At 43.4% G+C, this 446,519-nt stretch overlaps 3 protein-coding genes across 6 annotated transcripts in view; 1 reads left to right on the forward strand and 2 right to left on the reverse strand.

Moving 5' to 3' along the window:
* LOC145360113 (short-chain dehydrogenase/reductase 3-like) overlaps positions 1-19,423 on the forward strand; it is a 26,216-nt gene extending 6,793 nt beyond the window's left edge. Inside the window, exons 2-6 of the mRNA XM_080215080.1 lie at positions 11,289-11,432; positions 12,192-12,311; positions 14,456-14,694; positions 16,708-16,833; positions 18,736-19,423. Coding sequence (XP_080071206.1) covers positions 11,289-11,432; positions 12,192-12,311; positions 14,456-14,694; positions 16,708-16,833; positions 18,736-18,820 — 714 coding nt within the window. The 3' untranslated portion in view covers positions 18,821-19,423. The remainder of the gene's footprint in view (positions 1-11,288; positions 11,433-12,191; positions 12,312-14,455; positions 14,695-16,707; positions 16,834-18,735) is intronic.
* A 20,416-nt stretch (positions 19,424-39,839) lies between these two features.
* vps13d (vacuolar protein sorting 13 homolog D) lies at positions 39,840-301,249 on the reverse strand. 4 transcript variants are annotated; one of them, XM_080215376.1, is made up of 70 exons: positions 301,013-301,249; positions 290,325-290,402; positions 289,729-289,919; positions 285,189-285,269; positions 282,921-283,037; positions 279,550-279,654; positions 277,582-277,752; positions 274,289-274,389; positions 271,385-271,553; positions 270,556-270,654; positions 269,052-269,271; positions 264,784-264,966; positions 262,528-262,658; positions 259,644-259,719; positions 258,981-259,160; positions 256,271-256,401; positions 253,123-253,255; positions 249,554-251,794; positions 248,964-249,121; positions 247,383-248,417; positions 246,261-246,351; positions 239,468-239,594; positions 238,195-238,375; positions 223,681-223,905; positions 216,256-216,496; positions 214,575-214,785; positions 213,600-213,771; positions 210,428-210,543; positions 206,833-207,045; positions 205,290-205,552; positions 202,677-202,810; positions 200,153-200,308; positions 195,638-195,854; positions 190,982-191,056; positions 189,348-189,551; positions 185,367-185,456; positions 181,841-181,981; positions 180,371-180,493; positions 175,786-175,860; positions 172,725-172,742; positions 168,902-169,007; positions 167,084-167,236; positions 166,768-166,903; positions 165,379-165,426; positions 163,871-164,021; positions 160,244-160,454; positions 157,863-158,110; positions 156,317-156,508; positions 156,061-156,187; positions 153,731-153,873; positions 153,418-153,548; positions 151,195-151,370; positions 148,842-148,965; positions 147,413-147,648; positions 142,276-142,393; positions 140,393-140,556; positions 139,077-139,185; positions 136,540-136,716; positions 134,808-134,927; positions 132,648-132,797; positions 131,730-131,885; positions 129,291-129,387; positions 122,596-122,744; positions 121,063-121,197; positions 119,302-119,469; positions 86,531-86,663; positions 84,181-84,376; positions 50,273-50,404; positions 43,968-44,208; positions 39,840-41,892 (listed from the first exon to the last, which is right to left on the reverse strand). In XM_080215376.1, exons 1-70 carry the CDS (start codon positions 301,107-301,109, stop codon positions 41,761-41,763), a joined length of 13,329 nt encoding a protein of 4,442 aa, XP_080071502.1. In that variant the 5' UTR covers positions 301,110-301,249; the 3' UTR covers positions 39,840-41,760. The 4 variants fall into 4 exon arrangements, with proteins under 4 accessions (XP_080071502.1, XP_080071503.1, XP_080071505.1 ...); XM_080215377.1 differs by having other exon boundaries at positions 39,841-41,892; positions 223,723-223,905; XM_080215379.1 differs by lacking the exons at positions 172,725-172,742; positions 175,786-175,860 and having other exon boundaries at positions 39,841-41,892; positions 223,723-223,905.
* Positions 301,250-354,272: 53,023 nt separating this feature from the next.
* On the reverse strand, positions 354,273-358,077 carry klhdc7a (kelch domain containing 7A). The gene has a single exon (XM_080215068.1). The coding sequence runs from the start codon at positions 357,973-357,975 to the stop codon at positions 355,183-355,185; it is 2,793 nt and encodes a 930-aa protein (XP_080071194.1). The 5' UTR covers positions 357,976-358,077; the 3' UTR covers positions 354,273-355,182.
* Positions 358,078-446,519: the final 88,442 nt, after the last annotated feature.

Here is a 446,519-nt window from a genome sequence, read left to right on the forward strand (position 1 = left end):
GTAATCGGCTCATTAGGACGCCACACTTTGCTAATCAGCCTGGGTGCTCTCTAGTGCTCAGAGTGTTGAACTACACGTCTGCTCATGCTGTACTGGAGGGTTCCCTGCTCCAGCCATTTATCACATTCAAATTTCAACATCTGCCATGCTGAATCCGCAACCGAGCGTTACCCTGCTTAACTAGGATCCAACTATAGAATCCCTACAGGGCAGAAGGAGGCCATTCAGCCCATCGCATCTGCACCAACCGCAATCTCCTATTTGCATAACCCCACGTACTTACCCCGCTAACCCCCACTGACACTAAGGGTCAGTTTAGCATGGCCAATCAACCTAACCCGAACATCTTTGGACTGTGGGAGGAAACCGGAACACCCGGAGGACATCCAGGCAGACACAGGGAGAATGTGCAAACTCCACACAGACAGTGACCTGAGGCCAGAATTGAACCCGGGTCCCTGGCGTTGTGAGGCAGCGGTGATAATCACTGTGCCATCGTGTCGCCTCTTTTGGACACTAAGGGTGGGATTTTCCAGCCACGCCCGCTCCAAATCTGGAAAACCCTGCCCAAGGACAAGGGACCTTTCCATGGTCTGCCCCTCACCCGCTATGAGGGTGACAGGAACAGGAAAATCTGCCCCCCAAGGGAGCAATCTACCTAACCTGCATCGTTAGACTGTGGGAGGAAACCGGACCACCCGGAGGAAACGCATGCAGACACGGGAAGAACGTGCAAACTCTACACAGACATCCAAGGCTGGAATCACACCTGGGTTCCTGGCATTGTGAGGCAGCTGTGCCACAGTGCCACCCTGTCCAGTGACAATGCCACCACACTACTGCATCCAACCCCCATGCCATCCTCCCCTTAACCACCAGTTGTTTGGGAGTTGAAGAGTGGGGCATCACCTGGCAGTTACAACCCTTCAACCCAGTAACCAAAAGACCAGCAGAGCAACGTTACACAGCGGTCCCCATCTCCCTCTGGGGTGGGGGAGAGGGGGTGGGTGTGAAAGATCCCATTGAAGACGGGAGAAAGCCGGTTCTTCCCAGCATCCTGGCCAATATTCATCCCTCAATCAAACATCACAGAAGCAGACTCTCTGGCCCTTATCACCTTGGTGAGAGCTTGCTGTGCACAAATTGACTGTCACATTTCCTACACTATAACAGTGACACTTTAAGAATATTTTATTGGCTATGGAGTATTTGGAGACATCTGATGATTGGAAAAAGTGGTTTGTAAATGCAAGTCTCTCATCTATGATATCACCCAGAAAATATTGACTTGGCTTCACTGTTGAAACCAAGAGTTGGAATGAGTTGAAAGGTTTGCCTCATGCACAGTGTCCCGAATCCGGAATTGAACCTGGGACCTTGGCAGAAGAGAGAGTACAGAAGAGATCATTTGGTTTGCACCAACTCTCTGACAGAGTATCTTCCCCACCCTGTCCCCACATATTTCCCATGGTAAATCCAACTAACCCCTTGGGACACCATGGGCAATTTAGCATGATCAGTCCACCCTAACCTACACATCTTTGGAGTGGTGGGAGGAAACCAGAGCACCCGGCAGAAACCTACGCAGACACAGGGAGCATGTTAGACAGACAGTCACCCAAAGCCAGAATTGAACCTGGGTCCCTGGAGCTGTGCGGCAGCAGTGCTAAAGAGCCCTTAAATTAGGAAATCTGTTTTGTCTGTTAGATAAAACACCGGATATAAGTTCAGCCTTACTTTTAGTCAAGCAGTGAAATATTCTTCTTAACCACATAGCTGGTGTGCTTCTCAATGTTGGTTTCACAGCGGTTGTAATCGTGAAGCTGGAACTCTCAACTTTACCAACCAGGCTCCTAAGTACCAATTTGACACCCGCTTGCCTGCACACTGTACCAATATGTCCCCAGGCAGAGAGGAACCAGCCTCTCCCCGGCTGGACAATTGAGCTTTTTTGGGGTAAATTGGACAGAATGTTTATCCTCTCTGATGCCTTCCCATGTGGAATAGCTCCGCAACGCCCACTCCTCAGTCCGTAAAGATTGGACATTTGGGAATGAATGTACTCAGCACCTGCAGACCTTGAACTGCAGCACAGAGAGGGGCGGCACGGTGGCACAATGGTTAGCACTGCTGCCTTATAGCACGAGGGACCTGGGTTTGATTCCTGGCTCGGATCACTGTCTGTGCAAAGTCTGCGTGCTCTCCCCGTGTCTGCATGGGTTTCCTCCGGGTGCTCCGGTTTCCTGCTACGGTGTGTTGGCCGTATTAAATTCTCCCTCAGTGTAACCAAACAGGTGCCAGAGTGTGATGACTAGGGTATTTCCACAATAACTTCATTGCAGTGTGAATGTAAGCCTATTTGTGACACTTAATAAACTTAATCTTAAGATCAGTGGGCCATACTGGCTGTTTGTATTCTGATTTCTGTTGGTTCTGTTAAAGCTTGGATCAGAGGGGTGGGGAGCGGAGAGAGAGTTAGGAGAGTTAAAGACAGAAATCAGTGTGGCCAGTCGCATGAAAAATTAGCTCATTCAGAGAAGCACTCCTTCACCCAAATAGACTTGGAAAAGTTCCCTCTTAGCATCTTAAGGGGCGGCATGGTAGCACAGTGGTTAGCACTGTGGCCTCACAGCGCTAGGGCCCTGGGTTCAATTCCAGCCTCGGGTCACTGTCTGTGCGGTATCCCCGTGTCTCCATGGGTTTCCTCCGGATGCTCCGGTTTCCTCCCACAGTCCAAAGATGTGCTGGTTAGGTGCATTGGCTGTGCTAAATTGCCCCTGAGTGTCAGGTGGGGATAGCAGGGTAAATATTTAGGGTTACGAGAATATGGCCTGGTACAGATTCAGTGGGCCAAATGGCCTCCTCCTGTACTGTAAGGATTCTGTGGATCTCCCCTGCACTCGTTAACTTTCAGTCTTATCTTCTGTCTCGCTTTCTCTAACTTGCTTTCTTACTCTTTATTGCCCCTTTCTCCACCTTATATTTGCTCCGTCTTTATTGTTCCCCCTGTGTGTGTTGCGTGCGTGTCTTTTTTTCAGCTCGTTCTGTCTCCCTCGATTTCAGTCCCCTGTTTAAGAAGCGTCCCCAGTTTCTCTGGGACGGCCTGGGGAGCACCTTGCAGTTTTGTCCCAGCCTCGAGTTCAGCAGCAGGTCAACCGAGTGATGATGATGTCATTAATCTTGTTTACCACTTAGAAAGGAAACGCACGTCCAGCGGGCTGAGGGGGAGGAGCGGACACAGGGAAACAAGTGAATGAGGGGGCTGTAGGGGTAAGCAGGCTGCCACCGGTGGCCAGTCCCACTTCATTCAGAGCTCTCCTGCAGACAGTCATTAGTCCCTTCCTTGCAGACACGAGAGACGCAAGGCATTCTGTAAATAGACTTGACCTGAAGCAGGACAACTAGTCTTGCTGTTTGTTGGGAGTGTTGGACCTTCACAATGCTAGGTTATTGAGCCAGAACACTCAGTGAAGGTGGAATGGGAGTTTTAAGGTGTCACTGTACGTCGCACAAACATTCCTTCTAATTTTGTTATTTTTAACAGAAGGGCTTTGTGGCTCTCGATTTAAATTAGTTTTAGAATTCCGGTCAATTTGCTCTCAGTGGAATACCTCGAGTCCGGCACGGTGGCACAGTGGTTAGCACTGCTGTCTCACAGCCCCAGGAACCCGGGCTCGATTCCAGACTTGGGTCACTGTCTGTATGGAGTTTGCACATTCTTCCACCCCCATGTCTGCATGGATTTCCTCCGGCTGCTCCGGTTTCCTCCCACACGCCAAAGGTGTGAGGTTTTTGGTTGATTGGCCATGCTAAATTGCGTCAAGCGGATTAGCTAGGGTAAATACGTGGGGTTATGGGGAGAGGGCCTGGGTTGGATTGTGGTCAGTGCTGGCTCGATGGGCCAAATGGCCTCCTTCTGCACTTTAGGGATTCTATGATCCTAAACTGCCCCTTAGTGTCCAAAAATGTGTAAGTTAGGCAGATCGGCCGTGGTAAATGCGCTGGGTGACGTGGATAGGATTGAGGGGAGCGTCTAAGTAGGATGCTGTTTCAGGGAGTTGATGCAGACTCGATGGGCCGAATGGTCTCTTTCTGCAGTGTAGGGTCCTGCACTATGTCTGGTCCCTGGAATTAGAAATTTGGAGACTATTTGACTGTGCTGGGCATCGCCACTGAACCAGGTCCTTTCACAGGCTGACTGTTTGCCCTGGGGCTTGTGGGATGGGATTGAGGGATAGCGATCAGGAGTTGGGAAGATTCCCTTTATCAGTCTCCAAATCCCGAAATCCAGCTGTAAACGTCTCACAGCTGGGGTGCTCACTGTGATATCTGCTGATTCCCAGCGAGCATCTCGATCGAGATCCCTCATCCTGGATGGATCAATCCACGTTGGACATTTGAAATTCCCCAAAACAGAGGGTGCGAGACAAAGTAATCTGGTCCTCGCTTCCATTTCTATTGCTTTCACAACGATAATTGTGTTGCTTCAGTTTGAAAAATATATCCTTCATACATAATTATCTGCCCAACATTAATCTTTTGTGACCATGACCCCAAGTTCATGCGTAAGTCCAGGTTAACTGTTCTTTGGTATTTGAGCCAAATATTCACTCTAAATCCCTTTGTATACTCTCAAGACGTCTACACACTCACAACAGTCCAAAAGCAACAAAATGCTGCTTTTCCCAGTTACTGACGGTGTTATTTGTTGTCGTGGTTTTTTGGGGGATAGCAGGGGAGGAGTGGGGCAATGCGGGCTGGTTGTGGGGAGGGAGACGTACAGAAAGGGTGTAGTGCGAACACAGCTCTGTGTTGGAGATGACCTCTGATTGACCCTGGCTCATTGCTAACAGGCTTGGGTCATGGTGACTCCTATCTGAACCCTCCGTCCCCTCCCCTCGCTCAGATAACCGGCACTTCCAACTCCTGCACTTGATTACAGCACTGAGGCTTCACCGCAAAAGCTTTATTGTGGCGGAGGCGGGGGGGGGCGTTTCTTCTCTCTCTCTCTTTTATCTCCTTCATCGTACTCGCTTCTCTCTCGTTTCCCTCTTGCTGTTGGTATTCCCTCGCTTACAGTGGAAACTGCAAGGAGCTTGGGAGGCACGGTGGCACAATGGTTAGCACTGCTGCCTCACAGTGCCGGGGACCCGGGTTCGATTCCTAGCTTGGGTCACTGTTTTCGCAGAGTCTGCACGTTCTCCCAGTGTCTGTGTGGGTTTCCTCCAGGTGCTCCAGTTTCCTCCCATAGTCCAAAAGACGTGCTGGTTAGGTGCACTGGCCATGCTAAATTCTCTCTCCGCAGCATCTGATGTATTGGGATCCTGTCAAGAAATAGATAGCTCAATAATCTACCACCACTGATGTAGAATTGCTGTACCCACAGAGCTCTGACAAAGGGTCACCCTGACTCGAAACATTGGCTCTATTCTCTCTCCACCGATGCTGTCAGACCTGCTGAGGTTTTCCAGCATTTTCTGGTTTTGTTTCAGATTCCAGAATCCTCAGTAATTTGCTTCTATCAAAGCTTCCTTCCCAACTCGCCAGCACAGTGGTTAGCACCGCTGCCTCACAGCGCCAGGACTGTGGGTTCAATTCTGGCCTCAGGTCACAGTCTGTGTGGCGTTTGTACATTCTCCCCATGTCTGCATGGGTTTCCTCCTACAGTCCAAAGATGTGAGAGTTAGGGTTGATTGGCCATGCTAAATTGACCCTTAGTGTCCCAAGATATATAGGTTAGGGGGATTAGCAGGGTAAATACATGGGGTTACAGGGATAGGGCCTGGGTAAGATGCTCTGTTAGAGAGTCGGTGCAGAGACATATAGGCCAAACAGCCTCCTTCTGCACTGCAGGGATTCTATTTTAGCTTGGGTGATAGCGGGGTCACTGTAATTAATTGCTCCCAGTATCTGACTGTAGCAGGGGGAAATCTATTCGCGTGGTACCAGAGATACGGGGCTACAGTTACATGGAGAATAACCCCTACTTCTCTCTCTCTCTTTGTTCCTTTTGGAGCAGAGGACCTTCAGGGGAAGTTTAATGAACAGGCTGAAAATGATGAGGGGTTTTTGACTGGGTCAAGAGGGAGAAACCATTTGCAAAGGGCAGAACGGTCAGGAACCAAAGGACGAGATTGAAGATGATTAGCAAAAAAAAACAGGGGTGAAAATGCGGGGGGGGATTTTTTTACTCATCTCGTCTGGAATGTACTAGAAAAAAGTGGAAGCAGATATCTTTGTAATAGGGGATTGGAAAAATATTTGAAAAGGGGAGAATTCTGGGTCATGGGGAGGGGATGGTAACTAATTGGGTTGCTCTTATAGAGTAATGGAGGTTTACAGCATGGAAACAGGCCTTTTGGCCCAACTTGTCCATGTCACCCTTTTTTTGGAAACTCCTAAGCCAATCCCAGTTGCCCGCAGTTGGCCCGTATCCCTCTATATCCATCGTAACCATGTAACTATCTAAATGCTCCAGAGAAAAAAGTCCCAGCCCACCCAGCTTGCCTTTGAGCTAGCACAGATACGATGGGCTGAAGGGCTGCCTTCTGTATGCCGTGTGGCTCCTGATCGCTGCTGGACTGTCCAGTGCCCAGGAAGATGCTCCCTGGGATTTGAACAGTTTGTCACTGCCCAGCGGGCTGGCTGGCGTGGGAATAGCCACACGGTCTGAGGGGCGGGCAGTGCCCGGGGAAACCGAACCTCCGCAACGGTCGGTGGCAGGGGGAGTAGGGGTTTGCCATCGGAGCGGAGGGCTGGCTCCTTACCCCGGTGCGTGGCGGAATTCTCTTTGCTCTGAAAGTGGTCCCCTGTTTGGCGAGTTGCCAGCATCCCCTGAACCTGACACACTTTCAATTCAGAACTCAGTGACCATAAAATTACCGAGGGCAGCACGCTCACTCAAGTGGAAAATCCTGCGGGGACGGTCTGGTCTGCCTGTCTGCTGCCTGACTGCTTCTCCGAGCCTCCTGCTCTCCACCGCCCCCACCGCCGCCGCCACCGCTCCCCCCAACCCCCCAACCCCCCCCCCCCCCCACAAGCTTTATTTTTCCCTTTTACCTCTGGATGACCCCGACAGACGACTGCCAAAAAGGCAGGTGAAAAAGTCGGATCGGGGAAGAAAACTGTCAACAGATTGCGCCCCAGCTGCCGCTCTGTCCCCATGGTAACTCGCGACGGCTCTTCAACTGCGCGGGGAGGTAGAGACGATTTTCTGTCGGGGGTTGTGGGGTGGGGTGGGGTGGGGTGGGGTGGGGTGTGGGGGGTTAGGTTGGCCCCAATGACGGGAATGAAATCCCAGGTCTCTCTCAGAGGCAGCGCCCCTTCTGCAATATCGTCCCTCGCGTTCAGTACTGGAGTTAATTGTACAATGGGGTGGCACAGTGGGTTAGCACTGCTGTCCCACAGCGCCGGGGACCCGGGTTCGATTCCAGCCTCGGCTCACTGTCTGGGTGGGGGGATCGGGTAAACTGGGGTTGTTCTCCCTGGAAAGAACGAGGGGAGACCTAATAGAGGTGTACAAAATTGTGAAGGGTATGGATAGGGTGAACTGTGGGAAGCTTTTTCCCAGGTCGGAGGTGACGATCATAGTGGGGGGTGGGGGGTCACAGGCTGAAGGTGAGAGGGGCGAGGTATAACTCCGATATCAGAGAGACGTTTTTTACACAGAGGGTGGTGGGGGCCTGGAATGCGCTGCCAAGCAGGGTGGTGGAGGCGGACACGCTGGGATCGTTTGAGACTTACCCGGATAGTCACATGAGCCGACTGGGAATGGAGGGATACAAACAAATGGGGTTGGACCAATGAGCGGCGCAGGCTTGGAGGGCCGAAGGGCCTGTTTCCTGTGCGTTACTGATCTTTGTTCTTTTGAGTCTGCACATTCTCCCCGTGTCTGAGTGGGTTTCCTCCGGGTGCTCCAGTTTCCTCCCACAGTCCAAAGATGTGCAGGCTAGGTGGATTGGCCATGCTAAATTGCACCTTAGTGTCAGGGAGACTAGCAGGGTAAATAGAACGGTAGAATCCTACAGTACAGAAGGAGGTCATTCGGCCCATCGAGTCTGCAATCCCACTCAGGCCCTATCCCTGTAACCCCTTGTATTTACCCTGCTAATCCCCCTGACACTAAGGGGCTATTTAGCATGGCCAATCAACCTAACCTGCATATGTTTGGACTGTGGGAGCACCCAGAGGAAATCTCAATGGGCTGAATGGCCTTCTTCGGCACTGTAGGGATTCTGTGAATTTTGTTTGGTTTTCAAAAGGCTTTTTCATCAGACAATCTGTACCTTCCTAACAGCACTGTGGGTGTACCTACTACACCTTAGGGACTGCAACGGTTCAAGAAGGCAGTTCACTACCACCTTCTCCAGGACAGTTTGGAATGGGCAATAAATGCTGGTCTAGTCAGCAGCACTCATGTCCTGTAAATCAGTAACTTTTTTTAAAAAATTAGCGTAACAAAACATGCCTCGTACTAGCAGGGATTTGTTTAGATGCGTTATAAGGGGAAGCTGAATAAGTACATTGGCTGAGCTGAATGAGACACGGTGGCACAATGGTTAGCACTGTGGCCTCACAGCGCCAGGGACTCGGGTTCGATTCCCAGCTTGGGCCACCGTCTGTGCGGAGTCTGCACATTCTCCCCGTGTCTGCGTGGGTTTCCCCCGGGTGCTCCGGTTTCGTCCCACAGTCTGAAAGACGTACTGGTTAGATGCATTGGCTGTGCTAAATTCACCCTCGGTGTAACCCGAACAGGTGTCTGAGTTGTGGCGACTGGGGGATTTTCACAGTAACTTCACTGCAGTGTTAATGTAAGCTTTACTTGTGACACTAACAAATAAACTTTAAAATGGAAAGGCGGGGGGGGGGCTACAAAGGGCTCCCTTAGGTTGTGCACGGGTAAGAGGATCTGGGTTGTTTGTGCCGAGACAGGGGTTGGGCAGTGAAGGGGTTAACGTGAATTCTACAATTCATCGAGGAGGATGTTGTGCGACTTTTCACTTAGCTGTGTGCTAACCGCACTGCATCACCTCGGCAAGGTTTGTGCGAGGGTGGCTCAGCCATTGCATAACCTGACCTACTGCCCCTTGTATGAACCTCCTGAATCTACAACTCGCAAGGTGTTGAGCAGCCCTACCCCCCGCTCCCCCCCCCCCCATTCCCGCCCACCCCACCACCTCCCGCATGTTCCGCTGCTGTTACAAATGACAGCTCCTTTCAGACTGTTAGCATTGCTTCCTTCCTTAATCCTGAGCAAAACCTGCTGAATATCCAACAGTCTTTATCACCTTTGATGATTTAAAGGGGCTTTATCCTGTTTGGATGTACCACGCAGCTCAGTCGATCAGTCTCGCAGGGCTGAGGTGACTCAGTTGTTAAGTTATTGTCGCTGCGGCTGTGACTGTAAAGCCACAATGTGACTGGCAAAGACCCCCATCCCCATCGATAACCCCACACAAAGGGGCCAACCACGTTAACCTGGGTGGCATTTAGATGTGGGGGGGGGGAGCCGCCCACCCGATTTAATATCAGCGGCCCCCGAAGGGACGTACACAGCAGGCAGAATAGTTACAGTGCACGAGGCCATTCAGCCCATCATTGTTCCACCAGCTCTCTGAATGAGCAATTCACCTCCCCCTGCCCCCCCTAACGCTTCACGTTCTTCCTTTTCAGATAACCAGACGTGCCAAGGTGTGTCGGGTAGGGGGATTAGTGGCGTTAATATGGGGGGGGGGGTAGGGTCTGGGTAAGATGCTGTATTGGATGGAGTCAGTGCAGACTCGATGGGCCGAATGGCTGCGTCTGCACTGAAGGGATTCCAGGAAATGCTATGAAATATCCGCCTAATTCTCTTTGAATGCTTCAATTGAATCTTTTTCCATTATGCTGTCAGGCAGAACATTCCAGAAACTAACCACACGCTGCGTGCAAAACGTTCTCCTGTATCATTCTGTTTTTTGCTTCTTTTGCCAGTTATGTTAAATCTGTGTCAGGGAGACAGACAGCCACCCATCGTTACTCTCTGCTCCCACCATTACTGTCTGCTTCCCATCATTACTCTCAACCTCCCATCGATACTTCTGCCTCCCATTGTTACTCTCTGCCTCCCATCATTACTCTCAGCCTCCCATCATTACTCTCAGCCTCCCATCATTACTCTCAGCCTCCCATCATTACTCTCTGCCTCCTGTCGTTACTCTCTGCCTCCCATCGTTACTCTCTGCCTCCCATCATTACTCTCAGCCTCCCATCATTACTCTCTGCCTCCCATCATTACTCTTAGCCTCCCATCATTACTCTCTGCCTCCTGTCATTACTCTCTGCCTCCCATCGTTACTCTCTGCCTCCCATTGTTACTCTTTGCCTCCCATCGTTACCCTGCCTCCCATTATCACTCTGCCTCCTAGCGTTACTCTCTGCCTCTCATCGTTACTCTCTACCTCCCATTGTTACTCTCTGCCTCTCATTGTTACTCTCTACCTCCCATTGTTACTCTCTGCCTCCCATTGTTACTCTCTGCCTCCCATCATTATGCTCTGACTCTCATTGTTACTCTTTGCCTCCCATCGTTACTCTGCCTCCCATCGTTACTTTCTGTCTCCCATCATTACTCTGTGTCTCCCATCGTTACTCTGTGTCTCCCATCGTTACTCTCAGCCTCCCATCGTTACTCTGTGTCTCCCATCGTTACTCTCAGCCTCCCATCATTACTCTCAGCCTCCCATTGTTACTCTCAGGCTCCCATCACTACTCTCTGGGCTGACAGTCAATCACAATGTGAAGCCCACAAAGCCCAGTGAAATTCTCCACCCAACGAGAAGCAGCAGATCTTGAATTGTTTGAGGAGGTCCTGATCTATTTTAGAAACTGTCAACCATCACATTTGCTACTAATGGGATCTTCCTGTGCGCAGTTAGCTACCTTGTTTGTCAACGTAATGAATATTCAAAGGAGAGAGTTTTGGATGTGCGGGCTGATTGGCTCTGATCCTGTGATGCAAAAGGGGGAATGAACCTCTGAAGACAATCTGGAACTCGCCAGCCACTGGCTGGAATTTACCGTCTGCCGTCTTCCCCCCCCACCTCCACTCGCTCCTCCCCCACTCACTCCACTCCCACTCACTCCCCTCCCCACCACTCACTCCTTCCCCCCATCACTCACTTCCCTCCCCCCACTCACTCCCCTCCCTCCACCCAGGAATCACCTCGGGATGTCCCGAGGGCTCTTGGTGAATGTATTAGGGAGGGAAATGGTGGGAATGCTAACTGGCCTTGGTTATCCTCTTGCAGATCATTATCTGGGGTCGGACGGAGAAGTGCCTGAAGGAAGCGTGTGAGGAGATTCGGAGCCTGGGCGTGGAGTGCCACTACTTTGTCTGCGATGTAGGAAACAAAGAGGAGGTTTACCAACAAGCCAAGGCTGTACGGGAGAAGGTGGGTTACTAACAGCGACACTACTGCAGTCTGTAGTCTGCTTGGCTGAAAGTAAACCTGGGCCTTGCACAGTTCTGATGGAAATGTTATGGCAAAGCCTAGTCTGTTCTAAAGAATGCTTAAAGATTCTGTGACATGGAGACGCTGGTGTTGGACTGGGGTGGGCACAGTAAGAAGTCTCATAACACCAGGTTAAAATCCAATAGATTTATTTGGAATCACGAGCTTTCGGAATGCTGCTCCATTCACCCGATGAAGGTGATTCCAAATAAACCTGTTGGACTTCAACCTGGTGTTGTGAGACTTCTTACTGTAAAAATTCTGTGGCAGTTTAAGACCTCAATCTGCCTTTAAACGCTGACAAAGCAGTTAGCTTTGGAAATAGTTTCACCATGGGGCATGAGGAATTTCTACAAGATCAATTTAGGCAATATTTTGCTGAAATGTATCTTCATTACCTGAGGAGAGCAGACAGGGTGTCCCTCTGGTTTGATTCTGATCATTGGATGTTAGTGCCGGGAATACTTGATCACTCATCCCGGTGCCTGTGGGATCTTGCTGTGTCCAAAATGGCCACCGTGTTCCTCTCTGACAGAAGTTGGTATTGAGATGTGGTGAGGTAGGTGGGGGGAGGGAATGAGAGGCTGATCTCTGAGATTTGTTAACCTTTGTCTTGAGGGCAAGCTGAAACTCTTGGTTTTAGGCAGGAAGGGGGAGGGGAATGGGATGTTTGTGACCAATCGCTTTGTTTGCCTGCAGGTGGGTGACGTCACCATCTTGGTCAACAACGCTGCGGTGGTTCACGGCAGGACTTTAATAGACAGTGACGATGATGCTCTCCTGAAGTCTCAGCACATCAACATGCTCGGCCAGTTCTGGGTCAGTACGAGTCAGGCCTTTCTGCATCTCCACAATTACCTTTAATTATGTTCATTTATTAGTATCACAAGTAGGCTTACATTAACACTGCAATGAAGTTACTGTGAAAATCCCCTAGTCGCCACGCTCCGGTGCCTGTTCGGGTACACTGGGGGAGAATTTAGCACGGCCAATGCACCCATTCAGCACATCGTTCGGACTGTGGGAGGAAACCGGAGCACCCGGAGGAAACACAGACGTGAGGAGAACGTGCAAATTCCACACAGACAGTGACCCAAGCTGGGAATCCTACCCGTGATCCTGGTGCTGTGAGGCAGCAGTGATAACCACTGTGCCACCGTGCCGCCTGTAATTCCAGGGACCGTAAATTTAAGGCCCCATCTTGGACTCCCTGCTCCTTCCCCGTTATACCGCTGTTTTAGCGGAAAGCTTCTGGTTAACAAAGCTGTACAATGGGGGGCTTCAGTGCAGGATTTCCCAAACCTTTCAGGCTGGGGAACACCTAGTGACCTCCCACGGGTATCAGGGACCACCAAACATTTTCATAATGCTGACACCCCCCTTTTTGTCGCAAAAGAGGTGTGAACACAATCCAATGGAAACATTCTTTTCTAGCTATGTCCATACACCTATTAGGAATTGGGATGAGGTGCACCGTCACACATGCACTGTTACATGGACCTCTCCCATTAGCCCCTGTCCGAGATAAATGCCCACATTCCCTTAACATTAACCGCTGAAGCAGTACCCACTTTAGGAATTGGTTAAGTTGGTAAATAAATAGTGTTCCCTTTTTTAAAAAATACTTCAGTCTTTTGCAATTTTTATTGGGAAGAGCAATGCTGGAAAACAAATTTCACCCCCTCCCTTACATATCTCTCCCCCCCTCACACACCTCTCTCCATACCAGCTGTTATTCCAGACAAATTTCACCATCTGTTGTGGTGGGATTTGAACCCAGATCCCCAGAACATTACCCTGGGTTTCTGGATCACTAGTCCAGCAACAATACCACTGTACCAATTGATATCCAATTACTGATCTGCTGTCAGAGTAATTCTCCAATCCCTGAATATTATGAGGACAACATTACCTCCAAATAAACAGCAACAAGGACAGTGAACCAGAAATACTGACCAACCAGCGTGGCCCACATCCCACGAGTGAATAATCAAATCAGGGTGCGCTAATAACCCCCCAACAACAAGTTTATCTTTGCTGCCTATTTGTTGAGATGACCAGAAATGCTCACAATACTCCAGGTGTGGCCACCAAAACCAGACAAGACTGGAAGAACCTTTTACCAAAAGCTCTTGCGTTGAATGCTGACGTGCCATTGGCTCAGTAATTCGGCATTGTGCTGAGATGCTCACCTTTTGCTCACCTCACTGTGCACGGTAATTACCACTGAACATCATTCAGTCCAGTACAGTCTCGCCCATCATTCACACCACACTCCCGCTGCAGCGAGGTTGGAGAATTTGGCAGCCAGTCAAATCTCCATTTGCTGCGGCGGGATTGGAAAATCCCACCGGCGTGAACGGCAGTAAGATTCTGGCCTTAGACTTTCCAGTCTGTTAAAAGGGGTCAGTTACACTTTCTACTCTTACACTCGACGTGCATCAGTCCTTTGGCCACCGGCTTCTGCTGTTTAATCCCCTCACTGTCGGCCGTGGGTTTTTCTGCCCAGCAACAGCAAAGAGGAATAAATCAGATGGGCCAATCAGAGAAAAGCCTGTTGGATTTGTCTCTTGAAATTGGTTGGTTGCTCCTTTTGAACGGGCGTCTGCCGGTCACATGGCGGCCGCTGGAACTGCGGACTTCCCCTGGTTGGTTACACTTCTGACTTGGTTTGTGCCCAGTACAAGGGGGTGGGGAGCAGGGTTGATGATGCCCCATTGTTCAAGTTTAGATTATGGCCTTGGCAGCGTTACTCGGGGGAGGAATGTTGGCCAAGGCACTGGCGAAAACACCCTCCTTTTCTTCCGATACTGATACCCGACACAGAATGGGCAACCCAATTCCAGACTGTCACGGACACAGGTAAATCCGACGCTCCAGGTTTATCCAGAAAATAGGGTCAAATGGTTCAGTCTGAAAATTAATTTTTGTGTAACTGTGGTTTATCTATCCCTCCCATTCAGACCACAAAGGCTTTCCTGCCTCGGATGCTGGAACTACAACACGGGCATATTGTGTGTATGAACTCAGTGCTGGCACTGACTGCCATCCCGGGTGCCATCGATTACTGCACTTCCAAATCATCATCCTTCGCCTTCATGGAGAGTCTGACACTGGGCCTCCTCGACTGCCCTGGGGTCAACGCCACCACCGTGCTCCCTTTCCACACCAGCACCGAGATGTTTCATGGCATGAAGACGAGGTGGGTGCTGAGGATTACAGTTCCCCATAGTTGATTAGCTTAGAAATTGTCTCTGTTTTCTTTTATTCATTCTTGGGACATGGGCATCGCTGGCTGGGCCAGCATTTATTGCCCATCCCCGGTTGCCCTTGGAGGGCAGTTGAGAGTCACCCACATTGCTGTGGCTCTGGAATCACATGTAGGCCAGACCGGGTAAGGACGGCAGATTTCCTTCCCTGAAGGACATTTATGAACCAGATGGGTTTTTCCGACAATTGACAATGGTTTCACGGTTGTCAGTAGATTCTTAATTCCAGAAATTTTTTTAATTGAATTCAAATTCCACAATTTGCCGAAGCGGGATTCGAAACCATTCCCCCAAAACATTAGCTGAATTTCTGGATTCATTGTCTATACCACTCGGCCTTCTGTATGTTGAGTTAGGTGAAATACATCGTTTATTTATTTATTTATTAGTGTCACAAGTAGATTTACATTAACACTGCTCTGAAGTTACTGTGAAAATCCCCCAGTCACCACACTCTGGCACCTGTTCGGATACACAGAGGGTGAATTTAGCACGGCCAATGCACCCTAACCAGTACATCTTTCAGACTTGTGAGTCCATGACTCCTGACAAGCAGAAGAGTTGGGTACAGCTCCTAAAGATACTGTAAAATCATAGTTGAAGGAGGAGATGGGAAATGGAGACAGAACAATGTCAACTGTGGAAGAAAGCTAAGGATTGTTCAGTAATCTAACAAGCTGTTCTCTGTACTCTGAACAGCTAATGTCAGTGGATCAGCTGAGGAGAAAAAGACGTGATTAAAATCATCCGTTGGAATGATTTGATGTTTGGTTTTGGAATTCCCTTGTGTTCCACTGAGTTTGAACCCGATGGTGTGAGTGTGCCACAGTCACATGGCCCCCGCCAACGCTTGCCAGTGCAGTAAGCAGTACGGATTTCAACTGCAATGTTAATCCAGTCAGTGGGCAGAAGGTAACCACTAGACCTGACAGTGCCCTCCACAGACATCAGGGTTCACCCTCCCTAACAATGCTGCCAGGCTGAAATCGAGGGATTAAAATCCAGGAGTGTGGATCCGGGGAGAGGTGAGGAGGTCCAGGAGCGTGGATCCAGGGAGAGGTGAGGAGGTACACCAGGCAGTGTACAATACCCGCTCAAAGCTGAAAATGGTTCGGTGTATTTCTTTTGTTTTGGAGACAAATATAAATAAACTGGTGTTCCCCTGTCAACGTGCTCCTCAGAGCTGTACCTCCAGAGTGGAGGTGGCGACGCCCGTGTCAGTCCAGATGCCAGTGTCTTCCTTGAATATTTATCTGACCCTCACCCCCAATCCTTAGGACTTGGGACAAGGTCAGGTCAAAGTGACTGATGAAACCTTCACAGCGCTTTTGTCATCTTCTTTATGGGATGTGGGTGTCACTGGCTGGGCCAACATCTATTGCTCATCCCTATTTGCCCTTGAGGGGCAAGTTAAGAGTCAACCACATTGCTGTGGATCTGGAGTCAAACAAGTAGGCCAGACCGGGTAAGGATGGCCGATTTCTTTCCATTAGTGAACCAGGTGGGGTTTTACAACAATGGTTTCATGGTCATCATCTAAAACGTTTAATTCCAGATTTTTTATTGAATTCAAATTTCACTCTCTGTCATGGTACGATTTGATTTGATTTATTACGATCACATGTATCAGTATACAGTGGAAAGTATTGTTTCTTGCGCACTATACAGACAAAGCATAGAGGGAAGGAAAAGAGAGAGTGCAGAATTTAGTGTTACATAACTAAGGTGTAGAGAAAGATCAACTTAGTGCAAGGTAAGATTACCATGGCTGTCTGGATTTCTAGTCCAGTGACAGTACCGCGAGGCCACTGCCTCCTTCTCCAAGATGTCCACAGACATTCTGGCCTTCGCACTTCGAGCACGGACTTAAAACGGATTTGAACCTGGGTGCGATGTTGGATGGAGATCTGATCCTGTTGTGTATGGATTTGTTTTCCCTGCTGCAGGTTTCCCAAGCTGTTTCCTCCTCTCAAACCGGACACAGTTGCCCGCCGGACCGTGGAGGCAGTGCGGACAAACCAGGCCCTCCTCCTGCTACCCTGGACCATGCACTTACTTGTCATCTTGAAAAGGTGGGTCAGTTCAAAGCCTCAAGGCTTCAACCTCCGTCACTCTCTCTGCTTGAAGGGGCCTGAAATGGCTTCTCCAAGAAAGGCACAGCCAATAAAGTGCTTTAAGAACTTTAAACCCAGTGAAGGGGAGGGGGATAAAGTTTAAAGTTTGTTTATTAGTGTCACAAGTAGGCTTACATTAACACTGCAATGAAGTTACTGTGAAAATCCCCTAGTAGTCACACTCCATTGCCTGTTTGGGTACACTGAGGGAGAATTTAGCATGGCCAATGCACCTAACTGGCGCGTCTTTCAGACTGTGGGAGGAAACCCATGGAGACACAGGGAGAACATGCAGACTCCGCACAGACAGTGAGCCAAGCTGGGAATCCAACCCAGGACCCTGAGACAGCAGTGCTAACCACTGTGCCACCGTGATAAAGTATTGATTCTAACTGACAAAGAGAACATTTTCTGATATGAGTGATCAACGCCAGAACTTCTGCAACTTGCAATTGCTTAAAGAAAAATAGGTGGGAAGGCAGGGGCTGCCGGCTTGCTCACACGGCCTTTCTTTATTTAGATCGAGTGAGTGTGGAGAAAGTAAAAGCTGTCCAGAGTTCTGATGGACTAAGGAGCTGCAGCTCCCCTTCACATCGTTCGTTACCACCCACAGTGCAGCTCCTCCTGGCCGCTCCACGCTGACAGCTTGTGAAGGTCACAAGTGAAATGGGTTTGTGATGACATTATCTGTCAAAGCACGGTGGGGCTGTCTTCATACTGAGGCAGGCCAAACTCCTGAGAACTTACTGCTGACAGGAAACTGACAGCTTCAATTGCAGGGAGCAGTCCATTCATTCTTGACTGTTTTAAAATTGGTGGATTGGTAAATACACCAAGTTGGAAACAAAGCCACGCTGGAAGACCCCAGGGTCCTGTGCCGCTGTTTGCCGAGTTAGATGGGTGATCTTGATGGTGGAGGTCAGTGGAAATCAGCAAGGGACATTACCGACCCGTTAACTGTTCTTCCAGTGGGTGTAAAATTGGACCCTAGTCCTGTTGTAGCGACCCTCACTGGCCAACATTGGTCAAGTTCCCTTGTGCACAAAGACCAATTTAAACCATTGATACTTGCCTCGGAGGTGACAGATTACAGATTAAACCCCACTCCCGGATTCGAGTACATGGTCCAGATTGTCACTGGGGAAGCACAGTGTTGAGTGATGCAGCCCTTCCATTGTAATGGTAGAATAAGGCTCCATCTGCAAAGTGTGCACATTATATACATTCTGTTGGCACTAATGGGGACGTCAGAACCAAGTGTCCTGCCCAACATTCCTCCCTCAAATCAACCGTGGCAGAAAACGCACTGACTGGCCATTCGCTCCTCTGTGGATTTTGAGATCTTGCTCTGTGCAAAGTAGCTGCATCTTGATTTAATTCTGGATGTGAATTACACAGGAACAGACTCGAGCGAGGTGATATGTCATGTTTAGTTACAGTCGGTAAAATGCAGCCACGGTTTTTCGGGAAATATTAGAATGAAAAGAACAGCCCTCTTCATGGCCAGCATGGTTGTTCACACTGCTGCCTTACAGCGCCAGGGACCCAGGTTCGATTCCCAGCTTGGGCTACTGGCTTTGTGGACTTTGCACGTTCTCCGCGTTTGCGTGTGTTTCCTCTGAGTGCTCTGGTTTCCTCCCACGGTCCAAAGATGTGCAGGTTAGGTGGATTAGCCATGCTAAATTGACCCTGGTGCCAGGGGGATTAGTAGGGTCAACATGTGGGTTGATGGGAATAGGACTTTGGTGGGATTGGGTGTCGGTACAGACTCAATGGGCCGAATGGCCTCCTTCTGCACTGTAAGGATTCTGGGATTATGATTTATGATCTTTTCTATCTCCCCACCCCTGTCCCCTACAGCATCCTCCCACAGACAGCTTTGGAAGAGATTTACAGGTTTACCGGAAGCTACTCATGTATGGACAGTTTCAAAGGGCGAACATAAAGAGGGTACCCCGGGGAATTCCTCTCCAACCTCGCCAGCAAGCTGGAACATGGACTTTGAACAGAACGTGTGCGGCAGGCAACTCTGCGGGCGTTTTCCCATCAAGTCTTGCGGAATGTTGTAAACGTCACCCCCTCACTGGGGCAAGGCAGCCTTGAAGTTCCCCCCCCTTCGAGGCAAACACAACTATGTTTAAAAAATAACTCAAACTGGACACGTTAACGGATGGACCGAAAAGTAAAATTGAGCTGACTTGTTTCTCGAGAGTTAAAAGGCCCCCACCCCTAAGTGTAAAATTGGTGGAGTGTCAGGAATCATTCTCCGGGAATATCACATGGTTCCTACACCTTCTAGATGTGCCGATGGTTGGCGTTCCACGGGGATATGTCGGATACTTTACTCTCACCGTGGCGATGACTGTGTCCACCCATCCTCTTGGCTTTGTTTAAAGGCAGGAATTTCGGAGAAATTCATCCCTTCTCTTTTTTGAAATCATACTGTAAATTTTAATATTTAAAACCATAATTTGCCATCCGGCCTGAAAAACCGTTAACTAACTTTCCTCCTCAGATTTAGTGAATGAATAAAACAGAAAAGAACAAACTGACTCGGGGATGTTAATGACAAGGCTCCACATGAATTGTAAAAGAATTCGCTGGAGACCATTTAGCCTCCAGGGCCTGTTCAGGAATTCAATCTGTGACCTAACTCTAAATGCCTCCTGTCTCTGAATAACTTCTGGCTAGTCATTGATGTGGCGATGCCGGTGTTGGACGGGGGGTAAACACAGTAAGAAGTCTCACAACACCAGGTTAAAGTCCAACAGGCGGCCTTTAACCTGTTGTTGTGAGACTTCTTACTAACTTCTGGCTAACCAAAGTCTGTCAGTCTCAGTTAAAAACTTCTCGCTGGCTGGGCCAGCATTTATTGCCCATCCCCAGTTGCCCTTGAGCGGGCAGTTAAGAGTCAGACTAGACCTGGTATGAATGGCAGATTTCCTTCCCTAAAACTGAACCAGATGGGTTTTTACAACAGTTCACATTGGTTTCATTATAGAATCCCTACGGTGCCAAAGAGGCTATTAGGCCCATAGAGCCTGCACCAACTCCCTGACAGATGGCAGGAATTTTACCACCTCACCCACCAGACTCGGGGCAGGCGAGGTTCACAGAATGGCATTCTCTGGCCTCGGGTGGGATCTTACAAGCCTCGGGCAGGCAAGGCAGTAGAATTCCAGCAAATGCCTTACCCAGGTCCGCTCCTCTGCCCTGTAAACCCACACATTTCCCATGGCTAATCCCATCTAAACTACACAGCTTTGGACGTAAAGGGACAATTTTAGCATGGCAAATCCACCTAACCCACACATCTTTGAACTGTGGGAGGAAACCAGAGCACTTGGAGGAAACCCACGCAGACATGGGGAGAATGTGCAAAGTCCACACAGACAGTGACCCAAGCCGGGAATCGAACCGGGATCATGGGCGCTATGAGGCAGCAGTGCTAATCACTGTGCCACCCATTCATGGTCGTGATTACACTTTTGACTCCAGATTTTTTACTGAATTCGATTTCACCATCTGCCATGGTGGGATTTGAACCCAGGTCCCCAAAGCATTACCCTGGTTCTCTGGATTACTAGTCCGGTGACAACACCACTGCACCATTTGATTCATTGTTTTGTTTTTCTGGGCTTTGATGAGACCCAAGAAGGTAGAATCATAGAATAGAACCATAGAATCCCACAGTGTAGAAGGAGGCCATTTGGCCCATCGAGTCTGCATCCACAACAGTCCCATCCAGACCCTATCCCCATAACCCCCCACATTTACCCCACTAATCCCTCTAACCTACGCATCCCAGGGAAAATTCAGCATGGCCAATCAACCTAACCCGCACAACCTCACTCACTACCATCAGGAATGAGTTCCACTGCTCACTGAATCTGCAGAATACAAATCATCTCTGCACCGTGTGGTTTAGTTCAACAGAGGGACTATAAGATTCTCTGTTATTTGGGATAGTAGTAAGTGTTTTATTCTTGGCTGTGAATATTGCTGGCCAATATTTGTTACCCTTTCACGAACGCCCTCGATAAGTGCATGGCTCACTGGGCCGGGGGGTAAAGGGTCAAACACTTTGCTGTTGTACTTGGTCACAACATTCCAGCCCCAGGAAGTGGTTCTGAGTGGGAAAGGATTCATTTGTTCATATGATCTGCTAATGCAAGAGCACGTGCAAAGTGATTGCAGTAATTAGATTAGTTATTAGCACAGCCAGCATTCAACCAGGCCTACAACGGGTCTAGGTTTTCGAATAAAAGCAAAGTACTGCGTAATCTGGAAATCCGTTAGCCCTGGTGTGGAAATTGAGCGACGATTACAATTAGGCTCCAGTGTGACTCCTCCCTCCTGCCAAATAAAGTGACGAATACTCAGTGCCAAAGGTCATGCGAAGGATGGTCACTCAGTTGGGCCACTGGCATCACGGACCCATCTCTGTCTAGAGCAGCGATTGCAGCTTGTTTGTTATCGTCACCTGAACTGGACACAATAACAGAACTCCACATCTACCCAACAACACTGATCACCCGATTTTAATCGCGGATAATCGCCAAACAAAACTGCTTATCAGTTGCAAAGTCCAAGGCTTAGTGATTAAACAGCAGCTCATTGAGGACTTACCCAAGGAGAATAATTAAAGTCTGGAATTGATAACACACATTTACAAATCCTAATACCAAACTGCATTGTAAATAGTGACTTTTGCATGTAGCTGCATATCACAAACATAATGGGCTGAATGGCCTCTTTGTGTGTTGTAACTATATTTATTTATCAAAAGAAGAGTACTTTCAGATAGAAAGAAATAATTTTTCTCTAAAGGCGAAAGACAGCATCAGCACTGCTACAACAGGCTTGATGTAATGTCCGAATGGGAGTCCCATCCCCCAGCCCTCTCTTGTCAGAACAAAGTTTATGTTGAAGGTGAGGGCTGTTCTAAAGACAAAGTGTTGATAATACTCAGCAAATCATAGACTGCTACAGTGGAGAAGGAGGCCATTCGGCCCATCAAGTCTGCATCAGCCACAATCCCATCCAGGCCCTATCGCCATAACCCTATGCATTTACCCTAGCTGGTCCCCCTGACGTTAAAGAGCAATTTAGCATGGCCAATCCACCTAATCCACACATCTTTGGACTGTGGGAGGAAACCAGAGCACCTGGAGGAAACCCACGCAGACACAGGGAGAATGTGCAGACTCCACACAGACAGTGACCCAAGCTGGGAGTCGAACCAAGTCCCTGGTGGCGTATGTGGAGATAGAAACAAAGTTAATGTCTAAACCTGAAGGGGCAGGAAGGAAAATGGTGCTATTGTTACTAGAGTAGTAATCCAGTGACCCCAGGGTAATGATCTGGGGATCTGAGTTCAAATCCCTCATAGCAAATTGTGAAATTTGAATTTAATAAAAAAATCTGGAATTAATATCTAGTGATGACCATGAATCAATTGTTGTAAAAGCCAATGTGGCTCTAATTCCTTCCAGGGACGGAAATCTGCCACGCTTGCCTGGTGGACTTGTGGCCCACAGCACTATGCTTGACTCTTATATACCCTCTGAAATGGCCCAGCAAGCCACTCAGTTCAAGGGTGATTAGGGATGGACAATAAATGCTGGCCCAGCCAGTGACACCCACATCCCTGAACAAATTTGTAAAAGTACTATTCTTAACAAACAAAACAAAGAACAAAAACAGCCTGGGAAACAGGCCCTTCGGCCCAACGAGCCCGCGCCGCCACCTTAACACCACCAGTCCCCCCCTCCACCTATGACCCCTATCCAATGTTTTATGGCCATCCACATTGAGGGAAACTAATTTAGGGACAATTTATTACTGCCAATCAGCCTAACAGCACATCTTTGGGGTGTGGGAGGAAACCAGAGCACCCGGAGAAAACCCACGCAAGCACGGGGAGAATGTGCAAACTCCCACAGACACTGGCCCAAATCCATGTGTCTGCACAGCGAACAGTGATAGTCACTGAGCTGTCGTCTTGCCCAGTATCTGGTTCAGTTTAGGCACACACTAACGACATGAAGCACTAGGCCAATCTCGAACAACCAAGTATGACCCGTCGCGTGTATGCCCCTCGTTGGACACAAGGCGAACTGAGGAGACAGACCCGGTGAGCACTTTGATTTTATTTCAAGAATTTCGGCATCTGCAGTACTTTGTTTTTATTTGACAGCAGTGAGGGTTGTTAGTACCAGCGCATAGAATCTTTGCCATTTGAACCACCCTGTTAGGCACTAGGCATTAGGCACTTCCAGAGTTGCTCCCAGCTAACTGCAGACCACGTGCTGCATGACTTTGCCCAAGGAGCACCCCAATCGCTACCAATTTTGTAACGGGGGGCCCAAGTTCAGAGGTAACGGAAATGATCTTTCCCAACCCATTTCACACAGCACTCTTGCAACAACTTTCATTCTTGCAACATCCTGTAGAAGGAGGAAGAAGGAATGGTGGCCAACGTTGAAATATTTTTCCCTCTTTGTTCTATACCTTTGGCAAATGAACCACATCCAAATCAAATATGAAGTGAAACTGCTTTGAATGAAGCTCGGGATGGGAAACGTTAGCTAATGATAGGAGACCTTTACATTGGGATGAATTCAATGGGAGACCAAGTGGAAATCCATAATTCCAAACGTTTTTGATAGTTTCATAGAATTCCTATGCTAGTCGGCCCATCGAGTCTGCACCGACAACACTCCCACCCGGCCCCTATCCCCATAACTCCACATATTTACCCTGCAAATTCCCCTGGCACTAAGGGACAATGGAGCATGGCCAATCCACCTATTCTGCATATCTTCGGGGTGTGGGAGGAAATCCACGCAGGGAGAACATGAAAACTCCACACAGACAGTCACCCAAGCCGGGAACTGAACCCGGGCCCCTGGAGCTGTGAAGCAGCAGTGCCGCCCCAAAGTTAGCTGGGGAACAAATATTTCTTCCACTCGCAGAAGCAACAATGATGGATCATTGATTTAAGATTGCCTGAGAAAACAGGGAGGTTTTTTTGAAGAATTCTTTTTAACAAGGAGAGTTTGATACAACATGAAATGGTTTTCTATGGGCTGACTGAGGGAGAAGCTACAACAGTGGATAAATACTTTAAGCAGGAGAATAGAATGATTAATTCTGGACTTGTTTTTAAGCAAAGTGCCAGCACAGACAAGACAGGCCGAACAGCCTCCTTTGGTGCAGTGAATGTGCAGGGTTCCTGTGCCTTAACCCCAACACATCACGATAGTCCTTGCCTTCGACTGTGTGAGAATTTGATTCTCATTCACACACACACAAGGAATTGAAAGGCGAATGTTGATTTTAACAAGAGCCATTACAGTCTCAATAAGCTGGGATCTCAGTGGGGTCGAGCTGGCTACAAGTCCAGTGATGGGACTTGGAAGTGACACCATGCGCTGTGTGGCAGCCTTGACAAACCTGATAGCTGAGCCACACAGGCCTCTAAGCCTCTGTTGGCGATTTTGAATCAGTCAACCCTGATGGGACCTGGAGAGGTATATCTTGTTACCCGAGTCTGGCATCCTTTCAGTTTGACACCAGAATGCCAACCTCAGTAACAGATCTGCCCCAACCAGCTCCTGGCAAAGCAATCAGGCAAAACACTGGGAGCAGTGATTCTGATCAGGCAGCCTGAAGCTAATGTGCTGGAAGCCATGTGACTTTAATCAGTTAAACTCCAGCCACACTCTTTCCACAGTGAGGCAGTTTCTTTGCAGCCCTCAGAGTTCAGCTAAGTGCCAGGGACCCGGGTTCAATTCTCAGCTTGTGTCACTGTACGGTGTCTGCACATTCTCCCTGTGTCTGCATGGGTTTCCTCTGGGTGCTCTGGTTTCCTCCCACACTCCAAAGATGTGCGGGTTAGGTGGCTTGGCCATGATAAATTGCCCCTTAGTGTAAGGAGTTAGCAGGGTGAATGCATGGGGATAGGATGGGATTGTTGTCAGTGCAGGCTCGATGGGCTGAATGGCCTCTTCTGCACAGTAGGATTCTATGATTCTATTGGATTGAGAAAACAGAAAATACACTTGTGGATTGGACACACACATGCACCCACACCCACCCACACACGCATACACACACACGAACACCCACACCCACACACACACAAACACCCCCACACACACACATATACAGGGTGAGGAGACAGCTTCATATATGAGATTCTTTCTCAACAATGAGATTCTTAAATAAAAAAAAGATTGCATCTACAGAAAATTAGGAAATGAAACCATTAGATATCATATATCTGGCCGTATGAATCAAGCAGCCAAGATTAAACATTACATCAAACAGAAACGGGAATCCACTGAAAGGAGAGACTGTGGATACAGGAAGTGGAATTTGATCAACTGAAAACCGACCGATGCTGCCTGACGTATCTCCAACATTTTTGGTTTGATCAGAACATCATCCCCTACCTCCCAGAACCAACTGGAGAGTTCATATCAGGGTAATTACCACAGGAGACATGGGAATATTCAACATGGTTCTGATGGAAAGTCAGCAGCCTGGGCAGAATTTCCTTGTGGTGATGGGCTTGGAGTTGATGGGGACTGGGAAAAACAGAGACAGCTCTGTAGAGAAGCAGGATGTCTTCCCGATGCATTCCCGCCGTTGGGGAGGTTCTCAAGGGGATGGGCTGGGCTGGGCCACGGATCAGTTGCTGACACCACGGCAGTGGGAAATCTATTTAAGTTTATTTATTAGTGTCACAAATAGGCTTACATTAACATTGCAATGAAGTTAGTGTGAAATTCCCCTAGTCACCACACTCCGGAGCCTGTTCAGGTACACTGAGGGAGAATTTAGCCTGGCCAAAGCACCTAACCAGCATGTCTTTCGGACTGAGAGAGGAAACCCAGAGGAAACACACGCAGACACAGGGAGAACGTGCAAACTCCGCACAGTCACCCAAGCCGGAATCGAACCTGGGTCCCTGGCACTGTGAGGCAGCAGTGCTAACCACTGTTCCAAAGCCCCAAGGAGGGCTGGTATTTGAGCCTCGCCGGGCAATTTGCCGTCAGCAGACTGGCACATCCGATAGCCTAATGACAATGGCTAATGGCAGAGAAAATAAACAAAGACTAGCTGTCTATCTGTCTTCACGGAGGAAGATACAGAAAATCATCCCTGATGTACTGGGGAGCCAAGCCAGTGACTGCAAGATTGAGGACCTTAAATAAATTGATATTATTTAAAAAATAGTGCTGGAGAAATTAACAGGACTGAAAGCTGATAAATCCTTTGGATCTGATGGTCTACAGCCCAGAATGTTGAAAAGGTGGCTGCAGAGATAGCAAATGCTTTGGTAATCTTCTTTCAAAGTTTTATAGATTCTGGAATGGTTCTGAAGATTGGAAGATAGCAAATGTCACCCACTGCTCAAGATAGGAAGGACAGAGAAAAAGAGAACAGCAGAACTGTTAACTTCATATTAGGAGTTGGAAAATGCAAGAACCCATTCTAAAGGTTGCGATAAATGGGCACTTAGGATTGGGCAGAGCCAATGTAGATTAATGAAGGGAAAATCATGCTTGACAAACTGGTTTGAGTTTTTTGAGGATGTCACCAGCAGAATAGATAAAGGAAATTTCTCTGTGAAGATGGAACTGAAGTTGCTAATTAATTTCTCTGCCATTTCCTTAGACTATAAGACCATAAGACATAGGAGCAGAATTAGGCCATTTGGCCCATTAAGTCTGCCCTGCCATTCAATCATGGCTGATAATTTTCTCATCTCCATTCTCCTGCCTTTTCCCCCGATTCCCTTATTAATCAAGAGCCTATCTGTCTTAAAGACACACAATGACCTTCTGTGGCAAAGATTACCCCAGATTCACCACACCTTGGCTGAAGAAATCTTTGTTCTCTATTATAAATTTTCCCATTTCAGACTGTAAGGGACCTACGTTTGTCATCACTAATATTTTCCTTTTTATATAATCGTAGAAACATTTACTCTTATGTTACTTCCCAGTTTACTCACATGCTCTATTTTTTCCCTCTGAATCAATCTCTTGGTCCCCCTTTGCTGAATTTTGAACTATTCCCAATCCTCAAGCCTGCTACTTTGTCCAGCAACTTTATATGACACCTTTTTGGATCTGATAACTATCTTTAATTTCTTGTATTAGTCGTGGATGGGCTGTTTTTATTGCTGTGTTTGTGCACCAGAGAGGAATGTTCGGCTTGCTGCTATTGCTACACATTTGAGCTGCCTCTTGTGGGTTTAATCAGTGTTGGCAATTCTCAGCGTGGTTTTTAATGGATTTTCCTGGCCATTGGTCGAATCTGGCAAAATACAGAGATGGAGCTGCCAATAGCGTGAGGTCTGGACACTGGGTTAAGGTGAGATGAGCAGTAGCCAATCCAGTTAAAACTGGACAAGTCGTGGGTGCTTACCACAGAATGGCAGATCTCATCAGGAGAGTTTGACTGGCTCACCCAGGCGTGCTTCGATAATATTATACACATTGCATCTTTCTTTGTCAGGACAGTTTAAACTTTGCCAAACTTCCCAAACAGGTAACAGGAATGTTGGGGGAGAATTGTAACCAGTGCATTTTGGAAAATCCTGCTGTCACCACCCTTACTGTGGCAATATACAGTAGCTCCAAGTCTTCTGTTTAATAGTACCCTCTAATCATACAACCCTACAGTGAAAGAGGCCCTTCGGCCCATCGAGTCTGCACCGAACACAATCCTGCCCAGGCCCTACCCTGATATCCCTACATATTATACCCACTAATCCCACTGACCTATGCATCCCTCGACACTAAGGGACAATTCCTTAGCATGGCCAATCAACCTAACCTGCACATCTTTGGACTGTGGGAGGAAACCAGAGTACCTGGAGGAAACCCACGCAGACACGAGGAGAATGTGCAAACTCGACACAGGCAGTGACCCGAGCCGGGAATCGAACCCTGGAGCTATGAAGCAGCAGTGCTAACCACTGTGCTACCATGCCACTCACGATCTTATACACCTCTGTAAGATCACCTCTCAGTATCCTACACTCCAAAGAAAAAATTGGCCGTGCTTTCAGCTGCCTAAGCCTAAAGCTCTAGAATTCCCTCTCTATCCTGCTGTCTCCTCTTCTTATGGTGGAGGCTACCTCGCTAAATATATTTAAGACACGGATAGATAGGTTTTTGGTAGACAAGGGAATTAAGGGTTATGAGGAGAAAGCGGGAAAGTGGAACTGAGCCACTTCAGATCAGCCATGATCTTATTGAATGGTGGGGCAGACTCAAAGGGCTAGATGGCCTACTCCTGCTCCTACTACTTATGTTTTATGTTTATGTTTAAGATGCTCTATAAAACTTCTTTGACCACCTGTCCATGATATCCTGTCACTGCTCAAACGAGGAACCTTCAGACACACAAGAGTGTTACATAATTGAGCAGCACAGTAGCACACTGGTTAGCACTGCTGCCTCTGGTTTCGATTCCTGGCTTGGGTCACTGTTTGTGTGGAGTTTGCACGTTCTCCTCGTGTCTGTGTGGGTTTTCTCCGGGTGCTCTGGTTTCCTCTCTCAGTCTGAAAGACGTGCTGGTTAAGTGCATTGACCTGAAAGGCGCCAGAGTGTGGCAGCTAGGGGAAGTTCACAGTAACTTCATTGCAGTGTTAATGTAAGCTTTACTTGTGACTAATAAGTAAAGTTTAAATGCAAATTAATGTTGGCATACAGTTTCTAATTCCAGAATCATATTTTTAATGAATTGAGAGTACAGGAACAGGTATGCATGCAATCCTTGTGCCATTGCGACTAGAACAAAGATCCTTGTCAAATAGGAACTGTGTCCAATCTTTAATTACAGAACAGAGGGGGAAAAAGATTATTTGACAGAGATTAGTTTTGTGTCGAGGTGTCCAATTTCGGAGCTCTGTTCAAATGGCCCTATTGGCAAGCTTAAAGTGTCACCTGATGAACTGGAACTCTCTCTTGCCCTGGTAGTGAACCCTTCTCCGTATTCGGTACAAGGCCGGGACAGGGAAAGGGGGGGGGCGGGGGGGGGGGCAGGGTGTGGGGACAGTGGGGAGGGGAAGCAGTGGTCGGGGTCTGACAGTAGCCTGCTGAGGCAGTGAAAGGGGAAGAGTCTCTGTGGCCGGGGTCACAGCGAGGTTAGCCAAATATCGGATTAATTAGGAGAAGGCGGCACCTGGCCTCACGGTGAACTCTTTACCAGGCTAACCTGTACATAACCCGGTCAAGCACAGGTAGAGAGAGCGAGCAAGTCACCTCTCAGCCCCAGCACTGCCTACCGAACAGGAGCTGAGTTTTAGACATTTTCGGGTTGGGGAACGGGGTGGTCCCGGGAGGTCAGTCCCCGAAGATAACTAAGAAAATGATTTATTTTACATCGACTCCCTACTGGAAAGCAGCCTACTTGTTTGATTTGCTTCCAATTTCATTTGTTCTGTCAGTTTTCCCCGAACTTTGCATTATCTCATGCTGAAGCAATGACATAACAATGTCTGAGCTCAGATAACTTGATAAATAAATCCTTTTCCTTCTTGGGCTGTTCAATGTGTTTTGATATAAACTCAATCCCCAGGCTCTGCCACATGTGGGATGGGTGATGTTGGAGCGTTGGGTTAGATAGGTTGCTTCGAGGTTTGCACGCTCCCTCTGATGCCTCTACCCCACCTCTGCACATTCCTAAGGGAAGGTTCTTGACCTATCCGGTGCCTTTCTACACATGCCTTCGCCGTTTTGATCGATCACCAGCCAGGGTCTCCCCCCACTCGGCAGGGATGTTTGATCTTTTCGGGGATGCTTGGAGGACATCCCCAAAGATTTTCCGCTGTCCAGCTGGAAGTCTGGAAAAGCAGCCGAGTTCCAAGTGGAGCAGTTGCTTTGGGAGTCCGGTATCGGGAATGTAAATCGCACGTCCCTCTCAGCAGAGCTGGAACAAAGGAATTGGAGCAGAAGTTGGCAAATTCAGCCCTTCGAGCCTGCTCCACCATTCAATCAGATTGTGGCTGATCTCTCCCTGGCCTCAAATCCCATCTATTCCCCATATCCCCTTTTTAACAGCTGGTTTTGAATATAAATGGATGATGAATTCCAGCAACTACGATTATCATGAATTATTACCTCAAAAGCTGTTTCTTTCTTTACCACCTCCCCTCCATGCCAATGAGTTGTAGCTTTGGCAATTGCAATCACAAATAGCTGCCAGGGTTGTAGGTGCCATTTATTTCAAACAGGAAGCTAGCTGAGCCAAGCCCACACTTAAAAGGTTTATATCCGTGGCTCTTTACTCTGACCAGAGGAATGATCCATTGTCTGAAAATGGATAAGGATTGTGATTGGCATTTTTAACCATATCGGTTATCTTGAGTTCAACGCACTGCAACGTGATGAAACTGCAATGTGAATGAAGCCCAGTCCATCTCGCAAACCAGCCTCCCATCCATTGACTGTCTACACTTCTCCCTGCCTTGGAAAAGCAGCCATCATAATCAAGGACCTCATGCACCCTGGAAATTCTCTCTTCCACCTTCTTCCGTTGGGAAAAAGATACAAAAGTCTGAGGTCATGTACCAACCGACTCAAGAACAGCTTCTTCCCTGCTGCCATCAGACTTTTGAATGGACTTACCTTGCATTAAGTTGAGCTTTCTCTACACCCTAGCTAGTAACACCACATTTTGCACTCTCGCTTCACCTTCTCTATGAACGGTATGCTTTGTTTGTACAGCGCACAAGAAACAATACTTTTCACTGTATATCAATACGTGACAATAATAAATCAAATCAAAATTTCCCCTGATCTTCATCCAGTGTACGAGTGAGTGACGATATTAAAGATATTGTGCATTCCTTGCAACAATGAAGACTTTGCATTAATTGTTTGCAAAACAACAGGTCAAATACCTGAAAATGCATTGGAATAGTTTAGCAAAGGAGCATTGAGACAAATCTGAACTCTGATCTTGGTTACCTTGCTGTAGAACCTTTCATACTCAAAGGAGCTATACATTAACTGCTGCCACTTAATAACATTTCCAAAATAGATTAGATTTCTCAGGGTGTAGACAGAACAAATTAAATTCTAGCGTTAGGTATGTCTGGAATGACCATTAATTCTGAATTTTAAAGTTACTTGTCCCTATATTTAACATTTCCTTTTGGGAGTTTGTCTAGAATATACAAGGGACATGTGTAGTCTTCTGTAATAACCCAAATAGCAAACCGAGGGCTACACAATTCTCTGAGTATTAGTTAGCCAATCTAAAGATGTACTTGTTACAGTAGATTGCTTTGTATTAGCCGTGGCTTCTGAGTCTGGGGCATCAACCAACTTCTGCCTTCCTCGGTGAACCATGTGGCCACAAAGCTGACACAGTTGCCTTGGTTCACAGTTGCCTTACGATGGGCAGAACATCACAACCAAAGTCGACGGGTTTCAAGGGTCAGGCAACCCTAGGGCCACAGTTGCAAATACCTCGCAAAACCCAACACAGAAGCACTTACAAAGTGATGCTGAGTTGTCCATACCAAAGAATAAAGTCCCAGGTTCATTCCCCAGTCTAGAGCAGCACAGTGGAACATAGAGACGTATAAAAATTCTAACAGAACTACTCACGGTACATGCAGGGAGGATGTTCCCAAGGGTGGGGGAGTCCAGAATCGGGGATCACAGTCTGAGGATTCAGGGTAGATCATTGAGGATGGAGATGAGGAGACATTTTTTCACCCGAGTGGTGAGCCTGTGGAATTCATTACTGCAGGAAGTAATTGATGCCAAAATACTGAATGTATTCAAGGGGTGGCTGGATATAGCACTTCAGGTGAATGGGATCAAAGGTTATGGGGAGAAAGCAGGATTAGGCTTTAGAGTTGGACAATTAACCATGATTGTGATGAATGGTGGAGCAAGCTCTCGAAGGGCCAAATGGCCTCCTCCTATCTTCTATGTTTAGCACGGTGCCAGGGACTGGGTGCGTTTCTGGCCTTGGGTAACTGTATGGAGTTTGCACGTTGTCCGTGTCTGTATAGGTTTCCTCCCACAGTCCAGAGACGTGCGGGCTAGGTTGATTGGCCATGCTAAATTGCCACTTAGTGATGAGGGATTAACAGGGTAAAGATGTGAGGTTATGCGATTGGGGCCTGAGTGGGACTGTTGTTGGTGCAGGCTCAATGGGCTGACTGGCATCCTTCTGCACTGTTGGGATTCTATGATACAATGAACTAGCTGAGGCGCTGGATGTTACTTGATGGTCAGAGGAAAAAAATAATAAATGGGGAGAAATGCTTCCACAGTTGTTCCTTGTTCATCTCCACCGTCGATGAAGCCATTCCACCCATCGAGTTTTCCACGGACTCTCCAAGACATTAATCTTGCGTTTATGCTTGAATAGGACTGAACTAACTGGAAAATGTGTGCCTTTAGGAAACTTTTAGTTGCAATCACAAGATCTCAAAGAAGTCTTTCTGCCACAGTACACAAGTAATGTCACAGGCCTGCCTGTTCACTTTTTAGGTTAGGACCCACTAAGACCTAATGTCACATCAACCTAGTAATCCAGCAGTCCGGAGTGGAAGAAGTTGTCAAGTGGAATATCTGTGTTTAAAGAATGAAGGGTAGACCAGACAAAATGATGAGTGAGTTACTGCCCTTACTTTATTATAGGTTGCATTTTATGTAAATTACACATTCCCCATATTTCCTACTTTTTTGATATTGAAATTAAAATTAAGATACATTGAATTATAGAATGATTACAACTCAAAGGAAGGCCATTCAGCCCTTAAGTTTTTTAGTTTATTTATTAGTGTCACAAGTACATTAACACTTCAATGCAGTTACTGTGAAAATTCCCTAGTCACCACACTCCGACACCCATTCGTGTACACGGAGGGAGAATTTAGCACAGTCAATTCACCCAACCAGCACGTCTTTCAGATTGTGGGAGGAAACCGGAGCAGTTGGAGGAAATCCACGCAGATTCGGGGAGAATGTGCAGACTTCGCACAGACAGTGACCCAAGCTGGGAATTGAACCCGGGTCACTGGCGCTGCGAGGCAGCAGTGCTAACCGCCGTGCCACCCGAAGACAGGTATTTCCCATGTGACAGACAGGTTCAGAGTGTGAAAAACAGGTACATTTTGCACCCAGACCCACACATTGATAACAACAGAAACTTGCTGCAAGACCACCTACTCTTCCAGCTTGAAAAAAGGAGAGACATTAAATACTTTCAAAACATTAATGGCGGTTGTAGCGAACTACAACAGCTGATGAGGGCAACTTGCACCATATCAGTTTCCAAACAATACTGAGTGCAGCTTCTGGCGCAGTTGGGCTCTATTATAGTTAAGGTGGAGTGTTGAAGTTCATAGAATCCTACAGTGCAGAAGGAGGCCATTTGACTCATTGAGTCTGCACCGACCACAATCCCACCCAGGCCCTATCCCCATAACACCATGCATTTACCCTAAATGGTCCACCTGACACTATGGGACAATTTAGCTTGGGCCAATCCACCTAACCCACCCACCTTTTGACTGTTTGAAGAAACCGGAGCACCCAGAGGAAACCCACACAGACATGGGGAGAATGTGCGGACTCCATACAGACAGTGACCTGAGGCTGGATTTGAACCCAGGTCCCTGGTGCTGTGAGGCAGCAGTGCTAACCACTGTGCCTCTCAACTTGGGAGTGACATAATATACAACAACTTGCATTTAGATAGCATGTCTAACAGAGGATGAAGATCCCACACTGCATGGACATGTGAGGAAACTAATGTTGGATGAAAGGAGGAGTGACTGGGAGAGGTGACCAAAAGCTCGGTCAACAAAGTCTCAAAGTAACTGCAGCTGGAGGGGCAAAGAGTGGACATTCTGAGCATTGGACCTGGATGGCTGAAGGGAAAGGGGTAGAGATGTGCCACAGGCTGGGGGCAGGAGAACAAAGAGTATGGTGGGTGGGGGCATGAACAGTTGGAAGAATAGAGATAGGGACTGCGGCGTCATAAAGAACTAAAATAATAATTTGTGTCTAATCAATGTGCTATGGCATGCATACGAGCTACACATTCAGAATGTGACCGAATTAGCTGCACTGAACTCAGAGGTAGTCTGTCACTTAAGATGAAAAATGCTTTGTGGAGCAGTTGGATGCAGAAATGCTATTTCAGGGAATGGAGGGGTCACTGAGTCTCTCCGCTGCTAGATAGGAATAAGTTGTTAAGTGTCAGACTGAAGCAGGCGGGTGATCCATCATGGCTGCTGCTGTAACAAATGCAGCCTGACCTTGTTCTGATCCTGTTATTTCAGTCTAACACGGGCTCAGGGGTAAATGGGCCATGAACTGTCACCCCTACCCCCTGGTGAGGGGTCAGCCTGCCTGACCTCATGAAACTGCCAATCAAAATGAGTAATAGAGAGAACATGAACCTAGACAGGCACATGCTCTAAACTGGACAAGATTTTCGGCACATCTTTGGGTGACTGGTGACTGTTGCAGACTTAAAACTTAACCCAATAAAAGGACACTTCATTTAGCTAGGTTTTGTGTCATTTCATTAAAACATACATAGAAAATAAAGATAATTTTTGTTAGATGAGAAAATAATTTAATTTCACTATACGGGGATATATTTTTAGAACCCATGTTTGGGCTCACTAAATCAGTGTGCCTCAATCTAGCTTGCCTTCTTTCCAGTGACTGGGAAGATGCTTTCCTTTGAGACTAATGCGCACCAAACATCAAGGATAGGTTTCATGGAGGAAGAAATCTTTCCCCTTGGTGACGTTTGCACCACGAGCTTTGGCCTTCAGTCAGGTTCCTCGATGTGAGAGTGAGTGAGCAAACTTGCAGATTTCTCCAAGAATGCAGAGCTTATGGGCAAAGTTTATTTGTTAGTGTCACAAGTAGGCTTACATTAACACTGCAGTGAAGTTACTGTGAAAATCGCCTAGACACCATACTCCGGCGCCTGTTCGGGTACACTGAGGGAGAATTTAGCATGGCCAATGCACGCAACCAGCACGTCTTTCAGACTGTGGGAAGAAACCAGAATACCCGAAGGGAACGCACGCAGATATGGGGAAGACGTGCAGACTCCGGACAGTGACCCAAGCCAGGAATTGAACCCGGGTCCCTGGCGCTGTGAGGCAGCAGTGCTAACCACTGTAGTGAGAAGTCATCTCATTGAAAGGTAAGATTCTGAGGGGGTATGTGCAGGGAAGCTCTTATCCCTGGCTGGAGAATCTCAAACTAGGGGCAGTCAACCATTTCAGAGTGAGGTGAAGAGAAATATCTTCACTCAGAGGGTTATAGAGTCATAGAAGTTTACAGCATGGAATCAGGCCCTTTGGCCCAACTTGTCCATGCTGCCCTTTTTTTTTAAAAAGCCCCTAAGCTAATCCCAATTGCCTGCATTTGGCCCATATCCCTCTGTACCTATTGTACTCACGTAACTATCTAAATGCTTTTTAAAAGATTAAATTGTGCCCCCCTTGACTACTATCTCTGGCAGCTTGTTCCAGACACTCACCACCCTCTGCGTGAAAAAATTGCCCCTCTGGGCACTTTTGTATCTCTCCCCTCTCACCTTAAGCCTATGCTCTCTAGTTTTAGAGGCCCCTGCCTTTGGAAAAAGATATTGACTACCTTGTCTCTGCCCCTCATTATTTTATAGATCTCTATAAGGTCACCTCCTCAGCCTCCTACGCTCCAGAGAAAAAAGTCCCAGTCTATTCAGCCTCTCCTTCTAACTCAATCCATTAAGTCTTGGTAGCATCCTAATAAATCTTTTCTGCACTCTTTCTAATTTAATAATATCCTTTCTATAATAGGGTGACCAGAACTGTACACAGTATTCTAAGTGTGGTCTTAACAATGTCTTGTACACCTTCAACAAGACACCCCAACTCCTGAATTCAATATTCTGACTGAGGAAACCAAGCATTCCGAATGCCTCCTTCACCACTCTGTCCATCTGTGACTCCATGTTCAAGGAGCTATGAACATGTGCCCCTAGATCTCTTCGTTCTTTAACTTTTCCCAGTGTCCTACCATTAACTCAGTAATTCCTACCCTGGTTCAATCTACCAAAATCCATCACCTGGATTTGTCTAAATTAAACTCCATCTGACATTTGTCAGTCCACTGGCCCAATTGATCAAGATCCCAATGCTTTGGAGATAACTTTCTTCACTGTCCACTATGCCACCAATCTTGGTGTCATCTGCAAACTTATTAACCATACCCCCTATATTCTCATCCAAATCATTAATATAAATGACAAATAATAGTGGGCCCAGCACTGATCCCTGAGGCACACACAGGCTCCCAGTTTGAAAAACAACTCTATAACCACTCTCTGGCTTTTGTCAAGAAGCCAATTCTGTGTCCATTTAGATATCTCACTCTGGATCCTGAGAGATTTAACTTTATGCAAAAACTACCATGCGGGTTATGAATTTTTGGAATGTTTTACATCGCTGTGTCACCCAGAGGGTCAGAGGTGGGGTTAATACCTATGTACACAAGACACCAGTGTGATATATCACAGAACATTACCCCACTTATTTAGGCTACCACAAGACACAATTGGACACTTACCTTACTGTGCACTCTCTGCTGAAGGTGGAGTCCGTGGCTGGAGCTTATGCAGGTGTGGACCATTCTGTATCTTGCCTAATTAGCCGTTCTTCAGTGAGTTCAGATACTGAATGCTGGCAGGATTTGGGAGGCATCACAAACAACCCCGACCAGTTCTCACATGTGTGGTCTCTGGAAACTGGCTGATTTTCCCACTTCTGGACCCAACATTACTGAAGCCAATGGTACTGATCACTGCCAGAGCGCAGATCACTGGGTGGTATGTTGCCAATTGAAGCACAATAATACATAGAAGCTGTAATCTCGGTCTATGCCAGTGTTCGTACTTCACACCGGTCTCCTCCCCCACCCTTCCCCATTCAGTCCCATCAACCTTTCTTTCTATTTATTCTTTCCTTGTGTTTTTCTAGCTTTCCACTTAAACACCACTGTGTTATTTATCTCAATTATTCCTTGTGGTCACGAGGTCCACATTCAAATCACCCACTGGGTTAAGAGATTTTTTCTTGATTTTATTCATTCGTGGGACATGGGCATCACTGACTGTCCAGCATTTATTGCCCACCCCTAGTTGCCCTTGTTCTGAGGGCAGTTGAGAGTCAACCACATTGCTGTGGCTCTGGAGTCACATCAGCCAGGCCAGTTAAGAACAGACGATTTCTTTCCATAAAAGAACATTAGTGAACCAGATGAGTTTTCCAATAATCGATAAAAGTTTCACCAGTAGATTCTTAATTTTAGATATTTTTTATTGAGATCAAATTCCACTATCTGCCATGGCGGAATTTGAACCCAGGTCCACAGAACATTAGCTGAATTTCTGGATGAGTAATCTGGCAATAATACCACTAGGCCATTGCCTCCCCCTGAATTCCCAAATGGATTTATTTTTGGCCATTCCATTTTCATGGTGCCCTAGTCTCACCTGCAAGTGGAAACATCTCATGTCTATCTTATCAAATACATCCATAATCTTAGAGACCTCTGATCAGGTCACAACTCTTTGCTAGAAAGAAAGAGTCCCAAATCTGTTTAATCCTTTCTGACAAGTATTGGTTGTTGTATCAACAATTCACCATATTCTAAAGGGTGATCTAAACAAGTTTCTACACAAATTCAACACAATACCTCTGCTTTTCTATTTTGTCCCTCTAGAGATCAGTGTTTTGGTTTTTTTGTTAATCTGTCACAGCTTTTAATAGTTTGGGTGTCCGTGCCCCAAGATCCATCGACTAATTTACTATATTTGCCCACTTATTTTCTAAGGAGTACGTGGCCTCTTTATTCTTCCTACCTACATTTACCCTTCTTGAAGTTTATTTATGAAGTGAACATCCATTCTGCAAGTTTATTGATGTCTTCATGTACTTTGACACTACCCAATACTCAGTCATTGGATATATTCAAGGCAGAGGTCAACAGATGCTTAAGGGAAGTAAAGGATTTGGGAATAATGAGGGAAGGTGGAATCGAGATAGGAGATTGGCCTATTGAATGGTGGAGAAGGCTTGAAAGGCCAACATTCTACTCTGGCCTCTAGTTATTGTGTTGCTACATTACAGTCCTCTTCCACTCTAATGACACCTCTACAAATTTTGAAATTGTCCTCCCAATTCCAGAGTCTAAATCTTTTAGGTAAATACTGAACAATAGTGGTCCCAGTGCTGATTCTCATGGAACATCACTTTCCATCTTTTGCCAGGCTGTTACCATATTCAACCCCTACACTGTTTTTAGCTAGCTTGCTATCCCTTCTGCTGCTTGATCCCTGACTCTTCATGTTTGGACTTTAACCATGAGCCTATAATTATATATTTTTGTTATATTATCAAAGACCTTTTTGAAATCTGATGCATTATGTCCATTCATTCATAGAATCCCTACAGTGCAGATGGAGGCCTTTCTGTCCATCAAAGCTGCACTGACGACAATCCCACCCTCTTCCCGTAATCCCACCTATTTACCCAGTGAATCTCCCTGACACTAAGGGGCAATTAAGCATGGCCAATCAACCTAACCTGCACATCTTTGGAGTATGGGAGGAAACCGGAGCACCTGGAAGAAACCCATGCAGACACGAGGAGAATGTACAAACTCCACATAGACAATCACCTGAGGCTGGAATCAAACCCAGGTCCCTGGGCACTGGCTAACCACTGGGCCTCTCTTATTCCATTGTGTTTCTCCAAAGTATTCAGTAAGGTAGTTCAAACACTTTCTTTCGGAATCTGTGAGGATTGCTCATTATCTTTTCAGCTCCTAGATGTTTCTCTATGGCATCTTTTATTAAGGATTCCATTATTTTCCAACTACTGACATTAAGCTAATTGGTCTATCGTTTTCTGGACTTGTTGCAACTTCCCTTTTACAGACAAGAGTCAGGTTTAGTTGTCTGTAAGTCCTCTGAAACTGATCCCCTCCTGTGTATTAGTTTATTATCAGTTCACTTTCTATCTTAAACGTTTTTGTGTTTTGATGTTGCACGCGATATTTCCTTGGTGTGCTAGGCTCAATTGCAACTAAAATCAGTTGCCTGTTTAAACCATGGAACAAATCCAGCACCAGACACTTCCTCTTTCCCTTCCCAACAAATTGAGAGAGCAGGAAGGAGAAAATAGTGGAAATAGGTGCAAATAGTTGAAATGGCATTTGTTGGTGGCAGTAGCAATGGGGAGAGGATGGAGGGATGGTGTTGGTGCTTTCTCCGTTTCCAGGTGACTGTTAGTCTTCCGTAGTCAGCAGGCATCCAGGTACAACCACGTTGTCTTCAAATTATCCCTAACGGCTCCATGTTAGACAAAGAGGTTCAGGACAAAAACTTCTTGACAGAGGAGATGGCAGACTATCCGAATATTTGTACTTGGAAGTCAAGGGTCCTTGTGTATGCGAACAGAATATTTTCCCAGCAGATCACTATGTACACTTCCGAGTCCTGTACTGTGTGGCAGCAGATAGAGGCAAGGTAAAGCTCCTCTGTCCGACCAAGCTCTGCATTTTGGCAGAAATGCACCTCTTCCTGTAGAACGTAACAGTCAATCGCTTGCATTCTTAGAGTGAGATGAATGGTTGACTGCTAATGTGGCCTTTTTGTGTTGTGTCACTCGAAACTAGATTATGACTCCTCCCAAGTTCATGTCAAGTTGTCCAGCTCACAGTGTTAAGTCCTCTACCTGGGCTAGGTTCAGAGATTGATTTTCATCTTAAATTTAATTTTAATGTGATCTCTGTGATTTAAGTCCCAGATGTTAACAAGTACTCCCGGGTCAGTCATAGAGAGCTACAAAATGCCACATATTGTCTAATGTATTGAAATAAAACACATTTATTTTTGTAATAATTCATTTTATTTTATGATAAAAATTCACAAAAAATCAACGATGTTGGTGGAGGTTGGGAAGGCGGCGGAATCAGCTTTTTTGTCATATGTCTCCCACAGGAAACTATAAACCTGTTTCGCCTTAAACTCATGCCCTCCATCTGCCAAATCTGCAAAAACTTGTAAAATAATTTCAAAGGTGATGCCTTAGAAGGAAAGCAGGCATCTAGCAACTACCCACACAGTTCTGCCAGAGTCTACCACAACTTGCTGCACAAGGGACTCCAGCCAGTCTGCTACAGGCAGGCTGGAGTCCCTTGTGCAGCAAGTTGATCAAAGTCTCTCGTGAAGCAGGCTGATTGGTGACTCCCAAACATTGCCAGATTACAGAGGTCCACTGTGCAACACAGTCTACATCTGAACAGGCCAGTGCACCTCTCTCTCCAGTGTGGCCCTGTTTTGTTCACTCTGAAAACACTTGGGATGCTTGCATGTGTGCAGAGTCTTGTCTAATTTTTGCGCGTTCTTCAAATTTATCAAGCAGCCATTAAACTCAACTGCCCAGTTCAAAAACACAGTGTGGTCCACTCTAATACTCAGTCCTCCTCACCAAACCAACTGAATACCATGATGCATAATTCCTGATTCCTTGTGCAATAACGAAAAAATATTAGTGATAGAAATTTGTCCAATACAATTGTGTGTACAGTGCAGAGATAAGGCCCCATTGTATTATAATTGGGCTTTTACAGATAAAGTCTTTCCTTTCTAGAGAGTTCTAACTACCTAACTGTAGTACTACAAATATCACATTGAGTACACGCAGCAACACATGTACACTTTAAGTACACGTACAATAGGTTTCAGTGCAGTTGTGGTTACACAGCTAGTACCCTGTCATGTACTTGCTCTGATTCCCATTAGAATCTTACCACATTCAACAGCTAGTTCTCAACAGGAAACTGCACTGCATTCTGCAAGCAGAGACGCCAATCCACTCCTTACTGCTATATTGTGCTCCTTTGACATAAGGCAGACAGTGAGGAGGAGGGTGCACACAAGTGGCATTAGCTTTACTCCAAATGAAAATACAGAAGAAAGATAGATAGAACTCTTCTTCACATTACATTGCTTCTGGCTCAAATTTATGGCCGTACAAGATAATATCTGCCCTGTTTGACCTAGCCACTTGTCACTCAAAAGGCAGCAATCACCTCACCTTGACTCAGTCTCCCACACGTCATCATAAAAGTGACTTCTTAATACTGCACCATAGAAACAGAACACTTTCTATAGCCATTCTGTAAATATAACATTCCCCCCTCAGCCCACTGTCCTCCTGCATGTGCTAACAATCCTTGCATACAAATTTGCACATACAGTGAATATGACTAAGTCTGATGAGAACCATGGGTTTGAGAAGAGTAGCTAGGAGGCTTGGTGACTCTTTTTTGCATATGCAGATTCCCTGACCACTCGAGGGCTTGTGTTGCCCTGAGTAATCAAGTATGTTTATGCATAGTACTAGTGCAATAAAGAAATCTCTTACATTATGCTGCAGCTGGTACTGAGTGCAGCTTCTGTACACGACAGCTCCTGTGAGATTCTTCAAAGTATTTACATTAAAAGTAATATTACAGGTATGTACAGATTAGTAAAATATAAAGAACTCTCAACTCTTGTCACATTTTTGCTCTGTAAATACAATATATAAAATGTAAAATACAATTTGAACAGTGCCTGCTCCTCAACAGATCCCTGTAATAAGTTGTCCCCAAAACCAAACCATCAGTCCCTCACCTGCTTGTTTCAACGGAGGATTTAAGATGAGGTTCAAAGGAAATGAGTTGACGAGACTTCGGCTCATACACTATCATACACTGGGACCAGTGTTCACTGTTACAGTACTTTGTTGTATGTGACTGTTTACTTGAAAGGCTTCTAGGAGTCCAGCTCCAGGTTTTCTTGGTTCTGGTTGGCTTGTAGCTTGAGTTGCTGCTCATAGTAGAGGCTTTTGGCGTAGTTAATTTCTTGCGAGATCTTAAGTGCGAGCGTCTCTGACTTCACATGGACCTGGAGCCACAAAACACGTGTTTGAGCAAACACCAATCAGGCGAGGAGACACACAGAATACTACTAATTTATGGAAGCTGATCTTTCTCTACACCCTAGCTATGACTGTAACACTACATCCTGCAGTCTCGCGTTTCCTTCTCTATGAATGGCATGTTTTGTCAGTATAGCGCACAAGAAATGATACTTTAATTGCACATTAATACATGTGACAATAATAAATCAAATCAAAATGTTAAAGATTATATTTTTAAAAAATTCATTTGTGGGACCTGGGTGTCGCTGGCTAGGCCAGCATTTATTGCCCATCCCTAGTTACCCTTGAGAAGGTGGTGGTGAGCTACCTTCTTGAATCACTGGTACAACAAAGTGGCTTGTTAGCCCATTTCACAGGGCAGTTGAGAGTTAACCACATTGCTGTGGCTCTGGAGTCACATGTAGGCCAGATCAGGTAAGGACGACAGACTTCTTTTCCCAAAGGACATTAGCGAACCAGATGGGTTTTTCCAACAAGCAATGGTTTCATGGTCATCAGTAAACTATTAATTCCAAATACTTTTTTTTTTACTGAATTCAAATTCTACCATCTGCTGTGGTGGGGGTTGAACCCAGAAGATTTGCTGAGATTAACTAATTAATAGTCTAGCGATAATACCACTAGGCCATCGCCTCCCCTTTATTATTCAAAGATATGAACATTGAGTCAACTGAATGAAGAGAATTCTAATTTATGGTTGATCATTATTTTAGGAACCAGAAACATACTTTGGTGAGCCAATGGCAGGAATGTGGGTTAAATAGACCCATCAAATCATAGAATCCCTACAGTGCAGAAAGAGATCATTTGGCCTACTGAGCCAGCACCGGTAACAACCCTATCCCAGTAACCCCACATATTTAACCTGCTAAGGGGCAACCTAGCATGGCCCATCCACCTAACCTGCACATCTTTGGACTGTGGGAGGAAACCAGAGCACCCAGAGGAAACCCATGCAGACATGGGGGGATTGTGCAAACTTCACACAAGACAGACACCTAAGGCTGGGAATTGAATCCGAGTCGCTGGCGCTGTGAGGCAGCAGTGCTAACCACTGTGCCACCGATGGAGCCTGAACTTAAAACTAAAATCCCAAAGTTACTAAAGCCAGTAGATCTTCTGATTTAGAACCTGGTCATCAATGAAACCATTTCACTATGAATGGCCCTTTCCAAACTTTTATTTCCCCCAAATTTTAACAGTCGGACAGCAACCAAGAAATATATGTGGAAAGGAAATTAATTTGCTTAGATTTTGGTGGGTTAGGTTGCCAGGGGTTGAGAGCTGCAGTTTAGCCAACCCTGGTACTTAAAACACTCCTCAGTCTCCACATTTCCTTCTTTCTTCTCCTCAAGGTGTTGAGGTTCATAACCATAGAATCCCTACAGTGCAGGCAGCAGCCATTCGGCCCATCAAGCCTTCATCAACAACAATGCCACCCAGGCCCTATCCCCTTAACCCCATGTATTTACTCTGCTAAACCTCCTTATCCTAAGGGGCAATCTGGCATCGCCGATCAACCCACGTAGACATGGGGAGAACATGCAAACTCCACATAGACAGTCACCCAAGGTGGGTTTCACTGGTATGACAGCAATTTGATATATTGCTTAATAAGGGGATCAGGAGTTATAGGGAAAAGGCAGGAGAATGGGGATGAGAAAAACAGCAGCATGACTGAATGGTGGAGCAGACTCATTGGGCTGAGTGGCCTAATTCTGCTCCTATGTCTTATGTTACACGAGTGGTCAGGCGTTATGTGTAGAGAGGCTGTCAAAAGGCTTTCAATCTCAGGGGGAAAATCAGAGGTGGGCCCTCTTCTCACCAGATATTTGCACTTCCTAGCACTGGCCATTGCACAGTGATTAGTATGAAGCTTGCCTGATATTTTCTGTGTCCCTAGTTCAGGTCATTAGGAACCAATTGGAGCACCCAGATTGCTGTCCCAACTTAGATTAGACAGTTCAGTACAGACAGTGGAACTGAACCTGTCACCTGCTTTGCCTCACATCTCAGGTGCACAGAGAACAAGACTCACCATTGGCTTGTGATGCGATGGCCCAGGTATGGCCACACCGCTGCTCGAACTTTCGGCTTTCTTTGTCAGCTGTAAGTATGCCCTCCCATGGTCCTTTGTGATGAGGCAGTGGTACAGGTCATCATATTTGACCTCCAGGAAAATGGCATCTCTGTCAATATATTCGCCATGTTTCAGAAAGTAGACTGCCTTCGAGGAGATGAGAACACAGTAACTGTCTATCTGTTCCACAGCAATGAAGCTGGAAAAGGAAAAGTAACACCATTTAGATGGATCCATTTTGAACAACGTAACATTTAAAACATAATTATTTGGATAACTTTAATCAATGGAAAGACAGGGGAGAAGTGTTATTAATAATTAATTCCTCACCAATAAATTAGTGCAAAAGCTGGTGTGGATACAGAGCATCGCTAACTTTGGACAGTGTTTTGTTTCTGTAAAACGGAGGGGAATTTCATTCCTCAATCATAAATATATACTCTGTTGAAAGTGCAGATAGCAAGTGCTGGGCAAATCTATGATCAGGCATTCCCATCAGCTGGCACAGTATGCCTGTCAGATAGAGATTGAGAAGCGAGAGATAGAGATAGAGTGAGAGCGTGTGTTATAAAGGTTTACAGCATGGAAACAGGCCCTTTGGCCCAACTTGTCCATGCCGTCCAGTTTTGGCCTTGTTGTTTATTCTTATTATTCATTTGTGGGACATGGGTGTCGCAGGTTGGCCAGCATTTATTGCCCATCCCTAGTTGCCCTTGGAGGGCAGTTGTGAGTCAACCACATTGCTGTGGGTCTGGAGTCACATGTAAACCAGACTGGGTAAGGATGGCAGGTTTCCTTCTCTAAAGGATATGAGTGAATCTATCCACTAAGTATAGGGGATAGACAAAAATCAACATTTTTCAACCTCTGCTCTTGCACTGCTTTCTTCCTGCGAGTGTGTAATCACCTATGTGCCAACAAGAACCGTCAGGAATTTTACACTGTTTGGTTCCATGCTAAATTTTAAATTCAGGTCTAGTCTAAGAACACTACATGAACTTTCAAAGCAAATTTTGAGAAGCACTTCATTTATCAGTGGAGATTAAACTATTCTGTCTTCCGCTAGATAAATGCAATTTTCCTGCCCCCATTTAAATACATTATTTTTCTTCCTTGACTGTGAAGTGCTTCGAGATGTCTGGCATTCATGAAAAGTGCTAAAAAATGCAAGTCTTTTTTCCAATGCACATGGACCGCACCAGAGTGAGGCAGCAGCTGCCTTGCTGCCTTTCCCTGCCACTTTACAATGAGCTTGCTGTAAGTGACAAGAGCCTCCAGGTTAGAGAGTTAATCACCCAATGTTCATCTATCCGATTCTACATTCCATTGACTTCCCAGTGAAATACACAAATTGGGCAGCAAATTTGATATTTGTTTTACACCATCACCCTAAAGTTAAAATAACCCCAAAAGCCTTTTGTATTTTAAATGTTGCTTTTGTCATAGTTGGTAGTGATTCAGCATGTCCGCTATGACGCTCACTAATTCTTATAGATGCACCACAGAATGCATTCTTTTTGGTTGTATCACAGCTTGGTATGGCTCCTGCTCTGACCAAGACCGCAAAAAACTACGAAGGGTCATGAACGTAGCCCAATCCATCACGCAAACCAGCCTTCCATCCAGTGATTCTGTCTACACTTTCCACTGCCTCAGAAAAGCAGCCAGCATAATCAAGGACCCCACACGCACTGGACATACACTCTTTCACCTTCTTCCATCAGGAAAAAGATACAAAAGTCTGAAAATGCATACCAACAGACTCAAGAACAGCTTCTTCCCTGCTGCCATTGGACTTTTGAATGGACCTACCTTGTATTAAGCTGATCTTTCTCTACAACCTTGCTACGACTGTGACACTACATTCTGCACTCTCTCCTTTCCTTCTCCCCATCTACTCTACGAACGAAATGCTTTGTCTGTATAGCTCGCAAGAAACAATACTTTTTACTATATCCCAATACACGTGACAATAATAGGTCACATCAAATCAGATCATTGTCAACTCTTGTCAGAAGATTGAGGGTGCAAGTACATTACTCAGATATGAGCACAGCAAGCTAGCACTGCAGTTCAACACTGCTGCTTTGTCAGAGGTACCCTCTGGAAGAAATGCAAAACCAAAGTTCACCTGTTTCTTTGGATGGATGTTAACAATTTTATGGCATTATTTGAAAAAGAACTAATTATCTTGGTGTCCTGGTCATCATTCATCTTCCAAACAGCAACACAAAAAGCAGATTAACAGGTTATTCATCTTACTGACGATTCTAAGTTGTTGCTAACGGAGCCTCGTTTGGGTGGTGGGATGTGGGCAGAAAGAGGAAGTGCCCACTTGAGAAAACAATTGCCTCAAAATGACTGTTGCAGTTGACACATCAGATCCACTGTGCTAACAGTGTGGCTGTAAATCACTGTGCATCGAACAAATAAAAAGTACATTGCTGCCACAAACCATAACATGGGCTGTACAAACCTGTCAAATTTTTTTTTGGATGAACTAGATTTTACGCTGAGAAGTGCTCCCTAAAGGGGCGGCATAGTGGCACAGTAGTAGCACTGCTGATTCACAGCAGGGACCTGGGTTTGGTTCCAGCCTTGGGTGACTTTCTATGTGGAGTTTGCACATTCTTCCGCGTCTGCATGGCTTTCCCCTGGGTGCTCCGGTTTCGTCCCACACTCCAAAATTGTGTAGATTAGATGGATTAGACATGCTATACGTGTGGGGTTATGGGGTTAGGGCAGGGGAGAGTGCCTGGTGAGATATTCTGTGAGAGAATCAGTGCAGACTTGATGGTCCAAAATGGCCTCTTCTGTTTGGATTCTACGAAGCTTCTGGGATCATTCCTCCTCCAAAGAACAACACAAAACAACCAAACACTAAATTATGTTATTTTCAGCCAGTAAGGGAATAAAGAGGGAAGTTACAATTCCCTTTGCACCGTGGGCCAAGGAAAATAACAGTGATGATCCCTGCCGTTGATAGACATCCAGTGCTGGAAAGTGTACGTGCATGTGTACATGGCAAATCATAGGTCTGGTCTCAGTGGCGATGCCTGACACCCCTCATTGTCAGAGCTTACACACAAAGAATGGCCACTTGTGTAACGTCCTGGAGTTCTGGCGAAAAATCGAAAGATCGGAAAGCCAATCTGCACAGCATGGAAACTGGCATATTTGGGAATTAAGCGTGTAATCTAATTTGAAAATCTATGAACAGGGGCACCATGGTAATTGGGGGTGGGGGGGGCTGGTTGATAGATTCCAGGGGAGTTGAACCCAGACCCCTAAGGTAGTTCGCGATAGTTTGAAATAAAAACCAAATCCGCATGATGCAATCCTCTAGGTACTGTAGGATTGCCACTGCAAAGCAGAAAGCAATTACCCTGGACTGCCCGGGAAATGAAACACTGGCTGAGATTCCGTGCATCTGGAATCGATTAGGGAGAACAGTGGCTTCACTTTCAAAACCATCTGAAGGCTGGAAGGAGCAACAAAGTTAAAAAAAATCAAGCTTTGAAGTTTTAACTTCTTTACCAACAAAGGATTCAAAGGCTTTGTCCCTAGTTATTACTGTATGTTCAAACAGGGTTAACAGGGAACAAATGTTTACTACGTGACACTGTGCCTGTCAACAAGCCAGGAAACAGGGGAGACATCAGAATTTTATGACAGGCAGCTGGGGACAAAACAAAGTCTATACACATGCACGCTGTGCAAAAAGACTAGCACACTGCGCATGCTAAGATGAAACAGACCCCATCATACAGTGAAGGCTGCGAATGGTGGAATACGTAGGGTACATGGTCACTGTGTATGGGGAGATCACTTGCGTTGCAAGATAAATTGCTAATCAAATATATCTTAATCTCTTTTAAACTGCTGGAGAGAGTTGAGCCTCTGTAAAAGAAGTGTAGCGCCGCAAGTCCATCAGTTTCATTATAGAGTGAGACAGTAGACACTGGACAGGAGTGGGAGCAGAATTCACAAGACTGTGTAAAAGGGAATGGATAAATGTTTGAATTTTTTTAAAGGGTGTGGAAAAAAAGCAGGAGAATGGAATTAAATGGCAAGCTCTTACAGAGTCAGCGCTGCAAAGACGGGTTAAATGGCATCATCTGGTGTTGGTGTTGTATGATCCTATACACAATTCTTGTGCGCCAACTGTAGCTACTCTCATTTACATTAAAATTCCAATTAATCAAACTTTGCCGTGCAACATATCAAATATTTTAGAGATTCACATTGCTCTTTCATAAAAACTGTATTTCCTGCCACAGTCCAGCATAAAAACAAGTGGCTTCACCATCCGTCTCCCCCAAGAACTGCAGCGGAGTTCAATTCAATTCAACCAGCTTTACATTGCAGGAGTAGATGGTTATTAATGTCTAAAACTGCTTGCAGGTAACAATCAGAAGAGGAACCAATCCTATGTGTGTGTGTGCTATACTGCTGATGTCAAAGAATTCCTGAGCTACACGCTGAGACTTGATTTGAGTCTCAACACATTGCCAAAGGTCGAACATACGGATGAGACTTGCTAGGTTCTGCTAACCATCTACAACTGCTGCGGTCAGCAGCAGGTGTTATGGAACTAAGTTAAAGTATATGTCATTACCAAAAATACAGTAGGTTGTACGTGATTAAGACATAAACCCAATCAGTGGGGAGGATAAACCCAATCAGTAGGGGTAATATTCCACTGCGGCATATTACAACCAGTCCGTGTAAGGAACTGACACTGTCACAGCCCTGCCTCTGAATATAAAAGTTGTAGGCGCTGTAAGAAGACGAAGCAAAGAAGTGACACCAGCATGTAATGTTGAAGATTAAATAAAGTTTAGTACGATTATATCACAACTCCGGCTCGGGAGCATTACACACTTCAAGCATTAAAATTCTGATGGATTTGCTTTTCTATTTGCCAAAAATGTTTTGATTTTGGTATTATTCATTTCAGCAAATTCATTTGTAATGTTCAGAGAATTCTTCATCCCCGACAGGTCATGATGGCACTTGTTTTACAAGTTACAACATAACACAGAGATTAGTTTTTTCTTCCCTTTCGAAGATAGTGGCTCTTGCAGTTGATACCTTGTGCAATATCACAGAATCTTTATAGTGCAGGAGGAGGCCATTCGACCCATTGAGTCTGTACAGGTTCTCTGAAAGGGCATCCACCTAGTCCCACTCCCCTTTCCTTTACCTGTAACCTTGACCATTATTTCTTTTCAGATACTAATTCCCTTTTGAATACGGTGATCAAACCTGCCTCCACTATCCTCTCAGGTTTGTTCCAGATTCAAACCACCTTCTGGGTGAAAAATATCTTCCTTGCATCACTTTTACTCTTTTGTCCATTATTTTGCATCTGTGCCCTCTAGTTCTTGATGTACACTTTTGAGGGAATCATTCCTCACTACTTATCCAGTCCATACCCCTCAGGATCTTAAATACCTCTACCAAGAGCCTGTTCAGCTTTCTGTTCTCCAAGGAAAACAGACCCAACCTCTTCAATCTATCCTCGTAGCTATTGTTGTTTATCCCTGGAATCATAAATGGTGTTTCTTCATGTGTGGCCCTAAATACGGAGTGATAGCAGGCTATTTTTATCCTGGATGGCCTCTCAGGCAAGTTCCATTCTATCCTCGCATGGGTTCATTTTCTAGCTGGAATTGCACGCCAGTGATCATGAACACAACCTATTCTTCCCCTCCGAGCTCACGGGTGGTGACACGTATCATAGCAGCCCTGTTCTAACTCAACAAAGGCCAGTAGCTGAACCTGGGATTTTCCAACGCAGATTAGAATCATAAAATCCTACAGCGCAGAAGGAGGCCATTCAGCCCACTGAGTCTGCCCCAACCACAATCCCACCCAGGCCCTATCCCCATAAGTTCTTAGCTAATCCCCCTGACACTAAGAGGCAATTTAACATGGCCAACCCACCTAACCCACAAGCCTAATTGGCTTGTCCGAGTCCCACACAGGCTGTTAGCTTCTAACAGTTAAGGCCATCGTTTTACCACTTTAACTGTTAGGTCGTAGGCAGGGTTATAAAGAAGATGGTGATGTGATGATTAAAATTCCTAAGAATGACTTGCTTCCTGATGGCTTGACAATCATTTTGTACAGACTTGCAATGTTTCGATGCAGTCCCAGATGAACAAACCTAACCTGCTGCCCAAACAGAACAGGAACCAGCATTATTTAAGCACTGGAAGAAATTTGCTCTTGAGCATGCCAAGATGTTAACAACTTACAATTCAGCCTGAATGTTGTCAGTCACTCTGAAAAGCTGCTCCTGCCCTTCAGCCTGTTTCTCAGAGTATCTTGGTAGGAGGCCATGGGGTCCAATGCAACAACGCGGCTTTCGAACTCTCTGGATAAGCATCCTGTTTGAATGTAACAGAAAATATCATTTAGAACACCTATCAGGACAGTATAGATGGCTTGCCATCCAGTTACTAAGTTAGTGATTGAACTACAAATTGAGGGTTAATAGTTCATGCTGAACAAGCCTGAACATGGCCTGCATTAATGCTGCTCTTTATTATGTTCTACAGTACATCTCATTTATGCATGAGTTTTATGTTGCACAGTACAAATGGTCAAACTAAATCATAAAATATGCCACAAAACACTAATGGTTAATCATTTCTGAAGAATTCATATTCAACTTGAAATGTTGACTCTGTTTCTCTCTTCACAGATGCTGCCAGACCTGTTGAGTACTTCCATCACTTTCTGTTTTAAGTTCAGTTCCCAGCATCATAGTATTTTGCTTTTACTATATTGCATTAATGGGGTAATGTTAAACAGAATTCTACTAATGACATCTCAAAAGCACAATTAAATATAGTGAGAAACCAACGGAGGCATCATCCATCAGAAGACACAAAATTAATGGTAGACAATGATGTCAAACCAGAATCCAAGTGTCCTCCACCACAAAGCCTGGGCTAATCCCCAACCCCCTCCTCTACTTTGGCAACCATTTGCAGTCTGACTGGCAAACACAAGCAACAAAGTTGCAAAAAAAAAGTGCCATTTTAAACAGAATTTGTTTTCAACTGCATTTTGGTGGAGGTAAAGGGAAAGAAATGCTGCATTGATGTGCAAGTCAGTTGCACCTCGGAGAATTGCTTGCAAGTCTAACGGAGTTGGCTTCCAAGCTCAACAGGAACTTGGGCATCACATCTGAATGTGAATTCTAACAAAACCTCTACCTTTTTATTCATTAGACTACCATCTACACTGATCTTCAATGGGTTCACAATCCCCCTTTGCAAGTGCCTTTACAAAATATTTATAAAAACTAAGCTTTGCTATCTCTTGCAAATTTTAAACAGGGGTGAAAGGATCAGGCAGGGACGAAGCTAGTCCATTTGCAATTTTTCAAAGCCATCTTGGCCTTTTGGCTAAAATGAAGCGTCAGATTGAACCTGGGAGTGGATGCAATGCCCCATCTTGCCAGCTTAGATCTTGTTTGCGCCTCATGTGGGGACCATGAATTGGATTTGATTTGAATTGGCCGTTTTGGTTGTAATTCAGGTACCAAAAGATACACGAAAAAAATTTCCTTCTTGCACCTTATTTTCTTTGGTGCTTTTTATAGCTCTCAGTCCAGTAAATGCCTACTCTTCCTTGCTACACAGCTTTTAATTGTTTCATCTACTTCCCTTTGCCACTTTCACCAGTGTTTGTTAAGCCAATCCCAGTCCTAATCTTCTGAGTAAAAACAAAATTCCCAACTTCTCCACCAAAACTTCTGCTTTTGGTGAACTGGAAGGAAAATCACTGCAGAAGCTAAATGAGAATGAAACAGAGGATAGGTGAAAAATAATAGAAACACAAACTGAGACAGAGGAAATCTGTAATAAAGTTAATCAAATGCAGTGTTACAGACTTTAACCCCCTCTCCTTTCCTTCTCTATGAACAGTATGTTTTGTCTGTACATGCACAAGAAACAATACTTTTCACTGTATACTAGTACGTGACAATAATAAATCAAATCAAAGAACAAGAAAAAATACAAACATATCTAAAAGAAAGGTTGAAGCAAATATTAAACGATGGAGAGGAAAAAATAGCAATCAACAGAATCAAAATTTCAGTAATCTATCCATACCAATAATCATAAATTTGAAATAAGACTTTGATGAATATCTAAGTGAGGAAGAAAAGTGAAATGATTTGGGAAAGATGACTTATGGATAATTACAGTTTACAATTTCTTTATACAGGTATGGAAATCTGCCCTCATTGTGAGGGTCACACTCCAACTGCCATTCATATTCTCCTTTACATGCAGTCTCTGGAGTAAGGAGTCATAATATGGCTTGCAGATAAAAGTTTTACACATTTGCCCTGCCTAGCTGGGTTAGGAATTGTGAATTGCCAGACCAACCATTTTAGATGCTTTATTTTAGCCACATAGCCCAGATAATTTGAGGCTCTGCCCCTGCCTGACCAGTTCAGAGATTACAGGATCAGGTATAGAGGTTAATTCTTGCAGACATTATATGAAAGAAAACAGGTGCTCATTGAGGAGAAACTCAAAAGCCTGTGTATTTTCCAAATCTGTGTTGCACCCTGACAACTTGGAAATTCTGAGAGTATTAGCTGGAAAGCTAGGAGGAAAAGTGCAGTCAAACACCTCTGTTACAACTTAAGAGTGAAGGGAGTTCATACTCTTAAGTCTGACAGCCACAGCTGTGGGCTGGAACAGAAGCAGCTGGACAGATATGTTGAAAGACTGATGTGAAAGAAGAACAAATGCCTTATTGATTTTCTGAAAGCATGAACACTGCAGAGTTTTGTACACTGAACACACAGGGCTCAGTGAATAGCTAGTGCTCCCCTGGGTGAGCAGTGAGACTGTTTCAACCCACAGCCAAGGTGGTGTGTGCAAGTCTCTAAGGCAGGTGCACGCTAAGTATCTTTAACTCGGCACATATGAAGGCAGCATGGAGAGTGGACTGAGTGCTCGAACCAAGGCATTAACCCACACAGCAAGTGCAACATCATGGTCAGCATAGTGCCTCAACTCTACATGTCATTGAGAGCATTTGACAAGTGACCGTTCCTGGCACCAGTTAATAAGAGCTCATTTGTTATGGGCAAAACTGTACACAGAACAGCTTCTCAGGTAATAATCGCACATAGAATCCACACAGTGCTGAGGAGGCCATTTGGCCCATCCAACAACCATCCCACCCAGACCTTATTCCTGCAATCCCACGTATTTACCCTGTTACTCTCCCTGACACTAAGGTCAATTCAGCATGGCCTATTCACCTAACCTGCACATCTTTGGACTGTGGGAAGAAAGCAGAGCACCACAGAGAGAATGTGCAAACTTCCACTGACAGTGACCCAGGGCTGGAATTGAATCCAGGTCTTTGGCGCTGTGAGGCAGCAGCGCTAATGGCTGTACCACTGTGCCAACTCATGTACCATTACTGATTTTAGAAAATAAACACAAGGGCACAAAAATACATTGAATCAAATCAGATTGATGGGCCCAGAGTCAATGAATGATCATTTTCTGAAGGATCTGCTTCATAAACCATTCAATCCGAAAACAGAAGTGTCCAAGTATCAGCCTTGGCTCAGGATATCACTCTTATCCAGGAATTCAAAGATGCCTATTCCAGAGACATTATGCAACCTAGGCTGACACTGCAGCTCAGTACTGAGGGAGTGCTGCATTTCCAAAAGCTCTGCCTTTCAGATGGGATATTTAAGTGAGATCCCATCTGCCCTCTCAGGTGGATATAAAACATCTCACTTGGTGTTTTTTTTTAAAGAAGAGTTCACCAGTATCCTGGCCAGTTTTTATCTCCCAACCAACATCGTATAAAACAGATTATTTGGTCAACTCATGGCATGCAAATAGCTGCTGCATTTGTCTATCTTACAAAAGTGATAACACTTGAGATTGGCTGAGATGTGCTCAAGGACATTGCGTAAGATGCTGAATAAGAGTTAGTTCTTACTTCGTCTTTCTTTTAATATGTCATCCTCGGAATACATTTGACTGCTGGGTCCTGGAAATTTGGTCACTATAGTTCAGACCCTCAGTAATAGCTGTGTTTTTGTTTATTTGCTAGTTTGGCCCATTTGCAATACCGTTGCCTCATTGATAAATACTTCCTAAATCAAAATATCAAATTCTGAGAGTGGTGCAAGGTTTTGCACCCAAACCTTGTGGTGTGCTCAGCATCCAAGCAAAATATCTTTGACACAGTGGTTAGCACTGCTGTCTCATAGTGCCAAAGGACCCTGGTTCGATTCTGGTCTTGGGTTGCTGTCTGTATGAACTTTGCACATTCTCCCCGTGTCTGCGTGGGTTTCCTCCGGATGCTCCAGTTTCAAAGAACAAAGAAAAGTACAGCACAGGCCCTTTGGTCCTCCAAGCCTGTACCGACCACGATTAAAAAAACCTTCTGTATCCCTCTATTCCCTCCCTTCATGTACCCATCCAGTTGCCTTTTAAATGTTGCTAATATGTCTGCTTCCTCCACTTCCGCTGGCAGTGCATTCCAGGCACCATCCACACTCTGCGAAAAACTTCCCAGCACATCCATATCAATAAATCAATGGGGACAATCATTTGTATACATCGGAATTACTGATACTAACGTTAGTTTGATGTAGGATTTATCTGTGATACTTGGTGGCTTTTTAGGATCCTTCAGATCCTCTTTCCACACCCCCTATAATATTTCTATAACCTTTGTCTTCTTCTATAACCAGGGCTACTAGGCCCTGAAATAAAGCTCTCTGGAAACCTGTTTCATATGTCCATTATCCAGCAAGAAAATCTGTTTTTTTGTGTCTGTATGGGTTTCGTCCGGATGCTCCGGTTTCGAAGAACAAAGAAAAGTACAGCACAGGGCCAGGCCCTTTGGCCCTCCAAGCCTGTAATGACCATGAAAAACCTTCTGCCCTTACTTATCCCTCTCTTCCCTATATGTCTGTTTCCTCCACCTCCTCTGGCAGTGCATTCCAGGCACCCACCACACAGTGTGAAAAACTTCCCTGCACATCTCCCTTAAACTGTCTCCCTCTCACCTTAAACCTGTGCTCCCTTGAAATTGACTCATCCACCTTGTCTGTGCCTCATAATTTTGTAGATCTCTATCACGGGTCTCTCCTCAGCCTCCATCTTTCCAGTGAAAACAATCCTAGTTTATTCAACCTTTCCTCATAGCCTACACACTTTTGAGACCAGGTAACATCCTGATGAACCTTCTTTGCACTCTCTCCAAAGCTTGCATGTCCTTCTGGTAGTGTGGTGACCAGAATTGCATGCAATACTGCAAATGTGGCCTAACCAAGGTTTTATATAGCTGCAACATGATTTCTCAACTTTGTACTAAATGTCCTGGCTGTGAAAGCAAACATGCCATATGGCTTCTTAATCACGTTGGCCACCCATGTTGGTACTTTTAGGGAACTGTGCACTTGCACGCCCAGCTCCTTCTGTATGTTAATGTTCCCAAGGGTTCTGCCATTTATGATATAATTCACATCTAAATTTGATCCTCCAAAATGCATCACATTTCCTCCCACGCTCCAGAGAGGTACGGGTTAGGCTGATTGATCATGCCAATTACCTCTTTGTATTGGGGGATTAGCAAGGTAAATATGTAGGGTTATAGGGATAGGGCCTGGGTGGGATTGTCATTGGGGCAGGCTCGATGGGCTGAATGGCCTCCTTCTGCACTGTAGGGATTCTATGATTCTAAGTGCTTTTATTTTAAAGACCTGCATTCCAATTCCTCAGCTTTTGTTCTCCGTGAAAACATTTGTAAGCATTTCTTCATAATATGATCTATGAATTGGTACGGAAGGGTTTGTGGGCCATCCATCAACCCCAAGGGTGAACGGATGAGGCATAAAACCGAGGAAAAAATTTTATTACTTAAACTGGAACAAATTATTTATGAGTTACTTGTAGCTTCAGGACCGGTGGTAGGAGGGATGAAGTTCAAAGTGAAGAAAAGTTGCTAGCTTTTCGACAGAGACAAGTTTTTTTTTGTTTACTTTATTCCAATCAAGTCAAATTAAAGTATTTATTGGCCGATTCGATGTTTCAACATCAACAACTCTGAACGAGACGTGAACAATTTCAACTAATGCTGAGCTGATCAATCACTGGCTTTGAAATTACATCATGTGAATATTATTCGCTGGAATGAAGCTGCTGTGCTTGTTATTTTAATAGAGGCGTTAACCTATTTAAATAACAGCCCTGTTAACTTGCAGACAACAGAATTTCATAGAAGAGCGTGGAGTATTTGCATGCATATTCAAATGAAAGGGTCAGACAAAGGTCAAAAGTATTGCGGATTGCAGAAGTGGTAGCAGCTTAGTACAGTGTGAGACAGAGCACTGGACAAGAATCAACGAGAGGTGGGATCTCTCAAAAATTCTGTTCTGCATCAATAATTATTTTCATGTAGAAATTATTTCATTTCTCACTGTGACAATGAGATATTAAGAAGCAAATTTCCTAATTGCTCTCAGTTAAAAACAGTGCCTCAGATGGGATGACTTTTAATTAATCTGCATTTACCAAACAGGACTCTGGGCCTTAGTGAAGTACAGCAGGTGTGAGGTGTGCAGAGGGGCAACCTGTGGCCCAGACAGTGTGTGTTACGACTGGAGTGAGGGGGTTAAGTGGGACACAAATTCTCTTTTGTAAACTCTTGGCTGAAGCCTGCTTACTCATTGGCTCCTGCCCACTGATCAGCTCTGCTACACGCCTAACGACATGGTTCAGCTGACGGTCAGCCTCAGACCTGGCCACAGGCCAGCCTGCAATCAGTGGGACAAATACTCCCTTTCATATTACTTGTGTGGCTCATATTCTCCATTTTCCACATGCCTGTTGGATTGAGAGCGCAGAAAGTAAAACACAGCATTCCTGGGTTGGCCAGCAACACGTGGGCCTCCTTTTGTTAGTTTGCTAAAACAGCCCCATTTTGTGGGCTGGAGGATTGTTAGTTCAGCCAAGGGACTGTTTGCTCCAAATGGAAATCAGGCGAGTTCAGGAGGAGGCCACAGAAGAAATACATAGTGCACCGGCCAATCCCACAGTCCCCTGTTAGCACAGGATAACATTCAGAATTCTCTTCCATTGTTTATCACTGTTCTACCCCATTTACGCTGGTCTGTATCTTAACTTGAAATCAACCATGAACCTGTGCGCAGTCAGTAAACAGGGCCCTGATAACCAAGAGAGCTGAAGAACGGCTTCAATGCTACAGATTTCAAGTGTTCCAACAACAATTATTAAGGGAAGGGGGGAAAATCAACACTTGAATGGGTGAAACTCATAATTAGATCCACTACTTAAAAACCATTATAATAATCCCTAATATTCTACTGTATCTGAAATAAATCAGTATTTCTTTCCCATAGGATCTGATCTATGAGCATATTTCGATAACCTCATCTAAGATGCATGTTTAGAAACTGGACGCTGGCTAGTTATTTGATTGTGGACAGTAGAGTTCTCTGTCAACAGGTGATAGTTAAGTGCTAGTCGTACCATCAAGGTGCTTACTGAATGAACTTCACAGCAACGTGGGCCTATAGTTCAGAATAATCTACCCCCCAAAAAAGGCTATTTAATTGAATTCAACTTCACCCACCAGAATATAGGAATAAGTCCAGATTGTGTCACCTCTACTCTGCATCATTTAAAATAAATTATTTTTAAAAAGCTGTTAAGCAGCCCTGTGGCTTTCTGCTAACAGTCTAGTAAGAAAAGCACAAAAATTACTGGAAAGAAAACACTTCTCACTGTGAAGGAGGTGAATTTTTTGAGGTTTGGTTCCATGTGCATCTTCAGGCCTGCAAGACTTCACCAAGGCAGACAATCAATCGGAGAAGCACCACAGTTGAGCCAATCTTCTGCTGCCACAGCTCCCAACTCACTCCCACACAAACATACACCTACTAGCATATCAGAACTTGCATCAAGTCAAGTTCCTGTATCACCTTGAGTTTGCTGACCCTTTTTGGTTCCCAGTCAAGTAACAGCTTGAATATAAAATTTTCATCTTAGATTTTAAACCCCTCCTTGCCCTACCTCTCTCTTATTCTAATCTCCATTAGCCTAACAATCCTCAGCAATACTTTAATTCTGGCCCTGGATTTTAATCACTGCACCTGTTGGTGGCTGTGCCTTTAATTGCCTAGGCCTAAAGCCCTGGAATTATATCCCTACACTTCTCTGAGTTTGTATCTTGCTTACCTCCTTTAAGGCACTTCATAAAACCTACCTCTTTGATCAAGCTTTTGGTCATCTGATTCTCATAAAACACTGGTTAGGATTGCTGCTTCACAGCACCAGGGACCTGGGCTTGATCCCTGGCTTGGGTTACCATCTGTATGGAGTTTGCACTTTCTCCCCGTGTCTGTGTGGGTTTCTTCCGGGTGCTCCGGTTTCCACCCACATTGAGAAAGACATGCTGGTTAGATGCATTGACTCGAACAGGCGCCGGACTGTGGCGACTAGGGGAATTTCACAGTAGTTTCATTGCAGTGTTAATGCAAGTCTTACTTGTGACTAATAAATAAACTACTTCTTCCTTACATGGCCTGGTGTCATATTTTGCTTTATAATGCCCTTCAAAGTGTCTTAGGACATTTTATAATGTTACAGGACTTGCGTAAATACAAGTCAGTATTGATGTTGGGCAGGGATCAGAAGCAGTACGTTGATCTTGTCTACTTAGGCTTGGGGCAAAGAGGTCAATTGTAGTTCCGCTGCTGGCACCCCAGGTCATTTTGGCTAACTCATCACAGATTAAAGATGTAACCAGAGACCTTGTGGCCTACATGATTCAGTAACACACAAACTCTGCAAAACGAAACATCAGGCAGACGACTTTATATTTCAATATTGCAAAACAAAAAGATTTAATAAACCAATGTTGATTTATGTTTGAAGTCCAATTTTAAATTTTTTCAAAGTTGTAAGTACAATACTCCAAACAATATTGGAATGAAAGGATAAGGCTCACAGAAATGTTTCTGATGCTTAAAGAACAATCCCACCAAATAATCAATCATTTTCATTTGTCAAGCGCTGGGGAATTCCCTTAGGTATTCCTGTACATTAAAGAGATGCAGTTGTCACAATGTTCCTGATGCTCCATAAAAGTGGAAATGGTGTGGGTGTGCAAACACAATGATTTGCGATATTTTGTCTAGGTTTAGCTACCACACTGCCCTATCATCAGTGCTTGTAGAGTTGGGTGTCCGTGGACAGTCATCCTTCAACTTTCCTAAAGAAATATTAAAGCAATGTGTAAGTCAGCCTTTTCAGCTGAACTGTCGAACCTGAAGTTCAATGTTTGGCACACTTGAGGGTTACTGCAAGGGTCAAAGCTTTGCAGGTTCTTTAAAGAACAACCGCTTCATGAGGTGGATTTAAGTCACTACTCTTAAGCGTACTCCATGATGTTTCCTATAGATTTCATCACTTCTAATCTTTAGTCAGAGCGACTGGAGAATGGTGAGCTGTTTAGATAATCTTTGGTTGCTAATAAGGGTTTTCAGGTACGAATTCCATACGAGTCAAAGTGTTATCTTAGTTTCTGCTATCTCTAAAGCAGTCAGAATACACTCCTCTTAGATTACACACAGTGAAATCTGTGCTCCACCTTAGACAGGAATGGTATATTCATACAACTCTTCAGTCACCTGATGAAGGAGCAACACTGTGAAAGCTTGTGCTACCTGTTGGACTTTAACCTGGTGTTGTAAGACTTCTTACTAATATTCTGTGATAACAGGAGCTCTGGGTACATTTTGTTTACAACTACAGCACCAATATGATACAGCTTCCACTCTGCACCAAACTACAGTTATTGGTAAACAGTCCAAATTTAGAGCGTAGGCCTAAGGGTAAAAAGACCAAATCTCAGTCTCCAAAAATGATAGTCATAACTTCCAAAATGAATACAGGATTCTAACATGTACAAATCAGGTGTCCAGTTATCTGGTTAGAAGTTGACGGTATAAAGGATGAGATAATTAGATACTTCTTGACACAATACTGCTGGGACAAGTGCTAATTCTGAGGAATTAAGGTGCAACTGCATACAAACAATAGGGAGTTTTGGTAATTCTATCTTTGGTGGAGGGGCAGCGCTGGAAGAAACTTACAGAACATTTCTTCAAACTAAATATGTATTAAATTATGTATTAAATCTGTGATCTATGTAAGACAAGTGTCAAATGGCTTTGTCTTGGTCCACGCTTTTTTGTGCTATGATATCTGTTATCCCAGAACAATCATTACAATCCCTATAAGTGCAAGGCCATTCAGCCCATCAAGCCTGCAACAACAACAATCCCACTCAGGCCCTATCCCCATAACCCGACACATTTGCCCTGCTAATCTCCCTAAAGGCCATTTAGCATGGCCAATCCACCTAACCTGCACATCTTTGGACTGTGGGAGGAAACTGGAGCACCCGGAGGAAACCCATGCAGACATGGGGAGAATGTGCAAACTCCACACAGTTGCCTGAGGCAGAACTGAATTTGGGTCCCGAGCTCTGTGAGGCAGCAGTGCTAACCACTATGCCATTGTGATGCCCACATTCTTGAGCAAAAAGGAGAGCTTTAGGTAGTTAGAACCTGTGATTTGGTGAAACAGCAACAAAGTGGTACAGGCTGTCAGCAGAATGGAATGGGTTAGTAGAAAATATGATTTCCCACAAAACCATGTTAGAACACAGCTTTACCCCAATGGCACCCAAACCAAAACTATACAAGTTAAAAGGAAATTTTAAAAGTAATGTGGTGGTGTGGCAGAAAAATTGGATTTGAGTAGATACCAGCTGTCAAAGAATCAGTACTGTCACTGACAGAGGGCAGAATGGCCCTTTCCATGCTGTAGTTTTTAAAAAATTCATTTACAGGATTTGGGCGTCACTGGCTAGGCCAGCATTTATTGCCCATCCCTGGTTATCCTTCAGAAGGTGGTGGTGAGCTATAATCCCTGAAGTGGAGGTTAAGTTTAAGTTTTTTAAGTTTATTTATTGTCACAAGTAGGCTCACATTAACACTGCAATGAAGTTAATGTGAAAATCCCCTAGTTGCCACACTCCAGCACCCGTTCAGGTACACGAAGGGAGAATTTAGCATGGCCAATGCACGTCTTTCAGAATGTGGGAGGAAACTAGAGCTCCTGGAGGAAACCCATGCAGACACAGTGAGAATGTGCAGACTTCGCTCAGTGACCCAAGGCAGATGTCGAACCTGGGTCCCTGGCACTGTCAGGCAGCAGTGCTAACCACTGTGTCACCATGGTGCCCGTGCCCACTGTGCTGTTTTGATTCTAGAACTTTTGTTTGAAGAACACTGTGGGAGTCCTGAATGAACAAAACTATGGCACATATTCTATTGGATGCAAGATGTACTGCTTCCATATTAATCAACTGCTTCTCCACGACAATGCACATCACAGATTTTTTTGCTCTTGGCTCCTTTACTTAACCACCAATGACTGCCATCACTTATCATGCATATATGCCCAAACCATGCAATTTATCTTAAGTGATTGAATCCATATCAATTTTAAACCGTTCAAATTTCTTTTGGTTTGTATTGCTTCGGAGTCTGAGGATGTTGAAATGACTAGCATAAATCTCTGGTTAGTCACTTCTGCAACTAACATTTTTCATCTGCTACCCAAGGCATTATATTTTACTACAATACAACAGGTGCAGTTGGATAAAAACAAGAAGTGCTGAAAATACTCAGTGGGCCTGATAACGTCTGAGGAAAGAGAAACAGAGTTTACGTTTAGAGTTAAATACGACTCTTCATCAGATCTCAGAACTTGCGTTCTGAAGAAGTCACATTCAACTTGAAATGTTAACACTTTCTCACATTCTCTCTCCATGGATTGTGCCAGACCAACTGAGTATTTCCAGCACATTATTTCGATTTCAGGTTTCCAGCATCTACAGTATTTTGCTTTTATTTCATGTAGTGTGTGTTTGGTCTACAAGGGGATACTGCTTTTTCCAAATCAACTATCAATTGGTGTAGACAATAGAGGTTAGGGTCATATTTCACTAGATTTGATTATTACACCACCCATCTTCTGAAGCTATTCTGCATAGATATACAAATTTATTCACTTGATTCAGTTAAGTAACTTATGTCTAGCGCTAGGGAGCTACAAGTGGGATATGGGAGTGGAATACCTTGATCTTGGGTTTGGATATAGCTTGGCACAACATTGAGGGACGAAGGGCCTGTACTGTGCTGTACTGTTCTACGTTCTAAGTCTCAACCAGTGCCTATTTTGAGTTGATTCATTATTGTCTCATTTATTAGTATACAGCGAAAAATATTATCTGTTGCGTGCCATACGGACAAAGCAGACCGTTCATAGAGAAGGAAAGAAGAGGGTGCAGAATGTAGTGTTAAAGTCAAAGCTAGAGTGTAGAGAAAGATCAAATTAATGCAAAGTAAGTCCATTCAAAAATCTACTGCAGTAGGGAAGAAACTGTTCTCGAGTCGGTTGGTACGTGACCACAGATTTTTGTATCTTTTTCCGATGGAAGAGAGAATGCCCGGGGTGCGTGGGGTCCTTAATTATGCTGGCTGCTTTGCCGAGGCAGTGGGAAGCGTAGACAGAGTCTGTAGACGGGAGGCTGGTTTGTGTGATGGATTGGGCTACATTCACGACCTTTTGCAGTTTCTATTGGATAGGACTATCTAACCCTATGCCTGCCTCAATTCAAAATGGGCTAGTAAGCAGCTTGATGCCGACAACATCAGTAAAACAATGCTCCAGTCAACAGTTTCAATATTTCACCACCAACAATCCATTGAAATCTGTCTCCGTAGAGATTCCACACAATTATGGGGATGCATTTGGGTCAATCCTTTCTTTTGTTTCCCCAACTTGAATATCATTTTATCCAAGTCAAATTCTACTACTCAGTCTCAGAAGGAGTAAGTAGATTATATTTCCTTCTAACTGTGTAGATTAGAATTCCAGCCCAGGTAAGACAGCCTAATTGTAGCTCACCTGCCTTTTCATTTTTTTAAACATCACATGGAATTTTAGCCACCTATGCCTTCAGCTTTCTGTCTCACAGTGGAGCTTTTAAGTATTTCTTGCAACTTCATATCAAAGTCTACTCAAATATTTATGGATGGATTTACAATGACATGGTTTAGCCTCTGTGCATGCAGAAAGAAAAATATATTGAATGCTGACTGAAGCAGAATGTGTGTGCCAACACACATAACCTTTCAAAACAAATGTTAATAAAGTCAACAAATGCAATAGTTCACTACATAAACTGTATAGAAACCAAAAAACTCTTATTTGAAGGCAGAAAAACTGAAGGAATAGTCCAAAATTGGGGCTAAATACATGATTTGGAGGGCAATCACTTATGCAATTTTGTGACCATGGAGTCCCTGAAATTGTCCCCCACTAAAATGACAAGTGACATGATGGTAGATGTACAACAGCAAATGAATGCAAAAGCTTCACTCTTTGCAAGTAACTCTTGGAACTGACTTTTATTTCTGTCTTTTCAACACCTCCTTGAGTGCACACTTGACTTATGGTTTTGCTCTCACTTATATGGAATCATTAAGTCTTGCACGAAACATGTGTTTTGTCCATGGTCCATGAAACAATCATTTGGAGAATTTGCCTTCAGCGCACTTGTAGCCTTCATTCTCAGACTCTGGGTCAACTCCATCCATTACTTTTTTTTATCCTGTTGGCACAGGTCAAACCAGAAACATTTCCTTGTTTCATCTGCACCTTGATCTATTTCTCTGTGAAGAGGTCAAGTGGTAAGAAATAGTGCGTTCACATTTTAAGATTCCTCCTTCGCCTCAGATTGGGCACTGAACCAGTCCATGAATTGTAAAGTGAATGCTTCAAGCAGAAGTATACACAAATTGAAAACACATCTTTAGATGACTAATTTCAATTTATGAACTCAAAGAGACAAATTTTCATTTGGACAAGAGACAACTGACACTGCCAAATTAAGATTTACCACGCCAACTCCTACTCAACACATTATTTTTCTCAAGAACTCAGAACTGTGGAACTCCCCGCCTTCTTTTTTACTCTCTTCCAATCCCCAGTTTGAAAAAACTCAATCTAGGCATCCTCTAGTTGTTGGTACTTGATTTACTGCCTCTCTTAGCTTACTTTTTTCAATTTTGGTGCCTCCTGCACAATGGGCCCTCACTCCTTCACCCAGGTTTCTATGAAGCACAGGTTTATAGAGGCACCAGAACACACGTCAATGCCACTTTCTGGTTACTAACTTATTATTAGCTCAGTTCCAGGGCTGGTTATGGATTATGCACAGTATAATCAAACTGGCAATGCAGAACTTGTTTCTGTGCAGACTAACATAGAAACTAGAAGCAGGAGTAGGCTATTCAGCCATTTGAGCCTGCTCCGCCCTTCATTTAGATCATGGCTGATCACCAAATTCAATATCCTGATTCCGTTCCTTCCCCCATATCCCTTGATCCCTTTGGCCCCAGTAGCTATACCTAATTTCTTCTTGAAATCAGACATTTTGGCCTCAACTGCATTCTGTGGTGGTGAATTCCACACATCCAACACCCTCTAGGTGAAGAAATTTCTCCTCACTTCAGTTCTAAAAGGTTTACCCCTTATCCTCAAATTGTAACTCCTAGCTCTGGACTCCCCCACCATTGGGAACTTCTTTCTGAATCTACCGTGTCTTACCCTGGTAGAATTTTATAGTTTCAATAAGATCCCTTCTCACTCCAGTGAATATAATCCTTACTGCCTTAGTCTGTCCTCTATGACAGACCTGCCATCCCAGGAATCGTTTATGACTATTGAATAGTAACTGCCTTATATGAATCCAAAATACTTTTCTCCACAGACACTGGTTGACCAAATGCGTACTTGCAGCTTTTTTTGCTTTTGTTTCAGATTTCCAGCATTCTACTTGCTATTTAAGGCTAGTCACTATTTGGCCTTTACACGGCTGAGAAACAAGCTGTATAACTGGTTTAAATAGGTCTTAAGTAGCATGAGCACAACTCAGCATAAAATATGAGAGCGCTGCCACCACCCTTCTATCAAGAGAGTGCACACTCAGAAAAGCATTGGCTAAAATACAGCAACAATTCACTAGAATGATAGCTCAAATTTATGAACGGAGTCAAGACGCTATTGTCCAGAAATGAGGACAGTAGGTGGTGAACTGATTAAAAGAATGAAGAGAATTGCCAGGGTATATAGCCAACACAAAGCAATATAGTACAGATGCAGGAAATCTGAAATAGAAACAGTAAATGCTGGAACAGCTTTACAGGTCATGCAGTCCTTGGAGGGAGAGATACAGAGCTAATGTTTCAGGTTGACGATCTTTCATCAGAACTGATCAAATGATAACCTATTTTTTGTTTTTATGGGTGTCGCTGGCAAGGACAGCATTTGTTGCCCATCCCATATTCTTGAACAGAGTAGCGTGCTAAGCCATTTCAGAGGGCAGTTAGAGTCAACCATGTTGGTCTGGAGTCACATGTGAACCAGACAGGTTTATACAACAATCGGTAATATCTGTCTTGGTCACCGTTACTGATGTAAGTCATCAGTAATGAGACCAACTTTGTATTCCAGATTTATTAACTTAATCCAAATTCCACCAACTGCTGTGGTGGGACTTGACCAGACAGCCCCAGAGCACAGATGTCAGTCTCTGGATTACCAGTTCAGTGACATTATCACTTTCACTGTCTCCCCCTATTTCTCTCTCCACAGATGTGGCTTGGCTTGATCATTTCCAGTCTTGTCTGTTCTTGCGTTAGAAAACTACTTTTCCATCTACTTCAGGAATCAAAACAAGGTGTAATCTTGGAATTTGAGTTGAGTTGATTGGAGCTGAGGCTGGATAGCTGTTTTCACGCAGGAGATTATGCGAGTGTGGAAGACAAAACTATGGCCATAAGATTAGAGATGTAAATGAGTATGTGATGAGTGGTTAACCTCTGACCCCTCAAAACTTCACATTTTAGACTCAATTCAGGAGTATGCTGAAATACTCATCATCTATTTGGATGGGTGCAGCTGAAACAATAACTCAAAGAAAAGCAGCTTACTTGACAAGTAATTTGGCAAATTTTTCATTTCCTTTATTTCTGGTTTGATATGGCTACTGTTGCAGAATCTCACTGAACTTATTGTGACAATGCCTCCTCCTTCTGTGACCTCTACCAGAAAGACATGAGCAGCAACATTTGGGCACTGCTCGCACTTGGACAAGTATAAGCATTTCTTTATTGTCAAGAGACATTATACTGAAATTCCCTGTCTAACAACCAGGGCTGCAGCAGTTCAAGAGCGTAATCACACTCCAGTTATCTAGGGATGGGCATTGAATATAATCTTGCTGACATCAGCCACATTCCAGGAACACAAACAAAAAAAATTCAGAGGGACAAGAGTTTAGTTCAAAATTACTTCGCATCTGTAAGCATGAAATGCAGAACCCAAACTACTTAATTTGTCCAATCAAGAGGGTGGATGTAGCAACTGAAACCTTCCCTTATCCCTGGCCACAATTCTTTGTCATAGAGTTCAACAGTGCAGGAGGAGGCCATATTACTGAAGGTGCTGAGTACAGATCCAAGGGTAGTCCACCCATGTGGGATGTTCTTTACATGTGAGCTGTTGGACCATGGAGGGGATCAGGGCTGAAGTTGTTCTTTTCCTTGCCTTGCATTGACAAGTGGGACTTGGTTAAAGGCTTGAATTGAGTTTTTCAATGCTTTACAGGGTTAAAGTGTACACAAGCCTGCTCTGTTTACATGCAATTTAAGGAACTTTGGACTTGACTGCAGGGTTAGCTTTTGGGTTAAAGTTTTATTGTAAATCTAATTCACTTGTTGAAATATTTATTGCCTCTGACCAAATTGTAATTCTTGTACTTATGGGCTTGTGCGACTAATAATAAACTAAAGTGAAAAAAAAATCCTTAAACCTCAGGGTTGGCACCTGTCCATCTTGCAATCTCACTGCAGTGAATTTTCACATCTGAGTTATCAGCATCCACAGGATGAAGACAAACATCTAACTGCTGTTTGAGATACATGTTTCTAAATTTGCTTCCTTAGCCTTCAACAAGTGAAGCCTTATATAATTTCCCATAAGTATATATATACACAAAGCATATATTTCTGGAACACTAATTATTTGCCCTGCTGCCTCTTTACGTACATGCAATAAATCAAATGTCACATATGATTCCATGAATGAAATGCATGTACGATCCAGTGTGAAGTCTGAAATACTCTGTTGACCCAATATTATTAGCACCACAAAGACAAAATACAAACAGAAATTCCACTCACAATAAGAGCTCAGTGTCACGATAAAAGCCTTTGCATCCAGACAATATACTGGAGCAATAATTGGCGACTTGTGGTTTTCTGCAAAAGGCTTTTTCCTCCCTCCTTTGTCAGTTGGTGCTGTTTATACAGATCTAACCCTCCCTGCCAAACCTGACACCTTCACACAGCCGCCTGCAAACAATAACACGCCCACAGATCCATGACAAGATTTTTTATAAAAAAAACAGGACATTGGCTGAACTCTGGCTGAACCTGAGAGGCTGATCTATTACAGCTCTCTTGCTGATAATGGCTGGGTTCAAGGCAGTGTCAGATCACCTGGCTGCATGCACGCTTGCTCGCCCGCTCAAGAGAGTTCAGCATGTTCAACTGTCTCTCCACGCCTGTTTACACAGCAGTTACTGTACAGCACTGTGCACAGTGCATGGCTCTTCACTGAAGTGGCTTCAAGCTCTCTATTGCCAACTGAAATAGCTCTCGTTACATAGCTGCAGTGGAAAAGGGCAGGAGTTCTAACCCACCCATGCAATAGAAACTGGGCTGAAGTGTGACAAAAGAATGAAAATATTTTAACCAGGTGAAATCCCAACTGCAACAGTTAATTAGTACAATTAAAAACTTAATACACTTTCTAAGATGATAAATGCCTTCTCAAGCAAACGGCTTTGACATTTTGTGTTTCAAGAACACAGGACTCTACCTGCCCTTGCCTGTTAAACAGATCACAAGCCACAAAGGAAAATTTAGTTCAAAGTACCTCCCTACATGGTATTGGAAGTTCCTTCGTTTTATTATTTGTGAACTAACATAAATTGATATTCTCCATTTATATTTTCTGTAAAGCTTTTCCGCATAGAAAGGATAGGCCTGTGCGCCTACCGCGGGACTGATGCTATGGTTTACTGCGGGGCTGATCTGAACAACGTGACCCTGGGAAGTCCTCGATTAGCTGAGAATGCAACAGGTGTTAACCAGTAGTCAGGGTCATATTCTCTGCACAGATCAAACTGTCCGGTTCCATTAAAGTTAACCAAGCCAAACTCGGGCAAAACACACTGCTAGGTACAATTCCTGTGAAAAATTTAGGGAAGGGAGTTTAATGCAGGTTTAATATAGACTGTTAAGTGGATAATTTTCAGGGAGAGGAGTTGCAGGGGAACAGCGTAAAAATTGTTCAAAGTTTTAAGTACTTCCTATTTCTACAATAAGTTAGAATTATAGAATCCTATGTACAGTCAGAGGCCATTCAGCCCATCAAGTCTGCACCAACCACAATTCCATCCAGGCCTTATCCCCATAACCCAACGCATTTACCCTAGCTAGTGTCCCTGGCACTGTGAAGCAGCAATGCTAAGTACTATGCCAAAGTGCCACCCAATTAGTAGTTAATTTATAGTTATGTTGGAAAAAGTAAGAGAAAATTCTGGGGTGCAAACTTCATGCCAACATATTAAAAGTTATAATAGGTCTACTGCTTTACTACAATTGCTCAAGGGACAATTTAGCACGGTGAATCCAACTAACCCGCACATCTTTGGAGTACGGGGGGAACTCTGCACAGACAGTAACCCAAGATGGGAATTGAACCCGGGTCCCCAGCGCTGTGAGGCAGCAGTGCTAACCACTGTGCCACCGTGCCAACCAATTTGCAGTTATGTTGGAAAGGATGAGAGAAAACTCTGGGGTGCAAACTTCATGCAGCATGTTAAAAGTGGTAAGAGTCCACTGCTCCACTACAATAACAGTGTCAACATTGTGCAAACTGAGAGCGTGCAAATCAGTGGTGTTGGGGTCTCTCTCATTTATAGTTCTTACATGCGTCACACCAGGTATGTCTGCTCCACTTCTGCCCAACACCCAACTGGAAAACGACATTTGGTGGAAACGTAAACAGTAACTGAAAGAGTAGCAACGCATTATTTTTTACTGGAACCAGCACTGCAATGTCAAAAGTCAGAGTACTTTATATCAATGCCAACTGAACAGATTACGTTGCCACTATAACTTTGGGCTCTTACACCTGGGTATCAAAGTTGCTTTTCCACTAGCCTTGTTGTAACTTAGATTATGGAAGAATGGTGTTGTAACCCAGCTCCAGCAAACAATGGAAGACACAAGGCATTTGAAAATTTGTGCCAGTGGCACAAAAAAGATCACTTTAGCAGAATTTACATTGGGAGATAGCTCGCAAATGTGAGTTGTCTGCAATCTGAAATTAAAGGCGGCCAATGGAAAAACAGCTAAAATCTCTCTACTGCTAAAAGACTCCGACAAACATTGAGGGAAGGAGGAAGACAGCCATTACGACACAAACATAAACGCACTGGCATTCTCCATAGTAAAAGTCTGTTCTTCTTTATATTTGATGAATCTAACTAGCAACCCACTTGAACAGCACAAAGAGTTGGCAAAAGAGTTATGATGCTACAATTGGCCCTATTGTAGGTGAAGGTGAACAAAAAAGCAACCATGATTCTTCTTGTATGCAATGCGCACACGTAGGGTAAAACCTTGTAAAGGTGGCACGGTAACAGAGATTAGCACTGCTGCTTCACAGCACCAGGGACCCAGGTTTGATTCCCTGCTTGGGTCACTCTGTGTGGAGTTTGTACGTTCTCCCTATATCTGCGTGGGTTTCCTCTGGGTGCTCCAGTTTCCTCCCACAGTCCGAAAGACATACTGGTTAAGTGCATTGACCTGAACAGGCGCCTACGGGAATTTCACAGTAACTTAATTGCAGTGTTAATGTAAGCCTTACTTGTGACTAATAATAAACTTTAAACTTTAATGAGTGTCAGCACAGTCGGAGAGTTGGTGAAACCATTCCATTAACACATCTTGTTTCACTTGAACACTTAACTGGGGGCAGAAAGCAATTAGAGACTGGCAGATCTACTGAGCAGCTGCATTACTGAAGAAGTGATGGCTACTGCCACTGGTACGACACTGAGTAGGGACATAAGATTGTTGCTGGATCCTAGGCCAGGGCTGAATAATGGTGGGAGATAGGCTACAGGGCAACGCAAGGCTACAGGGCAACGCAAGGCTACAGGGCAACGCAAGGCTACAGGGCAACGCAAGGCTACAGGGCAACGCAAGGCTACAGGGCAACGCAAGGCTACAGGGCAACGCAAAGCAGCAAAGGCAGGGGCTGGGTTTCACTGGCCACCACATTCCCTCTCTCCCAATGTCAGATTCCTCGATCAGGCACTGAGTGCCTTTGAGTGGCCCAACCACCGCCTCAACCAACTAAGAGTCTACTGGCGATTCCACAAGTTTGCATGTCATACACCCCACATGGCAAGCTCCCTGTCGGCTGCTGGGTCAATACCACTGGTGGCTGTGGGTTGAGGCCCTTATGTGGGCATTAATTACCAATTGAAGGGCCTCAGTTGATGGTCATCCATCAATGGGCTTTCCTGCAAAACACTTGATCAGGTTGGAGCTGAGAAAGTGGCGTGGTCCCCATCTCCCACCAAACTTGCTAGAGGCAAAGGCACAAGTTCTGTCAATGCAGGGCAAGAAGAACAACGTTAGCTTGGATTCCCTCCATGGTCAAACAGCTCTTATGTAAAGAGCATTCCACATGGGTGGGATATCCTTGGATCTGTACTCAACACCTTCAGTAACATGACAGAAGGAATTGTGGCCAGGGCAGGAAATCTGCCCCTTTGATCAGACGAATGGAATAGTCTGGGTTCTACATTTCTTCATGCTTGCCATCAATACCAATTCGCGATCAGCAAACAGGAAGTGCGTATTTCAGTGGATGCAACTGGTCAAACTGGTTTTTCTTTCCTCCCAGATTACAATCTCAAATGTTCTTAAGCGATCCATTTAAAGCTCATCCTGCAGTGGGCTTTTGGCACTGGAAAGAGGTTTCCAGCACAAAAATATTGATATTACGACCATATCAATATTTACAATTGAATGTAAAATAAAAGTGTTTTCTGGCAATATTACATTTTGATGTGGAGATGCTGGTGTTAGACTGGGGTAAACACAGTAAGAAGTCTTACAACACTGGGTTAAAGTCCAACAGGTTTATTTGGCTAGTGACGTTTGCTACCAAATAAACCTGTTGGACTTTAACTTGGTGTTGTGAGACATCTTACAATATTATATTTTCACATTAGCTAATAGCTACACGCACTGCAGAAATAGTTCAACATACAAATATGTCAAATGATTTGGCCACAGAAAACAATCTCAGAGCACAACTGCATAAATAATTCAGTTATAATCTGTGAAAGATGCATTCCCATCTTGATTCAGTTTTCACAAACTTGCCTCTTAAATGCCTGTGGATTGAAGCCTAATTCAACCCAGAATTTACAAGCACGTAAATGCAGTACTGAGGGACTGCTGCATTGTTGGAGGGCAATCTTTCAAATCAAAGCCTTCTATTTGACTACTGGAGTGGCTCAGGTGGCTATGAAATATTCCATGGTGCTTTTTGACGACATTCAGGGAATTTGGCTGTGTTGTGGCCAACATCTGCCATGAAGAGCAGACTAACTGGGGATTCACCTTGGTGTGGGATTTTTACCGCATCCAAAATAGCTACCACATTAGCCTGTGGCAAACTAACTGGCAAAAGTATAAACAGAATAATCTTTCACTTTGAATGGATAGTCTCATTCATCAACAGCTTGGGTTAGAAAATGTGATATATCACTGTAACACCTATTCTCCAAAGCACATTCCTGCCAAAACAAGCCTCCCTCATCTGGAATGAATAATTACTGATTAAATTATTAGCCTTCTGGACTCAACATAGAGTTCAATAATTTCAGGCCATGAACTCTGTCCTCCATTTTGATTCTGCTTCTTCCCATGTGCTGGCTTCAATCTTGTTTTTCATGTTTTTGCTTTTGAACAGTGCTGTTAATTATTCCCACATTTACACTCATTCTGGACTAATACTTTGTCTTCTTACTACAACCATTACCGCTCCCTTTGCCTTTCCTTCGATGTCTTTGTCTTTAAACCTTCTTGCCCTCTTTTCCTTTCTCTCAAGAGGGTTGTGAGTACATGGAACTCTCCTCCCCAGACAAGCAGGAATATTGAACATTTTTAGGACAGAGGTAGATAGATTCTCGAATAATAAAATCATAGAATCCTTACAGTGCAGAAGGAGGCCATTCGGCCCATCGACAACAATCCCACCTAGGCCCCAATCCTGTAATTCCACATAGGCCCAATCCCCATAACTCCATGTATTTACCCCACTAGTCCCTCTAAACTATATATCCTGGGACACTAAGGGACAATTTAGCATGGCAAATACACCAAACCTGCACATCTTTGGACCATGGGAGAAAACTGGAGTACCCAGAGGAAATCCATGCAAACACGGGGAGAATGTGCAAACTCCACACAGATAGTGACCCAATCCAGGAATCGAACCCAGGTCCTGGAGCTGTGAGGCAGCAGTGCTAACCACTGTGTCACCGTGCCACTAGGCAGATAGTAATAATTAGGTAGTCAAGGGATATTGGAGGCATCAGATAAGTCATAATCTTACCAAATGGTGGAGCAGGCTTGAGGGGCCAAATGACCTCCTCCTGTCCCTAATTCAGTATGTTTGTATATACCCCATCTCTGATCTTCCTTTTTGTTGTTCCTCTCATTCCTCTCTTTGATTGCACATTTCTACCCCCTAAAATAAAAACAAAATACTGCGAATGCTGGAAACCTTGAAATAAAACAGAAAATGCTAGAAAATATCAGCAAGTCTGACAGCATATGTGGAGAGCAAAACAGTTAAAAAAAAACATTATTCCTGCTCAAGAATAAACATAAGAACATAAGAAATAGGAGCAGGAGTAGGCCACCTAGCCCTTCGAGCCTGCCCCGCCATTCAATAAGATCATGGGATGTCAACGTACAGACTGGACAAGACAGACCCTTTATCCATCTCCTTGCTTGTTCCAAAAATCAATTCAAATTGAATCCAATTCATGGTCCCCACAAAACAGACATACTAGATCCAAGCTGACAAGAACAGGCATTATACCTGATCCCATGCTTGATCTTAGCCTAAAGGCCAAGAAACGAACAATTAAAGATTTGAGCCTGATTGACTCTTCTTTAGAGCTGAAAACAGTAGAAATGTGATGGGTTTTTATACTGTTGGTAGATAGGGAGTGGGATAGAAAGTCAGGAATAGGTGGAAGTTCAGGGGAGATTTCTCAGAGCTGTCATGGACACAAGACAAAGAGAATAGCTTTGATAGTTAAAGACAAAGGTAGGCATTTCTACCTCCAGCTCTGAAGGAGAGTCAAAGGGACTCGAAACATTAACTCTGTTTCTCTCACCACAGATACTACCAGGCTGGCTGAGTTTTTCCAACATTTTGTTTTAAACACAAATATTTTCTTTACTCATACAGTACCTACTGAAATGTTAGCAGTACCAGAATTCCCCAGACTACCTCCTCGGTATGTTCAGCTACCTAATCCCAGCCAGGGATATTTCAATTTAATCAGCATCCCTTGGCTAGTTTGAGGAAAATCAACCCAAGACTTGGCTCACGATCACTATCCAGGAATCTGAAATGGGAAAGATACATGGTATGGACATGAGATGATGACTGCAGCAGTTCCTGCTCTGATGCACCCTTAAGTCAACAGTCATTTTGTATTACACAGTGAGGATAGCAGTTTGGTTGAGGTTATCAGAGACTGACAGCATCTGTAGAACCAGTCATTAGCAATGCTTTCAGAAGAAGCGATGAGAAGGGAGGATGAAAAAAGCCAGGGTACGTTTAAAACAAAAGCACTGCCAATGGATATCATAAAAGAAACAATGAAGCCCACTAGTACACAATATATTAAGCTGCATTCAGTTAACACAATAGTATATTGTTTCCCCTCGATTATGGCGATACTCCAGGGATATAAAAACAGGCCTATTGGCAGAATTCTCATCTGACATGCCTTAGCTCAGGGTTTTGTTTTATTTTTAAAAGCACACTTTGTTCCTATGCCCACAAAGTGGTTGCTGTGTGCTCTGTTTCAGAAGGCAAAGACTGGGATTTGCTCCAGAAAAGCCTGAACTTGGGTACTACATGGTAAAGCACAAGTGAAGCGGTGGGCCGTTAAATGAGCTAATCTATAGTGGAGCTACTATGTGTGGTATGTAGAGCGTTCCTTTTGCCAGCAGACGTTAACTGTAACCGTTTGTATAGAATAGCTAACTGGGGGATGAAAAGCACTCTACTGAGAAACATACTGTGCAGTCCCTGGCCACTTGGAATTTTACACATCCAGAACATGCAAGCTATTTCCTACCATGAGTTTCTCCAATTCTAATGCTGAATTAGATATTTTTAACTGAAGCATGCCATTGTCAAGACTAAGACAAATAAAATTCAAATTCTGGAAAGACACCATGGGTCCATGGCAACTGGAAAAGAAAGAGAGTTTATTGCTTTGGGTGCAGAGACTCTTGCTGGGTATTAATTTTGGCCTTTTTTGCATGCAGGTGGACAAGCTATTGATTTCCTGTCTCTTATGCATCTCTCCCTCCGAACTCAGTATAAGCTGAAGATTGAACTGAGTTATCTGCTTACCAGATAAAGTCACTGAATCTCCAGGGAGTTCTGATACAAGATTACACCTATAAAGTTCATATTCTATCTGACATGCAATTTCTGTTCTTATTTTGTTCCTTTTTTAATTTTGATGTGGATGCATTATTTGATAAGGTTGACTACCTCATTAACGTACAGAGCTGTGGCTAAGTAGCGAAGGCATTTCACTTTTCATATCCTCCTAAAGGTCTGTCGCGATAGGGCATTATTCTACAGAAACTGGCTTGCCAACATGGCTATGATATCACTTCAAACTTTCACCTAGGGGACTACAGTTTCAAACTAATCTAAAATAACGGCCCAGAATTTCACGTGGAGTTAAGAAATTTCCAACTCGCCTCAGGAGGAACTGCTCTGAATGGTCAGATTTTCATTGTGGGTGTGGATACACACTAGAGTTCGGCTTGCCACTCCCAGAAACAGCTCAGTGGCAGTGACAGGGGCTGCTAATGCTGAGGCAGCCTGGTTTTCAGGCCTGTCTCAGTGCTCTGCAACCTGATTCCAGATCAAATAAAAGTAGTTTAACCCCTTAGCCCTCATCCATCACATGCCCACTCATTCCTCATGTTCCATCCAAGTTGATCTGTGCCACCCACCAACCCCCATGTCTCCTCATACTCTCCACACCAACCCATGTCCCCCCTACTTGACTCCTCATGGCTCCTTAGCCCCTATGACAATTTAGTACCAACTCATCTCAATACATGAATGCCCACTCATCCCCTTGGCTTCTTACAGCCCCCTTATCAACATAATGTCAACTCATGCCAACTAATGTCCCCCACCCATCAACTTTTATCCTTACAGCTTCCATGCCAACTCATCCAATATCCAACATGGGCAGACCTCAGGAACCATGCTGAGATGAAATAGAATACAAGTCTAAGTATCTATTACAGACTTCACTATATATAAAAACAAACACTCATTTATAAAATCCCATTTAATATATTTAAGTGAGCTCAAATACTTAATCCTTCATAAAACAAACATTTGTATTTGTAGCCTCACATCAAAAATAGCCAATTCCATAATAATCTCCTGGAGATGTCAATCAAAAAGCCAACTTATAACCCTTCTACTCTGATGATAGGTTGTGAAAGCAGTCATCAGTATCAACATTAAAATGGTTAAGTTAAGAAACAGCTAATGAAACTGTAAGCACATTTCTTTTCAACTCAAAAGACACAACAGGATTTTTTCTGCAAAATTAAAAGGGCGGGGGATTTAAATTCATTGACAGCTTGATAATTCCACAGACCTTATCCACCTTTTATAAGCCTTCACACCTATTCTTAAAAAACTAAGTCGTACGCTGTGGGAAATGTACCTAGCCGCACTGAAAACTAGGTCTGTTTGAATTCAGCACCGTGTTCAAATGGCCCTGCTGCGTTCAGGTTTCCTTAATATGCGAATCACATCCTATTCCCTTGCCCCTACCAATGAAAATAGAAGGTCAGCCAGGGGATCGGATCTTGGGATCCAGGCTCCTGGTGCCATTTTGAGTAAGACATGGAGTTGCCATGATGTGGCAGAAATACATGCCAATATGTACATTACAGTTATCACCAAATTCTCAGAGCCTGAACTTTGGCCGTCTTGGACAACTGTGAAAATCTATTTCTTGTAAAGGAGACAACGTCCCACCACAATTTGTCTGGTTTGTTGTTAGGTTAACCAAAAAGTAGGATCACTTCTTGGTTTCAATAATTACCACTCCCCCTCCCAGAAACAAAACAAGACACAACACACAAAACAGGTATACTTTCAGGGTCAAATTTTCCATGCAGAGAGTTCGGTACAGGAATCAATAAGATCACTCGTGTGAAAGCAGGCTGGAATACCACAACACTAGAGCTAGATCAACCTAAACAGCAGTGGAGAAGGACAGATGATAATGTTGAGGGTAATTCCTCAATGTTGATTACCTTTATTTAATAAAGGGACATTGTTTCATTACTGGCACTGTTTTGACATGGATACATCATATGTGTGCCCATGGGCAGGTCAGCCTAAGTTAAACTGCCAGATCAGTCACTCAATAATTGGGGTATGGAAATTCTATCATTCACGCATCAAAAATTCAGCATTTTTAAAAAATATTACCAGATAGCTGACTGATTTCTCTAATCTGTGGCACCTTTGAATGAAGCTTCAAGAGTTCCAAGCAGTCCAACTCAGCTGAAAATTTGGACCGAGGACTTAAAGTGCTTCTCTTAGCTTTAATTCCCAGCTCAGTTCCTTATACCAATAAAATAAAATCTAAAGTGACATACGTAAAATGCTAATTATTACGATTAGTCTACCCTTTTTAGGAAAACAGATACATAAGATATCACGTTATGACATCCATAGCCTTGGCAATTAGTCTACCAAAAGAGATTAACTGCCCAGGTAAGCAGAATTTTTGCACTCTGCATGGATTGCCATATTTCGCTATTATCTAAGCACAACTTGCAGGATTTCAAGTGGATGATGTAAAACTGCCTATGTGTGTTGTCCACAGGGAAAGAACTTCAGGTGAAATTTTGATAAAGTCAGGGGAAGAAAAAGGCAAATTAGCATAAATGAATTCTGTTCCAAATTTCTGTCCCTGAGATAAAGGCAGTTTTACATTGTCAATGCAGCAGGAATTTTGGGGGTCGTCTGGATTAACCTGTGATAGCACACATGCAGGGAGTTTAACCACAAAAAGAATAACTCCACTGATGGGAGAAAAACACAAGAGGGGAGAGATAATGGCTGCTTTTATATTACACAACTTTGCATTGCTGATGCAGGTTTCTGGAAGCCTGGGTTGTTTGCAACTGGCTGCAAGCCACTACATTTGCCATAAACGATTGTATAAACCATTACCAGTGAGTCAGCAAGTCATGGCAATGTCACATTCTGGTTGCCGTGATAGTAACCAAAACTACACCAAGATGATCAATACTGCAATAGTATTTCTAGCTGTGGAGATGCATGTAGCACAACATGGTTCAATTACTTTATCCTTATATTGGGATGAAAATAGCAGCAATGCTGTCCTTAATTAGGAGCACACAATCACATTGAAACAGGAATAGATAATTCAGTCTCTTTAGCTTCTTAGACCATGAGACGTAGGAGCAGAATTAGGCCCCTCAGCCCATCGAGTCTGCTCCACCATTCAATCATGGCTGATATTTTTCTCATCCCCATTATCCTGCCCATAACTCCTGACCCCTTATTAATCAAGAACCTATCTATCTCTGTCTTAATTACTTGCCCTCCACAGTCTTCTGCAGCAAAGAGTTCCACAGATTCACCATTCTCTGGCTGAAGAAATTCTTCCTCGCCTCTGTTTTAAAGGATCGTCCCTTTGGCCTGAGGTTACGCCCTCTGGTTTTAACTTTTCCTACTGGTGGATACATCCTCTCCACATCTACTCTATCAAGACCTTGCAGTATCCTTGAAGTTTCAATAAGAACCCCCCTCATCCTTCTAAACTCCAAGTATAGACCCAGAGTCCTCAGCCATTCCTCACACAAGCTCTTTATTCTAGGGATCATTCTTGTGAACCTCCTCTGGACTCTTTCCAAGGCCAGCACCACAATTCAAGAGTCTGGCTGATCTGTATTTTAATTCCATCTGCACACCTTTGCTCTACAACCCATAACTAAAAAACTTCCACTGCAGTTTGTTAAGTTAAATCCTTATTGGAACTGATAATGGTGAACAGAATTGATGATTAATGACCATCTGAATCTCAATGAAACTAGTGAAGACTATTGAAACTAGTTTGGGATTATTAGTTTTGCCATAAAAGGATCAAGGCTCACAGCACAGGATACCAAGGCTGAGAAACACAAAACTAGGCTGATCAAGCAATGGTGATTATTGGAAGGGTCAACCTTGGATTTCAAGAACGATATACAGAATCAAAAAGCAACCTTTATACTGATGTTGGAAATGTCTGTGCTCCCATGCCTTGATGCTCATGTCTCAGGCAGCTAACGGCAACCACAATGCAAATTGTCACGTCCACTGAGGTAGCTGGGAAGAAAGTTTAAAAATTCATCCACTGGTTAGGCTTACTGAGGTGATGCCACTGCCTGCAGCAGAATTCCAATACTGGAGAGCAAAATCAGCCCCATCTCAATGCTTATACATGCTAGTCTGACAAGAGGTAATAAGTTGTACAGTTTGAGGATCCAGGGAAATACCGAGCTACAATAGAAGACAGTACGGACATTTCAAGCTGGTGAGAGGAATATATAAATAGAATATTTGGAATTGACCAAGCATGCAAGGGAAAAGTTCAGGGAGAAACTGAACATAATAGTATTATTAATCAAGATAGAAAGACAAGTTTGAGTCCAGCGAAAGTTGTAAACCTAGATAAATCTATAAATCTAATTCTGTTTTGAAAATGCTCTGGCAAGTAAGATTGTTTTGTGTCACACAGCTATGAAACAATGATACAGATCCAGCCCAATGACCTTTACACTGAAGAACTGTTGCTCAGGCTGCATTCAATTATTCACACATAGCCAAGTGTTCCGATGACTCAAGAGGAATCAATTTAAGTTCAAATTGCAATACTGAGAGAAGTTAGAATGGACGCTTGGACTCAGCACACTTGCATTAATAAGGTCTGAAAAATCTGGTTCTGCTCGTAAAACACACACTAAAGTCATCAGTCATTCTGGTTACAATTGAAACTTCCTGTTTAAGCCCTTGTGTGCATTACGAGCTTTGAAGCATCCTGTTAAACAATGCACTAAAGGCCACTTCACATTCTACTGACTTTCTGGAACTCAGTCACACTTCACCAAATTCACTGTTTGCTATTAAAGGAGTGTTGGCAGACTTGCTTCAGCAGAAAGCTTTACTTAATAAGACTTTGGGACATTGAAAGCGAACCTGGGTCAGAAAATGAGCCCAAAGTCACAATAAAAGGTGAGCCTCGAGGTCTGGGAGAAGCAATGTTCAAAAGAATATCAGGCAACAAAAACAGCTTTTTAAAAAATAAATACATTGCTTTACACACAGCTATAAAATTTTTCTCTTTGTTGGGGAGGGGAGCTTTTAGAATTTACAGCTGTCATAAATCCAAACACACTACCAAATGGTGCCAATTAACAATGTTGTCCATTCAGCTTAAATCCCTTAGGTCTATTTTCAGGCGAGGAAGTATATGACCGTGAACAGTTCAAAGAGATCATAGCACAGCTAAACTTCTATGTTCTCATAGTTGCCACCGAGTAAAGCTGGCCCTGTAAGCAATGTGTAGGGCATGAAAAAAAGACCCACTGCAGCACAGTAAAAGCCTAACTAGAACAGAAACAGATCAAACAGCTTGGGGAATATGGCGAGGAGAATTTAAACTAGCAACAGTGCAAACCAGACACAAAATTAGTTTATTTGCAGATGGTTTTCAATAAATCCGTTCCACAACAATTCAACATGTAGCACACATTGAAACCTGGCTGATTTTCATCTTCGTACTTATTTTGATTTATTATTGTTACATGTATTAGTATACAGTGAAAAATAGTTTCTTGTGCGCTGTACGGACAAACCACCACCATAAAGATGGAAACGAGAGTGCAGAATGTGGTGTTACATTTCCTATCTAACTCTTTAATTTGAGCGCTTGGGATGGGTAGAGTCAATAATGTTAACAGAGATATTAATAGATGTATATATATTCATTTACTAAAGTTGCAGGTATCTCTACGGTTTTCAGCATGTCTGATTCTTATTCAACTGAAGGTTTTCACACAGTTGGTGGACCAGCTGTCATCTAGCACTGGCGTCATTACTATTCTTCTTTTGACTTTCCAACATGCAATCATGCACATCCCAGGCTTTTGTAGCTGCTAACACTCTGGGAGTCATCCCAGTGTAAATCATAGAATTCCTACAGTACAGAAAGAGGCCATTTGGCCCATTAAGTCTGTAGCGACTCAGCATCTTACACAGGCCTATCCCCTGCCCAAACTGCACGCATTTAACTTGCTATTCCTTCTAACTTGCACATCTTTGGACACTAATTTAGCATGGCCAATTCACCTAACCTGCACATCTTTGGGAGTGCAGGAGGAAACCGGAGCACCTGGAGGAAATCAATGTAGAAACGGGGAGAACGTGCAAACGCCACACAGTCACTCAAGCTTGGAATCGAACCTGGGTCCCTGTGCTGTGAGGCAGCAGTGCTCATCACTGCCACCATGCCGGGGCAAATTCAGTCATATGATGAACACGGACCCATAACATAAACACTGCAGCTGCAGATGAATGGACTGTCCATATTTACAGTGATTCTTATATTAATACGTGGGAAGTTTTATCTGCAGAGATAAAAGGGTGGTTTCTTTTACTGGCACTTGAGGAACATGTCCAGCACCGTGATTGCAGGGCAGGCTCGAAGGGCTAGACGGCCTACTCCTGCTCCTATTTCTTATGAGTGCTTCAGCATGCTTCTGTGCCCTGAGCGCTCAGGATTAGGTTTTGATTCCTACGAGATCAATGTGGTTCCACATGGCTTGTAATCAGGTTTTGGTTTCCAGTTACAGTTTTCGGTTTTGGTTTAATCAGTTGCTTTGTTTGGTTGGGGCTCCTCAAAGGCCAATCTTTGCCTTTGGCCACACACATCTAATGCTAGCCCTGATTACAAATGCGGCACGACCTAAATATGAAACACTTCTCTACTTATAATTTACATACACCCCAAAAAATAACTCCTTGCAAGGCTGCTTGTGACATCGGGGACACTAATTATCTGTCTACTCAAACTGTCTTCATGCTGAGTTGGCGGCATTGCTGTTTCGCAGTCAGGTCAGCTGCTGGAGTTATTAAGACAGATCTCATAGCAGTATTAAGAGAACAATAAAATTTACTGATGCTTTGGCAACAATTCCCAACTCAGCAACACCACCAGAAAAATACATTGATGCATTGGTCAGTCACCTTACTGGTTTCTGCAGGGTTGTTGGGTCATGTTTTCAGATGGTGTTGGCAAAGGGCAGCATTTTCAATGAGAAACAGGGGGCAAATGGGTTGGGAAAAATTTGGGGAATCACTGTACCGGGTCCCAAGATTAACAGCACAATATACTGATGGAGGATGGTGCTCAACCTGCCCTACACAAGTTCACTGTACATGAAAAGCAATTCATTGTGTGAAGTGAAATGCAGCAATGTGGTAGGGCTCTTCATAATAATTTATATTACTTGTCGCTGTGGTTAGGTAAGCAGACTTCAATAACATTCTGAACTGTGTTCAGATTTGAAGATATTTTTATACTTCTCAAACTGGTACCTACTATTACAGCGAATGATTGAATTGTCTATCTAAATAAAGTCATGCAAGATTGAGAAGCCTCATGCTGTTAAAAAACAAAATTCTCTTTTAAAATCAACCATGGCAAGCTTGTTTAGTTGAAGTATGTTGCTGCTTTACAAACTGTAAATGAGAGAAGTATGGGTTATGGCTTGATAAAAGAAACAAGAATGTAGTCTGCAATGCTCCATGAGCAGTATTATACCCAGTGATTTAGATGGTTTACATTGTACGCAGGTAGGATTGTACTAAGTTCAGGAAACTCAGATTGCAATGCGTTATACCATCTTGTACTTAACAGAAAATACCAGATGCAAATAATTGTCTACATACTTAAACATGGCAACAACAATGTGTTATTTTTCTTTGAAGAAAGCTTTAATTTATTTAGATTTGCTCAGTTTTAATTCTGCTAGCCACACATATTATTTACATCAAGGAGCAATTTTGTGTTTTACTTCACTGTAAGTTACAGGAAAGGTAGCATACCTTGCGTGTACAGTATTAGTAATCCCTGTATGGACAGTATTAATGTGTACCCTACACATAGTGTTACTGTCCTTTATACATCCTATTACTTCATTCTCTAAGTGCAGTCATAAATGCTTTTCTTATAATATCGCATTCTGTTCATATATTTGGCCATATGTACCGTATTAACATGCCCTGTACATGTAGTATGAATAACCTGTACACACACTATTAGCACCCTGTAAAGTTGCCATAGTTCTAGATGACCACAGACTGATCTCCCCTTTGAAGGGGGGCTGGAGAGCTGACCAGAGGTGATTTAACTCAACAAATATGTCACCTCAGGCGAGGGGCAAGGTTGACAAGGTGGGGCCTTCATTAGTAACCTCAGCCAGTGTGGGAAAAGAACCCATGCAGTTGTCATTGCTCTGCGTCACGAACCAGCTGGCCAGCCAACTGGGCTAACCTGGCCCCTGTATATATGCTATTAGTACACCCCGTACTTATAAAATTTTATTGTTCTGTACATTGCAGATCTTTCCTAAAAGTCACCCTGAACATGGAAGCCTAGTATTTGCCAACATACTTCAAAGGCAGTGTGAACACTTATGATGTTGTAACATCAAAGCACTAGCATAGAAACAAAGCATTATTTAAAAATTGCTTGTAATATATTCAGTTTTGAAATAGACAGTCCAAGGTAAATGCTGCCCAGAAATTTGTAAAGATAAACTGGATACCTAAAGACCACTGCTTAAAATAAAACCCATTAGCTTTCTTGTTACTTTTCTGCCTCCTGATGCGGAGCATTAAACATTAATGTTAATGGATTCACCAGAAGCAATGCAAACATCACAATTCAAGCTTTAATCCCATCTGCTGCCTGTCCTGGATTGCATGATGAACCTGAGCATCTCAAAGTCATTGAATCTTTACAGTGCAAAAAAAAGGGCCATTCGGCCCATTGAGCCTTCATTGACAACTATCCCACCCAGTCCCTATCCCCGCAACCTCTTATATTTATCCTGCTAATCACCCTGACACTAACCATGGCCAGTCTACCTAACCAGCACATCTTTGGAGTGTGGGAGGAAACTGGAGCACCCCAGGAGGAAACTCATGAAGACACAGGGAGAACTTGCAACCTCCACAAGGCAGTGACCGAGACTGGAACTGAACCCGGGTCCTTCGCGCTGTGAGGCAGCAGTGCTCACCACTGCACTACCCTAAAGTCTTCAACCTGTTTGCCTATTGATTTAGATGCCTTCTGATTGAAATATTGCAATAAAAAAGTAGTGAGTGTTTGTTAAAGGTGACTGGGGTATCCCCATTCTTGCTGTAATTGTATACTGTGTGAATTGGGTTTTCTCCTTTACCTGTGGTTGTTTATTGTCGTGGTTTCCCGCACAGCCTGTGCAGTCTCAGAGGCAAAGTCAAGAGCACCTGCCACTGGCTTGGTTACTGTGCCGACCAATCCCTTTCCAAGGCCTGAGAAAAAACCAGTGACACCACCGTCTGTTTTCACTCCTTCCACTGTTGAAGTGATGACACTGGTGAATCCACCAAGAATACCTGCGGAAGACGCACAAGGAAGTATTTTGAAAAAAAAAACGTCAATTTACCTGTGCCCGAGACTGGACGATTTTCAGAAAGCAGAATTGAAAAATGAGAACCAGGACAATCTAGTTTCCCTTCCCATCCCTGTACAAAGTTCACACTAAAATAAAGATCAAACCTTCGCAGCAGTGTTAGTGGAAATTCAAATTTTGCTACTGCAATAATTCATTTCTTGGTGAATCAATGGTGCACTGCCTTTAAAAATGGCTAGGTGCATTCACATAATGCCTTTAATGCAGTGAGGCATGCCAAAGCACTTCATAGGAACATTATCCAACAGAATTTGGCATGGAGCCACATAAGGAGACATGAGGGCAGATGACAAAAATTTAATCAGAGTTTAGATTTTAAGGAGCGCCTTAAATGTGGAGGGATACAGCTGGGGTGCTTTAGAGAGAAAGTACAAAAGCCAAGGACCCTGATAACTGAAGGCACAGTCATCAATGATGGAGCAATTAAAGTCAGGATAGTCAAGATGCCAGAATTGGGGCATTGAGATCTTGGAGGGTTGTGGAGGAATCACAGAGATAGGGAGAGGCAAGGACACTGAGGAATTTGAAACCAAGAATGTTAATATCAAGGCCCACTTAGCCAGGAGTCAATATAAGTCAGTGAGGTCAGAGGTAATGGGTGAATGGAGGTTGGTACAAGTTAGGATACTGGCGGCAGAGCTTTTTTTTATAACCTCATGTTGACAGAGGATAAAATATGGAAAGGAGGCCAGAAGTGTGTTGGAATTGTTAAGCCTAGAGGCAAACGCGTCATATATGAGGGTTTCAGAGCAGATGAGCTGAAGCAAAGGCAGAGTTGGCAACGTAACGGAGGTGGAAAGAGGTGGTCTTAGTGATGGTACAGCTAAGTGGTCAAAATTTCATCCTCAGGTCATGTACGAGAGCAAGACTGCAAACAAAGTCAGACAGTTGCCAAGGAGAGGGATGGAGTCAGTGGTAGAGAACAATGTTTTGTGTCGGGACCATATACAATGGATTTGGCTCCTCACAATATTTAGTGTGATGGTAATTTCTGCTCACCCACTATTGGATGTTGGACAAGCTTGTGGCATGTAAAAGGTAGTGGAGCAGTTGAAAGGTGTTGAAGTAGAGCTGGATGGCACAGCGTGGAAACTGACATTGTTTTCAGATGGTGTTGCCAAGGGGCAGCATTTTGATGAGAAATAGAGGACAAATGGGTTGGGAAAAATTTAAGGGATCACTATGCCAGATCTCAAGACTTCTCTATGACAATATACGGATGGAGATTTCCTTCCAGTGATTAAGTTGATTCAGTCTTTTTCCAAATCTGTACAGCCTTCAAGTGCCTTCATATTTCACATCAATGGAAGCCAATGAAGATATAGTTACATGGCACTCGGTACAGATTTTGAAGCAACTAGCTGGCACTGATGGGTTGGGAGAAAAGAGTCAGGGTACATAGTGTCTGTAATCGTGCAAAGCAGTCTTTAAAATGGTGAATAAAACAGAAACTAGAAAATACTTTCTCATGGAAGGGGACTTAAAAACTTAGGAAGCAGGAAGGGTAAAACAACAGTGAGGAACAGTTTTTCTTATCCGAGACTATGTATGCACGCTGCGTGAGGCAGCACAATAAACTTAAAGATCCACTTCATGCTTGGGAAATGATTTTGATTGGGTGGGCGAAGATTAAAACACAAAGGGTAGAATTTTCTTAATCAGACAGTGTTCTAAGGGGTTTTCTACCATGCAATGCCGAACATTCCGAATTGAGCGTGAACAAACAAGGAAAAAATGGGTTTTCTGCCGACAAAGAACTTCTGTCTCTGAGGACAGGACATCTGAAATGCATTACTCTGAAATTCAATCATTATGGAGCATGACAACTTTAATGTTATAAATTCAGCTGGACAGCAGGCTATGATCGATGAAAGGTTCCATTGTAAAAAAGAAATCCATCTCAAAAGCCATAGGGATGGTAAAATATATCCTAGAAATTACATGCCCACAGTTGGAAAGAGTACACAGAAGATATTTAGAATTATTTCTCCCAGCTATAGATTTTAACAGGTATTAAACCTGAATCTTTAGCCATTTACATTGGTGAACTGAAGTAGCCTCTTCCACACACACTCACCGTGAGCTAGTCCTTGAATTCCAGCCACAAGGTGTTCACCACTGGTCACTGCTTGATAGCGGATAGATTCCCGCTCAGCCTGGTGTCTGGTGTCCATTGTCTTTCCCAACCCATCTGATAAAGTCCCAGCAAACTGCAAGAAGTATGGAAAACAAGATGATACTTTAAAAAGGACAGGGTTAGGCAGAACAGCTCATTAACAATCAGTACTGAACCCAAAATCCAAATGCACGCCACATTTAGCAGATGACTCTCGCCATGACTATCCCGTTCAATGCCACGGGAGATCTGAGACAATTATTGCACTGAGATTTTCCCAGTAAATAAAGAACTTTCACAGACAATTCCAGCTATGAGGATCTGCAACACAAGGTAAATTTTCCACTTACCTGGTCCTGTTGGGAGTACATAATGGTAGAAATATAAACCTAGGATTTTCACTGGTTCTACAGTTCAGCTCACGATCATGTTCACCACTTTAGCAATTTGAGACAAAGCTAAACTTGTTCACTCACAGAAAAAAAAGAAATACAAAGTCTGATCCTCTATTGATATTGTGTTACTCAGCCTGTCAGACTATAGCACAACATGTATGAGGCACAAACTCTCATTCAGGAGCAGATTATCATTAGTCTTAACGTTTTTGCTCTGTTGATTCCATGGGCAAATTTTCTAACAGGCTTCAGGGCCCCAACACCAGGACAAAATGGGGGCCCCAAATATCTACTTGCCAAGACGTAGCCTCCTAGTAGGCCGACACCTAGTAGTCTATAAATGGGCCTCAACATGGTGCTGCTATCGTAGGCGAAAATTTAAATCAAGATTCCAGAGTGGTGAGCCAGAAAATAGGTTAATTAGATTGGAGGGGGGACCCCAAAGCTGACCACATTTACAGTCACAGGTGTGGCCTTTGTACTAGTAGCCCTGCCTTCAATTTCAATTAGCTCTCCAGCCTGCCACAGGATTTGATAACCTCCAGATGTGGCAAGATGCTGCTTGGCTGCCACCAAATGCCAGCAGTGCCGTAAAATCGTCCTTAATTGATTAAATGGCTGCTGACTCTTTTCAGCAGGTCGATGATTCCTTTCCCACTCTGGGAAATATATCTGATGGCAGGAATATGGTGGGGAGCAGGCCCAAACAGCATCCCTTCATTCTCCTGGCCTCCAGCCTCCAAGCCCACCAGCACGGGGCTGGGAAATTTCAGCCGCTTGATTCTGAATTGGGCAAAGTCTTCCTGGGATTTACTTCCTAGATTAAAAACCCAGTTCCAACAACAGTTAATTCCCAAGACTTTCTTCATTGTTTTATTTCAAAGCAAAAGAAGTGTAATTGAAGTTACCAGCATCTCACATGAACCACATTGCAATGTGATAAGGGATAGCGGAATAAGGTTCCATACATTTTCCTAAGTGATGAATTTCTGATTTGGGATATGGTCAGAAGAACATATTTACTACTAAGCACAGGAGACATGCTAAGGAAATTACACAGGACACAAACAATCTTCTTGGAGGGTGATTCTGTACTCCTCCATACCTCAATCCACAAATAGCCAAGTAAAAGCCGAATGTTATGATTGCTATGTTTAAGCATGCGCACAGCCACTTAGACTTTGATTGCTGCTATTTACAACAGAAATTCTCTCCCTTCAGCAGGTTTAAGGTAAATAGCTGATTTGCTCTTCTGTGGACCCACGAAGATTAAAACTGGTTTCACACTCCTCAACAGACTGCACAAGTGGTCCCACCCTAAGTAATCTCCTTCATCACAATCAGTTTAAAAATAAATATGGTAGCCTTTTCTAAAGAAATCCATGAGAATGGAATTCAATTGAGTAGATAAATAGATTTCTCAAAATGCAACCACACATGGGAACTCTCAGGCTCAAACCCTGATGTGTGCTGATTCCAGCTGCTTTTATTTTATATTTTATTAATTCCAGCAAGTTTTTCTTTGGATTGCAGTCAACTAGACAAGGCTTATGAGCCCAGAACCGGCGTCATTCACACAGATCTCGAGCATAAAGACAGCTTTTTTAAAAAAGACAATTTCTGCTGGTGCCACAGCTTTAAGGCTCTAATAGTGGGCCCACTTCAGCACCCCTAGGCTGAGCAGCAAGGAAAATCAGCAAACTTCAGATTGGTATTCAGTGATCGCTGTTGCAGAGGGCAGCATGGTGGCATAGCGGTTAGCACTGCTGCCTCACATCACCAGGGATTGGGTTCGACTCCCGGCTTGAGTCACTGTCTGTGTTCTTCCTGTGTCTGCGTGGGTTTCCTCCAGGTGTTCCGGTTTCCTCTCAAGTACGAAAGACTTGCTGGTTAGGTGTATTAGCCATGCAAAATTCTCCCCCAGTGTACCCAAAACAAAACACTGGACTGTGGCAACAAGGGGATTTTCACAGTAACTCCATTGCAGCGTTAATGTAAGCCTACTTGTGACACTAATAAATAAATTTAAAATATTTGCAGATGGCCGGCATGGGCAACCTTAAATTAGGCCTTGTGGTCTGCCACAGTTGAATGCCCACAGGCTCTCAGTAGAGTAACTGCCTATTTCGATACACCACTGAAGTAGGCCAAACCTAATGCAACTGTGCAGCCTCTGCAGGAGAGGAACGAAAAAAAAACAGAACATAGGCTCTGATCGTTCTAGATATGCAATGCTGACCTGACATAACTTGACATTAGCACAATTTCTATTAATTTACTCTTTATCAGAACTGTGCAGCCTGCCTAAAGTCTGATTGGAGTGTGAACTGTCAGCCAATAAAAACTGTGGCAATAGTTTTGTTGGTGCTGAGCCCAGCATGCAAGGCCGAGACCTTGTATAAATGACAATGTCCCCACTGCCCTCACTATCTCACCACCAAACCCCCCCCCACTACCCATCAGTTTGAGGGCCAATATATAAAGACACAGTCTTAATTTTGGTCTAAAAAAAATTATTAACAGGTGAAAAGTTCACCTCTTATAAGCAGACAGAGCCACTCTAAAGACGACAGCTAATAGTTCAACAATGAGAGGTTTTTCAGATTACTGTTCCAACAGCTGTTGTACATTGTTACTTTCAGAGTTCAATAGTTTACATGGCAATTATTACATGTTGAATTCTCCTACAAAATGATTAGGTTACATTCCAAATGTGAAGACTATATTGTGGTTATAGTGCACCCTCCAGCAAGTTTGATGTTGGGTAGAGAGGCAGAGAAAATATTCAAAAAGAGGGCAAGCAACTAACCAGGAGCTTCTTGTGCAGTCTCTTGTGAGAATCTACTGTATACTGAAATAAGAGGAGGTCACTTGATTAAAAACACGTTGTACAGAGCCACACAGACCAGGTCCCAAGTCTGTGTTGTTAGTTGATCTCCTTTGAGATAACAGCAGGAACCCCTCAATTGGTCTCAACACCTCGGGAGGCAAAACTTAGACCATCGTTCAAGTTCCTGTCGATAGATTGTACAGTTCTCAGTGGTTACAAAGGAATTTGATAGAAATGATCCATCTCCCTCTTTACTGTGTGAAGTTAATTTATTAGTCACAAGTAGGCTTACATTAACACTGCAATGAAGTTGCTGTGAAAATCCCCTCATAGCCATCTGTTTGGGTACACTGAAGGAGAATTTAGCATGGCCAATGCACCTAACCAGCACGTCTTTTGGACTGTGGGAGGAAACTGGAGCCCCCAGGGAAAACCCGTGCAGACATGAGGAGAATGTGCAGAGTCCACACAGGCAGAGACCCAAGTTGGGAATCAAACCTGGGTTCCTGGTGCTGTGAGGCAGCAGTGCTAGCCACTGTGCTACCATGCCGCCCTAATCTAATGTAATCTTATGGCAGGGGATAAATTGCGTTGCATGAATTTTACCATGAACGTGTCCTCATGTAAGAGTTTCGAGCAGAATTCTAAAATATGTTTCAAAAATTTTAAGTGTTTACAATTTTACTGGAAATACTGGCTGTATTTTAATGGATGAATCTATGCCATTACTAATTGTGGCAAGTTCAACATGTAATAATAAGTTGCATTAATAATGACCAAACAGTTCTCTTTTTCATAACCTTTGATGCTATCAGCTCACAGGTGCTTTTGCTCATTTTTAAAAAAGAAATTGCATTTGCAAGGTACCTTATTACACCCACCCCTCAAAGCAGTTCCCATAGGAAGCTGCTTTGTTAGGAAAGACAGGAGTTATTTTGTGCACAGCAAGATTGCACAGTGACCAGAAGGCTGATGGTGATGTTAGTCAAGGGAGAAATGTTGATCAAGAAATTCATGGAACCAGTCTGCTCTTCAAATAGTGTCACATGCCATCTGAAAGACCATTGACACAGTACAATTTTCTCTGTAATGCATGAAAATGCCAGGTAAGGTCATATATTAAAGCTCTGGGTTGGGATTTAACCCACATTTGTTCAACTCTGAGACAAGGGCACTACCAAATGATGCAAGTGCCACTTTTACAAAAACAGCAAGAAAGCACGCAGCAAAGTTCATCATTGTGGAACATTGCTCTGGAGACACAAAGGGAGTGTTCAGCAAAGTTCATTGTGTTACTTTTAAAACAAACAAACGAGCCATTTAACAAAGATCATTATTGTAATTTTAAAATAAAGACATTTGTTCAGTAAAGTTCATGATCACAGAATTTATTTTTAAAAAGACGAGGCGAGTGTCATGTTAAAAAAATCTAATAGGCATTACTATTTCACAAAACTGATGCAGACAAAAGTTAATTTAAGACAGCATCGCCGAGCAGCATGGAAATAAGCCTTTGGGCCCAACTGATCCATGCCAACTGGTCCCAATTGCCCATGTTTGGCCCCTATCCTTCTAATCCCTTCCCATCCATGTACTTATCCAAATGTTTTGTAAACATTGCCGTTGTGCCTGCTTCAACCATTTTCTGTGGCAGCCCATTCCACATATCCATCACTCTGTGTGTGAAGAGGTTGCCACTCAGATCCCTTTTAAATCTTTCTCTTCTCACCTTAAACCTCTAGAATTCCCCTTCCCTGGGAATAAGATAGTGTGCGTTCATTCTATCTCTGCCCCTCAATTTTATACACCTCAATAAGGTCACTCCTCAATCTCCTATGTTCCAAGGAATAAAGTCCTAGCCTGGCCAACCTCTCCCTATAACACAGGTCCATTCGTCCTAGCAACATCCTCATAAATCCTCGTTAACAATTAATTGACAAAAAGTACCAAAACCTTTAGCTGCAACTTTCCTTCAGCTATTACTTGTCCAGGCTATCAGTCCTGGAAAAATCAGGTTTGGAAAGCTTATTTCTCTAAGTCAGCTTTTACTACTGTAGGGTGTTAAGATTCATGCTTGTGATTCCTGATCAGGTCTTCCCAGCCTTTATATGAGATCTGTTTGCTTGGAGCTGCTGCCACTTAACACTGGTCTTAGCATAATATAAATTCAAATTAAATATAACTCAAGTCCAGCAGTAGAACTGTGGAACAATAAGAACTGGATGATTTCCTGGATTCTGACCTGAACAAGTGCTGTATAAAAGCATAATTTCATACAGGAAAAAAAATTGTTTATAGGTACTGGAGGAAGGGGAGAAGGGAGACCCTTCATCTGTTTTATTTCAAGGATAGAAAACATGTTCACACATCAATAAATCACTTTCCCCTTGAAGAAAATGATATTGGAATACATCCTTTTCCTTTGTCTTTATCAAATGACTCCTCATGGGGTGGCATGGTGGCATAGTGGTTAGCATCGCAACCTCACAGTGCCTGGGGCCCGTGTTCAATTCCAATCTCAGGTCTGGTTGGAGTTTGCATGTTCTCCCCCTGTCCGTGTGGGTTTCCTCTGGGTGCGCCAGTTTCCTCCCACAGCCCAAAGATGCATGGGTTGATCTTATAGAGACACATAAGATAATGAAAGAGCTAGGTAGGGTAGAGGTAGAGAGATTCTTTCCACTTAGAAAGGAAACGAGAACTAGGGGGCACAGCTTCAAAATAAGGGGGGGGGGTCAGTTTAGAACAGAGTTGAGGAGGAACTTCTTCTCTCAGAGAGTAGTGAATCTCTGGAATTCTCTGCCCATTGAAGTGGAGGAGGCTACCTCGTTGAATATGTTTAAGTCACAGGTAGATAGATTTCTGATTGATAAGGGAATTAAGGGGTATGGGGAGCAGGTGGGTAAGTGGAACTGATCCACTTCAGATCATCCATGATCTTATTGAATGGCAGGGCAGGCTTGAAGGGCTAGATGGCCTACTCCTATTTCTTATGTTAGGTGGGTTGGCCATGCTAAGTTGCCCCTTAGTGTCAGGGAGACTAACTAGGGTACGGGGTTATAGGAATAGGGCCTGGGGGGGATTGTGCTGGGTGCAGACTCAATGGGCCAAATGGCCTTCTTCTGCACTGCTGGGTTCTTTGATTCTATGAAGATCAACAACTCGCACCCCTTAGCTCCAGGTCTTTACACTGGACACAGGGAGAATGGGCAATGACAGACTTGCACTGAGTTCATAGAGAGGGCATGCTTTTAAACCTGGGAGAATGAATTACTGCAATTTTCTTAACGCCCCAAGTGAAGATCCATTTCTGTTTGAGTTTTGGAAATGCAATCTCACCAACTGTACTACCATAGCCATGCAACTCTGCCTTGAGGCAAGCTGACTGTATGCTGCCATTTCTGATCTGTTCAATAAAGCCTCTCACTGAGAACACACTGAGGCAGCACAGCTATATCTATATATGAAACATGGTGTCAGGGCATGAAGAAAAAATAGATTCTTGAACCCTGGAAATGGTGCAGAGAAGACACAGCTCAGAAGGGTACACAAAAATGTTTAAATCTTAGAAAAGGTATTAAAAGCATTCAGGAAAAGCGCTGAGGCACAGTACAAAGATAAGGGAAAAGCAAACATGTATCGAAGGCTGCTAGTAAATGCAGGGTGAGTGAACATGGCAAACTTTGGAAACTGCCCAATCCCAGTCAGAATGAACTGTTTCATGTCTACGGACAGTTCTATTTCTTCAGCGTATTCCCAGTGCGAGATTTTATTGAACTGATCAGAAATGGCAGAGTCACCAGACTTTGACAAGTCAGGCAGTATACTTAATGCAAACATCCTCCTTTTCATATCGAATGAAAGATACAAATTTATATGGCAGAATTAACAGCTTTTCCATTTACAATAACAAAACTATGACATCGCATCAGACTTAATTAACTAACCAGAATTTATAAACTAACCAGAAGCCACACTTCCAATACTGCTGGAGTGAGGAGGACTGCTACAAAATATCATCCTAAATGTAATTCACTTATGATTATAAAAGATGACAGCAATTTTGGAAGCCTTGAAGGAACTCTTTAAACCCTGGCTGAATGTTACACATCAACGCTATGTATTCAACACTAGAGCACAGGGTGCGTGAAAATCATTGAACAGTACGTGATCGAAATGACAGCTTGGGTAGCATGTGAATTTGGACAGATAAAAGATGATCTGATTAAAGATTGATTAATCTTAGATGTGCAAAACGCTTTAGTGAAAGCAAATCTATTGAAAGATGGCAAACTGATGCTGAAGCAAAAGATGAGTGTCAGATTGCAAAACTTGGTGAAACGTCAGGTAGCCAGAGCTTGTGTAAGGCAGGACAGACCAGAAGATACATTATGCTGACAGCCAGGCCAGGCTAATAGAGCTGAACTGTTTCAGATGAAGGGCAGGATGCCAGTTCTCTGGGGAACAGCATACAATGGAAGAGAAAAAAATTGTTCAACATAATGAGATTATATTTTAACTGTAAGAGCAGAATCATTTCGCACACAAGTGTGGTGAGAAAAAAGCAAAACAACCCTATACAGATGACCGCTGGAGAGATGGTAGACAAGCCTGTATAACATACACGAGGTTGATTCAACCAAGTCACAAGGTGACAAACGGTTTGTGATTCTTACCATGATGACTGCAGAAGGAGCGTATCAAGTGAATAAGAGCAGCCAAATAAGCACTGGTGCACTATGTAAGAATGTCAAAGGTCTATGAGAAATGGCTCAACATGGCAATCTAAAAATGAGGCCCTCATTAGTTTAGGATTGAGGCTACATGACAGCATGATACTCATATCAAGAGGACAAATTAGTTTGGCATCCCAGTGCAACAGCTGGAAGGAAGATCTGGAGTTCCAGATCATTGATGGCATGCAACGGCCACTCATCTCAGCTGAAGCAAATCTAAGGCTTACACTGATAAGCCTAAATGTGTCAAGAGAAAAAGGGAAACAAAAGATCCCAGACGAGGGAGACAATATGCAAGTGAATCGCAAGATGGTCACTGACCACATCAGTGCAAGGAAATGCACGAGGAGGTGGTAAATGAAGCAATCTGACATGAAAATGTACACATCAGAGCTAAACTGGAAGACCTGAAGTGTATATAAAGGATATTTTCAATAAACTCCAATAAACTGAGTTCTTCAGCGGATCAAGTTGTGCGAGATATGAATAAATAAATTTCAAAGTCGATACACAAGGTACCAGGAAGAAAGAATGATCCACATTCCACAGATGGCAACTCAAAATGAAAGCTGAAAAATCTTAACCATATATACAGGTGCAATTGCAGGCCTATCCAATCAACTAGTGAAGTTACCCCTTCACCGCAATCAGTTGGTCAGGGAGAAGGGATCTCACTACTTGTACTGAGTATAGAACTACCATCAATCCCAGAGGAACATGAATCCCCAACATCTGCAGTGGAACAAGAGGCACCAGAGTAACAAGGGCCACTGGAAAGACAATCTCCAGACAAGGAACATTTCACAGACAAATGGTTGATGTCAATGTCATTAAGAGACCTGCATGGTTTAAGGACTGCACCCAATGCATGTGTCAGAGGCTGACTAGTAGAACAGCTGTTAATGCATGAGTGGATAGTGGTTAACTTGCAGTCACACAGGATTGTGCACGCAACTATCTTTTTTGTCTGATATGAAAAAGGGAATGTTTGGGTTTTGGTAATGCAATCTGACTGCAGACTGCCATTTCTGATCAGTTTAATGAAGTCTTTCATTGAGAACTCACTTAAGTACAACTGTTCAAATGCAGGAAACAATTTCCACAAAGTAGTTCCCTTTTCTTCTGAAGACTGCAAAGAACAGCTTTCTCGACAGTGTAACTCAGCTTGCTCAGCAAATAGCAGAACATCTCAAAGGGTCAAGTGTGAAATCAGTTTGGTGCGGAAATCACTGATCTCAACTCTGGTGTTTGTACAACTGATGTTCCAGGTTAAGAAAAGGGAAAATTTGCGAGAGTTGCACTCCGACTGACCCATGCTGAAACATATGCTTGGGAGGTGAAAACAGGATCCGACTTGGAAGTGATCGTTGACATAGCTAAATAATTCAAGATAAATAAATATTAAATCTTTATAACTAATTCACATCATGCTATGTGTCTGTTAAACACAGAAGATGTACCGGCAAGTCATCCGAAGTTTGATCTTACAAAAATGTCCAACTTCAAACGTTTAAAACTCATGTTGACAAGTTTAAAAAAAACACAAAAATTCTCAGTGTTAGTCAAAATCAGAAACTGGCCCAGCCAGTTGTTACGCCCTGCTTCCACTCAGTGCCTAGGGCGAAGTGCATTCACAAGATCACAATACAATTATGGACGAGGAAGGCCTTTTGGTTCATCTTGCATCATCCATGCAGAGAATTCCAAAGTTGTCCCAATGTTGTATTTGTTTCTTAGAATAGAATCATAGAATCCATACAGTGCAGGAGGCGGCCATTCGGCCCATCGAGTCTGCACCAACCACAATCTCACGCTAGGCACTACTCACGCCATCCCACACATTTAACCTGCTAATCCCCTGACACTACAGGTCAATTTAGCATGGCCAGTCTACCTAATCTGCACATCTTTGGAGTGTGAGAGAAAACCAGAGCACCCCGGAGGAAACCCAGGGAGAATGTGCAAACTCCACACAGTCAGTGACCCAAGCCGGGAATCGAACCTGGTCCGAAGGCTGTGAGGCGGCAGTACTGTGCCACCGTGCTGCCCCTCTGCCGCCCCAGCACCTTGCACGAATTTTGATCCATTACTTAACCTGGACTTTTAACTTTGGTTACTCTTTGCATGCACTGATTAGTTTGAAAATGACTGTTCACAATGACTGTTCACTATTCTGAATGTGCGTCAGGTTCTAAATACTAGCTGTCTACATCCCTGGGGATTTATTTGTTTTGATTCATTTAGACACATGCAGGATGTCAGCACAGAAAAACAATTAGCAGTTTTCTAGTCAACAATAACTTGAAATAATCATCGTTTTTAGAGAGAGCAGGGGAGATGCATTTAAGCAAGTTTAAGATGCAGCCTCATATTTTTACCAGCTGATTACAGGATTGCATGGATATTGCACATCAATAGGATTTCTTTCTCCTATATTACCTGGTTCACATTTAAAATTATATCCAAAATAAACGAGATATAAAATGTATATTGATTACAGAATGACCATTCTTGCCTAGGGGAATTTCACAGTAACTTCATTAATGTAAGCCTACTTGTGACACTAACAAATAAACTTAAAACTTAAATACGAGGTACTAGAGATGATTCACCTAGATGCCTGAATAGGTTCCAAATTTTCTCAAAGATAATCCCCTTCAGAAAAATTACTCTGAGTTTTGTAATTTCACTTAAAGATCAAAATGGTGATAAATCTCTGCATCCCACAGAAACAGAGAAAACAACTGCTTTTACATTGATGTTGGTGGGGACGTTAGAGACACACTGGTAAGCTCAAAATCGGACTGGATTCACTAAACCGGGGTAAGCTTGTTCAAAGAAGTGGTTTACTGAGCCCATCAGGGAGTTACTGCACGTGTTCCAAATCTTGGGCAAAAACCCCACCAGAATTAACATAAAAAGACAGTTCTGGACAGATAGCCATTTTTTGCAGGCACATTTTTACAGTAGCATTCAGGGCAGATTGGTATCTTTCCACTGGCACCCACATTTCTGTTACCTCAGGCAGCAACTACTGGGCCTGAGAATTCCTATTGGATTTGAGAGAGGCTTAGTGGTATTATCACTAGACTATTAATCCAGAAACTCAGCTAATGTTCTGGGGATCCAGATTCGAATCTCGCCATGGCAGATTGTATAAGAACATAAGAAATAGGAGCAGGAGTAGGCCATCTAGCCCGCCCCACCATTCAATAAGATCATGGCTGATCTGAAGTGGATCAGTTCCACTTACCCGCCTGCTCCCCATAACCCTTAATTCCCTTATCAATCAGAAATCTATCTACCCGTGACTTAAACATATTCAACGAGGTAGCCTCCACCACTTCAATGGGCAGAGAATTCCAGAGATTCACTACCCTCTGAAAGAAGTTGTTCCTCCTCAACTCTGTTCTAAACTGACCCCCCCCCCCCCCCCCCTTATTTTGAAGCTGTGCCCTGTAGTTCTGGTTTCCTATCTAAGTGAAAAGAATCTCTCTACCTCTATCCTATCTAGCCCCTTCATTATCTTATATGTCTCTATAAGATCACCCCTCAGCCTTCTAAACTCCAAGGAGTACAGGCCCAATCTACTCAATCTCTCCTCATAAGCTAACCTGCTCATCTCTGGTATCAACCTGGTGAACCTTCTCTGTACTCCCTCCAAGGCCAACATTTCCTTTCGCAAATAAGGATCGTGGAATTTGAATTCAATAAAAAAAATTAAGAATCCACTGAAACCATTGTCAATTGTCAGAAAAACCCATCTGATTAATGCCCTTTAGGGGAGGAAATCTACTGTCCTTACTGGGTCTGGCCTGCATGTGACTCCAGAAAGCAAACAGTTAGGATAAACGGGTGTTTTTCTGGTTGGCGATCAGTAGTGGTGTGCCTCAGGGACCAGTGTTGGGGCCGCAATGGTTTCCAATTTATATACATGATTTGAAGTTGGGGACCAAGTGTAGTATGTCAAAATTTGCAGATGACACAAAGATGAGTGGTAGAGCAAAGTGTGCAGAGGACACAAAGTCTGCAAAGGGATATAGATATTTTAAGTGAGTTGGCAAGAATCTGACAGATGGAGTACAACGTCAGCAAAATGTGAGGTCATCCATTTTGGTGGGAAATATAGCAAAATGCACTATTATTTAAATGATAAAAAATTGCAGCATGCTGCTGTGCAGAAGGGCCTGGATGTCCTTGTGCATGAATCACAAGGTTGGTTTGCAGGTGCAGCAGGTAATTAAGGCGGCAAATGGAATTTTGTCCTTTATTGCTACAAGGATGGAGTTTAGAAACAGGGAGGTTATGCTGCAGCTGAATAAGGTGATGAGGCCAACAGCTGGAGTACTGTGTATAGTTTTGGTCTCCTTACTTGAGAAAGGATGGACTGGCACTGGAGGGGATGCAGAGGAGATTCACTAGGTTGATTCTGGAGCTGAAGGGGTTGGCTTATAAGGAGACACTGAGCAGATTAGGACTATACTCATTAGAATTCAGAAGAATGAGTGGAGATCTTGTAGAAACATACAATTATGAAGGGGATGTATAAAATAGAAGCAGAGAGGTTGTTTCCACTGGCAGGCGAAACTAGAACTAGGGGGCATGGCCTCAAAATAAGCAGCAGCAGATTTAGAACTGAGTTGAGGAGGAACTTCTTCACACAAAGGGTTGTGAATCTGTGGAATTCCCTGCCCAGTGAAGCAGGAGAGGCTACCTCATTGACTGTTTTTAAGGCAAAGATAGATAGATTTTTAAACATTAAAAAGGAATTAAGGATTATGGTGAGTGGGCAGATAAGTGGAGCTTAGCCCATGAAAAGATCAGCCATGACCTTAATGAATGGTGGAGCAGGCTTGAGGGGTTCAGATGGCCTAATCCTGCGCCTAGTTCTTATGAGCCACAGCAAAGTGGCTGACTCTCAAGTGCCCTCTGAAATGGCCTCACAAGCCAAAGATGATTTAGGGTTGGCTAGCATTGCCGATGTGCCAGGAATGGATACATTTTTTTATGAGCTCTGAAGAAGGATCATCCAGATTCGAAGGGTTGGTTCTATTCTCTCTCTTCACAGATGCTGTCAGACTTGCTGAGATTTTCCAGCATTTTCTTTTTTGTTTCCGATTCCAGCATCTGCGGTATTTTGCTTTAATAAAAAGAAATTGTTGGTTCCACTTCTGACGAGTGTCCAATGAAAAACACCACAGGGCCAAAATATCACAGGAGAAAGTAGCGCGAGCAATTCAGGGTAGGGCGGGGGGGGCTGTCTTGAAATTGTATCAGATGCCCTGAACTAGAAAACTGCATGCTTTTGTCATTTAGCTTTAGGGATTCCAAAGCAATGTTCTCTCATATTATATGCCCTAGAAATTCAATTATATTGTTTGCAGTAGTGTACCATTGGAAAGAAAGCTGTAAAAAGTAATATTCACTCATGAAGGAGCAAACATTTTCACTGAAAAAAAATTGTTGTCTTTTACTCCCATTAGCAGCATTTCAAATGTAGACTTTACAACTTGGTGATAGGCCATTGAGCCCAATCAGAGCCATGGAACAGTCACATCACAAGAGGCCTGTGGCGTCTGCCAGCTCTCGGCAAGAACAATTCACCCAGTGCCTCTCCCGTCCCTTCCTGTGCCTCTGCAAACATTTCCTCTTCAGATAATGATCCAATTTTCTTTTGAAAGTCACAACTAAATCTACCTCTAAGCAGTTCATTCCAGATCCTAATCACTCACTATGTAAATATGTTTTTCCTTACACTGCTGTTGGTTCTTTTGCCAATGATCTTAAATTGGTGTCCTGAAGAAATCTCCTAGAATTAGAGATCCAAGGAACTTGGGAGAATGAGGCATTGAAGGAAATTAGTATTAGTAAGAAGATTGCATTGGAGAAATTAATGGGACTGAAGGTTAAGTCCTGATATTCCACATCCCAGTGTGTTGAAAAAAGTGGCAATGGAGATAGTGGATGCATTGGAAATCATCTTCCAAACTTCAACAGATCCTTGAATGGTTTCTACAGATTGTAAGGTAGAAAATGTCACCCCATTATTTAAGAAAGAATGGAGTGAGGAAAAAGGGAACCACAGGCCTGTTGGCCTCACATTAGAATAGATTTTTGCATTTCCCTGCTACTAAAGTGTGAGATGAATGGGCACTTGGATAATAATGATCCTGTTGGACATAGTCAACATAGATTTATGAATGGAAATCATGTTTTATGAACCTTTTGAGAGCTTCTTTTGAGGATGTCACTAATAGAATTAATAAGAGGAGTCAGTGGACGTAGTGTGCTTTGATTTTTCAGAAACCCTTTATTAAAATCCAACACCCTAATGGCTTATTACTGAATTGGTTAGCAAAATTTCAGAATATGGGATAGCAGGCAATATACTGGAACAGATTAATGATTGGTTAACAGAAAGCAAAGAGAAGGGATAAACATTCATTCTCATGTTGACAGGCTCTGACCAGTAGGGTACCACAAGAATCAGCACTTGGGCCCTAGCAGTTCAGAACGTAGATCAATGATTTAGATATGGGGACAAAATATGATATTTCCAAGTATGTGGATGACACAAAACTGGTTGGGAATGTGCCTAGTGAGGAAAACGCAAAGTGGCTTTGAGATTTGGACAGACTTGGTGAGTAACCACGCTGTAGGAGTACATAGGACAAAATAATGAAGGCTTATGAGAAAGGTCCAGTAATCATCAGGTGTAATTTTAATCTACATATAGATTGGGTGAATCAGATTGGCATAGAACACTTTCAGGGCAGTTTCTTTCAGCAGCATGTGGGAGAACCCACCAGACTGCATGATATTCTAGATCTGGGAATGTATAACGAAACAGGATTAGTTAATTACTTCACAATAATAGTGCCCCTAGGTATAGGTGATCATAACATGATTGAATTTCACATACAGTTCAAGGGACAGAAGAATGGACCTAAGACTTAAATAAGGGAAATTATGAGGGCACAAAGACAGAGCTGGCTTAAGTGTAATGGGATGTCAGGTTATGGGACAGGTTTGTGGAGATGCAGTGGCATACAGCAAAGATACATTCCAGTGGAAAAGAAAGACTTTAGTAGAAGGATATGTCACCCATAGCTAACTAATAATTTAAAGATGGTATTAAATTGAATGAAAAAGCATACAATTCGATGAAGATTATTGGTAGGTTAGAAAACTGGACAGAATAAAATCTCAACGAATGGCTAAAAAAATTAGGAAGCAATTAGAGTAGGAGTGAAATCTAGCTAGAAACATAAAAACAGATATTAAGAGTTTCTATAGGTGTTTGAAAAGGAAAAGAGTAAGTAAAGTGAACTTTGGTCCTCTACAAAGCGAGTTTGGGGAATTAACACTGAACAAGAAAAAGACTGATTAACTGAACAGATAGCTTGCATCTGTCTTTACTGTGGAGGATATAAGTGTGGAAGGGAAGGAGGAACAGCAATTACAATCACCAGGGAAAGAATACTATATGAATTATTAAAACTAAAAGCTGACAAGTCAGGATCTGATGGGCTTCTTCCTAGGATCCTAAACAAAATGGCTGCTGAGATTCCAAAATTTCCTAGTTTCTGGAAAGGTCCTATTAAATTTGAAAAAAGCAAATGTCCTCTATTCAAGATGGGGGGGAGACAGAAAGCAGGAAGCTATAGGCAGATAGCTTAATATCTGCTGGAGTCTATTATAAAGGAGATTAAAGCCAGGCACTTAGAAATTTAGGTTTAGGTTCATTTATTAAGGTCACAAGTAGTAGGCTTACATCAACACTAAAGGAGCATACAGGAAGAAATAACGAAGGCTTATGAGAAAGGTCCCGTAATCATCATGGGTGATTTTAATCCAACTTTTCACTGAAGTTTCTGTGAAAATCTGCTGGTCGCCACACTCCAGCATCTGTTTAGGTACACTGAGGGAGAAATTAGCATGGCCAAAGGACCTAATTAGCATGTCTTTGGTCTTTGGGAGGAAACTGGAGCACACGGGGGGAAACCCACTCAGACATGAAGAGAAAGTGGAAACTCCACACAGTCACCCAAACTAGGAATTGAACCCAGGTCCCTGGCGCTGTGAGGCAGCAGTGTTAAACACTGTGCCACCATGCCACCCAAGAACGCCTTAATGCTATCAGGTAGAGTCAATGTGTTGGCCACTTAGGGCTCTCAACTGACCAAACATAGGCCACCCTGTGATTTCTCCTCTGATTACAGCTCCTGGGGGAAGAAGGGAAGAGAACTAAGTTTCATACAGTTCCAACCAGTTCACTATTCTAAAGGTTGCACAACCTGATCCAGCCCATTTCCAATTTAGCTGGTATGCCCCTTTCCTAGTTTGATAAGAGACAAAAATACTAACACAAATAGTGCTGTACTGATTATACCACAAATTGAAGATTTAATTTTAACCAATATAAACTCCCAGAAATCGTGTTTTGCAGGCTCAAATTTCTTATTCCACATTACTTTCAACCTCAGCAACCAACTGAATGGAAGTGACCAGCAGGTATCGGGCATCTCTCCATAAAGAAAAGGAAAAGTTTGTATGTTCCACCTGGTGGCCAGCTTAGAGTGGCATGCAGTTGGCTTGCCCAATCACACTGTTGACTAAAAATGGACCTTTTCTTTTGGGAGATCAGGGGAGCTGGGAGAAAGAAATGTTTAATATCTTCAAAAATACACAGAAGGGTAAAGGAACATTCATACAACCATTCAAAATAATCCTGAAATGTTAGTGCATTTTACAAAGTCTTTGCCTTAATATAATGTCCACACAGGAGAGCAAAAGAAATTTCCTTCATGTGCTGACTGTTGAAAACGATTTTACTGAAATCACTTACCCTACTATTCTATTCATAATTATAAGTCACAAGCTGACAAAATGATACTTAATCTGCATCATTTTTATATTGTGGAGCTGTTACAGGGCGTGATTCTTGGGTATGGTATTTCGGTCTCAGTCCTCTATAATCTGCACCATTTGCATTACGTTTGCATTTGAAGTAACTGGAACGACAACTTGATGTTTAGTTACTTTAAAGGTGAACTCTGTGACTTGGTTAACGCCTGCCATATCTTCCCCAGTAGCCAGAAGGCTTGTTCAGTCAGTAAAAAACTATTAACTTTTCTGATATAGTGCACTGCTGTCCTCCGAGTTGGATAAAACTGCCTGCTCTGAGTTGCTGTCAATAGCCACATCACAGCAGCAGGCACTCTAACCATCAGTCAGTATGAAGGACAGCAATTCAACAGATTCAGCTCATCATTGATCATCCTTCAAACACGTGCAACAATCAACATGAGGACTGGTAAAAGTATGCTAACTTTTATTCTTCATCTCTTGAATACCCACTGACAGACTTAGTCGGGTGTGCACTGTCTTAAAGGACAAATCCTTTCAATTTGTCTGATGTGTCCAATTATTGACTTTCATCCATAAGTGATTCCCATCCAGAACAGGTATACATTAGTCAAAAACTAATCACACTAAAGCAACAGGTTGTTATTCTGAACCAGATATGCACCCCCATGTCTCTCTCAAATCTTTTAAAAGACACACTTGGAAAACGCTTGGTAAGAGAACGTCAGATATGAATTAAAAGCAAAATACTGCGGGTGTTGGCATCTGAAACAAAAACAGGAAAATGCTGGAAAATCTCAGCAGGTCTGACAGTGTGTGGAGAGAATAGAGCAAATGTTTTGAGTCTAGATGACCCTTCGTCAGAGCTCTGATGAAGGGTCAACCAGACTCGAAACGTTGGCTCTATTCTCTCTCCACAGATGCTGTCAGACCTGCTGAGATTTTCCAGAATTTTCAAATACGAATTGTTAAATTGCGTGAAATTACTGAACAATTTTACCAAACTTCTTGTTGTGTAATCATATAAAAATAATGGTCATTTTATATTTACTTGCATTAGTGCTGTCTTGCTATGCTTAGACAAAATTGCCATGTTCTTTTTCCAAACCTGCCTGAAGCTTCCTCTCAGATTTCTGTTATAAGAACAGATGGCCTGCATGTTTCTCTGCTCTGATATTTTATTTCAGTGTTCGTAATTGGGGAACGGCTGTTTGAATTACTGTCTGCCTCACATCAAGGACGAGGGAGCTCCCAACACAATGGATGTTATGTGTTATTGATTATAGAGATTGGATATATCAAACCACTACAAAATCTAAAGGGAATGAAACCTTGCGCCAACCTAGACACCCGAACCACAATGGCAAACCCAGCCTGTCGACCTCGCAAAGTTCTTCATACTAGCTTCTTTTTTTGATTCATTTATGGGATATGGGCGTCGCTGGCTGGGCCAGCATTTATTGCCCATCTCTAACTGCCCTTCATTTCAGAGTCAACCATTGCTATGGCTCTGGAACTACATGTTGGCCAGATCAGATAAGGATGGCAGATTTCCTTCCTACAGGACATTAATGAGCTAGACGGGTTTTTACGCCAATTGACAATAATTTCATGGCCATCATTAAACTTTTTTTAAATTCCAGATTTTTAAAAATTGAATTTAAATTTCACCATCTGCCATGGTGGGATTTGAACTCAGGTCCCCAGATCTTAAACAAAGAAACAAAGAACAACCCAGCACGGGAAACAGGCCCTTTGGCCCAACAAGCCCGCGCCGCCGCATCACCCTACACCTATTCTACCCTGCGTATCTACAAATAGAACCCCTGACTTAGCCAGATTCAGGGGAGAATAGTGTCAATTTGGTAAAACCAATCAGCCTAAGAGCACATCTTTGGGGTGTGGGAGGAAACTGGAGCGCCTGGAGGAAACCCACGCAACCACAGGGAGAATGCACAAACTCCCACAGACACAGGCCCAAATCCATGTATCTGCACAGCTAGCAGTGCTAGTCACCGAGCTGTTGCGGCGCCCGTCTACCGGTCCAGGATCAAGCACACACACCGACATGAAGTACTAGGCCACTCCCGGAACCTCCAGGAGCAGCTCACGCACAACCCACCGTGTGCATGCCCCTCGTTTGACAACGAGGTGGACCTCCACCTGCGGAGTGAAAAGACAAAAACGTTAATCACAAGCCTGCCTTTCCGGTGTCTCCCGAGGTTCTAACCCTTATTTAATATCCCCTACCATAACCCTCCATCCTCGTTTCACTCATGTGCCTATCTAACTGAACCTTAAACGAGCCCAACGTTCCCGCCTCCACCACCCCACTCGGTAGCGCGTTCCATACCCCCACTACTCTCTGCGTAAAGAACCTTCCTCTCATATCCAAATTATACCTCTCCCCCCTCACCCTTAAATCATGTCCTCTTGTATTCGTAACCAATCTAGGGAGCAGTCTCTCACTATTGACCTTGTCTATTCCCTTCAGTATCTTATATACCTCTATCATGTCACCCCTCAATCTCCGTCTTTCCAAAGAGAACAGTCCCAGTTTCTCCAACCTTTCCTCGTAACCCAACCCCTCCATGCCAGGCAACATCTTGGTAAACCTCCTCTGCACCCTTTCCAGAGCCTCCACGTCCTTCCGGTAGTAAGGTGACCAGAACTGGACGCAGTACTCCAAATGTGGTCTAACCAACGTTCTATACAACTGAAGCATTAGACGGCAGCTTTTAAACTCTATACCTCTTCCTATAAAGGCTAGCGTTCCATAAGCCTTCCTGACAACATTCTCCACTTGTGTCACAACCTTCATGGATTTGTGAACCTGCACTCCCAGGTCCCTCTGTGTTTCTATACTCCTAATTTGTCTACTTTTAATCACATAGCTCCTCTCTACATTATTCCTTCCAAAATGCATCACCCCGCATTTGTCAGGATTAAATTCCATCTGCCACCTATCTGCCCAATGCACCAACCTATCTATATCCTGTTGTATCACCTGACAATCCACTTCAGTACCCGCCAACCCTGCCATCTTGCCCTGGGTCTCTGGATTACTAGTCCAATGACAATACCACTACACCACCACTTCTCCTTCTGAGGGGCTTGTACCAAAATTAGGACAGCAGTCCCATAGATCAGTCAAGTAACTGTCTTTATTCTCACCGAATCATACTTTACAGATAATGTTCAAGTCACCACCATCATCATTCCTGGGTACGTCCTATCCCATTGGCATGACAGGCCCATTAGAGATAACAGCATGGTGTGTATACAGGTCAGAGGAGCACCCCAAAAAGTCCTCAACATTGACTTGATGGGGCGTGGAGTCAAACATTGACAAGGAAATTGTCTAATGCTTTCGTCCCTCTCAGCTGATGGCGGGGAAGCTCAGGACAACAGTGCAAAAGACTAAAGCATTTGCAACCAGTCTGCAGTGCCAAATGCATCTCTGCCTCCTCCTAAGGTCCCAGCATCATAGTTTTCAACCAAATCAATTCACCTCACATGACATGAAAAAATGACTGAAGGCATTGAATGCTGCGAAGGCCTTGACAATATTCCAGCAATAGTACTGAGGGCTTGTGCTCCAAGAGTTGCTGCACAGCTGGTCCTGTACAGCTACAACCTTGCATTGTGGAAAATTGCTCAAGTAAATCCATTGACCAGAAACTGAACTGGACCAGCTATATAAATACTGTGGCTACAAAAGCAGATCTGAGGCTGGGAATTATGCTGCAAGCAACTCACCTCTTGACCGATCTACCATTTACAAATATAATGGAATGCTTGCCTGGATGAATGCAGCTCCAAAAACACTCAAAAGCTCAATACTATCCTGGGCAAAGCAGCCCACTTAACTAGCTTCCCACCCACCAACTTAAACATTCACTCCTTCTGCTGAAGCACAGAGGCAACAATGAATACTATCTACAAGATTCTAAGGGATCACTAACGCTCCTTCGACAGCACCTTCCGAATCTGCGACCTCTACCGTGTAAAAGAGGAGGGCAGCAGATGTTTGGTAATACAACCTTCAAGTTCACCCCCAAGCCACCCACGTACTGACTTGTGACTATATTGCCATTCTTTCACTTTTGCTGGGTCAAAATCCTTGAACTCCCTTCTTACACGCACTGGGGTTATACCTATGCCACATGGACTGCAGCTGTTCAAAGAGATGGCTCTCACGACCACCTTCTGAAGGGCAAGTAGGGATAAACATTAAATGCTGGCCTAGAGACTGATGCCCACATTCTGTGTAAGATAAGATGTGAGGTTTTATTGCTTATATGTTATGAGTTGCTTTCTGCAATCTTTGGGGAAATTTACACTGGGGAGGCACCGTGGCTAGCACTGCTGCCTCATGGTACCTAGCACTGCTGCCTGACAGCACCAGGGACCTGGGTTCGATTCCCAGCTTGGGTCATTGTCTGAGCGCAGTTTGCATGTTCTCCCCATCTCTGTGTGCGTTTCCTTCCACAGTCCAAAAGACGTGCTGGTTAGGTGCATTGGCCAGGCTAAATTCTCCCTCAGTGTCCCCAAACAGGCGCGGGAGTGTGGTGACTAGGGGATTTTTACAGTAACTTCATTGCAGTTTTAACATGAGCGTATTTGTGACCAACAAATAAAGTTTAACTTTTAACTTCAGTTTGAATCATCTTTTAGCTCAATACCTTTTTAAAAAATACCCAGGCGTGAATATGCTTTGCTTTAATATATAAATTTTAAATGCATCTCGCTTTCAAGGTCTTCTATAAAAATGGCCAAAAAGTTCCCAAGTTTGACACTCTGCAATGACATCAGCATTTGTTGCCAATTTTCCACAAATAGAATTGCAGCAAAAAATATTTACTTTTGGCCTTAGACTAAGTACAATCTGCTACCTCTTCATGCTGTGTTTAAATCTTTGGCTGAAATGTGACGTGTGATTATACGTTAGTAAGTTCTTCAATGTAATTGTCCACTCACATTCTGCCCCAGGGAAAACATAGTCATGCTGGTAAATTAATACCATTCAGCATGCAATGTGGGTGAGAGGCATTGAGACAGGGTTTATGTGGGATGTTGGCAACCAATATCGTGGCAACCACAAAGTTTATTTGCTGAGACTGGGAAAATCTGGCAAAAAGCATTGGTGACCTGTATCCAGGGCAATCAAAACAACCTCTGATGCCAGTTTTGCCAAGGATCTTCCAGATGCAAATGTCAACAGCTGCTGTTTTGCTGCCATTTTGTGTATGCTTCATACAGGACAGTAGCACAACACTCAACTTTACTGTGCCTTTGCACTACCTTAGTGGGTCCAGGGGCAGAACCAAACTCCTCCAGGTCAAGAGACAATCTTAAAAAGCAATTATCCCCGACAGGTAGCTACACGGACAATGGAAAACGTAAACAAATAGCTGGTTCCTACCATTCCTTTTGGCTGCACATAAGCTAAATGATCAACTTATCCATACAGCACATGACACTTTCTGACGGGTGACCTCCCCAAGCACCTCGGAAACACCGCAAACAGCAAAAAAAAAGCGCAATTGTGACCTTCAAATAACTGTCATGCACAAAAGACAGTTAATGTTTCAGAGTGAGACTGATGCTGTGGAAGCAGCCTTGGCGTTTAATTGGGCAGTTCACAGTGCCCAGTGGAGCAGTTCAGTAACGTGCAGAAGGCATCTGTGGACATTTGGCTGAGCAAGACTTTGGATCTTTTGTATCGCACTGAAAACAAATGGTCCAGTTGCTGTTTTTTTCCCCTGAGCATGACTGAACAAACGTGCGACTATCTTGCAGGGTCCTATGGACTCTTGTTATTCTTGCTGTCACATTCCCTGAGCTCCAGCCCTTAATCAGCTCCCCCTCTTGTCATTAGCTTGGGGCAGTAATGCATTCTGACAATAGCACATTGGCGATTTAACCTGGGAGTAAACCCCCTACGGAGCTGTCTGTGTGGATGTCTGATTAGCTGGGTAGCCCAGTGAGAACCCCCCCCCACATCCCCTCTGGGCTGTCGCCACAGATGCCTGATTAGGTTGGTAGCTCCCTTGAGCAACCCCTGTGGATTTGCCCCTGCAGATGCCGAATGGAAATTGGTTTGTGTTACTGGCCTGAGTGACTGATCCCTGTAGGGGTCCCCAAACCGGTTCACACACAGGACAGTCAGAAGTCCACACTGTGAACTTGGAATGACCCCAAATGCTGGCTTCCTTTGCAGGTTCATCCAGAGGGCAGCCACAGTTTGTTACATAGATGTGATACTCTGTCCCTGGATAACAACAAGCAGATCAAACACACCAGCTATTTCAGTCCCACAGCAGAACATCACCAGTTACAAAAAAAAGAGGGAACAGAACATCCCACTTAAGTCAAAGTGCCTTTTTAAACTAAATAAATGTTCAGTACAGTGGAATTAAACATGTAAAATAGAGTTCACAGCAACATTCTGTCATGTAGATTACAGTTCAACTGGTATTCCTACCGTTCAAGTAAAGAAAATTACGGTGATCAAATCTGATGTACAGAGGGGTAAATTTTGTGAGACTGTGCTCCCAGTGTAGAGGCCAGCACTCTATTCAAATAACAATCTAAAGTGGCAGTATAGGCCAATAAAATTTACCCTCCCAAATAACCCCAATTATTTTCTGCTGGAACTACCTACAGAGCTTTAAATGGCGGTAGAAACAAGCTCCTTAATATTCTTTTTGCTTCAGAAGAGAAAAACTCGCATGCCACTGGCCCACATCAATTCTTGGACCGGAGACCCGGTTTCACAAGGTATTCTGGGTTCATTTCCACAGAGTGGATTGCATGCTGTGTCTGCATTCACACATTTTTAGGGTTCCTGGAAATTCAGCTCATTTTGCAATAGCTACTTAAATTGGGTTAAGGGCTATGGCAGTGCCATTGGCTCCCAATACACAGGACTTGTGCAGGTATAAAATTGTCAGGTTTATAAAAGGTTTATATTAAGTTTCTGTGGTGGCCTGTTCATAGCAAATAAACCAAGGGAAGTTACCAACGGCTGCTGGAGTCAGTGGCAATACAGCAGAATAAATGCAACTTATCGAATGCAGCCAATGGCTGGAACCGGCATTCTTTTTCTTTGATGTTTCTTAAGAACAGAAAATTCTCTGATCAAGCAGCATCCAAAGGATAAGTACCTTAGGTCCTTTTGGAAAGGATGAACCATACCCCAAATGTTAACGCAGTTTCCTCTTTCAGATGTTTATTGATCTGTGGTGGGGAAATTATTTGAGAAGATTCTTAAGGGCAGGATGTACTCACATCTGGAAGAGTGCAGAAGAGACTTACCAGGATGTTGCCTGGTTTGGAGGATATGGACTATGAAGAAAGGTTGAACAAACTTGGATTGTTTTCACTGGAGCGTCAGAAGATGAGGGGGGGACCTGATGGAGGTTTGCAAGATTATGACAGGCTTGGATAGAGTGGATAGTCAAGAGTCTTTCTCCCAGGGTCGAAAGGTCAATTACTCAGGGGCATAGGTTGAGAGCGAGAGGGGCAAAGTTTAAAAGAGATGTAAGGGGCAAGTTTTTCCACACAGAGGGTGGCAAATGTCTGGAACGTGCTGCCGTAAGCAGTTTCTATAACAATGTTCGAGATACATTTGGATAGATACATGAATAGGCAGGGAATAGAGGGATATGAACCACGTAGAGGCAAGAAAATATTAGATGAGAGAGACATCTGTGTCAGTGCACATCTAGTGGGCTAAAGGGCCTGTTCCTGTGCTGTACTGTTCTTTGTTTCACATTTGTAGAATGTCTGTTTTGATCAAGTTTCAATCACTTGCATTGTTCAGCAATTTATCAGATCATTTGCAACAAGGTTTGCCTACCCTCCCACAATAACAAAATTTATATATTGACCAATATCAATTATACGTCAATATAATTGACATATTATGTCAATAAATCCTCTGAACGTCAACCACTTGTGTGTGCGCGCGCGTGCACAGAGAGCATCTTCAACATAATGAAACACCCAGGATGCTTCATGGGAGCATTATGAAACAGATATGATACCAAGCCACAGAAAAGATATTAAGTCAGATGACCAAAAGCTTGGTCAAAGAGGTAGACAAAACAATTTTCAAGGTTATAGATTCCTGTATAATTTTGCTATTCAGTTGAAATCTGATGATTGGGTCCTGTTAGCACAAGCTAGCAGAAAGCAAGACACCATCAATGTAATGATCCCACCAAAGATAATTTATATTCGAAAACAGCACAATGAAATACTCACAGTAAACATTCTCAGCATAGAAAACGTGCCCTCACATTTGTTCAGGATAGTTTAATCACAAGAACGTTAATACAAAGTGTAAGTGCACACACTCCAGCCAGTAGGACCACTTCCACTCCAGGAGACATTGTGGCTGCTAAAACCGGATTTGGCCTAATATCCAGATGTTGTAAATTCTAACCGTCATTGAAAACGTTTGGGGACAGTTGGATGTCTCCACTAAACTACAGAGTATAAATTTTACATGACAAGTGAGTGGAATCAGATTAAAAAAAAGTTTGACATTATTAAACATTTGTTGTGTCAATTCTGAATAATATCATTCCATCCTCATACACAAGTGCATTGAATTAATCGGTTACAAAATTTTGGACAAGTAATTTACAAATAAGGGATAAGTTTCCAGCTGACCTTTCTATGCACTATGGTACAAACATGGTGCTGTAAATTATTTTGGATGCAACCTAAAACCATTTAAAATGGAACATCTGCGGATCTCTGCATAAAACTGGACAGCTGCTTGCTCATCATTTAGATGGAGTCAGACAGTTTTGTTTAACAATTTTTAGTGTTCGGAAGTGCGAATGATTTGTTCAATCATATCACAATGTTGAAAACTTGTTGCAATACAGCTTAGGAATTATAGGCGAAGATGCAATGTTTGCATTCAGAATGAAGTTGAATCAGGAGAACATAAAAATATTGCTGCCTCTCCTTCCCATCAGAGCTTCTTAATCAGTTTTCATTTTACAGTCTGCGCCATTACAAGGAAGGTGAGATGCCCTGAAGTTGTCACAGTTTTTGCAGTTTGTGCCTAACAAGGGATGCAACTTAACTCCCTTGTGAATGAAAACTGAAGAAAAATGCATCGTTATACATTCCCCTGGTTTATTCCCATTTTTGTGAACCACACTAAGAAAAATATTTAAAGTGAAGTCTCGAGAAGAATGATTTCTCTCTGGTGACTATATTTAGGATCAAAGTACTGTTTAAACCTAAAAGATAGACTGTGTAGCAAAAGGACAAGTGCAGCGCCAGCTGATGTGAACTTTCTTTCAACCTCAACTGTGTGCCAAGATAAATATGTTGAACTGCTCTCGATGGGTTAGTCTTAAACGGGGAGAGTTTGCCTAGTGGAGCTGTATGACAAAATGGAAAAGCAATTATACTTTATATGAACTAGAATTGCCACATTAACCTGAAATATTCTGAACACCAACAAAAAGAAAAACACGGAAAACACTCATCAAGCTCTTTGATTCCAGGTCGTGCTCTGCAATTAATAAGATTAATAAAACAATTGCTTTATTGACTTTCAAAGTGGATACGAAGAAACATTGCAGAGCCACACGCACACAATTTAAATGCCACTCGAGACACAGATGAGAACTTTCCTAATTATATATCTCACTTTCATTTTTGCCATCTGATTTTTAAAAAATTTATATTCATGTTCACCACTTAACTGCTCCTCAGCACTGATTGAAGGCTCTAAGCATCGCTTGTACCATTATTCTCTCTCTCCTTGGACAGACCCTCCCTCTAGTCTCTTACTGCTCTTGATCTTTGCTTTAAGAATAGCTGAGGTGACATCAGCCATTTTATTCTGTCTGCCTCTGAACTTGCTGCACTCCATTCTCTTAGGTCTAACCCTGACTTTGTTATGAAATCGGCAAACAAGATGAAGTGGTTGTTGTTGTGTAACGAACTGACCTCTATTTTGCAAAGTTGACTGTCAAGTCTCCAACATTTCCTCCTATTTTCCCCTCGAGTCTAGACCAAGACTCCACCACCAAATATCAAGTCATCCTTTCCAGAACAGTCAGTTGCCTCATCGCTTCTGATGATCTTTCCTCCATAGCTTCCCACCTCATTGCTCCCCAACCCTATACAGCTCATTCCTATCTCCTTCCGAAGATACATAAACAGGATTGCCCAGGTAGATCTTTTGTTTCAGCCTGTTCTGCCCCACTGAAGAGATTTTCTTCCTACCTTGACTATATTTTATCCCCTCACAACGCCAGGGATCCGGGGTTTGAATCTTGGCTTGGGTCACTATCTGTGCAGTCTGCATGGGTATCCTCCCACAGTCCAAAAGATGTGCTGGTTAGGTGCTTTGGCCATGCTAAATTCTCCTTCAGTGCACTCAAACAGGCGCCTGAGTGGCGACTACAGGATTTTCACAGTAACTTCATTGCGGCGTTGATATAAGCCTACTTGTGACAATAATAAATAAACTTTAAACTTTATTTGATCTCTCCCCACCTACATTCATGACTTTTTTGATAACCTCTGTCACTTTAAAAGCTGGACTCACATCCACATCATGACTTTAAAAGCTTCCAACGTCTTGGTCCTAATCGTCACCTTTTTACCACAAACATGCAATCTCTCTACACTTCTAACCCCACAAGGATGGTCTAAGTGTCTCCGCTGCTGCCAGTTTCCATTAACCTCCACCTGCCTCAACTTGTTCTCTCGTTGAACGATTTCTCCTTTAACTCATCTCACTTCCTCCAAATAAAAGATGGGGCTATGGGTAGCCCCAGGTGTCTTGGCTATGCCTGACTTTTTTGTAGGCTGTGAAATATTTCTTGTTCTAGTCCTACTTGGACCTCCTCCCTTTGTTACATTGATGACTGTATTGGTGCATTGTCTGGCTTTCCCCAAATTAGAAAATGTAATCAATCAATTTTGCTTCTAATACATGTCCTGTCAGTTTCATGTGGTCTACCTTGGACTCTTTCTTTCCCTTTTCTGATGATTGCCCTTTAAGGATTACATGACTCAGGAAATCAATCAGGGATCAGGCTGGAGTTCACCCTGGTAAGCAGGGATTTTTGTCCCAGAACCTTCTCAGCAGCTGGCTGCAGCCACGAGGCTGCTGCCTCTGTACAGCCTTCATCTGCAAATAAACACGTTGTTGTTTTCCCTTAACTGCTGAACATGAATTACTACATCTTCCTTGACTTCTTTCTCTCAATTTACGGTGACAAGGCTGTTTATCTTCATTATAAGCTCGCTGACTCCCGCAGCTACATTGACTACACTTCCTCACACCCATTCCATTCTCTCAGTTCCCCATCTCCATTGCTTGTTTTGCTGATGCAACCATCCACAACAGCAATTTTGAGATATTTACTTATTCCTCAACTGAGGATTAACTCTACCATGATTGACTATGAATGTGTCCATAACATTCCCCACACTTTTCTTCTCAGACCTTCTCCTCTCTTTGAGGACCACAATAGAGTTCCTCTTGTTCTCATCTTTCATCACAATAGCCTCCACATTCAATGGATCATTATCTGTCACCTTTAGGAAGATGTCACTACCAAACATATCTTCCTCTACACTTCCCTTTCAGCATTCTGAAGGAACCTTCACTCCGTGGTTTCCAGGCCCACTTCTAAATTATCCCAACAGCTGTCTGCTTCCCATGGCAACTTTTCATGCAAATACAGGAGGTATAACACCTACCCTCTTAACTCTCCTCACTGTCCAAGACCCTGAACTTTGCTTCCAGATAAACAGTGATCTGCACGCACTTCTTTAAATTTAGTCTATTGTATTCACTGTTCACAATGTGGTTCTCCTCTACATTAGGAAAATGTAGATTGGGTGACCGCTTTGCAGATCACCTCTGTTCAGTCCACAAGTATCAAATGCCCAGTTTTCTGTGGCCTATCATTTTAATTTTCTATCTTGCAGGACATCTGTCCTCAGCCTGCTGCACTGAAGCTCATTGTAAGCTTGAGGATCATGCAAATTAGAAGTAGGTGCAGACCACTCGGCCCTTGAGCCTGCTCCACCATTCACTAAGATCATGGCTGATCTGGTGGTAACCTCCCACCTACCTCTGATAACCTTTCACCCCATTATGCATCAATAATCTATCCACCTCTGCCTTAAAAATATTCAAAGATGTTGCTTCCACTGCCTTTGAGGAACAGGATTCCAAAAACTCACTATCCTGAAGAGAGAAAATTTCTTGTCAACCTTTGTCGTAAATGGGTGACCCCTTATTTTTAAACAGTGACCCCAAGTTCTAGATTCTCCCACAAGAGGAAACATCCTCTCCACATTCACCCTGTCAAGACCCCTCAGGATCTTGTAGGAACAGCACCATATTTTTCAATTAGGCACCTTATTCGGACTCTGGGCTCAACACTGAGCTGAACAATTTCAGACCATAATCCCTATCCTGTCTTGTTTCCTTTTCTTTGCTTGTTCCCTTGTTCTTGCTCTGTCAGCAGAATACTGGCTCTAGACACATCTTATATCTTTTCTTGCTCTATCACCATTTGCTTTGGCCCTCAAAGACTACCTCTTCTGTCATTGCTCCACCCCTCCTTTGCTTAAAGTCTATTAAATTTCTATCTTTTGATGAAAGGTCACAGGTCTGAAATGTAAGTTGTTTGTCTCCACAGATGCTGCCTAAGCTGTAGCATTTCCAGTATTTTGTTTTTGCTTCACATTTCCAGAATCTACAGTATTCTGCTCTGTGAATTGTACCATTACTGTTTGCCTATTCAGCATTTAGATCCTAACACTTGTGTTCACTGTCCTCAAGAACGCAAAAGGTCTTAGCAAAACCTGGTCATGTTGGGGACTATTCTATTCAACCACTTCATATATCCTCACTGCGTTGATATCTAGCCTATCTAGGTTTCTTTCCCATTTCCTCCTTGCCCACTTCAAAATCATCTCGTTGAATCCATGAAACCTGCTTTCTGATCCCTTGACTCCATTCTGACCAAACACGTGAGCACTGCTTCCTGGCCTCATGCAAGCTACCACTGCGAACAGTGCTTTAAGTGCCGCCTCATTCTTAAAAAAAAAACCCACCCTTGATTCCTCCGTCATTGCAACTGTACAAACATCAGCTTCCTTTTCTTCTCCAAGGTCTGTGAACATGCTGTCTTCTCCTGAATTCATAACCACCTTTTGCCAAAATTCCATACTTGAATGCTTCTAATCAGATTTCTGCTCATCACAGCACCAAAATGGTTCTAACTAATCACATTCGACTTTCTCTGTTGACTCTGTTGCATTATTATTCCCTGTTCTCCTTTAGCTGGGTGGTATGGGGCCACAATGGTTAGCACTGATGCTTCACAGCGTCAAAGACCTGGATTTGATTCCTGGCTTGGGTCATTGTTTGTGCGCTGCCTGCACATTCTCCTCGTGTCTGCGAGGATTTCCTCTGGGTGCTGCTGTTGCCTCAAAGACACTCTGGCCGTGCTAAACTCTCCTTCACAGGTGCTAGAGTGTGGCGACTAGGGGATTTTCACAGTAACTTCATTGCAGTGTTAATGTAAGTACTTGTGACACTAACAAATAAACTTTAAAAACTTACTTTGTTGTTCATACCTGTGACCTATTATTTAGTTTGGTAACACTGTGATCGCTCATTTCCATTATTATTTACATGGCTGAAGTCAAAGCAATTGCAACAATCAATCCTCTCTCTAACCCTCATATCATTGCCAACAAGTTAGGTGTGGAATCGGCCATTCTTCTCAGACTTGATGTCTTGCCTCTGGATTTTCTCCCTTTACCCACGTGTCTCAGTACAGCAATACTGATATGCTGTATTAGTGATGCTTGTGAGAGAACTGTCAAAGAATGTTTAAATTATGAATATTTTTTGCTTACAGTCTCATGCCACTAAAGGCATTGCCTCAAACCATTTTCATTTACAACTATTACACTTCTCAGCCAAAACTTGATCAGTCTTGCCTAGGTATGAAATTGGAATAATTTAGAAATTGAGTGGGTCTCCTCCATGCCCAGTCCTTGGTATTTACTCTTCTTGCATGAATTTCTGCACCTAGAGTAAACTTTAGCTCCACAAATTGCTTACTCAGTGAATTGGTGAACAATATTGAGTCATTTTCTAGATACACAATGATTCACCAGTTATGGTATAAGATCATAACAAGACTACTTTAAACTGCGACTGAGAACTGTTCATAAAGCAAGAATGTTGGGCTTTGGTTTTAAAAGCTGGAAAAGTGCAATACTTCTGTTTAAATAATCACAATGGCCTCACTCCACCCCAACCCCAAATTAAGGTGTGACTTGTAGACTGGCATTTACAGTAATCATGAAATAGAGAAGTCAACTAGAGGAGGAAGTATTTTAGTTTCAAAGCTAAAAAATAATTCTTAATTATAGCTTACTGCTCTTCACACAGGGTCCCACCCTTTTGGCTTTCTAGATTCAGTCAACAGCCACTCACTTCCTGTCAGCAAAAGTACTTACTGCTGCAGTTCTGTTTGGAGATCAAACCCATCAGGCATCTTTAGGTGGCACAGTGGTTAGCAATGCTGTCTCAGTGCCAGGGACCCGAGTTCAATTCCCGGCTCAGGTCACTGTCTGTGTGGAGTTTGCACATTGTCCTGTGTCTGTGTGGGTTTCCTCCCACAGTCTGAACGATGTGCTGGTTAGATGCATTGACCCAAACAGGTGCCAGAGTGTGATGTCAAGGGGAATTTCACAGTAACTTCATTGCAGTGATAATGTAAGCCTTACTTGCGACTAATAAACAAACTTTTATTTGATGAATGTTGAATGTTTGAATGTTGACATATGCCTACGCTTATTTCATTCAGTCCTTTTAAGGGGCTTTCTTATTCTCCAGTTTCTGGTTTCAGGCAGAATTTACACCCATAACAGTAACCTTCCCTTTCTCAATACAGCAGTTGATACACCTGCTGCGCTTTTCCAGCACTATATTTACCCATAAACTTTTCTGTTGCAGCCACCTTCTCATTTATGTTGCACTGCTTTGCAGATTAATATTTGCAAACAAGTTCAGAAATGCAAATGAAAATTAATTGCCATAAAACTGGATTTTTTTTTTACAAACTGGGTCTACTCACCTGTGCACTTGACTTTTTTGAAATATATTCTCACTGAAAAGACATCATGTATTAGGAATCTCGCCTGACACAATTTACCGTGCTGGTCACTCAAGCTATTTGCCTATTGATGCGAGTGTGCAATTTTTAAAAATGACCATTTAGTTGATATAGTTTAGTACTGTGCTTTATGTGATGTTTTTAAAATATATTATTTCCTATTGCTCTGCTGACAGACTTGTAATCCCTAGCGTTGCCCAGTTCAAAGTGTTCCCATCATGCACAACGTACGACACGAAGGGCAAAATCTATGATTACATTACTGGAAATTTTGGATTTTCAAAAAAAGATGACCTTGCATTTATAAAGCACCTTTCACAATCTCAGGATATCTCAAAACTCTTTCTCAGCTAATATATTGTTTCTGATGCACTGCCCCAGTTGCAGTACAAATATTTTTACTATCCAGCTTTAGGATGCTTCAAAATCCTGAGGAAAATAAAACACCCTGTATGCCTGTGAAGTTTATATACACATCATTACATCTTATTAGTATCCCAACTAGAATCCCCTGCTCCAATGATATCAACAGCAGAGCATCATCATCTAACAGGTGAAATTAGGCTTTGCTTCAGAACACTGGTCATATGGAAAAGTTTCCATTTTAAAATCAGAAATTTCCAGCCTGTAGATGGACATAACTCCACACCTCAACAGCAGCGTCATGAACAAAACACCAATCAACTTGATTTATGTTTGCGTGGCGTACCTTAGCAGCCGAATTGGAGACACCATGCGTGACATTTCTTATCAGGCCTCCAACATTTCCATATTTGATCAGTCCTGAGACGCCCTCCGATACATCGTTCAGAAGTCCCATGGGATTACCCAAAAAATCCACTGAGCCCAGTATTCGAGTCGCCTGACTCATCAATTCCTGATAATAAAGACACATTTTACTACTTTTTAAATGGTGCTTTATCTATATTCACTCTTGGCTGTGGCCATCAGGTCATACACCTTCCTTGAGAAGTTATGTAACTGAGTGGCTGGTAAGCCTCCCACAAACGTCAGAGAAGAGTCAATCATTTTGGTGTGGGACTGGGTAAGTCCTGGAGGTCAGACTGGGTAAGCTGATTTTCTTGTACACGTTTTTAATGACAATTCAATTATCACTTTTTATTTTCAGATTTTTCATTGAACTGAATTCATATTGTCGAACTACCATGGTGGGATTTGAACTCCCAGTTCTCTAGGTTACCAGTCTAGTAAAATGCCACTACATTATGATATTCTGCCTCACAGCAGCAGGGACCCGGGTTCGATTCCCAGCCTGGGTCACTGTCTGTGTGGGGTTTGCACATTCTCCCTGTGTCTGCGTGGGTTTCCTCCAGGTGTTCTGGTTTCTTCCCAAGTTCTGGCAGACGTGCTGGATAGATGCACTAACCCAAACATGTACTGGAGTGTGACAACCAGGAGAATTTCACAGTAACCTCATTGCAGTGTTAATGTAAGGCTTACTTGTGACTAATAAATAAACCATTCAAATTAAAGAAGTGGTATTCAGAGCTTTGACTTGGAAAACAATTCTGATCAGAGGCCAAATGGAAAAAAGCAAGATAAATGATGCAGGTGCTTTTGGTGCTAGATTCTTCCTAGACATTTTCTCTTTAATAATAATTTTGAACTTTCCTTCACCACATATAACCTCATTCCCTGAAGGCACTGACTCATGCCAGGTATAGATCCATCATCATCAGCAGGTCTCCTGCACCCCACCCAGGAATACATTCTATGTGCATAAACACAGAAACTGATCATCAGCAGGCTACTGGGATATGGGGAGCGGCGGTGCATAATTTTGCTTGAAAAGTAGGAATTTGGTTAACATTAATCCTGAGCTTATAACAGTCAAATGTCGTGCCCTGACCATTATCCAGGCTGGGAGTAGTTAAACAATTAAACACGGATTGAATCGCCGACATGGCTCATTTCTAAGATGATTAGTCTGTATGATACAATATCATGCCAAGCGGTGCCTTTATCCTCTGAACAATGACAGAAGTCACCGGTCTGGACAACTGAGATCAAACAACACTTTTATCATGAACAAAGTTGCCAAATATTAATGATGGAGAAGTGGTTTCAATTACAGTAATGAATGCACGGGGGATAATGATGTGTTGTACACATTAACAGATAGGGCATTGCTTTAGGCTGCTCGTAGAACTCAATTTATTGCAAATTAGTATTGACAGTTGGGAGTCAGCAATGTCACCAACTAATGATGATGATTCACGTACATTGAGTGTGTCACTTACAAATGTTTAAAGTTGCACAATCTAAGCTCCTTTAACAGATGATTTGGTAAATACACCACCCGGTCTGGTACTGAGCCAGGCAGATCTGCAATGTCCCAGATTCACCCCATTACCCATGTTAAGTTAGCTGGTCTGACCAACGGTGCCACAATTGGTCATTTTCCCTTTCCTAGTTAGTGGGATGAGAATCAGTCGCTCAAAAATCTCACCTCCTTAAAGTGCTTGAGAATGTCATTGATGATAAATTCCTGTGTCTCATATGGGTGCACTCTGGTGTATGGGTCCAAGTGAATAACTGCATCCTCAAACCGGATCAACCGGATCCCCAGAATACCCTTCAAAGCCTACAACAAGAAAAAAAAGCGTCAAATTGAAACTTGCAGGTCAGCAATTAAAGGTTGTGATTCTGGGAGTTCACAGAGGACGCTCAGTCGGCATGTCATGTTACAGGCAGAGCAGAGCTTCAGGCTGCTCTAAGAAACTAACCTGTCATTCTCACTCTATTTAGTGACAACTGGAATTGACAGCCAGTTGGGAATGAGACTTGTCATAAGATTAGGATGACTCATACAGTTTGGTCTTGTCATTTGCAAAGGCCAAAGGTTTGAATGTCATGATAAGAACCTAAAGAAAATGACAGGAGCGAGAAAAGCCCACTCAGCTGTAAGAGTTAATTACTCACATCTTCCAACCTTCCTACCTAACTACCATTGAATAACCTGTTATTTTACTTTTGTCTTGCTTGAAGGATCATTCCAAACATATAACTGAATCTCTTCCTGATGTCGGTCTTGCTGAACTTAAACAAGTTTTGTGTGGCCTTTAGGTGCGTTGCAAAGTCCTGGATGAAAAATGCACCCATGCCTCTTTTGAGAGAGGGGGTCCATATTGTTGGGGCACAGGAAAATTGTATTTTCTCCCGCAGACTGTACGTGGGTTTTGAAAGCCTCAAAAAAAAACTCCTTGGAAAGTTTATGGCCAGGAGGGAAACCTGGTAAAAGGTCAGGAACACTCTAAAGGGGAGGAGGAAGGATGGAAAAAAAAAAGTGGGGAAGGATGAAAAATCAGGGAAGGGGGTCAGGAAGGTGGGGAAGGGTGAAAAGGTGTGGAAACGAAGCAACGAAATGACAGAAGGTGAAAAAGAGGGAAAGGAGCAATAACATAACATTTTGAAATCTGATACTTTATGTAGATCTGTCATACATACATTTCACTGAGAAATAATGAGCAATGGAGCCAGAAAAAGGCAACTGCGAAGAATCAACATAAAGCACCCAATATCAGAAATGCAAAAAATTGTACAATTAACCACACACAAAAAAAACACTGCGCAAAATTTTCCCGTCCTGCCCACCACGGGAAATGTGGCGGGCGGGATACAGACCATGCAAAGGTCCACTGACTTCGGGCAGGATTTTCCAGCATCGGGGCGACTTTGGCCGGAAAACCCTGTCTTTTGTCTCAAGATTAAGCTTTAAGAGAACTGTGTAAATTTGGCACTACTATCTGGGGTTGCTGCTCTGTTACGAAAGATACAAAAGGTAAGTCACTGGGTTTCACAAATCAAGTACAATACTGGCTGTATTTCAGCCAGTTCTTGTTTACCATGCATTTCCTAATTTATTCTTTAGCATTATTAATAAGCTTATTAAACACATTACTGTGGCTAGCTGGCCATCACCAAATCTCTTTAAAAAAAGTTGTGTGTTAAGATGTATACAGTGGAGCCTGAGGAAACTCACCTTGAGCTCAACAGGTAATTTGCTAGAAGTAAACACACTCAACTTGATTTGTGGCATGCTGAGTTTGAGATTTTCAAAATAGTAGCGTTTTGCTGTCCCACCTTGTTCACTGCTGTGTTCAGGTGCATTTTCGTCTGGTTTTTCTACATCTATGGGGGGGAAGGGAGGAGACAAAGTGACAGGCAACTTAAAGTAATAGACCCTTGTCAGCCCTTCATACCTGAGGAATGAACTGCTCCTTTCATAATGGAACACAATCAATAGGTAGTTTATGGGGTTGTTTGCCACACAGCCAGCCAGAGCTAAATACGCTCATCAACCACATGCCTTACTCAAATATAATCTTTGGTAACATGATGACAGGTATTTTAATTTGATATTAAACAATTAAATACTGATAGAAATTTCAATCAAAAGTAAACTTTACACACTTAGCAATTCAATAATGGCATCTTTAGAGGATCAAAGCGGGCTAATCTACTGTTAAAAGTTTTTTTTTAGCTCTATAGAATTCACCACTAAATACAGCAAGAGATTCTCACAACCTTTTTCAAGAGTTCACTCACTTGTGAAGCCATGTTACGTGCTTAAAAGTTAATGACAGTCAAAGAAGAGGAGAGGGAGGACTCATCTTTCAGCTGACACAGGGGAATCCTAACCCATCAAGTCCCACTGCAACTGCTCCATCAGACTACAGAGAGGAAAACTGCACAGATTTCAGTGTAATACAGAACTTCAAACTGCACATGTACTCATTTGAGCTTCTTGGTGGGTAACAGTTAGATGATTTCTCATTCTAGCAATAGATTAAATATCTGCTACCAGGCTTACAGTTATATAAATTGACCATGAAATTTGCAACTAATTAAATCATACTTTTTTCAATTTGTCACGAGAAACATTAAAAGCTTGGATTCCTTCAAGGTGAACATCACTGCAGTGAAGTATGATAGCGTTTAGGATCAATAGTGAGTGCCATTATGAATTGAAACTGAATGAAACTACCCTGCAAAATTTCAGAGAGTAGATTATAATGATTAGCATTTCCTAGAGGGATTTCAAGGCTGCAAATTAACCACAAGATTCAGAAAAAAGCTACAGAACTCTTTTGAACTCCTCAATTAGGTTTCAGCCTGCAATTCAGTTTCTGCATTTGTTATTCTGTACATGAATCATCCGAGCCCTTCAGTTAGTTTCCAGCCCATTCACTCACTCCTAAGTAACAATTTGATTCAACAAGAGTGTCCAAGGTTTTTCAAAGAGTCAGAGATTTACAGCATGGAAACAGGCCCTTTGGCCCAACTTGTCCATGGCCACCCTTTTTTAACCACCGAGCTAGTCCCAATTGCCCGCATTTGGCCCATATCCCTCTATAACCACCTTACTCATGTAGCTGTCTAAACGCTTTTTAAAAGACAAGATTGTACCCGCCTCTACTACTGCCTCTGACAGCTCGTTCCAGACACTCACCACCCTCTGTGTGAAAAAATTGCCCCTCTGGACCATTTTGTAACTCTCCCCTCTCACCTTAAACCTATGCCCTCTAGCCTTAGGCTATCTTTGGGAAAAAGATATTGACTATCTAGTGATCAGTGCCCCTCATTATTTTATAGGCCTTCGTAAGATTATCCCTCAGCCTTCTACGCCCCAGAGAAAAATGTCCCAATCTATCCAGCCTTTCCTTTTAACTCAAGCGATCAAGTCCTAGCAGCATCCTGGTAAATCTTTTCTGCACACTTTGTATTTCAAGAATATCCTTTCTATAATAGGGTGACCAGAACTGTACACAATATTCCAACTGTGGCCTTACTAATGTCTTGTACAACTTCAACAAGACGTCTTAACTCCTGTATTCAATGTTCTGACCAATGAAACCAAGCATGTCAAATGCCTTCTTCACCATTCTGTCCACCTGTGATTCAGCTTTCAAGGTGCTATGAACCTGTACCCCTAGATCTCTTTGTTTTATAACTCTCCCCAATACCCTATTAACCGAGTAAATCCTGCCCTGGTTCAGTCAACCAAAATGTGTCACCTTGTATTTATCTAAATTAAATGCTATCTGCCATTCATCAAACCACTGGCCCAATTGATCAAGATCCTGTTGCAATCCTAGATAACCTTCTTCACTGTTCACTATGTCACCAATCTTGGTGTCATCTGCAAACTTACTAACCACACCTACTAAATTTTCATCCAAATAACAGTGGATCCAGCACCGATCTCTGAGGCCCACCAATGGTCTACAACCACCCTCTGTCTTCTGTCATCAAGCTAATTTTATATCCATTTGACTACCTCACCCTGGAGGTTTTTAACTGTAATGGGCCATATGGATGCATATCAGAGCTCTGTGGGTCACGAAACGCTTGAATCCTGTTCCCTCAGTTTGCATGTATCTGAAGCTATTAATCTGAACAGATTGCAGTGTTCCAATTTAGAATTTATCCACCCATGGAGCAAAAGCGCCCAAAAATGGTTATTTCCAAACCCCAGACCAGAGAATACCAACTGGACAAACCAGCAAATAGACAGAAGCATAAATAGACTCAGACTCCTGGTTTGGAATGCCAGAATTCGGGTCAGAAATGGGCCTGCTCCAGACAACTCTGCTGCATCGTACAAACCTCTCCACTGGAGGTAGTGACTGATATATGGTAAGCATTTTGTGCATTTTCTACCACAGACCAGAGAATTATTACAGACTGGAACGTTCATTGTTTTCTAAAGAAAGTAATTCAATAAAGAAAAGCCCTTGAACAGCACCACTAATAGTTCAGCAAGTAAAGCCAGAGAGACTCAGAAGGCTCTAAGTTTGACTTTCACTGTGTATTGAGTTCGTGGACCAGAGCCTCCCACAGCTCATAAGGGAACAGAGGAAGGAAAATGAACCTCTGATCACTGCTCAGAGGTCTTGCTGGAAATCTACATGTGCTCAGTCAGTGGTACCTCTTGAAATCTCTTACCACCCAGCTTGCTGGCATCAATTCAAAAGCCCTTGGGTTTCAGGCCAGGCTGTAGACAAGTTATTATGTGACACACATATTTCAAAGTTAGGCAAATGTGAATTAAACCACCTCGTGGAACGACAGTGATTTAATTTGGTGTAATGAGCTTTTGTAAAAGAGATGTGCCCTGTAATCAGTGTTCTTAAATATCTGGTAAAACTGGATTGTACAAATAATTAAAATCACCAATCCCAAAGTCTGGAAAAGTAAATAAAGGGTTAGTTGTACAATTAGCAGCCGAAACTATTGAACTCTTCAGGGAGATTGCAATCCTCTGCACTGTCCATCTGCACTTTCAACCTGAGTTATTAAAGATTTTACGCGCAACACATTGCTTGCTGAATTTGAAACATTACTAAACAATGAATAAATATATTTACACAGGAATCGGCTAATACATTGACTTGCCTTAACCATATGACTCCCTCCACCTCTGGGATATGAGTTCAAATCTAGCCTGGCTGACTGATTGAAATTCCCTGTTTCTTGACAGCAGTTATTCCCAAGGCAAAATAAATGGGGGTTAGCTCAATACAACTGTGCGTGCATGTATATGCGTTGCGTATGCATGCATGGGACGATAGCTTAAAATTAACCCAAAATGAACATTAATTGACGATTACAAAAAGGGAAATGAATGGCTGATGTGGGAAAACAAAATATTCACACTAATGCTTCAGGGATAACTGCTGTTCTTTTGGATTCGGACACATCATAGAAAATCAAAACATACAAAATATACAGCAAGGAAGATTAACTTTCCCTTTTTTTTGGAGACAGCATCACAGGTACCACAATGAAACTTTTGACATGATTTAAAATAGGTTAAGTTAAACAAAACATAAGCCTATTTTTGTTTTCTCTTTTGGTATTTGAGCAGAAGAAAAATCTAGATTGACCCTGCAGGGCAGTACTGAAGGAGTGCTGCATAGTGTTGTCACCTTTAAGAAGTTAAATCAAGGCTCAGGCAGAACTGTGATCCCATGACATTATTTTAAAGTAGAACAGGGGTGTTACCTCAGGTGCCCTGGGCAATATTCATTGTTCAATCAACATCACAATATCAGATTATCTACTGCTGTTCGTGGGAGTTTACTCTGTGCAAATTGGCAGGCACATTTCATATGGAATACAATGTTGGCAAGTGTGAGGTTATCCACTTTGGTAGGAATAATGGTAGGAAGGACTACTACTTACAGGGTGAAAAGCTGCAGCATGCTACGGTGCAGAGGGACCTGGGGGTCCTTGTGCATGAGTCACAAAAACCCAGCCTACAGGTGCAGCAGCTGGTCAGGAAGGCAAATGGGATGCTGGCTTTCATGGCGAGGGGGATTGAATATAAAAGTAGGGAGGTCTTGCTGCAACTGTACAGGGCACTGTACAGGTGAGGCCGCAGCTGGAGTACTATGCACAGTTTCGGTCGCCGCACCTGCGCAAGGATATTTTGAACTTGGAGGGAGTGCAGAGGAGGTTCACTAGGCTGATACCGGAATTGAGGGGGTTGAGCTATGAGGAGAGGCTGAATAAACTGGGCTTGTACTCGTTAGAGTTTAGAAGGATGAGGGGAGATCTCATTGAGACGTATAAGATGATGAAAGGGATGGATAGGGTAGAGGTGGAGAGGTTCTTCCTGCTCAGAAAGGACAGCAGGACTAGAGGGCACAGCCTCAAGATAAGGGGGGGGGGGGGGGGGGGGGGGGGGGGCAGTTTAAAACAGAGTTGAGGAGGAACTTTTTCACTCAAAGAGTGGTGAATCTCTGGAATTCTCTGCCCGTTGAAGTGGTTGAGGCTTCCTCGCTAAATATATTTAAGACGCAGGTAGATAGGTTTTTGGTAGGCAAGGGGATTAAGGGTTATGGGGAGAAAGCGGGAAAGTGGAACTGAGCCACTTCAGATCAGCCATGATCTTGTTGAATGGCGGGGCAGGCTTGAAGGGCTAGGTGGCCTTCTCCTGCTCCTATTTCTTATGTTCTTAAAATAGTGGCCAAGCTTCAAGAGTACTTAATTGACCGTAATGTACTTTGGGGCATCTGATGGTTGCAAACCATTTTGTTTTAGCCGATAAGAGGCAAGCAATAGGAGTGAGCAACAATTCCAATGTTGCTTATGCTTATCAGTGGTATTCATTGTCGATATTGTACTTAAGTGAATACATTTAAAATTAGTAAGCTGCTTTTAAATTCATCTAAATTGTTGAACCTGTCACCTCATGACAGTTAAATACTGTCGCTGGTACTTTATCCTTCTGTAATGCAACTCAAAACTCTTTCTAGATGTGACCCAAACTTGGAAGGATAAAACCTACAATAGTACAGTTGTGCATTTTTAACAGTTCAAGCAGAAAATTTCAGACACACCATTCTTCTTCGCTGCAATCCTCAAGGCGATGTTGAACTGTCATTCCAATTTCTCCCCTTTCCACAAGGTATTATATGAATACAGGAGGCGCTACTCATCAAGTTTACGAAAGATAGTTTTACAGAAATCACAACTAGAAAAAAATAAACCTGCTTCCAAATACTAGAGGCACGATAACACAATGGTTAGTACTGCTACCTCACAGTGTCAGGGACCCGAGTTCGATTCTTGGCTTGGGTCACAGACTCTGTGTGGAGTCTGCACATTCTCTCCATGTCTACGTGGGTTTCCACTGGGTGCTCCAGTTTCCTCCCACAGTCCGAAAGAAGTGCTGGTTACGTGCATAGGCCATGCTAAATTCTCTGTTAGCGTACCTGAACAGGCGCCGGGGTGAGGTGACTAGGGGATTTTCATAGAAACTTCATTGCAGAAGCCTACTTGTGACACTAATAATAAATACTTTAAAATAATAAACTTGTCTTTGTGTAAAGACCACCATTACTGGATAACACTGCTATAGACTCCTTTTTCCTACAGCTATCACTGTTTGCTGTGCAGACACATGGATTTGGGCCAGTGTCTGTGGGCGTTTGCGGATTCTCCCTGTGCTTGCGTGGGTTTTCTCCGGGTGCTCCAGTTTCCTCCCACACCCCAAAGATGTGCTATTAGGCTGATTGGAGGTAATAAATTATCCCTAAATTAGTTTCCCACAATGTGGAATGCCATAAACAATAGATAAGGGTCATGGGTGGGTGGGGGGGGAGGAGACTGGTGATGTTAAAATGGCTGCGCGGGCTCGTTGGGCCGAAGGGCCTGTTTCCCGGGCTGTTTTTGTTCTTTGGTATACCATTTCATTATCTCTCCTGCATTATCCAAGAGATGGACCAGATAAAACGGAGAAATAAAAGTCTTGGTAAATAGCGCCTTTGAAGTCATGATCATTTTTAAGCGACAACAGGCATGTTTGTGCAGTTAGCAGAACCCAATGTTTGTGCAGTTAGCAGAACCCAATGTTTGTGCAGTTAGCAGAACCCAATGTTTGTGCAGTTAGCAGAACCCAATGTTTGTGCAGTTAGCAGAACCCAATGTTTGTGCAGTTAGCAGAACCCAATGTTTGTGCAGTTAGCAGAACCCAATGTTTGTGCAGTTAGCAGAACCCAATGTTTGTGCAGTTAGCAGAACCCAATGTTTGTGCAGTTAGCAGAACCCAATGTTTGTGCAGTTAGCAGAACCCAATGTTTGTGCAGTTAGCAGAATGCAGTAAGACAATCAGCAATAGTTATTGTACTGTAAACCCTGTAGATCAGCAACCAGGTTTATATTGCTTACCTTGGTCCAACTGCCCCAAGCCAAAGAAGCGCAGCAGCTTCAGCAAGAGTTTCTCTTCGATTTGAACTGTTAGTTTCCGCACCGTAATCATAAGATGCTGCAAATTCAAAAATATTGCCAGTCACACACAATGAGAGAACGAGATAACAATGTAACTTACTTCTCTGGCAACCAACCCTCCCAAACCAAGTCTAACAGGTTTCCATGATTACAACTTTAGTTTTAGCACTTCTGTTTTCAAATATTTTCTCCACCCATTTTTTTCACCCTCTCCAAAACAACTCCAGTACTACCACGGGAAGGTACACTGTTCCAAATCCTTAAATCTCTGTTATTGGTTACTGCGTTGTGACAGAACCATTGAATTTCCTGCCCTGCTTTCTCCTTGTTCCTACTCAGAGGCCTAACAGGCCATGTGGGACCAGCTACTTCTTAACAATGATAAGCGTGTGTCTATTGTAGAGGGGGAGGAATGATACAAGGAAATCAAAGGCAAAGCAAAATCAAGAAAATAATGCACTACAACACCGTCCACTGTCTTTAAGCTCCCAGAATTTGGTTATAATTTCCAGTGGTCTAACTAAAAGCCAGGCATTGTGCATGAAACCAGTGGTTCTAGGAATCACTGCAATCACTTGATATATTTAAGTTCGGAGTTTGTTTGCATTTATTCTGCAGATGCATAGACAGGCAGTCCAAACGACAATTAGGAACTTGTCAGATTTTACAAGGACATGGTGATGGGGGTCAGGGAGGATGTTTATCCTCAGGTTTTTGAAATACAGGCAGAACGATAGGCATGGGGTATGACAGAATGAGAAGTGGTAACAGCTTTCAAGTTCTGCAGCTCCAAGTTTGATTCCTGGTGAGTTGAACTGCTACATTTGATATCTAGCTTGTTGTGAGTGGGTTGATTTCAGCCAAGGCAGCAGCTGAAGTGTAATTGGCCTCATTACTGAAGCTTAAGGGGCAGGGGGAGGGGAGTCAGCCAAGGTTCATGCTTAATTCCAATTCAGTAACCCTGCTGAAAAATGTTGGCATGTATAGTGAAGGCAGGATTGGGCTCAGCTGTGATGCCCTTCGAAGTCAAATTGCTTGTTGATACTTTACGCCTTGGCTCACTTATTAAGACTGGCCACTTGGGTAAAGTATTGGAGTTGCCTGCACTTGAGGAACAGTCTGCAGCATGACATTTCCTTTGAGAAGGGGAAGAAATCTGGAGGGAAAGGAAACAACATTAAAATAATTGCTTCAGCCAAACTTAAAGCTCCTTTTACACAATGATGTTAGTGCCCAAATTAAAGTAGCATGGATGTCATTTGTAAAGCCAATGCCTGCCAGTGAAGGAACTAATTAGAATACAAACCTTGTTTGACACCAATGTTGTACTCAGAATACAAGCCTGGAATGGTACTTAATGCTTAGTGCCGACAACATCAGTAAAATGGGAGGCTTGATAATCAAGACAAATTTGTAGACCCAATGAAACACATGGCAGTGGGTTCCTTTCTTGGATTGACTCAGTGGTGGGAATGGGCCTTAATTTAAATGAGTTAGACAGCCTCATCAATGCCAAGCCTTTGTAGGGAATGGGGATATTGTTGTTTGTCTCTCGACTGCAGGATAAAGTAAACTTTCATCATTGGGAAACTAGAGTCCGAATGGTTAACCATACATGCAAGATGGAGGCACTTTCAAATTCCACGTGAATGGTCATTGGGGCTTTGGACAGATCTTATAGGTTGTGTTTGCCACCTGGTGGCCACAAGAGATGCGCAAAATCAGATCGATAAAAGTCACTTTTCTCCCCTCAAGGTGCTGGAAGCCCTCCATTATGTTTCACATGCAGGATGGCATGTTGGCAAGCTATTTAACTATGATGGTGCTTCACAGCCAAATTTGTTCCTGTTCTCAAATAATATTCACACCCATGAATTTCTTTGCAGCTAACACTGGCTGGTGAGCAAGTGCAGAAACTCTAGCTGAGTGTTCCTCTATTTAGGGATGGTAAGACCAAGTTAACTGCTACACTAGTTGCGGTACTAAGATCAGCTGAGTCTGGACGTCAGATCCAAGGCCATCTAGTTTTACGCTGTTATCTCTACAAATGAGGCAGTTGGGAGTAGAGATCTATTCTGCTTTATTGGAAGCTACTGAATGTCCAATTTACTATTGCAGGTAAATTGTGGATCTTGCGCAGGGAAACTCAGGACAAGTGAATACTAGCCTCCACAATAAATGCTGAACTCAGATCTTAATTAATTGAAAACCTATCTATAGTCAGGATTAAGGGTGCAAGATGAAGAGGGACAAGAGGATGCTTGTGTGCAGCATGGACAGGTTGGCATGTTTCTGTTCTGTTATTTTGCATTTCACCAATTAACATCAAACATATCAGTATTCAAGATACTTAAAACAGTGGCATTACTGAGCACACACCTTAAAGAGTTCAGTCAGTGCACTCTTGCTGGGAATCTTCATTGCATTGATCTGAACAGCGGGACCTGTTTCAATGCTATCGATTTCACCTTCAAGGCTGTTGGGGGTCAGTGAGAGTATCACAGGTTGCGTTGTCCCCAAGAGCTGGTTGTCAATCTTGTGAAATACAGAAATAAACAAAAATCTTAGCAGCGTTTAATATTTAGTAACACAACAAATGAGGCAGCCTCTCTCAGTGTAAGAGCAAACATGATTTTTTAACCTTTCACCTTATGGCCCCCTCCAGTTCCATTTTAATGGAGATGCTATCAGGACCATTTCCCAATCAAGCAAACTGCAAGCCCATGAATGGTAGAAATAAATCACCCCATCCTCTCCAATGCAACATCATATTCCACATTGGAGCACTTACTAAAACATCATTCTACAGATGATGGCCTCAGAAAGTCGAACCTAGACAACAAATGTTGGCAGACTGGTCACAGGGGCATTGAAACTGATTCCACAGAGCTATAACGATTAACAGCACAAATGGACCCCCTGCTGGCTCTTTGTTAGAATAATCCAATGCTAATCACACTGTCCCACACTCACTCTCTTAAGACTTCAACGCTCCTCTGCATCTCAATCATAGGAAATTTGCAGCTCTACATAGAGCAAGTCTGCCATTTACTGCCCCTCCATTTTGGTGGTTCTTTCTCATGCTCCAACCAGTCACCTGAGCTATTTACCACTTCCCTCCTAGGTGCAAACCTGAACTTTGAACTTCCATACTGCAATGAAGCAAGCTTGCAATTCTTTCAACCACTCTACCATCCCAGACCGTTTTAGAATTGTATTTGAAACATCCCGGACAAGACTTCAGAATGCCCAATCTTTGGAGGAGATGAAAGTGCATTGTAAAAAGAATGAAATTACCTGTACATCCTGAATGCTGACCTCCAGCATTTGACTGGTGGCAGTCTGTGTGTAATGGACATCTATCCCTGTTAACGTGGTAAACACCAGTTCCTCAGGGGCTTTGTTCACCAGCGACAAACCAACTCCCCCATCCAGTTTCACTGAAATCTACAAATTTATAGCACAGTGAAAGTTACAATCTCACATTGATACAATATTTAATTCCACAGTGCTGTGACTGAAGATAACTCCTTACACTGACAGTTAAAAATGTATTCTCCTCGGGGTATGGACTCTTGGACATGGTTTCGCACACTGTCAAAACCTCACCCATGTGTGACCCTTGTGGCCCTCAACATTGAATGGCAGGAGGCCAATAGATCACAGCCTTCCTTACCAGAATCTCCAGTAAGTTCCTTCAGTTATCCACACCTGTGTAGTTTGCAGACTATTCAACAGAAATTAGGGTGGAAAATGGCTGACTTAGAAGACTGGGAATGAAACTTGAATGTTCTGCTTTGCATGATTTGTGTGCAACACTACAGAGTGCATTTATTCACTGAGCCTGCATGGTGCACTTAAAGGCCTGTGGGGACGAATAGGATAGGAATTGGCTCTCACAGATATCTGGGATGTCAACCAGAGATGGTTTGATCTTCCTTCAAGAGAAAGAAAGCTGTTAGGAAATATTAGAGTTAGGTAATTGGGCGAGTCACAGCTGAACTTCTCTAAATCCAATTTGCTTTACACAAGTTGTGTTGAATTAAATCCATCCTGGGCATTTACAGGATGAAAGACCATTGTCAAAACATGCTCTGATTCAGGAGCCATTGCAAAGTGAACCTGAGTCAATATTCATAGAACAATAAAAAATTAAAGATGTTGGGCCCAAAATGTTTGTGCCTACTCTTTGTTAGCGCAATCCAAACTAATACTTATTGTCTCTTTGCGTACTCTATCTTTGCTTCAATCTTTTAATCTACTTATATCTTCCAAAAAACAACCCAATAGTTTCGACCTCTTCCTGTGGCAAATCTTCCTCATTCTAACAACTCATTATAACTCTTCTTTAAAGAGTCTTTTCCTGATCGCTTTTGTCAATCTCCTAGTCAGGAAAGGACAATTTTCTTGCGTCTTGATGTACACTATTTGTATAAAAAAGCAAAAGCTCTTTTTGCCTAACAACAACTATTAACTTGAATGTGTGGTTTTTGAAAATTTACTTTATGTTCTCATTTTTTGTACACCTCACCCATTAGAAGGGGGATATCCACAGGTACAGCTGTCATTAACTGCTGTATCCAGACTAAACACATCCACCTTTGTGGGCAGCACAGTGGATAGCAGTGTTGCCTTACAATGCCTGGAACCCAGGTTTGATTCCCAGTTTGGGTCACTGTCTGTGCAGATTCTGCACACATTCTCCTCTGTGTCTGTGTGCGTTTCCTACAGGTGCTCTGGTTTCCTCCCACAGTCCGAAAGACACGTTGGTTAGGTGCACTGGCCATGCTAAATTCTCTGTGGACCCAACAGGCACTGGAATGTGAAGTTTAGGGGATTTTCACAGTAACTTCATTGTGGTGTTAATGAAAGCAGGTGATTCATACCAGTTGGGGAGGTGGTGAACGGAGCTTAAACCTGCTAGAAAGGCCTGCACCAGAGTGGAGTGTTGCGCATATGCCGATCTCCCAATATACTGGAAGATCGGTTGACAATCCCCACCCCGCCACCCTCTGATCGCCAGCTCTGAACCCCCCACACCCACTGCCAGTGTGCCAAGCTGTCCAATAGGCACTGCCAAGCTGGCAACACGCCCCCCCCCCCCCCCCCCCCCCCCAAAACCTCCTGGGTCCTCAATGGCTTCCAGTCCCACTGGCGGGGCCATCATATCTGGTCCCCATTGCTGGGGGCTAGCTGTGATCCCTGCTGGTGGGTACCTTCACTGGCAAGGTTGGAAATCCAACTGAGCCCAGACAAAAGCATCCAGAGCTCGCTAAAAAGAGTTAAATGAGGTAGTGAATATTTAAATCAGCCTCATGCCCAGGCTGGAATTAGGTTTTCAGTCTCCCACTTAAATTTTCCACCCCGCTTTGCTATGCGACCAGCGTAGTGGAGTGGGAAAATCGTGCCCGTTGCTTTTATAGGCTACAAACAAACAGGAACGAAACACTCACTCACCTCTAACTCTTGTTCAGCTTCCAAGTTCTTCAACCTCCGAATTTCACTGATTTCTACTATTGGACACTCTTCATTTCCTGTGAGGGAGCGATTTGCTCTGCGATGCTGTTGGTCAGTAATCTGTAACAAGCCAATATTGTTCGGAAGTCAACTAAATAAGATCACAGATATGGATCCATAACAAAGTGACCCAATGGAATCTATGCAATTGCATCAAATTACAAACAGAAAAATTAAAACACATTTTCCACGGAAAATATCTGGGAAATTCACAAACCAATCTTATACAGAAAAAGAAAATGGTGGTGTAGTGGTGATCTAGAGATCCCGTTGTATGTGAAGATGCTGAGAAAGGGAAGCTGGAAGTTGGGATGCTGAAATAGTGGGAAGAATGGTGGAAAGTGCAGCGAAACTATGCATGGCAGTGGAATTGTTTAGACAGAATGACAAATAATCTGATAAATGCTGAGGCTTTTGGATAGGAAGCAAATGAAGGAAATGCAATTTGATTTCCATAAGAGTAGGGGATGAGAGTGGGTACAAGAAGTGGGGCATACTTGACCTAGAGTTCTTTCAACCAGTGTTGTAGGAAATTCTTTGTTGAGAAAAATGTACATTTTCAGATCTGACAAATTTGTCACCTGACAAGAAACGTTGGCTCCACAGATGCTGTCAGACTTGCTGTATTTTGTCAGCATTTTGTTTTTATGACACATTTTAGAAGCTCTGGTGAGGATGGTGAAGTCACTAGACGAAATAAAGATAAATGCATAAGGAGAAAGGGTCAGAGTCTTTACAGAAACCACTGTAAGCCAAAGTATCTCCAGGTAATTGCAAGATTCAGGAATAAATGACCGTGGGAAGCTCAGTGTCAGTTGGAAGAGGAAAAATCCAGGAAGGAGTGGAAAGAGCTAGAGTTGAAGCATATAAAAATGAGAGATGGGTGAAAATGGAAATTCTCAAGGCAAGAATGAAGCAGGAAGCAGCATTGACATGTGTGCGTGTACTGGAGGCAATGATCAAGAATAAGGCATAATTAGCAACAGAATAAAAACAGTCTTTCATACATCTCAAAAAAAAGACAAGCAGTTAGGAAATAACTGGGGTCTAAGTGGGACATCTTTTACTTGAGGAAGTGTAGAATAAGGAGTAGCTGTTTAAGTGGAGGGAAGAAGGGCGGTGATAAAAGGGACTGCTTCAACCACTGTTCAAGCAAGAGGTTCTTTTGGTAATGGGTCAATGTTTAGAGCAATTGTGTGTTCAGGATGAAAAGATAATTGGTGACAGAAAAATTGGAGTTGTCAAATGGTAGAAGGTGGCAGAAGAATCATTAGCATAGGTTGGTACAAAGTATACAAGGCACAGGGTTGGGGAAGAACAAACTTGAGAAGAAATTAGCCTAATGTGATAGGAGCAGGTTCAAACAATTGATATCCAGGAGAGTTCTGACAATACACTTTCCGAAGGAGGTAAAAATAAGTTACATCAGATTGGAGAAAAACAAGGTTGGAATGCAGTGTGAGGGGATGGCAGGGGAGCTCTTATCATCAACAGTTTGGGGAATTATATTTCAGTGCTTGGTAATACCGTCATGATCCAGAGGTGGATAGAGTATTCAACCAAGAAAATTACTTTCATTCTGTATAATAATGCCTTTCTCATCAACATATCTGATAATGTTTGCTTAATCTTACATTTCATTGCACTTGCAAACTGATAGGCAATAGGTTACCTGTAACACTCGTGTTGGACCATCAGGAATGACACGCAAAGCCAGAACTCCTGAACCAGGTCTCATCTTCTGGTTCATGAACAGCTGCTCACTTGGAACTTGTTCTAGGCCAAGGCAAGTATCTGGACCCAGTACGACCTCCGCTCCGTCGTATAAGCCTGAAATGCCTTTTGATGCCTAGATAAATTAGCACAGATACAGATCAATGACAATCAATAACCTCACAAGCGTATTAAAGTCAGAGCATATTTCCATTCTGTATCTGGTCAATGTGCTGAGCACATATGAATTGACTGTCGGTGTAGGTTAGCAACAAAATATCCACGTGCAGCACAAATTTGTGGCATGGGACAACAAATCTTGATATACTTGCTGCCCAAAGTATTCTAATCTACACAAAACCCCATTTAACCCTGTGATGATTGAATCATAGAATAGAATCCTACAGTGCAGAAGGAGACCATTCAGCCCACCGAGTCTGTACTGACCACAATCCCACCCAGTCCCTTTCCCCATAACCCCACGCATTTACCCTAGTGATTCCCCCTTGACACTACAGGACAATTTAGCATGGCCAATCCACCTAACCCACACATTTTTGGATTGTGGGAGGAAACCAGAGTATCTGGAGGAAACCCACGCAGATATACTGAGAATGTACAAACTCCACACAGTGATCCAAGCCGGAAATTGAATCCGGGCCCCTGGCTCGTGAGGTAGCAGTGCTTACCACTGTGCTGTCCCTGACTTCTGATATCCCAATGCTTTGAATTTGGAAACATTATCCCTGTGTTCAAATCCCTCCATGGCCTTATCTCTCCCTGTTTCTGAAACTTCTTCCTGCCCTACAACATTATTTCCCCATTCTGGCCATGTACTCATCCACTTGATCCTCACCCCACAAAGTAACCCAAGCACATCATCCTCCATCAAATGGCTGAATAGTCCAGTTCATAGATAGGTTCACGAAACTCAACAACATGACTGATGGATTACGTTTTCAGGCATGCTGATGGAAAATCTCTATTTGAGAAAAATATCAATTCCTGAATCAACTTGGGGAAAAAATTGACCAACTTTCCTGGGAACCAACACACTAATCAAGGTTGGGACGTGAACTTGGGCCATCTTGTGAGCAGACTTGTTCCACTTTAGTTGCGGAGTACTCAAAAAAGATATTTTATTTTAACAGGGGTATTAGCTTGCAACAAAGTTATCTTCACATTACTTCTTGTCTATGTAACATGTCATGACAAAATAACTAATTGCACTGGAATGCTTTGAGGTATTTCGAAGTGGTGCGATAAGATACTATACAAATAGAAGCCTGCCTTTATTCAAATAAAACTGGCAGAAGTTTCAAACCAGACAGAGCAGAAGGCAGCAAGTTTAATTGTTGACTTATTTGAGCAAGGGCAGGAATTGGAGGGTAACAGCCCCAACCCCACCCCATCCCAACCTTTTCAGGTGCCCATAATGATGTATTATTCTTGCTTTGATAGACCGGGCACCAAATCTGCTTCCAGGCCCCAGCCAGACTTGTTCTCAAAAAGGGTTCAAATTAGGAATTCCAGAAAGACAGCTAAGGCAACTCTTCCAACACCCTCCCTCTTTCCTCACTGACCAAAAGTGTTGCTCACTGAGTTTCACCAGCAGCTTGTCCAAGTTCAAGAATGTTGGTCACACTTGCACCAACACCACTGCTCAAAAAGTTAAAGTTAAAATTTATTTATTAGTCACAAGTAAACGTACATTCACACTGCAATGACGTTACCATGAAAGTCCCCTAGTTACCACACTCCGACACCTGCTTGGGTACACTGAGGGGGAATTTAGCAAGGCCAATGCACCTAACCAGCACACCTTTGGACTGTGGGAGGAAATTGGAGCACCTGTACGAAACCCACGCAGACATGGGGAGAACATGCAGAATCCTCGCAGTGACCCAAACCAGGAATCAAATCCGGGTCGCTGGTATGGTGGGGCAACAATGCTAATCACTGTGCTCACCAGCAGCCTTTCAGTAAAGCGCAATGATGACAGTGTGGATTGTTTGTTCTAACTAAGTCACTGCAACATTACATCCTACAGGAGCTTCCATTGGCGAGGTTCCAGGTTTGTAAATTTTGCTACAATTTATAAAATTGACTCACATGCATGGCAATGCTGGAAAGTATCCAGAGACGCACACCATTATACATTTTGTCCCATCACATTTTGGGTAAACACTAGGCTGAAATGATGATTACAGATCTGCCACTGGGAGTAGGAACGGGTGGGAGCTATTTAAGGGGGTAAATTAAGAGCAACATGCAAAAGGTGAAAAGGTTAGACTTGGGTTTTGCTGCAATGTATCAGCACCAGCATGCTAAACCAGTCCTGAAATTGTCCCTTGTGGCTTTATTCTCCCCCTCTCATTATACAGATTGTAAGGTGGGATGGAACTAAAGTGACTGTTGGATCAGTTGCATGGCCACTTATCGTTGGCTGCAATAGAAAACTGTGAAGGTTTATTATACCACAGTCGTTATTTTTACCTGTACGACCATTCTTGGCATGCCGCAGCTCAGACGTCCATCGCGGAAACACCATGTCTGTGTACCACTGCGACGCCGCTCTGGCTTTTTCAGCATGAGTGGCTCATATCTGCAACAGAGAGAAAGCGAGGAGAAATTATACAAGTATAGATAAAAACTAATAACTTCCAAACACACTGTACGAATAAATATAAAACTGAGTAGCTTTCTTGCTCCCCCACTGATAAGAATGCTGTCCAATATAAAATCAAATTAGAGCAGAAAGTTTAACACCCAGTTTCTATGAAGCCAGGGTGACATCTGGGATATAAAATTTGTTTTACAGCATTCCTGAATTAATGAGGTCAAGTTAGTACAGTTTTCTGCTCCCAATTGCAATTTGGTGATTCAGATGCAAGCGTGGATATCGAGAGATAGCAGATTGTAGTTGAGTTGTAGTCAGCGATACTTCCCCACCCAATACTAAATAGACAGCTTACATTCATTAAAGACTGGAGAATGGTTCTGATGAAAGGTCATCAATCTGAAATGTGGGTCACAATTCTCCCATCCTGCTAAGTGTTTGGTACAGAGGGCTGGGAGAATCTCACGGCGGATGATGCCTGGGATTCATGCATGCATTCCCACTATGACAGTATCTCCCAGCGCCGTATTTCCAGCAGTGAATGTGATTAGTGGGCCCGGGACTGATGAGGGGAAGGTGGGGAGGTGACTTATCTTCATATGCCACCTACAGGGAGGGGGTAAAAGTCTGCTCTTTGTTTCTCTCACCTGAGATGCTGTCTGACCTGCTGAACTTTTTCGTACTTTTTCAGATTGCCAACATCCTAAGTATTTTCCTTTTGAGTCAACATCATTTCACAGGTTGTGTTCAGTCACCCTTATTGTGGGCACTACCTATCTATTTCGCATCTTAAAAAAAGTGCATCCTCAATATTCTAATCCTCTAAGGTAATCGAGAAAAAGATTGGAATTTTCTGTCTTCCTCACACTATGCCTTTAGGGAACTATTAATTCCCCCAATGGGTCTTCGGCCATGAACACACTGATGTCACCATCAGTGGACGAAGATCAGATTGGGAATCAAATCTTGAAACTTTTAGTCACTGCTGGACACTAATATGAAGGAAGTGAATTCACCCCTTAGATAACACAATAAGACAGTTTGCAATTCCACACAGGCTTATAATTGCTCATAAAATCTGGATGGTTATGTTTCCTATCAACGTCAAAGTTTAAATTCCTATCACCTACATGCACTGACAGATGACTTAACTGGAATGCCTTCTTTCCCTGTTCACCTTGTCCTAGTTTACCTGTAGTCAGTGACGGCAGCCAAGCCAGCAACGTCTAGGACCAACCCGGAGTCTGACTGTCTATTGGAGGAGGGTTTGTTGGGGTTATGAGGAGGAGAAGAGCCCTCATGGCATATCATCCCATTTCCAGTCATTCGCCAAAGCTGTGATCTTTTACCTGGTTCCTGGATTTACACAGATTGATTATTATGGATTATAGGTTAAAATACTGAATACGCACATGCTAGAATAGTGACTTAACAGAAGCTAAGTATAATAAAATATTTCAGTAACTTCAACAGACTTAATTTAAGTGCAATAGTTTCTTCAGTTCCCTCCTAAAGACATCTGCACTTACTGGGCTCTAGCTGCATGGCACAGGCTATCTCTAGTGCCTTACACAACTGACCATTTTTCACATTCAAATTTTTACAGAGTTTGAGTTGTCTATCCAACCATGAAGGGCACTGCAGCCATGCTTAACCCTGACCTCAGCAACCACACATGTGCATTCCAGAAGAGTCGCTGGATAGGAATAGGAACTTTTACCCTCCACCCACGAAAGCCCACAAAGCCCTGAAGGAATTCTTACTCCAAACACTACAACCCTATGTACATACAAGTAGGCTTCAAAAATACTTCATTGGCTGTAAAGCTCTTTGTGATGTCTGGTGAACATGAACGGTTCTACCGTGAGTGCAAGACATTTCTTCCATGCACTGCAGCTATCAATTACACCCAAAGTAAAAAGGAGCACAGAGATATTGAGCCTTTAGTGCATTACTGCTGCGTACACTATCACAGGCCATGTAAGTTCAAACAACAGAGCATAGTTCTCAATCTGATCTATTTATAACAGTGCCATGAGTGATGTACTGGTTTTGTTCCACTCTTCCTGCTGCTGTCCTCAACTTCTCAAACGCAAACCATTACGCAAAACAGCCTCACATCCATTGACTCTGTCTACACTTCCTGCTGCCTCAGCAAAGCAGCCAGCATAATTAAGGACCTCACGCACCCCAGACATTCTCTCTTCCACTGGGAAAGACTTACAAAAGTCTGAGGTCATGTACCAACTGACTCAAGAACAGCTTCTTCCCTGCTGCTGTCAGACTTTTGAATGGACCTACCTTGCATTAAGTTGATCCTTCTCTACACCCTAGCTATGACTGTAACGCTATATGCTGCACTCTCATTTCCTTCTCTATGAATGTTATAATTTGCCTTTGCATAGCATGCAAGAAACAATACTTTTCACTATAATGAAAGTGCATGTGAAAATATTAAATCAAATCAAATCCTCACCAGAGTGCCATTTTGACAAACTCCCCAGGTTTTCAAATGCAAATACATTGACTGAATCCAGCTAAGACCCACTATTTCTCTCCCCTCCACCAAACACACTTGCATGTGAATGATAAAAATACAACTTGCTTCCAGTACCAGGTGATGGAGTTGTTAAAAATAACAAAAACACGTAACTTCTGAAGCTCATTACTGAGCCTTGCAGACTAAAACAGTCCTCAGTGCAATTCATGATCTTTGCAGGACTAACTGAGCTGTTGGGGGGTGGAGGAAGGAGAAATTGCCACTTTTTTTTGTATTAAATCAGTGATTCCACTTCAAAAGCACTTGATTGACCATGGAACACTCAAAGAGGTCCTTATATTGCGAAATATATACAAGAATGGAATTGGACTCAGAACTGTACACCAGTGTCAACGAGGAAAGGAAGGGAAAAAGTGTGCATATACATTTTTTAAAAGGGACACACAGTTCACAGCCATACTTAAAAGTTGCACTGTGGTTTCTGTTCAATTCCAGCCGCATTATAAATGTTCCTTGCAACAAAGTTGAAATAAAAAGCTGAAGACTACGACAGATGTACATCTTTTTGTGCTTACCTTTTTTTTCAGTATCACTCTTCTAGTTTTCGGTGCAACATCCAAAACTAATTCTGCAAACCTAATACTTTTCTTTCCGGAACCGCGAGCAACTGGCCTCCCTGAAGATTCTGAGAGCCTAATTAAAAGAAACCAGAGAGTTATCACAAGTTTCATTCAAAACAACATGAATTGCAATAGCACCTTTCACAATACAAGGATCTGAGTGTTCCACAGTCAATCAAGTGCTTGTGAAGTGGAATCACTGATTTAATACAAAATAGTGCAGCAGCCAATAGTGAACAGCAAAGTGCGCAGAAATAAAATAAACGATCAGGTAATCTGTTCTTGTGGTGTTGGGTTAAAGATAATAGAAACGATTCTGGTAGAACTTTCTAGTTCTTCTTTAATCATGTCATGGGGTTTTTCCTGCCCATTTATGACACATGCTAGGTGAATTTTCCAAGTGAGAACCAGATCAAATATCACAAGGTAAGTGGGGAAGCAAAGAGGAAAATAAGATTGGCAAGGAGAAAATCGAATTACAGTTAATATCATAGGAAATCCAAAGGTTTTCCCACCATGAACATAAATAGTAAGTGGGTTATAAGAGTTCGGGACAAAGAGGGTGACGAGCATGAAGTGCAGGCATGGCGAGAATACTTAATGAGTACTTTGCAGAGGGCAGCAACTTTGGCACAGTGGTTAACATGGTTGCCTCACAGCGCCAGGGATCCAGGTTTGATCCCTGATTTGTGTCATTGTCTGTGTGGAGTTTGCACATTCTCCCCGTGTCTGCGTGGGTTTCCTCCGGGTGCTCCGGTTTCCTCCCGCAGTCCAAAGACGTGCAGGTTAGATGAATTGGTCATGATAAATTCCCCCTCAGTATACCCAAACAGGCGCCAGACTGTGGCAATGCGGGGATTTTCACAGTAACTTCATTAGAATGTGATTGTAAGCCTACTTGTGACTAACAAATAAACTTTACCCTTTATTGCTATTTCCTAAAGAAGAGAATGCTGATGATTGGTAGAAATGGAGAGAAAATTGATTGGCAGGATGTAATGGGCAGGCTGCTTAAATTTAGCATGGATAAATTACCTCCTGGTCTGGACAGCTTGTATCACAGGTTGCTAAGGAAAGTTCGAGTGGAGGTACTAGAAGGACTTGCCATGAACTTTCAATCTTTCTTACGTATGGGAGAAGTGCAAGAGGATTAGAATATGCTAAATATGCAAAAAATATACAAAGGATACAAAGGCATTCTAGTTTTAGTTTTTTAGTTTATTTAATAGTGTCACAAATAGGCTTACATTAACAGTGCAATGAAGTTACTGTGAAAATCCCCTAGTCGCCACATTCTGTGCTTGTTTGGGTACACTGAGGGAAAATTTAGCATGGCCAATGCACCCAACCAACATGTGTTTTGGACTGTGGGAGGAATCCAGAACACAGAGGAAATCCACACAGACACAGGGAGAACTTGCAGACTCCGCACAGACAGTGACCCAAGCTGGGAATTGAACCCGGGTCCTTGTCACTGTGCTAAACACTATACTACCATGCTGCCCCATAACTACAGGCTTGTCAGTTTAACTGTTAGTGGTGGATTAGATTTTAAGAACAATAATCCTGGAAATAATTAAGAATCATGTGGAGGTGCTTGAATTAATTAAAAAGAGCCAGCATAGATTTGTGGAAGGCATGTCATGTTTGACTAATCTAATCAAATTTATTGATAAAATAACTGGGAAATTTCATTAGGGGAATCAAGAAGTTGCTGGTTAACAAAAGTGAGGCCTAATGACGAGGGCTGATGTCAGCTTAAATAAAAGAATTGAAGATGAAGGACGGAAAACAGCGAGCGATGGTTAGTGTTTGTCTTTCAGTCTGGAGCATAGCAGACAGTGGTGCTCCCCAAGGGTCAGTGCCAGGGCCACTGTTTTTCTGAAATGTATAAATGACTTGAATATGGGAATATTGAGTAAAATATCAAAATTTACTAATGAAGCCAAATTTGGGAGATGTGGCAAACAGTGAGGATGTAACCAATTGACTGCAATGAGATAGATAATGGCATGCAGGATGGGCAAACAAGTGACAGATGGAATTTAATACAGAGAATTTGAGGTGATGAATTTTGGCAGAAGGATACAGACTTTAGTGGCACAGTTGTAAAGAATGTACAGGGACAGAGGGTTCATGTGCGTAGATGTTTGCAGGTGCCAGCAGACATTGAGAGAGTAGTTAGCACTACATATGGGATCTGGGGCTTCATAATCAGAAGCACTGAGTACAAAAGCAGTAAGCCTATGCTGATCTTTATAAATTTCTGGTTGGGCCACTACGAGAGGATTGCATCCAATTCTGGCAACTAGGAGGAGGAAGAGGTGGGAGGGGGCGGGTCTTCCCGGCTTCACACCCACTGATCTCAATATTTAAATATTACAAGCGAGTCTGGCATGGAATCATTTGGGCTCACTTGCCTTAGCAGCCTGGCTGGTGAAGGTCCTCATCAGGGAAGATCACATAAGGTTCCCAGCAATGGGGACCTGTTGCGATGGCCTGGCTGGTTGGACCAGAGGCCATTGAGGCCCTCAGGGAGGTCGGGCACAAGCACATGGGGCCTTCTGGGTGAGGTGGGGCTTGAAGGGGGTTGGGCCCAGGCGAAGGGGGCAAGTGATTGGCTGTGGAGCCCCGCGTGGTAGGCATTGACAGACCTCTCTATTCTGTGCTATGGCACAGAACAGAGATCTGCGCATGCACAATTGCGTCCCCGCTGTAAACCACCAGCTTTTGACCAGCTTAGGCACTGCTGGCAAGGAAACAGATCTTGGTTCATTTCTTTCCTCAGAATGTGGTATGGTTGGAATTTTAACTCACCCAAAAATATTGGCGCAATTCTCTCAGGGGAGAATGAGCTTCCAGGGCTACTGGGATAGAGCTGACTAGATTTGACTAGATTTTGTTACAGAGATGGATGCAATGTGCTCAGTCACCTCCTCCTGTGCTTTAATAAAACTATGAATCTTTGAGAGGGCAGACAGAGCCTTGGTTTAACACTCGATGTGAGAGGGGGTGCCATCAGCAGTGCAATACTACTTTAGCACTACACTGACATGTCAGCCTAGTCTCCCGTCACAATTTCACTGCTGCCTGGAGCAGGTTGGCAAAATTGGGGGGCTGGCGGACCTGCAAATTTTGCTCCTTGGTTTCTGCTCTGCTCCTGTGTTGGTACTCCTGGCAGCCTCATCCACCTTGCCAGGGCCTTCCAGTCTGACCCTGGCAAAACTGTGGACTTAGTTTGGCAACTGCTCCCAATGACGCTGTTAGAACAAGGAGGCTGGCAGCTCTCAGAGGTAAGACTGCCTCCCTGATATGGATGAAAGGTCCGTACCAAGTCAACTGACAGCTCAATGGCTGCAAGGCGAGCCTGGCAAGTGGATAAAGGCTCGACCCTGACTTTTATACTATTTTATCTATAACGTAATACTAGTTAGAACACTTCTGAAATTACCTAAAGTATCAGAGCCATAATTACAAACACTTATGAAATATTATTTAATTATGCGACAGACTCGTGTCATCATTGGTGTCCAGAAGAGGAGATGCAGGGGCACTTTTATGATTTAAAAGTTTTTGAAGCTTATTCATTAGTCACAAGTAGGCTTATATTAACACTGCAATAAAGTTGCTGTGAAAATCCCCTGGTCGCCATATTCTAGCACCTGTCTGGATTAATTCAGGGAGAGTTTAGCATGGCCAATGCGCCTAACCTGCACATCTTTGGACTGTGGAAGGAAAAGCACGCAGAGGAAACCCATGCAGACACGGGGAGATTGTGCAAACTCCACACAAACAGTGACCCAAGCCAGGAGTTGAATCCAGGTCGCTGGCGCTTGAGACAGCAACGCTAACCACTGTGCCGCCCCCAACTGGCAACACAGACTCAAAGTCTGAAAATTCAGAATATAATTTCCTGACCATTTAAACGAATGCTTAGACAATATTGTGCACTGTACATTTACATTTTCAATATGTAATATCAGTGCACAAGGTTACTTGTCAGGAGTACAAAAATTGGAAAAATATCTTTTTTTCCATCTATACACGGAATTCCACTACAATTTGGTCATTTGAATCAGAACATTTTTCAGAGTATATGTGTAAGTTGCTTTTACTTTAAAAGGCTGATTGAGTGCGCTCTGGCCTCTGAGTTACTTCCCTTGTTTACTCCAGAACTGGGCAGCATTAACTTTACAAAATGACTAGTTCTCTTATTTACATGTTTCTCCCCTTCAGTTCTTCAAGAGGCTATGAATTGGTTAAGGAGCAGGTAGGAAACTGAGACCTGGTCAGTCTCTTCATCATTTTTGAACCTCCCATTTGAGGCTTGCTGCTTTCTTATGATGGAGATACCATGCTTGTCCCTGAAGATACTGTGTTACGCAGTCAAACATGTAAATCTGTATTGCAGTATACAAGACCACAAACATATTGGTCTATCAGATTAGTTGATCTTGACATGGGAGGAATTTGGGACACAATACAATCATAAAAATATTAACACTTCCAAAACAAAACGTATATTGATTTTTTTCCCCAGCAAAATAAGTCGTCTAACAACACCGTGTTCAAGTCCAACAGGTTTACTTAGAATTACAAGCTTTCAGAGCACGACTCCTTCATCAGGTGAGTGGACTTCAACCTGGTGTTGTGAGACTTCTTACTGTGCCCAACCCGGTCCAACGCCGGCATCTCCACATCATGGTTCCGCAGCAAAGACTCCAACCACTTGGACTACACACTTCCCCCGACTATACACTTCCCTCTAATAAACTAGGTTGACGATACATTAAGAAAGCAATTTTGAATACAGTTCTGGAAATAACTGGTGAGTTGTTATGCAGCATTGTTGGTTGCATTAAGCTTAAGGGTTGGATATTCCCTTGGTTCCCCTGGAACTATAATTTCAAAATTCACATAACTGCAAGCAATTATACTGAAGGAATACATTGTTCTTTGAAAGCACCATTGCAATGATTTAAGATTACCATATCATGGCACATGGAGTTGTAACCAATTCTTGAAAATCAAAACAGAACATTAAAAAGCTGACTGCAAGTTTACTTCCAAGCAATAGAAATCTGAAGCCTACCCAGAGAAAGTGTATGTGGCAGCAATGTAGATGAAATTCTCATAGTAAAGCTGTTTGGACTCTTTGAAATCATTCATATCACAGGTAATTTCTGAAGAGCCTGCCCCTTTCACTGTCAGTGTGATGAAAGGCTGAAGGACAGGCTCATCCCAGGCATAATTCAATGAGGTGCCTGGTTTGACCTCGGTCTTTAGTCTTGGCTCTGCCACGCCGTGTTGGTTGAAAATGATTGCAACCTGATGCAAAAGAGAAAGAGGGGAGATCAGGGATTTGCAGTGAAGGCTGTATATATATTTCACTACGCCGCTTAACTGATTTGCTCCAGCCCCTTGTACTTGCTAGATGGCAAAAATATCATAAAATCATAGGAACCCTACAGCACAGAAAGAGGCCATTCGGCCCATCGAGTCTGCACTGACCACAATCCCACCCAGGCCCTACCCCCAAATCCCTACATATTTTACCCACTAATCTCTCTAACCTACACATCTCAGGACACTAGACGCAATTTTTTAGCATGGCCAATCAACCTAACCCTTTGGACTGTGGGAGGAAACCTGAACACTGGGAGGAAACCCACGCAGACACAAGGAGAATGTGCAAACTCCACACAGACAGTGACTCAAGCTGGGAATTGAACCCAGGTCCCTGGAGCTGTGAAGCAGCAGTGCTAACCACTGTGCTACCATGTCGCCCAAATAATAAACAGTGAACAAACACCAGAGGTCGAAGCACAGAAATGGAAGAATCTTAAATTTCTGGTTGTCTGACCTTGGGATTCAATACACGGTAACAAAATCAACAAATCAACCTTGTGGCATGTCGGGTTCCAATGCATTGTGCTACCTAGTTTATATTGTTGCAGGTTCAGGAATTCTGGACTCCCATATTAATGTTTTCAGCCACACATAATGACACTGAAACAGTCAAAAATTGGCTTGAATGTCAAGGATAACTTTAGCACCACTATATTAACCCAGTGCTAATAACATAAACAGAAGAAATTTTAAATAAAATTTTATGAGTGTTACTTGTCTGAGTTCTTGGCTCACTGTTTTCTTTTATATTTAATTCAATTGCCTGTCTAATATAATCTGTCTCATCCTTGAGCTTTTTCCCATGCCCATCAGATGTAAGTGGAAGATTGGAAATTCCCTCCCCTTAACCAACAGAATGTAAAAGTCTAAAGATTGACTTGTTCTTAGACATAACCAGTCAACTGTGTATAAATCTCAACAGGTCAAACAGATGACACATCCGCAGAATGAGTCATCTTTTATTTGTGGTGACTACATATAGACAAGATAAATTCTTTGCAATTAATCTTGTGCTTTCTCCTTCACTATTCATGAGGAGTTGATTGCAAATCGTGAATTGAACTGTGGATGTGTGGATTTAAGTGTGGTAAAAACAGCCCATAGGGATTTACTTCTGAAAAGTTGTCGATGCGGAACGGTGGTGGCAGCTGTTCAGAGTTGCTGAATGCAATATGGTACGTCGCTCCTTTCAGAGTGATCTCCACTCGCAGGAGGTGACAATTGCCTTGAGTATCTCTGCAAAAAAAAAAATTGTCAAGTCAGAAAGCCCTTCAAGCCAGGTTGTTACATAGCACGAAACAATAAGAAATATGAAATACAACTTTAAACCAACATCACGTCTTTGTGACTAATTGCATTGTTAGATCCAACTCCTGTGAACTCAGCATTCTTGTTAAAAACACACACTGATTTTCAATAAGTTAGGCAGCTTCTGTGTGCACAGATACGGTGGAACCTGCTGAGTACTTCCAGCATTTTCTGGTTTTATTTAAGAGTCCCAGCATCCACCGTATTTTGCTTTGGTGCTCTGATTATCTTCCTGCTTTTCATAGGGAGTCTATCTGGGATTCTTCCATGGAGGGAGGTCCTGCAGTATTTTGCTCACATACATGTTCTTCACACAATGGACAGTGAGAGCACACAGGATATTCAGCTATGAGGTTAAATGTTAAACATGATTTTGTACTCACAGGGACAAGCTACACTCAGGAATTCTGTATAAGACTCAGGGAGGAATCACGGCCAAGTTTCGACAAACTAGTTTAGGAATCGAGGGCAAACGTAGCACGTTTGTTGTCATTGTGGTTAAAATCGAATAGCTCAGTATAAGTTAGATATCAAACTTGTGTGTGCCATCCACAACACATTTAGCCACAATGCCACAGGATAGGGTGTCCAGTGCTTGCCAACATGCATAAATCAAGTATCAATAAGCCTTCTGTTTTTTTGCACATTAGTCTTTTATTCAGGCTGGTAAACATGTCATAGTTTCATCACAATGACTGGAATATATATAATCTTAACAGGATAACAGTACTCGCTGAAGAAAAATATTAACAAATGCTGAAAGCTTTATAGGAAATGCAGTAAATGGTTAAAACAAATCCAAACTTGTACTGTTGGTTTTGTGACGAGTGCTAGAAAACACTCTTTATCAAAAAGGAGATTGTGAAAATCATCTCCAGAAACAGTTGCAGTTTTTTTTAAGTTTACTTATTAGTGTCACAAGTGCAATGCAATTAACACCGCAGTGAAGTTACTGTGAAAATCCCCGAGTCGCCACACTCCGATGCCTATTTGAGTACACTAAGGGACATTTAGCACGGTCAATGCACCTAACCAGCATGGACTGTGGGAAGAAACTGGAGCACCCGGAGAAAACCCATGCAGACATGGGGAGAACGAGCAGACTCCGCACAGACAGTGGCCTAAGCCAGGAAATGAACCTGTGTCCCTGGTGCTGTGAGGCAGCAGTGCTAGCCACTCAGCCACTGTGTCACCTTATACAACTGAGGGGAACATCCTTGTACAGTGGAGGTCTTCAATTCTGTGGCACCTAATTTAAAATGCTTGTCTGTTCCAACTATTTTGGATGCTACAATCTATTTCCAATGTCACTTTTCCAATCAGAAATCAACACTTTTACGTTCACCATCCATTTAAAAATCCAAAAGGAAATCCCGAACATCAGAAAGTAAATGGCTGACCTTGGCAATACCTAATCATGGAGGAAGCTCCTTCACAGAGGTGAATTGACTCATGCAGCAACATAGTACAATAAATTCTAGGACATCCAAATACGAAATGAAGTGAAAAGGGTAAAAAACATGGTGAAAGTAAGCAAGTGCCCAGTATTTCCATTATCCAATCAGGAGTTACTGAGCCTAAGTTCACAGATGGTAGATCTAAAGTTGTAACCCAAAAGTAAAATAAATAAACTAGCACAGCATGAGGGCCTAAACAGGTTCCTAAACTAGAATTTTACAGATTTTTGACCATGGCCTCTTCACCCCTTCCTTCTGATGTGGGAAAGCTACACTGGCTCTCAGTTAAGCCATGCCTCAATTTTAGAATTCTTATCCTTGGTTTCAAATCCATCCATGGCCTCACCCTCAATCAGCCACACCACACCAATTCTGGGTTTTAGAGCTCTTCTGATTTTAATGATAACACCATTGGACCTGTGCCTCCAGGAGCCTTCAGCTCTGGAATTCTCTCTCTAAATTTCTCCACCTCACTTCCCCTCTTGCCTCCTTTAACAAGTACCCAACAGGCAATTAAATTTCCCACGACAGAAGAGTGAAACACTCCTGCTATGATGCGTGACCAGAAGAATCCTAACATCACACACTGCCACTGACAGCAGAATTACCAGTTTTTGATTTCCAATTAAATCTACATTTTTTGAGCAGAGATCCTGGCCCGTTAACTGGTATTACATTTCATCTGGGTTACTAGTCTCACCTCATGTTGATGTGGAAGGAGTTGTTCTTGCTCACCTCGAAGCCACCCGACCAAGTGCAATTGGCAACATCCATCAGACGCACACATAATAACTGGTCATAATCGTTTCTTGGCCAATGAAATACAACACTGGCACCAGGTAGAGTTGAGATGTAACCATCTGGATTTTGCGTGCCCTGAGAAAGTAAGTTACAATTAATATTACAATATTGGCGAAGCAGTGAGCTGCATAGTGTCAGAGAACTGAACACTATCAAGGCCACACCTTGGGGCTGGTGTACAGTTTTGGTCAACAAGCCAAGGGAGGCATTTAAGCCCTCGAACTGTTTCAGAAAAGAGCAAGACTGAGGGCAAAGAAGAGGTGGGGCTAGAATAGGAGGAGGGGTGGAAAACAGCACAAAAAAGTGGCAGGGAGGGAGTAAAGGAGAAGTGGGGGAAGAAAGGTATGAACATAACATTTTGCAGTCTTGGCATGGTTGACCATATTATCTCCTCCACAATCATCAAGCTGCTGCAACAGTTTACTTCCACCTCCATTACATTGCGAGATTTCACCCCTGCATCACCTCATTTACCACTGAAATCTTCATCCATGCCTTTGTTGCCTCTAGACTTGAATATTTTAGTGCACTTTTGGCCAACTTCCCAGGTCCTCACCTTTATCAACTAGAGGTCATCTAAAACTCTTCTGTCCGTGTCCTATCTCGGAACAAGTCCCACTTACCCCTTGTTCGTGGGGTGAGATCAATATTGGCTCTCAGTTAGGTCATCTTAACTCAATCTTAAAATGATCATCCTAGTTTTCCAAACCATCAATGGCCTTACCCCACCCCACCCCTGTAATCTGCTCCAGCACTAGGTCCCTCCAAAGCCGTGCTTTTGAACATCCCTGATTTTAATCACAGGACCACTGGTGGCCATATCTTCAGGGGCCACAGCCCTAAGCTCTGGAATACTCTCTGCCTTTTGAGCTTATGTCATCTTGCTCTGCCATTGCAGTTTAGCTTGATCTGCATCTACCTCTACTATATGGTTCTTCCATCTTATGTACCCGTATATAAATATACACCTCCCAGTCACCCCTTCAATGTTTGTTTTTCTATCCAGCAGCAGATAAGGCTCTCTAATTTCATCTACTGCACACTTTCGGGGGCTCCTCAATGCTTACTTCATCTTTTGGTCACTTGTCCTATGTGGTTTGGTATCAAATTTTGTTTGATATCACCTCTGTGAAGCACCTTGGGAAATTTTACTAAGTTAAAGGTGCTACATAAATAATTGGCTGTGCTAAGAATATCCCAAAATGTTTCAAATCTAATTAAATACTTTTGAACTGCAGTTATTGTTGATTTATAGACACACAGAAGCCAATTTGTAACAACAAGAACCAACAAACAGCAAGACGAATGAGTAATTAAACTGTTAGTGTTGGCTGAGGGATAGAAAAACAAACATTGAAGGGGTGACTGGGAAATGTATATATTTATATACAGGTACATAAATAACATGGAAGAACCATATCATGAAGGTAGAAGCAGAATTAACTAAACTGCAAAGGCAGAGCTAGGTGTCATAAGTTTAAAAGGTAGATTTCAGACTGTCGGAAAGTGTTGGTTAACAGAGAATGTGAAACTGACTTCTAGAAAAAGTTGAGGTGAAAACCAAATAATTAGTTAAGCAGCAGCTGAATGACATGATAGCAGGACCGATAGCATCTTTCCTAATGAATGAACTAAAATGAGTCGAATGATCTTCCTCACACCTTCCTTGTGCTAACGCAGGCATATATACCAACGCAGTTTCAGAGAGAAAACTGGACAGAGCACTTAATGTGCAATATCTGTGCAATGCATTAGTATTTCAGAAGAAATCAAAAACAGTTCAATAATATCACAGATGGGTCAACTGATGGCTAAAACCACTAATGTGCAACGCTGGAGTAAGCTGTTCATATTACATTAACTGGTCCAACATCCACTGTCTTGGGTCTGCTCAGATTATTCGTATTGCAGTTTATTTTCTACCATACCAGTCTGCAAATACTTCATATAAGCTATTGTACAAATCAAATTCCTCTCCCTGTTATTTTAATAAATGGTTTACTTCAAAGGAGAAAGGGGCTCAGTAAGTGTGTTCAACGTACATCTGATATCGTCCCTTGAAGTTAGAGGTTCTCTCTATTTAGGGATACATTTGATTTTAAAACTAGATCACTATTCCTACCAGGCCTCTGGCGAACTCTCGTTGCGCGAAGGCCAGCTTGTGTGAAGATTTGTTGTCCAGTAGATATCGGGGTGCAAACGTCACTATGTTGGTATCTCTGTAGCGTCCTCTACCTTTCCTGATATCAATTCCTGAGACACAAAGATGAAAGTAAATCAACTTAAAAGCAATAATTGCTAAGCAAGTTCAATTGCAGTCTCTGCACCAAATCTGTTATAATTAAACATAGTGAAAGTATAATCAGAACGAGCTTAAATCCTCAATCCTTAAAGATTTCCCCATTAGGTCACTAAAACACGTTATTCACTCTCACCGATACTGTAAATGAGTCCTGGCCTGTTCCCGTGCTGAATCACTTTCACTGCTCGTACACCACTGCCTCCATCTGGGGAGAATCCCTGACACCAACCAGGAACGGCTTCTGGATGGATCCCTTTCCCAATCCGCATGGTACACCTGCAGGGATCAGAGAGAACAAGAGGCTAAATCCATCCACTCACACACACAGGTCACTTGTCCTAAGAAGACTTAACAACAGACAGTACCACAGAGTTGCTAAAGAGGCCACCTGGCCCATTAAGTCTGCTCCAATTCTGACAGAGCATCCCACTTACGTCCTCCCCTATCTCTGTAACCCCACGTATTTACCATGGTGAATCCACCTAACTTACATATCTTTGGATGCTGACGGGCAATTTAGTACAGCCAACCTACCTAACCTGCGCATCTTCAGACTGTGGGAGGAAGCCCACACAGACGCATGAAAATTCTACACAGGCACCCAAGGCCAGAATCGAATCTAGGTCCCTGGCATCATGAGGCAGCAATGTTAACCACTGTGCCACTATGTGAATTCACAGATGATGGTAACATGCACGGTAATGTCAGGAATTTAAGAGGAGGAAATAAAGATTACAACGGGATTTACACAAATTCAAGAAGTGCTTCAAGATCGTGGACTGGCTTTTGATGTAGATCATTACGTACTTAGGAATACAGGTACAAAAATTTAGATACAGAGTGGACCATAAGTAGGTTAACATTGATAGGAAAGGCGACAGATTTGGGAGTGGTCATTAGGGAACGGTTAAACATCCAAGCACAACCTCAGGAGCAAACTGGGGTCTGAGCTGCATTGTCTTGATGGTTCAGTGCAAACAAGGCCCATGATACTAGGGTTATGGTGCGACCTTTTCTGGAGAACCGTGCACCGTTTTGGCTCTCCCAACTCCTCCCACCTCAAGGAGGACATTGTGACTCTAGAGAAGGTATAGAAAGAAAGAGGGCAATCTCCAGTTGAAGTTCACTGTGTTATGAAGTTGGATTTTGTGTAATGGGTTTGGAATTGTCAAATAGGCATAAATTTAAAGGGGATCTGGTTCACATTTCAAAATTAAAGGGTATTGATAACATACAAATTGACAGATTTTGAGGTGAAGGGGCAGGTAGTACTAAGGCAGTACATTTACTTTGAGGAACACGAAGTGAGGCTGGATGTGCAGAAGCTTGTTTCCCTGAGTAATTAATCTTTGAGAACAGCATTGTCCAGTTGGTAATGAGGGCTGGCCCCTAAAGTTAAAGTTTACTTATTAATCACAAGTAAGGCTTACAGTAACACTGCAATGAATTTACAGTGAAATTCCCCTAGTCGACACATTCCAGTGCCTGTTCTGTTCAAAGTGCCTAACCAGCATGCCTTTCAAACTGTAGGAGGAAGCCTGAGTACCCCAAGAAAACCCATGTAGACACAGGGAGAATGTGCAGACTCCACACTAACAGTGACCCCAGCAGGGAATCGAACCTGGATCCCTGGCACTGAGAGGCAGCAGTGCTAACCCCTGTGCCACCCTCGTCCTTCAAGGAGATGTCAAGATATATTTATGAAAAGCGAAGTGATCAGGCAAAAGAAAAGCAAGCTTAGGGTGAAAAATATTGACTCCAAGGGCTTGTCTGATTGCCTTTGAAGGATCAGAAAATAGTTTGACAAGTGGCTTCCTAAGTTGGTTACAGATACCCCTATTTCTGCTTGCCTCAGGAGGTGGAGCAGGAGGAGGATGGGCACATGCAGTTAAATCCAACAAAACGTTGTTCTATTCATTGGGAAGGATAATTGGTCACTGGTTCTGGTCACCATTTGCTAACTCTTGCCAGACATGTACATGTCTGAGGGCAGAATGAAGGCAGCTAGGTAGCACTCACCTTCAGAACTGAATGTTTTGATTTGTGCTGGGACCCATGAAATTCGATCCAACATTATCTTCATCTTGACGAAATAAAGCAAGAGGCAAGTGTGTACGTAAGTGTAGGAAATTGAAAGTGAGTTGCAAAATTACAGTTACAAGATCAAGAGGGTTGGTTTTACAAAGGGATAAAAACAGGTATTTAGATCAAGGCCAATGGTCCATTTGTAGATCTACATCCAGGATTCACTCAGCCACACAGGTGTGATGAATAGAAACATCACAGCTAAGAACCAAACTGATTTTAAAATCTTGTGATTCCCAGCATCTCCAAGATAAAGTAGACCTTTGTAAACATTTAACAGCAGGACAGATCCCGCCTATATTTACAAGTTATCCACATTCACAATCATTACCCAAGTGCATCAGATGAGCCAGGGATGCGCCTGCATGCTTTACTCACATGTTAGGTTGCTCCTTGTCTGTAAAGCTGAACAGGAGGGGGCTGAGACTTCGTGCAAGCTCATGTTCCTCAAACTGTCCTGCTGCATCAGCCTTGGCATTGTCCTGTCGAAAAATTAGTGGCAGCCCTGAAGAAAGATGGGAATGAAACAAAACTCTTCAGACCACTGATTTTCATGCATCACTTGCAGTTTTGAAAATAGACAACAGTGCATCATGGAGCTATTGTTAATTTGGAATTTGAACTCTTTTCTAACCTGTCTTGTTGAGGAGCCAGTAAGGTGCAGAAATGAGTATCTTCAGGGAGCCCTCTGCTCTGCACACAATTCGAATGCTTAGGTTCAGCAGGCGTTTTTTGGTGTCATAAAGTCGCATACGGACATGATAGTTAGTGGTTCCTGCTGGTATTAGGAGTTCCTTACACACAGGAAAGTTTTCTAGTGTAATTCCTGACAAGTAGATTATAATAAAAACATTTTGTAAACAGAAACATTTAGATTATGCCTAGAAATCAATTGAAGTTATTTTGAAATATACTGCTCAAACAACATCACCATTCTCCTTCCTAGAGATAACTTGTGGTAACTGTTTCATATTTAATTTATTAACACATCTAGGATATGACATTTGTAGAAAGATTACCATATATAATGGATCACTGTGATTGATAGTATTCAGCATGCAATGAATTACTTCAAAACGCTCACTAGTTTCACGTAGATGAGCTGTAATCATGATGTATACAAGATCTCACAAATAATATTGAGGTGATGAGCCAATTTATCTGTTTATTTTAGTGGTGCTGTTTGAGTGAGGAATGATAGCCAGGACATTAGGAGAACGCTATACTCTGAGTTGTGCCAAGTGAGCTTTCACATGCATCCAAAATATTTGTTCAACTCTGTTGTGGAACTTAAACACAAAGCCTTCAAGCCAGAGACATGTTATCCTCTGAACCAAACTTGTTTTTAATGCCATTAGGCATCCAGATCAAAAATACCCATCCATTTAGTTGACAAGGCTTCCACCTGACAGCATACAGGAAGATGGGAATGAAACAAAACTCTTCAGACCACTGATTTTCATGCATCACTTGCAGTTTTGAACTGTTGTCACAGAGTCTATCAGAAGCATAACTCAAAAGTAGGCATAACACATTTATTGTAGATTTGTTGAGTTGTACTTACCTCAATGCATAAGAACAATCCATCTGCTTTTTCTAAGATTTATTTATCAGTGTCACAAATAGCTTTACTTTTAACACTGCAATGAAGTTAGTGTGAAAATCCCCTAGTCGCCACATTCTGGCACTTGTTCAGGTACATTGAGGGAGAATTTAGCAAGGCCAACGCACCTAACCAGTACGTCTTTCAGACCGTGGGAGGAAACACATGCAGGCACAAGCAGAAGGTGTAGATTCCGCACACGCAGTAACCCAAGCCGGAAATTAAACCCTGTCCCTGGTCCTGTGAGGCAGTAGTGCTAACCACTGTGCCACTATGCTGTCCTACACCCGCAACAGAAAGTTTGAATGGAAGATACTTTTTCATATGTAAGGTCTCTACCTATAAACAGAGTTTGTTTCTCTTCCAGATAATGAGAGATGTGCATTTCCTGCCTTTGTGTTTGATTTAATTTTCTCACAGCATGGCAAGAGCTGTGCAACTTACCATTACAGAAAATCAGAAAAGTGCTTCTGCACACTACAAAATGCAGCCTATTTTATCATCTAACAAACTGACAAATTCCCTCTTCACTTGTGGTTAGAGGTAAAAAGGATACAACAACAATGAGACATCTTACCGAGCTCAATGTTCTGAGATGTGTCAGCTGTGTGCAGCACAGCGTCTTTCCCCGGTTTCAATGGTCCATTGATGGAAGTGCCTTTCACATAGTAGGAAAGCTCACAGGGCAGTAGATTTGTCAGGACGAGGGTGGGTAGCAAGTAGATGGTGTGACCTGGCTGTCGGTAAACTTGCATAGCATTGCCAGACATCAAATTTAAGGGCAAGTAATCAGGGTAGTTCTCCTTCTTAACTGCTACACAGTACCTAGAAGTAATAACAAAAACTTTTTAACCTCTCAACTTCAGCTACATGGTTAATAAACAGTGCATTGGACCTTTAATGTTGAAAAATGTTCCAATGAGTTCCACACAGGTATAATCAGGCAACAATGGAAGCTGTGATAATACAGGTGATTTAGCAAGTGTCGGCCAAAGATATATTTTAGAGAGGGCGTTTGAGGAGTGGAGGGAGTTAAATGGGGATAGCTTTAGGAACACAACTGCAAAGCACGTGGCATCGATGGCTGAAGACAGTTACCAGTGGAGCAAAGAAGTGGAGAATGTATAGGACAGCCAGTGCCAGTGAAACATCTGGAATTAAGAATATAATGAGGACCACAAAATCAATGTCGATTGTTGGAAAAACCCACTTGGCTCACTAATGTCCTTTAGGGAAGGAAATCTGCCATCCTTACCTGTTCTGGCCTACATGTGACTCCAGGGCCACAGCAGTGTGGTTGACTTTTAACTGCCCTCTGAAATGGTCTAGCAAGCCATTCAGTTCAAAAGGTGACGAAGGATGGGCAATAAATGCTGACCAGCCAGCAATGTCCACGTCCCACAAACAAATATTAAAAAATAAGGAAACGAGTTAAACATAAGCATCAGAATTTTAAAGTAGAGGTGGGGTCTGCACTTGAAACTCTTAAGGTACAACTGAAACAAGTTTCAAAGGAATGTTCATTTCATACAGTTTATTTCCCTTATGTAGAGCCTAATTAGGGATAGCTTTATGGCTTAAACTGGGGACATTTATCAATGATATGGAAAAAAGTGAACTTATCTTTTTCCCCCCAAATGATAATATCAAGTACAGAAGGTTTCATGATTTAGTGTTTACTGATTATACTTCTGAAAACTGAGGAACGTTGCAACGTCTCTAACTTTCCGCAAACTTCAAAAGATTTGATTTCAAGTCCGAGCTTGAGTTGAAATCCCCAGAAGTTGTGCAAGTCTAATGTTGTGCTGAAGCAGTGCAGTGTTCTGGCCAGGCCATACCTGGGAGTACTGCAATCTGTTTCGGTAGACAGCTACTCAGGCCCTCGGGGCAGTGCAGACAAGTCCAGGAAAACTAATGCCTGGCATTACATGGAGAAACTTTCAGGAATAATGTGGCAAGCTGGTGCTCCAGTTTCTAAAACAGACGCTTCAAGGAATCTTATAGCAGCTTAATAAATAACAGGTAAAATATACCTGAAACAAGGTCTGCTACTTCAAAGGATGTCAACACGACGGCACTGGTTCATGGTTGTGAAAGGCAAAATTAGGGTTGACGTCAGGGAGTATTTCTTTACACAGAACGTGATAAACATCTGGAATGCATTGCCAGGAAGAGAAGTTGAAACCTGGACATGACTCATTTAAGAAACAGCTGGTTCCTATAATGTGAAATCTGTAAGGCTGGTTTTTTTGTAAGAACGACATCAAATAGGCTTGAAGGGCTGCCTTCATCCAAACCTATTTTGTATCTTTGATTTGAGGAATATTATACTTTTTCCAATAAATATGACAAAATTTACAACATAAGCATCAATGGTTCTTCTAAATAAACTAAAATTAAAAACCTACATAAAGAATAAGAAGTGCTTTTGTTGAGCTTTGGCAACCAAATGTGCTTAAATTTTTGTGCAGCGGATACAATGGAAAAATTTTAAGCAAGAATTAGCTGCACAGTAAAGTTCTCTCTACATAGCACAGATTAGATGCTTCTACTTTGCCCTAATAATGCGATTTGACCCCAAAATCAGTGTCTTCTTTTGCTGTATACAGCATTCCCCATTCTATTTCGGCGACTGTTCAATGGCAGTTTAGTGCAAGGGTACGACTAATGTTGAGATTTTTGGCCAGCTTCTGAATTGCAATTTTAATAAGGAAAAAAAGGTGCATGACCGGAAAGCCAGTGGATCAATTTGCATCCGTGGAGAGCAAAAAAGGGGTCAAGTGTTTCGAAGCTGGCCTTTCTTAAGAACTGGAATTTTCATATGCAGTAACTAAATGTTGCTTTATGTTCTGAAGACTGTACAGGAAATATTGTAGATGACTGTTGGTCATAAACTTACACCCAAAACATCTTGGGAATTTACAGAAGTAGGCGCAACTGCCAGAACAAATTGGGTACCTGTATGAACAGCTGTCATCACAGTCTGATGAATGACACTCGCGCTTGCTGCTGTTCACCTCCCCTACTTTTGCCACACTGGTCCAGTGGATGGGTGTTTTACAGAAGAACAGCCCAAGTCCCTTTGGTCTTGCTTGTAGACGCCAAGATGTTAGGTGCAAGGGAATTGCTAACGAATCGCCTGGTACCACTGCTGGCAACACCACAGGTTCTGAAATCATTGGAATTAGTTTGCATAAATTTGAGAACATACAAAAAAACAATGAACAATCTTTGTAAACTGTTGCCTGAGAAAATAATAGTACCAGTACTAGTCTTGACTCACTGTGATGGCACCCAAGGCATTGAAGCTGAAAGAGGCAGACATTGCATTTTTCCATTATTCTCTCAACTGATCACAGATGAGGAAGGCCATTCAGCCCATTTTAACTCATTTATCTGAGATCCTAACTGCAGACCCCTCTGCCCAAATATTGCAGCATCCAATTGGAAAATGGAAAATTGGGCAAAACAGAGGCCCAGTAGGTTAGCACAGCTGCCTCACAGCTCCAGGCACCCGCATTTGATTCCCAGCTTGGGTCACTGTCTATGCAGTCTGCATTATCTCCCAGCATCTGTGTGGGTATCCTCCGAGTGCTCCGGTTTCCTTCCACAGTCCGAAAGACGTGCTGGTTAGGTGCGTTGGTCACGCTAAATTCTCCCTCAGTGTACCCGAACAGGCGCTGGAGTGTGGCTCCTAGTGGATTTTCACAATAACTTCATTGCAGTGTTAATGTAAGCCTACTTGTGACACTAACAAATTAATGTAACTAAATAATCCTGGGGTCTTTTTTATCCAACTACTGTCTCAAACAAAAACAGAAAATGCTGGAAAATCTCAACAGGTGTAACAGCATCTGTGGAGAGAGAATAGGATCATTCAGACTCAAAATGTTGGTTCTATTCTCTCTCCAAATGCTGTCAGACCTGCTGCGATTTTCCAACATTTTCTGTTTTTGTTTCAGATTTCAGAATCTGCAGTATTTTGCTTTTAACTGTCTCAAAATTGACTCTGATTACTCTGTGCCAAGAGAAATATCCAGACTCCACTCCTAGTGGTTTGTATTTATTTCCCCAGCCGTACTCTCAGTTTAAATTATATTCTGCATTTATTTTTTCCATTCTTAAATCTACCCACACGGTTATCTCTCAGACATCACCCCTCCAGACAGGAAGGCTCTCCAGTCTTTGCTCATATTTCAGGCCTTTGACATAAGGAATCAACCTTGCCGCGTTACTCTGCAAATGCCTAAGGCCTGAAAGTGATGTTTGTGTCTTGAGGATCAGAACTGGACATGCTGCTCAAAGTATGATCTTCTCAAAGAACTAGACACTGATCTGATTACATTGCTCAAAGCTCTGTTGGTTTTGCTGACTGCTGTTCTGCTTTGGTCTACTAGCAGCTCGTGTAGATAGGTTATTCAACCATGGAACCGTCACAGCCTAAACACTGTCCACAGCTCTTTCTAGTGTGGACTAGCCACAGGCAGTTATTGATGAGAACCCTATTTGATTTTCCCTTCATCAGCCCAGGCCCATGGCCTTAATTATAACATGAAAATGAATCAAAAGGTGCATTAGCCAACTGAGCCATTGGAGAAACACAGTCATTACAGTATTAATAACACAGAACACATAAGAAAATTATCTCTGAGCTAACAGATTCCACTCTGTTTTTATCCAAAAAACAAAAATGAGAAAACTGAGTTATGGTTGCCTCAGGCTATGAAATAAATGTTATTAGTGCTAAGAAATACATGATAATAGGTTAAAAAGGATTTCTCATTTATAGAAGAATGTAGAGTTGTAAATAGTCATTTGGCAGTACAGAACTTGAGTCTTGCTAAAAAAGACATGCTATCAAAGCTTTTTGTCCTACACTCATCAGGACAGCTATGCAAGATAAACCAACAGTATAGGGAACAAGAATTTATACTGCGTGAGAAGAGAGTGCTGATCGGTTGGCAAGTGGACCCTGATCGGTAGAGGTGTTGCCCACAAGAATGCAACAAAACAGTTAACTGCCAAACCTTTGTTTCAAATTAAAACTAAGTTGACTCTGATTGTTCAAGACATTGCCATTTGGAATGAATGAGGGAATGGCTGTCCCCCAATCTTTGTTTACTTGAAAAAGGCACAATGTACGAACATGCTGCTTCTCTCCGCAAAGGACAGGGCCCTGTTTATGAATATGTGGCTTCTAGTAAGTGAGCCCAATTGACAATCTTAAATTTGTTTGTGTAATTTTTAGCACAATCAAGATTGTTTAACAAATGTTGTCCAATCAAGGAAACACATCTAATGTTCAACACTATGTTTGGAGTTTTGCAAGCACAGGCTAGTTGGGTACAATCAAAACTTTGCTTGTTGGACACAACTGAAGGACACACTGTTTAATACAATTTGCCAGTTATTAGGACATATAGACCACATACCTGGCATCACACTGGCACTGAAATTCATAAACCACATAATTCATTTGTGTGATAGGCAGAACATCTTTTTGGCTTGAGGGCAGTAGCCTGTCAGTGGAGAAAACGATCCCTGTTGGCACTGCATAGTAACAGCATGCAAAGGCTAGCTTCACCTGTTACTCAAATCTTTGAAACACCTCCCAGATTAACCTGAGGTAGGCTGGGCATTTTTCAGGGCCAAAAATGGCACCTTTGGCCCATTATAAGTTTGTGCAAAATACAGCAAGCAATCATTTGATCAGGGCAGCCATTATCCCGCAAGATGGTTTTGATGTGCCTTATTTCAGCATCAAGCTTGCACGATGACCAAATGGCTCCAATCCTATTTGGTAAAAGAAACACTCTTTTCCCAGCAATACTGAAGTCTCAAGTGTTCACACGCTGCCAAGGAGAGTAACTAAGAAATTACCAATTTAGATTCTGAAAATGACTATCAATTGTACCTAACACTATCTACTTTACAACTGAACTGACCAAATCCATCACTAACAAAAAGTGAGTGGATGGTCAGTTATGAGATTAGTATGTTTCACAGTGTTCTATAGTTTCTGATGACAGACCTTAGACAGGATGTTTAAGCCATCAGTTTAAACAAAAAAAAAGCTGGTTGTTTTTAAATTCTGCGTAGAAAATCTAAAACCCAAGTTTAAGTTTATTTATTAGTGTCACAAGGAGGCTTACATTAAAACTGCGTTGAAGTTACTGTGAAAATCCCCTAGTCGCCACGCTCTGGTGCCTGTTCAGGTACACTGAGGGAGAATTCAGCATGGCCAACGCACCTAACCAGCACATCTTTCGGACTGTGGGAGGAAACCGAACACGAGGAAACTCACGCTAACACAGGGAAAACGTGCAGACTCTGCACAGTGTCCCTAACTTGGAATCGAACACAGATCCCTGGCACTGTGTGACAGCAGTGCTAAACACTGTGCCGCCCTAATATTAGTGTGTTTTACTTTGTAGACAGCTTAAGCTTACACCATAAATGGATGGGCTGGGTTTGGAGAGCCTGATGATTTTTTTTCTGGTAGGATTTGCCCTTACTGATGTACTGTTGAACTATTGCTGGAATTCCAGAATAATTGTTAAGGAACGTACTGATGCACTGACTTACTGTCTGGAGCAGATGGGCTGTCCAGTCGCAGTTCCATGGGTACCTCCAATTTGTTTTTCACAATCAGCGCTGAGCGGACAGTTATCACTTTTCTTGCACTCCCCTCCAGAGTCACAGAAAAAACAACCCGGACAGGTGGCAATGCCGAGAACTACCGAGAAGGGAGAAACATTGTTAAGGGCTTCTTTTATGAATAGAATGTGACAATATGACGAACAATACAAGAAAGAAAATCAGATTCATAATATTTATTTTACAACACTAATGAAAAGATATATAGACAATTGCAATCCCTATTTAAGGTTGGGTTTTCAGAGAAGCTGAACACCCAATAGCCAAGAGAGCATAGAATATGCCTGAACATATATTGTTTACAGCAGTTTAGTTTAAATTTTATTTATTAGTGGCACAAATAGGTTTTCATTAACACTGCAATGAAGTTACTGTGAAAATCCCTTAGTCGCCACACTCCGGCACCTGTTCAGGTACACTGAGGGAGAATTTAGCATGGCCAATCCACCTAAACAGCACATCTTCCGGACTGCGGGATGAAAGTGGAGCACTTGGAGGAAACCCATGCAGACACAGGAAGAATGTGCAGACTCCACACAAGTGACCCAACCTGGAAATTGAACCCAGGTCCCTGGCACTGTGAAGCATCAGTGCTAACCACTGTGCCACCTGGGTTGTTTATTATGTAGGGCAAATTTCCAAACTACGTGTTTCCTTGCACAAACACTGAGCATTAATTCACTACACTGGCCTTAGTATGTCACAATGTTAATTTGGCATGATATGTTAAAAATTTGTATGTAATCTGAACCGATCATTTCTACTTTCTATGAATATGTCCGAAGTTAAATATCAAGATTCTTATATTTGATAATGTTAGACTCATGACCTGATCAGGTGCCTGCAAGGAAGAACGTGCATTTATACAGTTCCTAATCATATTAGGACAACACATCAAAGGAATTCCTTATTCTTAATGTGAACAAATACACCTGAGAAAACTTCCTGCTTTCCTTTGATTAGTGTCACAGGGACTTGTATGGTCACAAAACAAACAGAAGCTCAAATTTAATGCTCCACCCAAAACATGGCATCTGAGGCAACGCAGCACTCCTTCAGTAATGTGCTCAAATCTTAAGCTTGATTAAGTGTCAAATCCCGGGGCTTCGACACACAAACCTCTCAGTCAAACGACACTACCAACAAATTGAAGCAAGGCAAACCGGAGAGATAATTCAATCAGATCAATGAGCAGCAGAATTAAATGCAACATTGTCAAAAATATAAATCATGAACAAGATTACAAAAATCATAATCTATAATTGATAACTGAACATTGTTTTTGTATTAACAAAATCAATAACGTAATCACAGACAATGTTAATAAAAGGGCAATGGGGGAATTATTATAAATTTAAATAAATAATCTGAAATAATCAAATTCAAAATAAAGATAGATTAAAATCTGATAATGGGTGTACAGAAAGAATGCTTACGTAGACATGAGGATGTATTATGTTGGTCTTGCTGATGGGACTCCCAACCTGCATTAGTGAGAAAGTGGATTGGCATTATGCACACAACAGATCATCAACTTTACATCAATGGTTGGAATAAAAGCATGAGAAGTTTTATGTAAACTGTGGCATACACTTAACATCGACAACCAAAATCATATGGGTAATTTTAACCCAACCCTGCTTGGTGGCAGCAAACAGGCAGGATCAGAGCAGCCTATCTTCCCACTGAAGTGAATGGGCAGCCAATCTTATCCTGTCAGTTATTCATAAGGCAAATTAAGATGAAAAATTTCTCCGTGATTTAGTTCAGTACATAATTTTCAAGGGATTTCACTTTGCAAAGGGAAAAAAGACATTAATTAAGCATCACAGCTCAATGGAAATTTGCCCTTACCCAATTCGTAGGTACCCACTTTCCAGTTAGTCAAAGTATCTTCCTTGTTTTTTGATTTATCATTGTTACATGTATTAGCATACAGTGAAAAGTATTGTTTTGTGCGTGCTATACAGACAAAGAATACCGTGCATAGAAAAGGACAGTGTGCAGAATGTAGTGTTACAATTACAGTCTAGGGCATAGAGAAAGATCAACTTTGTGAGATAGATCCATTTAAAAGTCTGATGGCAGCAGGGAAAAAGCTGTTCTTGAGTTGGTTGGTACGTGACCTCAGACTTTTGTATCTTTTTCCCCAATGTAAGGAGGTGGAAGACAGAACGTCTGGGGTGCATGGGATCCTTGATTATGCTGGCTGCTTTGCTGAGGCAGCGGGAAGTGTAGACAGAGTCAATGTTTAAAGTTTATTTATTAGAGTCACAAGAAGATTTCATTAACACTGCGGTGAAGTTACTGTGAAATTTCTGATCGCCACACTCCGGTGCCTGTTCAGGTACACTGAGAAAGAATTTAACATGGACAATCCACCTAACCTGCACATCTTTGGACCATGGGAGGAAACCCATGCAGTCACGGGGAGAACATGCAGACTCCACACAGACAATGACCTAAGCCAGGAATCAAACCCAGGTTTCTTGTGCTATGAGGCAGCAGTGCTAACCAATGTGCCACCTCGATGGATGGGAGGTTTGCGTGATGGACTGTTAACCCTAGGAGCTTCCTAGTCAAGTGTGTCTCAGTACTAAAGCCTGCATATTTAACAACTCAGCATTGAAGATTGTAACATTTTTGCACAGGCAATAATTTACCAGGTGTCTCACACTTTTTAAATGGCAAATGATTGTACAAATTGTTTTCTGAAAATGCGGCAGCTTCAACACTGCAGAATATCAAATCATTGTTCAAAAATATAGGCTCTCAGAATTGTATTGGTTTTGACAAATGACATGCTACCAGTACATCATGCGTACCATGGAAGACTGGTTATTTCGATCAGGTGCTGCACACCGGAAGAAGGTGCCTACTTTGTCCACAGACACTGGGCTCACTTGTTCCCATCCATTCACCCGCACTAAAAGCTGATGAATCTTCAACTCATGAGTGTGTCTGTCAGTACAAAAGCAAGAATAAGTAACTGCTGCATCTTATGCAAATATAGATATGACCATACAAAAGATCTTACATCAAAATGTCACCATGACTGACACTGCATGCATATAGTCGCTGATTATTGATGAGATATACAAAGGCTGTAGAGCGAATACTGTGTTATCTTATTTCATTCACCTGTGTCTTAGCTTTTCTCTGGCTTCAAATTCAAAAGGCACTTCTTCTCCTGGGAGCACCTCCCGCCATTGGCTAACATTGTGCATATCATCAAGTTCTGCAACAGATCCTTCATGTATGAAACCAGGACTCTCACTGTGAGAAAGTGCCACTCTACAATGGGAAACAGCAGCAACACATGCATCACTGTCAGTGTATTACAGCAGTCTCATTCACACCCAACCCACATGCTCTGTCAGTTCAATCAAATGACAATGTGTTTCCAAGATTCTGAAAACTTCAAATTCTGCACTCTGAAAGAAACTTCATTTGGAGAAGGGAATCAGGGCACCAATTGAACCAAATGCTTGCTGAATACTTAAGCAAATGCGGCTTGATTTGGTATCTGCATTCTCCATATCAAACCTACCATATAGTGAGGCATCAGCCTTTTCTGCCAGTGCCCCTTCACATCTGAGGCTTGGATATGTATTTGCATATACTAAGCCTAGGTCTTAACAGGGAGAAGAATAAAGAGGAATTAATATTGATTTATTCAATGCAAATTATATTGATTTCTTTCAGAAAATATTTTGGGATTCAGTGTGTGACTAATTTGAGTTGTGACATGGGGTAAGTATAACATAATTGGGAGGAACATGATATTCTCCAATACTCGGTTGTTCCTCACACTTATCATGTTCTGTTGAAGATTAACTGATCAAGGTTAATTGAAAATGTCAGTTAATAACCTCACTATCATTGTACCACATGACAACCAGGATGATTGAAAGAAAACTAGGTGAACTGCAAATCTTTTTGTGTGTAAAAATTCTCACGTTCGCTGAGACTGCAAGCACATTAACAACTCAAACTTGCATAGCAGATGCTTAACATATTCTCAAACTTCTACCTAGGATGGGAGGGAGAAAGCAAACACTGGAAAAGAGTGAGGAAAAAAAAGCAAAGCACAGTGGGAATGATAAATTTGAGAAAGCTTTTAAAAAGTGGAAAGAGATGTAACAAAGCAAGAAAGAGGTAGGGTATTTGGAAAGTGTGTTCTAGAGTACAAGTAACATTGCTGTGTCACTGATACTGAAACGTGAGGGGAAAGGGGAAGGCAGCACAACGTAGTGGAGTCAAATGTCAATAATAAATCTGTGTACGTCAACTTGTTTCACAGCCTTAAAGCTTGCTGTTCTACAGTTTTGTCAATTGTAGCAAATTGCTGCTGAACATTAAGCACAATTACCAGGATAATCACACTACTGCACCAGTGACTAAAAACATCTAAAAGTGGGAACAAAAGCCCACCTGTACTATATTAAAAAGGGACATTTGTTTTCCTCTCTCTTACAAGGTCACTGTCTGTATGGAGTTTGCATGTTCTCTCCGTGTCTGTGTGTTTCCTCCAGATGCTCCGGTTTCCTCCCACAGTCCAAAGATGTGTGGGTTAGGTTAATTGGTCATGCTAAATTGAGCCTTAGTGTCAGGGGGATTAGCAGGGTAAATATGTGGGGTTAGGGATAGGACCTGAGTGGGATTGTTGTGAGGCAGGCTCAATAGGCCAAATGGCCTCCTTCTGCACTGTAGGGATTCTATGACTCTATGAACTCATCAGCCTAGTTGTTCAAACAAGAATATGTAGATATGTATTTGCTTAACCCAATGATAAATACAGACCCAGGATTTACACCATCAATTGACAAGGAAAGCAAAACTCTAACCCTTACCGGTTACACTCAAAACTAGATCAAACATATGTTATGGGAAGATCTGCACCGTAAACCAATATTGGAATAAGAGCTCATGAAATGTTGTACAAAAGGGATTTCATACCTAGTTGGAGTGGTGGTGAGTGTGGCAAACCACATGGTGCAGCCAGTGTGGTTCCGGAGGGCATATGGCACAAATGGCTGCCGTCGTTTCGGTATCTTCCCTTCTGCTGTAAAGGGAAAGTAAATGAGTTAGAATGGAAACCACGGGGTGTTAGAGAATTTCCAGCTGGAGATGTGGTGTCTCTTTTTTGAAGTTCTGAATAAAACATGAAGCTGGAAATCATACTGAATGATATTTTACAAATGCTAGACACACTTATAGAAATAACTTTGTAAAGTATGTAACATCTGTTAAAATAGCAGATAATTATTCTAAACCCTCTAACATTGCTCAGTGGAATTTCATAGCTGCAGTTTGACATTAATTTAACAGTGAAACTTCCATAATAAAATTGAGACAGACAGGGACTTCGGCCAATTGTCCACTTTTCAGATACAGATTGATCCACTTGTCTCATGCCTTCAGAAGAACAATGACTACAACACCACACAACCTCTGCAAGACGTGCCAGATCATCAACACAGATGCCATCATCTCATGTGAGAACACTATCCACCAGGTACACGGTACCTACTATTGCAACTCGGCCAACGTTGTCTACCTGACACGCTGCAAGAAAGGATGTCTAGAGGCATGGTACACTAGGGGGACCATGCAGATGCCATGACAATGGATGAATGAACACCGCTCAACAATCACCAGGCAAGAGTGTTCTCTTCCTGTTGGGGAACACTTCAGCAGTTACGGGCATTCAGCCTCTGATCTTCAGGTAAGCGTTCTCCAAGGCGGCCTTCACGACACACGACAGTGCAGAGTCGCTGAGCAGAGACTGATAGCTAAGTTCCGCACACAAGGACAGCCTCAACTGGGATCTTGGGTTCATATCATACTATCTGTAACCCCCATCGCCTTGCCTGGACTTGCAAAATCTCATTAACTGTCCTGTCTGGAGACAATACACATCTCTTTGATCTGTGCTTAATGCTCTCTCCATTCACATTGTCTGTACCTTTAAGACTTGATTATCAGTAAAGACGCGCATTCCAATCATTATTTTGTAAATTGAGTTTATGTCTTTATATGCCTGTTTGTGAATAGGACTCTCACTCAATTGACGACGGGAAGCAAGCGCTCCGAAAGCTAGTGGCTTTTGCTACCAAATAAACCTGTTGGACTTTAACCTGGTGCTGAGAGACTTCCACTTGTCTTAAACAGGCCTGTACCCTGCATAAATAATTATACAGACCACTTACAAAGGCACTATGATTGGTTTAACATTGAAAGTACTTGCCTCCAGGAGCTAGAACAGTAATTTGGAGGAAAAAAGCTCTTTTAAATGTAGGAAACTACTTTTTGGTAAATCTTCAGATGCTTGATAGAGCTTCAGAATGAATCTCATTCTAAAAGAATGATCAGTCTCAGAGGTGAAGAAAATGCTGGAAATTTCAGATCTGTGTTCTTTGAGCAGAATTGATGAAAGGACAGGTGGGATTTTAAAATCCTGCCCAAGGACAATGGATATTTCATGGTGAGCAGGGCAGCAGAATTCCAGCAATTAACTCTGTTTCCCTTTCCACAGCAGCTGCCAGACCTGAGTATTTCTAGAATCTTTTGTTTCCTTTTCTGGTTTCCTGCAACCATGGCATTTTACTTTTATATCAGAGCTGAAGAGTTGGTTTGAAAGATTGGCCCATGCCTTGCATTCCATCCAGTTAACTATGAGCAGCAAGCATCATTGGAAACTTGTACTCCAGAGGACCCAACATCAATTCCTTTGCAACTTCCCAACTTTGCTCAATTATTGCTCCCCAACTGCAAATACACTAGTCTACACACTCTTCCTTATCACATTATAGAACTTAAGATTCATCATAGAATATTCTACTCTAATTCATATTACCCACGTATGATGCTGTGGAACTGTTTCAATCTTTCCTTTCTGCTTTGATCTAGATGAAATGAAAATCACCACAGTCCTGGAGGACCATAGGCTGCTCTTCCCCTTTTTTGAGAGAGAGCTGACTGGGTAGTGATTTAACCTGAGGGTCACCACACCTCAGGCGAGGGGCAAGGTTGAGAAGGCTGACCCCTCATGAATAACCTCAGCAGTATGGGGATTGAACGCGCATAGTTCACGTTGCGTAGCGTCACAAACCAGTCATCTAGCCAAGTGAGCTAATTGGCCCCAATTTGACCTAGTTATTTAAAAGTTAAAAGAAGCAACCTCCTTCCTGATCTGTTGCATATTTTCTCCTATTCTTTGCAACTTACTACGGTATACTTTATACATTAAGGTTTAGTCCTTGACCTAGGTTTGTCAATTTAAAACCTGCTTAATTACCAAATGAAATCCTGAATGGTTTGTTCAAAAATCTGATGGGGTGGCACAATGGCAAGCATTGCTGCCTCACAGCACCAAACACCTGAGTTCAATTAGGTGACTGTCTGTGGAGTCTGCACATTTTCCCCATGTCGGCGTGGGTTTCCTCTGGTTTCCTCCCACAGTCCAAAGATGTGTGGGTTAGGTGGATTGGCCATGGTAAATTGGCCCTTAGTGTCCCAAGATGTGGAGGTTAGGGAGATTAGTGGGGTAAATGCGCAGGATTACGGGAATGGGGCATGGAATGGGCCTGGGTAAGATGATCTGTTGGAGAGTTGGTGCAGATTCGATGGGCCAAATGACCTCCTCCTGCACTGTAAGGATTCTAATAATTTGCACTGTGCGTTACGGACTGGGTCTCAAGTTGCATATCGGCTTTGGATTAGTATCGCTTGACTACAACAAATATACTGTGAATAGCAAGATATTATTTCAAAAAGGTATTAAGATCAAGTCTGAGGGATTTGTCAGAGAGAAGTCAAGAGGCTACTGTGGGAAGTAGAGAAGATCTAAAAATTAGTGCAAGGATTCAAAGCTGTTAACATCCAAAACAATATCAGAATTTAAGCGTATTTATAAATAGCTGGACAAAGAACATGGAAATAAACAAGTCAACTTTGAACAATTAAGCATTGGTCCCCTGGTTCAGACTGCTGTGTTCAGCAAAGTCCTGGAAGTGACTGGTTCGGGCAGATCAGTGAAAGAGTTTTGACACCAATGCATGGCTTCTGTATTCCACCGGCACGCAAAAAGTTTTGTGAACAAGTTTTATACAAACCACACATGTTGTGTTTGCGTACATAAATGCAGAGTAAGCACACTTCAGTTTCTATTTGGCAAGTCTGTAGTCGTTAACTTGCAAATCTGTGACTTCTGCAAATTCCTTTCCAGCACTCTTAATTCTGAGACCCAGCTTCCACAATAGGCTCAACACTGCTGGCATGAGCACTGACACACAAAAGTTAGTAACCAGTCATCTATCACAGCCAAGTAATCAAGTGATGAAAGGTGACATTGCTTGTCATTAGCATTTCAAAATTAGGAAACCCTTAACACAGACATTATCCGATCTCTTCAACTTACAAAGATTTATAATTTACGTTTTTAGGAAAAAAAATGCAAAGCTTGAATATAAAAATTAGAAGTGTTATAACGTAAGTATTATTTCATCTTATCAGCATTGGGTACTGGATGTAAATCTTATTAGTATGTTAAACATAGATTCCCGCAAGACAGTAGGTCTCAGACAAACATACATGATTCATGGTTTACCCAACCTTCTGGGTATCAAATTTAATAGCCAAAAAATTACGTGGGCTGTGATTTGGAAGTGCTGACCTCCAGGTCTGATTGGCGTGTCACATGAGGTTCTGCACTAGAAGTGTTAAGGTGAAAATTTACCCATAGATTGCAATCTTTTAATCAGTATAATTGAATAATTACCTAGGAAATGGTTTGGTCCTTAAGAAGCACAACATAAAGAGAAAAAGAACAATATTGTATAAGAACAATGAACAGAGAGACAATGTATTTATGTTATGCTCATCTATAGAACAATAAAAAGTTCTTGAAATATCTACCTGCCTGACAATCCTAATCTTGTCAACTGAAATCCTAACTGCTAAAAAGCAAACCTTGTGTCTGAGACGAATTGCAAATGTGTAAATTACCACTGGGAACTGAAGATTGATTTTTAAAATTGATACATGAACATGCTACTCTTCATTGCAATGCTTCTCAAATTACAATCAGAATGCTAGGTGCAGCATCTTAATATGCAGATTTTCAGAAAGTAAATGAGGGTGAACTGAAGATGTATCTTTTTATACTTTGAGCCTTCTGTTAGTTGACTGAAAAAAAACACTCAACAAGCTCAACTGCTCTTATTTCAGTTAACTAATACAATCTCAGACATAGCTTGCAATATTAAGCAGCCTCACACAAGACTTGGCCTGCTGTTTATGCAACTGAGCTAAGGCAATTGCCAGGATTTTTAAATAGATGGAGATCTGGATTGGTACCCAATGCCTGCAATAGACGCAACAGAACAAAGAAATGACTTTCAAAACTATACATTCGCATTAAAAATTAGAATGCAATTTTCTTCTACTTTAAGAACAGAAATTGAATTAGCAAAAGCAGCATCCAAATTTTTCCATCTGTCAAATCATAGTTACACTTACTGAAATTCAAAGTATCACACTTAAGATCAACTGGAAAAGGTCAAGTTTCATTTAATATAATGAAACATTTTCAATTAAGTTTGGCCCAAGGTCGCTAAGAATTAAAGCCCCGGTGATCTTTCTTGATTTTCAGAAGGCGTTTGACAAGGTACCTCACAAGAGGTTATTGCAGAAGGTAAGGGGGCATGGAGTTGGGGGTAGGGTGTTAGCGTGGATAGACGATTGGTTGTCAAATAGGAGGCAGAGAGTGGGGGTTAATAGGTGCTATTCGGATTGGCAGTTGGTGACTAGTGGAGTGCCCCAGGGGTCGGTGCTGGGGCCTCAGCTATTTACCATTTATATAGATGATCTGGAGGAGGGAACCGAGTGTATGGTGTCGAAATTTGCTGATGACACCAAGATTGGTGGAATGGCAAATTGCGCGGAGGGAGTGGAGAGTCTGCAGAAGGATCTAGATAGGCTGGGCGAGGAACTGGCAAATGGAATTTAATGTTGGCAAGTGTGAGGTGGTCCACTTTGGTAGGAAGAATGGTAGGAAGGACTATTACTTACGTGGCGAAAAACTGCAGCAGGCGACGGTGCAGAGGGACCGCGGGGTCCTTGTGCATGAGTCGCAAAAACCCAGCCTGCAGGTGCAGCAGCTGGTCAGGAAGGCGAATGGGATGCTGGCCTTCATAGCGAGGGGGATTGAATATAAAAGTAGGGAGGTCTTGCTGCAGTTGTATAGGGCATTGGTGAGGCCGCAGCTGGAGTACTGTGTGCAGTTTTGGTCGCCATACTTACGCAAGGATATTTTGGCCTTGGAGGGAGTGCAGAGGAGGTTGACTAGGCTGATGCTGGAGTTGAGGGGGTTGAGCTATGAGGAGAGGCTGAATAAACTAGGCTTGTACTCGTTAGAGTTTAGAAGAATGAAGGGAGATCTCATTGAGACATATAAGATGATGAATGGGATGGATAGGATAGAGGTGGAGAGACTCTTCCTGCTCAGAAAGGACAGTAGGACTAGGGGGCATAGCCTCAAGATAAAGGGCGGGTGGTTTAGAACGGAGTTGAGGAAGAACTTCTTCACTCAAAGGGTGGTGAATCTCTGGAATTCTCTGCCCGTTGAAGTGGCGGAGGCTGCCTCGCTAAATATTTTTAAGACGCGGGTTGATGGGTTTTTGATAAGCGAGGGGATTAAGGGTTATGGGGAGAGGGCGGGAATGTGGAACTGAGCCACGACAGATCAGCCATGATCTTATTGAATGGCAGGGCAGGCTCGAAGGGCTAGATGGCCTACTCCTGCTCCTATTTCTTACGTTCTTATGTTATAATATTGTAATAAACTGAGTGAGAATAGGACCATATTGACAGCCATCTCTGAAGAGTCTACTATAAAGAAATGTAATCAAATAGCTGATTAGGTATATTTACCCTGTCTTTCTAATACACATTTACAGTATAATCCTGGGGTTTAAAGCCAATTGTTATCAGAATTTATGACAATGTTTGGAAATTATACTCAATGCCAAACAATATCCATGTAAATCTGGTCCTGCAGGTCGTTGGCTGATCACAGATCAAATCAGTGTTTAATCTGACTGCCAACTGGAGAAGTGCCTCAGTTGACAGATATTTAATTGGTAAATAAATGGACTGGCTTCAATATTAACGGATGGGAGAGTCCAATAGTGGGCAATGAACCTAGCAAGGCTTTGCCATCAAGTCCCTGATGATTTTAATGCCAGGGCCTCACTCAAATAACTCAACACCGACTCCCACCCAACACCCTGACTGATTGACTGATCAGCAGGCAGGAGTTGGAATTTACCAGCAGGAGGCCACAACTAGGGATCCATGACGATGGTCCCCATCAGACAGCGGAAAGAGGGCTATGCAGCATAAAATTTCACCCCAGTGGTACTTGGTCAGAGTTCTCCTGCTCCTCCTGACACACAAGCAGTTCTAAGAGGAGCAGATTCATTACTTGGATGCAAATCCCAGCTTTGAAAATTTTCTCCCATTCATTAAGACATCAAAAAGCAGCTGATCAGACAGTGACAATGGAAATGCTCTTCAATCATTTCTTCACTGCTAAACTAAATGGTAAAGCAAAGTTGTAAACAGATGCAAAGAGGGTCAAAGTAACAAAATGACTGAACAAAAAAATAGAAAAGCAAAGGAACATTATATTCTGTAATCTCATCAATATTAAAATTGAAACCATATATAATGAAATATCAAAAGTTATCAGCTGACTTTTATTGATTCGTCACACTACAACTTATCTGACAAAAGCCACTGAAGGTTCTCTTCATTTCCCCCATTCCCTGGTACATTACCTCTGGCAAATATCTGCCGCTCTAGGTTTGTCAGACTGGCAGTGCTTCTAGTTCTAAGAAAGGCAAGAGGGTTGCCTGACAGAGAAAGAAAGTTCTAGTTAGAAAGAAAAAAGGTTCAAATCTTCCAGGCAAACTGAGAACAGAAAAGGACTTTTGTTCTGACCAACAGCAAGAAAAGAAATGACAGATGAAGATGAGTGTAATAAAAAGGGTGAGATGTTACATTTCAAATTTTCCTTCTACATTGTTAATATTTATTAATGGTATTTTGGTAGTCACTAGCGTTCTCACTTCTGACTGGACACAGCCTGGATCTTATGCATTAATGAGTCTATCCACCTCCCAATGCTAGTTAACAGCTTTGTAAATCAAGTGATTAGACAGTTTTTTTCCTGCCCTGGTACTGTTAATTCTGCTTGAGAATATGCCTCAGACGAGGGCCTGGCCAGGTTGAGGGAAAGTTGTTTGGCCCAGTCATTTAGCAGGTGAGTAAAAGACTCTCAGCCTTTTCAATGGTTTCATCAGAGGGGGGGGGGGGGGGGGGGGGGTGTGTGTGTGTGTGTGTGTGTGTGTGTGTGTGTGTGTGTGCGTGCGTGCGCGCACACGCACAAGAAACAACAAATGAGTCAGCCTTAAACTCCAGGTTTGTTTTCATTATGGTGAAGCAACGTCTGTCCCTCAAATCTTTTGTTTGACAATTTTATTTAATTGTGGAATATATCTTTTTGCTTTAGTTGTCTGATTTTGAACAACAAATAGCATTGTAGATAAATCATCCAGCAGCTTGGATCGACTTTCCACTTTTGTCTTGGATCAATAAGCATTTCATTTCTCAAAGTTTGAGGTATAAAATCTCAAACATACTACTGCATTTAAATACTATGCATTGGAGATATCCAAACTGTCTTACAACTTGCCGACCAATCAGCACCCCTTTTCTTATGCAGTATAAATTGTTATCTTTGAAATTTGGCTGCCCTGTTGAGGGCAAGATGAAAAGCTTCAACAGTATGCTTCTTTTTCCAGCAATAATCAAGGAGTTTTGAAATGTTTTATTTGTTTCATAACAGATTCAGTGATTTAAGCAATACCCTTAATCAAGTGGTTTGCAATGCTGATTGTTTATAATTTACGTTTTTAATACATCTGATTATTGCACAAGACATCATGACACAGTGCGTCTTCCATGAGAAGGGTAGGAATAGGACATGCATAAGTCCTAATGAGTAACCTACGTGTTTTATCAGACATGGGGGGAAATGGGTTTTGAGGTGCACTGAACTACTGGTTCTTAATGCTGCACATCAGAGAAAAATCTAAATGAAGTCAAAACCTGTGATAACAGAATGACTTTTGTTATAACATCAGAAGTTATACTCACAGTCTCTGCTGAGAACACACCCATCTTGGCTCAGGTTTATTTGTACATCTATAAACCTGTGCTCAGCTGTGTGCTTAGATACAGAAGCCTAACACTAGATTCTAACTTGGGCTGAAAAGATATTAATTAAAAAGACAGCATTCCGTACAATTATTATTGAAAACATAGTGTTTCATCTATAACACAAAATGACACTTTTTATACTTTACTTTTTAAGTTCCAATAATGTAGTGTCCTGCAGCACAGAATAGTTCTACCTCAGCAGTTAAAACAGAAGCAGGTTGCTTCGATACTCTATACAAGCCTGGCATCTTTTATCAGATCACAGCAGCAATAAAGGAAAGACCTTCATGTCAAATGTTCACAGATTAACTACTGCTGGCAAGCAGACATCCAATAACAAGAAAGGAAATAGACTTGGAATTTAATGTCTCTGTTAAAGTATCTGAAAGCACTTCACATAGAGCAAAGTGCTTTAATATTCACCAACTACTGTGGTTTCAGCAAATCTAACTGCCATTTTGCACATAGCAAAGAGGCGAAAGGCCAGCTGGCCTCTTCTTGGTGACCTTGGCGAAGGCAGTAATGTTGAAGACAATACTGGGAGAACCTTCTGCTGTTTTTTTTAAATTGGGCCATTAGATCTTTAGAAATCAGTCAGGTATGTACAGTCAAGGGAGAACTCTGGAGCAGGCCACGTTACCAGGCTGCATGGTGGTTATCACTGCTGCCTCACAATGCCAGGGACCCGGTTTTGTTTACTGGCTTTGGTCACTGTCTGTGCAGAGGTTGCACATTCTCCCAGTGTCTGTGTGGGTTTTCTATGGGTTCCAGTTTCCTCCTACAGTCTGAAAGATGTGCTGGTTAGGTACATTGGCCATGCTACATTCTCCCGGTGTGCCCAAACAGATAGGTGGATAGGTGAGTGCATGAGTGAAAGTCATCCTCCTGGCCTCAAGGAGTGATGTCAAGGTATTTAACTTAAGGTGCTTTCCTTCAGCTGCCTAATTTCTAAGGCCTGGGGAACTTGGCAGGTGACAGGTTAAATAAGAGGGTAACAGTCTGTGAAAATATTTGAATTGGTTATCCACTCCTTGTCCTGCCTTCATTAAAGCAGGAAGTGGACAGCTTGGGGCGTGGTTTCACATCTTTAAAATTTTAATCTTTGACCTGATCCCAACACCAGGATGTCAAAATATAGTCCTATAGCTTCAGATATGACCAAGTCTTTTCTCAAAGCTCCATTTACCCAGTCAGACCTATACCTGACTCTGGTCCCTATTACATGGTTGACCCTTAATGACTCCAGGGCGACTACAGATAATCACTAAATGCTGCCTACAGTGTCACCAAGAACATTTTTTTTTAAAAAGTTCATTATTTTTGACTAAACCTGCTGCATTCTCCCCAAAGGTGTAAAGCCAAGGATCGAGAGATTGACTGTTGACTTGATTGCCATGCAAGCAAATCACTGGGGAACTGGATCTGCAATACACTTATGGAACATATTGAAAATAAGACTTCAAGGCCCAGTTTAAACTGACAGAATAAGACCATTAATGTGAATGATGGCAAGGTCAAAGTAAAGATCCACGGTACTTAATACTGGTTTGTTGATTTAAGGATGTGAGGGCACAGTTAATGGAATAAAAATGAGTGATGGGTGGATAAAGATAATTTCAATTACAACAAAAGAAACAACAATAGTGGGAAAAAAGCAGTTTCAATAGTTTTACGATCACGCAAACAAATTTAGTAGGTATCAAAGCATCAACCAAATTTCAAATAATACCAAATTCACAAAAACCATAGTCATATTACAAATTATATTAAACTGTGCATCTGCTCCAAGAGTTAACAATGCTGTTTTTCATTTAACTTTAATAATTGATAAATATTGAAATGTACAAAACCACTTAAATTATAATTGAATGAAGAAAATCTAAGGTACTCTCCCTTTTTTGCAAGAAAATAAGTTTTACCCTAATCCTTTAAAAAAAAGTCAATGTTATCAGTGGTGCAAAGACCATCAAGTAGATTCTCTGGTGATGATAATTATAAGAATTGACCTCTATTTATCCCCTAGGTTGGGCAGTATAACTTCAAAGCTGCCCAAGGGCCATTTTGGAAACCCATTCCATAGACTGGCCATGTATTTATTAAAATAACAAAGAAAATAAGGATAAAACATTTATTTTCTTTGATTAAAAAGAGGATTACTTTGAAGGTACTCTTTCTAAATGTTGTTGGGTATTTTACACTACATCACAGCTTATTGAGATACTCACCAACTGACCAAGTGTTATTGTTTCAACTTATAGTCAAAGTTCTTTAACTTCAACTAAAACAAACAGATCAGCAGGTTCTGTTACTGATAAAGCACAAAGTTGAAATTGTTTTGGGCTTACAGGAGGAAGCTAGTGACTGTTTTTTCAGGGGTAGGGTGAGAAAGAGAAAGGGAGTTTATGCTAAAGGCAACCTGTTTCCAACAAGTCTCTGGTAATGAGACTGCATGGAATCCTTCATCTTTAGTAAAAGTACATTTCTTCTTCGAGATTCACTTCACCAAATAGTATTACATTGCTCAAATGAAGCAGTTTAACACTTGAATTGTCTATTAATTCTTAAAATGGCTGGTCAACAAGCCTGGGATTTTCAGATATCAAACAGATGAAATTGTACTATTTCCATCTCTTATGATAAAACTGCACCCCATAAAAGTATATCTGGGATTTTATCCTAAATGTCATTCATATGACCACACATTTTCTATTAGTAATATTCACAGCAAGAACTGGTTCTAGGCTTCTAAGCTCTTTAAAAGTTTTTAGAATTCTAAAAATATATTATGTTTCTGGCCATTACACAGTATGAAAAATTCCCTACATTCCTGAGATGATGACAGCATGATTTGACGGCAACTTTTCGACCCACGCTTCCATCCAGCGAAGCTTGCTTGACTAGTTATAACTTTAATGCACTCACCACTAAAATCCTCCAGCCCATAATAACTATATGTTCAGTTAGGAGCATGCATGCAACCTGCAATGATGACTGTGGATCATACAAAGGTTATCTCTCAGTCAACTTGCCAGGCAGTGCACTTTAACAGCAGGTAATGTAGACAAGCTTCATCATTTCAATTTTTGTGGTTAACATTTACAATAATTAACACAAAGTAAACTGCCTCTTTGATGTACTTACTCTGTCCAAGCATTAATGGATCAAGATAGATTCCTGTCCTCCACTGAGATGTTCCTGGACCCTCCCTTTCTTCCTTCTTACAGTAATCAGCTATCCAGGAGGCTTTAGTCCTCTTATATTGTTCTGTAATACAATATAGAGAACAATACTAACAAGTTGGGAATGGAGTTTATGCTCTTAGATTTAATTACATCATGGTCTAACTTCATTGATTAGATGATGTTTTTGTGCAGTGTAATATTGAACTGTGCACATCAGAGGATGCAGAACTGATCTACAAGTTAGCTGATCTCAGCTGGCGTCATCTCTTTCTCGTAGATCCATTGAGGAAGATTAATTCAAGAAATAGAGAACATGTCTCTCCCCTGAGAACAGAGAAGTAGTCTCAAAATAAAAAGCCAAAAATTGGTAACATGACAGAGAAACAGAAAATGTTGGAAACAGCAGGTCAGTTAACATATGTGGGGAGATTCTTCATCAGAACTCTGTGTTCTTCAAGTCATCCTCCAATGGGGACAGTGGGACAACAAGGGCACCCAATGCCATTATGAAAGTATGATAGTGATGCACATAAGCAGACTTCACATTGTTAGGTCTAAAAGTGCCTTATTTGCACACACAGAAACCCAGACATTGCCACTTTCATACAGCTAACCAGCAATCTCATTGCCACCCCTGACATTTTCCCTTCAAAGATTAGCTGTATAATTTATCCAAAAATGAATATGTTCTAGCCTCTTTACCTGCCCTGCCTTACCACTGAAAGAAGTCTCACAACACCAGGTTAAAGTCCAACTCGGCCTTTAACCTGATGTTGTGAGACTTCTTACTGTGTTTACCCAAGTCCAACACCAGCATCTCCACCTCATTACCACTGAAACCAGTCTCTGAATTCGGTCAATATTACATGGTATTGCTCATCCAAATTTATCCTTCCCTCTCTCCCAAGGTGCAAATATGCTAACACATATGCTGTGCCTCTCTACACCTTCGCTGTGTTCAATAAGGTTTACCACAATGCCTCCTGGGATGTCTCCAAGGATGTTAACTTCTCATCTCGTCCCATATTACCTTCCTCTTCCAAGTTACAATCTTTGAAAATCCTAACATAATTCCAATTAATTACTATTTCCCAATTCACCTCCTGATCTTTCCTTCCAATGTCATCTTGGTAACATTCTGCACATTAAACCTCGGCTACTCACTTTCTGTGTCATTCATTTTAGCAGCTGGTCAATTAATCTGATTCATTCAGTATAACTTTACTATAGGTTGATACGGACAATGTCTCTTGCCCAGTGCAGGGGTGAGCCGGTACAGCACGTAGATCACACGCTCCAGTAATTTTCAACACCGACTAAGGGCCCAACCAAAAGAATATGGATAATCCTCAAATTAAGGGCAATGAACAATTGCATTTTGATGAAATGCTTGCACTAGGACCACCCAGTACTGCCAAAGATTCCATACCCATCAAGACAGATGTGATGTTGATGTCAAGTCGTTGCTTTGCCTGCAGGTCCAATTTAAGGCGCGGTGGGTGCATTCGGCTGGCTGCCTGCTGCTGCCAGTTCAGATAAGAAGTCCAAGGCTCAGCAAAAGGTTCCCAGCCTGGAAAGTGATAACAGGGCGAAAATCAAAAACGTATCTAAAAACTCGTAATGGTACATTAATTTCATGAATGCATACTGCTTAATACTTCAACACTTGATCTATTATACTGAGCTCATCTTAGGACACCTCCACACAGTGTGACAGGTGTGCCACCCCAGTCAAACTCCCCACCTGCTACTGTCTCTAGAGCCCCTGCTGCTTCTGACCATGAGAACCCCTTGGAACTCATCTCCCCAGGGAAGTGAAAAAACAATAACAGTCGTGCCTCACCAGCGTCGAGGCCCGCCACTTATTCAACATCTTTCATGAGTCTTCATACTGCCAGATTACAGTCAAGTTCAACAAGGGTGTTAAGGATTAAAGCTTAAATCAAGTTAATGGCTTTGCAGAGTTCTATTTCCACCTGTCATTTTGACTCACAGACCATGTTTGGGTCTGGTCTATTAGTGCATGGTTGGGCTACTGGATATTGTATGGAGAAAAGGTGGGCCATGTACAGGGAAAGGAAAACTGATGCAGGCAACCAGTTTTACGTCTTTATAATATGGCACTGATGTGACTACAGAAATGCCTACTGCATACAAATGCAAAAGGAAAGCTATGGTGGCACGGTGGTACAGTAGTTAGCACTGGTGCCTCGTATTGCCAACAACCTGGGTTCGATTCCTGGCTTGGGTCACTGTCTGTGCAGAGTCTGCACATTCTCATGTCTGCGTGGGTTTCCTCCGGGTGCTCTGGTTTCCTCCCACAGTCCAAAAGACATGCTGGTTAGGCCATGGCCATGCTAAGTTCTCCCTCAGTGTACTCAAATAAGCATCGGAGTGTGGTGACTAGGGGATTTTTACAGTAACCTCATCGCATTGTTAATATAAGCCTACTGGTGACACTAATAAATAAATTTAAAAAAAATTTAATTTAAAAAGTGTACCTTTCATACCTGAAAGGATGTCCAAAATGTAACAACCAGAATTACTGCACAGTTAGTTTTCGTATGTACATAAACATAACAATCACACCAGTCGCCAAAACAGCATTTAAAATTTAGGCTCAGCTGTTTTTTGGCAATGTTGCTTTGCGGGGAGATGGTGGTGGTGGTGGTGGGGGGGCGGGGGTGGTTGTCAGTGAGGCTCACTGATCTCTACCTATACAAATATTGAACGAGTATGCTGTGTCACATTTCTGTAGCAACAGTAAGAATCACAAACAAACCAGTCTCAAAACCTAAAGGCACTTAAAACAAAGCCACAAGCATTTCAGTTCCCAAAGTTAAAACAAAATACATTTCCATAGCTGAGATCTGTATGAATAGGTCATTTGTACTTCTCCCGTGGAGCTCTCCCTCACACCCCCCACTCTTGCCTGAAGGACTGAAGTGGGCAGAATTCCACTGCTTTCAGCAAAACTTTAGTTGGCCACTTAAGTGGGCAATCTACATATGAGAGTCTAGACAATGAGCACTGGCAGATTATTTAACTCTTGCAAATCAGCCTGTACCAACAGCTACATTTTCTAGCAGGAATCAGTGAACAACCACAGGAATCAGAGCGATAAGCTCAATACTGCTCTTGAAGCTTGCCATCTCAGCAGAGAGTGGGATCAAAGCTAGGGTTTCTTGATCGGCACAGTTCAATTCCACACTGGTTTGGTCCTGTCTGCAGAAAACTGGAAGCTTAATTGCACATAGTTGAAGGTTCCTACATCTTAGCTTTGCCAATCAGTACATTTACTCTCTGCATTTATGTACAACATGAAGAAATAAGCAAGTCATCCTGTATGAATCTCCTAATAATTTGGGCCAAGGTTTAAACATAACGGTATGTGTCAAACATCCTACTGACCAAAGATCATCAGGCAAACTTTAATTTGTACAGCTCATCTTAAACAGAAATGCTTCAAAATTAAGATCAAGTAACACTATATACTGCAGCATTTCTATGGCTAACTGGATCTCAAACCTTCAGATTAATTCAATTTCAGAGTAATGCTGTCCTAAATGGCCAGCACCACAGCAATATGGTCTGGAAATAATACATTCTGAATACAGAAACCTTTTCTTTTAAAAAAAAATCAAGCAACACTACTACTCTGTTCTTTGTGCAGAGATTTGGCCACTACTGAAAGACCTTGTTGTCTGTGTATAGACATTAAGTCTTTGGTGTTAGAAAATCCTATCCAGCAGTCTGTTAGCTAATATGTTACGTCAGCCAGAAAATCAAAAGGACGGACACAAAACGTAGCATGTCCCATGCTCCACTGTATTGTGATTTAAATGATTCCAATGAACTCTGGGGTTGGGGTTGGGGCAGGGGTACTAGGACAGTGTGGAGATTGACATTAAACAAAGCAAAATCTCCCAAAGAACAAGGCAAAAGATTTTAACATTTGCAGCAATGATGATCATTGCTGATAAATTTGATCATAACTTTTCCAAAACCGGATTAAAAATTTGTCCAATTTGACATGTTCCTAACATTATCCATACAATTCTTGACGGTAAAAATTCAATTAAAAGTCAGCAATGCACATATTGATGACACTGCACTGAAAAGTCATGCCAACAAGTGAACACGATTCGGGACGTTATATCCACTGAACAGCATCGAAACAACAAAGGGATTACTAAAGGGGTAGGTCCTCAACCCTAAAAACCAACTGGTGATAACTAAAACTTAAAAAAAAGCCTTGAAATTCACACCAGATCAGTCAGCATTAGACAGAAAGAAGAGACATTTTCCCAAGAATGCTTGGGCATCCCTGTGCAACATTTTACCCAAAGGATTCAAACACAGGCAGACTCGCTGTGTATTTCCAACATTTACTGCTTTGTTTCCAGTTTGCATGCTTTTCCAACATCTCAAGTGTTGAGCACAGGAGATGATGTGGCACATACCCACACTTAAATTCTAAGTTAGTTTTTAGCCCCATCTAGTGGTTTTTATAACTTGCACAGATTTACATAATCTCCTGCCTTGTTGTTACACATGCATTTTAGTCTAGTGATCACTTGGGCATAATAGTATAAAGGCTTTCTTTTGTGGTCATTTGCTCCACTGCATTAGTGTATTTGCTGTGTCTAAAGTTCATTCATAAAGCTTCCTTCCCTCTTGCAAGTTGTCACGGTGCACTCTGTGAAAGTGCAAATGTTGCATCTATTGTTAACAAATGAAAAATTAAAATTAACCTGAATCTGAACTCTCTGAAAAATGAAGAGGGTTACTATATAAAATAAATCCAGGATTAGATAGGCAGGGCCCATCATATTTTCAAACTGGACGTATCTAGAACTTTGTCCTATAAGACACATGTTCTTCTCCACAAGCCTGCACCTTGAGCACGATTACTTTCTCCTGGACTTGTGCAATTTTAATATTTAGGATCTCACCTGATAACTCGCGGTTGTAGTAATCTCCGGAAAAGGTAAAATTGGCGGAGCCTTCTGGGCTTGCCCCGACTCTCTGCAGAAAGTACAGTCCTAAAACACAGAAGAAAACCCAATCACCCAATTATGACCTGACTCAGAATAAAGACATGGGCAGGAGTTCAAAAATATCTCATGTTATTCCAGAATCTGCACTAACCAAAGTTGTTAGCCTTGACCTCAAAATCCACTACATACTGAAATAATTTTCATGCCTTAAGCACACATAACCTCCCTTCTGTAATGACTAAACCATATTTCTGTTAACTGTGCCGATGTGTACCATAAGTAAACTGTTGGAATATTATATTCAGCTAATGCTTTGACAAGCCCCGACTTACTTTGCTCTTGGTTTAATGCCTTATCTTTTTAAGAAATTCTTTTAACGGGATGTGAGCATTGCTGTTTAAGCCAACAGTTACTGCCCATGCATATCTGCCATTGAGAAGATGATAGTGAGCCACCTTTCTGACCCACTGCTGTCTATGTGGTGATGATACAACCACTCTGCTGTTAGGGAGGGAATTCAAGGATCTTAACCCAGTGACAATGAAAGAGCAGTAGTACATTTCCAAGTGCCTTGAATGGGAACTTGACAACTGTCTTCCCAGGCACCAGCAACAACTTTTCTTCTAGCTGATTGAGGTTGTAAGCTTGAAAGGTGAACAAAGTCTCGGCGAGCTGCAGTGCATCCAGCAAATGGTATACACTGCTGTCACGGTACGTCAATGGTGGAGGCAGTGAGTGTTTAAAATGGTGGGCAGGCAGCCTATCCAGTGGATGGTTTTTCCCAAATGGTTTCATATTTTGAGAGCTCTATTGGAACTGCACTCAGCAAGTGCACTGCAAAGGTTCAAGGTGGCAACTCACCAGCACTTTCTCAACAGTAATTAGGGATGGGCAATAAATGCTGGCCTAGCCAGTGATGCCCACATTCCATGAATGAAGTGGGGAGGACTTCAACACATGCTGACCTGTCTTGCAGATGGTGGAATGGCTTTGGGGAGTCAGGAGGTGAGTTACAAGTTGCAGAATACCCAGCATCTGACTTGCACTTGGATAGTCATGATGTGGAGATGCTGGTGGTGGACTGAGGTAAACACAGTAAGAAGTCTCACAACACCAGGTTAAATCCAACAGGACTTTGGACTTTAACCTGGTGTTGTGAGACTTCTTACTGTTATTGCTCTTGGATAGCCATAGCATTTATACGGCTGGTCCAGTTAAGTTTCTGGTTAATGGTTAACGTACATTGCAGAAAGAGGTGAACTTGGTGATCGCAATGCCGTACTTTGCTGAAAGGGGAACTTGGTGACGGCAATACTGTTATGTGTCATGGGGGGTAGGTAGTTAGACTCTCTTTCGTTGGAAAGAGTTTTTCTTTGGCACTTGTGTAGCACAAATGTTACTTGGCAAAGTCAGCACAAGCCTGCATACTGTCCAGGTCTAGCTGCATGTAGACACAGACTGCTTCATTATCTTGCAACTGGAATTGAACAACTGCAATCACCACCGACCAGATCTCGGACAGTGCCCTGAAGAACTCCTATGCTATTTGCTGGGACTGACATAACTGACCTCCAACAATCATTACATCTACCTTTGTGGGAGGTATGATAACAGCCAGGGGAGAACTTTCCCCCTGATCCCCACTGATTTCCATTTTACTTGGATACAGCGGTGCCACACTCATTAAATGCTTGATGAAAAAGGCAGACACTCTCACCCGACCTCAGGAATTTAATTCTTTTGCTTATGTCCGGATCAAGGTTTTAATGAGTGGAGCTCAAACCGAGCATCAGTGAGCAGGTTATTGGTGAGAAAGTGACATTTGATAACATTGCTTACAACTCCTTCACTTTGCTGATGATTGAGAGTAGATTGACAGGGGGCGGATGGAAGCGGGGCTGTAATTGGCTGGATTGGATTTGTCCTGTTTTCTGTAGACAGGACATATCATGGCAATTTTCCACTTTGTTGGAACAGCTTAGAGGAGTGGTTAATTCTGGACCACAAATCTTCAGTAGTACAAGCTGAGATTTTGTTAGGGTCTATATAGCCTTTGCAGTATCCTGTGCGCTCAGCTGTTTCTTGACATCATGTGGAGTTTATCAAAGTGACTGAGGCCTGGCTTTTGCAACCCACTACATTTCTTCCACTGGTGGTCAACACAGAAGATTACTGATTTATCAGCTGAGGGAAGGTGGTAGGTGGCAGGGGCTTTCCTTGCTTATATCTCATATTACGCCACACATCCTCAAGATATCTAAAGTCAATTTTCAGAACTTCCAGGTCCACCTCCCTTCTGAGTTTTTTGCTCTGAGCTCCAGCTGCCGCCTGTAATGGGGTTTATCCTTCTGGTGGGATAGGTCATATCCAGGGTGATTGATGGAGAGGTCAGATGTGCTAACCACGGTGGCACAGTGGTTAGCACTGCTGCCTGAGAGCCAGGGATTGGGGTTCAATTCCAGCTTTGGGTCACTGTCTGTGTGGAGTTTGCACATTCTCCCTGTGCCCACGTGGGTTTCCTCCGGGTGCTCCGGTTTCCTCCCACAGTCCAAAGGCATGTGGGTTAGGTGGATTGGCCTTGCCAAATTGACCCTTAGTGTCAGGGGATTAGCAGGGTAAATGCATAGGGTTACGAGGATAGGGCCTGGGTGAGACTGTGGTTGGTGCAGTCTTGATGGGCTGAATGGTCTCCTTCTGCACTGTAGGGATTCTATATGATTCTGCAAATATGGTTAATTGAGACTGTTGCTTAAATAGCCCGTGGGACAGCCATCCCAATGTTGGAACAAGTACCCACATGCTACTGAGGAGGACTTTACAAGGTTGATTGGGCTGAGTGTGCCTTTGCTGTACCTAGGCCAATGCTGCATTATTCACCCAGTTTTGATTTTATCATTGTTTATCGCAGAGGTTTAACATAACTGTACGGTTTGCTAGGCCAGCTGAGGAAGCGGTTAAGAGTCAACTACATGTATGTTTGGTGGGGAAGGATAGCAGAATTTCTTCCCTGAAGGACAATAGTTTTTTTTATGACAATCCAGTAGTTTCATGGTAATCTTTACTGATGTTAGTTTTTTAATCCAAATTTATTTAGTTAACAGTGGTGGTACTATCACTGAACTGATAATCCAGAGAACAAGCTGATGTTCTGGTTTCAAATCCCACTATGGCAGATGATGAAATTGCTAATTTTTCTTACTGAAATTGAATTCAATAAAAATATCTGGAAATAAAAATTGAATGATAACCTTGAAATCATTGCTGATTGTCATAGAACCCATCCAGTTTACTAATGTCATTTAGAGGAGGAAATCTGTCATCCTTGCTTGATCTGGCCTAACTGTGACTCCTGATCCATAGCAATGTGGTTGACTCTTAAAAAACAAGCCACTCAGTGCATGGGCAATTAGGGATGGGCAATAAATGCTGACCCAGCAGAGCCAATGAATTGAATCTAAATTCCCGTGTTTCCGCGGTGGGATGTGAACCTCTGTCTCCACATTGCCAATCCAGTAACATAATCACAATGCTACATTGGGTCAGATCATGTGAGATGAGTGGATGATGGCTGCATGCTTTATGGTGAACTTACTATTGGCAAAAGACCAACAAATTACCCATGTAAGGGCGTCTGCAAGCGAAACGCAAGGACAAAGGAAATGACAAGATGGTGGAAAAGCATGCTGAAACAAAAAAAAATTTGTTGATCTTGGGCCGATGCTAATTCATCTGTACCAGCTGCGGAAGGGATTGCTGCTCACAAAATCAACCCGTATAGCCATAACAGATGATGCTCTATCCAAACGGGACATACACCCAAGTGCAGTCCATTATCTTCTAAGATGGACGGATGCCACCACCACTGCTAAACCAGATGGTACCTTTATCAACTTGGTCACTAAGCTCAGTTTCAACTGGTTTGCCTAGGAAACCTACTTGAAAAGGTAAGCTCAGCAAGAGGTACATCGCAATCCATGCAGTCATCAATCAGGCAGATACAGATGCTCTCAGCTTTCACCTCAATCCCAGAGATCAGCAACGCTGTGCCTGTTCCACGACCATTGCTGCTGCTTGCTGTTGCATTTGCTGATACTGGTTCAGCATTCTTGAACAGCCAGGTGGCAGCCTGATTCAGTTGGCCTGCGCAATTAGAAACAAAACAGAAATAAAGTTATCACGTGCAAAGGACATTAGCGGCTTTGTTACTGAGAACTGGAGAATTTTACCGTTTATTGCAAACAGAGGATGTCAAATGCAAGGTTTTACTTGAATTACCACAGGTCACACCGGATAGTGACCAAGAACATGAACCCTGGCTGATTTGGCTTTCAATGTTTCTTTGCTGAAATCAGTACAGCATAGTCTAGGAATCAAACTTGGAATCTTCTGGTCTGACGTCCCAAATTCAGCCATTAACACCTTCTCGATAAAGTACCATACATAATAATTTGTAATAACACTCGCTTTTGTGTTTCTCATCAAATTCTCACCTGAATGATCTAGGAGTGAAGTAACAAGTTTACACACCGGGGGCAGGATTTTCCAGCCACGCTCGCCCTGAAACTGGAAAATACTGCCTGAGGTCAATGGACCTTTCCATGGTCCTGCCCATTGGCTGCTCTGATTCCTGCAGTGGGCAGAATGGGAAAACTCGCCCCCAGGTGTCTAAGCATTCAATCTGAATTACAGTGTCACAAACTGGGCTTTGGAAATGAAGCCAAAACATTTTTTTTTGAAAGTGAAACCCATTAATTTCCCTCTTTTAGTGTGTCCAATCCACACACCAAATTTGGTCAATAGGGTAAGTGGGAAAATTACATCCAAGGTTTTGCCAGGGCTGCTTCAGGCAACAGCCAAAGTACTTACATTGTTGGCAGATGGGGCATGTTGCTCTGATGGGGAAATGCTGCAGAGGGAAGCAGGAAGATGTTGGAGATGTAAGAATAGATGAACATTCTGGTCTTCTGCTTGATTAATCTTTTGAAATGTGTGAGTATTTTTATAGAACATTGCCTCCCCGCAGGGAGAAGCAGGATGGGGGTATTTCATGACACAGTAGGTTGTAAATGGGCTGTGGAAGGAATGGGGAGAATAGCCTTTTTGAATTCTACACCCTAAATTCTAATTCCTCAGGATTCAGCTGCAGTGCCCTATCTCCAGCACACTATGCAAGTAGGTTATTCAATAAAAGGCTGTGTGCTGGGAAAAGGAAACAGCCAAACAAGCCTACCACATTTTCCACTTAGATTTTTTTGGCAACTTATTGCTCCTTTGAAATGGTTCAGAGACACTGCAGTTGTTCGCCATCTAGTCACATAATTCTGAAATTTTTAGCCTTTAAGGCAAAAGCCCCTGATAAATGTCATTTAATAAACTATTCACTCGTACAGTGAGCAACAAAACCATTCCATTAGCTAGGCTTTTACTTTCCATCTGACAAATTATTTTTCAGAACCATTTTTCCTTCCAACAGCAGTGCAACCAAAAATGAACTACCACGCATAAGAAACTAACTGAAGTGTGGGGGGGGGGGGGGGGGGATTATAAAATCATCCTAGTGTGTCTTCTACCTTTACTTAGCAGCAGGGCTCTGCGACAATCTTCCAGACTGAATCCAAGGTCTTGGAGTCGATCCAGCTGCAATTCTGCACAAAAAAAGTAGTAAGAAAGCTGATGTATAATTAGAGTCAACAATCCCTGCATTCCACATTAGAGTTAAAGACAATTTAAACATTGTAATTAAACATCCATATGATTCAAAGACCACACAGAAATCATCCCCATAGCAAAATTCCAATACTTCTCTCCTGCCAACATGACGATGTGCAGCAATGCTGCTACAATGGATTACCATGATGTGGAGATGCTGGTGGTGGACTGGGGTAAACACAGTAAGAAGTCTCACAACACCAGATTAAAGTCCAACAGGTTTATTTGGTAGCACAAGCCACTAGCTTTCGGAGCGCTGCTCCATCAGGTGAGTGGGATTTCAGTTCACAAATAGGTAATATAAAGGCAAAAACTCAATTTACAAAACAATGGTTGGAATGCAAGTCTTTACAGGCAATCAAATCTTAAAGGTACAGACAATGTGAGTGGAGAGAGGGTTAAGCACAGGTTAAAGCAATGTATATTGTCTCCAGCCAGGACAATTAGTGAGATTTTGCAAGCCCTGGCAAGTCGTGGGGGTTACAGATAGTGTGACATGAACCCAATATCCCAGTTCAGGCCATCCTCATGTGTGAGGAACTTGGCTATCAGTCTCTGCTCAGCAACTCTGCATTGTTGTGTGTCATGAAGGTCGCCTTGGAGAACGCTTACCCGAAGATCAGAGGCCGAATGCTTGCGACTGCTTACACAACATACATTTGCAACTCGGCCAACATTGTTTACCTGATATGCTGCAGGTAAGAATGTCCTGAAGCAGGGTACATTGGGGAGAAAATGCAGACACTACGACAATGGATGAACGAACACCGCTTGACAATCACCAGGTAAGAGTGTTCTCTTCCTGTTGGGGAACATTTCAGTGATCATGGGCATTCGGCCTCTGTTCTTCAGGTAAGCATTCTCCAAGGCAGCCTTCACGACACACAACGCAAAGTCTCTGAGCAGAGACTGATAGCCAAATTCCGCGCACGAGGACGGCCTCGGCCAAGGTTCATGTCACACTATCTGTAACCCCCACCACTTCCTGGGCTTGCAAAATCTAACTGTCCTGGCTGAAGACAATACACATCTCTAACCTTTGCTTAACCCTCTCTCCACTCACGTTGTCTGTACCTTTAAGACTTGATTACCTGTAAAGACTCGCATTCCAACCATTATTTTGTAAACTGAGTTTGTGACTTATATGCCCTGTTTGTGAACTGAAATCCCACTCACCTAATGAAGGAGCAGCACTCCAAAACCTAGTGGCTTGTGCTACTAATAAGCCTGTTGGACTTTAACCTGGTGTTGTGAGACTTCTTACAATGGGTTACATCAGTGTTTTTTTTAACTAAATTCTAATCACTGTTAGGTGGCCTGAGACGCTGCATTTGACTAGTTTTAAATGAGAATGCTTGTTACAAAACAGCTGAGGCCAGATTGGAATTTTACCCCACTTTTAAACCTGAAGCTTTTCTGTACACTACTAAGTGAACAGAACAAAATCAACTTGCTTTGGCACTAATTCAAGTACTAAGACACTCCACAATTCCTCAATTACAGGAATTTATGCCAGAAACTTGCATGAGCAGGGCATTCTTTTATGAGATATTCATGAAGTCTTATGAATTAGAGTGCAGTGACTTGATGAGATGGCTGAGCCATCTTTTGACTATGGGATTAAACCTAGCCTGGAGTGATCAAATGAAAAGGTACTCTCTCAATCGCCCTAAATTAAATGCCTAGGGCAATTTAAATCCTGTTTCAAACACATTAAATTCATAAAACTAAGCAGTCCATACCACTTAGTATTAACTGGCAATCTCATTCAGAAAGGTAAGAAAAGTGACTAATTTGGAAAATAGATATTGTACATTGGTGAAGCAAATGTTCAATTGAGCTACCAGTGTGATATAATGGGAATTTAATCTGTGAAATATAGTGTGAACATTAGGAAATCTTAAAGGATTTCTTTCCCGCAGCATCAAAACTCTTATCATCTGAGTTTGCTGTTTAAAAGTCAATACTTTTACCTGCATGGCCTGATATGGTTCCTCCTTATCCCCACTTCTGAATTTCCATTGTGTGATTTCAAGAAGAAATTAGATATCACTCTTGGGCTCAAAGGATTCAAGGGGGAAGATGGGATCGCAACACTGAATTTGATGATCAGCCATAATCAAAATGAATGGGGAGCAGGCTCAGAGGGTCAAATATTTTGCAGCCAACTTACTATCTGTTCTGGTGCTCGTCCACAGACTCCACATGTTCTGATCTTAATCATGAATCCACCGTGAAATATCTTACAAAAGGCCTTTGAAAATCCAAGTATACACTATCTAATTCTTGCCTACTCTTTATTCTTTCCGACTCTTACATCTTCAAAATTTCATTAAGATTGATAAAGCGCAAATTTCCTTTTAGAATTTTATTCTGATTACTCTGATATATATGGCATTTTAGAGATTTTTCTATTACATCTTTGAATAAAGATGCCACGATCTTTTCTGCTGCTGACATTAAGCTAATGGTCTGTAGTTCCTCAGACTTGCAGTATTTATATGAAGGAAATATATATAGGATCAACTTTAGTTGTCCATCAATTATTTGGCACTGCTGTCACTTTAACTGCTTTTCATATGCGCAGAAGCAATCCACCTGGTCTGGGATATTTTACTCCCAACCAGCATGAATAGTTTGTCAACTACTTCCCTCCTTACTATCCTAAAAGTCCCTGTATCTTTTTTGACCTTTTAGCCTAATGTCATGAGCACCTTGGTGGTTACCTGGTAAAAACTGAGGCAGAATTTTCTATATTTCTACTTTTCCACTGTCCTATGGACCAACCATCTTATGAATCCTTCAGTAGTCCTATCCTGATTTTCTTCTTGCTTTTCTTTGTGCCTGTAGAAGTTATTATTTTTTATTTCTTTGATTATTTATCTTTGCTGTTCCTTTTTGCTTTCGTTTTTTTTAAAATTTTACTCCCTTCCTAACCTCTTGGTATTTCCCTTTCACATCTTCTCATTTATTATCTATGTACAAAGTCCATGCCCTTTTCTTTTAGTTTCAATTTTACCCTCATTTCTAGTTAACAATGGTGTTTCACTCACTCTTGGCTAATTTGTTCTTGATTTTTATAGAATAGTTTCTCCTGAACTCTACTGGCCACCATTTTAATTATTTCCCACTGCCGTTTTCTCTCTTCATTTGTCATCTTGTTTTTTACTTTGCCTTCTGTGGGTCTATCCTCATCTCCTCAAAACTGTAAATAGTTAATGGAACAGACATGCTAATGAGTGATAGGCTATGATTCACCTGCAACATCAGTGGTCATGTGCCACAGACTCCATGCAGTAGACGGGCAACTCTTAAGAGAGATGTGCCTGCTCAATAACCCATCTTGTACATAGTATGTGTAGTATAAATAAACTAGTTTTAAGTAAATATCAGTACTTGGCCACAGTTCCTAATAAAATATTAGGCCTTGCATGTCACTGAAAATAATTAAGCTTGTTACAATTTATTTGATTATTCTAACCCTTATTATTTTAAGATTATTACCTACATGGTCACCCATACTTGCCTCTCTTGTCTTATCTGGTTAGTTTACCATTATTAGGTCCAGCAATGATTTTGAACTGCTTACAAGAGTCCTGAACAGACTGTAAAAATGACATTCCTTTAAGTCTAATTGCTAAAGTAAAGTCTAATTGTTACAGTGACTCCAATTCCCTTCTTCCTTCCCCATCTTTTCAAAATATATCAGATCCTTCAATCATTAACTAAAGTAGTTCTGGACAAGTGGGTAATCTGCATGACATGTACATTTCTCTTGGGCCAGCTTCACTGTCATGTATACGAACAAGGCAGTCAATTTAAATACAGCAGGGTCTTACAAAGAGCAATTAGATTAATGAACAGTTTATCTATTTTTGGTGAAACGAGCATATAATCATGGAATCCCTACAATGCAGAAAGAGGCCATTTGGCCCATTGAGCCTGCACCGACAACAATCCCACCCAGGCCCTATCCCTGTAACCCCATGTATTTACCCTGCTAATCTCCCTGACGCTAAGGGGCAATTTAGCATGGCCAATCCACGTAACCCACACATCTTTGGACTATGGGAGGAAACTGGAGCATCCAGAAAAAAACCACGCAGACATGGGGAGAACGTACAAACTCCACACAGACAGTTACCCGAAGATGGAATTGAACCCGGGTCCCTGGCGCTGTGAGGTAACAGTGCTAACTACAGTGGCACCACATTGCCTCAGCAGAGAGGGAGACTGTTAAGACAGAAGAAATATTCATGTACTTCTGAAAATCTTTTGTGTCTAAAAGGGAGGGCAGCAGGCACCTCGCTTTAATGTGTTATCTGAAAGAAGGCATCTTCTACAATGCAGCGATATAATAAAGTTCCTGTTTGGATTAGTAGGTGCTGAAATCCTCTTTCAATTGCTGGTCACATAACTTTCTAAATAAATAGCCTGCCGCATAAAAGCTGCATATTCCAGTAAGTGCCCTCAGATTAGTCTGTGAATGTCCTTTTATTCCTCTGTTCTTTACTTACCAAGGACAGGATCCATCTGGTGTTTCGTTGTCTCTTTTTTCCCAGATCCTGCTGTTGAGCTGCCCGCCAAACGAACCGAGCTGGTGTTTCCATTCATTGTGTCAGGATCAGGCACAATGGGCATTGCAGTGGTTTGCTTAGGAAAAGACTTCACAATTGCCAGGAACAGCTGGACATCATTGTATGACAGTCTGATATCAAGGGCAGAGAACTGAATCTGTAGCATAAAAGGAGATGAAAGGACAGATCAGAATGGATGAAGTCAGAACAGATGTGAATGGTCCCCTCCAGTGTTTCGTCATTCAATAGTTCTACTCTATGTATCCAATAGTCTTCTCACTACTTTTGAATTACAGCAAAGATGACAATAGTGCAAAGATAAAATAGAAAATAGCCCTGGGACCACTTGGTTCACCTCCCCATTGTTGTGGTTGTTCATAGAATTTTGTGCATTAAAGAAGACCAATTGACCCCCTCACACCTTTGCTCTTCAAAGGCAGCTTTTTACTTAATTCAATTTCCCAGGGTCAGGAGACCAGCAATCAGACCACGGGGGAGCAAGATCTCTGGTGTTGCGCAGGTCGTGGGGCTGGCCAGCTCAATCATTCGCCACTTATCAGAAGGCCGACAATGCAGGGCCACTATGTATGCACCAATCTCAGCACTGGCATAGCAGCTCACGCAGTGGCCTGCTCAGGTGCTATGCTGTGGCCCTATCCACTGCTTTTAAGGGGGATTCATACTAGTGCACTCAACAGTGCAGAGTGTGGCAGATTCATTTTAAAACTCCCACTGAAAAAAAGCACAATTTACTCATTTTCACGCAAATTCGACACTTAGAATGTTTTTTTTAAAAGGAGATTCGCCCCCTCTATGTTCTAATGGCCTTCAGACAAAAAAAAATCTTGTAAGACCTTTGTTATTCTAGTGATAATTCCATGTTTATGTCTAATTTTTACTGACTTGCCAATCAGTGGAATATTGCTTTTTTTTGGGGTGTGGGCATCACTCAAGGCCTGCATTTGCTGCTCCTCCCTAATTGTTGTTGAGAAGGTAGAGTGGAAGATTTGCTCCACCATGTTTACGCAAGCCTGGAAGGCTTTGAAATATTGACAGGGCTGGGCTCATGGCCTTTCAACCTTCCCTTCTTGCTCTTCAGCAATTTGACTGGATTAACAGGAGAAATTCTGCGTGAAGACAAACACACCATATGTGATTTGTTTGTCCAGTGAAACTAATGGGCACACTACTGCCTCCTGTGCCTGAATTTATAAATAATAAATTTAAATTCCATAAAGTGTTTTAATTTGAATAACTTAATCCATAGTTCTGATTATACCAACAAAAGATTATACCAATGAGGAAAAGACTATCGAACAGAATACTTTCATGCAGAAAGTGCCTGCCCTTCATTTAACTGGCCATTGGCATGAACTGGGCTGCCAGGATTCAGTTCTACAAATCGACTGGTGCTAGTTACTTTTCTGCTCCCTCAGATTATTTAACAATTTTGAAGTGTAGATGAATATTTCACTGTCTGTTGATGCAAGAATGGCGTGTTATTAGAACCTCAGAGATCTGAAATATTGTAAAGGTCAGAAATAGAAAATCACATCTTCTACAATGGATGTTAATGAGAAGGGCTATGGCACCCAGTTTGCTTTCAGCATTGACATTACAGTAACCCAGCACCACAGTTTGTTTTATGGTTGCTTAATTTAGATAAATAAATATGTATGGTAATTCCGCAAAACATAAGCTCAATAAGCTCAAGGAAGAATAACACAAGTTTTAAAAAAAGCTTTGTTTTTATTTTTTCTCTCCCCCACACTGGAGACCTTTAGCTTCAATTGCATGAACTTTGGCTGCCCTCCAGTACATCACATTCAACTGGCCATTCTTCATGTGTGAGCTTAGGCAGTGCACAGTGCTGCTCAAAGTATTGCCTCACTGCGGCAACTCCATTGAGAATAAGCTAATCTTGTCTTAATCTTTAAAAGCTGAACAAACCTCCAAGTAATCATCATGCGTGGCATAAAAGATGCAGAAACTCAGTTCTTCCCAGCCCCTTCAATCTGCACCACCCCATGCTAGCTTTGTTTCTACTGGAAACGGTGTGTTTATAATTTGGGGCTCAACATCTGGTGTTAATAACGCTACCTTCTCATGCCATCATCAGGAAAACTAACCATGAAACGGCAGTTCAATAATGAAATTTCCCCATTTACTGCCAGTCTCCTATAACCAAACTTTGAACAGAACTTCATTATTTCTACAAGGCTAGCACTGGGTTAAGTTTGTATTGACTCATCTTTGCACTATGGATTAGATTGCTCAAATTAAAACTCGATACAGAATTTCGCCTATATTGTAAATTCAGGCATGGAAGGCAAATAAAATCATACAGGGCATGCTGATCCTCACGCAAAATTTCTTCATCTTCTACAAAACTCTACACAGGAGCACTACATTTTGATATCTGAGTATGTTCCTGTTGAACTATTACTGAGTGCTGCTCAAAATGCTAAATTACAGAGGTTAGAAACATTGAATCCTCTGCTTGTTTTAAAACTCCTCTTTTAAAAGCTTATAGCACTGTTTTCCTCCCTAGTGATTTATATCTATTATAGAAATAACTTACAGCTGGAAATCTTCTATGGCTTTAGTTTGACTTCCTTTCTTTCTCTGCTCCGTAATCCAAAAACACTAGTTTCTAATCATGGGCTGAATGCATCAAGGTGATTTGCAAACTACGACCTGTGCTTAACATGGTAAACGCAGTACTGTGTGGGGTAACTTTACTATCAAATAAATCGGTTGGACTAAAACCTGGTGTTGTCAGACTTTTTACTGGGGTAAAAGAAGCATTTTCTCTCTGGATTCTTGTATTTATGCCCCACGTGACATGGGTTTAAGCTACAACTTGATGTGAGGGGTTAAAGAAGAGCTTGCTAATCGCCATTGGTTGTTTGTCTCTTTCCCCCCCTTACAAATAGCTGTTATCAGTATCCTGGGGGGTTTACTATTGAACAGAAACTGAACAGGAATATCCATATAAATACTTTGGCTACAAGAGTAGGTCAAATGCTAGGAATTCTGCAGTGAATAACTCATTCCTTGACTCCCCTCAGTCTGCCCACAATCTACAAGGTACAAGTCAGGACTGTAATTACAAGTCAGGAGTGTGATGGAATACTTTCCACTTGCCTGGATAAGTGTAGCTCCAACAACACTCATGAAGCTTAACACCATCCAAGACAAAGCAGCCCACTTGATTGGCATCCCTTTCACAAACATTCATTCCCTCCACCACTGACGAACAGTAGCAGCAGTATGTACCATCTATAAGATGCATTGCAGCAAATCACCAAGGCTCCTTAAGCAGCTCCTTCCAAACCCACAAATGCTGCCATCTGGAAAGGCAAGGGCAGCAGTACCTGGGAACCCCACCAGCTGGAAGTTCCCCTTCAAGTCGCTCACCATCCTGACTTGGAAATACGTTGCTGTTCTTTTGCTGCTAATGGGGTCAAAATCTTGGAGCTTCTTCTCCAACAGCACTGCGGTGCATCTACACCACAACGTCTGCAGTGATTCAAGAAGGCAGCTGACCACCAGTTTCTCGAGGGTAACTAGGGGTGGGAATGCTGGTCTAGCCACTGGTGCCCACTTCCAGTAAAAATGAATATTAAAAAGGAGCACTTCAATCTCATTTATGTTGTTGAGCACTGGTCATCCTATAAAGTCATCTTTATTGCAGTCAAGACATGTTACTTGAACAAGAAATGCAGAATTCATAAACAAAAATGATCATAATTAACCCTGGTGATTTTCTTACCCTTAAAGAGGATCTGTTCAATTACTAGATAGTCCTTCTTCCCCTTCCATGGTCCTCTCCTGTGTCTAGTGGCAAGAGGCAAACAAAATATGTGCTTATGTCTGTTTCAATGGCTAGTGCCAGAGGCTACAGCTTAGGAGTGCCACTCCACATCGAGCATTGCTGACCAGGAGATTCTTCCACTGGCATACTGGAAGGATTAACAGGTTGACAGTGAGCCTGTCTGGCTCCAATACGAATGCACCTTCCATGGACATCAAGTCCTGCAGTGGGACTCGAATTCAAAACATATGGCTCACTTTGCACAAAGCCTCTCCATGGGACAATAACTAGCTACTATTCTGAATAAACATTCTTCCCTCAATCTTTTCCTCTGTTCTTGTGAGAGCATTGACTTTCACTGACATGTGATTCTACAGGCAGCCGTGACTCTCAAGTGCCTTACTACGGTGAGTGGCCATTCCTATTGTATAAGCCTAAAATGTGATTTTTATTCTAACTGAAAGATATGAAAGCCGAGTCCAATCCCAGAAGCTCACCAGTTAGCCACAGTCCACTGAACAGTAATCAGGAATGGGAATCTCTCCCTTCTTAATCAGGAATATTAATCTAGTTCTAGTACTTTGAACTGATACTTGGCTGAGATCAGCTAACCACAGAGTTCTTTGTTACAATATTACCTCAAGTACTGGTGGGAAATCCTCACTGCCAAAGGCATCCAGCAGCCCTGAGCTCTTCTGATAGGTGGGGTTTCCAATCAATTCCATCTGCACGTTTACAGGATCTATGATGGACAGGGCAGTCTCTTGTTCATTGCCAAGTCGGCATGAAAACACCTGCAAATAAGCATTTAGAAACGAAACATCAAACCCTCCACTGCTTACTGTCATTTTCAAAAGCGCAACTTAAATGCATAAAATTTACATGAAGCATTTTGACACAACACATAGTTGGGAGTGGATTTACACTTATGATTTACCACTCTACCGGGGTCTGACTTCAGTCATTCCATTGAGAATACAGCAGTGAGTGCCAAAGGGCCAATTTTACCATTGCATCGTGCCCATTTTTGGGCATGAAAACTTGATAAAGTCAGGCGTGCCTGCATTTAAATTGAATTAATGGGTTGCCCGCCCAACTTTACCAGCATTTCCCCTTTTACCACTGCGTTCGCACGTCCAGATTCGGCATGAAACAGATATGCTTGGCAAAGGTCTGTTTCGGGCGCCCCAGCTTCTGAAGAGGTAAGTTCAGAGCTTCCAAGGCTCTGACTCAGATTGGTGGTGAGGGAGATGGAGGCCCGATCGTTCTCTGATGGGGCGGGGGGAGGAGGGAGGCCCGATCGTTCTCTGGCGGGGCGGGGGGAGGAGAGAGGCCCGATCGTTCTCTGATGGGGCGGGGGGAGGAGGGAGGCCCGATCGCTCTCTGGCGGGGCGGGGGGAGGAGAGAGGCCCGATCGTTCTCTGGCGGGGCGGCGGGAGGAGGGCAAATGTATCTCTGGTGGGAGAGCAAAGGGAGGCCTGATCGCCCACTAATAGGGGGTTGCGGGGACGGGGGGGCCTGCTGCCACTGTACAGGCAAATTGGTGGTGGTGGAGGGAGCGGCGGGGAGGTGCAGAGGGTCATGATCGGTCTGGGTACTGGGGGTGGGTCAGTGAATAAGGGGAACAGTTATCTGTGGGGACAAAGCTCCTGCTTTTCGCTCCTGGGCCGCTTCATCCACTTTTTGCGGCCCAGGAGCAATGTGACGGGGAGTGTTTTTCAAATTCTTTTCATCGTGCATGCACAGTTCAAAGCTCCGATCAGAGCTGCAGTGTTTCGGGTGCAATAAGCCCTGCCCACAGTGCAATTCAAACCCGCGATTTTTTTTCCAGGCTAAGTGCACATGGGGGCCTCTGAGAGCAGCTTTCCAAATCACATCTGAATTGCGCCCAGATTCAACACTTAGAATCAAAATGGTAAAATCAGGCTCAAAGTGTCACTCAAAGACTGTATGAAAATACAGCTAGAGAAAGCAAATCAGTTATACCAGTAGACTCGCGTGGAGATAGCTGATACTGGGATGGTGGGGGCTATCTTGCAATGAAAGGTAGAGCAGATTGAGCTTGTAACTATTGGAATTTAGAAAATGAAGGGGTGATCTTATTGAAACATACAAGATCCTGAGGGGACTTGACAGAGTGGCTGTTGAAAGGATATTTCTCCCTGTAGGTGAAAGTAGAAGTAGGGGGACATAATCAAAAAAATGAGAGGTCTTTCATTCAGGGCAGAAAGTAGAAGAAACTGGAACTGGAGGCAGGGTCAATTAATATTTTTAAGGTAGAAGTAAATGGATTCTTGACTAACAATGGAGTCAAGGTGGAATGTGCAGTTGAGACCACAATCAGATCAGCCACAAAGGGCTGAATGGTTTGAAGGGCTGAATGATCTTCTCCTGCTCTGAATTTGTAGGTTCGTACACAGAGGGTCCAAAGCTAAATTTAAGTTGATGGACCTTTATATGATTCTGCTTGGTTCCCAACGCATTTCAGCATTGCCATTTGGAAAAAGTGGTTACAAATAAGGAGTCCGTCAACATCAGTAAACTGACTGTTTTCCAAGATTTCCCTGTCAAGTCTCCAAGCCAGCTGCTGAAACAACTTCAAATGTTAAGATTATTCCTGATACTTTTTTAAAAAGGACCTATGACTGAAATTCCATTTTGATAGCAAAGTGACAAAACAATAATTTCAGAGTTTCACACTGCAAAAAGAAATCATCTTACATCAAAAAATAAAATCATGGGCTGAAGCTTTTGTAAAGTGGTAATCACCACTGGGATGTCCCTCCACTCTGCTCCATGTTCCTTACCTTCGTCTGTGGCTGCACATTCGGACCTGGACATCTGCAGGGCTGGTGGGTGACCTGTGGCTGATATTAATACTTCTAATCTTTCCTGGGTAACTATTCTGCTAAGTGAGTCAGAACAATACGAGGTCTCTGACTTTTAATTGAAGTTTCAGAGGGTTCCACACCCAGGGTAAATTCCCAACAGAAACTGAAACTTCCCAGGCAATTTCCATGTACTCCTTGTGCGTGGACTTCTGAGAGGTTCCCCACAAAGGCATCTTCCAGGGTATCTCAGGGGTACAACCTTCTAGCGAATGGTGAATCTGGGCCATTATTTCTCCCGAGGAATAGCTGTGATATCAACATTTTTTTTTACCTCAATTCCTCCAAGGCTGCCAGAGAATGGCCGATCCACAAGCCGTGGTTTATAGGTGAGCACAGTGGTTGCCTTCAGAATAATTGCATTTGTATCGTGGCACGACATGTCTTCAACCACAACAAATTCAGTGCCTGTGAAAGGGGATTAAAGTTGTTGATTAAAGACAATGTAAACTGGGTGGAAGACAGAAACAACAGTAATCTCTGAAATTCCATTTTGAAAAGGTAATCCCCTTTTATATTATCCTACATGCTGCTTCGAGCATGTTGCTCAATCCTGGCTGTTCAAATAGCACTTAAGTCAACAATGTATCACAGGACAGGACTGCAAATGAATAAATGACCAGATTTATCAAATTTAAATCTACTACCTTCCATGGTTACATTGGAACTAGACCAGTACCATAACTGCAAGGTGACTGTAGGTAGCACCTTATGTCTCAGGGCAATACTGATGGATCGAATGTGCAGAAAGTTACATGAAAGCAGCGTTAAAAATGAAAAGAGCAATTGTTTTCAATAATTCACGATGAAGTTGCTTTTTGCACTATAGGAACGCTCAGTAGTATATTTTAATCCTGCCACAATATTCCCCATGAGTGAAAACATTGAGCCCTGTTGGTATATGGTTTTACGATCACAGAATCCCTACAGTGCAGAAAGAGGCCATTCAGCCCATCGAGCCTGCACTGACAATAATTCCACCCAGCCTCTATCCTATAATCCCATGTATTTACTTTACTAATTTCCCTGACCCTGAGGGGCAATTTAACATGGCTAATCCACCTAACCTGCACATTTTTGGGCTGTGGGAGGAAACCAGAGCACCTGGAGGAAACCCATGCAGATACGGGGAGAATGTGCAGACTCTGCACAGATAGTGATGCAAGGTCGGAATCGAACCCGGTTCTGTGGAGCTGAGGCAGCGGTGTTAACTGTGCCACTGTGCCTGTTGGTATTATCACGCAGATGGCCACCTCATGTGTGAACCAAGCAAGTGAATGCTTGGAGTTTAGTGAACTACGTTCTCCCCTCAAATAAAATCCACCCTACCCTGGAGATGTCATCAGATAGTCACTGAGTGTGGAAGCTATTGATGGTCTTAAGCAAATTTGCGGATGACACCAAGATGGCAGGATTGGCAGATACTGAGGAGGACTGTCAGGTGACACAGCAGGATATAGATAGGTTGGTATATTGGGCAGATAGATGGCAGATGGAATTTAATCCTGACAAATGCGAGGTGATGCATTTTGGAAGGAATAATGCAGGGAGGAGTTACATGATAAAAGGTAGACCAATTAAGAGTATTAAGAGCTGCCGTCTAATGCTCCAGTTGTACAGAATGTTGGTTAGACCGCATTTGGAGTACTGCATCCAGTTCTGGTCACCTTACTACCGGAAGTACGTGGAGACCCTGGAGAGGGTGCAGAGGAGGTTTACTAGGATGTTGCTTGGCACGGAAGGACTGAGTTACGAGGAAAGGTTGGAGAAACTGGGGCTCTTCTCCTTCGAAAGACGGAGATTAAGAGGGGGATATGATAGAGGTGTATAAAATACTGAAGGGAATAGATAGAGTCAACAGTGGTAGGCTTTCCCCTAGATTGGGGACAATTATGAGAGGTCACGATCTAAGGGTGAGAGGGGAGAAGTATAATTTGGATACGAGAGAAAGGTTTTTCATGCAGAGGGTCGTGGGGGTATGGAACGCGCTACCGAGTAGGGTGATGGAGGGAGGCACGTTGGACTTGTTTAAGGTTTACTTAGATAGACACAAGAGCGAAACAAGGATGGAGGGTTATAGTAGAGGGTTTTAAATAGGGTCAGAGCCTCGGGACGACACTGGAAATGTAGTATTACATGTTAATGTTTTGTCTTTTTATTCCACAGGTGTCAGTCCATTTTGTTGTCAAACGAGGGGCATGCACACGGGGTGGGTCATGCGTGGGCTGCTCTTGGAGGTTCCGGGAGTGGCCTAGTACTTTGTGTCGTTGTGTGTGCTTAATCCTGGACCAGCAGACGGGCACCACAACAGCTCAGTGACTATCACTGCTAGCTGTGCAGATACATGGATTTGGGCCTGTGTCTGTGGGAGTTTGCGCATTCTCCCTGTGGTTGCGTGGGTTTCCTCCGGGCGCTCTGGTTTCCTCCCACACCCCAAAGATGTGCTCTTAGGCTGATTGGTGTACCAAATTGACACTATTCTCCCCTGAATCTGGCTACATTAGGGGTTCCACTCACATACACACAGGGCAGGGTAGGTGTAGGAAGATGCGGCGGCACGGGCTCATTGGGCTGAAGGGCCTGTTTCCCGTGCTGGGTTGTTCTTTGTTCCCATTCCAGAGGCACTCATGTTAAACTGCAACGCCCCAACTACATCCCAAGAAAAATCAGTTAATTCATCAGGATTCTGGTCCACATGATACAGAAATACATCAAGTGTAGCCCTTATCCACTCGGCTGTTGAGAGGGATTTCTTTTTAGGAACTATATCACCGTCCATGTCTTTAAAAAGATAAACATTTATAATCTGGAAATTAACAGAACATTAAAGAAAATAATCAACTGTTTGACTGAAGCTTAGTGAGGTTGGCCTGAAAGCTGTTTTTACCAGTTACGTTGATTTTCACTTCCAAGTACTTCTCATTCGGCAGTGGCACGGAAGATCGTTTTGTGATAACTCCATACTTCACCGTTTTGGGGACCAAGATTTCACCGCCAACCTTTCGGTCGCGGGCTGGGGAGGCATTTTCTGCTTTCTTTGGGCTATTGGATGTTTGCAGGAAATCCCGTACAAGCATTAACCAATCAAATATAACAAAGACACGCAAGTTGTTCAGAACCACAGTGAAGCACGAAGCATCTCTGGTTGACCTGGGGAATCGAGAAAGTCTTTCAGTACTTCGGGCTGAAGTCACAACAGAATTCAACTTACCAGCAAGAATGCAGAGTTTTTATAATTTATTTAATGATTGAAAAATCTACTCAAAAATGATTAAGAACCATTGATAATAATCTATCAATTTTCCCTTTAACAGCATAGCAATAGTTAGAAACTTACGTTACAGGAAATATTCCACAGAACCCACATATTACAGATTTCTTACTCAACATTCAAGGCAACTCAGTGGAATAACTTGATGACAAAGGTATGGATGAGGGTTTCAGCAGCATAGAAGCTGAGGTAGGGTGGAGGTAGATAAAATTGCAGAGGGGAAGTGGGTGGTCTTTTTCTTTGTAGAAAGAGTACTGTGGTGTTTTTAAAAGATAGGCTGCAGGCCTCAAGGGCTTAAACGACTGCCTTCTATCCAGAAGGCTGGCGTGGCTCTTGTCATTAAGACAATGTTAATATGATCATTTTCCTCTCTTCTCACGATAGATAGAATAAGATTCTATCAGTTTAGTGGAAAAATAATCTTTATCAGTAACATTTACTATGACAAGGGGTTTTAAATATGAATAACAGACAAGCATGTATATCCATTTTGAAGCAAGTTATTATGACTATAAGTATTGAAGGTACACAGTTTCTATGGTACTGGCTATTACCACGTCCTTTTGTAGCCGCTCTCCTATTTTCTTTATTGCCCTCTTGAAGATGCCGACTTTTCTAGGGATACAGGTCAATGAGTACAGTCAGCTCTGCTAGTAACTTGCCAAACTAACTCTCCTTCCTATGGGCAGCACAGTGACACTGCTACCTTGCAGCATCAGAGAATCGAGTTCGATTCCCAGTTCGGGACACTGACTGGGCGGAGTTTGCACATTCTCCCCCGGGTCTGTGTGGGTTTCCTCCAGGTGCTCCGGTTTCCTCCCACAGTCCGAAAGACGTGCCAGTTTGGTGCATTAGCCATGCTAAATTCTCCCTCAGTGTACCCGAATACACGGAGTGTGGCACCTAGGGGATTTTCACAGTAACTTAATTGCAGTGTTAATACAAGCCTACTTGTGACACTATTAAATAAAGCTTTAAACTATGTAAGCTTGCACAATGAGTCTAGGCAGACTATTTAGTCATAGAGAACATCTCAAGTGAGCCTTATTCTGTATTTACAAGACATCCACAGGCTTTTTGGCAATGGTCACCATTAACTAATAGCAGTATTCAGTATTTGAGGCTTATTCAATGCTGCAACTGTTATACTGTTCCACACCTGTAATGCAGTTCCATTTGCAGTGAGGCTCGATTGCTACTGCTCTTTGATGCATCCAAAATACATCTAAATACATTCGGCTTGGCGTCTGGGTTCATTGTTGATCCAGTGCTTCGGGTGTCGTATGCCATCATTGAGTGAGAAACCAGATTTACAGACTTTGTTGTGTTTGAAAAACTCTCGTAAAGCAGCTTTGACTTTTTGAAATCAAACCTGGAGAGGAAATAATTGATTTAATACAGAAATTAATTTGGCATACATACTTCAATGATTTGCAGAGGGAATATAAGCAGTTATTAAAAATATTTCATTTTGTGAACTTATTGCTTGCAAAAGCTTAGTCCCTGTAATCAAATTTTGATTTTTTCAATTAGATTCCTGTGTCCATACTTACAATGGAATAATGCTGGCATAAAGTTGCCATGTAATTGTATCCTCTTGCCCATGTTGGTGCTAAAACATCTCAGTTCTGTGTTTATTTAGCGGTCAGTTTGCTGCACCCCTGATTAGCCAGACTTGTCCCCTCCCACCTGCTCTCCATTATTTATTGCTTTCAAAGCACACTGCAGTGTTAAGGTAGAGGATTTTAGTATATTACAACAAACTTCACTTCCTTGCTTCCTAAGTTCTTGTAAATGTTATCATTCAATATGAAAAATCAAGACATAAAAAATCCTAGTATTACATAACAATATGGACAGATAGGACAGCCAGGTGGCACAGTTGTCTCAACACCAGAGACCTGGGTTCAATTTCTGGCCATGGGGTGACTGTCTGTGTGGAGTTTGCATGTTCTACCAGTATCTTCATGGATTTCCTCCGGGTGCTATGGTTTCCTTCCACAGTCCGAAGATGTGCGTATTAGGCGGATTGGCCATGCTAAATTGCCCCTTAGTGTCAAGGCGAATAAGCAAGGTAAATGCGTGGGGTTATGGGGACAAACTCTGGGTGCGATAGCTGTCGGTGCAAGCTCAATGGGTGGAATGACATCCTTCAGCACTGCAGGGATTCAATGATAGCTTCAAAACAGTAAATGAATTATGCTTGCATTCCTCAGTCCAATCATCATCGGTATTCTAACCCATCCTCACCCAAAGACTACACTTCGGCCGTGATTCCCCGGTCATTCAAAGCAGTGGGATCTTCTGGTCTTGCCAGCAGTGCACCCCCCGCTGTGGGCTTCTCAGCAGAGAAGGGTGCATTCAATGGGAAACCCTGTTGACAATGGCAAGACCAGAAGATCCTGCTACTGGCCAATGGCAGGCCGCCTTTGCTGCTGCGGAATATTCAGAGGTAGTGCGGGAAATCCCACCCTTGATCATAATTCAATATGGGCAAGACCACTAAAGGTCAATTTATTTATTAATCATATGCAATGTAGAATGGCAGATTATTAATGTTCAAAAATACATGTATTCAGAAATGCATCTTACAGCAAGCACTAAGGGCAGGATAGTCCATGGTGTAGGAACAGGGGCAGGCAATTCAATCTCTTAACACAAAAGGCAGCACGCATTTGATTTGATTTATTATTGTCACACGTATTAGTATATAATGAAAAGTATTATTTCTTGCACTATACAGATAAAACATACCGTTCATTGAGAAGGAAACAAGAGAGTGCAGAATGTAGTGTTACAGTTATAGCTAGGGTGTAGAGAAAGGTCAATTTACTGCAAGGTAGGGCCATTCAAAAGTCTGATGGCAGCAGGGAAGAAGCTGTTCTTGTGTCAGTTGGTACATGGCCTCAGACTGTTGTACCTTTTTCCTGAAGGAAGGCGGCGGGAGAGAGAATGTCTGGAGTACTTGGGGTCCTTAATTATGCTGGCTGCTTTGCTGAGGCAGTGGGAAGTGTGGACAGAGTGGATGGGAGCTTCCAATGTGATAGAAATAGAAGCAAGTCATTCAATCAATTCAGGTTATGTTGCAGTTGTATAAGGTGCTGTTGAGGCCAAACTTGGGTACTGTGTACAGTTCTTTTTTGTGTGTGTGTGTGTGTGTGTGTGTGTGTGTGTGTGTGTGTGTGTGTGTGTGTGTGTGTGTGGGGGGGGGGGGGTTTCCACCTAGCATGCTGCGTGCTTTAGCAGCACAGCGGGTCAACAGACGCAAGCGGAGGCTGCTTCGGGGCCAGGAATCGGGGGGAAAATCAGAGGAGCAGCAACAGGGGTCGTGGGGCTGGCCAGCAATCAAGAGGCTGGCAGTGTGAGGCACTACGCATGCACTGATCTTGGCATTGACAGATTGGCACATGCACAGTGGCCCGCTCAGCGCTATGCTGCCTGTCTCTCCAGTGGGAACAGATCCCACCCCATGATTTTTCGTGAAATTCACGCTAGTGCACTCTGTGTATTACAGAGTGTGGGAGATTCATTTTGAAAATCCTGCTGAAAAAAACTAACGGGATTTATTCTAGTTTTGTGAGAAAGGATATACTGGCACTGGAGCAGTCCAGAGGAGATTCACTAGTTTGATTCTGGAAGTGAGAAGGTTGGCTTATGAGGACAAGCTGACTGGACAGGAACTATACTTGGAATTCAGAAGAACGAGGGGAGATCTTAGAGAAACATTTAAGATTATGAAGGGAATAGATAAGTTAGAAGCAGGGAGGTTGTTTCCACTAGTGGGTGAAACCAGAACTGGAGGCATGGCCTCAAAATAAGAAGGAACAGATTTAGGATTGATTTGAGGAGGAACTTCTTTATCCAGAGAGTTGTGAATCTGCAGAATTCCCTACCCTGTGAAGCAGTTGAGGCTACCCCGTTAAATGTTTTTAAGGCTAAGATAGATTTTTGAACAGTAAAGGAATTAAGGATTATGGTGGGCGAATGGGTAAATGGAGCTGAGTCTATGAAAAGACCAGCCATGCGTTTAGTGAATGATGGAACAGGCTCGAGAGGCCAGATGGCCCACTCCTGCTCCTAGTTCTTATGTTCTAATCCCTTACATCTGCCATTTCCCTCTAATTACAGGGAGGAAAATTAGTCTTTTTGCTGGGTGTAAAGATTCAACAGGCTCTGACCAACCCCAGAAGCTAAAATCCACAGCGTGAAACTGGTCCAATTCAGTTCAAAATAAAAAATTGGCAATGTTACAAACTATAGAATAGCATTTGTGGGAAAGGGAATCTGGAGCAGTACTAAATTGGAATTAAAGCTATATGCCCAGCCAAAGCTCTTAGAAAACAAAATGCAGTTAGTTGGCTGCACTCTTGATCAAGACTGCCAATTTTGCAGTTACCGAAGCTAGGCTATTAATCCTTGCCCTTGCCCTCCACGCCTATTCCCCACTATTCATTTTATTTCAAAGCATGCTCTTGTACACTGGGATAGATTTATAATTTCGCAAAAACGATCAGCAATGCCAAGTAAAATAAAAAAAGACCGTTCCCCAGAAACTGGAGATAACAAAGGAAGGGCAATGGAAAGCGAGGAAAAACCAATGGTGGGATCTTTATGCACCTTTTAAACGCTGCCTACAGAGCAGCAAGGGTCCTCGGAGACAGTGTCCTACAAACTGTTAAGAGCCATGGAGCACAAAATTAAAAAGCACACAGCAGGAGAGTTGCATATATGAGAATAGCCACCAATACAAATACCTTGCCAGTGAGCTGCTGTTTGTGCTCTTGCCCTTTGACTCCAGGAGCTCCAAGCTAACGTTCATCATGTCAATCAGAAAGGACATGTTTGTGTATACTTCTCCAGTAAGGACTGTCTGAGAGGGACAGAATAATAAAATGAAACAAATCAAATGCCTGAACAGAAAATACAATAAGAAGTCTCAACACCAGGTTAAAGTCCAATAGGTTCATTTGGCAGCACTAACTTTCAGACTCTCAAACTCCTTCAGGTGAGTGGGAGTTGTGTTCACAAACAGGGCATATAAAGACACAAACTCAATTTACAAGATAATGGCTGGAATGTGAGTCTTTACAGGTAATCAAGTCTTAAAGGTACAGACAATGTGAGTGGAGAGAGTTAAACACAGGTTAAAGAGGTGTGTATTGTTTCCAGCTAGGACAGTTAGTGAGACTTTGCAAGTCTTTACCTGTAAGGACTTGCATTCCAATGATTATCTTGTAAATTGAGTTTGTGTCCTTATACAACCTGTTTGTGAACCCAAGTCCTCACTCACCTGAAGGAGGAGCTTGAGGCTCCGAAAGCTTGCGCTGCCAAATAAACCTGTTAGACTTCAACCTGGTGTTGTGGGACTTCTTACTGTGCTTATCCCAGTCCAATGCCAGCATCTCCACATCAGAAAATACAAGTCAAAAAATACCGATACCCAGTAACATTTCTAAGCAAACTTACATGTATCATGTTGCGATGTGCCATAATTTCTGAGGTGGGGTACATAATTGTGCCTGCTGTTAGTTATACTTGCCTATGCATGTTTAGGCTTTTGCACAGCAAGTTGCTGTAAGTGTGAGATGATGCTGTCACAGTGCGAGATCCCGAAGGCAAGCGACTGTGTGCCTCTTTAATCAATCGAATTGAAGGATTGTGAAATTAACAGCTCAAGGACTGAGGAGGAATTAGTGAGTGAATCGGATACAAAGAGAAAGAAAGGGAGAGAAGGAAACATTGCAATAAGATAGAGAAAGAAAAATGGATAGAAAGAAGTTGAACTTCTCGTATTTTTTAAAATCTCCAACAAGAAAAGCCTGAAGGAATGAGATTCTAACTTATAGTAGTTAATATTCAGAGCCAGAGAGGTTGGCTGGCAATAATTAATACTTCTCATGTTCAAACATTGAACAGAGGCTTAGATTGAAATGACCAAGATTTAATTTTCTGTGGCATCCATATTTTGCATTACTGTACAAATACCATTCAATCTATTTCAATAATAATGGGAGCGAAATGTCATTTTTGCAATGGTGGAGCAATGCAACTCGTACAGTAACTTTTGGATATTTGAGTTTAATCATGCACATGCAACTTGCCCGAAATCATGGTACGACTTGCAAATAAATAATCGCAAGTGTAATTACACTTACTGATATCTTGGCTACAAATTATGGTTCATGTTGTGAAAACATCTCAGCTCCGAGCGCACAGTGGCTTGCACTGCTGCCTCACTGCGCCAGGGACCCGGGTTCTATTCCTGGCTTAGGTTATTGTCTGTGCAGAGTCTGCACTTTCTCCCCGTCTGCGTGGGTTTCCCCGCCACAGTCCGAATGACATGCTGATTAGATGCATAGGCCAGGCTAAATTCTCCCTCAGTGTACTCAATTGGCTGCCGGAGTGCGCCGGCGAGGGGATTTTCACAGTAACTTAAATTGCAGTGTTAATGTAAGTCTATTTGTGACTAAGAAAATAAACTCCCTTGGTTGTCAGTTAAGGCACTTATTAGGGACGTTTCTCGTCAGAAAACAAGGGAATCAATGTTGTTAAGAGGCAGATAAAGTTTAAAGTTTATTTATTAGTTACAAGTAGACTTACATTCGCATTGCAATGAAGTTACCACGAAGATCCCCTAATCGCCACATTCTGGTGCTTATTTGAGTAGACTGAGGGAGAATTTAGCATGGCCAATTCACCTAACCTGCATGTCTTTTGGACTGTGGGAGGAAACCGGAGCACACGGAGGAAACACTGACATGGCAGCAAATCTCCTGCTCATACTCTAGCAGAGAATGGTATATGACTTGAGGGAAAAACTTAAGTGGGAAAAAAGATGAATTTCTATATCTATAAATAAGGAAGCCAAAAGATACTCACTGAACTAAATTCTAGTCTTCAGCCTCTGGAGCCTGCTTTAAATCCAAATCAGAATAATAGCATAAAAGATCCCTGCTTTTGTAAGAATTGTGTGCAAAATGAGTTTGATCTCACAGGGCAAACTTTCTTTAATTTGACACTAATTGGCAATCTCACTTAAAAAGGACACCGGATGTTGGAACTAGGAAAATGTCACACTGGAACAGAAGGTGATTGTTTTTCAGGTTAGGACTGAGGTATGTTGTCAGCGCAGAAATAGGCAACTTTATTTTAAATGACATGGGAGTACTTGACGCAGATAGCAATTGTCCAATATGGGAAAGGGTCCCTTTTCTCCAGCACTTGCATTCCAAGGCAACAGATGTTACGAAATGATTGCCCAACAACAGTTCAGCATTCTTTGCATCTTAAGTATGCCTTGAAGCGATTATTACTATTAGTAATGAGACTAAGAATAAATGTAGAGTTTCATCTCATTTAACACTAGGCAAATCTACAGAAACTAGTCTGATTTTGAACTATAAGTGGATAAGTTAATAACCAAGCTCTGCATACCATGCCACACTCCATAATTAGGCAAGTTCTGTCAGGATTGCTCAACAGCAAATATTACAAAACAAAATGTGCTACAAATAGAACCAACTGCAAATTACTTGGAAACCCAAAACTTTGGCAGCTTACTTTACAATTAAACACTAATTTCTTTTCCTTCTGACAATTATCCACCAATGGCCTCCTGCACAACTAGAATGAGAAAGATAAAAAAAAGGAGGGAAAAAAGGGCAAAAAGGAGAGACAGAAACCCAAGATGCAGGATAGCTGATGAGGATATTTCAGGTTGAGGGACATTTAAGGTGAAAGACCCCAGAATCATATATACTTCATTCATATTACTCAGCAGAACCAATGCAGCATTCAGCAATTGGGAGGAAGAAAGAAAGAGATGTTTCTGTCTACAATATAATGATGTTCTCAAAAAAAAAATTTCAACTCTGATCAATTAATTCCTCTAAACATTTCCATGCACTGCTATTTTTATACACTTACATGTATGCTGGGATCTTGCAAGTCAAACGGTCTCATGAACTCTTCAATGGGTTCCCCCAAATTGTTTTGAATCAATCCACGAATCAGCTTGTATTTGTTAAGATCCAGAGAGCAGTGTACTGATGACAGACTACCGTGGATGGCCACATCAGGCACAGCATGGCTTATCTCTCTAAATCAACAAATAGTCATGAGTCGATACAGTGCAGCCAACAGAAATATTTCACACTGTGCATCTCCACAATTACTAGGCTTAAACGAAAAACGTGAAATGGAAATAGTGGGTGGTGTGAACAATTGGGTCATGTATAATTCTCTTCTCATTGACTTTAACTCACCTTGAAATTTGCAAAGATAGGTAAGCAACCCTCCAGATTAAAAAAATTGCAAAGTTTCTCACTTAAATATAATCAATCAATACTCCTGGAAGTGAAAAAGAAATGCACAGGGCCTGATTTTATCCCATTCAAAGCCTACTTCGCTTGCGCAGAGTTATCAGGCCTATTGTGTTCTCTATAGCACATGTCTATTTTTATCACTGACAATCCCATTCATTCCTCAACCTTTACTCTGTAATTCTCCCTGTTCTCTTTTAAATGCACTAAGTCAGGTACAGGTGCAGCAGCCCTCCAAATGTGACACAGAGCTTCTATCAACTATCTTTCCTCCACTATTTGAACAATATGGATCACTTCTAATATTTTAACAAAGTAACTGCATCAACCATGCACAGCAAATTAAATTACAAGCTTTACCTCACAATTCAAACCTCTCTCTGAATTATCATAGATGGTAGTTTAAAATGCAATTGATGGCTTAAGTGAAATTTTCCTTCTGTAACTTGGAGCCAACACACCAAACTAAGTATCATATAAAATTCAAACAGAAAAACATACAGATCGTCAAATTAATTTTTTTCTAACAATGAGATTGTCACTTTGATGAGATTCTAACCGGTAAAGACTAAACACTCACTTATCCAGGTTTCGCTCAACTTGCAGCTTCAGCCAGCATCGCTCCTTCAGCAGGTTCCCATCTACGTGCTTCACCAGGTAAGATGGAAAAAACAAGTCTGAACCACAATTTTCAGTTCTTCCAGTAAGGTCTCTGGGATGTCTCTCCGCAGTGAAGATGTCCATGTCCTGTAGGTCAACCACAATACAGTCCAGTAGGCAGATATGTTCATCTGAAAGACAAAAAGATTTACAGTGAGGTCCCCAAAATATTACGTTTACTTTGTTTACCAATCAATACAGGAGGAAATTCCTAATTCTGGCTGATGTCACGATAAACTACGATTTGACTCCACCCATATTTACACAGGAATGACTTAGGAACAGGAATAGGCCATTCAGTCCTTCAGCCCTGCTCCACCATTCAATAAGATAATGACTGATCTGATTGTAGCCTCAACTTCACTTTCCTGCCTGCTGCCAGTAACCCTACAACTCCCATATCCAACAAAAATCTACCCAACTCAGCCTTGAATAATTTCAATGACCCAGCTCCCACTGCTTACTGGGGAAGAAAATACTGAAGAGAAAAACAAATTCTCATCTCCATTCTAAAAGGAGAGACCTCTAATTTTGAAACTATCCTCTAGGTTCTTGTTGCCTCCTCGAGAGGAAATATCCTCCCAGTATCCACCCGATCAAGTCTCCTCATACAAGCCTCTTACGTATCAATAAGATCCATCTCTCATTCTTCTAAACTCCAACGGGCATGGGCTTAACCTGTTCAAACTTTCTTCATTCGATAAGCCCCTCATCCCAAAAATGAGTCAAGTCAACCTTCCCCGAACAACTTCTAATGCAATTATATCATTTTTCAAGTAAGAGATCAAAACTGTGGACACTACTCTAGACATGATCTCCCCAAAGTCTGAGGTCATGTACCAACCGACTCAAGAACAGCTTCTTCCCTGCTGCTGTCAGACTTTTGAATGGACTTACCTTGCATTAAACTGATCTTTCTCTACACCCTATGACTGTAACACTACATTCTGCACTCTCTCGTGTCCTTCTCTATGAACGGCATGCTTTGTCTGCATAGCGCGCAAGAAACAATACTTCACTGTATGTTAATACATGTGACAATAATAAATCAAATCAAAAGTCCTGTACAACAGCAGTAAAATTCCCCTACTTTTATATTCCATTCCCCTTGCAACAAATGCCAACATTTAATTCCTAGTCACCTGCTGTACTTGCATACTAGCTTGCTGCAGCTCATGTATCAGTATAACCAGATCCCTCTGTACCACTAGGTTCAGCAATCTTTCTCCATTTAAATACTATATTACTTTTCTATTCTACCTGTCAAAGCGTACAACTTCCCATATTAAACTCTATCTGCCATTCCCCCCACCCCACTCACTTAACTTGTCGATCGCCCCTTTGCAGACTCTTTACCTTCCTGACAACTGACTTTCCTAAATATCTTGGTGTCATTGGCAAATTTAACGAATATACATTTGATCCCTTCATCCATGTCACTGATTTAGACTGTAAATAGTTGAGGCCCCAATACCCATCCCTGTTCCAGTTTCTTTTCTGGAGCCAATACTTAAATGAATAAGTTGAGCTTCCAGACCTTTTCCACATGATAAATGTTCTCTTCAGGTAAAGGCAGCTTCCAGAAATAATTGCTTTCTTACCCTCCAATTCCTGTAGCTCCTCAGTCAGTGGCTGGTTATGCAGCCCCTCTTGTGATTTGGAATGCGTGCAGGGTCCTGATTCAGCTTGTGGCTTATTAAGATTTGCTTTCTCAGAGGAGCCAGCCCCAGTATTCAGTTTGTCCGGTCTACAGGGAATGGACTGAGCATTGCCTGTGCTGCTTGCTGTTGTCTTCTGAGTGTATGGAGGGGTGTCTTGAGACAGAGAGGTGCTCTCAGGATTCTGTCATAAAAAGGGTCAAAGGCTATCAGCAAGAGGCAGAAAAAAAGGACTAAACATGGAATTTTAAAACCAAAATATGCTTACAACGAATGGTTTAAAATATGTAATTTATAAACACTATTGAAAACTTATGATGCACTGCTAATCTGTATATTTGGCACCTGAACAGTGGCAGAGGCACGTCTGGAGGCTACCTCACCCCCACCCACCCACATCAGTTGCACATTTAGTGCAGCAAAATGTCCCATAGCAGAGACGAGACAGAGGCTCAATCTCCTATTGAGCACAATCATGTTTCCCGAGTGCCATTAGGCAGTAACATGGGACATTGCTGAACATTTATCATCTCAAACACAAATACTGCCCAAGGCCAGAAAGATCAAAAAGTCCAGGGAGGAGAGAGAAATGTCAAATGCGCACAAAATTTGAGGATAAAGGGCAACTCAATACCACAGCATTTTCTACTGCCTAGCTACAAAGCAAAAGAAAGGACTTTTTGAGGGACTCATTCAGTATCTAACCCTTAAGGCTGGAAATGTACAATTAGGAGGGAGAGAGGATTGGGAGATCAATTACTTTAAATTTCAGGACTGTTTGGTTCAGACACGACTTCCATAAAACAAACACAGATCACTCCCAATGTGAAATAAACTGATTGTAGAGTTACAATTTAACACGTTTAGCCATATCTCTTCATATTGTCACTTATGTGTTCACTGCAAATAATTTGGGACTTGGGTACTAAACTGATTCCAGAGAGACGGAGTGCGAGATACATAACATAACTTCACATCAATGTACCAAATCAATTTTTAAAAGCATTCAGGATTTTCATTGGATCTTCTGGGCACTTTAAAACTCTAAGCAGATTTATATATATTTAATAAGCATATGGATGTTTGGATTCATGTTCTCAAAAATCATACATATTTCTAATACAAGAGAGCCTCTTGGCTGTGTTAGCTGCATTTGCAGGTAGGTAGAACAAGTTTTGATGTAGCAATTACATTGCCGCTACTTATTTGAGGTTGGCAGTGAGTGGTTGCAGAAGAATGTTTCATTGATTTCAGCCTTTGAATGAATGTCACACAGGTGTATTTTATTTAGATTGTGCATATGTAAATATGAAGAAATTATGATAAAAACATGAAGAGTTAGGATTGATCACACGAGCAGATTGAAACATTCCTTCATTTTTTAGTTTATTCAGAGATGTGGGCATTGCTGCAAAAACCAGCATTTATCACCCACCATTGTCCAATGTTAAAAAGGAAGCGAACAGGACTGAGGTCAACCTTGTTCTCATTCACATGCCAGCTGAAGTTATTCGTGAGGGCCCCACCTTCTCAACCTCATCTCTTGCATGAAGTGTGGTGATCTTCAGGTTAAATCACCACCAGTTAGCTCTCCTTCTCAAATGGGAAAGCAGCCTGTGGTCATCTGGGGCTATGGCGACTTTATCTTTATCACTGTTAATCACAGTGCAAGAGTCTCCTAACACTTATTGCTTACATTCAGAGGGACAGTGCCATTGGGACAAGTACAACAAGAGCATTAGCCTGAGCCTCTGGATTACGAGCTCATTGCCACTATGTCACAAGAGCCTGAACATGATACTGTATCTTTTATTTCAGACAGTTCATATTGAGAAGAACAAAATGTATTCCTGCAATTTTTCAGCTTAAAATAACTGGGTTTCATGTGAGGGCAGTAATGACAGGTATTAGTCCATTTTTGTAGCCAGCAGCATTTTTCAATAGATTAGTGTGAAACTATTTTAAACTACAAGACTGCTTATACTTGAACTGACAGGGAGTCAATGAGCTCATTCAGTAGCTGTAAATCCATAATCCCATCCCTGACCAGTCAGGTCTACTGAAAAGCTTGCGTTACAGAATTAAGTTTTGGCTAAAATTAGCTGGATTTTTCTAGGGTCAGTAGATTTTTATTTCAACATATAATTAATGCACAATAAAAGCATAGTGTCCAAGTGAATTAAACTAGTAAATCTGCATTCCTAATCTATAGTATAGTTTGGGCTGGCAGCTTCAAAGCAGCTGTCAGGCCACGTTCAAAAAGAAAAGCAAAGAAATTACGCGTGAACGTGTAACCCTATTTCCACAAAATAGCGTATCATGCCAAGCAGACTGGAGAACATTACAGTTTTTTTTAAACAATCCGTATGCCATCTTTAAAAAAGACACTTGATCTTTAGGATGTCTGCTACAGTCATCTGACATTTGCAACTGCAAACTGGCCAACCTTCTGGAAGCTTCTTATGATGGATTACAACGAACATGCCCACACAGTGTGCGTGTGGAGTGTCGCACCTGCCATTGTCAGGACTTGCCCCAAAACAACAAGACCAACTCCTCAGACTTTCTGACTCCAGATCTGGCAGGTAACAAAGGAGAGCTAACAAAACTGATTACGCACAAGGAAATGCTAAGGATCTCTGTCTGCCACTATTGTATGTCAATGGTATTGACTGTGGGTGGTGGAGGCCACTTTGTTAATGCGAACAGACTATCGATTGTTTTCTCAACGGCCAGTTGTCACATGACCAAACTTTGATTTTTGAAAGCCTTTTATTATAAAGTCCTCCTCGCTTTGGGGCAGTCAGCAGAAGTAACAACAGAGGAAACAAAAACCAGGCTGTAACATCTGGCCTTTACAGAGCCAGGAGGCTTAAAGTTTAATGCCTCATTGAAATGTGTTGAGGAAGATTCCGAGTTCACCTGGAATATGGACCTCTGGCTATAAGAGTTACCAAAGCTGTCTACTACCTGTTGTGCATCTCTTATTTTAAAGAAACTCCATGAAATCCTGTCTTCAGCTATCAGGAGTTGGCTGAGCTTCAATTCTGGATGGAAAAGATCCCCCACTGACTGGACATTTACAATTATGTGATATGTTGACTATTACATTTGGTTTTAATATTTTGTAGATAAGAAATAAGAAACAGGAGCAGGAGTAGGCCATCTAGCCCTTCGAGCAAAGCCCCCTTTCTTCTCCTGCAGCTTGTGTAGGATGCGTATCAAGTAGCAACAAATCTTTCTGGGCGAATGAATAATGCTCCTTGCAAAAACGGACAACACACAAAGCGGGAGTTTGGGAATATTTTGGCCTTATCAAAATCAAGCTACACTGATTACAGACTGAAAGGACGAAGAATTGGGAAATTGGAGTGAGGCAGAGGGTGCAGTTTCTTTCTCTCCCCTGTCAGTAACAAGTATTTTCATAAAAAATACTAAATCTTCCCTCTCTTTTACGAATGGGTACACTTAAGGAGAGACTTTCCAACCAGTGATGTTGTATGAACACCGAAAATACTCATGCTAAATCACTCCTGGACTTATTTACATACAGATATAAAAATAGAGAGAGATATTAAGAAGCTAAATCTTCACTAAAGGTGTGAAGCATTTTTATGACAACAGCTGCCAGAAAACTCACCATCTAATGTGCACCAGAGTGAGGCAAGCCCATAACTGGCATCTTCACTGCAGGTCATGACATGCTTAATCATTTCACAGACAGTTTTGATGAGGAAGACATTCACTGTACTGCACTAAGTGCTAGTTGTTAATGCTTGAGATGTTGCTTTTATTATTTTGCAATTTATTCATTGAATAGGGGTTTAGGGAGGACTTTGATTCAGGAAATTTAAAATACATTTGGACCAGATGATAGCAGCATATGAAGAGGTGGAATCTTATGATTTGTGTTGTGTACGTTACTGATTATATACTTACAACTGAAATATCCTTAGACTCAGGAATGACAAGGCAGATGTAATTATGTGATGTCAGCAAGGCATATGCAAAATTCAACCTAAAGTATTTCAGGTTTTTTTGGCCAGCTGTACAGGCTACAGTACAGAAATAAAAAGTATTTATTGTCTCACGTGAAAGATGCACGCACCTCCAACAAAGTTGCACTCTCTCAGTACTACTGTAGTGGCCTGGAACGGGACTTGATCCCACAATCTGATGTCTGAGACAAGAATTCTTTGACTGAGCCATGGACTGACACCCAAATCATTCTGAATTATCTGCGAGGCAAACCTTTTATAGGAATGTTCTGATTTCCTCTCAGTCCAAATATGTGCAGGTAAGGTGTTAAATTGCCAAGGTAAGTATGTTAGAGGGGTGAGCGATGGCAAACGTGTGGAGTTACCAGGGATAGGACTGGGTGGTGGGACTAGGTATGATGTTAGAGAATCAGTGTAAACTTAATGGGCCAAATGACCTCCTCCTGCACTGTAGGGATTCTATGACGCTTCTTCTTTTATGATGGACTGCATTGCTTTCTTGGCCAATTGGTTTATCATTAAACAATGCAACATAGGCTGTTGTGTGATTTCATTGTGGTTCCATGGGACTGTGCACTACAATGATCTCCAAGTGCCATTCAATGCAAGATTACAAACTATAAAGAACACAAAGCAATTTTCATGCAAGTAGTTGAAACATAGCACACAGGCAGTGTTTTCAGTCCACACTAGTGCAAGGTTCTTAAATAACACACCACATGCAGAAACTAGGATCAAATCAAATTCTTGCACACCCCTCAACATTGGTTGTTGGAAGATTTCATTGTGTTCATATACAAATCAAAGAGACATATCTTTATCTATTCTGCACCAATAAACTGGATAGAAACTCATTTACATGAATGCTACACACACACACCTCCTCTTACACTCAGAGTGGGCACAAAAATACCTTCTCACATATACTTCCATCTAAATCACTGGCAGTAGTGAATGCACTTTTATAACCCATTCTCCCTCAACACTGAAGGAAGCAGTTGATGTTTACCAACGCATTTCATTCTCAAAATTAAGAAATGCAAATACCCTCAAGCAACCCTCTTCAACTCAGGACCGAGAAATGGATTAGCCTTCATTATCTCATTCAACTCGTACACATCATGTACCAAATCTTAAAGCTAACTGCTGAATCATTAAGAAACTTGAAGCACAATTCGTGAATTTTCAGCATTGAAGTTTCATAAGTCATTGGCGAATAATGAAATGAACTTCATTTGAAGACTCACGTTAAATCCCAACTACAATCATTTTTTAAAACTTAAATCTGTGCCATTGTTAAACGCTTGGACATCCTGTGGAGTATCCCTATGAGAACTTTGTATTATATATATAATGGAAACAACTTGGAGATACTTTGAAAAGTGCATGAACACACAAAAGAAAGCTGCTAATCTATCACATCATCTCTGCAAAAACTTCCAAACAAATAGGTGATCTTGTCTGTGTACCTCCAGTAATGATGGGTCCTTGTATGAATTGGCGTGCAAAATCAAATTCTCAGAAAAAGAAAGAAGGGCAAAACAAAGTGAATCTCCATAACATTGACAAAGCAGAAACTGATCAAAAATTCAACTTTTTCCAAATATGTAGTGAACACAAAAGATCAAACGAAGAGCGTAAAGTTCACCAGCAGAATTCTGCATTCAATTATACACAATGTCTAGTACGAAGTCTGGAATTTACAAATACAACTTGCTTTCTGCTGCATTAAATACTAAATTAATGCGGCTATCACATGGGGTATGTTTACAATGTAAGTGACTGGGGTTTGACGAGTTTTTTTTGTATTGATGAGGACTGAGGGCTCTGAACACTGGATAATGCAGTCTTTTGAACTCCTGTCACATAGGAGAAGCTCATTATCCAGACAGCCTCAAACCTGGGTCATGTACAGGATACAAGCTATTATCCTGACAACATGGCCTCTACCTCAGGTCATGCACAGCTCATCAGTCACTATCCGATAGCATAGCTTAAATACCAGCAAATGTGCAATTAACCTGACAACACAGCCCAGATTTAATACAGAATCACAAATCATTGTCAGTCTCAAATCAGCTTTTGGATCACAGTCATTATCCTTACAAGACAGCCTGAAATCCAGATTACGTGTATACAAGGTCATCCATTATCTTGACAATATCTTAAACTGGGAATATGCTGCAGACACTCATTATCCTCACGGTATAGTCTTAGCCCCAGGTCAAACACAGGAACCTAATTATCCTGCCAACACTGCATCAATCTCAACTTTATCCTTATATTCTTTTCAACATAAAACTGAACTCTATCTCACTAAGTAAAAGATGCAAGGGTACTAAGCTGTTTTGTTTTACTTCATTCTTCCTTTTTTTGCTTTTTCATAGAACTGCAGACTATTTTAAGGGGATGGTTTAACAGGCTATCTTATCCAAAAATGTTAGATTCCATTTGCGAGCTGAAATTATGAATATCAAGAGATGTATGGCTATGCAGGGTGTCAACAACTGAGCCTGATGTGAACCTCACCCAACATCAATTTTTAATAGAAAACATAGGCTCTCTCTTTTGTCTTATCCAGGGTGCCAATGCTAACTGCAGTATCCCAGCATGAATGGGGGAAATCACAAGTGACAATCTCTGATCTGGGTGGTTCAGTTATTGTCTGTTTTTATCAACCGAGCTATCAGGAAAACCTCTAATGTTGCATAAATATAACCTCCATCAGTCACCACAAACGAAAGGTAAGAAAAATAATGAATTCCTATTTAGAAGCTTAACTTTTCAACCCTATCCTTCTCGTGCAAATCCTATCATGTATTTGTCCCACCTTGAGACTGACTTGTATGTCTCAACTGAGTTCTTCAACTCTGATTCTAGAATACTATTCATTCCTCTACGTTTTACTCACCAATGGACTGTCTAGTGTGCCACTACACAGCGGTTGGGAACCACTGGTCTAGACCCTACTCTTTCAAACTCTCCCTAAACCCCATCAACCGGCTTTCTCGGTCTTAAAAAGTCACAAAGTTTAATATTTGCAACCATGGTTCTAGTCATCTTAGTTAACTTGAGCTCTTCTACTTCCCTCTACAAAAATTTATAAATGAAGGCAGAAATGAATGAATGAAGGCGGGAATGAATGAATGAAGTCTGTAATCGACAAGATCAACATTCGTCAGTTGTCGATCAGCAAGTACTCAGCAATCTCCTGAAACATCACCCAATTTTCAAACACCATGCTTCCTGCGCTCTTTAGTAAACGGTTGTAGGATGCAAGCTTCCTTCTGAGCATGCATTTCCAGAATACATGCGGACATAACATGAGTGAAACTGGCAAAACAAAGGGACAAATTAAAATAAATCTCACCAGTTGAGGGAAAAAGACATGAACCATGGTAATTTTTTCTACCTTGTCTCGCAGTGAGAATGTACCCGGTGATCGAGCAAATAAGAACTGGTTCTTCACTTTCAGTTTACCAAGGTTTGCCACAATCAGCTGGTTTGATTTGGAGCTTTCTGGGATCAGGAGGACTGGAGCGCCAGCCTCAATGTCGAGCAGGATCCGAGATGCTCTTTGTGCCCTGTCTCGTACCTAGAATCCAGAAAGCAGATGAGAAGATAAGGATGGCTAGCCACTCTGTAAAGAAAACAAAACCTGCAAACTCTGGTATCTAGAAACAAAACCAATAAAGTGGCAAATAGGTCAATCAGCACCTGTAGAGAAAAAAAACAGGCTTACATTTCAGGTATAACTTTTTAACCAGAACATTAATAGCCATTAACTCCTTTTACAGCATCTTCAACTAGTTTCACATATCATACTGCCTTATGAGCACTGAAAGGGTCAGTTTTATGCAGGATATCTTGTGCTTTGCCTCATCTTACTCACTGGTGTTCAAATTACAACCCATGGGCAAACATGCAATCTGCAAGCTCTGATAGCCTACTCCACAAAGTCCAGATGACTCAATTTCTATTACATACTGATTTGCCAGGTCTAAATTTCAGAAGCCTAGAGCTGTGCAAGGGTTTTCTTTACTGTTGTTGCCACATTGCAGAATAATTCTAAATCAGAATACCTAGATCTTGAGATATAAAGCAATTAGTTTAACATTGACTTTGAAGCTCTGTAGTATGCTTAAGCAGCCAGCAAAGATTTGGACGTTCCTAGTCTTACAGTTCTTTCACGTGTACATATTTCTAATCGTTTGCATCACTTCTAATTGCTATTACCCAAACTATAACAACTCCAGCTCAAGATTCCTGATTGTCAACCCCCCCCCCCCCCACCACACACACACACAAAATCTTGACTCACTCCCAATTCTTGCGACATATGTCTCAACTGAACTGGACACACCATAAAAATACTGTGGCTATAAGAGCAGGTCAGAGGCTCGGAATTCTGTGGCAAATAACTAATCTCTTATTCCCAAAAAGTCTGTCCGCAATCTACAAGACACAAATCAGCAGAGTGATGGAATACCCTCCACTTGATAAGTAAATGAGCAAAAAGTTATTGGGATCAGGCAGGAATGTGGAGTCAAGGTTAAAATGAGATCAGCCACGACCTTATTGAATGGTGCAGCAGATTTGAAGAGCTGAATGGCCTACACCTGTTTTTAATTTCACAGTAACTTCATAGTAGTCTTAAAGTAAGCCTTACTTGTGACTAATAAATAATACTTCATATTGAATTTGTACGTTGCCTGAATAAATGCAGCTCCAATAAACTTCAAGAAGCTCAACACCATTCAGGACAAAGCAACCCGTTTGATTGGAGGCCCATCCCACAACATTTACTCCCTCCACCTCTGATGCACAGTGGTAACAGTGTGCTGTATCCATCAGCAATTCACCAAGGCTCCTTCGACAGCATGTTTCAAACCACGACCTCTTTCACTTCAAGGACAGGGGCAGCTGGTGCATAAAAACACACCTGCTAGTTCCCTTTCAAGCCATTCACCATCCTGAACTATATTGCTGTTTCTTCACTGTGGCTGGCTCAGGATCCTGGAACACCTTTGAGTGTACCTACACCACATGTACTACAGTGGTTCATATTGGCAGCTCACCACCAACTTGTCAAGGGCAATTAGTAAATGTCATCACAGTCCCAGAGGACCACAGGCTGCCCTCTCCTTTAAGAGAGAACTGACTGGTGGTGATTTGAGGGGGTCACCAGACCTCAGGCAAGAGGAAAGGTTGAGATGGCGGTGTTTTCATGAATAACTTCAGCCAGTACAGGAATTGAACCCATGCTGTTGGCATTGTTCCACATCACAAACCAACTGTTCAGCCAACTGAGCTAACCAACACCCCCCAACCCACCCACCAACCAAACCCAGGACAATTAAGGGATGGGCAACAAATGTGGGCCCAGCCAATGACACATTATGAAAAGAATTTTAAAAAACTCTTCAGATGTACTGCATTCCTTCCAGGATGCACTTCCTTCAATTTGGTCTACTGTAATCATTGCTCCCAATATGGTCTCCTGGGGAGACTAAGCACATTATGAATGATAGCTTTGCAGAACACCTCTGCTCTGTCTGTAATCATGAGCCCAGCCTTCCTGTTACATGCCATTTTAACTCAGCATCTTGCTCTCATGCCCAAATTGTCCATCCTTGGCCTGCCGCAATGCTCCAGTGAAGTCCAATGCAAGTTGGAGGAGCAGCATCTCATTTTCCGCTGAGGTACGTTACAACCCTCTCAGTTCATCATTAAGATTAACAACTTTAGACTGTGACCTTTTCCTCTACCTTAAACACTTAAAAAAAAATCCCACACATTTATTGTTTCAATGCAATTACTCTCCTTTCCATACCAGGCAATCTCACTGCTACATCCTGTTGCAATCTCTCCTAGCTACAGTTTAATATCCAACACATTTCTCCCTCTCTTGAGGTCTGATGAACAGATGGACTTGAAATGTTAATTCTGTTTTCTCTCCCTACAGATGCTGTCAGACCTGCTGAGTTTTCCAGCTCTTGTTCTTGTTTCAGATTCCAAGATCCACAGTAGTTTGCCTATTTTGTTGTTTATTATTTCTGTCACTCCTTCTTAAATCTTAAACCTGCTGTTTTAGAATATGGATACCAGCTGTTTGCAGAGTTACCTGTAGATTCAAACGCTATATTTAAACTAAAGCTTCATTACTCGCTCAGTAAGGGCAGCCAAACCTTTTTCTGCTACATCCAAGTAGTATATCTCATTCTTTATTAACATTCAATATTTGATTCCAAATCGCTCCGAGTACCATATTTTTCCTGAGGACATTCTACTTTCCAGTATTACTTGCAAACTTAGGCATTCTATTGACAAGAGCAATCAAAATGATGTTAAAAAACAAGTAACAGGACCTGGGTTGCATTGAAAACTTTCTGTACTCATAGCCAATTGAGAAGAAATGTAACCGGTAATTATTGACCTTTCTCCAAGTCCCTCACTCTGCCTTAGATTAGTAATCTCCAGTCTGATTGTTTCCAAAGGATTTTGTTAATTATATAATTGTATATTACGACAAAATGCAAAGTGCAAAGTTATTTCATTAAAATACTTTTGATTGAAATCAACTGGTAAGGTCATAATATTTAGAAAAAAGCACCTTAGTAACATTATTCTAATAGAGAAAATCAATGTAAAATTGAGATAAAACAGAAAATGTTAGAAATATACAGAAATGACAGAACTGATAAAGGAAAAATGCCAAATATTTGAATGCCCTTCTTAAAAATATTTTTGTGAGTTACAATTGAACAATGTCGATCATTTCTCATACCCTGGGACCCTCCTCTCAGCAAGAGCAGACGTCTGACTATAAAACTCAACATCAATTTCAGTGTATTGGTGCAGCCTTTGGTCATCTGAGGAAAAGACTATCTGATGTCAAGACCTCAAACCCAGAACCAAGCCCATGGTCTAGAGGGCTGCCATGCTAGTTGCTTTCCTGCATTTGTTAGACATGGGCAACACACAGCAGATAGCTTAAATCCTTGGAGAAATATCACCAGCAATACCTTCGCAAAATCTTGCGAGTTCAATGGCAGAATAGACGCTCCAATGTCACTGTCTCTTCTTAGGCCAACATCCCCTGTATTGAGACACTGGTTATGGTTAATCAGCTATGTTGAGCAGGCTACATAAGAACATAAGAAATAGGAGCAGGAGTAGGCCATCCAGCCCTTCGAGCCTGCCCCGCCATTCAATAAGATCATGGCTGATCTGTCGCTGCTCAGTTCCACTTTCCCGCCCTCTCCCCATAACCCTTAATCCCCTCTCCTATCAAAAACCCATCAACCCGCATCTTAAAAATATTTAGCGAGGCAGCCTCCACCACTTCAACGGGCAGAGAATTCCAGAGATTCACCACCCTTTGAGTGAAGAAGTTCCTCCTCAACTCCATTCTAAACCGCCCTCCTTTTATCTTGAGGCTGTGCCCCCTAGTCCTACTGTCTTTTTTGAGCGGGAAGAGTCTCTCCACCTCTATCCTACCCATTCCATTCAACATCTTGTACGTCTCAATGAGATCTCCCCTCATTCTTCTAAACTCTAACGAGTACAAGCCCAGTTTATTCAGCCTCTCCTCATAGCTCAACCCCCTCAACTCCGGTATCAGCCTAGTAAACCTCCTCTGCACTCCCTCCAAGGCCAAAATATCTTTGCGCAGGTGCGGCGCCCAAAACTGCACACAGTACTCCAGCTGCGGCCTAACCAATGTTCTATACAGCTGCAGCAAGACCTCCCTACTTTTATATTCAATCCCCCTCGCTATATGATATCATATCATATCATCCATACGCCTCACACAAGACAATAGCAAGTTCTCTACTCAAAACTTCATCACTGCAATTGCTTACTAGAAGGGCAGAGGAAATATTCTAGGGATGTCCTTAAAGTTTCCCAGAAAAAAAATGAGATCCCCACCAACTTGTGGGAGTCTGTTGTTCAAGACTACCCAAACTGGAGAAGAAACACCCATAAAGGTGCCAACCATTCTGAATGTCTCTGACAGGCTAAGTGCAAACAGCAGAGGAGCATATCAAAATCCGAGCATCCTACCCAACCACCTCAGTACCTGCCCCACTTGCGGCCAAGTGTGCATTTGAAGCATTGGACTTTTTAATCACCCCAGGAACCACAACCCAGAGTGGAAGAAAGTCATCCTCGGTTCTGAGGGGCTGCCTCAGAACAGAAGGTTGTAGTCAATGCCCATTTCAGCTAGAGCAGTAGCAACCTGTAGGCCAGTTGATCACTGGATCGCCTTCAACCATCTTTCCATCTGATTTGAAATTGTTGGCAGTTTTGGGGCTTTTTTTTTTACAATGGAAAACCCCAGCAGTGAGTGACTGAACCACTGTTCCACAGTTTGGAGTGTCGGCAAGTGCTGAATGTAATACTAGCTGGTTACTGTAACTCGTTTGTCAACAACACATTAGCACTTCAGACAGCTGAGCAGGAAATCAAAGACGAGGCTCAGAAATGGGAACTTGCCAAAATGTCCAATGTTTCAAAATCATCACAGCTGGTCAGTTTAGCGCCATTATATAAGTGTTACTTTTAATTGACACTGAAGTCTGCAGTGAAATAGTTACACTTACTCAGAATATGGGCAGGCAAAGTTTTGACTGTGGCAGTAGGAATGAGTTTTATGCACAATCACAAGGCATAATTTTTTCATTACAACAATGAATTTCTTCATTACAACACTTTTCATTGGCTGCAATGTGCTTTAAGACAGGTGGCCATGTAAAGTGTGATATAAATACAAGTCTTTCTTTTATTTGAGCAGACTAAATCAATTGAGCCTTTGAAAGCGAAAGCAGCCAGCCTGATCAACTCATCAAATTAGAAATAGCACAACGATAGGTATTTTTGATTCTGAATAAGAACAATTTGGGTTCAAATCTAAATCCATAAGCAAACAACCTAGTTTATGCAGAATTGAGCATGGTGAATTTCAGACGAGACATTAAACTTTTGTGGTTCAGGTGCATAATAAAAATCCCATTTTACAGTCTGAAGTGATTCTGCTGGTACCTCTGTCTGACATTCCACTTTCAACCAATGCTACATTAAGCTCACTGATGTTTATAGGATCTTGGTGCTTATGCTCAAAACCACACGGGCAATTCTAACCTGATGAAAGAGCAGTGCTTTGAAAGCTAGTTGGTTTTGCTATCAAATAAATCTGTTGGACTTTAACCTGGTGTCGTGAGACTTCTTACTGAATTCTAAACTAATCCAGGGAGCTGCCAAGATTGGGTGTAACACTGATTTCACATCCAGTCTGATTTTACTCTTCCAAGAAGTCAGCAGAGAACAATTTTGACTAGGTTGTAAAATCAGTGTTCCACCCAATCCCACGAGTTTACTGCCTGCCAAGTTACTTTAAAATTACCTCCCTCATCTCAGATTTTAATGTACAACATGGCTGCTGCATTTGCCAACAACAGCTACTGCATTCCAAAACAATTCATTGTATTTTAAGCTATATGTTTGAGCGTTGTGCTGAAGCATAATGAAAGTGAAAGTTGCGTTTATTTGAGGAAGTCTGATTCTAGGCATTCATCTTATTCAATTCAGAACTATATTATTTATCATGCAGGTGCCTGAATGAGTATTGATCACCCCCATCAACTTTTCTGACATGGGTTGCATGGTGGCACAGTTTTGCATGGGACCTAGTTTTGGAGAGGTGGGGATGCTTATCAGTGCAGACATGTTGGGGCAAATGGCCTCATTCTGCACTGTGGGGATTCTATAATTCTATGTTGCTGGTGACAGCCTGGATCTCAGCAATGTTTTTGTCTCCACAAAGGCCAAGTGTGATTAGATGCACTACCCCGAGGGCAATGTAAACACTGCCATCAAGATTGCAGGCAACCACGTTCTGCAACTGTAGGGAGGTTGAACAATTCAGCCCACATGTACAAGACAGCAGAGTGTGCCTTGCGCTCACTCATCGACTAGGTTATCATTCAGAAAAATATGGTATCCTGAAACTGAGGTTCACCCTGTTTGCCTTTTGGGTGGCTTTTTGAGTTTTTAAGCTTGAAAAACAAGTTGTAAACTATAAAGTGTACTGAACCAAAATTGTGGAATCCATTTTTTTTTAAACACACATTAATTTCCTTAGCATTTACAGCTTCTTACAACTTTTCTATTATGTGCAGAGCTAGAGGTGTGGATTTAGGTTTCTGAAACAATCTCCATCTCCATGACAATTTCAAGCAACAGTACTCAGCAGCAGTTAACATATTAACATATGATATCTACTTCATTCATGGATCTTATTGTTAACTTCACCTAACAAAGCTCATATCAGCTTCCTCTAATCCCTTTGCTGGTCCACAAGGTTAATGTAATACCACTTAACTGAGAAACAAAAGTTAAATTCACACAATGCCCATCAAAGGCCTAGGTACATCCCAAAGCACTTCACGGCCAATTAAGTGCTTCTGAAGAGATTCTGTTGTAATGTAAGGGCAATGCAATGGTCAATTGTGCATGTTAATTAGACTCCCTACAGCAACAAACAGATAATCTGTTCTGCCAGTAGTGATTATAGAGTAAATGTTGGTCAGGGCATTGGAGAACTGCCATGTTGAGTGATATGGAATCTTTCAGCCAATTTGGGAGGCAAATGGATTATAATCCATCAACAGAGTAGACTCAAGAGTCTATGTCAATTAACTTTTCATGATGTGAAGATGTCGGCGTTGAACTGGGGTAAGCACAGCAAGAAGTCTCACAACACCATGTTATCCTGGTGTCTTTGATCTGGTATTGAGAGACCCCTTACTGTATTTAACTTTTCCACAACTGGCCGAAAGTACATGCATTTCCATTGGTTAGTGCCAGTTATAGATAAATGTTGCCTCTCCCAGAGCGACAGCACTGAGAGTGCTGAATCATTCCATTGTGACTATCCAACGTCAGAAAATCTCACTCTGGAGAGCTGCCAATACCTAATAATTAGGTGGGTCTACAATCTAACCATGTGAATTTATGGTTAAGGTAGACTGTTTCATCCAGAAGTCATTTGCTCAATTAGTTGGGTGTGGATCACATCACATATTGCAGTACTCTGTGCCTTAACTATATTGTTTTTTCCAGTGAGCTAAGAGTTAAACTGCATCTGCTTTTCGTTAGCCTTATTCTCAGAATTCTGCACAGAAGTGGAATTACCATCAGCTTCACAAGAAAATTCCAGAGCGAGGCCATCTGTGAGATATTTAGCTATTGACCCCAGAGGTCGCTGCCAAACCTAGCACAACACTGGCAACAGGCTCAAATACACATCCATATCTACACCAATTTACACGTAACAGCTCTCAGCGATGCCACGGGGTGTATTGCTGATGCTTGCAACTCCATCTGTAAGGAAATTAAAAGTGGAAAAGGTCGGAAACAAATAACAGATCTACCAGCATCTGAACAGAGAAAACAGCAAGTTGACTTTTTTGTGTAGACATCTTTTAATCTGAATCAGGGAATCAAGATGAAAAGTAAAGATAATGCTTGAAAAGTTCAGAATTGCTGTTACAGAGACACTTATTAGTGCTGAGCTTGCAAAATAGTTCTCAGAATTTTCAAAACATGCACATAAAATTAATACAAGCAGCAAATTATGAGTGTTGACTTTGAAGATAAAGAAGAATGGAATAAAGCAAATGCTTGCAGCAATTTCCCATCAAATTGACACTGTTAAGATTATCATGCACAGATGCTGCCACTGTCCGTCGGTGGGGCCAGAATGACCAAGTCAGGTACACAAACTGGCACCCCTACTTCACTTGCTGAAAATAAATAAAAACGGCAAATGCTAGCAACACTCAGCATGCATCCATGGTGAGGCAAACAGCTAATGTTTCAGCTCTGTGATCTTTCTTCAGAATTCTGATGAAAAGGTTACAGACCCGAAACATTAGCTTGGTTTCTCTCCCCACGGATGCTGCCAGACATGCTGAGTATTTTCAGCAATTTTTGTTCATTCTTCTGATTGCCAGCATTCATGGTATTTTGATTTCATATTATTCAAGTTCATCAATGTTCTCACAGTCTGAGACAAAATGCCGAGTTGTAATATAGTGCTCCCTCATGAGGCGAGAAGGGAAAAAAAACGCGGTAAAGCCAATTCCAAAGTCTAGACATGGAATATGACCCTTTTGTTCAAGGAGAAGCAGAGTAGCAAAAGACAGGAATGAATGATTTAAAAAGAAAAAGAAAAGTACTCATCAAAAAATATTACCAATTCAAGAATCATTTCAATAACTTTCTCTCTATTTGTCTATGTGCCCTTTGGAGTCCGTAGCCCACATTTCTTGATCAACCAGTTACACCTCAAGCATCTACCTGACAAGTGGCCTGTTATTGCTTGTTCACAAAAATCTGAAAGGGGAAACCCTTTCTGGTTAATTGTCACCCTTTCAGTCTCCTTTCAATCATCAGCAAACAGATGGAAGGCTTTGTTGACAAATATATTCAAGATGCACTTACTCTGCAACAATTTGCTCACTGATATTCAGTTTGGGTTCCACCAGGGCTACTCAGCTCTAGACCTCAAGATAGCCTTGGTTTAAAAGTGGAAAAAGAGTTAAATTCCAGAGGAATTACAAGCAGCAAAGGTTGTATATGTGAATAGATCATTGAGCGTGGAGAACACAGTTAATAAAGCATTTAGTATCTTGAGCTTTATTAACAGGGGCATAGAGTACAACAGCAAGGAGATTATGCTGAACTTAAGATAGCAGACAGACATCAGGTAGAATGTTGTGTCGAGTTTTGTGTGCCACACTATAGGAAGGATGCAAAATCACTGGAGCAAGAAGAGCTTTACAAAAATAGTTCCAGGGATGAGAAACTTCAGTTATGAGGATTGATTGGACATGGTGGGACTGTTCTCTTTGGATAGAAGGTTAAAAGGAGATTTGATAGAGATGCTCAAAATCATGAGGGGGCGGGACAGAATAGAAAGGGAGAAATTGTTGCTGCTTGTAAAAGGATCAAAAATAAGAGTCCACAGATGTAAAGCGATTTGCAAAAGAAGCAAATGTGACATGAGAAGAAACGTTTTCACAGAGTGGTTAAGGTCTGGAATATGCTGCCTGGAAGAGGCAGATTTAATTGAGGACATTCAAGAGGGCACTTGAATAGAAACAATGTGCAGGGGTACAGGGAAAAGGCTGGGCAATGGCAGTAAGTCATGATGCTCGATTGGAGAGCTGGTGCAGACATAACGGGGGTCAAATAGCCTTCTTCTGCAGTGTAACAATTCAGTGATTCTATGAGATGAGAATGAATGTCCTTGATATTAAAGCAGCATTTGTCTGAGCGTGGCATCAAAGCATCCTAACAAAACTGGAGTCGATGCGAATCGGGGGAAAACTCTCCACAGGTTTGAACGTTTAGGACAAAAGGCAATTGTGGTTGTTGAATGTCAGTCATTTCAGTTCCTGGACATCACTAGATGGGTTCCTCAATTGGCCCAACCATCTTCAGATGCTTCATCAATGGCCTCCCTTCAAATAAGGTTGGAATTGGCAATGTTTGTCGATGATTGAAGTGTTTAGTACTGGTTGTAATCCTGATATACTGAAGCAATCTGTAGCAGCACGTGACATTGGAGTCGCGAGTGTTAGGAGTGACCCATGCCCCTACAAATCAGGTTTAGTCCAGAGAATACATTTGGGCTGTAGAACACTAAATAGATAGCTGGTGTTAATAATGGAATTGCAAGCAGAATTAAGTGGCAAGTTAAGAGCTTTAGACAAAAAGGCATTTTAAATGAAATATATTTTTTTCCCCTATATTTCTTGATATAAACACACTAAATCAAATTTGCAGTATAGTTATATCACCCTTTGGAGTGATAGGTAGGAATAACCAGCCCAGAGAACCATGAACAACCAGAGATATTCAGGATACAATGAGAAGGAAAAGAAAGGCTTTTAAAAAGTACAAGGAGAGCAAATCAGCAGAGGCTTTTGTGAGGTATAGAAGATGCAGGGTGGAGCTTAAGAAAGCAATTAGGAAAGCAAAGAGGGGATCTGAGAAAGGTCTAGTTGGTAAAAGTAGGGGAAATTCCAAAATATTCTGTAAGTTTAAGTAGAGAAAGAACAGGGCCCATTAGGTACCAAGCAGGCAAACTATGGGTGGTGCCAGAGGACATTGGTAGAGTGTTGAATGAATATTTGTCTGTCTTCACCCAAAAGGAGGAGGACGATGGTATGGAATCCAGGGAGGAAGACTGTGAAGTTCTTGAGCAAATTGACATAGGGAAGGACAAGGTAATGGAGGTGTCGGCAGCCTTAAAATCCCCAGGTCCAGATGAATTGTGCCCTAGACTGCTGTGGGAGGCAAGAGAGGAGGTTGCAGGAGCTCGGACCCAAATTTTCAATTCTTCTTTGGCCACAGGAGAGGTTCCAGAGGTCTGGGGAACAGCTAAAGCTTGATCAGGGATAGTCAGCATGGCTTCGTCAGAGGGAGGTCATGCCAACAAATTTGACTATTTTTTTTTGAGGTGGTGACCAGGAGACGAGGGTAGTGCAGTCGATGTAGTTTATATGGATTTCAGCACAGCTTTGGCAAGGTATCACATGGGAAACTTGTAAAGAAGGTAAATTCACATGGGATACAGGGTAATTTAAGGACATAAGAAATAGGAGCAGGAGTAGGCCATCTAGCCCTTCGAGCCTGCCCCGCCATTCAATAAGATCATGGCTGATCTGTTGTGGCTCAGTTCCACTTTCCTGCCCTCTCCCCATAACCCTTAATCCCCTCTCTTATCAAGAACCCATCAACCCGCTTCTTAAAAATATTTAGCGAGGCAGCCTCCACCACTTCAACGGGCAGAGAATTCCAGAGATTCACCACCCTTTGAGTGAAGAAGTTCCTCCTCAATTCCGTTCTAAACCGCCTCCCCTTTATCTTGAGGCTGTGCCCCCTAGTCCTACTGTCTTTTTTGAGCGGGAAGAGTCTCTCCACCTCTATCCTATCCATCCCATTCATCATCTTATACGTCTCAATGAGATCTCCCCTCATTCTTCTAAACTCTAACGAGTACAAGCCTAGTTTATTCAGCCTCTCCTCATAGCTCAATCCCCTCAACTCCGGTATCAGCCTAGTAAACCTCCTCTGCACTCCCTCCAGGGCCAAAATATCCTTGCGCAGGTGCGGCGCCCAAAACTGCACACAGTACTCCAGCTGCGGCCTCACCAATGCCCTATACAGCTGCAGCAAGACCTCCCTACTTCTATATTCAATCCCCCTCGCTATGAATTTAATAAAGAGGATTCAAAATTGGCTCAGTTGTAGGAGATAGAGAATGCTGACGGAAGGCTACTTTAGTGACTGGAAGCTGGTGTCCAGTGGCGTACCACAGGGATTTATTTGGGCTCCCTATTATTTGTTATTTATATAAATGACATTGATGACTATGTGGGGGTAGGATTAGTAAGTTTGCGGATGACATGAAGATTGGACAGGTGAGGAATGCCCAAATGGGTAGATAAGCGGCAGACAGAATTTAACCCTGAAAAGTGTGAGGTGATATACAGGAAGAATTCAATAAATGGTAGGACGCTAGGGAGTTCTGTGAAACAAAGGGACCATATTTGTCCACAGATCTCTGAAAGCAGTATGGCATGTTAGTAACATGGTGAAAAAGGTATATGGGATACTTGCCTTTATCAGTCCAGGCACAGATTACAAAAACAGGGAGGTCACGTTGGAGTTGTGTAGAACTTTGGTGAGGCCACTGCTAGAGTACTGTGTACAGTTCTGGACATCACATTATCGGAAGGATATGATTGCGCTGGAGGGGGTGCAGAGGTGATTCACCACAATGTTGCCTGGATGGAACATTTAAGTCAGGAAGAGAGGTTGCATAGGCTTGGTTTGTTTTCGTTTGAGCACAGAAGATTGAGAAGGCAACCTGATTGAAGTACACAGGATTTGAGAGATATGGACAGAGTGGATAAGGAGCAGCTGTTCCCCTTAGTTGAAGGGTCAGTCACGAGGGTACATAGGTTCAAGATGAGGGGCAAAGGGTTTGTGTGGGGGGGGGGGGGGGGGGAATGTGAGGGAAATGTTTTTTACCCAGAGGGCTCTGATGGTCTGGAATGCATGCCTGGGAGAGTGGTAGAGGTGGGTTGCCTTACATCCTTTAAAAAGGTATCTGGATGAGCACTTGGCACATCATAACATTCAGGCCTATGGGCCAAGCGCTGGCAGGTGGGAGTTTAGGTGTTTCTAATGCGTCAGTGCAGACTTGATGGGCCGAAGGGCCTCTTCTGCACTGTATGATTTTAATTGTATAAAGAGGGGTCAGGAAAGGAAATACCTTAAGGAATTGGAGAAATATGAAAAAACAGAACAATGTCAAAGGAAGTCAATCTCAAACTACTTTGCAGAACCATAGATCATAATTAGTAATACGTAAGTTTTGATTCTTTTACAACAGTTAGGTCTATCCTGGAATCTGACTTGTACTTAAAAAAATGCAAACTTAAAATCTGAGTTTCTTTATGACACAAAGCCATGAAAGAAAAGAAAAATTGGTGTAGAGTAAAATAAAACAACACTAATAACAATAGAACACTCAAGTAACTGTAAGCAGACTAATTAACTCCAATGTCTCACTTTTTTTATCTTTGAACTACATGTACAATCCTGCTTTCTTTCACCATCAATAATTTTACATGTTTAGCAATTCAATGGCATAGTGCATCTAAACTGTATGACTTAATTCCACCACATTACCTCATTGACCTCCGTTTCCCAACACCAGTCAGTTAAAGCCAGATAAAGACTGCCTGCCTGGCAACCACATAACTAATCAACATATTAGATAAAAGCAAAATACTGTGGATGTTGGAAATCCGAAATAAAAACAGAGAATGCTTGTTGAACTCAGCAGGTCTAGCAGCATCAGTGGAGTAAGAAACGGAGTTAATGTTTTGAGTCCGTATGACCCGTCTGCAGATATTAGCTGGTCTATAATCCTGTCAAGAGTGATGCATTGTTTTATGGAGGACTTCAAACATTTCCATGCCATCTGATGACTGCAGTTACACTCAGAAGCAAACACCACAGCTATAATTTTCTCAAAAGGCACACCACAGCCATGACTGTTTCAAATTAGTGGAACACTCAGATCTTTGAACATAGCAAAATCCTTTAAAATGGAACACCCAAACAAAAGACGTTTGTAGCAGCAAGAAATCACATGATGAATTATCAGCACACAGTTTATTTGATACAGATATTCTATTCCCTTTCGATAAAACACTGCATTCCGAATTCCTGAAGACTATAAAATTCAGAAATCTTTGAGGTACAAATTGGAAGATCCCAACACTTTCAAAGTGGCTTATTTGATAAAGGCAGTGTGCAACTGAGCCGTGGGTGGCACAGTGGTTAGCACAGCTGCTTCACAGCGCCAGAGACCTGGGTTCAATTTCAACCTCGGGTCACTGTCTGCGCGATCTCCCCATGTCTGCATGGGTTTCCTCCAGGTGCTGTGGCTTCTTCCCACAATCCGAAAGATGTGGTTAGGTACATTGGCCATGCTAAATTCTCCCTCAGCGTACCTGAACTGGCGCTGGAGTGTGGCAACTCGGAGATTTTCACAGTAATCTCATTGCAGCGTTAATGTAAGCCTACTTGTGATCAATAAATAAATAAAGTTCCAGGTCTGTGCAGAGTTAGCTGATCTTAACTAGTATGGCCTGACGTGCTGAAACTGGACTCAGAGCCTCGGAACTGAAGTAAAGTCAAGTCAACCAGAGTTAATAAAAAAGAATTCTGGGATGGATCAGATTTCCTGGTCCCTTATTGCTTTAACAAATGGCAGTTAGTAAGGTAAACATCTTACTGCTTGTCCCTCTATGGCTGCTCTCTGTCGCCCCAGGACGTCTTGCAACTGCGTGAAGTTCTGAATAAACGCCACCACCTCAGCCTGGAAGCGCTGGGTGTGCACGTACTGCACTGATGCCATTTGAAGACTCACTCTCATATCACAATCGCGCTTCAGCTTCGGATCTGCTCCGCCATACCTGGTTTTGGACAACAAGAATTACCTTATTCATCAAAAACTTGCATTTGGCATTTCTCAAAAGTGCTCATGGACAGCAAGCCAAAGTCAGAGATAGTAGGAAGGGTGACTTAGCTTGGTTAACAAGATGAAGGAGGTAGAAAGGTTTAGGAACAGAATTCCAAAGCTTAGATCGGAGGTAGCTGGGGGCACTGTAACCAATGACAGGGCAAAGGAAGGTGGGGACGATGCTCTAGATACCAGAGGAATTGAGAGTTTGGGAATGCATAGTGATGCTGGTGCGTGATACAGAGAAAGGGAGACAACAAGGACATGAAGGATTTGAACACAAGGATGAGAATTTTAAATGTGTTTAGAACTGGTAACCAAGATAGTTGAGCAGGGGCAGGGGTGATGGATAATAGACAAGTCTAATTTGTTAAGAGACAGAATTAGGGTCAACAGAGTTTTGGATCAGCTGATGTTTATGGAGGGGGATGGCGGTAATAGCCAAGTTTTGCAGTTAGGAGGGCATGGGCTACATACACTTACCAATGCTTTATAGATGCACAAGGTGTGAAAATTATGAGATAAGTTATTTTTTAAGTACAATTGCAACATTAGACTCCATTCCAGCTGTACTGAAGATATTTTACTTGAGGCAAAAGAAACTTTTAAGATCAGTAGCAGTTTTTTTTTAATATATGATGAGTCAATCAGGATTTAATAGCAGCTGTATTTTGTCCCCTCAAGCTCTCATGCTCATTACAATCCTCCACCTGCAATCTGCCTTTTACATTTTTTTATTGCCAACACTGTTCTGGTATAGAACATTGTGTGAAGTAGAATGGGGAAGTTTTGATCTCCCTTTTAAACCCTTTCTCTTGGACTCTGTACAATGAATGGGACAAACCTTCTAACTTCCTATGGAATCATGGATATATTACAGTAATAAAGACCCAGAGCTTTGGCCAACAAAATAATATGCCAAAACCCAACAGGAGATTTTTCATATTTTGTTTACAAAGAACCCAGAAAAAATACTTATAGCATTCGTTGAGCAAGATAAAAGTTGATACAACTAGCGCACACACACACACACACAAATGCATACTTGTAAATGTTGAACACAAGTGCCTCTTTGCCGCTAGTGGTAAAACGTTCCCTGTAAAGCTCTCCATGAGGCGTCAGATCACTGAGGGAAAGACTGCCGAGACTGCCTTGTAGAGCAAAGTCCCCATCTGTACAATATAAATATAGTCACAATTAGCAAACCAAAGGCAGACCCCTACAGATCGATCAATATAGCAATTCAGAATAGGAAGAAAATTTGTTCAACTTCCATCATATATAAACAGAATGGGAAATCAGACACTGAGCACAATAATATTCCATAATCCAACATCCTTCAATTTTCAAAATTAGCGTCAGAGGAATTTGCTTAGGGTATATTTCTCCCAGCTTCCATCCTAGCTATATAATAATGGATTCAGGACTCCATTCTCTGTCCAGTAACAAAAAACCTCCGGGTCAACTCAGCTACCATTAAGAAATGCTAATATTCCCTCATCTATTTCAAGCATTTTGCTTTTAATTTGAAAAGAAGCATTTCTCATGCTAACAACCTTCATGGTGGGCAGAACACATTATCTTCTCATTGTACCATCCCATTGTAATGAAGCACGGACAGGGAACTCAATGGAATAGAGACTGAAATTTTGTCCCATCATTCTGAGTTGCAGCATACAAGTGTTTCTCATGGAACAAGCAATTCCAAATCAGTGATAACTTTAGTAGAAACGTGACAGACATAAGGAAGTAGTCAACAATGGATTATTTCACAGTAAATTCATTAGTGTTAATATAAGCCTTACTTATGACTAATAAATAAGCTTTAAAAAAAGTTAGAAACTAATACTGACTAAGTGAAACATTGTACATAAAGTTTGCTCCAGAATATTGATGGAGTAATCAAGCTATGTTGTATTTTTATTACATTGCAGAAATCTACAAAAGTAGTTCACCAAATATTAATTACTTGTTTGCACACAGCAAGATTCCTCAAAGATCAATGAGATGAATGAACAGTTAATCTGTTTTTGGTCATGTAACGGAAGGAGGAAGATTAATCAGGATAATGAAACAACTCCCCATATCTGCTAGAAATAGTGCCACGGGATCTAACTGAACAATCAGACAACGCCTTGATTTAATGCCTCTTCAGAAGGGTAACAGTGACACTGTAACATTCCTTTAGTACTGCAATAAAGCACCCAACTACCTTATACTTGCTGAACATGAGATGGGGCATGAAGCCAAAGACTAACGAGTCGTTCATCACATTGTCCTTTGTCAAATCTTCACTACTTGGCCTCGTCCCGAGGCTCTCTAACACAGAAGTCAGAGTCCAGAAAATGCAGTTCTATATACAGGATATTATGCAGCAGCTCAGAGTAATGGGCCAGGAAAAGGTCTAAGCCCTGATAAAAACCCAAATGTAGTCCTAAAGATCTGTTCACCCCTACAATCTTTTCACTACAGCAATTAAAATAGCATTTACCCAATACAAAAAATTTCTCAGCCATGCCCTATCTACATGAAACAAATCTAACAGTACCAAGGATCACCCACTAGACTTCTCCAAACCATCAGTGAAATAATGTCAGGAACCATGAAAGGTTTCTGCACCCTAGTACAGGTTCCACCAGAATCACTGAGCTCCTGACTTCACTACAGTTCAGGCATCGATAAAAACACAGAGGAGTGGTAAGAGCAGCTGCCTATAACATGCAGGCAGCATTCGACCAGTGCACCTCAAACCACAGGTTAATGAAGATGAGGGCCAATGGAAAGCTATCCATTAAATTGGATTGTAACCTGAACAGAAGAAGGTGGTTGCTATCATCACAGATCTGATATTAATGCACTAAAGCACAAGTCATTCAGGAAAGCATTCTCAGCCCCATTATCGTCAGCTCTTCAAAAATTACTTTCCCTCTATCCTAATGTCAGGGATAGATCTGCTTATTGATAATTCCAGTGTTCATGTTTCTGATAATGAAGCAGAGCATGCTAGCCCAAAGCAGGACCTGGATAATATCCAGATTTGGGCTCACATATTTAACATAACATTCACACCATGTAAGCGGCAGACAATAATCATCTTGAAGTGGTGGAATCCCAGTCTTACCCCTCAACCTTTGATGGCATCATCGCTGCTGAATTTACCATCAACATTTTGTGAGTCACTACTCACAAGAACATGCAAGTCAGCGATATTCATACTGGGGCTGTGAAAGCAGAGTAGAGGCTGGACACTCTGCAGCAACTAGCTAGGTTCCTGATTCCTCGAAGCTTGAATGAGTACATGGGAAGATGTTGACATTATGGAATTGTCACTGGACTAGAAACTGATTGTTGTAAAAACCCATCTGATTCACAAAGGTCCTTTAGGGAAGGAAATTTGCCACCTGGTCTGGCCTACATGTGATTCTAGATCCACAGCAATGGTTGACTCTTAATTGCCCCCTCAAGGGCAATTTGGGATGGGTAACAAAGGCTGGCCCAAATAGCAACACCCATGTCCCACGAACAAATAAAAGAAGATACAAAATGCCAAGGAACACAGTGGTTCACATGACTGGTGCCTGTCTATTGCTGGCATACTGGCTAACAATCTACAGAATGCAAATACGGCAACTTTGAAAACATTGTCCTACCATTGATGTCTATCACCAAGACATCAACAAGATCAAAAGCAGCAGGATAATGGGAATATCAATACCTCAAAGTTACTTACAATCCTGAGTTGGACATACAACATTGCTTCTTTATTATTCCTGGCGTTCCATACTTAAATCTATTGTGGAAGCATCCACCCTACAAGATATAACAGTTCAAGAAGATAGGCCACCATCAAGTACCAGGGCACACAGCTTCAAGGTCGAGGGGGAAAGTTTAAGGAGATGTGCTGGGGGTGTTTTCATGCAGACAGTGGTGGGTGCTTAGAACATGCTGCCAGAGGAGGTGGAGGAAGCAGGCACATAAGAGGCATCTGGATGGGTACATGAATAGGGAGGGAACAGACGATCAAGTAAGCGCAGGAAATTTTTTTTAGTTTAGTTTGGGTATCATAATCAGCTTAGAGGGCTGAAACGCCATTTCCTGCGCTGTACTTTTCCTTGTTCTTTGACAACTTCATATGCCAGTACATCCAGGGATGTCAACAATCAGAACACTTTTTAAAAAATGTTAAACCTTGCATACTGACCTGTTAGCAGCATTTCAAAAAAACTCACTGACTGAATATTTGATTAATTATTCCAACAACTGCTACAATTTTCAACCCAAGTACACGAAGACATACCTGAAAGTTCTGACTGTATAAACTGATAGATTTTGTTGATGTTTCTACAATGAAAGATCCATTTACAGACAAAGCCCGAGATTCTTAGATGCTTAATCACAAATGGGTAAACTAATTGGCAGATTATCATAGAATTATAGAGATTTACAGCATGGAAACAAGCCCTTTGGCCCAACTTGTCCATGCCGCCCTTTTTTTAGTTTAAAACATGAGGATAAAATCTCCAGTAAACTTACAATGATGTAGCCAAAAGTCTTATGGTTTAATAAAAAATACTATTCTCTGAATGCACTTGGGGACAGGGATTGTGCTAAAGTACAATTATTTTTTCTCCTTTAATACATTTACTCAATTGGGATTGAAACAAAGTGGTTGGGTGACACCTAGTGGTGGAACATTTCAAACTGAAAACTGCATACAGCTATATCCCATTGTGAAGGCAATGTGCATATAGGCTGCACGCTGCTTCTCAAGAGGAACACAGAGATTGCTTGGCATCAACGTGCCCACACTGATCACCTGAAATACACACTACTATCTGTTTAGTCAGTAGAATGGAGCAAATGGACAGAACTGACTAATAAATGGTTTGGCGAATGTGGGTTAAGATGATTATGTTGCAGGGATATTTACCGTCCTGGCAGTGGCTCGGGACAGGTGTTGTTTGAACTTCCTGGAATGGGTGCAGAGATATCCTGTTATTCATCAGTTCTGGTTGGAAGCCAAATGCCTCCCAATTGATTTGGAAATACAGCTGTTTTGGCTATATTTGTTGTGGAGATGAACACACACTGCCACTGGGGGTTTGTGGGAGGAAATTTTTAAAAATTCATTCAAGGGATGTGGGTAGAATTTATTGTTTATCCCTAATTGTTCTTGAGGTGCTGGTAAGCTGCCATCTTGAACTCCTGCAAGTCATGTCATGTAGGTACATCCACGGTGCTGTTAACAATGCAATTCCAGGATTGCAGTAACAAGGAAGGGATGGCAATATAGTTCAGGATAGTGTGTGGGTTGGAGGGAAACCCTCCAAGTGGTGGTGTCTCCATGGGATGACAGTAAAAAAGGAGAACCTACTTTTTCCACAAATAATTTTAAAAACAGCTCCTCTACTTGTGGATTACAATGCATAATTCATGTGCAATTCTAAATTAACTCATTCAATGGTGGGAAAGAGAGGAATATTTTGGCCTTGGAGGGAGTGCAGAGGTTTACTAGGCTGATACCAGAGTTGAGGGGGTTGAGCTATGAGGAGAGGCTGAATAAACTAGGCTTGTACTCGTTAGAGTTTAGAAGAATGAGGGGAGATCTCATTGAGACATATAAGATGATGAATGGGATGGATAGGATAGAGGTGGAGAGACTCTTCCCGCTCAGAAAGGACAGTAGGACTAGGGGGCACAGCCTCAAGATAAAGGAGGGGCAGTTTAGAACGGAGTTGAGGAGGAACTTCTTCACTCAAAGGGTGGTGAATCTCTGGAATTCTCTGCCCGTTGAAGTGGTGGAGGCTGCCTCGCTAAATATTTTTAAGATGTGGGTTGATGGGTTTTTGATAAGCGAGGGGATTAAGGGTTATGGGGAGAGGGCGGGAATGTGGAACTGAGCCACGACAGATCAGCCATGATCTTATTGAATGGCGGGGCAGGCTCGAGGGGCTAGATGGCCTACTCCTGCTCCTATTTCTTATGTTCTTAACTAATAGATGTTTGCAGGGAAAATGGCTATTCCGCCCATCAGACCATTGATGGACCTTTACTAGAACGATCAAAGATTTCTCTCAGTAGTTCTGCATCTTTTGCTTTATCTCTTCCAACAACTCTGCATCTCCCTAATTTCAAACATTTATCCAATTTTCCCCCAGAGATAGCATGGTTGCTGCTTTACCTATTCTCTAGTAGAATATTCCACGTTTGAACAACACTCTATAGAAAAATAAATCTTCTAACCTCCCAGTGGCAATCTTCAACTGTAATCCCTAATCATCAACTTCCCTTTCTGAGAGGATAGTCTTTGCCTCATTCGCTACCAAAACACTTGACGATTTTAGATATATTTGTGAACTGTCTTTCTGGCCTCCAGTGGAAGTACTCCCATCATCTGAACTTTCTCCTTACAGGTAGAATCTCATGCTCCCTTGGTATCATCATAGTGAATTAATACTTTATAATCTCTGATTTTAATGCCTTTTCCAATAACAGATCTCAAAATTGCAGTTGGGTTTTTAAGTGGAGAAAGATTGCAGAGAACTGCTGCAAAGGGGGATTTGGGGATCCTCATGCATACATCCCAAAGAAGTATCATTCAAGTTCAGCAGGTAATAGGGAAGGCAAATGGAATGTTGGACTTTATTTCAAAAGGAATGGAGTATAAAAATAGAGAAGTCTTGCTAAAACCAAACAAGGGACTAGTTGGACCACTGCTGGAATACTATGAACAGTTTTGATCCTCTTATCTAAGGAGATATATACTGGCATTGGAGGCAATCCAGAGAAGGTTCACTAGATTGATCACAGATATGGAGGGATTTTCTTATGAGGAAAGGTTGAGTAGTTGGGGCCTGTACTCACTAGAGTTTAGAAGGTTGAGAGCTGACCTTGTTGATACATATAGGATTCTCAGTGGGCTTCACAAAGTCGATGCTGAGAAATTGTTTCTCCTTGTGTGTGTCAAGGACCAGAGGGCAAAATCGCAGAGTAAGGAGATTTAAGACAAATTTAAGTCATTTAAGACAAATGAGGAAGAATTTCTTCGCTCAGAGGGTAGTGAAACTATAGAATTCCTTATGCAGAGGGCTGTACAGGCTGGGTCTTTAAATGTGTTCAGGGTTGAAATAGACATTTTTAATCAGTAAGGGAATCACGGGTTATGGGGATAAGACAGGAAAGTGCAGTTGAATATTATCACACCAGACCAGTTACAATCTCACTAAATGGCAGAGCAGACTCAATGGACCAAATAGCTTACTTCTGTTCCTATGTCCTATGATCTAGCATTGTAACTATGACATAACTATTTCTTGCACTAAGAGAGTAAATTCTGTTTATAAACTGTGCATCAGACTTGACTTGGTTGTTCGGTACTAAGTTTCTATTTCAAGTTCCACAACAGGACTTGAGTTCAAAACTGAAAGCTGATTCTCCAGCACACTGCTGTGGCAATGCCGCACTGTTGGAGGTGCTGTCATCTGGATGAGTGGAGAAAAAAAGTGTCTTATTTCTCCTCCAGCTCTTTTGCCAATTATTTTACATTTATGAACTCAGATAACAAACCTATTTGCCAGAGGAAACGTTTTCTCTCTACTTGCTACATCAAAATTGCTGCTACTGCAGAAAGGTTTTAAAAACCTTCAATATCTTATGAAATACCTTCTGGCAGTGCTTATACCTACAATTTACTATATTCCCTCTATGATATCAGTCACTTCTTCAAAAGCACCTCTACTTCACCTGCGAATGTTAACCAAAGTGCCCTGGCTAATACATGCATGTTGAATCCTGAATTCACATTCTGATATTATATTGCTGCAAGAATCAGTACTCACCTATCAGTGCAAGATGTGCCACCAGTTTAGACACATTGGCTTTGGCGAGCTCATTTGTTTTCTTATTCAGCACCAGAGACAGTGAGTGAACCTGAGAGGGAAACAGTCATCAACAAATTTACGCTAGTATATAATTATAGGGAAGTCCAAGCTTTTGTCTTTGAGGGTCACGCACGAACATTAAATTCATTAACGTGCTTATACAATCGTTGGTTGAAACAAGCAGATCCTGGTTTCTGATATAGTTTTTGTCAATTAGCTAACTACTCGGCATTGTCTCTCCAAACTTCCAGGCCAATCAAAATTGAGCAGGGCAAAGCAGCGATAAAATTGAACAAGAAAAACAGAATAGGATTCAATACCCAAATTGCCAGGGCCTAAGGACTGTGCAGTGAATCAACCACAGTGAAAGCTCTGAACAAATCTCACTGCATGAATATAGGATGATACTTTGGGAGAGGCAGCACACTTCCTCAACCACAAAAAACAACATGCATGATTGCACTGACAGAATTCAAGAAGGACAGGCCCAACTGTGTGGAGTTTGCACGTTCTCCCTGTCTCTGCGTGGGTTTCCTCCCATAGTCCAAAGATGTGGGGGTTGGGTTGACTGGCCAGGCTAAATTGCCCGATGAGTGTCAGAGGGACTAGCAGGATAAATATGTAGGGTTAAGGGGATAGGACCTGGGTGGGATTGCAGACAGCACAAACTCAATGGGCCAGATGGCCTCCTTCTGGACTGTAGGGGACCTATGACAAGCAGATTAAAATCTCTTGCATTTATTTACGCACTGGGGCATCTACAACCCTTCATGATACCCTTAAAATATTTGCAAGATGTAATTGCTGGATACCCACCATTTTTATGGGCAGGGAGAATGTCTGACAGTTGGTACTTTGGACTGATTCTATCCCACTTTCTCGTGTTATGGCCATTTGCATAAATCAAGTGGGAGGTGGGGGGTTTAAAAATTGTTTTACGCAAAATGTGTCCAAAGTCAAACAAAGGCAAGGAAGATTGCATACGTCTGTGTATTTAAATTATGCACAACAGCCAGAACCCTTTTTAATTTTTGTTCCGACATAGTTCATACTCATCAAACAAATAAAATGCAAAATAACCTTCAGATCCAACTTTGTATTTATGGGCTCCTGGCCTGCCTCAGATAGAGTGCCTGTTTCATCACATTTTGTCTGATGCTGGAGCTCCTCCACTGAGGGTTTCAAGCCATGGTTGTTGGCTGTTGAGCCAATCCCAAAGAAATCCAAGATCATCACCCAAGTCTGAAGTGTGATCAGCACGTCTAGGCAGTTGAAATCCACATCCACGTTCCTGTTGACATTGCTATAACGTGTGGAAAATTCTGGATGCTTCTTGTCTACCAGGAAGATATTAATATGTACAAGTGAGTCATCAAAATTTGTTCCGGGACAGTGCATCTTGGTGTTTTTCAATGTTGGGGATGGTGGAGGGGTCAGAGGATAGTCTGCGTCTTTGTCCACTTTACGTTTTCTTCGTGTGCTGGTTGGCCTCTGGTAAAACTGGAAGACATTTTGTGCCTCTTCCATGTGAGCTGGCAGAGATCGTGGCATCTCAGGGTATTCTATATTGGAGACAGATGGGCAAGACTGGGACAAATATTCCTTGTGTGTGAAACTGGAAGGCTTAGGTGCTCCTCTCGATACCATCAAATGCTTATACTTTGAGTCTGGGTTCTTTTCCAGCAAATCCTCCATTAGCAACGAACGCAGAGCAATCTGAATTGAGAGTGTATGCGGCTGGTCTTTACTGAACTCAACTTCAAAGTCTTGAAATATCAAGCTAACCAAACCTTGTGATTCCAGAGTGAGATCCCCACACAGTTGAACTTGCAGCTCGGAGATGCAGAAATTAGCATGAATTTGGGTGAATGATCTTGACTCTGGAATTGGAAAATCAACTGGAGTTGACGGATAGCTCACTTGGCCAAAGAGCCCGCTCCCTTTCCACTCACGTTGGAGGTCAGAGAATTTCGGGCTTCTCAATGTTGAAGAGGCACTGCAAGGTTCTGGTGTGGCACTGTTTGAACTGTTTTTGATTTTACTTAGATCCTCACTGTATGTCAGGTTATCCAGTGTCTGTAAGACCTGTTCGTAAACGTGTTTTGCTAACATCACCTATACAACAAGAAAACAATCACAGATTATTATATTTGTCTGTCCTGGGGCCTGGTATTGCATTAAGTTGCAATGTATCAAAGCAGTCCCACTCACTTTGAGAACAGGGTGCCTGACAAACCATCAATGTGAAGTATCGGCCCTCACTTTTCAGAGGTGTTGTCTGAATGCCTGAATGTTCCCAGCAATTTCTGTTCTCATTATGCTTTTTTGGGATCCACAACTGGGTGATTGCGGGGTGGGGGTGTGTGTGTGCGCGTGTGTGGAGGTGTATGGGGGTGGGGAATGGTTTGATAGGGTGTTTGACTGAACAAGCACATCACTGAATGCAAAGCATGATGCATTTAAGAGAATGATTAGTAAATGAATTTGAGAGGTTATCAGAGGAAGACACAAAAACTGTAACATTAAGCCACAAGTGTGCCTGTAATTACACAGATCTGGGAGCAGACCATTTTATACAATCTTGTATTTATGAGTCTGACTCTATTAGAAAACTACTTACAAGTATAATCTACAGAAACTGGCATGACCATGCTCCTTTACCTTAAGAGGATTGACGAATTTCCCCTCGATCTTCATCTTACTGGTGGTCTCAAAGGAATCTGGAGAATTTATGTCTGGGAAAGACAATCCTGGATTTGGGTCAACTGGAATTTTCTCTAAGATGAACTGGATTGTGGTGTCATTCAAGATATGAAAGGCTGGAAAGAGTAATTAAGAATATGAAGGCATACAACATTTTCCAAGTGATTACAGTGATCTTTAACTAGAACTAGGTGTCCGTGAGCACTACTTGGCATTAAATGCTGACTTCATTGCTCCTTTTTAAAAGGAAACCACAATTATCTCCCCACTTTTCTATGTGAGTGAGACACTCCACAGTACCTGGAATAAAACAGCCATTCCACGCATCAAAGGCAATGATTGTCAATGAAGGGAAGGCTCGCTATCCAGTCTTCCCCTGTGCTCACTCAATATTTACATGTAGCACAAAACCATGGCTTGGACGTGAGAGCTTCTAAATCTGTAAGGTTTATATCCACAATGGGTAGTGCACTACTCAACCGAGCCTTCAAAGATATGTGACTACACTCAGATTTGTCTTGTTTAGAAACAAAAATGTTTGAACTGACCTTGACCCTTGTGCACAGAGTCGAAGAAGTCTTGTCGTGTGAAGTGCATTTCTTCCTGGCTGGAGACACTGGCAGCACCTGAACCTGGCCGAGAGGACTCACTGGCCTCTGGCCTGCAGCTACGCATGTTGTTATTTAGGGAATACAGTTTAATGTCCTTAATTTCCACCTGCAGCCGGTTTCTCCCAGAATCGTCCTCACCAGTCACAAAGTTCTGGATGGAAGTCCGGCCCAAGTGCCCCACCAGCAACTCTGAACTTCCGGGTTTCCGTGGGATTGCGACCACTGGTGACTCAATGTTGATGTTCAAGATTAGTTTTACTGGGTTCTGCTGAGGAGATTCCATCCCACCATCTCCATCATCTTCAAGTTCAAAACCAAATACTTCCCGTGACTTCCGTGGTTTCTCAAAAAGCAAGACCATCTCACTGTACTCTGCTGTTTTGTTCACCAGAACAGTGGAAACTTTGGAAGCTGCACTCTTCAACATGTTTTGGAAGTTATCTTCCAGTTCATCCATGGATAAAGTGAGCTCTTTAAGAAATTTGGGCGAGTGGTTATAATGTAAAGATGCCATGTGCAAATTCAGCAAAAACTCTTCTTCTGACTGCTCAACAAACTTAAAGCTCAGCGCTTCACTGTGGCTCACCTCTGCTTCAGACCTCATGAAGACAGACCGGAAGAACCCGAAGTCACTTACCGCCTCATATGCTTCTGTATTTCCAATGCTTACCACAAAATGGTTCTTTACTTCATCTTGGGTCAGATCTACTAACTGAAGACAGCCAAGAGATCCATGCATTTCAAATCGGCTGCCCATGGAAACATTGACCTTTGTGCCATTGATGCTAGCCGTAGCAATTTTCCTCCCCAGTTTCTCACCACTTGCAAGCCCAACAGTCCGGAGGAGCAGCACATTGAGCCGATGGATTTCTACTGCCACCTGCGTGTTCTGATCGTAGGTAGACTGAATGGACTCTCTTTCCTCAAAACTCATTGCTGGGTCAATAAATGAAGGCTGTGGGCTTGCGTCCTCTTTTCCCTTTGGAAAGGACTTCTGCAAGAAACCAATGAGTTCTACCATGGTTTCTGGGTTAAGAATAATGTCCAGGTTATTCACTTGCAGGGACATAACCTGTAAGGAGCTGTCCAAGTTCATAGAAGGGCAGTCAGAGCTCACAAATTGATATTCCAGTTTAATCAGGACGTCCTGGTCCTGAGCAGGAGAGGACGCAGGTAATTGTGTTCCCAATGCTGAAGAGTTATGTAATGTGCTTTTATTCTTATCCAGTGAAGTACCATTTACTATTGTAGTGGCTAAGGGCTGAGGAGAGGCAGGGGATTGTGCTCCACTATCTCGAAGACTACCTGTGGGAACATCAAAACTCAAGTTTTTATGCGAAGCCATCAGCAAATCAAAGTCAGAGCCATAAGTCTGGACTGTGTCCACCAGCAACAACCCGTGTACAGTTAGCGTCACTTCACTGTCGTAGGGCCTCTTTACAAAGTTGGAATTAATGCCAAAAACCTTCAACACAGATATATATCGTCCACAACTCTCAACCCCCAGCTGCATGTAATTAACTTTAAACTCTGCCAGGAGCAGCTTGGACTCGACCAGTACCTCACGAGTATGCTGCTCGAGTGACATCACACTCTGTGTCAGGCTCATCTTTGAATCCAGCAGCTTGCCTCGGCTATCCACTTTCTTAAAGATTTTTTCTCGTCGCAGAGTCTGCTGTTCACCCGATTTCTGCTGTACCTCGGAAGCGGTCACCCTCGACATAAAGTTTCGCAATGCCGTGATTTTATCCTCATTTACGTGTATTTTAAGCTCAGGCAAGGTCCCAGAAAGCATGGCGCCAGGGCGATTCGGGTCAGAGGTGTACATTAACCGCCGTTCCAGTTGCAACAGCACATTAAATTTCTCTACAACGTGCGTTGGCCCAACCTCACTGTCCTGAGCATGCTTCCAATTGTCCTGCACGCGGCCTACCATGATCTGCATGTCCATAAAGGACAGTGAGTATTTCTCATAAAGCTTATTGTTGATAAAATGTTGCTGCAGTTGCTCCTCAGTAAATCCTAACGTCAGGAATTCTGGGGTCTTTGTTTCGGGATCAGCGTCGGGCTCTGGGGGAGGGGAGTTGGGCGGCGTGGCTAATGGCGTCTTGTACTCATCATCACTGATCTCTTCATCTTGGACTGAAAATCTGACGTTGGCTTTAGCTTTTGGCTCATCTGCAGGTACAAAGAATGAAATTAAAAAGTGGTACAGACTCCATTGAGAACTGATAGCAGTTTTCTTGACAGTGAATTGACACTGGTTTTAGATTCACATGTTAATATTGATAAATTTTAAAGTTTATTAGACACAAGTAAGGCTTACATTAACAGTGCAATGAAGTTACTGTGAAATTCCCCTAGTTGCCACATTCCGGACCTGTTCAAATCAATGCACCTAACCAGCACGTCTTTCTGACTGTGGGAGGAAACTGGAGCACCCAGAGGAAACCCACACAGACACGGGGAGAACATGTAAATTCTATACAGACAGTGACCCAAAGTGAAGAATGATCACTTCGATGAGGCACCAAATGGCAGTCAACACCCACAGAACCATATTCAGAGTGAGCAAGCACTTTTAGGGAAGAACAATTGAAAGGAGAGATTCAAAAGCATGCAATGACTGGGGCCAGGAAGGGCAGGGGGGGTGGTGGCAGACGAGAGCCCTCTCTGCCAAATCTCCTCACCTGTTAACTCCCTCCTGCCATCACTCAGTGGGTCCATGGGAGATCCTAAGCCTTGCATGAGTATTGTACCAGCAACAAACACCACCCTCCTGAATGGCACTGCTGATCAATGAAGAGCTGGTGGCCTCTGATTGACCAGCAGCTCGCAGTGTGTGGGACTTTCAAACCCGAGAATATTTGCTGCTGCCCAGTATGTGCCTGTTGTGGACTTAATTTGGTGGGCCTTTCCTAAAAGATGTGATTTGGGGGGGGTGGGGGGAGACTCGCACACACTCTCCAGATGGTAGGTGAGATCCCTCCTCACCTCCACGAATTATAGTCCATTATCTGATCCACCACAGGTCTCTGGCTGTACTATGGCAGCAGATGCAGAATGGAATCCCTGTAGTACAGGGAGCATTCAGCCCATCGAGTTTGTACCGAACATAATCCCACCCAGACCCTATTCCCATACCATGTCATTTACCTGGCCAATCCCCCTGATACTAAGGTCAATTTAACATGGCCAACCAACCTAACTTCACATCTTTGGACCGTGGGAGGAAATCGGAGCACCCGAAGGAAACCCATGCAGACACGGGAAGAACATGCTGACTCCACACAGTGACCCGAGTACAGAATTGAACCCGGGACCTTGGTGCTGTGAGGCAGCAGTTCTAACCACTGTGTTGCCCCAAGTCAAGTGGATAGCTCAGAATCTGTTAAAGTGCACATCCATACACACAATGTTACCATTGTGAACATTTTGAACGATTCTTACAAAGGCAAACTTATTAGATACTGTGGTAAATGATCTCTTCACTGAGGAAAAATTACCTCCAAAATTAGTCAGCAAAATTCGACCCAGATCCACCACTACCAGCACAGAATCTGGGGATTTGAAATCATCTGGAAAAATCACCTGAGGAGCAGATATATCTAATTTCATCATCCAGCGCTTGTCATTTTCCTAAAAAAAATAAATTTGCTATTAAATTATTTAGATAGTGCTGTTATCTTCCATTTCCTGCTGCTGAAACCTTACTGACAGTGTCAATCGTGATGCAAAATTTAAACTGATTAATAATTTAATACCCAATTCTTCGCATGATCTTCTGTAGCACAAGTTGGATTACCAATTCCTTGATTGTCCAGAAATCCCCCATTATGGAAATTTGGTCTCCTGGGTCCTGCTGCAAAACAATCTGTACCTTGCAGTTGTAGTTTGTGTCAATCCACTTTCACTTAAGTCAGAAGCTGGTTGAGATTTGGCCAGGAAACCAACAGTAGTACTTAATTCAATTAATTAGTTCCCTTCTAAAAATAAATCTCTTTCCAGCCCAATCTTATACGATCAGTTCCGTACTATGGTAGCTGCCCCTATCCAGAACTGAATCATTTTTATAATATGTTCTGCACGTGTTAGCGTAACTGGTACATCCTCACAGAAAAGACATTATGCTGCTAATTTGGAAGGTGCTGTCTAAGGAGCCTTGGTGAGCTCTCGCAGTGCATCACGTAGGTGGTACTACACACTACTACGACTACTACTACTACTCCTGTGTCAGTGGTGGAGGGAGTGAATGTTTGTGAATGTGGTGACAATCAAGCAGGTAGCTTTGCTCTGGATGGTGTCAAGCTTATGGAGTGTTGTTGCAGCTTCAGTCTTTCAGGCGAAAGAAGAGTATTCCATTACACTTCTGATTTATGCCTTGTGGTGATGGCGAAAAAACTTGAGGGTCTGGTAGTGAGTCACCGACTGCGTTATTTCCAGCTGCTGACCTACTCCTGCAGCCACTGCATTAGACCTTCCAGTTATCTTTCTTGTCAACGGTGACCCCAGCATATTGATTGGGGTGGGATGGGAAGGTGGGGAATTTGATGATGGTAATGCAAGTAAACTTCAAAGGGAGTTGATTAGATTTTCACTTAGATGGCACAAAGGTTACTTGCCACTTCTAAACCCAATCTTGATAGTTATTCAAGTCTTTTTTTGCGTGGAGGCACAGGTTGCTCAAATAACTGTGGAGTTGTGAATGGAATTGAAAGCTGTTAAGTAATCAGAATACATCCTCACTTCTGGCCATGATAGACAGAAGGTCATTGATGAAGCAGCTTAAGATGTTTTACACATCAGCTGACATTTAGAAAGCAGGATGTTAACCTTGTCACTCTTTTTGTTTTAATAACAACAAATACTTTACTTCCTACCCAGAGTTTGGTTTAGTCTATAAGATTCCATCAGCCTTATCAGCAATGTTCTGGTCAACCTAGACTCATCTGCACTGAAGCTGACCTGCACTTGGAAGTGATTTGATAGTCACTTAACTTTTAACTATTAAACTCATGGCCACAAATGTTAACCCTGCTCTGAATATCAGGATACAAATTAAGCAGAGCAATGACATCGAACAGGCCATTTATCTGACAAAACTGTCTGATTTTGAAAAATGTATTTTATTACCTCAGGTCTAATCAATGTCAGAGTTTTAAGCAGAAACAAAGACTTGTGCAGGTAACATTAAAAACTGTGGGGCAATAATGCAATAACATTTGCAAACTATAAGCGGATGTCATACGATCCGATGTCGTATGATTGCTTGTTATGTGATCAGGTCTCTGGAAACACAACCAACCAAAGGTGACAGCACAAAGTAAATTATACAGCAACAGCATATGGGATAGAAGCTTATTATCAAGAAACCAAAGTGGAAGGCCATGATCTACATTGCAGTACACCAGCAAGAATCAATATGATGAAGTTAGTTTTAGGATGTCCAATACACAAATCACAAAAAATGCATATGCAGGTGCAGTGCGGAATGAGGAAAGCAAATGCAATGTTGGCATTTATTGAATGGGGGAATGGAGCATAAAGTAGGGATGTCTTGCTACAACTATACAGGGCATTGGTGAGACTATAACTACAGTACAGCATATAATTTTAATTTCCTGACTTGAGGGATTTACCTGAATTGGAGCAAGTTCAGAGAACTAGGCTGCTTTCTGGGATGAAGGGGTTGTCTTGTAAAGAAAGATTGAGCAGGTTGGTTAATTACTCTCTGGAGTTTGGAATAATGAGGTGATCTTCTTGAAACATGCAAGATTCTGTGGTTGGCGGGGCCGGGGGGGTGCAAAGTGGAAGTGGAGAGGATAGAGAATGTGAGGCAATCTAGAACTGGGGACATAGTTACAAAATAACCATTCTCCCGCGAGAGAGAGAAAAGGAGGAATTTCTTCTGAGGGTCATTATCTTTAGAATTCTCTTATTCAGAGAGGAGTTGAGGCAGGGTCAGAGTATATTCAAGGCAGAGGTTGTAGCTAGAGATTTTTGATTCACAAGGGAACCAATCAAGGGTTATGTGAATCAAGGGCGTGATGAAAAATCACAGCAAGAAAGTGGAGTTAAGGCCACAACTAGATTTCATTGATCTTATTGAAAGGAATGGTAGCGTACTCCAAAATGACCCACTCCTACTTCTTAGAGGCTTAGATAGTAGGTGATACTCAGCTTGGGTTCAAAAGCCTTGGATTGTCAAGGACAAAAAAAAAGACTTTACAGCTTTGAGACTTTGGAAATAATGGAGATAAAATGAGTCTTTGGGTTAAATTTTACAATATAGTGCTCCTGCAGCAGAAGTTTGCATGATGAGAACACATTTGGGAATTCAGGCACGAACCACCATCGATGGCACAATTTAGAATCCAGTAATTTTATTCAATTGCATGCAACGCAGGTTATGAATTTTGAATACCAATTCAACTTACAAGGTCTGCTACATGATTCACTAAATCATAAAATGTATCCCTTAATTTCAGAACAATGCGTCCGATGAGAGGAGTTGTGAGGCAGTGTATTTAGAATGCAGGTGGAATAATACTGCAAGTAATTGCTTAAATTACACACTCCCATTAATTGGTGCAGCAAATTTTAGAAAATTATATGGTTCTGTTCAATCAGGCAGAATACAACTGTCCAACTTACAATGAACTCGCCCACCAGTAACTGGTCGATGGTTTGTCGGATCTCTGCCTTCGTTTGCATCTTTAGTTTGTTGTACTGCCGTCGCGCAGCTTCTGCCACCCGTAATTCCAGTTCTGACTGATAGCCAAAACCTATTGAAGTGAAAAAAATGAAGCCATAACGCAATTTCAAGAGGAAAGCCTCAAGATATATTTGGGCTAGTTGCAGGTCCCACAGAGTCAGGAGGCAGTCATTCGTCCCATTGAGCCTGCACCGACAAAAGAACCAACACATTTGCCCTGCTAAACCGCCTCAACACTAAGGGGCAATTTAGCATGCTGAATTAACCTAACCTGCACATCTTTGGAGTGTGGGAGGAAACCAGAGCACCAAGAGGAAACCCACACAGGCATGGGGAAAACGAGCAAATTCCACAGTCACCCGAGGCTGGAATTGAACCCAGGTTACTGATTCTGTGAGGCTGCAGTGCTAACTATTGTGCCACCATGCCATCTATTGCCCAAGTGCACAACTCTAATAGAACATAAGAAACAGGAGCAGTAGTAGGCCATCTAGCCCTTCAAGCCTGTCCCGCCATTCAATAAGATCTTGGCTGATCTGAAGTGGATCAGTTCCACTTTCCTGCTTTCTCTCCATAACCCTTAATTCCCTTGTCTACCAAAAACCTATGTACCCGTGACTTAAATATATTTAGCGAGGTAGCCTCCACCACTTCAACAGGCAGAGAATTCCAGAGATTCACCACCCTTTGAGTGAAGAAGTTCCTTCTCAACTCTGATCTAAACTACCCCCCTGCTTATCTCGAGGCTGTGCCCTCTAGTCTTGCTATCCTTTCTAAGCGGGAAGACTCTCTCTACCTCTACCCTATTCATCCCCTTCAGTATCTCATACATCTCTATAAGATCCCCCCTCAGCCTTCTAAACTCCAACGAGTACAGACCCAGTCTATTTAGTTTCTCTTCATAGTCCAACCCCCTCATCTCCAGTATCAGCCTAGTGAAACTCCTCTGCACTCCCTCTAAGGCCAATATATCCTTGCGCAAGTGCGGCGACCAAAACTGCACACAGTACTCCAGTTGCTGCCTCACCAGTGCCCTGTACAGTTGCAGCAAGACCTCCCTACTTTTATATTCTATCCCCCTTGCTATAAAGGCCAACATTCCATTCGCCTTCTTGATCACCTGCTGCACCTGCAGACTGGGTTTTTGCGACTCGTGCACAAGGACCCCCAGGTCCCTCTGCACCGTAGCACACTGCAGCTTTTTGTCTTTTAAATAATAATCCCTCCTACTATTATTTCTGCCAAAGTCCAAAAACAAAAAAAACTGCAGCAATTTTGTTGGAAGTACAAAACGGAAAATATCCACACTGGTGTTCTGTTTATTCCAAACGGAACCATTTGGAAATTATCTTGGAGTTTCATAGTTAATTACTGCTTTTGGAATTCAGGTCATGGGAGAATACTGTCTGCATCCTGGCTTCTTCCATTTGCCTTATTCAAAACTCTTCCCGTTTCTTAAGCAATGTAAAGACAGGAATCAGACAAAAGACCATTACTACCCCAGACCCAAACATATAAAAAAAAAGTCTAAAATATAATTTTTTGATTCCAAATTTTCATCCTTCCTTCTGAGGTGCGTACTCTCACTGAGTTATGGTTCTTCAGGTGCTGGTACTCATATGGAACAAGTGGGCATTGCGTATAAACAACAGCAAATGTTAACAAGATGTAACTAAAGAGGATTGCAACAACAACCCCTTGTATTTATTTTACACCTTTAACCCAAAAGTTCCAGTGTGTTGACACCAAGCCAAAGGAATTATTTGGAGGGGGTAATAAAAAGATTGGTCAAAAGAGTGGGTTTTAAGCAGGTATTAATGGAAGGAATTCTACAACATATGCCTCTAAGTAACTGAAGGCATGTCAATGGTGGTGAATGGAGAAATTAAGATGCTAAACTAACAAAAAATACAGGGTGCAGTTGTAAAGCTGGAAGTAGTACAGAAATAGGTTGTGAAGGGATTAAACACATTTAAAATGTTCATTCTCGTGAAGCATTAGCGGGCTAATAGCAGTGATGGGACTTTGTACGAGAGGATACAGAAAGCAGAACTTTGGGCACGCACAAATTATGGAGAGTGAGGACATAGCAAGAAGAGCTTAGAATAGTTGGGTCTGGCGATAAGACATTTGTGAAGGTTTTAGCAGCACATCTGCTAGATTAAGGACTGAGATATTACAGATGTGGAAACAGGTGGTCTTTGCAATAGGGAGAATATGGGATTGAATGAAACTCTGAGTTGAATAGTTGAGGCTGTTAACAATCAAAGATGATGGCTGGGGAAAAGGCTGAAATCAGTGGCAAGAATACAGAGTTTACACTGAGGGCCAAAGATAATGGCTTTCAACATAAACAGATTTAGTGAGGAGAAAATGGAATTGATTCATAACTAGACGTTAAACGAGAAGTTCAGTGACAAACAGGAGAGTTGAGACAGATGTTGGGTGTTGTCAGATTGTTTGTGTCTTATGGCTAAGCTTTGGTACTGGCCTCACCTTGGGAGTGGGAAAATGAGCTAACTTTTCCCTTCCCTGGCCGTAAAAGCTCTCAACTGCAAACAAAAGTGGTTACTTGTTGGAAAATGTGAAATGTAAAATATTTCTCCATCTGTCCATTTGGAAATAATTTTGAATTTACATTTTTCTGACCTGAGGTGTGCACTTTGCCTTTGTAGAAGAAATCTGCAACTTTCTTAATAACTAAAGGATTATAGATGATGTTCAGAGGTCGAGTGCTGACTTCCAATCTCCTCTCATAGTTACTCCGAACAGGATTTTTCTCATAAATCATTTCAAACACAGGCGGCATCTTACATAGCGACCCAAAAGCTGTAAAATATAACAAGCAAAATTAGACCAATTGCATAAAAAAAGCCTCGTATTGGGTTTTTTGATGCTCACAAATTACTTCAAGCATTAGTACTTTCTCCTTTTCGTGGAAATTGGCTGTGTTGGACATGCTGTTCTGAATATCAAGATGCAAAATTCTGAATACAGAAGACCCACAACACTCCAATACTCAGGCACTCGTAATACTCCACCACCTTTTAAAAATAGTTGCGAAAAACTAAGAGAAAACCTAACATCAGCACGACAGGATTTTAGGTTTAAATAAATTTTTTTCCCGATCAGAGTCATATCGTATTTACTTCATGCATTAATTTTCTTCCCTTAACCTTCCCTCATGACAACTCCCGATGGGACATGTAGGAACCTTCCTGGACTAGGCTTAAATTGGCCATTTCTGACGCTTAGTTCATCTATGTTCCTCAGTAATAAAAAGGAAAGTAAATATTCTAGCATACGCCTCACCTGGATGCATGCCAGTTGCATCAGATAACGTGGAGCGCATACCCAATGTTTGAGATAAACTTGCAGCATCTTTTTCCTATTAAAACAAAGAGTCACAGACACACACATAGATTAGATTCTTCTTGGAGTTCTGGTTCCTCAGCTACAAATCTATGATTCCATTTGGATAAAACAACAGGAGTTAATTCAAATCAGATCAACTATGTCTTGCAGGCATACTTCATTTCTCTCTTCCAAAAAAAGGACATCAACATTGGAAATACCAAGGAGGATTATCTTTAAATAAAGAATGCCCAAAATGAATGGTCTCATCATTCTATAGCATCTTCTGATCCAGTCCCTGAAAAATCAACCCAACATTGATAAACTCAACATAGCAGTTACAACCCACACAGTACAATAAAATCAAGATAAATGATCAAGAGAAGAATACTTTCTGGGACAACTGCAAACATAACTGTCTTGTATTAATGTTTTTCTCAGCTAACCTTTTTAAAATACAGCACGAGACAATAAGTGCACCAATCGTGCACATTAACCAGAACTTTTATGCATATAGTGACATTAGCATAGTTAAACAATCTGAGTCTTATCAAAAGAGGTGCTGACACCAACAGAAGTGGGGAGAAAAAAATGCAGGAGTCAAAGATATTATTACAAATTTAGGTATAAGGAGACTTTTGAACATAAGAAATAGGTGTAGGAGTAGGCCATCTAGCCCTTCGAGCCTGCCCTGCCATTCAATAAGATCATGGCTGATCTGAAGTGGATCAGTTCCACTTTCCTGCCTTCTCCCCATAACCCTTAATTCCCCTGTCTATCAGAAACCTATCTACCCATGACTTAAATATATTTAGCGAGGTAGCCTCCACCAAGTCAACGGGCAGAGAATTCCAGAGATTCACCAGCCTTTGAGTGAAGAAGTTCCTCCTCAACTCTGATCTAAACTGCATCCCCCCCATCTTGAGGCTGACTTCCAATGTCCTCTAGTCCTGCTATCCTTTCTAAGCGGGAAGAATCTCTCTACCTCTGCCCTATCCATCCCCTTCATTATCTTATACGTCTCTATAAGATCCCCCCTCAGCCTTCTAAACTCCAACGAGTACAGACCCAGTCTATTTAGTTTCTCTTCATAGGCTAACCCCCTCATTTCTGGTATCAGCCTAGTGAACCTTCTCTGCACTCCCTCCAAGGCTAATATATCCTTGCGCAAGTGCGGCGACCAAAACTGCACACAGTACTCCAGCTGCAGCCTCACCAGTACCCTGTACAGTTGCAGCAAGACCTCCCTACTTTTACATTCTATCCCCCTCGCTATAAAGGCCAACATTCCATTCACCTTCTTGATCACCTGCTGCACCTGCAGACTGGGTTTTTGCGACTCGTGCACAAGGACCCCCAGGTCCCTCTGCACCGTAGCATGCTGCAGCATTTCACCTTTTAAATAATAATCCCTCCTACTATTATTTCTGCCAAAGTGGATAACCTCACACTTGCTAACATTATACTCCATCTGCCAGGTCCTTGCCCACTCGCTCAGCCTATCCAGAGCTCTCTGCAGGCTTTCTACACCCTCCACACAATTTGCTTTTCTACTCATCTTCGTGTCATCAGCAAATTTTGTCACCCCACTCAGCCCCCTCCTCCAGATCATCTATATAAATGGTAAACAGTTGAGGCCCCAACACCGATACCTGTGGCACTCCACTAGTCACCAACTGCCAACTAGAACAGCACCCATTGATACCAACTCTTTGCTTCCCATTAGACAGCCAATGCTCTATCCACACTAACACCTTACTCCCAACTCCGCGCACCCCAACCTTCTGTAGCTACCTTTTGTGAGGCACCTTATCAAACGCCTTTTGGAAATCTAAAAACACATCCATCAGTTCCCCTCTGTCTACCGCACTAGTCACATCCTCACAAAAATCCAATAAGTTCGTCAAACACAACTTCCCCTTAACAAATCTGTGCATCTGCTCGATCAAACCATTCTTCTCTAGGTGCCTCGCTATTTCTTCTTTGATGACGGATTCTAGCATTTTTCCAACTACAGACGTTAAACTAACTGGCCTATAATTCCCTGCCGTTTGTCTGCTACCTTTTTTAAACAGCGGCGTAACATTAGCCGTTTTCCAATCTTCCAGCACTTCCCCAGAGTCCAGCGAATTTTGATGAAATAATTACTAGGGCATCCACTATCACCTCTGCCATTTCTTTCAGAACCCTGGGATGCATTCCATCCGGTCCTGGGGACTTGTCCACCTTCAGTCCCATTAGTCTATCCAGCACTACCTCTCTAGTGATAGTAATTGCATTTAGGCCCTCATCTCCTAACATCCTTCTATCTTTAATATCCAAATTTTGAAGATGAGCTGAGATCATTCAAACGAGAAAGTTAGATTAGAATTCCAGACTTAAGGTCGAGATTGTCAAAGATCCTGCCATTGTTAGGAGGAATGAATTACTTCCTATTGATCAAAATAAATTCAATAGAGATACCTGGGAGTCCACGTGCACAAAGTTAGCAGGGCAGGTTGAGAAAGCAGTTCCTGGGCCTTATAAACAGTTATGGAGAACAATAGCAAGGAAGTTATGATAAACCAAATATAACACTGGTTTGGTCTCAACTGGAGCACAGTGTCCAATTCTGGTCACCATACTTTGGGAAGGATGTGAAATCAATGGAGAGAGTGCAGACTAGATTAACAAGAGTTTATAGATCCCAGGCATGAGTGGCTTCAGCAATTGTTTGGGAGGCAGATTCAATTGTGGCTTTCCAAAGGATATGGGGTAACAACCTGAAGAGAATTTGCACAGTTACGGGGAAAAGATGGGGAAATTATAAACTCAAACAGAGCTGACAAGAGTTGACACCTACCGGTTTGGTTGAGACAAGGACAGGGAATAAGGATCCTTGTGTAGCCAAGTCTCGCAGGAACAAGCCTCCCAGTTGCACTGAGAGCAGCGAAGATTCTGTGCGAGGGGAGGACTCCACACCGATTTTCACACCTGAAATGGGTAGAGAAAGTATTGTAATGGTTTTTTCCTACCTCAGGATTATACAATGTTTCAGAGCAGCACATTTTTGCACTTTCAGATCAGCAAGAGATTCCTCAACACAAACTAGGTGAGATGATTATCTGATGTCCCAATGTATGATTCATCCTTTTCCTCCCCCAGTTTTCTAATCTGAGCTAATAAAATTTGCTTCTGTTTTTAAAAGCTACTGTGCTAAAAAATAAGGGGATGGGAGAATTTTTAAAAAAAGTTCAGAAAAGCGGCGTGTCTGACCTTTCAATCCTGGGCGTGTCACTATAAAGTGGCTTTCCCTTTAGTTTCTTTCTTGCATTCCTCAGTTTAGATTGCCCTTAGGGTGTGATAGAAGGCAGTCACCCTACCATAACTGATTAGGACATTAGTCTCAAAATACCAAGCAATACTGAACAACACCTAGGAGAAAAGGACTACTGGTACTCATGTGGTCTTTACTTCAACAGTGCTGCCGCCGGTATTCTGGCAAGCCATGTAACTGGGGATGGGGTCAAGAAAGCTTTGAACTAAATGGAAGGATGGAGTGAGACATATGTCTTATAATGTGATGTATGAAAGACAGAGGACAAGGCAGCAATAAGGGAAATAATGATCAGAATGTGACAGGGAGAGACACAGCATATAAACTCATGAGTGCACCAGCAGATCATGCTAGAGGTTGTGGCAATAACAAAAAGACAGAATTAAAAGCAAACAGCATTCACTTCAAGGAGGATGAATTGATGGCACAAATAGAAAGAAAGAGGTATGATCAAATTGCCATTATGGAAATGCGGATGTTGGGTGACCAAGGCCGGGAACTACAAGTTTTAGAATATTTGACATTTAGGAAGGTTAGGCAAAAAGCAGAAAGGATAGCATCAGCATATTAGTAAAAGAGGATCTTAGATCAGAAGTTTAAGCTATAGAATCAGTTTTGGTGGAGCTAAGAAACAGCAAGAGGCGGCTGACATTGGTAGAAGTTGTTTATAGAACACCAAATAGTTGTGATAAGGTAGGGCGCAGATAATCAGGAAAATAGAGACGCATTGACAAGGGCAATGCAGTAATCATGGAGGACTTCATCTATATATAGACAGGGGAAATCTAATCAGCAGTAATGTCCTGGAAGATGAATTCTTTGAATCTATAAACAGTGGCTTCCTAAAATACAATGTTGAGGAACCAGCTAGAAAACAGGCAATTTTAAATCTGGCATTGTGCAATGAGAAAGAGTTAATTATTAATCTTATTGTAAAGGAGCCGGTAGGGAAGAGTGACTATAATATAATAGGATTTCACGTGAACTTTGGAAGTAACATAGTTCAATGCAAAACTAGAATCTTAAATCTAAACAAAGGAAACTATGAAGGTATGAGGGACAAATTGGCCGTGGTAGATGGAAAACTGTATTTATAGGTATAATGGTAGGCAGACAATGGATAGCCTTTAAAGAATTAATTTGTTGTTTACAGTACATCTGGGTTTGAGAAACCCCAGCAGGAAGTTGATCCAATAAGTTAGTTTCAGAAAGGATGTTTCTGCTGGCCGGGGTGTTCAAAACTGGGGGGCAGAGTTTCAGAATAAGAGATAGACCATTAGGAACGAGATGAGGAAGAATGTTTTCACTCAGAGGGCGGTGAATGTTTGAACTACTCTGCCCTCAAGGACTGTGGAAGTTCTGTCATTCAATATGTTCAAGACACAGGTCAATAGATAACTCTACATGTTAAAGGTATTAAGGAATAAGGATAGTGCACGAAAATGGCATTGAGGTAGATCACTTATGATCTAGATCACTTATGATCTAGTTAAAGGGATGGAGCAAGTTTGAAGGACCACATAGTCTTTTTCTGCTCCTATTTTCTGGGTTTCTTTTCTCCTGTAATTGGGATTGGTAGCCTTCACTCCATGATTAGTGAAATTTACATAGTCGGCAATATTTTTTTAAAACCCAAGCTTGGCATCACATAAGCACTATGTTTACCTTATCCTGGTTTCCTTTCTTCTTTTAGTGACGATATTTGTGATGCCCTATGCAATGGAAGATTCGCCATAAGTAGCTCTCAAAAATCTTCTCAATCCAAGTATGTTGGCAAATTACCTGAAAACTCCAGTTCCACAAAAGTTGTCTCTGTCTCAGCAAGGCCCATCTCCTTGTCATGTTTGAGCAAACTGACAGTCCCACTTTGTAGCAGAAAGTTCAGTTTAACAAACACATGGTCCCTCCTTGTAAATGTATTCATGCTCGATGAGTCAGTCATTGTGTCAAAGATTTCATCAGTGTCTAACAAACAATAAAAAAAAAGTTGTCCATTGAATTTTTAAAGAGTAACTATGCAACATAATACCAATTATCTCAGCATACATTACTCACAATTTCACAGCCTGTGTTTTTTTTCAGAAAAGGATCATAACAGGTATCATGGAATCCCGACAGTGCAGGAGGCCATTTGGCCCACTGAGTCAGTATCAACTGTCTGACAGAGCATTTTACCAAAGCTACAACCCCTCCCCATAACCCCACATATTTGTCATGGCTAATCCCCCAAACCTACACATCTTTGGACATTAAGGTACAATTTATCATGGCCAATCCATCTAACCTACACATCTTTGGAGTGTAGGATGAAACTGGAGCATCTGAAGGAAACTAACAGAGACATGGGGAGAATGTGCAAACTCTACTCAGCCAATCATCCAAAGCAGGAATCAAATTATAAATTTAGGAAGCTTTTGAAGGTGTCCTCAGAGGTCCCTGGTGCAGTGAGGCAGCAGTGCTAGCCACTGTGCTGTCTCATGGTGATCAGCCATATTAAAAAGATTTAAACTTTACAATCATCAACAGTACATTTTAATTCTAATTGGTTGTGGTCACACCTATGAGAAACTTAGTCGCTCCAACAGCATTTTGCACGGATATATTTACACTGAACTGAAAGTAAACTGGTAACAAATAATATATAAAGATTGCCTCTAGTGCTATTTAAATTGTTATTATCATCATCTAGTTTGTGTAAAGGTATTATGCATGCAAATACCTTCCCAATTCAATCACAACTTTTTGAGGCTAGAACCAGAATCATTATATCAATAAAGACCCAAAACTGGGGCATGCAAAAATAAAATTGAACATAAATGCAGATGAACAGCAACGCCCCCCCCCTTCCATTTGCCCCCCAGGAGAATAGCTATTAAATGCAACAGGAAGTTTTTAATTATTTCATGGGATGTAGACATTGCTGGTGAGGCCAGCAGCACTTGTTGCCCATCCCTAACCACCCTTGAACTGAGTGGCTTGCTGTGGCTCTGGAGTCACATGTAGACCAGACTGGGTATGCGTGACAGATTTCCTTCCCTAAAGGACATTAGTGAACTTGATGGATTTTTACATTCAACAACAGTCTCATGGTTACTACTAAACTTGTGTTTAATTCCAGATTTTATTCATTGAATTTAAATTCCACTATTGCCTTGCACAGCTGAGGTAAACAGACAGGAAAATTCTCAAATCCTATCTCCAATCTCCACTCTGAACTCAGTTTGCTGACCTCACCTGGACAGCAAAATTTAGAATTTGGGAGAAAATGGATCCTTACCCTTTATTGTTATGAGGGCATGTTGAAATTGACATTTAACATCTGACATCATCTGTGGGATTCATCTTTTGAAAAAGGGCAGTTTCAATCATTAACATAAAAGAAGTGGACTTAAGGTGGCTAGAGGTCACTTAACTGTCTGTAACTGCAGGTTAGTCAAGTTTCTGGAAATTTCCAATGTGATAACAACTAAAATACATCCAGGAAACCCTTGTGGAATTTCACACCTGCTGATGTCAAAGATTATTTTAAAGGGGAAGCAGCCACTATTTGCATCACTATAAAAGCTACATTCCATTCTGTTAAGAGTCTACAGAGGCAATGGGTTTGTTGGAGATGTTGATATGTTCTTCGTAGCTCATTAAAATGGGAGGGGGAGTCAAGCAGAGGATCTTGGACAAAAAAAAATCACCTAAGGTACAACACAATAGTCAAGGCTCGTCCAGGCATAAGCTAATCAATTACCTTTTGTGGAACACTCAATTAATATGGAGATAGAGGTTAAGTGATTGGGATCAACTTTCTTTCAATATCTTTTATTATAAAGCTTTGAAGCACAATAAAAACTGATCCTTTATTCTTTTAAGTTCAAAACCTGTCAGATTGAGTTATTTATAATCAGCACACAATCAGTACATTCATCCTTATAACTTTCAAAAAACCCTCTTGTAATCAACCAAGGAATAGGGAAAAGAGGGGGAGCCCTTGTACCCATCCACATTCACAAATATCCTTTCCAGAAGGAAATCTGTTGCCCTTACCTGGTCTGGTCTATATGTAAGTCCACAGCTACAGCAATGTGATTGACTCTCAAGTACCCTCTTAAGATAGACAATAAATGCTGGCCAGCCAGCGAAGCCTGTGCCCCACGAATATATTAAAAAAAAACCACTATCCAGTGACAGGTTGTACAGCGATAGGTGAAAAAAAATGAGGGCAATGTTTGGGCTCAGTTGTATTCCCTCTCATGGTCAATGAGGCCCCTAAGCTTACAACTGAGAAATGACTCCTTGAGAGGGACCAAAATAGCATCTGTCATCTGTGGAAGAAGAATTACAGAACTAGAGTCAAAGGATACAGGGGGCAGGCAAGAAAGTGGAGTTTTGGCCACAATCAGATCATGATTTTATCAAATGGCGGGGTGGGCTTGAATTGTGCTCAAAGCCTGATGTCTTTGCACATCAAATTTGGCAAAGATTGATAGAATTATTAGCAACCTTTGAGTCAATTCAATAATTCTTATTCCTCCAGATTTCAGGATTCCTGGATTTGCGTAGCTATTGAATGTTAGATTTAAAATGTCATATTGTCTATTTCAGAAAATTTCGGCTATGAACTAGGAGAGATACATACAGGTGCTGGTTCCAACTGTTTTCCTGCCTGTTTGGAGTAAAAAGGAAACCCACCTCCAGTATCAAGAGCTTAAAAGGAGATAATGAAGATTATATATTTTATAAAATTCATATTCATTGGGTAGATTCAATCTAATCAAAAAATTCTTCATTTCTAGTGGTAGAAATCACCATTTCAATGGTGAAAATGTGACTGAATGGAGATATGGAACTATCGTATGGGAGGCACCCTGGTTAGATTTTTGAGTATAATATTAACTGAATAGAATTTCACAAAAATGCAAAATTCCAACAGAAAGCAAGGTCAACTATGGTGACTAGTGGGGTGCCCCAGGGGTCGGTGCTGGGGCCTCAGCTATTTACCATTTATATAGATGATCTGGAGGAGGGAACCGAGTGCAGGGTGTCGAAATTTGCTGATGACACCAAGATTGGGGGAACGGCAAATTGTGCGGAGGGTGTGGAGAGTCTGCAGAAGGATCTAGATAGGCTGGGCGAATGGGCCAGGAAATGGCAAATGGAATTTAATGTTGGCAAGTGTGAGGTGGTCCACTTTGGTAGGAAGAATGGTAGGAAGGACTATTACTTACGTGGCGAAAAACTGCAGCAGGCGACGGTGCAGAGGGACCTCGGGGTCCTTGTGCATGAATCGCAAAAACCCAGCTTGCAGGTGCAGCAGGTGGTCAGGAAGGCGAATGGGATGCTGGCCTTCATAGTGAGGGGGATTGAATATAAAAGTAGGGAGGTCTTGCTGCAGCTGTATAGGGCATTGGTGAGGCCGCAGCTGGAGTACTGTGTGCAGTTTTGGGCGCCGCACCTGCGCAAGGATATTTTGGCCCTGGAGGGAGTGCAGAGGAGGTTTACTAGGCTGATACCGGAGTTGAGGGGATTGAGCTATGAGGAGAGGCTGAATAAACTAGGCTTGTACTCGTTAGAGTTTAGAAGAATGAGGGGAGATCTCATTGAGACGTATAAGATGATGAATGGGATGGATAGGATAGAGGTGGAGAGACTCTTCCCGCTCAAAAAAGACAGTAGGACTAGGGGGCACAGCCTCAAGATAAAGGGGAGGCGGTTTAGAACGGAGTTGAGGAGGAACTTCTTCACTCAAAGGGTGGTGAATCTCTGGAATTCTCTGCCCGTTGAAGTGGTGGAGGCTGCCTCGCTAAATATTTTTAAGAAGCGGGTTGATGGGTTTTTGATAAGAGAAGGGATTAAGGGTTATGGGGAGAGGGCGGGAAAGTGGAACTGAGCCACGACAGATCAGCCATGATCTTATTGAATGGCGGGGCAGGCTCGAAGGGCTAGATGGCCTACTCCTGCTCCTATTTCTTATGTTCTTATGTTCTAACTCAAACCACACCTACAGTCATTCGGCTGCTCATTGTGAAAGAATTGAACAAACAGGAGTCCCATCATACCTAGTTCCTCTTCTGAATTCCACCGCTGCTGCTCCTCAGCTGTGAGACCCTCCACCCTTATATTCTGCTCCATCTGCTGAGGATTCTGGGAGTAGCCGTACCAGCCGCCCCATCCAGGGAACCAGGACTGCAGGTACTGGATCATACCACTGCGATTTCCATGCATAGGTACGGAGCGCGAGGAAGAACCCAGAGGTTCTGTTGGTGGCTCTCGCAGGCTCTAGCAGAATGATCAAAAAGAAGGCGTGTATAAATCTCTGATGATTTCCAAAAGTATTTCCTGTGTGAACTTAAAGCAGCCCTAAAATGATGAACAATTATATAATTGGTATGGACAGCAACTTTAATTTTTGTTACATGCCATAAATATAAGCAGTATCCCACTTGTCAGCTATTCTAAGAAATGCTTCAACACATTGCACCATGGTAAAATGGGGCCGCACTACAGCTCCACACATGCCATGCTCCTGATTTCAAATTGGCTCGTTCCAGCAGCTTTCATGTAAATGCCTGCATTGCTAATTCTAGGACTAATGTTTCTATTCAAGCTCGATGTTATAGTTTGAATAGTTCATTCCATTGCTATTTGCATTCTCCTTCTTTCACTTCCTCAACAGTGAGGAAGAAAAGCGCTGAATGTGAACTTTGGCAACATCCCATGATCATCCATGAACGGAAGACCGCAGGAACAGAGAATATATAAATCAAGGTTCATATAGTTAATACAGTAGCCAGATAACCCTGCTTCCAAGTTTCACCGGTTGCTCAGTGTACAAGAGACCTGGACTAATGCACATATTTTGCTTCGCTGTTCCCAACTCTAGCAGGCAGGCATTATTCTCACCATTTGTTGGAATGTTGGTGGCAGCACCTTTTTATCTAGAAGATCCACCATCAAGGTTAACAGTCTGTAGAACAAGATACTGAAAAATCTAATTTGCTGCATGTGATTGCCCAATACGGACTGCACAACTTCTAACTTCATTGCTGTGTTAGTGCAAGCCTACTTGTGACAATAATAAATAAGATATTCCTAGTCAAAATCTCATACCCATGTCCAGAGAGCTTAGGAACATATCGAAAAAGCCTCGGTTCAGGGACCTTGAAGGGTACTGCCCAGTATTACTCGATAAAACTGCACAGCTTACCACAATTGGTAACCTTCTTGTTGCTTGGCTCACAGAGGTAGGGTTATCTCAAGCCAAATGGGAAGGACCCAAGACAAATCTACCCCTCCCAAGATGCTTTAGTGAAGCAGGCTGGTTGGTCAATTACAAACAGTGCTTTGTAATACTGAGAACCTTCATGGCACAGGTATTGAATTATTAAGTCTATCACTCAATAACATGATCTTGATTTTCATCTTGGAATGATACAGGTCCCGACTGAGAGACACCGCAACTTAGCCATGGATGGATGGAGTTACTTCTTTTTTTATTATACATTAGTTTAATCCCAAAACACAAATATAAGTAAAGAAGAATCTTAACTCCCAAATCCTGACCTCTGCAAGCGTATCTTGCTTCTTGAACCGCTCATACACAATCTCTCGCAGGATTTTCAACTCCTCAAAGGTCTGTTCATCCTCAATTCGCTCCAACTCCTGTTAATTAAAAGCAGCACAATGCCAAACTACTTAGTCAGAATGAGATGAGGGGGATAGGGCCTGAAATATGATTTTACTAAGGCTTCCCTCAATCATTTCTACTTGCCTACCACATATAAAACGAAGCATTTCGTCAACTTGACAAGGTCATGAATACCAAAGCATAAAATCCTAGCAATTTTTAAAAAAAAATTGGTAATTATCAGGTCTTCAATGGGAGTAAATTAATTGAGATGCATAACAAGTGGTTGATCTGGTATGACCAGATCCTGCAAAGCACACCTCAAAGGATCATCACTAGCAGTGCCATGTGCAAAAACAGGACATTTCCATTATCCCTTCAGCAGCACTCAACAGAAATGCATCTGCATTGCACTGCTGGTAACAAGCAGATTGTCCTTCTCCGAACCAAAATAATCACCCACATTCCAGCCCATAAAATCAACCTAATTGACAATGAATGCTGGGGAGTTCAATGTGTTGGCCAAGTCCCCTTTTATCCCTTACTTACATACTAAACAAACTCATATTCCCAATGGAAGACAACACCAACCCTAGCACAAACCCTCTGCCTGACATACAAGCTTCACCTCCCCTTCAAACAAACCAATGTGTGCTCCAAGCAAGCCCCAAGCATACACTATAACTGCTGTCCCTAAATTTCTAAAATATTGGAGTTGTTAAACTAATGAAATTAATGAGAAATTCCCACATAAGATTGTGTCACCTCATCTTCAAAAGAATTCAGGCTTCCTTTTAGCTTATGATGGTATTTTTCCGTATACAATACAGCATCTCTTGCCCGTTGCAATAAAAACGTCCAGTTTAATCGTCTCCTCTGTTCACGGATCTCAGCGAGATTTGCATTCAGGGCGAAATTCCACCATTCCCGTGAACTATTTACAAGGGAAAATGAATGTATAGAATAGAATTTTACAACAACATTATCAAAGTCCTTTACCAAGAAACCCTTCAGAATGAATTCTACTTAGGCATACATAAAATAAAGAGTTGATCTCCTGTATCATTGCACACAAGGAGTGGAATTTTGAGTTTGGATGATAGTGTAAAATAGGCATTATCAGATCTTCAATAGGAATGTAAATCTACTGAGATGCTAATGGGTGGTTGATCTGGTACTACCAGCTTTACACTACACCTCAAAGCAAAATTATATCCCCTCCCTGGGAGTCAAGATCAAGAGTAACTTTCAGATAACGGAGGGTTAGAGAAGAAAACGTGCCAGAACGTGCAGATGAAAAGCCATACACACTGTTGTTACTTTATGCTTTAAATTACTATGACCATTTTTGTAACACAAACTGCCTTTGCAAATAAATCATGCTGTAGTGACACCCTCTTAATAATGGTAATATTGCAGAGGCAATTTCCACTATAATTGTGGCTATAGGAATTTATATGGAAAAGAAATGATGGCAAGAACATGCAGACTCAAGATAGAATAGATTGGATTGTAAAAAACTGAATTCCTCAGTGAGATGCAACAGTCAATTAGACCCAAGTGGCCATTCTGAGTAGCACAAGGCAATGAGATCTCCTCAGATGTGGTATGTTGACGGACAACTATAAGCCAGTCAGCATCAGGCACTACCGTGCTTCATATCCTCCATCACTCCAGTCTATCCAGCCTGAAATAGCTGCCAACTTGGGATTTAAATAATAAAAACTGGAATGTAGAAGAATCTCCATAAGTAACTACTTACCACTTGTAATCTCCAGTTATTGTTCACTACTTTTCTTTCATCTCCCAAAGGTGCAAAACTCACACTGGAGCATAGTCCTATGAGCACCATTAGCTGTCCAGAATGAGTACTTTTATGTACACGTCTAGATTATGGGTGTCAGAAAACTGTTTGACTGTGGGGGGCATCAAAGCCAAGCCCAAGCCCAATCCAGGTGTCACCTGACATCCACACGCTGCAGAAATTAATGGATATCAGTCAGGAAGACAAGCCTTGAGTGATCTACGTCACGGCAAGTTCAAGGCAACTAAGGCCAATTTTAAAATCCTGAAGTCTGCTGTCACTGCTGAGGTCCATTAACCTCAACATAGTCTGGCTACTGAAACTTGTATCTTCCTGGTCTATTACGGCTCAGTACTGCAGCAATGTGTTTTTATTCACAGATGACTTGTTGGATACAATGATGTTTGCAATTTGTAATTTTACAATGAAGAATCATTACACTTTACTTTTCCACAGACTTTCAATCAGCTATTTTGGTGCAATCTACAGGAGACCTGGATTATGTGTGAGCAGATCAGACAACTCTGTATCTCCTTAAATAGCCAATTTGAAGAATCCTTACTAAGTCACGCAGTCCAAACTAGGAAGTATGAGCTAAAATAGTTAATTCAAAGCTTAGTCACGTATAGAAACTGAAATAAAGACAGGGAAAGAAATATGGGATGAAGAGACAGAAATAAGAGATGGGGGGGACAGAAATATTTTTAAAAATCTCCAACGATAATTAAGGCTGAAGGAATGGGACTTTGCACCCGTAGAAGTTAATTTTCAGTGGCAGATAGGTTGTTTGACAGTAATTAAGACTTACCACGCAGCTGAAACATTACTAATGCTGAAACCAAAAGAAAAACGCTACAAAATCTCAGCAGGCCTAGCAGCATCTGTAAGGAGAGAAAAGAGCTGACGTTTCAAGTCCAAATGGCCCATTGCCAAAGCTCTGACAAAGGGTCATCTGGAGTCGAAACATCAGCTCTTTTCTCTATACAGATGCTGCCAGACCTGCTGAGATTTTCCAGTATTTTCTCTTTTGCTTTTAGATTCCAGCAATCACAGTAATTAGTTTTTATTACCAATGCTGAAATGGACATGTGCTAACTTACTCTGATGATTTTGCTGGCTATTACATTAATACAGCAAAGTTCACATGTTAATGTTGAGTTCTTGGTAAACTACTGGAATAAGGAAATATCTGAAGAGCAAGGGGCAACTTGGAACAACAATTTCCTGACTTCCACGTTTAATTGCGTGCGTGCAGTTGCCAGTTGCAGTTATGTTCTTTACACTTTAAAAGCTGAGAGCGCTGATGGCCTCATTGTTATATTACTGCCCGCTCCAGACCACTTTTTAAAATTTCATTACACATTTCTGTGCTAATCAAAGAATTGAAAAGTGGTGCAATTTCTGTTGGTGAAAGGGGTATCTAAACTGATTTTTCTGTTGTTTTGAGAACAAAATAACTGCAATGTGTAGGAGCAGATTGTAACAATTCTGTAAACCACAAGGGAAAAAGCTCAACTATCTATTGAAATCACACAGACGCCTACATGAAATTACAACCTTGAAAACACTTGGGTGTTACATTTCCCCACAGTGTCGCTCAGAAGCCGAGGAATGCATTTAAACTGAACAGCTCATCTTTTGTTTTCATTTGCATTTTCTTGGGACAAGGAGGCAGCATCGTACTAGTTTTGCTCATGCTTTTAAGTTTCTACACACAGATCACCACTGATGCCATTCTAACTGTGAGAGTCAACATATTTCCTCCCCAGTGAACAAGATCACACATGACTGCAGAAGCAGTGAAATAAGTCAATTCACTTTACTTACAGAAGTCAAAAGAAATATTAATCAGAAGGGAGATTTACTTTGATTTAATGGGAACTTTTGGTCTCCATTTTCTTAGCTGGAGTTGTCGCTCTTTCCTTTCCATTTCTTTCAGGAATGTCATCAATTGCTGGTACTGTACCTGGGCACACAAAAGGAGGACACTAAAATAAGCAATCAGCTCAAAGATATATCCAAAAGAGGTAAAAGGACTGTTTGTAAAAATGGAACACCATTCACAAGCTACATCTCTGATTTATTTTTAAAACAGTAGATTGTACTTCACATGAAATGTTGATTACCACTATTACCAGGGTTTACAATTAAAAACGTATTACTACGAAGCATCTTTAACATCCCAAGGGACTGATATCAAACAGATGTTAGGGCAAATGACCAAATGTTTGGGCAGAAGGGTGGATTTTAAGGAGCCTCTTAAAGGAGAGAGGTGGGCAAAAGTGAAGAAAACTCAACAGCTTAGCACCTTGGCAGCTAAACGCATAACTGCCAAGGGTCGGGTGATTAAAATTGGGGATGTGCAAGACATCAGAACTGGAGGAACACATCCATCTTGGCAAATTATAGGGCTGGAAGATGTAGGAAGGGGTGAGGCCTTGAAAGGATTTATAAACAAGGATGAGAATTTTAAAATCAAGGCATTACTTAACCAAGAGCCAGTGTAGGGTCAGCAAGCACAGAGGTGGACATGAACGGGACTGGAGTTCAGTTATGGACTGCAAAGCTTTGGAAGAGTTTAAGTTTATGGAACATGGAAAACTGATGAAGAATACATTAAAACAGTCAAGAATGAAGATTACAAAGACATGTAATCTTTGGCAGATGAGCCTGCTGCAGGTGCAGAGTCAAGCAATTTTATGGAAATACATTTAGATGGACTTAATGATGGTGCTGTTATATAGTGGAGGAAATTCCTGCTCTTCCATTACTGGATGACAGACAAGCAGTCTAACAATTTACAGCCAGTGGAGACAGCAAGAGAGGTGGTGGGTGTATCTGGCTGTCTGAGTGCTTATGCAAAACAGAAAGCTTGTTGCTTTTAGATGAAGTCACTGAGGCACAGCATTTGGATGACGAGTAGTAGGAAGCTGATGTGCCCTGGTTGTTGGTGGTGAGGCAGAGGGCTTTAGGGAATCACAGGTAACAGTGCAGGAGTGAGGAAAAAAAGCTACTGCAGGTGATTCTCTTGTGTCCTACTGGATAGTTAAGAATGGGAATCAAGTGGGTCCAGTTCCATCCAGCTGGATGACAGAAGAGGCATTGGAGAAGGACTGTTCAGTCGACCTTGTGAAAGATTGCAGACAGGTCAAGAAAGATGCCGGGGGGTGGGGGGGCAGTTTACTTTTGTCAGTCACACAGGATGTCGTTTGTGGCTTTGAGCAGAGGTGTTCTGGCACAATAGGAGGGCAGAAAATCTGATTGGAGCCATTTATAAAAATGGAATTCCTAATGATAATCACAGATTTGGGAAGTAACAGAATGTTCTAGAGCCTTGGAGAAGGAAGGACAGTTGTTTGCAAGGACAGAGGGAACATGGGATCATGGGTTGATCTTTAGATTAGAGGTTAATAATGGTAGAATTGAAGAGAATGGGGAGGACAATTAACAACATCAGCTAACATGGAGGCCATGAATCGAAAGAGAGTAGACAGCAATTTATTGGAAATAACAGTAGAGGAAGGTGGATCTCATGGACGAGGTGAGCTTAGAGATGAGGGCATGAGGGGAGATAGGAAAGAAACTAAATAAATATGCAAGTTCGGGATTATGCGATGGGGGATCCTTATAGGAACTTTGGCCTGGTGGGCAGCTGAATAGTTGATCTTAATTTTAGTGACAAAGCCCATAAAATTGTTATATTTGTTGGAGGTGAAGGTGGAGGAGACAGGGAAGAGAGGTTTAAGACGACCGTTTGCAGTACAGAAAAGAAAATTAGCAACTACCTGAGTTTTCAATACTCAGCGCAGACCCAAATGCACTTTCAACCCAGAATTATATCCCAGGCTGAAGTGGCAGGCCAGCCTTAATGCTGTCAATTCCCTACATGCACAAACCACCCTGCAAACAAAATTAGCCAACCAACAAAACATATCTCTAACAATACAATTCTGCTCAATCTAACCAGGATGAATAGACAGATAAAAATTTATAAGAACATAAGAAATAGGAGCAGGAGTAGGCCATCTAGCCCTTCGAGCCTGCCCCGCCATTCAATAAGATCATGGCTGATCTGTCGCTGCTCAGTTCCACTTTCCCGCTTTCTCCCCATAACCCTTAATCCCCTCTCTTATCAAAAACCCATCAACCCGCGTCTTAAAAATATTGAGCGAGGCAGCCTCCACCACTTCAACGGGCAGAGAATTCCAGAGATTCACCACCCTTTGAGTGAAGAAGTTCCTCCTCAACTCCGTTCTAAACTGCCCCCCTTTTATCTTGAGGCTGTGCCCCCTAGTCCTACTGTTTTTTTTGAGCGGGAAGTCTCTCCACCTCTATCCTATCCATCCCATTCATCATCTTATACGTCTCAATGAGATCTCCCCTCATTCTTCTAAACTCTAACGAGTACAAGCCCAGTTTATTCAGCCTCTCCTCATAGCTCAACCCCCTCAACTCCGGTATCAGCCTAGTAAACCTCCTCTGCACTCCCTCCAAGGCCAAAATATCTTTGCGCAGGTGCGGCGCCCAAAACTGCACACAGTACTCCAGCTGCGGCCTCACCAATGCCCTATACAGCTGCAGCAAGACCTCCCTACTTTTATATTCAATCCCCCTCGCTATGAAGGCCATATATGCTTTCTCGCACGAGGGATGGTGTGTTATGCTACATGCTTTTAAGTCTCCATCTAACAGTTAGTATTAATCCCACTTTGGTCTTGATTTTCTTAATTTTTCTGGTTCTCCTGCATTGCATCTATGCCATCCATCATGCATCCTCATCACATCACGTTATTTTACAGACATGGCTTCCTAGAATGTCCAACCTGGAACTCTGTCTCCCCTGTCCCTTCAAGTTACTAGTTTTAAAATGAAAGTTTGGCATCACCTAGTTGTTACTTCTTCAGCTACCTTATCTTTTCTCCTACTCTTTAAACTTTGATCCTTCACGCATGAAGTTATTTTAAGGGGTGTATATCAATGGTGCTCCTGTTGGTTACAGTGTCACACCAAACTCTAAGGACAATATTGCCCCATCTTTACAGCTGGGACACAGTAACATAAAGCACACATGATGAACAGATCATCTTGCCCGTGGATATTTTAGCCAATTTTGTTAAAATTCCAAATGCTTCCCTAGTCTCTGAACTTTGTGACTTACCTGTGATAGTTTTAATGGAATTGTCTTTAGCTTGACATCACACTCAATGCGTGGAGTGTTCCGGGAGCGCAAGGGCTCTTTGGTTCCATTCCTCTTTAACAATGCAGAGGCACAGACTGGTTCCAGTATGTACTTGTGGTCTCGGTTTTCCAGGAAATAATCCATTGCTTCCTGGAAAGTCAAAATAATATACGAGGTGTAAATATATTAATTACTTTATTCCAATATCATTCAGGCCTTAGTCACAGAAATTCTTATTAAAGTTATATTTTTACTCAATGAAGAAAAATCTGACAATTATTTATTCAAACCATCATCCATTTTTACAGAAGAAAATATTAGCTTCAGTCGAATTTTAATAATGTCTCTCCCCAATTTTCTCATTTGTGTGGAAACCCTTGGCAGTCACCAAAGATAGACAATGAAGGAAACATTGAACCACTACCATTCTGGTGTAGATTCATTTTAAGAGGACAAAGATAATTGAAAACTAGCCTGAAAGCCTTAAGATCCGAGAAATTATATTACCAGTGAAATCTGCATTTAGTGGATGGCATCTAAAGCAATGCACCCCAATATGAGTCAGCATCTTCAGAAGAGAGAAGGAAATGCAGAAAAACTTTTGCATAAATATCAATACTAATATTGTGAACTTACAAAGTTATAAGCCTATCATAATGCACACTTCATTTTTATCCATCCTTTTAAGGCTATTATGAATATTACAATGTCTTGGGAGTTTATTTTTATTTATTATTATCGCAAGTAGGCTTACATTAACACTGCAATTAAGCCATTGTGAAAATCTCCTACTCGCACACTCCAGCACCTGCTCTGGTACACCGAGGGAGAATTTTGCAATACCAATCCATCTAACCAGCATGTCTTTTGGACTGTGAGGGAGAACCGGAGCACCCAGAGGAAACCCATGCAGAAACAGGAAGAACATGCAGACTCTGCACAGACAGTGACCCAAGCCAGGAATCAAGCCCAGGTGCCTGCTGGTGTGAGGCAGCACTGCTAACCACTGTGCCACCTGTTTAGTCTAGCACTGGAAAATTTCATTCATTAAGCCTAACCTACATGAGTTTTCCAAAGCACAACTCACTGTCAAAGAAGGTGTTCTCTTGCCTAGCCAGCCAAACCATTCCTCATGATTAATTCAGTGACAGATGATGCAACCAAATACATTGCACAGCTTCACCCAGCTGTAACGTCACAATAGGAAGGTCATCAGCAAATAACTGCAAGAGTGTTCTAGCAAAGAACTGTTGCGAATGCCATCGATTTTATGGTTTTGTGACAATATTCAATTGGAAAGGGATTTTTTTTAACCATGACACTTTTTACAAATAAACTAAATCATTGCTTTAAAGATATCTATTCAAATGTTTTTACCCTACAATTATTTGTTTGAGAACACAGGTCAAGCCAAACAATGTAAAACTAAATTAATAATCATTAACTTGAAATTACACATGCTGAGGTCAGAGCAAGTTATATTCATAATTCAGTCCATCCACATTGTTAATCTTAAAACTTCCTTTCAACCAGTTCGCTTTTTGTCCCTTTTAAATAACATTTTTTGTCTAAAAAAATTAAAAAGTGAACAAGTTTGAACCAACAGATTTTTAAAGGCTGGTGACCCTTGAATAATGAATTTTAAAATGACACAGTAGGTGGCTGCAGGATGGAGAATTAAGTTTCCTTGGCATCCACCTCTTGCAATCTCAGATTCATTAAAATGCCAATTTCAGGTGGATGCCCAGGACTGTGGAATATTTACATACTGCATTAATGAAACAAATCCAAGTCACAATATACTACTCTTAAATGAAATATAATCTCTGATCCCCAAAGACCAGGTGATAGATAATGTGACTCTGTTGATTGTTCATATACTAACAAGGGTGTCAGAACGTGCAGTTCAACTGATTTATTAAACTTCTGAGTAAATAAACTTCAAACCTGGAGTTCAGCAGTAGTAATGTCCCCCAATAGCTTACAATCTACATCCCAGTAAATGCTGAAATCCTCAATCTGTAGTCTCTTCTTTCTTATCGACTTTTCAACCTGCAAGGTAAAAAGAATATGATTAAGTAAAGCAGCAATGTTAATGTTGCAGGATACCTGCAACATTATAGATTTGAGTTATAGATAACAGAACATTTCTGTTAAATGAACTGCTTTTGACTATCCCTTTCCAGTGCCCTTTCACAACATTACATAGAAATCCATACAAACCTTTTGCAAAGTGCCACACTGTGAACTTGCACAAATGCATGATTTTTTTCTGCAAGGGATTATAAAGCTGCATTATCCTGATCTGTATATTTGCAAAAGTAAGCACACTGTGATACGGTAGCCCTTTAATATCACAGGTAGCGAAACAGGGCTTTTTATCAACCAACAACATATAGATAGTGCAAATTTTTGTGGGTTGGAGTTATTGGTGTGTTCCATTATCATATATTCTACAACAGGACACCATTAAGTGCAGCACATTTGGTAACTGCAGTAAGTCTATTTCTAGTACTTAATTTGTAAACCAGTGTTTCCCAAATGCTTTCTCCACTGGGACTCCAATTTGAGAATACTAAATTGCTAATTACTAATTGTATCTTTATAAATTTACTTTTCCCTATCTGAGTTTTCCGCTATAAAAAACAACTCTCCTTGGAGAGGCCAGCTGTTGCTTCAGCTGATCAGAAAGAACCAACATGCATTTGAAAAAGGCAGGTATTGTCTCACGAACTTGATTTTTTTTTAAAAAGAGGTGACTAAAGTAATACAGGAGACAGTCTTGAACCTTTCTTTAAGCAGAGAGCTCCACAACGCATTTAATTAAAGTTCCTCATAGATTAAAACTGAACAACATTGGAACTAAAGGCAGATTATTGACTTGGTTAGGTGGTAGGCTGAGCAGCAGCACTCAGGGTATGGATAAGGCACATGTACTCTAATTGTCAGGATTGACCACTGGTGACCTCCTCAAGAATGTGTTTGACTCAAGTCTTCTGCACATTTATTAACAATTGTGAGATAAAAAGCAACGTATCCAAATTTGCTGATGACACAAGCTTTGACGGCATTGTAACCACTGTGGATGGGTGCATAAAACGATGAAGATACATTTATCCAGTTTGGTAGCAATAACAGAAAGACAGATTATTATTTGAATAGTTGTAAATTGAGAAAGATAGATATCAACGAAAGCTTGGTTCCCTCATGCATCAGTAAGCACGCAGGCAGTTAAGAAGACAAATGGAATGTAGGTCTTCATTGCAAGGGGATTTGAGTATAGGGATAGGGGTGTTTTGTTGCAGTTGTATAGGATGTTGGTGAGGCCACACCTGGAGTATTGTGTGCAGTCTTGGTGTCCTTATCCGAGAAAGGATGTTCTTGTCGTAGAGGGAGTAGAGCGAAGATTTACCAGGCTGCAAGTCTGGGACGGAAGGTCCGTCATATGAGGAGAGACTAAGTCAGTTAGGATTATATTCACTGGCGTTTAGAAGAGTGAGAGGGGACCTCATAGAAACTTATAAAATTCCAATAGGATTTGACAGGGTAGAATCAGAAAGAATGTTCCCAATAGTGGGGGAGTTCAGAACTAGGGGTCATAGTTTGAGGATAAGGAGTAAACCTTTTAGAACTGGGGTGAAAAGAAATTTCTTCACCCAGAAGGTGGTGAATGTGTGGAAATCACTACCACAGAATGTAGTTGAGGTCAAAACATTGATTTCAAGAATAAATTAGATTTAGTTCTAGGGGCTAAAGGGATCAAGGGATATGGGGTGGGGGAAGGTGGGATCGGGATATTGAATATGATAATTAGCCATGATCAAGATGAATGGTAGAGAAGGCCTGAAGGGCTGAATAACCTACTTCTGCTTCTAGTTTCTATATCAATAGACTTATCAAATGAATCTCAATGCATGCCAGTGCAAGGTTAGCCACTGTGGACCTAAAAAGGATAGAACACAGAGTACTCTCTAATTGGTGAAAAGCTAGAAACAGTGACAGGCTAAAGAGACTTGGGTCGATGCACATAAATCATTAAAATGATAGCTACAGAAAATAATCAGAAGGCTAATGGAATGCTGCCCTATAAAACTAAAGAATTAGATACAAAGTCAAAGCTATGCATAGGTCTAGCTAAACCACACCAAGTACTGAGAGCTGTTCTGGGCACAATACATTGAAGGGAGAGCATTGTGATTTACCAGAATAATACCTGGACTTCAAGGGGGTTAAATTATAAAGTGAGATTGCACAAACTAGGGTTTCATTCCTTGGAATTTATATGGTTAAGGGGCTATCAAAGTTTTCAAGATAATATGAGAAACTGAGGGAACACAGACAGAAACTATTTCCATTGGTTGAAGTGTCTAAGATTAGAAGGCATATTCTAAACTGATGGTCTTTCAGGGTTTGCAGCATTTTGCTTCCACTCCAGGAGTAAAGTTGAGAAACGTTTTTACATGCAAAAGGATGGTTGAAGTTTGGATTTCTCTTACCAAGACAGCAATTAGTGCAAAGTCAATTGCTCAGTGTATATCTGAACTCGATAGTTTTTGCTAGCCAAAGGTGTTGATGGACAGGGAGAAAATGTAGTTAGGTCACAGATCAGTCTGAATTCACTGAATAGCAGAAAACCCTTGAGGGATTAAGGCCTACTCCTGTCGCAATGTTGAAAAAAGATCTAAAGCACTGTGCAGTCTTTGAAACTGCTGGCCACCAAGAAAGCTTTTTTATTTGCAGTTGCTTCTGTTTATATCAATGGTCCAGACAGAAATCCGATGATTATTTATTTAGCAAATGGATATGACTTGTTGACATTAAAATACGATTGGATCAGATTGGTATATTGGACAAATACTGAATTCAATGCCCCTAGCTCTTCATCTTAAATTACTAATTTTAGACTGGCTTAGAAAAGTAATTCTGATTTACAATTTTCATTAAGAATAGATGGGAAAATTAAACAGCTCATGGCACTATATTTATAGCAGGCAACAGCATGCATATATAGTCCACTCAGATTTAACTTCCATTACATATACGATGGCCTGCAGCATGCACGCTTCACTGTACTCGAGCTACGTTTGGAATTAACAGTTCCTTCACTGTCACCAACTCAAAAATCTGGAACTTTCTCCCTAACAGCAATGCGAGTATATATGGAGTGCAGCAGTCAAGTAGTGCCTCACTGCCGCATTCTCTCGTACATTTAGGGATGGACAATACGTACTGACCTTGCAAGTGGCGCTCACATCCCAGGAACAAATAAAAACATCAACACAAGTACTGCCATTCACTACCTCAATGTTGGAACTTACCATCTCGTCTTCTGCATTTTGCACAGACACACTCTTGATACAGACCCCAAATGCAAATGGATGGTCAGGATTGGTAGTGTCATCTTCAAAACGTAAATGAACATTTCGCACCTTCAGCTAGATGGGGGAAGAAACACAGGCTCAGTGTCCATTGTATTATTCAGGTCTAAAATCATGCTGCTAGTAAATCCTCCTAGAATTATGTCTGCACACCAGTTTCTGAATTTCAAAAATAACTCATTGCTGGTAAAGCACTTGGGATATCCCAAGATATGAGCTACACAATATAAAAACAAGTTTCTTCTTGTACCGCAGTCAACATCAATTCAAATGTGCAATAATCGCCCATCATTGAATGGCGCAGAAATGCATTACACATTCAGTATTAAACCTATAGTTATGTACTAAATTTGACACGTACAACAGTTTTTATGCTGATTTCATTGAATGGAAGCAATAACAACCATTAATCGGCTGGGTATGCCCAACAACACTTGACTTAACCCAAAACTTCAAAGACCAATATTAGTGCTAACACTCCCAACTTCTATCACAATTTTCCCCTTCCATTTCTAAAGGTCGTATTTCCAAGTTACAATTTGACAAGGAAAAGCCACTTCCAGTAACATATCCAAGTTGCCATTCTTCAAATTAGCTTAAATGGGGAATGTCAAATAGTTGACTGTCAATATTTTAAAATCATACGAGCTACTTCCCAATACTCTGTTTTTGAGTTCTCTAAAAATTCATAAGCAAGCCCACACTTCCTGTGAATTAAAACCTGAATCACAAGCGAACTTTGAGCCCTTGTTATTGTGGTAAATATCTGAAATAGTAAGAAATGTGAAGGAATACTTCTGAATGACACCAGACTGACAGATTATGTTACTGAAGTTTAAAAAAAGAACCACTTATTGTCACAGATAAATTATACAGGGGAAAACAAGAAATCAGAAGATTAGACATAATTACCCTTCACAGATACATTAATATGTATATCGTTTCATCATAATTTGCTGACTGTGATGATATGACGTACATGGGCTTGGAGCACCAAGTTCCAGCCTACTGCTGTGATCCAGAAGATTGATTAAGCATTTGAGCTAGCAACTGGCAATTTGCCACAGTATTTATATCTGGCTTGACTGACAATCAAGACATACATCAAAAACATTTCTCTAAAATACAAGATTTCAAGTATATTCTGACAAATCTCATTCAAAGCTAAATTTTCTCAGTGAAAAATGGCCTGGATAGACAACTGTTACAGATAGGGGCTCTGATACTTTCTTGCAATAGCAAACTCACATTGAAGAACTTATCAAACCATTTTGCACTGACAGAAGAATGCTTACACACAGTCATGCAGAGACATAACACCTCCCCAAACTTCTTTTAAAAGTCACACTTACCCTCAAGACAGGTTTCTAGATTCCTCAGATAAAAGTAAAATTACTGTGGATGCTGGGACCTGAAACCAAAACAAAAGATGCTGGAAAATCTCAGCTGGTTTGACAGCATTTGTGGAGAAAGAACAGAGCTAACATTGAGTCTGAAAGACCCTTTGTAAGTCCAGACTTGAAATGTTGGTTCTCTTCTCTCTCCACAAATGCTGTCAGACTTGCAGAGATTTTCCAGCATCTTTTGTTTTTGCTTCTATATTCTTCACTGTCCCCTGTACAAATGCAAAGCTCTCTTAAAAGTGCTGTTAAAGAAAGCCCAGTTTAAAACTGCTCAAACTACATGGCCTAGCCATAAATTCTTAGAGATAAAATAAGTAATTTATTCTGGGTTGATCCTGATTTGTATCATAGGCAGCTCAGCCAAGCTTAATTCTGTTCTCACAGGACACCACGCATAAAAATGAACCTAATCACACAAGTCACTGGATAATGATTAGAAGCAGAAACACAAGCTTGCTGAAGCCAATTATAATACTCTACTTTTAATTCAGCTGAGATGAAAGAACCCCACACAGACCACAATCTGACCTGAACTATGCCTCTAGCCACACCAGGCAATTGGAAGGATTCTAAATTTAATAGACATGCTTAACTCATACATATTAATCAGAAACAGTGAAGGATGGTACTCCCCCCTCATCCACAACATCCTTCATATTATAAATACAGATACAATACTTCAGAATTAAGTCAGATTTTCAAAGGTCACTGCAGCAAAAACCAGTGTTCTGTAAACAAAAGCTTGAACTTACTATGTTTTTATATAAAAGTGAAGACTATTATAATTACCATTTTTCCAACTCACCTCCACATTTTCCACAATTCTGGTTACCACGGAAGCAGTAGCTGAGTACCAGTAGGATTCCCCTTTCTGCTGCTGGTTACTCTGAAATAAAATTATCAACCAAAACAAACCATTTTAGTGCCTACAAGGCAGATCGAGAAAGAACTCAGCACAGTATCAACATTAATTGAAATTTCACCCCAGGTCATTGGTACTGTCATACGTGTACAAGTGCCAGCTCCATGTTGGAGGTCGTTATTCTAAAGCCAGCTCCTTGTTCTTTCCCCAAAACTTTTAATAGCTTTCCTGAAGCATCTATCTCTAATTCACTCTGAAATTATATGCTTCCACAGCTATTTGTGGTAGTGCATTTCTGATTGTAATGACTTACTTCAAAAAGTCAGACCAGTTCCTGTATATTTGCAATAATAATCCTCATTTTGTGCTTCCTTGTTACCATTCCACCAAAAGAAATTATGTTTCAAGATTTACTGTCTCAAATCCTTTAAATCCGTTTGGTCATCCCCTAAATGTCTTGGCTTCAGTGAAATTAGGCTGAATCTTCTTCATAATACATCCCGTTTTCATGTTTACATGACAGACAGTGACATACATTGCTTAAACAAATGCATGCAATTTTAATAGTTCATTAATTTAAATATATGATTCTACATTTAATCAAATAATTCTATGATTAATGGGATTTTGTGGTTACAGAGATTTTACAGAAATAATTATGTCATTTTTTGCTTTTTAATTGCACACAGGCTTTGAAGTTTGGCTGCGTGAAGGTTATGGTATGGACTCTAAAACGTTCTTAAGTTTGTAATCTTACCAGAAGCATTGAAATGTTGAATTATGCATTTATTCGTATGATATCTTCATCTCCTGTAATTCTGATCACAAAGTCTCACCAAAGTTTCATGAAGCCCATAGCATTAAAGGGTCAGTAACTTCCGGGAAATTAAACTGGCTAAGGGACTGAAATCAGAGATGATGGGCATGATCTTACTGGTTGTTCATGCCACATTCCCGCTGCAACGAAGTGGGAAAAAATCCCACCGATATGGATGGTCGTAACATTCTGGCCTGAAGGCATTGGGAAAGCTGTGGTTATTTTTTATATATGTTGATGACTTGAACTTGAGAATAGGGGCATAATTGCAAAGATTGCAGATAATACAAAACTCAGTGTAGCAAGCAATGAGGGGGATAATGGAAAAATAAACTTTGGGGGGGGGGGGGCATAAACAAACTGATGAAACGGGCAAACACATGGCAGATCAAATTTAATTTAGAGAAGTGTGAGGCGATACATTTTCGTAGGAAGAATGAGGAGAGGCAAAATTAAACTAAATGCAACTTCCAACCAGGGCTGCATCTTGCTGAGTGCGGTGGCCAGCTTAAACGTGCCACGTTTAAGGTGAGGGAGTTGTCACTAGAGTGAGCCATAAACGCACTTTACGCCTACCCCGATTCTGGGAGTGGGCAAGGCTCAGAGAACAGCATTCTCTGTTGGCCTCGGGTGGGATCATACGAACCTCAGGTGGGCCTGCTGGTAAAATTCTGCCCAATATTGCTCAGGAATGGATATCCTTCAAAAAAAAAGAACTCAATGACCAGTCCAAAGACCCACAGCCATAAACACAAACGAGGTCTAATCAGTAACTGAAACCTGGCAAAGTTGCAGGTTACAACCAAATCTACACTGAATTTCTTAAGCGCCTTGGCACAGTGGCAACAAAATAGGTGTCTGTATCCCTGACCAGAACCACCCAAGAGAAGCAACTGACAAAAGATTGTCGGAAAGGTAAAATCATTGCAATCCCCCAGCCTGGCAAGGTTCCTAAGAAAGCTTCCAGTTACAGGTCAATTTCTCTTCCATGTGTTTGTTATAAGCTGCTGGAGATAATGATCTTGCACCATATCCAACCAACCATGGAGGATACACTATCCATAGACCAAGCAGGATTTTGCAAGGTGTGCAGTATAGAAGACCAAGTATTTGCCCTCACCAACCACATTGAAAATGGTTTTCAAAAGCACCTGAAAACTGGGGTAATCTACCTCAATCTTACAGCTGCCTATGGCACTGTTTGACACACAGGCCTACTGGCCAAGCTTGCTCGGGTCCTACCGCCCTGGGTTGTTGATGTCATCGCTTCTCTTCAAAATAAACCATTGAGTCCATATGGGGCCCAAAGCCAGCACATGAAAGAGCAGCAAAATGGCCTACCTCAAGGATCAGTACTGACTCCCCAACTTGTCCAACCTGTACATAAATGACCCGTCAGCCACATACAGCTGCAAGTTCCTCTACACAGATGACAGCTGCTAGTTCCTCTACACAGATGACAGCTGCTGTGCCTACCAAGTGAGGGATTTCAAGGACATTAACACAGCAGGGACTAGGATACTTGGATAACTCAAGCAGAAAGCCAGCACAAGCCAAATGGAATTATTCAGTGCTGTACCAGTGGTCTGATAATCATTAACCTTCCTATCTCAACAAGCTGAAAAAAGTTACTAGATTGGTAGCCTGCTCCACGTTGTACAGCTTACTGTTTACGATGCTGCACAAAAGATTGTGGCATTGGTCGGCAGATTGTGATTTGGATAGATAACTGATTGCATTCTTGTAGACAAACATATTTGTGGCAATGGCTCTGCATGGGAAACAGTATGAATCCAGGAAAGATTAGTTTCTAATGCCTTTGCTCTTCACCTTCTTTACGAACAATCTGAATAAAAGGCATTGGGAGAACTGACCAAAAGTTCAAGGGTGATACAAAGGTATGTGTGAGTGAGGAGTTTCAATGGGCAAAATAGGCAGATCTAGATGCACCAAAGAAAAGGACATGTACCTAGCTGGCGTCTATTAATACAAGTGAAAAAAATGACGGAGGGATAATGTCAAGTGAGTGTACACCTTGAAGATTGTATGCTTAGAACCATTGAGCAGAAAGAGGATCTGGACACAAGTGTGCAAATTACTGAAGATGTCATGAGGCTATTACAAAAGCGTTGAGAACAAGAAATACTATTTTGTCTCGTTAGCAGACCTTAGTCGGGCCTCATCCAGAGTACAGCATCTGGCTACGTCCCTTACAAGGCAGGCGAAATAGAGGACCTGGAAAACGTTCAGGAATGGCCATTAAATTGGCAGCTAATTTAAGGGCCCTCAGTTACCATAGTAGGCTGAGGGGGTGGAACAGTTACTCCAGAAGAGCATCCTTGACTTTGAAGAGATTGGACTGAAATTTCTAAAATAATAAAAGGATTAGACTCAGTCCCTATGGATAATCTATGTGAGCTAGATGTAAATGACACAAGCTAAGATCTAAGTTTGATGTTAGGCATTACTTCTTACTTCTGAGAACAACTGACAGGCATGTGCGATAAGTGTGGATTTGCTGCAAACATTCAAAATTTAGCTTGATGTGTTCCTGAACTGACCAATTTAGCTGCATTAGAGGGTAGGTGTACACTGGTGATACGCCTTCTGATCATGGTAGCCTCCTGCAATGTTTTAATGGTGTTTGTGGCTTAGGGAGAAATTTCCCATAGTTTTTCTCCAATTTGGTATGAGGTTCCTCCCATTCTGATTTTCTTTTTTAACTCTCCCAGTACATTTTGTCTCCAGTGGGTGGGGATAGGGAAGGGCAATGATGTGTAGTAGTGACACAGCAGTATTTGACAAACTTGTTGGCCCAGATGATTATTTTCTCGTCTTTATTTTGTATGATCACCTTAGTCTAATCATGCTAACTACCGTGATGGTTATTATATTTGATGTATCATTTAAGGCTTTTTAAAATTTTTCACAGGATGTGGGTGTTGCTAGCTAGGCCAGCATTTGTTGCCCATCCCTAATTGCCCAGGGGAAGGTGGAAGGGAGTCACCTGCAACCACTGCAGTCCCTGTGGTGTAGGTACACCCAGTGCTGTTTGAAAGGAATTCCAGGATTTTGACCAGTGACAGTGAAGGAACAGCAATATAATTCCAAGTCAAGGTGTTGTGTGCCTTGGAGGGGAACTTGCAGGTTTGGTGCGTCTACTGCCTTTGTCCTTCTAGATGATAGAGGTTGGGGGTTTTTGAACCTTTCAATTCTTCCTGTAACACACCTCAGCCATGAATCAAGCTTTCCAAAGAATGCTCCAATTCCCCCGAAGACATGAGAACCAAAAAGCATTGGGCTATCTGGGGGAAACACTTAAGGCAAGATGAGGTTCTTTCCTCCACAGCTTTTAGTGTCAGGCCTGGCATATGAAAATACAAAATTAGAATGGGACATTCACTAGAATAATCCAATAACCTTTCTTTTCTCAAAAAGGATTTGTAAAGCAAAAAAATTAAAGCGAAGAAAATAATTAAGATCAACAGTTCAATATAAAATTGCACACCAATGTTTAAGCCATATCAAGCAAAGGTTTGATGAGCTCAGGTTTAATTTAGGTTTCACATGGAAAGTCGTCAGCCTCAGCAGGGACCTTGATGGGAAAATACCTCATCATATTTAGTTCACGTCGAGCACTTTAAATTATACCTAACTGACACCAACCTTCCATTTAGCCTCCAGAGCATCCAGCAACGCACACTTCCTCTTTCTGTCCAGTGAACGCTCTGTTTCTTCATCAAATTCAGACTGTTTAACTGGTGCACCGATCAGGTAGAGTCCAGAGATGGATATTACCCATGGTTCCACGTGAGGCCGGTAGAATGGGATCTGCAATGTTATCTTCCCAATAAAACCTGAAAAGTTATGCACATGCCTCACATATGGAACTTATTTTTAATTCAGTTTTTTGCACATGGTGTTGTTTGCAAGCCAACATCTATCTTCAATTACAAAATCCCAAAGCTGGATCTAGGAAAACTGCGTTTAAAAAAAGGCTTTAGCGTGCTTTCATCTCCAGCTTCTTCAAAGAGCAGCAGGAAAGCCCCAAGAATAGAGTTCTCCCCAGCTTTACATTCCCTTCAAACATTACAGCCAATAATGATTTTCTTGACATGGGGAGAATACCACTAGAAAATACCACAACATTCAAGACAAACACCACATCTATGCCATCTGTTCATTAACAGTCTTCACAAACATGATCTCGATATGGACGAGGATGGTGACTGGAAAAAGGTGAGGTGGGCAATTCAACTTACCTGCTTTCACCTCAAAAGGTAAATCCAACTCTTTGAGGGCATCTCTCTTCAGCGGGAGGTTTTCCAATTCAACAGCCCCTGCACAGAAGCAATAAAATAAATTTTAATGTCATGTTATTCTATACAGCAGCTGTGTTCGTAAAGATGAGGAACCAACTGTAACCCAGCAAATGGGTTTGGTTTAAGTGCATTATATGAACAAACACAATATGACTTGCACAGCAAGATATACATTATTTCCTAATGTATTGTCCTCAGGTCGTATAGTATGCCTGACATGTATATTGTAAATATCAAGAGTATCAGAACTGTAATGAAACACTTCAGAATGAAAAATGCTGTATGGAAATAAGTCAAATTTTACTGCACTTTCTAATTTTCAAGTGGAAATGTTTTATATTGTACTTTTATAAATTATGAATAAACTATATTTTTGAAAAAAAAGCATTATGTATTGATCAGTAAAATACCCATAAGTCAGCAAGATCAAAGAAATTGAAGAAAATTAGGGGCAAATGCCACCAAGAAAGCAGTCAAAGGGACAAACATTTGTACAAGGCCCCACTTAAATGCTTAGCCAATATGGTGCGTCAGTTGACGGGCACTGTGTACCTATGAAGGTATTCTCTTTTGAAACTCTGGTCTCTTCCACATCCCCAATTTTCATTGCTCCATTACTGGCAGCCATGACTTCTGCTGCCTTGGCCCCAAGCCCTGGAATTCCCTGTCTAAATTTCTCTTGCCTCTTCTTTCACATCATATAAGAGGCTCTTTAAACCCTCTTTCTTGATAGATCTAGTGCTGCTGATTATCGTTTCATGTGGTTATGATTAAATTTTCTCTGATAATGCTCCTGCAAGCACCTAGGAATTTTTCGCTACATTAAAGGCACTATACAAATGCAATGCTTTGTTGAAATTTTTCCACCCCTCATCAAGTTTCCTACCTCAGCTGATATTGATAGAAGGGTTGTTCTTCTCCTTAAACAGTAGGTGCCCTATCTAAAGGCTAAACTGGACTGGAATTATAACAAAATCAATTTGCCAAGGTGGAATTTGAACTTACAACCACTGGATTTCCAGTCCAGTATTATATCACCACATTCCTATACTCGCATCAGGATTAGAGTTACAAACTAACCTCTAGGAGATAATCTCACACTGCCTAGATCTCACTGGGTGGGATTTTCCAGCTACACTCGCTCCGAAACTGGAAAATCCCACCCCGAGGTCAGCGGAACTTTGCATGGTCGGTACACACATGTACACGTACACACGTACACACGTACACACACACACACACACACACCCCCCCCCCATCCAATGCTTTCGGTGGTGGGCAGGACAGGGCAATTCCTCCCACTATGTCTAATATATTTGTACAGAAATATTTGATAACTTAACTTCCAGTATTTATTTTACTATTAACAGAAATCTTGCCTCTCACCTTACATTAAAATTTAGCTTTGTATTCAAAATTCTGGTGTGAGTCAGCAATACAACACTGTTAAGACTGCATGCAAGACTGCACGAGTAATACTTGCAAAAAAAAAGGTAAACCTTTTAAAAAATATAAACTGGATATATTTTGTGCTTGAATTAGGATTCTGCAGAGAAGTGTTTTGCTTCCTGAAATGTTTGGTAGGAAAAACAGAATGCAAAGTATTATTTAAATAGAGAGAGACTGCAGAATGCTGCAGTACACGAGTTTCTAGATGTCCTCATACATGAAACACAAAGTTAGCATGCAGGTACAACAATCATGAAGGTAGATGGAACAGTGCCCTTTTTTGCAAGAGAGATGGAGTATGAAAGTAAGGAAGCCTTGCTACCATGGGGCAGGACATTGGTGAGACCACACCGACAGTACAATGCACAGTTTTGGTCTCTGTTTAAGAAACGATATGCTTGCATTGGAAGCAGTTCAGAGAAGGTTCACTAGGTTGAATTCTGGGATGAGGGGTTTGTCTGAGGAAAGGCTAGGTTGGACCTGTACTCATTGGAATTTAGAAGAATGGGACGTGATCCCTTTGAAACATACCAGATTCTGAGGGGATGTGACAGTAGATGCTGAGAAGATGTTTTCCCTCATAGGGACATCTAGAGATAGGGGGCACAGTTTCAGAATAAGAGGTCACCACTTAAAATTAGGCCAAGCAGGGAGCAAGCACACTGAGGATAGGGCAGTCCTTGGGAGTTGGGGGAGGGGCTCCAGTCTGGGAAAGGTGCCAGGATTGCCAACCCAATCCCATTTCCTGCTGAGGCATGAGCAGGTTGATCTACTGGGCTTCCTCCATCATAGAAATCCTACAGTGCAGAAAGAGGCCACTTGGCCCATCGAGTCCACACCGAACACAATCCCCCACCCAGGCCCTACCCCCAAACTCCTACATATTTACTCACTGATCTCTCATCTCATGGCACATGTTAGGACACTAAGGGACAATTTTAGCATGGCCAATCAACCTAACCCGCACATCTTTGGACTGTGGGAGGAAACTGGAGCACCCGGAGGAAACACGCAGACTCGAGAAGAATGTGAAAACTCCACACAGACAGCAACCCAAGCCAGGAATCGAACCCAGGTCCCTGGAGCTGTGAAGCAGCAATGCTAACTACTGTGCCGCCCACTCCCTGAACTCCTCCCTTTAGCCTAGAAATTAGCCACTTAAGAACCTCAATTGGGATGAGGGTGGGTGGGCTGCTCTGGGCCTTGCTTGTCCCATGTGAAACTGTAGACAGGTCTCAGTCTTAAAGAGCACCAGTGGAATTTTATGGGACCCCACGTGCAATCCCAGTGGTAGGGGACTGTAAAATTCTGCCCATTGAATTCAATCAAGGTCGAGATATTACAGATTCTTGAATTACCGAGTAGTCGAGGCTTACAGGAAATAGCCAGGAAAGTGGAGCAGAGAGAGAACAAGACCAGATCAGCCATTACTGAATGGCAGAGCAAACTCTAGGTCCCTGTGGCCTAGCACGCTCCTATTACTTGCATTGTTAGTCATGAAACATGACATTATCCAATTCAGGTTTTAATTGCCAACAAGCAGCAAAATTGCTCAGCAGAGGTTTGGACTTGGGACCATTTTACAACGACTCTGCATCAGCAAGCAATGTGTGCACACAGCAACCTGAGTTGAAAGGAAACCAATGTGGGTTTGGCACCGTCCATGGATATCAACAGAACAGCTCCAATAATCTGCCACTGTCTCTCTGATTGCTCATTACTATACTCTGTCTCTGTATAAATGATATTTTCATGAATTCAATAAGAAATCTACATCCTTAGAGCAGGCGTAGGAGGAGTTTGGCAATCAGAAAAACTAGAACTGGATGGAAAATGGATATAAATAGATTTTACACTTCCTAATGAGGGAAGTAAACATCAGATTTCCCTCAGCAATACAACACTCCCAAACTGTTTACCATTCTAATCATTCATTCATTTCAGACATAGGAATTCAGAAAATTTGATATAGCTGTGTAAAAATATTTGTGATGTGGAGATGCTGGTGTAAACACAGTAAGAAGCCTCACAACAGCAGGTTAAAGTTTATTTGATAGCAAAATCGACTAGCTTTTGGAGCACTGCTCCTTCATCAGGTATTTGGGAGTTCTGTTCACAAACAGGGCACATAAAGACACAAACTCGATTTACAAAATAATGATTGGACATGAGCAGGTTGACCGATTGGGCTTCCCTCACCTCAGAATTCATAGAATCATAGAAACCTTACAGTGCAGAAAGAGCCATTTGGCCCATCAAGTCTACGCCAACCACAATCTCACCCCAGCCCTAACCTCAAATCCCTACATATTTACCCACTGATCCCTCTAACTGACACATCTCAGGACACTAAGGGGCAATTTTAGCACGGCCAATCTACCCCACATATCCTACCCCGAAATAATGGTCGCGACACTACGGGCTTCCTACAGAAACCCAGCACACATGGAGCAATTGAACCAGGAGCACTCCTTGTCACAATGGATGTCTCAGCACTCTATGCCAGCATCCCCCATAATGATGGCATTGCTGCAACTGCCTCAGTACTCAACGCTGAGGACTGCCAGTCTCCAGATGCAATTTTACACCTCATCCGCTTCAATGTCTTCACCTTCAACAACCAGTTCTTCATCCAGACACACAGAACAGCCATGGGGACCAAATTTGCTCCTCAAAATGCCAACATTTTCATGCACAGGCTCGAACAAGACCTCTTCACCCCACAGGGCCTTCAACTGATACTATACACTAGATACATCGATGACATTTTCTTCCTTTGAACTCATGGTGAACAATCGCTGAAACAACTATATGATGACATCAACAAGTTCCATCCCACCGTCACTCACCTACTCTCTGGAATCAGTTGCATTCTTAGACATATGCATCTCCATTAAGGATGGACATCTCAGCACTTCACTGTACCGCAAGCCCACGGATAACCTCACGATGCTCCACTTCTCCAGCTTCCACCTTAAGCGCGTTAAAGAGGCCTTCCCCTATGGACAAGCCCTCCGTATACACAGGGTCTGCTCAGATGAGGAGGATTGCAACAGACACCTCCAGACACTGAAAGATGCCCTCATAACAGGATATGGTGCTCGACTCATCAGTCGACAGTTCCAACGCACCACAGCAAAAAACTGCACTGACCTCCTCAGAAGACAAACACGGGACACGTCATCCAGTACTTTCCCGAAGCAGAGAAGCTACAACATCTTCTCCGGAGCCTTCAACATGTCATAGATGAAAACAAACATCCCACCACAGCCATCCCCACACCCCCACTTCTTGCCTTCAAACAACCGCACAACCTCAAACAGACCATTGTCCCCAGCAAATCACCCAGCCTTCAGGACGAACAGTGACCTCGACAACACACAACCCTGTCACAGCAATCTCTGCAAGACATGCCAGATCATTGACATGGATGTCGTCATCTCATGTGAGAACACCATCCACCAGGTACATGGTACATACTCTTGCAACCTGGCCAACGTTGTCTACCTGATACGCTGCAGAAAAGGATGTCCCGAGGCATGGTACACTGGGGAGACCATGGAGACGCTATGACAATGGATGAATGAACACCACTCAACAATCACCAGGTAAGAGTGTTCTCTTCCTGTTGGGGAACACTTCAGCGGTCATGGGCATTTGGCCTCAGATCGTCAGATAAGCGTTCTCCAAGGTGGCCTTCACGACACACGACAGCGCAGAGTCGCTGAGCAGAGACTGATAGCCAAGTTCCGGACAAAAGAGGACAGCTTCAACCGGGATCTTGGGCTGATGTCACATTATCTGTAACCCCCATGACTTGCCTGGGCTTGCAAAATCTCACTAACTGTCCTGTCTGGAGACAATATACATCTCTTTAACCTTGGCTTAACACTCTCTCCACTCACATTGTCTGTACCTTTAAGACTTGATTACCTGTAAAGATTCGCATTCCAACTATTATTTTGTAAACTGAGTTTGTGTCTTTATATGCCCTGTTTGTGAACAGAACTCCCATTTACCTGATGAAGGAGCAGCGCCCCGAAAGCTAGTGGATTTTGCTACCAAATAAACCTGTTGGACTTTAACCTGGTGTTGTGAGACTTCTTACTAAAAATATTTACACAGGAGATAGTTGCAAAGTGGTTAGCTCCCAACAGTTAAACAGCATAAACTAGACTTATGTAACAAAGGCCACAGCAGAAAGCACACACTCACATGTATATACACACAGACGTACGCACAAGTCAATACACTAAGCTGTGCCAATACGCTTGTGTAACATTCCTAATCCATCAAATCAAAGTCCTCCAACCATGGTCATGTCATCAGATTTTAGCCATCAGCTTCCACCATTGCTTCTCAAAGCTCAAATTACTCCCTCCGCACATAAAACTGGAATCCTGAAATGGGCTTTCAACCTAATATTGTCTACATCATAAAGGCTGCCTACTTACACCTTTGTAATGCTGCTCACCTCCCCTCTTTCTCAGCTCAAATCCTCATCCAAACTTTGTCGCTACCAGTCTTAAATATCCCAAGGCTCTGTTTGGCAACCTTCTATAACTTCAACTCATCCAAATATTTGCTGCCCAAATCTTTTCCCAGATTAACTTGCTCTCACCTCGGTCCCAGACTCACGATTTAAAACAGTCTTGTGTTTAAATCTCTTCATATCTCACCCACTCAGGTTCTACATTATCTCCTTTAGTTCAATAACCACGTCCTCAAACTCTGTTTCTCTCTCACTGGCATCCTCCTCCCCCTTTTGCAGCATCATCGGCAGCCATTCTATCACCTGTTTAAAACTTACTCTATCTCCCTCTCCATCTTTAAGAATCTTCTTACAAGCTATTTCTTTCAGCAAGCTTTTGATCATCCCTCCCAATAAAAATCCTAATCACTCGAGAAGATTCAAGCAATAGATGTTACAAACGTACATGGGGACAGTACGGTGACTAGCACTGCTGCATCACTACACCAGGAACCTGGATTTGATTCCTGGCTTGGGTCTGCGTGGAGTCTGCACCTTCTCCCCGTGTACGCCTGTGTTTCCTCTGGGTGCTCCGGTTTTGTCCCATAGTCTGAAAGACGAGCTGGTTAGGTGTTTTGGCCATGCTAAATTCTTCTTCAGTGTATCCAAACAGGTGCCATCGTCTGGCGACTAGGGGATTTTCACAGTAACTTTATTATAGAGTTAACATGAGCCTACTTGTGACCCTAATAAATAAATAAACTTAATAGATATTACGAAATGATTTCAGGGCAATAAATTTAATTTTGTATTCTATTTTTCAACTGTTACAGGAAAATTAGAGACAGATCAAACCAATCCAATTTTCTTCCCTCCTCGAAAGAGAAGAGCACAACTCATTCCACTCTACCAGCACGAGAGAGTTTGACAACATTCCACATTGCATCATTACAAAAGCAAGCGACGAGTAACATTCACACCACACAAGTGCCAGGTAATGACCATCTACAACACAAGAGAATGCAACTACCATCACTGAAACCACCACAATCAACTCCCTGGGGGTGTCAATGACCAGAAACTGAAGTGGACCAAATGATTTGGGGGCTTGGAATTCTGTAGCAAACTCATCTCTTACTCCCCAAAGCCTGTCCACCATCTACAAGGCACGAGTCAAGTGTGATGGAATACCTCCCTACCTACCTGGATGAGTGCAGTTCCAAAAATACTCAAGCTCGACACCATCCAGGACAAAACAGCACATTTGATTATCACCTTAAAACGTCACCCTAAACATTCACTCCCTCCACCATGCCACCAGCACATAATGGCGGCAATGTGCAATATGTACTGTAGCCTCACCAAACTTATTTCAAAGGCCACTTCCAAATCCACAGTTTCTACTAACCAGTAGAATGAGGAATACATAGGACACAAAAATATGGAGCAGATACATGGAACCGTCACTATCTGCAAGTTAACCCCCACCCCTGAGGCACACACCATTCTAACCTGACAATATATATCATTGCTCCTTTACTGTCGCGGGGCCAAAAATTTGGAACACCCTTCCTAACGACACCATGGGTTTACCTAGACACCACATGGACTGCAGTGGTTCAAGGTGGCAGCTCATCACCACCTTCTCAAGGGCAGTAAGGGAAGGACAAATTGTCGGCCCGGGCAATAATGCTCACATCCTATGAACAAACATGACAAAATCTAAATTCAAGTTTATTTATATAGATGATCTGGAGGAGGGAACCGAGTGCATGGTGTCGAAATTTGCTGATGACACCAAGATTGGTGGAACGGCAAATTGTGCGGAGGGTGTGGAGAGTCTACAGAAGGATCTAGATAGGCTGGGCGAATGGGCCAGGAACTGGCAAATGGAATTTAATGTTGGCAAGTGCGAGGTGGTCCACTTTGGTAGGAATAATGGTAGGAAGGATTATTACTTACATGGCAAAAAACTGCAGCAGGCGACGGTGCAGAGGGACCTCGGGGTCCTTGTGCATGAGTCGCAAAAACCCAGCTTGCAGGTGCAGCAGGTGGTCAGGAAGGCTAATGGGATGCTGGCCTTCATAGTGAGGGGGATTGAATATAAAAGTAGGGAGGTCTTGCTGCGGCTGTATAGGGCATTGGTGAGGCCGCAGCTGGAGTACTGTGTGCAGTTTTGGGCGCCGTACTTACGCAAGGATATTTTGGCCTTGGAGGGAGTGCAGAGGAGGTTTACTAGGCTGATGCTGGAGTTGAGGGGGTTGAGCTACGAGGAGAGGCTGAATAGACTGGGCTTGTACTCGTTAGACTTTAGAAGAATGAGGGGAGATCTCATTGAGATGTATAAGATGATGAATGGGATGGATAGGATAGAGGTGGAGAGACTCTTCCCGCTCAGAAAGGATAGTAGGACTAGGGGGCACAGCCTCAAGATAAAGGGGGGGCGGTTTAGAACGGAGTTGAGGAGGAACTTCTTCACTCAAAGGGTGGTGAATCTCTGGAATTCTCTGCCCGTTGAAGTGGTGGAGGCTACCTCGCTAAATATTTTTAAGACGCGGGTTGATGGGTTTTTGATAAGAGAGGGGATTAAGGGTTATGGGGACAGGGCGGGAATGTGGAACTGAGCCACGACAGATCAGCCATGATCTTATTGAATGGCGGGGCAGGCTCGAAGGGCTAGATGGCCTACTCCTGCTCCTATTTCTTATGTTCTTTCACTGTTTACCAATACAACTAAAAAGTACCAGCTTGAAATGCTGCTGGTTACCAACTGGGGCAGCACAGTGGTTAGCACTGCTGCCTCAGTGCCAAGGACCCAGGTTCAATTCCTAGCTTGGGTCACTATCTGTGCTGAGACTGCACATTCGTCCCATGTCTGCTTGGGTTTCCTCCAGGTGCTCCTGTTTCCTCCCACAGACAATAATAAATCAAACAATTGCCAATAATGTTACTGAACAGATTTTGCATGTTGGTATAAACACCACATCAAAAGAGGACGTGGTTAAACCAATACCATTCTTAACTCATTACCTCAAATTGCTCCCACCACATGCAACAGTTATTTATTTATTAGTGTCACAAGTAGGCTTACATTAACACTGCAATGAAGTTACATTAAAAATCCCCCAGCTGCCACACTCTGGCACCTGTTTAGGTACACGAGGGAAAATTTAGTATGGCCAATGCATCTAACCAGCATGTCATTTGGACTGAGGGGTGAAACCCAGGCAGACTTGGGAGAACATGCAGACTCCACAAGACAATAACCCAAGCTGGGAACTGAACCTGGGTCCTTGGTGCTGAGGCAGCAGTGCTTGCTGCTATACCACCCCAATTGGTAACCAGCAGCACTTCATGGTGGCACTTCTTAGCTCAAATTAATCTTCCCAGGCACAAACAAAATGTGAGGAAATAAATCTATTGCTGCACAGTTGAACTGTTCAGTTCTTCCCTGCTGCAATCAGACTTTTGGAAGGACCTAAAGGCTGACGGACTGTTTTCGTTAAAGAGAAATAGGTTAAGAGGTGACTTAATAGAGGCATACGAGATGATTAGAAGATTAGACAGGGTGGACAGTGAGAGCCTTTTTCCTCAGCTGGAGATGGCTAGCACAAGGGGACATAGCTTAAATTTGAGGGGTGATAGGTATAGGACAGATGTCAGAGGTAGGTTTTTTATTCAGAGCAGTAAGGGCGTGGAATGCCCTGCCTGCAACAATAGTGGACTCACCCACATTAACGGCATTTAAATGGTCATTGGGTAAACATATGGATGATATTAGAATAGTGTAGATTAGATGGGCTTTAGATTGGTTTCACAGGTCGGCACAACGTTGAGGGCCGAAGGGTCTGTACTGTGCTGTAATGTTCGATATATTAAGCTGATCTTTCTGATCCTATCGGTAACTGCAACACTATATTCTCTCCCCTATCCTTTCCTTTTCCCCTATGTATTCTATGAACGGTATGTTTCATCTGTATAGCGCACAAGAAATAGTGCTTTTCACTGTATCCCATACATGTGACAATAATAAATCAAATCAAATAGCACAGTTCACAAATTTCACAATAACCATTTTGGATTTTTGAAATCCTGCTGTACAACACAAATGATTCTATCTTATAATCACACCCATACTACAAATATATACACACTGTATATAATTCTTTACACAACAGCCTAACCCAGCAGTGCCACCAAAACCAGATCACCACACGATCGCTTTGATGTAGTCTGTCACCAGAGACACATTATATATACTCTCCCGAACCCCAAAGCCATGGTCATCCCTTACTCGTCTAATTTACATATCTTGGGTTGAGCTGAGTCAAAGATCACAGAGGTGCGGGGCAGGAGCAGTTGGCGAGGGGACAAACGTCCCATTTTTAATTTTTTTTTAAAGTAAAGTTTTTACAAAAAGGGAGAGGATGAGAAATTGCATGTGCTCTTAAAAAAGGGCAAGGCAATTCTTTTGAGAAAGTGAAAGTACACTGTCACAAGGACGGGGCCGAACTGATTAAAAACACGAGTTTCCTACACGCAGGCTAGCAGCAGGTTCATCAGCCAAAGTCACCAAGTCGGTGGTTATAATTAAAGAAAGATTACAGCAGCCTGGCTCTATCTGTACACCAATTAATCTCACACCAAAGCAGAGCAGAGGCACCCAGTGACAGGTAGTGCTGGTTGAAGTTGCTGATGTTCTGAGTACCTTTCATCAGAGCTATGGAGAGCTGGTCTGTGTTGAGGTTATTGACATATTTGCCAATGTAAGTGTTTAGGACCCAGGCTGCTAGTCCCTCCAACATGGCTAGGATAGATCAGGCCGCTGGGGAGGGTGCTGGCTTCAAGGTGAGATGACGGTGCCGCTCAGTGTTGTCTCTCTGCCAGCGCTGGGCTCGGCCTCAGGCTCCGGCGAGCGGGCAGCGTTGCTAAGGCCACATTCAGCTCCCCCCGCCGCCTCACGGTTCAGCTCCTGACCCATCAACGGAGCATGCGCGCCCCCGGGGACGATGAGACTCCGGAGCGCATGCGTCAGCCTCTCTCTCTTGAACGTGCGCTACTCCCGCGACAGCGCCTCCAGGCGATCCTTAGTGAGAGCCGAGCGCCTCGCCGCTGCGTGTTCGTAAAGGGGATTTAAACGTCAAACAGCCAGGCGGCGGTCATATTGGTAAAGGCAAGTTTCTGCTTTAACGGGGTGGGCTTCATTCACTTAATGAATTTACATTTAATGAACTTAACCTGGCAACATGCCTGTCTGTCTGCTTGTCCATCTGTCTATCTATCTAGCTGTCTATCTATCCATCCATGCAGGAGAAGGGTCATCCTGACTCGAAACATGAAGGGCCTGTACTGTGCTGTACTGTTCTGTGTTTATTCTCTTGACACAAATGTTGTCAGACCTGTTCCAGATTCCAGCATTCACAGTATTTTGCCTCCATCCATCCATCCTTTCATCCATCCCTCCCTCCCTCCATCCAGCTATCTGTCTAACTATTGTTCCTGAACTCCTAAATCACCCATTAAAACCATGACCATCATGAGCCTGATTGTTATGACATAGAAGCACAGTATAGGCCCTTCGGTCCTCAATGTTGTGCCGAGCTTTTTTCGAAACCAAGATCAGGCTATCCCACTCCCTGTCATTCTGGTGTGCTCCATGTGCCTATCCAATAACCGTTTGAAAGTTCCTAAAGTGTCCAACTCCACTATCACAAAGGCAGTGCATTCCACACCCCAACCACTCTCTGAGTAAAGAACCTACCTCGACATCCCTCCTATATCTCCCACCATGAACTTTATAGTTATGCCCTCTAGTAACTGTTACATCCACCCGAGGAAATAGTCTCTGAACGCCCACTCTGTCTATCCCCCTCATCATCTTATAAACCTCTATTAAGTCACCTCTCATCCTCCTCCGCTCTAAAGAGAAAAGTGCTAGCTCCCTCAACCTTTGCCCATAAGACCTTCCCTCCAAACCAGGCAGCATCCTGGTAAATCTCCTCTGCACTCTCTCCAATGCTTCCACATTCTTCTTATGGTGAAGTGACCAGAACTGCACACAATATTCCAAATATGGTCTCAGCAAGATCCTGTACAGTTGCAGCATAACCCCATGGCTCTTAAACTCAAACCCCCTGTTAATAAACACTAACACGCTATAGGCCTTCTTCACGGCATTATCCATTTGAGTGGCAACCTTCAGAGATCTGTGGATATGAACCCCAAGATCTCTCTGTTCCTCCACATTCCTCAGAACCCTGCTGTTGACCCTGTAATCCGCATTCAAATTGGTCCTACCAAAATGAATCACTTCGCACTTATCAGGGTTAAATTCCATCTGCCATTTTTCAGCCCAGCTCTGCATCCTATCAATGTCTCTTTGCAGTCTACAACAGCCCTCCACCTCATCCAGTACTCCACCAATCTTGGTGTCATCAGCAAATTTGCTGACCCACCGTTCAGCCCCCTCCTCCAAGTCATTGATAAAAATCACAAATAGCAGAGGACCCAGCACTGATCCCTGTGGTACACTGCTGGTAACTGGTCTTCAGTCTGAAAATTTTCCATCCACCACCACCCTCTTCTATGAGTTAGCCAGTTACTTATCCAATCGGCCAAATTTCCTCCTATCCCACACCTCCTTACTTTCTTCATGAGCCGACCATGGGGAACCTTATTAAACACCTTACTAAAATCCATGTATATGACATCAACTGCTCTACCTTCATCCACACACTTAGTTACCTCCTCAAAGAGTTCAATCAAATTTGTGAGGCAAGACTTACCCTTCACAAATCCGTGTTGACTATCCCGGATTAAGCTGCATCTTTCTAAATGGTCATAAATCCTATCCATCAGGATCTTTTCCATTAACTTACTGGCCACTGAAGTAAGACTGACTGGCCTATAATTACCAGGGTCATTCCTATTTTGCTTCTTGAACAAAGGAACAACGTTTGCCACTCTTCAGTCCTATGGCACTATCCCTGTGGACAGTGAGGACCCAAAGATCAAAGCCAAAGCCTCTCCAATCTCCTCCCTTGCCTCCCAAAGAATCCTAGGATATATCCCATCTGGTCCAGGGGACTTATCCACCCTCAGGTTTTTCAAAACTGCTAATACGTCTTTCCTCAGAACATCTACCTCCTTCAGCCTATCAGCCTGTATCACACTATCATCCTCAAAAATATGGCTCCTGTCCTTGGTGAGCACTGAAGAAAAGTATTCATTCATCGCCTCTCCTATCTCTTCTGACTCCATGCACAAGATCCCACTACTATCTTTGGCCAGCCCTAACCTCACCCTGGTCATTCTCTTATTTCTCACATAAGAGTAAAAGGCCTGGGGGTTTTCCTTGATCCGACCCACCAAGGACATCTCATGTCCTTTCCGAGCTCTCCTAAGCTCTAAGGAGCTGTTTCTGATCGTGTGACTCTCCCTCACTCACCTACTATTGATCTAACCCACCCCCTAGTCACCGCTTTATTTCTGATCATTTGACTCTACCTTACTCACTCACTATCGATCCAGCCTACACCTTGGTCACTCGCCTTTCCTGACTGAGTTAACATGGCACTGGTCCTCTCTTGATGCACTGTCCCACTCATGGCACTGTCTGGCTCCGCGCAGCAATCTCAAAATGAGGGATACATCCGTTCACCAGCCCTTTATTTGAGCATAAGTTTGGCGCTGTGTCCCCAGAGCTTTTCCACACAGTCCGCATGCTGCGTTTTCAACATTCAAGTCAATGTGGTCGGACCAAAATGTTGAGAATCTTCTCATGCTATATGGCATGATGCAAAGCTGTTCATTCACCATGCTATACCTGTACCTCACCTTACTGCCACCTATCTCATCATCACTGATTACCATGGCATGTTGTTATGCTGACAGAATACCTTGGGCTTATTCACTGTTCTTATTTCCTTCAATATTTATTTATTTTCTTCAAATTTTTTTATTTGAAGCTCACACACAGACATAGCTTCACTCATTTTTAAGGACTCACTGTCCAGTTTTAAAATTTTAGGAAGTGGCCATGATATTATAAGTAACATATACATTTCATAAAAATGTATGGTTGATTTACCTCTCGCTAGCAGGATCTTCCATTGAACCCCTGCTGCGCACAAGGAGACCATTTGATCCATCAAGCCTGCACCAACTCCCTGAAAATGCATCTTATCCAGGCCTATCCCCCACCCTAACCTGTAACCCCTTGTGCATTTAGTATGGCTAATCCACCTAATCTACACAGCTTTGGACACTAAGGGTCAATTTAACACGGCCAATCCACCTAACCCACACATCATTGGATTGTGGGGGAAAACCGGAGCACCTGGAGGAAACACACGCAGACATGGAGAGAACATGCAAACTCCACACAGACAATGACCCAAGGCTGGAATTAAACCTAGGTCCCTGGCGTTGTGAGGCGGCAGTGCTAACCACTGTGCCAATCCCATCAATGAAAATTTAGAATGGCTCACTGTGATGGGGCTATAAAATCCTGTTCATAGTATGAGGTCTTAGCTCATCGATCTAGAACGTCAACTCCGATTCTCTCTTTACAGATGCTGTCAGATCTGCTGAGTATTTCCTGCAGTCTCTGTTTCTACTTCTGGACTCAACATTGAGTTCAACAATCTCAAATCAAGGCCACTGTATCCATTTTTCTGGTCAGTGCGTGTTGGCAGTGGTTCCACTTTTGCCATTTGCAACTAGATCTAGCTTTTGTTTATTTACTTCTCCCATTATCATGGGGAGGTGATGGTCTAGTGCTATTATTGATAGTCTATTAATCCAGAAACTCAACTAATGTTCTGGGAACCCTGGGTTCGAATCCTGCCACGGCAGATGGTGGAATTTAAATTCAAAAAAATAATTTAGAATTAAGAATCTACCAATGACCATGAAACCATTGTCGTAAAAACCCATCAGGTTCACTAATGTCCTTTAGGAAAAGAAATCTGCCAGCCTTATCTGGTCTGGCCTACAAATGAATCCAAAGCCACAGCAATGTGGGTGATTCTCAACTGCCCTCAGGCAACTAGGGATTGGCAATAAATGCTGGCCAGCCAGTGATACCCATGTCCCATGAATGAATCATCCGCTTTTGCTTTGCACCGTCAATTGTTTTGTTATTTAGTCACTTCTGCCTTCCACTCTAGGAAAGTAGGAACATAGGAGCAAGAGCAGACCATTCAACCCTTCGCATCTGCTCTACCATTTAACTGCTACATCATGGCTGATCATCTATTTCAATGCCACATTCCCATGCTTTCTCCATATCCCTTGATGTCATTAGCACCTAGAAATTATTGATTTCTATCTTGAATGCACACAATGCCTCACTACTCTCTGAGTGAAGAATTCCTCCTCATCTCAATCCTAAATGGCTTGTCCCTTATTCTAAGGCTTTGTCCCCTGGTTATGGAGTCTCAGTCTCAGGAAACATCCTCTCTGAATGCCACTGTCTAGCCCTTTAAGAATTTTGTAAGTTCAACGAGATGACGTCTCATTTTTCTAAATGAGAGCAGGGTTTCCCAAACTGGGTTCTGAGGAACCCCAGTTTTCCACAGGACTCCATGGTGGATCTGGCCAGGGACTGATAGGAGGGTGAGAAGATGCATATGATTGAGAAGGTGGGTGAGGGTGAGAATAGGTGAAGGTGGTGTTGGTGAGAGGCTGGGTGTTGGTGAGAGGCTGGGTGTGGGTGAGAAGGTGGTTGTGGGTGAGGGTAAGAGGGTGGGTGTTGGTGAGAGACAGGGTGTGAGTGAGAGTATGGATGTGGTTGAGAAGGTGAGTGAGGATGAGAGTAGATGAGGGTGGATGAGGATGAGAGGGTGGATGAGATTGGGGATGAGGATGGGGTTGAGAACAGGTGAGGGTGCAAGTAGGTGAGGATGAGAGTGGTTATGGGTGAGGGAATGTGTGTGAGCGCTTCCTTCTATTAAAACTTACAAAAAGAAGGTAAGACTTAGAACTATATGTTGAATAACAGAATGCTTTTATTATAATAAATGTATACATATCAGACATAGAAACATCTTTTGTTTCCGTATGTTTGTACCTATTGCACAATAATAACATTTTGTGATTTAATTATTCAATATAATATGGATGTTTCTCAGGTGTTCCTTCATTACTCCTGGGAGGCTAAAAGGGTTCCATGAATGGAAAAGTTAGGGAAACCCTATTCTGGAGAATATAGGCCCGTTCACCACTGTTTAAAAATAAGGGGTTGCCCATTCAAGACAGAGTTGAGGAGAATTTTGTTCTGTCTGTAAAAGATTGAGGGCACCTCAATGTGAATTGAACTAACAAAGGCTTTCTTGCCAATATTAAGAATAATATTTACAACAAGGCCAGGCTACATTGCAATGCGACTGTTCTACTCAGCTTGCTGCTTCTCACTGCAAGACCTTCTTCAACCTGTGGTACATGCCCTCTTGCGATTGGCTCATCTTTCTGCCATGACAATCAATAAGGTCCAGCCCTATCTCATGGCTCTCAGGAGACACCCTCCTTCTTAGAGGCCACACTGCTACACTTTCAGAGGATTGTGAAGCCTATTTCTCAAAAAGTGATGGAACAGCCTTTGAATATTTTTAAGGCAGAGCAAGATACCTTCTTGATAAGAAAGAAAGTAAAAGGTTACCAAGGGTTGGAAGGAGTGTGAATTTAGTTTAAGTTTATTTATTAGTATCATAAGTAGGCTTACATTAACAGTGTAATGAAGTCACTGTGAAAATCGCACTCTGGCGCCTGTTCGGATACACTAAGGAAGGATTTAGCATGGCCAGTGCACCTAACCAGCGCGTCTTTCAGACTGAGGGAGGAAACCTACGCAGACACGGGGAGAACGGGCAAACCCCATACAGACAGTCACCCAAACCGGGAATTGAACCTGGGTCCCTGGCGCTGTGAGGCAGCAGTGCTAACCACTGTGCCACCCTCTGATCATTCACGATCTTATTGAATGGCGGAGCGGGCTCAAGAGGCCGAGTGGCCTACTCCTTTTCCTAAATTGTATGTTTGCATGTACATAGTCTCCTCAATCTTTCCTCATAGGACTGTCCTGCCATCCCAGGAGTTAGTCTGATGAGCCTCGGCTGCACACTGACAAGTATATCCTTCCTTAGATAAGGGAGACAAAACTTTACACAATACTCCAGGTGAGGCCTCACCAAGGTCTTGTAGAATTGACGTAAGGCATCTTTGCTGCTGTACTCAAATCCTCTTGTGATAAACCTCAACATGCTATTTGCCTTCCTGTTGCCTGCTGTACCTGTATGTTATCTTTCAGTGACTTATGAACAAGAACACTCAGATCCCTTTTGACATCAATGCTTCCCAATCTCTCACCATCTAAGAAATATTCTGCACCCCTATTCCTCCTTCCAAAGGGGATAATGTCACTCCTATCCACCTTATATTCCATCTGCCATGTTCTTGCCCACTCACTAAGCCTGTCCAAATTCCCCTGAAGCATTCTCCTCACAACTCACATTTTCACCTAGTTTGGTGTCATCCACAAATGTGGAAATATACATTTGATCCCCACATCCAAATCATTGATATAGATTGTGAACAGCTGGGGTCCAAGCACTGTTCCTTGTGGTATCCAATAGACACAGCCTGCCAATATGCAAACGACCCATTTATTCCTACTCTGTTTTCTGTCTGTTAACCAATCTTCAATCCATGCCAGAGTATTACCTCCCTGTGCTGTGTGTTTTAACTTTGTTTACTAGTCTCGTGTGGGATTTTGCTGAAAGCCTTCTGAAAATCTAAACACACTAGATCCATTTGTCCCTGTATATATACTACTAGCAACAGCCTCAAAAAACTACAGCAGGTTTGTCAAACATGACTTCCCTCAATGTCAACAAAATGAAGGAGATTGTCATTGACTTCAGAAAGCATAGTGAAGAACATGCCCTTGTTTACATCAACGGGGGCGAAGTAGAAATGGTCAAGAGCTTCAAGTTTTAGGTGTCTAGATCACCAACAACCTGTCCTGGTCTCCCCATGCTGACACAATAGTTAAAAAAGCCCACCAATGCCTCTACTTTCTCAGAAGACTAAGGAAATTTGGCATGTCAGTTATGACTCTCACCAACTTTTACAGATGCACCATAGAAAGCATTCTTTCTAGTTGTATCACAGTTTGGTATGGCTCCTGCTCTGCCCAAGACTGCAAGGAATTACAAAAGGTCATGAATGTAGCCCAACCCATCATGCAAACCAGCCTCCTATCCATTGACTCTGTCTACACTTCCCGCTGCCTTGGCAAAGCAGTCAGCATAATTAAGGATCCCACACAACCCGGACATACTCTTTTCCATCTTCTTCTGAGGGGAAAAAGAAACAAAAGCCTGAGGTCACATACCAACTGACTCAAGAACAGTTTCAGACTTGCTGTCAGACTTTTGAATGGACCTACCTCACACTAAGTTGATCTTTCTCCACACCCTAGCTATGATTGTAACACTATATTCTGCACTCTCTTGTTTTCTTCTCTATGAACGGTATACTTTGTCTGTATAGTGTGCCAGAAACAATACTTTTCACTATAAACCTATATATGTGACAATAATAAATTAAATCAAATAAGTCTCTGTCGACTCTTCCCAATCAGATTATTATTTTCTAATTGTCACATGCTTTATAATAAATTCTAATATTTTCCCTCCTGCTGACAGCAGTTCACTATTTATTAGTGTCATTGATAGGCTTACATTAACACTACTATGATGTTACTGTGAAAATCCCCTCCGGCATCTGTTCGGGCATACTGATGGAGAATTTAGCATGGCCAATGCACCTATCTAGCATGAATTTTGGAATTGTGGGAGGAAGGTGGAGCACTTGGAGGAAACCCATGCAGACAAGGTGAGAATGTGCAAACTCCACATAGAGAGTAGCCCAAGCTAGGAATTGAACCGGGTCCCTAGCACTGTGAGGCAGAAGTGCTAACCACTGTGCCACCATGCTGCCCTAACAAGTCCTTAGTTCCCTGTGTTTTCTCACCTTCCCTTCTTAAAGAGTGGGGTGACATTTGTTACCTTCCTAGCTGCAGGAACCATTTCAAAATCAAATTCATCTTGGAAGATGATCACCAAAGCATTGTGAACAGCAGTGCTGCCTCACAGTACCAGGGACCCAGTTCAATTCTGGCCTTGGGTGCTTGTCTCTGTGGAATTTGCATGTTCTCCCCGTATCTGCGTAGGTTTCTTCCGGGGGCTCCGGGTTTCTCCCACAGTCTGAAGGTGTACAGGTTAGGTGGATTGACCATGCTACCTTGATCCTTCATGTCCAAAAGTGTGTAGGATAGTGTGGAGGTTGGTGGAGGGCTGGAAAAGATTCTGTTTTGGAGACTCGGTGCACACTTGATGGGCTGAATGACCTCCCTCTGCACTGTAGGGATTCTAGGCTCTGTGCTTCATTACCTGTAAAACCACCACTTTCAACACTCAGTGATGTAAATTGTCAGGTCCTGGTATTTATCAAATTTCAGTTCGATTAGTATTTCCAGTTCTGCATTTTTACTCTTATTAATTTCCATCATTTCCTCCTTCTGACTAATCCCTTCGTTCACTATTATTTCTGGGATATTTCTTCTATCTTCCTCCGTGAAGACAGACGCACAGTAATTATTTAACTTCTCTGCTATTCTCCTGTGTTCATTATGAATTCCCCAGTCTCTGCCTTTAATGGAATCACATTTGTCCCTGCTAATCTTTCTCTTTTTACATACCTGTAGAAGAATTTACAGCCCATTTTTATGTTTTTTGCTATTTATATTAATATTCTATATTTCCTTCCTTTGGGGAGCTTCTTTGTCCTCATCTGTTGAATTTTAAAATCCTCCCAATCTTCAGGCTTACAATGTGTTTTTGGCAATTTTGTAAGTCTCTTCCTTTGATTTAAAACAATCTTTAACTTCCTTTGTTAACCACAGTTAATTCACTTTTCCTGATGGGGTTTTCTGCTTTAAAGGAATGTATATTTGTTATAAACCATTTATTAGCCCTTTTAATACTGCCCTTGCTTGTCTACTCGCAAATCTTTTTAATGTGTTTTCCTAATCCACTACAGCCAACTTGCCTTGCATAGCTTTATAATTTCCTTTGCTTAGATTTTAGACCCTAATTTCAGATTGAACTACTTCATTTTAGATTTAATTTAGTATACCAACATATTATGATCACTCTTTCCTAAGGGTTCTTTACCAACAATACTCTTAATTAGCCCTCTCTCTCTCTCTTTGCATAACAGTAGATCTGAAATAGTCTGTTCCCTAATTGGTTCCTCCACATACTGTCACAGACCATTCTGTTTGTTCTTTTCCCTGTCGCCCTTTTGCCTGTCTCTGCACTTGTTTAAAAACTGGTACAGCTTTAATTTTTCCAAACATTAACAAGGGGTGGTGCGGTGGTACTGTGGCACAGTGGTTAGCACTGCTGCTTCATAGCGCCAGGGACCCGGGTCCAATTCCGGTCCCAGGTCACTGAATGTGTGGAGTTTGCACATTCTCCCCGTGTCTGCATGGATTTCCTCCGGGTGCTCCTGTTTCCTCCCACACTCCAAAGATGTGCAGGTTAGGTGGATTGGCCCAGCTAAATTGCCCCCTAGTGTCAGGGGGACTAGCTAGAGTAAATGCATGGAATTGTGAGGATAGGGCCTGGGGAGGATTGTGGTTGGTGCTGACATTTTGAGTCGAATGACTCCTGCGCTGTAGGATTCTACGGATTCTATAACCTTTTTGATTTGATTTATTGCTGTCACATGTATTGGGACACAGTGAAAATATTGTTTTTTGTGTGATATACAGACAGTGCATACCATTCATAGAGTACATGGGGAGTAGGCTGGAAGTGAACCCGGGTCCCTGGCGCTATGAGGCAGCAATGCTAACCATTGTGCCACCATGCCACCCCTTGTTAATGTTTGGAAAAATTAAAGCTGTACCAGTTTTTAAGCAAGTGCAGACACAGGAAAAGAACAAATGGGATGGTCTATGACAGTATGTGGAGGAACCAATTAGGGAACAGACTATTTTAGATCTACTGTTATGCAAAGAGAGAGAGAGCTAATTAAAAATATTGTTGTTAAAGAACCCTTAGGAAAGATTGATACAATACTGAGCAAAATGAAGTGTTTCAGTCATAGCCATGGAGCTATGCCATTCAAGGATGATGTCAGGACGTAGTTACTCACACAAGAATAGTCAATCTGGAAGTTTTTTTCCTTCCAATAGCTGTATAGGACGGAGGGTGGGGTGAAGCCTTGGGTGATAGAGAGTAAATTTGGTGATTGATTGAAACATATCATGACTGAGATTGATAGATTTTTTGTTAGGCAGGAGTCTGAAAGGTTATAGAACCAAGATAGATAAATGATGCAAAGATGCATATTTGCCAGTTGAACGCTTGAAGCACCTACTCTGGCGCTAACCAAATGGAAAAGTCCATAAAAGTTGGAAATGAATGGTACCAGTAATACTTGTCTGAACCACTTACATGCCTTAAAATGCAACTCTGTGTTGCTGGTGCCCGTATGGTTGTTTTTTTTACTAGGATTTGAACATTTTGAACTCTGTTTTTCTTCTGCATGTTATTCTCTATTTGTCTATCTATCCACTTAAATGGGTGGCACGGTGGCACAGTGGTTAGCACTGCTGCCTCACAGCGCCAGGGACCCTGGGTTGATTCTGGACTTGGTCACTACTTGTGTGGAGATTGCACTTTCACTCCTTGTCCACGTGGGTTCCCTCCAGGTGCTCCAGTTTCCTCCCACAGTCCAAAAAGCTGCAGGTTAGGCTGTTTGGCCATGCTATATTGACTGTAGTGTCAGGGGGATTAGCAGGGTAAATAATGTGGGGTTATGGGAATAGAGTCTGGGTGGGATTGTGGTCATTGCAGACTTGATGGGCCGAATGGCCTCCATCAGTACTGTAGAGATTCTATGATTCTGTGAGTCTTTTTAGCTGTAGAGCTTCAATACCCCTTTGCGCATTTGGGTCTATAATAACTCCAGGGGTTGGCTCTGAAAGAACCATGCTTTTATTACACAAAATGAAAATAAATGATAACCACAAGGCTGTGGTGAACGCAACAGGCCCCAACCGAGACTAAAAAGGTTAATGAACCCTCTCGGGGTCTTACTTTATACAGCGCTCGGGATACAAAGTCCATCTGGTTAGCTCATTACCAATTCCCAGAGAGCTCATATTCAACAAGGCCAACTGGGAGGTCAATTAATGATTCCCCATGCAAATCATGAGGGTTATCACAGGGCCCTAAAACTAGATATCGCCATTCCATCAACCAATGTCCCTGATAGGAGTAATGGTAGCACTTTCATTAACGCAGTAGATAGAGGAGAGCTGGTGGATGTTGTCTTTCTAGATTTTCAGAAGGCGTTTGACAAAGTACCTCACAAGAGGTTATTGCAGAAGGTCGAGGGACATGGAGTTGGGGGTAGGGTGTTAGCGTGGATAGAGGATTGGTTGTCAAATAGGAGGCAGAGAGTGGGGGTCAACGGGTGCTATTCGGATTGGCGGATGGTGACTAGTGGAGTGCCCCAGGGGTCGGTGCTGGGGCCTCAGCTATTTACCATTTATATAGATGATCTGGAGGAGGGAACCGAGTGTAGGGTGTCGAAATTTACTGATGACACCAAGATTGGGGGAACGGCAAATTGTGCGGAGGGTGTGGAGAGTCTGCAGAAGGATCTAGATAGGCTGGGCGAATGGGCCAGGAAATGGCAAATGGAATTTAATGTTGGCAAGTGTGAGGTGGTCCACTTTGGTAGGAATAATGGTAGGAAGGATTATTACTTACGTGGCGAAAAACTGCAGCAGGCGACGGTGCAGAGGGACCTCGGGGTCCTTGTGCATGAGTCGCAAAAACCCAGCTTGCAGGTGCAGCAGGTGGTCAGGAAGGCGAATGGGATGCTGGCCTTCATAGCGAGGGGGATTGAATATAAAAGTAGGGAAGTCTTGCTGCGGCTGTATAGGGCATTGGTGAGGCCGCAGCTGGAGTACTGTGTGCAGTTTTGGGCACCGCACCTGCACAAAGATATTTTGGCCTTGGAGGGAGTGCAGAGGAGGTTTACTAGGCTGATACCGGAGTTGAGGGGGTTGAGCTATGAGGAGAGGCTGAATAAACTAGGCTTGTACTCGTTAGAGTTTAGAAGAATGAGGGGAGATCTCATTGAGACGTATAAGATGATGAATGGGATGGATAGGATAGAGGTGGAGAGACTCTTCCCGCTCAAAAAAGACAGTAGGACTAGGGGGCACAGCCTCAAGATAAAGGGGGGGGCGGTTTAGAACGGAGTTGAGGAGGAACTTCTTCACTCAAAGGGTGGTGAATCTCTGGAATTCTCTGCCCATTGAAGTGGTGGAGGCTGCCTCGCTAAATATTTTTAAGACGCGGGTTGATGGGTTTTTGATAAGCGAGGGGATTAAGGGTTATGGGGAGAGGGCGGGAATGTGGAACTGAGCCACGACAGATCAGCCATGATCTTATTGAATGGCGGGGCAGGCTCGAAGGGCTAGATGGCCTACTCCTGCTCCTATTTCTTATGTTCTTATGTTCTTATGAGTCAGACAGCTGTGGATGAAATCCCACTCCATGATTTAAGAACTTTAGCTAGGTTAACATTTCTTTCCACTGATCACTGAAGTGATCAAACAAATGTTTGGATGCCTTGGTTACTTGTGAGACATGACTACATAGGAAACTAACCACTCCCTCCTCCCCCACCCTTTATCCAAATATTACACTGACTTGTAGGATTACCATCCCTACTGGATTGGTCTGGATTGTCTCAGATTTATAAAATAATCTTCTGGATTCTCTTGCAGGAAATTCATAGCATCATGTTGTCCATTCCAGCCAGACTTGCAGCAAATAGCAGGGCCAAAGCACCCAGGTTACAATGTAGCCATGACGTGAATACTGTGGTAAATGAGATAATGAACAGTGTCTGCAGTACTGAGCATTATGGAAAATGCGGTGTGGTGATTGTGTCTTTAAGGGCAACACAGCAGATTAAGGGTCACCCGGGCTGGGGGACCAATGGGGGCTTAGAGTAAGGAATTGCCCCATGAGGTGGAGTCCTCTTAGGCAAAGAGAGTTTTTGGGAGCTAGCTACAGCCTTGCAGCAGCTGTATATTTCATAGAATCATGGAATCCTACAGTGCAGAAGGAGGCCATTTTGCCCATCGGGTCTGCACCCATGAATGGAGTCTGTGAAAGTGCATGTTTGCACATCGTCACCATTATTGACCAACTGATAGAACTAGTGGTGAGAGCATGGGGCGATCGGAGGCAGGATATCATATGATGAAACCACCCGGAATGTGGCCCAATCAGAGTTGGCAAATTTAATCAGTCACGATAAAAAGAAAACACTGGAACCCAAAACAAAATGTAAAATTCTTGGATTTTCACCTGCAGGTCCTCACAATGCAGCTATATGTTCTAGCATAACTGTTGAGGAATGGCATCTCCGGATGTTCCATCCCTCCTTTAGGCCCTAGGCACCACACATCACCTGCTACTCTGGCTGAGATCAGCTATCTGAGCACAGGGAAACAGTTCTGACCTTTCGAGCTCATTGGGCAGCGCATTTAACCATCAAGAAATTTTGGCATCCTGTCAAGATTATTAAAAAAAACCATGTTACATTATAAATCACACTGCAACAAAATAAGAAAAGGAAAACTTGTGTCAATACATCTGCTAGAGACATTTTAAAATGCTGTACATATGTCAGGAGCAATATTGAGTTTGCACAACAGTGGAAAATGGGTGGTTGAATTCAATGGAAATACAATTTGAGAGGGTTGGAGAGTCAGCTCCCAATTCGCCATCACCCATTTTACATTGGACAATGTCAGCTTTTTATGTCTATTTTTTTCTGAGTTCTGATGAAAGTTATAGACCTGAAACATTGGGTATCATCAAGGTAGCAGGAGAGAGGAAGATTTCTGGCTTGGCTCGCCCACCTTGGGAGAAAGTGCCTACAAGGACAGCATTTTCATTTCGCTGGGATGTGGGAGGGTAACAGGTAAAGGTTTGAAGGCAGCCACAGGGGTGGCTAGGCACAGAGGAGAGCTGTTTACAAGGCCCACATTGGTGCTGTGGAACTTCAATTTAAAATAATAAGAGGCCTTCCAGCCCTCACCCCTCACACACTCTCACCCCCCCATGTACACCCCCATGTCCCATACATGCCACCTCATGTCTTCCACCCACCTCCTATGGCCCATCATGTCCTCCATTGCCAAGGTATGCCCCCAAACAACCTCTGTGGCACCCTAGGCTCTCCATGCCAAGATTTATCCCACCTAACAACCTTAATGTTCCCTCATGCCAATGGAAAAAAGCTAGGAAACATTCATGCTCTTTCACCCATTGTACATGGTATGGAAGCAATGACCCCTATAGTGATGCTAGGATGTGTTTTAAACAGTCATTCATTGATAACTTTCCACAAATGAGAAAAAATCTACAGCCTAATAAAAGTGTCAATCATCCAGACCCTTGAGAGTTTCAATAGCTAAAACTGCAAGCACTAGAAACCTTATTATATTGTAAATAAACTTTATGCAAACAACAACATAGATCAGAGAGCCAGAATTGTCAATCAAGCAATGTTTTCACAAGTAAGAGGCTAATGCATTTCTGGGCTCTCAGCCAAGCCTTATTATGTATTCTTGGCTGAGAGCGCAGAAATCCATTAAAGTATGAAAACACCTGAGCCCACACTTTAGGAAGGACATAAAGGCATTAGAGAGATTGCAAGAACAAATTCACAAGAATGGTTCCAGGGATAAAGAACTTCTGATGTTAAGACAGATTGGAGAAATTAAGGCTGTTTTCGTTTTCTGAGAGGAGACTTGATAGAATTATTACAAATCATGAGAAGCCAGGACAAAGTACATAGGGAGCAACTTTTCCCACTTATGAAAGCATTGAGAATGAGAGGGCATAGATTTAAGGTAATTGGCAGGAGGAGCAAAAGGGACATGAGGAAGACTTGTTCATTCAGCGAGTGGTTAAGGTCTGGAATGCTCTGCCTGAGAGTGTGTAGAGGCAGATTTAATCAAGGCAGTCAAATGTGAATTAGACTGTTATTTGAACAGGAAGAATGTGGAGGGTAATGGGGAGAAGAAAGGAGAGTGGCATGAAGTAAATTGCTCATTCTGAGAGCTGGTGCAGACATGATGGGCCGAATGGCCTCCTTTTGTAAGAATTCTGTGAAGCTCAATCATAAGGATTGAAGAACACCAAGGTAGTAGGGTGTGAATAAAAAAAAAGCTACCATTAAACATGTACAAACTAAGGAAATACGAAGTCAATCACCTGAATTTCACTGTTATTTGTGCTGGGTATAAAGAATATACCTCCACCTTGGTGTATATAAATGAATCTTTGAAACCCTCTGAAGACTGAGACATTTAATTGCCAAGAATGTTATATATAAGGACAAGAAAGCTTTTGTTCTGTCATGATATAACTAACAACTAGTGTTAAGCAATATGCCTTGTGGGGGGTAGAATATAGAACATAGAACATAGAAAAACTACAGCACGAACAAGCCCTTTGGCCCACAAGTTGCACCGAACATGTCCCTACCTACTAGGCTTACCTATAACCCTCTATCTTAATAAGTCCCATGTACTTATCCAAAAGTCTCTTAAAAGACTATCAAACCTGCCTCCACCACCACTGCTGGCAGCTGATTCCACGCACCCACCACCCTCTGAGTGAAAAACTTCCCCTATTTGTGGAATTCTTATAATTTTGGAAGGGGATCTCAGAAGCAAGAGAACTCCTCCGCTCTCGATTACACGAGACCAATGAAGCTTAAACATAAAATTATAGAATCACTACTGTGCAGAGGAGGCCATTTGGCCTATCCAGGCTGAACCTGCAACAATCCCACCCTTTCCCCATAACCCCATACATTTACCCTGCTAATTCCGTTGACACTGAAAGGCAATTTAGCATGGCCCAATCCACCTGACCTGCATATCTTTGGACTATAGGAGGATACCGGAGCACTGGGAGGAAACTCAGGCAAACTTCACACTGATGGTCACCCGAGGCCGGAATTGAACCCAAGTCCCTGGCGCTGTAAGACAGCAGCGCTAACCACTATGCAGCCCCTGGAGTTTTTGTTAACTCAGCAACAGATGTGGCTATGAACAAGTGGTAACGTAAGAACATAAGAAATAGGAGCAGGAGTAGGCCATCTAGCCCTTCGAGCCTGCCCCGCCATTCAATAAGATCATGGCTGATCTGAAGTGGCTCAGTTCCACTTTCCCACTTTCCCCCCATAACCCTTAATTCCCTTGTCTGTCAAAAACCTATCTACCCGTGACTTAAATATATTCAGCGTGGTAACACCATGTGGAACTAGAACGACCTTCTACTTAAACACTTGAATACATCCTACATGAATTAACATGGGAGCAATTTAAAATCGCTGCTACATTACAGCAAATATATATATATAGTATCCATACCACATTGACAACACAATGACATCCATAATTAGGAAGTATCAGCCATCACACGACATTAAGATCATCAGTTTAATTATAAATCTATTATAATAGTAGTAATTTACCATTGTGAGATGCTTTGTTGATTTGTTAGCATGAATTTCAGATGTAATTATTTGTAAGTTAACCTAATGTCCCATTATGTCACAGTACACTGGTTCACAATCAACAAAAATAACAATTTTTAATTCTTTCATGGGATGTGGGCACCACTGGCCAGGCCAGCATTATATTTCCCATTGCTAATTGCCCTTGAGAAGATGGCGGTGAACTGCCTTTTTGATCCGCTGCTGTCCACGTGGTGTAGGTACGCCCACAGTGCTGTTAGGAAGAGTGTTCCAGGATTCTGACCCAGTGACAGTGAAGGAATGGCCAATATATTTGCAAGTTAGGACGGTGAGTGGTTTGTGGGGGAGCATCCAGGCGGTGGTGCTCCCATGTTGCTGCTCTTGTCCTTCTAGGTGGCAGAGGTTTCGGATTTGGAAGTTGATGCCTAAGGAGTCATACTGAAGTGCTGCAGTGCGACTTGAAATGGTGGAGGAAGGAATGGATGCTGAATGTAGTGAATGGGGTGTCTTCTTCAGTGTCTCGGTTCCTTCTTCACTCGGAAATTCCACTGACAGGCAGGGGATCGGGGTGTGAGGTGGGCATGGTGTTGGTTAGGGTTCAATGGTCGGGAGGTCATATGGTTGGGGGAGTGACAGGTAGTTGTGGGGGGAAAGATTTATGTAGTGCTGGGGGTGGACATATGATCAGAGGGTTCAGGTTGTTGGGAAGCGGTTCAGGTATTTGGGGGAAGAGGGGGTGGGGTGGTCAAAGGGTTTGGGGGTGGGGTGGGTAGTTGTTGAAGAGGTGGGGAGGGCAGTGTGGGGAAGCCTGGGAGGTTTTTCAGGGTCATCAGGGAGGGTAATCAAAAAGATGGGGAGGGCAGCCAGGGTCAGGAAGATGGCTGGGTGGTCGGGGTGGGTATTCAAAGAACAAAGAACAAAATCAGCCCGGGAAACAGGCCCTTTGGCCCAACGAGCCCGCGTCGCCATCTCAACACCACCAGTCCACCTCTCCACCCACGACCCCTGTCTAATGTTTTATGGCCATCCAGGTTGAGGGAAACTGATTTAGGGACAATTTATTCCTGCCAATCAGCCTAACAGCACATCTTTGGGGTGTGGGAGGAAAGTGGAGCACCCGGAGAAAACCCATGCAAGCACGGGGAGAATGCCCAAACTCCCACAGACACTGGCCCAAATCCATGTGTCTGCACAGCAATCAGCGATAGTCACTGAGCTGTTGTCTTGCCCAGTATCTTGTCCAGTTTAGGCACACACTAACAACATGAAGCACTAGGCCAATCTCGAACAACCAAGAGCAGCCCCAGTACGACCCATCACGTGTATGCCCCTCGTTGGACACGAGGTGGACAGACTTAAAACCTGTGAATGAAAAGAGAAAAAACATTATTATCATACTATACCCATTTACATTACGAGGGACACCCCAATGCTAATGACCCTTATTTAAAAGGATCTCCTATATCCACCCATCTCCAACTCGGTCATGTGCCTGTCTAAGTTACTCTTAAAGGACTCTAGTGTGTTTGCCTCCACCACCTTACTTAGCAGAGCATTCCATACCCCCACTACCCTCTGTGTGAAAAACCCCCCTCTAATATCTGTGTTGTACCTCTCCCCCCTCACCTTAAGTCCATGGCCCCTTGTCCTACGTGTCTCTATCATAGGAAATAGCTTACCTCTGTTTACTCTATCTATACCTTTCATAATCTTATATACCTCTATTAGATGCCCCCTCAGTCGGCGTCTTTCAAGGGAAATTCCAGGCAATTCCAAACATGAGGACAGCCTTAACTGGGATCTTGGGTTCATGTCACAATATCAGTAACCCCCATGACTTGCTTGGGCTTGCAAAATCTCACTAATTGTCCTGTCTGGAGACAATACACATCTCTTTAACTGTGCTTAATGCTCTCTGCACTCACATTGTCTGTACCTTTAAGACTTGATTAGATGTAAAGACTTGCATTCCAACCATTATCTTGTAAGTTGAGTTTGTGTCTATATATGCCCTGTTTGTGAACACAACTCCCACTCTCCTGATGAAGAGGCAGTGCTCCGAAAGTTTGTGGCTTGTGCTACCAAATAAACGTGTTGGACTTTAACCTGGTGTTGTGAGACTTCTGACTGTGGTTGCCCCAGTCAAACGCTGGCATCTCCACATGTTGGCTAACTGCAGTGATCTATTTCATGCCACTGGGTGGCGTATCACCACTGCTCAATGGGACCAGCCATCATAAATGTATTTTTATCATGAGTTCTCATCGCTGGGATTTGTACTGGTGCCGCAATTGTTTGTATTTCAAACAACAAAGGTCTCCGGATATTTAACGTTCACGTAGACTTGCAGAAAAAGGCACACAGTCCTCTGTTTAATGTCTAATTTAAAGAATGACGTATCTGACAATATAGCAGTCCTGCACTGGAGCTCCTGTAAAAGCAGACGTGATGGGTGTAAACTAGTGAAAAAAAATTCAAATCAGACACCCAAACAAACTTCTTCACACAAAGAGTTTTCCTGTCTCAGCTCGTTTTTATACTCTGACCAAAAAAAAATTTTCACTCCCAACCTATTTTGATTTGATTTTTTATTGTCACATATATTAGTATACAGTGAAAAGTATTGTTTCTTGTGCGCTATACAGACAAGGCATGCTGTTCATAGAGGAGGAAACAAGAAAGTGCAGAATGGGGTGTTACAGTCAGAGCTAGGGCGCAGGAAAGATCAACTTAATGCAAGGTAAGTCCATTCAAAAGTCTGATGGCCAGCAGGGAAGAAGCTGTTCCTGAGTCAGTTGGTACGTATCCTCAGACTTTTGTATCTTTTTCCCGAAGGAAGAAGGTGGAAGAGAGAATGTCCGAGGTGCGTGGGATCCTTAATTGTGCTTGCTGCTTTTTCGAGGCAGCAGGAAGCATAGACAGAGTCAATGGGTGGGAGGCTTGTTTGGGTGATGGATTGGGCTACATTCAGAACCTGTTGTGGTTCCTTGTGCTCTTGGGCAGAGCAGGAGCCACACTAAGCTGTGATACAATCAGAAAGAATGCTTTCTATGGTGCATCTGTAAAAGTTGGTGAGAGTCATAATGGACATGCCAAATTCTCTTAATCTTCTGAGAAAGTAGAGGCGTTGGTGGGCTTTCTTAACTATAGTATCAGCATGGGGGGACCAGGACAGGTTGTTGGTGATCTGGACACCTAAAAATTTGAAGCTCTTGATCATTTCTACTTTGTCTCCATTGATGTAGACAAGGGCATGACCTCCAGTACGCTTCCTGAAGTTAATGACTATTTCCTTCATTTAGCTGACATAGAGAAGGAAAGGAGAGAGTACAGATGTAGTGTTACAGTCATAACTAGGGTGTAAAGAAAGATCAACTTAGTGTAAGGTAAGTCCATTCAAAAGTCTGCCGGGAAGAAGCTGTTCTTGAGTTCTTGGTAATTCTATGAATGCTCAGCCCAACATTTGCCAACTCCCAAACTCACCCAGTCTGCAGGGTAGAGTAAATATCCAGTCTGTCAAACTGGAAAGGGTGCAGAAAAGATGCACATGGATGCTACCGGGAGTGGAAGGTTTGAATTATAAGAGAATCTGGATAGGCTGGGATGTTTTTCCCTGGAGCGTAAGATGATGAGGGATGACCTTATAGAGGTTTATAAAATCATGAGGGGCATGGATAAGGTGAATAACCAAAGTCTTTTCCCCAGGGTAAGGGAATCCAAAACTAGAGGGCATAGATTAAGGTGAGAGGGGAAAGATTTGAAAGGGACCCAAGGGGCAACCTTTTCACTCAGAGGGTGATGCACGTATGGAATGAGTGCCAGAGGAGGTGGTAGAGGTAGACATAATAACAACAGTTAAAATACATTTGGATAAGTACATAGATGGGAAAAGTTTAGAGGGATATGGGCCAAATGCAGGCAAATGGGACTAGTACAGTTTGGGAAACTTGTTTGACATGGACGAGTTGGGCTGAAAGGCCTGTTTCCATGCTGTATATTCTAGGACTCTATGACTCTACCCTCTAGCTCATAGTGGCTTTGTAATTTTGTATTTGCCACAGTCCATGTTTGTTAGTGCAGGGCTTGTACTATATAGAAAGACAGGGGAGACTGTAAGATTGATTGGATGGATGCATTACCATAGAATCCCTACAGTTTAGAAGGAGACCATTTGGCCCATGGAGCCTGCACCGACTCTCTGACCAAGCATCTTATCTAGGCCCTATCCCTGTAACCCCATACATTTACCAGGGCTAATCCATTTCACCTACACATCTTGGTACACTAAGGGGCAATTTAGCATGGCCAATCTACCTAACTTGCACATCTTTGGACTGTGGGAGGAAACCGAAGCACCCGGAGGAAATCCATGCAAATGCAAGGAGAACGTGCAAACTCTGCACAAACATTAAAATAAGCTGAACAGAATTTCCATATTTAGATTGATTTTGGACATCAGGTTGTTGAAAATACAGGGCTACGTGGAATTATGAAGATGATAAAGCACAGAAATAGGCAAGTTGATCTGACCAACCCAGGTTGGCATTTATGCTTCACTCAAGTTTCCTCCCATCCTTGCCCTTTTAAAACTATCAGCATATCCCTCCTATAATGACTTCAGTGAAGCCCTGGAGGCTGACCTCTGGGAGTACGAGCCATCAGAGCGAGTACCTGATTGAGGTAATGATTGCCTGGTCAACCAGGGAGCTTCACCTGTGTATACATTAAGGAGTGTCAGGGATCCGGATTCTGACTTTGTGCCTGAAGTACCCTTAGGAGTGGAGATAAGTTTGTAAATAGAGGGAATCTGGTGAAAGGACACTGGTCTCTGAGGAGTTATTTTGCCTCCATTCTCTTCTGCTTCTAATGCTTATTGAGCCTCCCTTTACATCCACCAATATGATTTTGCTTCAGCCTCTCCCTGTGATACTGAGTTCCACATTCTCACCATTCCCCAGTTCTTTTGAATTCCTTACTTAATTCCTTGATGACTATTTTCCTTGTGGTCTTTAGTTATGCTCTTCCCCACAGATGGAACCATTCTCTCTCTGTTCCTCCTATCAAAAACTGCCCTAATTTTAAAAACCTCCAACAGGTCACACCCTCAGCCTTCCCCTTTCAGGAATAAAGAGATCCAGGGTATAAACCCATTGTTCGAGAATCACCCTTGTAAAACCTTTTTGCGTTCTCTCCAGGCCTCTCTATCTTTTTGCAACAGAGTGATACTCTGTTAGCAGAACTGCAAGTGTGGTCTAATCAAAGTATAACACAAGTTTAGCATTACTTACGTAATTTTCAATTCTGACCCTCTGGAATCATGGTGAACAACCTGTGGCCTGTGGGTCACATGCGACTCATCTGAGTGGGTTCTGAGTGTGGCCCCACAAGACATTTGTTTGACCATTGCCCGTGTGCAGGGCTGCCACATTCCATCAGTTTCCATCTGCGTAGCCTTTTTCCTGCCGGTGTGACTGATGTAAAGTGAGGGTGAGTGAAGTGAGGTGTGCTGACTGCTCACAACATTGACTGTGAGAGCTGCTCCCTCTGAGTCCAAAGTGTAAATAATTATTTTGTTTTTACCAGTCGAAGTTGATTACTGCTATATAGATGATTAAACATTTTCAATAACTTGTTATGAAACATTAGGCGTGTATTAAATATATTTAATCTTATTCACCGGGTCATGGTTAGTGAACAAGCCCATTTCAATCTTGCAGCCCACTGAGATGGAGGAGAGCCACTCATGTGACCCATTCACAATCTTAGGTTGACCTTCCCTGCTCTGGAAATAAGGCTAGCTTGTTTCTTTTCCTGACCTTGCTAATCTGTGGGTGCTTTATGGATTTGTGTATTTGTGTACTCCCAAATCCCTTTGCCCCTCTACCCCACTTCAATTCCAAGCCATGAGGTGGAGATGCCGGCGTTGGAATTGGGTAAGCACAGTAAGAAGTCTCACAACACCAGGTTAAAGTCCAACAGGTTTATTTGGTAGCACAAGCTCTTGGAGCCCTGCTCCGTCATCAGGTGAATGATGAAGGGGCAGTGCTCCGAAAGCTTGTGCTACCAGATAAACCTCTTGAACTTTAACCTGGTGTTGTCAATTCCAAGCAACATGTGACCGCATTAGTTTTCTTACCCAAAGTGATACCAGTAGGTGTTGGGTGTACTCTGCATCGCAGAGTCATTCCAATGAAGGTTACTTACCCAAAGTGTTAGAAGAAAACTTTTCTTTACAGATTCTGACTGCATTTTGTACTTTGATTTCCATATTTCAGTGTTTGCTGTTGTTCCTTTTTAAGTATCTATAATGCTGCATGTCCTCTCTCTATTGTTGTAGTCCCACTTTCAACCTTATGGTGACAGTGTGAGGCAAAGCAGTACGTTGTAAGTCAGGAAATGCCTGAGTTTTCAGATAAGTGTTAACGCAGGAGGTAGTCCATTTAATGCCTTTTTGGCACTGTTAATGTAGCAAGTTGAAAAATTCAGGTGGATATCTTCCCTTATTCCCTACTCGTGTCTTTTCCATCATGGACCACATGGTGATATACCATAGAACTGTGTGACCTCTGTGTCCTCTCCATCACCAAGGTTGCCAATGTATTATTGCTCATCTCCATCCCTGCTTACAGAACATAGAACACTACAGCACAAACAGGCCCTTCAGCCCACAAGTTGCGCCAATCATTTCCATACTTACCAGGCCTATCCATAACTCTCAATCCCATTAAATCCCATGTACTCATCCAGAAGTCTCTTAAAAGACCCCAGCGAGTTTGCCTCTACCACTACCAATAGCAGCTGATTCCACTCACTCACTACCCTCTGAGTGAAAATCTTACCCCTGACATCTCCTCTGCACCTGCTCCCCAGCACCTTAAACCTGTGTCCTTTCGTAGCGACCATTTCAGCCCTGGGAAATAGCCTCCGAAAATCCACCCTATCTATACCTCTCAACATTTTATAAACCTCTATCAGGTCGCCTCTCAATCTTTGTCTCTCCAGGGAGAAGAGACCTGGCTCCCTCAACCTATCTTCATAAGGCATGCCTCCCAGTCCAGGCAACATCCTTGTAAATCTCCTCTGCACCCTCTCAATAGCTTCCACATCCTTCTCGTAGTGAGGTGACCAGAACTGCGCACAGCTTCTGCCTATTACCTGCTGAAACTGTCATCCATATCATTTTTACTTCTAGGCATAACTATTCCAGTATTCTCATGGCCAGTTCCCCACGTTCTACCTTCCATATCTCTGCTGCCTATATCATAACCCATGCCAAGTTCCATTCATAGCTGTGCTCACTGACCTACACTGGTCTGGCAAATCCTTTACATTAAAATCCACATTCCTGTTTTTAAGTATCTTCATGTCCCTCTCTGCCAGCCCTACAGTCCCATAACCCATCCAATTCGGGTCTCTTGTGGATCCTTGATTGTAATCATGGCAGGATGGCACAGTGATTAGCACTGCCGCCTCATAGTATCAGGGTTCTGGGTTCTAATACTGGCTTAGGTCACTGTCTGTGGAATTTGCATGTTCCCTCCGTGTCTGCGTAGGTTGCCTAATTGCTGGTTAGGTGCATTGACCTGAACAGGCGCCAGAGCATGGCGACTAGGAAAATTTCACATTAACTCCATTGCAGCGTTAATGTAAACATTACTTGTGATTAATAAATAAACTTCAACTTTTAACTTTTAACTGTACCTTCGGCTGCCTGGGTCCTAGGCTCTCCACCTCTCGCTCCTTCTATAAATATTCCCTAAAACCTACCTGAAATTGGCAAGGCTTCCTACTCCAGATTGCTTTCCTGTGACAACTTTGGGGACATAGAAACAGCAGCAGGCCATTTGGTATCTCAAGTCTGTTCATCCATTTGATTAGATCAGGGTTGTTCTGTGTGTTAACTCCAACTACACACCATGGCTTCATGCCCCTAAATACCCTTGCCAATGAAGAATCCATCAATCTCAGTGTTAACATTTTCAATTGGGCTGCACTTGTTGCCAACCCTGTACATGTGCAGTGCAAGTGTTTAACTTCATTGCATCATTGTGAGTGACAGAGCAGACAGAAGTCAGTGTCAGTTTAGAGGATACTGATGGAGAAATGATTTTAATGTGTAAATACTCCCAGCATGTCTCATTTACCTTAGCAACCTTCATTGTCATTTTCTTTTCAATGATTCAAAATGTCGTCTCCAATTTACATTCCTTAATTCACATCACCACAAAATGCAGTGATCTTGGCAGGCTGCGTGCAGCAGAGTGATGTCACTGGTTCTCTGCACATTCACAAAAAGACTGTGAATGTGCAGATGGGTTCCCATTGTGCTGGAATAGCCAAGATGGCACTGCCCAGGGAGCACCCGTTCCCCTTATCCCTGACTTCCTGGGGGGGAGCGGGGAGGAGCCTCCATGGCCTCTGTTCCCTCCAGCGGGGTTGGCCGCCTATTTCCTGTTAGCGAGGTGAAGTTATAAACCGCGCTGGATTGAATCATTCCTGGCAATGGGGGGATAGGAGGTGCTAGTGGGCCCGGAGACTTCAGTCCTGGGCTGACTAATAAAATGGAAATTACTACTTCAATATTTAAATCAGGTCCACGCTGATTTCCAGAAAGCCTGCTAAACGGCCTTCGTTGACGTCTCCCAGCCCATTGCGCTGCCAGAGCAGCAGCAGGATGGGAGAATCATCCCCAGCACCTTAACCAGGCCATCTTCCCTGCCCTATTCCTATAACTCCACACATTTACCATGGCCAATCTACACATCTTTGGACTGTGGAAGGAACTCGGAACACCCAGAGGAAGCCCACGCAGACATGGGAAGAACATGCAAACTCCACACAGACAGTGATCCAAGCTGGGAATTGAACTTGGGACCCTGGGGCTGTGAGGCAGCAGTGCTAACCACTATGCCGCCATACTGCCCGTGAGAGACTTAGGGCGGGATATTCTATCCGCGCACGCCACTAATCCTGCCTGAGGTCAACAAATATTTCCATGGCTCCAGCCCTCACCCTCTCCAATTCCTGTGGCGGGTGGGTTGGGAAAACACTCCCCCTTAAGTCTCTGGAGTGGAAAATGCCACCTTTGTGTATCGAGCTAATGCAAGATACCCACCTTGGCACACCACTGCGCATTGTGCCTTAAGATGCAGAGGGATCAGGTCCACAAGGGGCATAGGGACATCAACATCAAATGGTTTAAAGTGGAGGGCAGGGATATCAACAGCTATCATAGTGAGATTCAGGATTCGAGAGGGAGGGAGGAGAGTGGTCAGAGGGCAGGGAAACCTGTACATTATAAGTTCTCCTCACTAACTGGAAACAGGCAGCCAACCCCACTGGAGGAAACAGAGGCAATGGAGCACCCCCCTCTTCCCAGGAAGTCAGGGGTAAGAAGGGGTGCTCCCTGGGCAGTGCCTTCTTGGCTGTTCCAGCACAATGGGGACCCATCTGCACATTCGCACTCTTTTGTGAATGTGCAGAGAACCAACATCCTGGCTGTCTGGGGAGGGGGGTGTTGGGGGGGAAGAGGGGCTGCTGGGGGATTTGGGGCTGCCGCAAAGGGTTGATCGGGACTGCTGGGAGGAAGACTGAGGGGAGTAAGGGCGGGGGGAGATCAGGGTTGGCTGAGTCAGGAGGGGAGACTTTGTGGCTTATATGGAGAAGTCAGGGAGTTCAGCGATTGGGGTTTTGGAGGGTTGGAAGGTCAGTGATATGGGGTTGCAGGGCTGGCCAGCGATCAGGAAGCCGGCAGTGCGGGGCCACTGTGCACACGCCTATCTCCACTCTGACAGGTTGGCGCAAGTGCAGTGGCCCTCTCAGCGCTATGCTGCCAGCCTCTCCAGTGGGAATAGGCCTTGCCCGATGATTTTCAGAGCAAATCTCACTCGGCCACTCTGTGATGCAGAGTGTGGGAAATTCATTCTGAAAATGCCGCTAAAAAAAATCAGCCGAAGTTATTCCAGTTTTCACATGAATTCGGCACTTAAAACATTTTTTGGAAGAATCGCCCCCACTCTGTCAGAGAGTTGGTGCAGACTCGATGGGCTGAATGGCCGCCTTCTGCACTGTTGGGATTCTATGACCTGCTAAGATCACCTTTCCAGGCAGTGCATTCTAGATCGCAATAACTCGCTGTGTCAAAAATATTTCTTTTCGTTGTCTCTGGTTTTTTTGCCAAGCACCTTCACCCTCTGATTACTGACTTTTTCACCATTGGAGATAAAATCTTGCCCAGTGTCTCCTTCGTTACGCCACCAAATCCATTCACGATTTTGAAAAATCTTCATTAAATCTTATCTTAGCCTTCTCTGCTCTAAGGGCACCAAGCTCAGCTTTACCAGTCTCTCCTCATTACTCAAGTCCCACAGTCATGATACCATTCTGAGAAATCTCAGCGGCACCTTTCCTAAGACCTTGGTATCTCTCCAATTGAGTGGTGCCCAGTTTCAAACACAACGCTCTATCTGTGCCCTTAATCTGTGTTTGATATAGCTTCATTTTCATGGTGTAATCTATTCCTCCATTGATAGGGTATCAATATGCTTTTATTCTGACACCCTTTTCAACTTGTGCACGCTCCCCTCAACATCTCGTGCAGCCCCGAGTTCTCCCTGATCCTTCATCCCCTATAAAACTGTCCCGTTCGGTTCAGCTTGTCCAGAGTTAAAGTTTATTTATTTGTCACAAGTAGACCTACATTAACACTGCAGTGAAGTTACTGTGAAAAACCCCAAGTCGCCACATTCCAGCATCTGTTTGGGTACACTGAGGGAGAATTTAGCATGGCCAATGCACCTAATCAGCACCTCTTCCAGACTGTGGGAGGAAACCGGAGCATCTGGAGGAAATCCACAACGACACTGGGAGAATGTGCAGACATCGCACAGACAGTGACCCGAGGACTTGAACTCGGATCCCTGACACTGTGAAGAAGCAGTGCTAACCACAGTGCCACCCAATTTTCTCCTCATTCATCTGACTAAAATGTTTCTCTTCACATTAAATTGCATCAGCCACACACCTGTCTGTCAGTCTGTTTATGTCCACTTGAAGCCCCAAGTGGCTGCTTTTCTAAGTACTGTGTTTTCGAAAATTATGCCCCAAGTTCCCAAGTCCATGCCATTAATATATGTCAAAGTCAGCGCATATACAAACATTGTCTTGTATTTAATGCTTTATCACGCTTCACTGGACGAGCCACATAAATACAGTGGAATATGTAGTTCCCTTTCTCTTTTTTTAATATTTTATTCTGATACACACATTACTGTTTGGTATGCTGCAGACCTCTTCACATGCGACTTGTCGTTTGCTCATTATAGAATTCAAGTCAATCATTTGCCAGTGAGCCCCAGATTTTGCATACACAATACATCTGGCCCACACAGCATTCAGACTTTGACCTTTGTCAAAGGTCCGTTGACTTTGGGTGGGTTTTTTCAGCCTTGGGGGTGAATGTGGCTGGAAAATCCCACCCTTAGTCTCTCCTCATATGACAGACATGCCATCCCAGGCATCAACCTGGTAAACCTTTGCTGCATTCCCACTATATCAAAGATGTTCTTTCTCAGATAAGGACACCAAAACTGCTCATCATGCTCCAGGTGTGGCCTCACCAACAATTGCTCTGTACAAATGCATTGGAAATTCTGTGTATGATGATGCAGTCAGATGGTTTTCCTTGGAAGAGGCCTATAGTAAGTATACTGCATGCTCAGAGAGATATTTTCAGTGTTGACAGTGAATTACTAGTGTTTTAGCAGGAATCTGAAAGGCTCAGCAGTAAATGGTAACGAGTTATGACAGCTTTTTGTGCACTGTCACTGGTGAAATATTCTGTTTTCTCTGCAGTGGGCAATGAGCCCTGAAATTCTATGATAGCCTCTTAAATAAATGTTTTGTACCAAGTTATAGTTAAAAGGGGAATTGCCAATTTGCCCAGTGTGTGCTGAGGGCAATGGTTAACTTAGCCATTCTGACCAGGTGGGGCTCTCAGTCTGAGCTGAACCAGCTGATCTCCGTCAAGCCAGGGATTGGGGTGCGCTAATTTGGCTTGTTCCCTCAGAAAGGATTGATTTGCTCTCTTTGCAGAATTGGCTAGAATCTACAGATTACAATAGCCAGAATTTTACACTCCCCCCGTTGGCTTCTGAGGAGGTGGTGGGGGTGGGGGTGGGGGGTAAATTTGCACTGATGGGATTTTCTCAGGATCTCACCTGCCCCCTACCCAGATGTGGTTTCACAGTGAGATGGACAGGACCTTAGACTTGAAGTTCACCCTAGTTAAGACCATGTAATGGTCACTTGAGGGTCATTTTCCACCCAATCTCAATTTTTAACGTAAGGGCAGGCGATGGCCTAATGGTCTTATCGGTACAGCATTAATTCAGAAGCTCAGCTCATGTTCTGGGAATGTGGGTTCGAATCCCGCCACAGCAGATTGTGAAATTTGAATTCAATAAAAAGTACCTGGAAATAAGAATCTATTGACGACCATGAAGCCATTGTCGATTGTCGGAAAAACCCATCCGATTCACTAATGTCCCTTTAGGGAAGGAAATCTGCCGTCCTTACCTGGTCTGGTCTACATGTGACTCCAGAACAATGTGGTTGACTCTCAACTTCCCTCCAAGGGCAACTAGGGATGGGCAATAAATGCTGGCCCAGCCTACGATGCCCATGTTCCGCAAATGATTAAAAAACCCCAAGGATTGTGGGTAGGAAACTGACAATGTTTGCACATGCAATCTTGCGTGGGAAGGGGGTGCACCTCAATCAGAAGGCCCCTTCAAACTGGGTGCACCCTCCCTCTCCGCATCCACACCCTCTCGCAGGCCCCCCAAGATTGCCTCATCCCCTTCCCAACCATCCCGGGCACCCTTGTTATCTGAGGAGATATCTGTGGTGAGCCCACAGGGTGCCACTACCCACCAGGAAGCCCATGGAGAAAGGGACGAGGTGCATCAGAGAGGCCGCATGGAACACAAATAAATGCATCTTGGGTCCAAGGGTTGTCGGGGTGAGGGGAGGCATTGGGTGCTGCTGGCCTGGTGTGGGATTAGGACTACCTTTATGCAGCCTGAATGCTTACTCATGTACCATAAAGGGAAAATCAAAGTAAGTTCAGATTAAAATGGGTCGATGGCGCCTTTAGCACTGGCCTGAATCCTAGGTTCGGATGAGTGCCAATACAATTTGGAAGAAGACATTTCTTCAGAGATTCTTTGAATTGCACCAGTAACTGCACCAAGACAGCAGGATGCATCCATTCGATTGCTCAAGTGTGCAGTGTTTGGACAGATTCCAAAGCTGAATTCAGCCTGAATTAAAATGGGATGAAATGTATACTGGCCTTCTAGATTCCTGTCACCTGCTGGATAAAGGCAATGGATGGGATCTTGTCCACCATTGCTGCCAGCGAGAACGGAGAATTCGGCGCTCAGCCAAAACTACATTTGCTGCAGCGGGACCGGAGAATCCCAGCCACGGGCGAGTTCGGAGAATTCCGACCTATATCGATGTGAAATGATGCAAAGCAGTCTTGGACACACTGGCCAGCTGCAGTAACTTACACCAGCGGCCCATTAACAATGTGAAAAAATGAAAGCACCAACTCCAGACTGATAGAATTCATATTTATGTATATTTAATCTCTTATTCAGCAATGAATGACAGGAACCAATTTGCACAGTTCCTGCATTTTAACATCTAGAGGGGTAGAATCTGGCAGTGGCAACAGGCAGTGCAAACTAACCCATTGCTTAAGAATAAATCCCCTGCAAAGCAAAGGAAATACCTTTGTTTTCCAAGTTGGTTGGAGCACTGCTCGCTTTCGCTTTATCAACGAACACAAATGTCACCTTGTAGGACATTGGTTTTTGTTTATAGCTGAGCGTTGGCACTATCTGGTGGAGACCAGAGATACTTCAGGCTGTGTGGTTACGGTTGCCTATCGCTGCCTTTCAGAGTTAATGTAAGAATTCACGATGCAACAAGAAAGCCACTCTTGTATCCAGCTTTGCAGTCACTCCCGCCAAGTCAGGGGGTCTTAGCAGGAGCTTAGTTGCTATCTCCACTCTACTGTCAGCTGAGGTTGGGCAACACATTCACATTTAAATATCCCAAGAGAGACTCACTTCAGCCTGGCTCACAAACACATCTCAACCTTCAGAGGGGCGGCACAGCGGATGGCATTGCTGCTTCACAGAGCCAGGTTTGGTTCCCAGCTTGGGGCACTGTCTTGCAGAGTCTGCACGTTCTCCCCGTTTCTGCATGGGTTTCCTCTGGATGCTCTGGTTTCCTCCCACAGTCTGAAAGATGTGCTGGTTAGATGCATTGACCCAAACAGGCACCGGACTGTGGTGACTAGGGCAGTTTCACTGTAACTTCATTGCAGTGTTAATGTAAACCCACTTGTGACTAATAAATAAACTTTAAAAAGGCTGGACTATAATCAGCCTATTTCCCATGGCCGACGTGCTCCACCTCTTTAGTATCATTTCCGGCTCTTTCCCATTCATCCAAGTCAGCGAGCTGACAGAACTTCCTTATCTGTTTCTCAGCACCAGCATCCCCATCACGTTTTCTTGAGCATTGCCTGACATTGCCTCTATCTTCTATCGTTCCTCACTCACGTGCTCCTATTAACAGTTTTTAATGTAAAGCCTCGTCGTTGAGCTGCTGTGTGGAGTTAGGGTTCATTCGCCCATCTGCCTGACCTTTCCAATTGTAATCCGCCACCTTCAGTGGGTATGTGGTACCTGGTAGTGGTGACATGGCAATGATGCAAAGCAGTCTTGGTCACATTGGATTGTTTTGGAATGTATCAGCAGCCAGCTGCAGGAACTTACACCAGCGGCCCATTAGCAATGTGAAAAAGTGAAAGCACCAACTCCAAAATGATGAAATTCATATTTATATATATTTAATCTCTTATTCATCAATGAATGACAGGAACCAATCTACACAGTTCCTGCATTTTGACATCTGGAGGGGTAGAACCTGGCAGTGGCAACAGGCTGTGCAAACTAACCCTTTGCTTAAGAACAAATCCCTTGCAAAAAGTAAATACCTTTGTTCTCCAAGTTGGTTAGAGCACTGTTTGCTTTTGCTTTATTAACGAGCACAAATGTCATCTTGTGGGACAACTCAAGCTTGACAAAACTGGCAGAGGGGCAGTGTGATTAGATTTTGGTTGGTCTAGCAAAGAGATGGCACAAACCCAATGGGCCAAAAGGCCTCTTTCTATGCTGTAATATCCTATGGTTCTTCGATTGCCCTTGCTTGAGGGAATTTTACCTTTCCATGAAACAAGATTAATTTATTTCTATTTGTATTTTATTCAATGACACGTTTATTGGAAAGTCATCTGGAACAGTGACTTTGCACCTTATAGGCAATTTTGACAATTCACCCAGTTTAGTCTAGCAACTGCAAGGTGGGGACATCTACATTTTGACAGATGCACCGCAGAAAGCATCCTTTTGGGAGATATCACAACTTGGTATGGCTCCAGCTCTGACCAAGACCACAAGAAATTACAAAAGGTTGTGAACATAGCCCAGCCCATCACGCAAACCAGCCTCCCACCCACTGACACTGTCTACACTTCTTGCTGCCTTGGAAAAGCAGCTAGCATAATCAAGGACCCCACGTACTACTCTCTTCCACCTTCTTCCATCGGGAAAAAGATACAAAAGTTTGAGGTCACGTACCAACCGATACAAGAACAGCTTCTTTCCTGCTGCCATCAGACTTTTGAATGGACTTACCTCGCACTAAGTTGATCTTCCTCTATACCCTATCTTTGACTTTAACACTACATTCTGCACCCTGTCCTTTCCTTGTCCACTATGTGCTCTGTGAATGATATATGTTTTGTCTGTATAGCGCGCAAGAAACAATACTTTTCACTATATCCCAATACATGTAACAATAATAAGTCAAATCAAATTTATGACATTGCTGGGATCTCCAAAACCTTGGGTGCAATGGAAGATGTGAGCTTGGCATTGTGAATTTCTACAGTTAACCTCCTCCACTACTCTTAACCGCATAGAGTGTGTATCCCCCAAAATACACCCAACCTGACACAGAGAATTCTTCAAGCAAATGCTAGATTAGGACAAAATTATCATGGTAATTTCTTCCTCAGGGATTCGGCGTTCTCTCTGCTACTGCAGGTAGATGTTGAAATAAGTGGCTGGCTTGTGGGTGACAGGACCTAACCCACTGCATGGACAGTGACCCCTCTATAAGTTGCAGGAAGAGCAGTTGAGGAGTGCACGTGCCTCTATCAAGAGTTCTTATTGAGAAGACACAATAAGAGGCCCTTCCGCTCCCTTGCTGGATTCGGAGAAGCTCTGTAATTACCCATCTTGCTCCAGATCAATTTTGATCCTTTTGTAGCAAGAGGTTCTGAGGCCAGTTACAGGTTCCCCCGTTGCTGCTGGGGTTGAGATTAACAAATTCAATTCTTGGGCAATGGGTCTAAATCGGGAGGACAAGCCCTCAATGTTTGTGAACTACCTCGGTGTCTCTAGTCTGTGCAGTGTTCTTGAAATGTCACTAAGTGGCAGCATCTGCCCTAAGATGAGAACTCAGGGATGAAGCAATAATTAAATCACTTAAACCCCAAAATGTGACAATTGCACCTGTTTGGTTTGTGTTTTGCTGATTCAGGCTATTTAAAATTCTCCAATAAGATCTGAGATGTGATTCTGAGCCGTTTGTTTTCACTGTCAGGTGCAGCTGTTTTTACTTAAACAGTTTTACTGCCTCCGGTTTTGAGCACCGGAGATTGTAACTAAATCTGTTAGCCCCCTGGGACTCATTCACCCAATGCCCCAGATTTCTGACAGTAAAACTTTCCTTCATTTCTCCTTCTTGCTGGATTGAGTTCCTGTTAAAGAAAGAAATAGCTTGCATTTATATAGCGACCTTGGGATGCCCAAGACGCTTTACCAGTGAAGCTTCGTGAAGCATGATGACATACAGGTGCTTGACTTCCAGCCCGACCTCCCACAACACATGTTACAATCTACGCACATGTGTAATTAAGTGGGCATGAAACTCATGATTACCTGCTCTGTTCATTGACGGAGATGATGGCACAGTGGTTAGCATTGCTGCTTCACAGTGCCAGGGACCCGGGTTCAATTCCTGCTTGGATCACTGCCTGTGCAGAGTCTGCATGTTCTTCCCATGTCTCTGTGGGTTTCCTCCAGTTGCTCCGATTTCCTCCTACAATCCGAAAAAAACATGCTGGTTAGGTGCATTGACCTTGCTAAATTCTCCCTCAGCGTACCCAAGCAGGCACTGAAGTGTGGCGACCAGGGGATTTCACAGCAACTTCATTGCAGTGTTAATGTAAGCCTACTTGTGACCCTAATAAATAAACTAAAAAAAACTCCGGATTTCTGCTCCCGCCACAGGAACCTAAAGTGGGAGGGAAAGTTCCCGGTCTTAGTCACTGGTGTAATGTGTGACTCAACTGACGAAGAGGCAGCGCTCCGAAAGCTAGTGGCTTTTGATACCAAATAAACCTGTTGGACTTTAACTTGATGTTGTGAGACTTCTGACTGTGTTTGCCCCAGTCCAATGCCTGCATCTTCACGTAATGTGGAAAACACAGAAGTCAATCTGTTCACAGTTAATTTCCACAATTAGCAGCATGACCCTGACTATATAACCTGAAGTAGCCCAGGAACTCTCCTGCTCTTGTTGTGGGATCTTTCACATCTGCTGCCCCCCACCACTCCCCCCCACAACACCCCCACTCAAAAAGGCAGAAGAGGCCTCATCCAAAAGATGAGGCATCTCCAACAGTGCGTCACTCTTCCAGCAGTGCACCACCGCCAGTCTACATTGTGTACTTGTATCTCTCGAGGGAGATTTGAACCCACAACATTTTGGTTCAGAAGAAGGAGCATTACCACTGAACCACACTGGGTGGCATGGTGGCAGAGTGGTTAGCACTGCTGCCTCACAATGCCAGGGAAGCCGGCTTCGATTCCTCGGGTCACTGTCTGTGTGGAGTTTGCATGTTCTCCCCATGTCTGTGTGGGTTTCCTCTCACATTCTGAAAGACATGCTGGTTAGATACATTGGCCCGAACAGGTGCCGGAGTATGGTGACCAGGGGAATTTTACAGTAACTTCATTGCAGTGTTAATGTAAACCTTACCTGTGACTAATAAATAAATAAACTTTAAACAGTTGTAACCGGAAGCGTGCCAGTCTAGAAGTATCCACCATGTTGCAGTTGGTGGCATCTGAAACACAGTGTTCCAGGTTCAAATCTCCCCTCAGGCACTAATTGTAGGATTCAAGGCAGACTTCAAGTGCTGAGAGAATGCAGCACTGCCTGGGGTGCTGTCTTTTGGATGCAATGCTCTTTCAGGGTTTTTTTTTATTCTTCCATGGGATGTGGGTGTCCCTGGCTGGGTCAGCATTTTTTGTCCATCTCTAATTACCCTTGAACTAAATAGCTTGCTAGGCCACTTCAGAGCACGGTTAAGAGTCAACCACATTGCTTTGGGTCTGGAATCACATGTAGGTCAGACCAGGTAAGGATGGCAGATTTCCTTCCCTAAAGGATACTAGTGAACCAGATGGGATTTTATGCCAAAGGAATGGTAGCTTCATGGTCATCTTTACGTAGGCTAGTTTACAATTCCAGACTTTATTAATTGAATTTAAATTTTACCTTGTGCTGTGTTGAGATTTGCCCTGGGCGTTAGCTTGGGTCTCTCTGACCCAGTGACTTTGCTACTACACTAGCTTCTATACCAAGATACCATGGAATCACAGAATCCCTGCAGTGCAGAAGAGGCCAATCGGCCCATTGAATCTGCACCATCTCTATGAAAGAGCATCCCACTCAGGCCCTCCACTCTGCCCTATCCCCGTAACCCTGCACACCTACCATGGCCAATCCCATTAACCTACACATCTAGTGACACTAAGGAGCAATTTACCATAGCCGTTCCACCCAACCTGCACATCTTTTGGACTGTGAGAGGAAACTGGAGCAAATCCAATACAGACACATGGAGAATGTGCAGACTCCGCAGACAGTAACCCAAGCCGGGAATTGAACCTGGGTCCCTGGCATTGTGAGGCATCAGTGCTAACCACTGTGCCACCATGCCACCCTAGATATAGTAGACAGGGAAGAATCCATTGCAATATTTTGAAGAAAAGGAGGGGCGTTTCCTTCAATACTTATCTCTCAACCAACATCAAAAAATAGATGCTCTGGTCGTTACCACATTATTGTTTGAGGGACTTTGATGGGTGCAGATTGGTGACAGTGTTTCCTACACTACAGCAATGGCCATGTTTCAATTCAATTCTGTAATGTGCCCTATGTCTGGCGAACATGAAAAACCTGATATAAATTCAAGTTTTTCTATTTGAAGTGGGTGCCGAATATAACAGCAAGCTGCCGTGAAAGGGGACGTCACTGAGTGAAAGGGCAGGTTTCATTGGGTGAAGACCAATGAATGGTCACTGGGCATCACTTGGTGAAAGATGGTGAGAAATTGGGTGTCATTCGGCAAAAGATTAGGTGTCACTGGGTGTCACTATCTGTTACTGGGAGCAGAATTATATATCCTTTGGCAAGGGATTATCTCATGTATATGAGTGTTAATTGAAGGACTGGGTGCCACCGCAGTGGGTGTTGCTGATTGTCAATGGGCTGAAGCTGGACATCACTGGCGAGGGATTGACTGTGACTGCAAGCAGCGGTATTGCAGTGCGATGGTGCGTAGAGCAGGGTTAAATTCAGGCTTTACTCTCTATGTTGAGGAAACGTCTAAGAGATTACACACCCCTCTGCTTCTAAGACCCTTGCTTGCTCTCAGGTATCCGAGTACAGCTTGTGAGATTTAATCTGCTTTTCAAGAACTTTCCAAAAGCACCCCAGCGATACCTAACCAGCCAAGTGCATCTTCCGATGTGCTGAAAATATCATCCTGGGTCTCCGAAGCAAAACACCAGCGTTGAAAAAGCTGATCCCCAGTTCCACCTTTAAATTGACAAAGGTTTAATCATCATTCCTCCCATGTGTGACGATATCCACAGCCTGAAAATGGTCCTCGCAGATTTATTCATCAAGACAACTGGTAAAACTGTATTTAACGGGCAGCTAAATTCATACATGAAATAAAAGAATATTCCGATAGTCAGAGGTGATGGAAGGGACAGCATGAAAGCTAGTATGTAATTGTTGGGCCAAATGGCCTGTTTTGCTGCCATAAATGTTCAGTTAACAAGGTGCCTTTGTGCAGCAGAGGAAGAGTTGTCCAGTTTTTTTCTACTAATTTGTGGGACATGGGCATCACCGGTTGGCCAGCATTTATTGCCCATCCCTAGTTGCCCTTGAGAAGATGGTGGTGGGATGCCTTCCTGAATCGCTGCAGTCTACGTGCTATGGGTTGACCCACAATGCTGTTAGGGAGAGAATTCCACAATTTTGACCCAGCGACTGCAAAGAAACGACGATATGAGTGACATGGTGGCACAGTGGTTAGCACTGCTGCCTCACAGCTCCATGGACCTGGGTTCCTTCCCGCTTGGGTGACTACCTGTGTGGAGTTTGCACAACCTCCCTGTGTCTGCATGGATTTCCTCCCACAGTCCAAAGATGGGCAGGTTAGGTTGACTGGCCATGCAAAATTGCCCCTTAGTGTCCTGGAATGTGTAGGTTAGAGGGATTAGTGGAGTAAATATATGGGGTAGCGGGGGTGAGGTCTATGTGGGATTGTTGTTGGTGCAGACTCGATGGGCTGTATGGCCTCCTTTTGCTCTGTAGTGTTAAGTCAGGATGGTGAGTGGCTTACAGGGGAACTTGCAGGTGGTGGTGTTCCCATATATCTTCTGCTCTTGTCCTTCAAGATGGAAGTGGTTGTGGGTTTGGAAGGTGCTGCCTAAGGGTCTTTGGGGAGTTGCTGCAGTGCATCTTGTAGATAGTACACACTGCTGCTACTGAGTGTCGGTGGTGGAGGGAGTGGATGTTTGTGGATGTGGTGCCAATCAAGAGGGCTGCTTGACTGTTGAGCTTCTTGAGTGTTGTTGGAGCTACAAGTGAGGAGAATTTCATCACAATCCTGACTTGTGCCTTGCAGATGGTGGACAGGCTTTGAGGGGTTATTCGTCACAGTATTCCTAGCCTCTGACCTGCTCTTGTAGCCACAGTGTTTTTGTGGTGAATCCAGTTGAATTTCTGGTCAATGGTAACTGCAAGGACATTGACAGATTTACAGATCTTTATCTTCTGTCGATCCTAGTCGATGCTTGCTAACTTAAACTAAAGGCACGGCTCCACTTGATGCGGTGACAGTGGCATAGCCTTGGAACAGCACTTAAAGTATCATTTTTGTGCTGTGTGGAGTAACAGAAACCTCACCAGAAAAGCAGGCATAAACATAAATAAAGACCTGGGGAGAGGGGAGCAATGAAACTCTGAAGATGAGTCACATGAACTTGAACTTTAACTCTGTTTCTCTCTCCACAGATGTGCCAGGACTGCTGGGTTTTTCCAGCATTTTCTGTTTTTATTTCGGGCTTCCAACATCCGAAGTGTTTTATTTTAATAAAATGGACGCACCTTGGCAGTTCCAGGGTCTAATGGGAGAAGGAAAGTTTAACATGGGCTAATTCAGTGAGATCTGGCACAATTTCCTCATTCCCCTGTGACTACATCCGGACTTTAACTGTGACAGCTCCCATTTATATAGTGCCTTTAATGTACTAAAATGCCCCAGAGTTCTGTTTTCAAATAAATATTTGACACCAAGCCACATAAGGAGATATAAGGACAGGTGACTGAAAGCACATGATTAAAGTGATTGGGTTTAAGTAGCATCTTAAAGGAGAGAGAGATGGAGAGATGGAGTGGGAATTCAAGAGCTAAGGATCCAGAACACCAATGGTTGAGCGATATAAACAGGGGCCAAAGAGAAAATGCTGGAAAATCTCAGCAGGTCAGATGTAAGGAGAGAAAAGAGCTGGTTAATTTTTATCCCATTATATTTGGTCCAAACTTTCCAATAGCCAGGTACACAAACTCAGGAGCCATTCTAGAAAGGCTAACGATGAGTACATTACATGGAACAGAAAAAGGAACATACCTCAGATCACAAGAGCTTTGGACTTGAAACGTCAGCTCTTTTCTCTCCTTACAGATGCTGCCAGGCCTGCTGGGATTTTCCAGCATTTTCTCTTTTGATTTCAGGTTCCAGCATCCTCAGTAAATTGCTTTTATCCGGATAGAAATAGGGGAACGCAGAAGAGGTCAGAATGGGAGGGATGCAGAAATCTCCTAGGGTAAAATCCAGAGAGATGTAAAGCAGACTGCCAATTTGCTGTCACCTATTGCCGTTATCAGATAACGTCATGATCTCCCCTGATGTATTTAAACAGTTGATTTCGGAGCCATCAGTTCTGTGACACTGCCACGTGTTGAGATTCATGGGAGATTCCTCAGGTTTCATAACCACTTGTCAAATGGCATTTTCATTATAAAATGTCAGGTTGTCAGATAGCCTAAGTGTTTGACAGATATGTTACAAAGCATGTTCTGAACACGAGATGAATCCCTGCCCAAGAGTGTGCGTCTCTGATAGAATATTATGAGTCCAATCACTGTAAAACAAAGGAGTGTAATTAAAAATCAATAGATGTGAAATTAATTTGAATACATTGGCAGACGTTGGACCCGCTCGAGTTTCCATCATTAAAAGGTCAGGGTTTATTTTATTACTCTCTGGTGACAGGGAGAGATTTGCGTTTAGCTGACAAGTCCATGCAAGACTAATTTTTCAGCTGGTAGCACTCTTGTCTCTGAGTTGTGTGTTGAAGCCGGAGACTGGAGCACAAATCCAGTCTGACACTTCAGTCACCAGGCTTTAAGAGGAGATGTTAAAAGGAGACTCGTCTACAAATTCCAGTGGTACAGATGGAAGCTCAAGGTGCTCTCTGGGTCCGCGAGCTTTCCAGATACAATGGCCAGCCTCCCTTCTCTCAACTCATGCCATGAAAACCAGATAGTGGGGAACTGCTGGAGTGAAACATACCTGGCAGGTGGCAGTGGGGGAGATTCTAGCAATCCTGGAGACTTCAGTCCTAGGCCTGCTAATGATATGGTAATACTTCTTTATATAATTTATTCAGCTCCGCACTGATTTCTGGCATGGAGCTCGCAACGCCGGAAATCCGGTGGCTGGAGTCACATGGAGGCCATGTGACCAGTGGGAAGTCCACTACACAGCCTCAGCTCCAGGTTCCTGGCCGCTGGAGGAGAGATCGGTGGGGTCCCACTGTCACTCTGCAAAAGGATGGTAGGCAGAGGGAGGGAGGCCAACGACCGGGGCTGGCCATCGGGCTTGTGGGGGGGCAGATCGGCTTGCTGGGAGGGGAGGTAGCACAGTGGTTAGCACTGCTACTTCACAGCTCCAGGGTCCTGGGTTCAGTTCCCAGCTCAGGTCACTGCCTGTGTGGAGCCTGCACATTCTCCTCGTGTCTGCGTGGGTTTCCTCCGGGTACTCCAGTTCCCTCCCACAGTCCAAAGATGTGCGGGTTAGGTTGATTGGCCATGCTAAGAAATTGCCCCTTAGTGTCTAGGGATGTGTAGGTTAAAGGGATTAGTGGGTATAATATGTAGGGATATGGGGGTAGGGACTGGGTGGGATTGTGCTTGGTGCAGACTCGTTGGGCCGAAGGGCCTCTTTCTGCACTGTAGGGTTCTATGATTCTAGATTGGAACTGCATGTTCATTTATTTGATAACTTATGCTTGTTCATCGTATACAAATTGTCTGCTGCGTTTGCTTAAATAGCAAAGGTTATTTTGTTCCGGGAGATTTGAGAATGTGATACGAAGTGATGATGACACAAATTCTTTTCACTTTCCTTTCTCTGGGATTTTATAAGCTGCTCAATATTTTGATTGCCTGGGGTGTTTGCAAATTCAATTTTTTTAACCTTAGCCTCGTGTTTTTCTGAGCACAGGGAGGGTTGTTCCTCTCTAGTCATGTTTCCTGACTGTTGCTATTTCATCTTTTTTCATTAGTGTCACAAGTAGGCTCACATTAACACTGCAATGAAGTTACTGTGAAAATCCCCTAGTCGCCACGCGCTGGTGCATGTTTGGGTACACTGAGGAAGAATTTAGCACGGCCAATGTACCTAACCAGCACGTCAATGGGACTGCGGGAGGAAACCAGAGCACCTGGAGGAAACCCATGCAGACATGGGAAGAATTTATAGACTCCGCACAGACAGTGACCTGAGGCTGGAATCTTACCTGAGTCTCTGGTGCTGTGACGCAGCAGTGCTAACCACTGTGCCATCGTGCTGCCCCTTGTGGATATCAGCACTTCTTTTGTCAACCTCTTGCGATGAGTTGGGTGTGTGCCTGCCTCAGAACCAGAAGCCCCAGTTTCAAGTCCCACTTTTAGCCAGAAAAAGAATAGTTTGTGATGTGCTTCAAACAGGCTGATAACCATTCCCACTATTCCCCCAAAGGGGAAAGGAAGTTTGGGTGAAGATGTGAGACAAACCCTTTCTTTCACTACTCATTTTCTTTGGTGTTCAGCACAATCACTGGAATGGTTTCTGTTTCAGGTATCCAGATTTGAACACTCCCAGGTCAGATTATATCCAGGGCAGCTTAGATCCAGGTCAGATAAAAGCAAATTATTGTGGATGTTGGAGTCAGAAACAAAAACAGGAAATGCAGGTCTGACAGCACCTTTGGAGAGAGAATAGAGCCAAAGCTTCGAGTCAGGATGACCTTTTAGTTAGAGCTGTAATGTTGGAGCGGCACAGTGGTTAGCACTGCTGCCTCACAGCTCCCAGTACTCGGGTTCGATTCTCAGCTTGGGTCACTGTCTGTGCAGAGTCTGCACGTTCTCCACGTGCCTGCATGGGTTTCCTCCGGATGTTCTGGTTTCCTCCCACAGCCCAAAGAAGTTCAAGATGTGCAAGTTAGGTTAATTGGCCATGCTAAATTGCCACTTTGTGTTAGAGGGACTAGTAGGGTAAATGTGTGGGGTTATGGGGAAAGGGCCTGTGTCGGATTGTGGTTGGTGCCGATTCGATGGGTCAAAGACTAAATGCTAAATTCTCCCTCAGGGTACTGTAAACGGGCACTGGAATGTGGCGACTAGGGAGTTTCCACAGTAACTTCACTGCAGTGTTAATGTAAGCTACTTGTGACAGTAATAAATGAACAAAAATAAAGGCCTCCTTCTATGATTCTCTCTCCACAGATGCTGTCAGACCTGCTGAGATTTTTCAGTATCTTTTGTTTGTTGACCCAGGCCAGGTTAGATCCAGATCAAATTAGAGCCAGGTCAGAATATTTCCAGGTCAAATTATATCCAGGTCAGATTGTATCTAGGTCAGGTGAAATCCAGGTCAGGTTAGATTTGGGCTGTATTAAATGTTGGTTTGGATGTCATATACAAATAGGCATGTGTCTATTGGATTAAATGAATGTTTGGGCACTGTAGAATCTACCTCGGTGTTATTGCTATTTCTGTCTTTGCGCAGTTATGCAGGCTTCCACATAGTGACCTAAGTCCACACTCCCTACCTTTAATTAGAATTTGTGGTTCACTTGTTGCAGTGATATATCATACTCATAGACAATTCCTCAGATCCCATAGGCACTAATTAAATGGTATTTTCATCATAAAAATGTCAGATGACCTAAGTACAGACTGGGAGAAGATCCACAGTAACAAGTCTTCGAAGGCAGAAGTACCAAAATCTGTTTATTTATAATTCTGACAGCAGTACACAGAGTGCAACAGCAGTACACAGAGTGCTATCAGTCAGCAGACCACCTTCGGGAGTGCCAGGGGAACTGACTCTCCAGTTAAATACAATGAAAAGGTTCCCTGATTGGCCCATCAATTGAACCTTTAATCAGTAAATTCATATTCCAACTGGCCAACCTCAATTACCTGATCGAAGTCATTACACCCAGGTAGAGTATAAATGCCAGCACAGACCAGTTGGGCCAAATGGCCTGCTTCTGCACTGTAAATTCTAAATGAATGGTGTGATGCTGCTACCACTAACTCAGGAGACTGGGTCACTCTGGGAGATATAGATATAGCACGGATAGAGGACCTCTGCAGCCACAGTGGAGTGTCTGCTCACTGGCCACATGATGATGCATTCTGTCCTCTAATTGCCCCTTCTATCCCTGGAATTAAACATTTCCCCATTTTCTGCCCTTGCTTTTGCTGACAGGTGACTAAAGCGTAGCATAAGCATTAATCTCTTTTTGCTCCATTCTTCCCAACACCATTTCTCAATAAGTCATAAGATAAATACAAGGGAGGCCACACTTGTGTAGTTTGACCCAAGTGGGAGAGGAGTTCATGGGGACAGGAGTAGGCCATTCAGTCCCTTGAGGCTACACTGCCATTTAATCAGATCGTGGCTGATCGGAACCTCAGCTTCAGTGACCTACCTATGGGCGACAGAACAATGTTTTATGTGATCTGTCTGAATGCAAATTGTGTTCAATTGCTTGCAACTGAACAAAAACAGACTTGTGGAACATTTTCTATTCTTCTCATTTCATTTTGAATTGCAACTTCAAAGCAACACATTGGACTGCCTCCCACAGGATTTCTTTCCATTGCAGTGAGTTATTTATTGTTGAACATTATGTTTGCTTGAAGCAAAGTAAGTGCAGCAGAATGTTTAATCTACTCTTAGAGGCCTGCACTGCAAGCTTGACTAACTGGCATTTATATCTAATCCAGTTTCAGTTGCTGGGGACTCCGACAGGCTATGTAATAGCAGGTTTCAGAGCAGGAAAAACAGTTCACTTCATTCCACTTACCTAGTTTGTGTGTGTGCGTGTGTATATTTGTGCTTGTGTGTGTGTGTGTGTGTGTGTGTTTATGTGTGTACATTTGTGCTTGTGTGTGTGTGTGTATATATTTATGCTTGTGTATGTGTATATATTTGTGTGTGTGTGTGTGTGTGTATATTTGTGCTTGTAAGAACATAAGAACAAAAGAAGTAGGAGCAGGAGTAGGCCATCTAGCCCTTCAAGTCTGCCCCGCCATTCAATAAGATCATGGCTGATCTGAAGTGTCTCAGTTCTACTTTCCCGCTTTCTCCCCATAACCCTTAATTCCCTTGCCTACCAAAAACCTATCTACCCGTGACTTAAATATATTTAGCAAGGTAGCCTCCACCACTTCAACGGGCAGAGAATTCCAGAGATTCACCACCCTTTGTGTGAAGAAGTTCCTCCTCAACTCGGTTTTAAACTGTGCCCCCCCCCCACCTTGAGGCTGTGCCCTCTAGTCCTGCTATCCTTTTTGAGCGGGAAGAATCTCTCTACCTCTACCCTATCCATCCCCTTCATTATCTTATACGTCTCTATAAGATCCCCCCTCATCCTTCTAAACTCCAACGAGTACAGACCCAGTCTATTTAGTCTCTCTTCATAGTCCAACCCCCTCATCTCCGGTATCAGCCTAGTGAACCTCCTCTGCACTCCCTCCAAGGCCAAAATACCCTTGCGCAAGTGCGGTGACCAAAACTGCACACAGTACTCCAGCTGTGGCCTCACCAGTGCCCTGTACAGTTGCAGCAAGACCTCCCTGCTTTTATATTCTATCCCTCTCGCTATAAAGGCCAGCATCCCATTCACCTTCTTGATCACCTGCTGCACCTGCAGACTGGGTTTTTGCAACTCATGCACAAGGACCCCCAGGTCCCTCTGCACCGTAGCATGCTGCAGCTTTTCGCCCTTTAAATAGTAATCCCTCCTACTATTATTCCTGCCAAAGTGGATAATCTCACACTTGCTAACATTGTACTCCATCTGCCGGGTCGTCACCCACTCGCTCAGCCTATCTAGATCCCTCTGCAGACTTTCCACACCCTCTGCACAATTTGCTTTTCCACTCATCTTTGTGTCATCAGCAAATTTCGACACCCTACACTCAGCCCCCTCCTCCAGACCATCTATATAAATGGTAAATTGTGTGTGCATATGTATTTATATTTGATGTGTATGTGTGTATTTGTATTTGTGTGTGTGTGTATTTGTGAGTGTTGGTGTTTCTGTGTTTGCGTGTGCACATGTGTATATGTTTATATGCTTGCTTGTGTCTGCGTATATGTTTGTTTGTGAGTGTATTTGATTTTATTTGATTTGTTATTGTCACATGTATTGGCATACAGTGAAGAATATTGGGTGGGATTCTCCCAAAAAAGTTCGACGTGCCAAATTTGCATAAAAACTGGAGTAAATTCTGCTGGTTTTTTCAGCGAGATTTTCAGAATGAATCTCTCACACTCTATGCACTGCAGAGTGCACTAGCATGAATCAAGTAAAAAACCTGTGGGCGTGGTCTATTCCCGCTGGAGAGGCCGGCAGCATAGCGCTAAGTGTGCCACTGCGCATGCGCTAATCTATCAGCACCGAGATCGGCGCGTGCGCAATAGACACACACGGCTGGCTTCCTGATTGCTGGCCAGCCCTGTGATCCCCACAACACTGCCCCTCTGATCCCTCCATGGCCTGATCACTGGCCTTCTGGACATGCCCTGCCCCCTCTGGCCTGCCCCTTGGCACTGCTGATGCCAGGTGGGAAGTGCCCTCTGGTCATTGCCACATTGCCAGGGGGCCAGGTTGGCACCGCCCAGTTGACATTGTAAGAAGTCTCACAACACCAGATTAAAGTCCAACAGGTTTATTTGGTAGCAAAATTCACTAGCTTTCGGAGCGCTGCTCCTTCGTCAGGTGAGTGGGAGTTCTATTCACAAACAGGCATATAAAGGCACAAACTCAATTTACAAAATAATGGTTGGAGTGCAAGTCTTTACAGGTAATCAAGTCTTAAAGGTACAGACGATGTGAGTGGAGAGAGGGTTAAGCACAGGTTAAAGAGATGTGTATTGTCTCCAGGCAGGACAGTTAGTGAGATTTTGCAAGTCCAGGCGAGCATTGCCCAGGGGGATAGCCCCTCCTTACTCCTGGCCTACTGGGAGACTTCCATGGGCCCTTGTCACTCCAGTGGGGTCAGGCAGCCTTGCTAGTGGGGAGCTATTGTAAACCCCGTTGGAGTGAATCACTCCTGGCATGAAGGGGGTGGGGGCGGGAGAGGGGGAAAGACTCCAGCGGGCCTGGAGACTTCAGCCCTGGGCCTGCTAATGAAATGGCAATACTTATTTAAATAATTTAATCACACTCACACTCACATTAGCACAATGTTTTCAGTGAGGGCTACAGCATAAGGGGTATGAGTCGGATCCCTGCTTAATATCTTCCTCCTTTTGTGTTCTTTGGGTTTACGGATGAAGAATGAGGTACTGAAAGTGACTAACCTAATCCAGAGACGGCAGCTCTGGGGAGAAAGATAAGAAAGAGGTAAAAGTTAAGGGAAAGATGGAATTGTGCTTATTTAATTTGGGTAGAGGCCTGGATGGAAGTTGTTCCTTTCCCACCTCAGCTCACTCCAACTACTCAGGAAGATCATTTTATTCCCATCCAGTTATTTCTCAAATAGATATTTAGATACATGATGCCACTAAAAGCTGTGGTGTAGAAGGTTTCTCCATCTATTTGTCACCACTGGGTGAGCCCTTCATGGCAAAAGGCCCTAAATTCAATATTGTTGATGTCTTTGTGTTGAGTGGATGATGAAGGGGAAGGGGGTGTTCTTTACTGCAGAGGGCTATAGAGGCTGGGTCATTAAGCATGTTCAAGGCTGAGTAGACAGATTTTTAATCAGTAAGGGAATCAAGGGTTATGGGAATAAAGCAGGAAAGTTGAGTTGAGGATTATATCAGCTCAGTCATGATCTCATTGAATGGCAGAGCAGACTTGATGGGCTGAATGGTCTACTCCTGCACCTATTTCATTTGGTCTTATTTGGTTAGCACCGCATGTTTCTGAGGATGGGCTGTTGGCAGATCTCTGACAACAGATTAGCCGCCGCTGGCAGCAGAGATGGACTATTGGGAAGCTGAGGCAAAAACATTATGGGAATAAATCATTCAAAAGTATTTTAAATCTCTTGGAAAAAGCTGAGTCTGCGACAGGTAAAAAAAACTCTACGGAATACAGAAATGAGAATTCCGGAATCTGTCATCCTTTCGTCTTGAGAATTTTTATTCGATTGCAGTAATATATGATTTCAGAGAGCGGTGAATTTTTCCATCGACACATTCACCAGAAAATTGCAAATTAAATATTTTAAATCACATTCGTCACTGCAGGCTTCAAAGAAAATGTCAAGTGGCATAAAGTGCAGTCTTACTCTAATTGTGTTCTTCTGTACCGAGACAGTGCAAATTGCTGCTGATGAACATCCAATGTAACTTCACAAAACACTGGGAATTACACTTCAAATGTACATTTCACCTACGGGACGTATCTGATTCTCCCACTGATGAGCTCATCAATGAGAAACTCTGGGCGGACTTTTACCGGCACGTCTGCCTGAGCTTCATATGATCTTGCCTGAGACCAATGGAGATTGCCGTTCTCAGAGCCTCACCCACCCTCGGAATCGGGGCGGGTGTTCCGGTAAAATTCCAGCCTCTGCATCCTCACTCAGTGAAGAGAGATTAGTGACGCTAATCTCCCGTGGGTTCCCCTTCAGCAATGTCTGGGTCATTAGATCTGAGTTATGTTTGATTTGATTGGATTTGTTATTGTCACATGTACAGGGAACCAGTGAAAAGTATTGTTTCTTGCACGCTATACAAGCAAAGCTAGGGAGAGGTGATGGCCTGGTGGTATTATCACTGGATTACTAATCCAGAAACTCAGCTGATGTCCTGGGGACCCAAGTTCAAATCCTGCCAGGATAGATTGTGCAATTTTAATTCAATAAAAAAAATCTGGAATTAATAATCTACTGATGACCATAAATCCATTATTGATCGTTGGAAAATCCCATCTGGTTCACTAATGTCCTTTAGGGAAGGAAATCTGCCTTCCTTACCCGATCTGGCCTACATGTGACTTCAGAGCCACAGCAATGTGGTTGACTTTTGACTGCCCTCTGAACTGGGCACTTAGTTCAAGGGCAACTCAAGATGGGCAATAGATGCTGACCAGTCCATGTCCCACAAAAGAATAAAGAAAAAGTACAGAGAGTCCACAGGGCAGAAGGAAAAGAGAGGGTACAGAATATAGTGTTGCAGTTACACAATGGCATTGCTGCAATGACCACTGCTGTCCTGGTCAACATTGGAACATGCACTGCTGCAGGGACTGGGCCCTCAGCAATGTTTAGCTCCTGTACTGGTGATACGAGCCCTAGTAGACTTCCCTTGCTCTGAGGCTGAACCCTGTGCCAATGACCAGAGTGACAGCCTGAACTTCCCAGAAAGTATCTAATGGATGGCAGCTCCCAAAAAACGATGCACCACTGAGGTCAATCACTGTCAGAGGGTGAAGGGAAAGATCAGCTGAATATGAGGTAGGTCCATTCAAAAATCTGATGGCAGCAGGCATTGGCGGATTAACTACCACCCGGACCCCTAGGCTGGGCTCTAGTAAGGCCCCCTGACCTTGCTCCCTGCCCACTGCCCCACCCTTTGTTGAATACAATAAAGTGACTTTTGTTATGTTTCTATGTTTGTTATAACGTATTTATTATATTAATTCACCCACGGTGCATAGTTATGAAAATTTATTCACCCTTAAAAGGGTAAACCAATTTTTTTTGCTCTCAGACCCCCCCCTCCCTTCCGGAGCCCTAATGGTCTAACTCAGCCTAATGGTTAATCCGCCACTGGCAGCAGGGAAGAAGCTGTTCTTGAATCAGTTGCTACATGATCTCAGACTTTTGTATCTTTTTCTCTGACCAGGCACATATTGACACACCCAAGACACCATTCAGTTTTGACTGCATTTTTAAGCTGGAGGGGAACTCACAGAAGCAGTTTCAATTTTTGTTTTTTTTATTCATTCGTGGGGCAGGGGCATTACTGCCTGTCCAGTATTTATTGCCCATCCTTAGCTGCCCGAGTCAGAGGGCATTGAGAGTCACCCACATTGCTGTGGCTCTAGAATCACATCTAGGCCTGACTGGGTAAGGACGGCAGATTTCCTTCCCGAAAGGACATTAGTGAACCAGATGGGTTTTTCTGGCAATGGTTTCATGGTCATCAGTAGATTCTTAATTTTGGATTAGTCAGGGAAAACCGATTCCAAAATGAAGTCCAGCTTTGGAACTTGGCCTAAGTTCTTTAGAGCAGCATTGTTTTACAGTTGATCTGATAATGGTCTATGAAATATTAAACGGTCGAATAGTGTTCCTGTCCATAAATGATTCCGATTTAATAGACTGGGAAGGTCCAGGGACATGGGTTTACACAGCTTAAGAAAGGACTGGATGGGATGTTCGTGAGTCTTCCTTTCCCAGAAATAGTGAGCTTCTAGAACGTGTAGCCAGCTGCAGTGGTGGGCACTGATTCATTGCATGTCTTCAAGAGGGAGCTGGACTGGCTGGGGTAGAGATCACTCACAGGGTTCTCAAGCTGGTTTTGATCATGAGAGGTAATCAGAAAAGAATTTTACAGGTTACATTTTTTCCCCTTGTTGTCCCCAAGTGTTTACTCCTGTCATTTTGTTTCACCTAGGAGATTACATGGCTGTGGATGTGGGAATCGGGGATGGGGAGAAGGCAGGGAGCGATGGGATGTTCAGACATTGTTAAATAGATTTATAAACGACTAACCTATTTCTGCAATCATTTTGTATGTTTGTAAAGGTCACTTAGCACAGGTTTCACTTGCATATGGAGCAGCACGGTGGTACAGTGGTTAGCACTGCTGCCTCTCAGTGCCAGGGGCCCAGGTTCAATTCCCGGCTTGGGTCACTGTCTGTGTGGAGTCTGCATGTTCTCCCCGTGTCTGTGTGGGTTACCTCTGGGTGCTCCGGTTTCCCCCCACAGTCTTAAAGATATGCTGGTTAGGTGGATTGGCTATGTTAAATTCTCCCTCACTGTACCAAAACAGGTGCCGGAATGTGGCGACTAGGGGATCTTCACAGTAACTTCATTGCAGTGTTAATGTAAGCCTACTGTGATAGTACTAAATAAACTTTAAATTTAAACTTTATATCCTGCACAGCTGAAATGGTACAAAATCACTGAACGTCGGACTGCCCATTGCCATTCCTGAGTTAAAATATTCAGTGTGTATCAGTATCTAACCAAAACCACTCCACATCAATGCAAACTACAGTAACATTGGCCTGAGAGGCTCACTAAAGAAGTAAACCTCTTGTGAAACTAGGCAATTGAATGCATATATATTGTTTAATGTAATTGAGAATATATGCTAGTAAGATCTAGTGGTAATTTTAACAGGTTATATCACATTGTCAGGCCGCCCAGTTTGGAATGTGAGGGATGGTTTTGTGGCCGCACTCTGTGCCCTGCGGGGATGGTACCGCACTGTTAAAATCCAGAAAGCGCAATTTGCATTAGTGGAGTGGCGTGAAACATGCCACGTGACTGCAGAAGACTCATACATTAGCATATCATTCGCAGGGAATCCCTCTGGGACTTCCACATCCCCCCTCCCCTCCCCACCCCGACTCCCACCCCTCCCTCACTGGATATTCATTTACCGCAGGTTCACCTAGAAGTGGGAGTCTCCCCCGGGCTCGTAAAGGTAAGTAAGACCCTGGGAGAGAGGAATATACCCCTTGGCACTGCCCCTTGGCACAAGTAGGCACTGCCAGGAGGTTTGGACCACCTCCGTGTCAACCTGACATTGCCAACCTGTGCCAAGGGGCGGACCCCAGTGGAAGCCTTAAGGGGTGGGGTGGTGGGGGAATTCATTTAGATGTGGTGGTGGCCAGGAGTGGATGCAGGAGCAGGGATGGCAGTGATGGCCATTGGAGGGGTGGGGGTGGGGGCTGGGTGGCAAAGGTGGGTGCTGGCTCAGACTTTGAGGGGGAGATTGGAAGAAGGTGAGAAGTTGCCGATGATCAGGGGAAAGAAGGGGCTGATGATTAGGGAAGGGGGGAAGGGGCAGGGGAGAGAAGTGCTGACTCCAATCAGATGTGGGGTGGTGAGTCTCTGAGACCTCCATGGTGGGGCTGAGTGGGGGGAGGGGTGGAAGTTGAGATTTAGTCATTAAAGGTGACGGCCTAATCTCTGAGCAGTAGAATTTTGTTGGAATTGAGGCCCTCCCCTCCTCCTGCACCCCTCTCCCCCCCACCCTCTTCACCACCTATATGAAAGCGTGAAATATCACTTTTTATTTCTTTTGGCAGAGTGTCGTACAATCTGGAGAAAAACATGTTGGTTTTCTCACTGGAAACAACACTCTGCCATTCTTTGGCAAGGTTTTGTCCTTGGTGTTCAGTTGTCACCAGCACTGGCACAGTTGCCAAGTTCGAATCAAAGGGAGGATTAAAGTATGCAGGGGTGTGACATCAGGGTGTAAGTTTGGATGTTTGCCTTCCTGGCGATGAAAGTTAATTATCCAAATAAGGGTAATTTTTAAGCTTCTGCCTGATGTCGGTATGGAAGGTTCACAGAAGTCAGAATCAGTTTGCATAAGATAAAGTTCAAAAGATAGCAAATGTGTTTGCCTTGTATTGTGGCACAAAGACTTGGAAAAGACCATTCCCTTCTATATATAATCTACACACACACATACATATATATATATATATATGAAACATGCCCTCCCCCACGCCACCCCTTTCATTTCCCTGTCAAAAAACAGAGGCAGTGATGTAAGTATAGGATATGGGCTCATCTGTCACTGCTGTTTTCCAAAGTGGGAGATTTGATTTAATCTTTTAAAATTTCATTCATAAGATGTGGGTTTTGCTGGTGAGGCCAGCATTTATTGCCCATCCCTAATTGCCCTTGAGAAGGTGGTGGTGAGCTGCCTTCTTGAACCGCTGCAGTCCCTGAGTTGTACGTACACTCATTGTGCTGTTAGGGAGGGAATTCACAATTTTGACCCAGTGACAGTGAAGAAACGGCGATATATTTCCAAGTCAAAGTGGTGAATGACTTGGAGCGGAATTTGCAGGTAGTGGTTTCCCCTTGTGTTTGTTGCCCATGTCCTCCTAGATGGTAGTGGTTGTTGGTTTGGAAGGTGCTGCTTACGGATTCTTGTTAGGTCCTGTAGTGTATCTTATAGATGGTGTGCACGGCTGCAAATGTTAATCAGAGGTGGAGGGAATGAATGTTTGTGGATAATTTGAGGGATGTGCTTGCGAGTTCTTAATATTGCAGTCCCAGCGTGGAAGAAAGGCTTTATACCCAGATTTGTACTCTTGGCAGGAGAATCTGAGCACTGGAAACACACAGTAGTGGGAACATGGACACATGGGAACACAGTAATGGGAACACAGATACATGGGAACAGAATCATAGAATGGAATCATAGAACCCCTACAGTACAGAAGGAGGCCATTCGGCCCATCAAGTCTGTACTGACCACAATCCCACCCTGGCCCTATACCCCGTGACACCACGCATTAGCCCTGCTAATCCCCCTGTCATTAGGATCAATCTAGCATGGCCAATCAACCTAACCTGCACATCTTTGGGTTATGGGAACACAGTTACGGGAACACAGTAAAACTACTCCCATACACTAAACCATTGCATGAGGATTCAGACACAGGAATTAGCTTGAATCGTTTAACTACTTACCCTTTCACTCACTGAACAAATATGGACAGGTCACATCAGCGCTTCTCTCCTATTCTTCCTAAACATTACTGGAAGCCTACAAAACTTGTTCAAACACATCTCCAGCCCTCTGTCTGCAGGCAGGTCTTTGGTGATTATTCACTGGACTACCCAGGCAAAACAATATGAGGACATGGGTCCCAAATCCGCCTCAACTGGAGCACAGAAATCCAACCACGTGCTGTTGGCACGAATCTGGTTCACACAGTAGGGCCGGAACTTTACTGGCACGCTCATCCCGATTCCAGGGGCAGGGGAGGCTCGGAGAACGGTATTCTCTGTTGACCTTGGGCGGGATTGCACGAACCTCAGGTGGATGTGCCGGTAAAATAAACTGACCTAACCATAGTGATAAAGCCGGGAAATAAAATGCTGACATAATGGGATGGGATTTTACAGCCTCGCTCGGGCGAAACCGGAAATTCCACTCGAGGTCAACACAGATTCTCGTTGTCAGACCCTTGATTCTGAGGTGGGCCGAGTGGTGGAGTTCTGGCCAATAATTAAAAAAAATCTTCAACCTGTACTCTACTCATTTAATTGAGATATGCCACAGTGAAGATATGACACATATGTGTGTGTATAAGCCTGGACAGTCAGCAGCCAAGGGCTCTTTGACCTGACAGTGCCATTACGATGCAAGATTGCTCTCCGCCAAAGTGGTACACGCTCATTCCACCAGAATTGGAAACTCTATCAAGGGTCAATCTTCCTTGAACACATCGCTTAGCTACTCAGCCACAGGGATAGGCCTCATCACCAATTCTCTCTTACTTTTCTGAGACATCAGTGGCACCCAATATTGTGAACATTGATTGATCATGCAGATTTCTCTGTAAAATTGTACCCAGTCCAAGGGATGGTGAGGATAGACAGGGGACAATAGCTCATTAGCTTGTCAAAACTAATCTTCTGGCATGGTGGTGCAGTGATTAGCACTGCTGCCTCACAGCGCCAGGGACCCGGACTCAATTCCGGCCTTGGGTGCCTGTAGAGAGTTTGCACATTCTCTCCGTGTCTGTGTGGGTTTCCTCTGAGTGCTCCAGTTTCCTCCCACAGTCCAAAGATGTGCAAATTAGGTGGATTGGCCAGGCTAAATTGTCCCTTAGTGTCCCTGGATGTAAAGCTTAGGGGGTATTAATGGGGTATATCTGTGGGGTTATGAGATTAGAGCCTGGGTGGGAATGCTCTGTTGGAGAGTTGGTGCAAATTCAATGGGCCAAAAGGCTTCCTTCTGCACTGTAGGGATTCTGTGATTCTAATAGTGATTTACAGAGGGGCTTTGAGAGAGCAGCACAGAAAGCTTCACGAATAGAATAGTTCCATGGGACAGAGTGCTAGAGACTCCCTACTACCCTGCCCCAAGCCAAACAACTCTTGGACAGAAGGAAAGAGTTATGAGTACACCAACAAAAACAATATCAAACAGTTTTAGAGAGTATTTTCACATGAAGTGAGGATCTTGACCAGACACTGAGGCCCTTTCAGTGCTTACACTGGAGTCTGCAATGAATCTCTTTCTGGTAGTGTAAGTACAAAGGGGAAGAGGATTCCCTTGGCTCCTGGAAGGGCAGTGAGATCTTCTGCTTGAAAATAAGGTGAAACATCCTGAGCTACAAACTGCATCAGGAACTGCTTACTTACGCAGTAAATAGTATCATCCATGACCACACACTGAAACGGTGCCAGCTTGCTGGAGCTTTTGGTGGCACATTCTTCACCAATTTTGGTGATTATGTGATACCGGTGCACACTGATCCCAAAGTGCTGGTTAATCTCAAATCTGTAGATGAAATTTTTGACCGCCGCTATGTCGGTGGTCTTGTCCTTCCTGCTCATCACGGTGCAAACATTCCATGTGTCCTCTTTGGCATTGTATTTGAGAAGCTGATAATAGAAGCTGCCCCTGGTCACATAAATCTCTCCATTGCACACGGTGGCTTTGTGCGTTATAGTAAAGGTTCCTTGCGGCAGGGGTGCGATGAAGATCCACCTGTCTATTCTAGGATCGTACTTCTCCACTGTGGTGAGACACTCTCCTCCGATTGCGTAAAGATAGCCATCCAAGGCTACAAGCTTACAGTTGGGCCTGGCCTGATTGAGTGGCCTTATCTCACTCCAAATGTTCGTAACTGGATTGTAGCAGAACACCTTATTGGAAAGTTTGATTTCCCTGCCGATGCCTTGACAACCAGCCACGACAAACAAGTAATTAAACATGGTACACAAGGCGCAATCTTTGGAGATTGATTCAACCGTCATGTTGACTAACGGATACCAAGAATCATTCTCTTCCTTGTAATAATAAAGCTTGTGGTTGCTTTGAGAAGGTGTCTGTGGCCTGGCAGTATTGGCAACACCTTCTGTGTTGGCTTGCACTGTGGTCTTAGCCCATACATTCTCTTGAACATCCACATCAGCTACCATCAAATACCTTCGACCGTACGTCCTTCTAGCCAGGATGAGTTCTCTCTCGTCTGCTTTTAGTTGGCCATAAATGTTCGGATTCTTCAAAACCTGTAGGTAATTGTCGCTCATGACTTGATAAGCAGCATCTTGCAGGTCCTTCAAATCGTGTTTCTTCGCAACACATAGAATCTCGTAACAATTCCCCAGATCCAGGCGGCATTTCATGACTTCGATGGTTGACTGATTGTTCAAAGGGATCTGAATGAAATTGGCCCTGGCCACAACTTCCACTGGTGTATCCTTGCTGAGGTCTGGCTGGGACAAATACAACGAATCCACCAAAGAGCCCAAAGAGCTGGAGCTAAGGTTGTCAATAGAAGGAGCTCTGGAGTTGAATTGACTGGAGTGATCTCTCCCTGAACAATCCCTGGTCTCTGAGTGGAAGTCTATTAACAACGATGGGGTCTCTGCAATTGCTGAAATACTATCTTTTCTGAGCACTGTTTTCTCCCCCATTATAGTTTGGGCGGCAGACTTGACTGAACAAGATGAAGAAACATTTGGATGTTCAGAAGGAGGTGAGTCAGATACAGGGGAGTTAACTACTTCGCCAGTCATGCTCTGGGAGGGCACCATAGTGCCCTGACCCGAACCCAAGCAACAATACACACCAGCCTGCTCTCCAGCCTGGCATTGGCAAGCTGGGATTTTGAGGTTGCCGACATCCAAAGAAGTTGGATCTTTGGTAATCTGAGCAATGGAACAGCTGCGACTTCTGTCCCTATCTTCATTCCCCTCTGAAGCCAAAATGATCTCATCGTCAGATAGATTCACTTCCACACAAACATCTGGTCCACCTTCGGGTTCATTGCCAGCTTTGGCCTTTTCACGTTCGACTCCATATGTAGTTTGAACAGATGGAGTGTTAGAGCTTGGCATTTTGATTCCAGGGTACAACTTGCAGCCACTGCTGCTGACACTCTCATGTTCTCCAGAACTTCCTGCTGCTCCCTGCCTGTCCACCCGACCCTCCAGCATCTCATTTCCCGCCAGTTCAGTGGGCTGATTCTCCAGGAGTGCATCCTGAGCGCCAGATGAAATGAGATGGTCTTGGGCAGCAGGATTTGCAGGTAGGCGTGTTACTTCTGCGCCGAGGCCGGCACTCAGTGCATCGAATGGACAACTACTCTGAGACTCATCATTGCCGCAAACATCTAATCCTTGCTGAGAGTATGTCTGCGAGCTGATACTGTTGGAGCAACCCTGCTTTAGAATATTTTCACTGCTCTCCCCGTCTTCCCCAGAGCTCTTGTTGTTGAGATCCAGTTTATCACATTGCTCAGCCTGAGAGATACTGACAGCGCACTCACCATTCATTACAGCTGTCTCGGGGCTCAGAGTCGGAGCTTTAATTCGGGGCTCTGCCACCCTTGTTATGGCCAGGCGATTCCTCACTTGCTTGAACGCCCCGAGCCGCCTAAGCTTTGCCTTTTGCCAGTTGCCTTTGGCTATCCCTCTCCCATTGCTTGGCTCGCTTGTGGCCCGGGGATTCACTCTTTCCTTCTCAGGATCCTCAGCTGTCAGATCCAGTGACTGGCTTCCCCAGGCAGGCTCTGTGGAGAGCTGATCCACCTCAATGTGCCTCATTGGGTCATCAGTGTTTTCCTCCCCGCTGGAACTCAGCAAAGGCTGGACTTCTTGCCCCCTCTCCTTGTAGATCTTCTCCCCGGGGGGCTCCGATAGTTCTTGACCCTCTGGACTCTCCGGGACGCGGCTTCGGGTGGCATTGACAGCCCGCAGTTTGTAGTACCCGTAGATTAAAGTCAGGGTGAGCACGAAAGCAGCCGACACAATAGCTTTGGCCGCAAACTCCATGGTGAGCGGGCAGGTCCCAGGTAAACTACTGAATCATTGATACCGGCTGTAAGCTGACTCCCTCTCAAAATACAGGCCGGGCTATCGAATGACGGGGCCGCCACCAACCAGCTCACCTACGTTATTGGGAAGGTGACCTTCACCTTTGGCAGGTGAAACCTGACACCCGTCCGCCACTCTGCTGAATTAACAAGGGGGAGTTTTGTGGAACGAATAACTTGCATAAACAGTTCACCGAACTTTTGTGCTGCTCGGGAGCTGTCAAAATGAAAAGGTTGCAATGAAACACAGGACAGGTTGACTTTAATATAATGTGGGGGCCGGGGGCGGGGGGGAGCGCAGTGAAGGTGGGGAACAGGTTAAGTAAGCACTGCTGATCTACTATGGAAGATATGAGAGAGATCCAGGGGATGCACATAGTGTAGGATCTTCATTTAGATACATTTGTCGATGGGAAACTTGAGACACCGATATACCTGTGACATGAGAAGGGTCATTTGTTTGACGCCAGTTCCTTAGCTGGTGTTTACACTTCAAGCACTTGTCGCTTACGACAGTGTGCAACGATCGACTTCTGTTTGTTCAGCGTGCTAAGGGTTATTTGAGTGTAGCCATTGGAAAATCCTAAAGTTAGCAACACAAAACCAGGAATAGGCCATTCAGCCCCTCCTACCTGTTCTAGCTTTGAATTAGAGAATGGCTGCTGGGTTCCTCAACATTATTGAGCTACCTTCACTCCTTAGTACCCAAACTAACTAAAATATATACCAGTTTTCGAAAGCTCCCATTGTTACAGAATTCACAGCCCTTTTGGGCAGAGAATTTGAAGTTTCTGCTTTTCATTGCATTAGAAAGGTTTTCCTGATTTGCCCCTTAAACCACTTAGCTTTTACTTTAAACTGATTTATCCTTACTCTCAAATTTGCCCATTAGTGGACGGAATTCTCCCCCAAAAATTCTGAGTGTTGAATTTGCGAGAAAACTGGAGTAATCCACACAGGTTATTTCAGTGGGAGAAAGATTTCCCACACTCTGCGCACTGCAGAGGCCACCAGTGTGAATATCATTACATTTCAGGGGGCAGGACCTACTCCCACTGGAGAGGATGAAACCAGCGCTGAATGGGCCACTGCACATGCACCGATCTGTCAGTGCTGAGATTGGCACATGTGCAGTGGCCCCACACTGCTGGCCTCACAATAGCTCCAGACTCCAGCTCCGCAACCCCTGCAATGCCAGCTCCGCATCCCCTCACGGCTCCATTGCTGGCCCCCTGACCATTCCTGGCCCAGCCCTGACCCCCACTTTCCCGACCCACCCCGATCTCAGCACCCCCCCATCTCTGATCACCCCGCCAACAGTAATCCTACGCCCCCTCACCGCAGGCCCGTCCACCTCCCAGCAGTGCCGAAGCCCCCAGCAGGCAGACTGCACCCCCTGCCTCAGCTGACCTCTCCCCATCCCGCCCCAATTGCTGCCCTCTCTCCTTTCCCCACTGATCCCTATACAGAGTGTCAGCATGACCCTCCAAACTGCACTGATCATCCTCTAGGTGCCACCCACCCCCTAGGTCCCATGCCCATATGCCTGCCCCCTTGGCACTACCCCATGCTTGACAGGCTGTGCCAAAATGCCCCCTGGGCATCGGCACTTTGCTCCTTGGGATGTGCCAGAGGGCACAAGTTGGTGCTGCCCAGGTGCCAATGCCCAGCAGGCAGCCCCCCAATCCTCTGGGGTGCGCCCAATTGCCTCCCCTTGGCTCCAGCGGGACTGCTAGTTTCCCAAAATGGGAGCTACTCTAAACCCCACTGGAATGGGGTTTAGTCTTCAGTCCCAGGCCACATTTAAATTAGATTAAAATTAGGATTTAAATACTTACCCCGCTGATTTCTGGTGGTGACCAAATGCCACCGCAAATACAGCACTGAGAGAGGCTATTGTGCCAGGAACGCATGTGTAAATCCTGTGCATTGCCCACCGTGAGACTCTTCTAGTTTACTGCACTAGTGCAGCAGAATGGGAGCATTGAATCCAGTTTCTCTGTATCTTTTATAGTGAATCCTTAGAATATTTTAAATATTGCGATCAGGTCATCCCATAATCTTCTACAAATGGAATACAAACCACATTGTTGAAACTTGCTCTCATAATTTAACCCTTTAGATCTCCAAGCATCCACACTGCACCTCCTCCAAAGTTAACACAACCTTTCTGAGGTGCGATGTCTCTGTATCCCAGATGGACGCTATAAAGGCATACATCCCACTGGTCTGTTTGATTATTGTTTGTACCTCTTAAATTTGTCTTTTCTATATTATTACTCAACGTACCACTGTCCATTCAGCAGTGCAAGGCTTACCCATTTGTAACTGTACAGAGTTTTGCTTATTCAGCTAAATAAAGATTACTCATTGTGTAACTGTACAGAGATGTTCTTTGTTTAGCAGGGTAAAGGTAATGCCACAATTATTCTGTCTGAACCAATTCCTTTCCCTGCTTAGCGGGAGAGTGGTTGCGCACCAGTCTTTGGTGGAGGTTGGATCATTCACATGGCAATGAAAGTGTATATGTAACCGCAAGAAAAATGATCCAAGACTTTGCTTTATTTTTACATCTGGTTGGTGCTTTGAAAGGTTTTGCATTAGATTGAAATCTGCTGATTCAGAACAGCTCATTGGGGCCATTAGAGAACCCAATGCAATGACACCTGCTGCCTCTACTGGGCAATGTGAGTCAGTAACACCTACCTGAACGTGTGAGCCAATCATTTCCCGTATGGTTGAACTTTACGTCCCACCCAATGGAAGCTAACACCTCCCATCTTATTTTCTTTCATTCATGGGATGTGGGCATCAATGGCAAGGCCAGTATTTATTGTCCATCCCAAGTTGTCCTTCTGTTGGTAGTTGTGAGCTGCCTCCTTGAATTCAGTTGAGCTGTTTGCTGGGCCATTTTAGAGGGCAGTTAAAAGTCAATCACAGAGAGGCCAGATTATGACCAAAGGACCATAAGAGATAGGAACAGAAGTAGGCCATTTGGCCCCTTGAGTTTGCTCTGTCATTCAGTAGGATTTTTCCTTAGTGAGCCAGTTGGACTTTTACAAAAACGGTCATCATGACAGTTTCTGTGATATATATATATGATGGGATTTGGGATGTGGACTGCCCCTTTAACAGTGTGGGTCAGGTGACCCCTGGGCAATTAGCCCAGCATGAGGCAGTTGTGTAGACTTAGACCTGACTGTGGAATAGTGCACACCTTTAATAAAGAACTCCCAGTGATCAGGTTACCAAGCTTTCCTTGTGATCCCTTATGCGCCCTGAGTCCATAGGAGCGTACATAACAGCCCCTAGCTTTCTTATTCAAACTATATTTAATTAGCTGAACTTCAATTCCCCAGTGCTTGTGGTGAAATTTGAACTCATGTCTCCAGATTACTAGCCCAAGCCCTGGGTTACTAATCCAGTAAGGTAACCACTTCATTAGCATCCCTGTGAGGGTGGAGGGACAAAGAACTATATTTCAGGACAGTTCTGAAGTCTGGTGTACAGATGGATGGGAAAGATTTAATTGCAGCAACCAAAGACAGGAGGTCTTGTGGCACAGTGGTAGCTTCCTTACCTCTGAGCAGATGCTCTAGGTTCAAATCCCACACAAGGAAGTTACCTTCATAATGTAGCCACATGGGTTCATTAACAGCCTGTAATTCCTTCCAGTATATTTGATGGCAGTAAGAATTGGTGTGTTTCCTGATCAGTCACAGCAAAGAGGACAATGGCAAACCATTGGCCTAGTGGTATTATCACTAGACTATTAATCCAGAAACTCAGCTAATGTTTTGGGGACTCCGGGTTCGAAACCCACCACGACAAATGGTAGAATTTGAATTCAATAAAAAAAATCTGGAATTAAGATTCTATCAATGACCATGAAACCATTGTCAATTGTTGGAAAAACCCACCTGGTTCACTAGAGGGTTATAGAACAAAGAGATCTAGGGGTACAGTTTCATAGCTCCTTGAAAGTGGAGTCACAGGTGGACAGGTGAAGAAGGCATTCAGCATGCTTGGTCACATTATTCAGAACATTGAATACAAAAGTTGGGACCTCTTGTTGAAGTTGTGTAAGACATTGGTAAGGCCACACTTGGAATACTGTGTACAGTTCTGGCTGCCCTATTATAGAAAGGATATTATTAAACTAGAAAGAATGTAGAAATGATTTACTAGGATGCCACTGGGATTTGATGGTTGAGTTATAAAGAAAGGCTGGATAGACTGGGACTTTTTTCTCTGGGGTGTAGAAGGCTTAGGGCTGATCTTATAAAGGTCTATAAAATAATGAGTGGCATAGGTTTGCTAGATTGTCAATAACTTTTCCTGATGCATGGGAGTCTAAAACTAGAGACATAGGTTTAAGGTGAGAGAGGAGAGATACAAAAGGGTCCAGAGGGGCAATTTTTTCAGGCAGAGGGTGGTGAGTGTTGGAACAAGCTGCCAGAGGTCGTAGTGGAGGCGGGTACAATTTTGTCTTTTCAAAAGCATTTAGACAGTTACATGGATAAGATTGGTGTAGAGGATATAGGCTAAACGTGGGCAACTGGGACTTGCTTAATGCTAAAAACTGGACGGCATGGACAAATTGTGCCAAAGAGCCTGTTTCTATGCTGTAAATCTCTTTGACTCTATGATTCTAATGTCCTTTAGGAAAGGAAATCCGTTTGTACCTGCTCTGGCCAACATGTGATTCCAGAGCCACAGCAATGTTGTTGACTCTCAACTGCCCTCCAAGGGCAACTAGGGATGGGCAATAAATGCTGGCCAGCCAGCAATGCCCATGCCCCATGAATGAATAAAGGAAAGTACTTGGCCAAGCAGAATAGTGGACAATCCAATGGAAGTCCATGGTTGCCAACACCCTCTTAGGGTACGGTAGCAGAAGAAGGAGGGAGATCCAAAGTGAAAGACAAGCGAGACCGGAAATTCCCACCTGAGGTCAATGGACATTTCCATTGTCCATCCCTCGCCTGCTCTGATTGTGTGGTAGAAATCCGATGAAAATGTCCTGGCCAACATTATTCCTTCAAGCAGGCAAAAAAAAGATTGACATTGATCTCATATGTTGTTTGTGAGATCTGTACTGGATGAACCATTTGTCATTGCCACAACAGTAGCTGCATTGTAAAAACAGCAGGGCCAGTACTGTGGGATGTCCCGAGAAGGTGATAACGTGTGAATTATAAAGGCAAGTCCTTTCATCACTTGTCATCCCTGCTGAACATCCTGTGGCTGGTCTGAATGAGAATTCTCCCATCAGCGCTCCATAGAATGGCTTGAGGAAATAAGCAGAGCAACGGACAAAGACCGAGCAACACAAAAAATTATAAATCCGCCTCATTTAAAAAAATTGAACAGAAGAATTGAATTTATTTAATAAGACCGCAGTTCTTGAACTGAGAACAAAATTAACCGAGACTGGAAATTAACTGCGGCTGAAACTGAAAATTGAAACAAATTGATAACAGTAAATTAAAGGAAAAATACCAAATTAAACTGATCAGATTGAAAGCGCAAGGTTCATACTTAAAGAATGCAATTAACTTTACGTGGGCAAAGAGTTTCAGTTGAATGAAATCATACTTCATTCGAGATAGCTTTATTCTCATTTAATTTACTATACCCTGATGCAATCTATTGTAATTGACTCCAATGTTAAAAGCACACACCTTCACGGCTCGCACTGTAATCAGAGAACGGGGCTTTAAGTGGCAGGCCTGGACTGAGAAGGATTCAGGCACAAATCACAGAGAGATCACCTGCTTTCCATTTCGCATGCCTGGGCCATGCCAAAGTCCAAGATTATTCATGCCGATCACATGCCTGCTGGCCGCTGAACTGGCACTCGGTACAAACCTGTCGGGAACACTGTGGCAGCCACGGAACCTGTTCCCCAATCTCATAAATTCCTCCGGCACGGCCACAGGCCTGCCTTTGCCTAATTCATTGGCCATTTCCCAAATTCCTGCTCACTGCATATCATAGAATTATAGAATCCCGATAGTGCTGAAGGAGGCCATTCTGCCCATCGCGCCTGCACCAACCACAATACCACCCAGCCCTGGGCTCAGTAACCCCACGTATTTATTCCCTAATCTCCCTGACACTAAGGGATGATTTTGCATGGCCAATCCATCTAACCTATACATTTTTGGATTCTGGGAGGAAACCCAAAACCAGAGTTGTGAGGCAGCAGTGCTAACCATTGTGCCACCCTGCAACCCATATCTGCTTATCTTCAAGTGATTTGCATTGAATGGTTTGCATATGAATTAAAAAAAATTTATATGCAATCTTTTCGCAGGATGTGAGTGTCGCTGGCTTGGTCAGCATTTGATGCCATCCCTAATTGCCCTTGAGAAAGTGGGGGTCAGCTGCCTTCTTGAACCGCTGCAGTCCCTGTGGTGTAGAGGGTATGGCCACAGTGCTGTTAAGGAGGGAGTTCCAGGATTGTGACCCAGCAACAGTAAAGGAACGGCACTAAATTTCCATATCAAGATGGTGTGTGACTTGGAGGGGAACTTGCAGGTGCTGGCATTCCCATGTATCTGCTGCCCTCATCCCTCAAGATGGCAGAGTTCATGGGTTGGAAAATGCTGTCAAAGAAGCCTTGGTGAGCTCCAGCAGTGCAACTTGTAGAAAGTAGACACTGCTTTTATTGTGCATCCGTGGTGGAGGGAATGAATGTTTAGGAACCATAGAATTCCTGCAGTGCAGAAGGAGGCCATTCAACCCATCAAGTCTGCACCAACCACAATTCCAACCAGGCCTTATTCCCGTAACCCCACATATTTACCTTGCTAATCCCCCTGACCCTAGGGTCAATTTAACATGGCAAACCACCTAACCTGCACATCTTTGGACTCTGGAGGAGAAACTGGAGCACAATGGGGGAAACCCACGCAGACACAGGGAGAACGTGCAAACTCCATACAGACAATGAGCCGAGGCTGGAATTGAACCTGGATCCCTGGCACTGTGAAGCAGCAGTGCTACCACTGTGCCACTGTGAGTGTCACTATAATGTTCTGACCAGGTTCCGTAAACCAGTTTCGATTATAGCATTCTGTAGCTAATATGTGCCAGTTAAAACACCGATAGCATTATTGTTTGGTGTGTACTTTCAACAAATACAGTTCAGTATCTTTTCAATCCTTAGTTTGCATTTAATATTTACAGCTGGTCTTCAGGAACATAGAAGCAGAACTAGGCCATTCAGCCCGTCGGGCTTTCCCTGCCGTTCAAACAATATACCATTTTACCTCACTGTCACCATATCCTGTGGTGTCATAAATATCTAGAAATCTGCAGACCTCTGTCTTGAACATGCTCATTGTTTGGACTTCCACAGCCCTCTGGGATAGAGAATTCCAAAGATTACCGCCCTCTGAAAGAATCCCTCCACATCTCAGTCTTAAATGCTTTATTCTGAGACTGTGTCCCCTGGCTCGAGACTCACCAGTCTCGACCCTATCACACCCTGTAAGGAATAAGACCACCCCTCAGTCCTCAAAACTGTAGAGAATACAGGTCCAGTTTCCTCAATCTCTCCTCATAAGACAATCAGAGTGTGTAGAATGTGAATCATAGAATCCCTACAGTGCAGAAGGAGACCAATCGGCCCATTGAGCCTGCACCAAAAATCTCACCCAGGTCCTTTCTCCATAACCCCAAGTGTTACCTGTTAATCCCTCTGACACTAAGGGGCAATTTATCATGGCCAAACCATCTAACCCGCACATTTTTGGAGTGTGGGAGGAAACTGGAGCACCTGGAGAAAACCCACACAGACACAGGGAGAGCATGCAAACTCCATACGACAGTCACCCGAGGGCGGAATTGAACCCCCAGGTCCCTTGTGCTGTGAAGCAGCAGTGTTAACTATTGCGCCACTGTGCTGCCTCTATGCCACTGTGCTGTGAAGCCGGGAGTTTGGTGAGTGAGGGAGTTTATTTAAGAGGAGAACTACAAATTAATTAAAAAAAGTAGATTTAATTAACACTATAAAGGGAACAGGGCAAGTGATGTGTTACAGCTGCGGCATGTGGGATTTTTCTGGATATCTCTGACACCCATAGCAATAATGTCTGTACTAAGTGTTTGAGGCTGGTGGATCTTTGGCTCAGAGTTCTGGAGGCTGAGTTGCAGGCATTGCAATGCATTAGAGAGGGGAATGTTACCTGGACACTTTATTCTAGAAGGCAATTAAACGGATTAGGTGAACATTGTTTGATAATTCCAGTGGACAGGAAGAAGAGGGTATTGCTGCATTGTCAATTGTCAGAAAAACCCATCTGGTTCACGAAGGTTCTTTAGGGAAGGCAGTAAGTCAGGAGATACAGCAATGAGAGTAAAGGTGCCTCAGCCCTTGTTATTGAGCTACAAATTTGAGGTTGGTGCACCTTATATGGATAATATTGAGGGCTGTAGTGTGGATTGTCAAGAATTAACCAGATGATGCGCGATGTATACTCAAAAACCATGCCTTTATTGCTTGTGCACAAGGAGAACAAACACAATGGGCCTCACTATGATGTTCTGACTAGATTCTGCAAACAGATTCAATTACAGCATTCTACAGCTGACACACGCCAGTTAAAACACCAATAGCGGTACACTTTGATGTGCACTTTCAATACAATACAGCATCTTTCCAATCCTTAGTTTGCATATTTATCACTGTACACGCAGAGGTACAGAGTCCTTGACATTTTAGCACCCAATGTTCAGTAAACATCCTTAATCTCCAACCACAAAACACACACAGGTATAGGTCTCAATACTTAATTATGCTGATCAAGCAGACCCACACCTTCCACCTGTTTAACGACTGACTCCAACTCCCACAGGGTGAGCAGTCTGATCATGGCACAGGAAGCCATTTAAGTTTGGGGAGTTAAAAGATATTTAATGGCATTGTAGGATACTATAGTCAGGGGCTAGACACTGTTCTTTGCAACCAAGACAGAGAATTCAGAAACACAATTTTAGACATCAAGTGTTTAGATATCATCTTTTAAAATGAGAATCGATGGCCTACTGGGAGGAGGTGATGGCCCAGTGGTATTATTGCTAGACTATTAATCCAGACAGTCAGCTAATATTCTGGGGACCTGGGTTCAAATCCCAGCACAGTAGATGGTGGAATTTGAATTCAATAAAAAATATCTGGAATTAAGAATCTACTGATGACCATGAAACCATTGTTGATTGTCAGAAAAACCCATCTGGTTCACTAAGGTCCTTTAGGGAAGGAAATCTGCTGTCCTTATCTGGTTTGGCCTACATGTGACTCCAGAGCCAAAAAGATTTATTTATTCCTACCCTTTGTTTCTTTTTTTGGAAAGTGATCACCAATGCATCCACTATCTCCATAGCTACCTTTTTCAGGACAGCACGGTAGCAAAATGATTAGCACTGTTGCTTTACAGCGCCAGGGACCTGGGTTTGATTCCTGGCTTGTGTCACTGTTTGTGTGGAGTTTGCATATTCTCCCATGTCTGCGTGGGTTTCCCCCGAGTGCTCCGGTTTCCTCCCACAGTGTGAAAGACATGCTGGTTAGGTGCATTGACCCCAACAGGCACCGGAGTGTGGCGACTAGGGGAATCTCACAGTAATTTCACTGCAGTGTGAATGCAAGCCTTACTTATGACTAATAAATCAACTTTACTTTTTTTCAACACTCTTGAGTATAAAATACTAGGTCCTGGGAACTTATCAGTCTCAGTACCTTCTCCGATGCAACCTTCTTACTCATACCAATTTTCTTCAATTCCTCGTTCTCCTGAGCCCCTTGGATCTCTAACTCTGGGGGAATTCTTCTGTGAAAACTTGCACTTACTGTTGAATGTCAATCCTGCCTCTTGTAATCTTCTCAGCACCGCTGACACTCTCATGTCTCGCTCGGCTTGAGTGGACCCATGTATCAGCATGTCATCCATGTGGCAAACAACATTGTGTAAGCCCTCAAAAAGATTTGACATTGTTCTTTGAAAGAACTCTGTTTCAAATGCTAATCCAAAGGATAACCTTTAAAACAGAACTTTCCAAATGGTCTTATGAAAGTTGTTGGAAGTTTGTAGTCTTCTTTTTCCTAGTGGTATTTGCCAGAATCTGCTGTTACCACAGTGGCACAGTGGTTAGCACTTCTGCCTCACAGCGCCAGGGATCCGGGTTCAATTCCCGACTTGGGTCACTGTCTGTGCAGAGTCTGCACATTCTCCTCATGTCTGCATGGGTTTCCTCCAGGTGCTCCGGTTTCCTCCCACAGTCTGAAAGACGTGCTGGTTAGGTGCATTGGCTGAGGTAAATTCTCCCTCTGTATACCCGAACAGGCGCTGGAGTGTGGCGACTAGTGGATTTTCATAGTAACTTCATTGCAGCATTAATGTAAGCCTACTTGTGACACTAGTAAATAAACTTCTAACTTTAGTTAGAGAATATTGAGCAATTCCCTAGTTTTGTTGAACTCTCATCTATTGACACCATTTGAAAGACTTTTTGTGAGTGTGTGAGATTAACGCATATTCTTATGAAACAGTTAGAATTCAGAATTTGTACAATCCCTGAGCACCAACTCACTGACTCTTTTCCAGCTGAAATGTCTTTGTTGCTGGAATTTTCCAGCCCTTTATGCCCTTTATGGCTAGTAACATCGCGCTCCTTATCTCTATTTCCCATTTGTAACATCAGATTAATCTCAGTGAGAACGAAGATTTTGGCACTCAGCAAAATCTTAGTTCATTGCTGCGGGACTGGAGAATCCCACCGTGAATGAGGCTGGAGAATCCAGTTCCTTGTCTTAACATTGAGTCAAACTCTTTACTTACCTTTGGAAATAAAAAGTGTGAAACATTTTTGGGTGTACGTAAGCATATTGGTTTCACTTCTTGGCTTAGTGTTATGCTCTAAGTGCTGTTTATAGCTCTCCCAACTCTGTAAGTAACTTTGGAAATTCTGCTTCAAGTTTCCTAATTAGCCTTCACCGTTGTTTATTTCTCCATTCTGTAGATTAGATTCTGTTCCATACATGCTTTCAACTTAACAGTGAACAACTCTGAGCTTGAATTATGCACAGTAATTAGTAATGCAATAGTTACTTTCTCTCCCTGCTTTAAAGTAGCTACTAGTTCTCTTAGAGCTTTCAGCTCTGTTCCTGCTGGTCTGTCACTTTTTGCAGCATGGTTGAAGAACAAAATCATTTGTTTAACACTAGTTCAGCATCTGAAGGAACTGAAACTGCTGCTCAGGTATCTAATTTAATGTGTGTCCTGTGACATTTCAACAGGATTTTTGCACTCCAGTAATTTCCACATACTTCTGTAATCTCTCTTAAGAATGGTATCTCAATGTCTTGTGCATTTTCAGCTTCACGGACTCCGTTTCTGTTTTAAAACATTTTCTTTGAGTATTCTGCTTTTTTTAACACTGTGACTTCTTGTTGTACCAGTGGCATTGCACATCTTTGGTGGGACACACCAGCAACAGTTAGTCTGGGCAGCTGCCATTAATTTCTTTCAATGTCACGTGGCATTCTTGGCATGAATTTTGCAGCCATCCACATTGACAGAATTTTCCCTTCCCATTGCAGTGAACGGAGATTTGGCTGGACGCCAAATGTCCCGACTTCACATCTGTGGGAGTGTGCCATGAATGGCTAGTAACATCGCGCCCTTATCTCTATTTCCCATTTGTAATGTCAGATGAATTCAACAGTATCTGCTATTTTGGGATTTGAGCTGCCCTCTCTCCCCTGGCTATCAGTTGAATCATAGAATCCCTACGTTGCAGAAGGAGACCATTTGGCCCATCAAGTCTGCACCAACTCTCTGACAGAGCATCTTAACAGGCTCTTAATCTGAAGGGCACACCTTTGCCTTCTACTGCCTAGAAGCACAAGGGCAGCAGGTAGATGGGAACACCATCATCTCCAAGCTGCCCTACAAATCACTTACTATCCTAACTTGGAAATATATTGTTGTTCCTTCACTGTTGCTTGGTCAAACTCCTGAAGCTTCCTCCCTAACAAAGCTGTACGTGAACCTACAACACGTGGACTGCAGCAGTTCAAGAAGGCAGCTCATCACCACTTTCTCAAAGGTTATTAGGTTTGAGCAACAGACACTGGTTTTGCTAGTGATGCCCACATCCCATGAAAGAATAACTAAAGAACAAAGGTTAAACGTTGAGCTGAAATTGCTTAAAATTGTATCTGATGTGCTAGGGTTGATCTGGGAATCCTTGATAGGATATTGTGGAGGAACCTTTGCTATGTTTGCAATTTGTGCTGTTCTTGACCTGGGAGAAAGCTTGAGGTTGATGCTGGGAGCCTGAAATGAAATCATGACAGATACAATAGTAACGTTTAAGAGGCATCTTGATAGATATGGCAGGGAATAGAAAGAACAATGAAGAGACAAAAGCTAAAATGCGGGAAAATCTCAGCATCTGTAAGGAAAGAAAAGAGCAGACGTTCTGAGTCCAGATGATCCTTTGTCCAGCATTTTCTCTTTTGGTTTCAGATTCCAGCATCTGCAGTAATTTGCTTTTATTTTGCATAGAGGCAAAAGGTCTTTAGTTTAGAGAGGCGTTATAAGTCAGTGCAGACTTGGTGGGCTGAATGGCCTGTTGCTGTGCTGTACTGTTCTTTGTTCTTTATTCATGGTGAAACACATCATTGCACCTTACAGATGAATGACTCTATTTTCTTTAAATCTGACAATCTGTACTTAGAATTCCTTCACGATGTCCTGACTAATTTGGAAAGTAAGCATGATAAATGAATACTTAAAGACGAGGCCTGAAATCATGAAATAGAAGTTCCAATTAAACCTTTAAACATTTACACTTGAAGGAATTATTTAAAAATTGGAATAATATTCCTTTGGCGCTTTTCAAATTCAACACTTTCATGTACCTTGTTTGTTGTAGCTTTCTTGCTTCTGAATCAGCTAGTATGAAGCCATGTGAGAAGCTATTTTGACACTCAGGATGTGAATCATAGAATCCCTACAGCACAGAAGGCAGCCATTCGGCCCATTAAGCCTGCACTGACAACAATCCCACCCAGGCCCTATCCCCTTGTATTTACCCTGCACGTTCCCCTGTCACTGAGGGTCAATTTAATGTGGCCATCATAGAATCATAGAATCCTACGGTGCAGAAGGAGGCCTTTCGGCCCCCTGGACACAATTCTACTCCTGTAATCCCATGCACTTACCCTAGTTAGTCCACCTGACACTAAGAGGCAATTTAGCATGGCCAATCCACCTAACCTCCACATCTTTGGACTGTGGGAGGAAACTGGAGCACCCGGAGGAAACCCACACAGATACGGGAAGAATGTGCAAACTTCACACAATCACCCAAGGCCGGAATTGAATTCGGGTTCCTAGCACTGTGAGGCAGCAGTGCTAACCATTGTGCCACTGCTAAGCCAGATAAACAGGCACTAAGGGTTATCATTGGAAGGCGAGCTGTGTGGCAGATTCCTTTCCCCTAACAAGCAGGGGCAACATGAGGAAGCATTCTATTTGTGCTGTGTTGTTAAGATCCGGAATGCTGTGCCTGAAAACTGATTCAATAGCAACTTTCAACAAGCAATTGGATCGATACAAGAAAATGGAAAATAATGGGAGGACTATGGAGAAAACAAGTTCAGTGTTCTGGGACTAATTGGAGAACTTTTTCAAAAAGCCAGCACTGACAAGGTGGACAAAACGGCCTCTATTAAGAAGTGGTTTGTGGACAAACTGCAATCATAGTCTGGTATCTGCATCACACTTGTTTATTGATACTATAGCTAAACTGGTTACAGGGTAGGCATGTTGCTCCTGGGCATGGTGTTTCAACATCTCTCTCTGTCTCATCCAACAGAAGACTGACTGATGAAGTAAAGTTTATTTATTAGTCACAAGTATGGCTTACATTAACACTGCAATGAAGTTACTGTGAAATTCCCCAAGTCACCACAGTCCAGCACCTGTTTGGGTCAATGCACCTAGCCAGCACATCTTTCACACTGTGGGAGGAAACCAGAGCGCCCGGAGGAAACCCATGCAGACACAGGGAGAATGTACAAACTCCACACAGACAGTGAACCAAGGCCAGAATTGAACCCAGGTCCCTGGCTCTGTGAGGCAGTAGTGCTAATCACTGTGCTACCGTGCATCCTAAATGTCAGTGACCCATCTTTATATCCATAACATATCAGATCCAACTTGTTAACCCCTTATTCTACACCTAGAACCCGTTGTGAGTACTTTAAGGGGGGAATTTTCCTGTCCTGCCTGCCACAGGAATTGTAGCAGGTGGGACACAGAGCATGCAAAAATCTGTAGACCTCGGGTGGGATTTTCAGCTTTGGGGCGAGAGTGGCCACAAAAATCCACCCTTAAAGTTCAACGTTCTGACCCAGGCTAGATTCATTAACCCCCACTGGTGATGGTTCCACTGGGTACAACTGACCTTTCCTTACTCAGTTCAAGTCGCTTTTGTTCCCTTCCCTGCTTTTCCCTCTCAAAGGCCCTTTCTCCCTCTCATTCCCAGGATTGTCTTGCTTGAAATTCTAGCTCGAGGGTATCTGCTACTCCAGTTGTCTCCTTGCTTAGGTGAGTTTGTCCATTTCAGGTTCCACACCTGCCTCCCGCTCTTCAGCTCAGTTGGAAAATGGATGGCCTAGTGGTATTATCACTAGATTATTAATCCAGAAACTCAGCTGATGTTCTGGGGACTTGGGTTTGATGTGGAAGATGTGGAATTTGAATTCAGTAAAAAAAATTTGGAATTAAGAATCTACTGATTCAAATTGATGACAATTGCCAATTGTCGGAAAAACCCACCTGGTTCATTAATGTCTTTCAGGGAAGGAAATCCTTACCTGGTCTGGCCTACATGGTACTCCAGAGCCCCAGAAATGTGGTTGACTCTCAGCTGCCCTCTGAAATGGCCTAACAAGCCACTCAGTTGTATCAGTCGCTGAAGAAAGCAGCTTACTAGCGCCTTCTCAAGGACAACTCGGGATTGGCAATAAATGATGGCCAGGCAGTGACGCCCATATACCACAAATGAATAAAAAAAGAGCCCATTGTCCAAAGTGATTGATAGGGGTGGCACGGTAGCACAGTGGTTAGCACTGCTGCCTCGCAGCACCAGGGATCTGGGTTCAATTCCTGGCTTGGGTCACTGTCTGCGTTGAGTTTGCACTTTCTCCCCGTGTCTGCCTGGATTTCCTCCGGGTGCTCCAATTTCCTCCCACAGTCCAAAGATATGTGGGTTAGGTTGATCGACCATGCTAAATTGACCCTAGTGTTGGGGGATTAGCAGGGTTACAGGAATAGGGTGGGATAGTTGTTGGCGAGGGTTTGATGGGTGAATGGCTTCCTTCTGTACTATAAGGATTCTATGATTTTGGGCGGCATGGTTTCACAGTGGTTGGCACTGCTGCCTCACAGCGCCAGAGACTCGGGTTTGATTCCCGGCTTGGGTCACTGTCTGTGTGGAATTTGCACTTTCTCACCGTGTCTGCATGGGCTTCCTCCGGGTGCTCCATTTCCTCCCACAATCTAAAGATGTATGGGTTTGTTGGATTGGTCATGCTAAATTGCCCCTTAGTGTCAGGGTGACTAGCTAGGGTAAATGCATGGAGTTATGGGGATAGGGCCTGGGTGGGATTGTAGTCAGTGCAGACTCGATGGGCTGAACGGCCTCCTTCAGCACTGTAGGATTCTATGAGATGATCATCTTGGTCCACACCAAGCTGAATACACAGATTGCGTCTGGTTGTTTTGTGAAAGGTTCAGGGGATGGATCAATGGTCTAAGTTGGTTGTCTCTGGTGGGTTACTCTTTGGCACCTTGACAATGTCTCTGTATGTGTAGGGTACAGCCATGTGAATGTTCAGCCAGTCTAGGAGCTCCTGTTTAAACTATTTAAAATGCTGTTTTGTTCAGTCTTTTTAAGCTTATTCAATGGTTTCAGCCCAGTCATTTTGGATATAAAACCTGGTTTTATAACACTCTCCTGTCTGCTGTGTGATTCTATGAATATTACTGAACCAGTTGGACTTTTACAGCTTTGTTACAAATTACCAGACTTATTAAATTCAAGTTCACAATTTGCCCCAGTGCGATTTGAACTCCTGACTACTGGCTTGCTCCTGCAGTACCATAATTGTGAGGATACCATAATAACCTTAGGTTAGCATTTAAACTGACACAGTGCAGATAAAATATTAAACTGATGGCTGGAGTTTGCTGTTAAATATCTTATCACCTTATTTGAAGATGAGCAGTATAGTCTCCATGGTCCTCCAGGAACCCAAAATCAGATTAGCTGGGTCATGCAATTTATTTATTTGTGGGATCATGCTCTGTACAAAAAGGCTGATGCATTTCCCAACATCACACTGATAACTGCTATCATAGAGTTCCTACAGAACAAAAGGAGGCCATTTGGCCCATCGAGCCTGCATTGACCACAAATCCCACCCAGACCCTATCCCCATAACCCTATCCCCGATACCGAGCTTGGGCCATTGTCTGTGTGGAGTTTGCACATTCTCCCCGTGTCAGCATGGGTTTCCTTTGGGTGCTCCGGTTTCCTCCCACAGTCAAAGATGTGCAGGCTAGGTGGATTGGCCATGCTACATTACCCGTTAGTGTTAGGAGAACAAGCTGGCATAAATGTATCAAGTTATGGGGTGGGGCCTGGGTGGAATTATGGTCAGTGCAGACTTGATGGGCCGAAAGGTCTCCTTCGGCACTGTAGGATTCTATGATTGTATGATATAAATCATGTATTTACCCTACTAATTCCACTGGTACGAAGGGTCAATTTAGCATGGCCAATCAACCTAAACTACATATCTTTGGAGTGTGGGAGGAAACCGGAACACCCGGAGGAAACCCACACAGGCACGGGGAGAATGTGCAAATTCTGTGCAGACAGTGATCCAAGCTGGGAATCGAAACCAAGCTGGGGGAGGGGCATTATCTGGTGCCCGGTGTTGGCATAGGTCAAGCTGACTGAGTGAGAGAAAAGGTTGGGTGTGCGGGGGATGTGGGAGGTAGTCTAGTAGGAAACTGGGGGTGTGTCGGGTGAGGTGGAGGAGTTTGAGGGGGGGGGAACATGGTGGTGTGGGTGTGGTGGGGCTGGGGGAAGAGGGTGTTTGCTGCTTAATGTTCTTTTTGCAGAGCAAAAATAATCTCTGTACTTGGACATAAATGAGGCAGCAGTGAGAAAGAGCTGGCCAATGGGCTTCTTAAAGGTTAGTGCTGATGTGGGTTCCCCCATCACTGACAGCAAGGTCTTTTAACAAAGAGTATTTTATTCACATGCTCAGCAAGCAGCTACTCCTACACATGTGCTCTACCCGCTTTCCTGAGGATAACTCCCACCCTTCCGCCACGTGACCTCTTACTTGATTTGATTTACTATGCAGCTGTGTCATCATCTTCTCGCATGACCACACGGTCTTTTTTTATTCATTCATGGGGCATGAGTGTTACTGGCTGGGCCAACGTTTTATTTATTTGTGGGACATGGGCGTCGCTAACTCTTGTTGCTCAAGGGAAGTTGGGAGTGAACCACGATGCTGTGGCACTTGATTCACATATAGGCCAGACCGGGGTAAAGACAGCAGATTTCCTTCCCTAAAGGATATTAATGAACCAGATGGGTTTTTCTGACAATCAGTACATTCCTAATTCCAGATTTTCTTCTATTGAATTCGAATTTCACCAATTGCCGTGGCAGGATTTGAACCCGGGTCACCAAAATGTTAGCTGAATTTTTGGATTATTAGTCTAGGGATAATACCACTCGGCCATTGCCTCCCTGCCGCTATGTTAGCTGTTGATGTGGATCCAGGAGCCTCCAATAGACCTTCGGAACCATTGGGAAAAGAAGTAGGCCCTTTATTGCTTGGGCCTATTTTGCCATTAGATGTACACCTACTCCCCGTCTTTGCTCCATATCATGACCCAGAATAAATCTATGTACCTCAGTCTGGAAAGTTGGTTACTCAAAGGTTACTTGGGCTGGAGCAGGGTTAAATTAATACTTGACTGATTTACTCCTTTACACGAAAGAGCTGGCGCAGGCTATGAATTTCGAAGGTGTTTCGAGATGATCTTGAACTGTCTGTGCATGATTGTCTCTCTGTCCAGATGGTGGCAGCTTCCACCACATTGTAATTCGCATCACATGCTGGCTGATTAATTTATTTTCACTTGTACATAAGTGATAAGGTAAGATACTCCATAATGGATTTTCACAGGTCAGGGGTCAGACAATCCAATATCTAACTGATGGAGTACAGAGAGCAGCGCTGTGAAGACACGGGGGGGGGGAGGAGCTGTGCAGCTGTCCAATGCACTCTGCTTTCCCTTCAGTCAAGAGGTCTTCTGTCAGATACGGTGAACTATCTGAGGCCTTACAGCTTGTTGGAGGGGACTTGAACGACTAAAATCTCTTTCGATGGCTGAGGGGAAAATGTGCTGTGCAATAAACAAGGTTTGATCCTGGGTTTGTGTTCATTCAGTTCATCTAGGGTAACCTGTGGAGGTGCTATAGCCAGTGTGTTTTATAATATTATAGAATGCTGAGTAAATTGGTGCTATAATCTCTGGAGTTTAGAAGAATGAGAGGCATTGAAACATACACACTTCTGAAGGACTCTGACAAGGCAGACACTGTGAGATTGCTATTTAGGGCTGAGATGAAGAGGAATGTATTCACTCAGAGTGTTCTGAACCTTTAGAATTGTCTCCCTTGGAACATTGTAGACATTCCATCATTGAATATATTTAAGGCTGGAAACGAAGCCTTTGTTATCCTTGACCTTACCATGGGCAATTGCATTACCATTGTGAAATAACTGCTCAGAGGCCGGTGTCCCTTCAGCAGATTCCCTTTATTTACAAACTCAATTCCACTCCTAAGAGTGCTTCAGGTACAAAGTCAAAATCTGGAATGTCATTAGCCCTGACACTCCACAATATATACACAGGTTAGGCTCCCCGTTTGGGCAATCATTACCTCAACCAGAGAGCTCATACTCCAAATGCCCACCCGCTGGGCCATGTTGTGGTTATTACACATTGTAACCTTGATGGAAAATAATTTACTCAGCATTCCATAATATTATAAAACACACTGGTTATGGCACCTCCACAGTTTGTCCTAGATGAACTGAGTGAAGACAAACCCAGGATCAAATCTTCTTTATTGCACAGCAAATTTGCTCCTGAGCCATAGGAAGTGATTTTAGTCATTCAAGTCCTCTACAACAAGTTGTAAAACCTCAGATGGTTCACCATATCTGACAGAAGACCTCATGCCACCTTGGCATTGCCAGTCAGGAGGGAGGGAGAAGGGGCCCACTGCCACTCTGCAGCGATTGGTGGGAGGAAGCCTGTGGGTCTGCAATCGGTGGGAAAGGAGGGGGTCCACAATTGGTGGGTGGGGTCTGTGATTGGTCTAGGCAGACGAGAGGTGGGAGTGGGCTGTATCTAGGGCTGCATGCTCCTGTGACTGCGGGGGAGGGGGGAGATGCTTCAGGCAGCCTCACAGCTCCCTTCTTTCTGTCAGACCACTGCTACTGCTAATGCGCACGTGCAGCATCAGAGGCCTGCACATGCGCACCAGCTCCCTCTGCAGGCTTTTGGGTGGGTTAAGCCCTGCCCACAAGCTTCTGCAGTGTGCAACAGACTTGCTCAAAATTTTGTAGGCAAAGTGCGTGTGGTGGCGGGTGGGAGGCATGAAAACACACCCGAAATCTAAAACTCTCCCAGTTCCAAGTCCTCCCAGCACTTAGAAAACAAATGGTAAAACCGCCTCCTTTGTTTCTTGTTGAAGCCTCCCTGCCCAGTGTACTTTCTCTTCTTCATTATGTCCAAACTGCCCTGATGGAAGTATGGTATTGGAAGCACTGCTTTTTGTTCCAATTAATCAAAAGTTAAAGATTAATTTCAAACCTCCTTCCTCCAATTTCCTCCCAATGCATAGTCATCCCTTCTCAAAGTCTTTTATTGGGTCCCATGAGTGATGCTGGGGTACATATTCCACTGGCCATTCTCCATGTGTCAACCTCTGCAGTGTCAGCATTGGGTGGCATTCCAGCTACATCCAACTAACTCTACACAAGCTTCGCAGCAGCAATCACCGGATTGCAATCAGGAGTGGGAATCCTGGAAAAGTTTCCCTTTCTGCCAGCTTAGAGAGGCTAAATTGAGGTAAGTCAATTCACCTTAGGCTGAAATCATAGAATCAGAGAGTAGGTTGCTACGGTGGCACTGTGGTTAGCACTACTGCTTCACCAGAGACCGGGTTCAATTTTGGCCTCGGGTCACTGTCTGTGTGGAGTCTGCACGTTCTCCCCGTGCCTGCGTGGGTTTCCTCTGGGTGCTCCGGTTTCCTCCCACACTCCAAAGATGTGCGGGTTAGGTTGATCGGCCATGATAAATTGCCCCTAATGTCAGAGGGGTTAGCAGGGTGAATGAGGGTTACGGGAATAAGGCCTGGGTGATATTGTGGCCAGTACATACTCGAAGGGCTGAATGGCCTCTTTCTGTAAGGATTCTATTCAATGATTCTAGGCTGGAGATATCATCAGATCTTTCTGGTGCAAAGCCCCAGTTATATCCTCCCTACATTTACCTCCGAAACCATTCGGGAAGTTAACATTTGAAGATTTTAATTGGAATGGAGTGATTGTGTTACTAGTATACTGCATTCTGTATTTTTTATAACAATCATTTTACATCATGTACAATGCCTGAGGGAGATTGAATTGTGAAATCTCTACTAGGGTAGAATATGTGAAGTAGACTTTGTGAAGATTATGTGAATCCTTGCGTAGACTTTGTAGGCAGGGGTGTGAAATCTGTTCTGAGCTGCATGAGGAGATGTTTGGGGAGGTCACCAAAAGGTTGGTTAAATAGATGGGCAGATTGGGGCATCTTAAAGGAGGAGAGATTGCGACGCAGACAGGGAGGGAATTCCAGCACTTAGCATCCTGGCAGCCAAAGGCAAGGCTATCAGTGATAGAACAACAGAAAAGACTGGGATGCTCAGGAGGCCAGAATTAGGGGAGCATTTAGTGAATGGCTTGAGAAGAAAATATAGGCAGGGTGTAACTGGGGCTATGCACTAGAAAAATCTGAAGACATCTTTAACGAAAGGTGAATTGACTTAGCTCAGATGATCTGCTCCAATCAAAATGCTACATAAAACATAGAACATAGAACATTACAGTGTGGTACAGGCCCTTCAGCCCTCAATGTTGCACCAGTGGAACCAACCTAATGACCCTCTAACCTAAACTATTCCAATATTATCCATATGTCTATCCAATGACCATTTGAATGCCCTTAAAGTTGGCGAGTCCACAACTGCTGCAGGCAAGACATTCCACACCCTTACTACCCTCTGAGTAAAGAACCTACCTCTGACATCCATCCTATAATTATCACCCCTCAACTACAGTTGAGCATCTCTAAGCCAGCAGAGAGAAAAACTTTCCCAGACTTAGATTTTGTTTCTTCCTGGCATTTTATCCCCATCCTTAATTGCTGTGGGCTTTTTGAGGCTGGAGGAGATTACAGATTTAGGGAAGGATATGGATATGGGGAGATTTGAAAATGAGGATGAGAATTTTAAAATTGGTGTTTAATTGGGAGCCAATGAGGTTTAACAAGCACGGGGTGGAGAGGATGGAGGGATGGTGAGAGGTGAGGTTGGATGGGGGTGTGGGTGGTGATGTAATGGAGAACGGTGACAGCTGAATGAGACATCCTGCATGGTTGGACATGGACAGTAGAGCTTTGAAGATCCTTATGTTACCGGGGGGGTAAAATGCAGGAGGCTAGCTGGAAGTGCATTTGAATAGTGAAAAATGGAGATTAGAAAGACATGGACAAGGGTTTCTGCCTTATTGATGGTCTGCACTTTCGGTTGGAAACTCATCTCAAGGTCAACTATGACACCAAGGTTGTGGTCAGCCTTGTCCAACCTCAGACAGCTGCAATAGACATAAGTGATGTCAGTGGCCAGAGAATGGAGTTTGCCACAGGGACTGAAAGCTTTGGTGTTCCCAAAAGCTGATTCGGAAAAATGTTCATTCAGTTACGAACAGATATCAGACAATTTAAGAGATAGAGGCTGAAACCATACCACCTTGCCTGCCCCATGGTTCCCAGAACGGAAATCTCAGTTGGCCTCGAGCGGGATTTCACAAAATCGCCTGAGCAAGGCTGATACATCCCGCCCAGAGAGTTGGAGAGAAGTGGTGGTGAGTTAGAGTGGAGTGATGCCAGAAGACATCCAACAATCAATGTCTTCTTTATAAGCTTATTTATTAGTGTCACAAATGGGCTTACATTAACACTGCAAGGAAGTTACTGTGAAAATCCCCTAGTTGCCATACTCAGGCACCAGTTGGGGTACACTGAGGGAGAGTTTAGCTTGGTCAATGCACCTAACCAGCATCTTTCAGACTGTGGGAGGAAACCGGAGCACTTGGAGGAAACCCACGCAGACACAGGGAGAACGCGAAGACTCCACACAGACAGTGACCCAAGCCGGGAATCGAACCAGGTCCCTGGTGCTATGAGACAGCAGTGCTAACCACTGTGCCACCGTGCTGCCAGTGAGCATTCTTATTTTTAATGTGAAAATCCCCTAGTTGCCACCCTTGGGAGAATTTGGGTGGCATGGCAGCACAGTGGTTAGCACTGCTGCTTCATAGTGCCAGAGATCTGGTTCAATTCCCATCTTGGGTCATTGTCTGTGTGGAGTTTGCACGTTCTCCCTGTGAGTGCTTGGGTTTCCTCCGTGTGCTCTGGTTTCTTCCCACAGTCTGAAAGACGTGCTGGTTAGGTGCATTGACTCAAACAGATGCTAGATTGTGGCGACTAGGGGAATTTCACAGTAACTTCTTTGCAGTGTTAATGTAAGCCTTACTTGTGACTAATAAGTAAATTTAAAATTTAGCATGGCCAATGCACCTTTGTGTCTCTATTTCACCTTCTCACTTTTGCCTGTGAGTTCCTTTGTCTTCCTGAAAATCCACTTCCAAAAATTAGGGGAGGAGACAGAAACTGGAAGTATTGTGTTGTAAGTTATTGATTTCTGCTGTGCCCTGCTAAATTTAGCAAGCTTGTGTGGCCCAGGTGAAGTGCTATCCTTTAACTGTGACCTTCCATGTAAATGATCCTTCTTTTGTTGTGACGGTGTTTGGTGCAAGATAGATTTACTCCTGATATCAGATAATGGAATGCTGTTCAGAATGGTCTTGTTGAAGTCCGATTGGAGGTGTATTTAATGTTTTTCTTTCCCGCTGTTTGTCCTGGTTACCATGTGCGATTCTCTTCCCAGAGGATAAGAAAGTGAAAAACCTACTAGACTTCTGTCATTCTAAAACTGCAAGATGCACAGGAGTGGTGTGAAGGAGACTCGCTTCCCCGCTCCCTCCACCTCCTGCACCTTCTGTCTGGCTCTGATTGCTTTCCCCCGCCACTCCGGTAACATCCCAGGATAACATGGTCGAGATCAATAATCCAGTACCATGGAGTTAGGGGCTAAGGCTGCATTACCCAGGGGGTGAGTGTGTGCCATTCTTCTCCAGCATGTCCAAATGCAGTAGGACCTGGGCAATATCCAGACTTGGCATGACAAATGGCAAGTAACATTTGCTACCATATAAGTGCCAGGCAATGACCATCTCCACAAGAGAAAATCTAAGCATTACTCCTTGACATTCAAGGGCATTACCACTGATCAGAAACAGCCATATATTTGATTTGATTTGATTTATTATTGTCACATGTATTGGTTTCTTGCATGTTATATAGACAAAGCATACCGTTCACAGAGAAGGAAAGGAGAGAGTGCAGAATGTTGTGTTACAGTCGTAGCTAGGATGTAGAGAGAGACCAACTTAATACGAGGGGAGTCCATTCAGAAATCTGATGGCAGCAGGGAAGAAGCTGTTCTTGAGTCGGTTGAGACGTGACCTCAGACTATTGTATCTTTTTCCCAACGGATGAAGGTGGAAGAGAGAATGTCCGGGGTGCGTGGGGTCCTTGGTTATGCTGGTTGCTTTTCCGAGGCAGCAGGAAGTGTTGACAGAGTCAGTGGATGGGAGGTTGGTTTGTGTGATGGATTGGGCTACATTCATGACTGTTAGAATACTGTGACTATGACAGCAGGTCAGAGGCTAGCAAACCAGGGGCAAGAAAATCGCCTCCTGACACCTCAAAGCCTGTCCAACATGTACAAGGCACAAGTTAGGAGTGTGATGGAATACTCTTCCTTTGCTTGGATGAGTGCAGCTCCAACAACACTCAAGAAGCTCAACACTATCCAGGACAAAGTAACTCCCTTGATTGGCAGCCCATCCATAAATATTCACTCCCTCCACCACTGATGCACAATAACAACAGTGTGTACTATCTACAAGATGCACTGCAGAAACTTACCAAGATTCCTTCCAAACCAATGACTGCTACGATCTAGAAGGACAAAGACAGCAGATACATGGGCACACCACCGCCTGAAAGTTCCCCTCCAAGTCACTCACCATCCCGATTTGGACTCGTTCATTGTCACTGGGTCAAAATCCTGGAACACCCTCTCTAACAGCACAGTTGGTGCACCTACACCACATGGTTGTTCAGGAAGGCAGTTCACCACCACTTTCTGAAGGGCAACTTGGGATGGGCAATAAACGCTGGCCTAGACAGTGACATCCACATCCTGTGAATGAATTAATAAAACAAAATCTCAACCCTCTCAGATACTGAAACTGGGCTTATTGATAAGGAGCAGGCCAGCTGAGGGGGCGAACACCTTGAAGCGTGATGTAACTGTCTACCAAAAGACAGGCAGCACATGTTGGCGAAACTGTAATACAAGGAGCTGAGAAAGTGGTAAACAAGTGTTAAAATATTTAAGAGATAAACACGGAATTGGAATAAAACCCGACCCAATGGGAAGGGCAGAAGAGGTGGGTGAAGGCATCAGTAATGTAGTGTGTGTGTGCATTGTGTTACTACATTGATCACAAGATGGATGACCAAATGGCACAACCTTTAATCTCATCTCCCTTAATTGCCCAACCTATTCTCTGCTGGGTATGACAGTTCACATTATTGCTTAATTGTCATTAAGCTGAAAGGTTAGTTATATTTAGAGTCATTTTTTATATCCTGCTGAGGTAAGCTGCTCTGCCACAAATTGGATGTGGTTCCCCTTTACTCTGCAACAGTTTAACTTGACAGTAAGGATCCCTTTGCACACATTCCTACCATTTATATATCACTAATCACTCAGTAGGAGACTCACAGAATTCATTAAATATTCATTATTGCTAAGATGATACTACATTTTCCCTTTCATCCTCTTCCCTCCCCTCACATCCCAACATCCAAATGCCAAAACCCAGATATATGTCACCCGGAGCTTGATTCTGTTCCGTTTTAACTGTTCCTAAATTGTTAAAGACGTATTTATATGTATTATGCTCACTGTAAGAGGGGATGAGTGAACAGCATCAAAAGTATTGTGTGCACTTTGTGTAACCGAATTGATTACAAGTTGGATGACCCTCCCCCCACCCCACATGCCCCTCCCTACCCCCCAAGGCCTTTAAACCAGTTCCTTGCTTTAAACTGGATGTAGGGTGGTTAGAGAGAATCTATTTCTGCTGGCTGGGGTCTCCGGCACCACGGAGTACAGTCTCAAAAAAGGGCAGCATGGTGGCACAATGGTTAGCACTGCTGCATCACAGGGACAGGGACCCAGCTTGGGTCACTGTCTGCGTGGAGTCTGCACGTTATCCCCATGTCTGCGTGGGTTTCCTTTGAGCGCTCCGGTTTCCTCCCACAGTCCAAAGAGGTGCGGGTTAGACTGATTGGTCCGTGTGGGGGGACTGGCAGGGTTAATACGTGTGGTTACGAGGATAGGGCTTGTAATGGGATTGTTGTCAATGCAAGCTCAATGGGCTGAATGGCCTCCTTTTGCACTGTAGGGATTCTATAAATGTAAAGTTTATTTGTTAGTGTCACAAGTAGGCTTACATTAACACTGCAATGTGAAAATCCCCTAGATTCTATGACATTGACATGATCCCACAGATTCCCTACAAACTAGCAGTGGAATCTTGTGGAGGCAACAAGCGTCTTAGCTGCTGGCTGGACAGCTGTTGCGACCTCTGCAATGCCTTTTTTTGGAAAGGCTGGCTGTGTCTTATGCCACTCAGGCCTGCAATTGGCCTCTCCCTGGAATCAAGGACCCCAGAGGTGGAAGTCCCACCTGCTGACCACTCAGCGGCCAGCAGCTCTTTTGTACTCAGCAGTTCCACAGGATGGGGTATGACTCCCGACAATGCCTCGGATTAAGGGGGGATCCGGCCACATGTAAGTGACCGTGAGAGGGGGGGAGGGGGATCACGGAGCAGGGGTGGTAGGAGAGGGGCGTCAGCACCAAGGGCAGGAGGATGTGTTTCAGTGGATTCCCTCTCCTTCATCCTGATGCCTGATCTCTCAATCAGGCACTGAGTGCCTTTGAATGTGGGAATCACCCCGGGTGCCCGCAAGCAGACTTGCTGAGGTTTGCTTGTCATGCCCCCTGAATGGCGAAACCCACCCACCACTGAGTTAATACCAGCGGCAGTGAGATGAGTCCCATAGTTGGCCACTAGCTGCCCACTCAAGAGTCACAATTGGTGACGGGACAGGAAGATCATTCACAGGATTTCCTGCCACAGATTTAACCAGGGTTGAAGTGGGATGGTCGCAGATCTAGAATCATAGAATTCCGGCAGTGCAGAAGGAGGCCACTCGGCCCATCGAGTCTGCACCGAGTCGTCCACAGAGCATCCCACCCATCCATGTATCCACGTAACCGCATGTACTTAGCCCACCAATATCCCAAACATACACATCTTGGGACACTAATGCGCAATTTAGCACAGCCAATGCACCTCACCAGCACGTCTTTCGGATGTGGGAGGAAGCCAGAGCATGCAGAGGAAACCCACACAGACATGGGGAGAAGGTGCGAACTCCACACAGACAGTGACCCGAGGCCGGAAAGGAACTCGGGTCCCTGACACCATGAGGCAGCAGTGCTAACCACTGTGCCACCGTGTCACCCCACCTTACCACCTGATTAAATGACCTCACTGCCACCAAATTCACCACAGGTGTGGGCACAAGATTCCACCCTCACCCTATAATGCCATTAAACCACCTCATACATATTAGGTCAGACGAGGAGTAAAGTGAACTCTTCCACCAATGGTATTATTTCAGCTGCAGCCAAACGTTCCCTCTCTGCCTACGCCAGTCTTGTCACTTCCAAGCAATGTGGTGGCAATTAATATGGAACGAGTGCGGGTTCTTTTTGCCTGAGCGCCTATCAGATTAAGGCTGACCTACTAACTCAGTTCACGCAGGACCTTTGCACGCAGTTGAGAGAGCTAGCGAACATTTATCTCATAATTTCATCAGCCTGGGCTGGATTCGAAACCACCCACAGGGAGGCAAGACACAATTACTGCGACGGGATTGAGCTACCAAAGTCATTATAAATGTGAAAAGCTGACGCAGTTCTTGACAGCAGCTTCTGTGAACAGGAGCCTCTAATCGTAAGGGAGCTGGAGTTAGCTGTTAAAGTCAAGCCCACCGCCATATTTGCTGTGGATTGCTGTGTTAATGCACCCTTAACCATCAGGTTTACATGGACCTGCCAATCATTCAGCAGAAATGCAGCAATAATCTTCCTTTTATTCCTTTGCTGTCAGACGCAGTCAGTAAGCGTAAAACCTGGCAAATAAGGAACATTGTTCTTAGCAAGGTGAGGGATGTCACTGCTAGGAGATAGAACACGTTTCGGTATCAAACTCTCTTGTGTCAGCTAATATACAGCGAAAAATACTCTCAATTCCAGTCCCAGAAAACCATTTAATCGCAGCCTGAGAGTCCCCTGCCGCCATACACCTGTGGGTGTATTTTTTTACACAATTCCCACACCAGTAATCATGGTGAGTTCTTTAAATGAGATTGCCAATTAGTATTAAACAAAACGAAATAAAGTCATGGATTTATATGACACTTCATAACATCTGGATTGAGATGGCACGGTTAGCACTGCTGCCTCACAGCACCAGGGACACCAGGTTCAATTCCCAGCTCGGGTCACTGTCTGTGTGGAGTTTGCACGTTCTCCCCATGTCTGCGTGGATTTCCTCTGGGTGCTCCGATTTCCTCCCACACTCCAAAAATGGGCGGATTGGCTGTGATAAATTAGTGTCAGGGAGACGAGCTAAGGTTATGGGGATAGGACCTGGGTGGGGTTTTGGTTGGTGCAGACTCAATGGGCTGAATGGCCTCATCCTGTACTGTAGAGATTCTTTCCAGGAGCAAATTAGTAAGAATTGATTGTTTTTTTTAAATGCAGTGACTGTAATGCAGGGGCACGTAGCACCCACTGATGCGCACAGCAAGATCCTACAAACAACAGTTAGGGAGATGATTAGATGCCCAGTCTTTTGGAGGTGTTGGTAGAAACCGAGAAGCTTGGTGAACTCCACACTCCATCTTTGGATGGTAGCACGGGATACATCATATGTACCTGAACTCGCACCTTCCCTGAAGGAAGGCACCTCTAACAATGTGGCGTTCGGTTTTTTTAGCTCAAAGCTTCCAATCCAGATGTGAGATCATTTTGAGACAAATAGTTGTACGGTAGGACTATATGCTGATTAAGAATTGGCTGATACTTTGCTTCGCTTTGGCAAAGATTCCCAGCATCTGGCATGTGCTGTAGGGTGGTGCAGTGGTTAACACTGACTCTCTGACAGAGTATCTTACCCAGGCCCTCTCCCCTGCTCTATCCCTGTAACCCCACATGTTTACCATGGGTGATCCATTCAACCTGCACAATTTTGGACATTAAGAGGGAATTGAGCATGGCCAATCCACTTAATCTGCATGTCTTTGGAGCGTGGGAGGAAACCGCAGCACCTGGAGGAAACCCACATAGACATGGGGGAACGTGCCAACTCCACACAGTCAGCCAAGGCCGGAATCGAACCTGAGTCCCTGGTGCTGCGATGCAACAATGCTACCCACTGTGCTACCCCAATATTGATTGATAGGACACACTCTTCAAAGATTATCAATCAATGGCTTTGAGAAGTTCTGAGGCTTGGATAAGGTACACCCTGAATGTGTTTTTTTTTTGTATTCCCAATCTTATTGTGACCTTTAAAATAAAAAAATGGACTGTAAATATTCTGCAGAAATACAAGACAATGTGAAGTCCTCAGTTGTTCAATGGGCAAGTGTATAATACCCACTGTCTCACTGAGCAGGGACTGATTCCTGGTCTTTGCTGAGTCAGCAACTGGAACATGAAGAACAATGATGATTTATTATGCAGCTTCACACACACTGCCACATGAAAATATGACAATTATTGATAATCCCTAACTGACCTGTTAAATCTGTCAAAAAAAATAGAAAATCAGACTTCACTGGGAATTTTCATTCAGATGATGAGGTGGTGTCTCTTTGAGCAAGGAAGATTATAGCAATTCTCAGTTACAGCGGTGTGCTTTTCCTATTACCTCCTTCACATTTTCTCTCCTGTGCTGAATGTACTAACTTTTGATGTTTCTATGGTTGCGGTATTATGTCCAGCTAAGTATTTTGCCTGTACGATTATGGATAATGTCTGTCAACACATCAACTTGCAGCTCTGTAGCACCTTTAATCTCATCCCATTAAGGCACGTAACAGGAACAAGGTGCACAGTGGTTAGCACTGCTGCCTCACAGCGCCTTGGTTGACTGTGTGGACTTTGCACGTTCTCCCTGTGTCTGGTGGGTTTCATCCAGGTGCTCTGGTTTCCTCACACATGCCAAAGGTGTGTAAGTTAGGTGCATTGGCCATGCTAAATTGTCCCTAAGTGTCTAAAGACGTGCAGGTTAGGCAGATTAACCATGCTAAATGCATGGGATTACAGGAATTGGGTGGACTTGGATAAAATACTCTTTTGGAGAGTTAGTGTAGGCTCAATGGACCAAATGGCATTCTCCTTCAGTGCAGGGATTCTGTGGTCTATAGCAGTGGTTCCCAACATTTTAGTGTCACAGTGCAGCTCTATAGGATAGCAACAGGTGAGGCACTCCTCCTATTTCTCTGAACTGCCCTCTAGCAAAACACTTCTTTGAGATGATTTTCAGCACCATTTCTCCGCCAGAAGGAACAGCAACATGGGTGGAAATTCCTGGGGGAACAGGGATACGCGGTTTCCATGTTTTTCTGTGCATGTATGGTTTGCCAAAATTGATTTCCACCATAGTAATGCTGAGCACTGATAGCTTGAGTTTGAGCTATCACAAAACCTAGGCTGTGGACTTTGGAAGAATGTAAACAACACAATATACAATACAGACTTGGTGGTTCTATTATCAAACTAACATATGACGAGAGACTAAAACAGGTGACTGAAATCTTGTTCAGTGGACTGGTTGATTGCGGAAGTCAAGTGTGATCTTGAAGATGCCCAATCCTCGTACATTCATACAAGATGGGCAGGATTTTCCTGCCATGTGTGCCCCGAAATTCCCACCCAACACAATGAACCTTTAAATGGTCCGGCGAATTTTCAAACTCATCTGCTACAACTCCCGCAGCAGGCAGGCTGGGAAATTTACGGCCAATGCTGTTCACTTATGTAGTGACTTTAATGTAGAAAACATCTCAAGGTGTTTTACAGAAAGGAACAGGATAAAGAAATATTGTTTAAGGAATAAATAACGTGAATGCCTAATGGTAGTGTGAGAGAGAAGGGAGGTGAATAAAGATTGGTTGAATAGATGGGATCGAAGAAGGTTTTTATGATTAAAAGTGAAGCAGAGAGGCAGAAGGATTCAGGTAGAATATTTGAGAGAGGAAGAGTGAGGTGGCTGATGGCTCCTTCACTGATGGTAGGGTGAAAGAGAGGGGAAGAAAGGAAGCTAAATGTTGGAGGATCAAATGGTGGGCAAAACATGCAGGATGGAATGTTTCCATCCCATCCCCCAGCGGAATTGTAACGGGCAGGACAGGACTATTCAAAGGTTCGTTGATCTCAGTGGGATTTTCCAGTCTTGGGGGGGAGCGTGACTGGGAAATCCCACTCATTATGTGGGAAAGGGCAGAAATAGGGTGAGACAAACTTCATAGAATCATAGACCCCCTACAGGGCAGAAGAAGGCCACTCAGCCCAACGGGTTTGCACTGACAACAATCCCACTCGGGCCCTGTCCCCACTTATTTACCCTGTTAATCCCCCTGACAGTAAGGAGTAATTTAGCATGGCCAATCCACCTCTCCCGCTCATCTTTGGACTGTGGGAGGAAACCGAGGTACCTGGAAGAAACCCATGGAGAGAATGTGCAAACTCTACACAGACAGTGACCCAAGGCCGGAATTGAAACCGGGTCCTTGGTGCTGTGAGGCAGCAGTGTGCCACTGTGCTGCCTAATTTATGGAGGGATTAAATTTTCATTTTAACACATTAGGTGAACAGGGTTGATGTTGGTCAGCCAGGGCAGAATTGACTAGTGAGAAAGAAGTTGATTCTGGACAGGATAGATACTCTAAACTCTCCAAATAAGGGAAGTTGGTTATAGGAACTCACATGGATCCTTCTCGTAGGATATACCAAGAACAAAGAACAACCCAGCACGGGAAACAGGCCCTTCGGCCCAACGAGCCCGCGCCGCCTCATCACCCTACACCTATTCTACCCTGCATGTCTACGAATGGAACCCCTAACTTAGCCAGATTCAGGGGAGAATAGTGTCAATTTGGTAAAACCAATCAGCCTAACAGCACATCTTTGGGGTGTGGGAGGAAACCGAAGCGCCCGGAGGAAACACACGCAACCACAGGGAGAATGCGCAAACTCCCACATATATATGTTGCTGATTCTTTGTTCCAGTTCTGGTCAGGTCTCTATTTGGTTTTCCCTGGTGGTTGAACAATTGTCTCAATGTTACTGCACTCAGAGATACAGAATTCAACTTGTCTTCTTTCAAATTTCAATCCTTTACCTTTCTGTAGTCCATCTCTGAATTTCCCCCTTCCTTCCCCAGCTTCTCTCTCAACATCTCTCACGATAGAATGACCACTGATGCCCAACCACTTCGTCTGTCCATTTTTTACCCTTCTTCCCCCCACCCAACCCCTGTAAGGACTCTATTCCCCTCTCCCAGTTTCTCTGTCTCTGTTGCATCCGCTCTGACAATGCCAGTGTCCACGCCAGAGCTTTCCGAGTATCCTGAAATTTCCTCAGCTGCTGATTCACTCCACTTGTGTGGACAGGGCCCTCAAACACATTTGTTCAATTTCCCACACTTCCAGAACTACCACTGGGTCCCCCTTGTTGTCACCTTCCCCCTCATCATCCCCCATATTCAGTTACAGCATCCTCCATCAGATCACCACCTCCAACATAATCCTAGCAATAAACGCATCTTCTTCTCCCCCTGCTTTTCTGGATTATTCGTCCATCATCCTTCATGGTTTTTTAACCCAGCACCTTTCAATTTCAGACGTATCATCCACTTTTTCACCTCCTCCCTTCCCACTGTATAGGACCTCAATGTCTTCCCTCCAGATGAGATAACAGCTTACTGGTATTTCTTCCAATATTGCAAACTATACTGTCTCCGGTGCTTACAATACAGTATCTTCCTAACAAGGAGGAACAACTGAGAAGAAACAAGGGAGAAGAATGGAGTGGTTAACTGTTTAGAATGTGGGAGTGAGACATTTGGAAAAGGAAGGATCACATGTGATGGTGGCTGCTATAGAAGATGTCAATTCTTATAATGGACACACTTGTTTTCTAACATGGATAGACTGACTTATCCTTTCGTACCCCTATGCGGTTGTGGTTAATGATCCTAATATCTGCACTCTTGCCTTGTCTGAGATCAGTTATTTCGGCACAGGCAGACAGGATCAAATCTGCTCCCACATGGCTGAAACCCACTGCCCATTATGGATTCTTTTTATTCACGGAACATGGGCGTCGCTGGCTGGCAAGGTTTTATTACCCATCCCTTGTTGCTCTTGCTCGGTCATTTCAGAAGGCATTGAGAGTTAACCACATTGCTGTGACTCTGGAATCACAGATAGGGAGGACCAAGAAAGGACAGCAGATTTCCTTCCCTAAGTGACATTAGTGAACCAGATCTGACAGTCAACAATGGTTTCGTGGTGGGTTGTTAATTCCAGATATTTGATATTGGTACTACCAAACTGAGCCATTGAGGAAACCCCACACTTTGGCTGAAGAAATCTCTCAGATCCTGAATGCAGTTGGGCGTGCGTTACACTTCAGCACTTCCTCAGACTAACAAAGCCTCTTTCTCACACAAATATGTGGTTATGAATGGGCTGTGTGACAGCTCCTAATAACTTATTGAACAATAAATCATTGGTCAATTGCACCGACATAACTCACTCATCTTTTTATACCTGACAACAATAGATAGTTTCCTTTTTGTTAGATAAACCACTGTGCATCCTTTAATCTTAAAAAAAAGAAATACTTTTCGCCTTTCTATCCATCAATGGTGGTACACGAGATATCAAGCATCAGATAAAGCGTGGGGCAGGATTATTACACAACGATCGAGATGCGTCCCCGTGAGTGTAACCTCACCCTGTCTATTTCTATCTCCTTATCCGAATACTGCAGCTGTTGAAAGGAGATTCTTGTAGCCGGCTGTTTATTATGCATTAGGTTGGCTGTTGCATGGTCTTGCAGTACAGGAAACAGAAGGATAAGAATCTCCTTTCAGTTGCCTTGTTTTTTTTTTAACTCTCCTGACAAATCGCTTGGCGTATTTGTGCATCCCACAGGCTGCCCTTCAATATCCAGATACGATTCTCCATTTCCATTTCAGACCATTATCCCTTCACGGTCTTGCTAATAACACCAGGAAATAAAAAAATTCCTGCCACTGGGGGAAGGAGAGAAGATCAATGCATCAAGTAACGGCTCAGCTTAGGTCACTTCCTTCTTCCTAGTTTGTGAATGGGGTTGTTGCCAGATGTCCCTGTTGGCTGGGATTATAAACCATGGTCAGTCTTTACACCTGACCCACACTCTTTCTCACACATAGTGAAGCAGCATCAATCGATTGCCAGTCAGATTCTCATGGCTGTTCTGATCTAATGGGCTCATCAGAAACTAGTTCAGAGTTTTGACAGACTTAAGGAGAAAAGTTTTAATGCTTTATTTTCAGCCTGCACACACCGCAAAGAGCCCTTTTCATGGGCCACGTTTATATAGGAGGAACACAGCTCCTGCCTTGATTGTCTTTGGGGTTCAGGGAGTCTTTATACAGAATGATTCCCACCATTAAATGGGGTTTTCTGGGCATTTTTAAAAAAATATGTTTTTCTGAATGTGGACATCATTGGATGGGCCAGCATTTATTGCCCACGCTTCATTGCCCTTGAGGGGTTAGTTAAGAGTCAAACCTATTGCTGTGGATCTGGAGTCACATATGGGCGGCATGGCGGCATAGTGGTTAGCACTGCTGCCTCACAGCGCCAGGGATCTGCGTTTGATCCCTGGCTTGGGTGACTGTGTGGAGTCTGCACGTTCTCCCCAGTTCTGCTTGGGTTTCTTCTGAGTGCTCCAGTTTCCTCCCACAGTCCGAAAGATGTGCTGGTTAGGTGCATTGACCGTGCTAAATTAGAGGCAGCACGGTGGCATAGTGGTTAGCACTGTTGCTTTACAGTGCCAAGGACCCAGGTTCAATTCCCAGTTTGGGTTACTGTCTGTGTGGAGTTTGCACATTCTCCTGTTCTCTGTGCAGGTTTCCTCTGGGTGCTCCAGTTTCCTCCTACAGTTCAAAGACGTATGGGTTAGGTTGATTGGCCGTGCTAAACTGCCCCTTAATGTCAGGGAGACTAGCAGGGTAAATACATGGGGATAAGGGCTGGGTGGGATTGTGGTCAGTGCAGACTTGATGGGACGAATGGCCTCCTTCTGCACTGCGGGGATTCTATTCTAAATTCTCCCTCAGTGTACCCGAGTGTGGTGACCAGGGGATTTTCACAGTAACTTCATTACTTGTGTCACAAGTAAACAAAATATAACATTTGAATTTAAACTGAGGCCAGACCAGGTAAGGACAGCAGATTTCCTTCCCTGAAGGACATTAATGAACAAGATAGATTTTTATAGCAATCAACCATGGTTTCATGGTCATCTTTAGACTTTTAATTCCAGATTATTATTGAATTCAAATTTCACTGTCTGCCATGGTGAGATTTGAACCCACGTCCCCAGAGCAGTACCCTCGTCCTTGGATTACTAGTCGAGTAACAAGCCTCTGCCTCCCCAGTAAAGTTATTTACGTGCTTAATCAGAAAATGTATCTGTTACACTCCTGATACCTCGTAAACCCAAGAATATCTTTTACCAATACTTGTCTTGAGTTACTTTTGTATTAACCTGGAAAAGTATTATGCCTTGCAGGTATGGATATCAATAGGGAAGCAGGACTAGGTTAAATGAGACAATTAAAAGGGAGGTAATGGGTGTGTGGCTAATTAAATTAAATTGAAAGAACAGGATGAATAAAATAACAGAACAGTGACCAGAGGCGACCATGTTCTCATGGGAACTTAGACTTGGCAATGTAGTTGAAATGTAAGAATCAGTAAGGGAGGATTAGTGTGATTCTTCATGTTAGGATGAGGAGTTTGAGGGTCGGGATGGGGTGAGAATTGGGGAGGAATCAGGTGCCTTTAGCTGGGACTATGAGACCACTAAGGAAATGAATGGCGGAAACTTCCACACTTAGTCCCTGCCGGAATGGCGGGAGGACTTTCCAGTCTGTAAACCTATTTCCCAATGGCTAGGCATTGCCAAGGTGCTTTCCCAGAGCAATGGTATTAGTCTCCTGGCTGCCCGACTGAATAGAGAGGATGGGCTGGATGACACATCCATTCTGTCAAAGGGGACACAGCATTGGCTTACCGGTACAGGGAGCTTTCAACCAGCAGCAAGCACAGGAATGGAGAGGAGAAATCTGGCTCCACCAACCTAGAGGTCCTGCTGTAAGAGGGGCTGGAGAGAAGTGGGTTTGCCCACCTATGAGGACAACCTTCTAGCCAGGTAGGTGTGGGAGAAAGTGACTGAGGAATTAATGGTCTAATCTAGAGAAAGAGGATCCACAGGCTCGGGAGGATATCACAGGTCAGCAGCCTATCGTTTTCTGGTGTCAAGCTCCATAGACGTTTACAGTATGGAAACAGGCCCTTCAACCCAACTTTTCCATCCTGCCCTTTTTTTCAACCGCTAAGCTGCTCCCAATGGTTCTTTTGCTTTTCTTCAGTTTGCCCTTTCTTCCTTACTTAGGCATTGTTTGATTTTGAAGGAGACCTACAGGTAGTCATGTTTTTCTTCCAAAGAAACCCTTCAACTGACCTAGAACAACTTCAAAGACTTTCTGGGTCTATAATCTTTGATGAATTTTTAAACATTAATTGTGCTTTCAACAGATTATCAGCGGTGGATGGATCATTATTTATAAATTATTGAATAACCCTTGGAATGTGCAGTTAAACATGCTGCACCATTCAGGATCCTGTCTAAAGATAGAGAAAAGACACTCAAATTCTATAACCTTTACAATTATATCCAAGGAAATTAAAATGTGAACCTATTAGTATTAGTATTTATTTGAGTTATCTGGTGAAAGGAAGGTGTTATGGATACAGGAGAGATGGTAGGGTGGCTTTCCCGATCTCTTGATAAACTGCAACAACTGCAAAATTTTCTCCCTTCCTTCCCTATGTACAGAATGCTTTGTCTGTATAGTGTGCAAGAAACAATACTTATTCTGCATTTAAATATATTGATACATGTGACAATAATAAATCAAATTGGGATGGCGTGGTGGCACTGTGGTTAGCTCTGCTGCCTCACAGCGCCAGAGACTTGTGTTCAATTCTGGCCTTGGCTCACTGTCTGTGTGGAGTTTGCACATTCTCCCCATGTCTGCATGGGTTTCCTCTGGGTGCTCCAATTTCCTCTCACACTCCAAAGATGTACGGGTTAGGTTGATTGGCCATGGTAAATTGATCTGAGTATCAGGGGATTAGCAGGGTAAATATGCGGGGTTATAGTGAAAGGGTCTGGGTGGGATTGTGTTCGATGGAAACTCGATGGGCCAAATGGCCTCCTTCTGCATTGTAGGGATTCTATGATGATTCTATTAAATCAAATTTTAAAAATCACATTAATTCTACAGGTGGCCTTCCCATCAGGCTGCTGTCCACTATGACCTCTCTGCAGTTTTACTGTGGGATGGGAGAGGCTTAGGCTGGCCTATTCACCCTTGTCCAATTGAGGCCTTTTAGTCAGTGGAGCCATTTCCCAGCTGGTTCCAGCGACCCGATGTGGAGATGCTGACGTTGGACTGGGGTAAACACAGTGAGAATTCTCACAACACCAGGTTAGAGTCCAACCAGTTTATTTGATAGTAATCCCACTAGCTTTCGGAAACGGTCTTCCTTCATCAGGTGTGGGAACACTGTTTCTGAAAGCTTGTGGATTACTATCAAATAAACCAGTGACCCTGCTCAGGCCTCGGGCAGGGAAAGGCGGCACCTCCATCGGCAGCCTCCTTACGATGAAAGACATCCCCCACCCCCACCCCAATGAGACGTCAATCTACTCCAAGATTTCCTCAAAAAACTCCTTGATTGTTCAGGCACAATTTGCACTCCACAAATCCAGACTGACTGCCTTTAATTACGATGTGGAGATGCCGGCGTTGGACTGGGGTGGGCACAGTAAGAAGTTTCACAACACCAGGTTAAAGTCCAACAGGTTTATCTGGCAGCATGAACTTTTGGAGCGCTGCTCCATCATCAGGTGAATGAGGACTTTAATTAACACAGGTTTCCTCGGCTGCTATGAAATTTCTTCCATATTATGACTACAATGTCACCCATTATCAGGTTGGGCTGAAAGGTTGATAATTACCTGGTTTGCTTTAACAGCCTTTTGGAATGGAATTCTTAACATTGACATTCCCTCAACTCTTCAGCACACTTTACACAGCCGAAGCAGATTCCATCTTAACTTCTTCAATGATTCCAGTGTGACTGTCATCAGGGCCTGATCCCCTTGAGTTCAACCAACTTACCTACCTCTAGCTTCAAGTGCATAAGAACATAACAACTAGGAGCAGGAGTAGGCCAGCTGGCCCCTCAAACCTGCTCTGTCATTCAATAAGATCATGGCTGATCTTTTTGTGGACTCAGCACAACTTATCCGTCCGCTCACCATAACCCTTAATCCCTTTACTGTTCAAAAATTTATCTATGCTGTCTATTTGCTTCTTTTCCTCGTATTCCTTAATCCCACTATCAAAAACTGAGCCAAAATATTTATTTAGTATTTCCACCATCCCTTTACCACATCTGAGAAATGCAGGCCTCAACTGGGATCTTGGATTGATGTCACACTACATGTAACCTCCACCATAATGCCTGGGTTTGCAAAATTCTAGGGAGTGTTCTGGCTTGAGACAATTCACATGCCTTTAACCTGTAATTATTCCTCTCTCCACTCGCACTATCTGTACCTGTAAAGAATTGATTACCTGTAAAAACTCACATTCCAACCATTCTTCACATCCCAACATGTAACTATCTTGCATTGGTATCTTTGCCTATATATGCCGTGTTTGTGAAACCTACCTCTCCACTCAACTGTGAAGGAGCAGTGCTCCGAAAGCTTGTGATTCCAAATAAACCTGTTGGACTTTAACCTGGTGTTATGAGACTTCTTACTGTGCCCATCTGAGAACATGGTCTTGTGACTGTTACTCTTGTTTTAAATGCTCTTTCAATAAAAACCTCGGCTGTTTCCGGGTGTCCTTTTTCCTCCCTCTTCTTCTGTTGTTTCCTTTATCATAGAATCCCCTACAGTGCAGAAAGAGACCATTCGGCCCCTTGAGTCCACACTAACCACAATCCCACCCAGGCCCTATCCCCATATCCCTACATATTTTACCTACTAATCCCTCTAACTTAAGGACTCTAAGGGGCAATTTTAGCATGGCCAATCAACCTAACCCGCACATCTTTGGACTGTGGGAGGAAAGCAGAGCACCCGGTGGAAACCCATGCAGACACAAGGAGAATGTGCAAACTCCACACAGACACAGTGACCCAAGCCGGGAATCAAAACCAGGTCCCTGGAGCTGTGAAGCAGCAGTGCTAACCACTGTGCTACCATGCCACTCTCTCTACATTACTTGATTTTCATTTGTATCTATAATAACTCCAGGAGTCAGCTGTCGAGGAACAGTGCTTTATTGTGCAAAATAAAAAGGCAAAAACCACAAGCCTGTGGTGAACACAAACAGGATCCAGCTGGAATAATATATCAATGGACACACTGAGGGACCTGCTTTATAAAGGGCTTGGTATATGAGCTCCACCTGGTAAGGTAATTAGCAATTACCAGGGAGTTCATGTTCAACAAGTCCTACAGAAAGGTCAATCAGTGATTCCCCATGGGAATCCCCTGGAGGTTATCACAGTATCATTTGCCCTAGGCATGTTATACAACACTTTTTAATTTTAATTTCTCATCTAAAGATTTTTATTTGATTTATTATTGTCACGTGTATAGTATACAGTAAAAAGTACTGTTTCTTGCATGCTATACAGACAAAGCATACTGTTCATAGAGAAGGAAATGAGAGAGTACAGAATGTAATAATGCAGTCATAGGTAGGGTGTAGAGAAAGATCAACTTAATGCAAGGTAGGCTCATTCAAAAGTCTGACAGCAGCAGGGAAGAAGCTGTCCTTGAGTCGGTTGGCACGTGACCTCAGACTTTTGTATCTTTTTCCCAACAGAAGAAGGCAGGAGAGAGTATGACCGGGATGCGTGGGGTTTTTAATTATGCTGGCTGCTTTACCGAGGCAGCGGGAAGTGTAGACAGAGTCAATGAATGAGAGACTGGTTTGAGTGATGGATTGGGCTACATTCACGACCTTTTGTAGTTTCTTGCGCTCTTGGGCAGAGCAGGAGCCATATCAAGCCATGATACAAACAGAAAGAATGCTTTCTAGGGTGCATCTGTAAAAGTTGGTGAGAGTTGTAGCTGACATGCTGAATTTCTTTATTCTTCTGTGAAAGTAGAGGCGTTGGTGGGCTTTCTTAACTTTTGCTCCCCTCCTCTATTTTTTTTGTGGTGTTATGTCCGGTCTGGTGATTTTAAATGTGTTAACGATTGTCATTGAATTAAAAGAGGGGGAAATGGATAGAAGTGTATTTGGTAAACTTCTGTCTCAGTAGAAAACAATTTTGCTAATCCTTTTTGCTGGCTCCAACAGCACAAATCCTGTCAAAGTCTGTTGGTAGAGCCATGAAAGTATTGGGTCAGCTGCACATGAGACAGTCGCAGTGGAAGCAATGCACGATTGATTGACTGCACTGCAACCCAACAGAGACCCATTAGGAGCTATCGCCTACCATTTCTATGGAAGTGTTTCTTTTTCATCTTGATTCTATTTCAAAAAAAGGGAACACAGTGTCTTCATCATAAGAATCCTTTATAAATTTAGATAGTCACAGAGCTCCATGAATCCAGTCTCGAGCATCCTGCATTCTCTTGCCAGCCAGGAGGTGATGCTCGGAAGAGATCCCAAGCAAGGCAGTGTGTGGGAGTTGAATTAACATCTGCAGAGATATGATCATTAACCCAGGGGGTTTTGGCAATCCTGTCATTTCCACTGTGTGTGCGTGTATGTGCTAATCCAGTTCTGTCGTGCTGTTAGCCTCATTAGCTTCCGTAAGCTTCCCCCAAACATCATCGGTGGCACGCACTGTATAAACAAAGATATTCTTTGAAGAAAGAGATAGAAAGCCCAAATTAATACCGTGTTTCTTGGCAAGAGTCAATATGAGAATGGGCGACACTGTGTGACCGGACCACCCTGCTGACAGTTCGCTAATTCCTTTTTGTTGTCGCTGTGAATTAGCTCATCAATTCTGGGATTGAATTAAAAAATAAAACGTTTTAAAGGCTTCAAGTCTCATTGCTTTGTGTGTCAACTAATACCCTATATGTATCTGAGAAGAGAAACATCTAAAAGGGCAAGGGCATGGGAAAAGGGACAGGGATTGGGGCTGAGGTGTTGACTCTCAGAGAGTTGATATGAGAGCGGTGAGTTGAAATTCCGTGCCTGTCATCTTGGCAGCCCTGAACTGAATATGTCCTAAATTCCAGGGTTAACAATTTTAACCATTACTGGCTGTGCCGAACAAAAGGAACAGGAGTAAGCCCATTCACCACCTGAGAATCCATAAGACGTAGGAGCAGAAGTAGGCCATTCAGCCCGTTGTGCCCGCTCCACCATTCAATGAGATCATGACTGATACAGAACTGTAGAATGTTTAGAGCACAGAAGGAGGCCATTTGGTTCATTGCCGATTTCTGGCGTGGAGCTGATGGCACCAGAAATTTGGCTGCTGGAGACTCGTGGAGGCCTTGGCACCCAGTGGGGGCTTTCACTTGAGTCTCCTGGCCCGCCTCGCTACATACGAAAGCAGTACATCGAGCTGGGAGAATCGTGCCCTACTTCTCTCAAAGGGTTGTGAATCTGTGGAATTCACTACCCCAGAGTGAGGTGGATGCCGGGACATTGAGTAGATTTAAGGAGGAGACAGACAGGTTTTTAATGAGTAATGTGTTAAAGGTTATGGGGAAAGAGTGGGAAGGTACAGATGAAGCTGAGATGAGATTAGCCATGATCGTATTGAATGGGGGAGCAGGCTCGAGGGGCTGAATTGCCCACTCCTGCTCCTCGTACTTATGGCCTTACGTACAAGGATGCGACAAAGAGACAGTGGCAATTGTCTACCCCTTAGGATGCGTCTCGAATGCAGATGAGATTGAGTTATCTCACAAAGCCAGTAAAGGCAGGTGTGACAGCAGTAAACTGCCATTAATGTGCATTGCAGACAGTGGACCTCTGTTTACCTGCAAAGTGTATCCATAAATCAAAGGGTCTTAAGTATGTTAAGCAATAAATGATCTGCAGTAAGAACTACTCAAGGAAGACTTATTTTAAATTTATTGAGTCTCCTGCAAGCATGAATGCCAGCTGATGCCTCACATCTTCAATGGGAATTCCTCAGCAGAAGTGAAGAGATTTCTGAAATAGTTGGCAAATTCAATGGTAACAATAACAAGCATTTTCCTTTGCACAGGACATAGCACAGTGGTCCGAGAAGAACAGTGCGTAGAAGGAGGGACACCAAGAGTTGAAAGCAAGGTGAATCTTGAGAGGTCACTTGGCTAATGCCATGGATTCTGCTGGGAGGATGTGCGAGGCAGCAACAGAAGATGTGGGTGAGGTGGTAAAATGGTCAAACGTTGCGTAGGTGTTTTATTTTGGGCTCACACTTGGAGGAGGCCCTTATCCAAACCTAACAGAAATGGGCAGAAGGAATTCATTGGATTTCACATTGTCTCTGCAGGAATCTGCTCATTTGTTCATTCCTCCTGCATCCTTTGCTCCATCCTTGGTAACTAAACTTTCAATCATTATGCCTATGGAATTCTCTTACTAAACCCCTCAGTTATTCCATCCCTGTAACACCTCTCTCTCCTCCTCAAAACCTACCTCTTTCACTAAGGTTTTAGTCAGAACAAATGGTTTATTTTTCTCTGTCCAATGAAATCCTTTAATCATAGAATCATTTATAGCACAGAAACAGGCCATTCAGCCCAAACAGTTCACACTGGTGTTTGGCCCCCATGCAAACCTCCTCTCGTGTGAGTCTACCATCATAGCCATCTATTCTCTTCTCCATCAAACACTTGCCTAGTTTATTTTTATTATTCATTTGCATCGCTGGCTGGCCAGCATTTATTGCCCATCCCTGGTTGCCCAAGGGCAGTTGAGAGTTAACCACATTGCCAAGGATCTGGAGTCACAAATCGGCCAGACCAGGTAAAGACCACAGATTTCCATCCCTAAAGGACATTAGTGAACCAGGTGGGTTTTTCCGACAATCGACAATGGTTTCATGGTCATCAGTAGATTGTTAATTCCAGATATGTTTTATCTGCCGTGGTGGGATTTGAACCAGGGTCCCCAGAACATTAGCTGAGTTTCTGGATTAATAGTCTAGCGGTAATAGCTTTCGCCTCCGCAAATGCATCTATGCTATTTGTTTCAGTCACTCCCTGTGGTAGCTAGTTCCACATTGCTCTGTGTAAAGAAGTTACTTCTGAATTCCCTCTTTGATTTTTTTGCTTTCCATCTCAAATTGATAGCCTTGCATTTCACCTTCCGACAAATGAGAAAACCAATCTATATCCAGGCTATCAAAATCTTTTATAATTTTATAGACTTCTTTTAGATTGTCACTGAGTTTTCCCTTTTCAATAAAATGAGACTCATCTGATAGAAATATACTCACTGGTTCTGGTATCAATCTTGTAAATCTTCTTCTGCATCCTCCCTCGTCTTTTTATGTACTTTGTTTCTAAACTAGTGACTGAATTAACTCATCTGAGGCCAGTGTCGTTTTTCCAAATTTAGATTTATTTACATTGTAAGCAACACTCAGCCAGGTATTTCCTCATTCAGAGTATAAACTCAAAGTGCCCATAACTCCACATTGTGTCCATATGCAGATTGGACAAGACATTACTGCCTTGATCTGGGAGCTCGTATTCTAATCATGGGCCTCATTAAAGTTATTGCAGTGATCATAATTGTACATAGTATTCAAGTGTGGCCTAACAAAGGTTCAGTGTGGGGTTAGCATAACTCCTTTCCAATTCTATCCTGTCAGTTTGCTTGTTAACTTGTGTTGCTACATTTAATTATATCTCTAATCTCCTTTCTCCTCCATCTGTGCTTCGATTCTTAATTTTCCAGCAATATGCGGCATTTTATTGTTTTTACCAAAATGTAACTCCTCAGACTGATGCAGAAATTTATTAGTCAATTAGATGCCAATGGTGCAAGTTTATTAACGTCTTCTTGTCATTTGTCACAGTATAACTATTCCTCTCAAACCCATGTCATCTACAAATTTAAAGATGTGTTTTTCATTTCAAAGTCTAAACTGTTAATATAAATTGTGCACAAAGTGGCCCCAGCACTGGTCCTTGTGGAACGTTGCTTTATTGCTTCCCACATCTAGCCACGCCCCGCTCTCTGCTTTCTGCCATGCAGTTAGCTAACTAAGTTTATTTATTAATGTTACTAGTCGGCTTACATTAACACCGCAATAAAGTTACAGTGAAAACCCTCTAGTTGCCACACCCAGCCGTCTGTTCGGGTACACTGAGGGAGAATTTAGCATGGCCAATGCACCTAAACAGGGCATCTTTCAGGCTGTGGAAGGAAGCCGGGGCACCTGGAGGAAACCCACGCAGACACGGGGAGAATGTGCAGACTCAAGCCAGGAATCAAACGTGGATCCCTGGAGCTGTGAGGCACCAGCGCTAGCCACTGTGCCACCATGAAACCCCTCTGCAGCTTGCCTCCTGGCTCCATGTGTATTGGTCTATGATGTGGTATCTCATTGAAGATCTAGTGGAAATCTAGGTAAATTACATCTGCCACATTACCCTTGTCTCCTTTCTGTTACTCTTTCAAAGTATTCAGTAAGGTTGCTTATTCAACGTCTTTCGATTCCCGGGCTGAAATCTTCCGGGCCTGCTTTGCAGTGGGATTTACTGGTGCCGCTGAAGTCAATGCACTTTTCCCATTGAGACAGAGCCAGAGATTTCCAGCTGAAATTTCTTTTCCATTTTCCCCTTTATCTTTTTCATTCATGTGTGGGACATAAGTGGGACATGGCTAACCAGCATTCATTGCCCATCCCTAGTTGCCCTTTTCAAAGGGCATTTAAGAGTCAACCACATTACTGTGGCTCTGGAATCACATGTAGGCCAGATCAGGTAAGGGTGGCAGGTTTCCTTTCTTAAAGCACATTAATGAACCAGATGGGTTTTTCTGACAACCAACAATGGTCTTCAGTAGATTCCTAATTCCAGATTTAAAATAAAAATCAAATTCCACTACCTGCTGTGGTGGGATTTGAATGTGGGTCCACAGAACATTAGCTGAGTTTCTGGAGTAATAGACTAATGATAGTGCCACTAGGCCATTAGCTCCCCTTAGTCAGATTTCACTATCCACCCATGAGTGTGAAGCTGAATGGTCTATTGCTCCCTGGTTATGTTATATCTCCCTTCCTAATATAGATATCACATTAGCTATCCATCAAACCTCCAACAAATTCTTAAATATGTGCAATATTATCTCTTCTACCTCTTCCCTAGGTCCTGCTAAAATGCGTGGGTTCAACCTGTCCAGATCCAAAGTTTGATTCGACTGAAATTTGATTAGCTTGTTTAATATTTTCCTCTTTACCTTGCAAGCTGTTTTATCATTTCTAATTCCATCTCTCCATGTCAAGTCCACTTGATGTATCTCCCTGGTAAATGTTGGAACAAAAGATATTTATTTTCAGGCATTTGCTTTACTGATTGTGATTTGATCTTTTCCCACTCCTTAGTGGCCCGATTTCCATCCCTCCTTTAACTCTTTTAATTTATGAGCTTGTAGAACATTTATTGTTTTGCTCTATGTTCCTTAATAATTTAACTTCATAGTCCCTCTTTGCCTTCCTAATTATTTTTCTTTGATTGATCTCCTAATGTCTTCATATTCTCCTTAGCTATGCTACCTCCTACACTTCGTAAGACCATAAGACATAGGAGCAGAATTAGGCCACTCGGCCCATCGCGTCTGCTTTGCCATTCAATCATGGCTGATTTTTTTCTCATCCCCATTCTCCTTCCTTTACCCCATAACCCCTGACCCTCTGATCATATATTTCATGTTTGCATTTTGACTTTAACCCTTAATTTTTGCCTGATGTTCTTATTCATCCATGTTGTGTCCTTAGTATTTAGCTTGTTCTTGGTGGGTTTCTTACGTACGAGTTGACCAGGACGCGGTTGAAGACAAGAAAGCTGGAGCAGCTAAGAGGGGCCATCCAAGAGTGGCAAGAAGAGGAGGAAGTCCAGGAAGGAAAGTTACACCATCCACTTTTGCCCAGCAGGTTGGCCCATACACTGGCACCTCCTCCAAGGCCAAAAGCATCATGTACTCATTCATCAAGGCATCTTTGCGGTTATTGTAGGCAAGACTTCCTGCCTAGCCCAAGTGGCAGACCGGTCCTGGGAACTGGCCAAGCACACCATGTCAGCAGGGACAAAAGTGGTGACCAACTGGTTAAGTGGCCTACCAAGTGGTTCCCCATGGTAGACTCATGAAGAAAGTAAGGAGGTGTGGGATAGAAGGAAATTTGGATAAGTAACTGGCTATCTCATAGAAGACAGAGATATGCGGGGGATGTTTTTTACACAGAGGGTGGTGGGGGCCTGGAATGCCCTACCAAGCAAGATGGTTGAGGCAGACACGTTAGGACCATTTAAGACTTATCTAGATAGCCACATGAGCAGACTGGGAATAGAGGGATACAAATGGATGGTCTAGTTAGGAACACATGATTGGCATAGGCTTGGAGGGCTGAAGGGCCTGTTCCTGTGCTGTATTGTCCTTTGTTCTTTGACTTACTTATTCATAATTATCCTTAATGGGTGGGGCATGAGTGTGAGCACAGAATCATACCTGGGCTCCTCCTCGTACACCTCGGATGCTGTCTCTCTTTGGAATGTATTATCTTGTTCTCATGTCTCTTATGAAATCCTCATAAAATATAAACCTAGAAAAGATCATTCCTAATGGTATAGGTCAGACCTCAACATGAAGCAAACTGCGAAGCAGGGAGCCTGAAGAGTATGTTCCATGTCGGTAGCCCTTGCCTGTGTTGAATTAAATGAGCAAATAGCAATAGTGAGACAACCGTATCTAATACTTCTAACAGGAAATGCTGGCAAGATGACCTCTAAATAATGGGTCATGCACAATTTGGAATTAAAATGTAAGAACAAGAGGGCATTACAACGAGGAGCAGGAGTAGACCCAGGGACCTGCTCCATCGTTCAATACTGTCTTTGCTAATCTTTGGTGCCAACTGCCAATCACCATCCACTCCACCCTATTCCTCATGTCCCTTAATTCACTGCGAATTGAAAAACCTGAGTGTCTCAGCTTTAAACATATTCAACAGTGTTGTGTCCACTAAAAGACTCACTATGTTTTTGAGTAAAGAAATTTCTCCGCATTTCAGTCCTAAAGGGTGAACTCTTTAGCCTGAGACTGTGAACCACCCACCTCCCCCGCCCCCGCCGCCACACCCAGATTCTCCAGCCAACAGAAATATTGAACTTGTGACCCCTTGTGTTTGTCATTTCTGACCTGGGAAAAAGCTTCCAACTGTTCACCCCATCTATGCCCTTCATGATTTTATAAATTTCTATTAGGTCACCCCTCAACCTCTGTCTTTCCAGGGAGAACAACCCTAGTTTACTCAATCACACTTTGTAGCTAATACCCTCCATACCAGGCAACATCCTGGTAAACCTTTTCTACACTCTCTCCAAAGCCTCCACGTCCTTCCGGTAGTGTGGCAACTAGAACTGGATGCAGTATTTCAAATATGGCCGAACCAACGTTCTGTATAACTGCAGCATCACATTCCAACTTTTATACTCTGTGCCCCGTCCAATAAAGGCAAGCATGCCATATGCCTTCTTCACCACCTTTTCCACCTGTGCTCAAATTAGTGCGACTGTTTGACGATTTTGCACTGAAGAAATGGAAAAAAAGTGATTTGAAGTTATATCCGTCGCCAGGCAAGTACTTTAGTTGTTGATGGATAAACTAACTTCCTCATGAGCAAAATATTATGGATGCAGCAAATCTGAGATAGAAGCAGAAACTCCTGGAAATATTCAGACCAGGCAGCTTTCATAGAATCATACAGTGCAGCAGGAGGCAATTCGGCCTAACAAGTCTGCACCGACCACAATCCCATCCAGGCCTCATCCCCATAATTCTGTGCATATACTCTAGCTAGGTCCCAGACAATCCACCTAACCTGCACATCTTGGGAGGAAACTGGAGCCACCCAGAGGAAACTGACACAGACATGGGGAGAATGTGCAGATTCCACATAGACAGTGACTCGAGGCTGGAATTGAACCTGGGTCTCTGGCACTGTGAGGCAAAAGTACTAACCACTGTGCCACCCTGCTGCCCCTTTGGTGGAGAGGGAAACAGAATTAACAGGTGGAATTTTCCAGGTAGTTCATGCCAGTGGGATTTTCTGGTCCTGATGCAGTGAATGGAGATTTGGCTGAGTGCCAGATTTTCCCACCTCGCTTGCAGTGGCGGCGAGGCGGGAATGGCTGGAAAATTCCAACCACCATTTCAGGTCTGTAACTCTTCCTCAGATGGGTTAGCTCTGGTTCTCTCTCCATAGATGCTGCCGGGCCTGTTGAGTAATTATCCCATTTTCTACTTTTCTTTCTTTCTTTAACGCTTTCTTCCTCCAATTATTCCCCAACTCCCCTGGATTGCAGAGTGCAGAGACATGGACATCTGTGACCCTCTCATACTTCACCCAGTTATCCCTTCTTCGCATATGAATGTCTTGAGGTTATTGCTCGGTGGAGGGGATGGCTTTGATCGGGAGAGGTGATGGCGTAATGGGTTTGTCACTGGATTAGTAATCAAAATAATGCTCTGGGGGCCTAAGTTTGAATCTCACCATGGCCGTTGGTGAAATTTGAATTCAAGAAAAAAAGAAATTAAAAGTCAAAGGATGACCATGAAACCATTGTCGTAAAACCCATCTGGTTCACTAATGTCCCTTGGGGGGGAAATCTGCCGTCCTTAGCTCATCTGGTCTACATGTCACTACAGAGCAATGTGGTTGATGCATAAATGTCCTCTAAAACAGCGTAGCAAGCCACGAGGGATAGGCAATAAATGCTGGCCCAGCCAGCGACACCCACATCCAATGTATGAATAAAAAAAATCCACAGATGAACTTTCTAACCAGGGTAATCGAGAACAATCAAGGCTTGATTTTGTGTTATTCCCCCAGTCCGAGCCCAGGTCGAACCAGTTTACATGCAGAATTACTCCTCCCACATTGCCTGATATCAGGTAGAGAATCTGAGGCCTTCCTAACTATGCAACTCAGTTCACAAAGGGCGGCACATTTAAGGAACAACTTTAATTACGTTTAAATTGCTTGAGCTGTCAAGTAACTTTTTCTATTTTTGTGCTTCATTCCCTCTCTCCGCCCCCCCAATAAAAAAAAGCAAGGTTGACAGACACTATTGTGGTGTACTGTGGGATTGCTACAGGGTTGTAGGTGCTGTGTTTCAGACGACATGTTAATCCGAGGTGCTGTCTGGAATCTTGGATGGAGGTCAAAGATTCCATGGTACTGTTCTGAAGAAGGATAGAAGGAGAGTCCACCCCCGTGTGCTGATCAATATTTATTCCTCAGCCAACACCGCACAAACAGATTATCTGATCATTATCACATTGTTACTTGTAGAAGTTTGCAAATTGGCTGCTCTGTTTCCGGCATGGCCTCACAGCGCCAGGGACCCAGGTTCAATTCCGACCTAGGGTGACTGTTTGTGTGGAGTTTGTGCGTTCTCCCCCGTGTCCACATGGGGATGCTTCGGTTTCTTCCCACATTCCAAAGGTGTGTAGGTTAAATGGATTGGCCATGCTTAATTATCCCTTAGTGTCCCAAAATGTTTAGGTTAGATGGATTAACCATGGTAAATTTATGGGGTGACAGGGATAGGGTGGGGGAGAGGGCCTGGCTAAGATGCTCTGCCAGAGAGTCGGTGCAGACTTGATGGGCTGAATGGCCTCTTCTGTACCATTGGGATTTTATGAATTACAACAGTCACTAAACTTTAAACGTACTTTATTAGTCGTAAAGCATTTTGGGATGTCCAGTGATTGTGAAAGCATTTTAAAACTGCAGTCCTTCTTCCTATTTTTTTGCTGTTGATTTCTCTAGGGAATTCTCGACCTGATCCACCTATATCTATCGCTGGTGTTTCATTGCTGTCCTGTTCATTGTCAGCTAACATTGAGATCAGTGTAGCTGACAATATTTACAGTGCACAGCTCTCCCAATTCAGGAGCTGAAGCCAGTCCTTGGCTTGACCCAATGTAAATGAATCCTGCCCTGGGAATCCTTCTGTTTTTGAAACGAAAGCATCAGCCATATTATCCATTGGAGAGTGACCAGATGGACTCATAAATCCTGTGTTCTCGGAGGTAATTAGGTGAATAATGTCTTCCAACAGCCGTTGTTGTATCAACGAGCTGTAGTTTAATTAAAATGGCCATAAAATGACTATAAAACGGTGTTTGTTGCATTTTGAATGATGATAACTTGGCTAACCCCGTTAGATTAGCCTGGTTAACCTCACAATACTTTCAGCAATGCAGACCTCCTTAGCCAGATAACTTCACTGTCCTTTTCCACTATTACGATTTCATTGTTGGCTGACATCATTCAATTCTTCAATAATGTTTGTTAAGTATCTGCGAAGGGCTCATGAAGATCGATAGGTCATGCAGGATACTACAGTCAGGACACCAAAGGTTGGAGAGATCTGAAGATGCAGATCCAGTGGGTTGTTCAGTTTTTCCTTTTTTTGGTGGGGAGAGGGTGATGGTGAAGTGGTGGAGGCTACCTCGTTGAATATGTTCAAGTCACGGGTAGTTAGATTTCTGACCAGTAAGGGAATTAAGGGTTATGGGGAGCAAGTGGGTAAGTGGAATTGATCCACTTCAGATCAGCCGTGATCTTATTGAATGGCGGGGCAGGCTTGAGGGGCTAGATGGCCTACTCCTGCTCCTATTTCTTATGTTCTTATGTGACTTATGCCATGAATGACAGACCCCTCCTCAGAGAGCACTACCATCGCACAATGAGGTTAAAGACCTCTCCCACCAAAATCTGGCATCAGGACCACCTCCCACCAAGCCCTCAACGTGAGCAAGACCCTGCTAAGGGGTCATCAAAGGCCTCGTCCCCTTCAGGGGACATTCCTTGGGATTGCCAAACTGGCATTGCCAATCTGGAATTACCAACCTGGTGGTACAAACCAGGTTTGGCACTGCCAGGGTATCAGGGGGGCAGCGCCAGGGCAATGCCTTCCATTTCCCTGATCACCTGGGGGCTGTAATGGCCTCTGCATGGTTATCACACCTGGTTTCCATTTTTGGAGACCAGTGGTGATTTCCGGTGATGAGACGAGATCCTGGGTGGGTCGGCTCATTTGTCTGATAGTTCGTCATGGCTGAATTTGAATATTTAAATCATCACTAACATATGCTAATCTGAATTATGCCCTCGCTGGATGTGTACCAGATTACATCGCTGGCTGGGGTGGGGGTAGGGGGGTGGGGAGAATTTCAAAATGAGATCTCCCCTTATCAAATCCGATCTGGCAAAAGTATCGGGCCATATCAGGGTTTGCCCCTGCGCAAGCAGGCTGGATAATCATCCCCTAGATTCACCAATCTACAATGGGAAGATTCCAGCAGCTGAGTGTGCGAACAATGGATGGTATGGTGGCACAATGGTTAGCACTGCTGCCTCACAGTGCCAGGCACCTGGGTTCAATTCCCAGCTTGGGTTACTGTCTGCGTGGAGTTCATCAGGAAGGAGCAGCGCTCCGAAAGCTAGTGGTTTTTGCTACCAAATAACCCTGTTGGACTTTGACCTGGTGCTGTGAGACTTCTTACTGTACAGAAGGAGGCCTTTTGGCCCATCGACTCTACAATTCCTCTCTATTCCTGCCATTTCACACATTTATCCTGCTATTCCCCCTAACACTAGGATCAGTTTAGCACGGCCAATCAATCTAACCTGCACATCATTGGACTGCAGGAGGAAACCGGAGCACCCGGAGGAAACCCACACACACTCTGGGAGAACGTGCAGACCCTGCACAGACAGTGACCCAAGCCAGGAACTGAATCCTGGTGTTGTGAGGCAGCAGAGCCAACCACTGCCACCGTGCCACCCCAATGAAATGATTCTGCACCCTCTCCTTTCCTTCTCCCCTATGTACTCTATAAACGGTATGCTTTGCCTGTATAGCGTGCAAGAAACAATACTTTTCCCTGTATCCCAATACCTGTGACAATAACAAATCAAACCAAGGGAGTTAAAGGTCACTGGGGGTGGGCAGAATGTGGAATTGAGGCCACAATCAGATCAGCTGTGATCTTGTGGAATGGCAGAGGAGTCTGGAGGGACTGAGTGGTCTACCCCCTACTCCTGATTTGTATGGTCATCTAGTTACTGACCTGCCAATTCCCTGGCATTGGCTGCAGCTTTGTATTGACTGAGATGAGCAAAGCGCAATGCCGGGCTGTATGGACAAGATCGGGAACTCTGTCTGCATCCAGAATTAAATATTAGCTTCTGGCATTGCATCTTTTATCTGCAGCCATTGGTGCCACACTGGCAATGGCACAGAGGAAAAGGTTTTGCTGCTAAAGTAGCATTTTGGTTAGCGTTTACCACTGAGGTGATAGGGTAGAAATGCGGGATCATGCCCACCTCTGCCAACACCAAAAGGCACAACTGAATTTCCCATTGTTCAGGCAATTAGTTTGCCGAGGCCGTGGCTTCTGCCCTCCTGAGATGGAATGCCTACCCACCAACAGCTGCCCATCAGTTGGCACTCCCAGTAGTGCCATGGCTGGCACTACAGTGGGCTCTGGAACACCGAGCGGAGGGCTGGACCTAGCAGGGAGCTCGCTTGGAGCTAATTAGGCAGGCCCTGGCAAGGTGGTGTATGGGACAAATGGGACAGGATTCTTCATGTGGTCCATGCCACCTTGGGGGCGAGTTGGAAAGGAGGGTCATAAGTTGATAAGATATAGGAGCAGAATTAGGCCATTCGGCCCATTGAATCTGCTCCACCATTCGATCATGGCTGATATGCTCCTCATCCCCATTTTTCTGCCTTCTCCCCATAACCCTTCTACACATTACCAATTAAAAATCCATCTAACTCCTCCTAAAATTTACTTACTGTTCCAGCATTGACTGTGCTTTGGGGATGTTCATTGATGGGCATAATGTTCTGAAACAGGATGCCCCCCCCCCCCCCCCCCCCCTCTAATCCATAGGCAGGCTACTGGAGTAGACCTGACACCTCGCCACATACCACGCTCCCCTTCCGTTACCCATCCCACGCCAATGCCCCGCACACCCCACTGCTAGCAATTGACACAAAGGCAGATGGGCCACTCGCCACCCATTCTGTTGCTGGGAAATTACCAGCACTGATAATTCACCAATCAATTGAGAGTAAGTCGATCCATTAAAACCGGGGAGGAATTCTAGCTTTTGTTGTCAACTTTGCCCTCGGAAGCAGGAATGCTGGTTTCACCCGTGTTGCAATATAACCGCAAAGTAGGATATCGTTTTGTAACGGCTTAGAGACTTGTATCAATAGCCGCTGTGCCATGCTTGGACTGAGGTCAGAGTCATTAAGCTGTTAGGTGCAATTACTATCTGAATTTAAATAGACTGGAACCTATTCTTGCACACACTGTGACAGTAATTCAGTATTATTCAAATACTTGTAATTCCACAGCTTCATTCAACATTAATCACCACTCGATTTACCTCAGCTCCTCTCCTGTTCCATTCAATTGTGATTCTGTTCTGCTCTGACCAGTTGCCTAGATTTCTTAATGATAATTAAAATGTATTCGCCCCAGGAAGCAGAGTGTCTCCTTTCTCATATATACGGAACACTTGCATTACCTCTGCAGGAGTCTGAACAAGGACTTAATTCTACTTCAGACAGATCTTCCTCCTTACATTCAGTACGTGGGGTGGGGGGAATGACACCCTCAATTCTGAACAATTTAATAAGGACACACATCTGCCTCATTATGTGCTCAGAGTCATTGGACGCAACTTTACTGACATGCCCGCCCCGATCCTGGGGGCGAGCGAGGCTCGGACAACGGCATTCTCTGTTGGCCTCAGACGGGATTGTATGAACCTCGGATGGACGTGCTGGTAAAACTCTGCCCATTGAGTCATAGTGGTTTTACAGCATGGAAACAGGCTATTCGGCCCATCTTGTCCTTGCCGCTCATTTTTTTTAACCACTAAACTAATCTCAATTGGCCATAGAGAAAACGCTGGAAAATCTCAGCAGATCTGGCAGCATCTGTACGGAGAGAAAAGAGCTGATGTTTCGAGTCCAGATAACCCTTCGTCAAAGCTAAAAGGCACAGAAAGTGGGAGATATTTATACTGCAGGGTGAGGGAATGAAAGATGGGTTATAGCCAGAGGAACCAGGGAAACCAGTTAATAGCTGTCCACAGAGAGAATAAAAAGAGTGAGTGGCCAAACGGCAGAGAAACTAAAATGAAGATGTTGCGGGGTGGGGGTGGGGTGGGGGGGTGGGGGGGTGGGGAAGGGGGTTGGAGATGCTGCCGGAGGGGTGGGGGGGGTGGGGTGAAATGGATGAGACAGAGGTAAGATTTAGAAAAGGAGAAGCAAAGGGGGAGAAAAGGTAAGCGAAGGGGCGTAAAGTAGGGGGAAAGAGTGGGAAGAAAAATGAGGAAAGACAATAAAGAAATAAAAAGGTAGAGAACAGTAAAAAATTAAATAAAATAGAATGAAAACAGAAGGGCCGAGGTGGGATAGAGCAAATCATCTGAGTTTGTTGAATTTGATGTTGAGACCAGCAGGTTGGCCATATCCCTCTGTACCCATCTTACCCATATAACTGATAAATGCTTTTTAAAAGATAAAATTGTACCCCCTCTACTATTACCTCTGGTAGCATGTTCCAGACACTCATCTCCCTCTGTGTGAAAAAAATTGCCCCTCTGGACACTTATATCTCTCCTCTCTCACTTTAAACCTATGCTCTCTAGTTTTAGACTCCCCTGCTTTTGGGAAAAGATGTTGACTATCTAGCTGATCTATGCCCCTCATTATTTTATAGATCTCTATAAGATCCCCCTCAGCCTCCTGTGCTCCAGAGAAAAACGTCCCAGTTTATCCGGACTCTCCTTATAACTCAAACTGTCAAGTCCCGGTAGCATCCTAGTAAATCTCTTCTGCACTCTTTCTAGCCTTTAGCCTTTCTATAGGGAATGGAAGAGAATGACTTTTGGGCAGGCCCCAGGCTTTTAGGGGCCTTATCTCTGAATCTGGCTACACCATTGTCTGAAGTCTGACAACTGTGTTTACCCCAGTCCAACACCGGCATCTCCACATCATGTACGCCATAGTCTCACAGACCTTGGCCACGTCCTCACTATCACTATCATATTATTTTCTTTGCCCAGCAAGGAGGAGTCAGATTAATCGGCTGTCCGGTTGACAGCCTTGAGAGCCAGCGACTGGAGGCTGCAGCCAGGAATCCTTGACCACAGTGCCTGACCATCGGGAGAGATCGGAGCTTGATGCTGGTGAAAGGGTGGGGGCTCAGAGCCTGGCAATCTAGTCGCCCAGAGAACAAAATAGGATCTGGAGTTCGGGACTTGATTGAGGGCAGGGGAGGCGGATTAGAGCCTAGCAAAAGGCACATGGTGGGATTGGTGGCGAGGGCGAGAGTAGGTGGAGGATGGAAGGGGAGGGGGGTAGGTGGAGGATGGAAGGGGAGGGGGGGGTAGGTGGAGGATGGAAGGGGAGGGGGGTAGGTGGAGGATGGAAGGGGAGGGGGGGGTAGGTGGAGGATGGAAGGGGAGGGGGGTAGGTGGAGGATGGAAGGGGAGGGGGGTAGGTGGAGGATGGAAGGGGAGGGGGGTAGGTGGAGGATGGAAGGGGAGGGGGGTAGGTGGAGGATGGAAGGGGAGGGGGGGTAGGTGGAGGATGGAAGGGGAGGGGGGGTAGGTGGAGGATGGAAGGGGAGGGGGGTAGGTGGAGGATGGAAGGGGAGGGGGGTAGGTGGAGGATGGAAGGGGAGGGGGGTAGGTGGAGGATGGAAGGGGAGGGGGGTAGGTGGAGGATGGAAGGGGAGGGGGGTAGGTGGAGGATGGAAGGGGAGGGGGGTAGGTGGAGGATGGAAGGGGAGGGGGGTAGGTGGAGGATGGAAGGGGAGGGGGGTAGGTGGAGGATGGAAGGGGAGGGGGGTAGGTGGAGGATGGAAGGGGAGGGGGGGTAGGTGGAGGATGGAAGGGGAGGGGGGGTAGGTGGGTGTCGTGATCTTATTAGCAAGGCAAGGTAGAAATTGGCGAAGGGAAGGCTGCAGGTTTGCTTAAGCAGCATCTCTGTTGCTCCTGACCCATGAGCAGTGCTGTAAAAAGCTGTAACATTCCTCTCATTCCGTAGCTTCCTTCAACATGAATCACCTCTCTATTTGTGGCACAGTGGTTAGCACCGCTGCCTCAGAACTCCTGGGTTCGATTCTTGGTTTGGGTCACTGTCTGTGCGGAGTCTGCACGTTCTCCCCGTGTCTGCGTGGGTTTCCTCCGAGTGCTCCAGTTTCCTCCCACAGTCCGAAAGACGTGCTGGTTAGGTGCATTGGCCATGCTAAATTCTCCTTCAGTGTACCCAAACAGGCGCTGGAGTGTGGCGAACAGGGGATTTTCGCAGTAACTTCATTGAGGTGTTGATGTAAGCCTACTTGTGACAATAATAAATAAACTTAAACTTATCTCCTCTCTTGTCTCTTTTAACTGTGATTCCATTCTGCTCTGGCCACTCACCTAAGTTTCTTTATGATAATTAAAACACATTCATGCCGGGAATCACAGTGCCTTCTGCCTCATAAATACAGAGGATTTGATTACCTCTTCAGGTGTCAATCTGAAACAGGATTTAATTCTACTTCAGACAGATCCTGCCTCCATTTCGCTGCTGGGTTTCCCCAGTGCTGGGAATCCTGGCCAGCAGCTGTTAAATTTAAATCTAATTCCCAGCCAGCAATGTTGGAGGTTGATTTAAATGTGATAACAACAGTCAATTCCTGTCAGTGGCCTCCGGCCCAACAGACAACTAACCTGTCGATCTGGCCGGCTGCCTCTGCCCTGGGGACATTAGCACGCCTCACTATCCACTGAAGTGGATATCATCGGAAGGGTTTGTTCATTTATTTATTTATTTGTTATTGTCACAAGTAGGCTTACGTTAACACTGCAATGAAGTTACTGTGAAAATCCCCTAGTTGCCACACTCCGGTGCCTGTTCAGGTACACTGAGGGAGAATTTAGCCAAGCTACCTAACCAGCACATCCTTGGGCTGTGGGAGGAAATCAGAGCACCCGGAGGAAACCCAAGCAGACACGGAGAGAATGTACAAAGTCCACACAGACAGTCAATTCCCAGCATGGGGAATTGAACCCAGGTCCCTGTGCTCTGTGAGGCAGCAGTGCTAACCACTGTGTCACAGTGCCACCCGAGTAGTTCAGTAGATCCCACTAAGCAGTTCAGAGGCTTGTAAAATTGAACAGCAGTCGCCGGAATTTTCCAGTCCCTCCCACCAATGGCATTTTCTGGTCCTGCTGAAGGTGAGCCCCCGCACCCCCCTCCACGGCAGATACCCCCATAGAGCAGCCAGCCAATGGTGAGCTGCCTTCGCTGCCGGAAAATCCACCAGGGTGCAGAGGGTGGAGGGAATGGGTAGAAAATTGGGAACACATATGTATAAACGTTTTCCCAAACCTGGAGCTAGTTCCACGTTGTTTTCTCTTTGGCTTTCTCCATACATCTCCATCCCATGTGCACTATCAGCTGACTCTCCACGTCACACAGTGGGTGATAGTACTCTTCAGTCCCATGTTAACCCTTGCTATGCTGAATTCCCTTATACTACACCTCTCCCAAGTCCAGCCGTGGGTCACTGTCTGTGTGGAGTTTGCATTTCCTCCCTGTGCCTGTGTGGGTTCCCTCCGAGTGCTCCAGTTTCCTCCCGCAGTCCAAAGATGTGCTAAAGATTGATTGACCGTGCTAAATTGACTCTTAGTGTCAGGAGGATTAGCAAGGTAAATATTTGGGGTTGCAGGAATAGGTCTGGGTGGGATTGTGGTTGGTGCAGATTTGATAGCCCAAATGACCTCCTTCTGCACTGTAGGGATTCTATGATTCTTAATGAGCTGCTGGTGCAAAGCAGTCACTGCTGCTCCTAGCCCACAAGCCGTGCAGGAAAGATACTGAATCCAGCCATCCTCCCCAGCTCCCTTCCCTAGAACCAACAAGCATTAAAAGCAATAACCTGTAGGCATGTGACATGGTTAAAATACTACAGTGACAGTCCAACTTCCTGGTTGTCTGTAGGCACGTGACATGGTTAAAATACTACAGTGACAGTCCAACCTCCTGGTTGTTTGCACCAAACACAATGCTGTTAAAACCAGACGTGGGCTGTTTAGGGTTGGATTCCAGATTTTTATTTCTTAAAGTTTTTTTGAAGTAAAATCAACCAAAGAAATGAGAAAGCAATTACGTTAGAAGGGTGTCAATTGATCGGAACATTCCTTGCATTCAATATCGCTAGCTCTGAACACAAAGATGAGTAGGATAATCCACACGACTTTGTTCTATTGATCAATAGTCAAACTCACTGTACTGGAATAAGTGATAAATCATTAAACCCAAAGACTACAAAGAAGGTGAACATGTTTAGATGAGATATCAAATACGTTATTTTCCCGGTCAGCTGGCACAGAATCTTTTTTTAAGGGGCAGATGTTCTTCAAACCTAAAACTAAGTCAACAGCAATCCCATTGAAATGTACAGTATACTGAAAGGCCTGGATGTGGGGAAGATGTTTCCATTCGCAGGAGAGACTAGGAGCCGAGGGCACAGCCTTAGAGTGGGTGGCACGGTAGCACAGTGGTTATCACTGCTGCTTCACAGCTCCAGAGGCCTGGGTTTGATTCTCGGCTCGGGTCACTGTCTGTGTGGAGTTTGCACATTCTCCTCGTGTCTGCGTGGGTTTCCTCCGGGTACTCAGGTTTCCTCTCACAGTCCAAAGATGTGTGGGTTAGGTTGATTGGCCATGCTAAGAAATTGTCCCTTAGTGTCCAGGGTAGCAGAGGTTAGAGGGTTTAGAACAAAGAACAACACAGCATGGGAAACAGGCCCTTCGGCCCAACGAGCCCGCGCCGTCATTTTAACATTGTGAGTTCCTTCTTCCACCCATGTAGTACCGTATGGCTGACAGAGATAGAGCTATCAATGATATGTGCATGGTCTTAGAATCATAAAACCCTACAGTGCAGAAAGAGGCCCTTCGGCCCATCTAGTCTGTACCGAACACAATCCCACCCAGGGCCTACCCCCATATCCCTATATATTATACCCACTAATCCCTCTAATCTATGCATCCCTGGACACAAAGGGGCAATTTCTTAGCATGGCCAATCAACCTAACCCACACATCTTTGGACTGTGGGAGGAAACTGGAGTACCCGGAGGAAACCCATGCAGACACGAGGAGAATGTGCAAACTCCACACAGACGGTGACCTGAGCCGGGAATCGAACCCAGGACCCTGGAGCTGTGAAGCAGCAGTGCTAACCACTGTGCTACCGTGCCACCCCCAAGTTTAGTGGATATAATATGTAGGGATATGGGGGTAGGGCCTGGGTGGGATTGTGTTCGGTGTGGACTCGATGGGCTGAAGGGCCTCTTTCTGCACTGTAGGGTTCTGTGATCTAAAGGGACAACCCTTTAGAACCAAGATGAAGAGGAATTTTTCAGCCAAATCTTTGGAATTAATTGGCATAGAAGGATGTGGAGGCCAGGTCAGTGAATGTATTTAAGACAGAGATAGGTAGGATCTTGATTGGTAAAGGGATCAATGGTTATGGGGAAAAGACGGGAGAATGGGGTTAAGAAACTTATCAGCCACAATTAAATGGCGGAGCAGACTCAGTGGGCCGAATGGCCCAATTCTGCTCCGATATCTTATGGTCCCAGGTAGCCACTCAGTATACAAGCTTCCTTTGATTAAATTGTGGATTTTAAGTCTGTGAACAGTTACATTTTTTCTTTCTGGGTCTTCTGCTGGGATATAAGGTCTTATTAGCAGTTACTCTGCAGTTAGGATGATTGGATTTGATTAATTATTGTCACGTATATTGGGGATATAGTGAAAAATATTGTTTCCTGGCTGAAGCCATGGCAAGACTCCAGAGGGTATGTATTTACATTTTGTATTTTTTCATCCTTTCACGGGATATGGGCATGGCTGGCTGGCCTTGGAGGGCAGCCGAGAGTCAACCACACTGCTGTGGGTCTGGAGTCACATGTAGGCCAGACCAGGTAAGGATGGCAGATTTCCTTCCCTAAAGGAACCACGTGGGTTTTTTCTGACAATCGACAGTGGTTTCACGGTCATCAGCAGATTCTTAATTCCAGATTTTTAAAATTGAATTCAAATTTCACCATCTGCTGTGGTGGGATTCGAATCCAAGTCCCCAGAACATTAGCTGAGTTTCTGGATTTGTAGTCTAGTGACAACGCCACTAGGTCATCTGTTTCCCCATACTTCTCATAATTTTCTATTTTGGTCTTGTGGGAGACATTAATAAGGCCTGAGCATTTGCCACATTCAGTTATTTTCATCCTGATTGACTGACAGTCTGAACTTCAAACGAAATGTATCTCTGCACCCTGGGGTTCTTGTGAACCATCGCTGAGAATTCTCAGAGCTTCTGGATGATTTCCAAACAACGACAAAAGAACATTCAAGAGAATTCATTCCATTGAAATCTCAGTCCAAGATAATGTTGACTGTTTGTGGACATTGTCCGTGGGGGAGTGGAGGGGGGCACGGTGGCACAATGGTCAGCATTGAGACCCTGGTCAGACCCCTCTTGGAGTACTGTGCTCAGCTCTGGTTGCCTCATTACAGGAGGGATGTGGAAGCTATTGAGAGGGTACAGAGGAGATTTATAAGGATGTTGCCTGGATTGGGTGGCATGCCTTATGAGGCTAGGTTGAGGGAGCTCGGTCTTTTCTCCTTAGAGAGACGAAGGATGAGAGGTGACCTGATAGAAGTGTATAAGATGTTGAGAGGTATAGATCGGGTGGATTCTCAGAGACTTTTTCCCAGGGCTGGAATGGTCGCTACGAGACGACACAGGTTTAAGGTGCTGGGGAGTAGATACAGAGGAGATATCAGGGATAAGTTTTTCACTCAGAGGGTGGTGGGTGAGTGCAATCGGCTGCCGTCGGTGGTGGTGGAGGCAAATTTGTTGGGTTCTTTATGAGACTTCTGGATGAGTACATGGGACTTAATAGAATTGAGGGTTATAGGTAAGCCTAGTAGGTAGGGATATCATTGGCGCAACTTGTGGGCTGAAGGGCCCGTTGGTGCTGTAGTTTTTCTATGTTTATGTTCTATGTTCTATTGCTGCCTCACAGCACCAGGATTCAATTCCTGGCTTGAGGTACTGTCTGCACGTTCTTCCCGTGTCTGCATGGGTTTCCTCCGAGTGACCCAGTTTCCTCTCACAGTCGGAAAGACGTGCTGGTTAGGTGTATTGGCCATGCTAAATTCCCCCTCAGTGTACCCGAAACAGGTGCCAGAGTGTGGCGACCAGGGGATTTTCACTAACTTCATTGCAGTGCTAATGTAATCCTACTTGTGACACTGTAGGGATATGGGTGTAGGGCCTGGGTGGGATTGTGGTCAGTGCAGACTCGATGGGCCAAATGGCCTATTTCTGCACAGGATTTCTATGAATTCTATGGTTCTGATAAATAAACTTTAAAACTTTAATACAGCATCGTTGAGGCAGGGTGATTCGTCCCGCACTGGGATTTCTACTAGCTTGCAGCTCCATATGTCAGAACAGTGCTTACCACACCATCTTTGGAAACTATTTGCCTCTGGGACAGTTTAGCCTTTCCATTTCTATCACTAATGTTCATGGGTTAGGTTTTTGCTCTTTCTGAAAAGGCAATGTACAATGTACCCAGCCCACCCCTTGATTCACCAGCAAACTACTCAGTCTTCTTGGGACAAGTTGCTGGTTTTGTTGTCTCAAGTGGATTTGGGGGCCATGGGACTGTCAAAGTGGCCACCACTCTCAACTCCTTTGCTTCATCCTCCTTCCAGAGATCTGCAGGAGATACTTGCCCTGCTTTGCTGCCAGCGACCCATATGTATATCAGTCAGGTGACCAAAGCCATGGTATAGGCAATTAGTTTTAAGTTTAGCTATTTATTAGTCGACTTACATTAGCACTGCAATGAAGTTTGTTGAATCATAGAATCCCTACAGCGCAGAAGGAGGCCATTTAGCCCATCTAGTCTGTCCGGCAACATCGCGTCTAGGCCCAAACCCCATAACCCAACACATTTATCCTGCTAATCCCACTAGCCTACACATTCCAGGACACTGAGGTGTAATTTAGCATAGCCAATGCACCCTAACCTGCACATCTTTGGACTGTGGGAGGAAACCAGAGCCCTTGGAGGAAAGACAGGGAGAACGTGCAGACTCCGCACAGGCACTGACCCAAGCCGAGAATCAAACCCAGGGGCCCGTTACTGTAAAAATCCCTTAGTCACCACACTCTGGTCCCTGTTCGGGTACACTGAAGGAGAATTTAGCACGGCCAATGTACCTAACCAAGCATGTCTTTTGGACTGTGGGAGGAAACTGGAGCTCCCGGAGGAACTCATGCAGAAATGGGGAAAATGTGCAAACTCCATACAGACAGTGATCCAAGCTGGGAATCGAACCCAAATTATTTGCGCTCTGCCAGCTCTGAGCCAGTCAGACTGAGACGGTGCTCACTTTGCATCTGTGGTTGGTTTGCAATACGTTCAAGACGTCATCAACCATACATGTGGCTAGAGATCCACCTACCTTTCCCTCATTTTCAGTACCCCCTTCTCCTACCAGGAGACAAAGCAGAGATCTGTGAGTACGAGACCAGGAATGTGTTGAGAAGAAAAATGGACAACACTTGTTGAAAGTGACTTTGAAGCTTGACATTGTAAGTTCATGTGGGTGAGTGCCAAAGGTTGATGGATAGATAGAGATGTGAGGAGGTACACAGAGAGATGTGTGTACCTGCAAGGTAAATTGATGCCAGAAGTGATGTGCAGGTGTAGGCTTGGGAAGACAGGGAGGGAATGGGTGAAATGTGCACAGCAGGTTGTCATGGGATGTTCCATTGGACTCAAACAGAAAATCTCAGCAGGTCTGACAGCATCTGTGGAGGGAGATTAGAGCCAATGTTTAAATGTAGGCTTTTTTATCTCTCCACAGATGCTGGAAGACCTGCTGAGATTTTCCAGCATTTTCTGTTTTTGTTTCAGATTTCAGCACCCGCAGTATTTTACTTTTATCATAGTGTTCCATCGTACTCACCTTTCCTGTGCTAATTGTTATTAAACCAAATCCGCTCCTGCACTGACATGTGTGGCACTGCATTCCTCACCTCCCGCCACACCTTTTGTTTGCCCGCAGTGGCAGATTTCTTCCTTCCATCTGCAGGGAAGAGTATCCACTCTATGGGCCCTGATAATACAACAGCACCCAGTCTAGTGAGGCATCTGCGCAGCAAGGAGCAGCCTTGCCATGCTGGAGCTGTTCCTCCACCTCCACAATCCGTGGACTGTTGTCTTCGCAGTGCCCTTCAAACAGTTCAGACAAAATTGACTGATATAAATTCTCACCCCCCAAGCCTGTGTTCTCAGCGCCCTATTATACTCCTGATACACCTATGACTGTGGGGCCAAATTCCCCACCAATTTCAAATTTGATTTTCAAGTTTGCTGATGACACCACCGTAGTGCGAAAGACCTCAAACAATGACAAGACAGAGTACAGGAATGAGATAGAGAATCTGGTGAATTGATACAGCAACAATAATCTCTCCCTTGATGTCAACAAAAGGAAGGAGATTGTCATCGACTTCAGGAAGCATAAAGGAGAACATGCCCCTGTCTATATCAATGAGGACGAAGGAGAAAGGTTGAGAGCTTCAAATGCTTTAGTGACCAGATCACCAACAACCTGCCCTGGTTCTCCCATGCCAGCACTATATTAAGAAAGCTGACCAATGCCTCTACTTTCTCAGAAAACTAAGGAAATTTGGCATGTCAGCTACGGCTTTCACCAACTTTTACAGAGGTACCATAGAAAGCATTCTTTCTGGTTGTATCACAGCTTGGTATGGCTCCTGCTCTGCCCAAGACCGCAAGAAACTACAGAAGCTTGTGAATGTAGCCCAATCCATCACTCAAACCAGCCTCCCATCCATTGATTCTGTCTACACTTCCCGCTGCCTCAGCAAAGCAACCAGCATAATTAAGGGTCCCACGCACCCTGGACATTCTCTCTTCCATACAAAAGTCTGAGGTCACATACCAGCCGACTCAAGAAAAGCTTCTTCCCAGCTGCCGTCAGAATGTTGAATGGACCTACTTCGCATTAAGTTGATCTTTCTCTGCATCCTAGCTATGACTGCAACACTACATTTTGCACTCTGTCCTTTCTTTCTCTATGAACATTATGCTTTGTCTGTATAGCTGCAATAAATGATACTTTTCACTGTATGTTAATATGTATGACAATAATAAATCAAATCAAAGCAAATCTGGGGAACTAGCTAGGGTAACTGCACGGGATTATGGGGATAGAACCTGGGTGGGATTGTGGTCGGTGCAGACCTGATGAGCCGAATGGCCTCCATCGGCACTGAAGCGATTTTATGATTTCTATCGCTGTGTGTGTGTCAGGTTCCTCCGGGTGCTCCGATTTCCCCCTAGAGTCCAAAGATGTACGACAGGTGGATTGGCCATGCTGAATTGCCCCTTAGTGTCCCAAGTTGCGTAGGTTAGGAGGATTGGCCATGGTAAATGTGTGGGGTCATGATGTGGAGATGCTGGCATTGGACTGGGGTAATGAACTTTCCACACACCTGACGAAGGAACAGCGTTTCCGAAAGCTTGTGCGTTTACTGTCAAATAAACTGGTTGGACTTTAACCTGGTGTTGTGAGACTTCTTGCTAAATGTATGGGGCTACAGGGATAGGGTGGGGCACGGGGCCTGTGTAAGACAGTCTGTCGGGGAGTTGGTGCAGATTGGATGGACCGAATGGCCTCTTCTGAAATGCAGGGATTCTAGGATTCTCGGTTAATATATCCCACATTTCCACTTTAAGACCTATTGAGGTTAATTTATATTCAGGTTTATAACCCAAGTATGCATTACCAGCCTTGCGTGTTCTGATTTTATTCCTGTCAGAAGTTGGTGATGTGAACCAGGTTCATGTGGCTGCTGCCACCGAGACAGATTAAAACGAGTTTAGGTTCCTCTCATTAGAGCAAAGAAGGTTAGCGGTGGACAGGATACAAGCATTTAAATTGGCGAGAGGAATTGATAAGATGGAAATGAGTGCATTCATTGTGTATTGGGTGCTGAGGAATTGATCAAGAGGGCATGCTGGCGAGTTCTAGATGAAAAGGCCAAAGAATGAAATTAGGTGTCATTTGCTTTCAGAGGACGGGCGATCCATGAACTACACTGCTGCCTGAAATGGTTAGCACAGTAAACGTACGCTTTTAAAAAGAGTGTTAGACAGTTTGCATTACAGCCGGCAAGAATTGGCTCACGGGTGTTAAACCTGATCGGGACGAACAAATATAAGGACTGGAATCCTGAAAGAACATAAGAACATAAGAAATAGGAGCAGGAGTAGGCCATCTAGCCCTTCGAGCCTGCCCCGCCATTCAATAAGATCATGGCTGATCTGTTGTGGCTCAGTTCCACTTTCCCGCCCTCTCCCCATAACCCTTAATCCCCTCTCTTATCAAGAACCTATCAACCCGCTTCTTAAAAATATTTAGCGAGGCAGCCTCCACCACTTCAACGGGCAGAGAATTCCAGAGATTCACCACCCTTTGAGTGAAGAAGTTCCTCCTCAACTCCGTTCTAAACCGCCTCCCCTTTATCTTGAGGCTGTGCCCCCTAGTCCTACTGTCTTTTTTGAGCGGGAAGAGTCTCTCCACCTCTATCCTATCCATCCCATTCATCATCTTATACGTCTCAATGAGATCTCCCCTCATTCTTCTAAACTCTAGCGAGTACAAGCCTAGTTTATTCAGCCTCTCCTCATAGCTCAATCCCCTCAACTCCGGTATCAGCCTAGTAAACCTCCTCTGCACTCCCTCCAGGGCCAAAATATCCTTGCCGAACATAGGAGGGAACGTGGAATGGATGGGAAAATGAACAATATTCAGCTGAGCATGTTGGCTGTTGGAAAGAATTGACTGTCCCTCTCTGCACTCTCACCCACTTCTCTCCTGAAGGTGCAGCCCATCCAGGCAGCATGGAACACAAGAGAGCTGCATGCTAGTAGAAATCCCAGTGTGGGATGAATCACCCTGCCTCAATGATGCTGCATTAAAGTTTTAAAGCTTATTTATCAGTGTCATAAGTAGGCTTACATTAACACCGCAACGAAGTTACTGTGAAAATCCCCTAGTCGCCACACTCTGGCGCCTGTTCGGGTACACTGAGGGAAATTTAGCATGACCAATGCAGCTAACCAGCTCATCTTTTGGACTGTGGGAGGAAACCAGGGCACCCGGAGGAAACCCACACAGACATGGGGAGAATGTGCAGACTCCGCACAGACCCAAGCCGGGAATCAAACCGGGTCACTGTGAGGCAGCAGTGCCAACCACTGTGCCACTGTGTCACCCCGCTGTTTGTGTAGAGCATTGGCTAATTCTGGGATATGATTCTGTCAGCACTATAAGCTGGACTATTGCAAATACTCTTGGAGCATGACCTTAGGCCATGTTAAATTGTCCCTCTGTGTATCAAGATGTGTAGGTTTGGGGGATTAGCCATGGTAATGTGTGAGGTTATGGGGGGTGGGCCTGAATAAGATGCTGTCTCAGAGAGTTGGTGCAGACTTGATGAGCCTTCTGCACAGTAGGGTTTTATGATTCTCATGCCAAGCCCAATTCTGTTTCCACTAGATGCCCACAATTCTGCCCATATGCTTAGAGCATGGACTATTGTGTTTAGGGTCAGAAGATCTGGCTGAAGGTTTTATTTCTTCCCTTTTCTGCCCCAGGAATGCTGAGCTACCTGACCTCTGGCCCAGGTGGAATCAGATAACTCAGCGCAGCTTGAAGCTGTGTTTTGTTGGTTTCTATGTCTGGCTAACACGTCAGCCAGGGTGGTCACCAAGCTAGTTGGGGGGAAGGGGCGTACTTTCCTTTAAGCCATTCCTCCGAAGCAGATTGTTGGTCATCCAGGTTATTAGCCGTGTGTTTTGACTGCTGTGTTTGCCTCAATGACAGTGACTGCACCTCAAATAAATATCATTGGATGCCAAGTACTTTGGGATACCCTGAAGTCTGAAAGGTGTTACATTAATACAAATTTTATTCTTGTGCTCCTTACAGGAGTGTTTGATTCAATCGCCAAGAGGGATTGAGCGTGATAGAGCTGAGGTGGGAAAAAAAACTTCTGGTTATATAGAAACTTTCAGGGTACTTATTAAACTATTGGATTCTTTCTGAAGAACAATCATTGTGCAAAAGCAGGCTAATATCGGTGGCACAGTGGTTAGCACTGCTGCCTCACGGCACCAGGGACCCGGGTTCAATTCTGGCTTCATGTCACTGCCTGTGCGGAGTCTGCACATTCTCCCCATGTCTGCGTGGGTTTCCTCCGGGTGCTCTGGTTTCCTCCCATGCTCCAAAGATGTGCGGGTTAGGTTGATTGACCATGCTAAATTGCCACTTTGTGTCAGGGGGACTGGCTAGGATAAATACATGGGGTTATGGGGATAGGACCTGGGTGGGATTGTGGTGGGTGCAGACTTGATGGGCTGAAAGGCTCTTGCTGCATTGTAGGGATTCTATGATTCTAATTTTCTGAGTCCAGTTGGTGTTTCAGTGGGCCGAGACGAAGGATAAATAAGAGGGCAATTCTCCCAGTCAGCTGCGCTGCTCGAGCTCCCAACACAGTGGGAGACATCAGCAGAGATTGTTTTGTGGCCTTCCCTCTGGGTTCCATGGTCTCTGTGTGAATCCAGGACTAGAAGTTTCAGAGTAATCAGCTCCGCGCTAGAAATCGGAGCAGAGCTGATTTCAATATTCTAACCTGGATTTCCATCTGATTAGTGGGTCTGGGACTGAGGTCTCCGGATCCCCCAGCACCCCCTGCCAGGGGTGGTTCATTCCAGAAAGGTTTACTGCTCCTCACTAATGGGGTGCTGGTGGCCCGATCCCGCTGTAGTGAAGAGAGGCCACTGAGAGGGATGCCCAAGGGCAACCTTGCACTGTCCATCCTGGACATTGGGCAGTGCCAGAGGGGCAGAGCCTACAGGGGGAGGGGCCTACTGGGGTAGGGCCTATTGGCGGGTGTGACCAGTGGGGGCAGGGGTGGGTGTGTGAGGGTCCCACTGCCACACTGCACAGGGATTGCAGAGGAAGGGAGTACAGTGATCAGGGCCGGCTAATGTGATGGGGAGGGGGTTGGGACTATCATGGGGTTGCAGGGTGGTGGGGGTGGATTGGGACTGACGGGGGGGGTTTGGTCAGGGCTGTCGGGTGCTTGGGGTGATCGGGTCTGTCCAGCGGGGTGAGGGGGGGGAGACATTGGAGCTGACCCAAGAGAGGGAGGCCGGTGACCGGGGCTTGGGCGGTTGCAGGCTGGCCAGCGATCGGGAGGCCGGCAATGCGGGACCACTGAGCATGCGCTGACCTCTGCTATGACAGCTTGGTGCACCCACAGTGGCCGTTCAGCACTATGCTGCCAGGCTCCCACGTGGGAATAAACCCGCTCTCTGATTTCCAGAGGGAATCTCGCTAGGGAATTCTGCAGTGCTCAGAGTGAGTGAGACTCCATCTGAAAATCACACTAATACATCAACGGGAGTTGTTCCCATTTTCACACGAACTGGGGGACATTTTTGGGAGAATCCCAACCAAAATTCCTGCATTTCAGATCTAGACTGAGGCAGTACATCATGTGCCTCAAAGTGGGATTTCTTTGCTTCGAGCCTTCAATGGCACCTTGGCTGAGATGCTTGTCCTTCTCTGAAACCCATCGCTTCAAATTGTCCGCAAAAAAAATTAAACTGGAAATACGGACTCTAATGAGAAATGTCTCGTATTGTGAACTTTTCCTCTTTCCTTTGTAATTCAGCCAGGAGTCACAGACAGCACAACCCAATCACCCAGGGCTAATCTGTCCAAAGTCCAACAGATACAGCAGTAACAAGTTAAGCTGTTAATCATTCTGTCTCTCATCCTTTTAACTGTGAAAATAAAAACCCCCCAAGAGGGCCTGATGTAAATTACAAATTGGGTGCATGTTATAATCAAGTCTACTTTTCAATTATTTTTTTCTCTCATTCTCTCAGTCTAGATAATAAGTAGAACTGCCTCCAGGATTCTGCCTTTTGTTTCCCACATTTCAGCCAGTTTCTTATCCATCTGCGTTCTTGACCTCGAATTCCTGCAACTTTTGTGTTTAATTAATGGCCTTGTGTATGAAACTTTTATTAAGAATGCTTTGCAATTCGGGCTACATTGTACTGGAGAGCTAACTCTAATCCATTTAGCTTACATTTAGTCAAAGAAGTTCTGAACATTCAATCACCGAAACATAGAATTCCTATAGTGCAGAAGCAAGCCATTCAGCCCATTGAGTCTGCACCTACAACAATCCTGTCCAGGCCCTATCCCCATAACTTCATATATTTACCTGACTGGTCCCCCTGACTCTCGAGGGCAATTTAACATGGCCAGTCCACCTAACCTGCACATCTTTGGACTGTGGGAGGAAACCAGATCACCCAGAAGAAATCCACGCAGGCACAGGGAGAATGTGCAAACTCCACACAGACAATGACCCAAGGCCAGAATTGAAACCGTGTCCCTGGCTTTGTGAGGAAGCTGTGCTAATCATTGTGCCACCGTGCCGCCCCTAAAACAATAATTATTTCTTTACTGTCAGCCTGGATCACCTCCTCTGGACCCACTCGGGCTCATTAAGTTATTGTATGCACGTATCGATGTATTTTCAGAGCCTTCATTAGTGGAATATTAAGAGAGTTATTTACAAGCTAGCTACAGGAGCTGCATGTTTACAGCTAATTCCAAGTCCATCTGCACTAGGAGAAATCCTCTCCCTCAGAGTGATTCCCTGTCCTGGTTTCCCCTTACTTTATTTATTGATTATTGTCACAAGTAGGTTTACATTAACACTGCAATGAAGTTACTGTGAAAATCCCCTAGTTGTCACACTCTGGCACCTGTTTGGGTACACCGAGGGAGAATTTAGCATGATCAATCCACCTAATTAGCACATCTCTCAGACTGTGGGAGGAAACCGGAGCACCTGGAGGAAACCCACACAGACACGGGGAGAACGTGCAGACTCCACACAGACAGTGACCCAAACTGGGAATCGAACCTGAGTCCCTGACACTGTGAGGCAGCAGTGCTAACCACTGTGCCACCGTGCTGTGTTGTTCTTTAAGGGGCAATCCCCACAATAGATGACCTCAAGTTTACTCTGAGAATTGATGACATTATTTAGTCCAGAATAGAAGTAAGGCTGGTGGGGTGTGGGTTGCCCGTATTTGTTCTGTCACTTCTTTTAAATATGGGCAGCGCATTAGCCTGTCTTTAACTTTCTGGCGAGGCACCCATTGCCCACTTACTCCTTTCTGTAATAAACACTGGAGCCTCACAAGCCCCCTCCCTCATCTCTAACAGCATGCTGGGATAAATACCATCCCCCCATGGGGGATTCATTTGTTTTGGGCCTATCTATCACTTCAATCTCGCGCAGAATGAAATAATTGATACTGCATGATTTGCTTGGAGGGGTCATCTTGTTCACGTTGGCCGGAATTCTCTGGTCATTCGCACAGATGGGATTCTCCAGTCCTGCCGGCAACGCACCATGGGTTTCCCGCCATGGGTGTGTGGTGGCATCAGTGGGAATTCCCACTGACAGCGGCAGGACTGGAGAATCCTGCTGCTATCAAACAACGCACCACCTCCCAGCAGTGGGAAACACATGGCTGAGAGGCTGGAGAATGTTGTCTCTATAGAACAGGGAAGGTAGCCACTCAGAATATTTATTCTTTAGTGCTCACTCTCTGTTTCAAACATATTTGCATTTTAAGGAATAGTTTTCACCTTGACTCCAGCTCATATCTGCCTGTGGTTCGGATTTCTGTGTTTTGACTGCTATGCTGTGTCTAGTTTCTGTGCCTTTTCCAGGCTTCTAGTCATCCTAACATTTTGCTGCTTTTATTATCTTCATTCCTGCGATGGCAGGATTGTTACAAACCATAACATTTTTCTTCACAACCTTTTGTGATGTGAAATCTCAGACGTGTTGAGAAAACTCTGCTGTCTATCTGGTGCCCACGTCTAGTTTGACCATCACCCCTGTGCTCGCTGACCCATATCGGCCCCCAGTTAATGCCTCAGTGTTGAAATTCTCATCCTTGTTTTCAAAGCCTTTCCAGTTCTTGCTTCCTCCCTACCTCTCTCTCTGTAACCTCCTCCTGCTCTAGAACCAACACCGAGCTCACAAATTTCCGCGCTCCTCCAATTTCTATGCCTCTTTGGTTTTAATTACTCCACCTTTGGTGGTTGTGCTTTCTGTTGCCTCAGTCACTGAAGGTCAGCATGCAGGTGCAGCAGGCGGTAAAGAAGGCAAATGGCATGTTGGCCTTTATAGTGAGAGGATTCGAGTACAGGAGCAGGAATGTCTTGCTGCAATTATACAGGGCCTTGGCAAGGCCACACCTGGAATATTGTGTGTAGTTTTGGTCTCTTTATCTGAGGAAGGATGTTTTTGCTCTAGGGGGAGTGCAGACAAGGTTTACTAGGCCGATTCCTGGGATGGTGGGACTGACGTATGAGGAGAGATTGAGTCGGTTAGAAGTCTATTCACAAGAGCTTAGAAGAATGAAGGGGGATCTCATAGAAACTGTAACAGGACTGGATAGGATACATACAGGAAGGATGTTCCCGATGGTGTGGGTGTCCAGAACCGCAGTCCGAGGATACGGCATAGACTGTTTAGCGCAAAGATGAGGAGAAATTTCTTCACTCAGAGGGTGGTGAGCCTGTGGAAGTCACTACCATAGAAAAGTTTGCTGAGGCCAAAATGAACATAAGAGCATAAGAAATAAGAGCAGGAGTAGGCCATCTAGCCCTTTCTCCCCATAACCCTTAATTCCCTTGTCTATCAGAAACCTATCTACCCGTGACTTAAATATATTCAGCGAGGTAGCCTCCACCACTTCAACAGGCAGAGAATTCCAGAGTTTCACCACCCTTTGAGTGAAGAAGTTCCTTCTCAACTCCGATCTAAGCTGCCCTCCCCCCTCCTTATTTTGAGGCTGTGCCCTCGAGTCCTGCTATCCTTTCTAAGCCGGAAGAATCTTTCTACCTCTACCCTATCCATCCCCTTCATTATCTTATACGTCTCTATAAGATCCCCCCTCAGCCTTCTAAACTCCAATGAGTACAGACCCAGTCTATTCAATCTCTCTTCACAGGCTAACCAATTTCCTCCATAAACCTCTCTTCCTCGCTTTCCTCCATTTGCAAGCTCCTTAAAAACCTATTCCTTTAGCCAGGATTTTGGTCACCTTCCCCAATATCATCTTCGGTGTCTGACCTTTTGTTTGATAAAGCTCAGGTGTAGAGACTTTAAGGTGTGTTTCACTGCATGAGGTCAATGCAAGTTGTTGCCGGTAATACATTATGGAATTGAAGGGACATAGTGAATTTCTGAAAGAAATATTCTGCTCCGTTTTCCCGGATGGATGCTGTTTGCAGGTTATGATTAGAGATGGAGGGCAATAGCCAGCCAATCAGCTATTATGGAGATAATGGCCTAAATCTTCAAACGGATTGCATTCAGTAATGGATTTGGTTCTTTGGGAATGTAAGTAAAGCCTTGTTTGCAAACTCTGATTTGTGCCAACATTGAGTTACACAGATTAGGCCACTTAAAGAAAGGTGGGTGAGAGTAAATAATCAGGCATTTCATCAGATACAGAGAGGAGGATCAAATTGTTCATGAAAAATCTGATTAAAATGTTGATTCATAGAAACCCTACAATGCAGAAAGAGGCCATTTGGCTCATCAAGTCTGCACCGATCACAATCCCACTCAGGCCCTACCCCCTTATCCCTACATATTTACCCACTAATCCCTCTAACCTACGCATTTCAGGACACTAAAGGGCAATTTAACATGGCCAATCAACCTAACCAGCACATCTTTGGATTGTGGAAGGAAACCCATGCAGATACGGGGAGAACATGCAAACTCCACACAGACAGTAACCCAAGCCAGGAATTGAACCCAGGTCCCTGGAGTGTGAAGCAACAGTGCTGATCACTGTGCTACCGTGCCGTGCCGACTGAGAACCACTTCTTTGATCTTGTGTATTGCATTCTTTTGGGAAATCAGAAGAGGTGGAAATATTCCCCCTTTCATCTCTTAATGGGTGGCACGGTGGCACAGTGGTTAGCACTGCTACCTCACAGCACCAGGGACGTGGGTTCAATTCCCAGCTTGGATGACTGTCTCTGTGGAGTTCGCACATTCTTCCTGTGTCTGCATGGGTTTCCTCCGGGCGCTCTAGTTTCCTCCCACACTCCAAAGATGTGCGGGTTAGGTGGATTGGCCATGCTAAAATTGACTATTAGTGTCAGGGGGACTAGCTAGGGTAAATACATGGGGTTAAGGGGATAGGGCCTGGTTGTGTTTGTGCTCGGTGCAGGCTCGATGGGCCAAATGGCATTAAAGGATTCTATGATTCTTCCCAGTTCCTGTGCTTCAACTTTCACATTTTTCACCTGGGTATCACTGGCTGGGCCACCATTTATTGTCCATCCTGGGTTGCCTGAGGGCAGTTAAGAGTCAACCACATTGCTGTGACTCTGGAGTCACACGCAGGCCAGATCAGGTAAGGACGGCAGATTTCCTTCCCTAAAGGATATTAGTGAACCAGATGGATTTTTCCGACAATCAACAATGGTTTCAAGATCATCAGTAGATTCTTAATTCCAGATATTTTTCTTCATTGTTCTCAAATTCCACTAGCTGCTATGACGGGATTTGAACCTGGGACCCCAGAATAATAGCTGAGTTTCTGGATTAATAGTCTCGCAATAATACCAGCAAGCCATCACCTCCCCATACATCATAGTGGTAAGATAGGACTGCGTGGAATTCTGAAGAGCTCAGTTAAAAGACTCTAGGATACTAGAATTTGAGACATTATGCAATAATGTGCCAGCTAAACATTTATGGTGATGAATTATTCAGGTGTGTTCCAATAGAATCCCTACTGTACACAAGTAGGCCATTTGGCCCATCAAGGCTGTGCCAGCAACAATCCCACTCTATTCCCGTAACCCCACATAATTACTGTTAGTCCATCCGAAACTAAGGTCAATTTAGCATGGCCAATCAACCTAATTTGCACATCTTTGGACTGTGGGAGGAAACCAGAGCAGCCGGACGAAACCCATGCAGAGTTGGGGAGAATGTGCAAACTCTGCACAGACGGTGACCCAAGCTGGGAATTGAACCCAGGTCCCTGGCGCTGTGAGGCAGCAGTGCTAACCACTGTGCCACCATGCCAACTTGTAAGTCTTCTAAATAAATTTGAATATTATTTTAACCTGAATTAAAGGGAGAAGCAGTGCACATGAATATGTAGGCAAATTCTGTTGTGAACTAACATTTATCCTGCAACATATATCTCATTTTATAGCTTGATGTAAAAAGGCTTACTGTTTTAATCAGATGAGATGCAGGACTGGCCACAAGTTGTCATCGAAGCAGCTGTAATTCCAGCTGTCCTCTGGTATCTTGGTCCCTATTGAGCATGGATGTTGAGTGGCGATGGGTTCACATTTTGGATAAATTTCATCCAGGCTTCAGATTTTGTGTGCATCTTTATGTCTAACATTGAGGTGGATTTTGTAACCTGGCATTCAAGCAGCAATGAAAATGGTCTAAGGCCGGGATTGACCTCTCGACTGACCTGAGGTAGTGCTCAGATTATATTGAGGGAAAACATGAAGCGGTTTGTGTGCCGCGGTGCAGAATAAGTAAGCACTTTGTGGTTTTAATTATCTTTGCTGTAGGCCCTGGAGGCCTAGCACATGTCACAATACCAGTGATCGCCCTCCAGATCATGCCAGGATAAGCCTGCAGTGACAGGAAGCCAGCTGAGGATTTGCATAATTCCGAGTGGTGCCGGTGACAGTGCGTGATCCATGATCGGTGACTGTCAGGTGAGTTCGCCCAAGCAAACTTGGTCGGGCTCGCTACTCCGTCATTTATTTATTCTCAAAGATTTCACGTCAAGACGATATTATACAACATGTCGAAAAAGCTGGCTTACAGGCCAATGAGGCCGCCACGCTACATTTGATTAAGTCTTACTTGCATGAATAAAATGGCCAGGGATTCAACAAAGTGTCAACGCGTGTATGCATTCTAAAACTCAAATTGGAGCAATAAATTAGGATTAATTTATTTTCTGAATATCTTTGTTTAAACTATGAATATTGAGATAGTCATGGGGGAATTGAATGGCAGCATGGAGAGCTAAATTATCATGCACTATTTACTAGTTTGGATAAGGGAAAAAGTGACTGGTGACGTTGATGCCTCTTTTACCTCAAGTCTCCAAACCCTGTCATTGTTCATTGCAATGTCCTGTACTCATTCTTAAAATCATGTTATTACCTCCTCAGCCCCTGAACCCTCACCCTCTCCAAAACCTGTCCGTCATCTACAAATCGAGAGTGTGGTGGAATACCCCCCACTTGCCTGGCCTGCTCCAACAACACTGAAGAAGCTCGGCCCCACCCAGGACAAAGCAGCCCTGCTTTGATAGGCGCCACATCCATAAACATCCAATTCCTCCACTGCCGACATAGGGTGGTACACTAGTGTACAATCGACAAGATGCACTGCAGCAACTTGGCACCATGGCTGCCTCACAGCGCCAGGGACCTGGGTTCAATTCCCAGCTTGGGTGACGGCCTGTGTGGAATTTGCACGTTCTCCCCATGTCTGCGTGGGTTTCCTCTGGGTGCTCCGGTTTCCTCCCACAGTCCAAACATGTGCGGGTTAGGTGGATTGGCCGTGCTAAATTGCCCCTTAATGTCAGGAGGACTAGCAAGGGTCAATGCATGGGGTTTTGGGGAGGGGGTCTGGGTGGGGTTGTGGTTGGTGCAGACTCGATGGGCTGCATGGCCTCCTTCTGCACTGTAGGGATTCTGTCACTAAATATTTTGACTGTATCTTCCAATCTCACAACTTCCACCACCCAGGAAGGCAAGGGCTGCAGACCTATTCCTGACTTGCTACTATATCACTGTTCCATCACTGCAGAGAAGGTCAAACTCCTGGAACTGCTTCTCTTCTGAGTGGCACAGTGGTTACTACTGCTGCCTCACAGTGCCAGGGACCCCGGTTCGATTCCCAGTTTGGGTTGCTGTCTGTGTGGAGTCTGCATGTTCTCCGTGTGTCTGCGTGGGTTTCCTCCCACAGTCCGAAAGACGTGCTAATTAGGTACATTGGCCATGCTAACTTCTCCCTCAGTGTTACCCGACCAGGCACAGGAGTGCGGCAACCCAGGGATTTTCACAGTAACTTCATTACAGTGTTAATGTAAGCCTACTGGCGGCACAAATTAAAAAACTTAACCCTATCTACATATCCTTCAGTTCACTTCTCTGTTGTGTTTTTCTTTATTCAGCCATGGCTCATGGGAATTCCTGGCTGGTAGACTCTTAATTCCAGATTTTTCTTTATTGAATTGAAATTCTACCATCTGCTGTGGTGGGATTTGAACCCGGGTCCCCAGAACATTAGCTGAGTTTCTAGATTAATAGTCTAGCGATAGTACCCATAGGTCATTGCCTTCCCAATGATATTATGCATGCATTCTAGGGAAAGCTAGATGCACACGTGAGAGAAAAGCAAATAGAGGATGTATAGACTGGGATGGATGAATGAAGGTTAGGGGGAGGTTAGTGTGGAGTATAAAGACCAACATTGACCAGATAACCTCGTTTATGTTGTATATTGTATGCAGTCTAACTTCTCCCCAGTGATACTATTCACCTCAATTATTCCAAGGTGTAGCAGGTTGCATATTCCAACAGTCTGTGGGTTAAAGAGTTTCCCCTGAATGTTCTATTAGATTTATTAATGAAGTCTTACATTTATGGCACAGAGCTTTGGACGCCCTCAGAAATTGTAGCAATTTCCCCACATCTAAACTCAAACTGTTTATATTATTAGGCTTGGAAAGTCTTCGAAGTCAGTAACCATGACAACCCTATCAGTGCTCGATGTTCAACACATTAACAAAGGACAGTAAAGGTTGTTAGAATTTGCAACTGATTCTTAAAACAGGTCCCAGGGAGAAAGCGTAGTGATTAATAATTCACTGTGAGTGAGCTACATTGCAGTGAGTGCCGGGTCTGATTATGGAGGTCAGTGTACGGACCAAGGACTTCATGTTCTTTTTAGGGAAGATCCTCTTCCATTCCTGCCATAAAAATATTGAGCAGAATTTTCCTGTAGGCTTCTGCTCCCTGATTTTGAGGCCAGAAGCCACATTTGTCAGCAGGGAGGTTGCTTCAACAACCTTCTAGTGAGCTGCTTTCTCAATGGCACCTTCTGAACTTGATGGGTTCCCAATTCTACTAGCCTGATTAGAGAGTGGCAGCTCCAGAGGCTGGTCACGCCCATTGCCAGAGGTGGATGGTGCTGAGGCAGGTCAGGAACCAGCCTGAACACTGAGCTGTGCATCAACCATGAAGCAACTGGGATCTAGACCAAGAGATGAATCAGAGTGAAAAAGAAAACCTGGGGCTGGATCCATCTCAGTTGGATCTTTCAGGAATGCAACCTCCCCCTCCGTTGTGCACAATGACACCTGGACAACTGCTACAAGGCTGCTTGCACTGAGCTATCGGCCCCCATGTGAGGTCTGGGTTGGGGATTGGTGTTGGGAATTGGGAGGGGAGGAGAGTCAGGGTGAGGGAGGAGGAAATGAGGGTGGGTGTGGAAGGTGGAACCTCTCCACTGCCAATAAAAAGTCAGTGAGGCTGACAAATTGCCCCCGAATAGGGCATGATCAATATTCACTAGCTATCTGTCTCAGTAGAGTGGGCAAGCGACTGACTTTCCAGCCTCACTCCTGGGAATGATTCCCGGTGGCAGAAATACATTAGAGAGGCATCAGGAAGTGGTTCCACCTATTTTCCCAGAGCGCACTTCCCCAATCCCACCCCCACTCCCACTCCCAACACGTCTACGTCCCTATGGCTAAGAAAATGTCGCTGTTTTCTTGCGGTCAGCTCAGTGGTGCAACTGTGTCTGGTACTTCACCCCACATGGCATCATTTATGCCCAGTGAGTATTGGTGAGGGTTTGCAAGTGATCTGACTATGGTGAACATTAGAGCCAAGATTAATGCCCCTATCTATACACTTCTCAGCAGGGCAGGAGTAACTGGGAGTTGTTGCTCATTGGATTCTAGTCAGTAATGGTTGGCTTTCTCTTTTTAACACGTTAGTAATAAGGGCTGGAATTCTTTGGCCTCGCCTGCGTCTGGGATTTTCCGATTCCGCTGCTGTGAGTGGAGATGTGACTGCCCAACACCATCAAAGAATTCCAGCCATTGTTTTTATTTGTTATGACATTGGGGGAGGGGAAGGGTGAGGGGGAGGTGTGTGCATAATGTTACTGAGGTAAATTTTATACCAAAGAATCCCTGAAGTGCAGAAGAGGCCATTTGGCCCATTGGATCTGCACCTATTCTCTGGTAGAGTACCTTACCCAGGCCCTCGCCCCCTCCCTATCCCTGTATCCCCACACATTTACCATGGCTGATCTATCCAACCTATGCATCATTGGATATTAAGGGGCAATTTAGTGTGGCCAATCCCCCTCACCTGCACATCTTTGGAGTGTGGGAGGAAACTGGAGCACCCGGAGGAAACTCACACAGACATGGGGAGAATGTGCAAACTCCACACAGACAGTGATCTGAGGCCAGAATTAAGGGCAGCATGGTGGCACTGTGGTTGACATTGTTGCCTCATGGTACCAGGGACCCGGCTTTAATTCTTGCCTTGTGTTTCTGTCTGTGTGGAGTTTGCAGATTTTCCCTGTGTCTGCATGGGTTTCCTCCTGGTGTCCCGGTTTCCTCTCACAGTCCAAAGATGTGCAGGTTAAGCTGATTTGCCAAGCTAAATTGCCCCTTAGTGTCAGGGGGACTAGCAGTGTAAATACCTGGGGTTAGGGCCTGGTGGATTTTTTGGCAGTGCAGACTCGATGGGCTAAATGGCCTCCTTCTGCACTGTAAAGATTCTATAACTTTATGATCCCAGGCCCCAGGCACTGTGAGGCAGCAGTGTTAATCGCTGTACCACCATGCAGCCTGTGGGGATGTTTACACCATTGGGTAGCTTCCCCCTTGGACCATTCAGACATGTACAGGCAGAGTTTAATGAGGTTGTGAGCCCCCCACTGCCAAAAATGGAGCCCCTGCTGCCCCCTGCCACCTGGTGGACAGTGAAAAGGTGTCCGGTGGGCATAACCATGGTGGTAGGCTGGCAGTGCCAAGGTGCCAGGGTGGCATCGACAGGCTGGCACTATCCAAGGAGCATCGCTCTCTTGTCCTCGACCTCCCCAGGTGGCATCAACGGCCTCGGTTCTACAGGCAAAGAACAACTGTTCCTGGTTCATGGGGAGCAGGTGCTTTCCTCGCCAGAGAGAACCTCTCCTGGTGAGCCCAGACAATTCAGTGTTGGGATTGCTAATGCCATGTAAATCAGTGTTAAAATAAATTTACATCATTTATTCAGCCTTTTACCCATTTCCGGTGACAAGCTGCCCTCCAGCCCACGTAAGATTGCGAGAGTCGAGAAATTGGGCGTGATCGCGATATCTTGGCTCTCGCACAATTTTACCAGCTCGCTCCACCCATCGATGGGTAAAATCCAGGCTGTACTGCTTTGATGAATCCAAGGATTCTCCGTCGGACCTTTTGCCTTCTGTTTTATACAGCTCAGTGCCAGCCTGCCAACTTGTGTCGGATGATTTGGGGAGGGGAGAGAAACGTTCATCATCTCTATTAAATTTCTTTGCAGAAATGGAGGCTTTGTTCAGTTGCAAAGTGACATTCAAACTGCAATGTCGAACTGTGCATGGGTTTTCTTTTAAACTGGAATATGACCAGACCAAGACTGCTAAAACAATGTTCACAGCAGGAAGGTGCATCAGTCACCAGATGACCTGCCAGACAGTATAGTGTACAAGATACCAGGGCTATTTGAATTATGCTAGAGCTTAGAGACATGTGCTTTGATAGATCTAATATCCTCTTCTTATCTTTTACTTTTAAAATGTTTTTATTGAAGTTTCCTGTCAGAGATTGCTAATGCTAATAGTTCTCATTTTGGACTAATGTGTCTGCTAAGGCAGCAGATGCTATTAAGTCTGTAAATTGAATCCATATATGGCTTGGAACTGATGCCAATTCTAATTATTCATGGTTTACAAAATCTTTACATGGAACAAGTTCAAGATTCTATCTTTGTGCTTAAAACAGCAGGGAAGCTTCCCAAACAACCCGGCACCGCAAGCTGAAGATCTGCTCTTCTGGCAGGCTGCAGGAAACATATTGAAATAAGGCTACTTTTGTGGATTTTAATTCTGAGCTCGAAGGGAACCGTGTGCAAAACATATCGCAAAGGTCTCACCTTATTGACCTCATCAAATTCAGTCGGTACCCTTAATGGCTTGTGACAAGCCGAAGATTTTGCATTGGTGAACTTGGACGTAGAGATGGCATGGTGCCATGGTGGTGATCACTGCTGCCTCACAGTGCCAGGGACCCGGGTTCAATTCCTGGCTTGGGTCATTGTCCGTGCGGTGTTTGCATTTTCTCCCCGTGTCTGCATGGGTTCCCTCCAGGTGCTCCAGTTTCCCCCCACAATCTGAAAGACGTGCTGGTCAGGTGCATTGACCCAAACAGGCGCCGAAGTGTGGCGACTAGGGAATTTTCACAGTAACTTCATTGCAGTGTTAATGTAAGCTTACTTGTGACTACTAAATAAACTTTAACCTTTGCACTGTGAAGTTGAGGACTGTTGTCTGTTTTCAGAACAGAGTGGACTGGGTTAAGGTTGACCAAGAGTGCTTGATTTTAAACCATAAAATGCAGCCCCCTTTTGTTATTGGAGTAATGGATATTGTTATGACAGAAGTTAATCCCCTCTACCTTGCGTCGTAATCTGCTATGCCTATTTGAGAAGGTGATAGATGTTCTTAATTAATGTTTAGCTGTTCATTAATATAAAGGTCTCATTAATATAAAGGGAATAATTAGCAAAGTATTTTATTTAGATAACCAGGAACTTTAACTAAACAAATAATATATTAATTAAGGTACGGTTCAACTAAAATGCTGTGCAAATAATACAAGAAACATTCATTACCAAAACAGTAATAACAGAATTTTAGTCACTTCTCAAAAAAATTATACAACCAGGCTTAATGGAATTCAGAAGCTTTTGGAGTTCTTTTGTCGTTGTCTGCTGTCTGTAATGTCTTTCTGACTCGGTATCCGTTTGTTAGATAGCTGGTTAATTCTCTTAAGAGATATTTAAACTGGCAGGTGTGGAGAATTGCTCGAGAGATGAATGCTAGTTTTTGGACTGGCTGCCCTGGCTTCTGGAGATGTTTTCTGCAGAAAAGGCTGGTGCTTTGCCTTTATACCTGTGATGATCCCGCAATTTCCTTACACCAGAATTGATTTGATACTGACAACACTATCAATTTCAAAAATGATATTCTCTTAATAGAATGATCCTTTTTAAACTGATAGCTGGCAGAAGGTAAAAGCCTGCTATAAAAGCAACCCCGATGCTTGGTCCTTTGAAACAAAATGTTGCAACCTGGAGCCTGTGTGTACTCTGCATTTTAGCACATTCAAAAACAGCTTTTAAAGAGACCACGCACGATCTTCTTCCCTCTAACTTTTTTTTACAATTCTTTTATATCTTTACAAGCTCAACTTCACAACAGTATTATGTCTCTGCTTTGTCAACCTGCATCTCAGCTCTGAGTGTGGTAAGTGATGTGTGTTCATTTGGTGAAATGGTGTATCTGCCATTTTAATAGTCCCAAATTGGGTCCGTTGCCAACCTGCACTGACAAAACATTTGGTGTTATGACGGCCGGAATTCACTGATCTAGCACGCAGCTAAGATTCTCCAATTCTGCTGCTATGATTCTCCAGTCCCGTTGCTGCAATTCTCCAGTCCTGCTGCTGTGAATGGAGTTTTGGCTGAGTGCCAAATTCTTTTCTTTGTTTATTAGTGTCACATATAGGGTTACGTTAACGTCACAATGAAGTTACTGTGAAAATCCCCTAGTGGCCACACTCTGGTGCCTGTTCGGGTACACTGAGGGAGAATTTAGCATGGTCAATGCATCTAACCAGTGCGTCTTTCAGACTGTGGGAGGAAACCGGAGCACCTGGAGGAAACCCAAGCAGATACGGGGAGAATGTGCAAACTCCACACTGACAGTCACCCAAGCCGGGAATTGAACCCAGGTCCCTGGCACTGTGAGGCAGCAAGGCTAACCACTGTGCCACCATGCCACCCCCTCCATTCTCACTGGCAGCAGGTCAAACAGAATTGGAGAATCCAGGGGATGACCCAATGTCACCACACTACATTCCGATAATTGGTTGCCCACCTGCCATTTGGAATAATTAGTTAACAAGTTACTGAGCTTGTTAACAACCCAATCATTGGGACTTTTCATTGCCCACTGCATTTTTTTGGATGTTGGCCTCCAAATTTGGTACTCTGCAGCACAAGGACAGGAAAGAGGTTTGCAGTGGATTTAATGCTTGAATGTACCAACTGTTTCACCCTGGGCAAGATGGCCAGAATTCTCCAGCTGTTCATACCCAGCTGTCACTGGCATCGAGAATGAAGAATTTGGCACTCAGCCAAATCTCTGCTCACTCCGTTCAGGACCGGAGAATCCCAGCCACAGGCAAAGTCGGAGAATCCCAGCCACAGGCAAAGTCGGAGAATCCCAGCCACAGGCAAAGTCGGAGAATCCCAGCCACGGGCAAAGTCAGAGAATCTTGGCCGTGGGCAAAGTCGGAGAATCCCAGCCACGGGCAAAGTTGGAGAATCTTGGCCGTGGGCAAAGTCGGAGAATCCCAGCTACGAGTGGGGCCGGAGAATTTGAGCGAGTATCTGTATGATTTTTAATGGCACTTCAAAAACTTTTTTGTTCCTCTGAAGAATAATCGGGATTGATTCTGAATGCAGGAGGGCTTTTCAATTAGGGGCGACTGCGGCATTACCCCTTTGACGCATACCGTGGTGAATCTCAGGCTCATAGAATCCCTACAGTGCAGAAGGAAGCCATTTGGCCCATTGGGTCTGTGCCGACCACAATCTCACCCAGGCCCTATCCTCTTAACCTCATCTATTTACCCTGCTAGTCCCCTTAACACTAAGGGGCAATTTAGCATGGCCAATCAACCTAACTGGCACATCTTTGCACTGTGGGAGGAAACCGGAGCACCCAGAGGAAATCCACGCAGACAGGGGGAGAACATGCAGACCTGGCAAAGTGACCCAGAATTGAACCTGGGTCCCTGGAGTTGTGAGGCAGTAGTGTTAACCATTGTGCCATCATGCCATCTGTAACCTGCCATGCTTACGTGGTCTGGCCTATCTGTGGCTCCAGAGCCACAGCAGTGTGGTTGACTCTGAAATGCCCTCTGAACAAGGACAACTAGAGATGGGCGATAAATGTTGGCCTAGCCAACAATGCTCATGTCCCACATAGGAATAAAACAAAACTCCTGCAAGTTATGTATTCACACGAGGATGTGATTCATATTCCTCTGCGAATTTAGCTAAGGCAAAAATTCACTCGCTATGTCATGTTTTTTATTCACTCAAAGTCACAAGAGCTGACTATTTTGAAAATCTGAAGACAGGCATTAGAAACTGGCCTTGAGTTGGGAGGGAGTTAGGGCAGATGGTTTGTGCTCAGGAAGCAAGCTTTCTTTGCAACTATAATTGGTGTCCTTCTTGCTAGGTGGCTACTGATTAGCTGCCCATTGCTTCATTGAGTGTGCAAAGTCTGCAGGGCTGGGAATGTGCGCACCTTTCAGCATCTTCTCTCACCCCACTAAAGAACAGTAAAATCCAGCCCCTAGTTACATTGTTAGATGTGAGACATGGACTGGATCCAGTTCAGTTCAGATATCATCCTTGATCAAATAGCCCTCCAGCATTGATTGTCCACGTGCACACAGCAAGGTGCCATTTTGGGGAAAGATACTGGAGAGTGGCCAGTGTTGAGGGGAATGTTCCTACACAACAGTCTGCACGTTCGCGGCAGGATAGGAACAAAAAATGGAAACACAAATTGTTGGAGCTGCCACAGTTTTCTTTCTAAGGACAGCGGGTAAAAGATTAAAGAGAGAAATTCCCATAATAACAGAAAATGAAGAGTTTAAATCTGTGCATTTTATAGCAAGAAGCACAAGAGGTGGGAGGGAAATGGCTCAGAAATAAGCTACATACAGCCATGTTAGTAATTTGAAATCTCAATTTACCATGAAGGAAGATGCATAGGAGATGGGCCAGCAACTCCCTGGATATTGTCAATGTTTATTTAATTAGGAGGGAAAATAACCATGGTTGAATTCAATTAAAAAAAAAATCTGGAATTAGGAATCTACTGATGACCATGAAACCATTGTCAATTGTCAGAAAAACCCATCTGGTTCATGAATGCTGTTTAGGGAAGGAAATCTGCCATGCTTACCTGGTCTGGCCTATCTGTGGCTCCAGGGCCACAGCAGTGTGGTTGACTCTGAAATGCCCTCTGAACAAGGACAACTAGAGATGGACAATAAATATTGGCCCAGCCAACAATGCCCATGTCCCACATATGAATGAAAAAAAGCTCCTAGAGTCTGGGGACTTGAGGCACTTTTTAAATGGCCTTAGCTATACAGCAAACCATTCCTTATTTTCAAATATGGCAGATGCTCCTTGGAATCTCCACCTTAGAATAGAGTAGAACCCTTCAGTACAGAAGGAGGCCATTTGGCCCATTGAGTCTGTATCGACCACAATCCCACCCAGGCTCTATTCCTGTAACTGCACACATTTATCCTGCTAATACCCCTGACACTAGGGTCAATTTATTATGACCAATCAACCTAATCTACACATCTTCGGGCTGATCAGAAAACATGATAACATCTTCTCTGGTCAGAAAAGCCCCATCTCACACAGAGGGCTTTTTTAACTGCATAATCTTCTGTTCTGCCGCTACAAATTGTAACTCGTGTACACACCCTACAGTTTTGAGGAGCCTACCTGATGTTTTTTCCCCCTGTAAGAAACACTTATTTTCCCCCTGTTTTTTTTATTTGGTGTACCTATCTTCAATCTTCAATCCTGCTGTTGATTTTCCCTAGCCTTCTAATACTCAAAAGCCTACAATGCTTTTCTTCAGCTTAGGATCTTTGTTTGATTTTTTTTAATGAAACAAAATCCTGACTCGTCGCCAATTTTCTTTTTGTAAGGTCTTAACTATTTTAGGGGTTGTGATTTTTAAACAAAAAGAGAAAGCTGTGGTTTGTGCATTGTGGGCTGGAATACTTCAGCCATTCATGCCCTGCGGCGAGCGAGGACGGAGAATTTGGCACTCTGCCAAACCTCTCTTCATTCAGCAGAGAAACCCGCTGGCATGAACAACCAAATAGTTCTGGCCAGATTAAATAACAACACAGGCTTATTGTAGGAGATGTTGCCTGTACAGAATAGGAAATCTCACTAAAACAGGAACCTGTGAAATATCTCAATCACATCATCATCAAATCATATCACTGGCACTTAAAGCAATCATGCAGCCACTTAAATATATAATATTTTTCCCCCTCTGCTGGTGTGATGTCATGCTGGTGGGAGTCCTGCTGGTTTTCAAAAACAAAAAAAACAGCCGTGATGATCACACCAGTGATACAATGATGAGTATAGCCCCTGATTGGTGAGGGTTATGGTAGGCCAGTGCTCTTGCACTGTTCCCCAGCACCCTGGCAGTGCCATCTTGGCAAAGGAAAAATTACATTCCAGATGATTTCAGGTGTATTTGAGATGAAGGGATGCTTTGCTGTATGGCTGGGGCTGTGTGGAAAAAATGCTGGTTAGCATTGTTAAGGGCAGGTCCTCTGTATAGCCTTGTTGGGTGAGTTCCCTTATTTATGGGGTGGGTCCAGTGGATGGTGGGGTGGGGCTGGTGTCTGCATTAGGGGTGGGGGAGCAGAGCCTGTGAGGGAGGGTGCCAGTGGGGTTATGGGGGGTGCAGGAGGTTGGGTCACCCTGATACTTGCCTGGTGAGAGGGAAACCCTGATCTTCCAGTGTCCCATGGTGGCTGAGGATTGATGGTGTTCTCTATGTCCACTAGAGATCCCGATGTTCATGGTGGGAGAGGGGGTCCTTTAACATTACTTTGAGATGGGGGCACCCATTGGCTGTATGGTCCTCGCCAGCACTTTGAAACTGCACAGAGTGCTGGTAAACCAGGCAAGAAAAGGCAATGGAAAAACCAGTGTGTTTCATATAGCTTTTCTCAACTGATTCAACACTCTGTGCAATTTTGGGAAAATTACAGCTAAGGACTTTATATCAGACAGGAAGGCTTGATAATTTCCTACAGGTAATGGATAGACATTGTATTTACTTCTTAGGCTTTTCAGAAGTTGGTTAGATTCTGGTCAGATGGAAAAGATGAATAATTTCTCTGCCCATTGAAGTGGTGGAGGCTACCTCGTTGAATATGTTTAAGTCACGGGTAGATAGATTTCTGATAGATAAGAGTTATGGGGAGCAGGCGGGAAAGTGGAACTGATCCACTTCAGATCAGCCATGATCTTATTGAATGGCGGGACAGGCTCGAAGGGCTAGATGGCCTACTCCTGCTCCTATTTCTTATGTTCTTATGTGTGTTACTTCAGGTGGCACAGTGGTTAGCACTCTGCCTCACAAGGCCAGGGACCTGGGTTCGATTCCCGGTTTGGGTCACTGTCTATGCGGAGCTTGCACATTTTCTCTGTGTCTGTGTCAGTTTCCTCTGGGTGCTCCGGTTTCCTCCCACAGTCCCGAAAGATATGCTGGTTAGGTGCATTGGCCATGCTAAATTCTCCCTCGGTGTACCTGAACAGGAGCTGGAGTGTGGCGAGTCCTAGGTGACTGTCAAAAGGGGATTTTCTCAGTAACTTCATTGTAATGTGAGTGTAAGCCTTCTTGTGACACTAATAAATAAACTTTAAACTTCTAGGGAAGTGACGAGAGGCATAGGAATGGAGTAAGAATCTTAATAAGCAAAAGATACAAGAGATCAGTTCGAGATTACTGGCCAATCTCAGAAAGAGTGAAGATGATTATGGTCTGAGGAAAGCCTTTTGACCTGGTTATCATACAAGTTTATATTCTGACACAAGGTTGCAGTGAGCAGGTAATAGAGGCATTTTATGGTGATATCCTGATGTGTTTTGATCAAACCATATCAGCTGAGGTATTCATTTAACGGGTGACATAAACATTAAAAGCGGTGAAGAAACATCAGGAATGCATCTCAGTCAACATGGCCTTAGATAGAGAAATGAAAAAGGTGAGAGACTTTTGTCGAGAAAATGACCTGATGGTGGCAAACACCTTCTTTAAGGGTCAAAGATGAAGAATGTACACGTGGAGAAGCCGGGGCATTGTGTACAGGAATCAAGTAGATCAAGTGACGTTAAAGCAGCATTTTAGAATCAGTATACAGAACATTCATCTGTATCTCGGCACAGATACAATCTTGTCTCCTTGTGGTAAAAATTCAGATGGAACTGAAAATATCAGAAAAGATGTGCGACTGTTTAGACCTTGACATGTTGGAGGATGAGATCATCAAAGGGGCACTCAGTCTTAAAGTGAAAAAACAAGTAGAAATGTCTGAAGACCGAGGAAGCAGAACATGCAGAGGTCTCAGAACCAGAAATGAAAGGCGAGTGGTAAAACATGAAAGAGAGAATGCGACACGCGGCAAAGGCAAATTAACACAGCGGGAAAGAGAAAGTCAAGGAATTGTTGACAGGTAAGATTCTGGTAATGATGATAGGATGAGGAAGAAAAAGAAATGGGTAGTGAACTGGGCCAAGTGTTAGATTTGTTTATGGGAGAGCACTTTGGTGATAGTGACCATAATTCGGTGTCCTTCATTACTGCAATGGAGAGGGATAGGGCCATACGGCAGGACAAGGTTTAAAATTGGGGCAGGGATAATTT

This window comes from Carcharhinus amblyrhynchos, chromosome 30 (genome assembly GCF_965287045.1).
Source record: "Carcharhinus amblyrhynchos chromosome 30, sCarAmb.v2.hapA, whole genome shotgun sequence".
NCBI classification, from domain to species: Eukaryota; Metazoa; Chordata; class Chondrichthyes; order Carcharhiniformes; family Carcharhinidae; genus Carcharhinus; species Carcharhinus amblyrhynchos.

Coding starts and splice junctions, on each gene's coding strand:
- vps13d (XM_080215376.1), bottom strand. CDS start 301,109: ATGTTGGAGGGACTAGCAGCCTGGGTCCTAAACACTTACATTGGCAAA. Junction 274,390..277,581: donor TTCCATTAAAACTATCACAG/GTAAGTCACAAA, acceptor TTGTGTGCCCAG/GTACAGTACCAGCAATTGAT. Junction 213,772..214,574: donor GTTGAGCGAAACCTGGATAA/GTGAGTGTTTAG, acceptor TTGTTGATTTAG/AGAGATAAGCCATGCTGTGC.
- klhdc7a (XM_080215068.1), bottom strand. CDS start 357,975: ATGGAGTTTGCGGCCAAAGCTATTGTGTCGGCTGCTTTCGTGCTCACC.